The 566,362-nt window shown below is 42.6% G+C and overlaps 5 protein-coding genes across 14 annotated transcripts; 2 read left to right on the plus strand and 3 right to left on the minus strand.

Annotated features, from left to right (window-relative positions):
• Positions 1–61,305: 61,305 nt before the first annotated feature.
• On the minus strand, positions 61,306–63,795 carry IFT70B (intraflagellar transport 70B). Its single transcript, XM_006119451.4, has one exon. It carries the CDS (start codon positions 63,654–63,656, stop codon positions 61,653–61,655), a length of 2,004 nt encoding a protein of 667 aa, XP_006119513.1. The 5' UTR covers positions 63,657–63,795; the 3' UTR covers positions 61,306–61,652.
• A 6,915-nt stretch (positions 63,796–70,710) lies between these two features.
• PDE11A (phosphodiesterase 11A) lies at positions 70,711–304,091 on the minus strand. Its single transcript, XM_075933714.1, has 20 exons — positions 302,779–304,091; positions 272,940–273,098; positions 200,465–200,554; positions 195,673–195,813; positions 193,085–193,149; positions 184,624–184,759; positions 178,483–178,558; positions 175,492–175,559; positions 173,846–173,938; positions 166,588–166,638; positions 141,513–141,659; positions 141,287–141,394; positions 131,638–131,747; positions 128,385–128,475; positions 118,650–118,750; positions 108,687–108,764; positions 106,811–106,878; positions 103,134–103,204; positions 99,456–99,539; positions 70,711–71,151 (listed from the first exon to the last, which is right to left on the minus strand). Exons 1-20 carry the CDS (start codon positions 303,598–303,600, stop codon positions 70,993–70,995), a joined length of 2,718 nt encoding a protein of 905 aa, XP_075789829.1. The 5' UTR covers positions 303,601–304,091; the 3' UTR covers positions 70,711–70,992.
• A 4,813-nt stretch (positions 304,092–308,904) lies between these two features.
• LOC106731249 (cytochrome c, testis-specific) lies at positions 308,905–328,621 on the minus strand. Of its 3 annotated transcripts, none has more exons than XM_075933716.1 (4): positions 328,599–328,621; positions 323,761–323,812; positions 312,811–312,985; positions 308,905–310,077 (listed from the first exon to the last, which is right to left on the minus strand). In XM_075933716.1, exons 3-4 carry the CDS (start codon positions 312,977–312,979, stop codon positions 309,929–309,931), a joined length of 318 nt encoding a protein of 105 aa, XP_075789831.1. In that variant the 5' UTR covers positions 312,980–312,985; positions 323,761–323,812; positions 328,599–328,621; the 3' UTR covers positions 308,905–309,928. The 3 variants fall into 3 exon arrangements, with proteins under 3 accessions (XP_075789831.1, XP_006119512.1, XP_075789830.1); XM_006119450.4 differs by lacking the exon at positions 328,599–328,621 and adding an exon at positions 325,394–325,499; XM_075933715.1 differs by lacking the exon at positions 328,599–328,621 and adding an exon at positions 325,244–325,348.
• Positions 328,622–331,898: 3,277 nt separating this feature from the next.
• Positions 331,899–352,586, plus strand: RBM45 (RNA binding motif protein 45). Of its 3 annotated transcripts, none has more exons than XM_075933718.1 (10): positions 331,899–332,281; positions 333,950–334,072; positions 334,187–334,313; positions 336,312–336,443; positions 336,801–336,980; positions 338,596–338,725; positions 340,434–340,527; positions 340,969–341,096; positions 344,865–345,061; positions 352,266–352,586. In XM_075933718.1, exons 1-9 carry the CDS (start codon positions 331,940–331,942, stop codon positions 345,055–345,057), a joined length of 1,449 nt encoding a protein of 482 aa, XP_075789833.1. In that variant the 5' UTR covers positions 331,899–331,939; the 3' UTR covers positions 345,058–345,061; positions 352,266–352,586. The 3 variants fall into 3 exon arrangements, with proteins under 3 accessions (XP_075789833.1, XP_075789832.1, XP_075789834.1); XM_075933717.1 differs by having other exon boundaries at positions 331,900–332,281; positions 344,865–345,065; XM_075933719.1 differs by having other exon boundaries at positions 331,905–332,281; positions 336,804–336,980; positions 344,865–345,065.
• Positions 352,587–382,741: 30,155 nt separating this feature from the next.
• OSBPL6 (oxysterol binding protein like 6) lies at positions 382,742–561,119 on the plus strand. 6 transcript variants are annotated; one of them, XM_025182804.2, is made up of 26 exons: positions 382,742–383,228; positions 383,437–383,551; positions 458,529–458,791; positions 476,340–476,435; positions 479,053–479,175; positions 485,673–485,726; positions 487,501–487,614; positions 487,734–487,904; positions 488,471–488,603; positions 492,280–492,383; positions 493,463–493,555; positions 505,465–505,539; positions 512,351–512,516; positions 522,823–522,953; positions 527,243–527,350; positions 530,937–531,074; positions 539,771–539,858; positions 540,077–540,330; positions 545,097–545,234; positions 545,602–545,665; positions 546,178–546,256; positions 547,665–547,809; positions 549,994–550,138; positions 551,196–551,322; positions 552,061–552,183; positions 552,859–561,119. In XM_025182804.2, exons 3-26 carry the CDS (start codon positions 458,690–458,692, stop codon positions 552,965–552,967), a joined length of 2,880 nt encoding a protein of 959 aa, XP_025038589.2. In that variant the 5' UTR covers positions 382,742–383,228; positions 383,437–383,551; positions 458,529–458,689; the 3' UTR covers positions 552,968–561,119. The 6 variants fall into 6 exon arrangements, with proteins under 6 accessions (XP_025038589.2, XP_006119510.2, XP_014427195.2 ...); XM_006119448.4 differs by lacking the exon at positions 383,437–383,551; XM_014571709.3 differs by lacking the exons at positions 383,437–383,551; positions 476,340–476,435.
• The last annotated feature ends 5,243 nt before the right edge of the window (positions 561,120–566,362 follow it).

The raw sequence follows: 566,362 nt of genomic DNA on the forward strand, positions 1-566,362 counted from the left end.
AACCTTTCAAACCAAAGAGCCAAAGTACATCAAAATTCAGAACAAGTTGTCAGGAGCTGTATAAGAGTGCCTATTTTAATGATGAAAATGTACAATTTAATATTAATTCACAATGATTAATAGCAGAAATGAATTGTACTCTGATGCTATTTAATGGGACTTCTGTTACTGCATCTTTTTGCACATTTCTTTGAAGTTGGCATCATAACTGGTCATAACTGGTCAAATCCAGCTTCATGCACACATTCAGGCTGTCTTGTCAGTTTTATGGGAGGGGGCTGGGGATGTGGGGTGCAAGAGTTCAGGGATGTGGGAGTATGATAGGCTCAGGGTGGAGTGGGGGGGGCATGCAGTATTGTTATGATGCAGCCAGATGCGGGCTGGGACCCAACTGGGGGCTTGTTGGCCAGGCTTCATTTTTAAATAAAATATGTCCAAAACAAAAGGTTTCATCATTGTCTTTACTTTATGTGGGTCGGGGACAACTGACCCACAGAAAAATCAGGGACCACACAAGTGAGAAGCAAAAAAAAAGCAAGCCTCCCTGAACCCCCAACCATTACTGATGTGGTCCCCAACTGAACAACCTCACTGCCCTAGTGCTCCAGTCCCATAATGGGGGGAGGGGCAGGGAAGACTGAGGTTCAAGGCCAGATTAACTCCTCAGTGGTTCCAGGGTTAGTGGATTTTGTGCGCCCCCCCTAAGCTCTAGGGTGGGTCCAAAAATGAGGGATTAAATGTGTGGGACATGGCTATTAGTGAGTGGGATAGGGATGGGGGTGCAGGATCTGGGTGGCAAGTGGGATGCAGGTGCTGGTGAGGGTGTGAGGTCTGGGGGTGTGGTGCGGTACAGGAGCAGGCTGGGAGTAGGGTATCTGGCTGGGGGAAGGAAAACAAGTATGCCTAGACATTTTTGGCTCTGCTTATTCCCCGCATGCTAGATCCGGTGGGGCAGGCTCGGGGCTTTCTTCCCCAGTGCCGCTCCCTTCCCCTCCCCCGTGCCCCGCCCCACCCCCTGTGCAGTAATCTAGTGCTGATGTTCCAATCTTGCGGGGGGCTGTAGCACCAGCACTGGTTCCCTGCTGAGGGAAAATGGGGGGTCTGGGCTGGGGCTCCAAAAGAGCCATATTTGGCTTCCTAGTAAGCCACATTTGGCTCGTGAGCCATAGGTTGCGTACCCCTGCTCTATATGAAACCTTGGTACTTCCACATCTTGAATACTGTATACAGATGGGTCCCATATGCAGAGAGGTTAAAAAGACTGGGATTTTTCTGCTTAGAAAAGAGGAAACTAAGGGGGGATATGATAGAGATCTGTAAAATCATGATTAGCGTGGAAAAGGTGAATAAGGAAAAGTTATTTGTTCCCATAACATAAGAACTAGGGGTCACCAAATGAAATTAAGTACCAGGTTTAAAACAAAAGGAAGACTTCATGCAGCCCACAGTCAACCTGTGGAACTCCTTGCCAGAGGATGTTGTGAAGACCAGGACTTTAACAGGGTTAAAAAAAAACCTAGATAAATTCACGGAGACTAGGTCCATAAATGGCTATTAGCCAGGATGGGTAGGAATGGTGTCCCTAGCCTCTGTCAGAGGCTGGAAATGGATGACAGGAGAAGGATCATGTGATGATTCCCTGTTCTGTTCACTCCCTCTGGGACATCTGGCATTGGCCATTGTTGGAAGACTGGATACAGGGTTGAATGGACCTTTGGTCTGACCCAGCATTTGCTTATTGAATAGTCACTTACATCCCTACTACTTACCACAATGAGCCTAGGCTCTCTAAATCAGTGGTTCTCAATTTTTCCAGATTACTGTATCCTTTCAGGAGCCTGATTTGTCTTGTATACCTCAAGTTTCACCTTAACTAAAAACTACTTGCTTTCAAAAAGCAGACCTAAAAATAGAAAGTGTAACAGTACACTAATTACTGAAAAATTGCTTACTTTCTTATTTTTACTTTATAATTATAAAAATAAACTAAAATATAAATTATATACTTAATTTCAGTATTGTATGTAGAGCATTATAAACAAGCCATTGTTGGATATGTTACTGTTACTGAATTATTGCTTCTTATGCAGCTTGTTGTAAAAATAGGCTAATATGTAGGTGAGTTGATGTCCCCACTGGAAGGTGTTTGTGTATCCCTGGTTGGGAACAACGGCTCTCAGTGCTATTGCAATACCAGTGATAAAGTAAAAAAATCCAAACAGCTAGGGCTTCAGATCATACATCTGACTCTAGAGTATTGTTGGTAGAAGGGTTAGGAGGCATCTTCATGGACAATATGTAAATAAAAGCCAATCAACAGGTGTCCACAGTCTATGATCCTGTTATACAGTATATAAAAACATGAGTGGTGTAGAAAGGGTGAATAAAGAAAAGTTATTTATTAGTTCCCAAAATAGAAGAACTAGAGGACACCAAATGAAGTTAATGGGTAGCAGGTTTAAAACTAATAAAAGAAAGTTCTTCACACAGTGTAGTCAACCTGTGGAACTCCTTCCAGAGGAGGCTGTGAAAGCTAGGGCTATAAGGCTGCTTTTGCGCAAAAACTTGCCAGCTGTCTACACTGGCCGCTTGATTTTGTGCAAAAACACTGACGTTCTACTGTCCGAAATCAGTGCTTTTTGCGCAAATGCTTTGACGGTCCCATTCGGGCAAAAGCCCTTTTCCGGAAATGTTTTTGCGCAAGAGGGCCAGTGTAGACAGCTAAAAACTGTTTTGCGCAAAAAAGCCCCGATGGCGAAAATGACGATCGGGGATTTCTTGCGCAAAACCGCGTCTAGATTGGCACGTGCCAATCTAATAGACGCTCTTTTCCGCAAAACTTTTCCGTTAAAAGCATTTGTGGAAAATCATGCCAGTCTAGACGTAGCCTAACAGTTTAAAAAAGAGGTAGATAAATTCATGGAGGTTAGGTCCATAAAAGGCTATTAGCCAGGGGATAGAAATGGTGTCCCTGGCCTCTATTTGTCAGAGGCTGGAGAAGGATGGCAGGAGTCTTCGCTTGATCATTGTCTTCGGTCCACCCCCTTTGGGGCACCTGGTGCTGGCCACTGTCGGCAGACAGGCTACTGGGCTAGATGGACCTTTGGTCTGACCCAGTACGGCCATTCTTATGTCTTTTGATGAAATTACAGGTTTGGTTGATAAGGTAATGTTAATGTCATAGATTTCTGTAAGGCATTTTACTTGCTACAGCAAGACATTTTGATTAGAAACTAGAGACACACAAAATTAAGATAGCATGCAGCAAAAGGATAGGCCTCAGTAATTGTAAATCAGGAATTGTTGACTGGATGTTTTTTTAACCAAGTCCCACTATTCAGAATTTTAATACAGAAGAAAACAAGCTTGCTTACAGATTATAAAACACAAGCAAGCTTACAGATAACACAGATTGGGGAAGTGGTAAATAATGACAGGTAACAGATATAGATCGATCATGATCACTTATAACTTGGCTTCAAGCCAATAATGTGTTTTAATATTGCAAATGTAAGTTAATGCATCTTGGAACAAAGAATTTGGAAATACTTACAAGATGGGGACCTCTATACTGGGAAGCAGTAACTCTGAAGAGGATTTGGGGATACTGGTGTCTAATCAACTGCTTATGAGCTCTCAGGATGGTGCGGGGGCCAAAAAAGGCAAATATAATCATTGGCTGTGTAAACAGGAGAATTGTGAGTATAAGTGGAAAGGTTATATTACCTCTGTGTGTGGCAAATGTGTGTCTGAAATACTGTGTCCAGTTCTGGTGTCAAAAATTGAAGAATGATGTTGATAAATTAAAGAAGAATGGTAGAAGAACCACAAGAATTAACCAGGACTTGGAACATCTATCTTAGAGTGATAGTAAAGGAGTGGAATGTCTTTAGTTTAACAAAGAGAAGATGGGTAAGGGGTGACTTGATCGGAGCCAGTACAAACACATAAGGGAACAAAAATATGATGAGGGCTCTTCAGTCCATCAAAGAATACAAGAGCAAGAGCCATAGACTGGAAGATGAATCTAGACAAATTCAAACTACAAATAAGGCTCAATTTTTTTATAACAGCAGAGGGGAAAGTAAGCAGGTGGGCCCTGGTGTGCAGCTTCAGCAAGAGCTGCTTGAATTGTGGCAAAAGCCAGCACAGAGCTATTTACAGGGCTGGCAGGGATCTGAGTTGCAATAGGATACCTGGAAAAAGAAAAGGTTACTTTCACCATTGTATAACAGAGACTGTAATTAACTTGGAAACAATGTAACAAGGGTTGTCTCAATTCTCTGTCACTAGTAAATCAAGATTGGAAATTTTTCTAAAAGATGCTGTAAATCAAGCAGGGGTTAATTCAGGGGAGTTCTATGGTCAATGTTGCATCAGAGGTCAGACTGGATGATCACAATAATCCCCTCTGGCCTTATAATCTATGAAACTGTTGAATGAAATGGGTAATGCCAGCTGTTTTAAAAGTATTGCTTAGTGCTGGATAAAGGCAATAGCAACAGAGAAATAGGAAACAGAACAAAATAATAGTAATATTAATGTAACAGACTAAGTTGACGCTCCTAATAAATGCTGACGAAAATGTTAAAGCTTGGTGTGTGTAGATATGACAATACCATTGCTGTCCAGTAAGTCATCAATCTGAATAGATGCAACCCTGAGGATATAGGGATAACAACAAGGGACAAGTACAGCAATTGACCTTTATTCCTTTATCCAAAATGGCAGTAGCTGTCGGCATTTCCTAATGTAAAGTCTATTAGAGTGCTGGCCAGGAAATCCTGACTGCCTGGAGGCCATGGATTTAAAAGCTGATCTGATAGTCAAATTACACCTTCACCCAGCAAATACACAGCAGCTGGGTAAATAAATGTGAAGATCAGGAAATAAAAGCCATTCGTTTAAGAAAGCAAATCTGGCTAATGTAAGGATATAGGGAGTTAACATTCACTTCATTCAGGCCTTTCTTATTTAAAAGAATATATACTAAAAGTATGGCTTTAGAATTCCACTTGCTGTCAAGCCTTGGCCAGGGCTATAAAATATACCACTGTTACAGGGTCAGCTATCCTTTCTAGTCCATCCCTCAGGTGCTAGGTCTGGATTTCTTCATCCCTTGCAAAGGCTGAAATGCCTGGTTCTACCACTCTGGAACTGAATCTCTGGGTGGCAGTACCCCTGTTGCGAGGCTGTATTAGGCATCTATAAATCTTTTTCTCTGGAGACCTGTGATAAGCTGATTAAAATTCTGCAAAAATGATTTTTTCAAAACAAAACACTATTTATTCTTTCACTTGAAGGTGCATGACACCCAGAGCAAAGGGTTAAAACAATAAGGGCCTATATACACATTTTGCCCATACCTAAACTTCCTTCTTTCCTTGCAAGCATGGGTGAACTCATTCACCCTGCTTGTTTCCATCTCTGAGCTGCTATTGGTCCCGTCAACACTGCTGCTTTGGTTGTAATGCCAATGGGGCTTCCCTTGCTCCAGGTGCTGTTTTGGAGTTTTATTTAGTGCCCTCCTAGAATAGAGACAATGATTTGAGTGTTATGCAGGACACTATCTAGTAAGTCCAGCAGTGTAATACTGCCCCAAGGGTGCGTGCCCAGCTAGCCTGACCTAGATATAAAGCCAGGAGGGATCCTGAATGGGACTGGTGATTTTAAAGCTAGGAGATGAGTGACAGCGACTTACGTGGTCAGTGGCACTAGAGAAAGGTCATCAGGTTTCAACAGAGCAGAAGACAGGAATGCAAATGGGCACAGGCTGCTGGCATTCAAGCTCTAAAGCCTCAGCATTGCTTGAGATTTCTGTCCTGCATTTCTGCTTAGCTCTTTTGTGTCAGTTACTGCTCCTGAGCCAGTGACCAGGAAACAGAGGAAGCCGCTAGCTGGAGAAGCAGAGCAAGTCCAGTTCAAGCCAGCAAGGCCTGCAGGTACAGCTAAATTACACTGAAATTAGCATCATCAGGCAACAGGAATTTGGTTGCTATAGTGAACTAATCTGTTTAAGAGGGCAACAAATCTGTGCTGCTTTTCCTTAAATTTCAACTCCTTGGGGGTAGAACAATATGCTGCTACCTGTACATAGTTTTTAAAAAAAGGGATTGCTTGATTTCCTGCTGTTTCCAATATACTTTGGAAAAGTCTGGTATGCATCTGACCTTTGAATCTAAGTGGTGACAACTGCTGTACATATTTGTATCCTGGCCCTCTCAGCCATCCTGCCAAGTTCAAGGATCTTCCATGCAGGGTTTATCATGCTGCCCCCCTTCTCCAGTGTTACTTACAATAGTAAAGCCAGAATTACATTCACTGGGATTAAACAGAATGTTAGTAAATATTTTGTCTGGAGCTTTGCAGATGAATAGTATTATACTGTAAGAATACACAGAGTAATGTACAGCAAAGTTAACCTGCTTTCACAATTTTTAGCTGAATCTGGGGGCTATAAATATAGTATGAGTAATTCTTTTGTAAGGAATCATGGCTGCATTCATACTTCACACATCACAATTATCAATAGGCATTAAACTCCTAACCTTCAACCCCTAAAGCTTTAGCATATACAATCTGAACTAAAAGCTTATTATTTTAACTGTAAGATACTTTGGAAACACTAATTTATAAACCATCAGTTTGTAAGCTTCTGGATAATAGGACTGAAAGCAGTAGTCAACATATCAATTCTTTAAGATCGCTTGTATAGCAACTGTATCCCAATGGATGGAGAGACTCTCCCACTGCCATAATGCTGTGCATGTATGCCGGCAAAACTCGTGTTGCTCAGAGGTGTGACAGTGCAAGTTTTGCCAGCGTAAGTGGTATCTAAGATATGTCCATTGTAAGGCTGTTACATATGGAGCAGCATCTACAACTGCATGGCCAAGGAAGCCCAAAGAGCTTTGGTGGCTTGCAGCCACAGTGGCTGTTTTCTGCATGCTAAGGCCTTAACAATCCAATATGATCAAACCTACCAATATGTTAAACTGAAGTAATTAAGGATCAGGCTCAGTGAGATTCTATTAGATGGTTGTTATAAAGTTCATGGGAGGCAGCACCCTCTAGTGTTTACCATATGGGACTAAGACAGAAGACCTGAATTCTACCCTTACCTCTGATGCCAACTTGCTATACAGGGTAGCCCTGCTATAAGTCGCCCCCGTATACATCTGTTCTGCACTAAAGTCATTGACGCTTGTAGGAACTGATGTGCTATAAGTCTTCCCATTCCCCGCTCTTAAGTCATGCAAAACCCCCCAAAAAAACCCTCCCAAATTTGTGCAAATAGAAGTCAGCCGTGGAAAAAGGATGGTAGGAGACCAATTGCTTGATCATTGTCTTTGGTCCACCCCTTCTGGGGCACCTGGTACTGGCCACTGTCAGAAGACAGGATACTGGGCTAGATGGACCTTTGGTATGGCCGTTCTTATGTTCTTATGGAAGATAACTGTCCCACTTTAATCTGCATGGGTGAGATCTCAGTTGGAGTACTGTGTCTAATTCCCCGCTTTAAGTTGTTTTACTATAAGTCCAAGTTTTTGGAACGTATCTTGGATTTATAGTGAGGATGGCCTGTACATCTTATTCCACTCCAGCCTCCGTTTCCTCATCTGCAAAGCTGGGATATTAATATTGATCCCCTCCTCTGCTCTAAAAGCCAAGATCCATGGATAAAAGAAGATGCAAGTGAAAGAAATGTGATTCCCAATTAGCTTGACATGTTAACATACCTCCAAACATTTGGAGTAGCTAAAGGGAGATACCAATCAGGTTTGGCCTGTCTGTCTCTCTCTATACGGAATGGAGGAGTGGTTGGCCAGACACTCAATTTGCTTTGAGTGAGATCAGAGTTTAGTGATGGTCAAAGAAGGACAGTTCTGTGAAAACCAGGACCAGGGAAAATCTAGGTTAGACCCATACTCTGTTCAATGGGTTCTGCTATTATGTTGTGGTTTTGTTTTTTATAATAAGCATGGCTTTTGCAGTTATTCCAGCTCTAGTAATTCAGAAGTTTATACATTAATACCTGTTCTGAAATAATGGTCTGGGAGTTCACATCTTGGGTGTGAAGACCACTATGATTTTGATCATACTCAATTGCTTTTCACAGAACAATAAGCATATTTTTAAAATGAATAAAGCATTTCCCTGAAAGTAGAGACTACAACTGAGTTTATTTTTAACCACTGGGTTATAGCAATTTAGGCATACCCTGGATGTAAAACTTTCCAGCTGTTCTAGCTCTTTTCCTTTTGGAAGGCTGGCTATAAAATAAGAGTAGAGAACAGAAACCAATATATGAAATTAAACTTTAATAATAGTAAATCAGATCCCTGGATTTATTTTAAACAGTGAGGCAATAAAAATGACCTTATAAAAATAGCAATTTTAAAATGTTTTACATTCTTTTCTGCTGTTTTTCTGCTGTCAATGGTGGTAGTTTAAATGTCCTTTATCCTTACCTAGATAGCATTTCAGTGTGTGTTCTGACTAATAGAATTGTCTGTATTTGTGATGCTACTAGCTTTGGGGATGTTATGGGGAAGGTGCAGGTTGCACCTCCCTAAACCATGACTCTGGCTATGTCTAGACTGCAGGCTTCTTTCGAAAGAGGCTCTTTCGAAAGCATCTTTTGAAAGAGCCTCTTTCAAAAGATCGCGTCTAGACTGCAGGCGGATCTTTCGAAAGAGAAATCCACTTTTTCGAAAGAGAGCACCCAGCGAGTCTGGATGCTCTCTTTCGAAGACGGCCTCTTTACATTGAAGAACGCCTTCTTTCGAAAGAGGAACTTTTGAAAGAAGGTGTTCTTCCTCGTAAATTGAGGTTTACCGCCATCGAAAGAAAAGCCGCGTTCTTTCGAAATAATTTCGAAAGAACGCGGCTTGAGTCTGGACGCAGGGGAAGTTTTTTCGGGAAAAGGCTACTTTTCCCAAAAAAACCCCTGAGTCTGGACACGGCCTCTGTTCCTGAATCAGATGTTCCTGAATCAGAGAGTCCCAGGGCAGGAGAGCCAGCAGCTAGGAGCCCAGCACAGTCTGGGGAGGTAGTGGCAGCCTGGCTGCGGTAGCAGGGCCATGGCCACAGCTGAAGGAGCCAGTGGCGGGGAGGGGCAGCAGGTTGAGGCACCAGTGGCAGGGGACCTACCTGGGTCTGGCAAATTCCCTTATCTGGGACCAGTCAGGTTCTGAGGGTGCCAGACCACGGAGGTCCAACCTATACATCAATCATAGAGGAAAGAGGCAGTTTAGGGTGTTAGTCAGAGAACCCAAATTCAGAGTTGCCCAGCACCACCACAAGTTAAGACTATGTCTCTGTGCAATCCTAACTTTCTCCACGGGAAGAAAGTCCCACAATTCTATTCAGCCAGGTCTCCTCTCCTACTCTCCTCTCTATGCCCTGCTCCCATTATCCCTGTATGATAGGAACAAGAGATTGCTTGCATCAGAAGGCAGTAGAGCCATTGATATCCTATTTATGTCAGTGGAGAGAAGTTCTTCTCAGGGAAAATTATCCACTCCATTTCAGACTGCTTTGCGTGGCTTATGATATTTGCATAATGCAAAGTGGCCTTAGGTGACCAGAGAATCCAGCCCACTGCATTTTCTCTATCATGATTTGCTATAATGATCATGATAGCTAACACACCACCCCCAGTTATAAATAGATATTTACAAATCTGTATATCAGTTGTAGAGGGGCAGAGTGGGTGCCCACTGACCCAGAGGGGGAGGTGCCCTTCCCTAAGCCTTGGTGGGCAGCACCTGGCCCTAACAACCCACCTGACCAAAAACCAGGAGGTGGGGCCAGTGATATAAAAGGCCTGACAGAGAGGTCATTGAAACTCTGGTGACTAAAGAAGCTAGTAAGTCTACCCTGCGCACCCAGAGGAGGAGCTGGACCCAGGGGATGCCAAGGACTGGCCTGGGCCGCTGGGCTCATGACTCACAGGGACTGCTTACCTGGCCAGAGGTTCCTAAGCGATGGAGCCCTGAGGACTTGCATGGGACCCAGGTACAGCACGAGGGGGAGTGTGGAAAGAGCCTGGGGATAGCCAACCGCCTTTTGGCTGAGCCAGAGCCAGGTCAGCGTGTTGCAGAGTGGTTCCCCACCTACCCAGCAGCAGACTGCTCTGCTGCTACCAGGGCCCTGGTCTGGGCTGCAGTGGAGTGGGTGGGCCTGCATTCTCTCCTTCTGTAGCCAGACAGGAACCCCTCTTGTAACATCTATTTTTGCTTGCCTGGAGCATGCAGGGCACACAGAGCAGAAGGCCCAGGCCGCGGGGGGAGGAATCTCTCGCCCAGTAAAAAAATGTCTAGTATTCACAATTTAGTTATCTCTCTCACAATTATCTCTCTCTTGCAAGTGTAAATTAACTTGAAACTTGCTTGTAAGAACTGGCGCCACAAAACGGACCAGTACAATTTGGCATCTTAAGATAAGAAAGAGGATATGGGCCCCCGGGGTATATAGATGGGTCCAGCAGCACATTTTCTCTGAGTGTCAATCTACCATCTATCTGCTGGTCGGGTTTGGTGTTTGATCTCCCGAGGTTCCAGAGGGGACGCCCACCTCGTAGAAAGGGGTAAAAATTTTACCTGGATGTGGTCCTTTGTTTAAGTATATATATACATAGTGTTAGAGCTCTTTAAAGATTAAGCTGTCACTTGGTACCATTATTTCTATTTTCTATCTTTACCTTTTTCCTGTAACCATTTTAAGACATATATATTTGCTAGCATTTAAGAAATAGAGCAATAGCCATTGTAACCATATGCTTTTATAAGTCTTTTAATAAACCTGTAACTGTTTAAGCTTTAACCTGACTCCTTCAGTTGCTGTAACAGAACCAAGCACAATTTAAAAGAACTTCAGCCGGTCATAAAGGGACAGACATAGGGAGAGCTTGGGCGTTTGGATCTGTGTCACTCCCAGGTGACAAGATCCGTTGGGGCACCTTTTCAGCCTTTCCTAGGCTGCCCGCTGCAAAGGAACCCCTGTGTTCTAGCAGCTAAAATCTAAGGTGTAATAAGCTCTTCCTATATAACGGGGCATCTGTTGGCCTGCTGGCCACCCTCTGCGATGGGACCCCGGTCCTAGCAGTAAAGACACAAACGTTAAACCTTTTCTCGGAAGCATACACACACACACTGCCCTGACCGTCAGCTGACACCTTCCCTCCCTCCCCTGCCACCCCACTCCCAGGTGGCGGTCTCCCCCCTTGGCTGTGCCCGAATCGCTGCCTGCATTTACTGGACCCCCACCTGCGCAAGGGGATCCAGCTGGGTGCTCATGTTAAGACTTTGTGTTTGCTCCCAGTCTCTCCCTGAATCAAAGGCCTGGGCCTCTGAACTGTTTATTTTTGCTGCCCCACCCTGAACAAGGACTTGGGGGCTTTGAACTGTTTGTTGCCACCTGCCCTGAGCAAGGGCCTAGGTTCTAGACCAAAACTACCATTAATTCCCCCAAAGACTAAACAGGATGTAATGGGGCAGAGTGGTCACCCACTGACCCTGAGGGGAAGGCACCCCTCCCTAAGCCCTACCAGCTCACATCAATTTAAAAAATCAACCAGCTCTGAGTGCACACATGCAGTTCATAGAATATTTGTAAGAGAGTGAAGATGATATTTGTGAATGCTGGTGGTCATAAGCACGTCCAGCATATCTATAGATTAACTCCAAACCTTTGGCAGGTATTATTGTGGTGAGGGCTTGGAGAAGAAGTGGGAGAGGTGGTTTGATGTGCTGCTTGACTCCATCATACAATAATAATTAGGGATGTGAAGGTTTAACTGGTAAGCCTCACCCTTAACAGGTGAGGCTTACTGGTTAAGGTTAACTGGGGGCTGGGTAAGGGCACTGCTATAAGGCAGGGGCTGCTTTGGCAGGCAAGGACTGTTCTGATCAGGACACCAGAGGTGCTCACATGGTGCAGCCCCTGCCTGCAGCGGGGGTGGTACTCTAGCTGTGCTCCAGTAGTCTCTCCCGCCCCCACAAGCTCCCTGCTTTAAGTGATTTACCAGTTAAACAATATGTTTCTAGCCAATTAAATGAGCTCTAACATCCCTAATGTAAGAGCCACCTTGCTCTTATGTAGTGCTTTTTGCATTACTATGTCTCAAAGTGGAGTCATTATTATCTCCCCTTTTATACCAGCACAAGTTACCGCTAATGGGGAAATCTGAAATGACTTTCTTAAGGTCATCCAGTAGACCAATGACAGAGTCAAGGATAGAACCTGGGTCTTCTGAGTCACAGCCTAGTGTGCAATACACTAGTACTCCTTGTACTTCAACTTGCAGACCTTTTTTGCTTGTAGTCTGGACCCTTCTATACTGCATGTTCTTTGTATATTGAAATAATGGATAAGTCCTTCAGAATTATATTTTTCCAGGCTACTGAATGAGCTGTGATGAGAAGGGAAAGGAAGAGGAAAAGGAAGTTGGTTTAAATGGGCACAGAATGAACCCAAGCTCAAAAGGAACTCATTTTAGTCATGAATATGAATAGGAGGACTGGAGCTGCTCAGATACCATGGTGATGAGTGTAACCCACACACCTAGTGTGGTTACTGAGTACTGCAAGTGGCAGCTAGACCACTGCAACAGTTAAGATCAAGAGACCTCTACAGTAGAGGCTAGAAGCCAGCTGGCTTTTAACTCAGAGAGTAAAGGCTCCTATAGTCAGCTTCCCAGATCCCAAGTTCAAATCTGCCTTGGTGGTGGTTACAATGAGCACTATAAGAAACTACACAGGCCAGAAATCCAAGTTTAGCAAAACCACAGAGCCACTCTCATCCTTCAGCAAAAAGGATGTTGGTTTTCTCTTTCCATCTTTTGTTGCCAAATCCTGCAACCTGCTGAGCATCTTAAATTCTTATGACTTAGCTATGCAGGATCAGGGCCACTTATTGAAAGCAATAGAACAGAAACTCCCTTTTATGGCAGTATCCCTGGGGAGCACTTCAGTCCAAGATACTGTTCCAAAACCATTTGGTTTTTTATTTGCTTGTAGCTAGTCATGTGAGTCACCTCCTGCATGGGTACTAGAGTTTGCTTTTGAGCACACTAATTTATTTTCCATTTCTTATGAATATCTAGGCTGCACGTTTGGCCTTATTTCTACAATGCAGCCACTAGTAGAGAATGGGATGCTCCACAAAAGATGTTAGGTCATCAGAAGTGGTACCCCCAGTCTGACTAAAATATAGCGTATTTGGGGATCCAGTGCACACTGTACACTCACAGAACTAGGTCCTTTGGGTCTAGACACATTAGAAGATGTCTTATTAGCATAACTGCAGCTTAAAGTTAGTGCCAATCTGTTGGATAACCTCTACAGCTCAACAAAACATTGTGGGTTTTTTTTTCAGGTGGGACAAAACTTCTTTTCAGGCTGATTACTGGCATACATAAGCTCAGTCAAAGAGGGATTTGCTAATTATTTGGCAAATTTTGGAAAATTAATGGAGGGAATGGTTTCACTTATTTCAGTTGGACTAATTAAAAGGGGGGGGGGGACTAAGCCCTGACTCTTAATTATGTGCATAACGAACATGAACATTACTCAAAAATTGTGCTACCTGGCATAGCCTTGGCAAGGCCCATTGTCTCCTCTGGCTATTCAGAAAGCCCATCTTAGACTTAGATGCAAGGGTGAAATTCTGGCCTGCCTCACATTTCTTGCAATACTAGACCCTGCATACACAAGCCTGCACCTTCCCTCATCCAATTTTAGAATGGAAGAGAGTTGGAAGATGTGTCTGGTACTATGTGGGGAGGAAGCTAAACTTTGTTTACATTTTTGCTGTTGCAGCAAAATGTCATCTTGGAAGCCTGTTAAATTAACTGTATTACTGTATACTTAACAGTTGTCAAGGGAACTCAGAACTTTGGGGGAAGGCATTATTTTTAGTTTAGTCTACATCAAAATATATAGTAAAATCATCATCATGAAGATATACAGACACCACCATACTTGTCCAATCTGCCACAATGAGAAAACTAATGATGTTTCATTTTCCTATAGGGAGGGAAAATGACTAGCCCGGGTTAAACGGGCTACTAACGTATTCTATGAAAACCAGGACTGGAAGGGACCTCAAGAGGTCATCGAGTCCAGTCCCCTGCCCCCATGGCCGGACCAAATACTGTCTAGACCATCCTTGATAGACATTTATCTAACCTACTCTTAAATATCTCCAGAGATGGGGATTCCACAACCTCCCTGTGCAGTTTATTCCAGTGTTTAACTACCCTGACAGCTAGGAACCTTTTCCTAATGTCCAACCTAAACCTCCCTTGCTAAGGTTGCATTGATTGAGTGATGGCTGCCAATATTCAGATGAATGACTTTCCCTGATTTTTTTTTTTAAATATGCAAACAGTATTACCCAAAATGATGATTTCATGAAACATGCTAATTTTAGAGCCATAATTCACCACATGTGCCGCTCCAAGCAGCAGTGAAAGTAACTTAAAATTTCTTAGAGGTACTGTCTTACTGCATCTTGGGTCCCTTCCTGGATCTTTAAATAGCTCCCTTCTAGCTTTTGGTGCAGCTCACCTCTGGCTCCAAGGCTTTGAAAACACAGTGGTTTTCAAAATGCTTGAGTTGTATCTGCACTGTTGCTAGCATCACTCAGCTGCTTTGATTGTAACTGTAATTTACCAAGTTAACTTAGTATTGAAGCCAATAGCGCTGCAATGTGGGCTAGGCTGGGCAGAATTTGGCTCCATTCTCAAATATGTCAAAAATCTGACTGGAAGGGTAACACCTAATATGGTGCAGTATGCAGAAAGAAAGGATTTAGGAGTACAGGATTGTTCCAATAATCGTTATGAAAAACAATGGAGATATCTGAATGACGTAATCTGCTTACTCCAACTCCATGGCAGAATTGGTTACGTTTGGAGCATTGGCTCTACCAAGCAAGCATATGCATCTCACTGTGATCTCTCAATAATAATATCCCATTTTTAATAAGGTAAAGCGAGTACTTCATACATTTCCTACTGTGGCAGTTCTTAAAATGGGTTCACTATTGGGTCTCCAAAGAGTACATGCTGGTCACTTGTAGAGTTGCTGGCCACGGGATGCTGGGTCTCCTACCTGTTTGCCATTGGTAAATTTAATTGTCCATTAATAGGAAGTTAATAACACATGAAATATTCTCCTCCATGCATGTGGCAATAGCATTACTCAGTCTTAGGGGAAGACTTAGTTCAGGCAACTGTGAATGGAAGAACTGGTAATTGTGATTTGAGATGTGGCCCGGGCAATTATGACCTAGTCCATACTGTGAAATAATTTGAGAACTTTGACCTTATGACCTTTTGGAAAAGAACTGTGATCTAAATATCTACAACTGAAATGAATCTCATGTGAGCTAAGGTAAGCTCTATTGCTCACTGAGGCAAATCACTTATCACTACAGGTAGCACTATGGTTTTGGAATTAGTCCTCATTCAAGTGCAGTGTGGTATGGGTTCTTTACAAGTGAATAATTATCTCACAGGAAGAATCTTTTAACTTAACATTCACTTACTTGTTTATCCCTTTAAATCTGTCCTGCAAACCCCACCTCCGACATCTGTGTGCACAATTCATCTACGTTATCCTTGCAAGTAATCACATTTGCTATTTGTGTTAATTTGTTTGGTTGGTTGTTTCTCTGTTTAAATTATTCTGACATGTCTACATGGCTGTGCTGCTGATTAAATATTTACTCTTAAATACAGCAGCTGTTTTCAGGCAAGGGAAGTAATCAGAACTCAGCGAGAGTAAAAGGTGTGAACCCTGCTACATATGTACATTTATTGTGGAGTAGTTAAGATTCCTTATGATCTCACCATTCATTTTGATCACTCTCCATTTCATTGCCGTTTTTTATTAAGAGGAAAAGGAACATACCAAAAATAACTATCCGTGATGATCAACAATAATCAACACACACTAGCTACCTAAGCAAGGAATTTGGGATCAGACCCAAAAATGAATGCAAAGTGAAAGTCTTGTCTACACTGGCATGTTTTGTCACCAAAAACTGTGGTTTGGCAACAAAACAGCGAGAGCATTTACACTGTAATGTGACCAGTTTTGGTGTTTAAAAAAAAAAAACTTCTACCCTGCTAAAGTCTTTTGTCTTTTCTAATCCCCCCCTTTATTGTTGACAAAGAGCCAGTGTTTGTTTTGTCAAGAGAATTAGCTTCTGCAAGTATCCCACAATGCCATCCCTGATGGCTGTGCTCAGTGTGGTGTGATCTCTGCTACCCTACAGTCATGTGCCCGTCTCCTTTTAAAGCTCCTGGAAGTATCTGACAGCTGAGTGAGCTGCTCCATGTGGGGAACAAAGAACAAATCATTGGAATGGTTTGGTTCTGCCCTTCACTAGGCATATAGCAACAGGCAGACTGCTGCTACAATGGGAAGGCTGGAGAGACTGCTGTGCTGCTTTGACATTTCTCAGCATGGAGAGCTCACAGAGATATGAGGGAATCCCAAGAAGCGCAGGGATCAGCTCTGACTTCCCACATGACTGCACTGTGGGATGCTTACCCACATTGCTTTCCTCTGTCTGTCAACAGGGTCCTAGCAATGTGGCCATGTAATTTTGACAATGAGGCAGAAAAACCGGTTTGACCAGTCTCCTATATCCTCCTAAACCAGCGCAAGAATGGCATGGGCTGGCCCTGGTCACTAGGCGGGCACACATAAATGCCCCGGTGGGCACCATGGTGCCCGTGGGCACTGCATTGGGGACCACTGTCCTAAACTCTGCTCCCTCATTGCTGTCCAGAAGTATTGTTACTTTCTCATTGGCAAAATGGACTTATGCTCATGTTTCTGGTCACTTTTTTTTTCTGTGTGATCGGGGTGGCCCTAGACTAGCTGCCAGCAACTGGTGCCCTAGGTGAACCATGCAATCAGCACCCCCCTTCCAAACTCCTCAATGATATTGTACCACCATTTGGCACCCCATTTAGCTTGGCACCCTAGGCAACTGCCTAGTTCGCCTATATGGACGGGCCACCCCTGTGTGTGGCCACTGTTGTAAGTACTCCATGAACTTGTAGTTCAGTCTGTCTTCCTCCTGAGTCACGGTGAAAAACCTCCAACCTCTGTAGAATTCAGCACTTTGATATAAACTTCACAACGTGCTTATTGACAGAGTAAGAATCCCATTTACTAGCATGCAGGCAAAACATTCAGTGATAAATTGCTGTTTTCACCTTACCTCCACTGTCTAAAATGACACATTGGACAAGTGGATCTGTTTTCTCCAATTTTTAACAGGCCCAGACTTGTCTAAAATCCTTTTTTATAACTTTCTTTAGATAACTTTCTTCACAGCTATAAGAATCTTTTAACTTGCACTTCAGAGCCAGATGGTGTAGGCTTGAGTGCTAAAGAGATAAGTGTTTAGAAACTAATTAGAGTAGCCAGCATGATAAAGTATTTACTTTCAGTACTTGGTTTCTCCTTTGTTCTCCTTGAACTATCTGCTCCCCATACAGCCACCACCATGAAGCCATGTGACTGATAAAAGCTTTCATTGTTCTCCAATAAGTTAAGGTTGATAAACCTCTCATCTTTATTTTCAACCATTTAAAGAGCTACTTAAAAAAAGTAAAGTTTTAAAAGTCTTTTTGCTTATTCCCTTACTATGTGCATACCATGCAATGATTATCATAAATATTCTGGTATTAAGGAGCGCAGCAATAATTATAGCATAAGTGAAACTAAACAAGTTGACGGAGTCTTATGTTCATGGTAAACACAAAGTGTGTCTTAAGTGTCAGTCTGTTAGTTTTGATTACTTCCACACCATTCCTCTTTTGAATGGAGAAGCCGCTATTTTTGGCTGGAAAAGAGATTAGCAGCTACTATGTACGTGCAGCCTTTGTTCTCTCTTCAGAAACTGACAGCAAGAGTGCTCATTAGTAATGTAAGTTTCTGAGAGGTGGACACCTCTCCATTAGCAGCCACTGTCATTGCCCAGCCATCATACGGTACAGAATTTGGTTACTCATAGAGATGGGCAGTCTGCTCCATTATCCTAGTCCCTGCAGTAAGCACAAATCTTACTGGGTACTTGTGTGGATTGCTTCTGAGGAAATGTTTTAGCATTAATGGCAATTCTTATCAAAATATCTATTTCCATAAGATATGTTGAAAAAAGACTGGCTTGGCCTCCAATGAAAGGAAAAACTGAATGCCTTGCAATGTTCCAGGTTGAGAACCCCAGATGCAACAGGGATCCTTTCAGAAATACATCACTAGCCACACCTAGAAAAGTTTGCTCTGCTAGAGAATGTCCACACACAAGATGGGGCTCAGGACTGCCAGAAGAAGGAATCAGGCAATGCCATGAGTCGCCTCTCTCTCTCTTTCTGGTCCCATTGTCAGTGGGAAGGGGTATCTTGTGATGTTCATTTTCCTCTGCTCAGCTTTTGATTTGTTTCCTATTCTCTCCCACACACTTTGGTTACACTGCCAGAAGTGGATGTAATGCCCATCAGTGAACTGCACATTCCACACAACTTACCTCTGCCGTGCTCACCATAGGAGTGAGAACCCAAGGGAAGAAGTTTTGCTTACCGCTGTGGCTGTGCTACAGAAGAGCCAGCACACCTCTAGAGGGCAGACATTTGCATCATAGTGCCCATTCAGATGCTTGAGGCTTGCTTTTTGTAGATCAGATCACATCCTTTTGGGGAAGAATGGAGTCTGATTTCCACTGGTTGTTTTTTATTACTTTTTTAGTATTTTTTTTCATGGAATAATAATTCCTCCTTTGTGTGCTGACTTACTGTTATGAAGTGTTAATGGGCCTCTAGCAGAGCGCTCGTGGGCTGGAAGGTGTTAGGGCTTGATCTGTGGCTTTGTTTCCTGACAGCTTGAATGTGTGCTTGTTTGCTATTTGGCTTTACTTCTGTTCTATCACTTTCACTGGCTTCCTTTTCTGTCCTGCCAGGCTGAGAAGTATTACAGACTTCCCTTGTAGAGTTTCAGAGTGGAGTTTCTAGTCGTTTTGATTTCTGATTATAAATGTTGTTTTTACCCCATGTTATAGGCTGAAACATGTTGTATTTAGGTTTGTTAATATCAGCAGCAAATTTTGTGCCATTAATTAGCTCCTTCTTTAAGGTATGTTGGCTTTTGCTGTTTTCTTTCTCTATAAGGGTTTGGTTTGATAATTAGAAAGTTTAGGCTGGTCACAAATTTAGCGTTCCTTTTTTTTTCTATTACTGTCTGTGGTCTGTGGCCCCAGGCACTAGGAACTGGCTAGAAAGTTCATGAAGTTCTGTATTGGCTTTCACCACATTCTGTGTAATATTATCTCCCCGTTAGTCTGTATTACAGACAATGGACCAGGCTGTCACCTAGTGTAAATTGTTATAGCTCCACTGCTTGAATGGGAATTCTAATTTATACCAGCTGAGATTCTGGCTCATGGTGTAGTGTAGAACTGAATGGGAAAATGTCTTTCAGCTCTCTAAGAATGCCCCCAGAATTTTGTCCTAGTATTAGAGCAGTAACCACAAACCCACGGAACAAACTAATTCCAGAGAGAATGCACTTTGAAAAGATGTGACTATCAATGCATCAATAAGCCTTCTGCTCCTATTCCTGCTGCCTGTTAATATTTGTAAAGGGAAACCTTGGACATTGTGAATGTAGCTAGGGAGACACTGGCAATAGCTGAAAATAACAAACTCCTTCTCCTAATGAATAAAGTGTGAGTATATGTAAGCTCACTAAAGTCTAGTGGCACCTTCGAGACTAACAATTTTATTATGGCATAAGCTTTTGTGAGCTGCGACTTATTTTTGCTGAAACAGACTAATATGACAACCTCTGAAGCCTGTCGCTAAAGTCTATATGAGAAGTAACTGAAGATGTTAGGCTTCAGTTTTAGTGGTCAACCCATCATTCACTGACCTTTAGTTTGCTAAAGAGTTATTGACGTTTTAGCCCAAAATTAGGAATGTTCCATCTGTTTTCCAGCTAGACTGGCCAACCAGGACCTTCTCAGGGCACACTCCCTCTGAAAAGCTCTGAACTCCCCTTTAGCTGCTTTCTACAGAAGGAGTATCTAGCCTTCTACTCCCACATCTTATCTGCCTTTTATCCCCCAGGGAAGTTCGTTTTCCTAGTCCCTCATCCATTACTGCCCTCTTTCACCCTAAAGTACTAGTAAAAATATGCAGTTACCTCCTAGTAGTGGAGAGTGGTGCCCCTCATACCCTTAAAAGCAATGAAATATACACATGCCATATAGAGAAGAGGGGTATCTCTTTAGCTAGTTGATGGCATGTGCAGGCTGAGGCCTGCAATTTCATCCTGACTATCTAGATCCCAGGCTGAGTCCCACAGCCTGTAGTGCTGCTTCCAGGTCTGCAGGATTGCCAAGCATTCAAACATTAGGAGTCAGGCCCCCCAAAATCATCAGACTTAAAAAAAAACATTTTGGAATCTTTATTTGCTATTTTGTTTGAGTCAATAGGTTTGGTTAAATGGGGTGGGGTTGTAAAAACATTTTCTGCAATCATAGTTATATAAACAAAGTTGAAATTTTCATGTAATCACATGACTCCAGGAGCTAGAACTTTAAGCAAAATACCAGATTTTATTGTGTCACGATGAAATCATGAGTTGGCAACACTGTACTGTCTCAAACTAACAGCTTTTCCTGTCTTGGAATTCACACCTCCAGATCAGCTACTAGAAGTGGGCCTCATCCTCCTTGATTGGATCTACCTCGTCATCTCCAGCCTGATTCAGGCCTGCATATTTATACCTGCCTCTGGAAATTTCCACTACATGCATCTGACGAAGTGGGTCTTTGCCCACGAAAGCTTATGTTCCTACACTTCAGTTAGTCTATAAGGTGCCACAGGACTCCTCGCCGCTTTTGTCTCAAACTAAGTAGCTATGATTGAGATTATATGAACATTACAGGTTTCAACAGGAAAAAACGTATTGAGGAGCAGCAGCAGTGGCATGTGAGCTAGGATCTAGCCAGTTTTGTCTGTTTCATAATAAACAAACAAAATTTACCAGATTAACGTACCTCTAAGCATAAATGTTCAATTTGAGTTTTCAGATTTTGTGAACTTGCAACTAGAATGAAACGCATTCTGCAGTGACAGCTATACCTCCAACTGATGTTCATCAGTATCTGTGGGAACGGAAACATCCCTTTTTGCTAAACCTCCCCAAGAAATGAAATCCTTTGCTAAATTCTCTAAGAACAACAAGAGAAACAAGCATCTCATCTGGAATTTTAATCTTTTCAACTTCCTGTAGTCGTCCCCATGGTGCCTGTGCCAGAGAAGGCTTTTTTATTAAAGATTTACAATGTTTGTTCTGTAAAGTGTGCACATACTCCAACTGTCTTAATATTTCCTGATATTCATGCAATGGTTGCTATTGGAGACTGTACTTAATTTGCTCCCTGTGATTTGGCTGAGAGCATACCGGGGTGAAATGATAGGAAGAATTCAAAATAAAAAATGGAAGGTGTAGCCTCCCACAGAAGTAATAAATTTTTGCCTCCCCTCTTGGCCAGGTATCTTGTAAGTCTCACAGAATGATGGTTTTATATGTTGAGCACCACATGTTATATTTTTCTGTCCTTTATCTATTAATCAAATGGTATTTTGTGTAAACACCTTTTATTACTGACTCTGGCCAGCATGGGTGGGCCGACAGGATGGTGTTGCACTTTTTAAAGTGTAGATAAGTCTTATAATATGAAGATCGTAGTGATGTGTACCACAGATTATAACACACAAATGCTGCTATGGTCCAGTGGGCTGAGCAATAGTTAGTCAGTAGACCTGGGTTCTAATCCTATTTTTCTCACTGTCACCCAGGGCAAGTCACTTGGATGACTAAATTGTATATCAAATCATATACTAAATCCATAAGTATGCAGCTAAATTGGCTGAATTTTCATAGGTAATGAGCACCTGCAGTTTTTCTGGAGGACAATGGGAGATGCCAGATCTCACCATCCCTGACAAAATTACTACTGACTTGCATGTCTAACACGAGGTACCCAATTCTGAAAATTCTGCCTTTTGTCTAGCTTGTTTATATGCTGATGAGGTCTTGATTGTTGTAGTTTCTCAATACCTTAACCTCAGTATGCCTCAGTTACCCTCTCTGTAAAATGGGGAGAAGGCTACTTACTGTATTTACCCTGTAAAAGTCTTTGAGCTCTGTGGCTAAAAATCACTATCGCTAAAAAATTGCTAAGAATTACTCTTGAATAGATCATTTTCAGATTAGGCTGGGACATGCTGATTTTTTTTTCTTTAAGCCTGCTAGTCAGAAGTGAGTGATTTTGGAGAGAATAAATTGATTACATTACATGTAGATGGCTCAAGGAACATTTGCACAAACTTACAGATTAAAATTAACAGGAAATAATATTTCAAAACTCAACATTTTCAGTGCCTTTATTCACTGTTTTACAAACCAGAATTAAAAGTTCAGTCTTATTCCTTGACAGCCTGAAAGAAATATTAACTAAGTTGGAATTTAAATACCAGCCGTAGTTTGTTTGCAGAATTCTTTCTTTAGAGAAGAGGCAATAAAAGGGAAGAGGAGAAAATGTTGGCTTTTGGGGAGTGTCTTCTTCCGCAGTCCTCTGAAGACTCAGTGTTCAGCTACCTGCTGTGCAGAAACATATTTAGCTAAAAGGCTTTTAATAATGGCTTTCTTAGATTAAGGACAAATATTTGGGAGGATTGCAATAAGATGGAACCAGAAGCCAAGAAACTTTTGGACTTACTGCCAATTATTGGTTTGTGTCAGCAGTGGATCATATTGATCATTGGTACATGTTGGCTAACTAATTATGTTGCCTTTGAACACTTGATATCAGGCCCTGTCTGCCAGTTGAACATGCAGCCATTGCATTGTGCTTCTTTACCTCCTTGGGAACTCAACTCCTTTTAGGTATTTTCCTTTGCCTTTTAAAAACTAAGGCTACAGCTACACTGCAGGCTTTTTGTGCAAGAACTGTTTTACGTAAGAGTTCTTGTGGAAAAGTACTTGCGCAAGAGCATGTCCACACTGCCATGTGCTTTTGTGCAAGAGCATCCATAGCCATATGGATGCTCTCTTGTGCAAGAAAGTTCGGATGGCCATTTTAGCCTGTTGCCCATCCACGCTGCCTTCCTGAGCAAGTGGCTCTGTCTACACTGTAGGCTTTTTGTGCAAGGACAATTGTTCTTGCGCAAAAACGTGCAGAGTAGATACTCTGCACAGGCATTCTTGCACAAGTAAATTTACAATACAGCATCGGAAAACAGGGCTTCTTCTGGAAGAGTTATTCCTCTCCCCTTAAGGAATAAGCCCTCTTGCGCAAGAGCTCTTCCACAAGAAGGCATTGTAGACAGGCAACAAATTTCTTGCGCAAGAAACCCCTATGGCTAAAATGGCCATCAGAGCTTTCTTGCGCAAGACAGCGTCCACACTGCCATGGATGCTCTTGCGCAAAAGCACATCTCTTGTGCAAAAGCATGTGGCAGTGTGGACATGCTCTTGTGGAAGAGCTTTTGCACAAGAACTTTTCCAGAAAACAGTTCTTATGCAAGAAGCCTGCAATGTAGACCTAGCCATTATGTGTTTTCTAGTCCTCAAAGCTGATCCCAAATACTAGTTTGGAATAGCTCTTCTGGTACAGACACAGAGCTGGTTAGCAGGTGAAAATCATCTATAGTTCTAGTATTTCAATGAAGTTACACAGATTCATACCAGCTGAGGAACTGGCCCATAGCTAAAAACTTTTTCCCCTTCAGTAGTTGAAAGCATCTCAATCAAATTAGGGCTGGAAGGAGAGCCAAGGGAACTGGTAAGCCATTCTCCTGGAAAGAAAATGGAGAAGCAAGAAACATGCAAATAATTATGCCTCAGTACAGTTTATTATATTATGTATGTGTCAGCAAGGGCTCAGGTTTTACCATTACTATGAAGCACCAGTACAAACAGAAATAATTCAACTGTATCTGTTTGAGGGTTAGAGTCCTTAAAATAACAAATCAAAGTGTTGACTAGGTTGAAATAGGAGCACCTCCTTAATTTCTTTTTTTAGATTTTTCTCTAAAGTTGAACAATGATCAGCTGAAACTGCAGTAGTCTTTGACTTTCCCACAACAGCAATTTTTGGGACACTAGAAAGTGAGTCCGCGCTGGATGGGAGGAATAGAGGCTAGAAGGCGTGTCCCTTTGGAAGACAGCATGGTTCTGGGCTCCCACAACACTGCTGCAACTTCCACACAAGTCACAGAGCACCTGGTCTGAAGCTGACTTACTTCAGGCATTCTAGATGCACAGCGATGAGGCCTAGCAGCAGGGCCTTATTAGAGGAGGAAAGCTGAAAAATGAAGGAGATTGGTTATCATCTGCAGTCACTGATGGCCTATAAAAGATGCTGCTTTCAGGTGTAATCCACCATGTTGGATCCCAGGAAGAAATCAAGGTAGGATTTTTGGTGCTGGAAAAATGAGGATGGTGAGTGGGTACCTGCAGTTGGGGGTTGGACTGATTGAATTACTGGGACTGTTGGAATGCTGAATGAGGCTTTGGTGCTGGGCTGGAGGACTTGTAGTGCTAAGGTACTCAGTACTTCTGAGGATCGGGACGGATCTCTCTTGTCCACTTTCTTGGAGTCAGTGACTGGGTGTTTTTATTAACAAGACCCTCTCTGAAGAGAGATCATGACACTGGTCTGGGGATACAGACCTTTTTCAGCAGCTCTGCTGTTCTGGCACACTGGACATCTGGGTTCATTTCCCAGTCTCAGATTTTTGCTTCAGGAGAGGAAGGAGGACTTCAAGCTGCTTAACAACTACCTCTCCAGTTGAGCAATGATAGATTCTGTGGAGTCTTGGCCAGCTTTCCTCAATATGGGACCTCAATTTATCTCTTTCACTTTAAGTAGTGAATAACCATCTGCTCAGAATCTAAGGGTACGTCTAGACTACCGCGTTTTGTCGACGGAAGTTTTGTTGACAGATACTGTCGACAAAACTTCCGTCGACAAAGAGCGTCCAGACACATTGAGTTCTGTCGACAAAGCAAGCTGCTTTGTCGACAGAACTCCGTAGTCTGGACGCAGTGTTACAGGCAATAACACCTTCTGTCGACAGAAGGTGTTATGCCTCGTAAAATGAGGTATACCAGCGTCGACAAAACTGCTGAGTTCTGTCAACATTATGTCGACAGAACTCAGCGGTAGTGTAGACGCTGGTATAGTTTTGTCGACAAAAGTCCACTTTTGTCGACAAAACTAGGTAGTCTAGATACACCCTTTGACCCAGAAATGAGAAAGAAGAGACAAGGAGAGCACAAGGCCTCCTTTCTTGAAAAGAAAACATTTTAGTATCAATTTGATGTCACTATTAGTACTAGGGTCATTTATTTAAAAGTGCCATTTCCAGATTGTTGATGCCAAAGTGACTTGAGACACCAGCCAGGCTGAGTTTGGAAGGCAAGGTGATTTGAAATACCAGCCAACTGAGGCAAGAAGAGCCAGGATAATTTTAAAATACCATCTCTGATCGTATTTTCAACCATTAGTTAAAAATTAAAATGTATTGCTATGGTGGTTTCCAGGAAATTCCTCATGCTCTAGAGGCTGTAGGTTTGCAAAAATGCCAGTCTAGTGGGAGACCACATGACATTCTAATTCTGTCAGACCAATAATATTCATCAAGTAATTTTAAAATGCCAACCTTTCTATAGCATTAATCCAGGAATGGAGCAAAAAACTAGCATCTACACTGCATAGACAGCAATAATGAAGCAATACAATTCCTATCTCTATCAACAGGGGGAAATTCCCTGCTCTTGAAAAGACCATCCTTAGTAAACAAGGGTTATGTGAGGTATACAATGTGCCCTTGGGTCAGCAATATGCTGCCTCCGCAGCTCCAAATTAACACAGTGTTAGTCTGTTTCTGTGGGTGGCCAATCTGCAGCATTAATTGCACGAGAAATCGTCATAGCAGCAACGGACAAAAGAAAATGAACTCAGTAATACAAATTCAAATTGCCAAAGGGCTTTTGGTTTCATTGTTTTATTTCTCCCCAGTCCTGGAGAGCATTAAAGGATTATAGAAAATTAACATAAGAGTGTTTCAGATGAGTCCAAATAGCAACCCACACACCCAGATTTGGGAAACTCAAACCTGAGGAGTATTAGGAAGTGGGGAGATTGATTCCTCTGAGGTTTGGAGCTGGGTATTACCTTGGACAAAACAGATTATATTTTAGTTATCCTGGGCTGATTGGTTTTGCAGATTGAGTATGGAATTTTCTATAATGAAGTAGATCACTAATCTTTCAAACTAAATAATCTGCTTCTGGCAGGAACATTAGGTGATGCTTCAGAAGGAACTAACACATTTTTCAATGCTGCATATGAGGGAAATAATTCCTTCTTTACACTTTCAGTGATCATTTTACACCAAGCATGAGATTTGATTACCCCTACTTTAGCAGAACTACAAATGTTATTCTTAATGGAGTGGAGAGCATGTCTCATGAGTGGTATAAATGTATGATGTGCGTCTGAGATGAACGTAGTAGTGATTTGGCAGGTTCCAGTACAGAAGGTTTTGCATAACTAGATTGACTGATAAAAAGATAGAATTAGTTACAAAATCAGCAAGGGCTTGTAATTAACACTGTGCATGGAATCTCCTGAAGTACAACTGTCTAGAAGAACAACTTCTATTGAGAATACACCCTCAAAAATATCTGAATGGAGCTAGGTGCATTGGAAATGTCATTTTTATATGTCTCGAACTGGGAGTGGCAATGAGAGGCAGATTAGGGTTTCATGGAAGCCCTGGATCAGAGCAAGTGGGGGGCCTTTTTTATCCCATATGCCCTTTCTCTCTACCACCCCACATTCAGTTCCCCACTGCGGCCCCGCAACCCATTTGCTCCTTTCTTGTCTCCCATCCCAAGACAGAAGCTCAGTCTCCCCTGACACAGCCCCAGGGCCATTGGGGGGAGTCAACACTTCCCCCAGCCCAGAGGCCATGGTAAGGAGTGAGAGTTCCTCCAGTCCTGGGGCCACAGCTAGTCATCAAGTGCTGGGGCTTCCTCTGCCCGCCTGGTGCTTCTCTTGGGGAGCAGGGTCAGGGCATGAGGTTTTCCTCTGCCTGCCCAGCACTGCTTGCTGAAGGTAATGGAGCAGGCAGTGGCAGATATAGGGCAGGGTGAGCGGGGTGGCTGCTCTGGGTGCTGCGCTTTAATAGGCCCCGTGCCAGTGCCGGTGTTTTTAACCTCTCATCCGCCCTGCTTAGAGCAGGGTCAGCAGCCTGGGGCCCGTGAGGGAGCCCGATGTGGCACTTTGGAAGCTTAAGCCCTGCCCGCACCGCAGCAGGCAGCCCGTGCAGGCCCTGCAGTAGCCGGAGCAAACCCCGTACTGGTCGGGTCCGGCCGCGAGGCAGCAGCAGCCCCACCCCCACGCAGAACAGCGCAGCAGGGCCCTTTGAGGTGCAGGAACTGCAAGCCGGTAGGAGAGGGTCCCTTAGGGCTGCTTCTGTCCTCCCCCCTGCACAAGCCCATTGGCCGGACCTGGACAATGGAAGCTGCGGGAACCCACCAATCACCGCTCCCCTCAGGCTTTTCATCCCCCCAGCACATGGCCAGGCAGCTCTTGTGGGAGAAACCACCGAGCAGCACTTTTAGGTAAGTGTCCAGCCCCCCAGCCACTCCCACTCCAATATCTTCATCCACATAACCCTCCTCCCAGACCCTGCACCCCAATTCCCTGCCTTGGCACAGTCCAAACCCCTGGCCAGATCCGTTCCAGGCCTACTGGTCCCCCGCTCGGTTGTGTGGTCCCCAGCTGATTTTTCTGTAGGGTCAGTGTCCCCTAGCCCAAGAGATGTTTCCCATCCCTGCCGCAAATACAGGAAGCCCCTGCTTTATAATAGCCTGTTTTACGATCCCACCCCACCCCGCCACCACCACTATGACCTTTTTCCACAGTGGGGAAGAGGCCAAAATCCCCCAACTTACGTTCTTGGCCTATTGTAAATGCAGGCTTGAGTTATGACTAGGGTTGCCGGGTGTCTGACATTGGCTCTGACAGTCCAGTATTTGTGGTTTCTGTCAGGCGGTAAACCCCCAGAAAATACCGGACCAGTAAAATGTCTGGTATTTTCAGTTTCTCAGCTGGAAAGCCAGTTAGGACATTCTTGTCCTGCCAAGAATGGGGATGGGGAGTGTGAGATTTAAAGGTTCAATGATTATTTTTGGGGGGGGCACTTTTTTTGCTCAACATTTGGACACCCCCCTTTTTATTAATGCAGAATTTTGTTTAAAAATGAATTACAATATCACTAGAATAAAAATTATCCAACTAAATTAAGTTTCTATCAAATTTACCTAATTCACATTTAATATGAAAATAGCCTTCAATTTGTGCATTTGATGACTTTTTTCTATTTTTTTCTCCAAAGAGGGGCCTGGAGAAATTGTGCTGCCCTGGGCCCTGCAAAACTCTCATCCCTGAGAGCAGGGCTGGGTCAAAGGGGGGCTCCAGGCTTTTGCCACTTAGTGGTGGATTTTGGCTAGGGACCCTGGGCATAGGCCCCACTGGCCCAGTTGCTAAATCCACCACTCGTGGCAGTGATGGTGCATCTTGATCTGCAGAGACCCACCAGTTACATGAGCATTCCACTAGTCGTTTAGTACTATTTGAATCACTGTCTTCCATTAGCAGCTTATAAAGCTGGTCAACTGCTCTACAGCAACTGGGTCCTTTCTTGAGCATCTTGCACACTTTATAACTAATCTTTCTCACTCAGCATGAGCTGCCTGGATCCCTGGAGAGGCGCATGTGCCAATAATGGCAATGTGTTAAAGTGTCAGACATGTCTTCAGGCTATCTCAGGAATTTTCTAGTTATATGCACATATTTTACAGATGCGGCTGCCTCAGACTGAGTGCTTGGGCAATGCTCCGAGTTCATAGGCTTGGCAAGATTACCTTTATCTGATTCTTTTCCATTAAGTCTTGCAGTACATGTGTGATACTTTTTAAATAGCTTAAAGGTTTTTCTGAGCTACTTAAAAAGAAAATGTGCTATTAATCCAAGCTAAATCTGCTTGCCAGGTACACTTCAGGCAATCAGAGCCTGAATGATTTCTCAGAACCCAGTATCACCTCTCTGCAAACTTTGCTGCTTAAGGCAGTAGACTGCAGGGAGCTAACGGCTAAGTACATTCTGAGTACCTGGGGTACAGTGAATATGGGGACAACTGTGATGTTTGAGGTTCCCATATTGGACAGTTTAGCCTGTGCAGACCCAGAATGCATGTGTGGGGCCATACCTGCCATATAAAACACACAAACCCTGTGCACTTAATTCAGGGGTTTTCAAACTAGGTTATTGTGCTGTTAGCCTCCCCCTCCAAACTCTGCTTTGCCTCCATTTATAATATATAAAAAGGTGTTTATAAGGGGGGTATCTCACTCAGGAAACTGTATGAAAGGGATCGCCAACTTTGAGGCCCTCTGACTTAATTCATTCTCAGTTTTTCAGATTTCATATTTGAGAGGAGCAGTCAACCCCATTTCACAGAATGGGGTAATTAATGCTCCCCTACGTCTCAAGATTGATTAATGTATGTGAACCATGCCAAGAGCCTTGCAGCCTGAACTACTTCAACAAGAGACCTGGCCCTTCTGAATCCTGCAATTGTTGATCCCTCATCTAGTTAATTGAAACAAAATACAGGACTATGTAGCACTTTAAAGAGTAACAAGATGGTTTATTAGATGATGAGCTTTTGTGGGCCAGACCCACTTCCTCAGATCAAATAGTGGAAGAAAATAGTCACAACCATATATACCAAAGGATACAATTAAAAAAAATGAACACATATGAAAAGGACCAATCACATTTCAGAACAGAAGGGGGATGCGGGGGGGGGGGGGGGAAAGAAGGTAAATGCCTGTGAGTTAATGATATTAGAGGTGGGGAAGGGTAGATGTCTGTGAGTTAATGGTATTAGAGGTGATAATTGGGGAAGCTGTCTTTGTAATGAGTAAGGTAGTTGGGGCCTTTGTTCAGCCCCCCCGCAGACATCTATCCTTCCCCACCTCTAATATCATTAACTCACAGGCATTCACCTTCCTTCCCTCCTCCCCCCCCCCCCCCCCCCCGCATCTCCCTTCTGTTCTGAAATGTGATTTGTCCTTTTCATATGTGTTCATTTTTTTTAAATTGTATCCTTTGGTATATATGGTTGTGACTATTTTCTTCCACTATTTGATTTGAGGAAGTGGGTCTGGCCCACGAAAGCTCATCATCTAATAAACCATCTTGTTAGTCTTTAAAGTGCTACATAGTCCTGTATTTTGTTTCAGCTACACTAGACTAACACGGCTACATTTCTATCACTATTCTAGTTAATTGAGGCCTTGAACTACTACTTGAAAAGGAGAAAAATCTTGCAATAGAGTCGGGTGTGTCAAGAATCTATATGCACCCTAATTACATAATTTAATTAAATCACATCTGCCAAGACCTCTTATCACACAGGATGGCAAATTCTAGCTTACTCCTAGTCTGGTCATTGTGAGAAGATGATGGATTCTCATTAATATCCAATAGGTCCACTCTTGAACTCCCCCACTCAACCCCTACACAAAATTACCCTGATGGCAATGGCAGTTTTGCCTGAATAAATTTCAAGATCAAATCAAGCCCTTTGGGTCATTAAGTTTTACTTCTTTCTACCACAATGGAAAACAGACATGATTCAAGTGTTTGAAACCCTTACTTGTGTATTTACTTATGTGCTTGGTGATCCCTTGAAACAGGGGTGGGGAACCTTTTTTCAGTCAGAGGCCACTGACTGTCAGGGTCACACACACTCACCTCACTACTCACCTGCTCCCAAGTGAGAAACTAACCAAAAAAACCACTGTTACCTGCTTCAAATACTCCCTCGGTGGGAGGCAAAAAACAAGAACAAAACAAAAAAACCCCCAAACAATCAAACTATCCCTCAATCACACTTAACTTTGCATCCACTCGTGCTTCAGCCCTATGGGGGGGGGGGGGGGCAGAGGGGCGGAGCCAGAGGTTTCTGAGGCTCAAGGCTTCCCCTGGCAGTAGGGTGAGCTGATGCTTCTGGCCTTTGATATGGAAACTTGCTGCAGGCTGGATCCAGCCTTCAGGCTGTAGTTGTAAGGCAGGTGTGGGGAACCTATCTCCATTGCACTTGAGCTGTTCAGTACATATAGCATCCAGAAAATCTTAGAGGTAACTAAGCATTAGCTAGTCAGAATAAACCACAAAACCTTGAGTTTTTAGCAACAAAAGTGAGAGACTATTTTCTTGCTGCAAGATATTGGTAATCCTATTGTCTTGGGTTACCACATTAGCACAGAAAATTTAGCAATCTCAGACTAAGGCTGTCATTCTTGTTTGCTTTGATATATGGACACATTAAATTCTGCCATCATTTGACTTGATTGGGACTACAAGGTTTTAACTGAGGGCAGAATTTGGCTCATTCTGAATACACTGGTGAATGCATATTATAATCAGGTAATTTCTACACAACTAAGAAATGATTAATTCCCAATAACACTCATTTAAAAATTGACATGCATTAGTAATGTATTTTTGTTTAAAATTTATTTTGGATAGTCTATGGGACGTTTTAAAGTAGCAAGCTCGTTAAAAGAATAGGGGGGAGGGACCATAGAATATAGGATTAAAATTCTCATACTAAAGACAAGTACATAGTTGAACTGACATTAGTGATATAAATTTAGGGCCAAATATTCTGCTGATATAAATGGCTACAGCTATACTCATTTCAACAGACTTGACAACCATGGCTAGCAGAGATTTTTGCCTTTGGTTGCTTTACTTCCCCCAGGATGCAAATGAGGATTTTTATTGCAGTTTTTCACTCAATGATCTATTCTCACAAATACAAATGACCATCAGAGAAAGATGCAAAGATAATGTATTCCATCTAATGGAATAAATCTGTCTTTCTGAAATGGTCTTCAGTTAAGTGATCTTTGGAATTTAATGTATGACATGAGCTATGTACCCTGGTTTTTAGTCTAACCTCTTTTTGACCTGCTCCTTTCTGAATGCCATCATCTGAAACATGGCAAGCATATGGGCCAGGAGCTGAGCATATCTGAGCCTGAGGAAGAATCACAAAATGCCTCAGCTGAGCATTTCAGTACCCAGCTGACCTCTTAAGTCCCTTTTCAAAGATAAACATATGTGGACCAGACTGTATAATTTTATCACTAGAAATGAGAGGTTCTGGACCATTGTTTTCTGTGTGAGCTTTAAGGTTGATACAGTTAGGTCATAGAACTGTCTACTCTTAAATATTACATTCAGTTTCACAGACTGTCTCTGTTTAGATGGCTTTCTCCTATAATGCTTTTTTGGATCCAATCCCTGAATTTACAGCTCCATGGGGAATATTCCACCCCCAGTCCACCTACTCACTTACTCTTGATTTTTATAGAGCCTGCATTTACTGCATAACAAAACTGAATTTAAAAACAAATTGAATCACACCTTGTGGCAGTACAGCTCATTCCAAACTCTGCAAGTCTGAGGAACTTAAGTTATTATGCAGAAACCCTTATTTGCTCTGAATACACAGACCAAATGTTCTGTCTGCTTCACCTTTTACTCATTTAATCTTGGTTTAAATCAGAGTGACAGTGGATATAAAGCATGTCTATCTGCACGTGTCTGGCAATATTTAGTTCATCTATGAATTCATTACGCATTTCTTAATATAATTGATAACTGGATCAGTAAAGGAAATAGGCACATTAGGATTTATACAGTGTAGTCAACTTGGTGGTCGAACTATAAGAATTCATATGTAACCCAGAGGTGCTGAGATCACTGACAAGGAAGAGTGAAGTCTGCTCTACAGCCTTAGCTGAGAGCCAGTTGGCTTTAACCCCTAAGGTCCACAGGTTCAATCCCACCTGCTGAAGACCAGGGCTTATTGGCTTTACACATAGATGAACTAAAATGTTGCCAGATACATGGAGACTATTCAATGGCACTATAATGTAAGATGACGAGTAGCCAGCTTTGTTGTCTGCCCCGGAAGCAGAGTTCTTGTGCTTGTTTGCTTTTTTTGAGTGGTGGAATACAACATGTAAACTATTCTGGTCACGTTTTAAGGTCTGCTAAAACGTTGGTAGACTGGGTATGAGAAGAGATGTGTGTACTATTGGATATGATGAATCAATATGTAATGGAAATTCTTCTTCTTGCCTGGGCTCTTAGTGCTGCCATAAGTGTGCTGTTGTGAATTATCTCACCTACAAGCCATCACTGGGATCCTTTCAGTTCAAGCCACCAAATGTATTTTTTTGGTACAATAGAGGAGAATTGGCTATACATATGTTAGACAAGCTTTACAAATAATTTGCCTCACCTTGGAGGGAACTGTCCTTTTCTGTTTAATTTTTCACCTTTTGTCTCATTACATATTCTTCTGACATGTTGGTCATGGACTGCTTCTCAACATTAATACCTGAAAAGAGTAGAGTTGGAGTAGGTATCCTCTAATTTAAACCACAATCATGTGCTCCTATGTAGTGGCCTTATCCGTATTATTAATTGCTTATTACCTTCTGGCAAATCAGATGAGCTACTTGTTCCCTCACAGGCTTCCTGCCTCTAATATTCTTAAAGAATTTTTGGGGGGGGGTTATGTCTTCCATGAATGACTTTTCAGAATCTGTCTCAGCATTCATCACTCGTATCAGCTGATGTTTTATTTTGCTAAATCATATTTTCTTTCTCTATCACCTTGAGTTGGTCTCACTTTCATTTTTTAAAGAACATCTGTTTGGTTTGAATAGCATCTTCCATATTGGAACCATATTGGCTTTCCTCTGGCCTCTCTACCTCTTTTGTTGGATAGAGTTATGTGGTTTTGTTTGACTATATGAAAGTTGCTTAAATAGCTTCCATACTGAGTCTAAAGATGTTAATTTTCTCTTTTGAATATAGGGTCTCTTTTTACTGGTTTCTACACTTTAAAAAAATATTTCAGTAGATTAATGTCAGAGTGTTGTTGTTTCCTTCTGATGGATGTTGAATTTCATTATAATACGGTCATTATTACTTGGCATATAAACTATAGGGTTTTTTAAACTACCTTTTTACTGAGTTATTTTGGACTACCTGGAGTGTAGACTCTCGTCTTTTGGGTGCTCTAAAAATAGTTATTCCAAGTAATGGTCATTAAGGAAGAAATTAATTAGGGATGTTAAATATTGATTAACTAATTGAACAGTCGATGGGATTTCCATTGACTGTTCGATTAGTCGATAAGGACTAGCGTGCATTCTGCCTTTGAAATATACGAAAGCCCCAGCAGGATTGAAATGCCCCATGAAGCCGGGGATCAGCGCTTCACGCTGACCCCAGGCTTCTTGCAGCATTCCAACTTTGAAATGTACATGAGTCCTTGCTGGGGCTCTTGTACATTTCAAAGAGGAAGCTCCGCTGTTGAGTCCCTGATCTGGCCCCCACAGCTGGAGGGAACCGGCTTTTAAGGCATCTCCCCCCAGCATCCCATCCTTCCTCCCTTCCCATTGCTGCCTCTTTGTGATAGAGACAGCAAGGGGGGGAAGCGACTATCAGATAAGCGACTAATCAACTAGTCAACTATCCCATAAGCAAAAGCTTACATCCCTAGAACTAACACAGACTTCCTAAAAAGTAGTGCACTGTGGTACTAGTAAACTGTCCTCAAACTATCTACCATGGGCACTCAGTTTAAAATCCCAGCTCTGCATGATTTTTTCAGGTTCCACTGACTTTTGCAGGAGTTGGAGAAGCTCAACACAGCTCCTGTTTTTCACCTTGCAAGACTGGGCCCCATTTCATATCCAGCATTGCCTCACTTAAGTCAATGAGAGTTTGGCCATTGATTTCAGTAGGAATAGGGTCAGCTTCTTCATCTGACATAAACAATAGAACAGAATGATGACAAGACTTGCTGTTCAAACCTTGACACTAGCTGTAGAGTTAAAACATGTTAGTGTCTGACTAATAGCAGCTTAAGAATCAATGTGGCTTATCCTGAAATTCTTATTCAGGGTTTTTTTAATGATTGGGGTTTAACCAAATAGTCTGAACCAGAAGATTGATTTTTTTTTTTTCAGTGAACCCTGAAAAAGCTTTAGAGGGTGTGAAGAAAGTGTAACATCTGTTCAGCTGTAAATTTTAGCCCTGGACTAGGCAAGGGAGAGAACCTTTAGATGACTTGTTTCCATGGAGACACAGAACACTACCTGGGATACACCATAGAACTTAGTGCTATGTATAAGAATATGATTCTGTCATCTCTGAGGACAGCTCAGACTAACACAAGTACAATAGCTCTGTAGATTTGAGAATGGAAGTGACAGGGAGCAGAAGAATCTGGAAACCATAGGCAGTTAGCTGTGAATTTCTTTTACTCCCTTCCAGCCCCCTGGTATTTTCTAACCCTTCCAATGGATAAAGTATAGGAATTCGGTGTTCAGAAAAAGGTTGCTTTTTAATAAGAGAAGATTTCTAAATCCTCCTATTAATCTGGAGTCCTACCAAGTGTTTGATTTTCTGTGAAACCCTGTAACCAGAGCGTATTTTCTTGTTAAATCTTAGGCCAGTGGTTCTCATCTACATGTTTTGTTAGACTATTTGTGGTTTTTTTAAGCTTACACTTTCATACAGTAAGCCTCTGAATGTGACCCTATTTATCAATTAAAACTTTTTTTTTTGTATTTAACATTATTATAAATGCTAGAAGTGAACTGAGGTTTGTGGCTGGAGGCCGACAGCTTGCAACCACCCCGACGTAATAACTTAACAATCACCTGAGGCGTGATGACCTCCAGGTTGGGAGCCCCTGTCTTAGACTGGTTTCTTATTCTTTAACTGGCAAGTCACTCATCCTCTCTTTCTGCCTGTTAATATGACTTTGCAGTCCACACAGGGTTGGGGGGGGTCCTCCTAAAAGGAGTGAGGAAATTAAGAACTCTTTTCCCTTCCTGGAGCCCAGATTTTATTACTAACTCAGTTTTGGCTCAAGCCTTATCTATTTAAAAAGTTGCACTGATCTTAACTAAAGGTATGAATTTGAACTGATTTAGTTAAATTGGTCAAGCCCTTCTATGAATACTCTTACTCTGGTCTAAACCAGCTCTATTTTGCTTAAGCCATTTAGGAATGTGTTTAAATTGTAATACACTACTCTTAAACCAAAATAAGACTTTCCTCTCAGGAGTGTGCACCAATATAATTTAAATTTGTTTTAAAATAAATCTGTAAAGTGCAATTACATTTGCAAATGAAACATGCCATTTAAGGAAAGGAATTCAATAGAAACAGAAGGAACTAAGCTTCCCTTTAAAGTTTGGGGGAAACTTTGGATAAGCAGTGTTGTGGTCCAAGTTAATAGTGGAGGCAAACCAAGTTAATAGTGGAGGCAAACCCCAGAAAGGGTGTGTTTGTACATATATATGTACACATGCACGAATGTGTGTTCTGTGTTTAGTGGGATAGAGAGACTTCGGTTGTTCACATCTTCATTGGTGTCAGAAGCAGCTAAGAGTCACACTAACTGAAAACCATTATAAACCATGTTGGGGGGAACTTGTTATGCTGACATAGAGGTCTGTTTTCAAATACCAATAGGTAGAACAGTATTAGAGGGGTAGCCGTGTTAGTCTGAATCTGCAAAAGCGGCGAGGAGTCCTGTGGCACCTTATAGACTAACTGAAGTGTAGGAGCATAAGCTTTCGTGGGCAAAGACCCACATGCATCTGATGAAGTGGGTCTTTGCCCGCGAAAGCTTATGCTCCTACACTTCAGTTAGTCTATAAGGTGCCACAGGATTCCTCGCCGCTAATAGGTAGAACAGTTTGCCAAGCCACTGTATTCAAGCTTCTCTGAAACACAAACTCAAAATGTTTCCTCTGGGCTTCTCAGTCAAGGGTGAGTTCAGGAATAAAAATCTAATGGCTTTTGGAGGGTCATGTTCTGTGCCCCCTGATAGTCCTGGGTTGCAGGAGTTCTCTCTCTCTCTCTCTCTCTCTCTCTCTCTCTCTCTCTCTCACTAAGGCTGAAAGAGATGTCAGTTTTCACCATGGCAATGGGGCCAGAGCTGTTCTGTGCCCTAGGCAGTTATTGGGGGAGGGAGGGTGCCTTTCCCTACTTGTTACTCTCTTGTGCATACCCCTTCTCCTAGAGCGTCACTATCATCTCCGGGTTTTGTCTATTTGACTGCAAACTCTCTGGTACAGGGACTTCCTTCATGTTACATCTGGTTGGTGCTTAGCAAATAAATAATAATAATTTTGAAATAAAAATCTAATATATATATATATATATATATATATATATATAATATATAAAAAAATAGCAATAGGGCTCAGGCTGTCCCTGTGCTGGAATACCAGAATGTATTTGTTTAAAATCAATTGTGAATTAGTCATAACCACCTCACCTCACCCCCATGAAACTACTAAATGTAGAAACTGGCATTTCTGTAAGTTCGGCCCAAACAATAACAGATATAAATTCCCTCAGCTTTGGAGGAAATCCAGCTCCACAACTGACTTTTACCCATCTCATTGATTGAACCAAGAAATCAAATCCCTGAACCTTGCAAAATTGGATCAGCACGTTGCAGATTGCTCTTGTCTGTTTTCTTCTTCACTCTCCCACTTTAATCTCAAAATTGCCCAACTGATTTTTTATTATGATGATTTTCCGGATTTGCTCCAGGCAGAACCCTTGAGTGCCAAGTTTCAACCCAGAATGAATTTTTATAACCAAGTAATAAACCCCCTGAAAATAGGTTATTTTATTGAAAATACTGCTAGATCTTTAACTGTAGCAGCACTAGCAGGCACCACAATAATACAGAACGGCTCCATTAATGGCTGCTGCTGTTGCATTTTATTACTGCCCAAAAGGAAAACCAGATTGAAGGAAAAGCAGAGAACTTTTGTAAGTGATGATTTCCCTATGGCCAATGGGATTGTGCTTACTGGAAGGGTCCCTGGTCTGTTTTTATACGGTGAGATATGAAAACTAAATTGCAGTCATTTGTAATGAATCTCTATCATTGCAATGAACTAAGGCCTGCCAGGGTTGGTAATGAATTTAGGCGGCTCCCTAGTTTCTCTAGATTTCTAAGACTAGATAACTTATTTCATTGAACTGCTGTCTTTTTGTACTGCCTTTTCCAGAGACCCATGTTCCAGCATAACAAGACAGCAATGTGGTCAAAGCCATTCTGACTAGGGGGGCCCACAATAGTTTTAATTCCTTCAAACTCCCATGTGCTGTCCCTCTTCACCTCCACCACTCTCCCTCCAGAGATGTCTGTGGGTTAAGGCTGAGTTAACAAATCACTTACACGTAAATACTGTAAAATGTCTCAGCCCCTACAATGGGCAAGGTACCAAGCTTCCAACTCCTTTTAAGAACTATATGAAAGGCTGTAGGAACACCACTGTCAGCTCCAGATAAGACATGTATGTTTTTCCTCACCTTCCTCTTATGCCTGCTTCTCAAGCTGCCCTTTTAGTCTTGCAAATATACAAACTGGGCCAGATTCTGTTCTCAGTTACATTGGTGTAAATCAGGAGTGACTTAGCTGAGTTCAGTGAAGTTCCTGTGGATTTATATCACAGTTACTCAAAGCAGAAGTTAGACGTACGTGTGTGTGTGTGTGTGTGTGTGTGTGTGTGTGTGTGTGTGTGTGTATAAAAAATTGTAACTGCTAGTCAAGTTGAAATATGCATTCAATGTAGCACATGGATAGCATTATTGTTGCTTCAGATTTTTTGGCTAGAAAGCAGTGGTTAAACACCTGAACTCTCAGTAGACAAAAGAGCACGCTATAAAATTTTACAGCTGTGGCATAGGAGATTGTAACATGTAGGTTCCATTAAAAAAATCAGAAACTATGTGATATTACATACTTTAGAGATTTTGTCACTGAGATGATTAGTATGACTTGGTTATTAGCTGTTACTAGATGCTTTCCACTGAGAAATGGAATTAGAAATACCAGTTGTAGTTTTATTCACAGTCCTGTTGAATTAAGATTACTTTTTTATGCAATGTGAGAATTCCAAATGTCTTTTTATGCAACTTTTGTACATTTTGTCTTTGAAAAATAGGACCTACAAAAACAAATTCAGGAATGCTCCCCCCAACCCTGCCTCAAATGCATATGGCACCCACTTGGAGGGGGTGAAGAGAAGAAAATCTATAATTTTACTTAACAGCATCCCTATTTTCCAGGGCAAGCATTAGGATACAGAGATCCCCAGTTTGGTTATTTTAATCTCTTCCGTGTCCCCCGAACCTCCATAAATCCCCTTAATTTTTGTTACTTTATCTTTTCTCTATCAGCTTTGGCCTTTTTATTATGCCAACTACCTCCTATCTAAGCACTCTAGCATCCAATCTTTCCCACCAGAGTAGGGCAAATAAATGCATTGGAAAGAATGTCATGTTGAATTATCCTTTTTTTTTTTTTTTTTTTTTCCAGCTTCTGGAATACCCATGAGCAAATTCTTCTTACGGCTATAGTTTCCTTCTTCAAATACCCTTGATTAATGTAATTTGGAATGTTTTACTTTATATTTTGATCTTAAACACATTACATGTGAGTTGCATTGCTTTGTTGTGAATGGGCAGATAAGTCAAAAGGCATTGTTTCATCTTTCTGACTGGACTCATGCACAAGCATGTCCAGCGTCAGCACTTCCACGTGTGAATTTAAAATCCAGTTTTGCTCTGGAGTCCATGAACACAAACATATGCAACTCTGAAAATTGTTTTCCATGAACGTTTGACTGCAAAATTAGTCACTGAGAGGTTCATTGAAAGCAAACGCACAAGAGCAGGGGTTGGCAAAAGGGCCTCCGCGGGCTGGATCCAGCCTGCCAAGCAGGTAGATCTGGCCTGAAGAGGCCCTGTCGCTCCCCCCTGTCCCCAAGCCAAGTCAGTGCCTGGGGTGGGGGAGTGCATGAAGTTCCCTCCATCCTGGCCCTGCCCTGTGAGGAGTATGTGGCACTTAAGTGCCATGCACTCCTGACAGGGTGGGAGAAGACTTTGCACGCTCCCACACCCCTAGCTCTTGATTGGGCTGGGGAGCATGGTAAGTCACCTCCCAGCCAGGGGCATGGGCAGTTAGGGAGAAGTGTGGGGAGGGGGCAGGCAAAGGTGCTCCCCCACTCCCAGACCAATCATGGTCTGGGGGTGGTGAACCTGGAAGTATCCCAGCCCATTTCAGAAATTTAAGGGGCCCCACGGCAAAAAATTATTGCCCATCCCTGCACAAGAGCCTTCAACCTGGCTGAAATGAATTAATTAAAAAATGCAAAAGAATGTCCATAGATTATTTGATCAGGTCTATTCTACACAGATCTCCCAGCCTCCTCTTTTCTCCTCCCCAACAATTCCATTCCCAGTCTCAGGGGCAAAGTGGTGTTTCCTTGCCCCCTGTATAGCCAATGAATACAACCCAGAACAAGAGAGCTCTGTGGAGAGCTTGCATAGATTAGGTGGCGCACACACACATTCTCTTGGAAAACAAGTGGCATTGCACAGCAAGACATAAAATCATTTAAATACAGTGAGATGAAGGACAAGAGAATTCAAACAATCTTTTGTAAGGGTTACAGACTGACAAGCAAGTCTGTAACAATCTCAAGAGACACCAACTACTGCATTGGTTGCACTAAAGAGACAAGATTATTGAGATAATCTTATTTATTGGATCAACTTCTGTTGGTGAGAGATACAAAGTCTCCCTAATATCCTGGGACAGACACAGCTACAAAAGTTTGAACGTTCCTCCAGTCCTCTCAAAACCAAAACAAATAAAACTAATGGGACAATTGAAATGTATCTTTCATAAACCATCACAGAGTGCTCCAAATTATTATGTTATTGATCGTGAAAGATCTTGAGGAGAATTTAGAATAGTGATAGAAATATAGCTGTGTTAGTCTGGTGTAGCTGAAGCAAAATACAGGACTATGTAGCACTTTAAACCATCTTGTTAGTCTTGATTACATGATGAGCTTTCATGGGCCAGACCCACTTCCTCAGATCAAAAACATTTTTTTTGATCTGAGGAAGTGGGTCTGGCCCATGAAAGCTCATCATCTAATAAACCATCTTGTTAGTCTTTAAAGTGCTACATAGTCCTGTATTTTGCTTCAGGAGAATTTAGAACATTTGTTAAAATATGTAATTATATCAACTTACTGTCTTTAAATTTGCAGACTAGGATCAACTGAATGGCAGTAACAAGGAAGCATGATGTAGAAATGAAATGAGCATTCCTCATTTTGTGGGCAATGTGGAACTATTTATGATTTGTTCTGTAATCAAATCATGTCCCTATTTATTGCCAACCTAAAAAGATGGTCTTTTGTCTGTGGGAAAATGCAATAGAAACTAAATTCATTTTGAAATGAGAAATAACTGTTGTCATATATTTTCTTTAATAAAAAGTTAATTTAACTGCATGCTAAACCGCTTTCTAAATGTGCTCTCTAACTAGGTCTTAATTACAAGGGGAAAACCTGAATTAGTTCATTAATACTGTGAAAAGGAACTGTGACCTACCTGCCAAAGAGCAAGGTGGGAATAATTAATCTGGTCAATTAAAAATAAATGGGTAGATTAAAATGCAAAGCCTTCTGTATGTTGCATTAAATTATGGAATCTTGATCTGCAGAATGCGTGTTTATTGTCAGATGTGGCTTCCGTGTCTTTTTTTTTCTTTTTTTTTTTTTTTTTACCTTGACTCAAATCTGAATTGAGAACTCAGTCAGCAGTTTGTTACAGACCACAACATGCTTTGAAGATGAATTTTTCTTGTACCCAGTCATAGTCTGCAAATCGGAAAAAAGGCCCTTTGTGAGATGGCCTTTTGTGACATGCAACCTAAAGTATAATAACAAAAGGCTTCCAAGTTTCACATTCTAAAGCTACTCATCCCTATTTTTTGTGTTTTCTTCTAAAAGTTGGTTGTTTCTGGATTAAAACCCCAGGAAAAAGCAATGCTGGATTGCTTGGGTCACTTTAATCCATTTATGACCTTAAAAATCTTAACCACACAGAACCACTGAGCTACTAGAGCTGAACCCTAAAGTATACAGCACATTTGCTCCACAGAACTGGAAATAGTAAAACAGTTACTTTTCTATAAATACCAGTAACTCCTCCTGACATTTACAAGTATGTAGTATTTTTTACACACTGCATCATCTCAAAAGTGCTTAACAGATCACTGAACTGTGTATCTGCAATGAAGAGGTTCAGCGTAGGTAGCTAGAAAGCCATTATACACCCCGCACCATCCCTCACAAAACCTTAGGACATTACATTAGCAACTGTCCATGTATGAGGCCATAAATTGAAAGAAGAAATATGAGCCAGTTACTGAATGGTTGACCAGTGCTCTGGTGGAGCCTGAAGGAAAATATGAATGTTATTGTTTATTTTAAGTAGGGTGTATATCAAGCAGAGCTCAGGTTTTCCAGTTTGTTGAGACACTAGTTGTTTTTCTTAGTGAAATACTTTTGGGTAAGTCCAGTTGCTAGGGGAGAAATCAAATTAAAGAGAAAGCACAGTGTAGAGTGAGATGAAAGTCTTATTTCTTAGGTGTGAGATTTGGCAAGTATTAAAAAAATTGAAAAAGAGCAAAGCGTTCTGTGATGTGATAAAAATAAGCAGCGCCTGTTACAGCCTCTGCAGGAGGCCTGGGTTTGCCTTGCTTGGGGAACCCTGCCAAGAATGGAATAAACAGCTGCTGCCAGAAATCGAATTCCTGGCAATGAGACAGCTCAGGTCCTCCTGTTTCAAAACTACAAATCACCAATGGGATTCGCCTTACTTCAAGTCCTGCCAGCAGCCCTATAAAATCAGCAAATGTCCACACAACTTGATTTTTTAATTCCTAGATGCTTGCATGTGTCAATAGATTTCCTTGTTAAACCTTTAGGCGTTCATAATGCTGAGGTGAAATAGACACATCATACCAAATTCTCCCATCAACCATAGCAAATGAGCATGTGTTTGCAAATGGGGAATTTTCACTTTACAAGGATGGAAGGATGAATGTGTGCATGTGCACATGGATGTTCCTATTTGTGATGGGGTACAGTTGTTGCGATTTCACTGTTTAGAAAAATTAGCTTATTTTATTAATGGACAAGGTATGATGATACCCACTACCTTTCTGGGTATCACATCTGCTGTTAAACATCAATTTCCCTAACCCCGGGTTCAAATTCTTTGGCTTAGAACAAGTAAACACTCTGTCACCTTTGGCCTGGTGCTGCTGACAGCGAGTTGTGTTTTTCATGAGATCCAGGTAGACAAATACCACTTTAATGTCATAGAAAAGTTACAAAGGAGGAAGAAAATTTCTTGTCAAAGGACAACAAAATCCTAACAGAGAAGAATCTTTCCCCCCTACATTTCAATGCACTGCACAGGCTTTTAGCCCCCCCCCCCCCCATGAAAGACAGCAGAAATTGTGGTGTCCCCTATTATCTAATGCCTTCCCTCCAAAGATCTCAAAGTCCATTACAAAGGGGAGTAAATATAATTATTCTCACTTTAAGAACGAGGCAACTGAGCTAGCAAGAGTTTGTCCTCTGTTCAGTGCCACACAATGGATTTAGGGAATGGTCAGAATTAGAATCTTGGCTAGCACACTGTGGAATGAGGAGTATTTCCCCGCCACTAGTATGTGCTGTCTAGATTTATGTGGGGTGTATTGAAAAATAACAAATTGTGGAAACTTTTTAGAAAGGAAAACTTGTCTTGTTCACACACAATTTCTGAAATTGCCATCCTGTGTAAACAAAGTCACTACACTGGAGGGCAGATAGTGGATTAAAGCTGTGTAAAACACTTTGGTCTAATCTCAGAAAAGGTGAAACAGCTTGCCAAATGTAAAGGAGTTTCATTAAACAGCATAGTGTACACACTTTCCCATTCTTACTAAGGAGGTTCAGCCTAGAGATGCTAGGAATTCCAGCAGGCAGTGAGCTGTAAATGACCAGATTAAGATAGAATTGCATTTTAAAATGTATACTTGTTGGACTTAATTCTCAATTACACCATTTTTGTGTTTGGATCAGGGATAGAGATGATTTGGAGGACGTTACAATGGTTTTAAGCCATCTTCGTGGTCCCTGTATTCTGGGAGCATGCAAGCTTCTGCCTCCCCCTCAGTATCCACTCTTAATTCACACTAGAATAGTGATAAAATACAGGACTATGTAGCACTTTAAAGACTAACCAGATGGTTTATTAGATGATGAGCTTTCGTGGGCCAAACCCACTTCCTCAGATCAAATAGTGGAAGAAAATAGTCACAACCATATATACACCAAAGGATACAATTGAAAAAAATGAACACATATGAAAAGGACAAATCACATTTCAGAACAGAGGGAGGATGCGGGGGGGGGGGGGGGGGGGGGAAGGAAGGTAAATGTCTGTGAGTTAATGATATTAGTGGTGTTCTATTGTTGGTTTTCTTGGGTCTGTCTTGTACATCTACTACAAGACAGACCCAAGAAAACCAACAATAGAACACCACTTGTCATCACCTACAGCTCCCAACTTAAACCTGTCCAACACATTATCGATAAATTACAGCCTATACTGGAACAGGATACAAAACTCCAAGAAGCTCCAGCAGACTGACCCATAGTCTCCTATAGACAACCACCTAACCTCAAGATGATTCTTACCAACAACCACAGGACATACCACACTAATACCAACCCTGGTACTTTCCCTTGCAACAAACCCTTTTGCCAGCTTTGTCCACATATTCACTCTGCTGACACCATTATTGGGCCTAACCAAGTGAGTTATAAGATCAAGAATACATATTCCTGCGCATCCAGAAATATAATCTATGCTATCATGTGCTGAAAGTGTCCGTCTGCTATGTACATTGGACAAACATCTCAGACACTTCGCCAAAGAATCAATGCCCACAAAACAGACATTAGACAGGATCACAAGGAAAAAACAGTTTCTTGCCATTTCAACCAGAAAGGACACTGTCTCAATGACCTAATCACATGCATCCTACTTCAGAAGACATTCAAATCTGCACTTGAAAGGGAATCCTCTGAACTGGCATTCATGCTAAAATTCGACACTCTCCGCAGGGGGCTGAACAAAGACCCCAACTACCTTACCCATTACAAAGACAGCTTCCACAATTATCACCTCTAATACCATTAACTCACAGACATCTCCCCTTCCCCACCTCTAATATCATTAACTCACAGGCATTCACCTTCCTCCCCTCCCCGTCCCCGTCCCCCCCCCCCCCCCCCCCCGCATTTCCCCTCTGTTCTAAAATGTGATTTGTCCTTTTCATATGTGTTCATTTTTTTCAATTGTATCCTTTGGTATATATGGTTGTGACTATTTTCTTCCACTATTTGATCTGAGGAAGTGGATCTGGCCCACGAAAGCTCATCATCTAATAAACCATCTTGTTAGTCTTTAAAGTGCTACATAGTCCTGTATTTTGTTTCAGCTACACCAGACTAACATGGCTACATTTCTATCATTAGACTAGTGATAGAAATGTAGCCATGTTAACTCACACTCTGCTTCTCACAGTTCCCTATGGCTCCTGGAAACTACAAGAGAGCAATAATGCAGTGTGCTCTAGCCATAGACCAGTTGCAACCTCAACATACCTCCAGTGCAGTCCCTGACCATTGCAGAGCCCTCCTCCAAATTGTATACCAAGGAGCCCCTCTGTTCTGGAGCCTCCATATTAAAGATGTGCAGTAGAAATCTTGAGTCATATTCTCCCTACAGTCAAATTCTGGCCACCCCATCTTTAAAGGAACTTGAATTTTCCCAAAGGTGCCTGCTCTAATCAGTTTCTTTGTCTGATCTCTCTCTCTGTCTCCCTTCTTCGCTACCTCACCCTGGTCCCTAACGTAAACCCATGTCTCTTAACAAAATCCCAGGCTTTGGCAAGTTTTGTGGACTTTTATTAACTTCACAATAATGTCACAGTTAGATTACATGCTGTCTGGTTTTCTTGTGCTCAAACTTAATATCCTGAGAAAAGGGGAAAATTATTGAAACTTCCCAGTGGCATGTTTACAGGAGATGTGGGAAACAAGCATTATTTTAGTGTGTGTGGATTTCCATTCCTGCCCTGGCATTTGCATTTGTTGTGCACAGTAGTATAGACTTTGACTTTTATTGTTTTATTGGGAATGGGATGAACTGAAGTTGCCTCATTTTGACTCAGTTATTATGGATTAGAAATTTTGACAGTAACTCTGTCTTTATTACTAGTTTCAGATTTCATTTTGATAAAAATATGGATAAAATCAGTAGCAAAAATAGGGTGAAAACTGGAGCAGAATGAGTGAAACAGGAAACAAATTGAATGCCAATAGAGAGTAAAAGAATGTGTAGAGAGTGGGAAGCAGGTTTTTTTTTTCAATTAAGAAATCAAGGATTAGTTTCCCAGACTTTTTGAAGAAATCCAAAGGGAACCACAATCAGTTCTCCCCATCTGAGGAATTAGCCCCTTGTCATGGAATGAAATCAGCTTCTGTACGTAAAGAGCAATGGAGGGAAAATGGGTAATTTGGCTTTCACACAGCTCCCAGTTTAGTGTTCAGCTGGGTGATTGCTTTACAACACATGTTTTTCCAGTCCAGATGAGCTCCCCACCCTTTCCAAGAGAGATTCCTCTCCTTTTCTAATTCTCCCATACACTTGCTGAGGCCACTGCTGGCACAGAAACCAAACCCCCTGCTCCAAAGAGGCCCTTCCTGATAGCAAAGAACCACTGAGATCTTCCTTTGCAGAGTGCTACATAGTCCTGTATTTTGTTTCAGCTACACCAGACTAACACAGCTACATTTCTATCACTCTCCTTTGCAAAAGACATTCCCTAGGTTGATCCTTCCTTATGTCCACCGAGGCACTGCCTCTCACATTGACAGCTCCATCTATCCTAACACACTTGCAGGTCACATTTCATTGTTTGTGGCACGTGGGACAGAATATTTTTCACTGTGCAGGTGAGACATACGTTGTCTATTGAACTGAGCCCAACTCTATCAGCAGTGATGTGTGATGTGACTATTAAGACGACATTAGTTCTATTTTCTGTCCTCCGTGGTGAGGGTGTGAGTAACATTAGACTGTGAGGTTTTTAGGGTGGACAAATTTGCCTTTTTAAAGAAGGTGGAAGAACATTAGTACAGGAAGCTGTTATTAAACAAGTCAGTGTGTGTGTGTGTGTGTGTGTGTGTGTGTACACACACACGGGCTGCGTCTAGACTGGCAAGTTTTTTGTGGAAAAACTTGCTAGCTGCCTACACTGGCCGCTTGAATTTGTGCAAGAGCACTGACTTTGTAATGTACAAAATCAGTGCTTCTTGCGCAAATACTATGCTGCTCCTGCTCGGGATAAAGCCCTCTTGCGCAAATGCTTTTGCGCAAAAGGGCCAGTGTAAATACAGTGAACCCTCGTTTATCGCGGTAGATAGGTTCCAAACCCGACCGCGATAGCTGAAAATCCGCGAAGTAGGGACACCATATTTACGTATTTATTTAACATGTATATTCAGACTTTTCGTGTTTTATTTCTTTCTGTACTGAATTATATGTCATATGTAATGCAATGAACCATCAGTAAGAGCAGATATTACTAATTATTAATGGAATTAACGAAATATTTGGGGTCTTCATATATCGCGGCTATTTTCGAAATTTCCGGAAAATCCGCGATATATTTCTTTTATAATATATACATACGTAATGAAAAAAGTCCGCGAAGTCGTGAATCCGCGATGGTCGAACCGCGAAGTAGCGAGGGCTCACTGTAGCTAAAAAGTGTTTTGCGCAAAAAAGCCCCGCTGGAGAAAATAGCAATCGGGGCTTTCTTGCGCAAAACCACATCTAGATTGGCACGGACACTTTTCCGCAAAAAGTACTTTTGCACAAAAGTATCCGTGCCAATCTAGACACTCTTTTCCGCAAATGCTTTTAACGGAAAAACTTTTCCGTTAAAAGCATTTGCGGAAAATCATGCCAGTCTAGACGTAGCCAGTGTGCGTGTGTGTATACAGGCAGTCCCCGGGTTACGTACAAGATAGGGACTGTAGGTTTGTTCTTAAGTTGAATCTGTATGTAAGTCGGAACTGGCGTCCAGATTCAGCCGCTGCTGAAACTGATCAGTTTCAACAGCGGCTGAATCTGGATGCCAGTTCTGACTTACATACAGATTCAACTTAAGAACCCCAGGCGTCCCCAAGTCAGCTGCTGCTGAAACTGATCAGCAGCTGATTCCAGGAAGCCCGGGGCAGAGCAACTCTGCCTCGGGCTTCCTGTAGTCAGCCGCTGGTCAGTTTCAGCAGCGGCTGACTTGGGGACGCCTGGGGCAGAGCAGCTCGGGTGCTGCTGGGTTGGTCTAGTAGCGCGGCCGCTCCTCGGCGCTACTGGACCAACCCGGAAGCACCCCAGCTGCTCTGCCCCAGGCGTCCTGATTCAGCCGCTGCTGAAACTGATCAGCCGCTGCTGAAACTGATCAGCAGCGGCTGAATCAGGACTCCTGGGGCAGAGCAGCTGGGGTGCTGCCGGGTTGGTCCAGTAGCGCCAAGGAGCGGTGCTGCGGGACCAACCGGCAGCGCCCCACCTGCTCTACCACAGGCCCCGGGCTTTGCTCCACGTCTCCCTGGCCCTAGCTGTGTCGCCCTCCCTCCCCCAGCAGACCAGGGAGACGCGGAGCAAAGCAGCTGAGGACCCGGGCTGGACCGCGGCGCTTCCAGATCAGCTCCCTGGTCTGCTGGCTCCCCCAGCAGACCAGGGAGACAGGGAGCAGCTTTTCTCGCCCCAGAGGAGGCGGGCGGCGGGACCAGGCGTCCCACCACTCCAGTCCTCCGGGGCGAGAAAATCACCGTTCGTAACTGCGGATCCGACATAAGTCGGATCCGCGTAACTCGGGGACTGCCTGTACACACTGTGTGTAGAGGTGTGTGTGTGTGTGTGTGTGTGTGTGTGTGTGTGTACACACATACTAGCTCTCTGGCATAGCCTAGCACGGGGTGGATAATAATTTTCAAACGGGGAGCCACTTAATTTTGGTATGTGGAAGGGAAGGGGCCTGGGACAGAAGGGGCAGGTGTGGGGATTAGCCTCCCTAGAGTTATCTGGGGCCAGAGGCTTTTAATTAAAAACACAGCAAACAGGTCATGGCTTCCAGCCCTGCCACTACTATATTGCCTGGCAGCCACCTGAGGTTGCTGTGGCTATTTAAAGGGCTCATGGCTCCGGTCCCTGCCCAAGTAGCGCTACCTGAGTCACTGCTACCTGAGTCACTGCCTAGAAATTCAGTGGCACAGGCTGTAGGATCTATAAATAGAAAGTGGCCAGATGCTGTCCAAAGGCTGGATCAAAGGGTTAAGCGGGCTGGATCCAGTCCCCGGGCAGCATCTTGCCCAGCCTTGGCATAGTATAAGCTATCCTATATCAGTGCAGAGGAATGGACTAGTGTGGTGGCGCGTCAGGGATCCCCCTGGTCCTGCACCCCGTCTCCAGCAAGATAAGACTCCTCCAGCCAGTAGAATAGAGAGGGTTTATTACTTTTCCAGGATACAGCACAGCATAGACGTGATGTGGACATAAAGAGTCAGGCGGGCAGCGCTAGACCCCTTTGGGCAGGGGTGCCCAGGCCCCTCAACTCCCAGCACTCTGCTTAGTCTGTTCTCTTCATGGTTTTCCAGCCCCAAACTGCCCAGCTCCCAGGCTCTGCCCCCCAGCAAGGTGGCCATCTCCTTTGTCTCTTCCCTGGGAAGAGCCTTGTTATCTGCTCAGGCTGGGACTAGAGGCTCGTCTACACTGGCCCCTTTTCCGGAAGGGGCATGTTAATTTCACCTATCGTAGTAGGGAAATCCGCGGGGGATTTAAATATCCCCCGTGGCATTTAAATAAAAATGTCCGCCGCTTTTTTCCGGCTTTTAAAAAAGCCGGAAAAGAGCGTCTACACTGGCCCCGATCCTCCGGAAAAACCGCCCTTTTCCAGAGGCTCTTATTCCTACTTCAAATAATAAATTTATGTCTTCAAAGTATGAATAAGAGCCTCCGGAAAAGGGCGGTTTTTCCGGAGGATCGGGGCCAATGTAGACGCTCTTTTCCGGCTTTTTTAAAAGCCGGAAAAAAGCGGCGGACATTTTTATTTAAATGCCGCGGGGGATATTTAAATCCCCCGCGGATTTCCCTACTACGATAGGTGAAATTAACATGCCCCTTCCGGAAAAGGGGCCAGTGTAGATGTAGCCAGTGTGTCTGGGCCAATACACATGTGGGTGAGTCAGTGGGAATCACACATCACAGTGCAGAGTAACCTCGAGTTACAGAGCAGACAACATCCCCACTATGTCACAACTAGATCAGTGATAGATCAGTGGCTTTCAAGAGGAAATCAAGGTGCTAATACATTATTGTATTGTCAGGATTATTGTGTCTGGGAAACTCCTCAGCAGGTGTAAATCAGCACTAACTTAGACCAGATAAGAAGGATCTGACCCATTTAGTAGTTATTGGCATTTTGGTAGTGCTCAGAGACAGTAAGGACTGAATTTACTTTCCGGGATTAAGAAGCAGGAGTCAAGCATTTCCCCCTAGAGCTGTGTTCTGTCAGTTCCATGTTTTTTTCCCAGCCTTAGTAAATTATTATCCCCTTTTAATTAAAGGGAAATTCTCCGGTGAACAAATCCAAAATGCTCTGAATTTCATGGGAGTCATTAAGCCAATGAAATGATTTCTTGGTATGACTGTGGGCTAAGCCCTCAGCTGATAGAAATCAGCTTAGCTCCCTTGATGTAAGGAACTATTGTCGTCATATAAATTGATGATCTTCCCATGTCTTTCTTTAGAATCCTAAGGGCCTGATTCAGCTGTCATATTACACTCTTGTAAATCAGGGTCAGTGCCATGAGGTAAGTGAAATTATATTGGTGTAAAAATGATGTGAGAAGACAAACACTACAGTCAAAATGTGATTCTTTGCTTTTTTTTTTTTTTTTTTTTTTTTTTTTTAAACAAATGACATATTGTAGTGCAGGTCATATGATTCACCCGCTCTAAGGGCACAAGGATGGCCATGTTCAATGAAATCAGAATTGTATCCTAAGTCTTCTAAAATCAGATTTGTCTTTCTATGTGTTATACTGAGCTCATCAGCATTCTAGCTGTGCATATTTATTGCTGGATTTAACAGTTTTTAAGATCCAATAATGAAACAGGATATTAGTAGAATTTTTCATTGCTTCAGCTCCTAGGAGACCCAGTTGTGGAACTGGGCCCGGATCCTTGGTGACGTACAACAAAGAACAGGAAAAAAGGGCAACTAATTAGAGAGTAAAAAAAGTTTGTTCCAAATCAAGGCCTCGTTCTGATTTTATTTACATCAGGATCAATCAGGATTAGTTACCAGAGTAAATAGTGTTTCACCACGTAAAACCATCATAAGCAAAATACAGAATGAGACCCTAATATGTGTGTTATCAAGTAAATCTATCCAAAGTATTCTTTCAAGGTATTTACAAAGAAAAATAAAAACACCCACAGCTGAGTTTTGATTTCATTGTAACACTGTTCTGTTTACAGAATCCTTTTCATAGGTAAATACTGGCTGGCACTGCATAAATTCCTATCCTCATCATCCTTAACTCAGAGTTGATTACTTAGGTTAAAACTCAAAATGAAGCCATTAGTTTTTTAGGCTTTCCATGTAATTTTATCTTTATTGGGAACAGGGGGGGGGGGAAAGAAAATTAGAGAAATAAATCCCCGAGTCTTGATGCAATCTTAAATTATGGGACGTTAATACAATTCCTTTGTGTTTTCAAATGCAAAAATGGGAGGTAACCATTTAGCATGCATCCCTAGGGAGTCATTCTCTGATTTCAAACAGGAGGGAAGACCAAAGTCAAGGCAGAGGCCTGCTGTGACTCTATCACAGAAGAACACGTGCCTTTGAAATTTCATCAGCTAGAAAATCGATGACTACTGTTTCAGATTTCATAGAGGAATTTTGCTGGGGGGAGTTTAGGACCAAAAGATAAAAATGCCATAAATTCTATCCTAGAATCTGCAAGTAGAAGGTTTAAGAGATTATGTGAGTAAATCACTCATCCCTTCTGAGTATCCTGCTGATAAAAAGGATCCCCTGATGTGATATGAACCATCAGGTTTGAATTTGAAGCAGAGAATTTCTTTTCAGCACCCTTAGGGAATCTCTACATTTTACGCTATTAGAATTACCTCTCTAGGCATGCAGAAGAGGCCACTATGAGACACTGAAGCATCAGAGAAATTATCAAGAAGAAATACACTGTTAGTGATTTCCTTTATTTAATCCTTTCATAAACAGCTTTATAACAGCAATTTGCAAACCTATACAGTATATTACTAACTCACATGCATTTTACAAGGTCAAACATGTACCTCTGTTTATCATGACTAGGACTAAGCATAATGGCTGCAAACTCTTCCTGCTTCATTTTCAGAGGTCTAAGACTTCTGTAACAACTTAATTTTTCATTTTATGTGTCATAGTTATTAACTCCTGCTATTTGCATGTTTTATCCTCCAAATCATTTGTATGATTCCCAGGACCATGCCAAATTCTTGTAGGTAGAAGAACAGGACAGCGACAGTAAGGAGCTCTGGACTCTGTTCTCAGTTTTACCACCTTGTCTGCCTGCCTCCGTTTCCCATGTACAAATAAGAGGTACTGCCTTATCTTAGAGGGGTACTGTAAGGCATAATTCTTTAATGTTTGTGAGGTGCTTAGATACTGTGGCAATGAATGTCATACCAATGCTTGTAACTCAATGCAGATTTCACACTGGGAGAACACTCCTTGTCCCCTGCTCTCCACCCTCAGAAAGGCCAGCAGGACTTGGTCCAGAAGAAGCCCAGCCTTCTGTAGGGACACTGTATTGTGTTTTACATTTATCATTATGCAAACATTTTGGGCTTCATTGTATTCTCCTCTTACCCAACATTTGCCAGTCACGTTATAAGGGAGTGACGCACCTAGCTCTGGAAAGGCTGTGTACTGGCAGAGTGAGCGCTGAGCAGCCTTTCACTCTGGCTGTCTGGTTTGAGCATTAGCCAGTCATTTGTTTCTCCCTTGTTCCTGTTGATTTCGTTGTTAATGCTGGATCACATAGATCCACCGGTTGGGCTCAGTTGTGGAAGTGCTGAGCTTCCCTGGGACAATGAGTACTTACAACTACTGTGATTTACAGTGGCAGTTGGAGTGCAGCAACACCTTGTAGGATCACGAGTATTTTGTATGCCAGGGCCCATTCCTCTTTTACTTGTGACTTGGTGTTTCTGTTCTAGTAGCGCATGCAGTGGCTGTCCTCTCCAGTCTGCCTCTCCTCTTTCACACGTGAAATGGTTTCCTAACAGATTGCAGCATTTGGATTCAATGTCAGAGTGCTGACCTCCTGTGGGTGAACAAGGTGGTGGTTTATGTGCCAAACTGTGGCTGCTTAGCTCCCTCTGGAGCAACTCCTGGGAATGGCATGCATCTGTCTTAATGTAGCTATCTCTGAAGGTTACACAAAGGCATGCACTGCCAGAATAAGGATAAAGTCACACACAGAAATCAGGTAATATTGCCTAATGGAGATCTCTCTACAGCTGTTTTGTTTGTAGCTATGAGTCAGTTGTAATTTTATAGAATACACTTGTAACCTCTCTCTTATCCTCATTGAAATAATAGGTAAGTCAACATGAAAATTTGCCTTTTTCTTTTACCATAAAATGCAGGGAGCTTTACTGCAGTGGGTATACTGAGGATTTATGTGCCCCCTGGAAACAAAAAACTTATCCTAGGACTCTGATGGAAAAGCAAATCCCTTAAATCCAAGTAGAAGCTACAGTGTTAGTATTTATCAGCACATCAGTAGAATCAGATACAGCATACCTGAGCTCTTACATGTCTGCTTGTCTAGAATGTTTGAACTATAATGAATCAGAAGACAAATAGCTTCAATATAGGGGTATATTGATTTCTGAAAAATTAAAGTTGTCATTTTTACAGTGGGAAGGAAAGACTTTTTGTGTGTGAAAGGTGTTACCCCTACAGCAGTGTTTTGTCATCTGCTGCCTAGGAGAACTGAACTGGCAGACACAAAGTGCAGTAAAATAACTGATAAAACTCAATTAAAATGTCTTATTTGTGTGCATAACATACCCTGCCTCAGCACAGGGAGATGGACTAGATCAGTGGTCTCCAACCTTTTTAACCACAAGATACATTGCACTTCACTTTTTCAATTTAAGATCTACCTCAAATCCAAAAACCCTTGTCCCACTTCCTTCCCACCCCTTCTTTAGGGTTGCCGGGTGTCCAGTTTTGAACTTTGGACAGTCCAGTATTTGAGCTTTCTATTCAGGAAACAAATTGAGAAAATATAAATGTCCGGTATTTTCTAAATAAGATGTAATGTAGATTATGATGTTATGTCAAGTGTGTCCAGTATTTTTGTTGAAACCATCTGGGAACCCTACCCTTGAGACCCTGCCCCTGCTCCACCCCTTCTCCTAGGCTTCATTCACTTTCACTAGGCTGGGGTAGAGGTGCACGCTCTAGTCTTGGGCCAAGGGGTTTGGAGTGTGGGAGGGGCTCTGGGTTTAACCCAGGGTGTGGGATTGGGGTCCAGGAGGGGTTTCAGTCAGGGGTGGCCCTAGACTAGCTGCCAAAATCTGGTTCCCTAGGCAAACCATGCAAATGCACCCCCACCTCCAAACCCCTCAATGATATTGCGCCACCTTTTGGTGCCCCATTTAACTCTGTGCCCTAGGCGACCGCCTAGTTCACCTACATGGACGGGCTGCCCTTGTTTCAGGTGCAAGTTCTGGGAAGGAGGTTGGGTGCAGGGGGACTCACATCTGCAAGAGGAGGTTCAGGGCTGGGACAGAGTTCAGGAAGCAGGCTCTGGCTGGGCACCATTTAACTGAGATGGCTTCCAGGTGGTGGAGCAGTGGAGTTAAGGCAGGCTTACTCCTACCCTGGCCCTGCACCACTCCTGAAAGCAGCTGGCATGTACAGCAATGGCTCTATGGTGCCATGTGCTGCCCCTCATCTACAGGCACCGAGCCCACAGCTTCTGCTGACTATGCTTCTCTGCTATTATTGATCAATGGGAGCTGCAGGAGTGGTGTCTGCAGGCAAGGACAGCGTGTGGAGACCCCCTGCTTTGCCTTTCTCATGGGCTGCAGGGACATGCCACCCACTTTCAGAGCAGTAATTACCACAGGGATAATGACTCCAACCGCGACAGGTTAGGCACTTTGGAACTCACTTTTCAAATAATTACATTTAAGCATAAGAGAAATGAAAATTATGAAATGCACAGACCAGTCAAAAACCAAAACTAACACACTTTGCAAACAGAAATAGAAGTAACAGCCCCCCAGGTATGTGTGTTGGGTTGGGAGATGAGAGTAAAGGACAGTGTGTTTGAGACTGACTGACAGACACACACAATGGCTGCGTCTAGACTGGTTTTTCCGTTAAAAGTATTTCCGCAAAAGCGTGTCTAGATTGGCACGGATGCTTTTGTGCAAAACGTGCGTTTGCGCAAAAGCATCTGTGGCCAGTCTAGACGTGATTTTACGTAAGAAAGCCCCGATTGCCATTTTAGCCATCGGGGCTTTTTTGCGCAAAACAGTTCTTCCCTGTCTACACTGGCCCTTTTGCGCAAGTATTCTTGCGCGAGAGGGCTTTTTCCCGAGCGGGAGCATAAAAGTATTTGCGCAAGAAGCACTGATTTTGTACATTCAAAGCGGCCAGTATAGAGAGCTGCACTTGCTTTTGCACAAAATCTTGCCAATCTAGACGCACCGATAGTGTGAGAGTAACAGAGATTTGCATTGCCAAGCTCCCTTCATCCCCTTCTCTCTGGGCAGAAGATAGGGTACAGAGGATTTGCTGAAGCATGGGTGGTCAGTATTGTCTAGCAGCATTACTAACTCTGCCATTGCTTACTGGTCTCTTAGCAGACATTTATTAGAGCCAAATTACAGCACAGAACATTGAGAGCCAGGTAGCTGTAAACAAACTTTAAACATAAGTCGACATCCAATTAACTAAAATCATGCTGGACCACAGATGTTGCTGGACCACAGTGCTAGACTAGAGCGGTTCAAACTGTATGGAGGCTAAGGGAAGAGTCCCCAAAATGGAAGCATCCTGGGCCCAATTTTTGAGTTTGTCAGATGCAGTATATTCCAGAGCTTTATTATTTAGGATCATAGTCTAAATTCAATCAGGATTTAGGAAAATCACACTGCTCAACAGGCCCTTTGGTGTGATGGTCTTCATTTTTTTTTCTTAGTGGGTAACATCCAACTAACCAAATGTTGCCTTACTAAAGACAAACCCTAAACATTTTGTCAGGACTGAAAGCCTCTTTTATTTTACTAGGAAAGTGTCCCAAGGATTAGTCATGGTTGAGCTAAACAGACCAAATAAGGTACTGGGAACTGAAAAGTAGCTGTTGGTCATGTAGACCTTAAGCTTCAGCTGCAAGTTTTCACTGCGGTATAAATGTTATCGATCACTTTAAAAGAACACTTCAAATATCTTATTGCTGTGATGAATAATGGAAAATTCAAATGGAAAGTGTTTAAAAAAAATCTAATTCATTTTCACCATTCATGCTGTTTATGTTGTAATTTGCGAGCATGGACACTGACATTACACTGGTTAGCTGTGTGTCATTTCCCTTTGCTAGTTCTCATGCACTAGTTTAATACTACAAAGTCTGGGGAATATGGAGATCTAAACAAAAGACTATTTTAAGTGGAACTAAAAAAACCTGAAACATTTCCGTGGTATTTCACCAGTGATCATCCATGCTCTTTGTTCTAAAGGACATGCTTTTGCTTGAAAGCAGCCCCACTCTCACCCCCAAATGTGCTGCAGAACGAGATGTCTATACCTAAATGTCATTTAGCACATGATTCAGAACCTGAAGGTGACATGCACTATGCAGAGCATTCCTACTCTTTATTTTGAGAACCAGCCAATGAAGGCCCAACATTTGGAGGATTTTTAAAAGGATTTACAAAATCTATAAACTTCTAAAATTTTCAATTTTTGAACAAAGAAGAAAAGTGAAAACAGTGAGTCTGAGCTGCAATGAACTGAGAACAAAATGGCTTCTGAATTTAGTGCAAGGAGAGCACTGAAATAAAAATGTGCATTTCACAGAAAACAAAGCCCAGTTACCTCACTTCACTATCCCCATATCACTAGTCTCAGGTTCAGAGGTGTTAACATTTACTTCAGTTATAACTATTGCAAGCCCCTCATGCAGCACTAAGGACTAATCCTGCAAGATTCTGACAAATATCAACTCCTACTGAAGTCAATGGGATTTGAGGGCACTCAGCACCTTGTAGGAGCAAATCTTACTGCTGCTAGTGAAAATCTCATCTACTTGCAACAGTTTCAGCTGTGTATAGTCAGGAAACAGTAGCATTGCTAAGTGACTGAAGGGACAAGAGGAGATAAGAAAAGGATAGAGAAAGGAAAAGATACTAGATCTTTCAATTCTTTTCTTTCAGCACCCACAGTACACACATTGAAATCCTAAGCCTGCAAACCATCATTCAGGGTCTGACCCCACCAACCTGGCTCACATTCAGCAAGACCTTATAGCAAAAGTATCCCATTCATTTCAAAGGGTCTATTTACAGTGAGGTATTAGGGGACATCAGGAAACCAAACCAAATCCTCACTCCTGTAAGCATTGCAACCTCACTGATTTAGAGAAATAGGATTACCCTAGTATACTCTCCCCAGCTATCTGTTAAGGATTCTTTTACCCTTGGAAATACACACTAGCCTATCAGTAGAAACCTTTAATGAGAGCCCTTCCTTTTTTTGGGAACAAAACCAAGTTATTTCTTTCCTAAGTGTTCTGTGACTTTGCTTTTATTCTGAAGTCAACTCTGCCTTCATTTGCAATCAAAAAAGAGCAAAGTTTACTAGAGCTATAGCTATGGCCGTAGCATCTATTAACTCCAGTCTGTTGTTGATTGCTGCAGCCATTTCATTAATAACTAAGATTTAAACATCAAGGAGATTCATGGTGAGCTATGAAGTAAATTGTGTAGATGTCCCTTCATTCCATCCTTTCTTCACCTCATTTTGAACTTTTGAGAGAGAAGCAGTTCAAGGCCCTTTCCAGATGCTAGGTGCTGTAACTATTACAAGAGTAACTGAAGGAAGGAAAAAACAATCCTGCATGCGGTAGCACAACACAACTTGTCACTGAAAGGATCTGGCCTGTTGAGAAGTTCATGGTCTAAAAATTGTTTTAGGGAAGTTCCATGGTGTATGTTCTACAGAAGGTCAGACCAGATGATCATAGTGGTCCCTTCTGGTCTTAGAATCTGTAAGTAGCATTCTATTTGAGGTCAATAATATGATTCAATGTCACAGCTTTTCTATATAATAACTATAATTTTGAATAAAATCACCATAGGATCAGGATATTTGTGAGAGGAAGGAGTGGGACTTCATGCTGATGTGCTAAAAGGATTTGCTAACTTCCCCCTTGCCATGCACCCCAAGAACTTGTAATTTAAAAAGCAGTATTTGTCTTCAATCAACTCCCCAGTAAGATACATTTCTGAGTAATGTGGCTCGGGGTTTTTTTGGTTTGCTTTTAAAACGAAAACAAGCTTGAATATGCACAAAACAGAAGTGTGCAGGGAGCCACATGACAGTTTATTTGCTAAGCAGCATAATCAATGTTTGGGATCTTTCCCCTCTTCCAAATAAAAGTGTATTTGCCTTCCCCCAAAACTGTACTTGTATGAAAACCAGAAACTGGTAACATTAGATGCAGTTTGAAGATGGTTATAAGATAGGCTGTAATATTTATATAACATGTTTCACGATCAAAGGCTCTGCAGTTGGAGATGCCATAAAACAAGGTTTTCAAATACAGCCGTAAGTATTTTTCCAGAAAAAAGCCACAGCAATGACATAATGCTTAGTGCATAGAATTTTTTGGGATGGGGGGAGGTAGGCAAGAAGGGGTGTAAGGAAATAGAAGAAGCAGATTAGTTCTTGCATTATTTTCCAGGGCTTCTCAAGGGAGAAACAAACTTCAAACATGCAGCAAGAACTTCTACCCTCCAGTGATTGGTGCTGGGTAATACAGTAATTTGTTAATGTTTCTACCATTTTACATAATCTAAGACCCCTATTCCCTTCTGTGCAAGCTTTTCCCAAGTATGGGAGTGCAAACTCTTTACAGCAATAGATCCTTCATAATCTTCATGGATGGCCAGAAAACTTTGAGAATCAAGGGTCTTCTAATGCAAAGGATCCTTTTATCCACATTTTTACTGAGACCTCGCTGGCCCCTGGCCACTATGACTTCAACAAATATGTTGCCATGTATGCTCTGACTCACCGCCTTTGGGCACAGACCACCTTACAGAGGCTGATCTTTCAAATTTCCAGGTCCTGTAATTACTCAGCTTTGACGGAGACTGGAAATGAGGCTGGTTATGGGAAATGAGAGCATGGAAACATCAGAGCCTAGGTCTGCCATGAATAAAACTGTAAAATATTCTTCATTCTACATTATTCTGCTGGGAGGGAAGTCAACATTTGCATTGACCGGTATACATATGCAAAGTGATTTTTGTAACATGTTTACTGAATTTTACAGAGCATTCATCCTCAATATAAAACAAAGCTCCCTGTGTCCCTGCCCACAGCCTTTATTTCATTCTTGAGTAGGTAGAATGACTTGTTTTAAAAGGTCATACTATTTGTTGCATGATCTATAGTACAATTCCACTGCAAATCAGAAATGTGCTTTGCGAGGGATGTTACATTTAGATCAATAGACTAATCAAATAGTCAATGCAATTTGCATTGAGTATTCAATTAGTCGATAAGAGCAACCCTGCCTTTGAAGTGTAACAAAGGCAAAAGCGCTGTGAAGAGCACGGGCCAGCAGGTGACTAAAGCCGTCCCCTGCTGGCCCTATGCTCCCTGTGGTGTTTCAAAGCGGCAGTGCAGGATGGAACCCAGGGTCTGGCCCCAGGCCCTACAAGGCACTGCCACTTTGAAGCATCCTCTCCTCTTCCCTTACCCCTTGCTGCCTCTTTCTGATAGAGGTGGAGAGGGGGAGAGTGACTAGTCCACTAGTGGGTCAACTGTCTGATAAGCATTTGCGTATCGGATAGTCAACTAGTCATGCACATCCCTATGTTTTACTGCAGTGCTTCATGAATGTGAACAAAATCTGAAGTCATGGATCTCTGTCTTAGTGGAAAATGTTTAATGTGGCAGCGGGGGCTATATGGTTCTACGGAGTAGAGGCCTTACTTCTGGAACTCTGTGCTAAATGGCACACCCTGTACTTCTCAACACTAGAAAATTTTCCAGTGGTGGACAATGGGTGAAGCTGAACCAGGGCTGAAAATTCAATCTTTGCACATGCAGACTGGACCAAATAATGTTCAGCATCATTTTAGAAATAGTGGTTAAGCCTTAATATTACGTTGAACACACCCATTTCCCTTGTCTGAAAACCTGATGAACAACTATACCCAAGACTAGAGGCTTTCCTCCCAATGAGTCAACACATTTAGTTAACCAATGTTGAAATGGTTTAAGCCTGCTGTTTGATGTTACTAGTCAAGGTCCTGCCTTTCCTGATCAACCTTATAATAATGACATATTTAATGAAAAATAAAACCCCAACAAACACAGCAGAACAAAGTGAAGACAGAGAAAAGGAGGTATACATAAGGGGGATAGTCACTGCATCTGGATTCTTCACCAAAACTTCAAAACCAATGAACACTCTGGTCAAAAGATGCTCATCTCCTTTTTCTTACCAGTTATATAACCAAACCCACAGATTTTTGTAGCCTCATGTTTATAATACAAAATAATTTTAGTGTTAGGAAATACAGCCTCTCTAACAAACTATATAAAAGTGCAGTAGAAAAAAAAAAGGATTTTCCAAAACAGGGAAATGAACATAAATTAAAGAAATGGCTTAATGGAAATCTGGTATAAATGTCTAGCCCCAAAGCTGATAGGAGAAAGAAGGGAAAATAGTTCAAAGTGTCAACATATAGATTATAAAAACTTGTTATTGTAGCTTCCTGTTAAACCACATACACAGAAAAATCTCCACAACATTTTTGTTAAAAGGTTTTTGGGGGGATAGTGATAGCTTACAAAATATAAAATCACTGTGTGAGGATATTGTTAGTCATTAAACATGTTACATTTGTGCTAGAACACCATCTTCCACCAAATACAGCAAAAATAGTAGGATAAACATTTAAATACAAAGGATAAATATATTTAAATCAAAAAGAAAATACATTACTTTGAATACACAGGGTCAAGGAAATCAAAAGTGAAAAAACACAAGAATCATAGTCCATCGACATCTTGTATTGGAATGGCAAAGTATTTACACATTCCACCCAATGACCTCATACATCAGTGCCCTTAACTGCCTGGCTTCATATGTAACTGTGTTCTTCCCACTGTGCATCCTCTCTTCTTCAAGTGGTTGCTCTATAACAGCAGGGATGTTTCTGCCATATAGTTCACACTGCTCTAGAAAATGCACACACTCTGAAATAACACTGTCACGTAGCATGATCATGTGCTTGGACATGTTCTCCAGCAAGGACAGGAAACATCTTTTAGCATAATACCAAGTATCTGTACCTAACTTTTTGTTATAAGGCTCCAAACTTTTAATTACCCTTGAGATGCCAAAGTCATAGTTTCCTTTGGCACAATAGAGTGTGCCAATCACTAAGTTAACAATGCAAAGATGGTAGATCTTTTTTTCAGGGTCATCATAAGAGAGCTGCTCTTCTTCCTTCTCAATCTTCCTCATCAGCTCCTCTGCCTCTTCATTCTGACTGGTCATGATGTAGGAAACACAAAGGTTGGCCAGCACAATGGCACTGACTTGCAAGATGTTATCGTAGTGCTTCTTCACAATGGGCTCATAGAAGCCAATGGCCTCTTTGTACTTGTTCTCCTGCATGAAGAGCACATGAGCCACATTCAGCTTCCACACTTCGTGTTCATTGCAGAACTCTACTGACTTGCGAAAGATCTTCTCCACCATAGTGTAATTCTCCATGTCCCAATAGATCTTGGCCTGGGCCATCAAGACAGGCACATATTTCTCCAGAGTCTCATCATATTCATTAACTGCCTTTTTGACAGCTTCATCATCCCGGTTTTGCCTAGCTTCCTGCACTTGTTTAGTGAGCTTTCTCAGCTGGTCAGTCATTGTCCCTGCAAGTTCATCTAGCTTGTGGAAGGCCTCCTCAGGAGCAGTTTGACATGTAATCATGGCATCCAGGAAGTTGTAAAGGTAAGGTGAAAGCAGCTTGTAGGTCAGATGGGCATTCTCTGCCAACACATCAGCAGCAAGGTCATAATATTGATGTTTACAGTACAATAGCAGCAAGTTCCCAAAAGTCTCTGGTGGGCAGGGGTTCTGTTGCAGAAGGAACTGCAGTTTCTCAAACCCTTCAGTGGGCCGGCTGTCCATGTTCATCAGCGCTTGGTTGTGCAGGGTGACAGGGTCTAGCTCTTCCTCAGCCCTTGGTGGCATGTCTGTAAGTGCTTCCTGGGCTGCTTCCAGGTTGCGTAGCTGGTATTCTATGGCAGCTTTGAGGTTGAAGGCCTCCACCAGAGCAGTGCGGTGCAGGAGCATGGTGTTGCCCACACTGCGGACATCAATGCCCTCAGTGGTCATGCCCACACTGAGCTCAGGGTGCTGGTGGATGCCACGTTCAATAATGTCAGAGATGTGTTTGAGGGCAGGTGCATACTGCTTGGCTGCATAGCAGCACAATGCCATGTTGTATGACAGTTCAGGAGAGTAACCCAGCACCTGCATGGCACCTGCAAATTTGCCGCAAGCCTCTTCGTGCCGCCCTTCCCGGTACAATAGGCAGCCCAGGTTGACCTCCGCATCTGGCAGCTCTGAGGCATCTTCCGTGGCCCCAGGGCTGCTCTCTGCAGCAGCAGCCACTACCTGCTCCACCAGGCTCTTGGCTGCAGCGAGGTCACCTTGGGCGTAATGGGCAGCAGCCTGCAGGCGAAGGGCACGTCCCTGGTAAGCGGGCACATCGAGCAAGGGGCTGGCGACCCGCAGGGCCTCGGCATAGAGCCCGGCCTTGTAGAGGGACTGGGCCTGATAGAGCCGGTACTCGTCCAGCTCAGGGTGCAGCGCCCCCAGCTGCTCGTAGCACTCGGCCGCCGCCGCGAAGTCCTGCAGCTGGTAGTAGCAGTAGCCAAGCAGCGAGAGGCCGGCCCGGGAGCGGCAGCTGTTCTGGAGCTCGCTGCCCAGGATCCCCACCGCCTCCGCGAACCGCCCAGCCCGGATCAGCCCGTAAATGGCCGCTGTGAATTCCCCGTCCGGGATCGGAGCAGCCCCGGCCATGGTCGCAGCTACCAGGCTCAGCGCGTCCCTGGGCCGCCGCTACCACGGCAACCGCCCCGCCGGAAACGGAAGTACCCGCGAGTGACAGCGAGACCACGTCTCCCCGCTGCCATGGTAACAACCCAGGTGGAAACGGAAATGCTCGGAGCTTAGCACTACCGGAGTGGTGCTGCCGTCTGTTGTACCTATCACGGCGGCTGTTCTGTCGGACGCGGAAATGACGTGATCTTGCCGCACACTGAGACGGAACCAACAGGTTCCGTGGGGGCACCCTCCGGCGGGGCCGCACTGCATGCTGGGAAGCGTAGTCTCTACGGGGTGGGGGCCGCTCCGCTAGTAGGGCTTGGCCCCACCCCGTTAGCCTGCATCTGGCGGACGCCCCCTCCCACGAGGGGTGGGGCGCTCTCCTCGCAGTATCCCCACGGCTAGAGGAGTCACGTGTCACTCGGAGGCGGCGCTTGCGGGCCTGGCGCGCAGCAGCGAACGCGCGTCCCAACGGCCAGGCTCGCTGGGTAACGGTTACGGCCACCTATTGCGGTAGCCGGGAAGCCGCCCAGTGCCCCCTTCCTCCACTAGGGATCGAAGCTGAGACCCCCGCGCTGACACCACCGGCCCGGCCGCGGGGTTTGTTAGGCGGTGAGGGGGAGGCGGTGGCGTTTGCTGCCTAGAATGCCCCGGGAGGGCAACAGGCCACCGCTAGGAACCCAGTTCTGTGTGGTTTTCCAAAAGTGGGGCTGTTATCCCCATTGTATAGATGGGGAGACTGAGGTACATGGGCCAACAGCCTGATTGCCGCGGGTTTGGTTTCTGCAAGACTGCAGCTGGGGCAAGCGGATTGCGATCTACGGATACAACGCCTATTGAGCTAATCCTAATGCTTTAGCTGTGCAGCCTTTTATTGAGCAAAAATAGCAAATGCCCCATGGTGTGGCTGAAATACAACTGTTCAGTGGACTAATAGTGTAATAACAGCCACAGATCTATACCGTTAATTAACCTCTCAGTTAAGAGACTCACAAACCTAAGTGGTTGCCTTGGGTTTCATAGTTAGATTGTAACCATAACTTTATAAACCTTTTCTTCTGTTGGCATCTACAACTTACATTTTCATTGTACGCTAAATGAAGCACAGTATGGCTCATAAAGGGCTTCTGAACAAATACTAAGCCATCTTATATTACAAAAATTAGTTCTACTTGCCTGCAGACATTGGTATATAAAAACAGAAGATAATGGATTTAAGATTTTAAAAATTAAACTTGTCACACAATTAACTACTATCATTTATAGTATTTTGGGAGTGGGGTGGAGGGAAGAACTCCACTATATGAACTTACATAAATAACCTACTATCATGCTAGGTCTTATTTTGTGATATATCAAAATTTTTGTTGCAAAAAGGTTAAATTACTTCCTTCTGCTATCACTAATCATATATTTTTGTTACAATATGCCAGATATAGCCATTGATCAGAACAGGAAGGGTGTCTGTACAACACTCTTGTGTATATTTTAGAGAACTGGCTGGAGGAAGAAATGCACACATTTTGCATTGGCATATACTTTTCTGTATAAAGAAAGAATCAGGAAAATAGCAAACTTTGAGGTGAAACTTTATAAATATGGCACCATAGGAAGTAATTTAGGAAACGTACTCTTGAATATGAGACAAACCTTAAAATCCAGACACTATTATCTAGTAAATAAGCCATATAGTCACAATTTTCTGACATTAAAAATTATAAAATTAATAAGAATCTGAACATATTAAGCTATGTAACTGTTTAAATATATATATCATAATGTATTCTAGGTAGAAAATAGATGTATTGAATCTAGATGTACTGAATCTAGTGTAACAGATTTAGGTGTAAATCAACGTTTTAATATCAAACAATGAAAATATATTTTTGATTAGAAAATAAAGAACCAATGGAAAAGTTTATATGAATCAAAGTTTTCCACACTTGATGATTTAAATCACTAATTTAAATTGCCTTGATTTAAATCAGTTTACCCTGACTTTTCCCTTCATCCTCTTCTAGAAAAACCTAGGGATTCTGTTACCTAAATCCACCGATTTCAGAACCATGTGAGACAAGGGGCATCTTATCTTCACAGATGGTCTTTAACTCTGCTTTGCTGCCTGATTCTGCTTCTGGCCTGGTTCTTCTACCTCAAGTTGTGGCTGCCACTGAATTTAAAAGTGAGTCCTGTAGTGTTTTGTACATGGAAGAAGTGCTATAATTTAAAAGCCTTCCACCTGTGAATAGTTCCACTGAAGTCAAGAAGCTAGATACTGTGTTGGGTCACAACAGAGCAAATTGGGTAGAATTCACTGAAATGAAGGTTTGTATTTCAAAAAATGAAATTTGAATCCCTCAAAGATGTTTTCTGTGCTTCTGCCTTTTCTGTGTGAATGAGTAATCAATAGATGGGGCCCTGATAATTAGGCAGGCCTCACTGGAAAAAAAAAGAAATTACAGGGTACCATTAAAGTGATTTATTAATTTTTAGTGAGACAAATAAAACCAATTTGTCCATTTCAGAAACATGCTTTTTAAAAAAGTTGAATCAGAATTGTTGACACAAACTAAAGCAAAACAATGAGGGAAATGGAATTACAATAGAAAACATAAAGGAAACAGATACAATAAGACCTTTTGCAGTCCCAAGTTATGCATTTTTGTAGTACATAGGCTCCATTTACTGTAGAAAAAAAGTCTATATGTCTGTTCATGTGTATAATATCTCACACAAACACACATAGACCAATGGACAGTTTACAATAGTATTTTCACTGAGTTGAAAGATGCAGTGTCCAACATGCTCATAAACTAAAAATTAAATCCAAAAGATTCATAATCCAAAACAGAGAAGGAAAGGCAACAAGTAATATACAGCATGTATTCCGGAATTGTCAAAGTCAGTAGGACATCACTGACAATAAGTTCTGAACCCTTTTATTTTAACTAATTTACATTTTATTATGTTCATCGTTTGGTAAAACCAATCCAGATAATTTTAACATGTTAATGAAATCCTCAGATTTTTTGAGCAAGGTCAGTGTAATTTTCTTGCTTTACATTTCCTGACATTCTGAGTATCGGAAGTGCCTTCTGTTAATTTCGTATGGACTGATGTCTTATGTAATCGTGAAATTTTTAAGATAGTCCTAAAATGTTACTAAATATGCAAAATACCTAGCTACACCTACAAATTCCTTAATTTTACTAAAAGCCAACTAATATATTCATTATGTATACTGAAACATTGTCATTTATATTAGCATGAACCAATGAATTGTCTAAATCCTACTAATTATTTTTTATATTAGGCACTGCTGGCTGCAGTTTGGAAAAGTGTCTTGTGAATACTGGTATTGGCTTTGTTGATAATTAGGCATGTTCATAAACATGCTGTGCACTATAAGCAGGAGAGGTTAAGAAGGTTACGAGGCCAGAAAATGCAGCTACTTTTCCAGTGACAATGAATACCTGAGCTAAAATGGAATATATCTATTTATACTATTGTATATCATTTCTTTACTTGATGCGTAGAAATCCTACTAATCAACACATTCAAATTTGTAAATAACCACAGGCCAGGGTATAGATCACGCTAAGTACTGAGGAGCTCCCAGGAGGAATTAAACACCCCTGGCTTCCATTGACTATAACATGAACTCAAGGTGCTCAGCACCTTGTAGACACTGGTCACGAATATCGTACGGACAAATCATGGGCTTTACTCAGGCAAAAGTCCCATCAAGGATTGGGACAAATGACTGAGGAGACTCGTTGCCCAGCATTGATACTGAGCTGAGTGTGGTGTGTCTAAATAGGAAGGCTGGGGTAAACGGTTGAGCAAGGCTATAATAGCCCCCCTTTCTGAGTACCAGTTGATTTTGTTCTCTGCCTCACTTGTTTCCTGCTAAATTCCCGCTGAACCCTACTGATTTCCTGTGTCATAGCAAACAGGTACTACCAGCAGAACTGCCCAATGCTGCATGAGGTAGGGATATACACTCTCCCCCTACCCAAATCTGTTCTTCCCACTGGTGCAGTGTAACCGAGGTGGATCTTTGCACATGTGTAGGGCAGGGAACTGAGTCAGGACTGCAGGATTTGGCCTAGCCTACACTTTACAGTGATCTCGCTTGCATTTTTTCCTAGAATAGGTTTACAAAACAGATTTAAGTTCAGGAAAAGTATTTTTCTCTAGTTGGTACAAAACCAGCTTTTTCCAATCAACCAAAAACTACCAAAACCTTTTTAAATGCAGCTGACACACAGTGGAAAAAGGTCCCTGACATCTTAAGTTTGAAAATCATACTGTGTGGCTGTGTCTAGACTGGCCAGTTTTTCCAGAAAATCAGCCGCTTTTCCGGAAAAACTTGCCAGCTGTCTACACTGGCCGCTTGAATTTCCGCAAAAGCACTGACTTCCTACTGTAAGAAATCAGTGCTTCTTGCGGAAATACTATTCTGCTCCCTTTCAGGCAAAAGTCCCTTTTGCACAAAAGGGCCAGTGTAGGCAGCTCAGATTTGTTTTCTGCAAAAAAGCCCCGATTGTGAAAATGGCGATCGGGGCTTTTTTGCGGAAAAGCGCGTCTAGATTGGCACGGACGCTTTTCCACAAAAAGTGCTTTTGCGGAAAAGCGTCCGTGCCAATCTAGACGCTCTGTTCCGAAAATGCTTTTAACGGAAAACTTTTCCGTTAAAAGTATTTCCGGAAAATCTTGCCAATCTAGACGCAGCCTATATGTTTCTGTACAGAATCTGCCTCTTTTTCTGGAAAAAAAAAAAAAAAAAAAAAAAAGCAAATGTGTTGCTAGGATTTTGAACTAAAACTGAAAACTTTAGGGCTCAGATTTTTTTTTATCTAGACTTTAGTGTTTTTAAGATTGAAATACTAATGGCCAAATTCTGCACTCACTTTCACCAGTACAATACTACTGATTTTAACAAAACTGTATCAGTGTGTTTGAAAGTAGAATTTGATGAGAATCATGTTACATGCTTTCATTTGCTTTCTTGTGGAAGAACAGAATCATTGCATTAGTCAGCAGTTTCTGAATTTTGACTCACAATAGAAAAGATACCACAAGACAGGAGAAATAGATGGAGGCAATTACAAATAGCTGCTTGATTGATGGTTGACATTGTTAAGGCCTTAACTGTATGTCAGGTTGCAGTGCTGTTGAATTCCCCTCACTGCCAGTGGGTGTTGCTATGGGCAACAGTGCACTGAACCCAGTAAAAAGGAAAGGAAATATGGGAAAAAATCTTGGAGGAAGCTATAGGATACGTACTATAAATTGTTACACTTAGCAATATGCATTATCAAAATTCAGGACAGCTACATATAGCTGCCAGTATTACCAAGTCAGTCATGGTGTCTGCTTTTCCAATAAAGCACATATTATATAAATAAGTTTAATACCGGTTTGCAGCACACCATCTCATCTTTTTCATTACTAGGGAAAGAGTGAAGAGGTGGAAAGGTAACAGAAGCAAGTTCATACAGTAAATGTATTTACCTCTGGATAGCATACATGTCTCCTTCTCCCTCCCCATTTCTCTTTGGTAGCAAACATGATATGGTTCAGTGATTTAGATAACTAGATTTTCTTGCACTGGTTCTGGATTATTCAGGCATTCTAATGTCTACACAAATTATAAATAGTACAAACATTTTAATAAATGGATATAGTTTTACAAATTGTCAATTAGAAGTAATAGTCGGATTTTCAAAAATGCTTAGTGCATTGCCCATCTTACTTAGGTGCTCATGAGAGAGAATGGTACTCGGCTCTTATGAAAATCTGTTCCTGTAAGTCATTCTGATTTTTGTTACAGCAATGACAATCCAGGGTATCTCCACTGAAGTGAGAGGTGTTATTCTGTTTTGCTGACAGTGTAAAAGAGATTAGAATCTGGTTTTAATTTCTTATGCTGTTTTTGCCTAGTGGTAGCCATTCCTAGTTTCAAATTGCCATTGTCAGGGCCTCCAGTAACTGATGACCCTAGTAGCTTTCTTTTTTCCTGAAGGGGCAATTTCATGCTTAAGAAGCCCTAAAGATGGGAAGCATTCTGTCATGCGTCCTCTTGTATTCACGTGCTTGGAATAGAGCAAGCAGTCTCAAATCATGGATTACAGTGCTGTTTTGCCAAGGATTTCTGCACTGATTGGAAGAGGCCAACTTTAGTGTGGTCACTGAGAACTAGGCATGCTTGAATTCTTTATCACAACTGATCAACATTTTACTTACAACGGTTCAGATATGTTACCCTGGATTTGCTTTCTGCTAGTTGTAATTGGATAAAAGACATGGTAAGAGAAATAAGAGGTAGTCGATATCTAGTGTGATGGTACTCTATTTCTCCATCATTTCTTATGGGGTAACAGTCAAAATATTTATCTCAGTTGGAAATTATATCAGAAAGACACATCCAAAGTAAACTCTACAATGCACATTCTTCAGCACAAAGCAATACATTTCCCTTTTTATCCTATTTTTGTTAAAGGCTATTAGTTCTTTCCTTAGGTAAAATGCAGCTTAAAAATGAAACAGTTTTTCTAAAAGAATGAACCCAAATTACCATGCAGTAATTTTTGCCTTTATACAGATTTCCACCTGCAAAGTAATTCACTGCATTGTTAATATGAATATTTTAGGGGAACTGGGACAGATTTATATTTTTAAAGATAATAAAGTTTATTTTTAAATGTAGCAGACAGGCAATTCTAAAGGCTCTGATCAATCACTAAGTAGCTTTGTTGTAAAAAAATACTTTTGTAGAATACAAAGCAGGCATTTCAGAATGCTCAAGCATGACAGAGAAGGAATGAGAAAGACATTACAAAAGCAGGCATAATTGGTTCATAACAAATACTGAAAAGATGCAAAACAACAAAGTAATTACACAGTCTTCAGTTTTCCTGCAGCTCCTTGCATATGCATTGATAATTGTGCATTCCCAGTCTGCTCTGTATTATTAATTTTATTAAGATGTAAATTCTTGTATTTCAGTCTGCAGTCTGGTGTGGTGGTGTGTTTTTTTGTTTGTTTTTTAAACAACAGCAGTTGAAATGTGATGGAGCTCAATGACTGCTTCTGCTATGCCTTCTATGTGACTCCAGATATCAGCATCATCTTATCTCAGGTCTTTTCAGACCAACTGAACACCTACATAAAAGCCAAATCATGGCCAGCGAAATTATATCCAATCAATTAATCATGTCAGTGGAAGCATTTTTTAAAAATGATGTGGCTGAGTTTAGGACTGCCTTGCAGACAGCTGTCGTCATAACAGCAGCTGATGTTCACAGGCTTAATGTATGTCTTCAAGAGAGACAGAAAAGCTAGAAGAAGAGGAACAGGGTGTTGTCTGGGAGAGAAGTGTTTTCTGGTGCAGCTCCTCCCATTTACCCCTGTTTACTGCCACAGAGTCCAACATGGGCTTCAGTTTCACATTCACCTTCACTAGAGACTGGAGAAAGATATAAAGGAAGAGAGGAAAAAAAAATATTGACAATATCTCTGATCCAACATCTAGGAAAAAGGGCTAAACCAATAGGCTGTGTCTAGACTGCATCCCTTTTCCGTAAAAGGGATGCAAATTAGACACATTGCAATTGCAAATGAAGCGGGGGAGGGATTTAAATCCCCGCCGCTTCATTTGCATAAACATGGCTGCCGTTTTTTCCGGCTCGGAGCTTTGCCGGAAAAAAGCGCCAGTCTAGATGCGGATCTTTCAGAAAATAAAGCTTTTTCCAAAAGATCCCTTATTCCTTTTAAAATAAGGAATAAGGGATCTTTCGGAAAAGGCTTTATTTTCTGAAAGATCCGCGTCTAGACTGGCTCTTTTTTCCGGCAAAATGATGCAGTCTAGACACAGCCATACTGTTAACTTCAAACATTCAAATATCATGAGATTGAAAGCTCAAACCCAGAAGATAAATAAAAAGAACCTAAAATGTATTGGCTTAAAATGTCATGATTTTAAGCCAGAGTGAAATCAGGTTACATTTTCAAACTACTTGCCACAATCATGAGACACACCCCCACCGCCACTACAGCCTTTTCATACTGGGTAAAGCAGTAGTAGTGTAAAGGGCTTGAAAAGCCCTGTATGTGGCTAAGTAAAATGCTTCCCAATGTAAGCACTGGGACAGACAGCCATAAGCTTTTCTTTCACAGACCTTTCACAATTCTCAGGTATAGGGTATGTGTTGGGAGTTGGGATGCAGCATGCAGTGTTATGGAGATTCCAGGCAGCAATGCAACCCATAGAGCAGGGCTACTCAACTTTGGCCTTGTAGGCCACAATGATACCCACAGCACATGCCGAGAGCCGCAACTTAAGTGTGGTTGCGTGTACGTTCAAATAGCTTCTTTCACACTGACGGGCATGAATACAAAGATTAAGGCAAGACAAATGGAGAGGTGTGTTGTATTAAGTCAGTTCTGATATTAATAAAATGCAATATTTACCCGATTTCCACCCATATGAGCAATGACAGTCCAGGAATTTAACTACTAAAATGCATATCAACAGAAGACCATTATATTGACTCGCCGTTGTGGAATGTGTTCCCACTGGAGGCCATGTTCAAGGTTCCCATGCAAATATGTTCAAGGCTCTTCTGCAAATATGTTGGAAGAGCAGACGTGTTCCCTGGATGTGGCGGAGTGTTTCCGTGATACCATAGTCTAGACATACACTAAGGCTATGTTTACACTACAAACAAAGCAATGAGTAGTCCTGTGACATCTTAGACATTAACAAAAATATATATAGTGTCATGAGCTTTCATGGGTAAAACCCACTTCATCAGATGATGTGCTGGAGTGGAAATTATAAGAACCAAGGTATTTATAAGGAGGCGGGGGAGAAGTGCACTGGTGCTAAAGAGGCTAATTAAGTAGGCTGGAATTGTCCCATTCTTAGCTTCTGACGTAAAAATGTGGTTGTTAGAGGCAGGGAAGACTGGCTTTATAATATGACATCCAGTTAATGTCTTTGTTCAAGCCCAGGGAAACACTGTCAGATTTGTAGATGAATACCAATTGCACACTCTCTCTCTGTAATTGGCTGATGAAATTTCTTTGTAGAAGAATGGCTACTTTTAAACCCATGATTGACCAGGCAGGTAAAAATGTCCCCCCTACAAGTTTGTGTCTTGTCTTATTTTTGATGTCTGATTTGTGTCCAAGGTATAAATGCAACCCGGTGGTCATAAGATATGCAAGGTTTCAAATAAAAGGAAGTGTAACTGCTGTATTATTCTATCTGCAGCCCTTTTAATTAATAATGTAAGGCCTCTATTTGTAGATTGGATAGTCTGCTTTCGATGATGGAAAGTGAAGTGCATGTCTGTAATCCATGGAGGAATGTCATGAGAAAGGAGAACGAAGGAGAAGACAACAAACACTGATTTTATAGACATGCAGAATGTTTAAAAATATAGAGGTGGATAAGTATGGAGTTTTTGCTATTAAACCTGTTGTTTAAACCAAATCATCAAGATATTCATCAGCAATCAACTTAAATGGCCTCAAGACCCCAGAAGACTGTTTAGTATTATAGGTTAATATGGATACCCTGCAAGCTATGGGGACTTGGTTAGCTACTGGAATAAGTCTTGGCAGATTTTTAATTGAGTGCCTGCATGATAATTAAAGTTCAATGGCCTGATTTGAAGATGTGCTGAGCATCTGCAATGTCAGCAGATTCAGTAGGAAATGCAAGTGCTCAGCATTTTTGAAAATCAGACCATAAGTACTAATTAATTTTGTCTAGAGCATGGAGTAAATCTACTGTGAATTGCTTCAACTATGCAATTACCACGGAGTAAAATGTGAAGCCCGATGGGTAGGGTTGATGACAGGGTATAAACTGATTGCCCAGTAAGATCGCAGAGATGTTATTGCCTGACAGTAGCATTTCATTACTTTGTAACGATATTTTAGGACTTTGCTTGTTTAAATGAACAATGTTTCCATTGGTGCAAACTAGCTCCTTTCTGAGCTCTCTCTATTTTAGCCCTTTATTTCAGAGAACAGTGTGTTTTTGGAAATCTGAGACACACCCAAATATAAGCATTAACATCAGTGATAGAAACTCACTGCTGGTGAACAGCCAATCTCCTTCATAATTTGGAGGCAGTCAATTCAACATACACTCCTGATGGCAATTCACCAGGAACTTCCTATGCAAAGCATCTTTTCATGGCAATGGCAATGCTTGCACAGATGTACATCAACAGAGAGGGATAGAGCTGGCAGAAATGTCTTGAATTTTCAAAACTTTGAAGAAAAAAGGTACACATTTTTGATAAAATAATTTTTTAAAAATCACTTTTGAATTGTCCTTAGAGATGTAGCTTTGTACACTCAGACCTTCATGCTCCCATCACCTGAAAGCACAGAATGATCTGCACCTCACCGAGGCCATAGATGTTTATGCTGCTAATGTATATCTGCAGTGCCTACAGTGAATTGAAAGGCGATGTAGGAGCCCGGGAAATAGAGCATCCCTGGCACTGCCTTATAGTGATTCTTCAGATCCTGACAGACTTGCACTGGCCTGCTGTTGTGCCAGGTCTCTTGTTCCAGGTCAAAAATAAGACTTCTAGGCCAGGGCATCTCTATGCACATGCTCTATATAGCTTATACAATATGGGTGATAATATGTGGGTCCTAGAATGATGACATTCAAGGTCTATTCTTTGTTTTCTGTGGGCCCTAGTCATTTCTCCTCTTGCTGTGCAGTCAATCTGTTGCATACCAAAGATGGTGACTTCATACTGGTTGATGAAGGTGGAGTTGCTGGTATTCTACATGGCCAAAATATTCATCTGCCACGCATACTGTGCAGTACCTTTGCTTGAGGTTTCCACTATTCCCTTAATTTGAGGTTCTTAAAATTAAGCAGAAAGGACCAAATCCTGCGCCTGACTCCTAAAAGGCCTACAGTTGGCCCTCGCTATACTTGGAATGGATTCAACCACACTTTTTGAATCACAAGTTAATTGACAGATTTTGTGTGCTGCGAAGATCTTTTTGATTCACCATGTGGATATATACATTTTTTGTAAATTTGGATGTAACTGTACATTTAATAAGACTCAGGTATTTACAGACTAAACAACAAGGATGAGGACACTTTCAGGATTTTTCATGTACTCTTTATGATTACCTTAGGATATTAAAATTAACTAAAATAAATTAAAAGTAAAATTTCACAGTGAATAAACCAAATCTTTGATTTTTCACTCTTATTACAGGAAATTCTGTTAAATAGTTAACACAGAGTAATCTTAAAAAAAACTTTAGCTTTTATTACCCATTAGTTGAGCTACCCTGTTGGTTAGAAATGGTCCACAATGCTGATTTTGCATAGAGGTTTATCAAATGTCTTTATTCAAGCATTGATTTCATGTTTCAAACACTACTTCTGTATTGTATAGTTTGGCTTTGAGGCCCCTTTATTTTGACCTGCTTTTAATTAAACCTGCTACGATAATTCTAGCTTTTATTTTAATTTTTCTGAGTACCAAAGAATTTCACTAGGACTTTTCTGATATAAACTACACAAACTGGATTTTACTTGTGCCTGAGATGTAATTAAAAACTCATTTTTACTCATATCTGGCCCTGTTTTACTTATTAAATGCCTTTTTAAATCAATTTTCTTTTATGAAGCTTCTGCAAAATAATTTTAACAGCAACGCATTTCTCTGTTCCCTGGCAGGTTCTTCAGCATTTACTACATTCACAGCATCTGTTCATGATCCAAATTATTCACCAATTTATTCCTAATGCTATTTAAGATTAGTTGGCTCTAACCCAGTCAGGGTTCTTCACCTCTGGCTCTTTGTTCTACAACTTACTTTCTATTTTATTGAACGAAAATCCCTTAAGTACTGTTCATTCATCCTTTTCTTTCATTTATTCCTCATAGGAATTGATGTCAGTGATCCATTTAATTCAGTGTCCACATTGATAAAATCCAGTCTAGCTCCTACTGATGCAAATTTCCCATTGACTTCAGTGGGCAAATCATTTGTTCCAGGTAGCTGCATGAAAACTAGATGTTTCAGAAAAAATCACAAACCACCAATAATGCATCTGTTATTGTCTTAGTTTTTGTACCTTAAGAAAAATTCTTCATGTCCTCCAGATGGTGATCAATTTATACTCAAGCAAAAGAAGAATCCTACATTGGCAAGAAACTTGTAGGCCTGTTCATTTCTATGTGGTAGGCTAGTCACATGAATAACAGGTGCAGGATCAGGCCATAAGATCTTTTTAAAGTTATCTGAGCCATTGTTTGTTTCCATCTTCCATTACAAAAAAAATGTTAAAAAAAACCCATACATGCTGGCTATCCAGGCACTCAAAAATTAGTAAATAATAGTAAAGTTGCCATATCTAAATATACCTCTTTCCCTTTGTGTCTATGTATTGAAGATTAAATAGTTTTGATTAAATAGTTTTTCTCAAATGGTAGTATTTCACAATTTTTTTTCTACAAATTCAAACTGCTGTAGTATCTTTTTGTTGCTCTGTATAGGCCCCACAAAGAGAGAAGGACTGGTTGTGGAAAAGATACATAGTGCATGATATATTCACTGTGCATTTTATAGGATGCAGCTGACAAAGGTGTAAGAAAAAAGTCTGACATAACTTATATTACTTGAAAAGAAATGTGGAAGTTGTCATAATGCTTTGATAATGCATCTGTGCAAGAGGGAAGAGATAAGACTGTACAGCAATACGGAAGATATCAATGGGAGGATGGCAAACAGAGCTGCCTGCCTGTGATCAAAGATGGTAAGATTAGATATGATTTTGACTGGCATACCATTGGCTTTAGCAGCCTGTCCTGCAGCTACTACAGACTTTGCCTGTTTCTAACTGGTGCACATATTCAGGTAGTCTGAGTGGAGAATTGAGGGTCAGGATTTCTCGACTTCTTATCCTAGCTGACACTGACTCCCTGTGCAGCCTAGGATAAATTAATGAACCTCTCTGCCCCATTTCCCCTATATGTAAAATGTGGATAATAATTTTGCCTACCTTACAGACACGGAGTAAAGATTGGGGTATGTACTTGCACTTCAGGTAGAGAAATAAGTGCTGCTTGAGTAAGTTCCCCCATGCTAGCAGTGACGATGTGGGTCACATGGGCTTGAATGCAGGCTGGCAATGTGAGTGTGTACCCAAGGTCCCTGGCAAGCAAGTCATGTTCACTGCTATTTTTACCATGCTAATTTAATTAAAGCTAGTACAGGTATACCCCTGATTGCAGTATAAATGTACTCTTAGCATGTTCTGCTGTGCTGTGTAATAATGGCACCCTCGTGCTCTGAAGAGCTGATCCCTGCTGACTACAGCAATGGGACTGGTCATTGAGGAAGATGCTAGTCAGCATGAGTAAAGGATCAGAATTTATCCTGTGTTCAATATTCATAGAGACCAGGTGATCATTGAACCAGGACCCCTGTAATCTGATAGCAGCTCAGTCAGTGTGTTAAAGGAATGTCTCCTAGTGACAAAAGTGAGAAAAGACACTAAGTTTTCTATCTTAGAAGTTACCCCTAAAAATATATTTAACTGTCTCTGTTCTTCACTACTAAAATTCCAAACATGAATTTTTGGCGCACAGACATTATTTAATAAAGCTTTCAAAGGAACAACATGTTTGCCTGGATGTTCTCTTGCAAGTAAGTGGTGATTGCTATGGACAGAACGGCCACCAGGGAACCTATGCTTTTTCCGCTTGCCTCTTCTTGAGCAAAAACCCCCTCTTCCCCATCCACATATGCCTTTTTGCGCAAGAGCTCTTGCGCAAAAAGGCATTCTTCCACATAGAATGAGGATTACCAATTCCGCAAAAACCCCTCTGATCTTTCAATTTACTTGCGCAAAAACGTGCTTGTATGGATGGGGTGTGGATGCTCCACGAGTTTTTGTGGAAAAACGGCCATTTTTCTGCAAAAACTCTGTAGTGTAGACATAGCCCAACTGTGACAAGATTGCAGCCCAAGAAAATATGGCTGCAGCTCTAATATTTATAAAACAAATTATGCATAAGAGACATTTATTTTGAGCATGTCAGAATGTTATAGGTCCCCATGTTTACTCTGCTTTGGAATCCACTGATTTCTAATTACTCACTTTATTGTGTAGGAACTTCGTGATTTGGAAGGAGAAGTTAAGAAGTTAGGCTATGTTTACACAGCAGCGTTATTTCAGAATAACATCAGTTATTCCGAAATAATGTAGTGCGTGTCTACACAGCAAGCCCGTTATTTCAAAATAAATTTGAAATAACAAGCTTCTTACTCCAACTCCTGTAACCTTCATTGTTTAAGGAGTAAGGGAAGTTGAAGGAAGAGTGTTCTATTTTGAAATAACTGTTGTGCAGACAGCGCCAAAAGTCGAAATAAGCTATTTTGACTTAAGCAACACAATTAGCATAGCTCAAGTTGAGTAGCTTATTTTGAGTTTAGCCCTGCTGTGTAAATGTGCCCTCAGTGACCTGGAAGCATAGAGATAAATTCAAATACAATATAAGTGTTTTATACTTCACTAAAGTTGATGGGATAACAACAGAGCTGAATAGAATTTTGCTGATGTGGCTTTCATAAGAAGATGTATGCCAGAGGTCAACCATTTATCTGATACTCCTTGAATTGTTTTGAGGTTAGAAGAAAATGGGACCTACAGCTCAGCCAGCCACAGCTTTGGTCTGACAGAAAATGTTTTGCAAAACCAAAATCATCTCTCGGTTTGCTATCTCCACGTGCATGCTAGTACTGAAAAACAAAACTCTATTGCTAAAAGAAGACTGTTTTCTGGAGGCTTGCTACGGAAGATAAAGGACAAAAGCTTGAATACATTTTTATGGAGTTATGTGCAAACTTTAGGGCTTTGTTTTATGGATGAAAAGCCAGTTTTGTTCCAGATGCAAAACTCCAAAAGAGATAAGTGCACCACAAGAGAAGGCTGCAATTGTAGAAAAAGACTCTGCTCTCCCCATGATGGGTAGCCCATAAGGGACAAGCACAGCCTCCAAAAACCTGGCTGGGAAAGTGTGAGACTAGGGCAGCTGGAGATGCACTTAATCATTGCATTCCTTTAGGATTTCTGCTAGTGCAGTTTCTTGGAGACTACCAATATAATTTACAGCTGCTATCTCCAATGAAACTGCCAAAGGAGGGCAGTGAAGAAAACAGTGCCTGCCCTCCCTAGGGAATGAATGCACCTGGATATAGTAACCCCCAATAGTGCACGAGGAGCAAACTGTGAGCAGGAGTGATCTGGCATACAAAATATATTCAGCATCCTCTGAACTGAACAGTTATTAAAGTTTCCTTCTTCTGATAGCGAAACATTCTGTATACTTCCAAAATAATGCTACAGTATCTGTTTCTAATAAAGTTATGGCTGGCTGGATTAATAAAACAAACTTCTTTTATTGATAAAAATGACCCATATGTTATAATGAAGAAAATGTGTATAATACTTTTAACTTATTTGTAGCAAAGTGTGCTCTGATCAGAGTAAAAATTGTTCTTGTCAAAGGGAAGAAATGTGACTGAGAGATTGGAAATTTATTGAAATAGCTCAACTGATATATTGCTACAGTTTCCAGGCAATCTGATAGTTAATCTGTTCATAATCATTTAATATAACCCAGGATTCAGTATTTCTTTTCCATGAAAAGATGACTTACTGTTTCATAAATACCAATATAATCTTTTATTTGGTTCTGCAATTCTTGGTTTTGGTCTTGATCCTATATATTTTACACCACAGTTTGTGCAAAATCTGAGATGACTCTTTCCTGTCAACATTTGTTTTGAGGAGCGATCAATGCCTTCTGCCTTGCCATTAAATAGATTTTGAAAAACTTGTTAATCCATATCAATTTCATATCCTTATTTAGATCTTTGAAATTATCCTCAGCTGGGAATTCTGCAGGCTATTGTGATTCTGTGGTGTTCAACGCGCTAAAAGTGTTTCATCCATCATCATTTCTAGTCCTTTTCTGATGCAATGTAGTTTGTTCTTTGTCTTTCTTGAAAACTGAATGGCTGTTAAATTATCCATTTATCTTCCTTCAGATTTGCTGTACTCACTCTGGTGGTTGTCTTTTTTTTTTTTTTTTTTACCTTATCTGACAACTTTTCAGTCTGTTTTCTCTGCTCTGAATGTGGATCTTCATTTGCCACCAATTCCTTCTCACTGTACAGGCCAGATAATTGTGTTGTTTTCTCATTTGAAAATTGTGTAATTGCACAGATCGTTCACCACCTTTTTAATAGGTGATGTTGAAAAGCCTCAAATGTGAGAAATCTGGCTCCAGTGCAGTCAGTAGCAGATCTCTCTGGCTACGTCTACACTGCAGGCTTCTTGTACAAGAGCACGTCAACACTGCCATGTGCTTTTGCACAAGGGAGTGTCCACACTGCCAAAAACAGCTTTTTTTTGCACAAAAACTCTGCAGTATAGACGTAACCCCAGTGACTTCACCAGGACAATCATTTCAGCCAATATTCTGTCATCTATTCAGGCCTTCTCTGAAAAGCCATAGTTGTTGGCTTGTCATTTCAGCACAGGGCTGGATGGGCTTTCCTTTGTGGATTGTCAGTACAGGTTGAACCTCTCTAGTCCAGCACCCTTGGATGGCGAAGCAGAGAATTTGCCGAACCACAGGAGATCAATATTGTCTAGCACCATTACTAACACTTCCACTGCTTATTTGGCTCTTAGAAGACAATTGGAGTAAATTACAGCTAAATAACATCACAGAATACTGAGAGCCAGTACTGATGGCTGTAAGCAAACTTTATGGGACTCTGGGAAACTTGGCCACAGCCATAGTAAGTAGGAAAAAATCCAACAAAAATAATGAGCACTTTTCTCTATGTACAAATAGCCTTGGTCACTATCAAATATGGATACCTGTACAAAAACATTCACACAAGCATTCATGAGGTGTGAATATGAGACAGAAATTTGGTTGGAATTTCAATGCATGTTCCTGATCACCATTTTGGCTGCTTGCAACCAGATTTTAGATTTTACCTTGGTAAAGAATTCAGGACTTGGCCCTATGTTTGCTAACTTCTTTTAAACCATCCCATTCAATAAATTCTGTGCAGAAGCACACTTTGAAAGGCAATATCAAAATCCTGAACAGAGATCCATTGTTCCCCAGCCAAAACTCTCACTGAATTCAGTAGGGACTGTAGCTGAATAAAGGCTGCATCAGGATTTAGTATCATGTCCACAATCCTTAAACTTCCCTTCTTGTGAAAGGTATACAGGCATGGATCTAAGAAGGGACTCCTGTGTTGCAATGCCTAACCTTTAGGTACCTAGAAAAATCACAGGGATAACAATGCAATCCACAAAAGCTGAGTTAGTGTTGAGGCTCCCTGTACAATGTGTAGGGACAGATAAGCAGCTCAGATAAGCAACAATGGAAATCCATCAACCATACGAAGAAACTCGTACAGATACAGACAGACATCATCTTTCTATCCAAGTGCAAGAAGATGGACATCGTACCCAAAGGACTGAAAGTGAACAATCCATTAAGATCAACAATGGAAATCCAGCTCAGAGTGTGATTCACAAAAGCCAGCATGCTAGGCAATAAGCCACATAAACAAGCCAATGAGAGATGCTAGTAAGGAGTGTGAGTGCCATTAGCCCCATCACTCTTATAGATATGTGCTGAGTGTGCTTGTCTCTGCTAGCAATCATAGAAGAGTAGAGTTTAAAGAAACCTCAGAAGATCATTTAGTCCAGTGGTCTCCAACCTTTTAAAGCACAAGATCATTTTTTGAATTTAAGTCAGTCCAAGATCTACCTCAAATCCAATACCCCTGCCCCTCCTCTTCTTGAGGCCCTGCACCCACCCACCCCTTTGCCAAGGCCTTGCCCTCCTCACTCTGTGAAGATGGGGTACAGGGGAGTGGGAGAGTGACATCAGTGCCCCCTGCCTCTATCTCCCCCATCCCGCACAACAAGCAGGAGGCTCCCAAGGGGCAGTTCTGAGGCTCTGGGCAGGATCAGCAGAGCGGTGGGGGAGGGGCGGGCAGCTGAAGTGCCTCCCAGCCAAACCAGTCAGGATCACCTGTCAGAGGTTCCAAGATCTACAGGTAGATTCTGATCTACTGGTTGGTGACCACTGATCTAGTCCAACCCCCAGCTCAAAGCAGTGCCAACCCCAACAATCATTCCAGCCAGGGCTTTGTCAAGCCTGATCTCGAAAACTTCTAAGCATGGAGATTGCAACACTTCCCTAGGTAACCCATTCCAGTGCTTCAACACCCTCCTAGTGAAATAGTTTTTCCTAATATCCAACCTAGACCTTCCCTTCTGCAACTTGAGACCATTACTCCTTGTCCTGTCATATGTCACCAGTGAAAATAGCTTGGCTTCATCCTCTTTGCAATCTACCTGCAGGTAGTTGAAGGCTGCTATCAAATCCCAACCCGCCATTCTCTTCTGCAAACTGAATAAGCCAAGTTCCTTTCAGCCTCTCCTCATAAGTTATGCACCCAACTCTCTAATAATTTTCATTGCCCTCCAATGGACTCCTTGATTTTCTGCAATAGGCAGCCAAAAACTGGATGCATTACTCCAGATGTGGCCTCACCAGTGCTCAATAGAAGGGAATAATCACTTCCCTCGATCTGCTGGCAACGGTCCTATCAATGCAGCCCAATATGCCATTAGCCATCTTGGTAACAAGTCTGACTCATATTCAACTTCTCGTTTACTGTAATCCCCAGATACATTCTGCAGAACTGCCATTTAGCCAGTTGGTCTCCAGCCTATAACAGTGCTTGAGATTCTTCCATCCTAAGTGTAGGGCTCTGCACTTGTCCTCATTAGATTTCTTTTGATCCAATCCTCCAATTTATCTAGATCACTCTGGACCATGTTCCTACCATCCAGCCAATCTATCTCTCCTTCCAGCTTAGTGTCAATTCTTCCCTGTCAATCCAGAGCCAGAAACTGGAGCCAGTCAACTTAGATGCCTAAGTAATTTCTGCTGAAAATGAGTTAAGTGCTTGCCTCAATCTACACAAATCCTTGAGCTCATAGACACCTCAGAAGTGGAGATGTAGGGCCTAGGCAAAGCCTCTAGCTCCAGCTCAACAGAGGTCAGGGAATCTGCTCCTGGCACATTCCCCAAAGACCCCCACACCCAGTCCTGGGACCACTGTGTTTTCCCTGTCCCACCAGCACTACTTCTGGGGGACAGGGCTCTGATTTTCTCCTGCTTTGTCTCCCTTTGACATGTTTCTGCTATCTCTGGAAGCTGGGCATGAGTGGGGAGCAGACTGAGTGGGTGGGAAGAAGCTGCTTCTCACATCAGCTGATGGTGGCCACTTCAGGTCACGATCTCTGTGCAGTTCAGCAGCTGTCTGAGAAAGAGCCCAGGTGGGGAGGTGGATGTGGTCTATGTCCTCCTCTTTCCACCTAGGCCTAACTGCTGGGGACAGGGGCTGAGCAATCCAGTCATGTGCCAAGAGCGGAAGAGGGGGGACCTCTGGCTTGCTGAGCCACTATTTCCAGTAGCTAGTCCTGGGTAGGGAATAGGAATGTGAATGGTTAACTGGTAAGCATCCGTGATTAGGGTTACCCTATTGGAACTTTCCAAAAAGAGGACACCCCTGAGAGGAGTATATCTGTATCAGTATCTACCAACCCATGTTGTATTAATAGTTGGTATATAACACATTAATACAACATGAGTTGCTATATAACACATTAATACAACATGGCTTTGTCTACACTGGGCCACTTATTCCGGAAAATCAGCCGCTTTTCTGGAATAAGCTGCGAGCTGTCTACACTGGCCCTTGAATTTCCGGAAAAGCAACGATGCTCTACTGTAGAAAATCAGCTGCTATTCCGGAAAAACTATTCTGCTCCCGCTCGGGCATAAGTCCTTATTCCGGAACACTGTTCCGGAAAAGGGCCAGTGTAGACAGCCCAGTAGTCTTTTCCGGAAAAAAGCCCCAATCGCGAAAATGGCGATCGGGGCTCTTTTCCGGAAAAGCGCATCTACATTGGCCACAGACGCTTTTCCGGAAAAAGGGCTTTTCCGGAAAAGCAGCCTGCCAATGTAGATGCTCCTTTTCCGGAAAAACTGAAAATGGAATAGTATTCCATTTTAAGCATTTCCGGAAATTCATGCCAGTGTAGACACAGACCATGATACAGATACACTCTCTCTCAGGGGTTCCTCTTTTCTGAAAGTTCCAGTATGGTAATCCTAGCATCCCCCTTACCGGGTGATGCTTACCAGTTATGGATAAGCGGTTACCTGGCCAGGCTAAAGAAGCTCTGTGCCTGCCTGTGGAGTGGTGCAGTGGGCCCATTTGGAGTACCCCCACCCACAGCAGATGGGAAGCACTCTATCCCAGCTGGAGCAGCCCCTGCCTATGGTGGGCCTGGCCTGACCGCTCCATTCCACCACACTATGGGTTGGGGGGCGACACCAATATAAGTGATTAACCAGTTAAACACAACGTTTAACCAATTAACTGATTAAACAGAATCTTACATTCCTCATTGGGAGCAGGCTGCTGCCACCTCTGAGCCAGGTTTTCTGACCCTGCACACCCCATACTGCATTATCTGTGGGGTTGGTGCAAATGTCCATGCCCACATAACTTTTTTACCCAGAGGCTAGAACACTCTCCTGAGAAGTGGGAGATCCCCCTTTCACATCCTTTGTTTCCCTCTGGGAGAAGAGACTAAACAAATCCAGGGCTCCCTCAGCACAGGTTAGTGTTCTGACCACTGGGTTACAAGTTCTAAGTACTGCTGCTTCAACTGGACCCAATGCAGTAGCTACTTAGCACACCTAGAACTGGGATTTAAGTGCCAAGCAGAAGGGCTGGGCCGAAGTATAAGAGAGGGAGTTCCCAGCTCAGTTGGAGCCCAGCAGCTGAGTAGGGAGGAGGCTCGGGCCAGCCAAAGCTCCAGAGGCAATGGAGAGCCTTACCCTGCCAACCCCAGCAGGACGACTGGGTTGGGCCGCTGGGCCCACTGCTGGGCCCTAGAGACTGTTCCAGGCCGCTGCAACCCCTGCGGGAGCCCCGTAACTATGAGAGGTTGCAGAGACCCCTGCTAAGGCCTGAGGACTATCCGGGATTCCCATGGGCTGGACCCCCTGGACCTCTGCCTGAGCCACTCTGGAACCTATGGATACCCTGCCAGCTCTTCTGGCCCCCGCAAAGCCTGCCGACCAGACAGGTAGGACCACAGGGGGAACCAAGAAATAGCCCAGGAGGAGCTGATCTAGTGCCGGCCCAAGGACATGGAAGTCAGCTGGGCTGTGGGTTGTGGTCTGGACCCCTGCTAGCCCACTGGCTGGACTGGTGTGTTGTGGCCAAGAGCCCCACCAACCCGGTGGCAGCTAGTGCTGCCACTGTTAGGGCCCTGGGCTGGGACACAGTGGAGTGGGTAGGCCTGTGTCCCCCCTGCCACCCTTTTCCCTCGGGTGGCAGATTCTCCCTGAAGGGAGAAACCACCTGCGCCTGTCGGCTCTCCGCCAGCAAGGAGACCTGGCCCTGGCTCAGCCTGCAGATAGGCCTGTACCCAGGAACTTTTTGGATTGCTTAACTGCTACTGTTTGTTTGTTTGCCTGCCCTGATCCCAGGGCCAGGCTCAAAGACTGCTATTGGTTGTGGGTTCACCCCACCTTACCCCCATGATGGGGCTCTGGGACTAATTGTAGGGAGGCAGCCAGGTTACCCACAGCCTGAGATGATTACAGGGCCAAACTCCCTTTGTCTTAAGCTACAAGAATATTGAGAAGCCACTGACCACTGCCTTATATTTATAACTAGAAGATTTACCCAGCATTGCTCATGTCCTTAACTCAATTTTTTTTCTTCATTTAAATCATTGCTCTGGAGTGGCATTGGGGATGAGGAGTTCAATATGCAGGCTTCCCACAGGAGAGAGGACTACCCCAGCCATCTCTCACTGCAACAGTATGGGACCGTGGTTGTGCCTGCTGGAGCTGCAGTGGCCGGGGGAGGGTTGCATGTTCCCCAGCTGGGCAGATCCAGGTTCATCTGCCCCCTGTGCTCCCCGCCAGAGTGAGGAATGCAGCTAAATGTGCACTTTCCTCTCTTTCCCCTGATGAAGGAAAACAGTTCCCACACAAATCCGGGGACAGAGGGGAAGGAGCTTCAGCCTCCCACATTCCCTAAACAGTGTCTGGGAGGTGGAAAGCTGGGGCAGTCCCAGATGGAGAGGGGCCATACGCCTAGCCAGCCCTTTTCACCTGCCTAGTGATTCTGTCTCTTCAGTATGGCCTTCTGAGTAGCAACCCCATTCCAAGCACATTCCATTTTCCTGGCACAACCAAATCCTTATCTTGCTTTAAGTTATACGAGGAAGCTGTATACCAAATTTAGTGGCCCTAGCTCTTGCCATGTAGGAATTCTTGAACAGACAGATAAGCTCTCTCAAATAAATAGTACATAGTAACTGAAACTTTTGACCCAAATCATTTAGCATACACTTGACACTTCAATTCATTATCAAGGCAAATTCTTGCAAAGGACAATGAAAACAAAGTGTTTGCCTATGATGGGATGCCTACCACACACAAGTGATGGAAAAAGTGAATGTGGGCTCCGAGGTCAATATTGCTGGCACCTGGAGGTTGTGGTAGGCCTCATTAGTGATGAAACCCAGTTGGGAAGGGGCTGAATAAACAGAGGAACATCAGATCAGGAGACTGCAGGGAGAATCTCTATAATCACCTTCCTTATAGAAGAGAGTAAAGAGACCTATAGGGAAGAGGAAGGTTCTTGCAGGATGAGTGGCAAGGCTGGATGGGATGAAGTCTGGTGGAGTGAACTTTGACAGCCTGTCTTAGGGTCTGTGGAGTGGAACATCATGCTGAGGGGCAGGTCTGTGTTTCCTTATCAGCCACTGTGGAAGATATGAAGAGCGTGACAAAAAGGGATACAGACTTTTGAAATTCCTGAGTAAAAGGCTATATGGGCCACTGGGCCCAGATGGAGGGAATGGACACTTGTTTCTATTATCTTGGAAGAGGAGAAATTTTAAAGTGACCTTCCTGGAGGGCCACATCAAAAGAAGCAGCTGACCAGCCAGTGCTACACAGGAGAGGGGGTGCTGCAGTGGTGAGTCCTCCCTTCTACAGTGCTGTAACCTTTGGGGATTTCTGTTTGTTCTCCCTGTGGGTCACAGGAGAACTATTAGCACTAAAAGCTTTTGCCTTGCATCCACTTTTGAATATGAATTGAATAATTTAGAGGCTTGTAGAAATGACCTTTTATAGCTATTGCTCCATAGACTGTGAGACTACAGGGTCAGATATGATTTGTTTAATAAGGATCAGCATGACACGGATCTCAAAGTACCTGAAGGAAGCAACCTGATTTCGTCCTTGGTGTGCCAAGAATGCTGTCTGATAAAGAAGCAGAGACTCTTATTGTCTCTCAACATGAAGTCTAAAACTCTGAAAATGTTTGGTGATGTAACAGACAGATCTCCCAAACTTTACATGTAAATTCGGAAATTCATTTCCTGCTAGGATTTGAAGCATTTGCAGCTTCTGGCACCCAACAGGTGGAGTCTTGACTAAAACTGAAAGAATCAGCCATTCAGGGCACCAAGATAGAAGCAAACAAATCCACAATTGTGTATTTCCACAAAGACAACTCCCTTAAATGTAAAATAGCTGCTGTCACTTTGTCACTGACTGCCTGACTATGTATATTTATACACACAGAAGCAGAGTTTGACCTTTAGCCTTGCTATTCACAATGTTATTGTCTCTGCCTAACAGCACAATGAGCAGCGGGAAGGTTTCTGTTTGCATCTTTTGCTGGAAACCTACACTTTAACATTGTTAAATATCTGTTCAGACTTATAGTTTTCTATATCTGAGCCTCATATGGAGGGCTGTAATCTAATCTTGGGGAAATGAAAGCTTGAAGGTCAACCCTGCCCTAGGTGCATGCAAAATGCTACCAGAGTCTAGAAGAAGATCCTTGTGGTGCTGAAACTTGAACACTTGCAAGGTGGCTTTGAATGCTGCAAGATCTGTGAAATGCAAATTAATCTGTCTTACATGCCTCACAAATGCTGAGTTATTCTAGTTACAGGGAAAATCATGTACATGCGTGTCCAATATCTGCTGGAACTCTAAAACTGCATCCCACGTGCTCTTCCACATGCTGTGAGCTCATCTAAAAGTTAGCATAAACAATCACTTTCTGTTCAGTGGAACACCCTAGATTTTTCTGCTTTTAGACAAATTCTGTTTCTCTCTTCTGAAGAATGTGTCCTAGCCAAAATGGTAGAGGTAAAACTACTTCTTTTATACTGGATACTCAAGCTATATAAGGAAATTTTCTTTGGGTGATGTCCCTGGGGGTGCTCCACATAAGGTTACAGGTCATCCCCAGAACTGCAGAGTTGGAGCTTTTCAAAGCAGTTAGCAGTCAGGCTGCGCATGTGCAGCAGGTGGCTTGCGATTTGGCAGTTGGCTGCTTCACGTGTGACCTGACTCTTCCCTTCAGTTCCTCTTCTACCGCCCTTGGTCAAGGACGGAGCTCTCCTGCCGCCTCTGGCTTTCTTTTCTCACAGGAGGTTTCACTTTCTCCTACTGATCTTTTGACCACCCGCAGCTACAGTTACTCTCGCTACATTCTTGATACTTCAAAGGAAAAAAAAAAGAAAAGAGGAATGGTAGGAACTGTTCCCTCAGTGAAGCCCTCAAACGGCAGCAGCTCCTCTTTCATGTAGCCAGCTGCACTCTTTTTTTTTTTTTTAAAAAAAGAGAGAGAGAAGAAAAGAAGAAACAAATTAACTGCTTAATAAGGCGCAAGCAGCCAGCCTCACTACAGGCGGGCTATTGGTCTAAGCAAGAACACCCTTCCCCACTATAGCCCTCAACCATGAGCGTAATGGCCGTCACTATGCCGGGCGCTCAAGGCTTTAAAAGGTGCTGCAACTGCAATGACCCAATGCCGGTCTCTGATGGCCACAACAGCTGTATAAAGTGCTTGGGGGAGTCACACACACCTCAAAAGTGTGACCATTGCTGCACTTTAACAGCCAGAGCCAGAAAGCATTGGGAGCTCAGGCTCTGCATGATCCTCTTAGAAAAAGCTGTGCAGCTGGGGGGGACGTTTCAGGGGGGCAATCGACAGACCCCCCCCCAAAGCAGAGATCTGCCTCTTCAATGCTACAGAGGCATCACCATACAGAGGACTCACCAGCTAGATCACTGCCTCACCCCAGTTGTCCCCAGATTGAACAGGGGAGAGGCACCTCCGGCACTGCGGGGCTGAGAGCAACATCAAGCGCCGCTGCCCCAGCACTGAAGCTCAATGAGGCACCAGTGTGCTCCTCCACAGCACGAAGGAGGGGGCACCAACAAGAGCCGGTGCTGAATCAGGTGCTCCAATGCCTGGCACCGGCGAAGGATGCGGAGCTGGCTTCAAAGCGGCCCCACAAATCCCCGACACCATCTCCTACCGCACCGGATTCCCCAGTGCCTCCTGTGGTGGAGGTTTCTCTGAACAGGCAGACAGCCCAGGATGTCTGCAGTGCACTAGCCAGAAATAAAAAAGACTTGTCCAAGAGCGGAAGCGGGGAGGGGCACCTTCCCCTGAATTCATCAAGAGAACTATCTCCAGTGCCCCTTCCACAGTGCTTATCTCCAGACCACAGGAGGTCCCGACCTCCCCCTCCTCCCCCCCCCCGTTTGCAAGGGCACCCCCGGGCTCATGAATATGATAGGAGGAGTGTGTTCTCCTCACAACATTCATCTCCTACCATGTCCCAACAATACCATCATTATGGGGAATGCACGTACTATCCCCAGTGTTACCCTGATTAGCACTACCTTCTTCAGCACTACCCGTCTCACTGGGCACACTGGGACTACTGGGGACCACCAACACATGAGCTGGTGAACCCAGTGCCTCTGTCAAAAAGGCTTCCACTGGCTTCACCAGCTCTCACTCTCCTCACCACACCACAGACAGACGAGGAGGAGGGCCAACTCTTGGATGATCAAGGTGACACTCAACTACCACAAGACAATTCATCTAACTCCCCTGAGGAGGCTACAATTCCAGAGGATGCACATACCTCCAAAGACTTAAAAAGATCTTGAAATTGCTTCAAGTGGGTACCTAAGACACAAGAAGTGAAGCTTCCAGCGGTGAAGCAGAAACAACACTGCCTCCTAAAGAACATTCATCCATCATCCCAGGGCAGGTTTGCTTTGCCAAAAGACGAGGCTATCATGGAGGTGTCTGACGACATCTGGCAGATGCCTCCATTGGCCCAACCAATATGTAAGAAAGCAGACAAGAAATATTTTGTCCCATCCAAAGAAGTAGACTTCCTCTTCTCCCACCCTCAACCAACCTCACTAGTGGTAGATGCGGCAAACCAACGCTCAAAAGTCTCCCAGTTTAAACAGAACACCAGGGACAAAGAACACAAGAGGCTGGCCCAATTTGGCAGAAAGGTGTACTCCTCAGCCACCTTGCAGCTCAGAATAGCGAACTATTCCGCCCTTCTGGCCAACCGTGTTTTTGACAACTACTTGAAGTTAGTGGAGTTGATGGAACACCTACCAGAATCCAAGAGACCTATCCTCAGAGCAGTCATCTGAGAGGGGCACATTATTGCCCGCACTGCACTGCTCTCGGCAATTGACAGAACCGACATGGCAGCAAGAGCAACGGCTACAGTTGTGGTCATGAGGAGGGCGCCATGGCTACATGCTGCAGGGGTTCCCAAAAAACCTCAAGCCAAGGTGAAGGACCTCCCTTTTAACAAACAGAAACTCTTTGCAACCAACACCAACAAAATTTTGCACCGCAGTAAGAACTCACATACTAATCTATGTACACTTATCATGTACACACCTCCATACAGGCAAAAGCGATACACCCCTTTCAATAGGAACATGGACACACATTAAAATAGTCCTCAAAACAAGCCATATGAACATAATTGTCCCAAACAATGTAACCAAAGGAGGCTTCTACAACAACCATGCTCCTCTAGTGGACAGGCTTCTAAACAATAAATTTGAAACATTTGGTCAAGGATCTGCCTGACCTCCCCATTTATCCAATGCAAAGTCAGAGTCATCTATTCGACCACAGGCTATGTCCTTTCCTTCATCATTGGGATGTAATAACATCCGACCGGTGAGTTATGGAAATAATCTGTACTGGATACACAATCCCGTTCACCTCCCTTCTACTTACTCTCCCCCCTTCCCAGTCTCTTTTCAGGGACCCCTCTCATGAGATACCTCTCAAATGAGATCGATCAGCTCATCAGACTGAGAGTTATAGAAGAGGTACCCATGCTATACAGGGGGAGGGGATTTTATTAAACATGCAACCAGAACAGCACAGGAGGCTGGAAACCGATTCTAGACCTCTGCAAACTAAACAAGTTCCTGAAAAAACAACGCTTCAGGATGGTCACGTTAGCATCAATAATTCTGGCACTGGATGAAGGGGACTGGTTCGCAGCCCCCAACCTTCAAAATGCCTACTTTCACCTCTCAATACATCTGGAACATAGATGCTATCTGAGATTCACCATGGGGGACAATCATTCCCAATACAAGGTTCTCCCCTTCATCCTGTCCTCTGCTTCGCCAGGATTTTTTCCGAAGGTCCTAGCAGTCATCGCAGCCTACCTTCGACATCAAGGGGTGGTGATCTTCCCATACCTAGACGATTGCCTAATAAAGGGTTGTACAAGAATGGAGGCAACAGATATAGTGTCAAAGACCAAAAGACTCTTGAACTACTTAGGGCTCCTGAAAAATGAACAGACGTTGACCCTCAATCCCATGCAGGATTTGGAGTTCATAGGGGCACAGCTCGACTCCATATCAGCCAGAGCATATCTACCTCAACAAAGATTCAAAACGCTGCACGACCTAGTAGCCACCCTTCTAGTGAACTCTTCTACCTACCTCCAACTGATGGGCCATATGGCGGCCACTACTTGTATAGTCTAGTATTCACGCCAACACTTCCATGCCTTCCAGCATGGGTTGGCAACAGTCTATGTGCCATCATGGCACCCGTTGCACAAGCTGGTTCTGTTCCCCAAGCAAATACTGGACTCCCTCAAATAGTGGTCATTTCCACGCAATTTATTCTCAGGGGTCCCTTTTCTGCAACCAAAACCATTATTGCAGATCACAACATATGCCTTGCTAAAAGGTTGGGACAGGCACTTACACCAACAGACAATACAGGGCAAATGACTACTTCACGAGACCACATTGCTCAGAGCTATCCAAAATGCATGCAGACACTCTGTCTCGACCATTAGCAATTGCACGGTCCACATACTGATGGACAATACTACCACCATGTTTTATATAAACAGACAGGGTGGAGCGCGCTCCAGTCCCTCTGCGCGGAGGCTGTGCAGCTTTGGAACTCGTGTATCTATCACAGGGATCTTTTTAAGGGAAGCATATTACCAGCCATCAACGATGTCATGGTGGATGCTCTCAGCCGCAATTTTGTGGGATCACGAGTGGGAACTTCACCCAGCGGTGACAGATTCCATTTTTCGCAGGTGGGGCTTTCCAATGACGGATCTGTTCACAACCACAAGCAACTCCAAATGCCCCCATTTCTGCTCCCAAGCAGGACTGGGCAGGGGATCCAATGGCAATGCATTCTAAATCCAATGGGACTAACTGATTCATTATACCTCCCCTCCAGTACCATTAATCCTCAGAATTCTGTGCAAGATCCACTCAGACGGTGCTCGAGTCATTCTCGTAGCCCCATCTTGGTCCAGACAGACTTGGTTCCCGTATTTCCAACACATGTCCATCGAACTACCATAACCTTTTTCACAAAGGCGCGATCTCCTCTCCCAGAATGCGGGCAAGTTACTTAACCCCCATTCTCAGACCCTTCACCTCCAGGCTTGGCTCCTGTCTAGTTCTATGGAGCTGAACAGGACTGCTCTGAGCAAGTAAAAACCATCATCCTACATAGCAGGAGGCAGTCTACTAGGAAAACTTACCTGCAAAAATGGAAGAGCTTCTCATCCTGATGCCATCAGTTGCACGTCGACCCTGGCAAAGCCCCACTCCACGTAGTACTTGATTACCTACATGCGTTGAAGAGTGACAGCCTATCTATGTCCTCAATAAAGGTACACCTGGCGGCCATTGTGGCCTTCCATGACCACATTGAGGGGTCATCAGTGTTTGCACATCCACTCACTAGGAGATTTCTCGAGGGACTCCATAACCTTAACCCCCCTGCTCCCACAGGACCCCAATGCCCTCATGGGATCTGAATTTGGTTCTTGAGTTCCTTCTGAGACCTCCTTTTGAACCTATGGCCACATGCTTTCTCCTGCTCCTCACAATGAAGGTGCTTTTTCTAGTGGCCATCACCTCCAAAAGAAGGGTCAGCAAGATAGGAGTCCTAATGGTGGGCCCAGCATATATGGTTTTTACCAAAGACAAAGTGACTTTGAGAATGCATTCGACCTTTCTACCTAAAGTCAGTACCTGCTTCCACATCAATGAGCCCATAGTCTTACTGAGTTTTTTCCAAAGCTGCATACATCTACACATGCCATGCTTCATACCCTGGCTGTCAGAAGGGCTTTGGCTTTTTATATCGACAGAACTCAGATCTTTTTCAACTCCCCACGTCTGTTTGTCTCTATTACAGACCACTCCAGGGGCAACCCAATTTCCAAACAACGCATTTCCAAACTGATAGCAAGTTGCATACTTCAGTGACACTCTCTTCACAACAAACTAAGGATGGCACCAAGAGCACACTCTACCCGTACTACAGCAACATCCATGGTATTCCTCAACAGTGTGTCACTCAAAGACATTTATCGGGCAGCCACCCGGTCATCCGACCACATATTATCTAAGCACTATGCTATCATGCCTCAGCTGGCAGCAGACACATCAGTGGCTACAGCAATTCTATCTGCCACTACGAAGCAGTGACTCAGAGTCCCACGAGCCATAGTAAGTACTGCTTTGTAGTCACCTTATGTGGAGCACCATTGGGGACATTACCTGGAGAAGAAAAGGAAGTGTTGCACCTGTGCAGTGACAACTGTTCTTTGAGATGTGTGTTCCTGTGGGTGCTCCATGACCCTCCCTTCCTCCCCGCTACTCAGAGTCCAATTGCTCTGTGGTAGACTAGGAACTGAAGGGGGCAGTCAGGTCGTGTGCGAAGCAGCCAACCACCAAAGTGCAAGTTGCCTGCTGCGCACGTGCGACCCAACTGCTAACTGCTTTGAAGAGTTCTGACTCTGCGGCTCGGGGGATGACCCATCACCTTACATGGAACTCCCATGGGGACACACACCTCAAACAGTCATCAATGCACAGAGTGAATAACTTCCTTTTCTACAAGGAAAAAGTTAAGTTTTGGGAATTACTAAACTGAAGTTAGATCACCTAGGGTACGGCTTCACTAGCTCGGTAGTTCAAGCTAGGTAGACAGATGAGGGCAACCGGAGTGGCAAACGAAGCCCGGTATTTAAATATCCCAGTTTCATTTGCATCTCCCCGGGCACCGACATTTTTAAATCCCCCTTAGTCCAAACTCCGTGCCCGCGGCTAGACACGGCACGGAGTAGGTAGTTCGAATTAGGATCTCTAATTTGAACTACCGGTACACCTTGGACTAAGGGAGATTTAAAAATGGCGGTGCCCGGGAAGATGCAAATGAAGCCGGGATATTTAAATCCTGGGCTTCATTTGCCACTCCTGTTGCCCTCATCTGCCTACCTAGCTCGAGCTACCAAGCTAGTGTAGACATACTCCTATTTTTCTATTTCAGTGCTTCTCATGGTAATTCTTAATGAAGAACCAATATGGTGTAGCAAAGCCTAATGAAAGACTCAAACTATTCAGATGCTGTAATTCTGACAATTCCAGTGTCGTACATAATATTCTGATCACTAATCATTACATGCAGTTATAAAGAAACATAAATTCAATAAATTTATAGGATCTTAAATATAGTAATGAACAAAAAATCAGGAAGCTTTTATCTTCACAAGTGCGTGATGCACTACAGGGAGGAAAGAATCAACTCTGGTTACTACAAGCACTGGAATTGGAAAATTTCAAATCTCTTGCAAGCTTTATAACTTAAAACAATACCAGCTAACAATTAAACCAAATAACCATTTTTAAAAATAATACCCATATAACCAACTTTGAAATATTTAAAGTTGTTAGCTCTTCTTTGTATTATTAAATTGGGTGCCTGTTAGGACAGAACACTAAGGTCTTAGTGTTAAAAAACGTACATGCACACTGCAATCATGTTAGCGTGATGGTGTGCCTTATTGCCATCATCAACTTTGACAGTTGCATAGCTAGTTATGTATTTCATTTCCAACATGGGTGCACACACACACACACCTTACTTGTTCCACATTTCTGATAGTCCTAAAAGATGGTCCCTATACCCAATTAAAACTAGCAATCAGTCTTATTTACTGAATGGAGATCTTTAACTAATGACAGGTCCAAATTGGTTTGAGTAATATAATGCTCTTAACAATCTAAGAATACTAGACTTCTAATTTCTCATCTAAAGTGTTGGAAAACAATATACCTCAGCACACTTCAGATTTATATAATGACACAACCTGACCACAGATGTAGACACTAATTCTAGAGGGATACCGTTATATATTCTTATCAAACTACAGATATTTGATTGAAATCAAGTCCATTGCAGGAGAAATTGACTTATGTGGGTTAAGGCATTGCTAAATGAGGTGTAAGGTGTTATTTCAACTTTAGCTTCCTCTCCCATTGGCTCTAGGGTTGCCAACTCTCCCGACCAGACAGGCTAGACACAATTTGCAGCAATGGCATTTGGTGTGGAAAAGCTGACAACACTAATTGGCTCCACTATATATTTTTTTTCTTACTGGAAACAACCAGTTAGGGCAGAAGAGTTATTAATCTCTATGCCCTAGTCTACACTAACTCCATAAGGGTACGTCTACACTTGCTCCCTAGTTCGAGCTAGGGATGCAAACGTAGGCAACCGAAATTGCTAATGAAGTGGGGATTTAAATATCCCGTGCTTCATTAGCATAATCTTGCCTGCACATTAATCCGCTCACCAGCTGATTCGAACCAGGAAGTGCTCTCCGGGACGCGTTAGTTCAAATCAAACCCCTTGGTTTGAACTAACATTACTCCTTGGGGTTTGATTTGAACTAACGCATCCTGAAGCACACTTCCTGGTTCGAATCAACTGGCGAGAGGAATAACGTGTGGGCGAGATTATGCTAATGAGGCGCAGGATATTTAAATCCCCGCTTCATTAGCAATTTCGGTCGCCTACATTTGCATCCCTAGCTCGAACTAGGGAGCAAGTGTAGACATACTCTAGCTCCCTTATTTCAAAATAACAAGCAGAACATCCACACTATCAAGCCTGTTATTTTGAAATTAGAGGCTAGTTATTTCAAAATAATAACTCTTTTCCATGAGGAATAACACTCATTTCAAAATAGTTATTTTGAAATAGTGGTAGTGTGGACACTCTACTGCTGCTATTTCGAAATAACTACTCCCCAGAGTCATTCAAAGTAATTACTTCCAGTGCTTCCTAGGGCTTTTAGTCGAGGTAGTGCGTCCACCTTAAGGGAGCCTGCCTCAGGCTAATGTCGAGGCTTCCCTGTAGTGTGGACAAGGTATTTCGAAATAGTTATTTCGGGAGTTATTATTTCAAAATGATTTCCTAGTGTAGACATGCCCTATGGGGCCTCTCCTAAGAGATTAGAATTAACTGTAATACACCTTTTTTTACACCTTTTTGTAATAGTTCATTTAGTTTGATTATTCCTGGTCTTTTCTGCAGGTCTTACTAAAGGCAAACTTGCCTCTGATTTCAGTTGGGAAATGGCTACATGCACATATCCTTGATTATTATTTGGATTAATGTTGTACCAAAATGGCAATACTGGCTATAATATTCTATGCTTACTCAAATCATTAACTTCTAAATTGTATGACAGTGCATTATAAAAGCATTGATTAGGTTTTTGCTAATTCTTATTATCCATCAATACTCCACCTCTTCATGCTTCATTCACAAGTTTTAATGATGTATCTGTAAGTGGGCATTGTATCCCATGATACACAGTCCATACAATTGGTACAAAGGTTAAAAATTAAAATACATTAATAAGGAAGAGGGCGAAAAAAAACCCTGAACTTGAAATATTTGTAGTGCATATAGCACCAGACCTAAAAGAGGTTTCTTTATATTTGCAGAGAATTTCTTGTACCTCTGTGCATCATTGATGCGATAAGTACACTGAGGTTTGATTAAGTTGGATATGGAAATTAAAACTTGGCTTTATATTCAAGAGGGTAGCTCACACAGTGGGATACTGTGACATCAAGTTTTCTGTTTACCCCTAAGGCTGGTGCTGCAATGACTTCAAGGTTTGATGGTGTCTCTCTTTTTAAGTTGTTGAGCAGCAGGCTAATAGCTGCACAGCATGATGCAAAGACAGCAGAAAACAGGGGAATCAGATGTGAATATATTCCCCACAGATATCCTGCTAGGATGGAGCTAACTAACCAGCGCTTTAGTGTTCAGATCTAGTCGACTCACACAGAGGTTTCTTTGATTCTCTGCCCACCCTGTCTTATTGTACTCTTTCTGATTAAAGACACTGTCACAAATAAATCATGACTTCTGGCATAAGAACTTGGATTCCTAATGAGGTTGCCATGTTTGGTAAAATAACCTATTTTTGACAGTCTCTTATTTCAATGTCTGTTTCCCCCCTCACTTATTTTTATATAAAGGAAGGGTTGCTAACTGTAGAGATTCTGTTTATTCCCATTTTTCCCTTGTTTGGAAGCTGCCTGTTCATGTGCCTCCACTTTCGCTCTCTGCTTTACCAGCTACTGGTGACATGTGGCCTATAATCACAAAACAAATTCCTAAAACAATATATTTCTTATGTGCAAGAGCTAAATCACAGTTACATATCTGAGCAAGGGAGTTAGAGTGAACAGATTAGAAATGTTATTAAAATCGCATCCTCCATTCCCTGTACATTGAAATGCCTGTTGTAGTTGCAGGGAATTGCAAGAACACAAGGTTATGCAGGAAGAGAGCACAATTCTAGCACAGATTTCAAAGTGAATAATTAAATCTCCTTTAATGCCTCATTATATATTCATTTTGTAACATAGCTGTTCCCTATATTTTGTGTACTGATGCCCAAATTCTACAGTTTTTATTCAAGCAAAAACCCCTCTGACTTCCAAGAGAGGCTAGTCTAAGAGAAAGGAACGGTCTGGTGTTGAATTTGGATGACAAGAAGGTGTGAAAGGTATTGACTTGGTGACTTGAGATCATATAGCTTACTGCTGGTTTTGCCGACTAAAGCTCATGATAGTATATAACTTTTGTTAGTCTCTGAGGGTGCATCTATACTGCACCGTAGCTCAAAATAAGACATGCAATTTGAGCTACGCAAATTGTGTAGCTTATTTCGAGTGTATTTCAAAATAGCTTATTTCAAAATTTGGCACTGTCTACATGGCACCAAATTTTGAAATAGAACACTATTCCAAAATGTCCTTTAATCCTCGTGAAATGAGATTTAGAGGGACGTCGGAATAGTGAGCCCATTGTTTCAAAAGCTATTTTGAAACAACAGGCTTGTTTAAAAGACTTGGAATAGCTATTTTGGGTTACTGGAAGTATCCCAAAATAGTGCCACTGTCCAGCTGCACCCTAAGGTGCTACGGGACTACTCATTGTTTTTAAAGTTACAGACTAACACAGCTACCCCTTTGAAACATCTTTAGCCATTCTTGCATAGCTGTGCCTTGGTCTAAAAACAGAACTATAATAATGAACTGCAAGTTCCATATAGACCAAATTCCGGATCTATTTGTTTTAGCTCATTTACTGTTTTTTAAACTGTCATCTATATTCAAGGCTTGCTTGCACCTCTGGGTGCAAGTGGAGGTATCTAATGGCTTTAACTGTCTGGATTAAACTGGAAGATTCTGCTCATGTGTAGCCCTTTAGCCCTTTTATATGCACCTATTTGTAACAGGAACACAAGTAATCTCTGTAAGTGCATGATCACAAAAGTACACTGTGGGTTAGAAAGCATATTTGCTGAAATAAGGACTACATCTCCAATGGCCTCTGAGGCTTGGAATGCCTCTCCAAAGCTTCTGTCTTTCTCTGAACTTGGAGAGGAGCCAAAACTAGAGTGGCATAATTCAGCTATGTGCTTTCCTTTGGGGCACAGCTGTTTAGGTCTGTGCCTATGTGCAATCTGAACCAGAACTATCCATTGAACAAACTATTTTGCACAGTATAGCCCTGTTACAGTGTTGATATTGTCTGATGTGTCAGGCAGAATGCTGTAAAAGATTCTTGAGCTTGAAACTTTTGAATTTAAAGAGAAATGTTATTTACAACAATCATTTAGTCTTTTCTTCAGTAAATTTAAAGATTTTGGTTTACACCTAAGAATTCTGAGTAAAGTTGAAGTAGGAAACAAGTTGACGGTGTTTCATGAATAAGTGTAGTGATTTAAAGATTCAGACTGCCTGTAAGGTTGTTATAAAAGCTACCTCTCGCCTTCAGAGATGCAGGACCAGTGTTCTGATTCTGTAGTTGCAGAAGTAAAAAATACCTGATACAGGGGCATGCAGATGCTATCAATCCATTCCAGCTGCAACCTGGGTAGTTCATCTTTCCTGTTCCGATCAAAAATAGCCTGAATGCAGAGGGGGGAGGAAAAGTGTCATGCTTTATTACAAGAGAATACTTTACAGATGCTTCATCCAGCACTCTGGAACTACAGCCAAACTGTTACAAACTGAATACTTAATGAACAATAATCAGTGTTTACAGTCTTTATAAGCCATTGTCTAGGATGAAAAATAAAACTTTCAGCTCTGTTTTTGAAATTTGTAAGTTGAATTTGACCATTTATCTAATGGTATCTTAGTGGAAACTGAAGATGGGCTTCAAGAGCTCATTTAAAGAAGAGAGAGTAGAATTTTGTGTGGGATTTTGAAAAATTTAACCTGAACTTTGAAGTGATGTAGGTATTTCTGAAAATCCCATTATTTGTTCTATGTAGACTGTTTTGTAAGCTTAATGCAAGAAAATTATCTTGTGCGGACAGGCAAAGGATACCACTTTGTCTTCCTGACCAGCTAGCTTCTCTAGATTCACTAGCAGTATCCACATATTTATTTCCTTTAAGTAACCTGTGATAAGGCTGAGTCATTAAACATTTCAGTGACTGCTACTGTTGCTTTTTAAAAACTCTCATTATTCAAATTGTAACACTCTGATTTTGGTCCTTATCCCTCAGACTTTACACTTTATATACTCCACCATTGGTTCCAAGATGGATTGATTTAAATCAAAGCAGATGAAAACACAGATTTTAATAATGATTTAAATCAGTCAGGAGGTAACTTTGATTTAAATAATTTTAATTCTCCTGCATTTCTATTTTTTAATTCTTTTACTAAAGAAAGGTTGAATATTGTTAGTTGATAAATCAATGTGCTTTAATTGATACAACTAAATATAGCCTTCACAATAAATGTGGTGTATATTTTTGCTAATGAGGAATATAAGTATATATACTTATTAATGCAATTATATAGCTTAATTTGCTCTTAGTCAGTTGTTTAATTTCTCCATATTTATCATGTTAGAAAATGATGAATTTATTTACCAGATTTAGTTTTTACTTGTGATTTTTGTCAAGCTGTATTTGCTTGGAAATTCAAATGCAATAAAAAATGCATAAAGAAAGCAGTTTAAGTTTTTTAATTGAACAAACCTACCTTAAGTTCTGGATACACAAGAAAAAAATATCAAAGCATGTTTTGCTTTAAATCCGATTCCCTAAACAAAGGAAGTATTGTGGGTAGCTAATGAACTGATGTGATTATTTCTGGTCACCATATGGTTTAGAATTTTAGAATTCATCTGTCCCCTCACACCTAGTTTTTATTAATAAATTGGAAGAGGAAAATAAGCTTTCCTGCTGCTCCCTCCCCAGCCCTCTGAACTCTCAATTGGTTTCTTTGAATGAACTAGTCATGGAACTGAATATGTTGAACAAACTGAGCTAAAGAAAGAATCTATTCTCTCTGCACCTGCAGAAGAGGCTACTGCTGTCAAAAGCTGGTTTAGCTGTTAAAGAAACTCTGATTCAGCTGTTTAGCCAGTGACTTCCACCAGTCAAATAGTCTGACTATTAAAGAAAGTTGGCAGCATGCATGTACTACTTAATATTGTTTGTATTTAATTTTAATAGACTTCTAATAGATATTTGCAGTGTTGTTGTAGTCCTGTTGGCCCCAAGCTATTAGAGACATACTATGAGTGAGAGAATATCTTTTATTGGGCCAGCTTCTGTTGGTGAGAGAGAAAGAAGCTTTTGAGCTACACAGAGCTTTTCAGGTCTAGGAAAGGTACTAAAAGTGTCAGAGCTAAATACAAGGTAGTTTAACATAAGTAGTTAAATATTACACTTTTTTTTATTAGATGCAGTAAGTTCAGTCTTTAATAAGCTTGTGCTTCAATTTAACATCAGGTTTTATTTAACTTCATTTTATTTTTTAAAAATTTCATGTTTTTAATAAACTCTCATTAGTTCACATTGGCTCAAATGTGAACCCATTCTCCAGCCCAGGTAATTTGTCTGGACACTAGGGAATGCTATGGTGTAAAGAGGAGGGGTAGAATTTTTCTTTAAGGCATTGGAGCAGAGGTAGATCCATAATGTGGGCACTACCCCCTTTTACTGGCTGGAGTAGGTGCCCCAGCTGCAGTGTCATCACTGTATTGGGGGTAGGAGGGGAGAGCCCTGAGGATGTGCACAATAGCACAACCCACTTTCCTTCTTTCTAATGTTGCTGCATAGAGCTTTCCCAAAATCCTCAGCAGCTCCCTGCACATAGGCCTATAACCCTACTCATACACCCCACCCTGCTGCTTCAGCGACGTGGGAACTACTGTATTAAGGAGTTTCCATATTCCTGATCTGACAAATGCAGATTTGTGGCATGAATTCATTTTTCAGATTGTTTATGCTAGGGTATTTTCTAGAAACACTCCAAGTAATTAGAGTGCCCTTCTAGTTGAATATAACAGAATGTGTTTTAAAAGTCTGTTACACTGGGACTTCATTAGTGTGAGGAACACACTTTAATTTCTACATGCATTATGTGAAAAACACCAATACATATTATATGGAATGGTACTTTCAGTTATTGCAGGCTAAATTTGGTACAAGGCACCAGCATTGTTAGTGCTATGTCTGATTAAGTGCTAATCCACGGTATTATAGCTACTTTTTTTACTTATGTACATGAGAGGGCATACACAGAGAACTTCATTATCTTCTCAGGCTCTCTAGCTCAGTGCAGAAAGTTGTAAGCCATCCTGAGTCATCTTACAGTAACTGAAAGTCACTGAGTCAGATCTTCAGTGGATATAGATTACTGCAACTCTATTGACCTCAGTAGAGTCATGCCGATTTATACAAGCTAGGAATCTGGTTCAGTGAGTGCTTACCACACTGCAACATCAAAACAGCAACTCATATGAGTAGGCTGTATCACTTTCTTGAAGTATCCGCTGTATGCAGAATTATATGTAGTTTAAAATGATGAATCTCTATTTTATTCTTGAATGGCTTCAACTTGAACTTCTTAGAAGCCCTGTCTTCCTTTCCTCATGAGTCTGCTTTTAAGATACTTAAGTGGGAAGGTCCTCTTTGTGTAATAGGGTTTTTGGAGGTCACTTTTCCTCTTTGCAGTTTCCTTTAGCACTTTATACCTTTCCACATGTTTTATGTTGATCTGTATTACGGTGTAGAAGCCATCCCATATAACCCTACAATGATGGAGGTAAGGTTACTTGTAGGCATACAAAAGAAATGATTCCTTAGAGGGTATAGGGATGCATCACAAAACTGATGTCAGAAATTTCTTACTGTAACACAAACAAAACAATTATGCTTTCTAATAATGTAACTATTGCATCTTGGGTATTATACTCAATGCTGTTGTATAATGAGTAGACCATATAAACCTTGGGATATGTTCAGCGCATAAGGAGAAAGGACTTGATTCAAAGACCGTTGAAGTAATTGGGAGGCCTCTTTTCACTAACTTCAATGGACTTTAGATTTCACTACCAGAATCCAGTGCTAGGCTATCCATATGTTACATATTCCTTCTTATAAAACCCATTTGCTTCTCTGAATTAAGACAATGACCAGAAAACAGTTTTCCTCCTCCACACACAGGTAGCTGATTCAAAAGTGATAAAAACTTACTGAAGGAGTGAGTTTGAGTTCAGATCTCTCTCTGTCTCCTTGTTCAAAGAACTCACTGGTTACCAATTCAGCTGCCTAAAATATAATCACACTAAAGGTTAAAGTTCATGTTAGCTATCTGTAAGAATTACATATTTATTGTTTAAGTACCTTGCCTTAAGCATGTGCTGAACTATAAATTCATGGGCAGTCCCATTCATGTTCCTAGAGCAAAGGATATGCTTTAGTATCTTGCTGAGATTGGGGCTCAGTCAAGGGACACTGTAGATATAATTGTATCTATATCTCTGTAAACACATTAAAAAAAACACATTCTCAAGTCCTTTTGATGCCTGTCAATGACCAGTCCTATTGGAGCTGTATGTAACTTATGCATTTGAGAGAAGAATAGATCATTATTAGATCCAGGAGACATACAAAAATCTTTTTACAAAGATAATTTTAAAGTGTACATGAACCCTTTGGGTGCTGCTACCGATGCTTAAGAAAACTGTCAGTTGTTGGAGAAACAAATCTGATCGATAAGTTCTGTGTTAACGTGAAATCCTAAGGCTCTTTTTCACCCAGTATTGTTCTTCTGTACTATATGTATCCTATACCACTCTAATTACTGTAGCTCTTAAGCATCTAAAGGTGAACACAGATTAAAATTGTCATATTTGATTAAAAGTAAGAATGGCGGCATTGTCTTTTAGAACTATATTATATTCTTTTGCCAGACTCCATGAAGCAGCCTTCATTTTTGACAATGGTATGTGTTACTAGGAACAGGATGCAGTATTCAGAAAAATTATTTTTTGAAAATAATCAAAGCCTAAAGAAACCAGGAAAGCCCAGACAGCAAGTGACACTAGTATAAACAGTTTTAACTAAACGTACTTGCTGTCATGCGCGTGCACACACACACAGAGCTACAGAGGCTATGTCTAGACTTATCCCTCTTTCGAAAGAAGGATGTAAATTAGACATTCTGAAATTGCAAATGAAGTCGGGATTTGAATTTCCTGTGCTTCATTTCCATAATCACATCACGGCATTTTTTCAAATAACATTTCGAAAGTGAAACCGTGGTCTAGACGTGGTTCTTTCGAAAAGAAAAGCCTTTTTTGAAAGATCCTGTAAACCTCATTTTTTGAGGAGTACAGGATCTTTCGAAAAAGGCTTTTCTTTATGGAAGAACCACGGTTTCACTTTCAAAATAGCGTTTTTTTAAATGCCATGACGCTATTATGCAAATGAAGCAAGGGAAATTCAAATCCCGGGTTCATTTGCAATTTCGAAGTGTCTAATTTGCATCCCTCTGTTGAAAGAGAGATGTAGTTTAGACATATATCCTGAAATAAAGGTATGTTTCTAAATAAGAAAAGGCTTGAAAATTCAAACTCGCATTCTGTTAACTTATCCTGTTGTGTTACTTGCTTTTCTGATAAAAAGCCAAATCATATGCAATACCAAGACACAATATGGTAAACTAAGGATAGACTTTGTACCCCAGGATAACTCTAAATTTCCTGCTCTAGCATTGAAATGCAAGATTGCTATGCAGTCACTTGGGGTATGTCTACACTACCCCGCTAGTTCGAACTAGCAGGGTAATGTATGCATACCGAACTTGCTAATGAAGCCCGGGATTTGAATTTCCCGGGCTTCATTAGCATAAAGCCGGCGCCGCCATTTTTAAAAGCCGGCTAGTGCGAACCCCGTGCCGCGTGTAGCCGCGCGGCACAGGGTTCGCACTAGCCGGCTTTTAAAAATGGCGGCGCCGGCTTTATGCTAATGAAGCCCGGGAAATTCAAATCCCGGGCTTCATTAGCAAGTTCGGTATGCATACATTACCCCGCTAGTTCGAACTAGCGGGGTAGTGTAGACATACCCTTGCAGAGGCTGTCAATAATCATCAGCGCTTACATTTGCTATAACTTAAAAATGAGTCACAAAAATTGAAAGCATGTGAACTGAAATTATAAAATGATTTAAAATCATCAGCTAAGCTAAGACTAATTACCTGGAGAATTTTACTGCAGTTTGGAATGACTTTTTCTGTATGGAGCCCCATAATGTGAATAAAATAACGGATTAATACACCTTGCATTAGAATAATTTAACAGCCTAACGGCAATTATGATCTTTCCAAGTATCTTCTACATGAATAATCAATGTGTACTTGTCTCCTTTCCTCCTGCTGTCTTCGACATTCCATTTCTATCTCCTTTTGTATGTCTGGTACCTTTCCTAATCCTTTGGAATGTTTACCCTTAGCACTTATTCCTTAGTCCTTTCCATTTATGTATCTTTTGTTCTCTCCCTTCTCAGGACTCCTCCTTCAGATGAGGCTGAGGCAGGGATGAGCAATAAAAATGACAGTGATTCACCAGCGTTAGCCTCTGGCACTGCTATATTTATCTGCGCCTCCGCAGGTATGGGCAATTGCAGCTCCTGTTGGCTGCGGATTGCTGTTTCCAGCCAATGGAAGCTGCGGGAAGCAGTGTGGACTGGGACACCACTTCCCATAGCTTCCATTGGTTGGGAATGGCAATTCACAGCCAATGGGAGCTGCAATCACCTGTACCTACAGCGGTGCAGGTAAATATAGCAGCAGCGGCTCACCAGGGGCGAATCCTGGGGAACCGGATCTGGCCAGCAGGCCAGTATTTGCTTGTCCCTTGGTTGAAGGTTAACAGAGTTTCCATTCTGTGTCCACCACTAGTGTCTCTATTTACTTTTATCTTGGGAAACTCAATCAGATGTGCTTAATGCTAGGAGACTGAGTTTTTAATACAAAATACATGTTGGGCTACAAGGGAAAGTTTAGCCTTTGGAAGTCCTAAGGAAAAAAAACGGGATCCTGGATTTCAGTACTGATATCCCATAGCCTAAAACTCATTCAAGAAGTGCTAATCAGATTCTAACTGACTTTTCTGATACCATAGGAAATGGAAAGGCTAATGGGGTGAGGGGGACTGAGGAATGTCACAAGCTGTAGCCATGGCTGAGGTGGGACTGAGAGCTGAAACTTTTATCCTGCTGTTGGAGAAACTTCCAGATACAGAACCTTCTCATACTACAGTGATATGTCCCACCAAACCCGAAATGTTAGTGAGTGCCTAGGTATTATACACCTTTTCAGAGCCCCACTCTGCAATGCAAATTTGTTCTTCTGTATAGGGAACTACATCTTGAAATATTAAACCACAGCTGAGATAATTAGATTTCTTTATGCTAAAAAGGCATATTCTAGATCTATTCAGACATGTGAATCAACTGTCAGTACCTGTTGGTATTCCATATTTAGGGCAAATTGTGCTATTGTCACTGGGTTATAGAATTATGTATATTGGAAAAGGTAACTTTGGGTTTACCAAAAGGAAAAAAACAAATGTTTGCAAGGTGGTGAGTGTTTTTTGGAAAAGGTCCCTTTTTTGGACTGGAGTTAAAAGGGGAATGGATGAGGAGAAGATATAAAAAATAACTCTTTGTATATCTAAATATTGATCAAGAGCATCAAGCAAAGGAAAAGACTGTGCAATAAACCATGCCTTGCAGAAACACTTTACTATTTTTTTAAGTGCATTAATACTGCTATAAATTGACTGCAGTTTTGCTCCTTTGTAAGTCAGGTCCCTGGGAATATTGTCCTACCAATACTGCCTCGTCCCAGCCCTGCTATTAATCATGACTTGCCTGTCTTGAAATCTCCCACGGTTTGGTCACAGCTCCGAGGTCACAGGCTGTCATTAGCATTGATCTGAATAACAGAAATGAACAATACAAGCTGAATAAACCTTTATTGTATTTCTAAACAAATCTGCCCTGAATGCATAAATAAAAAGTCAGAATTAGCACCTTTTGCCTCTGGAAAGAACAGCAGCACTGTCTGAAATCTTAATCATCAGCATAGTTTTATTATCCACATTATACCTAGGAAGTCTAATATCACATAGATAATGCATAAAATGGAAAATGTATTATGCTAGAAAAGAAACATGTATCAATATAGACAAATCACTAATTTTGCTTCTAACTAATGATAATTATATCATATAATGCAGCATGTTCTTTACCAGGATGTAAGTAATGGAGTTGTTATATAATCATGCAAACTGGATCAATCTATTTGTCCACTAATAAGTGATTGATCTAGCAAGAGAACTTGTAATCATGAGAGGCATTCCAGACACTGTTTCAGCAATTTCTGCTACTCAGCTGCAATAAAAGAAATAAGATTTATAAGGGCTACACTGTTTCACTGTTCATTAACAAGAACTATTCAACTGTAGAAAGGTAGGGATTTTAGCATATATTTGTTTAAATGATTAACCGGTAAGCCAGAGTTTATCGGTTAAACGTAATAAGTACATGCACTCTTCCCCCCCCTCCCCGAACCTTGATGCTGTAACAGAGGTTTTTAAGATGGCTCCACACAAGCACTGGATCCCATGGAGCTGCCTGCACACCCCCAACGCTGCTGCATCTGATAAAGGGACAGCAGCACAGAAGTTGAGGGGAGCAGGCAGGAACTGATATATGCAGGAATCTGGCTTTCAAGCCAGCTGTCTGGGCTTATTGACTTCTTTGGAGCTACTTGCTCCCCTGCACTGCTGCCTCACACAGAGAGAGGTGTGTGTGTGTGTGTGTGTGTGTGTGGAGGGGGGGAGGCAGGAGTCAATACACTTACTGACTTACTGGCCCCTCCTGTGCTGCTGCCTCTGTCCACAGCAGGCCTGAGCCCACCATGGAAAGAGGCTGCACCGTGAATACCAGCACAGCCTCTGACCGTGGGGAACTCCGGTTTCTCATGGACAGGGGCTGCTGTTACCTTTGATACCAAGTCAGCAGTGTGGACTGGCAGGGGGCTACCCAGGAGTGGGGCCAGGAATGCACTGGCTGCCAGCCCCTCTCCTGGGGATTATCGAATAATCATGTAACCCTAAGATTTGATGCAGTAACATAATTATTAAATTAATCGATACCTAATATCCCTACTCATGTCTCAAATCTTTCACCAGTTGGCAGTTCTTAGGGGCAAATTGAGTGCAATGCATTTGCAGCTCCTAATTGAGAAGCAGTAGGAGAGAAATTCAGCCAGAAGAAGAGGGAGAGGGAAAAGGGGTCACTGGGTACAGGTTGATGTGGAGGATCAATCAAAATGTGGAGGGTGTTTTATCTTGAGAACTTCTCAAGCTTTTTGCTCTTTAAAATTGAGCAAAAGGAAATAAAATATCTAATGGGGCTGGGAGAAGAAAGATGAGGGAGGGAAGGAGGAGCAGGGTGAGATGGACCCATGATCACTCCTTCCCTGCTGAGTTTTGGGACTGGGCTCTGACAGAAGTAGATTTAAATAGAAGTGGTTAGGAGCCCTTCTTCCCCTATCAAGTTCTGTGCTTTTACAGCTACAATCAAGCACTATATCTGGTAATAATTACAAAGCACTTTGTTATTTTAAAACAAGATTTCCAATATCACTGCAAACTATATTTGTGTTCCTGACATTGACCTCCTTAAATACATTGTGGTTATCTCCCAAAGTAATAGAAAAGCAAAAGAATGACTCACCGAAATATTTCTCGATGGCTTTTGACATTCCAATTGTAATTGCCTTTATTAACAAGTTCAAAAAACTCAGTCCTTCTCCTGCAACAAAACACACATGTAAGAAAAAAACAAACTCCTAGACCTGGAGCTATGTTGTGATACAAAGAAAGTTTTTGTGAGAACACAAGATCACAATACCTACTGCCTTAATGTTAGAAAATGTTGAGTTAAGAAGCCATTTAAATGAACCATTTTTATTTTGGAATATGCCTAATGACTGCCAAGCAACAACATCAGAGCCATCTGATAAGAGCTATATACAGTACCTGCAACAAAACTAAGTGGCACCTTAATTCTCAGTTTTTATGAATGGATGAAATGTTTTGCCCTTACCAACACATAGCCAATAAGACCATGTGCCCATAGAATATATATTAAATGGTGATGATACTTTGCCTTTCATGTGAGGATATTAAAGGGCTTCAGAAAGATAGGTAAATATTGTTTCCAGCTGAGGTTTAGAAAGGTTTAATGGCTTGTCCAGGTCACGTATTGAGTTAGTGATATGCACTAATCACTAAAACACTCTGCTTTGTTCCCCGAGACTGAGGGGGGGATATAGTGAAAGAAAGACCATCCAAATTGACATTCCATCTTGATATTACATAGTGGTTGGGTATTAACCCAAGAAGAGATGCTACACAGTCTGTCCATGAAAACATGCCAGTGCAAAATAAACTTGGGTCACTAGGTATGTCTACACTGCAATAAAACACCTGTGGCTGGCCTGTGTCAGCTGACTTGGGCTTGAAACTATAAAATTGCATGGTGTGGGAGTTCAGAGCCACGACTTGAGCCTGAAACTGAATATCTATGCTGCAATGTTATAGCTAGGAGCCCAGGGTGCAGGACAGCCACAGTTGTGTTAATGCAGTGTAGATGAGCTTACTTCCTGCTTGTATTATGATAAACTAGCTTGAGGATAAAGACAGCTCATGTGAGGTGCCAGGTCAAGATTCAACTGCTAGAAACTTCCAAACAGCTGTCCTCCCTAAGCTAATGGCCCTGTAAATACCTTTTCGCTCCCATGTAGACAGCCCAAGTCTAGGGCTACCCCTACCCTCACCTGCATCTTTTAACTTTTCACTGAAGTTGACCAGTATTGCCACCTCTGGTTCAAGAAAGAAGATTACCCATTATGTTTGCATCCTCCCCCAGAAAGGCCCATGAAATACCATCAGTTCAATGTTTTTGGTTTTTGTCTATTGAACTACAATTTTCCTGCTATGGAAATATTTTGTTTATGAATTCTTGTTCTTACATTTTAAAATAATAATAAAAAACCCCCACACTATGTCTTTTAAATCTAAAACATAAGGATCATTTGCCGGGGAAAATGATAGATACGCAGTTTAATGGATCCAACTATGTTAAGGCTGACTTGGAGCCTTCTCACTAACATTCTTGACTTATGACAGTCTGTCTATATTTCAGCTGGGTACACTATAATGAGTTGTTCCAGGCACCATACAAACACATATTGAAAAAAGAGTCCTTGTCCCCAAGAATCTTCTGTCTGTATTTCAGACAGGGGCACAGGAGAAACAGAAGCACAGATCTTCTTCAAGATCACACAGCAGATTAGAGTCAGAGCTTAGAACTCCCCACAAGTATGTCTACACAGCATTTTGGAGCGAGCTTCAGGCTAGAAGTCTCATACTAGAGATCTAAAAACAGCAGTCTAGAATGTATGTTGAAGTTGCAGCTCAGGCTTTGAAGCCCACTCCCTCTCAACATGCTTCACAGCTCAAGCCCTAGCTCCAGCCACACTTTCACAGTGCTTTCTGTTCAGCTACTTCTAGCCTGAGGCTCACTCCAAAATGCTGTGTAGATGTGTCCTGAGTGCCAGTCCTACAGTGGAGTAGGGATGTTAAAAATCATGTATTTGTGCTCCTACCTGCCCCCTCCCCTGCTGTCTCTGATAGAGAGGCAGCAGTGTGGGGGCCAGGCGGCTCCCTGGGAGTTGGTATACACAGGGAGCCAATGAATTTCAGCTTCCCATGTGCCCCAGCTCTCACCTGCCCCCTTTCCACTCCCCATGCTTTGGGAAGCAGTGGGGGGGGGGGGGGGCAACTGACTCCATGGGAGCCGGCTTCCCACATGCACTGGCTCCTGCCTCCCCCTGCTCTCTCCCTTCTCATTGGGGGATGCATGCAACAGTTAGGATTAACCAATAAGCCTTGGCCTTATCAGTTAATCATGAAAACGAGTACATGCTAACAGCCTTACAATGAAGCCTTTTGTATCAACCAAAAGTGTATTAGAGTACTACCATAATGGAGCTTAGAGGGTCTTATATGAAGGCCTAGCCCTAGTTAGACTGAACTTTATAAACAGTGACCATTTCACCCATCACAGAAATCCACCCACTTCTGCACTAATTGCACATTCAGATAAATACATCAGTATATTAATTTGAAAGAGCAGTCTGAATATGTGATCACACAATTTCACATTCAATTCAAATTTCGTACACTTGGTGTTGCCCACCCTAGAATACATTATTTGCTGTAAATGAATACAATTTTAAATGGGGCATATAGGGGCCTATCATAAATGTTCCGAGCACTTAGCCTCTATTGTGTTGATAAAGTCATCTGAATTTAAAGGCGATTCAGGTATCAATTGTATAACAGCAACTAGAATTCTAAGGCATAACGGCTGGTTCTTTAATAACATATGAGTGGGATATGAGCTCAGTTTATTTTTTAACAAAGAGATGATTGAGGAGTGAGTTGAGTATAGTCTTAAAGTACCTACAGCAGGAAAAATATATTTAATAGTGGGCTCTTCAATCTAGCATAAAGAGAATACACAATCCAATGGGTAGAAGTTGAAGTAAGACAAATTCAGACTGGAAATAAGGTGTACATTTTTAACAGTGAAGGTAATCAACTACAGTTGCAAGAAGGATCGTGGTGATAGAGTCTCCATCACCAACAATTTTTAAATCAACTGGATTTTTTCCCTAAAATTCTAGGAATTATTTTGGGGCAGTTTTATCTCCTGTACTATATAGGAGGTCAGACTAAATGATCAGAATGGTCCTTTCTGGCCACGGAATCTAGAAGAACAGAATTAAATACATAAATAATTAAACTCTTTCTATTGATTGATTACAATGTAATAACAAACACATCTCACTACCATGTGGCAAATTACAGAATTTTTCTACTGACATTACATAATTTCCACCCCACCCCCTTATTTAATGTGGAGGTCGTTAGCACACTAATGAAGCAGTGGATAAGATGACATACATTCTCTGTGTTTTATGAAATATGATACAAGGGGGCTGCATTTTACAAAAGTTGCTAATACAATGCAAAGTCACACAAGCAGAAAACAAAATTAATTTATTTCACATAGATTCATGGCATGATGGCATAGCCGTCCCTGTGGGAATAAACACTGGAATGATGAAAATTTTAATGGCCTGGAGTAGCTGGTGTATAGACCTTAAATCAGTCTAATCATAAGCTGATCACTGGCAGCTAAACATTTGTTGTGAGCACAGCCAGAGCTGGTGGACTTCTACATTTTTCTATTTAATACACATTTCCTTGCCAATGTCTTACTAGAAAAATATCAGTAAAGCAAAATTTGATAATTCTTGAATTTCCGGTTAAAGAATCCTAGCAACTGGAATCCTAGAACTGGAAGGGACATCGAGAGGTCATCAAGTCTAGTGCCCTGCCCTTACGGCAGGACCAAGCACCATCTAGACCATCCCTGAGAGATGTCTATCTAACCTACTCTTAAATATCTCCTGAGATAGAGATTCCACAACCTCCCTAGGCAACTTATTCCAGTTTTTAACTACCTGGACAGTTAGGAAGTTTTTCCTAATGTGCAATGAGTTTTCCACATTTGTGGTTCCTAGGCAATACATAGTATCGAAGCAACAAACTGACAGTTCAGAAGAAAAGGTGGCTTCCCATGCCCACCTTGAACATTGTGAGATCTCAAATAAAAAATGTATGAAGCAGCAAAATAAAATATCGGTGATTCAAGGTATTTTTGGTAAATCACATGCTTCTGAGTAATTGAGCTGTTTTAATTCTAGGAAAAAAATTCCTAGCTCCATTGGAATATAGGCAGAGGAAACATGGAATCCCCACATTTATTCTAGTATCAAAAGGCTAATTCTGTAAAAAGCAACAAATGGTCCAGTAGCACTTATGAGGAAACAATTTAATGCTGCCTTAATGTACTTAAACATGATATCCATGAAGACTACTTTTATGGGTTTTTTTTTTTAAAAAGCTATGCAAGTGACAGTCAAGAGTGTTCAAAGTAAATGTAATTTTCAATTATTTTGTAATCCACTCGTGGGGCTGAAGAGAAACATTTATTGATATATCAATGCTGAAAGATACAGCTGACAATATATAAAAAAGCTCTACAATCCAGTGGCTCAGGACATCATTTCAGTGACTCTCAGAAACTATCATGACAAGTTGGGCCTGTATCTTTTCCTTTTGGTACATATATGACACTACTGTCATGAGTTGTAAGAAAGAGAACTTATAGTTGTATTTTTTCAGTTCTGTTGCCTGTTGTCAGTAACAATTTCCTCTCTTGAGGAATTCATAAAATATGGGATCAGTTCTATAATCTTTTCTGTTTGGATACAACGTGTCCTTGCTGTGTCTTTGCATTGCATTCTTACAGGTATGCTGCCTGTCCAGATCTTATTGCAGCCCTGGATCCTTAAGACTACCTACGTAGGTTATTACATTGCACAGTGGTCTCCTATGAAGGATTGGGGTTTAAATAGGAGCTTGCATTCAAAATCTCATCTACCACTGATAAGGCAAAAAAAAAAAAAAAAAAAAACCTTTGAAACTTTTTGATCTAGTTCATGTTGGGCTAGGATACCAGTAGGCTGAAGAGAAACAAGACAACCTTTTTTCCTTTTTTTTTTTCATAAATAAAAACTAAAAGTCATTTTTAGGACTCTAAAATAAATGAAATTCTATTTATTCACAGCCATAACAGACACAGTGTGCTTGAGAAAACGTCTGTATTTGACTGTTATCTGATGATAGTTAATTATTTCTTTGAATAACAAAAATTTCTGAATTTCTGAAAATTTTCACTGAAATGTTATGCATAAAATTAACCTTGGTCAATTGTCCACTGGTAGAAGGAATCTGCTTTCAGTTAAAATCCTAAGTGATAGGAGAGTTCTGCCTGAGTAAGAACCGTAGGACTTTGCCATAAGCAGGTAAACAATACAAAAAGCAGTAAGTGCCCAATAGGCAACATTTTCATTGGCAGGTTCATAACATATAGTGTTTTAGCATATATTACAGAAAAAAAAGGCATTGTACAGGCAGTCCCCGAGTTACGCGGATCCGACTTATGTCGGATCTGCAGTTACGAACAGGGCTTTTCTCGCCCTGGAGGACGCGAGCGGTGGGACGCCCAGATGCGCTGTGGTCCCGCCGCCCATGTCCTCCGGGGCGAGAAAAGCTGTTCCACGTCTCCCTGGTCTGCTGGGGGGGAAGCCCCCCCAGCAGACAAGGGAGATGGGGAGCAAAGCCTTGGAGGATGCCGGCAGCGGGACAGCCATGGCCAGTTGTCAGCCGCTGGTCAGTTTCAGCAGCGGCTGAATCTGGACGCCAGTTCCGACTTACATACAAATTCAACTTAAGAACAAACCTACAGTCCCTATCTTGTACGTAACTCGGGGACTGCCTGTACCAAGATGTTTTCAGCAGATTAAAGTTACATACATATATTAGCTGGAGTTCACTGCAGACTCAAGAACATAATAGGCTGGCAATGAGTTTATTTATAAATTGAATCTCTCTAGTCCGGCACCCTTGGAACCTGACCGGTGCCAAACCAGAGAATTTTCTAAACCACGAAAGGTCAGTATTGTCTAGCAGCATTACTAACACTTCCACTACTTTCTGGGTTCTTAAAACTAAACAACAGCACAGAACTCTGAGAACCAGGACTGGTGGCTGTAAACAAACTTTATGGGACTGCAGGAAACTTGGCCACTCCCAGGATAAATGGACATCCGGCTAACTAAAATCATGTTGGACCAGAGAGTGCCGGACTAGAGAGGTTCAACCTGCACTAATATTAGTGGTTGAGATCCTTGTTGTACAAGAGAGAATTGTCTGACTCCGGTATAGCTGAGTCCAGTTTTAAAAAATTCATCTACTAGATCTACAAAAGAGGAAGCTGATAAATAATGTGGCCAGAATCACAGAGGCCTGGTCTACACTAAAAGGGAAAGTCCACTTAAGATCCACAACTCCAGCTACGTAGTCGGAGTATCTTAAACGCACCTTTGCTCCTTGTGGGGAACTGGAAGACTGGCACTGATGGGGGATCCCTTTCAGTTCAAATTAGCAGGTTTTCACTAAACTTGCTAATTTGAACCCCAGAAGTTTGACTGCGGCAGCCTAGATATTCTCCGTAGTGTAGACAAGCCCTCTAGAAAGAGAAGGTATTCCAGAGTAACTTTTGTCGAGAGCATTTCTATGAGTCTGTGTATGTGAGGGATGACTATTTCTCCCTCATCCATAGCAACTCTTGCTTTAAACCATGGAGGACTGTATCCAGTCCTCTCAGGAATCCATTTTCCAAATGTCACTGTTAATTTGTAAATAACTTTCTAATTGTTGTTGTTAAACAACCCTTTCAGGCCAACTGTTTATACAAGGAAATAGGTATCTGCTAAAATTCCTTAAATTATCTGTTAAAACATTGAGATAATTTATCAACATATCTCCACATATCAAGCCTGATTTTTCACTTGCAGGTAATCTGTTTATTTGATAATTAGTTAAAGTCCTATAAATAGGACTTCCTCAAGTATAGTGCATAAAAGTCTTTCTCTATCCATATTTTTACTGCTTCACAAACCAATTCCCTGAGTGCTAAGAGAACTTTATGAATAGCAGTACAGAGGAGATCCAAGAATACTGCAATGCTGATTTTTTTTCCTCCCAAAGACATGTAAGAGACAGGAAACTTAAAAATTATGTCAATTTAATCAAGAATGTGCTTGCCCAAAAGAATCAGTTTGCATAGCTTATCTTTTAAAGGCATATACTTTCAGAAAGCTTATGCGGTGGTTGTTTTCAAACACACTTAAGAGTAAATTGTACAATTAGCACAGAATAGTACAAATAGTTTGAGTCGTTTTATTAGCACACATGGCACAAAAGCTGGGTTCATGTTAATGTGACAGTATTGAGTAAAAAGAGGTCTTTTTTATTTGCAGAAATTCAAGTCAGTGCCTTAGTTTCTTGAAAATATTCTGACTTATTAAGCACATCAAGGTCATTAATAAAAACTAGGAATGAATATTCTTGAAGCTCAGTTACTGCACGTTGTTTGACATCAGTGCTGTTGATATACAAAAGGAAACTTGATGAGTCAGATATACCCTTCTGGTGTCAGGAAGTGGAAGGGCTACTGTGCCCATGTGGGGATTTATCCCTTCCCTCTCCTGAGAGGAGCATCCACTGTCTGCCCTTTCCTGGCTGTCCTTGCTGAGAGAGCAGCCTTATATTTTTCCAGGAACACCACAGGAGTCTTGCTTGTGGAGTCTGCTCAGGATCTGTGGAAAAATGTATCTTCACTGTTGCTCCCGGCCAACCTGCTCACACCCCCTTTTCAGTGACCCAACCAGTTTTGGAGCACTAAGCTACTTGTGCTAGGACGATGGAGGTCATACAGAGCGCTCATTGTGGTCCCAAACATCTCTGTCCTAAGCCACTGGCAATTTCCATTGTCTTATTATCCATCAAAATCAGGAGCAATCTGCACAGACAACTTAATAGAAGTAGTTCTTTTTCTTAAAGTAATTCCTTTTTGAAGCAATCTTTAGCAAAATTGTTTAATTTTGTTTTGAGAGGCAGGTGTCTCAATTTGTTTTTGAAAAGTCTCTTGGTGATCTAGGCTACCCTGGGGGAGAAAAGAAAGCCATGCACTCTGAGAGACATTATTAGCAGGAAGCGAGGTGTTAATGCAGTACTGAAATAGCACAACAAGCAGTCAGAGCAAGCTTTGTTTGCTCCATTCCTACCAGTGCCCAATGGTATGGCACAATCTTAATGTATATTAACAGACCATATGAGGAAAAGATTTTGCCTGAAGTTCTTTGGAAACTTGGTTTGGCATCAAGCCATCAGTACTCATAATCAGGAAGGAAAAATCTATATCCTCTCATACACACTCAACAATCAATAATTAAATGGAGTGAAAGTGGGGTGCTAATGGATAACAAGCTATTTTCTAATGCACTGAAATTCCTCAGGAATTGAATTGTCTAGTGTTGTGCCTGAACAGGAGATGATCTATAATTGCACTCACTATTGTACTCCACCCAGTAAATTCCCCAGGTGTTTGCTAGCAAGTGAGATTCTGACTGGCACACTTTGGAGGAGGAGGTGTGATACTCAGGAAAGGTAAACCTGAGATACCAACAATTGCATGTATTGATTCTGTATGCAAGTTACACGTTGCTTTACTCAGTTTGAATCTCCTGTGGTTTTTTTAAACTAATTTCAGTGCCAAAAAAATGAAAGAACTGGTGTTACTTTGACTTGGAGGTGAGATAGGAAAAATAAGAAGGAATATGAAGTAACTGTATTTATTGGACACCTTCAGTGATGCATGATCCACTTAAACTTTTACATGGCCTGGGTAGGCTGTAGGGCACATAGGCGTGCTCCCAAGTTCCAGCACCCACTGTAGATTGCAAGGCAGCTCCTCTTGGCTGGTGCTGCACCCCGATGGACAGTGCTGGTCGAGTGGGGACAGCAGCTGAGGGAAGAGCTGGCCCGGCTGTGGCAGTAATTGCTGCAAATTTGTAACCATGTGAGTGAGCAGGAGGGGAAAGCCAGGCTGGGAAGAGGAGGAGGGAGCAGAGCTCTGGGGTAAGAGCCAAGCAGGGGACTCCTGGGTGCAAGGACCGTAGGGGGTGGAGGAATTGGGCTGGGTATGGCTGGGAAGGGAAAAGAGCGGGTGGGGTGGCAGAAGAAGGCAAGGATGGCTGGGAGAAAGGAGCCGAGTGGTGTCACAGGACTGGTGGCGGGGAGGGGGACAGAGCTGGCTGGGGGGGGGTGGCTGGACAGTAGGAGGAGCTGGGCTGCAGTGGCTGGAAGGGCAGAGAGGGTAGGAACCGATCTGGCCACAGGACCGCTGGGGGGTACAGCTGGGCTGGGAGTGGCTGGGAGGCAAAGAGGGGAAGCCCATTGCGCTGGGCTCAGAGCGGGTGCAGGGTGGGGGAGGGGCTGAGCTGGGCACAGGACCACTGTGGGGGGGGGGGCAGAGCAGTGCAGGAGGTGGCTGGGAGCCAAAGAGGGGAATGAGGGTGGGAGGAGCACTTCTGGGCAGGTGCGAGTTGGGGCTGTGAATGACCAGCCAGGCCTCTGACTGAGGGGTGGTGCTCAGAGTTTCTCCAGGTAGGGGGTGGCTTGCGGCTTTCTCTCAGGGAGTGGAGCCCATTGACTGTGGTGTCCTGAGGCTCTGAATTCCTGTTGGCGAGCCTGGAGATGACTAGAAATTCCAAAAGGGCTAAAAATGTGTAGTCTCTTTGTAGTTTTTGCCCATAGAAACAATCCGGCACTCTTTGCACATGAAAGTCTGCTTGGGAATCATATGTGCAGGAAATACAAGACTGGGCTATGACTTTCTTCTGCAATTGTTTCAAGTTTGGAGACAGGACGTGCCTTGGCTTTTTCTGAATATCAAAATGAAACACATATAGGCCTGGGACACTTCTATTAGCTTAAGTATTAAAATATGCATTAGGCTAAATATCTCCAACCATAATTAACCACTCATTTCATATATTACATAGCCCCTCTCCCCTGCATTGGTGCTTCATGGGTCATTAGTTCATGTTCTTTGGATTTTCATTTGTCAAATATAAAAAATGCCAATACTTACTCAAAATATAGAGTGAGATCCGTTGCCAATATTGACTGCTTTAGAAGCTGCATAAGGTCACTGTATTCCTTGGAGGACAAGTTAGCAAAGATGTTGTGACCCTGTAATGAAAAAGAGAGAGAGAAGGTAAATGGCTAACAATCATTGTAGATTTTTAAAAGGTTTCTAATGCTGTAAACTGCCCCATTTTGCTACACAGAAGGGTTTTTTCCCCCCGAATCATGGTAAAATCATGACAAAATAATAAAGTTAACGCTACTGAGATTACATTAAGACAGGAGATGCTGACCATTGTAATCAAGAAGCTGGGTTATGTTTCTTAACACTGCTAAAATTATAGTCTCTTACAAAAAGATGTATTCTTTGGTCTGATGCTGCACAAGACTCGGTTTATGGAGGAAAAGCTCCATATGGATACATCTCAATCTTCTCCTTTTAGCAAGTGTTTTTGGGGCTGCACTTTGTGGCTTTTTACTTGTGCTGCCAACAGATTTATCTGTGCTGCTGCTCAAAGCATGCAAGCTGCTGTTAGAGCCATCAAAGACACTAAATCAGATTTTAGTTCAAAATACAGTCTCTGTGTTCACCCTGTTTTCCCACTATCTCGTAGTACATACAGGCTTTAGTCACTCAGACTAAAGAAGCTAAGTTTGTGAAACTCTAGACCTTGTGGGCCCCATAAGAATGCACTTTTTAAAGGACTGGGAAAGCTTATGATTCTAGAAAATGTTTTACAGCCAGAATGAAAAGGAACAGTTTGTTGCTCTTTTGGAAAAGGAAGATAATACTAAAAGGCTGTGTCTACACTGGCAAGTTATTCCGGAAAATCAGCTGCTTTTCCGGAAAAACTTGCCAGCTGTCTACACTGGCCACTTGAATTTCCGGAAAAGCACTGACGATCTAATGTAAAATCATCAGTGCTTTTCCGGAAAAACTATGCTGCTCCCATTTGGGCAAAAGTCTTTTTCCGGAAAAGGGCCAGTGTAGACAACACAGTAGTGTTTTCCGCAAAAAAGCCCCGATCGTGAAAATGTGCTTTACCGGAAAAGCGTCCTGCCAATCTAGATGCGCTTTTCCGAAAATGCTTTTAACAGAAAACGTTTCCGTTAAAAGCATTTTCAGAAAATCATGCCAGTGTAGACGTAGCCAAAATGTTATAGTTAGAGATGTGTCAAATAAGGGGGAACAGAAGGCCCATCGTTCCTCCAGAAAATACAAACTGAGTGAAATCTGCAGTTGAACTTGGCTGAACTTTAAGCTAACCCTAGACTTTATAACATCAGTTACATATGATTACATTCACATATTAACATCTTACTTAGGTATTGCTTCCTAGCCTTAGATACAATGATGTTTTTAGTAACTGAATCTAATTTTGATAGTTAGCTGTAGTATAATTTTCATATTCAGTATGCACTGCCATCTAGTGTTTAGGAAGATTAGAACACTATAAAGAAAACAAGAGCTTTCCTTAGATAAGAGACATCTCTTCTTTCTCTAAGGATCTTATGGCTTGTCTTCACTTGCCCAGAGATTCGATCTCCTGTGGTTCAATTTAGCTGGTCTAGTAACGACCTACTAAATCAACTGCTGATGGTGTCCCCATTGGCCTCGTACTCCACCAGGCCATGAGGAGTAAGGGAAGTTGAGGGGAGAGTTTCCCCCGTCAACCTCCCTCAGTGGGGACACCGCAGTAAGTCATGTAGCTGAAGTAGAGAGTCTTAGTTGGACTTTCTCCCATAATGTATACCTGGCCTTAGTCTTGTAAAAGATTCCCTTTCACCTGTGTGTTGGGAAAGGTGTGTAGGGGGAATTCTAGAAGATATTTAATTAAAAACTACAGCTTAGGTATGGTGTACAAAGAAAAGACTAATCCAGTATGTGTTCAGAAAAGAGCAAATCATCGAAGTATAGAATTACTAGTACATGTGATATATTGTATAATAAATAACTTACAAAAGGCTTTCCCTTTATATTCAAGGTTTTATTGTTTGTTGAACTACTTCATAATGTATAAGGCAACATCACTACAGCACAAAACCATGATAACGTGTCAAAGGTGCCCAAGAGCAAATTCAGGCACCATTTTCTGTTCAGGCTCATAGAAATCTAAAGAAATAATACAATATGCTTTGACACTTCCCTCTAAAAAACACAGACTAGAATATTAAGCACTAACTTATGAAGTGTAATCTAATTTCAGTCCAGTAGAGTGAGAGGTCTACATCGTTGGTACAAACGTATATAACTAAATTGACCTCAATGGAGTTATATCTACTTGCAAAAGCAGAGGATCTGGATTTGTCCTTTCCAGTTTGAGTGTTTTTTGGTTCCATCTTTCAGTTTATCCAAACAAGTAACAACATGCAGAATGTAGGGTTTAAAATCATAGAATGAATTGTGTAGTTGCCAGGACAGATGATGTTTGGATAATGAAACAGGAGTGAGCTGGGTAAGGGAAGAGTTTGCCCAGGAAGGGAAGATGTTTTTTGTAGATTTGTGGGAATTTTTTAGGTCCACAGGTGCCATTAAATCATGTAATCTGACCTCCTATATAACACAAGCCCTCCTGTTTTGAGCCCAATGTTCTAGTGCAGTGTTTCCCAATTTTATTTGGCCACAGAACCCTTTTAAACTCGAAAGAACCACTAATAACAGTCTGGTATATAACAGGTGATCGTACCACTGACTGCGCGCAGCACTGAGTAGTGACATCGTCATCTCTACTCTCCAGCTAAGCTGGCATTAAAGGGACACTTATTGTGGCAAACACAAATGAAAACTGTTTTCAATAAAATTAATAAATTCTTAAATATTAATTATTTTTAATCATAAAATTTTATGTTAATGGAATTTTCTTGCGGAACCCTTATTTTCACTTCGCAAAAACATGGGGTTCTGCAGAACACCAATCGGGAAACACTGTTCTAGTGGAACAAAAGTTATATTTTCCAGAATGGCATCCAGTCCTGATCTGAAGATATCAAGAGATGGAGAATCCATCACTTCCCTCAGTAAAATGTTCCAATGGTTAATCATACTTCTTGTTTAAAAAAAAAAGAGAGAAAAATTATGCTTTGTTTCTCATTTGATTTCAGCTTCAAGCCATTGGTTCTGATTATACCTTTCTCCGTTCAGTGAAACAGACTGGTATTTTTTTCCAAAGGCATTAATCAAGTCTCCCCTAAATCTCCTTTTTGATAAGCTAAACAGATTGAGCTCTTAGGCCTGGTCTATACTAGGAGTTTACACTGAATTTAGACACATATGGTTGATTTTCTAAAACGATGTATCAACACTACCAAGCTTGTCTTGTTAACCTCAAGGGCCAATGAAGTCGATGTGAATTGCTCCTGATTTCACGAGGAATAATACTAATCCCAACCTTGCCTGGTTGAGTTTAGGACAGTGTAGACACACCGCTGGTGAAAGTTGAGGCTGTTGGCCTTTGGGAGGCATCCCACTCTGGCCAGAACTTATGCCTTTAATGCTCTCCAAGTAAACAGGAAAGCCCCGGGGAAAGTTTGAATTTCATTTTCTGTGTGACCAGCATCACAAGCACACCTCAGAGTGAGCAGCACACTGTGGCACACATGACCATGACTTCTAATACTTCCATGATTTCCAATACTTTAAGTCCCATGTGCTCCAGTTTCCAGGTGCGCAAAAGAGCACCAGCATGGAGTATGCGGGAGTTCTTGGATCTCATCGAGGTGTAGGGAGAGGAATCTATTCTCTCCGAGCTCCAGCGAAAGAAATGTGGACATTTACATGAAAATCTCAAACTCCCTGGTGGCCAAAGGATATGCCAGGGATACCCAGCAGTGCAGAGTCAAAATGAAGGAGCTAAGGCAGTCCTACCACAAGGCAAAGGAGGTGAACGGACAATGTGGTGCATCACTGCAAACATGCTGGTTCTATGAACAGCTGGATGCCATACTGGGTTGTGGGGATGTAGTTGAAATGCAGAAGATGATTGTGAGGTTGAGGAAATTAGGTGGTGTACCACAATCATTCCTTTTATGCCTGAATCTCCTATCAGACCTGGATGCTCTAGGCAGCCATTTGTGCTTTGTGCTTCTTATTATTCTTTTGTTATTCTCAAAGAGTTAGCTGTTTGCTCAAGATGGTACAGTGTAGGAATGCACTGTTGACTTTCAACAAGTTCTGGGACAGGTCCCAAGGCCGGCCACCTGGCATGAGAGTGCAGGAGCTCTTGGGAAGATCACATAGCTATCTATGCTAAATATTTCCCACCTGATAATGCTAATTAGTTGGCCTGGGAAAATTTGCAAAGTATCAACAAGCTAATTATTGGATCTGAGAAAATATGCAATGTATCAACAATATTGTTAGGTTCTCAAAACACCAGGTGGGATTACTGTAGATCCAATAGTATATAAAGGCTGGGAATATTCCTAACATTGGAACCTCAACGTAGACCAAAGCTGCAGAAGGTGCTATGCACTGGCCACTGGGGTCCATCCGCTGTCCTCCTTCAGGGGGTTCCCAGCAGCAGAAGGGACATAGGCATTGCATTTTATTCTGAGGTTTGCTTAGGCTTAATAAGCATTGTCCTTTCTTAGTAAGCATTGCATTTCACTTTAAGATAGGCTTAGGCTTAATAAGCAGGGCTCGACAAATGCGCTCGCCCGTGGCGAGTAGATTTTTCTAGCTGGTGAGTGCAGGGGCAGACTGGCCTGGAGGGTGGTTGTGATGGGCTGATTGAAGCCCGCACTACGGGCGGCGCGGCTCCATCTGATCCGCCGGTCGGCGGAGGAGCACAGCGCCACTGGGAAGGGGGAAGCGCGGCGATTCTTTCCACCGGGCTGCCTACGTGCAGGAGGAGGCGAGGCGAGGTGGGGTGGGATGCTAGGACGCTGGCGTGACCTTGCCCCGTTGATTTTAAAGGGCCGCGGCAGCTAAGCTCTGGCCGCGTGACCCTGGGAGCTGGCTGTGGCGTGCAGCACAGCCAGACCCCGCCTCACCCCGCAGGCTCCAGTCCTGCCATGGCCCCAGACCTCCCTTGTCTCCGCGCCACCCGTTCCCCATGCCTCTCCTGCTCCCCGGACACCTGCTCTCCCTCTTCCCTGCGACCCTTTAGCTCTGCACTGCCCTTACACCCCGCACCCTGCTCCCCCCAATCCCTGCCCCCCCAGCTCTGTGCTGCCCGTTCCCTGCACTGCCCCTAGACCCCGGTCCCTCTGCCCCTCCCATTCCCCGCGTCCCATTCCCCGTGCCTCCACCGCATCCTGCTCCCCCCGATCCCTGCCCCCCCAGCTCTGTGCTGCCCGTTCCCCACACCACCCCCGTACCCTCTCACTGTTCCCTGTACCCCTCTGGCTCTGTGCTGTCCCTGCACCCTGCTCCCCCTGTGGGTCGGGAGTGAGGGGTGTTTGTCCACAGGGAGGGGCTGGACAAGGCAGGAAAAAGGCTGCTGTGACCCAGCAGCAGTGAAAGGGGGAGGTCACTTGAAGCGCCTTTGCCTTTATGGAAAAAAACGAATGAAAATGCTATTTGTTATTTATTGGGCTAAAATGCCGGGACAAAAAAGAAAACAAACAAACAAAAAAACCCATTGCAAAATGCAAACATGTGTAAAAGACAACAACAAAGGGGGGGGGGGGGAATGTTTTGCTTGGGGCAGCAAAAAACCTAGAGCTGGCCCCTGGGGAGGGGAAGGGGCTGGGCTGGGCTGTGGGGAGGGGAGGGGAAAAATATGGGGAAGGGGTTTGTGCTGAGGGGAGGAGGTCAGGAGAAGAATAATAAGAAGAAAGAGGACGGCACCAAGGGACAGGGGTGCAGGAGAGACAAATACCAGGGGACCAAGTGCAGACAACGAGGAAAAGGGCAGGAGGGAAGGTGTCAGTGGGAGGGGGGACAGGGTGATGCTGGAAGAGGAGAGGGTAAGGACACTGGGGACTAGAGGGGGAGGTGCTGGGAGAAGGCTTAAAAGAAGGGGTGGGCATGAGGAAGGCGGGGATGGAGCAAGGCATCTGTGAGGGCACAGGGGCATGAGGAGAATGGGGGCAGAGGGTGGTGAGTGGGTGGGTATCAGGGAAAAAGAGAGCAAAGGGGACAGGAGCAGTGAGGGAAGGAGGAGGCACCAGGAGGGTGCAGGTACCAAGGGATTCTGGGGATGAAGCAGAAGGGAAGACACCTGCAGGGGAGGGACCAGCACCAGAGGAGTGAGGGAGGCCTGGTGGGTAGAGGGAGGTTTTAGGAGAGGGGATGAAGAGGGGCTCACACGATCAGAGTGGGGCTATTGGAGGAGTGGGCACAGGGTGGAGAGAAGGGCTGGCGGAGGGGGGCAGGTCTCAGGAAGGCTGAGGGCAGTGAGAAGGGCAGGAGTCAAGACAGCAGAGGGTGAGGGGTTGGGGGGCAGCAGGCACCAGGAGAGCTGATGGAGCAAGGGGAGGACACATGGCAGCAGAGAGAAAAGGTAGAGGTTTATAAGGGTATGTCTACACTACCACCCTAGTTTCACGAGGAGTAACGGTAGTTCGGACTAGGAAGCCTAGTAAGCATTTCAATTTCAAACAATTTCAGCTGCGCGCCCCGTTCATTCGCGGCGCGCGCATGCGCATTGCGACTCTTGCGCATGTGCAGTACGGGGCTGGCGAGCGGTTTTTGACGCCGTTCGTCATGCCCTGGTAATGAAGATATTTTATAGAAAATCAAGTGCAAAACTTAATAACTTTGTGACTTATTTTTGTAACCAGTGTCTGGCTGCCTGCTTGCCTATTTCACCCTCACACTGTTACGCTGCTAAAAAAAAAAAGACAGGACTATGAAGCACTTTAAAGACTAACAAGATGGTTTATTAGATGATGAGCTTTCATGGGCCAGACCCACTTCCTCAAATCAAACTGTGGAAGTAAATTGGCATGACCATATATACCAAAGGGATAAAAACAAACAAAAAGTGAACATGTATAAATAGACAAATCATATTTTAGAACAGAGGAGAGAATGAAGTGGGGAGGTTAATGTCTATGAGGTAATGATATTAGAGGTGATAATTGGGGAAGCTATCTTTGTAATGGGTGAGATAATTAGCATCTTTGTTAAGCCCCATTCGTAAAGTGTCAAATTTAAGCATGACTGACAGTTCTGAGGCTTCTCTTTGAAGTCTTGTGTTAAAGCCTCTTTGAAGCAGGATGCAGGTAGTAAGGTCATTGAGACAATGCCCAGGTTGGTTGAAATGGCAAGAAACTGTTTTTTCTTTGTGAAACTGTCTGATGTCTGTTTTGTGTGCATTGATTCTTTGGTGTAGTGTCTGAGAAGTCTGTCCAATATACATAGCAGACGGACACTGTTGGCACATGATGGCATAAATTATATTTCTGGATGAGCAGGAATATGTGTTCTTGATCTTATAACTGAAATGGTTAGGTCCAATTATGGTGTCAGCAGAGTAAGTATGTGGACAAAGCTGGCAATGGGGTTTGTTGCAAGGGAAAGTTCCAGGGTTGGTATTAGTGTGGTATGTCCTGTGGTTGTTGGTAAGAATCATCCTGAAGTTAGGTGGTTGTCTATAGGAGACTATGGGTCTGTCTCTCAGAGCCTCTCAGAGTGTAGTATCCTGTTTCAGTATAGGTTGTAGTTTATTGATAATGTGTTGGACGGGTTTAAGTTGGGGGCTATAGGTGATGACAATTGGTGTTCTATTGTTGGTTTTCCTGAGTCTGTCTTGAAGTAGATGGTTTCTGGGTATTCGTCTGGCTCTTTCAATTTGTTTTTTTATTTCTCCAGGTGGGTAATTGTGGTTTATAAATGTCTGGTAGAGATCCTGAAGTTTCTGGTGTCTGTCAGTGGGATTAGAGCAGATGCGGTTGTATCGAAGGGCTTGGCTATAGACGATGGATCGCATGGTGTGTTCTGGATGGGAGCTGGAGGCATGCAGGTAACTGTGTGAGTCAGTGGGTTTTCTGTAGAGAGTAGTATCTAATTTACCATTGGTGATTTGTACTGTGGTGTCCAGAAAATGGATCTCTCGTGTAGAATGGTCCAGGCTGAGACTGATGTTGGGGTGTAGGTTGTTAAAGTCTCTGTGGAATGCATCCAGTGTTTCTTGGCTATGGGTCCAGATCATAAAGATATCATCGATGTAGCATAAGTAGAGAAGAGGTAAAAGGGGACGGGATCTGAGGAAACCTTGTTCTAAGTCAGCCATAAAGATGTTAGCGTACTGTGGGGCCATGCGGGTACCCATGGCTGTGCCACTTATCTGGAGGTATAAGTTGTCCTCAAATTGAAAATAATTGTGGGTGAGAACAAAGTTACACAGGTCTGCTACCAGACTGGCAGTGGTATCCTCTGGGATAGTGTTTCTAATTGCTCGTAATCCATCTTCATGTGGGATGTTGGTATATAGAGCTTCTTCATCCATGGTTGCAAGGATGGTGTTATCAGGAAGGTTATCGAAGTTTTGTAGTTTTCTCAGGAAGTCAGTAGTATCTCAGAGATAGCTCGGAGTGTTGGTTGCGTAGGGTTTGAGAAGAGAGTCTACATAGCTGGATAATCCAGTAGTGAGCGTGCCGATACCTGAGATGATGGGAAGTCCAGGGTGTCCAGGTTTATGGATTTTGGGAAGCAGATATAACAATCCTGGTCGGGGTTCAGAAGGTGTTTCTGTGTGGATTTGGTCCCGAGTAGATGTAGGGAGTTCTTTAAGGAGACGGTGTAGTTTCTTTTGGTATTCTGATGTGCCATCAGAGGAGAGAGATCTGTTAAATGGGGTGTTGAAGAGTTGTCTGGTTGCCTCCTGGTCATAGTCAGACTTATTCATAATAACTACAGCACCCCTTTTGTCAGCTGGTTTGATTATAATGTCCGGGGTGTTTTGAGACTCTGGATAGCATAGTGTTCAGCGCGACTGAGATTGTATGTCGCTTGTTGTCATTTGTGCATAATGTCAGTCTGTGCATTGTTGCGGAAGCTTTGTATATAGAAATCGAGATTGTAATTCTGATCGTCAGGGGAAGTCCATATAGAATTATTTTTCTTTTGGTGTTGATAGGGGGGATCTGGTGGGTCAGATTGATGTTCGTTGGTAGTTTGGAAATATTCTCGTAGGCGGAGGTGGCAAAAGAAAGCCTCAGGGTCACCTTGTTTCAGCAAGACCAGACTAACACGGCTACATCTCTATTACTATGTTACACTGCTAGTTTGTCACATCATATGTACAATTAAAAAGTAAGCACTTTGAGTCAGGTACTATGCTTCCTCATATATTTGGAAGCTCACAGCACATGTCGGGTGTTACTGCAGCCTATATAATAAACCAACTTCAGTTACTAAAAATACAAAACCAAACACTCCAAACATACTGTAAATATTGTGGTTGTCCATAAGGCTTGATGCTTTAACATTTTTATTTTTACAACAGAAGGTGAGTGTGACAAGGTAAACACATTAGCTGGGAAAGGATTAAGAGTTCCTTGGCTATCAAATGGCCGAGAAGGGTATATATAAGGAAGATGAATGATACAAGGGGGATACAAGAGACGGTATGTCCTTTTCTCTGTCTGAATGAGGCAGGGACAGCCTCAGGGGAAAACAGTCAGCAGTTGCAGTTAAATGGTTTTATGTTGTGTTTGAACTTTGTGGTAGTCAATATATGCTGCCCAGAGGAAAGGGCAATTAAAGGAGTTTGGGTATGGGGCATGTCTCCTTGTGAGTGAAATAGCCCCCCACTCTACAGTGAAAGTAATAATTCAGCTAGTCTGGTACCTCACTTTGAAGAATCATGACAGCATGATTAAAATGATGATGCTCCAAAGTAGCAGAAGTTCCATATAGTTGAGCCAAAGCGGATCCGCTCCTGAAACAGAACAAGGGGCATCATCAATTAGCACTTCCTCTCTCACTAAATACATTTTAAGTGATGTCTTCACCCAAACAATCTCAGTTATGGTGTATGGAAAGGCAAAGATGTAATTCCATAGCTCAGTATACTAATTTATAATAGACCTAATTTAAACTGCAGACATACATGTTCTGGACCCTGGTAAGTCTGCTTGCATCAGCTAAGGATTCCTCTTGAGCAATACAGAAATTTTGGATGAGCTTTTCAAAAGCACCTATCTGATGGTGCATTATTTCTTCCTGTAATAACAAGAGTAAAACTAGTTTCATTCCAAATCAGGTGATGTCTTGTGTATGTATGTATATATTGCAAGGGTGTATCATACTCTCTCTGATATGTAATACATGTAATGGGTCCGGCCTGCCTTTTTCCTTTATCTTTGTACCAACCCACATATAATACTACATATAATAGCAATGGTATATAAGAGGTATTGCAAAACTCTATTGTAAAAGAACCTCAAGGGTCATTAAAATCCTGTCCCTGCAGTGGGCAAAACCAGAAGCTGAAACCGTAGATGTCTAACATTCTTAAACTATATTTCTAATCATGGTTATTGTTTATACACACTAGTCGCAAAATATGCAGCATATGGTTAAAACTGAAACTTTAAAGGAAGAAAAACTATGAAATGTAATTATGAAATTGAGAATTGTCGGAAGGTGGAGGGGAGTGGGATTGGACTGTCAGAGTAGATTAATGTTCACCAGTATTTCACTTCTGGGACCCAGCCTAAAGCGACAAGATAGGTTTTCTTTCCAAAGAAATGAGTATAAGAGATTATGCTACAAACGAATAGCAGGCGTCTCCTAGGAGCATATACTACAAAGCTGTTCCATGCTGATATTTAATCATCAGGGGCAGCTGTAATAGAGAAGGGGATAAGTGGGAACATCATCCCTAGAGAAAACAGTGCTGAGTTGTACTAACAGAGCAATTTCAAAGAACTGGGATATTGCTTCCATCATATACCTCTTGATCTTTCATCACACAAAACATTGGTACTCGGCACTAAGATAAAACAGGAAAATGTGATGCTTAACTCTGTAAGTAAGCTTGGAAGAATAAATCATAGCTACTGTTATGAAAGGTACAACTTCTGTTTTCAGGGATATTTTATGTGTGTGTCATATCTTCTCTTAAATGTCTTGAATAATTTCTTTATGGCATTAGAGGAATACAGTATCCGGTTTGTACTCAGTTGTTAAACAACAACTGGAAATGACAGCATTCAATTGTTGAAATCTGTTTCAAACTTCCCAAGAGAAATATTACACAACATTCCAAGAGATAAATGGTTAGGTTAATCAGAGCCTGAATCTATAGGGATACATGGATGTAGGGAATCCTACCTAAGTCTTATCTTTGTGAATTAGGAACATAAACATCAATCAGAAAAGTTTTCCCATTTGTCTTACACGGTTTCTCATCTTTTCTGCTTCTCCAAGACTCCGTAGCATAACGCAACTGGTGATGCTCTGTAACCTTTGCACCAGTAATCCTATCTCTTGAGCATTGCAATTGATTTTTCTTGCCTTGGCAAATGACAGTCCAGACAATGTTATTGTTTCATTGAGAGTGAGCAGTAGCACCAGCAGCTGAGAACAACAGCTGATGGAAATGTTAACTGGGCGCATCAGAAACATCAACATGGGTAGAGTATAATGAGGAAGTTTGCCCTAAGAAACAAAGCAATCCATGTATGCTACACACTGTGGAGCATAGATTCTTTTTTTTTTTCTTTCGTTCTTTTCATTTTTTGGAAAAAAAAAAGAGTGGGAGGCAAAACAGCTCTCTGGCTTTCAAATAGTTGTGGTTGGAGCTGGCTGTTTCTCCCCTCGATCCCCAGAACTAGCCACAGTGTAGAGCCTCAAAACAATGCTGTGGCCCAGGAACTGCAAAACCCCAATCTTTTGGATTCTGGTTATCTGCAGATGGTTATGTTTCCTTTATGACAGTGAGCCAATGGAACAATATAAGTCCTGAATTAGATATCTGACAGCTCAATAGCAGAGCTCAGCTGGGATGTTGCAATGGGAGAGTTTCTGCACCTTTCCAAACATAAATAGTGGGGTGGGAAAGGGGAGAAATGCCCTTTGATCAAAGGAACTTCCTTATCATCACAGGCAAAAAGAAATAAACCCTGTCCCTTTCCACTACACTATACTGCCTCTACTAGCAATCATATGAAGGAAGGGACTTTTTGAGGCAATAGAATGTAACTGTGTAAATAAGGGCTGCAGGATCAGACCCTAGATCCCCTAAACTAGATTTCCTTTTAGGGTGAAATTTACTGGGGCTTGTACAGCAAGGTTCCACTTAATAGACAAGTATCTGAATAGAAAGTCTAGCACACAAGCTCTAGAGCATATCCCACCAACCAGCTGGCCTCACGGAGGTACCTTCATACACCCTATGCACCCATGTCAGAGCGCCCCAAGTCATGCCCATAATCCCTTAGGGGACAGGTCAGAGAGAAGTCATGTACCTGTATTCATAAGGAACCAGGACCTCACATAGCTGGAGAGGCGGAGTTAGGCTGGAATAACTGCCACATCACATGGGGAGAGATTGCACAGATCCACAAACCATAGTTTTGAATTGGTGGCAACCATTCCACATGCCAAAGATTGAAAATGTGGGATTTTGCAGGTGGAGTGAATGTCATCCTTTGGTGGATACAAGACTTCAGTTCTACCTGATATTTATTTAAATCTATTAAATGACTAGAAAAGGTTTCATGATGATTTGAACATACCAGCCAAAGAGAGACTAGGATATTTGCAATGCTTCTTATGTTCCATCCTGGCAGATCTCTAGTTGGCAGGTACTCTGATGGAAGGGATCATCAATGTTTGGTATCACATTTCTATATTAGGAGTTAGTTCACAAGGGGCAACCCAAATCAACAGCATGATACAAAGGGCAAGTCAGCAATTACCAAAACGAATAGGGAATTATAAAGATGGATAGTCCCTCATTACATGTACGCACATGAATACTTGGCCTTCACCTAGGAGCCCTGAAATTAATGCTTCATTCTTTATTCTCTGTCACCTTTTGTGCCGCTATGGAAGGGAGAAAACAAATTAAAGTAATAAGAATTAGAAAACTTACTTGGCTTGGAAGGCATTGTTGGTTCCCCTGTGGTCAAGGTCATGACATAAACATCCCACAATCAAAGCTAAAATTTCAATTTCAGTCAGAATCTCCTGAAATCCTGCTGTCTAAGAACAGAAAAAACAAATCCTATCAGGAGCAGGAAGGATAGATAATGTTAATCCATCAAGTAACATCTTTGTTTTGAAACCAGCATCCTTTAAATAAGGCAAGATAAATGCTTTATTGTTAAATACTGTTCCTTGCTATATGTTGGATGGTTAGTGGAATTCATAATATCATCGTGATAACCTATTATGAGCTCTGTCACATTTTTAATCCGCTCTTCACCAATACCCAGAAGATTTGGTGAAAAAAGAGCTGAAAATAAAAATAATCCTTACACACTAAAATGAGAAGCTGAATTTACATATGTGAAAAACATGAAACAAAATCAATTCCATTTTAAAAATATTATTACATAGACTGACTTCTTAGATCCTGAGGTGCTGTATTTGTTGTACGTTATTGCAGACAACTGAGAAGCTAAATCAAAGGTGGCTCATGAGACAGAGAAGCTAAATATCAGCTATGCAAATACTAAAGTTGTCAGAGACTGTTTTGTTAGCTGCAACAAGGGGATTAGATTTTAGGAGGGAACACCTTGAATAGCATAATTCTACTAGAAATACCCAGCATGAGTTTGAGAGATTTTTCTTAAATAAAGCAATGAAATTATTCAGTGCTAAAACTGATATAGTAGATGTGAAAATACAGAATACACATTAGGCCAAATCCATGCCACCTTAGCTCACATGTGCTAGATTTTTCTTTTATTTCATGTTGGTGATACAATGCAGAAGCTGATTGGTATCTGCTGCATGTACTTCCTGCCACCTGCCATTCTTTATGCTACGTTAGGACCTAATTCATATCCTGCTGAAGTCAGTGAAAGGACTCCTATTGATTTCAATGGGCACTGGATGATGCATTCAAAGCAGACAGGTTCAACTTAAGTTACACCACTACTTGCACTTTGTCAAATTAATCACAACAGCTTTGAATGCACCTGAATACTGCCAGCTCTCTGGCTCAATATTTTTTATTAAATAAAGTTTTCTGCTCTTGACATGTTAAACAGATCACTTGAGTATGTTAGCATGTCACACTGAACAGAGTAAAATATTGCACTAGTGAAAGCAGGCGGGATGGGTCTTTTGCATATCAAGATTACCTGTACATCTGGGAAATTCAAGAAAGAGGCAGATTATTTTCAAGAAATGGTAATTCAAATGGTACATTTCTTTTAAAAGATGCTCTCATACAGGGGTCGGCAACCTTTTCAAACCAAAGAGCAAAACTACATCAGAATTCAGAAAAAGTTGTTAACAAAGAGCCATTTAAAAACGCCCATTTGCATGACTAAAAATATACAACTTAGTATTATTGATAATTGACATGATGATTACATAAGTGAAACATTGTACTCACAGACTTTAATGGGACTTCAGCTGCTGCATCTTTTTGCACAATTGTTTGAAGTTTACATGATAACTAGTCAAACTCAGGTTCATGCACACATTCAAGAGACATGAGTAATTATGCATTTTTAAAATGCTGAATTAATTTTTCACTTTAATTTTAAAAAGTTGCATGCATTTTGGGAATGATAAAAGAGCCATATTTGATTCTATAATGAGCCATATGTTGCAGACCCCTACTCTAATATTTTACTTGAAAATATTTTTAATTTTTTAAAACCTGTTCAAAATATCCTTTATCCATGGGAGGTGGGAGCATGGCATTTATATGTGAAAGGATTTGTATGGAAAACTTCACACACAGGTCTTGAAAGATCTATGAACTTGTGAATCAGCCAATTGAGGAATAAACACAATAGCATGTGACTGAAATGACCAATCACACAACAGAGATAGCAAATTGTGACTAGTTCAGTAGCAGTTATTAATGAGGAGAGTAGCAAGTGAATATGGCATGCTTTCCTTTCAAGCCAGAAAAATAACAAATAATCACATTCTGACTATGGAGGGGGAAACTAATGGCAGCTAAAAACATCTTCAAGCTGCTTAGGGAGTCAAAGCCACAAAGGAAATATGCATATGCACCGGGATTGACTGGTAAGAAAAGTGTCAAGGGAAAATGTAGCTCATCCCATCATAAGAAAGAATGCATGAGTGACAAAATGAGTCTGAGTGAGGAGCAGCACAAAGCCAATAGAAACTACAGTAAGAGGTAGTGAGGATGGAAAAGATGGCCATAAAATAGCATCTGCTTCACAGCTACAATAAGAGAAAACAACCCATGTGTCTGAGATGATACAAAGGAGCTCAAGGGAGTTCGTTTTCCCCAGACATAAAGGCTATGTCTACACTGCTCTCTCTTGCGCAAGAAAATATGCAAATGAGATGAAGCGGTGAATATTGCCACACCTCATTTGCATACTTAATGAGCCACCATTTTTGCACAAGAATCCCCTCTTGCACAAGAGCTGTTCTACTGCTTTTTTTCAGGAAGAATGGCTCTTGTGCAAGAGGGGGTTTTTGCGCAAAAAGGAGCAGTGTAGATGGCTCCTTTTTGTGCAAAAGCCCCACGCACAAAAATGGCAGCTCATTAAGTATGCAAATGAGGCACAGTGATAATCACCTCATTTGCATATTGTCTTGTGCAAGAGGGGGCAGTGTAGACGTAGCCAATATGTCAGTGTCATTTGGATCTCCAATACCTGAAATACCTTCACCCACATGTTGGATATCTATGTTTACACATTAGCACATTACAGTAAGACCTATTGAAGCATATTGACTCTCTAGACAATAAATCCTACTTTAGTAAATTTTAAGTCACTATCACTAATATGATAAGTCTTCAGGGTATTAATTACTCTTAACTCCCATCCATTTCAGTGGGAGTTTGAATGCAGAGCACCTTCCAGAGGGTTCTCTGCATCCTAAAGGAATGGACTCCATCTAGTTTCAGAAAGGCTGATCTAAATGCCAAAGATGATTCTACACATGAAGCATCCAGAGGTAAAATAACATGACTATTATTACATGGTTGCTTCTGAATTGTAGATAAGTTGCCTTTAAAACGGCAGCTTCAATAATATCATTAAAAGAACAGCAAAAACATCTGAAAAATACTGTCCATTTAAAAAAATTATTCTCCTACAACAAAAAATAACAATGGTCCATTTAAAAAAGTGTAAATAAAATAGCTAGTGACCTGGCAACATGATGTGCCAAGTTTCAGTCCAAAGAAAGCATCCACAGCTGAGCTATAAACCACTGAAAATTGGAATTTTATAATGGAAAACTGATTCCATAATAAATGATCCTCATCTTAAAATAAGGTTTGATTGAATTCAAGGACTCAGCTTGCATCATAAATGCAGGAGTACAGATTAAGCAATTTACTAACAACAGCAATAGCTCAGGAATAAATTTAACCTTTTATTTCATAACAAATCTTGTCATGGAATATACAAATAGGATATTTCACTTAATAAAAATATTGAATTTAAAACCAGTGTTATGGTAAGAGGATGTCTGCTTTATACATAATGCAGGAAGACGAGAGTAGCTATATCTCCCACCTTTTAAATTTACGTGTAGAGAGGAAAAATACATAGCTATGGATGATGGTATAATAGAATTTATTTTCACAAGAACAGGAATGACCCATAACTCAGGAATGGCAGATGGCAAAGTGAAGGTCACTTTTTCATGTAAGGAAATTAATTGTATTACACCTTGCTCCACTTTTACATGTTTTGTCATTAGCACACTGGATTCAACTTTAATTATCTGTTGTTTTGCTTTCATTTTACTTTTTAAAATACATATTGATGAAAGGTGTGTCAGATGAAGGCATGCTTACTAAGTTATGGTGCCCTGCTCTTGCGCCATATTCATGAGTAGTCTTACTGATGTCAATGGGCATATTCATGAGTTAGAATACAACAGTATGTTATGATGGGCATGCACTGTGACCCGGCATTGGCTATCTGGAGGTAGCAACCTAAGGCACCTAGTTACACCTGGGCCAGGCCCAAATGAAGATGAAGCTGAGCTGGGGAAGGAGCGAGGTGCTGAGTATAAATGGACAAACCCAGGCAAGAGAGAGGATGCATGGAGAGGTCCAGTATTCCCCTCTTGCTGCTGGAGATTGAAGGAGGTAGGTGTACAGCGAGCCCTGGGAGAAAACTAAGATAGCAAGAAATTCAGGGAGGCAGTGAGGAGTCAAAGGAAGCAAGCCTTAGTTATTTGCTACAGGGTCCCTGGACTGAAATCCAGATGAGAGGGAGGGGATGGATTCCTTTGCTGGCCCATGAGGAAACACAATGATCCAAGTGGGCGAGAGACTGGTGAGTTTGGAGCCAGGTTGATAGGCAAACACCCAGAGTGGTATTGCTCTGTACAAGAATTGGAGCACAGCCCTACAGAGCCTGGGAAGGGATAAATAATTATGTATGTTTTGAATTTAGCTTATAGGACTCTTTGTTTATTCTGGAAGGAGGGACTAAATGTGATTTGGCTGAAGGGCTGTGTAATGACAAGAGGAAGACCATGGTAGGACTGTCAGCAGGGGGAAGGAGGCCTAGTCACAAGGAAATGCTCTAGCTGTGAGTCCATGCCTCCACAAGTGAGTTGCAGGACTGGCCCATTAGCTTTCCTAGGGTTCAACAGGAAAGAGACAAAAATATGTGTCATTAAACATATACAAAGAGTGAAATTATTGCTTTTTCTTTTTTAAATCTGTATTTGAAAGCAACCTTATCTCCATGTTGAAAGCAATCTGGATCCAATATGCAGTGATTGTTTTGGAAAAACTATCCCTGAAATCTATCACACTTTTGCATTTGTAAAGATGGCTGAACATTTCCCTTATTTTGCAGCCAGAATTTTAACTCTTTTTTTTTTTTTGGAGGGGGGAGGGAGAATATGGTTTTTTTTTAATGGCAATTGTAATGTGTGTAACATAAGGAGACACAGCTGGTGTGGTCTTTATTAGGAATGTTAACATGTAGTTGGTTACACAATTAACTGGTAAGCCTAGGCTTATCGGTTAAACGTAACAACTACATGCATTCCTCTCCCCCTTGCTGCCTCTGAATCAGCCAGCTCCCCATGAGCACTAATGCCCACTGTGCCACCTAGATCCCCAACCCCATGCTGCTGCCTCTCTATCAGAGGTGGGGAGGTTGGCAGGAGCCAGTGCTCACGGGGAGCCAACTTTAATGCTGGCTCCCCCTGAGCACTGGCTCCCGCCTGCCCCCTCCTCTGCGTGTAACTGCTAAAAATTCCAGTGGTTACACATTTACACAAACTGTAGTTAACATCCCTAGTCTTTATGACAGTGATGTCTAACTGATGGTATATTAACCGTATTGTTATGACATGTCTCTTCACACAAACACACACCTGTCAGCACAATGGTGTATTAATCAAGATGAAAATTTAAACCAGAAGGTAACAAACTGCAGAATATTCTCATTTTTATACTTTTTAAATTCCATTCTCATATTCTTTGCTCATTTAAAACTCCTACTAATTTAAAGTAGTTCAGTCCATTGGAGGCTCCAGTGGATTTATTAACTGTTCAGCCTCTTTCTGAAACTCAGATTGCTGATAGGACAAGAAGCAATGGGCTTAAACTGCAGCAAGGGAGGTTTAGGTTGGACATTAGGAAAAACTTCCTAACTGCCCGGGTGGTTAAACACTGGAATAAATTGCCTAGGGAGGTTGTGGAATCTCCATCTCTGGAGATACTTAAGAGAAGGTTAGATAGACATCTGTCAGGGATGATTTAGACGGTGCTTGGTCCTGCTGTGAGGCAGGGGACTGGCCTTGATGACCTTTCAAGTTCCCTTTCAGTTCTAGGATTCTATGATTCTTTTTCACAAATATGGATTTTAAATCTGCATTATAGCAGCATTTAAAGAAACATAAAGAAGTGTCCGGGGATGTGCATGTGTGTGCGCGAGTGCATGTTTTTTCACTCTGCTAGCATTGAGTTTTGTAAAATTCTAATATTCCATAAGACGTTATGAAAGCTTTGTAATGAGGGGGAAATAATGCAATTTCTTCTGGTCAGCTCAGATATAATTCTATGAAGGTTCATATAACAAGACACTGCTGAACAGAAGGCAACATTATTATCTAAAAATTACTACAGCTAAAAAGCAAGTTAATAAGACAACCATTTAATGCATGAATACTAATTTCCAGAGAAACTATCCATAGTCTTATGGAACAGGATAACTCAGACTAATCATAAATATTGTTTTGACATCAGTAAAATATTGTTTTGACCTTTGTTCCTTTCAATCTGACCTTATTTTCAATAATATAAATATCTCCAAACGCTGAGCAAGCCTTTGAAAATTTTGCAGTCACTATCTTCTAAGTCTGGCATGATCTTCTTTTCTGAACTTTTTTGTGGTACAGAAAATTAGTTATGTTGACCTGGGCCTCATAGATACTGATATTACTATTTTTACTTAGTTAAAACATTTATGCTTCAGTCAACATTATTTCTGGGCTATTGACACAGACAATCCATTTTTTGGAAGACGACATACTGGCTACATCTAGACTGGCATGATTTTCCGCAAATGCTTTTAACGGAAAAGTTTTCCGTTAAAAGCAGTTGTGGAAAAGAGCGCCTAGATTGGCATGGATGCTTTTCCGCAAAAGCACTTTTTGCAGAAAAGTGTCCATGCCAATCTAGATGCGGTTTTGCGCAAGAAAGCCCCAATCGCCATTTTCGCGATCGGGGCTTTTTTGCGCAAAACAAATCTGAGCTGTCTACACTGGCCCTTTTGCGCAAAAGCTTTTGCGCAAAAGGACTTTTGCCCGAATGAGAGCAGCATAGTATTTCCGCAAGAAGCACTGATTTTTTTTACATGAGATAGTCAGTGTTCTTGCGGAAATTCAAGCGGCTTGTACAGACAGCTGGCAAGTTTTTCCGCAAAAGCAGCTGCTTTTGTGGAAAAACTTGCCAGTCTAGACACAGCCACTATGTCTTAAGTACAAAATATTTTTAAGACTCTCCTATACATCTGCAGGTAATGAATTTATCGTCTCAATGGTGTTTTATAGACTGGCAGGTGGTAGGAGGCTTGAAAAGCAGTAATGCTCACATGCCCTTTCTCTCTCTTTAGAAAAGAAGTACATAGTCCTTGAGATGCACCTGCTTTCCATCAAAGCTCCAGCTTTGCTATTTTCCACAAATAAGCCCAGGATTCTCCAAAATGGAGATGCACCATGAAACTGCTTCTGTGGTTTGATTTTTTGAGATATTATTGTCAGCAAAATGTAATGATCGGTTTAATTCTTGGACTAGTAGATTTCTGTCTGGTGCCTGACTGATCTATATCATCTCTGATTTCACCACATAATGTTCTGCTGTTCCAGTAAGTGACATGTTCCATCCAATTCTTTCACTTATTCTTCTGCAAATATTTGGATGGTAGAACCCTGCCAACTCCCAACTGATTTATAAATGTTTCACCTACTGTGTCGTGAGGGGATGTTAGCATTTTAACACTATACAACAGAGAACCCATGAAAACAAGAGTGAATACATCTGCATATGGCAAAGCTGTACAAAGAAACTTATGGCATCAATTCGCATTTACCATACAAATTTTCTTCAGGTAGAAAAGATACAGATGAAACTTCTCTGCACAGCCCTTGATTCAAAGGGATGGATGTGTTGTGGCTAAATCACAGGGCAGTGATTTAGAATTCTTGTGTTCTCTTTCAGCCTATGTCAGTCAGAGGCTTCCTATTATGACCTTGGGAAAGTAAACAGGACCGCATTTTCAACCATGACCGGGGCTTTTATCTGCACCAATTTGTGGGTATCCAAACCAAGACACTTAGGCTAGGTCTATATTGCCACTATGCTGCCCTCGTTTAGGGGTTTTACACTGAGTGCTGGAAGACCTCTTTCCCATCCCTGGTGCCATGGGCATACATTGATTTGTTCAGCAATTAATCTGATCCAGTTGGATAAAGCAAGTTGCTCAGTCATCCTAGTTATTGTATTATCTGCTCAATAATATCTGAGTATGTGTTTCCCAAATTATGACTTTGTTAAATAAACCAATTTTAAAACAGCAGAACTAGCAAAAAAAAATCATAAGTTTCTGAGGAGGAAGCTTAGAAATTTTCAGTTTTTCTATATTTTTGGTAACAAAAAAGCATGCCTGTCACTGTATAAATACCCATTGTCCCCAGAGGATTGATAGTTATCACTTGTTCTGCAGAGAGCTGTGTTTATTGCCAGAAACAACAATTTTGCCCCATAACGAGTTTATAAATAATTATAAAGATATGCAATTTCAAACGGAGTAAACACAGGTTGTTTTGCAAATATATGTGCAACACCTTACAAGTTTGTTGATTTGGATAGATGTATGTTAGGGACAGACACACCTTTGGAAAATGTGAATGAAAATGTCCTAATAACCAGTTTCATGCACAACTGTCTAGCAATATGTATGGCTTATAATGTGAGTAATGCCGTGTGCTTAAGGCAGATCTTTAAAACTTTTCACCCTCTATACCCCAAAGCACTTAAAGGGTTAAAACGTTTGAAAATGAACAACTTTTCATGGTCATCTTTCAAACTACATATGAGGAAATGTTTGCACAAACTTCAGGATCTTCTCTTAAGGCTAATGATAAACGAGTGAGGCTGTGTTTGGATCCAGATGAGATTTACACTAGAGTTTGAGGCTGAAATAGGGTTCATGTTTTGTTTTGGGAGTTAAATCCCAAACTTGTTAAATTTTAGCTCAAAACATCGCAAATCTCATGGTACATCAGTTTCTACTACTTTGCACAGTAGGGATCTTGCATTTGTTCTCAAAACTTTCCACTATCAAGGGTTGAAATCACTCTAACAGCTGTTCTTACCAAGGTTTCAGACATGTCGCAACCCAGAAAATAAGCCCCTTGGTCTGTGTCTATACTTTTAACCGTATAGGGTCAGTTATCTAAAAACTGGACTCAGAAACCTCATTACCAACTTCTGACCATGAATTCTATGATGCTCTTTTGCTACTGGCATCAATAAGAGCAATTGATATGCAGAAAAAAGGCTAGAACCCTAGACTGATATGTTTGATGAATAGCAGAAAAGAATTTGTGGAGGCTGTAAACTTATTTGGATCAGCTCTACAGAAGCCCATTTTTAAAATGGCTTACAAGGCAATATCTCCTATTTCTATTTAGATGAAGCTAGAGCATCACACCAAATAACTCTGCTGATATGATTCTACTCTCAGGTATTTATGACCTCCGTTTTCACATACAGAAATATATGCAAAATCAAAGATTTCAGAAAAGGAAGACCCAGAAAGATCAAGCTCTCTAATAAGCTCCCTACTCCAAGATTGTTATCTATTGTTAATTCATGATTTTCATGTATTTGTGATATGATATCACTGTTACTAGAACTCTTATCAAATGTTACCAAAATGTATTTCCACAATTAGGGATACGCCTATGTATTGTACATTGGTATAAAATGAACTTATAATAACTAAAAAACTAATGTTGGAAAAGACATTTAGGCATATAAGACAATGTGATGATAAAAACTCTTATGAGGGCTGTCCTTTTCACTGAATACTTACAGTTAACATTGCAAACATTAATTGGCACACATTGAAAGCATGCCTCCAGTTGTGATACAGAACCATTCGGTAATTCTTCCTCACTGTCAAAAGCCACCTACACAGTGTCTGAAATGAAAAGCAGAAATTTTATCAGGGCTACACAATGTGTACAAATGGGAACAGCACTGACAAGACAAAACAACAGATATCTTTACAGAGCAGATTTCCATTGTATATATTTTACCTCATAGTCTATTTTAAATTTCTGCACCATTCCAAGCTCCATGAACATCCGGAGGGCTGCAGTAATCATGGCATCCACATCAAGTGAAAAGTCATCAAAATGGATATCGTCAATGCCAAGCTCTGATACCAGTGGTATGTTTGCTGCCTAGAAATGACAAAGAGAAGAAGAAACGCCTCGTTCAAAATTCAGAGCTTTTTCCTTCTATCTGATTCTTAAAATAAATGTATGGGTACGTCTCCACAGCAAATTGCATATCTCATTTCGATGCTATTTTGAAATAGCATCTCTACACAGCACCACATTTTGAAATAAAGCGCTATTCCAAAATGTCCCTTACTCCTCGTAGAATGAGGATTATGGTGACGTCGGAATAGTGAGCTTGAAATAACAGTCTTGCTGTGACGATGTGGGATAGCTATTTTGGGATATTTCAGTATCCTGAAATAGTATTGAGGTGTAGATGTACCCTATTATACACCAAATCTGACCTGCAAATACACTCTGCTAGCTCTGAACTTCAACTTGAATTTTTGTTTCAGAAGTTCAACTGCCCTAAACAAATAAGGGGGGAAAAGGTAATCTGAACAATAAATATTCTGACCATCAATAGTCATGCCCATGTGTAGAATTTTAGACTATAAGAGCTGTCTTCTTTACAGCTATTGTAGTAACAACATATTCCAATGTTGTCCAACGCCACAAACAACTAGACAGCCAGCACCTCTGAATTTCAACTGCTGCTTTTCAGAAGTGGAGAAGTAAATAGACTCTCCTGCAGAGTTTTTCTACCCAAATGCCCTCACATCATGTTACTGTACAATTGTCTGCTGTTATGTATATTTTTACTATCTATTCAGAGCGCCAAAATACAATACAAGGTATTTCCAGCGTAAATATTTTTTTGAAATGGAAACCAAGTTTTTGGAGCATTCAGTTAATTTTGTAAATATTTTGGCAAAGTCCCAGCCATTCTCTGTGGGTCTCAAGCTACTGGAGGATAGCATTAGCCTCAGAGGCTGGCTGTGGCCCCCCACATGACCTCTTTAGTAGAGGCAGGAGCTATAGCCTATCAAGCCACACTCATCACAGACTAGTACATAAGTTTAGGGTAAACTCCGCTCTGGAGTCCTGATCTCCCTCCTACTACTCCATGGACCCTAGGGCAGCAGCAACAGGCAGGGTTTCCATCAATCTCACTTCGGCAGCTTTTCCCTGGTCCGCTTCCCCAAACAATCCCTCCCAGCATCTTTCCTTTGGTACCTACTCATCAGTCCTCAGTTATCACCCACACAGCTCTTCTATATCACACTTCCTCCTGCCTGTTCTTCACTCTTTTCCTCCCCCACTTCCTTGCCTGGAGACCTTTTAAAGCAGCACCACGGGCCTTAATTGGCTGCAGGTGTCTAATTAGCCTGTAGCTTCTAGCAAGCTCTAAGAGATCCCAGGTGCCTGCCTCATTATGCTGCACTTTGGCTTGGCCTTTTTTTTTTTTTAAACTCAGGGAAGAGGAATCTGTTCACCAAAGTCTTCCCTTCATTAGTATGCGGCAGCCAGCTGGAATGGGTCTGTTACAGTATTTAACAATAACAGCCATACATTTTGCTTTCTGTAAATATAGCACTATATTGTCATCTTTTTAAAAAATGGAACTGAGCTCTTTTATGTGAAATAGTACAACAGTGCACACTATTCTCTATATATTTAACTGATCTGTGTACCAAATCAGTTAAATATATATATATATATATATATATATATATGGATAAAGCTAGAGTGGCAGTTGATTAGTCATTTGCACACAAATATCTGATTTGCCTACGCAGTCCAATTTTTTGGTGATTTAAAAAAAAGTGAATGTTTCTATCTTACATCTTCATTTTTGAAAACATATTGGTCAGAAACCTGGAGTGTTATACACACACACACACACACACACACACACATACGCACACTTTTTCTTAAGCCCAATAATTTTACATTAGGCTCAAGCTTAGCCACACCATGTAATATGAGAGGTGTGAACTTGCCGCAATACAGTAGAAAGTTTAGAATGTTAGTGACTGATTAATGGCCAACTAAAATAAAATGTTATTGGAGGGGAGCCAGCAGCACAAAAAATCGCCATGACCAACGCTAGCTGAAATGGTTTAATCAGCTTAGAACTGAATTTCCAAGAGAAAACTGATCAATCATCTAAATCCTAGACTCTTTATACAACCTGGCTGAACTTTTACAGGATATGTGTGGGGCAGCTGGCTTTCCTATTGCCCAAACTATTTCTGCTCTAGAATTACAGGACTTCAGATTTTCATCAGCTTAGTTCAGTGACAGGCAACCTAGACTAGAGAGTGGGTGGCAGGAGTGGGTTGCCTTTATCTCAATGGACCACAAGATTGATTTAACCAAGATGGTCTTTCAGGATAGAGTAGTTTTGCTAACTTCACGTGCACACCTAGAATTTGCGGAGTGTGCTGATTGAACCGTGGCAACACTTGGATTGAACACACGGGGAGCAAATGGCTCTTGCAGTCAGTGTTAGGTGCGTGCCGACAGCACACCACTTCACATGCCCTTGCTTTATGTGCATGTCGCTTTAGTAATACCGGTAGGAAAAAACTACGTGGATGGAAACCAGCGGAATCTGACAGCTCTGCATGTGGGCAATGGTAAACAAAATGTCTCATGAGCCACACACGTAACCTCAAGGGGTTGTAGGTTGCCCACCACTGGTTTATCATTTTCCATAAGGGCAAATCTTGAAAGCTTCTGAACATTTCTCATTTTATATCAATTACATTTACAGATGCTTGACATCTCTTATGATTTGGCTAATGAGCATTAAAATAATTTTTTAAGGTAGAGAAAATGACAATTTTTATTATAAGATGCTGTAGATGTGAAATATTGTGTTGCTGTAGCAATCTATGTCCCAGAATTTTGGAGAAATAAGGTGGGTGAGGTAATAATTTTTATTGGACCAACTTCTGTTGCTTCTGAAAGCTTGTCTCTCTCACCAACAGAACTGTTCCAATAAAAGAAACTACCTCATCCACCTTGTGTCTGTGGATGTGAAATTGTATCATAACTGCTAAGTCTCTGCTGTGTTGAGTTTCAAAGGGCTAATAGACAACTGTGAAGTTTCTCATGGTTCACTGACTCTTCAAAGCTTCATCAGGCTGTTTGCAATGTACGTGGAGTTTCATTTCCCCATTAATACATTCATTATTTGTGATAAATGCACTCTCTGCAAAATGTTGCTGGGAGCAATATATCTGGGCCTTTTTTAGCTGAATGTTATAAGGAAGTTTATTGGCACGAACTTCAAGAGTGCTGGCAACAAAAGAGCCATGTTAGCAGTAGAGCTGGCTCAAATTTTTTCACCAAAAAATGTGACAAAACCAAATTCTTTGTCTTCATTTCTTGGGTTTTTGTTGAAAAGCCAAAAAAAAAAAAAAAAAACCCACCTCAGTGGAAAATTTTCAGATAACTGGGTGGGGTGAGGGTATATGTTTTAAATTTTTCACAGGAAAGATGCATTGTCCAGCCAACTCTAATTCAAAGGGAGATATTTGATGTAGCACAAATATACCCATCATTTTTTCTCTCTTTGGCAATGATATGTAATAAATCTATAACAACTGACCCGCAATATATTAATAAAAGCAAATCAAAGGAAATGTCTTCCTTTGTCAATCTTAAACTTCTAAATATTTATGAGGCTTTACATCTTTAAATTGAACAGTTGCGCCATAATCTAAAACTGAATTAATAGGTAGGAGATAACATTTGTATAAAAGAACCATTTATTTTACAACTGCAATAAAGAAACAACAGCATTACGAGAGATGAAGCTAATTTGAATAATGTTTATAAAAATGACATGTTGTGTGGCTGCGCCAGTGTGCTGGCTGCACCTGGCATTGTCTTTCCTCACTTTCCTATATCTGCACTGCAGCAGTCTGGGTTTATACGAGAGGGTCATTAAACTTAATTTATTTTTAATTACAAAGGCATCAAAATATACACTATACAGAATGTTAAACACGTACAGCTCCGAACCCTAAGAATTCCACCTGTCTGGCAGGAGACTTTCCAGATAGCAGAGTGAATTTCATTGAATTTCTTTTCCAAGAAACAAAAAAGTCTAAAGTTCTTGGCGGACAGGTGGGATTAAGGCTCCAGACACTGGATTAGTGTGGTAAAATTTTCAAGGATGCCTCATGATTTAGAAACCACTAAAAATCAACTTGAGACTCTTGAGTCCAGTTGGTTTTCAGGGGATTTAGGCTCCTAGTTACTTGGGCACTTTTGAAAATTTTACCCTCGATGAGTAGATATTTATATCTTTCTCAGAATGATTGAGAATATCATTATGCACAGAAGTCTTTCCCCCTATGTCAGGCAGGATAATTACAAATACCTTCATTTAACCCCTCTTCAGGAAAAAGTCTTATAATCAGAAATGTACATATCCTCATTGTGTTTGATCAAATCAAAGATTTGATTTATACACATGTTTTTATGACCCATCTTAACACATAAGATCCCATTATTCTTCTCTTGAAAAAAACTATAGGAGGGCCAAAATTTCCTGTCACCTTCAGAGTGAAGAACTTCCAGTGTGCCATTTACTGCTGTGGGAATGACTTGGCAGCCTATGGTGGAAGTGAAGCACCGCAGAATCACAGGGTTACAGGGGATCGCAATGATTATCTACTCTAACCCCCTGTGAAAATGCAGGATTTGTTGTGTCTAAACCATCCATGACAAATAAGTATCCAGCCTCCTTCTGAAAACCTCCAGTGAAGGAGCTTTTACCACCTACTTAGGTAGTCTGTTCTTACAGTTAGGAAGTTTTTCCTGAGATTTAATCTATATCTGCTGTGTCCAAGGCTACATCTATACTGTGTCCTTCTTGCACAAAAGCCTATTCATGAAGCATGGATTAGCATATTGCCGCGCTTCATTTGCATAATTAATTATGGGCCGTTTTTGAGCAAGAGGCTTTTACACAAAAAGGAGCTTGCATAGATGGCTCCTTTTTGTGCAAAAATCCCCTCTTGTGCAAGAGCCGTCCACACAGCTCCTTTTTGCGCAAAAGCCTCTTGCGGAAAAGCGGCCCCTAATTAATTATGCAAATGAAGCACAGCAATATGCTAATCCGCACTTCATTTGCATAGGCTTTTGTGCAAGAAGAAAGCTGTATAGATGTAGCCATAGTGTAAATTCATTGCCTCTTATCCTGCCTTCTGTGGCAAGAGAGAACAATGTTCTCCAGTCATCTGAAGAAGTGAGTTGTGCCCACGAAAACTCATGATACCATTGGTGGCTTCGTCTAGACTGCACGCCTTTTTTGACAGAGGCTTTTTCGAAAGTATCTTTTGATACTTTCCCGAGGGCACTGGACCAGCGAGGTCCAAGCTGTAGAATAGATGGCTCACTGGTCTGATCCTTGGCTTCCACGGTTATATTAGGTGGAGGCAAAACCTAAACAAGCAACTTTTTAATAAATCAAGATTTGAGAAGCACTGAGCGTTTCTTATTTCACTTGAAAGATAAACTCTGGTGCTTATACCTCAACAATGCTTTAAGCATTTTTAAGGCTATGTCTAGACTACAGGTTTTTTTTTTTTTTTAAAGTGGCCTTTTTTCAAAAAAACTTTACCTGTGTCTAGACTGCTGCCACGTTCTTTCGAAATTAAATTGAAAGAACGTGGCTTTTTTTCAACAGCAGTAAACTTCATTTTATGAGGAAGAATGCCTTTTTTTGAAAGAGCTCTTTGAAAAAAGGCGTTCTTGAACACAAACAGGGCTTTTTCAAAAGAGAGCATCCAAATTGCCTGGGTGCTCTCTCTTGAAAAAGCAGATAGCTTTTTTGAAAAAAGTTGTGGTTGTCTAGACAATCTCTTTTGAAAGAAGCATGTAGTCTAGACATACCTATAGTGTTCTCCATTCTTGGAGCATAGATTGGCTGTGTAGATTTTGTTTCTTTATGTTAACATATAACTAGATGAAAAAAGATAAATATTTATTCACTTACGTTGTTACAGATTGTGTGTATCTGTATATTTATTATATAATCAGCTTCTGCAGTAAAACCCACACACAACATTTTAATGTGTTTATACTGCAGGGGCTGAATAAATCAATCACCTGCAGGGAAAGAGCAAGCAAGCAAACCAAAATAGGAAACTTCTGCTGGTCTCATTAAGTATGTTTCCCATACTGGAAATAAACTTGGTTTTATATTTAGCGTGGCAAACATTCCTACAAACAACTTTACTTTTATTCTTATTTTCAGTTTGAATAATACAATGCATGAAAACTGGCACATTGGCCAAAACTGCAAGCCTGCAAGATTTACAAAATGTATCCCTAATTGCCATCAAATTCATTAACCCCTTAAAGAAAATCAGATGTTTTTAAACTACTTTTGGGAAAATGTTTCTCCTCCTGAATAATTTGTGGATAACTGCTAGTCAAAAGCTCATGGCAAGTGCCTTTTTATTTTGACAACTGGAAGGATGTTATCACTTTCTCAAAACTGTATAACTTTATAGGTTTCCCAAATGGTCTCACAAATCACAGTTCCTGTAGGTAAGCTGGAACTCTTTTTTCAGCACCAAAGGTATACCAAACTCTAAATTAATGTAACATTAGTCTGTACTTCTCACCTAGCCTGATATACAGACAAAAGATCAGGGTCAAGACGTGATCTGTCAAGAGAGATAATTCTAGGAAAAGAGAACTCTTACATAGGGGAGAAATTATAACATAGTGGAAACATGTAAAACAATTACCTGGAACATTAAATGGTCTGATTAAGTTATGCAGCTCTTTGATTCATGGGAGCCAGTGCATGCTGGTAAGTGGTATTAGGAATTTCTTTCACAAACCTCCAACTGATCAAATACTAATTGTAGTCATTCTAAGTAGCATAGTTTCTTTACAGGGATCTGAATTTGGATTTTCCATTTGATAATAAGAACAGTGCAGAGGATCATGCTATTTTGTAGTGAAGTCTGGGCATGGCAAGACATTTTGGGCATGCCTACACTAGGAAATTATTTTGAAAGGAAATAATTCCCAAAATAATAGCATGTCCACACTACTCCAAACCCTTGATATTAGTCTGAGGCAGGTTATGTCAATGTGGACATGCTACCTCATCTTAGAGCCCCAGGAAACACTGGGGAGTAATTAGTTTGAATTATGGCGGAGAGTAGTTATTTCAAATAGTGGTACTGGAGCATCCCCCCTTCCGCTATTTTGAAATAATTATTTTGAAATTCGCATTATTCCTTGTGGAAAGCAGGAATTATTATTTCAAAATAACCAGCCTCTTATTTGAAAATAACAACCTTGGCAGTGTGAATGCTCCGCTTGTTATTCTGAAACAAGGGGAGTTATTTTGAAGTAACTCCCTACTGTAGACCAGGGTTTTAGGTCTTTGACAATGGAGCATCCTTAGTGTCCCTATATTTCATATTTGACACATTCGAATTTGCAGCAGATTCTACTGTATCCTGCTTATAAAATACTCATTGCCATGGTGGCCATCTTGCTAAGTGGACAGCACACTGGATTGGCATGTGGGAGACATGGCTGTTGTTCCTAGCTCTGCCCATAGCTTGCTATAGGAGCTTAATCTCTGTGCCTGAAATACCTTTATTTCTATACACAGAAAGCCCCATAAAAACTACCTGCATATTTAATATGTGCGAAGAAATGCAGAGATACTTTTAAGTGAAATTTCTTTATAAGGGTCTCCATCTGCCACTGCATCCTGTTGATGGTTTGTTTCTGCCCTTCATGAGGCTGAATCAGCATCTCCTCCCAAGTGATCTGCAGCATCTGAAACTGGACAATGTCCTCGAAAGAGAATTTTCACCTATTTATAGGAGGAGTGAATGGGGAATAGAATCAAAGATGTGTTCTCTCTGGATTTCATTTCTAATGCCCTGAGCACAGTTATGTTAATGTCTTGCTCCAATGTCAAAATTACCACTATGAATATTTGATATTGTTATTATTTGCTCTGAACAACTCCCCCCACCCTTCTACTATCCTCAAATTGTGGTCCCAAGATGGGTCACAGTATATGGGAATACTGAAGTAACTGAAAGCAGAGAGTAATGAAGTGAAACAGTCAGTAGGAGGTCTTTAGGGTTGTTTGAGGGTGCTCTATGAAGCACATCACCCTCACTTAACCACCCATAAATCTGTCACTCTCTCTGCTGCTTTATCTTCCAGATTGCCACAACTCCTTCCTCACCCAGAGAGTTCCACTTGGGTATGAACACAACCTGCCTGGATTCCCCCTCTTCACTGCAAAAATCAACACGTTTGGCCTTGGATTCAAACTGTATAGTAAAGCTGTACGCACGCTGATGTGCACCGGAGTCTGCAATGCTTTAGGTAATTGGCATACTGCAGCATTTGAAGCTAAAGATGTTTCTGCTTATGGACAGGAAATATGAGGGAGTTATAAGAGCAATCAGCCTGTTGGAGGAGGAAGTCACTCAACCAAATGTTGAAACTAAGATGAAATACTAGAGGTGGCCATGAACAAAAACATTGGACCTGAACACTGACTTTTGAGATGTTCAGATCCAGTTCTGGAACAAAACTTTGCAATCATCCCCATCACTATAAACACAAAGCAACAACAAACATTCTCCTTCCATGTGAAAATCATGTCTATGCTACGCAGACTTACACTTCAGGAGTGAAATCCAGGCCTCACTGAAGTCAGTGGCAGCTCTGCAATTAATGTAAAAGGGAATGAGATTTCACTCTATGTATTTGACATTTTTGTGTAGTCTAAATGAAGAGGTGTCTGTCTCCCCAGCTTGTGGCCTTGGCCCTCAAGGAACAAAGTGGATGGCTCTGCAGAAGTACATAATCTGCCCTTTTGAGGAAAGCCCTCAGAAGCATATTCAACTGGCTGTCCTTTGCATATAGGGTGCTTCTAGTAACAGCCACTCGAGCACTGTCCCTCAATACCCTTTTTCACCCTTTTGTCCTCTTACCTGTTTCTGGGTCTCAAAGCCACAGTGAAGCTCTGACTAGTGATATGTATTTCAAAAAGAACTGATCCAAGCAGGCAAGTTATATGTATTCAGGGTACCTCAATTAACCTTGCTCCCATGTAGCTTACAATGTGAGAGTAGCACTGACTCCTACCAGGAAATGCAGCTGACCATAGCAACATTACAGACATATTTTCCCAGGAATAAGGTGTTATTGAGCAAATGTTCTAGTGTTGTAGATATAAGTGTTTTCCAGTCGCATCAGAAATGCATATTTTCTATTCAACTTATTTTCACTTCAGCAGACACGTTGGCTGAGCCCACTGAAAAATAAATAAGTAGATATATGAAATTTGTTCTTGTAGGGGCCGATAGATTGAGATCAATTGACTTGCCTCTCCTGTGGCAAGTAAAGGTCAAGGAAGTGCCATTTCTCAAGAAGATATATAAGTGACAGCAGCAGAGGAAGCAGCTTTAAGGCTACATCTACACTACAGGGTTTTTGCGCAAAAACATCTGTTTTTGCGCAAAAACCTGCAGAGCGCATTTTTGCACAAGAAAATTCATAGTGAACAGAGGGGTTTTGTGATACAGGTATTCCTCTTTCTACGAGGAATAACTCCTTTTTGCGCAAGAGCTCTTGTGCAAAAAGGTGAGTGTAGACGGGAAACAGGGTTTTTGTATAAAAAATCCCTATTGGAAGAAGCACAGGTGCCCTGGTGGCTATTCTGTTAATGGCAATCATAACTTTCTAGCGAGAGAGTGTCCATGCAGTCTGAGCGCTCTCTTGCGCAAAAGTGCATCGCTTTTCCGATGCGCTTTTGCAGCGTGGCTGCGCTCTTGCACAAGACGTTTTTGTGGAAGATCTCTTCCACAATAAGCTTCTTGTGCAAGAAACCTGCAGTGTAGACATAGCCTCACAGTACAACCTATGTAAGGAGACAGTGTGTTTGAAGAAATACAGTACTGGCCTGGAAGTTAAGACATCTGGGTTCTGGCCCAACTGCTGCTACTGATCTGCTGAATGAGCTTAGGGAAATCACTTCTTCTCTTTTTGTCATAGCTTCCCCATTTGTAAAATGGAAATAATAATTTGTATCTTCCTTTGCAAAGTGCTTTGAGATCTGCAGATGAAAAGCATTATATTGCTTTGTCCTCAGGTTGGCAAGTTACCAGTGCTGAACCTATTAAAAGTGTGTTGTTTCACAAAGCTATGTTTGGGTGGTGGTCAAACCAAATTACATGTGATCAGCATTAGTACTAGTGTGTACTTTAACAAAATTCATTGGGTTAATAAAATTTATTCAGTTTTTTCCCTAAACAATAAAACCACTTGCTAAGCCACACATCTTCCACCTAAACATAACATCTGGATAACACTGACTATTGTGAACTGTGGGCTGAGTATACAAGTCTGCTATTTACCTTGCATGTCAGTATATAAAACTGTGTGTGTATGAGAAAAAGATCTGGGGATTTTAAAATTTTAAACTTATAATGGTGAAGAAGGGTAAATGGTTATAAAACACTTCAGATGCTGACTTGGTGTTCTGACAAGTGAGTGCTGAAATTGACTTAAGAAGCTGCAACTCTTTCTTTCAGATAGTTCTGATCAGTCAGTTGATAGTTTCAAACCCAGGTATTTTTTCCAAACCAGCTCTCATGAACAGAGATAAATGTCATAGAGTACTGAAGTAAAAATATAACATTTCAAAGTTTTGTTAGAGACTATAATAGAAAAAAAGCATAGAATACATTATTTATATTGTTAAAATCAAGCTTCAGTGTTAAAATTGTTTTCTAGCACATAGAAACAAAATGAATTACAGAATTTTTTTCTCTTTATAGGCTGTTTTAAAAGAATAGAAGCATAAAATAAAAGTGATTAATGATCTAAACCATCTATTATTGTTAAGAGTAAAGTATGTAACCATAGATTAGGTATTCTACAGGGTAAGAACTTTCCAGACAATGATCTCCCAAGGTGCACATATGGAGAGCTAATGTGCTTCTGGCCTATTTTTGTAGAACTTGAAAAAATTGGTATGCCACATACTGCCATGTAGGAACAGCTGATTTTTGAAATGGTGACCAGTATAGGTGAAGAGCTATTACTAATCCATTAGTGCAGTCCAAGTCCCAGACTGTTAGGTCATGTCTAATACACTAGGGAGTTATTTCAAAATAACAGGCGAGTGTCCACACTACTAAGCCTGTTATTTTGAAATAATGGGCTTGTCATTTCAGAATAATAACTCCTTCTTGTGAAGAGGAATAAGCTTAACTTAGTTTGAAATAACCTAGTAGTGTAGACATAGCCTTAAAGAGTGACAAGCAGCAAGACTAAGGGAAATGTTTCCCAAATCATACTGCAGAATAGTGGTGAGATCAGAGGTGAAAGTAGGGGAATACACTCCGTGCTCAGCTCTAGCAAGAACTGGCTGAGCTGTGACAAAAGCCAGCAGGAAGCTATTTCAAGAGCTGGCAGGCAGTGTTCCCTCTAATCTGCAGGGCAGCACAGCTTCACAGGTGATTAATCAGCCCCTCCCAGTCAGTCAGCTCTGTGCACAGAGCCCTGAGCCTCTGTCTGGGCGGGGCTGATTAGCAGTTTAGAGCAGTGTTTCTCAACCTTTTTTTATAAAGTACCCCTTTAAAAAAATTAAATTAGAAGTACGCCTAGTACCTACAGTTTTTAGACACACACAATTTTTTTCTATCATTGCAACACATTTGTTTAAACAACTTAATCGTAGGCGGGCAAGCGATGAAATTTTTGGGTATTAAAAATAAAAAAAATAATAAAGCACTGTAAAACTTACAACAAAAATTCAGTTTTCTCCAAATTTCAGATGTGTTGAAGTACCCCCCAGACTTCTCTTGAATACCCCTAAGGGTATTCGTACCACTGGTTGAGAAACACTGGTATAGAGAAAACACTGCTGGCAGGTACCTGGGTTGCAATAGGACAGTACCTGTAAGACATTTAAGTTCCTTTCAACTCTGGATCGGACAGAGGCTGCCCATCCCCACAAGGTTCAAACTAGCTTTTACGGAACAGAGGGCCAAACTTGCTGCCCCTGTGAAGAGGCAGGGTGGGTAATGAGCCTACATACTGTGGCTACATCTATACTGCAGGCTTCTTGTGCAAGAACTGTTTTGTGCAAGAGTTCTTGCGTAAGAGCGCATCCACACTGCCATGTGCTTTTGCGCAAGAGTTGTGCTTTTGTGCAAGAGCGTCCATGGCAGTGTGGACGCTCTCTTGCACAAGAAAACTCTGAATGCCATTTTAGCTATAGGGGTTTCGTGTGCAAGAAACCCCTGTTGCCCGTCCACACTGCCTTCCTGCACAAGAGCTCTTACGCAGGAAGGCTTATTCCTCATGGGGAGAGGGATAACTCTTGTGCAAGATGCCCACTGTTCTGACGCTTTACTGTAAATTTACTTGCATAAGAACATGCGTGCAGTGTAGACGCTCCTCAAGTTTTTGCGTAAGAACAGCCTGCAGTAAATACAGGATGGTAAGGAAGCCAGCTTTAGTTTTAGGAGAGTAAGTGGAGAGAGCCCACTAAGGAAGAAAGGTCAGAATTCTCAAAGGAGGGAGGGAGACATTTTTTCTTTATTGGCCAGGAAAAAAGTTGAACTATCCAATCTGGTGTGCAGTCAGATGGCTGGCTGGTATAGTCCTGGAAACATGCACATTAATGAAGCAGGATGATTTCCTTTTAGTTTGTGCAGCTTTCTTTCTAAGTGTTTGTGACATATCAGGCAAGCAGAATAGTGACAGATGGGAGAAGCTATGCTAATATTAATGCACTAGTATTCCATTGTGGCTAAAATCTTATTTCAGACCTACTATGACAACTATAGCACAAGTGTGTTAAATTGATTTTAAGTCAAAATCAAATTAACACTTTCAAATAAATAACATACATTTACAAGAGAACATCTAGAAAACCTCATTTGTAATGGATTCCTTAGAGAAGGTGACATTTTATAAACTCTCTAAAGACCCCTATGACAAAGTTTTCAGTTTCTTGCCCTGTTAGTTGCAAAGATTTTGTATTTATGATGAAAATCAGTGTAAGGCTGTCTTGATGAGTCTGCAGAGTAAAACAAAAGCCCAGACAGTGGTGAAAACTTCCCTCATTCATTTTAATGGAATGGTAACTCTAAAGCCTCAATGTTAACATTTACTACTGACAATGACTTCCACACTGATGCACACTGGAAAAAGAAATTTTTCAAATGCAACAATTTTCCTTTGTGTATTCTCTTTGCTGTTATTGAAGAATCTGTGTGAATAAGTGCTTTCTCTCATCCACCCAAACCAGCTTCTACTTTTACTGCATCCTGCATAGTCATAATTCTGTTTTATGACATCAGTCTGTTTCCATGGATATCACTGTCATGCTACAGATTCAGGCAAGAGAAAAGCTGTGATGGAAAATGTTCAAAGATTTCTGGAAGATTAGTTAACTCTGTAGCAAACAGAAGAAGGCTAATCAAACACATATGTTGTTATAAGAGTAACATGCAAAACTTCTTTTTAGATTCAAAGAAACTCCCAAAGCTGGAAGCAGGTTGATGTGATCCTCCAGAATGTCACAATTTCTGAGATACCACAGATGCCAGAAAATTCTCCAGAGCAATAGAACTGAGCCACCGGAAATTAGGTGAGTGGTGGCTTCTCAGGAGCAAAGCCAGTTCCCTTGACTTTCCTTACTCCAAAGGACCTGAAGAAACAAGAAGGCTTTGTCTACACTGCCAGCTTTTGCTGGCAGAGAGTATGCAGATGAATGCTGATTAGCATATTGTAACACTTCATTTACATAATCCATTCAAGCTCTTTTTGCGCAAAAACAAGCAGTGGCCATTTCCTTTTTGTGCAAAAACCGGGAGAGGCATAAGGATCTTACCCAAAAAGGGGTTTTTGTGCAAAAAGGAAACAGCCACACTGCTTGTTTTTGTGCAAAACCCCTTGTGCAAAAACAGCGCGAATAGATTATGCAAATGAAGCATGACAATATGCTAATCAATGCTTCATTTACATACTCTCTGCAGCATAGACAAAGCCAAAGAGTGTCAGGAATCAGGAGGATGCTCAAGTGATAGCAGAGGAAGAGTAGTTTCTTCTCTTATTAGCAGGGTGAAAGTGACTCTAGTGAAACTGGAGAGATGCCAAACAGGTTTCAAGAAGGACAGGAGAAGCAAATATAGCATATGTCCTAAAAGTCATTGAGCCTCATGCTCAAAAAAGTGTAGGTAAACTGTGGTGCATCTATGGATACCTCTAAACTACAGAGCTTTTTCAAAAAGCTCTGCCACCTCCAAGGAACGCGTCTGCTTTTCCGAAAAAAAATTCAGAAAAGCAGATGCATTTTTTCGCCATCCCTGTAAACCTCTTTTTACAAGGAAGAAGGGATGTTCCAAAAGAGGTTTTTTTCCCCCAGTATTTGGCCCCATGTGGATGGGCCAAATGTCAGAAAAGCCTCTTTCGGAAGGAAAGTAGAAAAAGATACGCAAATTGCGGTTTGCAATTTGTGTATCTTTTTCCAACTTTTCTTTGCAGTGTAGACATAGCCTATGTTTTCTCTTCTGAAGAAAACCATGATTAGCCATTTGACTTAAACTGTAAGCTCTTGAGGGCAAAGCCCATTGCCTTCATATGTGTGTGCTGCACCTACCACAATGTCGTCAGGTGCTTTCATAATACAAATAAATAATTATGATTATTTGGCGCAAGAACCATAAAAAAGCTGAATCTAGGAACAGTGGAATGAGGTAATGTTATTCTGGTTAGTGGCTACAGTTGGGGAGACAAATGAAACTACTGCTACTTCTCCTATCCCTAAATCATGTATGAATGAATTTGATGCATGGAAACCGAGTAGGGTACTGAGCAGTTATATGAGTGGAGGAAGTATGAATTGGCAGGTAGTTTTTTCGGGAGACTGTACCCTATCTAGGGAGCTGGTCATGGGAGACTTAATTAAACTGTACACAGCACAGTCCATTTATTAACTATCTATTATTTCTATACATAGAATGTTTACAGCCTTTCCTTTCTGCAATATATAGTAAAGATCTTGTTTGAAACACAGCACATGTGCAAGTGGTAATCTACAACCCACTTAGCAATATAGCCTGTGTGAGCCACATCTTTTGCCTTCAAGTTTGTAGTAAAGTGGGGATTGTACTAAGTGCCATGACACTCATGGGGATACAAAGTGGGGTCAATTACACTACTAAATGCCATACATAGATCTGTACATGTGTAGTAAAGATCATAACTATACTAGAAAACGTTGATGTGCCATGTCCCCAGTAGTTTTTTTTCTTGTTCACAGTGCTGGATATAGCTTGCTGCAAAGTGAAAGATGACAGAACCCTTCACAGAAATTGTCTCATAAAATATTCAGTTTACTGTTCTCGTCAGGGGTGCAATCGGTACAATCTCTCTCAGTTGCAGTAAGCAACAGAAGTGCTGAAATCAAAATTTTCACATATTTAAAATCACTTAAAAGACTGAAAATTCAAAATTACCAACATGCTTCTTCTGTTAGAAAATATGTTCATTATACCTGGGCTTTTGCTAGGAGGAAAAGAAGCAGTAGCATGATCTCTGTAGATTAAAAGAATTCCACATTGACTGACAGGTAATGAAACAATATAATAAATAACCTTGCCAAACTGTAATCATATACTGTTATATAATAATTAATAGATTCTGTCTGTATGACACATGCCTAATGGCTACTGTGTGCCCACTTACATACCTGAGTAACTTTACTACAGCAAGTAGCCCCAGGGAAGGCCAACTGAAATTATTCCTGGGAACAAATTGATTCGTGGGTATGCAGGATATAACATCCCCAACCCATTCACTGTATTAGTTTATAGAGCTTTGTAAGATGAAAATTTTTATACGGATCTTTGATTCTAACAGATCTGAACCAGCGAGGCTATTTCTTTAGGTTCTCACATCACTTCCTGGTGCAAGAGCAATAAACTGCCTATGTTGCTAACATATTCCAGTACATGCACACACAAAAACATTATTATAGTTTGAAATTACACTAAAACTATCTTCTTTAGAATTTTACATTTTTAGAGAAATGCTGTTCAACTACCAGCCTTAATATGGAGCAAGGATGGCACCCAGTGGCCAAACACGTTAATCTCACAGTGGATTTATTTCTTATGTATTTCCAGTTTCTGAGCTCTGAGGAGCTGTCCAATTGCCAAAGGTTTCTAGCTCAAATGCAGACCATTTGGCTCTACCTAAAAAATTTAAAGGGATGTTACCAAGCTAACTTTGGCAAAATCATTTGTAAAAATAAGCTTTTATGAAAAATACAGGAATATTACCATTATTATTAAAAAAAAACAATTACAGTAGAAGGCTGAGGAAAAATAAGCATTGCCTAGTAGCATTTGCAGTCAAAATATTGCAGCATTTTGCTAAAGCAAAGGAACCTGAAAGTGAACTGAGCTTAAAGCAAAGGAAAACTGCCTATTCTACTTTCATCGCCCAAATACAGAAAACCAATTTTCCCCATCACTAATATAAAGGATTTAATTTTTAATATGATTTTTAAGGTCAGAATCTTTATTTAACATTCAAATAGCCTGTTGTGCAGACAATATTAGAGTTGATAAAAAGTTCCAGTGAAATTAAATTTGATGAAAAAATAGACAATGTTTTTCATGTTTTACAACCAATGGATGCTACAGAAAAAAGTCAGATTAGAGTTCCACAAAATATGTAATTTTATACAGTGCTGTATTAGATTACTCTGAAGATTTCTGTCAATATTTAAAGCAAATGTCAGTACTGTACAATGCTCCTAATAAGGCCACATTGAGAACCCTATGTTCCTAATAGTCAGCAATTCCATACGAGTCATCTCAATGTTAATAGGATACTTCTATTTAGAATTGCTCACCATTGTAAGTGCATCACAATCAGATCCATAATGAGGGGCTTCACAAGGAGTGACTCTGGACTTGTTCTGAGTTTATATGAATGAAAAGACACTCTGTCTTTAGTGCTAGCTAAATGGCTTTTTGAAGTATACACTTAAATTCACATATAATTGTTTATGACTGAAGCATACTACTTTATGTTTTGACACACGTTGATGCTTGATCATAAAGCAGATATTCCTCTCATTCAGATGACATTTTCTAAAGACTACAATCTTATCTTTCTTGCATTGTAGTTGCCTGAATATAATAATGCTGGACAGCAATTTTTTCCTCAGAGCTTTTCAGCTGATGAGATATCTGTAGATCAGGGTGACCAGTCAGACTGAAGGAAAGACCATAGCTATATTGGATAATGAATCATTTCACCTCCTGCTCTGAATGATGCAATGTTTCTACCATTTGCTTAGAAAAACAAGCAAAATGGAAACAGCATTTTAAAGCCTTGAGGCAGTACTTCTGGACAGCACCACGAAAGCACACACAAAAAAATCCAACAGAAACAGCAACATTGTAACTGATAACAGCAACACCCTAACACATGATGCCTTTTTAGGCTGGGGGTAAACTTCAGTCCCTTTTCATACACTGCTCCTTTTTTAAGGCTTCTTAATGTGACTATTGTCAAAATAGCATTACTGCTATGAGAACAATTATCCACTAAAGTGAAAATAGCCAATATTAAAGGAAAAAATGTCAATGACTTTTTTAGAGTGTTGATTTGGGTATATTTTTTCCCCTTGGGAATGTATTTTTAATTTCTGTAAAAAGAGCCTGGAGCCCAGATTAGGCATTTTGTTATAGATTTATGATAAAATTCAGTCAGTAAATAATGTGCAACTACTTTTTGAGAAGAATTCTTCAAAAAACATAACTGAAAGTCCTGCTTACTTGTATTATCTAATTCCATTTTCCTCTTATTTACAGTAATAGAAAACTAATTTCCTGTAATTTATGGACAGAAACAACAAGGTGGAGCTTTAAAACCAATACAATTTATATTCCAGTTTGACTATGATGTTGTCAACTTTCTCTGTTAGAAGTACTCATTTATTATTTCATATTGATGTTTATGATATTCCCTCATTCTAATATCAGAACTGTAAAATTGGTTTTTGACACTTATTTGTAATACATAGCATATAATCATAAAGAGACATTGCTTCTTTATGAAATTCTATAGAGCACTCTTATTTTTAAAAAATCTACTAAATTTCCTAATGTTGTGGGGTAATTTCCATAGAATTTTAATAAAGCTATTTATTAATCATTTATTAAACCCCTATTATTTAATCATTATTAGATTCTACAGGACTGTTCTATAAGAGATGTTCTGCTTTAAAAGAACAACTTTAAATAAAGGATGAGAATCTTCCTTTAACATTCAAATGGCATGTTATCTAGACAATCAGGGTGTCTACACAGCACCCTAAACTCAAAATAAGGTACACAATTTACGCTATGCAAATTGCAAAATAAGGTACACAATTTACGCTATGCAAAATTACTATTTTGAAATAGATCGTTTTGAAATTTGGCACATCTACACAGTGCCAAATTTCAAAATAACACGCCATTTCAAGCTATCCCTTACCCCTCGTGCAACGAGGTTTACCAGGATGGTGAAATAGCGTGCCTGTTATTTTGAAAAATATTTCAAATAATGGGCAGCTTGTATAGCCATGAGGTAGCTATTTTGGGATACTTCTGGTATCCCAAAATAGCCATATAGTGTAGACGTACCCTAAATAAATAAACTGTGGAAAACATTGGAACCATTTCAATTTTGGACAAGTTTATGATAATTCAGTATGATCTTTTATATTGGAGTAAAATTTAAGAATCTGTGAACTTTACAAAAGGAGGTAGAATATTATTCTCTTTTTACAGATGGGAAAACAAAACATAAAGAAGTGACGTGGTCTGCCTTCTCACTCATGTGGATCCATCAGCGACATAGCTTGAAACCTAGCTAGACAATAACACTTAGATACTATGGTGACAGACCCCATATAAATACACTAGACAGATATCAGACCTCATCTTGGAATCTAAACATTCCATCTGTCCTGCAAGAAAACAATGGTTGTTTTTTCCACATTAACTCAATATTATTCTGAATTAACTAGAACTTGCAAAAAATTTTTTTTTAAAGGAAACACTATAATGAAGTTTTTCCAACATTTTTTCACAGCCATAGATCAGGTGACTTTTAAAAATTTTAACTTATTTGTTTGCACTGTCCATTACAGAGTATCTAAGAATGTCTATAAAATTACAACCTTAGATAATGAGTGTACTAGGTGTGCTAAAATGAGTTTATTTAGGTAAATGTTTAACTGCTGAAAAAAAGGCAGCAGCATGGGAGGGGTTGGGTGTCAGGCTGGTATGCACAGGGAGCTGTCAGCATGGGCAGGTGGGGGGGCTGTGTGTACCAGTGCACTTTAACTGATGAGCCCAGCCCCATTGGTTAACCACGTAAATGGGTACACACTCCTATCCCTAGAGTGTACTAAGCTCATTTTCTACCATTACAGTTAATGCCTTCACCAAATTCAATGTATGCAAACAAGCTGTCTAATCCATGTATCCAACTGTTTCGATTGTCAGGTCTGGTAGCAGTAGTAACATTTGTTTCTATTTTTTTGGCTCAATGTTTTCAATCTTTATTTTGTAAAATATCTGTAATTTTAAGAGACAAAAATTCAAGCACAACTTTCAGTTTTCCACAATTAGGCCAAAGTAGCTGAGGCAGAAGGGATATATTATCATTGTTACATTCTGAATCAAAGATTTTGTACAGTAGGTGATCTGTTATTTTTGTCATGTGGCTCTCCTGTGTACTGTTTGCCCTACAGAAGAGAATATCTTAAAAGGCTATAAATAATGCATTATAGCCATTAAATATTGATCTACCTTATACCATTCAGAGCTGCACAATTAGGTTACCTTTTAAAAAATAGTTTCTTGTATATTACACATCAAGAGTGAAGTACTGTATTTGCATATTCTCTTTGGAAAATACATTAGTTGAATTTTAAGGCGATGTATGTTTGTAGATGTGTTTGTTTGCTATTTGAATTTTAAAACTGATCTAATACATAGCATTTGTTTAATCCTATCTTAGAATTCAGTGACTCTTCCTAAAAATATCCAGTCCTGGGGCTCATTCCTGTGTTTTTACTCTTGAAGGCTGGATTTCTAAATATGGATAGCACTGGGGAAAAATACAACTGTTTCAGGCTTGGTGAACTTAAATCCCAATAAGAAGGCACTAGCCACCCAGTATAATACAACCCTACAGGACATAACTGAATTTAGGCTAAACAGAATTTGGTTAACTGAGACTTTTCTGTACAATAATATTACAAATCATTTTAGTCAAACACTAACAATGGGAATATGGAAATTAGAGATATCTGCCTAATTTTAAATCAAAGAGACAACAGAGTATTTTAACTTCCGTTCTGGCTTGGCACCTAGCTTTTAAAGACATAAAATTAGTCCTAGTTTCCCAATAAAGTAAAGAAAATGAATTAATGTAGATATGGCATGTGATCCACCACCGTGACTCCAGGTTTATGTTCATGTAACTCATTTTGATTGTACTGGGATTACACTCATGTAAATCAGGAGTGATGAATTAGAATGTAGAAACCTATAATGTGGAGATGTGATAACCTCTCAGCACTGAGCTGTTTTTTAGACGCAGTCGTAGGATCATGTATGGAAAAGCCTTGTTGGGTTATATGGTCCATCAAGTTGCTCATTCAGAATGTTCAGTATTGTATTTATCCTCCTGTACTGCTCAATATGAATTTCAGCCTCCCAGCCAATGGTGCTTGTTCCATTTTTCCCAGAATATTTTTATACAGTCTAATGGAAATAGACTTTGAATTAACGAAGTTTCTTTTTAAAAATAGTGAATTCTCAATAGGGGGCACAGCAGCAATAACAAACAAACTATAATTTATTACTTTGGGAACTCAGAAATGGCATTTCCTTACAATATGATTTTTCTGATAAACGGTAACTCTTTAAAAAGAGCATCCACTGTAGCAGTGTGCATTATTCTCAGATACAACAATTAAAGTTAATTTTAATTGGAATTTCATCAATAACTCTATAACAGCCAAGAATACAACCCTTTGGATTTATTGTGATAAGATAAGATAATATACAAATATAAAATAAGATAATATACAATAGCCGCTGGAAAAATAAGCCTGAAGTATATCTATTCATTTTTATCACTTTGTAAGAGCCAATATGTAAAAGTTTATTATGCCACCAAAAATAAATAGGAAAGAACATTTCAGGGATAGATAAAATAAAGAACAAAAAAGATAAGACCAAAGATAAATAAGATGTCAAAGACTGAAAAACCGGATTGAGACAAAGGAAATTCATGTATTTTTATAAAAATCTATAAAGTGCTCAGCCTTGTCTGAACATACATCCCCTACATAAATTCAAATACAAAATACATTTAAGAATTATTCATTCCCTTTGACAAACAAATATCCATCAGCAACTATTAAACCTGGCTTTGGAGAATCATGTTGTGCAGTGAGCTCCATAGCCAAAGAATCCTTATGGAGAATATTCCTCCATCTGTTCCCTCCCATTTATAGAAACGGGTTCATCTTGAGCACCTCCATTTATGGCAACTGTAGCAAAATCACATAGGGTGAGAAATGTTCTCTCAGGTCATTGTTGTCAACACCAAGCAAATCCTAAAGGGACACAGTCTATTTGCAGCCCAAGTGCTAGCCTGATCAATCTCTAGGTAGGTACATAAGGCAATCTTGTCTGGGAATTCAGTCTATGACCACCACAGGCAATTTTATTTTGCCAGTGAAGCTTTTGGTGACTATATGATTATAACTGTGTTGCAGCATTCCTTAGCAATTCATTGCTTCATAATTCATTGGTCTTCTATCCTTATAATATGTCTGTACCAAGGAAGGCATTGAGACCAGCGCTGATAGTTCTGGTTTTGGCTATAAATATTGCTGAACATGCCCTGCCATGTAATATTGAACAGTTGATGAAGATGATGGTAATTGAAAATGTCAGCCTGTGCTCCAAATCACTGACAGCTTTATAGGCTCTTAGCAACACCTAGAATTCTATCTAGAGACTTAATGTAAGCCAGAAGAGATCCCAGAGCAATGGTATAAGGGGCTCCCGACATAAAATTCAATGATTAAGCAGATCAAAATATTCTGCACTAGATTCAGTTTGTGAGTGGACTTGAGGTATATTCCCATGTAGAGCACTTTACAGTACTATAGCTTTGAGGTGATAAAGGTGTGGATAACTGTGGCATGGTACACCTGTGAAGGAAAATGTTGCACTCTTTTCACCAGGCAGGGATGCCAGGTGTCCGGTTTTGAACCGGACAGTCCAGTATTTGAGTGTTCTGTCCAGGAAACAAATTGAGAAAATACCGGACATATAAAATGTCCGGTATTTTCTAATTAGGTAAGTTTTATTATTATTAGGAGTATCAGTACATAGTTGTGTACTGCCTGGCTGGTAGACACGCTCATGCTGCGTAAGCGTGTCTATCAGCCAGGCAGTATGCAACTACGCGAGGGGGCAGGGCTGGGGCAGGAGGGAATCCCTGGGGCCGGACTCGCTCGTGCTTTGCCAGGACTGTGCGTGGGACGGGCAGCACCTCGGAATCTGCGTGTGCCTGGGTCAGTCCCGCTCCCCGCCAGCAGATTCTCTCCCCCTGCTATTCTCTCCCCACCCCCGCCCGATCTCCCCCGATGACCCCAACCAGCCCTGCTTCCCGCCGGCTGGTTCTCCCCCCTCCTCCTCCCGATCTCCCCCGGCCAGCTCTGCTCCTCCCAATTTCCTCCCAGCCAGCCCTGCTCCCCTCCTGGCCGGCCCTCCCCCCCACATCTGAGATCAAGTGTGTCCGGTATTTTTTTGAAGCCATCTGGTAACCCTAGCAGATACAGATACAAAGAATATTCTAGGCCACAACTGCTGCCTAGGCATTTAATAGCAAAATGAACATAAACAATTGAAATAGGTGCAGCAGGAGTATTCGTTGTTTTTTAAATAGAACTGGCAGTTATACATCTCTGATCAATGCAGGCATGGATATCAATTTTTCCAATTCTTTTGCTGCTTCCCCAACCGATCTGTATCAAGCCTGGGCAGAATCCAGCCCACCAATACACAGGATCTGGCTGGCCTGCAGATGTTGCGGGGAACACCAGCACAATCCTATTGGCCAGTTTCTAGGTAGAAACTAGCCAATGGGAGCTGCCTGTTTCAATAACAGGCAGACATGAGCACAAGGGGCTACAGAGCACATGACTACAGCCTGTGCAGGGGCGGGGCAGCCAAGGACACTGATTCAGGAATAGCTGCTAGCTGGTAAATGTCCTGGCCAGATCTTGCCTCTGGTACCCCATCCTTTCCCTTCCCCAACCCTCTGCCTCCCACTCCTGCCCCCTACTCCCCATACCCAATTCCTCTGCCCTCTCCTGTACTCATATTCCCTCCCAGATCTGGCACCCCAATCCTTTACCCCAGATCACAGTCCTCTCCTGCCCTAGCTCAAATCCAAATCCCTGCACCCAGTTCTGTACCCCAATTCCCTGCCTTAGGTCACAATCCAACCCCCTGCACTCCAGTCTAGTGCCCTAGGTCATAACTGCCTCCTTCATCCAAACTCCCTCCCTTACCCCAAGCTCCTTTCTGCACCCAACCTCCAACCCAGACCCTATACCTCCTCCATTGATATCATGGAAGAGTGCAGCCCTCAACCACTTTCCTGTTTATTGGAGTGGCCCCCCAACAAAAATTATTGACCACCCCATATCTAGATCATCTGAGTTGCCCAGCTTAAGTTGCAGCCAGTTAGCCATGCCCCAAATTCCTAGACACTGATTCATTACTACCAAATTCACAGTCCATTTAGGTCCATTTTGCGGTCATGGGATTTTAAAGATCTTAAATTTCATAATTTCAGCTATCTAAATCCAAAATTTCATAGTGCTGCAATTCTAGAGATCATGATCCCAAAAGAAATTGCAGAAGCAGGGGTCGCAAAGTTATTCCTGGTAGGGTGCAGTACGGCTACTCTTACTTCCATACTACTGATATTAATGAAGAAGGTACAGGGTCTGGGTTGGAGGTTGCAGAAGGGAACTTGGGATAAGGAAGGGAGTTTGGGTGAAGGAGGCAGTAATGACCTGGGGCACTAGACTGAGGTCCAGGGGGTTGGTCTTCCAATGAAATCTGTATGGTATAAGGTAAAAGCACACAAAGGACCAGATTTCATGGTCCATGACATGTTTTTCACAACAGTTAATTTGGTAGGGCCCTTCTCATTATACTTCTGTAGCCAGGTGAGGAACAATGGAGACAGAGCTGACTGTCAGAAATAAATGAATGTTTGGATCCACATCTCTTCACTAATCTTCCCATCAGTTGCATATACAGTTTGTATAGGAGAGGAGACAATAGGTATTCTCCCAGAAGCATCATACATAACTTGAAAAGCACTCCGGAAGACAAATAATGACAGTCACTCAAAGGGAGCTATTTGCACACATGCAGTGCTCACAGAAACTAAAGAGCAGTCCCTTCTTTAAAAATGAATTCCTGATAATCTTGTAGGATTCAGCATGCACAAATAGTTATTAACTACCTCTACACTCTTAATATACCATTATTTAACTTTGTTGGTTGTGCTTAAGAAAACTAAAAGTTGGCACAGAAAATACCTATTTCTGTCACCTCTCTAGTAATACCAGAATCTCAAAAGGTATAGAAGTACTGTTGGATAGTGCAAATTCTGAAGTTTTGACTGCTTATTTTAGCCACAAGCCTTTTGGAGCTTCACTCATCCCTCATCCGTTAACAGATCATACTGTCCATCAGCACAAATATCCTTTGGCTCTATTCTGAATAAAAAAGTAAAACTGACTTTTTTGAGTTTTTTTCTATCTGACACTTAACTAACACTTTTCTATCTGACATTTTAACTAACACTTGTTTTGCATGCTAACTGAAAGATAAACCCTTACCTTAAATTTGTCGACTTCTGCCTTTGAGCATGTTGCATGGTAGGACAGAACCTGATGCAGAACAAAAAGAATTTCACAGTGGATAAGCAGAAATTAGAGGGTTCCTTGATGCTGTCTAATAAAGTGCTTTAAAAAAAAGTTTTATTAATATTTATGCAGCATCAGATAGCTATAAGTAAAGGTATATATAATTAATTGCAGGTTCTCAGGTATACATCCGGCATTTACATTCCAGATAATTTTAAAGGAAGCCATAATTAGTGTAATATTAAAGGCATAATAATAGTTCTCCTGAAATCCTGCAATTAAAAGTGAAAAAGTCCATGCTTATTTGTACTTTGATTTCAAAGTACTGATTCTCATGAAACTATTGAGTTTATATGTTCTATCTAAATCAGCGGTTCCTAAAGAGTGGTCCATGGACCATGCTGCAGGTGGGTCACAGGCTTGGGGCACACACACACACACCTCTGCAGCAGAGAGCCTGTGCTAGCACTCCAGCTCCACACCCTTCCTACGAGGGTGAAGTGCTAGTGCTGGCTTCCCACTGCATGGGGGGGAGGAGCCTCGAGTTTAACCGCCCAGATCAAATTTACGGGGGAGGGGGGGGAGAAGCAGCTTTTTTTTCACCCCCTGGTTGGTGAAACAGCAGCGCAGGAAATTGCTCACCTGGAGGCTTTCCCTGCTGGTCCCATTGGCCAGAATCCCAGTCAATGGGAGCATGGGAGGTGATTTCTGGGAGCAGAAGGAAGTGTATGAGGTCCCTCATCCTCCTCCCACTGAGACTCTCACAAGATCCTCCACTCCTAGCCTTCTCCTGCACCCTCCCTCCTGGCCAACCCCCCCCAACCCACTCCTGCACCTCTCTCCCATCTAGTCTCCCACCCCCAGCCCACTCCTGCAACCTCCTTCGTGGCCAGACCTCCTATCCCCAACCCCTCCTGTACCCATTTTGTCATCATGGGTGGATGGCGGTGATCCGCAGAAAGGTTTGCATTGAGCGGGGTGGGCCGTGGGCCAAAAACTTTGAGAACCATTGTTCTAAATGGATCTGACTACTACCTAATTATCATTTCTAGCCATGAGCTGTCATTCACTTAAATATGATGCTCTAGGAATGAGTACTTACAGAAATAGTATGCAGGTATGTAAGAGATGGGCCACGGCTTTGTGACATATATAAATATGTATGTACTTACCTGCAATAAAATGTACCCTAATCTAAGGGAAATATTCACCCAGCAATCCAGAAGCTTCAGAAGGCTCTCTGAGCACTGGAACCACCTAAGTTCCAAGCTACATAAAATGGGCTTCTGTGGAGTATGTGCACAGAACAATATGCAGTGTCTATGCATTCCCATAGAAGAAGTTTATTTGTAACCTCACAGTTCCTGTGGTTGGTTGGTTTATGTTCTGAAGCACTCAGGCTTATATCTGTTATTTTAAATAATGGTTTTACATTTTTAATACAATTGTGGGAGTTCATAAAAATGTCTACTCTCTTTTTTGAACCCATCTAACCTCTGGGATGTGATACTGAGTTTCCTGGCACAACCAAACCCTGACCTCGCTTTAAGTTAGACTAAAAGGAAGCTGCACACCAAATCTGGTGATCCTAGCTCTTAGTTTAGGAGATGTTCTTGAACAAATGGACTCACAGACGGATGAACTCACAGACACACATACAAATGCACATACTCTCTAAACTATATAAAGAGATTATAATTGTAAAGAATATCAAGTCCTGCAAGAGCCCTAAGAAAAGAGTGTTCACGCTTTGCCTCTTAAATCTCAAGTCTTTATACAAATATAGATGGTATTCCAAAAAAGTGCAACAGAATATGCTCAAATATAATCATGTAAGTACTTTCATTGTCTTCCAAGGATTTAACATTAAGCATACACTTCAATACTTTTGGATTGTTCTATAGACTGAGACCACAGTGACACTGATAATATTTCCAGAAAAATAGCTTGTGCTATTTTCATAAGAGTTCAGGGGTTTATGATTTATTCAGACCAAGTTTCCTTCGGCTATTCTTAAGCTAGCCCACATTTTTGTATGTTATATAGATCTAATGGATATACCCATTCAAAATACAGAATCCACATCATCATGAAGTTGAGGTCATGTGTGAAATACAAGATATTACTGCAAATCTTGGAGAAGTTACTTTCCTCTTGACAAAAATGACTTTCAAATACTACATTTGAGTTTGCATGTGACATTCAAAAATTTGGAACTAAGCTAACATAGACTCACATAAGAAGAGCTTGGAAATCATTAAGGTAATAAGTAAACTGTATTTTTAACAAAGGCAACTAGTAATTGAATGAGAAGTGAAAATGGATTACAAATTTCTTTCAACCCAAGAAAAATATCATCCTAGCAACCCCAACCCTGCATCTATAGTCAGCTTTAGCAGTAGCAAAGGAAAACTATATGTCCAGCTTTAAACTTTGTTTCTTTTGAAAAGAAGTCATTGTGAGCAGTTCATGGTAGACTTTTTACATAATTACTCTTAAAATCTACAGAATTTAATAGGGAATGGTGGTCTTCAACAGTTTTTTTGTGGGAGTGAGGTTTAACCATCATATACAATGTAATAAAGAATTGTGTTCCATTAGAATGTTCTAAAAAGACTATAAAGGGGGCTGTGACAGGACATTTGCTCTGCACTGGCCCTTTAAGGTCAAAACCCCAGCCCTGAGTGAGGGCTAAGAGTGAAGCCCCAGTTGAGGCAGCTCTTACTAATGATGGCCCAGCTGGGGGCTATATAAAGGAGGACTCCTGGAGGGAGAGGAGAACTTACTGCTGCTCTGGTCAGAGAGCAGGAGGAACTTGACTACCAAGGAAGCAGGAGGCTTCCTGGAGGTAGAGCAGTGCTGGGGAAGGAAGGCAGAGCTGGGGAAGCTCTGGCCAAGCAAGCTCCCAGGCTGCAGGGCCTGAAGCTGCTGGGGCTGCAAGGGGCAGCCATGGTAGGCAGGGGCAGCAGGTCCACATCCCTTTGCCAGTGATGAGTGGCCATTACAGACTGCAGTTTTCCCCTGAGGCAGGGGCTAGATGAAGACTGACAGTGGGTCACTGAGGCAAGGAGGGTACAGGGGAACTGAGTGTTCCCTGGGAGGAGAACAGGGTTCCTTCGGGAGGGGAGGACCCTGGAGTGGAAGCAGGATGAACGCCAACCCCTGGAAGGGGGGCTCAGAGACCAGAGTGAGCACTGTCAGAGGGCAGTGTCCTGAAGAGGACGTTGAGGTCCATGAGTGACACGTGTCTGGACTAGAGAGGACGGCGAGAACATGGGGAGACACCAGCTAGAGGGAGGTGTCCAGTGAGTCAACAAGCTAATTCCCAGAGCAAGCAGCTAGAGATGCCACGGTGGTGAGTTGGCCCTGTGACAGGGACATACTACTTTTTGAAATGCTACAGACTAGATTAATTTCTACAGAACCTTGGTGATTTTATACCTCATCATTAGGCTATGTCTACACTATGAGCTAGGACAATGTAGCACTTTAAAGACTAACAAGATGGTTTATTAGATGATGAGCTTTCGTGGGCCAGACCCACTTCCTCAGATCTGAGGAAGTGGGTCTGGCCCACGAAAGCTCATCATCTAATAAACCATCTTGTTAGTTTTTAAAGTGCTACATTGTCCTGCATTTTGCTTCAACTACCCCAGACTAACACGGCTACATTTCTATCACTATTCTATGAGCTAGGAGTGTGATTCCCAGCTTGCATAACACATGTACACACTAGCTCTCATCAAGCTAGTACCAGTGTAAATAGCAGTATAGCCACTGTAGTAACATGGATTAGCTGGGCCAAGTACAAATCTACATTAAAAACAGTGTAGGTACTTGGCATGGCTAAATTTTGCAGCCATATACCACTGCCCCCTGCCATGCAACCTTATGTGAGTTCTCATCAACTTAGCATGAATATGTTTACACAAAGAGGGAATGACACTCTGAGCCTATGGTTTAGATAAGTGCTTCTTAAACTTTTTAAGACCGTGGAAAACTTTTTAAGACTGCGGAACACCAAATAATAATTTTTTTTTTTAATGAGGAATGCCAAGGATTTTTTGTTGAACAAAAAAGTCGCCTGCTTCTTTAAGGGCACTATTTAGAATTCTGTTTTTCTCTGCAGCTCACTTCCAACAGCCTCGCGGCACACCGGTGTACCACGGGACACAGTTTAAGAAACACTGGTTTAGATGCAACTTTAAGGACTTTTCCATAAGGGTGCCTTTTTATAAGAAAACAAAAGGAAAAAATATGTAGCACTTTAAAGACTAACAAGATAGTTTATTAGGTGATGAGCTTTCATGGGGAGACCCACTTCTTCAGATCATATTCTGAAACTGAATTGGCATGACCATATATAACAAAGGAATACAATGAAGAAAGTAAACAAATAAATCAGATATTAGACCAGAAGGTGGGGGTGAGGGGCAAGGAAGAGAGAAGGAAGAATAGTATGCCATCATGTGCCACCAATGTCCCTCTGCGATGTATATTGGACAGACTGCTCAGTCACTTCGCCAAAGAATTAATGGCCACAAATCAGCCATCGGACAGCTTCACACGGAAAAACCTGTTAGTCAACATTTTAATCTAACTGACCATTCCCTTAAAGACCTGACAACATGCATTTTACTTCAGGAACTTTAACCTCAGATTAGAGAGAGAGATTTCAGAACTTTTATTCATGCTTAAATTCGACACTTTTCAAATGGGCCTTAATAAAGATGCTAATTACTATACACATTAAAAAGACAGCCTCCCCACCTATTGATAATCGTAATAACTCCAGATTAGCCACTGATTGACTTACAATAAGTTATTTCCTCCTTTCTTATCTCTTGTAAACTATCTTGTTAGTCTTTAAAGTGCCACACATTTTTTTCCTTTTGTTTTACCAAGCTCAGACTAACACAGCTACCTCTCTATTATTTTTATGAGAAGTAAAGGAGAAGAAAAGAAAGAAACACCTTTTCCCCAATTTTAGGATGATTGGTCTTCAAACTGCAAAGCTCTGTGGTAATATTCTGGTCCCCTCGCTGGTTAAGAGCATTTATGTTATGAGACACTGTAATATACAGTGTTGGAACCCAAGTAGTAGAACTACAGAGAGCTTTCATTATGTTAGCCTTGCCCTTTTAGTAGAGAAAATGTGGTTTTCTTGATCTGCCAGACCTCACCTCTGACATGCCTTCACTTTATTCCAATAATGGATATAACGATGAAAGAAAGATTTCTACAGATTTTTGCCTCTTGATGATAAAAGTACTAATGATACATATGACACCTCAGCCCTTCACAATTTTTCCCAGATGCTCTGCCTCCACACCCAACTGGCTGACATATCCAGTTCTACACATTTTCAATAACTGCACTCCTCTGATCCAACTCTGAACTGGAAGTAAAACAAAGAAATCCTGACATTTCCCTCTCCCTTGTCCCCCTACCTGCAATAACCTCTCCCTTTTCCAGTGGCCCAGAGAGCTTCACTCTCTTGTTTCAAATCCCTGCCAAAAACTCACTTTTTTCACCTTTCGTACTATAGGTGACCAGCTACCTTGGTTCTATATATTCCTCAATGGATGGGAATATATAGGCTTAACATAAGAAGGGCCATACTGGGTCAGACCAAAGGTCTATCTAGCCCATTATCCTGTCTGCCAACAGTGGCCAATACCAGATGACCCAGAGGGAGGGATCACACCAGGTAGTCCTCATGTGATCCCACCCCGTCACCCATTTCCAGGTAAACAGAGGCTAGCAACACCATTCCTACCCATCCTGGCTAATAGCCATTGATGGACATAACCTCCATGAATTTATATAGCTCTTTTTTGAACCTTATTAAAGTCCTAGTTTTCACCACATCCTCTGGCATGGAGTGCCACAGATTGTGCACTGAGTGAAGAAAAACTTCCTTTTGTTTGTTTTAAACTTGCTACCTATTAATTTCATTTGGTGACCTCTAGTTCTTATATTGTGGGAATAAGTAAATAACTTCTCCTTATTCACTTTTTCAATACTAGTCATGATTTTATATACCTCTATCATATCCCCCCTTAGTCTCCTCTTTTCTAAGTTGAAAAGTCAAAGTCTTTAATTTCTCTTCATTTGGGACCCGTTCCAAACCCCTAATCATTTTTGTTGCCCTTTTCTGAAACTTTTCCAATGCCAATATTTCTTTTATGAGATGATGCAACCACATCTGTACACAGTATTCAAGATGTGGGTGCAACATGGTTTTATATAGAGGCAATAAGATGTTCTCTGTCTTATTCTTGATTCCTTTTTTAATGATTCCTAACATTCTATTTGCTTTTTTGACTGCCACTGCACTTTCAGTGGATGTTTTCAGAGAACTATCCACAATGACTCCAAGATCTCTCTCTTGAGTAATTGTAGCTAAATTAGTCTCCATCATATTGTATGTATAGTTGAGATTATTTTTTCCAATGTGCATTACTTTCCACGTATTAACATTAAATTTCATTTGCCATTTTGTTGCCAAATCACTAAGTTTGGTGAGATCTTTTTGAAGCTCTTTTTGAAGCTTTGGTCTTAACTATTTTGAGCAATTTGGTATCATCTGCAAATATTGCCACCTCTCTGTTTATCCCTTTATCTAGATCATTTATAAATAAGTTGAATAGGATTGGTCCCAGTTGAATAGGATTGGACAGACCCTTGTGGGACCCCACTAGTTTCCTCTCTCCACTCTGAAAACATACCATTTATTCCTACCCTTTCTTTCCTAGCTTCATTCACAACATACCATGACTCTCATTACTTTTAATGTTTTTTAAAATGTGTTTCTCCCTTCTTTACCCCTTCCTTCTACAGCATTTCCTTGGTTTGTCTGATTTAGATTGTAAGCACATCAGGGCTTGGATCACATTCTTTTTTGCTGAATCACAACACAACTGTATGCCATTATCAGCTTGATACTTAGCTAGTAGATGTGTATTGCACCTGGGGGGAGTCTCCTAAGCGACACTAATTTCTACAGTTCATTATAGTTCATTTAAACAGTTCATTATAATGTACCCCACATAATCTCCTGTTCAATGTTATCTTAATGAAATACGAATTCTAAGCAGTCAGAACTGTATATTTAGAAAATGAGACTAACTATAAAGTTCACTGAGATAAATTCTGCAGCAGAATGACATGCTTATGACAAATAATGGTTTACAGAGAGTGTTTGAGAATATTTTGATCATATACTTACATCAAGAGCCACAGATTGCTTTGCCCAAGATTTCTTCACTTGATCATACATTATAGTGTTGTTGATGCCCAGGCCACAAAAAATAACAAAAGCCTAACGAGAAAGAATTCATTTAAAATACCAATAAAAAGATGAATTCTGTTTTAGATGTTTGGAAAAAGAAGTGTAAATTGAAAACCAGATATATTATAGAAATAATTGTATACAGATTATGGGCATTCTAGCTCGAGAATATAGGTCAGTAAAGCTGCTCTGTAAGATAAATAATTATGAGAAAAACTTGTGTAGGTAACTGTATTTTTAAAATAGCTTGCTTCTCATGAGGAGCACCAAACATCTGACCTATTTCTCAAGCTAAAATGAGAAATCTCTTGACATAATATGGGCCAAATGTTTCAGAAGGGTAGCCATGTAAGTCAGTAATTGAAAAAACTTTAAAAACAACAAATAATCCTGCATCACTTTAAAGACTAAAAAAATGTAGATGATGATATGAGATTTTGTGGGCACAAGCCACTTCTTTAGATGAATGGAATTTACTTTAATGAAGTAAACTCCGTGTATCTGAAGAAGTGGGTTGTGCCCAAAAAAGTTCATGATACCAGCTACATTTTTTGTTAGTCTGAAAGGGCTCGTCTAGACTACGCTAAAGTGTCGAAAGAGGAATTCCCGCGGAATTTGCATATCCTCTTTCGACACTTTATCATAGTCTAGATGAGCCCTAAGGTACTGCAGGACTATGGGCCAAATCTCACTCTTACTTGAAATCTCGCCAATGATACCAAGACTTGACCGTAAGTGAACCAGTGACTGACAAACATGCAATAACTGTGATGGTGTCCAAAAGTATATATGCCTTTGTCATACTTCCCAGTATTATACAAGGACTGGAAGACTGATAAAGTACTTTGGGGTGCTATTTCCATAATATATTATTCCACAAAAAATACATAAAGCTAATCTAGTAAGTGTAAGTAACTGTATGTATCAAGCTACATTGTCCTATGTGTTCATTTAGGTCAAAGTGCTATGGGACTCCTGTCCTGACTGGGACATTTGAATGCTACAGCAATACACATAAATAAATTATATTGACTCTTACTTTGGCCACAAACACACCAAAATACTTCTACATGGCATTCATTATGGTAAGCAGTTACAATTGCTATATCTAGGAAGCACAGAAACTAGATCTGAGAGGTGTTCAAAGGATAGGTAATTATTCAGTTTAAATATAAGCAGGTAACCAATTTTAATCCTTCTTATTGTCATATTTACAGATATGACAAATCCTGTGTCTGATCTCTCAATTTTTTGGAGAAATTCAGAGCAGTAGTCCAACTCTGTAGCTCAGAGTATGTCTGGTTTTATCATATTTCATTGCCGGTCAGGGTCTGAATAAGATCTTATTTTCTTGCTTGATGTTGAAAAAGATGAAACAGGGCATGGAGTGGTGACATCTCTCAAACAGCTGCTATGTATAATAAACCAGAATAGAAATGTATCACTGAAGAATTTGCTGATAAGGAATATAGACAGTCAAAGCCTTTTCCTTGCTAGTTAGCTTAAACAGCACTCAGGTAGTGAGAAATATAGAATCTGAGCTGGCAGAGTATAGAACTGTTGCAAAGTTAAGTATCTCTTACCTCAAATAATCGCTGATCAGCATCATCAAAAGGTTTCCCATCCAGCCTGTTCAACACTTGAGCTACACCTTTTAGAAAGTTAAAAGACAAACCTTTTAATGCAGAAATTCTGTTCATTACTAATTACAATATTTTTTTCAACTGTACAGAAAAAATCTTAAATATTTTATTATGAAAAATAGTAAGCAAATAGCAATGTCTGAAAGTCGTATTTTGATGTTATGGTTTGGTTTACAACTTTTAGCTGTTTTTTTGTTTGTTATGCAAATATAATATTAACAGTCTACACCAGGTCTGGGCAAAATATGCCCTGGGTGCTGGATACTGCCCCACAAGCCACTGGATCCGGCCCACGGCTCCCCCTGCTGGGACCTTCAGGCACATGCAGCTGTGCGGTTTAAAGCTCAGTCCATGTGTGTCTCTGCTCTGCAGGGAGGGGGAGGCTTCATGCAATCTCCCTGCCCCCGCCCAATCCTCAGCTCCGACTGGCCAGAAACAACCAGCCAACAGGAACTGACCCCAGCAACCTCTCAGCTCCTATTGGCTGGAAACAACCAGCCAATAAGATCTGAGAGATTGGCCTGGGGGATGGGAGCAGCGCAAATTTCTTCCCGTCCTGGAACTGAGAGCCACGTGGGGTTTGCAGCTGCAGTTGTAAGTGATTTGGGGCTGCAGCAGGCAGGGAGACCAACCTGACTTGGGGATGCTGCAGGGCTGCTGGCTTAGGTAAGTGCCTCCCAGCCAGAGCCTACCTCTGGCACCCCAGCCCCTCCTAAACCCCAACTCCCTCCCCAGGTCACCATCCAAACCCTCTGCACCCCCCTGCCCTGGGTCACAACTCCCTCCTACACCCTGTACCTCCCCTACACCTCTCTCCCAGGCCAGAATCCTCTCCTGCACCCAAACACCCTCCCAGACCCTCCACTCCATTCCCCTGCCCCAAGTCACCACCCACAGCGTCTGTAGTCTGCACTCCCTTTTCCCCTTCTCCCAGGTCACAGCTCCCTCCCAGACTTTGCCTCCCCTCCCAGTGGCCCTCTCCTGCACCCATACCCCCTCCCTGACCTTACGCTCCTATCCCTTTACCTAGGTCACAACCCCTTCCTTTGCCCAAACTCCCTCTCAGACCTATCCTCTCCTGCACCCCAGTCCCTTACCCTGTGTACCCTTCTGTGCCCAACCTCCATTCTAGACCTTGTACCCCCTCCACAGAAAAGTGTGGCCCTTGACCACTTTCCAAAACCTTGAAGTGGCCACCTGCCAAAAAATTTTTGCCCACCCCTGGTCTACACAGTATTGTTCAGTGCTTTGTGTGAGCGATTAAGATCCTGATTCAGAAAGATATTTAAGTATCGGTCTAATATTTGGCACATAAGTAGTCCCAAGAACTTCAGGGCACGTGCCTATGAAACTGTCTGAATTAGTGCCTGCATTCTTAACTATTAGCTACTTTACCATGACCCACATATTCTCTTCTTCCTCCCCCCCAACACTGGCCCAAACATTTGCAAAGTTATTAAATACTCAATTCTATAAAGCAATTTGTAAGGAAAAATCTATTCAGAGCTGGTGGCTCTAGAAGAGTCAATATTGAATTCCTATGTGAAAAATTATTCCTCCTATTTACTTATAGCCCTCTCAAAATACTGTAACATTTATCAGTGAGTTTCTCTTTTGCCTCACTCTGTGCAACAGATGTCATGAACAATATTATTTAAAAGGAACAATTACTATGTTTGTATTAGTTGGTTAAGCACACAGGGACTGATACTGTGATGTGATGTTCACTCATCGCCTCTACACTGTACTTACACTCTCAACTTTCATTGATATCCTGCCATATCATATGGCGCCATGGACTAGATCCTCAGCTGCTATAAACCAGTGGTGGGCAAACTGCAGCCCACAGGCTCCATGCGACTGCTGGGGCTCCACCTGCTGCCTGAGGACCCCTTGTCTGCCTCTTTACCCCAAGCACCTCTCATATATTGAGACACTGGAGCTAGACTTCCTACTCCTCCCCCTGTGCTACGAATTTGCTGATTTATGCTCTGTCCCTGCTCCTCCCCCATCCTCCCAGAGTTGGAATGCCACGAATCAGCTGTTCACATTGTTCCAGCTCTAGGAGGGAGGGAGAGGAACAGGGACAGAATGTGAATCAGGTGATTCGTGACACTCTGAAGGCGCTGGGAGGGATGGTAGGAATACGAAGTGCAGGGCTCCAGTGCCCCAGTGCATCAGATGCACATGGAGGAGGGAGGCAGACTGGGGGTCCACAAGCCGCAGGTGCAACCCCAATGGGCCATGGGCTGCAGATTGCCCACCACTGGCCATGCAGCCCACTGAGATGGAGGGCCACTGATGAGGCCCACTTACTATTAGTTGCCTATTGCTGCTGTAAACTGTTATCGCTGCATTGACTTCAATTGAGCTCTGACAATTTAACTTTAGAGAGCCTCTCTTTTTGTGTGCAGGTAATTGTTTGTCTAAGACTTATGGACACCTTGGAGCACCTTTCAGGATCAGAACCACAGTTGCCCAAAATGTGCACACACAAGAAAGGCCCTTGAATGATGACTTGATATAACAAAGGTGGGGCTAGCACATTGGGGGCCCTAAGCAGGAATATTTTCCTCCCTTCTTACAACAAATATTAAAACAGCTAAGAGGGGGACCCCTTGAGCTTCTTGGGAGCACTAAGCAATTCCTTAGTCTGCTTAAGCCTAGCACCAGCAGTGCAATACAGTACAAAAGTATTCATGAAAAGTGTTCAATTGATATAACTACGAAGTAAATGGAAAGCTGAAAAATTGTCCATATAGTATCCAAGTCAAAACATTCCTTCTTGGATACCTGGCACATATCCTAGGTATTGTAACTGCTTAGCAATATTCTGCTGGGAAACAGAAGAAAAAGGAATACAACTAAAAAGACAGAAGTAAATTCATATTAACACAATAATGCTGAACTGAGTTATATGAAATATCTTACCAATTATTTGGTGGCTGCTATTCCATATAGGAACACAAAGAACAGACCTTATGTGAAAGCCTGAAAACTGGTCAGCCTACGATGAAAAAAACAAGAACTTTAGCCGTTACAGTATTTGAGTAGCTAATTATAGCCCTCTGATGTCCCCCAAATAGTAACATCAAGGAAGACTTCAACCTGTTCATAGTTACAAATCAGTTTAATGTCCCATAGGTCAATCCTGAAGGCATTGTTCAGGCAAAACTCCTAGGCCTGATCTACATTAAAGGGGAAGGTCAATTTAAGATACAAAACTCCAGCTATGTTAATTATGTAGCTAGAGTCGATGTATCTTAAATCAAGTTTTTGTGCCATCCACACAGTGGGAGGTCAACAAGAGCAAATGATCCTGTTGGTTCCCTTACTCCTCATGAGGAGCAGGAATACTGGCGCCAACAGGGGAGCCTTCTCAGTTGGAATTAGAGGGCCTAATCACTAGATCTGCTCATTTGAACCCTGGGAGATCGACTGTGGCAGCTTCGATCTTCTGCATAGTGTAGACATAGCCCTATTGATGTCTAATCTGTGGCAGGATTACTTGCATTGGTAAAGCAAGAGCTTGTTGGTCAAAAGTATCAGCTGAATCAGGGCCTGTATTAGAAATTGTTTTAACATATATAAAAACACAGCAATTGCCTCAGATTACAATGTCTGGTTATTGATTTGAACTAAGGACTAAACATGATTGGTATAATGCTCTGCCATTGGGATAACAGCCAAATAGAACATATTTGAGAAACTATATTGGTGGTTTAGGAAAGGGAATATAAACCACCTGCCAAAAGGGAAGTGTGGTGCTCTCCTCAAGGATTAATCTGATATTGGGATTGAAAAAACAGCCAATAAAAAGAGGGAGGGTGCATAGCTCAAGAAAGATTTGCAAAGGGAAGGCAAGAAGTGAGCTGGAAATTGGGTGGCAGAAAAAAGCAAGTTTCAGGAGGAACTGAGGGTATGTCTACACTACCCCGCTAGTTCGAACTAGCGGGGTAATGTATGCATACCGCACTTGCTAATGAAGCCCGGGATTTGAATTTCCCGGGCTTCATTAGCATAAGCGGGGAGCCGCCATTTTTAAATCCCCGCTGCTTCGAACCCCGTGCAGCGCGGCTACATGGGGCTCGAACTAGGTAGTTCGGACTAGGTTCCTATTCCGAACTACCGTTACTCCTCGTGAAACGAGGTGTACCGGTAGTTCGGAATAGGCACCCTAGTCCGAACTACCTAGTTCGAGCCCCGTGTAGCCGCGCTGCACGGGGTTCGAAGCAGCGGGGATTTAAAAATGGCAGCTCCCCGCTTATGCTAATGAAGCCCGGGAAATTCAAATCCCGGGCTTCATTAGCAAGTGCGGTATGCATACATTACCCCGCTAGTTTGAACTAGCGGGGTAGTGTAGACATACCCTGAGAGACATGGTCAAAAATCAGGGGTTGAGATTTTCTAGGTAGATGTCACTTGTAATTCAGAAAAGACCTTTTGCCTCCTTGCTAGTTCTGTGGTAATAGACTGTGGTCTAATAAATGCATCAGGGCATAAACTTTTGTGGGCTGGAGCCCATTTTGTCAGATGCAGAGTCCTTGTTTTTGCTGAAACAGATTAACACGGCTACCTCTCTGAAACTTGTGATATGAAGCTTTGCAATGTACTTTTAATGCCATAGATTCTCCATTTCCTATGCTGTCCTTTGGAGTCAGTGCTGCAAGACATCTCAAGGGAGGCAAGTGAGTCTTCAACCTCTGAGGAGAGACTGAAGGCGGCAAACAGGATGAGCTGACTAGCTGCAACTCCCGGCCAAAGGTAGCGATCAGCAGGTGTTGCTGGTGCTATTGTAAAACCCACTACAGGGGAAATGGTGAAAGATGAGAATCAAAGGTTACAATTCCGTCAGGAAGCAATGTACTGAGGACAGATGCCTCCTCAGATGCTGCAGTTTAAAAGGCTGCAATGTGAGCAGCTGTAGACTGATTCTGTAATGACCTCCAACTGAGGACTTGCAGGAACTGCCATCTGTAAGAGTGTGAAGCAATTCAAGTTTACTATTAGAGTCATATCTTGCTATCAATATGTAAGTGGAACTTCTGATTGAAATCAATGGGGAGTCCCACATAAAATCCATGATAAGATACAGCCCTTTTAGTCTTCTGATTCGTCTGTGAAGAAATGGGTAATTATATTTTAGCAGAAGAAGCAATATGTGAAACATAACTCAGACTACCAACTGCATTTCCAAACCCCCTCAAACGTTGATCATAACTAGCAATAAACTGCAATCACTTATGACTATGTCATAATTTACCAATTACCTAAAAATGCTCGTCCATTCACTTATTGTAAAGTACAAAAAATAGAAAATCGAAGAAGAGCATTTATCCTAGAAACATTGTCAAGATGCAGAAAGCTATATGTTTGAGTACAAACTTATATAACTGGGCCGGCCTAGCACAGTTCAGCTGAACTCAACTGAGATGAACACTCACAGGAATGCTGAATGTAATCCCAATAGCATTTTCTACCTTTTTACCTAGATACGTGATAGATTATTCTCCAAAATTGTGGGGGTTTTTCCCTTTGAAAATAGAGATCGTGCATAGGGGCTGGAACTATTGGTGGTGGCAGGTGGAGGGGGGGAGTGCTGTGAGACCTCCCAGGCATGAAGTTGTTCTATGATATATAGCAGGGCTACTCAACACACGGCCTGCAGGCCACCATTGGGTGGGAGCTAAAACAAAAAAGCAGTCAATATAATGGTCTTCTGTTGATATGCGTTTTAATAGTTAAATTCTTGGACTGTCATTGCTCATTAAAAGTGTTGACATATGGATGGAAATGGGGTAAATATTGCATTTTATTAATATCAGCAGAACTGACTTAAATGGGGCCTGTGTGTTGTGTAGTCTTGCCGTAATTTTTGTATTCATGCCTGTCAGTGTGGAAAACTGTTTGCGTATAAATTTGCATGTATATGCAACCACATTTAAATTGTGACCTTGGCATGTGCTGAAAGTATCATTGTGGCCCCTGGGGCTGCCAAAGTTCAGTAGCCATGAGATACAGGATTTACAGTTTGATTCAATGGCACACAACACCCCCAATATAAAAATTGTTCCAGCATCCCTTTAAGTGTATGGAATGAAATACACTTAAAGGGCTTCCTTTTTAATTAGGTCACCTAATATGTAAGTCAATATATAATCTCACATTTGCAAGATATAAAACAAGCATTTAAATTGCAATTGCTCATAAGTAACGTATTTTTCCCATGTTGTAAATTTCCATAAGATGGAGGCCTATTTCAATAAAATGCAGGGTTTTTTTGGGGGGGAAGGGAAACAAATAGGTTTTATTTATTGTCTGAGTTATTGCAGATCTTGATGTAGATGACAAATAAAATACCTCAGTACTAAATGTTCAGTGACAGTGATTTAACAATAACATCAGAATTTCGTTAAAAATAAAAATTAGTGTATAGGAAAGAGTTTTTGTAAGGGTAGTAGAGAAAAAACAATAGAAAATGAGATTACAAACACAAAGGCACATTTTATTTTACTAATAAGTAATGATTGTCTCAATTTTTTAAAAACATAATTGTATTTTGAGTATTCTTGACTCCAGAAATCATCGTTTCTACCAACTGGCATTGTGAGTTACATTTTTATGACGATACCAATTGAAAATAATTATTGACCTTTATATAGGGTAATTCACATCATTCTTCTCCTATATGTTGGTCAGTATCTCTTATTGGCATAGACTTTAAGTATGAAATGAATATGAGATGGCAGCATTATTAATCAGAACATAGCATGTTATAAGTATAACTGCAGACACATCAAATATATGGTGTGTTATACTTCAGCATATCTCTTTGGTAGGAAATTCTTCCCAGGCATTAATTGTACTTTCTGAAATTCTGGATAAATTAATGCTAACATCGTTTTCCCATAAACTAACAGACCGGGTACACGTTTTAAATAATCTGTTCTGCTAGCTTGAGAGCTCTTCTGTGTACATACTATGGGAAGTACCACTGGAACCAGTGGATACTGTCAAAATGGAAGGCACTTTTAAAGCATGCTCCTTGTAGTAATGTAATTTAATAGACTCACTGGCTAGAATTGTGCACTGACTTCCTATGAACCCATTGCCCAGCTCCTAGGCAAGTCCACTAAAGTAATGGTGTTGCAAGAGATATAATTCAGAATGGAATTTGCCACTCTGTCTATTGTTCACTGTAACCCCATTGTTTAAATTTCTAGCTGAGACTGGAATGATAACTTGAAATACTCCATATCTAACCTAGCCAGAAACTTACATGAGTACGTACTAGAAAAGGAGTTTCTATCATGCAACTCAACCAATAACAATAGAACTCTGAGCCAAAGCACTCCCTACATGGAGTGGTGACTGGGTTATGATTTGTGAGCTGTGGAAATTGAGGCCTGCTTTTCAAAGATGCTCAGCACTTGGAGCTCCCATTTATTTCAATTAGAATTGTGGGTGATCTGCACATAGTTAAGGACAAGCTAATCCTTGCTCCTTCTCTGCCAAGTGAAAGCATAAAAAAATATCCAGTCTGAGTGAGACAGAGCAGAAGTGGGGGTTTTTCAGGTCCTGGCCTTTGACCAGGCCAGCAGACACCTGCTATTCCACTATCAGTTTCATAAGGGGTCTCAGCATTGATTAATCATCACCTAGCAGGCATTTATTTATGTTAATTCCCTCACCTTGGAATGAGGTTTGATAGCACCAGAACATGAAGACTGATTCTTCAAACAGCTCCTGTAGAAACACTGCTCCGCCTAGGAGGCCAATGGGGTTGGGAAATAGTGTTGTAGACACACAGGAATACGGTTGGGATGGCCCTCGTCTCTGTGGGCTCTCTGGAGAGTTTGTGACTCAAAGACCCATCAGTTCCATAGTGGGACAAAACCTCCCATATGTCCAGAAAGGAAGGTTTGAGCAATATGAAGCGCTGTGAGCCAAAACTCATTCCAGTAAGCAGGAATAACCCATGCCAGGGACAATTTGGTTCTTTGGTCCTGTCAAACCTAGGAAAGTAACCCAGTGCTGAAGATATGTATCAAAAGTGGTGTTTGCTGCCTATTCCCCAATCTCAGCAGGCAAAACTGTGCCCTAAGATTTGAAAATAACTCCCACTGGCTTCCAGTGGAAGTTGCATGCAAGTATCTAAGGCTATGTCTACACTGCCGGCTTTTTCCGGCAGAGAGTATGCTAATTAAGTGCTCGTTAGCATTTGTTGCGCTGTCATTAGCATATTCTCTGCCCGAGGCTTTTTGTGCAAGAGGTTTTTGTGCAAAACAAGCAGTGTAGATGGATCTGTTTTGCGCAAAAACTCCCTTTTGAGCAAGATCCTTATGCCTCTAAAAAGGAGGTATACAGATCTTGTGCAAAAGGGAGTTTTTGTGCAAAACGGATCCGTCTTTATTGCTTGTTTTTGCGCAAAAAGCCTCAGGCAGAGAATATGCTAATCACAGCATGATAAATGCTAATGAGCTTTTGATTAGCATACTCTCTGTCGGCAAAAGCTGGCAGTCTAGACATAGCCTGAGAGGAAAAAAAATAGCCCACAATGTATATCTTATTGATGAAAACATACTGATATAACATTAGTTTGCTAAGTAGGATAACAAAAAACATTTGTCTTTTGACATCATATTACTGCAGCTTTCTGTTTACATTAGTGTTGGCAGTTTCACAATCTCATATAGCTATGGTCTATAGGGAACATAAAGAATAATCAGTGGTAGAATTTTCAACAAAGATTAGCTTTCATAGATCTCAAAGGACTTTATAAAGGAAGGCATCATTATCCCAAGTTCACAGATTGGAAAAATGATGCACAGATAAAGTAATTGCCTACAATTGAAGGTAGGAACAGTGCTGTATCCTCAATATAAAAATACCTTTCACCATTTTTCTGTTGCTTAAAGCCACGCTGCCGCTGGTAAGCCCAATAGAGGACATACAGAAAGAAAAAGATAATGCAGAACAAATGTACATATGTCTTATATTCATTTGGATTTGCTTTATTTATATTCTACTCAACTGCAAAAATATGACAGTGTAAATTAAAAAAAATCTTACTTCAGCGTCAAAGCGAGGATCCTGATACGCATCACTGATGTTCACTGGAAGACCCGTGGAAGCTACTAGCTCAGCAATGCTGTTATTTATGAGCCAGTCAGAATAAGATGATGATTTCTCCATACTGTCTTTGAAACTATCACAAAGGCACAGCCAGGAAAGAAAAGAGTACAATCAGTGTTGCTTGAAAGCCCACGAAGTATAATCACTTTTAACATCAGAATTATCTATAACCATAACAAACTGCCGAATGAAATTAGCCACAGTATAGTAGTCAGGTAACTATCAAAACTGCTATCTCAGACATCTAAATGAACATTTAGTTAGATTCAAACCCACTTTGCTGCAATATCACACTAGCCTACCATGCACTAAATGGTCATTTGCACTCTGCTGCCTAACACTCAACTTCCCTCATGCACCTTCAGCTACCCTCCTTTGAAAACTCACTTGCCACAATCTAAGTGTTTGTTTTTGAAAGCCCCTAGTCTTGGTCATGGTGGAAGAGCTGTTATGCTGGGGCTCTGTTATGAGTCCTTTTCTAGTTCCAGAAACTGTCACTTGCATGAATAATCTTACTGGATAAAATTTTTGTCCCACTGAAGTCAATAGCAAAACTACCATTGAATTCCACAGAGCCCAGATTCACCCATCGTTTTCAATGGGGCTACTCAAGTAAGTACTATTCATGTGAGTGAGAGACTTTCAAGATCAAGTCACTGCTTACCAGAAATAGTAAATTCACTAACTGCTCTGGATCAAATTTAAAGAAACAGTTAGTTTAGGTGCATCACTTTTTGTTACATCTGAGAAATTTTTAAGGAATTTAAGGCTGAACAACCACCTCTGAAAATCAGGCCTTTCAAGGTATACAAAAAATTGCTAATCACTCTTGAACATCTTGTTCCTCTTATTTCTCAGGTTCTGGGACACTTTGCTCCATGAAGGCAATTATTAATGTGATTCCAAATATAAACAGAAATGTGCTCACAAACAGGGAGGAACTAGCAGGGGAAGTAGATGTGGGTGATGACCTGGGAAGTAGCCATCATGAGATGGGAGATTTCAGGATCCTGACAAAAGAAAGAAAGGAGATTGGCAAAATACACACCCTGGACTTCAGAAAAGCAGAGTTCAACTTCCTTAGAAAACTGATGGGCAGGATTCCCTAGGATGCTAACATGAAGGGGAAATGAGTCCAGGAGAGCTGGCACTATTTTAAAGAAGCCTTATTAAAGGCACACGAAGAAACTATCCCAATGAGCAGTAAGAAAAGCAAATATGGTAGGTGACCAGACTGGCTTACCGGGGAAATCCTTGGTGAGCTTAAACATAAAAAGAAAGCTTATAAGAAGTGGAAACTTGGACAGATGACTAGGGAGGAGTATAAATATATTGCTCAAGAATACAGGAGAGTAATCAGGAAGGCGAAAGCGCAATTGGAATTGCAGCTGGCAAGGGATGTGAAGGGTAACAAGAAAGGTGTCTACAGGCATGTTAGCAATAAGAGGGTGATCAGAGAGGGTGTGGGGCCCTTACCGGATGAGGGCGGTAACCTAGTGACAGAAGATGTGGGAAAAGCTGAAGTACTCAATGCTTTCTTTGCCTCTGTCTTCACAGACAAGGTCAGCTCCCAGACTACTGCACTAGGCAACACAGTACGGGAAGGAGGTGGGCAGCCCTTGGTGGAGAAAGAACAGGTTAAGAGCTACGTAGAAAAGCTAGACATAAACAAATCCATGGGTCCAGATTTAATGCATCCAAGGGTACTGAGGGAGTTGGCAAATGTCATTGCAGAGTCTTTGGCCATTATATTTGAAAACTCGTGGAGATCGGGAGAGATCCCGGATGATTGGAAAAAGGCAAATGTAGGGCCCATCTTTACAAAAGGGAAGAAGGACAAACAGATGTCTTAAAGCCACCTTCTCTGCACATCATTTTCATCAAGCTGATGAGCTTTCAGAACTTACAACTCAAGCAATAAAGGCCAAAAAAGTGGTCACCAAAGCTATTTCTTTGCAAATAACCACAAAGGAAAAAAGGTACAAAACAAGAAAAATATGTACTGATGAATATGGGTTGTTTCACCATGACAATATTTACAGAAGTGACTGATAACAAAGGTGGAGGATCACACAAAAAGTCTGTTTCTTTTAAAAATGAGAAAGAAAATGGATTAGAATTTGGAAAGCTGCATTATCCCTGGAGTCACCCTGCTTAATTGTAGAATTTCTGCCTAGTACATTACCCAGTCCATACTCTGCTTGGCTGCATGCTACAGTTTCAGATAATGCTATGTATCCTCACTGCAGTCACAATGAAGAACCCGACCTTGCAGTTTTCATTCAGGCATGACACGCAGTGATTTTAAATCAGTAGAAGTTTTCCTGAATAAGGACTACAGAATTTAGACTAGAAAGGGCAAAAGTCATTGGAAGTAATTTTCAAATGTCATGGGCTTTGGGCATTGTTTTGTATCCCAAATAACCTTTATTTTTGCATTGTAGTGCAACTAATTAGAATGTGTGTGTGTGTACTAAGACTACAGTGCAGATCTAAATGTGGCACACTAACTGCCTGTTTAGAACTGACCTTTGCAAACCCAGCCTGGCTTTCCATGCAGATGCAAGTAATGTCATGCTTTATACTAGAGCAGTATTTCTCAAAGGGGTCCATGAAACTACTCTGAGAAACTTGCTAACTGGCTGCTCCAGTGTGTTTATTTACCAGCTCTGCAGCCACAGAGCCTCATGGCTCCAATTGGCTCCGGTTTGCCGTTTGCAGTCAAGGGGAGCCATGGGAAGTGGCATGGGCCAAGCTGCTACTTCCTGTGGCTCCTCTTGACCGCCAACGGCGAATCGGAGTCAACAGAAGCCGCAAGGCTGCATGGCTGCAAAGACAGTAAATAAACACACCAGAAGCGACGAGGAGTCCTGTGGCACCTTATAGACTAACTGAAGTGTAGGAGCATAAGCTTTCGTGGGCAAAGACCCACTTCGTCAGATGCATGTCTTTGCCCACGAAGTGGGTCTTTGCCCACGAAAGCTTATGCTCCTACACTTCAGTTAGTCTATAAGGTGCCACAGGACTCCTCGTCGCTTTTGCAGATTCAGACTAACACGGCTACCCCTCTGATACTAAACACACCAGAGTGGCCATTTAGCATATTTCTCAGAATGGTTTCATGGAACACTTTGAGAAACATTGTATTAGAGATACATGTCTTGCTAATCTGAGCTATATGGGCATACAACACTTATGTATGTTGGAAAAACTGATACATGTGCTCATTCACACAGCTTAAAATGAAGCCACTCGACTCAATCATATGTAAAGCAAGATCATCAGCAATTTCTGAAATTTTATATCAAATTTTTGAAGTAAAACTCTCTGCTTCCCTGTATGCACCAGCACAGACACACATGAAATTATGGACCTAACCCTACAACACAGCACAGTACTTGCAAAGATCAATATGGTAGCCTTCTCCAAATCCCATCCTGAATGGGATGTCCCACATGTGAATGCAGTGCAAGATAAAACAACACAGAATTAGGATAAGTGCTCAAAGAAGGCTGGCTTGCTCACTACTCCACCCTCAATTCCTTTGCAGAACCGGAACCCCAAGGGGCAACTTCCATAGGACGTGAAATTGTTTGCCATAGAGCTGGAACTCCTTCCTTTCATGGGCACACGTTCCTCTTCACACACAAATGTGGAAGGGACTAAATGACTTGTATAGGCCAAATCATAAATCTGTGGTACAGTGAGGAATTAAGAATCCTTAGTCCTGTGTCCTGGTCCCATGCTTTAACAAAGAAGATTCCCTTCCTCCCCAGTGACTAGAGCCACTGCTATTCTGAAAGCCCCTGGTCAAAAGCAGTAACTTGTCATTCTTATGTAAATTAGTAGGTCAACTATTCCTACTTCAGGCATTTATCACTCAATTTTCTTTTACTCCTTGCTTTCTCTATCCCATCCTTCTCTGTTACCGAATAGGGCACAGATGGAAGTTAGGAGACCTGACTTCTATTCTTAATTCTGCATCTGACTTCATGTGGCTTTGAGCAAATCACTTAAAAATTCTGATCATCAGGTTCTCCATCCATAAAATGATGATGATATAATGCTACACACGTTTTATAAAGCACTTTGAGATCTATGGGTGAAAATGTTTTTCATAAAGTACTAAGTACTATCATTATAATTATCTATCCGATAATGCATCCATTCATCATGATAGCTATGAGTGGGATCTCGCCTTACAATTTTGGAAGTGAGGGAGCACAGCATTAAGAAAAGTGAATTTTGGTTTACTGTCTTAAAAGGGCACTGTTAAAGCTTGGGGTGGGAGCATAAAATTAGATCTATCAACATTGTGTTGTTTTGAGTGCACGTATATAAGCCATACTTCCACTATGCCTGCCAAGTTATTGTTAGCGGAATAGAAACAGAGATTTAGCAGTGTAGCATTGATATTACATCCCTAATACTAATTTCAGAATCAGTACAAACTGCTTTTAATGAAATGTTTGCGATGAGATTCAGTTTTAGGACGCAGCTTTAACTGAAGGGAAAAATCTTTCAATGTTACACCTTCGTTCACATGCAGTAAACTGGTTTCCTGAGGACTTTTGGCTATGTCTACACAGCATCATTATTTCAGAATAACTTACGTTATTTCGAAGTAACATAGTGCACAGCTACACTGCAAGCCTTTATTTCGAAATAATGTCTAGCTGGAGGACTTCTTACTCTAATTCGTGGTAACCCTCATTTCACGAAGAGTAAGGGAAATCGAAGGAAGAGCGCCAAAAGCCAAATTAAGTTTTTGACTTCAGCTATGCAATTGACATAGCTGAAGTTCCATAGCTTAATTCAACTTTTGCCCTGTTATGTAAATGTGCCCTGGAGGAGCAATAAACACTCACAGGCACGTCTAGCCTTCCGGCTTCTTGAACAAGAAGCTTTTATCGGAAGAGATCTTCCACAAAAACTTCTTGTGCAAGAGCGCGTCCACACTGCAAAAGCTCATTGAAAAAGCAATGTGCTTTTGTGAAAGAGAGCATCTAGGCTGCATGGACGCTCTCTTGAAAGTAAGCTCTGATTGCTATGTACAGAATGGCCACCAGGGCACCTGTGCTTTTTCTTCTTTCCTCTTTTTGTGCAAAAAACTTCCTCTTCCCTGTCCACACACATCTTTTTGTGAAAGAGCTCTTTCTGACCCGCCGCCGGCTTCCCCGTGCTTTGCAAAGCTGCGGGGGGGCTCGGGCAGTGAAACACCCCAGGCGCACGTGGACTGCCCCGCCAGCTTCCCCGCGCTTTGCAAAGCCGCGGGGGGGGGGGGGGGCTCAGGCAGCGAGGCACCCCAGGCGCGCCTGGACTGCTCCGCTGCCGGCGTCCTCAGAGGCGCTCCCCGTCTCCGTGGTCTGCTGGTCTCCAGCAGACCAGGGAGACGGGGAGCAAAGCCGCGGAGGACCCAGGCGGCGGGACTGCGGTGCATCTCGGTCCGCCGCCCGTGTCTTCCTGGTCTGCTGGGGTGGGGGGGGGCGCAGCTAGTATGCCCCCCCCCCCCCAGCAGACTACGCTTTTCTCCGGACGCCTGTGGCAGAGCAGCTGGGGTGCTGCCGGTTGGTCCCACAGCGCCGCTCTGGGCGCTACTGGTGCAACCCAGCAGCACCCCAGCTGCTCTGGTCCTGATTCAGCCGCTGCTGGTCAGTTTCAGCAGCGGCTGAATCAGGACACCTGGGGCAGAGCAGCTGGGGTGCTGCTGGGTTGCTCCAGTAGTGCCGAGGAGCGGCGCTACTGGAGCAACCCAGCAGCACCCCAGCTGCTCTGCCCCAGGCGTCCCCAAGTCAGCTTCTGCTGAAACTGACCAGCGCTGACTACAGGAAGCCTGAAGCAGAGTTGCTCTGCCCCAGGCTTCCTGGAATCAGCTGCTGATCAGTTTCAGCAGCAGCTGACTTGGGGACGCTTGGGGTTCTTAAGTTGATTCTGTATGTAAGTCAGAACTGACGGTCAGTTTCAGCAGCGGCTGAATCTGGACGCCAGTTCCGACTTACATACAGATTCAACTTAAGAACAAACCTACAGTCCCTATCTTGTACGTAACCCGGGGACTGCCTGTAGTCACAGAAACCACTCAGTACCTTGCAGGAGTGGGCACTGAGAAAGTAGCTCCAGTTATGCAAAAAAAAAAAAAATCTGTATGCACTACTGTTTCTAATTATTATTTTTATCAAGCTCAGGTTCACAGATAAGTTTAGAACGTAAGGATAGGTTCCATCAGGCAAAACTTGTGTATGTTTAGATGGCTTCCAGCTGGCTTTCAGCCACACTTATTTACCATCTTACTATCATACATGCCCAGAGGTTTGCATGTTTTCCCGTTCCGTGGGGGCCTGAAATAAAAACAGTCTGATGGCCAACCCTTTGACGCTTCTGCAATAAGGCATTTACACTCAATCCACGCAGCACAAATCTGAAATCATTCCATAAATAAAATGCAACTGAATTAAATTATTAGAAGGTAGGATACACAAAGAACAAGTTAAAAATCACTTAGGAAAGTTAGATGTCAGCAAGTCACCAGGTCCTGATGAAATGCATCCCAGGATACTCAAGGAGCTGATAGAGGAGGTTTCTGAGCCTTTAGCTATGATCTTTGAAAAATCATGGCAGACAGGGGAAATTCCAGAAGACTGGAAAAGGGCAAATATTGTCCCCATCTATAAAAAGGGGAATAAGAACAACCCAGGAAACTACAGACCGGTCAGTTTAACGTCTGTCCCAGGGAAGATAATGGAGCAGGTAATTAAGGAAATCATATGCAAACACTTGGAAGGTAATAAAGTGATAGGGAATAGCCAGCATGGGTTTGTGAAGAACAAGTCATGCCAAACTAATCTGATAGCCTTCTTTGATAAGATAACGAGCCTTGTGGATAAGGGAGAAGCGGTGGATGTCATATACCTAGACTTTAGTAAGGCATTTGATATTCTTATTGATAAACTAGGCAAATATAACTTAGATAGGGCCACGATAAGGTGGGTGCATAATTGGCTGGATAACCGTAGTCAGAGAGTTGTTGTTAACGGTGCTAAATCCTGCTGGAAAGGGATAACAAGTGGAGTTCCTCAAGGGTCTGTTTTGGGACCCGTACTGTTCAATATCTTCATCAATGATGTAGATATTGGGATAGAGAGTACGCTTATTAAGTTTGCAGATGATACCAAACTGGGTGAGGTTGCGACTTCTTTGGAAGATAGGGACATAATTCAAAATGACCTTAGCAAGTTAGAGAAATGGTCAGAGGTAAACAGGATGAGGTTTAATAAAGAGAAATGCAAAGTGCTCCACTTAGGAAGGAACAATCAGTTCCATACATACAAGATGGGAAGCGACTGTCTAGGAAGGAGCATGGCGGAAAAGGATCTAGGGGTCATAGTGGACCACAAGTTGAATATGAGTCAACAGTGTAATGCTGTTGCAAAAAAAGCAAATATGATTCTAGGTTGTATCAACAGGTGTGTTGTAAGCAAAACTCGTGAAGTCATTCTGTCGCTCTACTCTGCGCTAGTTAGGCCTCAGCTGGAGTACTGTGTCCAGTTCTGGGCACCACATTTCAAGAAAGATGTGGAGAAATTGGAAAGGTTACAGAGAAGAGCGACAAGAATGATTAAAGGTTTAGAGAACATGACCTATGAAGCCAGGCTTCGTGAACTGGGCTTGTTTAGTTTGGAAAAAAGAAGATTAAGGGGGGACATGATAGCAGTTTTCAAATATCTAATAGGGTGTCACAAGGAGGAAGGAGAAAATTTGTTCCTCTTGGTTTCTGAGGACAGGACAAGGAGTAATGGGCTTAAAGTGCAGCAGGGGAGCTTTAGATTGGACATTAGGAAAAAATTCCTAACTGTCAGGGTGGTCAAATATTGGAATAAACTGCCAAGGGAGGTGGTGGAATCTCCCTCTCTGGAGATATTTAAGAACAGGTTAGATAGACATCTGTCAGGGATGGTGTAGACGGAGCTTGATCCTGCCTTGAGGGCGGGGGGCTGGACTCGATGACCTCTCGAGGTCCCTTCCAGTCCTATTATTCTATGATTATTCTATGATTCTATGATTATTATTATTTTGATACTTACCAAGCAAAGCAAAATCTCTGTCACTATGAATTGTGCCGTGTTTTCCATGAACAATAAAGGGACACCAGATCTTCTCTGGCTCCTCAACAGTGCATACTGACACAAAGACAGTATATAGATGTGAAGCCTTATTCATTGTATACACCCTTAAAATAAATGTGAGTTTTGCCTCGGTAAAAAGTGCAGGATCAGGCTGATTTTGATCAAACCAGTCCTCTGTTTCATGAGAAAATATACTAAGGTTTAATAGAACAAACAGCTGTAAGTCACTGTGACATAACCATCAATCCATTAGCATAGAAGACATGAGTTCTAACCTGTTCTCAGCATCAGCACTGCATTTTGGAGACAGCAACTCAAAGGATTTTGTAAACTTCACCACCTGTCATATTAAAAACATAATTCTATCTGAACTTGGGATTTTTCATGAAAAATTATATATGTGTTCAGCAGCAATGTAATGCTTTTATATTTTAAATATATATTTTAATCAGGAATGTTCACTTGTGCATTTCTCAGGTGAACTATTCATGTTCAAAATTTATGTTGCAATACAGCACATAAGCAAACTATAAAAATATACTAAACTGATTTATTTATACTGATTTCTTCCCAAAATAATATTTTTCCTACAATGTTTAGCACAGAGACTCCCAGTGACTTCAAAGGACCAGAGCTTCATTCTTTCACAGTCAATAACTGAAACAGCTAAATAATCTGAGAAACAACCACAAATAATCAAACGAGAAACACAGAAATAGAAGTTGACCAGATTCACTTCAACTGAACTTCCTCTAATTATGTCATATGGCCATATAATGTCACCAGCTTTTAAGTGCAGCTTCCCATTTAAATCAATTGGGTAATTTCAGAGTTGTGCTTAACATGGTCTACAGAGAATATTTCTGACTGTTACCAGCTGGCCCCAGGTGCCTCAATGTCTTATGGGAGTTATGATTCACAGTCCTTGCAGGGATGCACAATTATGAGATTTACAAAGAACAGTGAACAGCAATGGTGGGGAACCTTTTTTGGGTTGGGGGCCACTGACCCACAGAAAAATCAGTCGGGAGCCACACACAAGTGAGAAGCCCCTGACTGAGAAGGAAAAAGATATTCCTCACATTCCCCTCGTACACCAGAGCCTAGGGGGTCCCAGGCTAGTAGATTTTGTGTGCTCCAGGCCTGTGGGTGAGTGACATGGGGGCTGGAGCACCAGTGCAGGCCCCCCAATGTGGGAGAGATCCTCGAGCCTCAGAGGGCCAGATTCAGGCAAGCCAGGAGCCACATCTGGCCCCCGGGCCTGAGGTTCCCCACCCCTGGTGTACAGCCACAGTGAAATATTCAGTTGTCTGCAAATGTCAATGTAGTGGAGATTCTGTAAAGGCACAGGCTGAAATGGTGCATGAAATCAAATTCTTGACAAGTACTTTTATATTGTTAACCTCCTGATCTTTAACATAGCTTTACAGTGGAATAATTATTCCTGTGATAAGTGGACAGAATATTTCCTATTGTGTCATCTTTTCTTGGTATAGGAATGTCAGATAAAAATGGCTTTTTTATAAGCAGTAACCACATTTTATTACCATGGGTTGTTCCAAGCTACAATTAATGCAATCTCCAGTGACACAAATTTGAATGTTTGCCAGGAATTTTTATCTGCAACTCACATCCCTGAAATAACATGATAGCATGTAACCCATCCAACAGGCTATTTTCCAAAATCACAGAAATAACAATAATAATTAGTAATACATTTACATATGGGCTCAGGAAGAAACATGTATCTTTAACTCTTACCCCACTTACAATTCCAGAACCGCTAGTCAAATGAAAAGTTTTGAGAATGTAATCTTACTGCCTCCTCTGTGGCTATGAAAGTCCCCAGATTCAATAGATCGAGTGCAGTTCTACTGGATGTGAGTGCAAAGAAGGCACAGCCTAGCTCAACTGGTCCTCTCCCACTTTTTGAGGATGGGACAAAGGAGAACAGGAGAGAAGGGAAGTGGAGTACCCCCACAAAAGAGGGACACAATAGAGGTGTAGGATTTTGTAGCCTCAAGACAATCGCAATAATGAGTATGTGATTAGACTTCCACACATACATGCAACCCAAAAAAGTATTTTTACATTAAATCAAAATATTGTCTATTTGAACAGAAATACTTAAGGATTCAGGCAAATATTTGTGAATTTATATTTGCACAAAACTAAAAGGTGCAAAAATACAAAAGCTACAGAAATAGTTTCAAAGACATTTAGTGACTAATTGCTGAAATACATGCAGAAAGAAGTAGGTTATAAAAGATGCACATTAAAGAACTGGTTTATTGTTCTCTGGAACTAGTTCTGTATATTAAAGCTGCTTTCAAACACTACCAATTAGGTAAGATGTTATAATGATAATTTTAGCAGTGAGTTTCGGGAAGATGATACAGTAAAGACAGATTTTTTCCTCAGAGCAATTGCATTTTGGAGAAAAAGAAAACAGATGGCAAATGCTTTTCATCCTCCTTGATTTCTTTATAGCCACACAAGAGCAGCAGTTTGATTCTCAGTTAAATGCTGCTGAGACCTAGGCTTTACACACACACACACACACACTCTCTCTCTCTCTCTCTCTCCCCCCTCCCCCAAAAAAACAAAAACAAACAGGCAATTAAGGACTATATAACTACAACTGGATCACTCTTCCTGTCAATTCCATACAAAACTTTTAATGTGACTGCAGTAAATACCTTTAGGTGGGCAAAAGGAACTATCAACAAATGTTGTGGAAACATTTGACAAAAATTAACATAAAGTGTATATAACTTAAAATAAGAACAGCCTCACCACAATAAAAACAGACATTATACCACACCTGTCTTAGACCTTCTCTAAAATTTGAAGGACCACTTACTGGTGATTCAATGTCTTCCAGCAGTAATACTGAGCAGCGTTCACACTTCAACAGAGTCTGGGCTCGATGCATGATTTTCTTAACGATTTTCTCTAAGTCTGTCTGTTCCTCAAAGAGATCATTAACTACTTCCAACAAAGCCTGCATAAGAAGACAGGAAATGATTACTTTGGTTTTGGAAGCAATAATTAAATGATTTACTTGTAAAGATGTGCAATCTTTGCGACTGATTCTGTCCTCATTAAACTGATGAAAAGTAACTCCACTGACGTCTTCATTCAAGCAAAATTCTTACTGATTTCAATGTCAATTGAATCAATGGGAGTTTTTCTTGAGGAACCAGTGATGAAAAACGGAATAATCATGTTTGGGTTTGGTCCTGCATAGAGCATAATACAATTCTACTTCAGTTTTCCATTTATTTCAATAGAGTTTTAGATTGGATTCAAGAAGAAAGAGTTTCAAAGTTTCATAGGAGCATTTAGCTAGCAGGGTTAATATGCTTCATGATGGTATGGAAAACTGTCTTTTAATAACATGTCCACATCTACTGACTTATGGTTGAGATGGCCAAGATTCGATTTAGAACAATGGTGGGCAATCTGCAGCCTGCCAATTCCTGGCCAATGAGAGCTGTGGGAAGCAGCACAGGCCACAGGGACTTCCTGGCCACTGCTTCTCACAGTTCCCATTGACCTGGAGTAGCAAACCACAGCCAATGGGAGCTGTGGGCATCTGGACCAGTAGCTGCAAGGTAAACAACCTGTCTGTCTGCCTGCCAGCAGCTTACCCTGACAAACTGGGAACCACAGGTTGCCCACAGGTTTGCCCATAACTGTGTTATAATATTATGATGCCTTTAATACTAATCCCATCACCCTGCTTTACTTATTTATTTGAAAAAGTTCATTGCAATTTCAAACCCAAAACACGAGACATGTCTTAAGAGACCAAGACGTAAACATTAGACAGTCACACTGATCCTGAATTTAAAATCAGCTTACACAAACTTTTATAAATACGAATGAACACATTTTTCAAATGGATGTAAGAGATAATGAAAAAGTACCGGCCATGCAGGCATGCAAAAACATTCCACATGAACATTTGCCACTGAAGATAGGCAGGTATTTGAAAGTGATCTGCAGACTGGGAAAAACCACAGTTGGCTTGGTGCAGATAGGCATTACAACTTTGAGTGGCAGTGTGCTGATTTATACTATATACTATTTATACTATTTAGCTGTTTTATACTATACTATACTACTATTTAGCCCATTGTGTTTGAATTATTTTTTCTTCCTTGTTATCTACGTAGGAGATCTGAAATGAGTTTTGGTTTGTGTTTGCTAGTTTTTCACTCTAGAAATATCAGGACTATCTAGCCTTGCCTTCTCTGTCTTTGTGGGAGGGACTAGAGAACTGCAGCAGGAACTTTCTCAGCCCTCATTTCAAGGGAGACATGTTAAACCTTTCTCAAAGTGGCAGATTCTGATTGCAGTTAGGATTGGTCTGCACATAGCTTGAGTTCTGATTTCACTGTATCAGTTTAGAAACTAATTTAGATGAATTAGTTTAACCCCCTTCTGTGGGTACTTATATCGTATTCAGGGAGCCCTATAACACTTTCGCTTATGGACATTCTTTACCAGTTTAAGATAAATAAAAATAAGGAACTCTTAATCTGAAACTAGAGTCTCCACATCAACAGCCTGCCGTAGTTTCACTAAATCAATTTTAAAGCTATTTACTTAAATTAGTGCTCAGATTGTGTGTAGGTAAGGTCTTATTAGCATTTTACTCTATATATATGTTTACGCTGCAATGAAACCTGTGGCTGGTCCTGGCCAGACAAGTTGGTCTCACAGAGTTTGGTCTCCAGGACTATACATTTCTGGGCTTGGGCTAGAGCCCAGCCTCTGAGACCCTTTTGTAAAACGAGAAAAAAAATTAAAAAGCTGTCAGGCTTTTTTATACTGCACAAAATGGCAAAAAAAAAAAAAAAAAAGACACGAACACGGTAGATTTTTTCCTTCACAGACAGCATTTACTACTTAATTTATATCCGTACCTTAAGAATAAATCTGATAGATAAAAGCCAAAATTTAAATTTACAGCTTAACCAAAAGTTGAAAATATTTTTAAATATGGCTTCATTTTCTCTTTTAAATAGGCCAAATACTTTTTCGGTATAAATCAACCAGGGGTGTCTTAATAGTAGAAATGCTGGGGCTATGTCTACATTATGGAGTCTACACTATGGATACCAGATGTATCCCAGAAAAACTCTGCTGCATGCGTCCAGGGAACGCATCTGCTCTTCTGACATTTTTTGCGGAAGAGCAGATGTGCTCTTTCGGAAGCCCTGTAAACCTTGTTTCATAAGGAAGAAGGGCTCTTCCGAAAGAGGAGGTTTTTCTGAAATTTGGCCCAGTGTAGACGGACCAAATTTCAGAAAAGACTCTTCCAAAAAAAAATCGGAAAAAGGTATGCAAATTGCGGAATGCAATTTATGTACCTTTTTCCGAAAAATAAGTGTAGTGTAGACATAGCCTGAGACCCGCTGGACCAAACTGCAAACCCTCTATACATTGGAAACTACTTCAAGCCCGGAGGGGCAGCTGCATTCCCAGAACCCTAGTTCCAGCACCTTTGAATAAACTGCAATCACTGAAGTTAAAATGGAGACGAATTTGACCAATTACTTCGAGTCACTCAATACAGCTCTGGCATTAACGTGTCTCTATATCACTAAATATATAAAAGAAAATTAGTAGTCTGAGCCCTGCTAATTAGAAAATTCAGCCCAAAAGAGGAAAAGCTCGATTTACGTAGATTACAATTGAACCCTTAAAAGCTTTGCTATATTGGCCGATTCAGGATTTGCTGTCTTGCCAAATCAAATTAAGGTCTATATCTACAAGACAAATGTAATTACTTCAGTTTAATTTAATCCATCTAAAAATAACAAAATAGTTCAAGCTGACAACCAGGATGATATGAAAATGAGCTTGCTTGTATGTCCATGTACATTTTGTCAAGCAACTTCCACAAAACTATTCTTCAGATAGCACATATAGCCACAACTGGAATGACAAGCCCCAAATTTGAGACAACTTAAAATGCATATAACAAAGAATGCCTCAAGGAAAGTAAATAGGCAGTAAGACATAATCTGCCGAGAAATTTTAAAATAACTCGTGCATGTGTAAAATAGCAACTCTACAAACCCAACACTTCTTTGCTCTGTGCTCTTCCTGTAATTCTAGAGTGTCACTGAATGCAGGTCACCCTAGAGCTGCCAAATGGCAATGAATTTTGTCAATACTTCCTTGAGGTTGAAATAGTGATCAAGAAAGGGCAGACCTATGTTTCCAGAAGAATTCTCTCAGCTGTTTAATCCCCAGAAATTGACATATTCTAATGAAAAGTGAGTGTGAAGCATTAGGAGGGAGGAAGAGGTATTCAAGAACCCTGAAAAAATCATCTTAATCATTTCCTGTTTGAAATTACCCATCTGGCTAAGGAGATTAAACTGAGGCTTCCCCCCAGAGTCGATAATCAACACTTCAAGAGTGTCCCTTCAGAGTGATGTGATGATTTCAAATGTTTTAGTTTACTTCTTTCTTTTTGCTACAACTTCATCAGAAATGTCAGCATGCTTGTCAGCATGCTTCTATAAAAGGGAAAGCAGTTTTAGTCCGAAGAGAGAATAAGGTTTATATGCCTGAGAATTTGACTTCCATTAGCTCACATCTCAAAATTAAAGACTAGATTATTTTACCAATAAAAAAAGTCCCACAGAGCAAAAAGACAGCTTTTGGAAATGCCTCCTCCATCTCTTCTATGCAGGTTTAGATAGCATTGAAAATTAATTGCAAATAGCTAAATCTCTGAGCAGCTTCTGTCATCATATTATTAAATAATTGCCAAAAAAAAGTCTCCACCTCCCCCTCTCCTAAAATTGCAGTGGTCCATATTGAGACCTGCACAGGAGTAAAAGACCTGATGACCTACAATCTAGAGATTTAAACTATTGGAAAGGGGAGACTCCTTGCTTCCCAATGGGACATAAAGCAATAGGTGTCTGATACTGGCAGATGCCAAGATACTTATGATTACGTTATTATGCATACAAAAACTAAGGTACCAGAGGTTTTTAACACCTGTTCATTATATTTTCTCTCTCTCTACAAAGTGTGACTAGTTGTCCCCATTGAACTCAATGAGAATATTGAACAAAGGGAGTTTTGCTTCACAGGAGTAGAGATTAATAATGGTGTGTTTTAAAGGTCGTGGCTGATCTCCTTTGGGGACTGCAAAACTCATTCCTGGCTTCACCAATCACAAGTAATTCACCGATTCACACGAATGCTGATAAAATCCCTAACATACAGCACTCTTGCTCACTCACTTTCATAGATAAATATTTACCATATTTTATAGACAAATTAAATATTATAAATCCAGGAAGCTCATGGTTGACATTTCTGAAATTTCTGAATCTGTGGAAATGTAATTCTATTCTGCAGCCTGGGTTATAAATATACCTATCTCAGCGCAATAAACTTGAAACTGATGTCAAGAAATAAACATCTATCATCAAAAGCAAATTAATCTACCACTGTCTAAGATTAACGCCTCATGAACATTCACCACTCACCTAAAAGTTTCTCTCTGAATTATTCTGAAATAAAATATAATTGGTTCCTTAAAACTATCTCTTCTGGAATTTGAAGGAAAGAGAAATGTGATGTGTTAGGAGCTGTCGAAGATGCTGCTTTCTACTTACTCTGCTTCTGTCATATTCCTTTCTTGAAGCAGCAAATAGCTGGGCATTAGATATGGCAATTCCACAAAATGGAAGGTACAGCTGCATCACCTATTTCAAAGATAAATTTTAGGCAATTAGGAAATACTATTGAATATAAACATCCACGTTTTTGAGCAATGAGATCTGAGGACACTTCGCAACTCTCAGGAAGTGCTCTGGACCGTTAAAGTCTTCTATTATAAAACTAAAAACAAAGCAAATTATCTGTGAATGGTCCATGGAGATGGTAAGCTCAGTTGAAGATCAAGTTTCAGGAGCTATAGGAAAGGGAGCAAGAAGAAGGGAACATCTGGTTGAGTAGAAATGTGACAATAGGGGAAGAAAATTCAAAAAGTTCATATGCATTTAGGTAAGAATCTAAACTTGCTGAGATGACACTGAATCTTTTAAAGTTTATTCGATCACTTATTTAAAAAAACACTCTAGGGGCTAGGGAGCACTGGCTGGTTGGGAATGACGTGTCCATAGATTAGTCTGGTTCTTGTATTTCAAATGTACAAACCCTCTAGCCAAACACTTCAATAACTGTAAAGTTCAGGATTTTGTACATAAAGCTCACATGAGGTGAGGTAACTTCACAATATCAACAAGAAAGTAAAAACACAAGCATCCTGGCACTTCAAACCAGAGATTTGCAACAGTAGGTGCAGTGTTGGTACCACGGGCTAGTTCTGGCCCAGTCCTGTGAGATACTGAGCACCTTTTATAAGATGTCAAGAGTCCTCAACATCTGCCAAAGTCCATTAGACCTGAGGGCACTCAGACCTTAACCAGGACTAAGTCCTCTGGGTCTGAAAGTGATGCTGAAGGAGAGAAAAAAGGGAATAAGATGAACTAGATGAATATTGGAAGATATCATCGCTAGATAGAAAAAAATCTATCATCAGTCTATCTTGATAACCTTGGAAGGAATAACTGATGAGACAAATACAAAAATAAACATCACTGACAAGAGAATAGTTTGGTTTTCTACATCCAATCAGACAAACATGTAAATGCTTTATTGTCTATCTTGTTTACAAAACTAAGCACAAATACAAATAACACTCTCTTGGCAAGTTGAGTTGAAATCTTGGAGCCTAGGTGAGCTCCAATAATGTATTAGTAATAAGTAAACCTACACAGTAAGCCTCAGGTCCAGTGATATTCACAAACAATTGTTACTTAACCTGGTTGATATTAAGACAAGAACAACCTTTTGTGCAGTTGATGACTGAGCTAAGTGAGGCATAACACTTAAATCAATTGCATTTCTCTGTTTTTAAAGACCATATTGATCAATTCTAAAATTTCAAGGAACATCCTAGTAATCAATGAGAGAAACCCTACTGATTGAATTGATACTTCTCTTACTATTGTCTTGCTCCCACTCCTCCATTTACGTGATGTCATGTACATCTGTATCAGATACAGACTGGTTATAGAGCTTGCTTATACACACCAAATGTGTCCATCAGAAGATCCGTTAATGCTCTACCAGGTATGGCCTAGTTTCATTTAAATAAGGTATTTCATAAAATGCTGTCTAGTGACTGAAAAGCATACTACAATTTAGCATTCCATTACACTTGGCTTTTGTACACAGATGAGAAATCTGAGAGTATCTCTTGAAAACATGGATTTTCTTGATTAATAGCAGCTATAAAACGGTGAGGTCTTTGTTTTCTGTATTTTTAATCTTTAAAGTAATCATTTTGATCTCATAGTTGTTGCACTTCCTGAGACCTGCTGAGGAACAAAGCTGAGAAAAGGGTGGGCTGGAGCAGTATTGCTTTTGGGGTTGTTTATGGGTACAGATTCTTAAGGGTACGGTGATACTCACACACACACTGTTCATGCTGACAGTTTAAAGGCAGACTGAAAGTGCAGTGTAGATTACTTTTGATTTCGCTGGTGGCTGGAGTGCTGGCCAGGCATCAGCTTCCTGGAGACTCGGCCGGGAGGTTCCTTGGGAGATCCCTTCAGATCTGCAGGAGGCTTTACTTTCTCTGGGCCGGTCCCAGGATTCTGCTGTGATGTTACATCTTGTCCGAGAGAGAGAGATTATCTGGCCGCTTCTCAGTTAATTTATCTGCTTGAAGGGTCTTCATTTGCCTTAAAAAGTTACAGATCCTAAACTGCCTTTCCATTGGGTGTTTCTCATTCACACTTCACACACATTCAATAGACCGCATGCATATTCATAAGCAATATGGTTTCTATGCAAAATTGGGCCTCATGGCCTTGACATAAATTGTAACTGAGAGCGCCAGGGTCAAAGAAAAGGGGAAAGCAGAGAAGTATGTCCAGCCAGTTAGATGCGAGTGGGGGGGGGAGGGGGTCGGGTCATGTCTGACTGGTTATAATAGTTACTGCAGCCTGCAACAGAAGAGAAACACACATACACGCTGTTCTCTCAAAGACTTAATTTCTGTTCTTTCTTATAGCGTTTCTCCTAAAACTAAAATGATGTGTTTTAGACAGAAAGTATGTTTGCTCTTAGTCCATGGAAAGGCAACAATTGCTTTAATCATCAAACATGTCCATTTTTTACATTCTTTTCTACATTAAAAAAATCTAATGTGGCAGGTTCGAATGCTCATGATCAGTGGGTAAGGCCATTCAAAAGGAAATTTAAAAGTAAATACACAACCATAATGCATAATAAGAGACCGAAGAGAGTATGGTACTGTGTGGGTACACCCCACACTAACAGAAAGGAGTGGTGAAGGCTGTTTTACCTCAGACAGTAGAGAAACGTCACTGTTCCAGATGCGGCGTTACCCAAGCCAAGAGTAGTATGCCCCAGAGAGAGAAGGTGGAGGTAGATCCTTTTATTTTCCCACAGATACTCCTCTGACATCAGGGTAGAAAGAGGGGAAAGTACTTTTCTTTTGTTTGTTTGCTCCAAGAATCCCTTTAGGTGTTTGCTGGAATGATGAGAGAAAGGCCATACAAAAACCTAAAGCAGAGTATGAAGGGGACTTAAAGGGACCCCTCCCCCCACCAGAGTGGAAGAATCAAACTTTCCATTTTTATTCTGGACAAACTTTACATCTCTCCATTTAGTTTTTGGTTTGGGGGGGCGGGGTAAAGAAAACTTGGTTACTAGCGATGTATCACCAAGGAAGGTAACTAAATAGAAAAAACATTGCTTACAAGAAAAATTCTGACCTTTTATGCATTCATGACATTTAACTACAATTCACCTATTACAGTATATAACTTTTAGAAACAGTTTGGAACCTAGTCCTGCACCCATTAGAGTCAGGAGTCTACTCTAGACCAACGTATTCAGACACCAAAGTGAGGGGAGTGGCATAAGAAGACACATCATGTATTTTAAAGCATGACAAAATGGGTGATTGTGGTGGTAGCCCATTCAAAAAGGGGAGGGATGAAAGCAGCCTTAGGGAGGCTGTGCAAACCAACAGCCAATCAGAAAAGGCCAGGTGGGAGCCAATCAGAGTAAAGATAGAAGACAGTGAATCAGGACCAGACTAGGCCCTATAAAACAGGTTGCAGAGCTTAGAGGAGCTCAGTCTAAGCCTGACCAGTAAGAGTGAAGAACTGGCTCCCTGTAGAAGGAGCAGCATCTTGGACAAAGCAGTTTTGGGCAGGCTTAGGGGAGTGGAAGGAGAGCTCCAACCTGGTATCTGCGCAGCTGACACCCATGATGGCTCAATGTCAGGTTGGTGGTCCATTTCTAGTGGGGTGCCCCAAGGATCTGTTCTTGGACCAGTTTTGTTCAACATCTTTATTAATGACCTGGATGAGGGGATGGATTGCATCCTCAGCAAGTTCGCAGATGACTCTAAGCTAGGGGGAGAGGTAGATACGCTGGAGGGCAGGGATAGGGTCCAGAGTGATTTGGACAGATTAGAGGATTGAGCCAAAAGACATCTAATGAGGTTCAACAAGAACAAGTGTAGAGTCCTGTGCTTGGGACAGAAGAATCCCAAGCATTGTTACAGGCTGGGGATTGAATGGCTAAGTAGCAGTTCTGCAGAAAAAGACCTGGGGATTACAGTGGATGAGGAGCTGGATGTCAGCAATGTGCCCTTGTAGCCAAGAAGGCTAATGGCATATTAGGGTGCATTAGGAGGTGCATTTCCAGCAGATCCAGAGAAGTGATTATTCCCTTTTATTCGGCTCTGGTGATGCCACATCTGGAATATTGTTTCCAGTTCTGGGCCCCCAACTATAGAAAGGATGTGGATGCATTGGAGAGGGTCCAGCGGAGGGTGACCAAAATGATTAGGGGGCTGAAGCGCATGACCTATGAGGAGAAACTGAGGAATTTGGGTTTGTTTAGTCTGCAGAAGAGAAGAGTGAGGGGGGATTTAATAGCAGCCTTCAACTTTCTGAAGGAAGGTTCCAAAGAGGATGAAGAAAGTCTGTTCACAGTAGTGACGGATGGCAGAACAAGGAGCAATGGTCTCAAGTTACAGTGGGAGGAGGTCTAGGTTGGATATTAGGAAAAACTATTTCACTAGGAGGGTGGTAAAGCACTGGAATGGGTTACCTAGGAAGGTGATGGAACCTCCATCCCTACAGGTTTTTAAGTCTCGGCTTGACAAAGCCCTGGCTGGGTTGATTTAGTTGGGATTGGCCCTGCCTTGGGCTGGGGGCTGGACTTGATGACCTCCTGAGGTCTCTTCCAGCTCTATGATTCTATGACAAAAAGGGCAGCTTTTTGAGAGTCCATGGGTTGGGATTCGAAGTAGTGGATGGACCTGGGTTCCCCTTTTCCTTCTTGCAATGCATCTTGCCACATTGGAGCATGGCCAACACAGACTGTGGTTTGCCCCTAAGATGAGAAGCTAGACTTTGAGGCTGCAATTGGCCTTGGGAGGCAGATGCAGAGATTGCAGATGGACTGCTGATTCCCCTGGAAATTGGGAGAATGGAGTTGGCGGCACAGTCAGAGAGCCGTTTCCTAAAGGAGAAGCCAGAATCCAGGAGCAATAGTGGAGACAGAAGAGCAGACAACGGTGGAACACCAGCTGAAGGCGGTACATGAAGTAACTGGACTGAGCAAATTACTAAATTCACCAGCAGGGCGTTCCACAGTGATGAATACCACTGTTACAGTGATAAAAAGCACAAATTACCCTCTGTTGAGATGGACACCCACTCAGATAGCCTTCATGTCCACGGCTGTGCACCTTTTGTATAATCATTTGCACCTATGAAAACCTGGTGCATAAAATTGCTATTAGCTCAGAAAAATGGTGTTTTACACCCTCTTTGCAGAACTATAGATGATGACACAATGTGCAGTGCAATGATACTGAAAACTTTATAATAAAGAACAAGAGTGAATAAAAATTCAAAATTAAATTATATAATCCAGGGTACATCTAGACTACAGGCTTTTGTCGACAGAGGCTTTGTCAACAGATACTGTCGACAAAGAGCATCTAGACTACATCCAGTTCTGTCGACAAAGCAAGTTGCTGAGAGTGTAGACGCAAGTTGATGAGAGTGTAGACGCAAAGGACAGTGTAGATGCAATAACACCTTCTGTCAACATAACTCTGTCAACAAAAGGCGTTATTCCTTGTAGAATGAGGTTTACTGCTGTCGACAACACTGCCGAGTTTTGTTGACATTTTGTTGACAGAACTCGGCAGTAGTGTAGACGCAGGTATAGTTTTGTCGACAAAAGTCCATGAGTCCTGTAGTCTAGACACACCCCCAGTATCTGTGTTTTAATGCAATTATTCCAGTCTTTAAAAGAGCATTTGGCAAAACAAAAATCTGCTGCCACTCTTATTTTGTCTTTTCTGAGCCATATAGGTCCTGCTGCTTAAACAGTCTCTGGCAAAACTGTAATATACTGACACATTGCTAATGGTTACTGAAATTTTTAAAAGGCTCCTCTATTGCAAAATCACAGAATGTAGAGAATGCTATCACATTTTGGCTTCAAATAAGTAAATTAAATATGCATTTACTACTGCAATATCAAAACACCTGTTTTCTAATGCATTCTGTGATCCTTTAGTAGATAGGAGACATTCAGAAGTATCATTACAGAACCTAGGCACTATGGCAATTGGCATTATAAAAATATCCACCAGTGTACTGATTGCCATTGTAGATTTTAGCCACGTATTGTGAAGACTTGATAATATACTAGATTCTCAACGGTGTTACTTCCAAAAGAGAATGTAATTGAAGAGTTAAAGAAATGTCACCATGAATTTGGATATTTTTTTAACGGATGGGTAAGTAATAAAAGATCATCTTGCAATCAGTGTAAAAGAATATTGCATCATGCTTTGCCAGAATCTATTTAAACTCTAAAACTTTCTAGTTACTAAAAAGATTTTTCCTTAAGTAGAAGTGTCTTGTTTATAATAAACAGTGCTAAACATTTCAGTGATGTTATGATCCACCATTTTTGACATCTGAATTCTCCAACATAAAGTGGTGATCCATTGACAACAATATTGAGCTGTGACATTACCAAACAAAGGAGGCAGGTAAAGCAGACTGAATAGAATGGAGAAGTCTTATGCTTACTCATAGATATGTTATCAAAAGTAGCAATAATGGGAAAGAATAAAAAGGAAAAAAGGACAGATTTGTTTTAATTGGCTTCTGTGACACAAGAACATTTTAAGAAGGAGCTGATTTCCTATGCTTTCTCTGCTGTCCTTTCTGCACTACAAAACAGGCTGAGAAAACTCATGGTCTGGGTCTGTGAATGTTTTGTCCAACACTAAGGTTTTATTGCATAAGAAAGTCTATCAGCTTATATCCGACATTACAACTGTTAAAGGAGCTTCAGCTAACATGTCCAAGGCTTAAATAAGGAAAATATATTCTATACATGCTTGAAGGTGAAATAAGTGGGGTGTCATTGCCCACTTATGTGGCCTTACAATCATGCCAATGGAGTGATCAGTGTGAAATTCATGCAACGTGTTATATAAACCATTCCACAGGAGATGAAGTTACTCCAATACATATCCAATTAGCAAGCGAAAGCACAATTAGCAAGTGTTTTTTCAATTTGGAGAAGTATTAGAATCATGAAAGATAATTCTTTATGTGCTTCATTTCCTACCCTATCTAATTTGCACTAAATGACTAGGATATCCATAGCAAATGCTTGAACTGTACACACTGTTAAGAAAGCAAATACACACACTATTAAAAATACAAGGCAGAAGTTTGTGAAATGTACTTCGTTAATTTTTTTTTTGCAACTGTAGTTTGACTTTAATGGTTTATAATAATATATCACAGCTAAGTGGCATCAATAAGTGTGTGATAGCATATTTTGTACAACTAACGTAGTTTTAGTAATCAAATGATCTAACTAATCTACTGCGAGGTGGAGCTAGAAAGCTTTTTGTCTCTTTCACCAACAAGAGCTGGTGGAATAAGAAGAGGTTACTCACCTTGTGTAGTAACGACAGTTCTTCGAGATGTGTCCCCGTGGGTGCTCCACTCAAGGTGTCGGGTCCTGACCCGGAGCTACTAGTCGGAGATTTCCAAAGCCATAGCCGGGCCGGACCGTGCATGCGCGAGAGCAGCACATGGCGTTCACACCTTTGCAACATCTCGCTGTCCAGCCCCCCCTTGCCAGTTCCTCTCACTGCTCGGTCTCTGAAAGAGAAAAACCAGAAAAGACCCAGAGCAAGGAGGAGGGCGGTACATGGAGCACCCATGGGGACACATCTGGAAGAACCATCGTTACTACACAAGGTGAGTAACCTCTTTTTCTTCTTCGAGTGGTCCCTGTGGGTGCTCCACTCATGGTGACTACAATGCAGTAACCCAGAATGTGCTACGGGTCAGTTATTTTCTACCGTGGATAAGACCGCAGAGGCCACCGCGGTATCCGAAGCCCACCTCCTACTTATGGCATACTGACACGCCAAAGTTACACTAGAGACCCAGGTAGCCGTGCGACAGATGTCAGTGAGGGGAACTCCCCTTGCAAATGCTGTAGAAGTCGCAACTGCTAGCGTAGAGTGAGCGTGAGGTAAAGAAAGAAGAGGCTTGTTCCGGATTGAATGACAATTTGTAATACAAAGCGTAATCAATTTGGCAATGCGCTGGGTGGAGAGTGCCTTGTCCTTGGATCTCTGTGCCATTGATATGAACAGCCTGTCTGTCTGCTGCCATTGGTGGGTTCTGTCTATATAGAAAGATAGTGCGCGCTGGACATCGAGCGTGTGGAAAAAAGCATCCTTATTTGAAGAATGAGGCTTGGGGTAAAAAGCTGTGAGGACAATAGGCTCGTTAATGTGAAAAGGAGAGCAGACCTTGGAATAAAGGCTGGGTGTAATCGTGATGTTACCGCATCTTTGGAAAAAATGGTGAAAGGGGAGGTTGCCATCAAAGCCCCTGGCTCACTCACTCTTCTCGCTGATGTAATTGCAAGTAAAAACAGTTTTCATGGTTAGCATATGTAGGGAAACCAATGCTAGTGGCTCAAAAGGAGGGTATATGATGGTGTCCAGCACTAGGTCGAGATTCCAAGAAGGAGGAGGTGCCCTTCGTGGTGGGTATAAATTCATGAGCCCCTTTAAAAACTTCTTTGTAATTTGATGAGAGAAGAGCGAGGAACCTTCTACTGGATGGTGGAAAGCACTAATAGCTGCCAAATGCACCTTTAAAGACGACAACGCAAGTCCCAAATTTTGTAGATGTAGGATGTAGTCAAAAACGTGATGCAGAGGAGATAGAAGTGGCTGTACGTTATTCTGAAGAAACCACTTGGAATATCTCTGCCATTTCGCAAGGTAAGTATTTCGTGTAGATTCTTTTCTGCTATGCAGCAGTATCGCTTTGACCTGTTCTGAACACAGGTTTTCGTCTCCTTTTAACTATTCAGGAGCCATGCCGTCAGATGTAACGACTTGAGTCTGGGATGTAACAGCGAGCCTTGTTCCTGAGAAAGAAGATCTTGGTGGAGAGGGAGGGGGTATGGTGGCTGTATTGACATTTTGTGTAAAAACGGATACCAGGCTTGTCTGGGCCAGGCTGGCGCTAACAAAATGATGGTCGCCGCCTCTGCTCTGATTTTCTCCAATGTCCTGGAGATGAGGACCATGCAGGGGAAAGCATACAGGAGTGCCTTCTTCCAGCCAACCAGAACCGCATCGCCGAGGGAGCCCTTGCCGAGCCCTGCTCTGGAGCATATAGGCGACACTTCTTGTTGTAGGTCATTGCGAAAAGGTCTACTAGGGGCATACCCCATTTGCAAAATATCACCTGAACCACGTCTGTCCTTATTTCCCACTCGTGGTCTGTGGGAAAACGCCTGCTGAGGGAGTCCACAATTACATTGGCCGTGCCAGGTAAGTACGATGCTATTATGGTTACATTGTTCTGTATGCACCAATTCCAACACCGCACCGCTTCGGCACATAGGGAGCGTGATCGTGCTCCTCCCTGCCTGTTCACATAATACATCGCCGCTGCGTTGTCCGTCAGTATTCTTACTGTGAGACCTTTGATATGTGGGAGAAAATGTTTGCATGCGTAGAAAATTGCTCAGAGCTCTAGTCGATTGATGTGAAGATGCCTCCGGATGAGAGACCGTTTGCCTTGGATTCGTTCATTGGCCATTTGAGCACCCCAGCCGATGAGTGATGCGTCCGACGTTATTTGTGCTGATGGTTGTTGGTGGTGGAATGGGACTCCCAACAAAAGATTTCGAGCTTTTGTCCTCCAACGCAGAGATCTTTGAACATGCAAAGGTAGCCATACTGTCTTGTGAATGTCGTGCTTCACGGGAACATAAACCATCGACAACCAGTGTTGGAGTTTCCTCAGATGGAGTCATGCATGAGAACTACCATGGTGGCAGCAGCCGTGGGTCCCAGGAGACGGAGGCAATTCTGAACAAAGACACTCACATTCCCGTTGAGTATGGTGATGAGATCTTTGATCGCCTGAAACCTCTCCTGTGGTAAGTATGCCCTCGCTGTGAGGGAATCCAGGTTCGCCCCTATGAACTTTATAGTTTGTGTCAGGGTAAGTGTTGATTTTTGTTTGTTCAGGAGAAGACTGAGGGATTCAAATGTGCGTTCGACCGTCCCCACCATCTGTGATGCTTCTTGCTCCGTGGAACCTTTTATTAAGCAGTCATCCAGGTACGGGAATATTACCACTCGTAGCCGACGTAGATGAGCAGCTACGACAGCCAGGGTCTTCGAGAAAGCTCTGGGTGCTGAGGCGAGACCGAATGGCAGAAATTGATACTGAAAATGATCGTCGTTTATCACAAATCGGAGAAAGCTCCTGTGAGCGGGATGTATGGCTATGTGAAAGTACGTGTCTTGTAAGTTGAGAGCAGCGAACCAATCGTTGTATTCGAGGGATGGGATTATGGAATTCAAGGTCACCATTTTGAAGCGCTGCCTGCAGAGATAACGATTTAGGTGGTGTAGATCAAGAATAGGTCTCCAACCCCCTGTTTTCTTTTCCGTTAGGAAGTACCTCGAATAGAACCCTCTTCCCTTGAACTGATCTGGGACCCTCTCTATCAATACGATGGTGAGGAGACAATGGGATTCCTGTCGAAGGAGGCCTTCGTGCGATGGGTCCCTAAAAAGGGATGGGGAAGGTGAGGTGGTGGGGTGGCTGGAAGTGAAGGGGATGGTGAAGCTGACCTTTATGACTTCCAGCACCCATTTGTCTGATGTTATTTTGACCCATTGGTGATAATAGGGACGTAAAGGGTGGTGGAAAATGGGATCTGTGTGCGCGATAATGATTGGCGGAGTTTGCATGCCCTCGACAAAGAAGTCAAACTTGCTGTTTTGAGGCGGACGTGCTGGACGCTCTAGGTGGTTGTGGGCGCCTTTGCTGAGGCCACTGTCTACGGCGGGATTGATCAAACGTGCAGTTTTGCTGTCTACGAGACTGGTAATCATACCGTCTCTGGTATGGAAAATAACAATGACGATGGAATGGTGGGACATACATTCCTAGCGTACGGAGCGTCATTCTTGAATCTTTGCCAGTATGAAGTACCTCATCGGTCTTTTCCACGAACAGTTTTACCATGTCAAACGGGAGGTCTTCAACTTTGGAGTGTAGCTCCTTGGGTACTGCTGCTGTGGCGAGCCAGGACGACCGTCTCATAGACACTCCTGTTGCTACTCCTCGAGCCACTGTGTCTGCCACATCCATAGCTATCTGGAGATTCGCTTTCGAGCACGCGTAGCCTTCCTTGAGGCTTGTCCATAAGAGCTCTTTATCGGCCTCCGATGTTCTTTGAGCCAACACTGTAAGCTTCGCAATATTATCAAAACTATGCTTTGCCAATAGGGCTGCATAATTCACGATGCGAAGAAGTAACGTGGCCAATGAGTATACTTTGCGACCAAATATGTCCAATTTCTTGGCCTCCTTATCTGACCCTACATTTTTTAGCTGCAGATTCTTAGCCCTTTGTAGAGCTGCATTGATGACCAAAGAGTTTGGCTGAGGATGGGTAAAAAGAAATTGAGTCTTTAGATGAGACAAAATAATGTTTTTCCGCCGGTTTCAGAGTTGGAGTGGTTGAAGCCGGGGTATGCCAGATTTCTGCTACCAACTGGAGGATTGCCTAGGCATCGCATCCTTACACTTAGTACACTGTTTAAACCCGGGTGACCCAGGCATGATGCTCGATCAGTGTAACTATATACAGTGACTAATCTAATAAAACTAAGAAAACAGTAACTGGAAAAAAAATTTTTTTTTTTTTTGCTTTTCTGAGGAAAAACCCAACAACTAACTACTAACTACCTATAAGTACTAGAGTTAAACTGTTCGTGGGGTTTTTGTTTGTTTGTTTGTTTGTTTGTTTTTTACAGAACGGCTTTCTCTGAAGAGATAAACGGCGCTCTGCCAGCAACCACAGGCGGTTGAGAGGAACTGGCGGGGTGGGGGAACGCGAGACGTTGCAAAGGCGCAAACACCACGTGCTGCTCTCGTGCATGCGTGGTCTGGCATGGTTACGGCTCTGGAAATCTCCGACTAGTGGCGTTGGGTTGGGACCCGACACCTTGAGTGGAGCACCCACAGAGACCACTCGAAGAACAGATATTACCTCATTCCCTTTTTCTCTTTAATATCCTGGGACCAGCATTGCTACAACAACACTCCAAATTTGGTTTTTATTCACGCTGACTTGCATGTTCAAAAACACAGACTCAGTGAAACCATTTAAACATTTCCTATGTTCCTAAAAACAGGTGGAATATATAAATGTTTTATTAGGTTCAAGAATCTGCAGGCCAAAATCAATTGCAATATTGTTACGTGTGAACACTCACCCAAATCACATTACATCCTTGCATCCGTACAGTGTCTGGCAAATCTTATATCCAGATCTTTGATCAAATCAGAGCATAGCAGCAGTTTGCACTTCACAGAAACATTTACCAAAACCAGAGATTTTTCTAAGCTCATGACAGGAGTGAGCCCCCATATTCTGTGGACATTCTGACATTCTGCTTCTCAGAGGTCATCACAAGAAAAGGGTCGGCACGCACACATCACTTCACATAACCTCATAACTCCAGGTGGCTTTGCACGACTTTAACAACATGACAATGTTCATACCCTATCAAATGATATTCATGCAGTTTTATAACTGTGTTTCAATCATGAAAGTTGAGTCTAATGATTCCAGCATACTACTGAGACCCAAGAGCTCCTGTTCTTATACTGACATTGCCAAAGACTTGCTTTGTGACGTGAGGTGAGTTATTTTATCTGTTTGGGTAGCTGTAGAAAATAATTGGTGTTTGAAGGCTTAGCTCAGTTATATCTGTAATATGTTTTGAGATACTTAGGATATATTGACACTACAGGCACTACAGTGACACAGTGCTGCACCGTAGAGAATAAAGTGATGGAAGGAGCTTTCAATTGCTGTAGTAAATTCACCCCTTTGAGAGTCAGTGGTTTGCTAGGCCAAAGAATTCCATCATCAACCTTTCTGTATGTACTCTAGGGAATTTTCACAATCCTGGATGAGGTAGTTAGACAGGCCAAGCATTAGACTGAAGATGCTGCAGAAGCATCAAGTGTTTCTACACCCTTACTCACTGCTGGTGTGTTTGGAACTGCCTTTTAGTTGTTGACCTGATATAAGAGAGAGGAGCCCGTAGGTTTGTGCACAATTTTCACATCACTAAGAGAACTGTTACCTGAGATCTGTGATTAAAGTTACACAAATGTTTTTCCTTTTGTCTTGTGGCCCCTGCAATTTTTCTCTGTCTGGTGATATTTTTGTTTCCTTCATGTCCCTTTTTTCCCCCCAAAAGACTTGTCTAAATATAGTGAATCTGATTAAGAACGTTCATGTCACATTTGACCTTCACCTTTTCATGGAGAACTATGGGTAACTGTAAAAAAAAGTGGCATGCCATCTATTATAAAGACTGTCAGAATTTTCTACCATGGCTAAAACAATCTATCCTTGAGTTTGGAAATGAATGAAAAGTTTTGGGTGAAATCCCTCTCCCCAAATCTAGACTCATACAGCCACGTGCTTGGGAAATTTTATCCCAAACACTTAAAGATTGGCAAAATTATGACCTGAAAAAGATCCTTGTCCTAGGAGTGCAAAATTAGTAGGTTTAAAATTAGTAGGTTTAAGCCTGAATTAATAATTTCATAATTACATGTAAAAAATCAAGAGAATTATGGAAAACTAGGGAGGAATGGCATCTCTGGTTTAGCTCTTCTGTATATAACAATCTACACTGAGAACATGTTGATATAAGGGTACATCTAGACTACAGACTTTTGTTGACAAGTTTTGTCGACAGATACTGTCGACAAAGAGCATCTAGACTACATCCAGTTCTGTCGACAAGGCAAGCCGCTTTGTCGACCTGACAGTGTAGACGCAAAGAACAATGTAGATGCAAAAACGCCTTCTGTCGACAGAACTCTGTCAACAAAAGGTGTTATTCCTCGTAGAATGAGGTTTACAGCTGTCGACAAAATTGCTGAGTTCTGTCGACATTATGTCGACAGAACTCAGCAGCAGTGTAGACACAGGTATAGTTTTGTCGACAAAAGTCCACTTTTGTTGACAAAACCCTGTAGTTTAGACACACCCTAAGTGTCTGGTCACATTCTTCTCCTACAAGTTTCAAAAGACACCTGATAATTTATAGAGAACTATTGTTTGACCATGTATCTGGTATCTTTATTTAATGGAGAAACAAGTGAGGTTATAACTTTTATTGGACTAACTTCTGTTGGTGAAAGAAACAAGCTTTCAGACTTACACATGGCTCTTCTTGAGGTGTGAGAAAGTTACTTGGTGTCACAGATAAATACAAAGTGCATCAGATTGTTTAGCCTGGAATCTCAAACTCATGGCCTGTGGGCCATCTACATCCCGAGCAGTTCCACAATCCGTCCCATGTGCAGTTGCCGGCATGTAAGTCCCTGGGGAGAGGTTGTATCTGTACCCTTCCCCCAAGTGCAGCCCCTGCTCCACTCCACTCTGTCCTTCCTCTTAGTGCCCCTGCCCCACCCTCATCCCTCCATTTCATCCCTTCCCCCAACCCCCTCCCTCGAGGGACATGGCCTTGGGTATTACGGGGAGAGAGAGGGACTTACCTGGCATGGGACAGCAGCAGGGGTCGGGCTGGGGCTTCCCGCCGCCACAGCAAAGCAGAATAACTGAGCTGGCCTGAGAGATGGCAGCCGAACCATCTCTGTAGAGAGTGTGGTGGGGCTCGACCTCTGCTGCTGGCCTCAGTCCAACCCCTGCTGGGGCCAGCAGCAGGGTCTCATATGGGAGACTGTCCCATCTGTAGCTAGCAGCTGGAATCCGCTCTAGCCCCACTGTGCTGCCAGTGGTGCAATAGGCAGGGCTTGTGGACATGTGGCCAGGGGGGTACATGCAGACCTGCAGATGAAGCTAGGAGATGCAGGGGGGAAGAAACGTGCAGAGACCTGTACCCTGCCAGAGGACGGTGTCCGCTGTCCTCCTAGGAGGATTTGAAGACTGGCAGTGGTCCTAAGGTAAACTGAGTTTGAGACCCCCCCCCGACAGACTAAAGTGTTAGTGACAAACCATCTAGAATAGACAGTATGTTGGGCCCAAGTTTATGATGTGCTGAGAGCCTTTTGCAAGGTGCTAAACACCTTCCACTCCAATTGAAGTAAATGGTGTTGAAGACTTCACTTCCAGCTCAAGTCACTAAAGGAAAAGTGGAAGCTGGGTGTAAAAATTAAGTAAACCTGGCTTCCTGTGTAGATCCTCAGCTGGTGTAAATTGATGTGGCTTCATTGACTACCCTGCTGTTTGTAGCACTGACCTAGTGTAGACTTTGCTGCATTTTTCTTTTCCTTTCTCACTACAAAACAATCCTGCGTAGGAGTAGATGCTGTCATATGCAAGCAAGAAATAGTATTTAGAACATGGTTAAAGTATAAAATCCAATGATTCAGAAAGCATCAAAGTCCTTTGACATTCCCTTGATGCTGCTACTTTTCAATCAAAGCAGTCCAGATGCTTCTTCTGCAGTAGCTAATCTCCCCAACAAACAGAAGAATGTTTAGAACATTTATTAAAGGGGTTCGTTATGGAGTTTCTTGTCCACCACCTGGTTCATAATTTACATTTCACCAATTTTTTTCTATTTATCTTTTACAGTCTTCTTTTGTCTCCTGACCATTTAAGTATTTTATTGTGAAATGTATAGAATCATGTGTCTCTGGTAAAATATAATCATATGTTGTATCTTTTGGAAATACATCCATGTCATTTTGTTGGCATGCCTATGGACATTGTGAAACTTGCCACTGGTGTTTTAAACTTGTTTAGTTTGAGCTCAGATGTATTTAGTATTAATGTGACAAATGTCACTGTCACAGCATGTCACTGCACTCCTTGCTGTTGACACTTGGCTCTATTTTTCATTCATTTTCCCAGAGACCATTGGTCTTTCCATTTTTTGGATGACAAATCAATGATAGGCAATTCAGTATAGTTAGGAAAGCTTCTTATAACCAGTTCCTCAATACTGAAATTTTGCCCATGTATGTCTTATAATTTTGATGGTTCCACTTTTTGTCCATAAACCAAACAAACTTTCACTTGACTTAAATTTAGCAAAGACTCAGTAATATAGTCAAAACATCACTTAACACACAGCATCATAACATACTACTAATATTTCTCATATACAACACCAATATACACTCTAGTATGCCAGATTATGCAACTGGATACAACTGACAATAACAGACACACAACAATAGGCACAACTTCAATAAATCTTGGAGAAAGCAAGAAAGGATATTTTGTAATTTAAACTAGAAAAAAGCATATTGTGAGGCTTCATACATTAAAGTTAAAACTATGTGGAACATGTGAAAAAATACAATCTTTGGGATATGTCATTCAATTCCAAAATGAAAGAAGGGCAAGAGCATCTCCACTGGATAGGTGGATATCTTTAAACTGATAAACTAGTATTTGCTTGTCCACTAGAACAGTTGTGAGAAATATTTTAGGTTGAATCAGAGAAAGAAGACGACTAACTTGGGTCAACACATCTCTCATACAAAAGAAAAACAGAAGAAAAATTGTATTTATTGTTTCTTTGATCAAAGGAATCTTTGAAAGACATAATCTATTTCCACTTACCAGACAACTATCATAAAAATGAGAATGGTACATCAAATAGTCAATAGCAAAAGAAAGCAAAGTAACAATACAATATATTCTATAAGGGTATGTAAACACATCAAAGTTAATTCGAAATAACAGGCGTTATTTCGTATTAACTTTACTAGTGTCTACACAGCCAAACTGCTATTTCAAAATAAATTCGAAATAGTGGAGCACTTATTTCGAATTTGGTAAACCTCATTCTACGAGGAATAATGCCAAATTCGAAATAGCTAATTCGAAATAAGTGTTGTGTAGACACTTATTTCGAAATTGGGGGCCTCCAGCCTTCCCAGGCTGCCCTGGTGGCCACTCCAGCCTCAAACAAGAACACTCCTCTCCCTTCCCTCCCTCCCTAGAGCCCTTAAAGGGGTTGACTCTGGCCACGGTGCCTGTGCCAGCTCCAAGCCTGCCGGCCCAGAGCCAGCAGTCACTGCCCCTGACCCAGTGGCCCCAAAACATGAACCAGCAAGGCACTGGCAGCCAGCCCTCCACCGCTCCTCAGGAGCAACCTGCCAGCTCCCAGGAGCCTGCCAGGGCCTGGAGAAGGCAGGCGCCTTCCTGGTCCAGGGTAGACCTTACTCGGGTTTGGGGGGGGATGCCCCCAACGTCCATGATCTCCGCACTAGATGGAGGAACGCGGCTGTCTATGGCAGGATAGCTGCCAGCCTGGCCACCAAAGGCCACATGCGAACCCAGGAGCAGGTTCGCATGAAAATCAAGTCGGTCCGGCAAGACCCCCAATCCTGATCCCTGAGCTTCCCCTCCCCCTTCCTCCCCTTTCTTCTCCCTTCCACCTCCCTCCTCCCAGGTTTCCCCCTCCCCTCTCCCACCCTCTTTCCTCTCCTCCCCCACCTCCTTTCTCCAGTCTCACCAGTTTCATTCACCCTCCCACCCCAGTTTTGTTAAATAAAGAGAGTTTGTGTTCATGAAAATACATGTATTTTATTTGACATCAGGAAGGGGGTCTGGGAGGATAAGTGGAATGATGTGGGGGAGGAATGAGGCACAAGCCCCCACTGGGGCAGACCAGGGAGACTCTTAGTTCTCCTCAGGGTAGAAACTCTCCCACAGGGCCTCCTGGATACTGACAGACCCTCAATGGACCTCGTGGATGGCAGCCTGCAGAAAGTGCAGCCAGGCTCGCATCAACGCATTCATGAGAAGCACCAGAGTGCCCAGGGGCCGCTCTGGCTCCATGTTTCAGAGTGCTGTGGTGTCCCGAGTGAGGGCAACCATAGCACGCAGAGACACAAAAGCGTTGCTGTCCCTCATCGAGGTAGGTAAGCAAGCAGGGAAAGCTGAGAACCGGCTGCCTGGGGTGGGGGTCTCTTTAAGCACAAGCCTCAGATAGATTCAGGCAGCAGCCACACAAAAAACTCCTGACCTGATGTCCTGCTGGACCTGGTTCCCGCTGGCCTTCAATGCAATTCAGTGTCCACTAAGTGTGGACACACTATTTCAAAACAGCAAAACGCTATTTCGAAATGCATTTGTTATTTTGAAATAAGCTATTTGAATTAACTATTTTGAAATAAGATATTTTGAAATAACATTGTAGTGTAGGCATACCCTTCGATATAGTATATTACTTCCATGTTTACTCACTTTGTCTTTGTCTACACTGCAGCACTATTTCGAGATACCGGAGGTATCCTGAAATAGCTATTCAGCATCTTTTGAGCATGCCCGTTATTTTGAAATATAATGGGCTCACTATTCCGATGCCCCTGTAAACCTCATTCCAGGAGGAGTAAGGGATGTTTCGGAAGAGTGATTTATTTCAAAATAAGTGCTGTGTAGACAGTGCCAAATTTTGAAATAAGCTATTTTAAAATTTACTTGAAATAAGCTACGCAATTTGCATAGCTCAAATTGCATAGTTTATTTTGAACTATGGGTGCAGTGTAGACGCACCCTTTGAGCATAGCCTTGATCGAAAGGATAGCAACATAAAGGAATATGAGCCAAATGTTGCTCTCACTTTGAAGAGCAAAAGCTGGAATGCTTCTGTTGACTTCTTAGTCTGGATTTACATGAGTGTCACGTCAAGAAAAATATAACCTTTTGTAACAATCTAGCTTTAATTTTATCTTTAATGTAGAAAGCTGGTTGATGCTTTAAGGACCTTTTCGACAGCTTTGGCCTTATCAAGTCTATAAAAGTCATACTAAGATCAAAATTTATCTACAATCAAAAAACCCTTCCAAAGACTCTGAGCATAAAAATATAGTATTTCTACCAACAGCAGGATTTTATAGAACAGACATTGTGGTCTGACATTCTCAAATATATCTGTACCATGTCTGACATGACTCTCAAATCCTGAGTGTGCTATTAATGTTAAATATTCTAGCCAGTCATTAGGACATGATCATTCAAATAGCAAAGGGGGAAAATTTGCAGAGAATTCTAATGCCCAAAATCTTAATTAGGCCCAAGGAAGAAAATAAACTTGTTTTCTTCTCATCAGATTCAAATTCACTACTTTGGAGAAAATTGTCTGAATCTGTACGGACAGTCACTACACATTTCAATTTCTACTTTACAACCTCAACAAAAGGGAATTTTGAAACAGATGGAAATAGAAAGAGTCCAGCACCCACAGAATCGTATCCTCAGAAAGGAAAACTTAAATTCAGGCTTGAGTACTGAGAACAAGCTAACGTGAATGTGAATCCTGTTTCATATTAAAGAGACACTGCCCAGCTAACTTAGGTCTTAAATTGTTGGTTAAAAACAACTGGCATCTTAACTCTTTCTGTAGTCTATCTAGAACTAAGTAAGAAAGGATTTCTTTTTGAAAACGTTACCTCTAAGAGAATGTATTTAACAGGTAAACATTCCTCTGCCAGTATATGTAACCATACAGCTTCTGCGGAAGATTCATGTGTACCCAAAGGTTCCAAAGTGATAGAAATGTAGCCGTGTTAGTCTGGGGTAGCTGAAGCAAAATGCAGGACAATGTAGCACTTTAAAGACTAACAAGATGGTTTATTAGATGATGAGCTTTCGTGGGCCAGACCCACTTCCTCAGATCAAATAGTGGAAGAAAATAGTCACAACCATATATACCAAAGGATACAATTAAAAAAAATGAACACATATGAAAAGGACAAATCACATTTCAGAACAGGAGGGGGATGCAGGGGGGGGGGAAGGAAGGTAAGTGTCTGTGAATTGATGATATTAGAGGTGGGGAGAGTGGGATGTCTGTGAGCTAATGGTATTAGAGGTGATAATTGGGGACGCTATTTTGATAATGGGTAAGATAGTTTGAGTATTTGTTCATTCCTTCTCGGAGAGTGTCGAATTTTAACATGAATGACAGTTCAGAGGATTCCCTTTCAAGTGCAGACGTAAAAGGTCTTTGTAGCAGAATGCAGGTGGTTACTCTCTCAATGACTTAACCACCTGCATTCTGCTACAAAGACCTTTTACATCTGCACTTGAAAGGGAATCCTCTAAACTGTCATTCATGTTAAAATTCGACACTCTCCGGGAAGGAATGAACAAATACTCAAACTATCTTGCATAACTCCCAAGGAAAGGGAACTAAAAATCAGTTTTGCATGCACCTTACAACAAATGAACACTGCCATTAAGCATTCATGAGCATGGCCAACAGTGTCTTTGATATTTTTAAATGATTAAATATCAATAAATGCACACTGGCATCTCTTGGTTGCCTCTTGGGGATGGTTCCAAAGACCACTGAAATCAATGGAAATCTTTTCATTTATTTCAACAGACTTTGCCTCAGGTCACTAATGTAATGAAATTGTTTAGCCTTACATTTGATTTCTCAAAATATTCTACTGAGTCCTCATAGATATCACTTGACAGGGCGGCCATCAATAATCTGAATCAAAAGCAGTAAAAGTCAGAGAAGGCTACAGTACACTTTTGAGGCTCTAGATCTAAAAATGCCATAAGCAATTAACTCTTTTTTTTTACATTTGGTTAGAAATTTGTATTTCAACTTTTATCGCAGGTCACTTTATCATGGTTAAGATAGTTTCCTTAGATTGTAATGAATCTTGTAAATATTCTTCCTTACTTTCTTTTTTAGCTGTACATTTCAAGGGATTGAAAGTGTGTGGGCTGGTCTGGAAATAAGACATGACTATTCCACACCTAATTATCTCCTAAACTAATGATGCACATCTCCAGGTATTGCTATCAATTTCTAGGCAAGGATATTTATAAACTCAAAGCACAAGGTCAAATCCAGATAGCCTAACTGCATTGCCCATGAGTTGAGTAAGGCGTGTGTGTGTGCAATTGAAGGTGGAGGGTGGGGGGTAAATCAGAGGACTCTGAATCCTCTTTCCATCCACACCACAGAATTGCTCCGTGGTTGATATTGCCTCTTCAGCTCTGCAACAGCTTACATGTGGTGAATCTCCCCCTCATGGAGGAGAGGGTAGTGGATCCACTGGCCCCAACCAGTGGCATGTGGACCCTGTTCACCAGCTCCTGGTACATTGTGCCACTGTAATGTACATATAGCACTACCATCCAGGCCCTCTACACCTGGGGCAGGATTTCCCCAGAGCTGTTTGTCTGTGTCACCATACTACAGCCATTTTAACTGTTGTAAAGCTCTTACTGCTGGTTGTGTGGCAATATTGTCACCTGAAGTCTCCTTGGGTATGTCTACACTACCCCCCGTAGTTCGAACTAGGGGCGGTAATGTAGTCATATGGAGTTGCAAATGAAGCCCGGGATTTGAATTTCCCGGGCTTCATTTGCATAAAGCCGGCCAGCGCCATTTTTAAATGCCGGCTAGTTCGGACCCCGTGCCGCGCGGCTACACGCGGAACAGGTTCCGAACTAGCCGGCATTTAAAAATGGCGCCAGCCGGCTTTATGCAAATGAAGCCCGGGAAATTCAAATCCCTCCGCCTCTTCCCAGGACCAGGCTGGTGGCTCCCAGGAGCCTGTCCGGGGCTGCAAAAGGCGGGCTCCCGCCTGGTCTAGTGCGGAGATTATGGACCTCACCGAGATTTGGGGGGAGGCCTCCAATGTCCACAATCTCTGCACTAGCCACAGGAAAGCGGCCGTCTAAGGCAGGATAGCTGCCAGCCTGGCCACCAAAGGCCACAAGCAAACCCAGGAGCAGGTTTGCAGGAAAATCAAGTTGGTCCAGTGAGACCCCCCCGACCCTGAGCCCTGAGCTTAGAACATAAGAATGGCCGTACTGGGTCAGACTAAAGGTCCATCTAGCCCAGTAGCCTGTCTGCCGACAACAGCCAGCACCAGGTACCCCAGAGGGGATGGATCGAAGATAATTACCAAGTGATTTGGCTCGTGCCATCCATCTCCAGCCTTCCACAAACAGAGGCCAGGGACACCATTCCTACCTGCTGGCTAATAGCACTCCATGGACCCAACCTCCATGAATTAATCTAACTTCTCTTTAAACGCTGTTATAGTTCAACTCTTCACAGCCTCCTGTGGCAAGGAGTTCCACAGGCTGACTATGTGCTGTGTGAAGAAGAACTTTCGCTTATTAGTTTAAACCTGCTGCCCATTAATTTCATTTGGTGTCCTCTAGTCCTTATATTATGGGAACTAATGAACTTTTCTTTATTCACCCTCTCCACACCTTTCATGATTTTATAGATCTCTATCATATCCCCCCTCAGTCTCCTCTTTTCTAAGCTGAAAAGTCCCAGTCTCTTTAGCCTCTCTTCATATGGGACCCATTCCAAACCCCTAATCATTTTAGTTGCCCTTTTCTGAACCCTTTCCAAGGCCAAAATATCTTTTTTGAGGTGAGGAGACCACATCTGTATACAGTACTGAAGATATGGCATACAATAGTTTTATACTTCCCCTCCTTCTTCCCCTGGCTTCCCCATTCCAGATCCCTGCTCCCAGGTTTCCCCTCCCCTCTCCCACCCTCTCTCTTCCCCTCTCCCACCTTCTTTTCCCAGTCTCCCCAGAGGTTAATCCCCCCCCAATTTTGTTAAATAAAGAGAGTTTCTATTTTTGAACACGTGTCATTTATTTTTTACATCAGGAAGGAGGGCTAGGGAGGGGTAAATGGAAGGAGGTGAGGGAGGAATGGGGCACGAGCCCCCGATGGGGAGGAATGGGGTGGCTCTGCGGGCTCCTCGGGGTGGAAGCTCTCCTACAGGGCCTCCTGGATCCTGACAGCCCCCCGATTGACACCCCCGGATGGCAGCCTGCAGCAAGTGCAGCCGGGCTGATGGCAGAGTGCTGTGATGTGCCAAGTGTGGGCACTCAGGGCACTCCAAGACAGGACTGCTTTGGTGTCCCTCATTGAATTAGACAAGCAAGTGGGGAACCCTGAGAACTGTCTGTCCGGGGTGGGGGTCGGCTCCCTTTAAGCACAGCCCTCAGCTAGCCTGAGGCAGCAGCTCCACACTGTAAGTCCTAACCTGATGCCCTGCCGGCACTGGTTCCGGCCAGCCTTAACTTCGGTTCAGGGTCCACTCAATGTAGACATGCTATTTCGAATTAGCAAAATGCTAATTCGAATTAGTTTTTAGGTCTAGATGCACTAATTCGAATTAGCTTATTTCGAATTAACTAATTTGAATTAAGTTAGTTCGAATTAGTGCTATAGTGTAGACATACCCATAGCTCTTTTTCTCTCCTTTCTCAGAAACTGGCCATGAAATGGATTTTACAGCCTCTGATGAAGCTCTTTGTTCACATATCTTTCTTCAGGGTAATTTTGTAAAGGGCCTGGGGGAAGGGAACAAGAAACAGCTCCAAACAAATGGTTGGGTGAACTCACCTTGAGAATAGCATTGTAAATTATATTATGAGATATGCAGTACAAATAATGAAATGGTGCAGTGTAAGTTTTAATGGCTGTTAATCTTGTATGTAGTAAATACACTGCATCCTTCATTTTAATACTGCATGTCATACTGGACTATACTTTGGACCTCAAATTAAGTCATATAGATCCTGATAGCCACTCATCATTTTTGGCAGGGTCACCTGTGGGGAGTAGGGATATCAACATGTAGACGACTACATGATTTATCGATAAGACTGGAATTATTGGTTAATCCTGTTGACTACACATATCCCCCCCTTGCTGCCTCTGTATCAGAGGCAGCAAGGTGGGGGAAGGTGAAAGCCAGATCCCCCACCTCCATCCTGGCATTCTGATACAGAGGAAGCAGCGTGGAGGGTGAGGGGGGCAGGTGAGAACTGATACACAAGAGAAGCTGGTTTTGTGCCTGCTCTCCACATTTGTCTGCTCTGTGGATCCACCTCCCCCGCTCCCTGCAGCCTCCTACAGAGGTAGGAGGAGGTGGGGGCAGGAGCCAGTGCTTAAAAGCCAATTCTCCCCCAGCACTGGCTCCATGGTGCCACCTGCCCCCTCCACAGTGCTGGGGTGGCAGGTGGGAGCCTGTCTGCGCAGGAAGCCAGTTTTTAAACTGGCTCCCCTCGTGGACCAGCTCCTGCTTGCCATACCATGCTGCTGCTTCTGATAAAAAGGCAGCAGCATGGGGTAGCAGGGGACTTGCTGGGGGTGGGGCCAGGAGTGCACTGGCTATCAGCCCCACCTCTGGAGACTATTGAATAGTCATGTAACCACTAAAATTTAATGCTGTTACATAGCTATTCAATTACATGCCATCTAACATCCCTAGTGAGAAGGGGAGGGCAGACACAGTTTATCTTGGGACCCCTTTTGAGAGGCCCCCAAACCTAGTGAGAAAGTAGCTTCATCACTAAGGTTTGCTATGCCTCATCCATCCATCATGACAGAGGGTTCGTTGCACCAAATTTGAGTGAGTAGTGCTGCTTCCCTGTGTTTCAGGTTGCAACACCCGGGGCAGGAACCTGAGCCCAGCCCAGTGGGACAGGAGCCACTGCTAAGAGACAAATGTGGGGCAGGCTTGCTCTTCAACTCACCCACCCCACAAAGCCTCCCTTCAGTGATAATTTTCAAAGGGTGGGGTACCAGTTTCAGATTTTGCCCTCAGCCCCCCCCCCAAATCTTCTTGGCCCTGTTTTTTAGCACCAAGAAAACCCTTACATAAAGAATTGATTACATAAACAAGGTCATTTCTTCCAGTTATATATATTTTGCCTCAATCCATCAACAGTATTTTTAACAGGTACTCGTCATTATTTGCATCACAAACTACAAAGATGAGGCATATTGAAAGGTGAATAGGTATTAAGATGAATACTTTTGTGGTGCTGCAGACAGTTGATTTATGCCAGCTGAACTGCATCAGAAATGTATCAGCTAGTATTTTCCTTGGTGTAATTTGGCCACATACGTACTCAGGGTGGCTAGCCCTTCATGCAACTTCCACCTACATGATGACTATGCTTTATTTCCAGGATGCTTGTTATGTAAGGCATACACAAAAGGGAGTTCACGGTGGTTGAACTTTTCGGACAGCCCCCCACCTTGTTGCCCAAAGATGGCAATTTTTAGACTCTTCCTGCCCTTGCTTGCCTGGGATTGTTTGCTCCACTCTGGCAAAAAAGGTTGACTGAGGGTCTGTGAAGCCTGTTGGACCTATCCTCTATAACGGCTACAGATGTTAAGTGTAGAAAGAGGCATTAAAAATAGAAGGCCCATCTCAGGTTGATGCTATCCAGAGTTTTGTTTGCTGGTGAGGGATGTCTGGATTCAGCTGAGCCAGAGACAACATGCTGCCTGAATGAAATAACCAGCCAAAGGGAGACTGAACAAAGGAGTGACTGCATGAAGACAAGCTCTTAGCAGAAGCAGGTAAGTCCTGCCAAAGACTTTTTTGTTTGCTCTCACTGACCTGCTCCATAATCTTTGGCCAGTCATTTCATATTTCAGTGCCAGTACAGTTAGGAATTTCTGAAATGGGCATGGGAGGGCACAGACTGACAGGGGACTTATGAGGTGTAATTAATGTTTTGTAGTATGCTTTGAGGGGCCTCCTAGGAAAGGCACCATGTAAGTGTGAAGTATTCTTTTTTTTTTTTAAAGCAAAATTGTTTTTCTTATAATACCTTGTTTGCAAACACTTCCAGTTTCTTACTCCTTTTCCTTCTGGAGCCGTTCCTGGGCTGCGGTCTGATAGATGTAGTTAATTTGTCTGATATGCTGAGAACTCCGTAACGTTAAATCCTGCCCTCAGTGAGAAGTGATAATACATGACTGCACCACTGGCCAGCAGACTGGAGAATGCTTTTGGGCGCAGTCACAATTCCTCCTGTTTCTCCCCTCTCCCAGTGGGAGAGGGAGCAAGTTACTTTTTGGTGAGCTGTACATAGAACAAATAAGCACTGCTTTACACACTGCTGCAGCTTGGAGAGGCAATAAGTGCTTGGCTGAAAAAGGAGTAAGAGAAATGCTTCCCTCCCTGCATAATCAAGAAAAGGCTGTAACAATCTAGCCCTCAGTGTCTGTTTTGTGCCACCAAATCCTGTTCTTTTTTCTCCTATTCTCCTCAAAATCAGTGAGATGACTCACATGGAGATGGCAAGCAGGATTTAGCCATTTATATACAGTTCATATTCAAGATCTTTATTTTTAATGATGCCATTTTGTGGACTTTTACTATTTTCAAAATGGAAGAACTCCTTTCCAAGCAAGATCACAGAAGCTGTTCTATACTAAAAAGAGTTAAACATTACTTATTCTCACCTGGAAAACCATACTAATTTAGTTCAATAGATAAACTGTTTTTTTGAAAATAAAACACAAAGTGTGATTATATTTTAAACTGTAAAACAAGTGGAGGCTTGAAGGTTTAGCTTCCTAGCTTGTGAGTTGGAACTCAGAGGGTACCCTGAAAATATAAAAAATAATGCAAAAAAGAATGATGCGATACTATTTGAATCTTGCAAAGTTTTATATGAACAATTCTATTTATGCATATACAGTGTTACCTCATTGCAATCTGTACTAAGTAGCAAAATGATACGCTGGGTTAGGTTAAATCTCATTGCACCTAGTGGATAAAACAACAGAAGCTTCCCCCCAGATCTCAAGCACATATTGCTGTGCAAAATATAGACACAGGCAACTGAGCTCTGTGGGCAGAGGGTTATGCTGGATGTTTGGAGTAGGGATGTTAGACAGTGTGTAATTGAATAATCGTGTACCTGCATCAAATTTTACCAGTTACACAACTATTCAATAGTCCCCGGGAGTGGGGCCAGGAGCCAGTGCACTCCCAGGGAGCCCTCTGCTACTCCTCGCTATTGGCTCTCTATCAGAGGCACCAGCTCAGTGTGGCAGGCAGAAGCTGGTCCATGAGGGGAGCTAGTTTAAAAATTGGCTTCCTGTGCAGACCAGCTCCCACCTGCTGCTCTGTGCTGCTGCCTCTAATACAGAAGCAGCAGCACGGGGTGGCAGCAGCCTCTGTCCACGGGGAATCGAATACAGAGGCAACAAGGGGGGAATGCGTGTAGTCAACAGGATTAACCGAAAAGCCCAGACTTGTTGGTTAATTGTGTAGTAATCTACAGGTTGACATCCCTAGTTTGGAGGAGGGGGTCAGAGAAAAGCTGCAGAAAGCCAAAGATATAGCCAGAAAAGAACTAGTAGAATGCTGCCTGGAAAAAAAGCAACGATAGCTTCTCCGCTAAATGCTGTCTGAAAAGGGGGTTAGAACTGTAACAAAAACTCTTCCATTTGATTTCAGTTGTGCCAAGGGAAACAGGATTTTGAACTTTCTTTATAATGAAACAAGATTCTGTCAAAGAAATGCCTGGCTTATTATCAATTTCTCCTCCTTACCAAAATACCCCAAAAGAGCCTGAAAATTGACTAACTGCTCAAGACAAAAGGGGTAACAATAACTTAAAGGCCATGTCTACACTAGGAAACAATTTAAAATAACTAAATTTGACTTAACTCCCAACTTTACAAAATTGAAATAACATATCCCCAGTATGGGGGAACCCTGCCTCGGACTAAGTTTGAGGCTTCATTAATGTGGACATGCTACCTTGACTCAGAGCCTCAGGAAGCACTGGGAAATAATTACTTGGAATGGCTCTGGGGAGTAGTTATTTTGAAATAGCAGAACTGGAGCATCCACACTAATGCTACTTTGAAATAAGTGTTATTCACTGAGAAAAGCAGGAGTACAGATTTTGAAATAAGTGGCCCTTTATTTTGAAATAATGGGCTTGGTGGTGTGAATGCTCTGCTTATAAATTCGATCTAAGAGGGATTATTTCAAAATAAAGCCCTAGTGTAGATCAGGGCTTAGTTACTTGTCCATTTAGTATCTAGTTCAGTGGGGTTCTAATCAAAGTGCCATAGTACTCTGATAAGCAGGGCTCGCCAGCTGTGCTGTCCGGCGATCTGTGCATGCGCAGATCGCCCAAACCTGGCTCTTTCGGGTTACAATCTACTCGCCTATGGCGAGTAGATTGTATTATTTGTCGAGCTCTGCTGATAAGCTACTGCCAAAATAAGGGGAGTTACCTATTTCCAATTTCAGACTTTTCAATATCAAAAGATCATCTTTTCCACAAGCTTTTGGGATCTTTCTGATATCTTTAAATATTATCCAATTATAATTTTAATTTAAAACATTACGTGTAAAATAGATTAAAATCTAGTTCACTCTTGTTTGTATGTACATTGGTGCAGAAGTATTGACAGTATCAAAATTGTTTATGCAGATATGACGCAGAACATTTTATGAAATGTTTATCATAAAACTTCAAATAATCAAAAATTAGACCACAAACCAAGATTTATTAGTATTTTTATTTTACATAAATTCAGAACATTAAGAACACTGCCACCTGTTTTAGACATTCAGATTGATATATTATAGAGTTAAAAATATTACAGTTATCAAACTGATTTATTGCATATGAGTGTCCCTCAGCCCCTCCATTGTACCTCCCCTACTCCCTACATATGATAGAACTACAATTGGCCAGAGAAAGGTTCCTCCTCCTCCTCCCCACCACCACATGCTGATTGAGTTCAGAGGCTCCAGATTACAATGCTTCTGTGCATCTTTTGTTCTTAGTGGGGAAATAGACAAAACAGGTATCTGCATTAGACAAGGGATTAGACTCCTGAGGAGTGTCAGGGTAACACAGATGTGTTCTGTGACTCTGCCTGACCTCTCTGACTCGGCTACAGATAGTTCATCTTCCGTCCTCCACAGGCATACTAGGCTAACGTTAGTTTTGGTTAAAATCAGTGTGGCCTGACTTGTGGCCTGTAGGATGTTGCTGGATAGATTGTGGTAACTGGCAATGAGGAAGCCCAACCATTCTATAAGTATGACATCTGCTGCTCTAAATACATGTTGTGCACATAGGACCAAATCCTGGCTCCTTGCGCATGCAAGCCTCACCGCCCCTTTCTCACTAATGAATCTATGTGAATGGAGAGCAGGATATGGCATAAGAAGGTCACATCAGGAATGCAAAATGCACCATTAAGTCTCCCTGGATTATTTGTTTTTAAAACAGTCTGACCTAATTAAAACATCGATAAAAATGTTTTCTATAAAAATGTGGGTACTCAAAATAAGGCTGGTGTGTAAGCTGTGTAACTGATCAAGGGAGGCTCGTCCCCAGGCAGCTTCAGAGAAATCCTCACCCTTCTCTTTTATTTGAGGACTCTTCAGACCACGTCTTAGGAGACCAATCAGAATTAGAGGCAGAAATCCAACTAAAGGAGGCAATCAAGAATAGCCCACAAAAGCCTTGATACTACTGCCCAATTTCCCTCCTAATGTGACCACCTGTATAGGATAGGCTTGTGTTGTTAACCTCTGTATTGGACTTTTTTTGGTGGTTTTTTTTTTGTCTTTTTTTTTTTTTTAATATAGACTTTAAAAAATTCTTTTTCACCCTTCCTTTTGATTGGCCTGGGAGGGGGGAGGAGGAAAGTTCCAGAGGACCATAGACCTTACAGAGGAAAGTTCCAGTATGACACAGATAGGTCAGGAGCAACCTCTTCTTTTATTAGGACTTTTTTGAGGAGCCTTCTTCCCAACAACCCCGCTACCATGTGTATGGAGTGAGTAGATGTGGAGCATGAACATATTTACCATTCACCTTTGTTCAAAAATCAACATCCTATCCTTGGTTCCTTAAGAAGGTAAAGACCTTTTTCATCTTTTCCCATTGCACTGTTCTTCCATGTGCACAAAATGCAATGCCGTGGCTAACTGAGCTTTTGGGGTCAGACTGAAACTACCTGCCCCCTGAAACTCTGCTTCGCATGGTTTGTGCATGAACATAAAGGATTCCTGTCTCCTGTAAACTTTAGTAGGACAAGAGTTCCCACTACCTGGTGCTCTAAAGCGAAGCATTCCAAAACAACTGTAATTGCCAAGAGAACAGGTGACCATGTCTGTGCTTGTTTACACTGTCTCAGCACTCACAATACAGAGATTGGTCTTAACTGAAACCTCTCAATCGTTATCAGCTAATCATCTCATAGAAGGATAAAGGCACTTACATGATTCAACTTTGCCAAGTTCATGGGTGTTGGTTCTTTATTTTACCACAGCTGCCTGAAAGATAGAAGAATGGACTGTAACCAGTAACACAATGAAAGTATTAAACTGTATACAAAATGAATATCAAGTCAGTAAAGGAAAACTTATCTCACAAACCTGTGATGTCTTGCTAAATCCTTTGTTGGCCATGCTTGAGAGGTGAGAGGAATCAGAAGTCAAAAATGTTTGTCATGCTAAACTATGTTAGTCGTGCCGCATTTCAGATAGCATCGGGTAACTTGGCTTGAGGTGGGTAATGAGTTGACCCACGTCACCGGGTCTCCACAGAAAAATAGCTAATTTAAGTAACTGTAAAATATTTCATACACATGAATTTTCTCACACACAGAGTAACATAATTTATACAGCATTTGAGAGTAAAACACATTTAAATGCAATGTTCATTTCTCATAACACTAACTTTCTTATAATGCATGTATGCATAATGTTATTGCTTACAATAATCGGTGCGTAACAACACAATGCATGCAATATATTAAGTCATTTTATTGTAACAGACTTAACTTCAGGGTTTTTTAGTTAAACATAAATATCAGGAATTCTAAATTAAAATGTACAGAAATAGCCATATACAGAAACTTGCGCTGTGAAGGAGATTTTTGTGGATGTGAAAACCCCGTACTTTTCCTTCTACCAGAAGGTAAAGAGTGAACCAGAGCAGTAGGTGCAGGTATGAGCAGGACAGCTGTAGAACACCGGGTCAATTCTCCTCATACCACTCCAACTGGCCATTACAATTGCAGTGCAAACAGTCATCTTTTTAATCCCCTGGTTTCTGTGTATCAAATGCTGCTTAAATAGGTATATCAATACAACAGTAGTTATACAACATATGATAAATGTTAGGTAGGATGTTTCAGGTACTGTCCTATTGCAACCCGGGTCTCTACCAGCTCTTTAAATAGCTCCCTGATGGCTTTTGCCGCAGCACAGCTAGTTCTTGCCAGAGTTGCACACTGGGATGCACCCCTTTACTTACACTACATTCAGACTGAGGTGAATGTGATTACACACACATTTGCTTCCAAATGAACTCATGACCTTGCAGATGATGCTAATGCTCCTAAGAGAGATACAGAGAAGGGAGCACTTTTGTTTACTTGAGCAATAAAGAATTCTGACAAGCTTCAGTCTGTATTTTCCAGGGATGTTAAATTGAGTTTAATCAGCTAACCAAGTAATCGATTAGTCAATCAAATAGTTGATTAATTGATAAGGGGGGAAACTGCAGAGCCTCTTTCCCCCTTGCCCCTCCATGGAGACAGTGCTGGGGGGAACCGACTCCTGCACCAGCTCCTGCTCCCCCACTTGCTGCCTCTGATAGAGACAGCAAGGGAGGAAAGCAACTAGTTGAGTAGTGAATTGACTACTCAACTAGTCGCTAACATCCCTAATATTTTCTAGTGATTACTGTTGAGGAAATGGTCACATATTTATTTGTATTATGTGCTATTCTAATAGTAACAGTATTTGCAGTTCTATAGCAGTTGTTCTCTGGCTATCTCAGAGCTACTTAAAAATAGTGATTTGGAGCAATCCAGTTAGGTTGATAAGTATTATTAACTCTATTTTACAGATAAGAAAATTAATGTACAAGAGGGTTAAGTGTTTCAATTATAGTCACATGTTAACAGCAGAGCTAGTCACAGAAACTCATGAATCCTTAATCATGTATTCTAATCACTAATACTTACTCATTCTGGCTACGTCTACACTGGCCCCTTTTTCCGGAAATGCTTAAAACGGAATACTATTCCGTTTTCAGTTTTTCCGGAAAAGGAGCGTCTACATTGGCCCCAGAGTTATCGTCATAACGAAGTGCTTTTCTGGAAAAGCGCGTCTACATTGGCGGCGCGCTTTTCTGGAAAAGCAGAAGCCGGGAGCCATTTTGAAGAGGGCAAAGGCCACCAGACCTTTCCGGGGGCGGGGCCAGAGCGCCGTTCAGACACGTGGTTAAAGGGGTCTCGCCGGGCAGCCGTTGGTCTCCTGCTCCCGTGCCTTGGGGCCTCTGCCAGGGTCTGACACCCTTCGCAGGTCTGTGGTTGCCCTCTGACTTTTGGGGACACCGCCCTTTGGCCACCAACTGCTTTTGCCTGTGGTTTTTTTTTCTGCCCTGCTCTGTCTGCCATGGAGCCACGGGTGGCCATGTGCCTGGTCGGGCCCCTCTTGGGGCTGTTCAGGTGGCTGCAGCTCATGCTGCAGGCCGGTGCCATGCTGTTCATGGACCAGGAGGCAGAGATCGCCTTGGACTTCCTCACCAGGGGGGCGCTGGCAAACCTGTCGCATCAGCACCCCACCGTATACCGGCCACTCTGGAGTTTGGACATCAGCACCGACTGGTGGGACCGTGTGGTCCTCGGACTATGGGACGACTACCAGTGGATCCGGAATTTTCGGATGAGGAAACGGACCTTCTTGACGCTATGCACCTGGCTCATCCCCGCGCTGCAGAGAACCGCCACCCGGCTGCGGGCACCCATCCCCGTCAACAAAAGGGTTGCCATCGCGCTGTGGAAGCTGGCCACACCGGACAGCTACCGCTCCGTGGCATACCAGTTCGGGGTGGGAAGATCCACCGTTGGAGTGATCGTCATCCAGGTAAGTCCCAGGGGGAGTGGGATGGGGGGAGGGTGCTCCACTCCAGGCCCAAGGACAGCCAAGACTTCCAGCTGGGTCGCCCAGGGGTTTGGGCCGCCCCTCCCTTGCACAGGCCCAATGGGGGGGGCCCTGCGGCGAGGGGGGCACTGGGGTGTGTGTGTGTGAGTGTGAGGACAGAGGGAATCAAGGGGGGGGGCCCAAGGGAGCACACACTCACTCCTGCCGTATGTGATGTGTTCCCTTCTGTTTCTCTGCACCCTTCTGCAGGTCGTCCACACCATCAACGATGTCCTGCTCCCAAGAATCATCCACCTGCGCGACGTGGATGATACCATGGCCGGCTTCGCTGCCCTCGGGTTCCCCAACTGCGGGGGAGCCCTGGACGCCACCCACATCGCCATCCGGGCCCCGGAGCATCGAGCAGCCCACTTTATGAACAGAAAGGGGTACTGCTCCATCGTCCTGCAGGCCGCTTCCTGGACATCTACGGCGGCTGGTCCGGCCGGGCACACGACGCCCGCATCCTCCAGAACTCAGGACTGTTTCAGAGGTTGGAGGCGGGCACCTACTTCCCCCGGCGGGACTTGACTGTCGGGGATGTGCCGATGCCCATCTGCATCGTCGGGGACACGGTCTACCCCCTGATGCCCTGGCTCATGCGGCCCTACACAGGGCAGCCGGACCAGAACCGGGCCCGGTTCATCGACTGCCTCAACCGGGCCCGAAACCCAGTGGAGCTGGCGTTTGGACGCTTAAAAGGCTGCTTCCGTTGTTTGCTCACCCGTCTCGATATGGGTGAGCAGAATGCAACGGAGGTGCTGGCCGCGTGCTGCGTGCTCCACAATATTGTGGAGCGCAGTGGGGAGGCCTTCCTCCCTGCATGGGTGGCAGCTGAGGCACAGACCTTGGACCAGCCCGCCACAGCTGCCATCCGCCAGGCGCGCCAGGAGGCGGTGCGCATTAGAGAGGCCCTGGTGGACATGTTTGCCCAAGCCCCGTAGCAGGGTCGCTTGGGTCACCCCAGAGTACTCCGTCCCAGCTCCTACCCTCCCCCACCTCTTCCCCTTACCTCCCCCCCCCCCCCCAATAGTATAGGAAAGCGTCGGGTCACAGCACATCAGCCGTCATCGAGTCTGTTCGTCAGGTGCGTCGGGCGTAGTTAGGGTTTTTATTTTAAGTTAGGCTAGGGTTTAGGCCACCATCGCCGTCCTGAAGAACAGCCAACAGGATTTGGGACTTGTGCGGAAGGCTCACATCAGTGACATTTTCGATGGATCTCCTGGCTGTTCCTCTCCTGAGGCCCGGAAGGACCAAAGGATCGAGGTGGCCAGCAACACCGTCATCGTCCGTCGAGGGATCTCCTGGCTGTTCCTCTCCTGAGGCCCGGAAGGACCAAAGGATCGAGGTGGCCAGCAACACCACAATCGTCCTCCCTGCGCCTAGACTATGTTTAATTATCTGTTGTGTGCATCTTGTAACCGTTCTTGCTAGTTTGTTATCTTATGTAAATATAGTTTGTGGTTTACATGTTACTGAAAAGTGTCAGCATTTATTTCTGCACCACAAACTACTGACCACTTACGAAGGGCCCCCCCCAGTGATAGAGTACAGATTTCGTTCTCCACAGTTTGCCACCATGTTACATTTAAGTGGCTACTTGGCATCTCACATCATTTCATACACTACCTAGAGTTACACAATACCCAACACAGGAATGAACAGCAAAATAGAGACCTGTTTATTTACAAGGGGGGGGAGACCTTCAACTGGGACGGGGGGGGGGGGGCAGTTACTGGGACGGGTGGCCCCTGCGAGCGCTCCTCCGGGGGCCAGCCAACCCACGCTGGGCAGACCACATCGGGGCAGGCTGCATGCGGAGGTGGCCAGGAGCAGGGGCAGAGGCAGGGGCAGGAGCAGGAACAGGGTCAGGAGCTGGGATAGGAGGAGGGGCAGGAACAGGGACAGGAGCTGGGATGGGAGGGGGCATGAGCTGTGCTACAGGAGGGATGGCGGGGCCCTGGGCTCCGCCCATGCCATAATGAATAGCATGCACAATATGTGCCATCAGCGTGTCCATGGTGGTGCGCATCCCTCTGCATTCGGCCAGGAAGGCAGCCCAGGCGTCCTGCTGCCACTGCAGGTCCCCCTGCACCCGCTCCTCGATGGAGGCCTGTATTGCCTCCATAGCGTTGACGTGGCGCCGAAGCAGCTGGTCCCTCTGCTGGAGCCTGTGCCTCCGGGGTTGGCCTGCTGGGGGTGCCGCTGCTGCTGCAGTAGAGGGTCTGGTGCTGGGTCCCGCTGCAGGGAACAGAAGAAAGGATGGGTCAGTCAGGCAGGCCATCCACTGTCCCCACACCGCATGCCCTCCACCCCTGAGCCCAGGTGACCCCACAGTTGTGTGGCTTGGGCCCACTCGGTTCCCCTCCTGCCTGCCCCGGGAGTAGGGTCCTCCCTCCAGGGTATTGTAAGCACCGGTCTGTATCCTGGCCCCGTGCAGGGCGGGAGGGTGCTTGTGTAGCGTTCACCTGTGGAACTCCCTGCCGGTGGAGACTGTGAAAAGCTTTGGGTTAATCACTGGTGTTTGACAGGGAGCGAGATGCATCCCCACGCAGTGCCTGGCAGCACATCTGGCAGAGGCGGTCTGGGCTCTCAGATCCCCTCGCGTGGGATATCTCCTGGACGGAACCAGAAGAGTGACTGGGTGGGGGGATGTCCCATCCTTGCAGCACAACTCAGGGGCCCTTCTCCCTCCCACGATCCCTCCCACAAGCCCGGTAGCCCAGGAACATGTGTGGCCCCAGTGGGGACTTCCCTTGGGGAACCAGCCAAGGCACCGGGAGCAGGCGAGGGGCTCGCTGGGGGCCACGTTCACAGGATCGTGACGCTGCGGTCTACCCAATAGAAGCTTGCTGTGCCTCACAGCCAGGCATGGGACAGTGTGCCGTTCTCTGTGCTGCACCCTTGGCGGAGCTGCGGGCTTTGGGCTGAGTCACTGGGGCCCTGGCCGGTTCCAGCCGGCATCCACCCTTCCCCCTGGTCCCGCCGAATGTGTGTGAGCAGCAGGGTCCCAGGCATGGCCTGCAGCTGCCTGCCGTGGCCACGTGCCACTCGGTCACCAGGCTGCACGTGGTTGCACCTGCTGCTTGCTGCCTCATGCTACGCAGCGTGCAGCTCACGTGGCCTGAGTGACATGCTCTCCCCCTCCTCCCTCCGGGCACCTGGCTCCCCACCCCCCCCCCCCCCGCCTTCCACCCCCCACCCTTTGGGAGTGCAAACTGCGCAGACTCACCAGTGGGTTCCTCCCCGGCCTCGGAGGAGTTGCTGGAGGGGGCCTGCTGGGTGGCAATGGTGGCCTCCTCGCCAGATGCGCTGCCGCTCTCTTCTCCCTCCTCCGGCTCGGTGGGACGGTTGATGGGTGGGCGCTGGCAGGTGTCCACAGGGACCAGTGGGGCTTGAGGGGCGGGCTCTCCCAGAAAGGAGTGGAGCTCCTCAAAGTATGGGCAGGCGTCGGGTCCTGCCCCCCTGCCCTCAGTGGCCCTGACGTACACCAGCCGCAGCTCCTTCACTTTTGAGTGGACCTGCTCACAATTGCGGCTGGGGTGTCCCTGGTGGGCCAGGTTCTGTGCAAGCCGGGTGTACAGGTCGGCGTTGCAGCGCCAGGAATGGAGGTCGTGGAGACTCTCCTCCTCCTTCCATAACTCCAGGAGGGTCTCCAGCTCCCTGGGTGTCCATGATGGGGCCTGCCTTTTGCGGCCCCTGGGGGCCTCCTCCGCTGGCGGTCCAGGGGACTCTCCGGCTGGAGCTGCCATGGCGCGGTGAGAGGACCCTGTTGGGCAGCACAGCAGGGTGGCAGAGCTGACCCAGGCAGGCTCCTGGCACGTGCGCCCAGCAGCCTGAGAGCTCTTTAAGAGCTCGGGCTTACCAGGAAGTCCGCGGCTGCTACAGGGTCTCGCGGCGTCCAAACCGCTTTATTCCGTTTTTTTCTGCTTTTCCGGAAAAGCTGTCTACACTGACCCTTTTCCAGAACAGTGTTCCGGAATAAGGATTTATGCCTGAGCGGGAGCAGAATAGTGTTTCCAGAATAGCGGCTGATTTTGTACAGTAGAGCGTCGATGCTTTTCTGGAAATTCAAGGGGCCAGTGTAGACAGCTCGCAGCTTATTCCGGAAAAGCGGCTGATTTTCCGGAATAAGTGGCCCAGTGTTGACACACCCTCTGTGTATAAGGAAAGAGAAAATCATTATATGGATTATGGTCTAAAATAACTTTTTTGAATTAAAGGTTGTACTCTCAGCAGATGTATGGCCTGGCTTCACTGAAGTAAATAAATACCTGAATTCGGTCAGTACAGCAGTGATGATTTTTAAACTCACTGAAGAGCTGGTCCAGACTTTAAAGATAGTAAATGACTGTTAAATCTCCTTTCTTACAAAAGACAAGTTTAGTTTGTCACAGCCATGTTCTGGATAAAAGCCTGTAATACTGTTAACTATATTTTCTAGTAGTCATGTATATATGCCCCATTGGTCTTTTAATAAAATTTATATAAAAACAAAGGTAGCTGCTCTAGCTGCATCAGTCTGATTCATGAATTCATTGTAGGTGTTCCTAACAAATCCAATGAAATGAGAAGCATTTGCTACAGTTAGATATACGTTGATTTTGCTTCTGTTTCTCTTTATATATTTTAGATTGCAGCAAAGTAAGTTAGAGGCACTAGATTTAATAATATTTTTGGGATCCAAAGCCATGGCTAGATAGGAAAACAATTCAAACAGATGATTCTATTTAGCATGTTTCCAGTTGCTTGCTGCAATCAGTTTGTGCTCCTGAGAGTAACTAGCTATGACTTTTGGGAGCCAAATGAGTCAAGTTTGTTCAGATGTTAGAGAGAATAAAGAATTAAATCTTTAATCACAAAAGATGAAAGCTGCTAGGCTTTTCTGGTATTTATTTCCCCTCTTTATTTCCTGTGTACACACAGCTAATACACAGGTTGGACCTCCAGGATCCAGCACCCTCGGGATCTGACTGGTCCCAGACGAGCGATTTTTGCTGGACCGGGGAGGTCATTTTGGACCCCTGCCATTGGCCCCCCGACCCAGCTGCTGGCCTCCCAGCAAGCTCCCCACCTCCTGCTGGCCCTTCTGCCTTGCCAACCCTGCTGGGCAGCCGTCGCTGCTATTGTTCAGGGACCCGCCAGGAAGCCCTGTGCTGAGGCTCCGGGACCTGCTGAGCAGCCGTGTGCACTGTGCTAGGGCTCTGAGACCCGCCAGGCAGCCGCGTATGCCGTGCTGGAGCTCCGGGACCCACCAGGCAATTATCAGGAGAGTGGGGCAGAGCAGGGGCAAACTGTGGTATGTTGCTAAGGAGGAAGGGATTAAGATCTGGATCAACAAGGGTGTTGCAATGCCTAAATCCCTAACTTTTAAGCACCTAGAAAATCACAAAGTCTGAGACAAGCACCAAAGCTCCCTATATAATAAACAGGGAGGAAGAGGCACCTAAAAAGGGAGCCACGTAAATTAGCCATTGGAGATGCTGGTAAGGGGTATGTGCCACGTTCACCCCCCGATGGAGTCTGATGCCTAAATCCAGGCTACAGGGAGGTACCTTCCTCTGTCTGCAAACTTGGCCAGAAACCCCTCTGCTGAACTCAGGAAACTTAGGCACTGAAGACATTTTTGTGAGAATGAATTAAACAGCTGGCTCTCTCCCCACTGGACAGCTGGGATAGGAGGAGGAGCCCTGCTTTTACGTTTTAGGTCAGTTGTTCGTGCAATTCCATGGGAGACCAAGGTTCAGTTCTCCCACCCCACTTGATGAGGAGAGGATTTGAATGAGGAGCTCTCAACACACCCTAACCTTTGAACTGTGGGATAGTGCTCTGCGGTGGGACTCCCTGAAATTGTTCCACGGTGCAGGCTACGTCTACACGACAAAGAAAAGTTGGACCACAATCTGCGTGTCTTTTTCTTCCGAAAGAGGCTTTTCTGAAATTTGGCCTGCCTGGAGGGGGCCAAATGTCAGGAAAAAAACCCTCTTTCAGAACATCCTTTCTTCCTCGTAGAATGAGGTTTGCAGGGATGCCAAAAAAATGCACCGGCTTACCTGGAAAAGCTCTGTAGTCTAGACGTACCCTGAGGGACACAGCAAAAATAAACCCACTGCAGTAAGTTTCAGAGGCAGATCCACTGACTGGGGCTCACAGGGCTAAAAATAGCAGTATAGGCATTTATGCTTCGACTCTGAAACCAGGAAAGGGGGATGCAATGTGAGAGACTAAATGGGTCCCCTATCAGAATATCTCATAGCTCAGTGGCTAGAACCCTCTCCTGATGGGAGAGAAGCACCTGTTCAAATTCTTACTATCCATCATGCAATGGAGAATTGAACCCAGGTCTTCTACAGTCTAGGTCAGTGCTCTAATCACTGAGTTTAACACTTGTAACATAAGCAGCACCAACTCTTCTACCAGCCAGATTTTGAATGACACATGAATCTCAGCAGCTGCTCACAACATTAAGTCCTACATGTAAGATAAGTGAATGAATGTTTAATCATCTCCTACTTTGTGGATTGCTCTGAGGCTTAAGCAGAAACTTTGGCACTACCTGAGGCAGAAACTTTGGCACTAAGGGTGTGTCTAGACTACATGCCTCCTTCGACGGAGGCATGTAGATTAGCCAGATCGGAAGAGGGAAATGAAGCCGCGATTAAAATAATCGCGGCTTCATTTAAATTTAAATGGCTGCCCCGATCTGCCGATCAGCTGTTTGTCGGCAGATCGGGGCAGTCTGGACGCGATGCGCCGACAAAGAAGCCTTTCTTCATCGGCACAGGTAAACCTGGTTTCACGAGGCTTACCTGTGCCGATGAAGAAAGGCTTCTTTGTCGGCGCATCGCGTCCAGACTGCCCCGATCTGCCGACAAACAGCTGATCGGCAGATCGGGGCAGCCATTTAAATTTAAATGAAGCCGCGATTATTTTAATCGCGGCTTCATTTCCCTCTTCCGATCTGGCTAATCTACATGCCTCCGTCGAAGGAGGCATGTAGTCTAGACACACCCTAAGCGAGTTTAGGTGCTTCTGACAATCAGGGTCTGTGCTGCCCAAAGAATAAGCAATTGATTGTATATAGTATTGCACTATCAAAGTGCATATTGAGTAAGGTCTTGTATCAAAACTTGTGATACACTGCTTGCAAATTATTGTGTGATTGTATATATGGGTTGTGTATAATGTGATGTAGGTGTGCTGAAAATGTTTGTTTGTGTTGGAGGCAGTAGATAAACAGCCTGCCTCTAGACAAAGGAAAGTGAATTTCTCTGCCTGGGTCAATCTTCCGAAGGCACCGACAAAGAGAATACATGCTGCTGTCTTCCAGCTGAAGCTGAGGGGTAAGGTGCAGTGGCAGGACCTTCCTGCTGAGCTGTCTAAGAAAAGTTAATGGAACAGGAGGAATGAAGGTTGCTCCTTTGACATATTTTAATAGCAATTTCTACCTGCAACAGCTAGGGTTTTTAAAATGCTGAGTAACTAATTTTTTAGAAAAAGGAAGAGGAAAACCAGAAGGGAAAAAGAGCAAAGAAGAAAAATTAAACGGCAAAATTTATACAAAAACAAGACCAGTAAGCAAGACCAGAAGGAGGATACAAATAGAACTTTCGTGCACAGAAAAGAACCAATTAAACATGGGAAACTAGAAAAAAAAGCTTAGCATTATAGAGAAAAAATAAAATAGAAAAAACAATGGAGGGTGAAATAAAGGGAGAAAATAAACATAGTACTAAAGAAAATCTACAAAGGTTTAAATGGAGTATAAAGCAAAGGCAGGGAGCTAATAAGACCGAATGAGAACCAAACAGAAAAGAAGAGGAGAATGAGAAGAAGACAATCTATAGATTGTTTATAGTCTGGTCATTCCTGACTGAAAACAGTGTAATGTGACATGCAATGTATTCTGCGTCTTCATAGTGCATGATATGGTGTAAATACATATGCTATTTTCATGTGGTGTGCAATTTTGCATGCCAAATTGCAGCAGCTTGTGATGATCTCATGTGACAATTTGCCTTGGCCTGAAATCCAGTAGTCTGTTGATAACACAGAACTTCATGCTCTACAGGGACAGAATGTGCAGGATGCTTTGTGTGTCATTTATTTACTTGGGCAAGAGATGAGATTTTGAATTTCACAATATAGGAAATTTACTGGGAGAAGGAAAAAAACCCAATTGCACAAGATTAAAGGAGAGGCCTAGAAGGATACAATAACTCTAGAAAGAGGGATGAAGGGGAACCCATATCCTAAAGGTGGGGGGAGAGAGAGTAAAAGAGGGTAATAAGAGGATAAAAACCACTGCAGAGTGCAGAGAAGTAGAGGACTATAGAAACACAAAGACAGACATATAGAAGAGTGAGACATACACAGTTAGAGGTAGACAAAGAAAGCAAAGAGCGATTCTCAGGAAGAAGTAATAGAAACACTTAAATATTTAAGTATTTGAACCAGCTGTTCTTTCTTTATTAAAGCAATAAAACTAGGCTATTTTTCAAATATGAAAATTTCACATTGATGTTTCTCAAATGTCTATTTTTAAAAAAGCCCAAGCTATCCTTCATGGGTTTTTTGCGGGGCATCAGGGAGATGTTTACTTTTTTAGATTTTCAGGTGACTTTGTCCACTTCTGATTAAGCTCTACAAACAACAAAACAAACAAGATTTCGCTGTCCCAGAGGAGGGAGGGGGATCTCCAGTAATCCAGGGGAAATTCTACAATTGTTTGCCTTTGGAGCCAGAATAAAATTGCAGAATTCCCCCCAAGATTATGTCACCTAGATATCTAGGACTAATGATGTTGCTGGCAATACTCGCCTCCCCTTACTTTCCTCTCTGTGTCCCTTAAGTCCCTGAAGCCTAATCATTACTTCTCTTGTGTGAATCCACTGTAGTTTAGGTGACGTGGGTTCATGACCCTCTTTCTTGTGTACTGGCATGCAGTGTTGAGAGAGTGAAGAGTTCTAAATAAGGTACAAGAACAGTCTCCTGGATTGCCAACACCAAGTGCAAGCCTATACACAGGAATTTCTGTGGGGTGTGTGTGTGCTTTTTTTGTAAATGTGGACTGCATTTTTTTTAATATATAATATCTATATGTAAATAAATATTTTCCGATGCTCTTTTCTCCCCATAGCGATATTTAAATCTGTTTTGAATAAAAACCAGCACAACTGGAATATAATGGACCATTTTTATAAAGGGTTTTATTTTTTAATTATTTTCATTTAAATTTAAAATGGTCCCTTATTTTCCAGTTATATTCCAGTTGTGCCTAAAAACCAATTTCAAAAATGAATACTAATTTAAACTAGAATAATATTAATACAAGGAATCAGCTTAGTTGCAGTGAAATTGCCTGTATACAGCCATTTCAAAATAAACTATCAGCGGTGGAAAGCTAATGCATACATGTCATCAATGCAATGAAAAGAACAGTCTGCTACCAAGCAGCGCTAATCGCCCGATGCCTGTGGGATGCCCAGCAGGGCCCAATATGGGCATGTCTAAACTACACCCCTCTTTCAGCAGAGGGATGTAAATTAGACACATCAAAAGTGCAAATGAAGCCGGGATTTAAATATCCTACGCTTTATTTGCATAATGGCAGCCGCCGCTTTTTTCGAAATGGGGCTTTTAAAAAAAATGGCAGTTTAGACGGGGCATTTTTGACAGAAATGCCCCTTTTCGAAAGATCCTGTACTCCTCATTTATGCCCTATTTAAACTGCCATTTTTTTCGAAAAGCCCCATTTCGAAAAAAAAGTGGTGGCCGCCATTATGCAAATGAAGTGCGGGATATTTAAATCCCGGCTTCATTTGCACTTTCGATGTGTTTAATTTACATCCCTCTGCCGACAGAGGCATGTAGTTTAGACACATCTTTAGAGCCCAGTTATATTCTATATCTGGGGTGCCCAAGATGTCGATCGCAAGCGGTCAGCCAGTGGATCATGAAGCACACTGGCAGACCACTCCCCCAGCTGCCCGAGCCATGGGAGGGGCTGGTGGCTGTCCCACTTCTACCTCCAGCCTGACTCCTGGGGGAGGGAGGGGAAATCAGCCCCAGTCTTTCTCTAGCCGGCCAGAGCATGGGGGAGGGAGGCTTGGCAGAGCATCACTCCTGCCTTCCCCAGTCCGGCTGGAGCACAGAGGAGGGAGGCTGGGGCAACTTGGGGACAACTAGGGAACAATAGCGGGTACGGGGGAGGAGTGGCAAACAGGGAATGTCCAGAAGTTTCCTTCAGAATCTCTGCCAACCTCATCATTCTCTAATTAAACTTGCCTTTCATCAAGTATCAGCATTCCAGCTTAAACAAAAATTATTTCTACTATTTTTCATTGCAAATATATAATATTTCAGCTACATTATGGGTTAAATAGGCTTGTGTGGGCTAGCCTGGGAATCTAGCTACCATTTATAACATTGTTTCTATGGGAAAATGGATTCTGAGTTCCAAACAACTGACTTACAAAAACAAACTTCCAGAACACAACCTGCTCATAAGTTGGGGACTTCCTGTACTAGAACTGAGGTTGCCTGTGCAACCTTAATTCACTTGCCTTGTGTGCACGCATTATGATATAGTACTTATGTTCTATTTTTTCCATAAAATACCACTTGTAGATGCTGTCACTCCATAATATAGTTAAGTACTTGTCTTAGACAATATGAGATCTGTATGCAATGCAATGCTCTGCTATTCAGTATTTGCTAGGAAAAGGTCACCATAGGCTATGTCAGAATCATCAGGTTTGCAAATTTAGTGAAGAATAAATGAGGTTATTTTTTAATATAAATATTTTTGTCCTAGGGAATCTGTATAAAATTAAACCTACTGTTGTTGTTATAATAACTTGTTTCCACTTGATGGCACTGTAACTAGGCTGTTTCTGTCTTATGTAATACAATTCCTAAATGCAGAATAATGTGAATTTGCTTCCAGCAGTTAGACCCTGATTTGGCATGTATAAACCTGTGGAACTCTGAAGCTAAACAGGAAGTAATTGCCTTAAAGTGTCCTAGAACTTAAAAAAAATGGTAAATGTATAAAGGTGGTTAACTACTCCTTCAAACTCAATTAAAGCTTACAAAGTGTTTTGATGCCTTTGGATGAAAGGTGCTATCAAAGGGAAAATACTGGAAACACTGGAGTTCAACAGATAGCTTTGGCAACCCTTCAATACCCACTCAATACTATGGTCTCTCGTATATTACTGTGACAAACAAAAGTTGCAAAGTCAAGAACTCAAAGTGAAGCCACTAGAGGGGGATGAGACACCCTTTTTTCCAATGCGTTTACATAAATAGTTGCTAACAGCAGAGAGATGCAGTGACACAGGAATCCAGGGTTCTATTCCAAACTCTGTGGGGACATGCGCTCTGATGAACATAAGAATGTCCATACTGGGTCAGACCAAAGATCCATCTAGCCCAGAATCCCATTTTCCGACAGCGGCCAATGCCAGATGCCCCAGAGGGAGGGAACACAACAAGTAATCCTCATGTGATATCTCTCCTGTCACCTATTTCCAGACAAACAGAGGCTAGGGACACTATTCCTACCCATCCTGGCTAATAGTCATTGATGGACCTAACCTCCATGGATCTATCTAGCTCTTTTTTGAACCCTATTAAAGTCCTAGTCTTCACAGCATCCTCTGGCAAGAAGTTCATAGGTTGACTGTGCGCTGCATGAAGAAAAGCTTCCTTTAGTTTGTTTTAAACTTGCTACCTATTAATTTTATTTGGTGACCCCTAGTTCTTATATTATGGGAACAAGTAAATAAGTTTTCCTTATTCACTTTTTCTGTACCAGTCATGATTTCATAGACCTCTATCATTTTCTCCCCTCCCCCTTAGTCTCCTCTTTTGTAAGATGAAAAGTCCAGGTCTTTTTAATCTCTCTTCGTTCCCCTAACCAAACCCCTAATCATTTGTTGCCCTTCTTTGAACCTTTTCCAATTCTAATATATCTTTTTTGAGATGAGGCAACTACATCAAGATGTGGGTGTAGCATGGTTTTATATAGAGGCAATAAGATATTCTGTCTTATTCTCTGTCCCTTTTTTAATTATTTCTAACATTCTGTTTGCTTTTTTGACTGCACACTGAGTGGATGTTTTCAGAAAACTATCCACAATGATGTCAAGATCTCTCTCTCGAGTCGTTATAGATAAATTAGTCCCCATAAAATTGTAGTATAGTTGGGATTATTTTTTCCAATGTGCATTACTTTACATTTATCAACATTACATTTAATTTGTCATTTGTTGCCCAACCACTTAGTTTGGTGAGATCTTTTTGAAGCTCTTCACAGTCTGCTTTGGTCTTAACTATCTTGAGCGATTTAGTATCATCTGCAAATTTTGCCACCTCACTGTTTACCTCTTTCTCCAGATCATTTATAAATAGGTTGAATAGGAATGGTCCCAATACAGACCCTTAGGTTAGTTACCTCTCTCCATTCTGAAAACTTACCATTTATTTCCACCCTTTGTTTCCTGCCTTTTAACCAGTTATCAATCCATGAGTGGACCTTCCCTCTTATCCCATGACAACTTACTTTACTTAAGAGCCTTTGAGTGACCTTGTCAAAGGTTTTCTGGAAATCGAAGTATACTACATCCGCTGGATCCTTCTTGTCCACATGTTTGTTGACCCCCCCCCCCAAAGAACTCTAGTAGATTAGTATCAGAGGGTTAGCTGAGTTAGTCTGAATCTGCAAGAACATGCATCTGATGAAGTGGGTCTTTGCCCACGAAAGCTTATGCTCCAATATCTCCCTTAGTCTATAAGGTGCCACTGGACTTCTCATTGTTCTAGTACATTAGTAAGGCATGATTTCTCTTTACAGAAACCATGTTGACTTTCCCCCAACAAATTATGTTCATCTATGTGTCTGACAATTTTATTCTTCATTATAGTTTCACCTAATTTGCCCAGTATTGATGTGAGACTTACTGGTCTGTAATTGCCAGGATCACCTCTAGAGCCCTTTTTAAATATTGGCGTCATGTTAACTACCTTCCAGTCATTAGGTATAGAAGCTGATTTAAAGGATAAGCTAAAAACCACAGTTAACAATTCTGCAATTTCACATTTGAGTTCTTTCAGAACTCTTGGGTGAATGCCATCTGGCCCTGATGACTTGTTACTGTTAAGTTTATCAATTTGTTCCGAAACCTCCTCTAATGACACCTCAATCTCGGACAATTCCTCAGATGGTTACAGATCATTCTGCCCTTCTTCCCTAACGCATTCTTTCCCTGAAGCCTGTTCTCCTCTGTGCTAGTCTCCCTTGCTTCTATAGCAGGGACCGTGCCCCTCCCCCCTTTTTGTACCCAGGACCATCCCCGCTCCTGTTCACCCAGTGGGGCTGGGGCTCTGGGGCTTACCCCACATCACCCAGTGAGCCAACCAAAGAGCGAGGCTGGGGCTTTCCCTCCACTCTGCTGTGGCGGGAAACAGAGCCAGGCTTGTGCACCACTCCTCCCGCTCTGCTCTGGCACCCTGGCCAGGGAGTGGGGCTATGGCTTGCCCTCCCTGTAGCCGGGGAACAAAACCATTGCTTGCTTCCCCTATCTCTCCTATCCTGCTCCCCATGACCCCTGTTCTTTCCCACTGTGATAGGGTGAAGCAGACCCACACTAAACTCGCAGGGCTCAGCCAGGATACCTGGCTGAAGAGGCCCTGCCCCCGCAGCCCCACCGAGCATGTCCAGGCTGCAGCTCAGCTATAAAAGCCTGTGAAGAGGCTCAGTCTGGGCTGGTGGCAGGAGGGGAAGGATCTAGGCAGGAAGCTCCTGACCAGCATCCACCAGCAACCCCAGGAGAAGCCAGCAGAGGCACCAGGGCCAGTTGGGACGTCGCTGGGGTAGCCCGTAGAGGATTAGTCACCCCCATGAATGTAGAGGACCCTGCAAGTACGTGGGAAAAGGCCTCATCGGACCAGGTAGGAAGTGGCCCAGGGTAGGGGTGGGAGCAGCCTCTCCCCCCAGGGAACCTCAGTACGTTTTGGTGGGATTTTCCCACCAAGGGAGTGGGGGGCTGTCCCGCCACTCACAGAGCCCTTGGCTGGGACCAGGTGGAGTAGGGTGGGCCCGGATCCCCCTACCAGAGGTGCGGCCCCACCATATCCGTGACCCGCCGGCACAAAGCCTGCCTTAAAGGGCCAGCTAGTGACTTTGTTTATGGACTCAGGCCAGTGGGCCCTCCGTGAACAGGACTTGACAGAGGGACTCAGGGTCCTATCCCAGCCCACCGGAGGGGACAGGAGAAATTGCACCATGACATCCACCCAAGTGGACCTTTCTGGATATGCCACTATTCTACACCCCTATGCTTGCCTGCTCATCAATCGGGTAGTTTCCTTCTTTTCCCTGCTGCCTGGGTACTAGCAGCTGGAGAACTGAGAGAACAGGAAAGAGTCTCCCTACTGTCTATTCTGGTGCCAGTGCCACAGCATCCCAGGCAGCAGGGAAGAGCAATTCTTGGTTGGACCTTAGGCACTACTGTGATAAATATCATTATTATTGAAAGGAAAAGGCTGTTTAATTCCAGACTGGATCATGCGGAGTGCCCTGAGACTGTTGGGCATACAGCCATGTGAGAGTGGAGCATGTTTACTGGAGAGGGAACATTCAGAAAATTTTCCTGACAGCCTCCCACAAGCCTCTGCTAAGCATCTACAAATGATGATTTCAAAAGCTTATAATTCAGTCATATTTGAGTGAATGTTCAGAGGCCACAATTTCAAGTGGCTGGTCCAAAATAAGACAGTGGTAGTTTCTCAACAAAACTGTAAGAATTCTTGAATATCAGCAAAATAATATATTGCCAACTGGCATGGAATGTTTACCCCAAACAGGTGATGAATTGATGAATGTGGATCTGAGAAGCCACTTATGTTTCTTGACTGCACCTGAAGGGTGAGTCAGATGTAATTAAAGATGAAGCCCAGGTAGGGAAGCAACCTGGTGGTTAGTATAAAAACAGAAAGACTGGAGGAGAAAGGGCCTACATATAGACAGATGAGGGACTTCTTAAGTAAAAGAACTATGCAGGACAGTGTGTAGAGCGCCTACTCCAGACATATCCACTTACAAATGGCAAACTCCACTGAAGAGTGTCCATCAGTCCTACCTTATTGAACATCAAGATAAATAAGCTCCCAAAAGACATAAGAGCAATAACTGGTACCACTTTATTTGCTGATGACTGTTCCATCTGGGCCAAAACCTGAAACACTGAAATAGCTGCTAAACAAATAACCGAAGCCCTACAAAAAGGTGCAGAATGGGGAAACAGGTGGGACTTGAAATTTTCAATTGACAAAATGAAGGGACCGATTTCATAGAAGAAAAACTTAAGATCATAAATCCAGTCTATATTGACAAAAACATATAGCTAAAAGCTTCAAATTGTTAGGCAGTGTTTGATAGCAAACTCTCTTGGAAGGATCATATTAAAATATTATAAATAAATCAACTTAATTAAAAGCATTTCTGGAATTCTCTGAGGTGAGAATAAGAAAGCAGTACTGATTCTATATAGAGTGCTAATAAGGCCAAGTACTGAGTGTGGGTGCCAGATTTTCAGGTCAGCATAAAAAACAAATGTGGGACCTCTTGGCACAGATGAAGCTCAGGTGTTGAACTGCATGTAGTGCCTTCACAGAATATATGTGTGTGTACTGCAGATAGCTGAAAGTGAAACTCCTATTACTTTAAGAATTCAGCCTTTAGGCTTAACCTTTTAGAGGAAAAGTCACTGGAAACAGTGTAGATGGAAACACTAAGCTAATATATGATGAATGCTGTGAATAAAGTGATCAATGCATAGAGCAAAAACTCAAAAGTCCAGGTAGGTTTACAGCATGGTCCTGTGGTGATAGTAACCATGCACTGTCCCCACCCGTATGGAAGCTGGATCTGTGTGCTATTTCCAGGACACAGCATGGAGCTAGGACAGGCAGGCAGCCTGCCTTAGCACTGCTGACCGGGAGCCCACCCAAAGTAAGCTTGAGTTCCAACCCACTGGTCCAAACACCTACACCTCTCATCTTTAACCCAGCCCACAGCCCTCACCCTCTTCCTGTACCCCAACTACCTGCCCCAGCCTGGAGCCCCCTTCCACATCCTGAATCCCTCATCCCCAGCCAGAGCCCTCACTCCTTCCTGTACCCCAATCCCCACCCTAGTGAAAGTGAGTGATGGTGGTGGAGACTGAGCCATGAAGGGAAAGGGAATATAGTGAGTGGGGGGCAGGGCCTCAGAAAGGAGAGGGGCCTTAGGGAAGGGCCACAGCTATCGTGTTTAGGTTTGTGCCACTAGAAAGTTGGTAATACTACCTCCCCTCTCAAACAAGTCAGCATTTTGAAAAAAAATAATTTAAGTATATTGCATCAACGTTCAGAACATACTTATCCTAGTTTTTAAAACTGACTAATTGGACTGCCCTTTTCTGAACTCTCCTATTTTATAAATATAAAGTGTTCTGTATAACAGTACAGAATGTATATAACAAACTTAAAATACATTTCTCAAATATTCTCTCACCATCTTTCTTCTCTGAAGCGTGAAGCTGGGCATCTAGAAATGCATGATTTGCTATGCTAATATCCTGCATAATATATATTTGTGTCTTCCAAATGCAAAACACAAACATGATCCCATCAAGCCACTCAAAATTCCCAGCTGAGCACAAATACCTTGAGACCTCAAATGCTTCCCTCCTTACAGCTCAATCACTTCATATAGGACCTTTACTCCCTAGTTAAACTTCTCAAGCCACAATTTTTTTTAAAATGAAATGTTTTCATCTACACAATCAAATGTTTGGGCTGGCAAGCAACTAATGAGTTTACTGTTAGCGATCAAATTTTGGCAGATGTTCATAAAATAAATTTATATTCAGCCATGTACAGAGATCATCTGTTCACATGTAGGAAAAAATACAAAAATCCACGTTATATAACACTCATAATCAGTCTTAATTAGGTACTTTTTTCTAAGTCTCCAGTTTGCTAGTTGATGGCTTCTTGTCAGAACTCTGTGTAGGAGAAAACATTAGCTTGCTTTAACTCTTAACTTCCCCAGGAGTGGAAGTGGTAGTCATGGATGATGGGTTCAGGATAAAGTACCACTCTTGAAAGTGTACAGCCGGTCCCCGACTTACGAATGAGTTACATTCCAAGCACTTGGTCGTAACTCGATATGTTCATAAGTCGGATTACGTTCACTGACGTGCGTATTTCATTCGTAACTCGGGTTCCAGCTGTATAGAAGGTTGGTCGTAAATACGAATGGTCGTAAATCAATGCGTTCGTATCTTGGGGACCAGCTGTATATACTGACTATTCTCAAAACCAGTGAGATTCATATTTACTTTATTCCTGGAGCTCTGATAACTTGATACAGATTCCAAAGTTCACATTAAAATAAGTACTTCTTGTTCCAACTCAGAATTTTCATGATGTTTATCTTATCAGTTACAGCTGTGATATTAGGCCTTGGCTCTCAGTTTACATCATGCATCAGTGACAGTTGCCATTTTAGCCAACACTAGGGACTGAAACTGGTGCTTCCAGAGCTAAAAAATCTGAGTCTCTTGAACTTTGTGGCTCATGGCTAAAACAGACCCAGAAACTTTGTAGATCAAATACATGAGGTTACAGCAACCACGGACAGTGGGCTATATGTGCTTTACACTGAGACTTACAGAGTGGGTAGAAAGTTCTAACAGCTTGTGGCGTGCCATGAGGCAAGCTAGCACTCCTCCTGCCTTCAAAACCAGCTCCACCAGAGGAAAGAGACCCAGTGTGACCACCTCTCAATTTAACCACGCCTCCATCCCCTTGAAACAACACTGCCTAGAAGGGAAGCCATCTCACAACTCTCCCCTTGACACACACTTGCTCATGAAATCGGCCATTTCATCTCTGTATAAAGCTATATGTTTGTTTTACTCCTCAGTTTTAGAGAAAGAAGGTACTGAGCTAACAGAAGGCCCATTTTTGAGATGGGGCATGCCTTCTGTGAGCGTCTGAGTCCTTACAAATTGCACTGCTATTCGTGGCGGGTATACTGTTTTGCACTTAGTAACTGTACTTGCGGTGTTAAAGTGGGATGTTGTAATCAGGTGGGGGGCAATAGATTCAGTGGTGAGAGAGTTTTAGTTTGTTTACCTTTAGAAGGGAAGGACAGGAATCAGTTTATACCTTTTTGATTTGGCATAGGGCATAAACTGGGCATCAGCAGAGAACCAGATGAAATTGACTTTAATCATACCATTTTGGCTGCAACATAAGTGGACAGGATAATGGTGGAATTTTTTTTAGATGAAGTTCTTTTGCATTAGAATTAGCAAATTAAAAATGTAATTTAGTTTCTGTGAGTTTATAGCATTCTTTGGAGAATATTATAATTTAAGATTTTTTCCCGGTTTGGAGGATTTCAAATCCCATAGGGAGGAAGGAATTAAATGTCTTACACATGAAAGGAAGCTTGTTCTGAACTTTCAGGGAACTGCTTCTGTTGGTATCATGAGCACCAAGCTCTGTGATAGCAACAGATGGCAAATAACTAAAATCTCACCTAAATGAATTATTTTATGCCTACGAAGGAAGTGATATGTAAGGGGAGTTTCTTTTTTAATTTCTGGAGAAAGCATTCTTTTTAAGAAGAAAAGATAAGAAGCATTTGGGATGTTGCTTGTTTACCTGTGACTAAACAGATCACATTAACACATGATGAGATTAAAAGAAGCACAGGACTATTGTTTGTAGGGAGGTCCTCCCATGGTTTTAACTTGCAAACTGTAGCACTACTAAAAGTAAATAGGAATGCTAACTGATTTTTTTATATATCTTTGTTTCATTACTTCCTTGTGCTCCTTGTCTCTATGCTTTCCACCTGTCTTTGTCCTCAGACTGTCAATTCCTTGAACTATTTTAATCTGTATTTGTACAGGGGCCAGAACAATATCTTGATTGGGATTCCTAAACACTAATACAATACAAACAAGTAACTAATAACAATGTTTAAATTCTCACAGACTATTTCCTGGAGTCCCAGAGGTCTTGGCTTGAGCTTGGCAATATGTCTTGGGACTAGGAATGTACAATTCTGTTTAATTAGTTAACCAGCTAAATGTTAAATTTAATCAGTTAACTTGAATTAACAGAGTTGGGCTGGGGGCCACTCCAGCCCACTAGTCTGAAGTGGACCCACAACCCACCACCCACCACAGCTGGGCTGGAGTGGCTCCCATGCTGCAGGCAGGGCCTGCTCCAGCCCCGTGCTGGGCTGACAGCTTCCAGCTCTTGCAGGCTGGGGGTCAGTAGCCTCCTCCACCCTCGGTGGGCCACAGGTGGGGACTGCTCATGAGTAATCATGTAATAAGTTTTGTTATCAGAGAGAATTGCAGTGTAATGAATTTTGAGAACCCCTGTCCTAATCTGTCCATTCTTGATTATGTTTGGACTAACATCATTACCTATTTATAGGCTTTTGCTGAATTCCATTGGAGACAAGAATCAAAGTTGTAGCTAAGAACTCAAGAAGTCTGACACAAACACAAACGGATGGGGTTAACTCCATGTGTCCTAATGATAGCCTTGCAGATTGTCAGAAATTCTCTTATCATCTGACTTTTGGAAAGTTGCTGCAAATCCCACTGAGTTCAATAGGAATCAGTGTTAACACCCCTGAAAATCAAGCCACTAAAAAAAATCCAACTGTCATTAGTAGAGAAAGCTAAACCAAATTCCTGTGAAAACTCAAAATTTCAGAGACATCATATTGCCGGCTAATGAAAGTATAGTAAGACTATACAGATCTGTTGAAAATCCTACTGGGAATGCAATTGCTTTTTTTCTGAATACCGGTACTTGTTTTCATTAAAACATGTTTACTATTTTAGAAAAGGGGATATTGATTGAATACTGCTGTCCTTGACAACCACCTGTTTTGAAGAGGCATCCTTCCCTGATGACAATACAACTCAATGAAGTTGAGTTCCTGCAGGTTATTAAATAGTTCTGTCAGTTGTAAATAATGAGGACATTATCTTTATCATTCTGAATATATGTACCTCATGTCAGGCCGAGCCATAGCTACATTATACCACCTCACTGCTCAGAGTTAAATCAAGGGGGGCAGTGGTTGGGGGGAAACCAGAATGAAAGCAATGACTAAGATAAAGTTCCTTAAGGGAACAATAGAGGAAACCATTATTTGAAAAATGCCTCTGTCTGGCTACAACCAGGCTGGCAAGTCTTAGTCTTCCCAGACCAAAACCTGTGATCCAGATTGTGTTGCCAACTCTCATGATTATGTCATGAGTATCATAATCATTTTCTTAAAGCCCCAGTTCCTGGAATCAACTGGTGATGTGACCATTTCAACCTTCCCTGAAAAAGGAAAAAGTAAGTTTCTAGCCCTTGAGGCTTTGGCAAAAGCTTCAGCATGTGACACTAGTGCTAAAGACCCTTAAACATTCAAAAAGCAGAAGGCAAATAAAAAGAACACCAAACCTATTATTTTTATATCATCTCATGATTTTGGTGACCCTTACTCATGATTTTTGAACGTGCTGAAGTTAGCAATACTGGGGATTCTAAACACCTTCAAGTCTTGCCCTTGTATGTGCTGCTCAGCGAGTGATGAGAGGGATCCAAGGAGACAGAAGTCATACGTGCAGCATGACAATTTACTTATCACAAGCTAGAGATGGAGGTAAGTGGGCTGCATGTAACTTATCAAATTTTTTAAGGAAATAGGCATCTAGGTCTTTTTGTTTGTTTGTGGGTTTTTTTAATCATTTTACTCTGGACACTATTCACCTTTTGCCACAAATAAATACAGCTTTGTTTTGAAAAAGTTGGTTCAGAGTCACTTTAACGACTGCCAGGCTTCCAGGGAGACTTGGTGGAATGATTCACATGACTGGAGCACTGTCATGGAAGGGTATAAAATGTTCAGAAAAAACAGGCAGGGGAGAAAAGGAGGAGGAGTTGCAGAGTATGTAAGACAGCAGTATGATTGCTCAGAGCTCCAGTATATAGAGGGAGAAAAGCCTGTGGAGAGTCTTTAGCTTAAGTTTAGAGGCAGAAGCAACAGGGGTGATGTTGTGATTGGTGTCTGCCATAGACCACCAGATCAGGTGGTAGATGAGGCTTTCTTCAGACAACTAAGAGAAGCTTCCAGATCACAGGCCCTGGTTCTCATGGGGGACTTTAATCACCCTGACATCTGTTGGGAGACCAGTACAGCAGTACTTAGACAATACAGGAAGTTTTTAGAGAATGCTGGGGATAACTTCCTGGTACATGTGCTGAAGGAACCAACCAGGGGCCATGCGCAACTTGATGTACTGCTCACAAACAGGGAGGAACTGGTAGCGGAAGAAGATGTGGGTGGCAACCTGGGAAGCAGTGATCATGAGATGGGAGATTTCAGGATCCTGACAAAAGAAAGAAAGGAGAGCAGCAAAATACATACCCAGGACTTCAGAAAAGCAGAGTTCGACTCCCTTAGAGAACTGATGGGCAGGATTCCCTAGAATGCTAACATGAAAGGGAAATGAGTCCAGGAGAGCTGGCACTATTTTAAAGAAGCCTTATTAAAGGCATACGAAGAAACCATCCCAATGCACAGTAAGAAAAGCAAATATGGTAGGAGACCAGACTGGCTTAACGGGGAAATCCTTGGTGAGATTAAACACAAAAGGGAAGCTTACAAGAAGTGGAAACTTGGACAGATGACTAGGGAGGAGTATAAATATATTGCTCGAGAATACAGGAGAGTAATCAGGAAGGCGAAAGCACAATTGGAATTGCAGCTGGCAAGGGATGTGAAGGGTAACAAGAAAGGTGTCTACAGGCATGTTAGCAATAAGAGGGTGATCAGAGAGGGTGTGGGGCCCTTACTGGATGAGGGAGCTAGCCTAGTGACAGAAGATGTGGGAAAAGCTGAAGTACTCAATGCTTTCTTTGCCTCTGTCTTCACAGACAAGGTCAGCTCCCAGACTACTGAACTGGGCAACACAGTACGGGAAGGAGGTGGGCAGCCCTCAGTGGAGAAAGAACAGGTTAAGAGCTACTTAGAAAAGCTAGACATAAACAAATCCATGGGTCCAGATTTAATGCATCCGAGGGTACTGAGGGATTTGGTAAATGTCATTGCAGAGAGTTTGGCCATTATATTTGAAAACTCATGGAGATCGGGAGAGAACCCAGATGATTGGAAAAAGGCAAATGTAGGGCCCATCTTTACAAAAGGGGGAAGAAGGACAATCTAAGGAACTCAAGACCAGTCAGCCTTACCTCAGTCCACAGAAAAATCATGGAAGGGATCCTCAAGGAATCCATTTTGAAGCACTTGGAAGAGGGGAATGTGGTCAGGAATCGTCAACATGGATTCACCAATGGCAAGTCATGACTGACCAATCTGATTAGCTTCTATGATGAGGTAACAGGCTCTGTGGATATGGAAAAGTCGGTGGATGTGATATACCTTGACGTTAGCAAAGCTTTTGACATGGTCTCCCACAATATTCTTGCCAGCAAGTTAAGGGAATATGGATTGGAAAAATGGACTGTAAGATGGATAGAAAGCTGGTTAGATTATTGCGCCCAACGGGTAGTATTCAATGGCTCGATGTCAGGTTGGCAGTTGGTTTCAAGCAGAGTGCCCCAAAAATCGGTTATAGGGCCAGTTTTGTTCAACATCTTTATTAATGATCCAGATGAGGGGATGGATTGCACCCTCAACAAATTTGAGGATGACACTAAGATAAGGGGAGAGGTAGATATATGGAGGGCAAGGATAGGGTCCCGTGTGACCTAGACATATTAGAAGATTGGGCCAAAAAAAATCTGATGAGGTTCAACAAGGACAAGTGCAGAGTCCTGCACTTGGGATGGAAGTAATCCCAAGCATTCTTATAGGCTGGGGACCGACTGGCTAAGTAGCAGTTCAGCAGAAAAGGACCTGGAGATTGTAGTGGATAAGAAACTGGATATGAGTCAACAGTGTGTCCTTGTAGCCAAGAAGGCTAATGCTATATTAGGGTGCATTTGAAGAAGCATTGCCAGCAGATCTAGAGAACTGATTATTCCCCTTTATTCTGCATTGGTGAGGCCACATTTGGAATTCTGCATCCAGTTCTGGACCCCCCACTACAGAAAGAATGTGGACACATTGGAGAGGGTCCAGTGGAGGGCAACCAAAATGATTAGGTGACTTGAGCACATGATCTATGAGGCGAGGCTGAGGGATTTGAGCTTATTTAATCTACAGAAGAGAAGAGGGAGGGGGGATTTGAAGGGAAGTTCCAAAGAAGATGGAGAGAGGCTGTTCTCAGTTGTGATAGATGGCAGAACAAGGAGCAATGATCTCAAATTACAGTGGGGGATGTCTAGATTGGATATTAGGAAAAACTATTTCACTAGGAGGGTGGTGAAGTACTGGAATGGGTTCCCTAGGGAGGTGGTGAAATCTCCATCCCTAGAGGTTTTTAAATCTCAGCTTGACAAAGCCCTAGCAGGGATGATTTATTTGGGATTGGTCCTGCTTCGGGCAGCGGGCTAGACTCAGTGACCTCCTGAGGTCTCTTCCAGCCCTTGATTCTATGATTCAGGGGAGACGACCTTGCAGGTAGGAGACACAGTTGGGTTTACTGGATTAACAGGCATGTTAAGCAGGGTGCTGCAACCAAAAGATCCAAGAATCCACAGTTCAAACCTAGAGAAGGATGAAGGTAGTGATTACCTGTCCTCAAAGGAGATCTGAAGGACAGCCTGCTCTATAACTAGAACACCAGCCTCATAAAAAAATCTATTCTCCATTTATTTTTTATACAAGCAAGTAACGTCACTTTTTATTACTTCCACTCCCCTCAATTACTATGACAAAGTAAGCAAGTGGCTCCTTAATTTACATGAAGGTTTTGCAAGACTGTATTATACAAAGTTCTGTCCAAGCACTGGAAGTTTTATAATTACTGGTGTGAACATCTCTGGTTTGATAAATATATAGGGATAAACATTCAATGTAGTAAATTTTCAGAAAGACTCCACTAACAATTAATGTGCTCACACACATGACTTACAAATCATCCTAATACTAACTGTCCTTGGTAGTGCCCTGGCTGCATTCTTTCATTGTTCAGCTTTGTCATACTTGTATGAAACATGCAACACTTTTTTGTTGCTGAAATTGTTGGCCATTATACATTATTATAAATAATGTGACTATTTCTGACAGCTCAAACATTATTGTGGCTTCACAAATGTAATCATATTTATTTTAAAGTCTACTTAAATGTTTGTCTGCCAAGAGAATAGCATGAAGAGTATTATTAGCAATTTAATTGGCTAATTTTCTTAAATGTTCACATAATTCAAGTCGGTTGAAGTTCTGGAATCTATCTGGCTGCACAACAATTTGTATCCTTGTTGACTAAGTGTTGGAGGTGATCTGACAAGTTGTACTTTGTGTTTTATGTTCTTTCACTAATAGTATGACACTTCACAACATCCACAACCAATTAGAGCATTCTGAAATCTTTCATAAGGACAATAAAAAGATTAACATTCATGAAAGCAGGCCAATTATATTAATTGATTAACAAAACAGGGGCTTCTGTTTTGTGGTGGAGATGCAACAGCATCAAAATGTCAGTGTGCAATAAGTTTCTGCCTTTGCTTTCAAAAGCAATTTTGGACTTAGATGTCAGCTTATGATACAATTGCAAGAACAAGTCATTACCCATCACTTTTGGTGAAGTATTCCAACATACGGTACAAATCCTACCTCCTTCCCTAGGTCACAGAGGAATGGAGGCAACAGGGAACAGGATGCTGGGAAAGGGAATTCTGCTCCCGGGGTAGTTTTGTTTTTAAGGGTGACAGAACAGGGTAAAGATTGGTAGATTTACATTTGCACAGATCCTTGGCCATTTTCCCATATAAAAGGGGGTAATATCCAGTGTGAAAGTTATTGCACCTTTAGGGTACGTCTACACTACAACGTTAATTCGAACTAACTTAGTTCGAATTAGTTAATTCGAACTAAGCTAATTCGAACTAACGCATCCAGACTAAAAAACTAGTTCGAATTAGCGTTTTGCTAATTCGAACTAGCATGTCCACATTAAGTGGACCCTGAACCAGGGTTAAAGATGGCCGGAAGCAGTGCCGGCAGGGCATCAGAGGAGGACTTAGAGCGTGGAGATGCTGTCTCAGGCTAGCCCAGGGCTGTGCTTAAAGGGACCCGACCCCCACCCCGGACAGACAGTTTTCAGGGATGCCCCACTTGCAAAGCAGTCCTGGCTTGGATTGCCCGGACTACCCACACTGGGCACATCACAACACTCGGCCAACAGCCTGGCTGCACTTGCCGCAGGCTGCCATCTGGGGAGAGGGGTCAATTGGGGGGCTGCAGGAGAGCTTCCACCGCAGAAGCCCGCAGAGCCAGCCCAGTCCTCCCCATCGGGGGCTCGTGCCCCATTTCTCCCTCACCTCCTTCCACTTACCCCTCCCTAGGCCCCCTTCCTGATGTACAAAATAAAGAAAACGTGTGGTCAAAACTAGAAACTCTCTTTATTTAACAAAACTCGGGGAAACTGGGAAAAGGAGGTGGGAGAGGGGAAGAGAGAGGCTGGCAGAGGGGAGGGGGAAAACTGGGAGGAGGGAACTGAAAGGGGGAAGCAAGGGAAAGGAGGGGGTAGGGAAACTCAAGGATCAGGGGTGGGGGTCTCGCCGGGCCAACCGCCTCCCAGCACGGCGAGGGAGGGGGCCTCGGCGTCCCCGGGGGGATGGGGTGGAGGGTGCGGAGGTTGAGGTGGGGGGTGTGGACATTGAGGAAGAGGTTGTGGGGGTTGAGGAGGAAGAGGTGGGAGGGGGGGCAGGAGTGGGAGGAGGGACAGCAGTTGGGGGGGCAGCAGGCGCAGGACCAGCACGGGGCACCATGCTCTGCAGCAGGAGCTGCAGGTTGGTGCTCAGCCCTCGGATCTCAGCCAGCAGCTCGTGGCGGAACTGCAGGTCTTCCCGCATCCAGGCCTGCAGTGTGCGGTGCACGGCTCTCAAGGACCCCAGGTGCTGGTCCCGGTACTCCTGCTCCGTGCTGGCGGTCCGGAGCAGGCCGCGGGTGCGGGAGCATGTCCCAGGCGGGGTGGTGCACCCTGCACGAGCAGCTGGTGCAGCTGTAGAGAAAGAAGAGAAGTGGTCAGTTCTCCCTGGGGACGCAGAGGATGATGCCCAGCCCCCTCCTCCACCCCGCAACGTGAGGGTGACCATGTCCTACACCGTCACAGCCGCTGTGCTTGTACAGAGGCCATGGTCAGGATGTCTGGCTCTCCCCAGGACTGGGAGCTGCCCCAAGACCACACCCATGTCTCTGTGCCATATATAGTGTGGCCGGGGGGGCAGGGGAGATGTCCCCTGCCTCCGTGTAGAGGGGATATGTGAAGGGAAAGCAGCCTGCTGGGTCCTGCCCCGGGGTCGGGAGCATATCACGCGTCTTTGCACAAGCATGTACCTATTGGGCAATGGCCTCTGGGTGTCACGCAGCTGGAGCCACCTGCCCAAGGGTGGCATGGCACATGCTCACACGTGCACAGGCGTCTGCGTGATCCGTGGAAGGCATGGCCCACGCACGCGGTCTCTGGTCTCCCTCCCACCTCCCCCCCCCCAAACTACTTAATTCAAACTACTTACCCGGTACGGTCTCCCTGGACGACCCTGCTGGAACAGCTGGCGGTGGCCCCTCCGGTGCGCCCAGGTCAGGGCCCTCCGGTCCCGGCTCGCTGTCCCCCGGGCTGGCACAGACCGCCCCGCCCCCCAAGAGTTGGTGGAGGGCGGGGAAGTAGGGGCAGGTGGCAGCCCCTGCAGCGGTGCCGCCCCTGGTGGCCCTGGCGTACCCCTGCCGCAGCTGTTTCAGTTTAATTCGCACCTGCTCCTGGGTGCGCCTGTGTCCCTTTCGGGCCATGGCAGTCGCTATGCGGCCGTAGATGACCGTGTTCCTCCTCCTAGTGTGGAGATCATGGACATTGGGGGCCTGCCCCCAAACCTCAATGAGGTCCATGACCTCCGCACTAGTCCAGGGGGCCGCACGCTGTCTACGGCCCCTGGCTGGCCCCTGGGTGCTGGGGGACTGGACAGGGGACGGCTCGCTGCCACTGGCTGCCTGGCTCATCGTGGGGCCACTGGCTCAGGGGCAGAGACTGCTGGTAGGGCTGGCTGTCTCCAGTGCCGTCTGGCCAGAGTCTACCCCTTTAAGGGCCCGGGGCTGGGGGAGAGGAGAAGAGTTTTCCTGGTTGTGCCCAGAGAGGCCACCAGGGGGAACCTGGGAAGGGCTAGCCTCCCACTAGTTCGAATTAAGGGTCTACACAGCCCTTAATTTGAACTAGTAAGTTCGAACTAGGCTTAATCCTCGTGGAATGAGGATTACCTAGTTCGAACTAAGCACTCCTCCGTTAGTTCGATTTAAATTCGAACTAACGGAGCGCTAGTGTAGCGCCTATGAAAGTTAGTTCGAACTAACGTCCGTTAGTTCGAACTAACTTTGTAGTGTAGACATACCCTATCTGCTTTAATCATAGCCACTGAAGCCCTGTCCCACCCCAGAGGGGTAATTCTACAGACTAAGGGTAAGAGTCACAACCTATTTGTCTATCACCAATGGAATTGTTTACCAAATTCAAATCACTTCTAACCTGAAGTATCCAGTTGAGTGAGAAACTGCTTACTCTAGATATTGCCCGGTCTAATAAGGTTGAGAATTTGAACTGTGTGCTCATCTCTTTCCTTTAGTAATTACTCTGACTTTTTGCCTACCACTTATTATCACTTAACATCTATATTTTGTAATCTATACGCTTATTCTAATGCCCTTACCAGTGAGTTTGACTGCAGTGATAGGTAAATTTGCTCAGGTTACAAAGGTTGGTGTATGTTCACTTTTCATTAATGAAATGGTGAACTATTTAATAAATGATATCAGGAACTTTCATGGGCACAACCCACTTCTTCAGATAACAGGAGTATTAGAAGTCCAGATCCAAGAATAAATAAGGGAAGGGGGGTGAGGGAGGAGGAAAAAAGAGAAAAAAGGAGGGGAGGAAAAAGAGAGAGACAATGAGTAGATGGTTCAAATAGTTAGGAGAGGCTGATTTAAAAACAATTAGCACCTCCATTGTTTCATTGGTTGGTTAAGTCATTAGGATGTGGAAGGTATTGTGCGAGACAACCAATGTCCCTATTCATACCATTTGCATAAAAATTAAACTTGTGAATGAAGTTAAGTTCCAACCCTTCTCTGTGTATTTGGCTTGTGGAATTGGCCTGAAACAAAATGGGTTCCGCAAGGGCCAGTTTTGGGGCCGGTTCTATTCAATAACTTCGTCAACGATTTTGATGATGGCATAGAGAGTACAATTATTAAGTTTACAGATGATACCAACCTGGGAGGGGTTGCAAGTGCTTTGGAGGATAGGGTCATAATTCAAAATGATCTGGACAAATTAGAGAAATGGTCTGAGGTAAATAGGATGAAGTTTAAGAAGGACAAATGCAAAGTACTCCACTTAGGAAGGAACAATCAGTTTCACACATACAGGATAAGTCTAGTTTACAACCCTTTCCTGAAAAAAGGCATGTAAATTAGAGACTTCAAAATTGCACATGAGGCCGGGATTTAAATTTCCCACGCTTCATTTGCATAATGGCGGCCGTAGTTTTTTTCAAAAAGGGGGTTTTCAAAAGAAAAACGGCTGTTTAGACGGGGATCATTCGAAAATAAAACCCTGTGCCTCCCCCCCATGCTACTGCCTCATATTTTCAGGAGTACAGGATCTTTCAAAAAAGGGTTTTATTTTTGAACGATCCCCGTCTAAACAGCCGTTTTTCTTTCGAAAAGCCCCTTTCTGAAAAAAAGCGCAGCCGCCATTCTGCAAATGAAGTATAGGAAATTTAAATCCTGGCTTCATTTGCAATTTTGAAGTGTCTAATTTACATGCCTTTTTCGAGAAATGGGAAGTGATAGTCTAGGAGGGAGTACTGCTGAAAGGGATTTTGGAGTCATAGTGGATGACAAGTTAAACATGAATCAGCAGTGTGACTGTTACAAAAAAGCAAACATGGTTCTGGGATGTATTAATAGGAGTGTTGTGAGCAAGACATGAGAAGTCATTCTTCCGTTCTACTCTGTGCTGATTTGGCCTCAATGGGAGTATTGTATTCAGTTCTGGGCACCACATTTCAAGAAAGATGTGGAGAAATTGGAGAAGATCCAGAGAAGAGTAACAAAAATGATTAAAGGTCTAGAGAACAGGAGCTATGAGGGAAGACTGAAAGAACTGGGGTTGTTTAGTTTAGAAAAGAGAAGACTGAGAGTGGATATGATAGTGGTTTTCAAGTATCGAAAAGGGAGGGAAGAAAATTGTTCTCCTTGGCCTCTGAGGACAGGACGAGAAGCAATAGGCTTAAATTGCAGCAAGGGAGGTTTAGGTTGGACATCAGGAAAAATTTTGTAACTGTCAGGATAGCTAAACACTGGAATCAATTGCCTAAGGGGGTTGTGGAATCTCCATCACTGGAGATATTTAAAAGCAGGTTAGACAGACACCTGTCAGGGATGATCTAGAGAGTTCTTTGTCCTGTCATAAAGGCAGGGGACTGGACTCGATGACCTCTTGGGTTCCTTCCAATTCTAGTGTTCTATGATTCTCTACTTGACTACCCGCATTCTCCCGCCCCCACCTCTTTATCAGAGGCAGCAAGGGGGGTTGGGAAGCAGGAACTGATGCTGAGGGGAACCAGCTTAAAAGCCGATCCCCCCAGCACTGTCTCCACAGTGCCACCGGCCCCCTCTCCTGTCGCACTGCTGACTCAATCAGAGGCAGTAGCATGGGGGGGAGGCACAGGGAAGGCTGCCATGGCAGGGGTAGCTCCTGGACCCAGAACAAGCAGGGACTGACTGCTTTTCCTTATCAACTAATTGTATAGTCAATACAAGTTAGACCAACTGCACAATTAGCCAATTACCCACCTCTTAACATCCTTAGATGGCAAGAACTATTGTAGGAACATTTCATTATGTCCCAGGAAAAATGAAAAATTCACTAGAGAGGTGAAATGCTATTACTAAAAAAAAAATCCTTTGTAGTTATTATGGAGATCAGCTATTGATAACCGAGTAAGCTAAGTACCTCACTATGGGTACATCTACACAGCAGGGCTAAACTCAAAATAAGCTATGCAACTTGAATTACACTAATTGTGTAGCTTACATCGAAATAGCTTATTTCGAATCTTCCTCCAACTTCCCTTAATCCTCATAAAATTAGAGTTACAGGAGTCAGAGTAAGAAGTCCTCTGTCTGGACATTATGTTGAAATAACTGCTTGTGTGTAAACGCGCATTTTGCTATTTCAAAATAACATCAGTTATTCTGAAATAACAGAGCTGTGTAAACATACCCTAAAAGACGAAATCATTCCAGTGGACCAATGAGGCAGATCTTTTCTGCTGATCGTTTAAGAAGGCTTACCTCAGCTATAGCCAAGAACAATTTTTTTTATATGCTTCTATAACTATGCATTGATTTCAATGCTTACTTTTGTTGGCGCACACATATTTTTCTCCAAAAACAAGAGTGGCTTAGCCAAATCATATTGGTTGATTTGGGCTTCTTGTTTTTTACTGGTAAAAATGAAGGCTAGTTGAAGTGCTAAATTAATCTCACCCATTACATGAGATCAGAATACTTTTGTGACCTTAGCAGTTTCAGCCTATTACAGACAACTAATCCTTCTGATACCTCTTCATTGACATAAATCTCACAAATCAGAGGAAGACTGAGGTACTATCTGTGCTAAAAATGTTATCAACGAAAGTTCTGCTGGCATGCTGCTACTGACAAAGTATTTATTTACCAAGAACTCCTGATCTTGACAACATACCAATTAGGAATAAAATAATAAATTATTCCAAAATAAATGTGACTTTTATTCTGGAGTAGAATATTCACATCTGACACTATTCCAGAACAGTATATTCTGCAATAGCTATGCCGGTCAATTTCACCATACAGTCAAAGCCCAAGAGCCTTAGTACAGCATAGGTGAAAAGCTGATTTCAGACATGCCTTCCTCTTCACTGACAAGCAAACCACAAATTGTTGTTTTCTCTACTGCTTCCTCTTCTTAGCATTTGTCATCTTCAAAAGAACCTAGACACACTAACTCAGTCAACTGTTCCAATATCCATGAATGACAGGCATTATCTTCATTTTCTAGATAGAAAATCTAAGACAGGCTAAATGACTTATTCAGGACCCCTGCTGGTGTGTCAGCTTGGATCAGAATTCAGGGCTTCTAATTCTTTTTCTGAGACCTCTACTCTTCTGTATACCTGAGGATAGTACAAATGGCTACATGGAAGTCAAGCAATGGAGTTCTCTGAATTTTCCTAAATTCACTAAAATTGTATGTAAAAGAATCTTCTGATTAAATATTACCTTAGTCTTCTAGTTCAAACAGAAAAATATGCTTGAAGTAACTTTAGTTCCAGATGGGAAAATATGCTGAATAAATCCAGGCAGAAAAATAACTAAGCAACCCATTCCAAGCTTACCTGCAAGAATGAGATGTCCTGAATCAATAATGCCACAAGACTGACCATGAGTTTGAGCTATACAGATCTGGAATCTCTTCCGAGAGAGAATCATAACACACTAATCTGCACAGCAGGCACTGGGGAATGTAGAATGATTTGTCACCAACCAACTGACTTGGACACCCACAGATCCCTTCACTAGTATGATGTAGCCCTAAATGCAGCTGAAAACTTGATTACATTTTTTTTAAAAACCTAATGGGTTTGTGAATTGATCTTTCACACAACTCTTCTGGAATTTTACTACAACAAACATTAAGAGAATCCACAGTCAAGGTAATTTTGATAAAATGAACAATACTGAGGTGCCAAGTAATAAAAAAGGAAGCAGAATTGTTTCCCTGTTAATGTTCCCAACTGTCCTAGTGGACGAATTTACTTAATGCTATTAAATTCTGTACAACACCTCTCAGGAAAAGGGTATTGATTTACCATGCTCAGCTTACCACAATCATTTGTAATGTATTTACAACAGCTAGGTTTATTCCCACAAACTGCTAAACATGACAGTAAATAGTCCCCATATGATCTCAAGCAATGGTGCATAAACTGTGGCTTTCACTTTGCAGCTGGCTTGGGGCCCCTTCATTTTTGCTCTTTTTACTGTACAGGCAGTCCCCGACTTACGCGGATCCGACTTATGTCGGATCCGCACTTACGAACGGGGCTTTTCTCGCCCCGGAGCTCACGGGCGGCGGGACCGCACAGAGCGCAGCGGTCCCGCCACCGCGTCCTCCGGGGCGAGAAAAGCTGCTCCGGGTCTCCCTGGTGTGCTGGGGGGGACTCCCCAGCACAGCAGGGAGACCCGAGCAAAGCCGCACAGGCGGCGGGACCCCGCTGCCCGTGCAGCTTTGCTCCTATGCCCCGGAGCAAAGCCGCACAGGCAGCGGGGTCCCCCGCCTCTGCGGCTTTGCTCCTGTCTCCCTGCTGTGCAAAGGAGCAAAGTCGCACGGGCAGCGGGGTCCCGCCGCCTGTGCGGCTTTGCTCGGGTCTCCCTGCTGTGCTACCCGGCAGCGCCCCAGCTGTTCTGTCCCAGGAATCCAGATTCAGCCGCTGTTGAAACTGATCAGCGGCTGATTCCAGGAAGCCGGGGGCAGAGCAACTCTGCCTAGGGCTTCCTGTAGTCAGCCGCTGATCAGTTTCAGCAGTGGCTGAATCTGGAGCCAGTTCCGACTTACATACAAATTCAACTTAAGAACAAACCTATAGTCCCTATCTTGTACGTAACCCGGGGACTGCCTGTAATGGTAGAACCAAAGAAATTGATATTAAATATTTACATCCATCTACTTGCAATATACAATTCACATTCATAAAGTTGATATTTGCCAGTTATACCTGGATAAAAGTAACATCAAAAATTATACGCCATATGTTAAAAGGGCAATACCCTTCTATGTAGGAACAATTTGCTCTTACAAAAATGGTTGTGAAAAAAAGGGAGATAGATTAGCCAGTCTTAAGGAGGAAAAAAATCCTTGCAGTTGCTTTTTCAACCAGTTATTGCTTCTTTAATTCACTTGTGGCTAAGTGCTGTAACATATAGGGCCAGATTTATAATGTATGTTTACTAAGTTTATAAAATATGGCCAATATTTTCAAGAATGAATAGCCTCCAATGATGGCTGCCTAATTTGTAACACCGATAAGTGAGCTTTATTTTCAAAAAAAGGGCTGAGTACCTACATTCTGAAATCAAGTCCTTTTAAGATATCTCAAGCTGAACATCCAAAAAGCAAGGTCCCAAAAAATCACAAGTAACTTCTGAAAATTCTTTCCTAAAGAATTAGATCACCGTATTGTCAGTTGCTCAGACACACTATGTTTTTTATAACGGGGTTTGTAAGATTGCCACATGAGGAAAAATTACCTTCCATGCAGAGTTAGAATGTTTTCTCCTTCTTGCCATAGCTGGTGCTGCTGACGAAGACAGAAATGCTGCTCTCTTCCCTGTCACTCCCACACACTGCAAGGAAAGCAACTAACCGCAGTACATCTGTGACGGACCAGGCTGTGTCTGGGCACAGCTGAGGGCGTCTGATCAGGGCAAATTGCTCAAATCCGGGGCTCCTTACAGCCCCCAGACTGGTGACCTCTCCAAACAGGCCACAAACCAGTCCCACAGAGCGTTCCAGCAGCCTGCCTGAAGCCTCACGAGCAAAACCCCTCCACCACCCCAGCAATATCCATGCCCCAGATGGCCCTGGGCCTCATACACAGGTGGGGGGTCCTAGCACCCAATCCCACCTATCCCGAACAAGTTCTGTCCAGTTCCAAAAAACCAGCCACAGATCCCTGGTCAATTTACCCTCTGGACCTTACCCACAAATCATGCTGGGCCAATCCTTTAGCATCTAACAACTAAAGGTTTATTATCACAAGAAAGAAAAGCATAAGAGTAAGGTTGTTAAAGAATAGTACGTTACATGCACCGAATCTCCCAGTTCTTGATGCAGGCTCTAGCAGAGATGTTACAGCTGCTGGCTTAAAAGTCCTTGTTGCACATCCTAGAATCAGGATGGGTTCACAGGTCTTTCTGGCTCTTCGATCCCTGCAATGCTGCCTCTGGGATGAAGTTCTGAGTTGAGAACAAAATGGCATCTCTCACATGGCCTCTTTACACCTCCTTCCTGGCCTCTTCTTGTATGCAGCCGGTGACAACATCTCAAATACCTACATCCACGGCAGTGAACATTTTTATGTGGTTTCCTTTATATAAAATTACTAATGTAACTAATGGGGATAAGGTGAGGTGCAGCCAATTGCAGATAATATTTGTATAGTAAAAATCAGATACACATCTCTAAATTATTTGGAACCTGTTTTGCTGTCCCTAATCGAGATAGACAAGCAAGCAGGGAACCCCTGAGAACTGTCTGTCTGGGGTGGGGTCGGGTCCCTTTAAGCACAGCCCTCACCTAGTCTGAGACAGCAGCTCCACGCTCTAAGTCCTAATCTGATGCCCTGCCGGCACTGCTTCCGGCCATCCTTAACCTCGATTCAGGGTCCACTCAATGTGGACATGCTAGTTCGAATTATCAAAATGCTAATTTGAACTAGCTTTTAGGTCTAGATGCACTAGTTCGAATTAGCTTAGTTCGAATTAAAGAATTCGAATTAAGTTAGTTCGAATTAGTGCTGTAGTGTAGACATACCCTTGCCTATTTGAGATGACTGACAGCTCATGGGTTAAACTTCTGGCTTTCAGATCATTCTATTTTGTACCGCTTGAAAAACTGGAATTCGGACAAAAGATATTCTAATTTAATATCAGACACAATAAGGGAGTACAATAGCTAGCAATGGAAGGAGTGAAGAATAAAGGTTAACCATAAAATATTGCATGGTTATATAGCTAACAATGTGCACAAATTGAAGGTTCCAAATAATTTAGAGATGTGTATCTGATTTTTACTATACAAATATTATCTGCAATTGGCTGCACCTCACCTTATCCCCATTAGTTACATTAGTAATTTTATATAAAGGAAACCACATAAAAATGTTCACTGCCGTGGATGTAGGTATTTGAGATGTTGTCACATTACCAAATTGGAGGGAAGCAGCCAGATCACTGCTGCACCCCTAGGTGGGGGTGTTGGCCCCAGAAATTGGTATAAAAGGGGGCCATGTGGGGTATTGAATGGGAGCTTATTGTTTGCTGATCCTGTGTACACTATTTATGTGAGTGTATAATGTCTGTGTGTGTAGGTAGGAATCTGTAATCTGTGTGGAAGCTGAATATTTCTCTGAATGTGGTTGAGCATTGCTATGGACAGGCTGATTAGCGAGGCCCTGTGGAACAATGGACATACCCCAAGAGATTAAAAAAATAAAACAAAGTAAACTAAATGGATACACTTATAACTGGAGAGGAAAATAAATGAGATTGAGAGCAAACAAACTCCTGGTTCACAAATCTGATGTCACTAAACATATCTACTGGGTTGTCTCCATCTGCTGGCAAGGAGGTACCATGGCTAATAATCTCTCAAATACAGAGAAACGGTTGTTTTTCTATGTTTCTGCAAAAATAACAGCTATCCCTCCCTTTCTAATCTTTAATACCCAGCCAATTACAGTAAACTTCCAATAATCCGGCACTTTTAGGGGTGAAGGATTATCAAATATGCCGGACTATAGGAAGGGGTCAGGGGTGGAGTGGGGGGGGATGCGCCCCTCGGCGCTGCAGGACCAACCCGGCAGCACCCCAGCTGCTCTGCCTCAGTCTTCCCCAAGTCAGCCGCTGCTGAAACTGACCAGCGGCTGACTTCGGGAAGCCCGGGGAAGAGCAGCTGGGGTACTGCCGGGTTGGTCCCACAGCGCCGAGGGGCAACGCTATGGGACCAACCTGGCAGCCCCCCAGCTGCTCTGCCCCCGGCTTCCCCGAGTCAGCTGCTGGTCAGTTTCAGCAGTGGCTGAATCGGGGAAGCCTGGGGCAGAGCAGCTCCAATTGTCCGGCTGCTCGGAGCACTTCTGGGTTCCAGATGGTGCCGGACCATCAGAAGTGCCGTACCATTGGATGCCAGACCACTGGAGTTTTACTGTACTAGTTTAAAATGGTATTTTCCTGCCTGGATTGCCGTAAGATTCCATCATATAAAGATACCTTAAAAAGCCAATATGTTTCTAATTACACCTCTTACACACCAAGTAAAAAAGATGCCAATGCTACTGCCAGACATTATTTATATTAAAATCCATATTGTCAACTCTCATTTTTCAGCAAAATTTTTATTGCTGTGTCCTGTACTGTGGAGTTATATATTTTATATTATAAATAACAAAAACCCACTGACTTTAAAAAGGAAACATACAGCACTATACCTATTACATGCAATTACTATAAATATTTTTTTTATTTATGCAGCGTTTCACACTGTACGCACCTTACATTAGTTTCAGTTTCCTAATTCATTTCAGTCATGTCCTATCATTCCCCATTCTGAAAACCATCACCATCTATTTGAGATGCCAAGGAGACAGGAATTTCTTACAACAGACCTTATTATTTATCCTGCATAAATACAGTACTTGCTCTTATTGTCAGTGCATAGTAATGTCAATATATCAACTACCAGTGGCACAACCATAGCACACACAGTATTTCTAGATAAGCTCTTCAGGTGGGGGGATGGGCTCAATTTTGTTCAAATGCAGTTAGCAGTGTTGTTAGCTACTATTTTATTCCACTTCATCTCTTTCCACTAATTTATCTGCCTCCTAATCTTCTACGTCCCACCCCACTTTTCTGACTCATTTATACCTTCCCTTCATGCTCTCCCTCAGATTCCTCATTTGCATGGACCCTCCCGCCATATTTTCTCATCCTTTTCACTCAGTCTTTTAACTCTTGATTCTGTCTCAAGACTTCGCACTCCTTCCTATGCTCCACATTCCCCTGCACATGCACACATTTTCTCCTTCTTGCCCTCTCTGTCCTTGCAAATTCACCTGATCCTCATAGAGTTCCTCTCTGTCTCCAAACCACACAAATGGGTATCATCTTCCCCAATGTAAGCTTGGCTTACTTCAGTATGGGAAAAATGGAAGACAATGGTCATCTTTGCTATAAAAGCAGCCTACAATTTCTCCTGAACAGGTTGTGTAGGCATTTTATGGCTTCAGTCCTGCTGAAAACACGGACAAAATGGGAATCATTGACAAAGACAAACAAACTAATGAAAATGAAAAGTTGTTGGGTGCTGCCTTATCCACATATTACAGAAAAAGGCATCTTCTAGACTATTATATTTTAAACGATCTTGAGTCCATGCAGTTCCAAAAAGGGAAATCTATGGAGACAGCTGCATGAAGGAATATCAATATGTATCACTAGATGTGCAAAGGAGTATTTTTGGCCTTTAGCTATATTACCGAATCCACAATTAATTTCTTCCTTTAGCATTAAAATATTGTGTATTTAAATTTGCTGTCTATAGTAGTACAAAACTACATCTTGCCTAACAAGCAGGAACCTTTTTGTTAACCTCTGCAAAGTTCACTCCCTCTCTAACTTGTCTACATTAGGAAATTGTTCCTAAAATTACCCACTACAAGTTGAACCTTGCTAGTCTGGCACTCTCTGATCTGGCAACATCCGGGGTCCAGCATGATTTTAAGAACATGGATGTCCACATGTCATGAGTATGGCAAAGTTTCCTGTGATCCCATATAGTTTGCTTACAGCTATCAGTCCTGACTCTCAGTGTTCCATGCTGTTATTTAGCTGTAATTTTCCCATAAATGTCTTATAAGAGACCAAAAAACAGGACTGTGTAGCACTTTAAAGACTAACAAGATAGTTTATTAGGTGATGAGCTTTCATGGGCCAGACCCACTTCCTCAGATCAAATAGTGGAAGAAAATTGTCACAACCATATATACCAAAGGATACAATTAAAAAAATGAACACATATGAAAAGGACAAATCAAATTTCAGAACAGAAGGGGGATGGGGGGGAGGTAAATGTCTGTGAGCTAATGATATTAGAGGTGATAATTGAGGAAGCTATCTTTGTAATGGGTAAGATAATTAAAGTTTTTATTCAAACTTAGGCGTAAAGTGTCGAATTTAAGCATGAATGACAGTTCAGAGGATTCTCTTTCAAGTGTAGTCTTAAAAGGCCTTTGAAGCAGGATGCAGGTAATCACCTAATAAAGCTCATCACCTAATAAACCATCTTGTTAGTCTTTAAAGTGCTACTTAGTCCTGTTTTTTGTTTCAGCTACACCAGACTAACACGGCTACATTTCTATCATTATAAGAGACCAGTAAGCAGTGGAAGTGTTGGTAATGCTTCTAGATAATAGTGACCTCCCGTGGTTCGGAAAATTCTCTAGTTTGGCACTGTTTAGGTCCTGAGGGTGCCAGCCTAGAGATGTTCAACCTGTACTGTCACTAACGCAGTTCCACTGGTGGCAACTCTAGCGTATACAAAATCCGGATAGCCACTGCTTTTTGAGCGATGTCATGCAGACTTGCTTGGTGGGGTTAAGATGCTTAAAACACTAGCTACCTACAATCCTGTCCACCACCTAGAATACACCGTTTAGAATCCTAGATCACTAGTGCTCCCATCAGTAGAACTGAACCAATTATAACAGTACTGGGAAATCTTGCAAACAGTGTCTAACCTGAATATAACCATAGGATCTTGTCAAAGACCAAATTTACAGTAAAATTAAAAGATCATTAATAATAAATGTCCTACAATTTAATATGGCTATTTAATTCAACTAGACTGCTTAAAAAGTCTAAGCAAATGTGTGTTATTCAAAAGTTATTCACATTTTTGTTGGCACCTAAAGATTTGAAATATGTTTGTTGTTAAATTTGTATTTGTAATTATGGATAATCATTTTCTGCAATCACAAAATAACATGAGACCATGTTTATAGCATGGCCATCAACTGTGGTGAGGATATCAGATCTTAAAAATATAGCATTTGATTTTTTTTCATTCCTACCTCAAGTCTTTATGAAGTAAATGAAAGAGCATATACACAAATTTTGGTTTTCTTGAAAAATGCCAACTGATAATAGTGAGACACTGGGACCCGACCACATCATTAATAGAAAGCAACAAGCTCATTGCTGCTGTGGGTTACAATTATATTCACTTCAGCATAAGGATGGGAGAGCAGTACTTTGTTAGTAGCTCTTCCACAGATGTATAAGCAGAGCTGAGAGAACAGATCCTCAATTAGAAAGCCTGTTTATATTGTTGAAGCAAGATACAAACTGATTTTACAATACGAATAGACCCAAAACTTACAATAAATACACAAGAAAAAAGATATGTGGGAAGAGCACGTTATGATAATGTAATACCATAAAGAAAAAATTCATTCATTAGGTGGGTTCCTCTCCCTAAATAGAAGACTTGATCCTTAATAGTGGGAAGTTTTTCTCAAGCTACCAGGCAAATGAACACACAAAATAAATATAATCTTACTTTTTCATCGTCGTCAGTAAAAGGAGCACCTCCAGGAATTTTATTTATCGCTTGGGCAACACCAATAATCTCTCCATCACTGTTTCTTATGGGCATGCATAACAGTGACTTTGTCTTGTATCCAGTCAGTTTGTCAATCTCATCATTAAAGCGACGATCCTACACAAGGAAATAAGAGAAGTATTAACATGTGCATCATACATTTCTGAGTTTTCTTCAAGGAGAGAAGTTCATTGAATGGCTTCTTCACTTAATGTCTTTTTTTAAACAGATGACATTATATTGGTACCTTATTCCCTTTTATCATAGCATACCTAATTTGTGTTTTCCATTGTTAATATAATGCAAGAGATAGTACCAGGTTTAATACAGCCTTATGCAGTAGGTCAGTACAAGACCTATACATCACTTAAGCCCTCAAAAAGGATGCAGGGGTTGACTTCATCCTTAAGGCACTGAATAGAAGACCCCCAAAAGACAGTAGGAGAAGAAAATATAAAGGGAAAAGCTTGTAACAATAGAGCAGAGATGTGCCTTTGAGAAGGAAGTCAGAAGCATCATTTCTTTCTAGTCTGACCCTCTTTTTCTCTTTCTTATTGACTCTTGCTTCAGGATGTATTACCTCTCATTTCCCAGTACAAAAATGGAGCTGTTGTCTTCTTCCTGCACCTCTTCTGAAGAAGAGTGTGTCCTGACTCTCTCCCTCTGCCCCAATAATTTCCACACAACTGGGTTCATTTTCTTCAGAGATCCCTGAGGCTATGTCTACAGTACCCTCCTAGTTCGAACTAGGAGGGTAATGTAGGCATACCGCACTTGCAAATGAAGCCCGGGATTTGAATTTCCCGGGCTTCATTTGCATAAGCGGGGAGCTGCCATTTTTAAAACCCCGCTGGTTCGAACCCCGTGCAGCACGGCTACACGGGGCTCGAACTAGGTAGTTCGGACTAGGCTTCCTATTCCAAACTACCGGTACACCTCGTACGTCCATGAGGTGTACCGGTAGTTCGGAATAGGAAGCCTAGTCCGAACTACCTAGTTCGAGCCCCGTGTAGCCGCGCTGCACGGGGTTCAAACCAGCGGGGTTTTAAAAATGGCGGCTCCCCGCTTATGCAAATGAAGCCCGGGAAATTCAAATCCTGGGCTTCATTTGCAAGTGCGGTATGCCTACATTACCCTGCTAGTTCGAACTAGCGGGGTAGTGTAGACATACCCTAACATACTTAAGAATTGAAAACTCATGTGATTCATTCACTCTGCCTTCCATGAGATCAGACCCTGAATATGTTTCTCTCAATCTCACTGATTTACAGTAAACTTATCATAATTTATGTAACCATATAATGTAAAAAATTTCAGACAGAAGTACTATTTTAAGGTGACCCTTTAAGCTTGTATTTTCAGTGCGCTGCCATATTGAAACTGCACTATGAGTTATGAAAAATAGACACCAACTGAACAGAATCTTACATTGTCGAACAACTTTTAACTGCGAATAATGTCAAAGTAGTGCCCAAGGCTTTAGTCAAAATTAATGCCCAACCAAATTCTTCTGCAGCACACTGAAAATGTAGGGACAAGTACTGTTCACTTGCAAAAAACAAAGAGGAGTCCTATAACACCTTAAAGACTAACAGCTTTATTTACAAATAAAGACTAACAGATTTGCAATTAAATCTGTTAGTCTTTAAAGTGCCACGGGACTTCTTGTTTTTGCAGATACAGACTAACATAGCTACCCCTCTAAGATTTGTTCACCTGAAGATTCTTAAAATACAGTATATATTAACCGGTTTCCTTTTCACTTTAAATTTGTACAGTTTCAAAGGAGTATGTTTTCATTGTAGCGTGCAGGGATTTCACAGCACAACTCTCATTAATGTTAATGGGAGTAATGTGACTGAATCTTTACAGTGAAAATACCCCCTTAAGCATTACGTGCAAGTAGTAATTTATTCAAGCAATTTTCAAAATTAATTTCTTGCCATTTTGTTTATTTTTACTTTATACACACTAAGCATTCTGTTTTATGTTTATATAGACCAGGTGTTTGTTTATATTAAAATGGGTGTGAAAGTTATATTTTCAGTATTAAGCCACACTCATCTATCCTCTATGTTATAAAATGCTTTTATATATTTCCAGATGAAAAACTGAATAAAAATAAGAGTTCATTTAAAATTCCCATAGGAAATCATAAAAAATGTGTACTTTTGCTGAGAAATTTGGATAATATATTTCAGATGTGGAGCCTCTGTATCATAGGCCACTAACCCACAGAAAAAAAATCAAGTGAGGGCCACACACAAGTGAAAAGTAATTTTATTTTGTATTTATGAGAAAAAAAATAAAAAAGTTGAACTCACCCTCCCAGGCTGAGGGGTGTGGAGGCTAAGAGTGTCTCCCTGCAGCAGATGAGCTGGCACCCATGGGAGAGGTGGGAGCCCTGTGGGAGAGGTGGCAAGACTTGCTACGGGCCAAATGAAATTAAGCAACAGGCTGGATCATATGTATGGGTTATATGTTCCTGCTTTGGTGTATTCAAGGCTTACTTCAATCTACATTAAGAACATAAGGAACCTCTCAAAACAGGATGCTAGAAATCAAGGTAGGAATTATTTTTAAATCCAAGTATCCTAGGAATTTGACCAACAGGCAGTATACTAAACAATAAACACACCAAAAATCAAAATGCTAAAATTTCATCTATCTGTAAGTTCTTTTATACTATTAATGTTTTACCTAAGCTAAGCATGATCCTCACTAAAGAGGGATCTATATGAAAGCTAAATCTCTGATAAAGCTTGCTGCTTTAGAGCACTGGAAGAAGACATCAACTTTCAAGATTGAAATTTCAAATAATTCAATAGACACTAGAACTGCTTTTATAGCTAATGATTTGTTGTTGGTTTTTTTTCCCTTTATAGAAAAACTTTTTTGTTTTGTTCCCATTCCAGTGGGAGGATCAGACTAGTGAACACACAGTACTTATCTCCAAGAGGCATTCAGATACTCTCCAGTGATGCATGCATGCAAACAGACATATAAAATAAATTAACAGACACAAAGTGCACACCCATAGTACCTCACTGCAGGAATGTAACAAGAATTGTTAATCAAATATCATTAGTTAGTTTATAAACCTTTAATATCCTCTTCCTAAAGTTTTAATCTTTATTAGAAAATAATGTAATTACCCTACAGAACATTATTTCTGAAAGAGTTATATGATGAAGATAAAAGATGTAATTACAGATGCTAGGTGATACATGCATAATGGACCTTGTGAGTACTTCACAAATAGCCTGTGTATATTTTTCTTCCCCAAATATGGAATTTGCTGGGGTTTTGCCCAAATCATCTTTTCTCTTTTTTTCCACATTAAATCTGGTACATTAAGGAAGTTTTGGCATACTACATGAGAGCTAATATTCAAAATGGGATTATAAATCTTTGTAGTACAACATCAACTGTTTCTGGAAATCAGAGATGTACACATTTTTAGACTTTTCCATTAGGGATTCACTGTGCATATTCAGACTGTAAAAACAGTAGAGCCGAACCTTGATTTCTGATTTGTCCATAATGGGCTGAGTGCTTTTTGGTTCTATATACAGGCAGTCCCCGGGTTACGTACAAGATAGGGACTGTAGGTTTGTTCTTAAGTTGAATTTGTATGTAAGTCGGAACTGGTACATATTGTAGGGGAAACTCTAGCCAAACATTTCTCCAGAGCTCAGTTTTATTCTCCCACACCTCACTTCCCTCAGTCCTTTATTCTCAAGCTGAGGTGTCTGCTGAGAAAAGCCGCTCCGCGTCTCCCTGGTCTGCTGGGGAGGACGCTAGCTTCGCGTCTCCCTGGTCTGCTGGAGGGAAGCAGTTAGTGCGGGGTTGCCTCACCCCGTTTGTAAATAGGGATCCGATGTAAGTCGGATCCATGTAACCCGGGGACTGCCTGTAATGTTAAAAGCTATAGATCTGAATTCTCTAGTACATTTAAAAATATTTCTGATCTCATATGATAAGATTAAGTCACTGATAACTGGACCCATGTAAAATACATTATGCTAAATCAGGGCTACTCAACATGTGGCTTGTGGCCTGTTTGCAGCCCGGTGCAGATTGGGTTTACGCAGGGCTTAACATGTGGCTCACAGGTGGTATTCTTTGAACATGACCTCCACACTGTATAATGGCAAGTCAATATAATGGTCTTCTGTTTATATGCGTTTTAGTAGTTAAATTCCTGGACTGTCATTGCTCATTAAAAGTGCTGTCATATGGGTGGAAATTGGTTAAATATTGCATTTTACTAATATCACAGAACTGACTTAAATGGGGCTTGTGCGTTGTGTAGTCTTGCCTTAATCTTTGTATTCATGCCAGTCAGTGTGAAAGAATCTATTTGCATGTATTTGCATATATATTTGCATGAACATGCAACCACACTTAAGTTGCAGCCTTTGGCACATGCTGTGAGTATCATTGTGGCCCCTAGAACTTCTAAAGTTGAGTATCTCTCTGCTAAACTATACTCATCACTTAAAAGTGAGTAGTATAAATTCCTTTCCTTTATGAAAAAACTAAATTCAAGATGGGGGAAATTCATCCACATGCAGAAGACCGTGTGACCAGGTATATCAATCCTGTACTGGCAATACAGGAATTAACAAACTGTTTTGGGCTCCAGAGGCCACGCCCCCTCTTTCTTGCTGGGCATGCTCCTGGTAAAGGGAGCATATAAAAGGAAGCAGCTCGGCTCAGGCTTGATTGTCTGAGAAGAAGATTAGACATGCACTGCAGGCTCTTGCATAGGAGCTGCAATGACTCCAGACAACAGAGACCAAGTAACCTGACTACACTACACCACACAGAACCAGTTGACTATGGGGATTGAAGGAGACACTGAGCCAAGTTGAGGAGAAGCCCAAGGCAGGCCTAAAGGTAGGAAGCGATCCAGGGGATGCATTTTGAGGACATGAAAACCTAAATCCTGCACTAGGGTAATGGGTTTCATAGAGTGTTGGGTGAGAATCTTGGGAAGCAGGGTGGGCCCAGGTTCCCCTATCTTCCCTGGATTTCCTGGTGGCACTGCTGCTCAAGGAGAGGGAGGCCCTTCGTAACTCTTGTCATTAGAGATGTTAGAGTATAGACGATTAACCAATAAGCTGATGCTTATTGATTAATGGTATCAATTACACTCAGCCAGTTCCCAGATGGCCAAGGGCTATCCGACGGAGAAGAGGCTTTGTTGCCACAGTGGAGCGTCTTCCCTAGGAGTTGGGCCAGCAGAGGCTGGCAGCAGGAAGTTTCACTGTGGGCTTTGCAGTATAAAATTAAGTTTTATGCGGCAGAGTCTGCAGCATGTGTAACCACGTAATGGTTAAGATTTTTAGTAGTTATGTGATTACCCTATTACACTATTTTTAACATCCCTACTTGCCAGTAGGCATTGCTGCTGCCAGGGAGAGGGGGATGCTTTGGATTAGGGATGAGAGGGTACGTCTACACTACAGCGCTAGTTCGAACTAACTTAGTTCGAATTAGTTAATTCGAACTAAGCTAGTTCGAACTAACGCATCTAGAACTAAAAACTAGTTCGAACTAGCGTTTTGCTAGTTCGAACTAGCAAGTCCACATTGAGTGGACTCTGAACAGGGCTTAAGGATGGCCGGAAGCAGTGCCGGCAGGGCATAAAAGGAGGACTTAGAGCATGGAGATGCTGTCTCAGGCTAGCCGAGGGCTGCGCTTAAAGGGTCCCGACCCCCACCCCGGACACACAGTTCTAAGGGGTGCCCCGCTTGCAAAGAAGTTCTGGCTTGGAGTGCCCTGAGTGCCCACACTGGGCACATCACACCACTCGGCCATCAGCCCAGCTGCACTTGCCGCAGGCTGCCATCTGGGGAGAGGGAGTAATTGGGGGGCTGCAGGAGAGCTTCCACCCCCAGAAGCCCGCAGAGCCAGCCCAGTCCTCCCCATCGGGGGCTCGTACCCCATTCCTCCCTCACCTCCTTCCACTTACCCTTCCTTAGCCCCCCTTCTTATTGATGTACAAAATAAAGATAACGTTTCTTCCAACATTGACTGTCTTTATTGAAAAAAAACTGGGGGAGACTGGGAAAAGGAGGTGGGAGAGGGGAAGAGAAAGGCTGGGAGAGGGGAGGGCAACTAACATGATCAGGGGTTGGGAACAGGTCCCAGATGAAGAGAGGCTACAGAGACTGGGACTGTTCAGCTTAGAAAAGAGGAGACGGAGGGGGGACAGGATAGAGGTCTCTAAAAGAAGGGGTTGGGTGGAGAGGGTGCATTCAGAAAAGTTCTTCCTGAGTTCCCATAAAGAAGGACTAGAGAACACCAAAGGAAAGGAATGGGTATCAGGCTTCAAACTAGTAAGAGAAAGTTGTTCTTCTTGACAAAGCAAATAGTTAACCTGTGGAACTCCTTGCTGCAGGAGGCTGTGAAGGCTAGAACTGGGACAGAGTTTAAAGGGAAGTGAGATAAAGTGATGGAGGTTGGGTCCATGGAGTCCTATTAGCCAGAGGGTAGGAGTGGTGTCCCTGCCCAAAGTTTGTGGAAGGCTGGAGAGGGATGGCACGAGACAAATGGCTTGGTCATTGTCTTCGGTCCATCCCCTCCAGGGTCCCTAGGGTTGGCCGCTGTCGGCAGACAGGCTACTGGGCTAGATGGACCTTTGGTCTGACCCAGGACGGCCATTGTAAGCTCAGGGCTCAGTGTCGGGGGTCTCAGTGGACCCCCTTGATTTTCATGCACACCTGGTCCTGGGTGGCCAGGCTGGCAGCTCTCCTGCCCTAGACGGCCACTTTCCTGTGCCTAGTGCAGAGATCGTGGACGAGGTCCACGATGTCCGCACTAGCCCAGGAAGGTGCCCGCCTCTTGCGGTCCAGGGCAAACTCCCGGGAGCCGCCAGCCTGGTCCCGGCAAGAGGGGGTGGGCTGGGGGGCATCGGGTGGGTGGCTCTGTGCCGTGCCAGGTGCAGGGTCTGCTAGCTGGGTGCTGGCAGGCTTGCACCTGGCACGGGCACCGTAGCCAGCCCGTGCCCCTTTAAGGGGTCCGGGGCCGGGAGGGGGGCATAGAGTTTCCCTGGTGTTGGCCAGAGTGGCCACCAGGGAAACCTGGGGAGGGCTAGCCTCCCACTAGTTCGAACTAAAGGGCTACACAGCCCTTAGTTCGAACTAGCTAGTTCGAACTAGGCGTTAGTCCTCGTAAAATGAGGTTTACCTAGTTCGAACTAAGCGCTCCGCTAGTTCGATTCAAATTCGAACTAGCGGAGCGCTAGTGTAGCACCTATTAAAGTTAGTTCGAACTAACGTCCGTTAGTTCGAACTAACTTTGTAGTGTAGACATACCCTAAGATATTATGTAATTGAATAGTCATGTAACTGCATGAAAATTTAGCACATACACAACTATTCGATAGTCCCTGGGGGCAGGACCAGCAGCCAGTACACTCCCGGCCCCACTTCAGGGAGCGTCCTGCAACTCTGCACTGTCTCCCTGCCCCTCCCTCATCAGAGGCAGCAGTGCGGGGTGGCAGGCAGCAGGTCTGCGTGGGAAGCTGGTTTTTAAACTGGCTCCTCTTGTGGATGAGACCTGCTCCCTATAGGACTGTGCTACTTAGGAGAATTTAGGATTACTGAGCATGCTCAGAGACACAGAGCATCCTGAGTAGCTCTGCTGAAGCCCCTGCCCTTCCTGTGTATTAGTTTCTGCTGACTACATTTTACAGGGGGTTTAAGGGGGCAAAACAGAGGAAGGAGGTGACCAGCGTCTGAGCAGAGGGCAGAAATTTACTGGTCTGGGGGATCAAGCCACTTTATGGTGAGAAAGAAGAGGGGTGGAGGGAAAAATCAGGAACAGGGATAGGAGCTGGGGGCTAGCTCAAGGGGGAGATGCTGCCAGTCCCTGTGCAGGGGTTTTGCCCCACTCACAGAGAGGGGCAGAGGTGGTAAGAGGCACTCCAGAAAGATGGCCAGGTGCTGAGTGTGCAAAGGCAGAGGTGGGGGGCAGAGAGGGGTTTTTATTACCCCTCTGTGGGCGCTATATAGGAGTAGCTTCCTGGCTATGTTCTTAAAGGTACAGCTGTGCTAATTCATTGGCTCTCACTGCTAGGCCCCCGCGGCCCCTCTATCTGTACTGGTATAGGGACAGGAGACAGAATGTTGTAAAAATGTGGCATGCAGGGTTTGATGGAGTGAGTAACACATCTGGAGTATTAAAAAAACTCTTATTAGTCCCCCCACAATTCCTGGTCCCTCATCACGAGTGTCTAGGACAGACAAAGTAACAAGCCTTGTAGCTAGGGGAGTATGTGTGGAGGGAGTGGTTAACAACTTGACTTTAGTAAAGTTTTGTATACTAATGTAGATAGAGCTACAAAAATGTGGGTGCAAAACTGGTTTGAAAATAGTGCCCAGGGTGTAGTTATCAGTAGTCTGCCCATGTCAGAAGGGCATAATGAGTGGTGTCCTGCTGGGACCAGCTCTAGATACATATCGATTGAAAATCTCCATTCATGCTTTCGATAATGGCTTTGAGGGGTCAGAAGGAGGGGTACAAGAGGGCACAATCCCCCAAAATGCATTGCGGGAGTGGAGCGATGCAGCCGGGGAGCAAAGAGAGTTGTTGCGTTTCCCCACTGCTGCCGGTACATGCAGGGATGAGGCAGGGCAAGGGCAGAGCAGGAGAGAGGAGGAGCAGGGGTGGGGTTGTCCTGGCCTTTGCCCAGCCCTCCAGGTCCCCCCTTACCAGTCACCTCTGCTCAGAGTGCAGATGTGGATGTGAACACTTTGGGATGTGAATGATAACACATTAGGAGGGCTTTTCAAGTGCTTTGGACAAGTTAAATATGAGTCAACCATGTAAAACTCCTGCAAAAAAAAGCAAACATTGGTGTTGTAAGCAAGACACAAGAAGTAATTCTTGTGCTCTACTCCGTGCTGATTAAGCCTCAACTGGAACACAGTGAGAGAAGGCTGAAACATGAGAACAATCACTGGGTCTATGGGAATTTGTTATATCCTGGTTTTAGTGTTTTACAATAGCAGTTTTGGACATTTTATACTTGTAACTGCTACCTGTAGGACTCTGCTACATTCAGTAGCAATGTCTTGTAATAGCAGTTTTCTTACAATTCTACATATCAGTAATTGCAGTTCTATACAAAGAACGGTATATAATTGCTTTCTGTAGGATTGTGCTACTTCTGGTAGCAATATCTTATATTCCTTACGATCCTACAAATCAGTAACTACTCCTGGTAGCACAATCCTAGAGGGAACAGGATTGTACATACCGCTGTCTGGGACATGCTTTCGTGGAGCACCATGGGGGGAAGGGTGCATTCACAGCACAGGAGTGGGCTCCAGCAGGACAAGGAGCCCAGTGTAGCAGTGGGCTCCAGTGGGGCTGGCACGACAACTGGAGCCCATCAGGGCCAGTGGGGACCAGCAGTCGGGAGCCTGGCAGGGACAGCACAGTCAGTAGCAGGGAGCCAGCAGGGAGGCCGGCAGCGGAGGGGGGAGGTTGATTTTGGGTTGATTTGGTTTGTTTTTCAATACTGCAACTTAATTAGGAATTGTTCTTCTTCCTTGGCTGTATTTATGCCTCCGGAGGGTACTAACTGTGCTTTGTTTCTAGAAAGAGTGGATTACTAAACTGTAATAATTGATAAAGCAATGAGATTCTTTTGAGTCCCTTGTCTGACCATTTCCTTAATAGAGCCAAAAAGAAGAAGAAGATGATAAATGGCTTTTAATAATGGCACCAAGTGCCCAGTCCTGAATGGTACTGAAAGCATCCTGCAAACTGCTCAGTTTCCTTGCAATAACTTCAATAGGAGTTGAGAGCCTCAGTTTGCTAGTAAGAGGCACTCTGCACTAAGATTATTCCTATAAACAGGATCATATTCTGTATTAACTCATGCAATAAAGTGGAACTCAGTGCAATTTTCACAGAGTAGTCTTTGCCAGTTCAGAAAATGAAATACTATAAAGACATGATTCCATCAGGCCACTACAACTATTTCTTTATTATATCTGAATTATTATAATTCAAATACTAATAATATGTTTTGCATTATTGAAGAGACAAAATAGAGTCCCTGCCCCAAGGATCTTAGTCTAAAGCAAGACAGAGTAGACAGGATATGCCAGAATGACTGGGAATCTTTATTTTACTAATAATATTATTATTCATGCACTGCTTGTGGGCATCATGAAAGAAATGAGCTGTAAGGAAGGATAAGAATTAAAACAGGTTGGTATCTTGATAGGCCAGAACAGGGAGAGCTTTTATGTATATGGGGAGATTCGAGGAAAAGACATAGAAAGCTGCAAGACAAACAGATCAATAGGCCAAAAAATTAAGAATATTCTGTTTACCTCAAGAATTCCTTTCTTTGAGTAATAGGGTCTGCATGCCTTATAAGAGCCTCCGGAAAAGGGTGCTTTTTCCGGAGGATCGGGGCCAGTCTAGACGCTCTTTTCCGGCTTTTTTAAAAGCCGGAAAAAAGCGGCGGACATTTTTATTTAAATGCCGCGGGGGATATTTAAATCCCCCGTGGATTTCCCTACGACGACTAGTGAAATTTACATGCCCCTTCCGGAAGAGGGGCCAGTGTAGACGTAGCCGATGTGTTTCCTCTGCCCCGTATGGAAGAAGCTCTGGATGCCTTAGGAGGAGCCAGATATTACTCTACACTAGATCTTACTTCAGGATATTGGCAGGTAGAAATGGCAGAGGAAGATAAACCCAAAACTGCATTCATCACCTCCATGGGGCTGTTTGAATGTAATCGGATGTGTTTGGTCTACAGAACGCACCAGCTATCCTCCAGAGGTTGATGATACGTGTTTTGGGGGATCTAAACTTCTTAGCAGTATTGATTTATCTCAATGATGTCATACTGTTCTCCAGTACTTTTGAGGAGCATCTGCAGTGCCTGGAGATGGTTTTTGACAGACTCCACCAACACAAGCTCAAGCTAAAGCCCAGGAAATGTCATCTGCTACGAGAAAAGGTACGATATCTTGGGCACATAGTATCTGCCCAAGGGATTGCGACAGATCCAGATAAGATTCAGCAGGTGAGAGACGGGAGGATCCTTGCTAACAGGAAGGAAGTGTTACAGTTTCTTGGATTCACTGGCTACTACAGACGATACATCAAAGGCTACTCCAAATTGACAGCCCCATTATTCAGACTAACTGGAGGGGGCACCCAGACCAGAAGGAGAAATCAGAGGGGTCCTACTAAGATACCAAGTTTTGCTTGGACAAAGGAATGTGACCAGGCTTTTACAGAGCTAAAAACAAAGCTGACAATGCACAAATATTAGGTTATGCTGACTCTAGTTTACTATTTATTCTTCAGACAGATGCATCTACGGAGGGGCTAGGAGCTGTATTGGCACAGGTTCCGTTAGGAAAGGAGAGAGTCATAGCTTATGCCAGCAGGCGCTTAACTGCCTCAGAAAAAAATTATCCTTCCCATAACCTGGAGTTTTTGGCATTAAAATGGGTAGCTGCAGATAAATTTAGAGACCATCTTCCAGGACACCAATTCATAGCACTAACTGACAACAATCCACTGACCTATGTTACTACTTCTGCTAGGTTGGATGCAACTAGTCAAAGTTGGATGGCAAAGCTGGCAGAGTTTAACTTTGACATAAAGTACCGGCCTAGGAGAAGCAATGCCAATGCCGATGGCTACCCTTGGAGGAGGTGGCTACTGTTCTGAATGCCGGATGCAATATGTCCTCCATAACAACCCAGGGTGATAGCCAAGGGAGAGCAACAGACGGAGCTGAGCCACTCCATTGGCCAGGCATAGAGTTAATCCCAGGCCTGTCTAATACCAGTAGGCCCCTGGAGCTAGTATGTATTGACTTTCTCACCCTGGAACCATCCCGAGGGGGCATCGTGAATATCCTTGTAGTTACTGACCACTTTAGTCGCTATGCTCAGGCGTACACTACTCGTGACCATTGGGGGTTTAAAGGTGATGTGGAAACAGTTCATCTGCAACTTAAATGGGCTGTTAGGGAGAAAAGAGGAGGAAAGCGATTCAAGTAAACAAAATGATTTTTCAGCTGGTACTGTATTTATATTGTGGAAACACAATACATTCACATGAGAGAAATTACCATGTGACCTTAATTATATTCACATCCTTCTGTGCCCGTCTTTCCCTCTGTTAGTTGCATCACTTACTGCTTCACATCTAATTAGACTGCAAGGTCTTGGGAAAAGGACTGTCTTCCTAAGTGTTAGAACAGTGCCTTGGGGCCTTTAGATGCTACAAGAATATAAGAATAATTATCTCAAACATTTGCTTTGGGATGTCAATTTTAACCAAAAACCCAGTCAAAAATTAGGAAATAGTCAGATATGAAATTTTTCTTCTTTACAAATGGTATTACTGCATTTTCATTTAATACTAATGCAAGGATTTCTGAAGTGCGATCTGTCACTGATTTACTAACATACACTATGCCAAAAAGATGTCACTGTTTCAATCCCTTTTGGTATTTTGCAGTAAGAATTTCAGATGCAGGAGACCCATTCAAAATGCATTCATTAATACACTTAACAGTTGGAATTTCAGGACTGCCAACAGAAATATAATGCATATATCAGAAACAGTCAATCTGAAGGACAAACCTTCTCTTGCCTGAAATTGTTTTATTGGTTGTAAATTCCTCGTGGGGGAAATGTTGTCCTGTAAAATGTGATGGTCAACCAGGGAAGGAAAAACATACCTGAACAGACCTGATCCATCAATCTAAATGTCAGTATTTTAGCAGCTAGAGCAATTGCACTGTGGGCAGCATCCTCTCTGCCTATCTAGTCACACTTACTGAGAATATAACAAGAGTTCTAGTCAGCTATTACCATATACAGAGACAGATCAAGGCACTGGCACTTAATGCTTATGCCAAAGGCTCCTGCTCCTGGAATCAAGTGATTGTATCTGAATCTCACTTTTTTTTTTAATGAAAGCTTAGTGTCCAGCCCTCATGGTTGTAAAAATAACATCGATAATGTAGCCACCCATCCAGATAGATCCTTAACTGGGACGATGCCATGTAGGAGTCAATCTTTTGGAGATGCTCCTAATAGGAAAAAGGGTCCTACCAGTACCCTGTCTGGAGTGGAGGGAAGAGCCTTGACCCCACTACTCCAAAGTGGACCCAGTGTCCTACTGTGTCTAGGGTCCCAAATAACCAGAGTCTGGGCTTGACTAAACAGAATTCGGATCTTGCAAGTGGACCCAAGTGGGAAGAGTCTTACATACATAAAAATCTGCTTGCAGAATCAATCATGGGAATGGTGAAAAATTTAAGTGACAACTAGAAAAAAAAAGCTGATGAATTTAGCAAAGTTGAGTAATATGATGCTTATCAAGAGCTATGACCATACTCCATACACTTTTACTAACCAGTTTTATTTTTAGTGGAAAATTCAAAAATTAATCAGTTAGGATCCAATCCTCTTCTCTCGTCTCCATTGATTCAAAGGAAGAACACGTTTGTAATTAATGTCTTCATATGTTATCTATTTTAAAATAACCCTCTAGTAAAGGTGAGCAAACTACAGTCCATAAGACACATCCAGAGCATTAGAGCTTTTACACTTCCATTGTGTGTTTATTGTTTAACTCCAAATCTGCACCAGCATTCCTAGCCTTAACTAATTTTCATTCTGGATTTCAAACTAACTATACTAAACTAGTAAAAGGCTTTCTTCTTCTCAGATTTGTGGACAAAGGAGCCAAAGCAACTGTTCATTTTCTAATGAGCTGCCTAGGATAGAAAGCGCTGTTTTCCTGTGATTATTCACCTAGGTCACACAAAAATTTCCCTAAATCAGGAGAATCTGCAAATGGTTGGCTCTAGGGGCTTCATTACCCCTAGAGAAATCTGCACAAAGCTGTTCTGGCACCAGACAGAATTTGATGCAGTAACAAAAATGTTTTCCAGAGAGACCAAAACATTTATCAAAGGCTACCACAATGGGAATTGTAGAGCTGATGCTGGGGGCCAGCGATGCATGCAGAGCCTCCACAGCCACCAACCCCTGCACCTAGAAGCCAAATGTGCTGGCCATTTCCAGGAGCCATGTGGAGAGAGGACACGTAGGGAACCTGTTTTAGCCCCGCTGTGGTAACGACTGGATTTTTACCAGCCTAGGCAGTTATGCTGACCACAGTCACCAGGGTCTCACTGGCTACATCTAGACTACATGGCTCTGTCGACGGAGCCATGTAAACTAGTTTATTCGGCATAGTCAAAGAAGCAGGAATTTTAATAATCCACACTTCATTAAAATAAAAATGGCCACCACGCTGTGCCGACGATCAGCTGATCCGGCACAGCGCAGCAGTCTAGACGCGGCGCGGTCGACAAGGGAAGTCTTTGTCGACTGCTCTGGTAACGAGGCATACCAAAGCAGTGGACAAAGGCTTCCCTTGTCGACCATGCCGCGTCTACACTGCTGCGCTGTGCTGGATCAGCTGATCGTCGGCACAGCACGGTGGCCATTTTTATTTTAATGAAGTGTGGATTATTTAAATCCCTGCTTCTTTGACTATGTCGAATAAACTATTTTACATGGCTCCATTGATTTGACTGGGTGTTCTGGACAAAACCCGGAAGCCTGTTAACCCTACCACCACCTGAATACATTCCCAGCTACTAAGTCTTAATGCTAATGTACAGGCTTTCATTTGCATTTTCGATCGGGCTCATTTACATCCCTCTTTCGACAGAGGGATGTGGTCTAGACATGCCCGAAGTGTCCACCCTCCTGGTGCCCTTTCTATTGTGCTTCTAGGGCTTTAAATCCAGTGCAGGCTCCAATCATTGTGAACACACTATTTCATAATAATTCTGCGCTATTTCAATGCTGCCTTATAGTGTGGAGGTGCCATTTTGAAATATTTATTTCAGGATTTATTATTTTGAATAAGATATTTTGAAATAATTTCCTAGTACAGACATGCCCCAGATTAACAGGCTTCTTCTCATGAAGAGTGGTTCAAATACTCCACAAGGACAACTATAACCATGAGTAGTAAGGCTAGTGGAGTAAAGCTTCAAAGCAAAATTACTTCCAGCATGCTATTTTATAGTTACAGCCCAATAGCATATTTTTCTAAGTTAACAAGCAGAAAGCTAATGAAAGGGTGGCATTGTTAAAGCCATTGCAAAACATCATTGGAAGATGAATCTGATTAAAACTGTAAAGGAATCTTTGCTGAAATAGTTTTGATACTTATAGAAATTAAAGATAGAAAAGATCTATTAAATCACCTACTTATGTTCCTTAAAAAACTGAATAAGATCATCTCCATGTGAAATAAAAAGAACAACCCAAAAGACAGTAATCTCTTCAGAAAAAGCTCAAAATATAAAACATTAAATGAAATACATTTTTGTTTCTTCTGTAACACTAACTAAAAGTATTAAAGCAGTTCTACAGATCTTCTCTGGAACATCATGTGTTGAACTAATCAATTTATGAATAAATAAGAAACAAAAAACAAACACTGATTACATCTCCCCAAATAGAAATGGATAAACAATGTCAAAGCAAAAAAACAAATCTGCATTATACAAATCACTCCAAAATGGCTCAATCTCTGGCAATTCCCTATATAAGGAATGTTGCAACCTTGCTTCCCATTCACAAAAAAACAAACCAAAACAAAAACCACCAGCTCTTCCGCCCCAAATACAAGGAAAAAAGACAGATACTGGCCAACCCAGAAATCCAGTTCCTCAAACTTCATAATCGCAAAGAAAAAATGCACATTCAATTAACTTACCATAAAATTTCTTCAATCCAAAGACAGCTATATTTTTCAAAATGAAAAACAGAAAAACAGATAAAGCCCACCCAACAATTGACAGAACTGTTCTGAAAACTATTTTACCAATAGACAAAGCAGTGTCTAATCCACACAATTCTCCAGTACCACAGATTTCAAATATTACATAACTTCATTCTGCTTATCATAAAATGTTGACTTTTATCTAAATTGTCACTATTAGTTACAGGACAGTGCAACTACTGTTCATATATTCAGTTACTATCAACTGTTGTTACATAAAATATCAGCATATTGTCTTCTCTCTTTTTTATTATTTTCCTCACATTTCTAATCTACTGAGGCCACTTTTTTCTCTTAGTTACATGGTATAAATCCTCTAACTTCCTTAATAGTTTTCAATCTACCCGACTATTTGGAGCACCTCCAATTTTAGTATTGTCTGCAAATGGTAATGTGCACATAAGCTCATTTACCAGATCATTAAGGATTTTAAATAAAATGGAATATTAATCCATACAATAAGACCTCCTTCTATTCTTCTAAAATCAAAACTACTGAAGCAGAAAACACCATTGTAACTATTTTTTCTTGTAAACTAAAGGATAGAATCTTGTACACATCTTAGACTTTTACAAACTTAGGACCAGATATTCAGCTTGTATACATTGGTATTTACTAATTTCCAGAGGACCTGGGCCAGACTGATCTTAATAATATCACCAACTTCCACTGTGTGCTTATTTTTTAACTTCAAATCTGAACCAGCAGATTTCTTTTTTAACTACGTTTTCTTTCTGGATCTCAATCTAACTTTACTAAACTAGTAAAAGTCTTCCTCCTCCTCCTCTGTGGACAAAGCAGCCTAAGCCACTATTCATTATCTAGTGAGTCACCCATGATTGCAAGCTGTGTCTTCCTGGGATCATTCACCTAAACCACACAAGGATTTCCCTAAATCAAGAGAATCTTTAAGTGGCTGGATCCATTGGCTTCATTGCCCCTAGAGAGACATGCACAAAACTGTCCTGGCATCACACATAATCTGATGCAGTGACAAATGTTTTCCAAATAGACCAAAACATTTATCACAATAAAGACAACTAAAGCATACATTTTCATAACATTATGTATTCAACTAGGCAAAGATTTCAGGGGAAATTAAGTCACTCTTATTTGAAGTACAAAAGGAGGTGCACACTGAACTCTCTTAGGCATCTTTAAAAAATCACAATTGGATTATCTGGCTAACACAGCGAAATTACAAAATTAAAATGTGGGGGAAGGGGAAGAAGTCTCTAGTCAGAAAAGGTAGGAGAAGTGGCCCTCAAGGCAATTGCTCTGATTAAACTGAGGTTCATATGAACAACTGACCTTACCATGCTGTGCCCCACCTTTTTCATATGCCCTTGTGCTTTCTGGGATACTTTTATTCCTCTACCTAGAAAAAAACTCTGAAATAAGTGAAATAGTTTAACCCTCGGGGGGGCTAATGGTTCAATTTCAGATGTACAGGCAGTCCCCGGGTTACGTACAAGATAGGGACTGTAGGTTTGTTCTTAAGTTGAATCTGTATGTAATTCGGAACTGGCGTCAGCCGCTGCTGAAACTGATCAGTTTCAACCGCGGCTGAATCTGGACGCCAGTTCTGACTTACATACAGATTCAACTTAAGAAACCCAGGCATCCCCAAGTCAGCTGCTGCTGAAACTGATCAGCGGCTGATTCCAGGAAGCCTGGGGCAGAGCAACTCTGCCTCGGGCTTCCTGTAGTCAGCCGCTGGTCAGTTTCAGCAGTGGCTGACTTGGGGACGCCTGGGGCAGAGCAGCTGGGGTGCTGCTGGGTTGCTCCAGTAGCGCGGCTCCTCGGCGGCTCTGAAACTGACCAGCAGCGGCTGAATCAGGACGCCTGGGGCAGAGCAGCTGGGGTGCTGCCGGGTTGGTCCGGAGCGGCGCTGCAGGACCAACCCGGCAGCCCCCAGCTGCTCTACCCCAGGGGTAGGCAAGAAAAGCCTGGTCTGCTCGGGGGGGGCACTAGCTGCACCCCCCCCCCAGCAGACCAGGGAGACGGGGGTGGCGGGACCGCCCAAGTCCTCCACGGCTTTGCTCCGTCTCCCTGGTCTGCTGACCTGGGAGACGCGGAGCAAAGCCACAGAGCACGCGGGCAGCGGGACAGTCCAGGCGCGCCGCGGCTGTCCCGCTGCGGGCGTGCTCCGCGGCTTTGCTCCACATCTCCCTGGTCTGCAGGGAGACGGGGAGCAAAGCCTTGGAGCATGCCCGCAGCAGGACAGCCCAGGCGCGCTTGGGCTGTCCCCCTGCCGGAGTGCTCCGCGGCTTTGCTCCCCGTCTCCCTGGTCTGCAGGGAGACGGGGAGCAAAGCCTTGGAGCACGCCCACAGCAGGACAGCCCCGGCGCGCTTGGGCTGTCCCGCTGCCCACGTGCTCTGCAGCTTTGCTCCCCATCTCCCTGGTCTGCTGGTCAGGAGATGGGGAGCAAAGCCGCGGAGCACGCCCACAGGGGGACAGCTCAAGCGCGCCCGGGCTGTCCTGCTGCGAGCGTGCTCCAAGGCTTTGCTCCCAGTCTCCCTGCAGACCAGGGAGACGGGGAGCAGCTTTTCTCGCCCCGGAGGACAGGGGCGGCAGACCGCGGTGCATCTGGGCATCCCTCCGGTCCCGTCCTCTGGGGCGAGAAAAGCCCCGTTTGTAACTGCAGATCCGACATAAGTCGGATCCGTGTAACTCGGGGACTGCCTGTATAGGTTTTTTGTAAGTTTTCAGAAAAAGAACAATGGCTGTTTATAGCTCATCCATATCATTCCTGTTAATAGCATATCCTGCATGAAATGTGGTTTTAATACACTATACTGCCTTAATATTTTACCAGAAGTGACACTGTTTCAATGCAATACATGAGTTATTTTGTATATGTGCTGGGAATTTGTTGTATATCCATTAGCTATGTGCATTTTTGTGTTGTATAATAATGTATGACTTAGCAAAATAAGCTACACAATTCACTGGGAAGAAATTCATGGTGAAATATTATTGAGTTGAAAGCAGAGAGCATAGCTTCATAATCATTTAAAAACGTCATAGACATGAATGTTAAGCTAATAACATGCATAATTAAATCTTATACTAGGATCCTGAGCTAATCAACAGCAAGGATCGGGAAAAACTTTGTGTAGCACATTGTTAGTTATATCAGTAGTTCTCAAACTGTGGGCGAGAACCTCAAAGTGAGTCACCACCAGTGTCCCCTTTAACTTTTCCCACTCTTGAGCAGAATGAATTTTGTTATGGGCACCAACGTGGAGGCAGTGTGCAACACATCATCCTCATATTGGTGCGCATAACAAAAGTCATGTCGCGGAAGTGGAGCCAAGAGGTTCCAAGTGTGGGAAGAGGCTCAGGCTTGGAGCAGAGGGTAGGGGTATGAGAGCTCTGACTGGGGGTGTGGCTTTTGAGGTGGGGCTATGGACGAAGGCTTTGGGATGCAGGAGGAGGCTACAGGATGGAGCTAAGGGATTCATAACACAGAAGGGGGCTGTGGGTTGAGGCAGGGAGTTGGGGAGCAGCAAGGGCATGAGGGCTCAGGGGTGGGCCTGGGGATGAGGGGTTTGGAATACAGGAGTATGCTCCAGGTTGGGGAGGAGCTGAAGCCTGGAGGATTGGGGTCCACGAGGGGGTATAGGCTCTGGGCTGGGGATTTGGGCTTTTAGGTGGGGTTAATGAAGAGAGATTTGGGATGCAGGAGATGGCTCTGGTTTGGGGGGGGGACAGAGTGAGGGGGAGGCAATTGGGACTCAGGCTTACCTGGGTGGCTCCTGGTCAGATGTGCTAAGGCAGACTGCTTGGTACCTGCCTGTCCTGGGGCGCAGTCCTGTGGGCAGCGGGGAGGGGCGCCTTTCTCCCAGTGGCAGCAGCTTTGGGGCTTGGGGAGAGGTCTCTCTCCCCGCTGCAGCCCTGAACCTCTGCATGGAGCTTAATGGGAAGCTGCAAAGTCGTGCAGCTTAGGAGGAACTTAGGTCACAACTAGGGATGTTAGATAGAATGTAATTAAATAGTCATGTAACCACATACAATTTTAGCAGTTACACAACTATTCAACAGTCCCCAGGGAAGTGCTGGCAGCCAGGGCGCTCCTGGCTCCACTCCTGGGGAGCCCCTGCCACCCCGCGCTGCTGCCTCTGTATCAGAGGCAACAGCACAGGGTTGCAGGCAGAGTCAGTCTGCGAGGGGGCCCAACATGGAGCAGCCTCTGTCCACTGGGAGCTCGAATCCCCCACGGACAGGAACTGCTGCCATGGAGCAGCCTCTTTCTGAAAGAGGCCCAGGCTTGCCATGGACAGAGGCTGCTCTGTGGTATGCGGAGCATTCTCTGTCCACGGGGAGCTTGAACTCCCTGCAGATAGGGGCTGCTCCACAGCATTGTCCCCTTTCCCCTCTGTGCTGTTGCCTCAGTAGCAGGCAACAAGGGGGGTATAGGCGAGTCCACAGAGCCAGCGCATGCAGAGAGCTCCAACCTGCCCCCCTCACCCTCTGCACTGCTGCCTCTCTATCAGAGGCAGCAGCGTGGGGTGGGGGCCAGGTGGATCCAGTGCTTATGGAGAATCAGCTTAAAAGCTGGTTCCCCACTGGCACCGGCTCCCATCTCCCACTGTTGATGCCTGTGCTACAGAGGCAGCTGGGGGGTGGAGAGGGGGGAAGGAATGAATGTAGTTGACAGGATTAACCAATACTCCCTAGGCTTATCAGTTTCTCGTGTAGTTGTCTACAAGTTGACATCCCTAGTCACATTTGCCAGTGCTGGCATTAGACTTGCTGGGGCATGAAACTGAAGCTGAAACCTAAGCCTTGCCATCCCAGACTGAAGCTGAAGCCCAAAGGCTTCAGCCCCAACTCCTGCTCCACACACATCCCACCTGGGGTCATGTAGCAATAGTTGTAATCAAAAGAGGGGTGACAGTGCAATAGTTTCAGAGCCATGGAGCTAGATGTATTATGCCAACTGGGATACTATCTCTTTGCTTGTTTTCCCAGAACTAAGGCAGCAATGCTGACCACACAGCGAGGCAGTATGGCTTCCCTCTGACCGAGGGGGAGAGGTACGACCACAACCCAACTACAGCAAATTATTGGATAGCGTTGGGCCTATTGTATCTCCTGATAAATAACAAATCTTCAATTTAATTTGCCTACAGATTTAGCCCAGATCCTGCAAACACTTACAAATGTGCTAAACACTTAGAAATGTGGAATTACTTTCTTAAAATTATACAAGGGGTTAAATGTTTGCAGGATGTGGGTTCTAGACTTCTGTCACCTTGAGTTAAGTCTCTTAAAATATTTCCTAATGATAAGAAATGATACTGCCCAGTATGTTTCACTGTACAGTACATTGCTAAACTAGGAATGAGTTGAATAATGTGGTGTGTTAAAGCATGGTATAGCTCCCATTCTAGAAGAAGCTACATCTGACTGCTAGATAAATGTTTGTAAGACAACAGTGCTATATAATAACACTGATAACGATTTCATTTATAAAACTGGTCAGTCGTGTTCCCTGTAAGCTGAGCACTTGTGTGGCTATTCAGGAGAGAATAAAATGCTGCTTAGCTGAGTAGCAGAGCGCCCACAGCTAGGTTTATGTTTCTACTGGTGGTGCACATTCACAGTAAAATCCTCAGTATGTCCTTAGTGCATAACAAAATTTATTCTGCACATGGATGGAAAAATCCACACATGGATGGAAAAAATTAGAGGAAATGTTGCTTGTCAGAGTATTTGTAAACAAATTACACTAAACTGAAGATTTCCTGAGGGGAAAAAAATATACAATAGCATGCAACTATGAACAGATAAAAGGAACTACTCATTTGCTATTGGAAACTGAAAGAAAATAAAACTTGAAAGAACAGATAAACCTGAAGTGATACTAGAATCATCTTACAATCTTTATGTAGTCCTTTTTAAAAAAAAATTGAATTTCTGAGTGAATGAGAACTGTAAGATTAGGTAACTGCTATACTTAAACCAAATGTATAATTTAAGTACAAGGTTAAATTAAGAAGGTATTCCCATTATTCTATGGGGTTTTATGAGTGTGCTATAATTTTTAAAGTGTTCCTATTTTTCTAAGAAAGTGATAATGTATATTCAGCCTCATCTATAAGGCTATCTTTCTGCTGGACAGACTAATAAAGTTATGAAGGATAACATAAAAGAGCCTTAACTAAGCAATAAATATACAGTAGATGTCAATGTATCTAAACAGAATGGAAAACTAAAGAATTTATGTAGGCAAATGCAGGAACATTCATTGCAAATAATGCTTGTGTGAGACCTCAAACATGTCTAGCTAATGGGGAGTTCCAGATAAAAGCCATTCAGCTAAATGAGCTACTCATGTATTTACACCTATAAAGGTATTAAACACCTACTGTGAACTTCTGAGTGCCCTCATTTGACAGTATGTGTGAATGTTATATACGCATCTCAACTCTGCTCATTGAGCTGATAGCAGCCAATACCTTGAAGAAGGAGCTCAGCATACTGTAGATTTTTATCCCAAAGTATCTCCACATTACTTTTCTTCTTCCAGATCTTTTCTGTACAGTTGTCAACTTGTCAGTGCTGGCTTCTCCTTGGAGTTTCTCTTTCTTGACTTTTATGCTCATTTATGTTAAAGGAATTGGAATTTAATATTTATATGTCCCTAAATTGTTTCAATTTTCATTTTAATTCTTGGCTGCTACTTCTTTACTCACCTTATCTTTCTTTCACACTTGTTTGTGTGTATGCATCTGTATATTTTATATATAATATACACATGTAATAGATACACTAAGAAATGAAGTAAAACATTCTGCTGCATAATAACAGGGCAAAAGAAAATGAAGATAAAGAACAACATTAGAAATATTCCTGTTTGTGCAAAGATGATAAGCACTTCCAATTTCATTTGTTGCAGCTGGAGTTGCTGCTTAGGATCTCTAAAATCAGATCTGGACATACACAGTTAAGGCTCCCAAACAAATATATGAAATAACCTAATACTGTATATCTTTTAAAAGATGTTTAATCTCATTTGTGACCACAAAAACCAAAATGCCTTAATCAGAACTACATGGTTATTTCATGTCATCACTATAGGCAGAGTAAAGGTTGTTTGGGTGTTTTAACTGTGCATTTCCACATCTTAACATGTTCTTAACTTTGAATTTCCTAGACTTTTAATATTTGGGTTGGGATAATTATGACATTCATACAGTGTTCATTACTGTGTCCCAGTACTGCTTCATAAGCTTAACATTACAGTAAAGCAGGGGTCTCAAACTCCCAACTCGTGGGCCAGTCCCAGCAGGAGCACCCCAATCTCAGAGCATGCAGCTTTGGAGGAACACCGGAGGGAGGAGGCCTGGCACTGCATGGTGATAGTGGTCACGTTTCCCTCCTCTCCCCCTGGGGGCAGGAACCACAGGGGAAGCGGAGCACAGTGGAGCTCAGCACTCCACTTCTCCCGTGGCTCCTGCTGCCATGGGAAGTGCGGGGGGGCTGGGCACCGTTGCCAGATAGCGCCAGTCCTGCCTAATGCTCAGCAGTCAGGGGGAGAGGATAGGGCCATGGCAGGAAAAGGCGAGGCTTGGGTGCCTATAACGGAGAGAACCCCACAACACACTGGAAGTCTCTGGCCAGATTGCATAATTGCTCCAGCTGGGACTGGCCTGTGGGCCAAGAGTTTGAGGTCCTAGCATTAAGGCAATACATATTTCTTTACTATTTTAATTCTCTTCTCCATTTTGTTATCATATCCATTCATGTTTAATGTCTTAAAAATTCTGAATTCATTTCCGCTATATTTTGTTCAATTGGTGTTTTTTCTTACAATGTCTATCTTATTTGTCATGTTTCTGTGACCTCGGCTCTTCAAAAATACCTTTTCTACTACCTTTGGAGAGAGGAATATTATTGACTAGTACTGGAATAAATACAACACTACCAACTGATGTCTGATTTTAAAGAGCAGTTGAATAAAACAATTATTCAAATGTTTTCCTTAAATTGGACTGCGCCTTCCAAGTCCTGTCCTGTGAAACTGAAAGAGATATAGTATTAATATTTATACCTCATGGCTATTTTGCACAATAAAATGCATTTCATATCTGCTCATGCCCATTCTTTCATCTAAAAGGCCTTTCCCAAAAGGAACTTCCAGCCTAAAATATTTACAAAAATGAGTGGAAGCCTTTGTAATATTGCTGTTTGATAATAAGAGAAAATCCTGCCAAAAACTGTAATCCCATATACTCTATATTTTCAGAATCTGTGTTATCCAGAAAGAGAGAAAAGTGTGCCAGAGCTCAAAGCAATAGAACTTTCCCAGTAGGCAACATGAATTTCCTCTGGCTTCCTTATCCCTTGCCTTGCACAGGTGCAAAGGAGGTCTGTAAGAATTGCTGCTGGGGAGCCACCGAGGCTACATCTACACTGCAGCCTTTGTCGCTGAGACAATGCAAATGAAGTGCTCATTAGCATTTATCGTGCTCTCACTTGCATAGTTTCTTCTGATCTGTTTTGCAGAAGAGATTTTTGCGCAAAAAACCACAGTGTAGACTGGGCTATTTTGTGAGGAAAAAAAAAACTTTTTGCGCAAGAACCTTTATTTCTCAAAAAAGCAGGTATACAGGATCTTGCGCAAAAGGATTTTTTGCCCCATCTCCACAGCAATTTTTTGCACAAAAACCTCTTCCGCAAAAAGGATCAGAAGAGACTATGCAAATGAGTGTGAGAAATGCTAATGAGCGCTTCATTTGCACTGTCTCTTCCAACAAAGGCTGCAGTGTAGACGTAGCATTGAGAAGAGTTCTCACATTCAGGTTTTCAGAACTTTGCTGAACCCCCATTCTAAAGATGTTTGGATTTGTTAGGTTTTCAGGGGTTTTGCAACACAGAAAGCAAGGCTGCTATAACGTGTTACTTCTGTAGGAAAAACTATTTGATTCCTGTTTTTATTTCTATTGCACACCACCAGCTTACTTGCACACCACCAGCTTACTGGTGAAATGATGTTTTTCTCTTCTAATAGCTTTTTTCTCTTTCTCTACTTTATTAAAACCTCATGTTTTACCTTCTCTTAAACTGCTTTTCAAAATTACTATTTTAACACAAGATAATAGTATCCTTTCCCTTTATTTTAATTGCCATTGGTAATTGGCAGAATGTCATTTTTACCAGTCTGAGACTATGCTTACTGAGTGAGCTCTATTTTCAGTGATCTAGGAAAGGATTTGGGATGCCATCACATTAGCCATTTTGTATAACTAAACTAACAACATTATCTGAAATATAATTATATGTTTCTAGTGACTAAAATATTATTTAAAATGCTGCTCTGCTTGCTGATGCACAGAAGTTGGGGTAAAATGGAAATAATAAATCAGGACCAAAAGCAGTAAAACACTTTGAGCAAGAAAGATTAATGTCTTGAAAAAAATCAATAACTTTATGCTAAGTGAATTTTTTTTACAGATGATTAAAGTTGAATTCTGTTTGCCTGCTGCATATATATTTATAATGCACTCATTACTCTAGCAGCTGAGCACAAATATGGCACGTCTCGTATTATGATGGCCTCACAGCATTTTTCCTGCTTGTTTTTCACATTAGAAATACAGGTCAGGACTTTCCTATTGTTGCTCCTGGACTCAGTTGAGGGAACTAGAGCGGGATAACCTGAAATATGAGCTGCAGCTTTCCCTATACTCAGCTGAAGGGAAAAGAGATGCTGAGTCTGAGGACCTGTCTACATACACAAGATGTACTGATATAGTTAAAGTGGTACAACTCCCTCTCACCCTGCAGTGGACACAATTATATCTGGGTTTCGGAGCATGTCACGAGAAGTGGTGAGTGCCCTCAACTCTCAATGAAAACAGCAACTGCAGGAGTTCAGTAGTCTACAAGATTGGGTTCTAAGTTCCTTAATAATTAATTTTGATCTGCTTCTTTAAGAGACCTTGAAATATTAGAATGAAGATTTTCCATTGAAAACTAGTAATGTTCCAAAAAATTATATTACCTACTTTTTGTTTCAGTTGGACTAAGTCCCAAAGAAATTCCCATTGAGTGAGTGCTATTACTAGAGTAGTCCTGCTGAATCTTATTGAAGGAAGCAGTCTCATATGTCAATGACCAATGTACATGCATTTTTTAACTAATTCTGACAAAATCTTGTTTGCAAATCAATTGGATTATTTATGAATAACAGTCGCAAAACTGGACTCTTAAACTGAAACAAGGCTGTATTTCCAGTAGGTTCTGCACTTAATCTCTGTTTAAAATTTTCATTAGAACAACCTTTCTACTAACATGACAGCACAGAATTATAATGTTTTCAGTTTTTCTGCTGTTGTAAAGACTTGCTTTAAGCAGAAATGTGTGATATTTCACTGTAATTAAAATGCCTGTTATCTAATGAGAAAATGTAATGAAGAAATAAAATCAAATAGTAGGACTAAATAATGCCTAGAATAAGGCATGTGACATTCATCTACCAGAGTTTCCTACTTCCATATGCTGAATGTTTGCTATTTTCTGCTGCCCTCAGAAATATTTGTTTAATAACTCTTAAACTTCATAAATCAAATTATCTTGGAGAAATAGAGCCAATTAGTTTATCTACTATTAATAAATAATACAAAATTGATTGAATAGTAATCTTCAAATTTAAAATTAATTCTGGGCCTGATTTTGCAAACCTTTACATATGCAAGTAGTCCTATTGACTTCAGTGGGGCTGCTCACATGAGTAAGGATTAACAAGATCCAGCCCAATCAAGTAATAGTCACTACATTCACTGTTAAGGCTTCAAATTGTTATTTGATTTCATGATTGTTCCACTTCAGAAAAAGGCATTTTGTAACAAAACATAAATCCTCTTTGAAAACACCATGTAAGCCATTACACACTATTTAAATCAAAGGAGCTCTGTTTGGCTCAGGGAACCTATCTGCACACATTACCGTGTAGGACTGGGACCTAATGTATTAGGGCCCAATGTTACACAATGAACACTCTTAATTCCCTGTGACTTCAGTAAAACTTGAAGGCACTTTATTTATAACAAGAGCCCAATCCAATTTCCATCTAAGATAATGGAAAGACTTCCATTTCAATGAGAGTTTGATCAGGCCCTGAGGAAGTAAAAGTGATGGTTGAAACATTGAATGATAAACCTCCTAAATCTTATTAATTTCTTATTAATTAAATGCACTTACCTCTAACCAGTTGAATGATACTTGGGGAATATTTTTTTCTCTTTAACTTGTTTATGTTCAGAAACACACACTTTAAATTAAATTAAAGATGTAATATTCTCCACACCTGACCCTTTGACTTCACTGCACTCATTCTCAAATATAAAAAAGAACTCTGTCATCCCTTTTCCTCCATCTGTTAGCCTGACAAAAGCTACCTGATCATGTTTTTTCACTTCAGCTGATCAAACACCTGGATCATCATTAACACTGACTAATCATATCATAGTTGTATTAAATTTTAAAGTAGTGTATTGTGAATGCTAACAATGACCTGAAAACACTAGCAATAATCTGAAAGGGAACATCTGTCACTTGTCTAATCACGTGTACCTTAGCCTCTTTGGGGGAGGGGGATCTTTATTCTTGCCAGTATTAAATAAATTAGGATTCCTTTAGCTTTAATAATATGTATTGGTCACAAACCTGCCAGGTATAAGAAGATAAACTGCATTAACTGGGAATCACATTGGTTAATCAAAAGAGAAGCCAGATTCCCAATTCTGTTCTTAGACAAAACCCTCAACAAAACCAGAGAATGAAACTTTTGTCACTGAAGATAATCAGAACTCAACTGAAGTCAATGAAGTTGCAACTATGTAAATTTGATGGACATAAGGGAAGAACAGAGATAAAGATTCCACCCCTAGGCTCCCTTCCCCGTTTAGTATATGTTTGTTAGTTTAAGCACATAGAGAAGAAGTGTATTAGTTATAAAATTAGTCTGACTACAATGAGTAGAAGCCAACCATAAGAAATAGAATATAAAATAAATAGATTGCTCAATTAAAGGAATGTGCCCTGACTATTTTTCTCCATTTTTTGCCACAAACAAATACATCTATTGAAATAATTGAGCTCTCTCAAGGAAAAGAGGCAAGAAAGATTGAATTGTTCCAACACCTCACCCTTTAGAAAATACCATGCCACACCAGTGGTCTCCTCACCTCCTGCAAGGAAAGCACTTGGAGCTGTCCAGAGATTCCATATGCTCAGAGAGAATTAATGACGGGCCACACCCTGGCACTAACAAACTCCAGTATCTTTAAAATCTGATATTATAGACACTTAAGACTACCGAGGGAATCTCCTAGCCAGAAAAAAAGAGTAGGAAACCTGAAGGGATGTGTGCTTCTTTGCTTTAAAAAGTAAGTAAGCAAGTACGTGTGTGTGTGCGTGTGTGCGCGTGCACAGGTTGAACTCTAAAATGAGTAAACTCGGAGGCTTTGTCTACATTGGCACGATCTGGCGCCAAAACGGCCGCTTTTGCGCAAAAACATGCTGCCTGTCTACACTGGCGGGGAGTTCTTGTGCAAGAACACTGATGTTTTAATGTGTGAAATCAGTGCTTCTTGCGCAAGAACTATGATGCTCCCGCTCAGGAATAAGCCCTCTTGCGCAACTGTTCTTGCGCAAGAGGCCAGTGTAGACAGGCAACATGAATTTCTTGCACAAGAAAGCCCAATGGTTAAAATGACCATCGGAGCCTTCTTACGCAAGAAAGCATCTACACTGGCACGGATGCTCTTGCACAAAAGCACATCTCTTGCGCAAGGCAAATGCCAGTGTAGACGCTCTCTTGTGCAAATACTTTAACGCAAGAACTCTTGCGTTAAAGAGTATTTGCACAAGATCATGCCAATGTAGACGTAGCAAGGGTGTAATCCTGGCTCTGCCCAGGTCAATGGGACATGGGAGTTTTGCCATCATCAGAGAGGCCTGGATTTCACTCTCAACATTCAAAGTGAGTAATCTGAAGTTGAGAAAGGGGAGATGCAAAAATCTGTGTCAGTGAGCAGGAACACATCCAAAGGCCAAAATATATGCTGCTTGGAAATATTTTATCTTTAGATTGGTTTAGCAGTTGCCAGGATGGAAAGATTAACTCAGCCACTGATACAGAATAAGCATAATAAAAATTTGCACTTTTATAGCATCTTTCATCAGAGGATTTCAAAGTACTCTACAAAGTGAATCAATCCATAAAACCACTCTGTAATGTGAAGTATAGAAATATAACAGTACTCATTTTATAGCTAGTTATCCTGTCCTTGCCAGCTATTCTGGATTTTGTTGGTCTATTCTAGTTTTATTTTGCAAGCAATGCCGATGGGGGATTAATGGTTCCCAAAATCAGCTTCAGGAGCCCACAAATCTTCATCACAGCACAACATTGTATTATGACACTGATGCAATTTCACATTATGCTACTGTGGTGATCTGTTAATGTTAGAATGCAAGGTGTCTGTTCCAACTGAAGAAAAAACCCTCCAAGGTGGATAAACTATGATTCAGTATGGTTAAGTGGCTTGCCCTAGCAACTGACAGAGGTGCCACCTGGAAATCCTGACCTCTCACTACCTATCATTTTGATTGAGAGCTCAGAATTCTACCTAGGATTAGGCTTACACCTATTAATTTTTTAAACCTTTATTTCTAGGTTCACTCCCTCCTCCGAGGACACTTGGTCTATTTTTAGGGCAGCAGTAATAGGAGCAACATGGCCCTTGTGGAATGTCACAATGCTCCAGAAGCCAGGAAGCTTCACCCAAGTCCCCGGAAACCAAGGGCCATAGCAGGCAGGTAGCTGGGCCTTGAGTCCCAAGGACTGGCCGGCATGAAAGTTCCTGTGTTCAAACTCATAAGTCCTAAGGCTAGTCCGGGGCCTACCTGGTAAGCGTCTGGGATGTTGACTGTCTCCCCATGCTCTGCCACATAGCCGATGATGCCCTTGCCCCAGGGCACCTGCACCTCATTGGAGTTCTCGGTGCTGCAGCAGGGCAGGAGCGGGGTGCCTGCATGCACGTCGAAGAACTTGGACACCAGGCTCTTCTTGCCAGCTGCAGCTCCCTCCACCAGAAAGAGCGAGCTCCGATCGGCCTCCACCATGAGGCAGACAAAGATGAGGATCTTGTAGCTGAGGCTGGTGAGGTCCAGGTCGTTGGAGATGTCCTTGACCAGCTCCAAGAAGAACTGGCGCTCGTTGTGCTCCCTGAGGTAGCGCTTGTAGTCCAGGGCGGTGGGCTGGTACTGGGGCAGGCTGACCCGGGACTCCAGCAGGGCGCTGAGGATGTGAGCCGTGGTCGGGGGTAAGGAGCTGGCCTTCCTCAGCAGGGCCCTTCTCCGCATGCTGCTGAGCGGCTCCTGGGCTCGGGCGTGCACGTGCTCGTCGTAGGTCAGGTTGACGTGGATGCCCTTGGACCTGGCGAAGCTCTGCCTCAGCTCCTTCTGCGAGGCCCTTCGCTGCAGCCCGCCCGCCGCGCTGGCCTCCCCGGGGCTACTGCTGGCCCAGCTGCTGGCGGAGCCCAGGCTGGGGCTGCCGCTGCTTCGACGCGCGTCAGGGCCGCCAGCGGCGCTGCCGGGGCTGGCGCTGGGAGGCGCTGCGGCGAGCGAGTTCCTCCTCTTCAGCCACTTCTCCACTAGCTCCGGGTGCCGGTCCAGGAAACTTTCCACCGCAGCGAAGTCCAGGCTGGCAGCCGGAGCAGCCGACATGGTCCCCGGGCTCCAGCGCCGCCTCCTCCCAACACCGGCTGCGCTCCCAGCTTGGGGCCGCTGCCAAAACGGCTTCCGACTAGTTGTCTCCCCGATAATCCATGGCTAACAGGGGCCCCGGGTTTCCTCGTGGGTGGGGAGGAGACGCTGCCTAGAAGCGAGGGCACAGCGTTTGTCCGACTTTCCGCTCTCGCTCCTTGTCCAGGCTGGTTCGCCGCCTCCAATTGTATCTCAGCAGTCGCCGCCGCCGCCTCCTCCACCTGGCCCCTGCTCTCCCCGGTTCTTCTTGTCCGCCCCTACCCGCTCGGTTCCGGGCCAGGCCCTCCGACTCCTGCTCCCGCCACTTCCTCAAGGACAGGTGCTGCCGCGGCTTCCTCCGCCCGGGGATGCACTGAATTGAAAGCGCTTTTGCAAACCCTTCTGCGAACTGCTGCTGCAAGCGGCTGCTCCTGCGTAACCCAGCCAGCAGACCACTGAGGGAGGGAGCGAGAAAGGAGGGAAGAACGCGGGGGGGAGGGGGGGGAGAGGAAGAGCAAGTGGCTATAGCAGGGACAGAGTCAGCAGCATCCTATTTTTCTGGAGGCAGTAGCATGGATACTCGCTCGAGTGACTGAGATTGGATTATGTGTTGTGCCCCTCATGCCCTCCCTAATGAATCACGAACATCAGTACTTTGGGGACCTACACGCAAGGGAGCATTGTCAGTAGTTCAAAGAAAGGAGAGTTTCAGTCCTTTCATTAAAACTGCAGACTGTGTGCGGAAGGAGGAATTTGTGGGCATGTTTGTGTGCGAGAAAGATGTGTGGGTGTGAATGTTTGTGCGTGGGAATACAGATAGGTATAAATATGTATAAGTCTTGCTTTTCTAGTCATATAAATGGTTACGATTTTATTTATATTCGTTTAAAATCAATGCGCGTGTATTATTTCCCTTCTGTGTTTCACTTGATTGTGCCTGAAAATTATACTCGCACGCGCGGCTTAATGAAACGAACTGTCCACGCCCCGAGTGCATTGTGCAGTTGATGGTATTTTTCTTATTGGCTTTCTGCAAACAGAGCCAGCGACTGTAGAATGGGAGGACGTGAGTGCATCTGTCGGGAGCGCTTTGCCATGGTCATTTCTCCCCGAGGGAGACCCAAGGAGGCGCACGTGGTCGTCTTTCCATAGGAATGTGAGGTTCCTCTGAGGCGGCTGAGCATATAGGAGCAGCAAATAACACATGCGACTCGTTGTGCCTCCTGCAGCATGTTCAGCTGCGAGACAGAAAGCCCAGCATCCACGGAGACAGACGGACGGGGGTTATTTTTACGGACACGTGGGGAAGCACATTTTCCTTGCTAAATCGATGCCTGTGCACAAGTGATTGAAAACATAGTCATGTATCCTAACACGTGAATACAGCTTTCATCCGCTAACCCGGGCCTGATTGAAGGCGTTTTCAAAAATTCATGAATGAGATGTTTCACTTGAAAAACACTCAGTCAAATCCTTAATCAAATGAAAGAGAAAGCGACTTCAAACGCTGTCAGAAAACTAATCCTCACTGAGCATTCCCCTCCGGACTTAAATTGTGAGGGTAAGATGCACGCCAATTATGAAGACACGTGCAAATGGGGGAGGAGGGAGCAGGAGAGATTTCTGTGCTGTAACAGTTGATTTATCCTCCTCCCTCTTTTGCTGCAGACATCAGGGAGGTTAAAGCAGGCTCTCCAGAATATGCAGGTGCTGAAACTGTCAGAGAAAATCTATCATCTGTCCTGAGAAAGCATTGAAACAAAGGAATTAGATTATCTATCTCTGAGCCGGTATCTGTCCTCGATTATCCTTCATTTAGCGCACACACTGAGTGAAATCAGTTTAGCAGCGTCGTTTATTGTTCGGGGGTATTGCGCTCAGTGAAGTTTCATTCTGCCTGCCTTGATTCTGTAAGATGCCTGCGTTTCATTGAGAAAGCACGCGTCGTGAGCTACAGAAACTTGTCAATCGAGAGCAAAGAGAGTGGGAGGGGATCTTCTGTGCGCAGGCGCGAAATAGAGCAGTGGGAGTAAAATACACGTCTCCGAGCTGCTGTTTCCCCGCATGACTCTAAGCGTCTGGCTGGGTCTCACTGCAAGGGGTGCGACAGGGTTAGTGTTGCTGGTCAGGATTAGCTGCTGTAGTCCTGGCACCCTCAGTGCTCAGACCATCTTCTGAAGCCATTGTCCTCACGCTACCCTTACTGCTCCTTGGTGAAGAGGGGGCGGAACTCTGGGTCGAACTGGAGGTGGGCTGGGCAGGTTTTGTTGAAGCCAAACTGTTTCCAGAGGAAGGTAAAAAAGGTGAAGAGAGGGGCAGATGACATTGGAGACAGACGCAAGGGGGAGATGAACTGCTGGATAATGGCAGGGGAGAGGAAACTCAGGAAGAGGGAAAAAGAAGTTGGAAATGGAATGAGCCATCTGGAGTGGTTGCCAAAGTAGGGTGTGTGGGTGGCAGAGGGGCTTGTGTTCTTTCAAGATAGTCCATGTTAGCACAGCATTCTCTCCGCATGGTTGTCCTGTTAAGGGCACAGTGCAGCCTGTGACAGACTTGACAATGCCCTGGGGGATTCTCAGCAAACCTTGTGGAACTAAATTAAATCTTATTGAATTAGGTTTGGTACCTTTTGGGGGCCACTGCATTAAAATACAGTTGTGTGTGTATGCGTGTGTATGTGCAGAAGCTTTGTGTGTAATGCCTCCAGGAGGAGGGGGTTGCTAATGTAATTCCTCTGGCTATCAGCCCTTTGAAGCCACCTCTGAGGAGAGGCACACATATACTAGTTCAAACTGGATTCTGCAGAGTCCTACAGACAAAGAAAGGATTTTTGAATAAATAGCTTGGTTTTAAACAGGCTCAGGGCTTTCTTCCTGATTGGACTACTGAGAGCAGAGGGGAAAGTAAGCGGGTGCATCCTGGTGCACAGCTCCAGCATGAACTGGCTGGGCTGCGGCAAAAGTCAGCAGGGAACTATTTAAAGAGCTGGCAGGGACCCAGTTGCACTAGGACCATACCAGTAAGGAATTTTAAGTTACTTTCATCACTGGCTGAGAAGAAATACAGGTCCAGTTGCCCTGAATTGTGACATACACCAATGCCTGGAGCCCAGACCCTTGTAACCTGAATACCTTTTGAGGCTCTGAACTCCAGGAGACTTGGTTCAGTATAATAATATTTTACTTACACACATACACCATTCCAAAAGTTCAAAGATTTCCATGTCAGTTTTCATAGGAATAACATAGCTTTATAGCATTTCACAAATTTGTCTTCTTTTGATTGCCTGAATTGAGTCATCTTAATTGCCCCCCACCCAGCTGATCACGTACCAGTGTTTTATAGAATAGCACTTTTTTGTAATTGTCTATTTTTATTTCTACAGTTTGAATTTCCCCTACATACCACAAGTTTACTCTTTCTTCATTTTCCTTTGATCCTCCAGTGAGGTACTATTTTGCCCTCTTTTTTTATATATACTGTATATATGTCATCACTTGTATGCAGAATTTCTCAAATATTCACTGAAGATGCTGCTCTGTCTTACATGAAATCCCTCTGAAAGGCATACTTCTATTGTATTTTTACTGAAGCTAGATATGAATTATTCACAAAAATGAAAAAAAAATCATGTGTAATGCACCAAAAAATTCTAATTTGATACATTTCAGTTTGGTTTTCATTCTGACAAGTTTACTTTTTGGTCTGCCAAAATGAATAGATTTTTTTAACATCAAATATTTATTTGATGTGGTCTCAGAAAGCCATTTATATTGCTGTATGACAATATTTAATACCATGTGTATATACTGAATGCAGGAGTTGTTAGCTCCAGTAAGCCCTGTTCAAAACAACACCTGGTGGAAATGTAAGCCATGCTCTCTCTGTTCTCCCCTACTCTCCAGCTGAGAGAGGAGCTCAAGGTATGTTCACAGACATTGATGAATTGAAACAAAGTTAATCATTTAGTTTGTTTGTTGCTTGAAAATTATTAATTATAAATCATTTGTTAAAATTTAGCCTGCACTCATGTGTTACTGCCCATTGAACATCAACAGTAATGCGTGTGTATGTGGTCTAAGAGGTTTTCTGCAAGTTGACCTGTAATGGGCAATTTCACTTCATATACTTATCCCTTTTATTGCTTATTTTACAGTATTGGTTTTTGCTTCAGTATTACATAAAAAGTCTATTTAATTTGCTATCAAGTTTTTTTTCTCCAGTGAGTGGTATTTTGGTATGATTTTTTATACAGTTCAACATTGCATTATTGATGCCATTTCAGGATATGTACCTGACAAATGACAAAATCATTACAAATAATTAAGTGCCTTACTCTTTTGTTTTCTATACACAATAGTGTAGGGAAACATTCACTTACATTACTGTTTTTGTGGTGCACTGTAAATGGGTATATTGTTTAATATACTCCTTAACTGTAACTTACTAATTTACCTGTCATGGCAGTGTTGTACATAGAACTGAACATTAATCAATAAGGCACATAAGTACCCTAAACATCTTACCTCATTTGCTTTGTGTACATCAACAAAGGGGCAGCACCGTGAGAGCCTGAGATCAGGTGGAGTTTCCAACTGACCCTGGCTCCAGGCAGCACTGCCCCTTGGAAATTCCTACACCGCCGTGTTTCAAAGGGGCAGCGGCAGTGCTGCAGGAGCCTGAGATCAGCTGGAGTTCCCAGCTGATCCCGGGCTCTGCGTTGGGCTGCCCCTTTGAAACACCATGGCAGCGTTTCCAAGAGGCAGCATTGCGGGAGCCCAGGATCAGCTGAAGTCCCCAGCTGACCCCGGCTCCCTGCAGCGCTGCCCCTTGGAAATGCTGCCACTGCTGCACAGCTGACTACAGGCACTGTCCCTTTGAAATGCTCTGGCGGCATTTCAAAGGGGCAGCGCTGCCCGGAGCCTGAGATCAGCCAGGGGCTCCTACTGCACTGCCCCTTTGAAGCACCCTGGCGGCGTTTCAAAGCAACAGTGCTGTAGAAATGCCTGCAATTAACGCGTAAAAAAATTAATGCATTAATTGTGCTCTGCATTAATCACAGGTGTTAACGCGCATTAATTGACAGTCCTACTATTAACAGTAGCACTTTCATTTTTAAATGTCCTCAATCCCCATTCCAACCTCATTTTCAAGGTTTACCATTTGAAAGATGAGTTATAACTCTAGAGACTGAAATTCTTTTCTTCCATAGTATAAATACGGTACAGCATAAATGAATCCATCAGAACCTAAGCTCAAAGTGCCTTAATAAAGTGAGAAAGGTAGTTCAGTTTTGATGCATGTTTAATCCTTGAACTTGCTAAACTATTCGGGTAAGATATCAGCTCAGCTGATAGTCTTATCTTCTCAAACCCAGACTAAACCATTACAATTTATAAATACCAAAACATTTGTGAGTATGAACTAAAGGTGAAAGTATTCCTGCTTTTAGTATCATCATTTGAGCTATTCCAGACCTTGTTTGTTTCTTTATGGTAAGGGGGATGAACATCTTAATATATTTGACTCATGAGGTGAATACATGTAGTGAAAAAAACTCTATAACTGTAATGAAAAGAGACTGCTGAACAGTTATGTCTTTTAACACATAAAGAACTAATTCAAGGAGTAACCTAAAACTTTGAAAGTATCCAAAGATCAAACTGTAGCTGTTCCAATTCCTCCGGCTTCACTTTTATACTAACATCTTGAAACAAAGCTGATTGGCTTCCTAAAAATATCTTATAAGTGTTTTTCCCCATTTCCAGTCCAGTTCCATTAACAGTCCAGTTCCATTGTCTGTTATTCCCTGCTCTTTTAAGTTGGGGCTGAATTCTGCAAAATGCTGAGCCACTGCTGATTTCATTGAGAGTTTTGCCTAAGTAAAATCTTCAAGAAAGAAGCATTAGGGTTCAGTGCTACAACCACTTATACATGTAAATAACTGTACTAAATTGAATAGTCACATCAATTTCAATGTAGTTATATGTATGTGTAATTCCAGATACATATTAATATCTGCAGGACCAGACCCTTCAGTTGGAAGCTCTTGGAAAGAAGAACAATATTTTTCTTTTGAAATGGCTATCCAGGGTCACTTTTACCATCATAGAATAGTAGTTTATAGTGCTCATCCTTATTTTGTTTTGGCAATGGACTTAGCAAAAATCAAATAAAGACTGATTTTTTCAGATGCTAAGGCCAGTACCTAATAAACAAATATTAACAGACTACTGAAACATGAATACCGATAAAAGAGATATTCAAATTTTGAAACATTTCCTGACAACACGGTAGTTGTAAAAACACTTCACGAAGAGGTTGCTTTTTTCAAGTATGCAATAACATCTGCTCTCTCATTCTTCTTTTTAATGCCAGCAAAAATCATTTTAGTTCCAGGAATGTATTTCTTAGGGTTCTCCAAATACTCCATCAGTGTATTTTCATTCCAAACAACACCTGAAAAGTTTAGACAATAATGAATTGCTTAAATTGTATTAATGTCCTACCACTTGTTTCTATATATAGCTACATATGTCAAGCATATTCTAAGTATCAAAATCTAGGGTATGAAGGTCTGAAAGTAAACTACTTAATTTATGTTCTAAATTCCAAAGGAGGGAAAAAAGAATGAGAATGAATGATCCATTAAATCCAGCATTTTTTATTGCATGAACACATTTCATATTTCACATACAACTGGTACTATGTTTAGTTTTGACTCATTTTAATATTCCAATTTATACCAACCATCTTGGAAAAATTAATGTTTAAAACAAGTTTAGTTAAACTGAACACTTTTGAATAACGTTTGCTACTTTAATCTATACAAATATCTTCATATTCAAGTGCAGTAGAGACCATGTTTTCCTGTAATGTATTCAGATTCAATTTATCAGTGTAATTTTTAGTTAGGGTTGAGCAAATTCTCTTTTCAATCTTGAGATTATCCATTTACTGGCAAAACTGTTCACAGAAATTGTTAATTACACACAGTGGTTATGAATTTTGCCAGCTCTTTAAAGCACTTCTCTCTGTCAAGTCAGCAGCACCTCCACCTTCTCCAGATAATACATTAAAAGTTAGCTTTGATATTACCTATTTGACCTAGATATTGGGCGAGCACAGGGAAAGCTCCTTCTAATTCTGTTAAAAATATAGTTGACCATCTGCATACTGTCACTAGCTCACACTATATTTCCCCAATTAGTGGTTCATAAATGTTGAACATGCTAGGGGCAATAGAAAACTTTCCAAAAGAAACAGCAGTATCACTACGATTCTCTGGAATTTCTCTAATAGGGACAGGTGTATAACGTCACCCGTCCCTTTAAAGGCTAGGAGGCCTGGGACAGCCAGCCTTTTTCAGACAGTTATCCTGTGCCATAATTATCTTCAGTTTAACCAGAAGAGGCAGATTAACTGGAATCAGATGGCAGCCCAAAACTGGACCTCATAAGGGCTAAGTAAACTTCTGGAGGAGGACCTACATGGAGTAAGCTGGAGTCTTATGGAAGACTCTGAGACCATGAAAGGACTCCAAGGAAGGTATCAGAGGGACTGGGAAATAAGCATAGAGGTGGGCTGATTAGAAGCCTAAGCTGGTTGGAAGTACCTGTTGTTGGTATGGACTCTTGTTTTGGACTTTTGTTACCTTAGCGAGGTCTGAAGTAGTTGAGATGGTAAGTTGTAGACTTGGGTCGTGATCTTGGGCAGGAGGAGGTTGTTACCTAGGGCAGGTGATTAGGGTGCAGGATCTGGATGCAGGAGCTTTTGGGTTATGTGGGGTGTGAGGGGCACAGGGGTGGGGAGAAGGAGGAGCCAAAGTGCCAGAGGCAAGTTCTGGCTGGGAGACTTACCTGGGCGACTCCCAGCCAGGAACATAGCAAATTGTTCAAACATGCTCCCTGTCTTCCACACCCCCGCACCAGCTGCCGGGGCCATGTGCGTATGTGAATAGCTGCAAGTGACAGGGGGAGGGGTACTTTGAGCAATGCCCCCAACCCCAGCTAAGCCTCTTTCACAGCCTCTCCTGGGCTCCCAGCTGTTCAAAGGGCCCTGCAGCTGGCTTTTCTGAATGGCATGCAGGGATGGGGCACCCTACTAACCTGCAGGCCAGAGCCAATGGAGTGGTGAGCTGGATCCAACCCATGGGCCATATTTTACCTAGCCTTGTTGTAGACTGAAGCAAGCTCAACGATACAATCAACAGAGATGTTGGAAGTGAACCCCTGTAGCTCCAAAGTTTATTGGCAGGGAATGGAACTAGTTGCAAGATTAAATCATTTTAGTGTCAGCTTCCATCTTTGTGGCAAACAGTACTGAAGACTATTGAAAAACTAGTAATAGCAGCACCCCGTGTGTCTGATTTCTGTGTTCAGGAGATAAGTTGCCTAAGATGGTTTATGTGTTATGCCCTAATCTAAAGTACAGTTAAGTATCTGTTGATGGCTTATTTGCAGTAATCACTTGCACTATTAGCTCACATAACCACTTTCTGACCAACATTAATAGTGAAATACATGATTTATTTGTGGGAATGGATCTTTCTATAAATGAAATTGCAGTATAAGATTGAATTCCACACACATTCTCTTCAGTTGCCTGGGATCCCAGTAAAGTTGAAGAGTCAAAGAATTCAAAAAAATGTTAAATATCTTAAACTAAGAATCATATTTGCAATTAATAGTTGGAGCCAAATAAATCTAACATGAATTCAATTGTAGTTTATTATGTAAAAATACTTGTAAACACCTTGTTACTTTCAGGATCATCTGCATTAAAACAGTGCATAGAGACACAACATCAGCATATAATATTAGAGCTATAATTAGTCAAGTGCCACTAAGTAAAGAGACTGTCAAATGCAATGCCAGTAAAGAACAGTGACCAACTGAAGCAATATCATACTAAATGGCCAGCATCATTCCAAGAAATAGGCATTAAAATTTTCCCTCTGACAATGCAAAATTCTGGGAAGGCAGTGAATAGCCAGGTACCAAAAATCTAAGATGTGCTGGAAGAGATTTCTAAAATGTCAGTTAAAAAACATTTTGCTTCTGCAGATGCTGCCATTCAACAGCTATAAGGGTAGTTCTGTATGGATTTTTGAGATGGCAATCATTGAATTAATTTTGCTTCTTTATGCTTCCAGTCCTGCACCTTACCCCATGTCACCCTTTTGTTTTTTACCTTTGTTCTTGTTTGAATCCGAGTAAGAGAATCCTGCAGCTTGTCCTGTTTTACGACCAAGCAGACCCCAAAGATTAGGGCCAGTTTTGTGCGGACCCCCTTTTTCAACTGTGTGGCACTGAGAGCATTTCTGAACAAAGAGCTTTTTGCCTTTTTCAGCATCACCCATTTTGGCCTATGACAAAGCAAAAGAGAAAAATGAAATTGTACATTTTTTAAAAGATTACTTTGTGTTACCTTTGCCATCGCTGCCCCATTTTTACTTCTGTCTGGGAAAGTAAAAGAGAAAAAATAGGTTCTCAGAAAGTGTGAGGAAGATTAGTTTTTCAAAGTCCTCTGCCACTTGCCCATTCTGTGAGCAGAGGTGGGGTGGGTTTTTTGTTCTTAAATAAACTTTAATATAGCCAAATAAAAACATTACAGTTGAGACTGAGTACTGCCTCTCTTAGCAACATAATGCTATTTCTACACTGCATGCTTATTTCAAAATAACTCACCTTATTTCAAAATAACAGAGTGCACGTCTACACAGTGAGCCCATTATTTTAAAATAATTTTGAAATAACGGGCTTCTTACTCCAACTCATGGTAACCTTCATTTCACAAAAAGTAAAGGAAGTTGAAGGAAGTGTTCTTCCTTTGACTTCCTGCTGTGTAGACAGCACTAAAAGCCGAGTTAAGGTACTTTGACTTCAACAACACGTTTAACATAGATGAAGTTGTGTATTTAATTCAACTTTAGCCCTTAGTGTAGATGTACCCTTACAGATTCAACACAACACTTGCAGCATAGAAGTGATGGCTCAAGGTGGCTCTAAGACATCTCTTAGTGCCCTCCTAAACCCTGGCTGCTCTAGGGACTGGAGAGCCCCCAGAACAATTTAATCAACCTAGGGTTTGTGTAAAAGTTTTACCCAAAATATCTGCAATACTGTGTGGACCACTGCTGATCCAGCCCTTCCAACTCCACCCTGCCTCCTCAAGAATCTTTCCCCCTAGCTGAAACCTCTTTATACCAATACTAGAATGTTTACCTGGAGCAGCTTGGGTCCTTAACTAGTTGACTACCAGATAAGAGAGGGTTACTCACCTTGTGCAGTAACTGAGGTTCTTCAAGATGTTTGTTCCTGTGGATGCTCCACCTTAGGAACCATCTCAAAGAACCTCAGTTACTGCACAAGGTAAGTAACCCTGTCTTCTTCGAGGAGTGTCCCTGTGAATGCTCCACTTTAGGTGTCTTGGGCACTGCTGCGCACCTAGTCAGAGATTTTTGGTAACCGTGCTCTCTGGTGTGCTGCGCACGTGAAGCTAATGGCACTTGCGGTGCCTCTACCACACATGCGCAACAACAGTCCCTTCAGTTCCTTCTCTTCCCCAGAGGGAGACTCTAGCAGACCAAAGTGGGAGGGGGGGAGAGGAAGGAAGGGTGGTGGAGCATCCACAGAGACAACCATCTCGAAGAACCTCAGTTACTGCACAAGGTGAGTAACCCTCTCTTCTTCTTCGAGGAGTGTCCCTCTGAGTGCTCCACTTTAGATGACTATGAGCCGTACCGTGAAGAAGGTGGGTGGTTCAATTAGGCAGTATTTTGTACTGTATGGAGGACAGTATGACCAAAATGAGTACCCCTAGAGGGGTGACTGTCCAGGGACTAATGCCTTGTGAATGTGTGGGTGGAGGACCATGTAGCCACCCTACAAATGTTCATGAAGGGGATGCCATGCATGTAGGCCATGGTAGTCGAGGTAGTGGGCCTAGTTGAGTGGGCCTTGATTTGGAAAGGGGGCGACTGTCCTTTGGTAGTGTAAGCTAGAGAAATGCACTCCACTGTCCACCGAGATATCCTCTGAGTGGAGACTGGCATGCCGAGCGATCTCTCTGTGGTGGAGACGAACAGTCTATGAAATTGTTTAGTTCTGTCCAAGTGGAAGGAAATTGCATATCTTGCATTAAGCGTGTGTAATGCAGCCTCCCTGGTACTGGTGTGAGGTTTTGGGAAAAACACAGGTAAATTTATAGGCTCATTACAGTGGAAGTGTGAGGAAACTTTTGGAAGGAACTTCGGGTGGGGATGGAGAACTACTTTGTCTTTATGAAATGTGGTGAGTGAAGGGTCTGACATGAAAGCGCAGATCTCACTGACTCTCCTGGCTGACGTGAGCAGGGCAACTTTCATGGAGAGATAGAGCATGGAACATGTTGTCAGAGGTTCGAATGGTTTCATAGTGAAAGCCTGGAAAACCAGGTTCAGGTCCCAGGCCAGTGTGGGGGGGCCTGTGAGGCGGGTAAGTATTCTGTATGCCTCTCAAAAATCTTTTGATCGTAGGGTGAGCAAAAACTAATTTATTGTTAATAGGTTGGTGAAGAGCTGATATGGCAGCGAGATGAACCTTAAGAGAACTGAGCAATAGCCCTGAGTCTTTCAGCTCTAGTATATATTGCAGAATAAGGTTGAGAGGAACTGTGGCTGGTTTCAAGTTTCTGTGTTCCGTCCATGTCGCGACCCTGTGCCATTTGTAAAGGTAGGATTTTCTGGTTGATGGTCTGCAACTGTTGCGTAAGATTTGTTTTATTTTTTCTGAGCATGTTGTCTCTAGCGATGTTAGCAATTGAGGAACCAAGCATGAAGATGGAGTGACTGGAGGATGGGATGATGCAGGGTCCCCTTCTCCTGGGTTAGGAAATGAGGAAGAAATGGAAGACACCATGGTTGTTTCATGGACATCTGAGTAAGGTAAGTGTACCAAGTCTGTCTCACCCAGTCTGGGGCAATAAGGATCACCGTGGGTAATTCCTGTCTTATTTTGTTGACCACTCAATATGTATGAAGGGGATGGGTGGATAAGCATATGAGAGCGTTGCGTTCCATCATATTGCAAACTTGTCCTCCAGGGAGTGCTTGCCAGTGCCAGAACGTAAACAGTAACATGGATGCTTCTTGCTGGCATTGGTTACAAACAGGTCCACGTCAGGAAACCCACAGCGTGTGAAGAGTTGATGTATGATCGATGGATCTATTTCCCATTCGTGGTCAGATCTGAAGTTCCTGTGGAGGCTGTTAGCCATTAGATTGTCTTTGCCCGGGAGACAGGGGGTCTCTACGTATATGTTGTGTGCTATGCACCATGTCCAAAGGTGGGCAGCTTCTCTGCATAATAGGAAAGATCTGGCGCCCCTTTGTCTGTTGATGTAAAAAGTCGTTGCTTGATTGTCCGTGAAAATCTGAACCATACAATTCTGTATTTGTTGTAGGAAGGTGTTGACATGCGTAGAATATTGCTCTGAGCTCCAGAACATTTATGTGTAGGCTGGATTCCTGGCTCAACCATTGGCCTTGGGTAGTGAGGCGGGATAGATGAGCTCCCCACTGAAGGAGATGCATCCGTTGTAACTGTAATGGATGGAGTACGTTTGCAAAAAGGGACATCAGCGCACACATTTCTTTGGTCTGTCCACCAGTGGAGGGGACGCTTGACCCTGGTTGGGACGGACACCTGTTTGGTGTCTGAGTTGTACCGTGGATTGTATACTGTCCGGAGCCAATGTTGCATTGATCACATGTGCAACCTGGCATGCAACACCACTGAGGTGGCTGCAGCCGTGTGACCCAATAGTTGTAAACAAGTTCTCACCGTCATGTTTGGAGTGTCCTGTAATATCATTAAGAGGTCCTTGATAGCGTGCAATCTGTTGAGGGGTAAGGACGCTATGGCCCTCACACAGTTAAAGTGGGCTCCGATTAATTCCATAATTTGTGATGGCTGGAGTTTGCATCTAGTGAGGTTTATCTGTAATCCTAGAGTGTGAAAAAGGGTTCTGGTGAGGGAGACTGCCTTCTGTGTATCCGAGTTTGTAGTTGCTCTTATGAGGCAGCACTCGAGATATGGGAATATGAAGACTCCTTGCCTACGTAGTTGAGCAGCAACGATTGCTAGTACCTTTGAGAACACCGTTGGTTTCTGCAGCTCTGAAGTTAAAATATAGTGGAGCTGGGCACACAGCAGCCCAGCTCCTACTACATTTAAAATGCAGAGCTGCAGCAGGAGCAGCAAGTGCCCCTCTCCCATTGACTAATAAAGTAGTTGATGGAAATTCCATCAACTACTTGATTAGCTGATTAACTGCAATTTAACACCCCTATCTTTAACTCAATTAATTTTTGTTTTTCTTCATTTAAATCATTGCTTTGGTGTGGGGCAGAGGGGTTCAGTATACAAGCTGCCCTGCGGAGAGAGGACTATACCAGCCCCCTGTCCCCACAGCAGTTTGGGGCCTGGTGAAAAGTGCCTCTCCATGGCTGCTGCAGTTCCAGTGGACACAGTTTGGGGAGGAATGTATGTCCGTCATCTGGGACAGGTCCAGATTCATCTGCTCCCTGTTCTCCGGAGCCAGATTGAAGAAGGGAGTAAACTGTGCACTTTCCTCTAGTTCCCTGTGGAAGAGGAACAGTAAAAAATGTTCCCATATAAATGGGGGAGGGAGCTGCAGCCTCCTGCACTATCTAAAGGGCAAATGAGGGATGGAAGGTTTGGGGTTGGAGCAATCAAAAATTGGATCGTCGAGTAGTGACTTGACTAGACGCTTCCTGCCCCCTTACTGACTTGACTAGTCGAGTAGTGACTATCGGAAAGAGGCAGCAAAGGGGGGAGCGGGAGCTGGCTTAAAAGCTGACTCCCCCCTGCACTATCCCTGGGGCGGGGAGCTAGGGCACAGCAGGGAAACGGTGTGAGCAGGGACTGAAGCAGGGGCTCTTGTACATTTCAAAGGCTGAAGCACTGCAGTGGAAACACGTGGCCAATGGGGACTGCTTCAGGGACTCTGTTGAGGCTGGAAGGCACGACAACGTAGTGTGATGTGATGATGTCACTCTGTAGCACTGCAGGAAGAACGTTCTTTAATATATAGAGATAACACCCAACAATCATTCATTTTCTGATATAGTTTAAAATGAATCTGAAAAATTTTCAAAATAAATCACCGTTTAAAAATGTATAGTGTGTACCTTTTAAAAATGAAACCTACATCTATCTTTGAGTTGTGAAGAATATGTATTAAGGTTATGATTAAGGATGTTAAAATGCTGTTATCAGGCTAATCATATAGTCGATACAATTTGTAGACTAATTTGCAGAATGGTAGCAAGGTAGCTCCAGGAGCTGGCTTGAGCTGGGACTCTTTCTACATTTAAAATTCAGAGGCACAGTAATCAGCACAAGCCAGGACTGGTTGGTCCCAGCCTGCACTGAGTCGAAGCAGCCTCTGTTTGCGGTGGACAAGGCTGGCCATGGACAGGGGCTACTTGGCAGCAGCCTCCCCATCCCTTCGTTGCCTCTGATAGAGGCAGCAGGGGGAGACCAAGCAGCACTCCGGAGATGGTGCTGGGGGGAACTGGCTTTAAGCTGCTACCCCCAGCACCGGTTCCTCTTGCCCCCCCCCTTTGCTGCCTCTCATATAAGCAGCAACGGGGGGGGGGTCACCACAGGGAGCACAGGGCCAGCGGGGACTGAAGCAGTCCCCGCTGGCCATGTGTTTTCACTGCAGCGCTTCTGCCTTTGAAATGTACAAGAGCCCCTGCTTCAGTCCCTGCTCGCACCATTTTCCTGCTGCACCCCAGACCCCTCTCCCCCAGAGATAGTGATGGGGGAGCTGTCTTTTAAGCCAGCTCCCGCTCCCCCCTTTGCTGCCTCTTTCCAATAGTCACTACTCGACTAGTCAAGTCACTAATCCAATAAGCTTATACAGCCAGTCCCCGAGTTATGGACCAAACACTTGGCCGTAACTCAAAGTGTTCGTAACTTGGATCCCATTGAGTTAAATGGCGACCGCACTGTTTGTAAGTGCAAATCGCGTTCGTAACTCGGGGACCGCATTTACAACCACAGTTGGTCGTAAGTGGAGGTGGTTTTAAGTCGGAGACCAGTTGTACTTATCAGATAGTCAACTAGTTGCTTACATCTCTAATTATGACAACCAAGAATGCACTTTTCTGTAGAAAACTATGATTAAATCAAGTCTTCCTAACTAGTGATTTCAAGCATGAGTTAAATCAATTTAATTTAAATCAAATCCACCCTGCTACACAGGAAATATATTTAATAATGGGCTCCTCAGTCAAGCAGAGACAGGTATAACATGATCCAATGGCTGGAAGTTGGAGCAAGACAAATTCAGACTGGAAGTAGAGAGAGGAAGGGGAGAGATTCTTATCCAACTGCAAGTGCCTCATACTGCCAACATATGAGAACTGGGAGAGTTCCAACTTATTTCACACTGGAAAACAGGCCACTGAGTGGCAATCTGATGTACATAATTTCCCTATAGAATGTTTGTTGGGCCTCCCTTAAAAATGTCAGTCCAAATCTCGAACCTGTATAGTACCCAAAAGACTTCATGAGGTTTCCCTCCATGAAATTTTCTTTGACATTTGTAAGGCAGAAATGTCAAAATGAAGATCTATTTGAATGTAAATGCAAAGGTCTGATGTATATCACCCTGTAAAATATGTAAACAGTGCAAAGGGACTGTATAATATATTTGTCAATATGAACTTTTATCATAAATGTCTGTATGTTTAGAATATGCCAACATTTGCCATATTTCAAGATGGAGTCTGAAACTCCATCTTGGATTTAGAAGCTTCTGATATCATCCATATCAGCCATAGGTTCTGTCACGTCCGCAGGTGACTGTTGAGATTTAAAACATCATTCACCTGCCAGTTGACATTTGCATAATCCATGAATATTCAATAGCATTCCTACCAGCCAATAACTTTGAATCATGTGTAAAGTGCATCCTTGTAATATCCAATCAGTTTGAACTACCAAGGTGATGAATATGCATGAGATCAAGCTATAAAGGTTCTGATCGAATGATGGTTCGTTCTGGTCGTCGGGCTTAACCCGGGATCAGGGTGTCGCTTGTCCATCGGGTCTTAGGAATAGGCTTAGATTGGAGCGAAAGAGAGCGAAAGAGGTTGTGTATAGTTTCTAAATGGTACTCTAGTTACCTTTTCCTTTAGGGATCTGATGGAAGGTCAGTTCTCCTACTTAGGTTATTTAGTTAGTTAGGTAGTATTAGATAGGTAGATCTCGTCATCATGTCTGTACGTCAGGTCGCGTCGGTCAACGCATGTCGGCCATCATCGAGTCTGTACGTCGGGCGCGTTGAGATTAGTGTAGGGTTTTATTTTTAGGATAGCAATAAGGATAGGTAGGGCACAGAGTCGTCCATCGTCTGTTCCAGTCGCTACCGAAGCACAAGAAGGGAAGCCAACGAGCAGAGATTCAGCGCAAGGCGAATCGTCAGTCGTCGAACCCAACTCCAGCAACGAGGGATCACCTGGCTGTTCCTCGCCCGAGGCTCTAAATCAACCAGAGGCTAGTAGGTCGCCAGCTCCAACCGTCCATTGTCGAAAGACTCTGTCGTAGGTATAGGGACCTTAAGGGACTTCCCCTTCTGGTCTATTTGTAGTGTAAACGGGGACTGCCCCCGATGTTAAATGGAGGTATTGCTTGTACATTTAACTTTGCATAATATAGTCTTGTGGTTATCAGTTTAAAACCCAGACTCAAGTTTTCATTTCAACGCGCCACAAACACTCTAACCAGTGATTAGATACGGAAAAGAGGGTCCCATCCTGAAATACCATCCCCAAGCAGATTGGTTGGGATATTAAATTATCTCTCTGGGAAATGTCCTTAAACACCCTTGACATTTCCTTATTCTGTTCGACATACAGGTAACACATTTTACATTGAGGGAGGAAGGGCAGCTTTTACAACTACACTAGTTTGTGTGCAGATCTCCCAAACTGCTCAGGATGCATTATTCTGTATAGCCTGGAATGGGGAGCTAGCCTAACAGCTTTCTACCCCTAAAGTGGATCCACAATCATCTAAGGGCTCTCCGGTGTATCCAAAGGTAAGATACGGTAGAAAATCCTGATAAATAGGAGAAAACCCATGTGCAGAAAAGTCCAAAGTTATTTGTGGATAATCAAGGCACAATCTGTCCCTTTACTTTGGTCTTTACTTACCAACCTTCCTTTTCCCATCCATAACAGGAGTGTTCCCAGTTTGAAACACAAACATGACCAAATAAATTAAGAAACACAATGAAGTTTGAACATTCAAGAGATGCTATTTAGAGTTAAGTTTTGAACTTTTTTCAAAAGCACTAACACTGGCCTAGCCCTGCTCCCACTTGAAGTTATCAGTTTTTGACACTGATAACAGGGGAAGCAGAGTTAGGCTATAGTCAGTGCTTCTGAAAACCTCAAAGTGATTATGTAGAGATGGGCCTTATTCAAAGCATCTGTTCCTTACTTTTAAGTCATACTCCTTTTACTTTATTAATAAAAGGAAACTTACTATAATATGCATTTCAAAGCTACTGTAATTACAAATAAGCAATTTCCTCATATCAGGAAAACTGTCAGATAAATTTCAACTGTGGAAATTTATGATTTATGTGCTGATTTATATACAAGCTTTAAAAACAAACTTCTTTTTTGTGCTCTGTTTTCTCACACACTAAGGCTACTTCTAGACTGCAGAGTTAAATCAGAAAAAGATAGGCAATTTGCAGTACGCAAATTGTGTATCTTTTTCCAATGTTCTTTCAAAAGAGGCTTTCATGAAATTTGGCGCATCTACATGGTGCCAAATTTCGGAAAAACCTGCTGTTTCGACACATACCTTCTGTGTCATAGAACGAGGTTTACAGGAATGGTGAAAGAGCGCGTCCTCTTTTCCATAATTATCCCGGAAAAGCGCTGCAGTCTAGACATAGCCATAGTCTACAGAGTTGGTGTTTAGAAAAAATAACTTATTGGAATGTGAACTGAACAAATCTGAAATTGGACTAATTTTGAAAGAATACAGAACCAGACACAGGATGGGAGTGATTTTAAATCAAAACCATTTAAATTACTGATTTTAATTATGACTTTAATTCGCCAAACAGGAAACAGTGATTAATTTATTATTTGTACTTCTGTTATTTTCAAGAGAAGTTGATTCTCATTCATTGGGAATAAAGAATATTGATTTGCAATCAAATATAGCCTTTATACTAAATTTGGTGGGGGTTTTGTTTTGCTAAGCAGAAAAATGTACTACAAATACACACATAGCAATTGTATAACTTATAAGGATTCAGATTCTTAATTTTTACATTGTTAGAATTTTTTTACTTTCTTCTATAAAGACCTGTTTGGATGGAAATGCAAATTCTGTTAAATAGTCACAAATGACAATTTTCTTATTAAATACAACTATCTTAACTGTCTTGGATACAAATATATCTTGCACTTAAAATTGATTTATTAAACAAAGAAAATCTCTCTCATTAGCGAACTTCAGTGATTGTACAAAATTTTTAGACCTAAAAGATGTCATCTTCCCACATAGTGATTATTCACAGGGCAGGTCTACACTTCGAGGACAAGTCGATTTAAGCTATGCAATTTGAGTTAAGTTAGTAAGTCAACGTAGCTTAGCTCTACTTGTCACAGTGTCCACACCATGCTGGATCAACAAAAACTTTCCTGTTGACTCCCCTTACTCTTCTTGTTCTGACGAAGTACTGGAGTGGAAGGGACAGTGATTGGTGATCATTTATTGTGTCTAAACGAGACATGATAAATCGCCCCCTGCTGGATTGATCACTACACTGTTGAACAGGCCCATAGATTAGGGATGTTAAAACAGTTAACTCATCTGGTTAGCTACTTAACTTAGGGCCTGCCACCTGGGCTGCCATAGCTATGAGATCCCACCACCTGCCTGCTATCCCCTGTGCAGTCAGGGCTGTTTTGACCTGGTACGACTGGCCACCGCCAGTGCTGACAGGAAAAAGCCAGTTAACTGGTAAGTATACTGGCAAGCGTCTTGTTTATTATCCCTACCATTGGATTGGAAGAGGAAAACCAAATATTCCAGCTTCCCCCACCCCAACTCCCATTTGATTTCTTAAATCTGAATTAACTAGTCATTGACCTGAACTACTTAAATGAAGAAGATATTGTCTCTGCATCTGCAGAAGAAGCCATTGCTGTTAAAACCTGGTTTAGCACTTTAAGATCTGATTCCAGATGCTTAGCTGATGTCTTCCACCAGTTGTTTGACTTTCTTTAAAATTTGGCAGCAAATATATATTTTAGGGATGTAAAATCACATTTAATTAGTTAACCAGTTAAATATAGTGTTTAAAGGGGAAACAAGTGGGGTGCACCCACACGCTGCGGACGGGGTACTCCAGCTGTCTGGAACAGCCCGTGTCCTGCATGCCTGGGCCAGCGGGACCTGAGGGACTGTAGCAACCCCCTGCCCACACTGGGTGGGAAGCTGCTCCAGTTCCCACCAGTTACCTGGAGCCAGTAAGCCTCACTCATTAAGGGTGAGGCTTACTGGTTAACCATTCACATCCCAATATCTACTACTTAATATTTTTAATAGACTGTAGCAAGTCTAGACCTTAACACAGGCTATCGATTTCAAATGTAATTGTATTCACATTTATTTTTCTAAAACAAACTGTAACTTAAAATCCAACTTTTAAACAAAAAGTCCATTTTAAAATTGACTTAACCACTCTAACCACACAATATGTTTATACTCATTCTTCTGACTCCATTCCATTTTAACCCAGCACAATTTAAGTCTCATGGTGCCTGCAATGGAAAGCAGTAACTCACATGTGATGTGCCAATGTTTCAAAGGAATATGCAAGTGACACATGGCAGGGAGAGGAAAGGTACCTCAAGTATTGCTCAAATATTCTAGAAGGTAATGGATCTCTTTTGTGGGTCATTAATCCCTACCATAATTCTCCTACTTAGTATTTTTTTATATTTTAAAAAGATTTGAATAATCATCACTACTGGAAATAATTCAAGAAATTTGATAGAACTGTGAACTGCAACAGCAGGTCATTGGCAGACTTTACCTTCAGTCCAGAAACTGATTACGTGAGTCCAACAGATAAGGTTACATCCCAGCTGAAAGCAGAATAAGAAACGTTATCTTAATGGGTCCCAAAACTGTACGTAAAGTAGTATAAAATATCAAGTCAGTCTTAAATACCATCTTAGTTTAAATGAAGCTGATACTTGGGATAGTAAAAATCATGTAATATGGTAACCATGTAACTGCTAAAATCTTAATGGTTACACAAGCTTTATACTGCAGAGTCTTCAACGAAGCCTGCCCAGGAGTCAGACTGCCAGTTCTTACCTATCTGGCTCCTGAGGAGAAGACTTCACTGCCCTGCTGCAGTGAGCTTCCTCCCCGGGAGCTGAGTGTAACCGATGCCATTAACCAATAAGCACCAGCTTATTGGTTAAATGGTTACACTCCATCTCTAGCTGATACTTAGATAGAAAGTTTAAAATTACAGAAAACAAGATGCAATTTACAATTTTTTGAAAGCACAATGAGAGGGAAAGAACATGCATATATGGACACCCAATCATATTTCTTCTAATACTTTGTAAATTATCACTATTCTATTTATAATTGTTTTATAGCTATAAAATCAGTAAAGACTTTCTGAAATTCTTAATATTTTAAAAGAGAATAAAGCTGGACTCCTTGAACTTTAGTTGATTAGCTCTTCAGAGGTAGAACTATATCATAATGACAGGGTAAAAGTAAGATGAATTTAAAAACAAGCAATGCATGTCTGATTTTTACTGTTAGGGCTGAAGAATTTATATAGAACTTTGTGATCTTTATGTTCTGCAACTGACATTCACATTAAAATATGAACAATTTATGCTGAAAACTTGTTTTTCTTTAAAAAATGATAATTTGGCTTAAACGCGGACAAGATAGAGGTGCACAACCTAAGGAAGCATGAGAAAGGTGTAAGCCTAAAGGGGGTTGGAGGATATCGGGTACTATAAGAGGGGGAAGTAGTGGTTACTGGATGGAAGTGAGTGTAATTCTGGCCGCCCGAGAGGAAGATTTTCCTGCTGGCCTGAGATGTATCAAGCTGTGCAACGGTTACAGGGGTCTTCACTTGCATGGGAGGAGCCCTGGGGCACGAGCACATGGCAGTGAAAACACTGTGCGCCAGCCAGCCCCTGAGGTAGGTAATACCCCTTTCTCCCCTCGAAAAGTCCAGCAAGAGAGAAACCCCAGGGAAGGCCGGGCCTGCACTGCCCGGCGCTCCTTGCCAACAGAGCACAGGGAGCCGCCTGCCGAAGCCCCCCCGGCTTCCTGCTACACCAAGCGCGGGGGCGGCAGGGCCACTGTCAGGGCGGCCAGGCTACCCACATCCCAGGCGGCCCTTCCCGCGGGGCCTATGGCGCGCCGCCCCTTGCGGCTCACCCCGCCCGGGTCCACGAACCGCCCCCCCGGTACCTCCCTCCCAGAGATGAGCCCGCCCCTGGCCGCTAGTCTTGGCGGGATCACTCCCCATAACTAACCCCGCAGCCACTTCGCACTCCCTGCCCGCCCGTGCGCGTCACAACCCGTCTCATCCAATCGCGGGCCGCACAACCCCGCACTCTCCCTGCTGATTGGTGCGCCAACGGCCCGGAGGCGAGCCTGATCTTTCGATAAAGATTGGACCGTACCATCTGCCGTTAACGGCGCCGCGAAAGTTAGGAGGGTACAACTGCCTACAGGAGACGCAGCGATCCTATTGGTTCCTACTGAGCGCGAAGCAGCCTTTGTCTCCCCCTCCACTCCGCCCCTCGCGGTTCTGTCCTGTCTGCGCCGCGAGAGAGCGCGCGCGGGCCCCGCGGGAACCTGCCTAGGACACCTGAGCATCCCGCGCCGATGCTCGCACGTTCTTGCGGCGGCGCTGGCTTGTGTGCTGCTCTTGCAGCCCCTCCCGGCGCCTGGGTTCTGTGCGATGCTGCCAGCCCCCGCATCTGACATGCTTGTTGTGCCCAGGATACTGCCCAGCCTTTAGGCACCCTCCCAGTGCCGCCCCTCACAACACACTGCTCCCCCTGCCCGGCGGTGTCCAGCACCATCTCTTCAGAACGGCTGCTCCCAACACCCTTGCTGCTTTCCACCACCATGCCCCCAAACTGCTGCCCCGCCCTCACCTGCAGTCTGCCCACCACACGGTTCTCAAAAAAGCTGTCACCACCCCCACGTATTGTATCTTCAAATGCTGCACAAGTCCACACGGCCCAAGAAACCACCAGTTTGGGCTGCCAGGTTGCACCATACTTTAAAAAGTACTTCCCCATTCACCGTCCCCCCCCCCCCAACAACCAAGCTGTACTGTGCTCCCGAAAGACTCCCCATTATGCTGAAAAAACTCCACCTCATTAGGACCCTTATTAGGTACCTCATTACACATAACCAAATAAACCCCTCACTATTGCTGCTACATGTGGTAAAACACTATTTACTCTTGTCATGCAAAACCAGAGCTCCACCATACAGAATCCCCACAAACACCACCTCCAATAACCACTGCCCCTGCATCCAAAAATGTCCACCCCTAGAAGATACTTTTTCCTTTCCCCCTCCTTTTATTGTCCAAAAAGAGCCAGCATAGACACTGTTTGTTTTGTCCACAGAATGCCTTCTCTGCAGTTATGCAGGCATCCCTCTCCTTCCAAAACTCTGGGTTCGGTCTGACAGCTAAGTGTGCTACTCCATTTGGGGAATAAACAAAGGAGCAAATTGTTGCACTGCTCCTGTTTTCCCTTTCACTAGGAACACAGCAGCAGGCAGACTAGTGCTGCAGGAGGAGGGGGACAAGCTGCTGTGCTGCTTTAACATTCCCCAGCATTGAGAGCTCACAGAGCTCTTCATGATGATGCTCCCAGCAGCTGAGGAGGCTGTGGAAGAACTCAGAGGAAATCCCAAGATCTGCAGGGATTAGCCGTGCCTTCCCACAACACCGCACTGTGGGATACATACACTTGTGTGTGATGTGGTGTCCATGATCTGTGGACAGAAGGAGCAAATGTGAACGGCCTTTGACAATTTTTATTTTGTCAGCTTTTGGGTGTTACTATTAGAATAAATTTTGTCAACAAAACTTGGTAGGGTAGACATAGATGTACAGGGACTAAACATATGTTTAAGACAGCCACAAAGCAGGACTACACTGTGACAAAACAGGAGTATTCTGAGGAATGCAGTTCACATAGTTCTAGATCAGGGGTCTCCAAACTACGGCCCGCGGGCCGGATGCGGCCCGCGAGGCCCTCTCATCCGGCCCGTGGAGACCTTTTTGTCTGGCCCCGCCTTCTTCCGCGTGCCGGCGAGATTATCCCTGAGCTTGAGTCCGAGCATTGGTGTCAGCGGGAGAAACGGATTCGCAGGCGGCTGCGCGAGGCCCCAGCGCGCGCACGGGACAGCAGGTAGCCCAGGTCAGGGACGGCTCCGCGTGCCGCTTGGCCGGGCGGGCGAAAAAGGGGGGTCTCGAAGGCGGGCTCCGGATCAGACCCGGCGGCAGAGGATCGCGGGAGGCTGGACGGAGGGGAGGAAACCCGACGGTGGTTTCTCGGGGGCTACGAGCGAGGGGCTACTTCTCCGGGGGCGGGGCTGAGGAGCTGGTGCCCATTTCAGGAGGCGGTCTGGTTGCTGTGGCACAGCCTCTGGGTGACGCTGTGCCGTGCCTAGCGCGCTGCCCTGGTCCCTGCAGTGCGCCCTGAAGAAACATCCCTCTCCCTTCCACGTCTGGTCTCTCTCATCCACAACCCAGAGCAGCACCGCCCTGCCGGGTATCAGTCTGTGGGAGCGTTGGGCACTGCTTTCCAACTTCCTTTACCAAGTGATAACGTGTCTGCTTTCAAACCAGCTTTTCCCATTAAAATGCATGCCCCTTGTTCCATGGGGCTATGTTACAAATTGTCACCTCATTCCCTGCATGATAGGAGAGCGATCACATCTCTTCAAGTGTGAGTGTCTTAGGCTGAACATATTGCCAGGATTATGTTGCTTACAATTTTCATCACATTGCGCAGGTGGAAATGAGTTCTCAGCAGTTTCCCCGTTCTGGAGCCCCTCCTGCAGGACTAGGACAAGCACCACCCCCAATTTCAAACAGTGATTTCTAAAGCCAGAAATGTCTGCTATTTTGGCATCCAGGAAACAATTTCACCATTCACACTAATACAGGTGTTCATGTGTAGTGTATCAATGTGTTATTAAATAATAACTGAATAAAATAATATTAAATAAATAATTAAAAACAACATCCATGTTTTGATTGTTTTTTATTTGGACTTCAAGTGTGTAGTCGGCCCCGAACTGCTGTTTGATAGTTAATGCGGCCCTCGGGCAGAAAAGTTTGGAGACCCCTGTTCTAGATGAAAATGGATATTGAAAAATGGCCAAATCCTTTAATTAGCCATACCTAATTGCCTGTTTTACTGGTTTCAATCTAATTGAATGGTTCCACAAACAATATCTGACTGCAAAAAACATACTTGTAAAGATTTGATTTAATTTAAAATATAAAGTACATTTCATATTTATGTTCTTATATTTGCAACATGACAAAAATTAGACAATGTTTAATCTGAGATGCCCACAAATTATGTGACAATACATTTATACGTTATGAAAACTAATCGACATTAAAGTGCACAATCTTACTGAGTCCTATGTCTATCCAGGGCTGTCCCTAGGGAGACACAGGACTGGACAACCCCCCCCCCCCCCCCCCAGGAGTGCAGTCAGGAACAACCCCTTCCCACCTCTGCCTGACCTCTGCTCCACTTTCACCTTGCCCCTGCTCTGCCCCCTTACCTCAAATCCTGCCCCGGTGAGGAGGCAGCAGGGGTCGCCTCCCTGCCTCGCACTCACCGAGATGATGGAAGTTGGAGCTGCCTGGCAGCCTACTCCGCTATACCCTGCCACCCTCTCCTAGACTTCTGCACATGGTTTCTCTGTGGCAGCAGGAAATGGAGTGCTCTGGGGACAGGGCACTCTGCTTCCTGCTGCTGCAGAGAAGTTGAGTGCAGTGGGCCAGGAGAGGGCAGTGGAGCAGGACAGAGTGGAACAAGCTGCTCTGACTCCTACTGTTGCGGTGAGACCACGGGCACAGGGAACTGCTGCAGCCATCATGCACCAGGCCCCCAGGTAATCCAATGGATCCCATCCACAGGATGTTTGAGGCAGCTGCCGCAGGGCCACCCCCCCCCCAACACACAGCACCTAGGTTGGCCTCCCCAAACTGTCCTATGGCTCTGGCTCTATCACAGCTGTAAACTACATAAGGTTGGCAATTGTTTCTGTATGCACTCAAGTATTAAAGATCTGATCGACCCTTTTTTATTTATGGGGTACCCTGATGCTTTTTGAGTTACTGGTCTGCACTAAGGATTAGATCTACATATGGGCAGCTTACATCAACATACCTATGGAAGTTTTTACACTACAGCTTTGCTCTCTCACTGACATAAGTGCCTCACTACACCAACAGAAAAACTCCAGTTCCATCAGAGTTGTAAGGCTTAGTCAGTGCAGTTAGGGCTACACAATATCTGTGTAGACACTACATATTCTTGGCTGACATTCTTGTCAATTTCACTGCTCTCCTCAGCTGATCTGCTGCTGGCTCTCTGCTTCAAGCCAGCCTTTCACTCAAGGCTCCTAGCTTCAGCTTCTGCCCCACAGAGTCCTGGCTTTCCACCACGAGCAAGGCATCCAGACTCCAGCCATGTCTCTTCCCCATCAGAGGCAAGAAGCCTCCAAGGTACATCCCTGTGCTTCCAGCTGGGAGCAGGAAGGTGAGAAGCCCAGTGGCAGCTGGTGTTCCCTAAGGGAGCTGTACAGAGCTGAGAACCCAGACTCTTAGCCTCCCACATTGTATCTCTTCCGTCAGTGGAACTTGGAAACGCTCCCGATGAGGATGTGTACCACCAATTGAAGAGGATAATGTAGACGACAGCATCTGCAGTAATTACTGTAGTAGCTTTAAGTTGACCTAACGTAGATCAACTTAAGATTTGAGTGCAGGTGTAGATGTACATTTATATTTCTGGATCTTTTATTCACTTTTTTGGAAACTGATCTGAAAAAGCAGATGCGTTCCCTGGACATGGCAGAGTTTTTTCGGGATACCAGAGGTATCCCAGAAAAACTCTGTAGTATAGACATAGCCTCAGGGAGTTAAGTGTGTTATTGCTTCTCCAGATTTGCAGATAGGAAAACTGTCATAAAGTCAAGTACCTAAGACATCTTTGGAAAGAACAATAAAGAACAATAGTGGTGCATGCCTAACACCACACAAAGTATGGAAAGAGATATCTTTTAGCTCAGTTGTTATAGAATTCACCTGAAATGTGAAAGATGCCCTTTCAGGGCAGTTTACAGTCTCCGTGGGCCCTGGGCAAGTGAGTGTGGACCAGTTCTGCACTTGCAGAAGGGGAGGACCCTTGGGCAGAAGGGGCAGAGCTGGGGGCAGCTAGCTCTCTGCACTGCAGGAAGCATGCAGCACTCCACCCCCTAGCTCTCAGTGCCACATGAGGTGTGTGACATGGTGCTCCAGCAGCAATTCAAAGGAGCCCAGGGCAACTGTCCCTTTTTGTCCTTCCCTGTTGGTGAGCTTGTGCCCATTCCCACTGTTTGGCAAGGAGGAGAAGGGATCTGAATATGAGTTTCATGCCTCTCAGATGAGTTCCCTAATTATTGGATTATGGGATATTCTGACGTGTGTCTTTATGTTTCCTGTTAAAACTGTTCCACTGTGTATAAATAAATAAATATGCATTCAGGCAGAGAGACAGAGATACAGAATGAGTATATGACTTAATAGTCTATTGGGGTTATTTTCTAGTGGGTTTCCACAGACATCAATACTAGACTTGATGCTATGCAGTTTTTTTATCTATCACTGCTGATAATATTTGCAAATGATATAAAGATTGGAAGAGAGATAAATTATGTCAGGGCAGTCATACAGAGGGATCTATATTGTTTGGTAGACATGGCCCATTCAAACAAAATATTGTTTAATATAGCCATATGGAAGATCATTCAGAGGTATTTTGGTGTCTAAAATGGCAGACAGGTACCTAGTAGAATTTTCAAAATTGCTTAAGAAGATAAGATACCTAACTCCCATTAATTTAAATGGGATTTAGGCACCTAATCTGCTCAAGTGTTTCTGTGCCCACAAAAGCTCATGATACCATGCAACCAAACTATTTGTTTTTTAAAATTTATTCTGAAATAATGTTAAAGTGACATTCACAAAGAAATGTAAGTGCCTGTTTGCTTCCTTAGTTTTTTAAATAAAAACCTGAGATCCTCAAAACCCCCACCAAGCTTCCTCCTAACCCTGTAGATGCCTGCACACACACAAAGCCACTTCAGTCCTGAGATCCAGTTCCTGCCTAAAGACTGGTGGGATCCTCAGCATGGATGATTGCCCCCATCATGTGCAGCTAACCTACCAAACTGGGTCCTGAGGCTTCCTAAAAGTGGTTTGAGATTTATTGTTGAAAAGCACCAATTAGAGAGCTGTTTAATGTTAAATAATAAATGATACAACATTCATCTGCACTCTGTTAACCAAGGCAAATAATGGTGGGCTAAGAATGAGCCATAAAAACATCATGATTAAATAATAATACAATAAAATAAATAAATATAGTGAAATGATATGTGCAGTGGATTACAGAAAATGAAGCACCATTCAGGCAGGCAGAACAGCAAGTAGGACACATCTGGGAGCTACTCTGAGAGTCAGGACAAAGAGTTCACACCTATAAAAGCTCACAACTCTTTAATCACCAAAGGCCGGGCACAATTTTTAGGAGGGTGGATGTGTAAAGCACTTCGGCAGGGCAATGCATTGCAGCAGCTCCAGAAAAGAGGTCAAATCCATTCACTGGGCTGCCCTGCCTTTATCAGCACGCGCAGGGAAAGGGGTGCTGAGCTGGACCATCCAGTTTCGGTCCCTCCCTGCCCTAGTAGTGACTCTCATCCCGCGGTACCCGCCCTCGAGCGCTACGGTCGGGCAGTCCCCGTCCCCGGCGTAACGGCGGCTCGGGCTCCGCCCTTGGCAGGGCGATACCAGCCTATGGACCGGTTTGGCCCCTGCTCAAGCTTCGCCCCCGCTGACAGCCGGCAGGGGGCAGGCTTCGGAGGGCACAGTGTGGGCAACGGGCGGCTTCCGTCGCCGCTACCGCGCATGTGCCATGACACCCAGGCGCCGCGGCTGCTGGCCTGGCGCTGAGGGCTCGGGCTCTGGCAGTTGCGCCATGGAGGAGGGTGGCGGGTCCCGCCTGTCAGCCGAGAGCCTGGATGAGCCCCCCAACAGCCGCGTGTTCCTGGTGCTGGGGAGGGACGCGGGGGAGGCGCTGATCCGGGAGCGCTTCGCCCGGTTCGGGGAGATCCAGGACATCTGGCTGGTGCGGGACAAGCGCACACACGAGTCCCGCGGCATCGCCTTCGTCAAGTTCGCCCGCAGCTCGCAGGCCTGCCGGGCCATGGAGGAGATGCACGGCCGGAGCCTGACGCCCGACACCAAGCCCATCAAGGTACCGACCCGCGCGGCCCAGCGGCTGCCTGCCGCCCCCCCCCCCCCCCCCCCCGCCCGACTGGGCGCCGCGACCGCTCGGGCCGGGCCGCTGCCAGGTGCAGGCTGCGTGGGGTAGCGAGGACGCGGATTCTTCATCCTTACGGGTTGGGTCGGCGCGGGGCCTGGCCGCACCTCGTCCTTAATGTCCCTGCGTCTCCTTTCCCCACCTCCAGCCTGGAGCGCTCAGGGATAGTCTCTGCTGAGGAGAGCAAGAGACTTTAGTTAAACGTCGCAGAGGAGATGAGACTTTTCTCTCTGCGCAGCTTCCCCCTCCCCCCAATTTCCAGAACGAGAGGGGCACTTGGTAGCACTTCGTGCAGCCGCGTTTATAGGTGGGCAGCTGCTCTACATGTTCTTTTAGTCTTTAAGGTGCTGCTTGACTATTCCTTGCTTTTCAAGTTTTCCCCTTGTTTGGGTGAGTTTTCCACACAGCGACAGGAGGGAGAGAGAAATATTTAGAGAAGGGGAAATGTTATAAAACCACAGCAGGAGGCTTATGGGAAGATACTGTCCTTTCTACTAGCATTTGTTCCTTTAGATTTTACAGTGACATTTCAAAGACTTGTAAAGATTCCTGAGATTGATGCAAACAAATTGAATTATAAGAGGGAATTTTAAAGCACTGCTAATGCAATATGCAGAGGTTTTTTTCAATGTAATTTTAATATTTTTACCTATGAGAATCAGTGATGACTTGCTGCTGATGATCACTTTTAGCCTCTTAAATTGTTTTAATGTTATCTAATGATGAGGTATGTGAAGTAAAGGAGTCTAAATAATGAGAAAAGTTGTAAGTTTCTTATCTGACAGGGTATCATCAAGTGAAGAAGGATGGTCTTATAACACATACATGACAGAGTTAAAGGTTTAGGACTCTTCTGGATTCTGCCACAGGCTGTAGGGCTTTTGGCAAATCATTTAACAGCTGTGATTCAGTTTTCCCTCTCAAAAATGAGGTTACTTTCCAGATAGTTCGTGTGTCTTGTAATTCTCTGATGAGAGATGCAATATACATTAAAAGTATTATTATAAATATAGCTATGAAATGTTAGGTCTTGATTTATGCTTAGCTTCACACATTCCCATTTAAGTTAATACACACTGCAGTTTTGGAGCCTTAGTAAACTACTAGTTAGATTTTTCTGTTTCTTTTGAACATAAGTGTGGCCATGTAGGGTTAGGCAGTGGTCAATGCCAAGTGCTTCAGAGAGAACAAAGAGAAGAGGCGATCCTCAAGTGATCCATGTTTGTTTTCTTTAAACAAAATGGCTAAAATTTTGGATCTGCTAGGAGGTACTCCATCCTTTTACTGCAGTGTACATCAACTGTGCCAGCATTAATGCTGCTAGTGATAGACCTGCCTAGCTATTCCTGTTCTTCTCCCTCTGCCAAGCGTAGGTGCCCTTTCAAAATGTCCTGCCTCCCAGATCTTATGGAGAAGGGTAGAGTAGCAAGGAAACACTGGTGCAACTCATTTACCAGCCAGTCACATTGCTCCTAGAAGCCTAACTCATGACAGGCTGCATTATAATAATAATGCATTATAATAATTAAAGAATAAATAATTCATGTGGAAGCATGTGGGCTGGTTTCTCAAAGTAATTATCTTTCTATTTAACTCTGTTAGGTGTTCATTGCCCAGTCCAGAGCTTCTGGAAGTCACCGAGATGTTGAAGATGAAGAGCTTACACGAATCTTTGTTATGATACCGAAATCCTATACAGAGGAAGATCTGAGGAGTAAATTTAAGGTATTGGTTGAGTTTTAGTTGGCCAATAGTTTAATCAATAGATTGAAATGTAAAATTTTTGTGAATTTCAGAAATGTTGGATAAAATTGTTTTAAATTTTTTTAAATCTCCTAGGTGTACGGAGACATTGAATATTGTAGCATTATTAAGAAGAAGGCTACAGGAGAAAGTAAAGGTTTGGGCTATGTGAGATATTTAAAACCATCCCAAGCTGCCCTGGCAATAGAAGAGTGTGATCGAAGTAAGAATGTGATTTGTTTCTTCCCCCTTCACTTATTTATTATTAGAAACTGAACTTATTAGTGTAAGTTTTAATGTTAGTTTTTGGCTTCGGTTTTATTAGTAGCAAAATTATTTATGGTATTAATGCATTGGTAGCCACAGGTTGCAAAATGTACTACTTTAAGCAATACATACATGCAGATAGCACTATACAGGGTACGTCTAGACTACATGCCTCTGTCACCAGAGGCATGTAGATTAGGCTACCAGGCATAGGAAAATGAAGTGGCGATTTAAATAATCGCCGTTTCATTTAAATTTACATGGCTGCCACGCTGAGCCGACAAACAGCTGATCAGCTGTTTGTCGGCTCAGCGCGATAGTCTGGATGCGCGGGTGGCGACATCAAAGGTGTTTGTCGACCACCCAGGTAAATCTCATCCCAGGAGGCATGCCTGGGTGGTCGACAAATACCTTTGATGTCGCCACCTGCGCATTCAGACTATCGTGCTGAGCCGACAAACAGGTGATCAGCTGTTTGTCTGCTCAGCGTGGCAGCCATGTAAATTTAAATGAAGATGCGATTATTTAAATTGCCGCTTCATTTTCCTATGCCTGGTAGCCTAATCTACATGCCTCTGGCGACAAAGGCATGTAGTCTAGACATACCCTAAGTTCAGTGACACTAGTCACCTGTGAAGGCACTTGCAAGATCAATATCTTAGATTTAAAGTAAGAAGAGCGAAAGTTTGGGAACGAACTACAGCAAAATAACCTGACTCTAAAGTGGGTGTATGAGTCATATACACACATGTATTTTTGATACATAGATAAATCCCATTTTAAGTTCTAAAGGAGTGCTCAAAGTAAAAGAAATCTATAATAATGCATAAACACAACATAGGTTGTAGACACGATAAATTTTATTTGAAAAAAATTGTGCTTGGTACTGGTAATGCCTTGTTTCACTATTTTCAGACTATAGCACGCTTACAGTATCTGTTGCAGTTAAAATTGTTCTTTAGTGCTTAGAGCACAGGATTGACAAAACTAGAATCCTGTGACATGGGACAGTTAATTTAACCTCTCTTGCCCTAATTTCTTCATCTGTAAAATAGAAATAATATACACCTTTCTGTAGAGCTTTATGCTCTTCAGCTGATCTGTGAGGTAAGGCTTTATTTTCTTACACTCACAGCTGAGAGAAATACTTATAAAATATAAAGGCTTTACAGTATGAACATATTAGATAATCACTCGTGCTGACATGCTTTATTTGGTTTCAACAGAGAAAGTTCTTCAAATCTTCCTCTGTGGGCCTTCAAAAAGTCAGAGATCAAATTCTCTAAACCAGTTGGTGGGAGAGTTTAGTTCTGAAAGATAAAACCAGTATCTAAAAGCTCTGTAATATTTTATAAAGATGGTACATGTGACCAAAACAATTATTTGGTATATATTTTAATATAGTGAAATAAATACATTGTATAGTTTTGGACTGTTTAATGACCAGTTAATCAGAAATACCAAGTGAGCACCTGGTTTTTTATAATTCTGTCTTATGTGTCTTCTAACTAAATTGAAGATGCCAACCATCACATTTATTGAGAGTTAAGGCTGTTTCAGCACGTGTATGAGCCTGTATATTTTTCTTTAAACCTTCTACCAGAATGAAATTAGTAGATGTTCTGACACTAGACCAAACAGCTTATACAGATATGGTGCCTAATTCAGCACAGATTTTGGTAGGCAAAGGTTGACTGTATAGATGTCCAGCTACTGCTTGCCTCTCTGTCAAGTATTTCCAAGATGATCTTTGGGTACTATAATTCTTAATGAGATAGATTATGGGTAATGTTGCTTTCAGTCTTTTAATTGTGTTAGTCTTTTATAAAAAAAGAAACAACTGATTTTCAGTGTAACATTTTTTTTCCAATACAATGCTTATTAGAAAATTTTCTGTCATATTTTTCTTACATCTACATGATGAAATTTGAAATTATGTGGTTACTTGTTTCAGGTTACAGGGCCATTTTGGCTGAACCTAAAAACAAGCCATCTGAATCCTCTGAACGTGAATTTTACAGTAACAGCACTAGTATGAGACAGGAACCAATGGGGCATGAACCCAGAGGGAATGTGTTTCCCTTTGGTAAGTAATAACTTTTTACATTAAAAACGACTGGTAATTCTGGATAAGATCACCCAATGGTATGGTTATAGAAGTATATTCAGAGAGAGGCAAAATGAGGAGACCTTTAAAATAATAGGTCCAGGTTTTTGGTTGTTGGTTCTAACTGAAACACTTAATTTCTGTGTTGTTCAGGGTTTGGTTTTTTGTTTTACATTTGACCTTTTGCATTGGTTGTCTGAAATAAGTATGTCCTTTTTTATTATAATATGACTTAGGTCCTAAAAATGTTTTAGAAAAAAAAATATTGAAATGATCAAGATACAGTAGTATAGTGACTAGCAATGTGTTTTAATTTATCCTATTTTGATTCTTGAGAAGGCCAGCCAGAATTTCGTAGTTTTGAAAAGAGTCAGACGAGAGTTCGAGAATCCGTTTCCAAATGCCTGTCAGTGGTATCACGGCTTCCCTTCATACAAGAGCAGCTGTTCTTCCTCTTTGATCTAATCCCAGGACTGGAATATTGTGATGTTCAGCAAGATCCTCATACTAATCATGGTAAATAACAAAACAAACTTCATTCTCTCTGAAACTTTGATTCTAAAATATTGTCTGTTTCCTTCCTCTTCCTTCTTAATTCGGAATAATTCAGCCCTCTGATCAGGCCTGTCAGATGCAACATTTACACCCTCTCCCTAACTAGATCTTTTATGGGTCCTAATATTTACAAAGCATGGAGGCAGCCCACAGCATTTCTTAAATTTTGGACATTCAGAAATCATAAATCAAATTGTCTGTTTATTAATAGACTCTACATCAGATGTGATGTGTCAAAGATGGGCAGAATTTCTGTTAAGGAAAAACATGGATTTGCTTTGAAGTCTCATCATGCCTTCAGAGTACAGGCAGTCCCCGGGTTACGTACGACGCCTGGGGCAGAGCAGCTGGGGTGCTGCCGGGTTGGTCCAGTAGTGCCCAGAGCGGCGCTGCGGGACCAACCGGCAGCGCCCCAGCTGCTCTGCCCCAGGGTCCACAACAAAAGCCTGGTCTGCTGGGGGGGGGGGGGGCACACTAGCTGCACCTCCTCCCCCCCAGCAGACCAGGGACACGGGGAGCAAAGCCGCAGCGGCAGCGGGGTGCCGTGCCTCTGAGGCTTTGCCAGAGCAAAGCCTCAGAAGCGTGGGACCCCGCCGCGGCTGCGGCTTTGCTCCCGGTGCCCCTGGTCTGCTGGGGACAGTCCCCAGCAGACCAGGGGCACCGGGAGCAGCTTTTCTCGCCCCAGAGGTCGAGGTGGTGGGACCGCTGCCTGAGAGCTCCGGGGCGAGAAAGCCCCGTTCGTAAGTGCGGATCCGACATAAGTCGGATCCGCGTAAGTAGAGGACTGCCTGTAGTGTATGGATTCTTTCTTAAAATAAAGTTTTAAAATGTTAAGCCTGTCAACTAGCACTGCAGAGTCAGTATAACTTCAGGAGAGTGAGTTGGATTATTTTTAATCAGTAGGTCCAAAATTATTAGTATTGGGGATTCATGTGCCAAAAGAACATAGTGGCTTAAATTGCTAGTTACAAAAAACTACCTCTCTGCTTTTAAACTGACAAATTAAGCATATGGAAATAATTGAGAGGAAAAACAGGAGCCCCACAGTGCCATTTTAATCACTTCTTTCAGAGAATAGCTACACTTTAGAAGGCAAATATTTGTGCACCAGTTAGTAGTTTGAGGTAGAGATGTGAAAGGTTAACCAGTAAGCATCACCCTTAACAGTTTCTGGTTAACCAAGTGGAGGCTGGAGCAGCTCCTTGCCCTCCCTTTGGGTAGGGGTTGTTCTAGCACTGCGGGGCCTGCTGTGGACAGGGGCTGCTCTGCTCAGGCTGGAGCAGCCCCGGGTTGAGGTAGGGCTTCAGTCTGGCCATGCCGGGCAGGGGGAACTGCACCAGCCACAGCAGGCTAGAGTGATCCCCTTTGCCTGAGTCCCCACTTTGGACGAGAATCACATTTAACTGATTAACCAGTTAAACATGATTTTACATCTGTAGTTTTAAAGAAACAAACATCTGTTAAATGTGGGGTTTTTTTTAATACGTATCCTATAAAGGAAGTAATTTCAAATGATTTTCAGATTCAGCTGCAAAGATTTGTTCATGTTCTACATTATTTTGTATGTTTCATACAGGGCATGCTATAATTCAGTATACTACTGCAGCATCGGCTATATATGCCAAATACAAGCTACATGGGTTTGAATATCCTCCTGGAAATCGACTAGGTGTAAATTTCCTTGAAGATGGAAGCGATGGATCAGAGTAAGTACATAGGTGAAAAGCTGTAACTCTGAGTTCTGGAAAGCGATGTTTTTCTTTGAAAAATTGTGTATAAAGGTAAGGGGGAAAGGAAAAAAACAAGAAAATCAAACCTGCCACTATACAACTTTATATATGTATATATATATATAGTGAATGTTTATGTATTCTGAAATGTGAGGTATTTCAGGGTACTAGGGTGTGCATTGACCACTGTAGTGCCTCTTGGTATTGAGGGCAAAGTTACAGGAATCTTTGTCTCTCATGTCTCTTGCTAGTCGTCATCTTTGTGCACAACTCAGCCCTTTAGAAGTCTAATCCCTTTTGGACAGCAAAAGCTCAAACTAATGCCCCAAAAGATCCTTGACTATTCTACCCTTCTCCTGGGTTCCGTCTCTTACTGTGAAGTCTTCTCTGAGGGGCCAGTGCTCAAGGCCAAAACTGTCCCCTTGAGGCAGACAAGGAAGGTAAAGTAAGTATCTCTTTGAGGAGTCTTCTCTTGCTGACTTTGGCTTAGGCCTCTTTAGAAGAGTCTCTGTGATTCCTCCCTTCAGATTGTACTCTCTCTCCTTCTATGAGGCAAGTGTTCCTTAAAGTATTACCTGATGCCTTCCAGTTTTGCCCCTGAGGGTGGGAAGCAACTAATTAGGTGATCTGTTGTATTTGTATGTAACTAGTTGACTATTTACCCCTCTCTAGTTCAGTGGAGTTTCAATACCTTACTGAGGGCACAATCCCAGAGAAGGCCTTTTGAGACACCAGACATTGCTGCCACTTTTCAAGAGAAAGAGGGAAAAGATAAAACATTCTTTTTATTTTAAGATGATTGAATTTTTTTTTACTAGCTTATATGTATAAACAAGGTCTGAGGAGTAGGTAAAGGGTTTTATATTAAAACAGGTCCTGAAAGACTCTCTGTGAATGTAGAGTTAGTAGGATTTTGGTAGCATGAGTACCAAGGAAGTAGAACTTGAGGAGATCGGGGAAGGAAGTTGAAATTAAACAACAATGTCACAAAAATGCCTGACAAAGTATGAAAAGTAATTACTAAATACTTAACACCATTTTTTGCTCAGTTAAGTGATAGGATTGCTATATTTGTTCAAATTCTTCTAGGAGTCTTTCAGCAAATCAAGGGAAGGCAGTGATTTAATACTCCTGATATTTATCATGTTAAAAAACATATGATGCATAAACAATTTTTATTTTAAGAAGCAACAAAATAAACCCCTCATTCCAGCTTTGAAAAACAAAAACTTGATAATTGAAGAAACAAATGTAATTCTCCTATCTGTTCAGTATCGAGATGGATGAGAATTATAGGGAAGAAATAATGTTTCCAGCAAACTAATTTTAACTTCTCTCAAGGAATTTAAAAAGCTGAATTTAACTCCTAGAGCTGGGTTCAGATATTCTATCTTTTTGTTAAAGGAATAGTGATAACCAAAAGTCTGTGTTGTAGGAAAAGAGTATGGAACATTGGGATACCGGTATCTCAATGTATTCCGGATTTATGAAGAGTATTGACTTAAATTTGCAACAATTTAGTTAATACTGGATGTTCTCAGCATAGATCAAGGAAGACTGACTAGCTATTTTCCAGATCAGTTCTTTCTCTGAAAACTTTGATTTGAAATGAATTTCTTAAGATCATATTAATGTTGTTTTTTGCTGTAAAGACATAGTCTATTATGATTACTTCTGCTTGCAGCCACATCAGAAAAATGGCAACACAACTGGTGACTTCACAGATGTCATCAATAGTGTCACATAATAATCTAGCTGGTCAGCAATATACATCATCTGTAAGTAACTGCACTGTATACCATTGACTTTTCCTCACAGTTGTTACAAAGCCTTGCAATGTGCAATAAACAGCTTTGTTCAACCTTTTATCTAAAACTTGTGAGTGCTTTAGGATTCTCTTACCCTTTGTGACTGCTTTTTGTTTGATTGAAGTGTGGTGGATTGGCTTGTGCTTTTCTGTATTGTTTATAGGTGAAATGATCTTAACTGGATTTATTGCCCGGGAAAAATACTGTCTGGGAGGTAGTCAAGAAAAACACATCAGTTAATCATATGACTGTTAGCCCATATGTAATCCAGGACTTTCATGTCTTACAACAGTAACAGGGTCATAAATCATGTTTTTTTTTCCACTTTATTTTCATCTATTATCTTTTTTCATTACATCTTACTTTTGTTCCAGCAGCCTTACAGTGAAAGTTCTAATTCTGTTATCTCAGCCCCAAACAGATGCTGTACTTCCATCACGCAAAAAAAAGGCTCCACACGAGACTTCTGTGAGAGAAAGGCTTTTCATAGTGTTTTATCCTCATCCCTTACCTGTAAATGTGTTGGAGGATGTATTCTGGTAAGTATCATTTAGTGATTAAAATAACTTCAATAGTAGTTGAAGCCCACAGCAAGTGACATGATCAATAAAACAGTAAAAGTCATCTGGAGCAGATGGTATTCAACCAAAGATTCAGAAGGAATTCAGTTACAAAATTTCCCAGAACCATAGAACTGGAAGAGACCTCAAGAGGTCATCGAGTCCAGTCCCCTGCTCTCACATCAGGACTAAGCACTGTCGCTTAGACCAGTGTTTCTGAAAATGTACCATGGAAACACTTTCAGAAACACTGTAACTGGCCTGCCCCAGTTTATTTATGTACTGGTGCCGCAGCCACGGAGCCTCATGCCGCTCATTGGCTCCATTTCGTCATTGCAGCCAAGGGGAGCCGCGGGAAGCGGCGTGGGCCGGGCCACCACTTCCCGCGGTTTCCCTTGGCTGCAAAGGACGAAAAGGAGCCAATGGGCACTGCGAGGCTCCGTGGCCACGGCACCAGTACATAAACAAACCGGGTTGGCCAGCTAAAGTATTTCTGAAAGTGTTTCCATGGTACACTTTCAGAAACTCTGGTCTAGATCACCCTTAGCAAGTGTCTGTCTAATCTGCTCTTAAAATATTTCCAGTGATGGAGATTCTGCAATCCCCATAGGCAATTTATTCCAGTATTTAACCACCCTGACAATTAGGAAGTTTTTCCTGATGTCCAACCCAAACCTCCGTTGATGCAATTTAAGCCCATAGCCTCTTATCCTCAGAGACCAAGGAGAACATTTTTTTCTCCCTCCTCTTTGTAACACCCTCTTTGATTCTTGAAAACTGCCATCATGTCCCCTCTCAGTCTTCTCCTTTCCAAAATAAACAAGCCCAGTTCTTTCAGTCTTCTCTCATAGGTCATGTTTTCTAGACCTTTAATCATTTTTGTTGCTCTTCTCTGTACCTTCTCCAGTTTCTCCATATCTTTCTTGAAATCTGCTCAGAACTGGACACAAGACTCCAGATGAGGCCTCATAAGCACAGGGTAGAGTGGAAGAATGACTTCTCGAGTATTGCTCACAACTCTCCTGCTAATGCATCCCAGAATCATATTTGCTTTTTTTGCAACAGTGTCACACTATTGACTCATGTTTATCTTGTTGTCCATGACCCCTAAAACGCTTTCAAGAGTATTCCTTCCTAAACAATCATTTCCCATTCTGTATATGTGAAAGTGATTATTCCTTCCTTAAATGGAGTTCTTTGCATTTGTCCTTATTAAACTGCATCCTGTTTACCTCAGACCCTTTCTCTAATTTGTCCAGATCATTTTGAATTTTGACCCTATTCTCCAAAGCAGTTGCAACTCCTGCCAGCTTGGTATCATGTGCAAACTTAATAATCATACTCTCTAAGCCATCATCTAAATCATTGATGAATATATTGAATAGAACCAGTCCCAAAACAAACCCCTGCGGAACCTCACATGTTATGCCCTTCAAGCATGATTGTGAACCATTAATAAGTACTCTCTGAGAATGGTTGTCCAGCCAGTTATGCACCCACCTTATAGTAGCCCCATCTAAGTTGCATTTCCCTGTTTTATTGATAAGGTCATGCGAGACCATGTCAAATGCCTTACTAAAGTTTAGGTATACCACGTTTACTGTTCCTATCAAAGAAAGCTATCAGATTGGTTTGACATGACTTATTCTTTATACTTATCACTTTATTGTCTTTCAGATGTTTGCAGGTGTATTCCTTAATTACTTTCTCCACTGTCTTCCTCTGGCTTGTTCTTATTTCCCTTTTTATAAATGAGCACTGTATTTGCCCTTTTGGAATCTTCTGGAATCTCTCCTCACTTGCATGATTTTTCAAAGATAATAGCTAAAGGCTCAGATACTTCTTCTATCAGCTTCTTGAGTATTCTAGGATGCATTTCATCAGGCCCTAGTGACTTGCAGACTTCTAACTTTTCTAAGTAATTTTTAACTTGTTCTTTTGTTTTAACTTCTAAACCTACCCCATTTCCACTAGCATTCTCTAAGTTAGTGGGGGAGTGACCTGTCAACAATCTAATAAGCATTTGGGATATGATAGAGGCCTATTAAATTCTTGAAGGGTGTGGAGAAAGTGAATAAAAGTGTTTACTGCTTCACATAACACAAGAACCATGGGCCATCCAATGAAATTAATAAGCAGCAGGTTTAAAAGACAAGAAGTACAACTTCTTAGAGAGCACAGTCAACCTGTAGCACACATTGCCAGGGAAGGTTGTGAAGACCAAAACTATAATGGGGGGGGGGAATCAATAAAGAACTAGATAAGTTAATGAAGAATATGACCAACAGCAATTAGCCAGGATGGTCGGGGTGAAACCTCATCCTTTAAGAGTTACTAGCCTCTGATTGCCAGATGCTGGGACTGTATGACAGGGGATTGTTCACTTTTATAATTGCCCTATTCTGTTAATTCCTCAAGCATGTGGCATTAGCTACTGTAGGAAGATAGGTGGCAAAGTTTCCAGATGATACAAAATTACTCAAGATATTTAAGTCCATTGGTCTGATCCACTGTGGACTTTATGCTTAATAAATTATGGTCCATTTCCAAATATCAGTATTGTGTTACCAGCTATTGAACCTGATGTGTAGGTAACCCTGGAGTCAAGTTATCAGTTTCATACACTTTATTTGCAGAAAGCTTGAGTACTTTGTTCTTAATGGTATCACATATCTATTTCAGCTTGTAATTTAACTGCTTTTTATTTGAGAAAACTTCATAACCTTGTAGGCTCAGGAAGTTGCTTCTGGTATAATTGAAATCTGACATGAAGTAATGTAATCTTGTGTGTGCTACTGGCCTGCTTCCAAAAGTAATTTGACCGTAACCAACATATTAGTATCAAAGACTTGAGAGACAATTTTTGCCCATTTCACCTTTTTAAAAATTTATTTTAGAATTATTCTATCAACTTTGTTGGATTATTTTGTGCGTATTGAGGGACATGTCAACATTCCCCCATTCTGATATCTATCAGCTATATTGGTGTAACTGAGGGACAGCTCTTTTAAAAAGTCACACCACTTTTAAAACTGCTAAGCTCAATTCCAATTTGTGTGGAATTTGAAAAATACCTACATGGGCTACTGAACTGCCTTAGAGGCTGAAGGAAAAGGGAGCTATTCTTTGTCTATTTTGCATCCTACGTTACAAGTTGGCACACTTGTATGTATTTTATGTATCTTTTTTTTCCGCCTTTATGTCTGAACCTCTGCCTTAGAGCCTTCAGGTGACAGGAGAACAGGCACCAAAGAAAGGAAATCTTGATCGCTATATGGTGTGGACGTGCATTTAATATATGGTAGTCCTGACAAACCAATTCTTATAGAACATCAGTTTCTCAAGACTACCATATACTAAGTGGCACTTCCACACTATATAATGATCATGATGTCGGTCAGATTTCCTTTTATTGGTGTTTTGTTATTTTAATGTTGGGTAAAGCATTCATATAGTGTGATCTTTATTTATTTATTTATTTTTGTAATTGTGGATGTGCTTAGAGGGTGTGGCCTAACAGTTTTTTTTTAACTTCTTTCAGCATCTGTGAGGAATATTACAAAGGAGGAAAAGTACATGTGGGGGAAAGATAGCATAAAATCAGATATTACACGTATAAGAATAAAACTTATTGACAATGTCAAATTATCTTGCAGAAGATGCTGAATTGGTAGGCTGCAGTGCTTCAGCTGCCTTTACAAGTTGTAAATATTTTGCAACTTATCTTTTTTTTTTTTTTTTTTAAAGTCGGTTTGGACATCTTATAGAAGTTTACCTGGTAACAGGAAAAAACGTGGGATATGCGAAGTTTGCAGACAGAACAAGTGCCAGTGATGCCATAACTGCATTACATGGCAAGACGGTGAATGGTGTCAGGCTTAAAGTAATGTTGGCAGATTCACCTGCAGAAGAATCTAACAAACGTCAAAGAACTTATTGACTCGGTGGGTAAGTACTCCATCTGGATGTAAACTAAATTTCATGTAGTTTAAATAGTAAGTCCCCTGTTATTCTTTGGGAGCAGCATTTCAGTTATAACCTCAGTTATTAAGGAATTAATAACTTACGTGTAAAAACTTGCTTCATGATAAATTTGGAATGTAAGATCTTTGCCCAAAAGCATATTTTTAATTTTTAATAGATATTTTAAATAAAACTTTAAAAAAAAAACACAGTTGATCAATATCAGTCTGGACAACCATATGAAATGATTCACTTTATGTACTTAAAATGTACCAGTGCAAGACATTAAGAGGGGAAAAATATAGAAAAATAAAGGATATGATTGAGATCAGTCTCTGTATCGTTCTTTCATTAAAGAACATCATCTGTCACAATGGTAGTAGGTAAGGACAAAGATCTGAGGACTGAGAAAAGAGAAGAAATGGAGAAAAAGATGTAAATAAAGTGGATCTTAGAAGGAAAGAAATCAAGTGAAAACCCTAAGGTTTTGTAGATTTGGGCTATTTAGGGGAACTCCATATATTTCCCAGAAAAGGGAGAATGAAAGACTTTAAAAGTGCCTGATTGACTTAGGACTTGTGCCATATTGAAAATTGATGCAACTTGTGCTTCAAAGTTATTTGGGCATTTTTTTGAAAATCCTACCCATTAGGTTGTGTTTGTTTCTGTTGGTAAGGAATTTCTCCATATGTGAAGACCAAAATTGAGTGTGGTCCACTATCATTTGGTGTGATACATAAATAAGATAAAGGTTATGAAGGCACTCCCCGCTTCCTGTAATATTCTTCTTTCCTCCATTTCTCCTGCAATTCCATCTTTGTTTGTAGTATTTCACATGCATAAGAAATGGCTCAGATCTCCTGGATGAGTTTGCTGGGATACAAGTTTGAACAAAATATCTTTTTATTTATAAACTCAGCCATCTTGGACATGGAATCAGCAAAGAATCATGGAATTCCATAATCCTATTTTTAGTCACTTACTAAAATCACATTTGAGAGGCAAAAATATATTCCAGAGTCAAATAAAAATTTGTAAGTTTTGCATGGGCCTATTAACATTAACTGCAGCCAGGCTTCAGAAAGTAGTTTTTCCTTATCTTGCATATTTTTCATGCTATATTAGAAGACTTTCTACTGTACTGTACGGTTTACGTTAACATGACTGGCCATCTTTGATAAGCATGAATATTTATCAAATTCCTTGGTAGTTGAGAAGAGATTTTAATTTTATTGTTTGAAATGGAAGAACCTTGTTAGAAAGCCTAGACCCAAGGCTCAATACTCTCCTTATCACTATGCACCCAATTACACATGGTTTATGAAATGTAGATTTTCTTCAGAGAACGTATGAAACTTTTTAGGCCTTGAAATAAAAGGCCCGTTCGTTCCTAAGTGGCATTGGGGAATATATTTTCATTAAGTGCTTTAAAATACAAATATGTTTCTTTGTTTTACTTTGTGGCATGAAGTTAAGATGATGGCTTGTTGTTATTGATATTGTGACAGGTTGAGTCACAGAGATCCCCTTGAGATTGTCATTTGATGTGCTGAGCATACCAATGAGCCCTCTTATCTGTCCTCTGGGACACCGCATCGCCCAGTCCTGTTGAACCAGAACCTCTGGTCTCCCCCAGCAAAAGCACAAAACTAAGATTACAGCCCACAATAAAGCAACATAGAAACTGAGAACAGCTCAGCTCAGCTCTGGGAAGGCTCAGTTACAGGGATTTGACATAGTTCTCTGGTGCACAGCCCCAATGGGATTAAAACCCTAGATAAATCTGCCTGTCTTTGTATAAAAGTTTTACACAGAGTAAGCTCATAAAATTCCCCTCCTTATCAACAAAAGAGAGATGTACACAGCTGTTCCTTCCCCCCCCCCCCCCCACACAGGTAACAATTATTTACATTGGGTGTAATAATAAACAATTGACCTTTGTAGGGAAAGTTTGGAACTAACATTCGCATAATTTTGCACACAGAAATAAACAGGAGTCCCTTGAACTATTTTTCCATAGGGCAACTGAGCAGGAGAATTACAACAGATATAGAGATAACAGAAACCTGGTAGAATAGCAGTCATGACTAGAGTATAGCTATTGAATGGTATGTACTGTTTAGGAGAGATTGGAATAAAGGTAAAAGAGGTGGGATAGCATGCAGCAAAGAAGCAGTACACTAAAGAAATGTGTAGTGATGGTACGGACAAAACAAAGCCTGTTTGGGTCAAAATCACTTTAGGGAAGAATTTTATTGGGTTTGTGTTGGAGGTCAGATTCAGATGTGATTAGAAATCTCTTCAGTAGTAGAGAAGAGAAATTGTTTTGGGAATTACGATGATGGGAGACTTTAATTTCATGGATATAGGTTGGAGAATAAATACTACTTTTATTGTGAGGACTTAATTATTCCTAGATGTGATAGATGAGTTTTCTTCATTAAATTGTCACTAAACCAAAAAGAGGTGATACAATTTTAGACTCGATTTTAATAAATAGCAAGGACATCATGGAAGAGCTGGTTGTAGGAAATAACCCTGGATTGAGTGGTTACAAAATGATTCTGTTTAAATGGAAGGATAATAAAAATCTGGTAATCAATTATAATTTATTTTAAAAGGTCAGAGTTTGGGAAATTTAAGAGAGTTAGTTAAAGAGGTCAATTGGTCTTAAGAACTCAAGTGGAAGACTCATGGAATTTCTTCAAATCGACTGTACAAAACCTATATGAAATTTGCATCCTAAGCAAAGGAAAAATCTTGTGTGGAAAGGCATCAGACTTACCTGGATGAATAACCACCTCAAAAAGGAGTAAGCAGAGAGCCTACAGAGAATGAAAAAAGGAGTTTATCAGTCAAAAACAACTACACTGTGAAGGTTAGAAAATGTAGGAGTGATGCGAGAATTGCTAAAAGTCAAACTGAATTACCTCTTGCCAAGAAAATTAAAATCGTTTTCTAAATATAAATAAGAATAAGGAAACATGAGATTGAGCTGTTCTGCACTGTGGATGGAAAGGAAATGACAGGTAATACAGGAATGTCCCCAAAACTAAATTAATATTTTACCTCTGATTTTAATAAGGATAACCTCTGGGACTTGTGCCTGAAGGAGTACAGCTGACAGAAATTACATCTGAAATGGAAGAAAAACGTAGTATTTAATGCACTCCAGTCAGGGAAACTGGATAATTTCCACCCCAAAATACTGGAAGAACTGGCTCGTGAGACTGCTATTCCAGTAGAAAGGAAATTAAATCTGTCTATTTGGGGTAGAACCATATGACTGAGGAATAGCTAACTTCATACCTCTATTTAAGGAAGTAGGGAAATGATCAGGGCAATTGCAGGTTTGTTAGTTAGATCTTAGCAGCATGCAAGCCTTTAGAACAAGTAGTAAAGGAAAGAAGAATTAAATTCATTGAGGTAGATGGTAAGGGAGATGTAAGGCAGCATTTGAATACCAAAAGTATATCATGCCATACTAACCTGATTTCATTTTTTGAGAAAATAACAATTTTTCAGGGAAAGGAAGTGTCATAGATTAGCGTACTTGGACTTCAGTAAAACATTTCACATGGTACCATATGGAAAATTAGGGAAGAGGGGGTTCAGTACACGAATTGTAAACTGGATGGATAACTGGCTAAAGGTGAGGTTGTGCTGAAAGGTGAGTTATTGGACTGAAAGGAGTTGAGTGGAGTTCCTCAAAGATCAGTTTTGGAACAAAGTAGAAGTGTGCTAATGAAATCTGTTGAAGATACAAAGTTGAGAGGCATCATAAATGCAGAAGAGGATCAGCATGTTACAGGAAGATCTGGATGATCTTGAAGACTGGAGTACAGAAATAGGATGAAATTCAGTAGTATGAAGTGCAAAGTCATATACTTAATAATTTAACAGTAAGACTTTCTCCTGGAGGCTTGTCAATTGGAAGTGACAGAGAGGAAAGAGACCAAGATGACTGACCCACCAATGTGATATGGCTGTGACAAAGGCAAATATAATCCCATAATATTATCAGGCCAGACATTTCTGGAGAGAGAGAAGTATTGTACAAAGACACTTGTACAATGAATCTTACAAAAATATGGTGTACAGTTATGATACCTTGTCACCTATGTTGAAGAAAGATGAATCGTACATAGACATGGGTGTATAGAAGAGTTACAAGCAAGATCAGGGGAATGGAGCACTTATTTTCTAAAAGGAGACTGAAGAGCTTGGCTTGTTTATCTTAGCACAAAGAAGGCCAAGAGAGGATATGATAGTTTTTCACCCTCCCCGGTATTTACAGATAACTATTTAAGTTAAAGGACAATGTCATCACAAAAACAAGTGAATATAAATTGCCCACGAATAAATTCAGACTGGAAATAAGGTTGGTAACCATCAGAGGGCTGAATATGAGCCTCCCAGTAGGAGTTATGGGAGTTTGGACAAATTTAGTAATCTGATTGGAAGGTACTAGGAAGTAGCAGGGCTTAGGAGTCCTGGGAGGTGATTTACAGTTTGTCTTACATTCCTAAAAGCTCATTCTTCAGTGTTTCAGCTGCCCACTTGGCAGGCAATGATTTTCTCCTCTTTCTTCCCCACAGTGGGTTATGGTTTTTGGTTTTTGTTTATCTTCTTCCTCTGAAGCATCAGGGATGGCCACAGGTGGAGATGAGTCTTTGGACCAAAAGAGCCAGGGTTCTAAGTTGGCACCAAGCATTCTCTGTGAGGTACTTGGCTGGCTGATTCTTGCTCATGTGCTCAGGGTCTAACTCAGACCTGGGCAAAATACCCTCCATGGGTGGATCCAGCCCACCAAACCACCAGATCCAGCCCACAGATGCAGCAGGGAGCCTAAGAAAAGTGACCATTGTGGGGACTCTGTTTGAACAGCTGAGAGCCCTGGGTAGGAGGGGAGAGGCTTCATGTGCTGCCCCCACTCCTAGCACAATCCCATTGGCTGGTTTCCAGTATTCTAAAAGATATATTATTACTCAACCAGAAGTTATGGGCTTCATATAGGCCTTACTTCATGAATTTCTGTGTTCTGTATTATGCAATAGGTCAGTTTCCATGATCAGAACAGTCCATTTTAGCCACAATGTATTTATCGCCATAAGACTAAAATCAATTAGTCTTGCCTCTGCCTGGAGTTATATTGTAATGTGGGATAGTGAAGATGTTTTGTCCTCTTAACTAGTGTAAAAATTAGAGGAGGATTAACTGTGGAACTTACTTTATAATCTTTGACCCTTTATCAAAATGAAGTATCTGCTATAAGTCGCACTGGTATACACCTGGTCCGCACTGAAGTCGTTGATGCTTATAGGAATTGATGTGTCCTCTCATTCCCAGTCCTCCCATTCCCTGCTCTTAAGTCACGCAACCTCCCCACCCCTCCCAATTTGCACAAATAGAAGTTAGCTGTGGGGGAAAAATTCCCTGCTTTAAGCAGTTTTGCTACAAGTCTAATTTTTTTGGAACATACCCTGGACTTAAAGTGAGGATGGCCCTTAAAAGTTTTATTTTTTGGTTCTTTTGAGATTGTTTCCATTAGGTATCACATCTGATTTTTTTTTAAGTGGGGATTTATACAATTTCTCATAACTGAATTAGCTAAAATTGAAATAGTTCAATGTATTGTGGTCCCTAGCTCATTTCACCTCATACAAGTACTATAGTGCAATCTCTTCATTGTGAAAGTGCAGTTTACAAATGTAAAAAAAATTTTTTTTAAAATTTATACATGCACTCAAAACAATGTAACATTTTAGTATCTACAAGCCAAAATATGAGGGGCATATGAATGTTTAGCATATCTGGCGCACAAATACTTTGCAGTGCCAGCTACAACTGTGCTGTGCAAATGCCTGTGTTCACTTTCAGGTGACATTGTAAATAAGTAGGTTTTGTTTGCTTTTAAGTTAAAAAAAAATCTGTGGAAAAGAGAAAAGATCAGTAATATGCATGTATTTATATTGGGGTGGGCCAGAGGCAGCTAGTGGGATGTATCTGCTGAACACGGCCTGCAGCCACTTTTGCCAGCACCCTTATAGCAGCTCATGCTTTAAACAGCAGCTGCTATTTACTCAGCACACTGGGGAGGGGCAGGAAGGCTTTGTGCCCTGTCCCCGCCCTCTAGCAAAATCCGCCAAATCCCATTGGCCAGTTTCTGGTGGGTAGGAGCTGAGAAATTTTCCTAGAGGCAGGCCCTCCTCACTCCTCCTACCCGTGCTAGAGCAGAGCTACATCAAGCAGCCAGCCCAGCAGACAGGCATGGAGCCTGCATCAGATTCCTGCAGGGCTGCAGGCTGGGTGCCACCTAGGTAAGCACCTCCCAGCTAGAACCTGCCTCTGGGAACCCCCCTCCTCCTTTTTCCCCCCAACTTGCTGCCCCAGGCTACAATCCTGTCCAGCCCCAGGTCACCACCCAAATCCTCCTGTACCCCTTCTGCCCACCTCCTCTAGGTCACAACTCCCTCCCAGACACTGCACTACCTCCTACTTCCCTCCCTTAGTCCAGAATCCTCTCATGCACCCATATCCCTCCCTGACTCTGCACTCCATTCCTCTGCCCTGACTCACCACCCAAACCCTCTGTATCCCCTCTCCTCACCTCCTCTAGGTCACAACTCCCGACCAGACCCTACACACACACACACCCCAAACCCATCCTCCAGGCCAGAATCATCTTCTACACCCATACCCCCCTCCTGGACCCTGCCCCCCAAGCATCTGCCCCAGATCATAACTCCCCCTCAGACCCCACACTCCCTCCTGCAGCCCAGTCCTCTATCCCCAGCTCCTTTCTATACCCAACCCACTTTCTAAAATCCTGGCGTGGTCCCTCATTAAGAATTATTGCACACCCCTGATTTATATGATTCTTTTCTATATGAATATTCAGAGTGTTTACAGTATAAGCAATGAAATATGTTCCAAAATAAGAGAGGCACATTAATAAAGAGCTAAAACATAATTTAATACACAATATATTTCAGAAGTAATGCTTGAGAACCAGGAAATCATACGGACATAGAGTATTAGTTTCTCTAAATATTTTAATTATAGACAGGCTTTATGTGTGAGTTGGAGTGCTATTTGTAAGAAATACTCTTATAATATGGATTTTTATATAAATATAGGTATTTTAACTTTGACATTATCTTCATACTTGTGTTCTTTCTACAGAGCAGACACTAAATAATGACATGACCCTCAGCTGACTGACTGAAAACCTGACTAGAGACAGTTCCTGTGGACAGTGACAGCTCTTTGTACTGGTAGCTGAAGTTTGTGTAAAAACCTCTTTATTTTTAAAACCTCCCAGAATACAGTATGTAGTTTAAATCCACAATTCGACAATGTTTAAATTATAAACTGATAGTTGTTCTAGCAGTCTGTCATTCTGTATTAGCAAAATAAAATTCTTTGTTTAAATCATGCCTCTAACATGAACATTTTAAAGATGGAGAAAAAATAAATGAGGCAACATTAGTGGTTTGCTTACTAGATGATGACTCACATTCAATTACTCTTCATTATCATAGAATCATAGGACTGGAAGGGACCTCGAGAGGTCATCGAGTCCAGCCCCCCGCCCTCAAGGCAGGACCAAGCTCCGTCTACACCATCCCTGACAGATGTCTATCTAACCTGTTCTTAAATATCTCCAGAGAGGGAGATTCCACCACCTCCCTTGGCAATTTATTCCAATATTTGACCACCCTGACAGTTAGGAATTTTTTCCTAATGTCCAATCTAAACCTCCCCTGCTGCACTTTAAGCCCATTACTTCTTGTCCTGTCCTCAGTAACCAAGAGGAACAAAATTTTTCCTTCCTCCTTGTGACCCTTTTAGATATTTGAAAACCGCTATCATGTCCCCCCTTAATCTTCTTTTTTCCAAACTAAACAAGCCCAGTTCATAAAGCCTGGCTTCATAGATCATGTTCTCTAAACCTTTAATCATTCTTGTCGCTCTTCTCTGTACCCTTTCCAATTTCTCCACATCTTTCTTGAAATGTGGCGCCCAGAACTGGACACAGTACTCCAGCTGAGGCCTAACTAGTGCAGAGTAGAGCGGCAGAATGACTTCACGAGTTTTGCTTACAACACACCTGTTGATCTAGAATCATATTTGCTTTTTTTTGCAACAGCATCACACTGTTGACTCATATTCAACTTGTGGTCCACTATGATCCCTAGATCCCTTTCTGCCATGCTCCTTCCTAGACAGTCGCTTCCCATCTTGTACGTATGGAACTGATTGTTCCTTCCTAAGTGGAGCACTTTGCATTTCTCTTTATTAAACCTCATCCTGTTTACCTCTGACCATTTCTCTAACTTGCTAAGGTCATTTTGAATTATGTCCCTATCCTTCTGAATTATATAGTGCAGACATTAACACAGTCAAATTAGGATGAGAACTAAACATAAAAAAGTAAAAAAAAACCCCAAAAAACAGTACAGATTATTTCAAAGATTGCTACCAGTTTCTGCCAAGATTGTACATGGTCCAGAGAGCCTCAGATTCAGGAAAGTATTCTTCCAGGAGGGAACTTCAGCACTGTCTTGCCTACTTTCCTTTTGCTAGGGCTAAAAGTATGAAATGCTTATTTTTCATTGGCTAGTATGCAGGGCACTGGACTGGAAGTCAGAGGTGCATTATTGAAACTTAACCACTACCCATTTTAGTTTCTGGTAGCTGTGATCATTAACGATCATGTGGGGTTTTTTAAACACATTATTTAACTATGAAACATACCATCTTGAACAACTGTAGTCTCTCATTTTTCAAGGAATTATAATGGTTTATTAAGCATTTTACTTTCCAGTTGGTGCTGTTGCTGAAAGATTGAGTAAAGATTTCTCAAATGAGCATTTGCATATGTATCTAAATGTGATGATTCGAACTTCCAATGTTAATATTTGTTAAAGTACCCATGTGAACAAAAAAGTTAAGGCGAGATTCTCTGAGTTTATACACTGGTGTCTTCCCTCTAGAGCAATTCAGATTTTGGGTCACATAAAAGAAACTGTTGCTGTTTCCCTATGTGTGCATGTAGAGTAACACTGTCCTAAATTCAGTGGGGCTACATCTAGACTGCAGAGATTTTGGGCAAAAACTTGCGGCACGTCCACACCTCAAGCACATTTTTGTGCAAGTAAATTGACACAATGGAAGGGTTTTTGCACAAGAGTTATTCCTCTTTCTACGAGGGATAACTCCTTTTTGCGCAAGAGCTCTTGCGCAAAAAGGTGCGTGTGGACAGGGAACTGCCTCTTTTTATGCAAAAAACCCCTATCGAAAAAATCACAGGTGACCTGGTGGCCATTCTATGAATAGCTATCAGCGCTTTCTTTCAAGAGAGCATCCATGCACTCTGGATGCTTTTTTGCGCAAAAGCACATCGCTTTTTCGATATGCTTTTGCAGTGTGGACTCTCTCTTGTGCAAGAAGCTTTTGCGGAAGATCTCTTCTGCAGAAAGCTTCTTGTGCAAGAAGCCTGTAGTGTTGACATAGCCTGGGAGATTTCCAGATTTGGATAAGGGTGCATTAGCTCACCTTTTTGTAAAGAAGTTTTAGCAGCCCCTAAATGCACTAAGTCAGGCTCAAGCACTGTTGTTATTTTCTTGTTTTCATTTAGTTAACTTAAACATTTTTGCTTAGAAGCCTGGGTACTCATCTAGTAATTGATAGTTCAAAAATAACTACATACATGGAAACCAGCGGAATCTGGCAACCCTGCACATGGACAACTGTAAAGAAAATGTCTCACAGGCCACAAGAAGAACCCCGATGGGCCGCATTCAGGCTGCAGGTTTCCCACCACTGACGTATATGCAGGCTGGTTATACATATGAGTTTGGAGGGGATGCAACATGCTGCATGATGGCTGGATGCACTGGAGATTTTAACTGCTAAAATCAGAAGTCTCTATTAAGCATGGGCAAACAGATATTTCGGAGGTTTATAATTTGGTGAAATTTGGGTGTATTTCATGAGGAGAGTAAATTAGCTAAATTTCAAGTCCCTATTCAAAGCATAGTGGCTCTAGTCTAAAGCATTTCAAAGAAAAAACACACTAGAATTTTCCAACATGGGCAAAACAATGTATTTTTCCCTAACCTTTTTCTTGAAAACAGCTGAACCATTTTGGCTGAAGTTTTCCCTGGGAAAGGGGAGGTCGCAGGGGAGAGGAGCTGATGAGTGTCATGCAGATACCTGACACACAAAATTTAAACCTAAATGGTTTAAGCTATGCAGAGTTATAGAAAGTTGAAAACAGGGTCACATAATGGGTAGCGTATTGGGCAATTTGAAAAAGTCTGGTTGCCAGACCTGCCCATAATATAGTATATATGCACAATTACTTATTGTAAGAAATTGGGAATGGATATCTACTTAGTATTTTTGTTTAAATGTTAATATTGCAGCAATGAAAGCTGGGAGAGAGGAAAAATAGGCTTTATGTGTGGGTTGGCGAGCTGTTGTAAGAAATACCCTTATTGTAATCAGTATTTTATATAAATATAGGTATTTTAACTTTCACAGTATCTTCATATTAGTGAATAAAGAAAAATGATTGATGCAATTCCTAAATCCTTTGCTCATTTATGATCAAATGAATCAAGCTACTTGTGCTATTCTGATGTTACAAACTCATATATGACCTGAACAGCACAAATGAGCATTAACTTGAGATGAAATCTATGAAATGACATTACTTTGGGTAAAATAAGACTAAGCAAAATGAGGATTGTGATTAATTTTTAATAATGAGTGTCTCAGTGGGAGCTCAGGCCACTGCCCGGTCTGTTTCAAATACTATTCAGTAGTTTAAAGTGTACACAAAGCTTCAGAGATCCGATGGATGCCAGAATTACAGGCGAGCAGTACTACTTGAAGAAAATATCCCAGTTGCATTAACTGAACTGTAGTATCCTTCCCTTTAGCTATGAGTAATACAGACATGTTCTGAGCTAAAGAACAGAAATCAAGTTAGAAAGCAAGCCTAATTTCCAGAGAGGGGAGGAGCATTACCATGGTGTGCACCCCTCCTGCTAGCAAAAGCTCTTCCTGCTAGAATTTTTTTTGTGGGGGGGGGGGGTACACAAGGAGTATCAGATATTAGAGGGCAGCACTAGCACGTTTTCTCACCAACCCAGCAAATATCCAGGAAAAAATTAAGGAAGAAACATTTAACTCCATGTTTTCAAGCCTTGTGCTTCAGGAAATGATGTTTAAGCAAGTGGCATTCTTCCTTTTCAGTCAGCATACTATCTTTCAGATGAGAAATAAAACCAAGGTAATGATGAACTCATTAAGATCTCTTGACATCTATTGGAATATTTAAAGGTGAAAGTCCATCCAGATCTCATTTGGAACTACATTCTGCCTGCCTAAATTGAAATAAGGTGTGATACTCTTCACATGAGAGTCAATGTAAGAATGTTGGGATCCTGGATCTGAAGTAGCTGTGTGGTTTGATATTGTATTGTCTACTTTTGATATTGTATTTGTCTACAATCAAAATTGGCAGATTCTTCAGACCAAAACCTTTAGATTTTTCTTTTTTTATCTTTGTCTAGCAAACAAAAATTAAGTGCAGGAAGTTTGTTGATGCACATCATAAAATAGATAGGATGTGCAATGAGGTAGATTTAACATTGAGAGAGTTTATATTTCTGAATTTCCTAAGTTTTGCATGCCGCAATTCTCAATCATAGTGCATTATAGGTTGAACCTCTAGTCAAGCGCCCTCAGGACCTGACTGCTGCCGAACCGCGGGAAGTCAATATTGTCTAGCAGAATTACCAACACTTCCACTGCTTACTGGGCTCTTAGAAGACATTATGCCTATGTTTAGACTATGAAGAATTTTCGAAAGAGGATATGCAAATTCTGCGGGAATTTGCATATCTTCTTCCAATCTCACTTTTGAAAGAAGATCTTTTTTGAGAAAAATGCTCTTCCTTTAAAAAGGCTTATGTGGGTGTTTTTTTCCCGAAAAAGGGGTTTTTCCCAAAAAACTACGTCCAGACTACGTTCACTTTAGAAAGATCCTCTTTCGAAAGTGAGATCGGAAGATATGCAAATTCCTGTGGAATTTGCATATCCTCTTTTGGGAAAAAAAACGTAGTTTAGAGGTGCTCTTAGGGGTTAATTGGAGCTATATATCAGCACAGAACACTGAGAGCCAGGACTGGTGGCTGTAAACAAACTTGGCCACATCCATGATGAGTGGAAATCCAGCTAACTAAAATCATGCCAGACCATGGATATTGCCAGACTAGAGGGCTATGTCTACACTGGCCCCTTTTCCGAAAGGGGCATGCTAATTTTCAACTTCAGAACAGGGAAATCCGCGGGGGATTTAAATAAAGATGTCCGCTGCTTTTTTCCGGCTTGGGGAAAAGCCGGAAAAAAGCGTCTAGACTGGCCCGATCCTCCGGAATAAAGCCCTATTCCGGAGGATCTTTTATTCCTTATTCCTACTTCAAAGTAGGAATAAGAGATCCTCCGGAATAGGGCTTTATTCCGGAGGATCGGGCCAGTCTAGATGCTTTTTTCCGGCTTTTCCCCAAGCTGGAAAAAAGCGGCGGACATCTTTATTTAAATCCCACGGGGGATATTTAAATCCCCCGCGGATTTCCCTATTCTGAAGTTGAAAATTAGCATGCCCCTTTCGGAAAAGGGGCCAGTGTAGACGTAGCCAAGAGGTACAACCTTTATTGCTAGTTACTAAAATGTACTATGTTTGCATATAAAGTGCCTGATTCTCAGAGGTCTGGAGTAGCCCCAATTGTCTGTCTAAAGGGCATAAAGGGTTCAGCTTCTTTTGAAAATCAGGAAGTACTTAATTCTATACATTATATTAACTATATTAAATAGAAAGCATAATTTTATTAAATTGAGCCACATATGCTTGACAGGCAGAATACTCTTCCGTTTTGAAAAAACAGGATGGATTTTACCTGATGGAAACCACATATTCCACAATTCTCCTTTCTGTGACATCCCATTTGGAATACAAAGAATTCTCTGTATAGAATTCTTATGTATATTTCAGTGCTTCCATATCTTAGTCTTATGTAAATAAAATCTTGAGGGCAGGCTAGGTGATGGCAAATTGTTGTATAAAAAAGAACCATTTCAAAATATTAAAATGCTAGTTGAACATAGTGTTTTCTCAAACACTGAGTTTGGTGTCTCTGAGAAGGCTGCAGAAATCCATGAAGATTGAAGGAACATCTATTGCTGAATTTTTTCACTTAGAAAATCAGTGAATCTAATGAATGCTGAATATGTAATCGACAGTCTTGCTGTTTAATAGCTCTACACTTAAAGGAACAAGTTATTTCAACATATTTGAACAAGAGTATTTTCCCAAAATGTATAATTTAACATAAAATCAAAGTAAAATTTCTCCCCGTGTACATAGGATTGATATTTTATACCTTGGGATGTTTAATACAGAACTTCAAACTCCTTTAGAAGGATTTAAGAGAAATCCACGATATGGCAGAAGGAAGGCTTAATTGTACAAAGTGCCCTATATAAATATGTTTGGAAGGTCACCAACAAATTCATTTTCATATTTGTGTAATAAACTTTTCCTTTCGTTAAGTTCACTTGTGCACTGTTTTTATTACATTTAGTGATGTCACAATAGGATTTCTGCCTTATTCATAATTGCATTTTAATGCATACATTGTATTAATATGAGGAAGTAAGGCATTTGTAAGTTACACAAGAGGTGGATGCCTTGGATATGTTTTAAACACTAGATAATAGTTCTTTTAGCAGTCATTATGATATCACCGCAAGGAGTGTATTTGTTTGTAAAATTACTCTTGGGTTTATTTCTTTCATTATGCATTTATTGGAAAACCTATTCCTTTTTTCTGACAATACTAATAAAAAATAAACAGGGTATAATAAAAAGGTCTTAAAAGTCACATCTGTCCAATAAGCTATGGAGTGTAATTTTATGAGGCAATAACATTTTAATCTATTTTAATGTTTCATTTGCTCACTTCTTCAATGAAACTGCAGACTTTTAATATTGATTATTACTAAAATATTTACATATTTTTAAAAAATTATCCTATTATGATTTTCCATGGGAGGCATAAACTATCCATACTTTTAAGATATAATAAATTAACTTTGCACTTGCTAAATAGATCTTATATCTTGGAACCTGACATGGCTCTATTCTGAGGAAACATCATTAATTAAAACAGTACTTTTTTGTTGTCATAAAGCATTAGATTAGAGCATAGTTTACATGTACACAAGTCAACAGTTCATTGCATTGTATATAGATTGTATTAATTCTCTTTCAGATGAAGTGTAAGAGATTAGGAACGTGGGGGGAAGAAACCCCAGCATTTATAAAGTGAATAGATTTTTAAAGAGAGACAAAGCTACAACAAGACTGTCACAGCATGACTGGACCCTTTAAGAGGGAGCTGGGTCTAGGATACTTGTGATTGATGAGGCTCAAATACCTGCCCATAAAGGGAAGACAGCAGTTGCTGGGTGTTGGTCAGTGACTGTAGACATTGCAAAAAGTAGAAGGCTCTTTCAAAGTACTGAGTTGAGGGAAGAGAAGTGAACATCTCAGTGGAGTAGGAGACTTGCAATGAAGACCTAATTGCAGCTACAAAGTGCTGAGTCTGCAGGCAAACAGACTTCAAGGGAGGAGGGACTGTGCCCAGCTTGAGACTGAGTGAAGATAGCAGATTTGATTTCTGTTTTAAAAGACTCTATGCTGGGCTTAATAAATTGGACCCCAAAAGAAGAATGTTTTGAGTATCTGCAACTATCTCAGTTCCCAAATAGAGGGGAAAATGAGGCAGGATGCTGCAGGGCAACCTGTAGCTAACAGAAGATGCTAAAGGGCATATGTGCCCTTTAACATATACCAGAAACACACTTTCTGAAAAAAAATAATTCTGTTTAAATAATAGGCCTATTTCTGCTTCCGTTGAAGTAAACTGCAAAATCTCTCTATGTCGGGTGCAGAATTGAGCTCTTATTAAATAATTTCTCAAATAAGAAAATGCTCATGGAAAGTCCTGAAGTGGACAGCTGCGTACATGCATAATGTGGTGCGTATTTGACCAGCTAACATTTGATTAAATGTATTTATTTAAATTGTTATAGAAAACAATAAACCGCATATTTTCAGTTATTTTCTAAACTTGCTATTTGCATAACCTTACAAAAAATCTTAACAATTCTGTTCACATTTTCCAGAAATATTCATAGTTGAATCCAAAAAATTTTCATAAAGACAATCTTTTTGGTTAGTTGCGAAGGAATGAAAAGAGGGGTTTAAGTAGAATGTTCGCTTTAATATTATTGTAAGGAGCTCCCTCGTAACTCCAGCAGAGGTCACTGGTACCCACTATGTGCACAATATTAGTCGTGTTTAAAAATCCAGAACAGTTTCTACAGGGAACAGACTACATAATATCATTTAATCTCTTTAAATCAAGAGACCTTCTGGCAGACTCATGCGGTCCACTATTGTTTTGACAATAGATTATGTGGTTTTGAAAAACAAATGTTGCTGCATTACTTTACATTGATTAAAAATTACTTGTAGCTTTTAAAACTTTTAAAAGCATCATTGCCATTCATTTTGTAGTATCTTTTATTTCACTTGAAATAGGAATGCATTTATCTTTGCTAATGAATGTTAAGATCAACTGTATAAACAAATTAACTTAGTTGACTGACTCATTTCTGAAGAATATCTCTGGTAACAGATTAGTTATTTGATTTGTGAAAATTTCCACAAATGGTAACACTTAAGTAGGGTTTTTCAGTTTCTGAAATTCTTTGAATGTTGTACAGGATGGCGTCTCTTAAAATAATGGAATAATTTGAGTAAATTACTTTTAGAAAATAATTCTGCTTCTGTCTGGAATGAGACCTTGTTATGACACACATATAAAAAAGTACGCTATTATATTTCTTGACAGTTATTTCAGTAGACTAGCTAGCACTGTAAAAGGACTAGAATGAGATAATGAGCAGGAAAGGTATGAGGGGGACAAAAGTTTAAATTAGGTAGAAGAGGATCATATTGAGCAAGGGAGAGAAAGAAATGAGAGAGGAATTAGAAGTGAAAACCAAAGAGTGGTATAAAAGAGGTAGAAAAAAATGGAGACAGTGCACTCTCATTGCCTTTAGTGGGAGAAGACCTTTGACTAGACAAAAAAGGCATCAGAGAAGTCCAATTGTACATGCAGTAGGAAGCTGTAGCTGCAGCCTTTGTTCTCCAAAAGGTTCTCTGCTTAGGCATTGGCTAGGTAAAGGGAAATGGAGTTATCTGATTGGCTGCTGTGTGAATTCCCTCACTCGCCAGCCCCAGTGCCTAAGGCATGGCTTTCCATAAACCTCTTTTGGTTATGTCTACGTTGTAATAAAAATCCACAGTGCTGAGTCTAAGAGCCTGACTTCGCTGGCTTGGGCTTGGTGTAAATAGGCAAGCTTGTGCTGGAGGCTAGGCTTTGAGATCGCTTCTTATGGAGTCTGAGTCCAAGCTGCACTGCAAGCCTGAATATCTATAGTGCAATTTTGTAGTCCTGCAAGCTTGTGTCAGTTGACCCAGACCAGCTGCATCTGTTTTGTTGGGTTTTTTTAATGCCAGTGTAGATGTCCTAAAGATGCCTGTAGAACCAAGTCTCAACGTCCCGGTCAATTGACTTGTACTTGTGGGATGCAGGCTATGAGATTAAAAATTGAGGATGTTGACATTCAGGCCCAGGTTCTATAACCCTGTGAGGGAGAAGGTCTCATAGCTCAGGCTCTAGCCCAAGCCTTGAATATCTGCATTGCTATTTTTACTCCCAAAAGACGGTGTCAGTTGACCCAGGCTCTGAAACTCGCAGCTATGTTTTGTTTTGCTTTTTCCAGTGTGGATATACCCATTTAATCTCCAGTTAGCTTGCCTCACCTTTCCTCCTGTTACTTGTAGATCATGAGCTGTACCATTCATGTTGCTGTAGGTCTACTCAGTCTTCTGTTTAGAAAATGTTCTCATTCAGCCACATTGGCATGTAACCTGGTGGGGCGGGAGGTCGCTTTTCTTGCAGCTTCCTGGTAGCACAGAAGGGTTGGAAGCAATAGGAATTGAGGCTCCCATAATGCTGATATGATAGCTAACTTGCTACTTGCAGTGGTTGTCCAGAAGGAGAAATGCTAAAAGGGACAGCTCCAAGAGGTGAGACTGGGATTGTGTAGCTAGATCTAGTACACTTAATGGGTGGGAAGCAGAGGAGCTTGAAGTCTTCATGGATTGAAATTCTGCACCCAGTCCCCAGCTTCGTGGCCTCTGACTGTCTGCCTCCCCTTACGTGGGATAAGAAGAGGGTCTACCCCAAGTTACTCTGGTTCACAATAAATGTCCTGCCTGTTTTGTGAGAGCTGGGACAGGTGATTATACCCCAAGGAATAATTAATAAAATTGCGGCCTTTCATTTAAACCCATTTCATGTATGTGTCAGTTATTTACCTGCTTGTCTGGCACAATCTCATCAGTGCCTTTTACCGGTCAGTGACATGAGAAGCTTCCTCAAAAAGAGTCAGTTCAGATATTGGGAAATGCTGGAGTGGTAGGGAAGGAACAAGTCACCTGGCCTAGGGTAAAGAAAATGACAGAGACATGTTCTTTTGGAATTAAGTTCTCCTGGTCTGTATTTATGTATAGTATAGAAAAATAATTTGGGCCCTGCCTCTGGCAAACCACCAGGTTTATGACTCGGAGTTTTCAGTAAATCCATGCTCTATTCATTAACATCTTGTCCATTCTCTCTTTTCCTTTTTCATTTTTGAGTCTGCAACTATGAGAGGAACTGCCTTAAACTTATGATTTCTTTTTTGAGAGATGTCCCCATGGTGGGATTGCCAAGCCTGCAATCGGAGTCTTTAGAGCAGTGTCCCTGGGGCCGCGCATGCGCACATATGCAGCCATGCGCTGCTAGTTTGCAGGCATCCTGCATGTGTAAGCTCTCCTCTCTCTTCATTCTTTCTCTACCTCCTTCAGCCAGAGACGGAGCTCAGCAGTGTTCCTTATCTAAAATGCGGAACGAGGTAATTTCCCATTGAACCTGTTTTTATTCCCCAGTTAGCTGCTTAGCAGTTCAGTTTATAGGGGTTAAAAAAAAAGTTTTTTCTCCCAATTAACCCCTTCCCTTCGCTCAGATAGCTGGCGCCATGCCAATCTTACCATGCTTTTAAGCACTGTTCCACATTCCAGGCATAGAAGCATGCCACCCTGGCACGGTAATGGATGCTGCCCCCCATGCCACACCCACAATGGCAATACTGGAGCCCCAGGCAATCTTGACACAGACACCACTACACTCAGAAACACCACCGTGTACCACAACGTTCCCTGCCACCGTAATCCCCATCTGCTGTGTGACAGCAAGCCCTAGAAGGTGACCACTCCGATTCATCACCTGACACTTCACTGGACCCAAATGAATTGTCATGACCGGACAAAACAGTTATACCCCCGCCTCTGACTACTGCAGATTATTTTGCACGTTTCAAAGTTCTCTTAAAATGAGTGTCTACAGAATTGAGCATTCCCCTCCAAAAGGTCACTAAAAACCAATACAAGTTGACAGACGTTCTCCATTTTGTGACATCTTCTAATGAAGCACTGCCTATCAATCCAGGAATTATGGAACTGTCAAAGACAATTTGGCAAACTCTGGTAACAGCAACGCCTACTTGCAAGAGAGCTGACAAAAAATATTATATTCCATGCAAGGGCTCTGAGTTTCTTTTTACTCACTCTGTACCCAATTCATTGGGGTAGAAGCTACACATCAAAAGAACAAGTGTCAGCATTTCAGATCCACACCATCAGATCATGACAACAAGCAGTTCGATTTGTTCAAACACAAAATATGTATGTCCTCAACATTACAATTCCAAGTGGTGAACTACACTGCTCTATTAAAGTAAACACAGCTACAGGAATTATATCAAATGTAATTACTTTTTTTGATGTATTCCTGAGGCAAACAAACAATAATACAGGGCTGTAAACACAAAGGGCCATACAATCCCCAGGACAGCAGTACAAGCCGCCCTAGATGCAGCCGACACAGTAGCATGGTCTACAGTGACTGTGGTGGTAATGAGGAGAGCCTCCTGGTTCAACTATGCTTCTTTCTGCAGGGAACTTCAATCCACCATTGAAGATCTCCCATTTGATGGACAGAAGCTTTTCATGGCCAATAGACTAACAAAACATGTAAATGGTATCATGAGCTTTGGTGGGCACAGCCCACTTCTTTAGATGACCAGAGTTTTGAGTTTAGGATGTGGAGACCCAAAGTAAATAGGGAAGAAAGGGAGAGGTTGGAAGGGAAAAAAAAGGAAGGGGGCAGGAAACGAGCACAGGGTATGAAAATATCAAAGGGAAAAACAAGTAGGCAGAACTGGTAACCTATGAGCACCTAAAGACTGGATAGTTAAAAGAAGCAGATAAGGATCATAGGATAGCAATTAGATAGGAAGGGTACTAATACAAGAATCTACACAGACAAAGAGCTGTTGGCACCTTCACTGAATATTAGGTTGATAATGTCCCAGTCATCTGTTATCTCGATTGAGGAGGTTATCAGTGTGAGAATTGAATTTGTGGATGAATTGTAATTCCAACTCCTCTCTATGGATTTGGTTTGTAGAATTGGTTTGTGACAAGACAGCCACCTGGAGATTTTTTAAAAAGTGATTAGGTAGATTGAAGTGTCCTCCAACAGGTTTCTGTATGTTCCCTTTATGTATATCCAATGTCCTCCACTCAATGAAAGATTCCAGGGCAATACTCCAGTCTCTTGGCATTCATAATCCAGCACCTAGAAGGAGACAATACTTGTATCAGCCTTACCTTAGGCCATGATATCCACAGTACATTCTACAATACACTAGACAAGACCAACATCAGCAAAACTGTGGTAGAGACAGAAATCAATGCTGCCTCCTGCTCCCTAGTAATTTGCAACAGTGTCAACAAACCAGCAAGCAAATTTGAACAGCTTGTTGAAGGTCAAGAAAGTCTCTCACCTATTCCAATGCCAACCTCTCCATTTAAGATTTTTCAGCACCATCTACTTCCATTTTTTAACAACTGGTGATGTATAACCTCTGATAGATGAGTGCTCCAGATAATTGAACAAGGTTATACTATTCTCTTTATGTCTATATCCCATTCACAACCCCCTTTCCAGTCCCTCTTCAGGAACTACTCTCATGAAAATCTTCTCCAGCAGGAAGTGAAACATCTCCTTCACCTAAGGGCAATTGAAATAGTCCCGCCACAATTTAGGGGGAAAGGTTTTCATTCACCTTATTTCCTCATGGAGAAGAAGTCAGGAGGATGGTGACCTATCTTAGATTTGTGAGCACGAAACAAATTAATTAAAAAACAGAAGTTCAAGATGGTGACGCTTTGCTACCATTCTACTGGCATTGGAACAGGGTAACTGATTTTCATCTCTCGATTTGCAAGATGCATATTTTAATATTTCCATCCATCCAGCTCATAGACGTTTTTGCCAATTCGTTTTGGGTACATAGCACTATCAGTCCTACCATTTGGCCTTTCTGTGGCTCCAAGAGTCTTTTCAAAGGTTCTTTCACTTGTCACAGCATACCTGCAAAAACAAAGTGTCATCATATTTCCTTACCTGGACGACTGCCTTCTCAACGCATGCTCAGAAACCGACTCTTTCTCTCATTGTCAGTCACAAGGCATGTATTCCAACATGTAGGCCTGCAAATAAACTAAACCAAATCAACCTTCATTCCTTCTCGAAAGATTCAATTCATAAGGGCCTGCCTCAATTCCACACGTGCCATTGCTTCATTTCCCATAGACTGTTTCAACAAAATAGTGACCTTGGGAAAAGCAGTACAGTCCACTCACAGAGCAACAGCACACAATTCCCTCGAGCTCTTGGACCACATGGCAGTGTGCAACTTCACTGTCAACAACACTCATCTCCATATGAGGTGTCTACAGTGCTGGCTCAGGAGAGTCTACAAGCCCAACATACATTCATTAATCAAACCCCTCTCGATTCCACTACCAGTAAATAAGTCCCTTCAATGGTGGACAATACCACAGAACCTTTGCTCCAGAGTACCATCCTTTGTGTCAGAGCTGTCCATTTCTGTGATGACAGATGGACTCCCTTGCAGGATGAGGTGTACATCTGTGACATCACCTGGCTCAGGGGTTGTGGTCCAGCAAAGACAAGAACCTTCACATAATTGTCCTCGAACTTCATGCATTAAGATATCTATGCGAGACATTTCTTCCATTCATCATGTAAGACTCTATATAGACAATGTCGCAGCAGTGTTTTATATAAATTGCCAAGGTGGAGCCCAATCTCATGCCCTCTGCACAGAATCAATCACCCTTTGGAACTGGTACCTAAAATACGGCATGAATATCACTGCCCTACACCTTCCAGGGAACCTCAGTATGACTGCTGACACCCTCAGAAGGGCCTTTCCCACCAAAAATGAGTGTCAATTGAACCCAGACATCCTGTCATAGATTTTTCATCAATGAGGTCACCCTGCCATAGACCTATATTCACCACCCAATCCAACAAAAAGTGTCACCAATTCTGTCCAAGAGCTGGCATGGGGAAGGGTTCCATGGGAGATGCTTTCTAATCAATTGATCATCCCATCTCCTTTGTGCTTTCTCCCCCATACCTCTTTTAAACAAGCTTGTACACAAGGCAAGGAGAGACAAAGCACACCTAATCCTCAGCGCCATCGTGGCCGCAACAACCTTGGTTTCCCTTTCTGATCAGGATGTCCCACACACCACCAATCTCTCTTCCATACACTCCAGATCTTTTCCAGCATGGAATCCAGACCTATCATCCCAACCTCCACGTGCTGCACTTGAAAGCTTGTCTCCTGTATGGTTTTCTGCACAAGTGTTCACAACAGGTGTAAAGAGTTCTGTTATACAGTAGGGTGCAGAGTACTCGTAAGACTTACCATTAAAAATGGAACAGATTCTTGAGATGGTGCTCAGACCATCAGGTCAGCTCCTCCACATCTTCCTTACCCTTCATCCTTAAACAAGTGGGCCTTGCCATAAGTTCCATCAAGGTTCACCTTGCTGCTATAGCAAACTTTGACCTCAAGATAGATGACTCATTGATATTTGCATATCCGCTCACTAAGAAGTTCCTGAAAGGACTACAAGCACTTTACCCAGAGGTGAATTCACCAATGGACCCTTGGGACTTGCCCCTCATTTTGAATGCTCCTACTCGACCTCCATTTGAATCAATGGATACTATTTCTCTTTTGCATTTATCTGTGAAAATTGCTTTTCTCATAGCCATTATGTCGGCTAAACAGGTGAGAGAAACTGCAGCTTTGATGGCAGACCCTCTTCCTGCTGTATACCACCTTTTTCTAAGATAAGGTCACCTTACATACCCACCCCAAGTTCCTTCCTAAGGTCACTCTTCCACCTCAATCAGACCATACATCTTCCTACCTTCTTTCCCAAGCCCCATTTGAATTCATTCAAATCTCAGATGCACATGCTTGACTTACGCAGAGCACTTTCCTTTTATCTACAATGCACTAGACCAGGGATCTCCAAACTACGGCCCGGGGGCCGGATGCGGCCCACGAGGCCCTCTCATCCGGCCCGTGGAGACCTTTTTGGATTCAAAGGCAGAAGAAGTGAGATTGTTTCAAAACCCATTTGAAGCAGATGTGGCCAGTTGCCCAGATGAACTGCAGCTGGAAGTCATTGAGTTGCAAGCAAATGACCTCCTTAGGGACAAGTTCAAAATAGGACTGGTGGGTTTTTACCAGTTTTTGCCCAAGGAAGACTTTCCTAATGTCAAAACTTTTGCATCAAGGTACCTTTCAATCTTTGGAACAACATACCTGTGTGAACAAACATTTTCAAGAATGAAATACATGAAGAACAATTTGAGAACAAACTTGTCTGATGATAATCTCAGGTCACTGTTGATGTTAGGGACAACAAATCTAAAGCCAGAAATGTCTGCTATTTTGGCATCCAGGAAACAATTTCACCATTCACACTAATACAGGTGTTCATGTGTAGTGTATGAATGTGTTATTAAATAATAACTGAATAAAATAATATTAAATAAATAATTAAAAACAACATCCATGTTTTGATTGTTTTTTATTTGGACCTCAAGTGTGTAGTCGGCCCCCGAACTGCTGTTTGATAGTTAATGCGGCCCTCGGGCTGAAAAGTTTGGAGACCCCTGCACTAGACTATTTAGGTCCTCTCTGAGAATGTTTGTATCTATAGCAAATCACAGTAAGTGTCAACCCATTTCATCTCAAAGTCTCTCCCATTGGATTTCGGACTGTATTAGACTTTGTTATTCCCTGTCGGAGAATATTCCTAACAACGTACGAGTACATTCCACTAGAGCCATGTCCACCTCAATTGCATTCATCTGTAAAGTTCCCATAATGGATATTTGCTCAGCTGCTACATGGTCATCAGACCACACTTTTACAAAGCACTATGCACTTACTTAAGGACCCTTATCCAACGTAAAATTCTCCAAGGCAGTCCTGTCTACTGCATTCATGCCAGATCTGAAGTCCCTACCTCCTTAAGCGGATATAGCTTTGTAGTCAGCTAATGTGGAGTGCCCGTGGTGATCTCTCTCTCTCAAAGAGGAGGTTACTCAACTGTGCAGTAACTGACATTCTTTGAGATGAGTGTCCCTGTGGGTGCTCCACTACCCTCCCTTCCTTCTTTCTCCTTCGGAATTCTGGCCTCCTTAAGGGGTTTCATTCCAGGGTAGAGAAGGAACCAAAGGTTGTGGGGGGGCTCATGCATGCGCAATGCCTGCAAATTAAGAGTGTGTGGCTGCAGATGCACATGTGCAGCCCCAGGGACACTGCTCTGAAGACTGATTGAAGGCTTGGCAGTGGTGCACTGACTTAATGTGGAGCATCAATGGGGACACTCATCTCGAAGAACATCAGTCAGTGAACAGGTGAGTAACCTCATCTTGTACAGTGCTTTTCATATGTGTATAATTAAAATGATGGCATCACCTTTTGTGGATGCTATAGTATATGTGAACTAGGGTGTTGTTCATGTTAGGCTTAGTTAAAACCTTGCTCCTCAGCTCTTTGTAAAGATTTTGTTCCTTCCACAGTGAACCCTAACCCCATCCCCCATCCTGGGTTGTATTTAGTACATTGGGACAACTTACAGTACAGATGGATCAGATGTCATGCCCACAATCTCTAATTCTGTCTGGGACAAATGCATCAGGAGTAGCTCAGATTACAAACTATAATCAGGTCTTGTGGAAATCAGTTTGACATCAAAATACTTTTAAAATAATTCCAAATGTCTGAATTCTGATCACTAATGTAGTGGAAGACAAAATAAAAGGAAATTGGAGATCAGCTGACTTAATTGTAGAGAATTATATGCACATAAAAGTCAGGTCAGCCTAGTATTTAACCGCAGTTATAAATGGTTTAAAGGGAAGCAGTATCACACTGCAAAGCAGCTGAATGTGGAGGGGAGACAGCCATTCTGGCCTTGGTGCATTATAAATTCCATTAATGAGTGCAGGAAAATTATGTTTCAGTATATGTATGTTTATTTTGTATATGGTGAAACTACTGACTTGAACCATATATTGTATTAAAAAATGGATTTTATATTAAAATAGACTAGGGAGCTGCATCCCCTGCTCGCTATCCCTCCCCCCACCCCATGGCTGCTACGTGCACCAACCCATCTCCCCCCCCCTTGGCCAATGGGAAATTACCACCACCCTGCTCCTCCACCCTCCACAGTAAAAGGCACCCCTCCAGCTAGACTCCCCATAGGGGGCAGTCCCTCCCTGGAGGAAGGCCCCTTTTCTACCCCCAGGTCCCCACCACTGTGAGGGTGACCCTGGATCATCAGAAAGTTGGAGCTCAGCAGCAGGCGGTGGAGCGGGGAGCTGGAGCCACTTCTTGCTCGGGCTCCAGGGTGCAGCAAGGAGCCACTGCTGCCCCCAATCCTCCTGCAGGGGAGCCATGGGCCAGTGGGGAGCCCTGGGTGCCCCCCAAGGAGGTGCTATGAGAATGGCTGGGCTGGGCTGGGACCCCTGCCTGCTGGAGCCCCTGTGGCTCTGCCTCCCTGCCCAGTCCCAGTTTCACTCCTGGGGGAGAAGGGGGAAATTGCCCCAGCCCCAATGGTGAAGGGTTCCCATCCTGCCCTGAATCATGTATGCCACTTCCACTTCTGCCTTTGCTGAGGCTGGGGGGAGGGGCAATGCAGATGACATGATGATTTCACTCTGTCATTCTAAAGAAAAATTTTTTTTATATAGAGAAAGAGATGACCTGGAAAACAGTTGTCCACTTAATAAACTATAGTGTGAATGAACTAGAGAGAATTTTTCATGCTCATATCCCAACAAATGTGGAAGTTGGAGTAGTAAATTTAATCCAAAAGAGTAGAAGATATGAAACCAATTACATTTAATAACACAGAAGATTATTTTAAATATACCATGCAGGTTTTCATCTCAATAGTGTTACCAATGTCCCAATATTTGCTCTATGAATGTTACCTTTGGTGATTGCCATAAACAATTGAAATAAACATACAAGTCAGTGAGAAGCTGCCTAAAATGTAAATATCGTTGCTGATAAACAAAAGGATATTGTCAACATTTAACAAAATGGATGAGTTTATGAACATTTCAGGTAACTAGCAAAGTTGGTTACAAGTATAAAAATGCTGCCATTATTAAAGGTGTGTTACATAGCTCTTTTTTCTATGGAAATTAAAATGGATTATCAAAAACTGATATATCTGAATTAAATTAGAGCTCTACATAACAAAATAGTAGATAAATTGGAACCTATTTAATTAAACCAAATGGAACATGAATGTCATAAAATGAAGGTAGTGTATGAGAAATAGTGCTATTTGTGACTATATATTTTGCCAGAATACAAGAAAAATTGAATATTGGTTCATATTTTCTTGAAATTCTGGTGGCCTGAACCCACTTAAAAAAAAAATCTCAATAATACCTGGCCACAATGGATCTGCAAGAGTTTTATGTTCATCTAGTCTGTTAAGACTAGTATATGCATCATTCTCGCAGTTCAAAGAATCTGTTAACCTCGGGAGAAAAAAAGTAAAATAATACTTAGCATTTGCAGCTGATATGTGTAAATAATAGTTATTCGATGTTGGGCATAGTGTACTGCTAAATCAGTCACCTTTCTGAGACCACCTGAATCAGAATTTTTCAAGTTTAGATCCATGAACTATAACAGTTGGCTATTCCCACAGGGCTACCTTTCTAGCTAGTTTCTACTACTAAATCACATTGAAAGAAAAAAATACAATAAATACTTTACTCATTTAATTTTATGCAGAATCAATTATGGCTGCTATGGGGATGTTACCCTATCATGGTTGGGATGGAAGGTGATCCATGTACTAGTGAATGAGAAATGAAATGGTCCATGAGGCAATTGCTCTTCTGAGATGTGGACCAATCTATGACAGAATTTAGGAATCCTTGTCTGTGCATTCTTGCTAATATCTGAAACAGTATTCGAGTGGTTTCCTTTTAATATCCTTGAAATATTCAACAGAGGGTACAAGAAATGCTTAGGTTACAGACATGGCATTACATTTTCATGGCAGTGGGTGGAAATAGCTATGTGAAAACATGAATAAATTTACACATGCATGAGCTCAGAGACAAACTTAACCAGCTGAAAATTCTCATCAGGAATAATGGACACAGTCAAAAATGGGGGCTGGGGTGGGGGCGGGAGGGAGAAGACAGATTAAAAGGAAGGTATTTTTGGAACTGTGAATGATCTAATGCTAATCTTTTTACAAATGCTTTGATTGTATTTTCAAGTGGAGCAGCTATGGAATATGAGATTAAATGAATTTAATGTTAAAGTTAAGACTTTTTCATCAAGTATTATTAGGGCAGGATGTATTTGTCATTTGTTAAATTTAATTTTTCTACTGCAGATCCTTCTTGAAGCTTCTACAAACTACACAAAGAAAAAGCAGAGTCCTGGGGTTCATAGTTCTTATTTGACTCTAGGAAATCTGCTGCTGTCTTGGGGCATGTCTACACTAGGAAATTATTCCAAAATTACTAAAATTGACTTAACTCCCGATTTAACAAAATTGGAATAGTGTATCCCCACTATGGGGAAGCCTCAAATAAGTTAGAATTAGTCTGAAATAGTACATAAACATTCAACAGAGGGGGTATGTCTACACTACAAAGTTAATTCGAACTAACAGAAGTTAGTTCGAATTAACTTTGATAGGTGCTACACAGGCAAACCGCTAGTTCGAACTTAATTCGAACTAGCAGAGCGCTTAATTTGAACTAGGTAAACCTCATTCTACGAGGACTAATGCCTAGTTTGAATTAAGTAGTTCGAATTAAGGGCTGTGTAGCCACTTAATTCGAACTAGTGGGAGGCTAGCCCTCCCCAGCTTTCCCTGGTGGCCACTCTGGGCACCACCAGGGAAACTCTTCTGCCCCCCTCCCAGCCCCGGAGCCCTTAAAGGGGCATGGTCTGGCTATGGTGCCCGTGCCAGGGGCAAGCCTGCCAGCACCCAGCCAGCAGACCCTGCACCTGGCACGGCACGAATCAGCCACCCGCTGCCACCCAGCCCTCCGCCTCTTCCCGGGACCAGGCTGGCAGCTCCCGGGAGCCTGCCCAGGTCCGCAAGAGGCGGGCGCCCACCTGGTCTAGTGCGGAGATCGTGGACCTCATCCACGACCTCCGCACTAGGCACAGGAAAGTGCCGTCTAGGGCAGGATAGCTGCCAGCCTGGCCACCCAGGAGCAGGTTTGCATGAAAATCAGGGTGGTCCAGTGAGACCCCCGACCCTGAGCTTAGAATGGCCGTACTGGGTCAGACCAAAGGTCCATCTAGCCCAGTAGCCTGTCTGCCGACAGTGGCCAACACTAGGGACCCTGGAGGGGATGGACCGAAGACAATGACCAAGCCATTTGTCTCATGCCATCCATCTCCAGCCTTCCACAAACAGAGGCCAGGGACACCATTTCTATCCCCTGGCTAATACCACTCCATGGACCCAACCTCCATGAATTTATCTAACTTCTCTTTAAACTCTGTTCATGAAACACCTGCTGCTATGGAGAGCCATCACTCTGGACAATGTGGACACCATTGTCAATGGCTTTGTTGCCTTGGGATCCCCAACTGTGTACCATACATTGACGGTACACACATCCCCATCCTGGCCCCAACCACCAGACCTCAGACTTTATCTATAACCAGATGGGGTACTTCTCCGTGATGCTGCAGGCCCTTGTGGATCACAAGGGCTGATTCACTGACATCATCAAATGATTGGGAAAGGCACACAATGCTCGCATCTTCCAGAACTTCTGCCTTTTCTGAAAGATGCACACCAGCACTTTTTTCCCTGACTGCACTATCAGAGTCGGGGAGGTGGACATGCTCCTCATAATCCTGGGCAAGGCAGCCGGCCACTTACTCCCCTGGCTCATGAAGCTCTACATGGGCCTGGACCCCAGCAAAGAGCAGTTCAACACCAGGCTGAGCAGGTGCTGCATGGTCATTGAATGTGCATTTGACTGTTTAAAGGGAACGTTCAGAAGTCTTCTCACTCACCTGGACCTCAGCAAATGCAACATCCCCTTCAGGGTGGCGGTCTGCTGTGTGCTTCACAAACTTTGTAACAGCAAGGGAGAGACTTTTCTGCCATGTTGTGGGGGCTGAGGCTGAATGTCTGGCCTGGGAATTTGAGCAGCCAGACACCAATGCCATACAGAGAGCACATCAAGGTGCTGTACTCATCAAAGAGGCCCTGAAGGATGGTTTCATGTAAGGCCAGTTGTGAGACTCATCCCCCATGCCTCTCTACAAGGGGCCCCTGCATTCCCTGTGTGTGCCTTTCATTCTCCATCCCCCCCTTCCCCTGCCCTTCCTTCCCACTTTCACCACCTCCCCTGGAGAGCAAACAAGATATCTTTTTTTTTAAAAACAGGACTCTTTATTCAGGGGACATACAATTTGGGGAGGGATTGGGTAAAGAACCAGGAATGGGGGGAGGGAGACTTAAGGATATGCATGGGAGTGGCACCTGCCTCCGGGTTGTTTGGAAGCTTTGGCTGTTCTAGAGGTCCCACCACCCAAGTTTGGCACTGGCGACATCCCACGGAGAGAGAACTTCTGTCCCTGCTTGCTGGGAGGAGGATGGAAGTGGGGTGGGGTGGGGTGGGGTAGCTGTGTGTGAGCAGCAGACACTGCTTGCCCGTGTGAGTGCTAATGGGTTCCTCTCCTCTTCCTCCGTCCGCCCTCCTGCAGATTCCCATGTATGAGATAAGTCTTCTCTGCATCACCACACTTGTCTGGGAGTAGATACTGAGTGTGGGCATGAGCCTGTGCCATGTGTTTCTATGACCCAGCCTCCTTAGTGGTGGCTTGTCATGGGAAAGTGCCCCAACATGGAGGCCAGAATAAGACAGGCCTCTCCAAAAACCTTGCAAGAAGGACCAAGGGGTTCCTATGTGAGAGTACCATGGAACTGTGTTCTCTGAACTGGCTCTCCATGTGCACCCACATGAACAGGCTGTTGTGTGACCCACAGGCTAAGTGGGCTGTGAGAGAAATATGCAGGTCCTTGCAGCCCATCGCCTGCCCCTTGTGTAGGTAGGGAAAGATATATAACACACCTGAAGTGCCCTCCCCGGGTTCCGCCAAAGCCTGGGAGACATCCTGGGAAGGGAAGACTGGCTCCAGAGTGAGGAATAGCTCCTGGCTGGTGCGCATGGTCACATGGCTGGCTGCCTCCTTCTCCTTGTTGTTGTCGTCATCCTCCGACATCCCACCCTCCTGCAGACTGATGCCAGGAGTATCCTGACTAGACTCGATGTTGACAGTTGGGGAGATGACCAGCCCCCCTCCCATCATGGCATTGAGCTGGTCATAATAGTGGCAGGTGTGTAGTGCTGCCCGAGAGCATCTGCTCTGCTCCCTGGCCTTGTGGTAGGCCTCCTGCAGCTCATTGATCTTCATGCGGCACTGGTCCAGGGTCCTGGTATGCCCTTATAGGCTAGGTTGGCAGCAATCCAGCCATAGATGTCAGTGTTCCTTTCCCTGGTGCAGAGATCCTGGAGGTTGGTCTCTTCCCCCCATACCCTAATGAGATCCAGGACCTCTGCACCCTGTGCTTTTTTTGTGACGGTACTTCCCAGCACCTCCAGTCAGAGCTTACCTGGAAAGAACGGAGCATTCCGGACAATTGGGTACATTTTTTTCTTTTTGCTCAACAACTTTTCCCCTGGAGTACCGGCACGTATTTCTCTCTCTTTTTTTTTTTTTTTTTTTTTTAACAAAAAAAGCACTGTCTGCACCAGTCCAGGCTGGAGCTCTCCTGCAACCCTGGGCCGTAACCGCTGTGGGAGCAGCAGAAGTGCTGGCAGCCATCAGACAATCTGAGGGAGCATTGGCGTCGCTCATCTCTGCCTTAGGTCATGGTCTCTTGCACAGGGCTTTTAAAGCTGGCCATGTGCGAGAAGCCCTTCTCCTGCTCCCAGTCAGAGCTGCAGCTGTGAGAAACCTCTGGAGGCCAGTTAGTTTGAAATAGCAGCACCAGCACATCCACAATACTACTAGTCCGAAATAACTATTTCAAATTTATCATTATTCCTTGAGAAAAGCAGGAGTACAGATTTCAAAATAAGCAGCTTGTTATTTTGAAATAACAGGCTTGGTAGTGTGGGCGCTCCGCTTATAAATTTGATTTTAGGGGGGTTGTTTCAAAATAAAGCCCTAGTGTTGGGGGCCCAAGAAGAGCTTTAGACCACTTAAGGAAATGGCTTGGAATGAGTTTATAGAGAACGTAAAGGTCTCCAGTGTTTTCAGATAGTGTTTGTGGAAAGATATTATTGACACAAAGACCATTTGTATGTTTCCGAATATCTTTAGGACAATTTGTTCAATGTATTTCCATCAAGAGTTCAGGTCAGAATGAAATGTATTGTGGAATTTCAGAAATACCACCTTCTGTCTTTCAAGATCTGTCCCAAAGGGAATGGAAACAAGTTTTTTTTTTTTTTTAGTTCTTTCCAGCTAGGATGGGGAAGATGGCAGATGGCCTCTTTAAGGCTGGAGCCAGTATATGTTCTTTAGAGCAGATCCCAGGCTGCCCCAAAGAACAGGAGGCTGGCACAGAACAACAACAGGTTATTTTGTACCCATCCTTCTGCATCTTGTATCCAGCAGATACAGGATAAAGCAGACAATCTGATTCATCAGGTTCTTCCAGTTGGTTTGCTGTAATGCAGCCTCCTGGATTCTCTCTCTGCTGTCCATTTTATACTTTGTTTTTGTGTTTTTCATTCATCCTTTCAATATCTCAGATTCATTACTACTGCTGTGACTTTATAGGTTGCTTACCTTGAATTAGTCACTCGGTGCTATAAAAGGTGTACTCTGCAAAACCTGCAGTAAAAGATTGTCTCTAAGAATTTGGGACTTGACTCTGTTTCACATAAGGGGCAATGAATACCAAAGGAAGGTATAAACCAAAAGGAAATACAGTGGATAACAGCAGAGGTAAACAACCCAGTATTTCAGTTTTAGGAATATATATAATTTTGCAGCATATCAGAAAGTACTACAGAATAAAGTACTTCAAACATCCCTATTTATGTTTTGTCTGTAGCATGCGGATATTTAAGTTTTCATTACAGGCAGTCCCCGACTTACGTGGATCCGACTTACGTCGGATCCCTAGATACGAACGGGGTGAGGCAACTCCCGCACATGCGCAGCAGCATTCCCGGGGCTCGCTCACCTGGGTCCTAGGATCCTCCTCCTCCTCGGGCCGGCTCCGACTGGGGTCCCGCAGAGCTGCCGGGCAGAGGAAAAGTGCCTCCCCACGCCCGCTGCCCCCCCCCCCCGCGGCCTCGCATCCTGCACGCCTCCCCCCTCCCCCCCTGCCAGCAACAGGCTGCCCCCTCCCCTGAGCAAGAGGCTGCCGAACAGCAGACAAAAGCAGCCTCTCCGCCCCTCCTCCCCCTATACATGCTGGGCTCCCTGGGCAAACAAAGACTCCACCAAAACAAACAAAGTGCTGGCCTCATTGTGTTAGCAAAAAAAGGAAATAAAGCTATTAGCTCAAAGCATGGTGCAGAGCTGTTTGGTATTTGATGAGTTACTCCTTTAGTCCTGAGTTTGTCACAGGGACAGAAATAGATGTGAAATCTTCTGAACAGGGGAACAGACAGCAAAACAAACATTAGAGGGGAGTTAACCTTTCCCTATGCTATCCAAAACTAAAAAAAATGTTTGGCTAGAGTTTCCCCTACAATATGTACCAGTTCCGACTTACATACAAATTCAACTTAAGAACAAACCTACAGTCCCTATCTTGTACGTAACCCGGGGACTGCCTGTATAAGCTTGAGAGGAAAGTGACACTTCCTTCAGAGCTTTTATTTCAAAACGACTACAGACTCAAGTCATATTCCTGTATGGACATACATAGAATATAGTTTTCCTTTGTTCAGATGTTAGAATCTTGAGATAAGAATATAGATTATATATTTAAACTTTTGCAGCTAGTATCTTGAATTATAAGCAGAAAGCCTCAGTAAAATACATCCTTATAACATCAGGTAACCACTAGACAGATTTTCAAATAGTTTATGAGGTTGCTTAAGGCTGGCCTATATGTAGGTTATGTGCTGATTTAACTATATTAGTTTCCAAACTCTAATGATTTCTAAATTGACATAGTTAAATTGGTGTAATGTAACCTCCTATTGAGCATGCAGTTATACTGTTAGAAAATATTTATATCACTCTCTGATTTAAGCTATACATAAACTGACATTTAAATAACTTCATCCCATCAATACAAACATTTTGTGTAGCCAAGTCCTTTAAGAGTATTATCTACACTGCAATGTAAGCTCAGGGTTAGTAGAATTTAAGTTAGAAGAACCTGCATTTGTTAACCTAGGTCTTGCATGTCTGCACTTATTTTTAACCTGAGGTTAGGAATTGTTGAACCCTGGTTCCCAACTTGGGGGTTCTGTGTCTGCTTTGCATTTTGTGGGCCAAAGTTCAACTACCCTTATCTCAGACTTTCTAATACCACCTAAAATCTGGCCACTCTAGTCCTTGGTGAAACAGTGCATAAAAACTCAATTGTGCACCAAATTTTATTGTTTACAGGACAAAGAAAGTCAACCTATGGGATGATGAAATAATTTTAATGGAGTTCCAGAGCCTGAGTCTAGATGGACTACATCTACTTTGCAAAGCAATTAAGCACTGCGGGCCCTGGCTTGACAGGGTTCACACCCTTAGGGCACATCTTCACTTGCTGCGCTAGAGATTGATGTTCTGGCATTCAATTTAGTGAGTCTAGTATAGACCCATAAATCGAACACTGAGGGTAGCATCTGTTCCCATTGGCCTTCTGCTGTGTGGACACCATCAAGCTCAGCTTAAGGTATGCCAACTCCAGCCATGTATTTTACATAGTTGGAGTTGCGCACCTTAAACCGACCTTCCAGGTTTAGTGTAAATCTGGCCTTAGAGGTCTGAATGCTGGGGTAGTGCAACTTATGTGCAGATGGAAAGGGGATTAGGCTTGAGCCAGAGTTTGAATTTTGGGCTTACATAGCAGTGTAGATGTACCCCGAGTCTGAAAAAGATGGGTGTATGTGCCTTAATTTATATATTTGCTAGATTACAATATGTTAATAGTTATTTTTATGAAAATGGATTGTTATATAAAAATGCCCTTCTGCATGTTGTTTATTTTGGTATAGTTAAATTAGTACAAAAAAGTGTGAAGAGCAGCTCCCATGAGACTGATTTCAAGATCATTAGAGAATTCAATGTTCAGAGGGAAGGTTATAAATTCAGCTAATTTACTATACAATTTGCTTCAGTTTCTTCGTACCCTAATTCCCTTTTGGGGACTTGAAATGGCAGTGGGGAGGAGGTTGAGAGTTGAAAGTGGTGCTGCTGTCCCATATTGCCCTGCTTCCATACACATTCCTGCTGGGGGAAAAACTACATGAATAATTCCATTACCTTACCATGATTTGTCTGTGTTTTTTCTTAGATTTTACATGACAAAGTTACTTTCCTAATTATGAGTAATCAAAGTGCTGAGTATTCCTCTATCTTCTTTAATTAACTTATCTTCTCTTCCTCCCTCCCACACCAACAATCCTGCTTAACATTCTTCCAACCTCAAATATTGAAAGGAGAGATTAGAACAAAAATATTTGTGTTAATTATTTCACTGACTTTCTTCACTTGCCTTTACTATGAGACTTGCAGGTTCAGCTGTGGGACTAAATAACTGGTCCTCAGATGCATGCCCGAGAAGCACTGAAGGGACTGTGAGAAGGAGGCTGCTGAAGGCTTGCTGGTATGGAAAATAGGCAAGATCCTGTGTATTCTACAGCCATGGAATTTGCAGAGCAATTCACCATTTGTGGCACCATCATATCCCAGAATCTGAGCTTTAATTAAAAAAAAAAAAAAAAAAAACAACCGACCCCCCCCCCATATATCTGGCTTTTATGCAGGGGTGAAAGTAACTTAAATTTCTTACAGGCAATGTCATATCACAACCCCCCTACAAGAAGTCAAAAATGAAAACGGAAGGGAAACATTTTGTTCCTAGTGAATGTAAAATACATGTAATTAAAGCAGTAAATCTGATTTTCTCTTATTAATACAGTTTAATTCCCATTAATCTTATTTTAAAATTTGATATTGCAGTGTAGTAAACAAAGCCCTGCAATGGACCACCTCGCGGCACGGGGTTGGGTGTGTGTGTGTGTGTGTGGGTCACACTGGACGACTCTGCCCTACACTGCTCCTATTCCTGGCCAAATGGGAGCTCTGGGGGTGGCACCTGCAGGCAAGGCTGTGCATGAAGATCTTTTGCTGCTCTCTTCCCTCCAGGGTCATACACTTCCAGGTGCAGCACGGGGCCAGCAGGACAGGCTGGAAGCCCCACACTGCTGGCAGAAGCCTGGTTGGGAGTATGTTCACACACTCCCATCTGCAGCGTAGGGCCAGTCAAGCACTGGAGTAGCCAGCCTGAATTCCAACTACTGCCCAGTGTGCATACCTGCCAGCCCATCATCCCCGTGTCAGTGGCTTAGAGAAGAAACAGCCCTGGTCACTTCCAAATCCCCTGCTTCTAGCTCCCTAGCCCCGAAGTACTTGAGAAACCACTACCCACCAGCCAGAGACCCGCCCCCAGGTGGCCACTTTCTTACTGGTACAGCGTACCTGGACACACTGACCTTTGCTCTTACGGTTGCGAAGATAACAACAAATGTGAACAGACTGTAAACCAATGTAATACAGCCCACCTGGGTTTGCAGACAGACTGGAAACAAGAGTTTTAAGAGGTGTGAATTGCCCCATTCATCTCAAACAGTTCTGTGGCCTCCACCATTCACACTTTATGTTCACACTTACAGAATGTGGTAATTTTCTAAGATGCCCAGCATAAATAAAAAATGTTGACATATAGCAAAATGGCAAATTCTAACTTTTTGTATTCTTGCTCCCTGTTTTGCTGGAACTTGTCTAGAGCTGCATCTTGTTCTTTAGATTTCCTCACAAGGGGTATGTCTACACTACCCCGCTAGTTCGAACTAGTGGGGTAATGTAGGCATACCTCACTTGCAAATGAAGCCCGGGATTTGAATTTCCCGGGCTTCATTTGCATAAGCGGGGAACCGCCATTTTTAAAACCCCGCTGGTTCGAACCCCATGCAGCGCGGCTACACGGGGCATGAACTAGGTAGTTCGAACTAGGCTTCCTAGTTCGAACTACCATTACTCCTCATTCCACGAGGTGTACCGGTAGTTTGGAATAGGAAGCCTAGTTCGAACTACCTAGTTCGTGCCCCGTGTAGCCGCGCTGCACGGGGTTCGAACCAGCGGGGTTTTAAAAATGGCGGCTCCCCGCTTATGCAAATGAAGCCCGGGAAATTCAAATCCCGGGCTTCATTTGCAAGTGCGGTATGCCTACATTACCCTCCTAGTTCGAAATAGGAGGGTAGTGTAGACATACCCAAGGGTAGTCAGGTCAGGGCCAGATTAAGGGGAGAGGGAGCTAGCCAGGCAGCTGGCCAGGGCGCCTGATGGCAGCTGTAAGGGGCGCCACATGCCCAGCCAGTCAGCGCCCCTTACAGCTGCCATCAGGCGCCGCGTGCCTGATGGCAGCTGTAAGGTGCTCAGCGCACCAGGGGGCGGGGCCGCACATGCACCGTGCGCCCGGGGGTGGAGCCGCGCATGCGTCGCACACCCGCTGCCCAGGGCGCAGGAATGGCTCGAGCCGGCCCTGAGTCAGGTTATAGCCCATGCTGCCTGCATTGTTCCATGGAGCCAGATGGCAGGACATAGGGCAGCCAGGATCTAGTTTACAGATAAGGAGTAGAGGAACCCAGATGTATAGGTTGGTGATCTTTGACTACCTGGAGAACAGTTGCCCTGGAGGTAGGGTTATGACCCACTGAAACAGGCTACAAGAGTTGGACTGGGGAACCTGGGCTAAGTAAATAAGTCTTTGAGGATACAATCCATTATCTTCTACATGACAACACAAATCACCATATGGACCACAATGGGGGATGAAAGTGTTAAGGATACTTCTGAGTCAACAAGGTCTTTTCCAGCTGAATCACTCTCATCTCATGTTTTCAAAAGTGGATCTACAAGAGCACGTCTACACTGCAATGCTACTTCGGAATATTGGAGTATCCCGAAATAGCTATCCCGTGTTTTCACAGTAAGCCCGTTATTTTGGACTTGCTATTTCGATGGCCCTGTAAACCTCATTCTATGAGGAGTAAGGGACTTTTTGCAATAGTGCTTTATTTTGAAATTTGGCGCTTATGATGAAATAAGCTTTTTCAAAATACATCAAAATAAGATACACAATTTGCATAGCTCAAATTGCATAACTTAAGTTATGGTGCAGTGTAGACACACCCCTTATAGCTGACCAAGAAGAGACAGGAGTTTGATATAAATCAAGGACCTAGCACTGAGATCTTTCGTGATTTGATGTAAAGGAGTAACTCCTATTGCTGTCAGCAGTAGTAGATGCATATCCTCTTATGAGGACCAGCGAGCAGAGCTGGGCCTAAGGCCTTCCCAACTAAAAATAAATGAAAGGTGAGAAGGCACTCAAGAGTGAAAATGTGAGTTTTACACCTGTTCACAGAATACTAACAGAGACAGCAAAAAGATGGAAGGCCATGTCCAGGAACTGACTCTCTAAGATTGACCCTGGTATCAGTGTTGAGTGTCATTCACTTGAAGGACTTTGTGGCTGTACTCAGTGTGGTCTGTGGTGGAGCTAGCTAGGATGAGGCCTACTCTGCACAATACTATACACTACACCTGTGTGAAGGCAGTTAGTGAAGTGCAGAGGTGCTTTGCAGTTGTCTAGCTGTGGCTGAAGGCAAGGGGAACAGGCTGCCTTGGTATATAACACCTTGGCAGAGCTGTCAGTGCACCCACGGGGAGTTAGAGGCTCCACTGTGGTTCACAGCACCCTCCAGGAACAGCTGTAGTGCTGCACAACCTGAGCAGAGGCCTAGCTGCTAGATGCCTCAGGGCAGGAGGGGAGCCTGCCTGGGTCACAGGCTGACCAGCCGCTTGCAGACGGCCAGGCCCGGCGGCAGGCGCGCCCAATCGGCGGGCCTCACCCCAGCTGGGCTGGGAGAAGGGCTTGGCTCTGAATCCCGCTCCGTGGCCGCCGCGCTCCAGGCGTCCGCGTCTTGCCGGATCCCAGCCCGTCTCTCCGCTGCCCTGTGCAGGGAGGCAGCAGTCGGCGAGTACGGCCGGGCGGAGGAGCCCGCTGCAGCAGCGCACCCCGACCTCCGCCGCACGCAGCTCCAGGGAGGGGGGGACTCCGCACTCCCGGCCCTCCCCGTGCGCTAGGGGACCCATCCGCATCCAGCCCGGCGCCGGCCCCCCAGCTGCAGCGTCTCCAGCTCGCCGCGCTACCAGGTGGGTGCCCGCAATGGGCAGCGGGGGCCGGAGCTTGCACCGCGCGCCGGGGCTCCCCTCGGCCAGGGGCTGGGTGCGTGGGGCTGGCGGCGGGGGGAGGGGTGCACGGCAGGTGACTGCATCGCTTGGGGGGAGCAGGCGAGTACGTCTGAGGTAAGGGGATGATGCAGCAGACCTCCTCCCCCGCCCCCACCCCTCTCGATGTCAGGCTGGCCGGGAATTGCAGCTGGATGGGGAATAACTGATGCATGTTACCGGAAAAGGAGAAAGGAGTCGGTGAGCTTCATTGCCTGGACTTGAGGAAAAATCTACCAGGGATCCAGGTGACTGAGCCTCTGAAGTTCTGCATTGGCGCCTGATTGCATGATGTACACGACTGAGGGGGCTATGAATGCATTTTTTTTGCCAGCATATACTGGGACAGACGCAGAAACGTGGCCCAGGCTGCATTTGCCGGCTCAGACTGGGACAGACAGGCAGACATGCGCGTGCACACTGACAGGCCATGGCTACATGGCCAGGCTGGGATGTGTATGCACGTCCACACACACACAGATGGTTGAATTTCTCAGCTCACACTGATGCCTGACTCAGAGAGGGCCATATACAGCCAAGGGCATATCTATGTTTTCCATCTGGCATTGGTTGGGGTGCATCTATGTACATAGGGACAAATCTATTTCAGGCTGGTGGGAAATAGATACATCAGAATGGCTAAATCCTGAATTTCTCAGTTTTTGTTGGTGGGGTGCATGCACACACACACATTTCCAGCTGATGCTGGAAAGGATGATGATGTGAATAGGGTTTGCATTGCAGTCAAGATATGTTTCCTGCATACAGCAAGTTGTCTCATTGCATGCAGTATGTCGCCAGCAAGCTAGGAATGGAGAAAGGTACTATGCTTGTATATAATGATAATAAAAGGAGCTGGATGTGGAGGCTTTAAAAAGTTGTGATCTGATAGTGTAACAATCGCTGGGATAAACCTCTAGATGAAGCTTAAACATCTGGCATGATATTATATAACTGACTTAGTGGAAATGGAGTGAAACCCCGCTAATAGATACATTTATTTTTTCCATGAAGAAAAGTCACGATTTTTTGTCCAGGCAGAACCATTTAAAATGTTTCTTCATAAACTGTGTTTTGTCAATAAGAATTGTAAATCAGATTTTACTCAGGAAGTTGCTACACTGGTAAGTACCTTTTCCATTTAACCTCAGGTGGTTTTCAAAAATTTAAAAAAATACACTGTGAGGAGTGAGGCAAAATCCTTACAAGCTTCTTGAGTTTTTTCAGATTACGCAAAATAGTGCTTTGGAAATCATCATCACCTTAGAAGTTCTAATGCTTAACATGATCATCTGACTTAGGTTTTGTCACTGACTCCTATTCAGTTTTATTTATAACTTTGACATTCTGCAAGTCTGCATGGTTAATATTTATATGAAATAAAATAGCAATGCAGAGATTATGGACTAATAACAAATGAAACAGAAGACCTTGCTGTGCTTCTCAAAGTGAATTGGGTTTCCAAGGTCGAACAACAAACTGCAGCATAACTTCTATATGTTAATATTGCTACAGAAATATTCATGAACCTTACTGGAGGACTAAAGAGAAAAGTTTTGTTGAAGTAGGCTCTTAAAAATAGAATATTATTCTTTTGGTACTAGCATATACTCCAAATTATTTATTATATAAGTAAGGTGCAAGAAACTGGTTAATTTTACTCTCCAGATATCCATAGCTGAGTTTTAATGGAACTAGTTTATTTTACCGCATGACTAACAGATTTTCTGTTCACTGAGCCCGGGTCTATGCTGCCAAGCCCATTATTTTGAAATAATGGGCTGGTTACTTCAAAATCTGTACTTCTTTCCTCAAGGAATAAGCTTATTTTGAAATAACTAAAATCGAAATAGTTAGTTTGGGAGTTATTTCAAAATAATTTCCTAGTATAGACATGCCCTAAATGAGCAACTTGCACGATTAAATTGGCTCAGAGATTAAAGTCTTGTCAAATATATATTTTCTTTATAATGTAGTCCTGGTTGGATGGGAATAGTTCTCATATATAGTAACTAGCCTTTATTTTTATATTCATCTCTACCAGAATTAAACATTTTTTTATATAAATAACATGATCTTGACTTTTAAAGGTTAACAAAAGGTGTTTAGTATAATTTGAAACAGCTGTAATATTTCAGAAGTTCAGTAAGATAAAGTAGTGACGTCCAGTTTAGTGTTACTTGAAGAGTTAATGAGTGGAGTTGTCTTTTCCTTTATTAAAAGTTGACACAAGCAGAAGACTTGCTACTTCTCTCATGCTTTAAATCAATTCAAATGTTTGTAAGTATTAAGTATGAAGTTTAGTATCTAAATATATATTCTAAACAAATATGCAATCAGCATACCTTTCCAAAACAAATACATGGTGAATCCATATCTAAAAAAAGAGTTATCCTTATGTGGCTACATAATTGGGGCACACTGTAGTACAGTAGACTTCCGATAATCCGGAACCTATGGGGCCTAGATGGTGCCAGATTATCAGATATGCCGGAGTATCAGGAGGTACTATAAGATGGTTATGTATATACTGTATATAAAGTGTTCTTAACCCTTTTTATTGTACATACTGTATACAGTATACTGTAATGTTTTAGTTTTTTAACCCTTTTTTACTCTTTTCGCTCTGTTCAGCTGCTGCCGCTGTTACCTTGTGACTCATTTTTTGCCAAAGCTCACCACTAGGCTCTTGCCATTTTGATGCTGGACTATCAGGAGTGCCGGACTATTGGATGCTGGACTATTAGAGTTTTACTGTACTTGTGTTTGAAAAGTACAGTAGAACCTCAATTATGAACACCTCAGGAATTGTTCATAATGGTGAAATGTTCATAACTCTGGAAATTCCATCAACTACTAGATTAGTTGATAAGGAGGTTTGCTGCAGCTCTGCTTTTTAAAAGTAGTGAGAGTCACCAGGTTTTACTACATTTGAAAAGGAGGACCACAGCGAACCCCCTTTTGGGCTAATAGAGTAGTCGATGGAAATTCCATCAACTACTCCATTAGTCTACTAACCACTATTTAGAATCCCTAGTCTTCACCATTTGTAATTTTACTGGAGTTCTTCAAGCCTGCTGCTTCCTTTCTCTTTCAGTTTCCTTGGCACACTCCTCACTCTTTTTGGTGTTGAACATAAGAACGGCCATACTGAGTCAGACCAAAGGTCCCTCTAGACCAGTGTCTTGTCTGCCGACAGTAGCCAATATCAGATGCCCCAGAAGGAGGGAACACAACGAGTAATCCTTATGTGATCCCTCTCCTGTCACCCATTTCCAGACAAACAGAGGCTAGAGACACCATTCCTACCCATCCTGGCTAATAGCCATTGATGGACCTAACCTCCATGAATCTATCTTGCTCTTTTTTTGAACCCTGTTAAAGTCCTAACATCCTCTGGCAAGAAGTTCTAGAAGTTGACTGTGTGCTGAGTGAAGAAAAACTTCCTTTTGTTTGTTTTTAAACCTTCTGCCTATTAATTTCATTTGGTGACCCCTAGTTCTTATATTATGGGAACAAGTAAATAACTTTTCCTTATTCACTTTTTCAACACTAGTCATAATTTTATAGACCTCTATCATATCCCCTCTTAGTCTCCTCTTTTCTAAGCTGAAAAGTCCAAGTCTTTTTAATCTCTCTTCATATGGGATCCGTTCCAACCCCTTAATCATTTTTGTTGCCCTTTTTTGAAACTTTGGCTGCCTCATTTTTCCTTTGACCTTTTGTGCTCATTTACCTCCTGGAACTGACTCCTATTCTCAAATCCTCTGTTGCTCAAAAGTTCTGATACAACTATTTTAGACTTCTAATTTTACCTTGGCTTAACTTTTTATTTTCTGTAAGCCCAGGAATTGTTGTACCATGCCAAATCGTTGCTCATCTGTTCTTTTAGAAATAAATTTTAATTTTAGATACTGGTATCTAACAAAGTGTAATAAAACATTTCTGAAACCTTTAAAAATAAATGCCAGAAGTACAGTAAAAGTAAACTTAATAATCCATTGGTCCTAATTACAATGAATATTCCCCACCAACCAACCTCAGTAAAAAGGAAATTACAATTCTTTAGTTTCTGCCCAACAGGATGTCACTGTGGTATTGAGGGAAAAACATCCTATCGCAGGGGTCCGCAACCTTTCAGAAGTATGTGCCAAGATTTAACCCCCTCAGTGCAAGCCCTGTCCCATCCCATCCTATCCCTACATCCTCCTTCATCCCCCGTTACTGCTGCCACATTCCTGTGCCCCCAGTACACACACTGGCAGGGAACCTGCGCTGGCACTCGCAGCCCCCCCCCCCCCGGGAGTAGCGCTGGGTCGAGGAGGGACTGGTGGGCGGCAGAGTCACTTCCTGCCTGGCCCAGCCCTTTGTCTGGGGCTTTCCCCTCCCATGAAGGCTGCAGCTCTGGGGCTGGGGCATGCAGAGCTCAGGACTGCCCGGGGCTGGAGACAGCCCCTGATCAGGCACAGCAAAGGGCTGGGGAAGGGTTTCTCTGCCAATGGGGAACAGCTGAAGCGTAGCCCAGGCCCTGGTGCTCCATGGGGGCGGTGGCAGCGGCAGCATGTGACTGGCTGTGTCATCCTGATCTATGGAGCAGCCCTAGTCCCACCCCCTCCTGGAGCAAGAGGCAGAGCCTGGGGGAGGCGGGGAGAAGGAGAGGATGTTAACCCCTTAGCTCCCAGGCGCTGCACGCCCCAGGGATGTGGAGCCCAGTCTAGGGTCATGCTGCCCTTTCCACTTGCTGGGCTGCTCAGCCCCTGTGCCAGGGGTGGGGAACCTTTTTGCATCAGGGGCCACTGACCCACAGAAAAATCAGTTGAGGGCCACACACAAAACCCCCACACTGACGTGGTACACGACTGAGAAGCAGTCTCCTCACATTCTGCTTGCACACCAGAGCCTATGGGGCCTCAGCCTAGTAGATTTTGTGTTGTGTGGGGTAGCAGGGGGACTGGAGCACCATCACAGGCTCCCCAATGCAGGGGGGGGGGACCCTGATCCTCAAGGGCCAGATCCAGGCAGGCCGGAGGCTGCATCTGGCCCCCAGGCCTAAGGTTCCTCACCCCTGCCCTATGTCATGCTGTGCGTGCTGCAAAAAATCATCTTGCAGTACATCACCGACTCCTGTTCTGTTGTTATAGTCCATAAACTTAGGAAGCCTTGCCCCTCCTTTTCATGAGTTTGTCTGTAGACACAGCAGTGCTAATTTCTATTACTACTTCCTTACTGCAGCCAGTGCTTAATGTCTGATGAAGGCAGAATACATTCATAATGCTAATTGTACCCTATGCCTAATGCACTTTACAGATGTAAAATCTTGTGTAATCAGTTAACTGATTAAAAGTTATATTAACCACTTAAATGAGAGTGGGAGGGAGAATTGTGCCAGCTGGGCTGGAGTGGCCACCCTGCTACAGGTGGGGGCTGCTCCAGCCCCCACTGGTTAACTGTAACCAGTAAGCATCGCTGGGGAGCAGTAGGGGTGATGCTTACCCATTAACTGGTTAACCATTCACTACCATACTTCACTTTCTCCTAGTTTCTTAATCTTGGTGTATTTGTATAGTGAGGGTTCTACACCCACTTTGGGAGTGTGGTGATTTGCTTCAGTAACTTCAGATTTTCAGAGGAGTGAGGACTTCTAACTCACTTCAGATTGATTGCTAGGTTTACATCTTTCATTTCTCAGGTTATCTTCAGCCTCAATTCTTGGGTGTGTAGGAGATTTTTCTCAGGTTATTCTGTTATATATGGCTTAAGGTTTCTAAGGCTGTGTCCAGACTCAGGGTTTTTTTCAAAAAAAGTAGCCTTTTTTCGAAAAAACTTCACCTGCGTCTAGACTGCAGCCGCGTTCTTTCGAAATTAAATCGAACATGGCTTTTCTTTCGACAGCGGTAAACCTCATTTCACGAGGAAGAACGCCTTTTTTCGAAAGTGCTCTTTCGAAAAAAGGCGTTCTTGAATGCCAACAGGACTTTTTAGAAAGAGAGCATCCAGACTCACTTGCTGCTTTCTTTCGAAAAAGCGGCTTGCTTTTTCGAAAGTACTGCTTGCAGTCTAGACGCTCTTTTTCGAAAGATACTTTCGAAAAAGCCTCTTTCGAAAGAGGTTTGCAGTCTAGACGTAGCCTAAGTGTTTGTGCTTTCAGCACCCCAGAACATTTTAATCTTGTAGATTATTTGTGAAAAGATAGCTCTCTGATTCTATATTCCTGTGCCACAGTAGAAACGCTTTCACCATCAGATTTGCCTGGGACAGGGGTGTGGAAATGACATGAAGCTCACTTGTTAAAATGTTTCTATTGTTGTACAGACTAAGCCTGCCCTAATTAGGGAAATGTGCCTTGTATATGGAAAAGGGGATAAACTATTTTAGCATTCCCATCTCTCCTAGATGTAGGAGAGATGGGAATGCTAAAATATAACATGTAAATATGACATTTTCTAGACACCTTCTTCCCAGAGGGATCCTTGAATTCCTCTTGCTGGACCCTACACCAGGATTCCATTATTGAAATGTGTCCTGCTTATTAGTTGCTGTGCTAAGGTTTGGGTTTTCACCTGCACAATAAAAGCCTCTTCAGTTTTGAAACCTGAGGAGAACTCTTAGCAAAAGTGGGAAGCTGCTTACCCTAGGATTCTAGCTAACAGATTACTGACAGGGTGTCTAGTTGCACTGGGGAAACAAGGAAGCTAAACCCATGGATATAGGGAGCATAGAAATGAACAAAAATTTGCTAGATGCAAGAAAGGAAGGTACAATCAGCAAATTCCAAAATGGTCTCTGTACAGTAGGTGCTGATGGGCAGCTGCCAGAGGAGGTGGGGACTGACAGTGTGGTAGAGGCACCTATGGAGCTTGGAAGTTAAACAGTTGATTGGAATCTGACTGTCATTGAAAACAAAGCTGTGGCTGACATTGGTGAGGAGTAGGGATGTAAAATCCTGTTTAAGCAGTTAACCTCTTACACGAGATCCCAGAGGCAGGGGGCTGCTCTAGCCGGGTCGGGCCAGGCCCGCTGTGGGTGGGAGCTGCTTCGGCTGTGCAGTGGGCTGCTTCATCCTGGCTGGACTGCCAGTTAACTGGTGACATCCCAAGTGAGGACTCAATAGTAAGGGTCAAGGTATGATTTACCAGCATCACATATCTATCCTTAAGGAAAGTAACTGTGATTTGCTTACATGGGGACTGTGTTTTCTTTGCTAATTGATATTTTATTATATACACATTTTTTCAAAAGTTGCCTACATCCTTGTTTTTACTTTTTTTAAAACAAATATTGCAAAAGTAATTACAATATTATAATCCATAAAAACAAGGGCTCAATATGGAACACAGAAACAGGTGAAGTCACTCAATGATTCTGATCCAAAATACCATCACTGTCAGAAGACTGGTTTCATATTTTCACAGATTCTATATGTTTAATGTAATGGTTGTGCCAGCATGAAATCCCACTTCTTTTCATATCTCTGTTTCTTTTGGCTAAATGAAGTCTAACTTTCCGAATTCATTTACATTCTGCTGATTGGTATGAGCTGCCAACCACTTTCTTTGGTGCAAAGAACATGTTCAAAACCAGACTGTCCTCAGATTGAAAACTGTGGCATTTCTGTAACTGTCTAAGGTTCTACACTGGATCTGTCTGGCTATGCACGTTGCCTGACACAAATGACAGTTTGTGGAAGGATAGCTATTTGATTCAATATTCCTGTGCCACAGTGGAAATGCTTCTACCATCAGATTTGCAATGGCATAGAGATGTGGAAATGGCATGAAGCTCACTTGTTAAAATGTTGTTTACATTTTACATGGAATGTAGAGACACAAATGACAGTTTACTATTGCAGCTTCTCTCTGTCTCTGCTACTGTTGCTGATGTAATCCTCATGTAAAATCACTACTCCCTTACCACATAGTCTTTGGATAGTATGCCATTTGCATAAGTGATACATAATGCAAAGTAATTAATCATTTTTAGCCATGAGTTCTTGGAGATGTCTTTGTTCAGTTACAATTGCATATTACACTTTAGAGGTGAAATCCACACCAAGGACCACCTCTAAAACTTGTACAAATGAGTCTTCTAAAGAAAAAGAGACCAAGTCACTTCTGTTGTACTCCTCCAATTAATACTGTGCTTGTTACATTTTCCCATTAAATGTAAATTCAACATTACTAGGATAGACTGAAATCTAATCAAAGGATTAGTGTTAGAATCAGTCAAACTGGCTAACCTTGAAACGTTCATAAGACTTTGATAAATCTGCCTACGTATGTATTATAATTGAATTTATGGTGATAGCTGCAGCTTAAAACTATTTGTATAATACAAGGTTAGTTATTACCAATTGACTCCTCTTTCAGTGATTCAAAAAGTGCTTTTGAGATTTGTAAAATGGTCGGTCATTCCTGTCAGTTGTCAGAATGAATGCAAGGGAGACAGCTTGTATATGCATAATGGTTGCTGTCCATCCACCTGTGGAAAGAAAGAATATACACTGCCAATTTTAAAGATTTATTTATATTATTAACTGTGTACTTGCAATAGAAGGAAGAATCTATGGCTTTCAAGTTCACAATTTCTGTCATGATTTTATATTTTCCTCAGTTTTATATATTCATGTTCCATGAACCTGGCAGTTAGTTAGGTGAAGGATAGGATGTATTAGATATGGTTAATCACTTGAACCTTTCCAGAAGCCTACAGTACCTTTTCTAATTTTATTCACTGCAGTTTTAAAGGTCCCAGATATGAATACTGCCTGCTTCTCTTGAGGCTTTGCCACCATTTATAATATAAATCATTACAAGGAACCTTCCTGTTTATTCCTTTCTAATTTCTTCTTATTGCTCCTAGTTAGTGCTCCTTTACTGTTCTAAATAATTACTTTCTCTGCTTGGTATTTACACCCTTCAAGAGTGTTATTCAATGTGTGCATTAAGTTTACAGAGGGACTGTTATACTTCTACTCTGTGATGTGATGCCTGTGACTATGCAGTTCAAAATTCCCATGGCCTTTACTCTGTTATCTCATATTGCATATTCAGTCATTACTTGCTGTCTACCAGGAGGGATTGATTTAAATCAAGGCAATTTTTAAATCACCAAGAAAAAACTCATTTATTTCAATCAGGTTTCCTACTGATACTACTTCACAGATTTCTTAATGGTGACAATCTGATCACTGAAACATGGTAATTTACAACTCAGTACAACAATTTACAACTTCTAAGAGGTTTACTTTGTGTAATTTTTTTTTTAGATAACTTAATTTTATTAATTTAGGAAATAATACATAATACTCATTACCTGTATCAAGCTACAGAATTAGCATCAGTGCTTTAGAAATGGTAAGAACTAAATCACACACACAAACACAATAGCACTTACATCTTACAGTGAAAGCTTTGTTATCTGGCACTCTATTAACCAGTAAACTTGTTAACTGGCATTGCCCTGCACACAGGGGCTGCTGCAGCGTGGGGTGGCAGGTGTGAGCCAGTCTATGCGAGGAACCAGTTTTTAGACTGGCTCCCCTTGCGCACTGGCTCCCGCCTTCCACCCCACGCTGCTGCCTCTGATACTGAGGCAGCAGCATGGGGTGACGGGGGCTCCCCAGGAATGAGGCCAGGAATGTACTGGCTTCTGGCCCCACCCATGGGGACTATTGAATAATTGAATCGCTAAGTTTTGATGTGATTACATGATTATTAAATTAATCAATATCTAACATCCCTACTGCTTACACTTGACACGTTTTACCCCAGGGAAAAATTTTCTTCAAAATACTCCCACATAGGGTTTCTCTTATGCCCAGAAGTCATGACAGATTTTCTGTGGGGGGAATGCTGGAATCTGTGTATGCTAAATAATGTCTTCCCTTTTTATTTCCAGTTTACTCCACTGTTGTTTTCTATGCTGCCTCTGTCCTTTCCTATATATTGCCTTTTTGTTTTAAGGCAATGGTCTTAACTACTTCCTCTGCCAGGCTTGGTCCAGATACCACTACACAAGTATAGAGCAAAAACAGTCCTGTCCAGCCTGTGTCTTTCTTTGCACATGTTACTTGAGTCTGCTGTGAAACAGAAACTGGAAGCCAGAACTTTCAAGAAACAAGAGCTGGTATTTAAGCTGGACAGACTTGTCACACTAGAGCCATTAATTCATTTTTATGATACTGTAGGTGTAAATGTAGCATGTCTGTGATGAGATTTAATTATAACTATTATTTTAAAATGAGAAATTTAGCATTTTATTTTAAAAAATTAAATATTTTTTTAGTTTTTTCTAAAATGGATTTTTATCCACTCTGCTGTCTACTGTCACTGCACATTTCTTCTAGCATAATTGTTTTTCAGGTTTTTCCCATTATATAAAACTTTTTGTCATCCTTTGAGATGTGTGGTATGGGGGTTTGCCACTCTTCACAATTTAATATCCTCTGAAGTTCATTACTATGTTGTTAACTCTTCTTCAGATCATCGTAAATAAAGATGTTAAATAAGATCAGACATATGTCTCTGCTGTACTCCCTCCCAAATAGATATATTGCTGCTTTACATTGCTTTTTATGATCCTTCATCCAATGTTCCTACTATAGCCAGATTGAATTAATTTTACTATTCTTTACTAAAATTCAAATACGTTAACAACTAAATTTCTAATAATCCATTAGTAGTATTATAACATATTTTGTGCCTATTATATTCACAGTTAACAATTAAAATGATAATAACTGAAAAATGTTGGTGGGAAAATGGTTATTTTTCACTTTTTAATGTATTTGTACATTTGGCAGCATTTTTTGTATAATTGATTTCACTGTTCTTCTGTATAATTTTCTCTCTTGCTAAAAATACCCTTATAAACATTAATAGGAGAGCAGAAAAACACAACACCATTTATAAGGAGTTACTAAAAATATAATGGATATTGTTTAAAGGTACTTTAAACTGGAAATTAGATAAGGGAAAATCAAATTTACAGACACCCTTTAAGGAGGGATTTGAAGTGTGTGTGTCTCTAATTGTGTAGATTAGACCACTTGATTTCTTTTTTGATATAACAAGATCCATTCTCAATAAACCATCCTATATTTTAGTGCATGGTCCATTATCCTCTCAACATTGGATATATTTTTCTGACACACAGACTAATTTATTAATATGGTGTCATGAAGAATTGGTCTTTGTTTAAAACCTTTTAAAAGCGTGGTTATAAACACTTATTCTAAGATGAATTTTGGTTGTAAGTGGTCAAATCTTGGCACCATTGAAGTGAATGGAAGCTTTGGCATTGACTTCATTGAGATGAGAATTTCACCTAATTATAAACCGATTTAATCTTTTTAAGGCACTGCACCCCCTAGTGGAGCTGTCGCCTGGCAGTGCAGCACCCACCACCCGGGCCAGCCCTGAGCATGGCTCCCAGGGATCGGCCAATCCCCTGCCCTGAGTCTCAACACACCTTTCAACCCCCTACCCTGAACCTCTCCTCATCCCCCAATCCTGACTTCTGCACCCCTCACACTCCCAGAATTCTGCCTCATCTCGCAACTAGGGATGTTAGCAAATCTGCTTTTTTGTAAATGTGTAACGACTGAATGTTTCAGCCATTACACATCTGCACACAGGGAGGCAGGCAGGAGCTGGTGCTTGCAGGGAGCTGGCTTTTAGCCATTTCTCCTTGAGCACCAGCTCCCTCTTGCCCTTCCCTGCCCTGCACTGCTGCCTCTTTGGGAGGCAGCAAGGGGTGGGTCAGGCAGCACTGCTAGAGCTGGCAGAGAGCTGGCTTAAAAGCTGGCTTCCTGTGCATATTGGCTCCTGCCTGCCCTCCTCCTCCCTCCGTCCCCCCCGTGGTGCTGGTGTGAGAGGCAGCAAGGGGAGGGAAGGCAACTCTGTGAGCCAGCACATTCAGAGAGCTGGCTTAAAGCTGGCTCTCTGTGCATATTGGCTTCCACCTGTCCCCCGCATGGCTATCTCTGATAGAGAGGGGGGATGCATGTAGGGTTAACCAATTAACTTATCAGTTAATTATGTAAACGACTACATGCTAACATCCCTACTCTTAACCCTAACTCCTGCACCACCCACACCCTCTGTCCCCTGCTCTAAGCCCCTTCTTAATGGCTCGGTCAACCCCAGGTAAACGTGCTAGTATAATAATGTAAGCAGGGGCTGGAGAATCTTGGCCGGGGTGGGGGCTCATGTTTGGGTTATGAACTCTGTTTGTGGTGCTTTCCCCAAGCTAATGCCGTATGAATTCTTCCTCTGTTTCATTAAATGTTCTGTTCCTACACTCAGACTCAGTGCTTGCGAGTGGGGAAGCATTGCCTCTCAGAGGCGCCCAGGGGTGCGTGAATTTCCCAGATCACTGGGTGGGGGCTCGAGCCGGTTCTTTGTGAGATTGACCCCAAGATATTGAACCCAGCCCTGGTTCCTGCCAGGCCTACCCGGCAGAAGGGCTACAATAATACTTAGCACTTCAGAAGTACTTTTGTATGCACTTTCCCAACTGAATGGGATTATTTAAATAGTGTTATAGATTATGAAGTGATTGATAAGTGCACCAATGTTTTGAATAAATTAGAAACACGTATGGTAATTTATTGAATCACTGAAACATTCAAAAGTTGCATCCCAGCATATCAATAGTTCATTAGCAAACAAGGTTACATCGCATATTTCCAAAATTACTGACTTAGTCCTCATAAGCATATTGCACTACTAATATGTAGCAGAGTTATGTAGTATTTTGTTTAAATTAAAGTGATCATTTACTACTCAAGGTACCCTTGTGTCTGAGCTATAAAAGTAGTGCACTTCCCTGACTTTCTCTTGTTACATGCTGATGAAGCACCCATCTTCAAAAATGGTTGTGAAAACCCTCAGAAGTGTTTACCATTAGTGTCACCTACAGGTCTTTAGGTGACCTAATCATCTAGAGTTAATACATGTACTAGTTCCGCAGAGGAGAGACTTCTCCATTTCTTTTGGGCTTTGTGTACATATATTTTTCACATACTGCAGTAACAGGTCCTTTACATACATAGTTATGGTTTTGGCTTTCGAAGTCTGTTATCACTGAGGCTACGTGTAGACTGCATCTCTATGTCGACAGAGGGATGCAAATCAAACACATTGAAATTGCTAATGAAGCCGGGATTTAAATATCCCATGCCTCATTAGCATAAACATGGCTGCCGCTTTTTTTTAAATGGAGTTTAAAAAAAAAACACCCAGTAGTCTAGACGGGGATCTGTCGAAAATAAACCCTTTTTCAACACATCCTTTATTCCTCAAAAAATGAGTTTTACAGGATCTGTCCAAAAGGCTTTATTTTTGACAGATCTGCATCTAGACTGCCGTTTTTTCGTAAACTCCATTTCGGAAAAAAGCGGTGGCCATTTTTATGCTAATGAGGTGTGGAATATTTAAATCCCAGCTTCATTAGCAATTTCGACATGCCTAATCTACATCTCTCTGTCAACAGAGGTGTAGTCTAGACACATCCTGAGTTCTATGCAATAAAACATGATTACACACACATGAGGTGCGTATTTCTCAGGTTCTCTGATCATTTTCACAACACCTGTGTAATACACTCTTATGTTCCTTCTCTTGGGCAGGACTTGCTTATTCCAAAGTCTAATGCTAACAGATGGGTGGAGAGAAAAACTTTCAGCTCTCATTCTTTTAAAACAATAGCATAAAATCAGCTCTGGAAGAACAATGGTGAAAAATTTTCATTAAAATATTTTTTAATAAAATTTTTAAATTTTGTAAAATTTTGATCAGCCTTACCAAAAACAAAAAAAATTTGGTTGCTACTTATTCATACAACAATGTTGTGTGATACAATACAGAATGCATTTTTAATATTGCCCCTGCATATTTTTAGTTATTTTTATATTTCCAGTTCTGTATTCCAGAATAATTGCTTTATGCCTTTATAAATGATGCATTACTGAATCTTAATGATTTATTTGGGAAAAATTAAACTTTCTAGGAGGAGCTTTGATAAATGTAGGTGTCCCCTTGCCTTCTTTTAGCTGGTGTATTCATACATTTTAGATCATTACTATCTAAACCAGAGATGGGCAATAAGACCGCAGCAGTTTGCCAGGGGGTTATCCTGTGGTGGGTCGCTGCCACTCTGTGTACCAGTGCTTCTGCAGGTGTGGGTGCTTTCAGTTCCCGTTGGCCATGGATTGCCATTCCCCGCCAATGGAAGCTGAGAGTGGCGTGGACTGGGACATTTCATTTCAGATTCCTTCCCTTTACATTTTTTTTAAACTTTTGTTTCTGACAGTAGCAGCCTTTATTTTAAGGTATTTTTGTCTTTGTTTATTTTGTTATCCTGCCTATTTGGGTAACCTGTTGGCCTCTAAGCATCTTTCCTGTATTAAAGTACCTGTATAAAAATGTATCCTAAATTTGGTACTGAAATGCACAGTTAGCATTTAGCTAAGCTGTGTAAAAGGGATAATATTTAATGGTTCTGAGGCTGGAGTCTCTTCAAGATCCAGTCACAATCCCGATTCCCAGCATTACAGTGATCTTCTTCTTTTCGGTTTAAAGCCCTGCTCTTGCAATTGTCTTTATGTGGGAGAACCCTTGAACTCCCTAGCAAAGAACAATTGACTCTTTTTGAGCTTTGCATAGGAATGTGGCTGTGGCTGGATCAGAGACCAACAACACAAAAATGCAGTAGGAAATGTAGAAGATGCTTAGAAACCCCCCCCCAGAAATGGAGTGTTCTTAGTCTTGCTGTCCTGGGTTAGTGTTTGTGGACCTCCTGGAAAAGGTGAGTCTTGAAAAGGGATTTGAATAACAAATTCAAGAAAATCCTGGTCTTTGTAGAGAACTCAGTGATTAAATTATATGTTGCAAGTTATTCAGTCCTCCTACATCTTAACTGAGATTGTTGTAATGGCTTCTCTTGTTGTTTTTACCTTAATATTAGGTATATTGAAATTAATTATTACCACTCTTATAATATCATTTGATCTCCTGTGTCCTGGTGAGCACTCTTCCGGGCCAAAAGTTAGAAACCCCCTCTTTTTCGTTATCCTCCTTTGGCCAGATTTTGAATGGAACCTGATGTGGTAGGTGGCCTCCTAAGCATACCTAGGGAATGGGCTCAGCAGGCAAGATAGGCAGACAAAGCATGTATTGACCTGCATTTCCTGGGTTGTTCAGGGACTTAGGTACCTGAGTTCATAGAGCAGGGCTGCAGTGTGCATGGCTGGAGGTAGAAACACAGCTAGGAATCTTTATTGAAAAAACTTAGGCACCAAGTGAGATTAGGTGGCTATAGAGTTAGGCAGCAGCCAAGTGGAAATGTTGTGAGTAGCAGTGGAACCTGCAACTTGGATATAGGCACCTAACTAGGGTTGTCAGGTGTTTGGTTTTGAACCAGACAAACCAGTATTTGAGCTTTCTGTTCGGATAACAAATTGATAAAATATAAATGAGAAAATATAAATGTCCGGTATTTTCTAAATAAGATATAATGAAGATTCTGATGTAATGTCAAGTATGTCTGGAATTTTTGTTGAAACTATCTGGCAGCCTTACACCTAAGTGTCTTTGTGGATCTGGGCCTCAGACACAAATTGGGCACAGTATAAAATCTAAGATGGGTGATGTAACAGGCAAAAGAATACAAATAGCCATGACTTTGGAGTCTGTTCAAAACCAACAGACAGCTCTTGTTGTTAGGTTGATGGGGCAAATAAATAAGGGAAGGTCCCTTCAAAACAAGAAACTAATCTCCCTTATCTGGGCTCTTCCCAGCCCAAATTCTTCAGCTGACACTCTAGAAGGGCCTGTTCACTACCGCCAATCTCAAGTGTTCAAAAACTATGACTCAGTCCTCAATAAACTATGAGATTTGGCTTTAAAATAATGCAATTTTATAAAAACAATAACATTGGGATTCCTTTTATTTGCCTTTTCCAAATATAGTTGGGCCCTGTTTTCAGGACTTTCTCTGTAACCCATGAGGGTTAGAACTTTAAAAAAAAGCTGAGATTCTTACTTAATCACACAGCACCATCCGAGCAATGGAAACTCCTTAAATACACCTCCCCCTTTTGGGATGTCTTGTCAGGTCCTGATCAATAGTTCCCAGCCCTTTGCTCAGACTGACAGTTTAGGGTTGCCAGGTGCAGTCTGGTTTCTGAGCCCTATGTCCGGTTAAAAAAAATTAGAAAATACCGGACATGTGCAATGTCCAGTATTTTCTGGTTTTCCAGTGGGATGCCAGATGGAAGCCTGGCAGGGGCGGGGTGAGTGGCTGGGAGGCGGGACGCAATTGGCGCTAGGAGCCTCTGGTTACATATGAGAAGGAGGGGAAGCCCTGTCTCTGTTCCTGAGTGCTGGTCAAGTGCATGGGGGAGCCACAGCCAGACTTGCTTCGCTGGGACCGTGCGCGGGACAGGTAGCGCCCTGGAATCTGCATGTGTCTGGGTAAGTCCTGCTCCCTGCCAGCTGATTCGCTCCCCACCCCTCCCTGGCCAGCCCCGCTTTGCCTGACCCTCCCCTCCCCCCTTCAGCTCTGCTTCCTGCTGGCCACTCCTCACCTTCCCCTCCCACCCCGGCCAGCCCCATTCCCGCCGACTGCCCCTCCCCCGATCTTCCCCGCCAGCCCCGCTGTCCTGGCCCCCCCCCCCCCCGACCAGCTCTGCTTCCCACCGGCTGCCCCTCCCCCAATCTCTTCCGGCTAGACCTCCCCTTCCCTCAGCTCTCCTTCCCATCCCCCCCCTTCCTCCCGGTCAGCCCCGCTCCAGTATTTTTTTTTTTTAGACTACCTAGTAACCCTAACAGTGGTTCTAGCCCTTCCTGCACTTTTGGATTGTGTTCTTGAGTCCAGAACAGAGACAGGGTTTCTTCCTCACCTCCCAGCTGCAATTCTCAGGCTCCTTCCTCACAATAAGCAACCATATTCACTGTCTCACTGGTATATTCCTTACTGAAAATCCCAGAGCAGGGTAGGGCTCACTCCAGTGCTTTGTATGGAAGTTTTAAAGGGCTCCTACACTCTGTTAGAGGTATTTGAAATTTTAAGCACATTTCATTGTCACCTAAAAATGTAGTGTTCATATTGGGAACTCTGAAAAGTGTTCAGGCTAACAGCTATGATGTATTTCTATTTTTAAAAAAATTGCTGCAAAAATTACATAGATTGCATGAGGTTCCCACACATTGAACAAGTATTGATTTTCTAAGTTGCAGCTAATGCTATTGTGTGGTGTCATAAAAAATAAAGAACATGGAGGTGTGAGTGATCCCTAGGTTTATCAGCTAGAAATAGCCAGTCTTAATGCAGTCAGTCTGCAGTTTTTGACTTTGTATTTTGCAGACTCCATGTGTAGATATTTATCAACTAGTTCTGTTTGCATATCTTTTGTTTTTTGGATTTAAAAGATGAACCCTAAAAGGATGATAGAATTAAGATGGATCTTGCATATTATGTGTAAAGGGTAAAGTATTTTGAGGAAAATTTGACACCTGAAAATTGTTTTATGTACTAGTTTTTCTAATGCAATGATTCTGTAATGTAGGACAGATAGAACCTCTCTAGTCCACCGCTCTCTGGTCCAGCAACATCCATGGTTCAGCATGATATTAGTTAGCTGGAGGTCCACTTATCATGGGTGTGGCCAAGTTTCCTGCAGTCCCATAAAGTGTGTTTACAGCCCCTAGTCCTGGTTCTCAGTGTTCTGTGCTGTTGTTTAGCTATAATTTACCCCTAAATGTTTTTTAAGAGCCCAGTAAGCAGGGGAAGTGTTGGTAATGCTGCTAGACAATATTGACCCCCAGTGAAGCAGCAAATTCTCTGGTTCAGCACTGGTCAGGTCCTGAGGATGCTGGACTAAAGAGGTTCAACCTGTGTCTGGTGCTATGTTAATAGTCACAATAGTATAGTTTGTGCTCTCAATAAATACCAGTTCTATTGAGGCGTAGTTCTTCAATTTATTTTTTCCTGACTAAAATGCTACTGTTTGTTTATTGCCAACAAAGGGGTTCCTTTCTTAATATGTTGGCAGCAAACCAAATACAGTTTCTTTTTTGTTTAATGCTGTATAAATATGTTTCCATATTTCCCACATACTTCCTTCTGAAATATCCTCTGAGTTAGTTCTATATTAGAAGTGGCTTTTGAAATATCCTCTGAGTTAGTTCTATATTAGATGTGGCTTTTAATTTTTCTGTAATCTTTTAAGCAGTGTACACTTTAGATTCCCATTTCACATATTTAGCAAGAGTGACAAAGGTCCAAATAATCTGTGGTAAGTAGATTCAAATGTCAGACATACAGAAAAAGTCTAGTGGCTTTTCTCTCTTATTAATTCTGTTTGTGCTAGAAGGAGGATTGTAGGCATTTGATCAGGGTACAGAAGGCAATAGCAGTTGGTTCACTAAAGAGCTAAAACACTTTAGGGTAAAGGTATTGTATCCTGTGATGTGGTAAATCTTACAAACAGTAGTGTTTAAATTGGGATAAACTTTAGTACACAGCATAGGATATTCATATGTGCATATTATTGCAAAAAAAGTGCCTGAAGAGCCTAAATGCTGGAGAGAAAAGGGCATATGGATGGTATTTTACCTCTTACTGCTCTGCATTAAGGTAACCACTATTATAAATTCTCATGCATTAGAGCTTCAGCTGGTCACCTGCGGAGGGGCAAGAAAGAATTTTTCCCCATACACAATTATTGGATAGCTTTTTTTTTTTTGTAGTTTAATAGATTTGTATTTTTTTTCTGTTCTTTGAAGCATCTGAGATTAGCCTCAGCTGAAGATGGCACACCAGACAGGGTGGACCAGTGCTCTATCATGGTATGCTGAATCTTTTCTGGGTACCTGGCTTGTGTGCTTTGCTAATTGGAAGATTTGGGTCCTGGAAGGAATTTTCCCCCACGTCAGAGTGGTGGGAACCCATGGGAATGTTTTCACTTTTCTGTTTAGCACAGGGTGTGGTTTGCTTGCTGGGACCATTTGGGGATCTCTCCTCTAATCAGTTCCTTACCAATGCAAGCATCTGAAACATTGACAGCAAGTTGGGCTCTTCTGTTCTCTGCCCCTGACACACTGTTTAGTTTCCTAAGGACAAAAATCTTTTACTGTAAATAAGACTTTTGGCTCCATAGAGGGGTACCTGGTAGGGATGTTAGATTTAATTTATTTTAATAAGTGTGTACCTGCAACAATTTTAGTGATTACACAGTTACTAAAATGCTCCCCCTGGGAGTGGGGCCGGCAGCTAGCATGCTCCTGGCCCCACTCCTGGAGAGCCTCCTGGAACCCTGCAGTCAGAGGCTCCTCTGGCGTCCCATGGAGCAGCTTCTGTCTGCAGCAAGCCTGGGCCAGCCATGAATGGAAACTGCTCCGGCTCAGTCATTTTGCTATCTGACAGTTATCTAAATATAAACAACAATGACAGTTGACATGAACTGTCATTCTTGCTGGAACTTTCAGCCAAGGATAGGCTTGAATAGAGATTGAATTAACCTCTCCAAATTAAGGATGTTAACTAACGAGTAATTTACTAGTCAAGTAGTTGATGGAATTTCTGTCGACTGCTCGACTAGTCAATAGGCATGTCCACATTCCTCCTTTTAAATGTACAAGAGTCTCTGCTGAACTCTGCCTGCAGCCAGGCTAGTGGGAAGTCCTGCTGACTCCGGGTTCTATGAGGGCATTTATTCTTTGAAATGCACAAGAGCCCCCAAGGGAGCCCGGAGTCAGTGGGACTTCCTGCTAGCCCCAGGCTGCACATGGCGTGCCAGCTTTGAAATGTGTGAGTCCCCAGTGGGGGCTCTTGTGCATTGCAAAGCAGAAGCACCCTCTTGGAGCCTGGAGTCAGTGGGGGACTCGGAGTCCCCCACTGATTCTGGGCTCCATGCTGCGCTGCCACTTTGAAATGCCACATGGAGTCCGGGGACAGCTGGGGACTCCCTAGCTGACCCTGGACTCCCTGTGGCATTTCCGTGGAACCTGGAGTCAGTTGGGGAGTTCCCAGCTGATCCCATGCTCCGTGTGTCACTGCCTCTTTGAAATGCCAAGCGGAGCCCGGGATCAGCTGGGGGCTCCCAGCTCAGCTTCTGGGATCAGCTGGGGAAATGCTGCAGGGATCCCAGAGTGAGCTAGAGAGTCCCCAGCTGACCCTGGACTCCATGCGGCACTGCCCTTTTGAAATGCCATCACAGTGTTTCAAAGGAGTAGTGCCGCATGAGACCCGGGGTCAGCTTTGTGCGGCGCTTCAAAGGGGCATTGCTATACAGAGCCCTGGATCAGCTGTGTGGCACTGCCACTTTGAAATGCCCTCTCTTCTCCCTGTTTTGCTGCCTCTATATGATAGAGGCAACAAGCGGGGGGTGGGGGGGTGGGAGGGGGTAATCATCCTTACTCCAAATTAGAAGTGGTCAGGTCAGGGCAGAGTTTAGGTATGTTGGGTTGTACATGAAATCTGACACTTACCTATCCCTGCACATTTGAACATTTATTTTTGGTATTAGTTCCTGCTAGTTTGTGAAGGTAAATACAGGAACTTTCTCTCTCTACTGAATTTGTCATGTACCAAACTAACGTGGCACAAGTTACCCTTTTTCAGTTTCACTTTCCTCACCCTGGCACTCTTTCCACATCCCTCATTGTGTCTCTTGGAACTTTCCCTAGTTGAAACAGTTCAGAAAAGCTGAAGAGCAACAAGCGAAAGCCAAGCTATATTCTTAAGAGATATTCCAACATTCTGAATAACTAAGGTCTAGCATTTACACGACAAAACATGCTTTCTTTGTCTTGCCTAGCGTATTAACTGTAGATCTACCTGTAGATCTTAACATCACAATATACTGAATATAAAATCTTACTGCATGGAATACAAGTGTTTCAGCACTGTTAGTGAGAGCAAAAAGGTCATAGAATGAGGGCTGCTCTGTACAGTATAACAAATTCAGTAATCTAAGGAAGCTGCAGTTCTTAGTGAACCATGTTTCATCAGAATATATGAAATTCAATGTGTTTCTCCGTCTCTGGTCCAAAATCTTTAATATTATAATCATGGTTAATATGTGAAGTGAAGTTGTATGTAGGAGGCGTGCGTGCGCGCGCGCGCGCACACACACACACACACACCCTATACAATATGAATAGATATTGTATATCCTGGAAGTATGTGTCTGGCATACTGTCTCCAGGGAGTAATTATATACTTCCTGTAACAAATACCCTTTTTTCAAGTGAACTATGAGATGAGAATAAGTCCTAGTAGAAATGTAGGTATATACTATATTTTTTTCATCTTGAGAAACTGGGATATTAATAATTGAATTGACTAGATTTATGTTTAACTATTATCTTCCAGAATAATTTTGCCCTCTTAAAGAAGATGATGTAAATTAAATTGCTTATTTATAGTAATGGTAAATATAGCATAGATTTTCTTCTAGTGCATTTATGATAGAATACTAAAACATTTATATCTGAATTTACTGTTGGTAGATTTTTAATGAAATTGATCATATGATGATCTGATTTATTCTAACATTCATAATTGTTTGATAATTTACACTATATCTTGATCCTAGAATTTGTCCTCTTTTTCTTTATCCATAAAAGAAAAATATTTATTTTTTTAAAATTTAAGAAAATAAAATTTCCCACTAAATATCAGGGATAGCTTCCTAATTGTGAAATGTGTTGAATTGTGAATTAATCCTCCAGAAGGAGTGGTGGAAGATCTTTAGTGCTTGCAACATTTCAAACTGCATTGGGCAAAACACTAGAAAATATACAGTAGGTAATATTATTGTATTCACAGGGTTAAATGAGATTAAGAGAAACCCCAGGGGTGGTGCTATGACTTTTTTAGAATATTTGTACATTAATATATACTAATAACAGCTAATGTTAGCTTTGGTAAAATAATATCTACAATTTAATATGGAAAAATGCCCATTTTATTGTTGAACTTAAATTTTTAAAATTGAACATTCATGCTATTAGACACAAAATGAATAGACTTGAATAATATCAAATATTTCCAATTTGTACTCTTTCTATCATTCAGATGAATGACATTGTTCCTGCATTGCAGAGATGACTGCAAGAACTGTAATGTCTATTATGAAGTTTTTTCTTATCCAAACAAAGTTGAAAGAAGGTTTTGAGACATTGCTAGCTCTAGTATTAACTGCATAAGCTGGGCCAGTGTAATTAGTGTAATTAGTCTTTTGATCTGATCTTTACCCTTTTGATGGGTCAAAGTCACAAAAATGGATAATTAATGGGCTACCATTTGCAAACATGGCTATCTAAAGTTAGGGACCTAAATCAAAATGACCTGATTTAAAAAAAAAATGCTGAATGCTTACAGTCCATTTAAGTTGTGGGTGCTCAGAGCACAAAATCAAGCCGCCGTGGCTTAAGTGCCTAACCTTAGGCAGCCATGTTTGAGCATTTTTGGTCTGGGCCTCTAGTAATGTGAAACTTTTTAAATAAAGGTGCAGAAGGTATGAAAACATTATTTGCAAATATTGTCCTGACCATCTTTGGAAATTGAATCGGAAATTGTACCGGATCAGATACATTCTCGTTAATAACAGAGTCCTGTGGCACCTTAAAGACAGATTTATTTGGGCAAAAGCTTTGGCCAGAAGCTTTTGTGGGTAAAAGTCACTTCATCAGACACCGATTATAATGTCAGAAAATTATCTCATTAATACTAATTGGCACTTGAATGTAGCATTTTATATTCAAAATGTCTTCCAAATATTCATTACAATGCTCATGCAAAGTGTGTGTGTGTGTGTGTGTGTGTGTGTGTGTGTGTGTGTGTGTGTGTGTGTGTGTGTGTGTGTGTACATATGTATATAATATAGAGCAGTGGTCCCCAACCTTTAGAGGCACCCGGGAGGTGGGGCCGTGCGTCTGGGGGCACGCCAGGGGACTGGGATGACCTTCCACCCGGCGCCGGCGTGTGCCCTAGGGCCGGGGCTGGGGCCGCCCGAGCGCCTTGTGCCGTGGGCCTGGGGCCGGCGCTGCCGCCTGAGCCACGCGCCTGGGGCTGGCACTGGCGCCGCTCGAGCACTGCGCGCCCGAGCGCACACATGTGTCACGGGGCTGGGGCCGCCTGAGCGCCGCGCACCCAGCGCCGGTGCATGTCGCGCGCCTGGGGCCGGCGCCTTCCGTGCGCTGGGGGTGGGGCCGGCCCGGCCCAGGTTGTCGGCGGGCACACACGAATGCCCCAGCGGATGCCACGTTGGGGACCACTGATATAGGGAAACCTAGGGTTGCCAGATGGTTTCAACAAAAATGCCAGACACACTTGATATAACAATCTAGATTACATCTTATTAACAAAATACCGGACATTTATATTTTCTCAATTTGTTTCCTGAACAGAAAGCTCAAATATTGGACTGTCTGGTTCAAAACCGGACACCTGGCAACCCTACTTGAGATGTGTTAAATAACTTGCCCATGACAACTGAGAGTGTTAGTGGAAATTAAGGTTAGAGTTTAGGAAAATATGGTTTCATAGATTCTAGTGGCTTCCAGCTTTATCCTCATACTACTAAACTGTGCCTCTCAGTGGGGCTATGCTGCTTTTGACTATACCCAATCCATATTAAATAGGACAATTCTATGTGGGCTGGAAAATCTTCATTGTGCTGCAGATTCTTATGTTGGGTGTCAAGTACATAGGACCTTGACACCACTGCGATTGATGCAGTAGTGTGGATTTAGTAGGTCTGGGAAGGATATAAGTAGGTGGAGGAGTGTCTCCCATCGACAAAGCATGGTGTAGAAATCTCTGTAAGTCAATTGAAGTGACATTGACTTCAGTTGCGTAACTTATGTATGTGAACTAGTATAACTTAGATCAGCTTACAGCGTTAGTGTATGTAGACCATCCCAAATTATAGCACAAGAAAAACAGTGTAGGAAGTTTAAAATATTGTAGGACCAATTTAAGTAGCATTAATAGCATTTTCTAAAATACAACGTTTTTGTGGTTTCCATTTCTGATGTAAACAGATTATGGTAAAAATTAAGGATAACTATGAGCTTGCATAGAAAGAGGTAAATCTGGGTACATAAAGAGAAATGGTTGAGTGTGTGTGTGTTTGTTTTTATATATATATATATATATATATATATATAAATAAACAAAATTATTTTATATTTATTTATTTATTTATTTATTTATTTATCCAAAACTGATGACCCTTCCTTACAAGACTAGTTCAGTATCGTCTGTATCCATAACCTAACGGTCAGCAGCTCAGATATGAGGAAGCATTGTAGGCCTATGAGCAGTATGTAAAGGTCTTTTTGTCTTTCTTCCTCCTGCCTTGTTTTTTTGGGGAAATAAGCTGTCATCTGTAATTATCTGAGTAAACATTTGTCGTCTTTATTATAGTATAGTTTTTCATAATTTCTTTAAAGGTTTTTCATGCTCATGTGGACCCGAGGCCAGAAATATGTCCCACTGAATGTAGTGAGACTTTGTGAGGACATAGGGTCCCAATCCTGCAATTCACAGCACTCAGTCCTTATAGAGCTCTGGTGAGGTAACGAACAATTTATCTGATGCTGTAAATTGCAGAATTAATATGTAAGAGTCCTTGCCTATTTGCAGGTTAAAAGTCAAAGCCAATAATGCTTTTTAAAATTAATTTAAAAGACCCACAGGCATCCAAAGACATAAATAGCTTTCCCTGCACTGTGGTGCTGCTGGGACATGTTTCAACTCTTTAGCTAATCAAATGGTTTCTCTGAAAATTAATGCATTACATCCTTTTTTATATTGCCTTTTGTTTCCCTTTCTCCATCCCATTGCAATTTTCACTTAAGGGGCTGCGGTTCAGTGCTCTTCATTATATAAAAATTAGGAAATTTATTATAATTTATTTATTTAAAATATTTTTACCCCACCCCTCTATTTAAAATATGCTAGGCGGCTTATAACATTTATAAAAGAATAAAATACAAGACCCCAAAGGGTGGAGTTAGGGGGCTGCTGCAAAGGGACACACAAAACCTGCTAAGATACCTCAGGAGGAGGGACACACCCACACCTCCCATCCCCACCCACTCTCTCACACACACACACCCAAACAGTGCCAGCACTGATGTTAGTTAGAACTTGAGCAACTGCATTCTGGACCAGTTGAAGCTTCTGAAGACACTTTGAAGGTAGCCCCACATACAGCACATTGCAGTAGTCCAACTGGGATCTGACAAGAGCATGAATCACTGTGGCCAAGTCATTCTTATTCAATAAGGGTTGCAGCTGGCGGATCAGCCGAAGCTGCCCCAAAGCACTCCTGGCCACTGAGGAAATCTGATTCTTAAATACTAGAAAGGGGTCCAAGCTACGCAACCTATTCTTTCTGGGGAAGTATGACCCCATCCAGAATAGGTAACACAGAATATTCCTGGACAGATGGCTTCCTGATCCATAGGACCTCGGTCTTATCTGCTTATTCATATTTGACCTCATCCAGTCCATCACCACCTCCAGACACTGGTTCAGATTGGTCACCACCACACCTGGATCCGATGTATGTTGTCTGCATATTGATGGCACTATCCTCCAGATCTCCTTACGAACTCTCCTGGCAGTTTCATGTAGATGTTAAACAGCACGGGACAAGATGGAACCTTGCAGGACCCCGTAGCACAATTACCACAGGATCAAGCAGCAGCCCCCTAACTCCACCTTCTGAAAGCATCCCAACAGGTAAGACTGGAACCACCGCAGAACAATGCTCCAATAGCCAACTCCACCAGGCGCTCCAGAAGGATACCATGGTTGATGGTATTGAAAGCCACTGAGAAGTCCAAGAGAATCAGTAGGGATGCGTTCCCCCTATCTATCTTATAGCGTAGGTCATCTACCAGGGCAAAACCAAAGGCAGTTTCTGTTCCAAAACCAGGCCTGAAGCCACACTGAAATGGATCTAGATAATCCGTTTCTTCTAAGAAAGGTTGGAGTTGAAATGCCACTGCCCGCTTGAGAACCTTCTCCAGGAAAGGAATATTAGTAACTGGGCGATAGTTATTCAAATTGCGTGGGTCTGGGGAAGGCTTCTTAAGGAACTGTTTTATCACCACCGCTTTCAAAGCGGCATGAACTGTCCCAGATCTAAAAGAAGCATTAATAATCCCCTGAACCCAACCAGTCATCCCTTCTGGGCTTGATTTAATTCGCCACGAAGGGCAGCGGTCGAATGAACACATGGTCGATCGCACTCCTCCAAACACTTTGTCTACATCCTCAGTCTGCAAAAGCTAAAACTGATCCAGAGAAAAACAACTAGGCAGTGCACTCACCACGTAATTGATAACGGAGAAATATGGTGACTACTACTTTATGGTGTTTGTCCTGGAGGCTAAGATAAGAATTGGCTAAGGTACTTGCATATCTCTTTAAATTATCTATTTTAAAAAGTGTTGTTCTGGAACTGAAAAAAAGAATAGATCGATGTGTGTCACTGTGTGAGCAATGAAAGCCACAGAGTTATCATTGCCAAGGTAACCCTGACCTTGCTGGTATGTTAAGTGCCACTGGCATTGCCTCAGGATGATGAGCACTCTGATAGTCAATTAATTCCATGATAAGGCCTCTTCTGATTATCTTATTGCTCAAGCATCTTTGTTAGAGTATTTGTCTTCTTTTTTTTAAAGGTCTGAAGTAACTTTTTTTGGACAGCTAGAATTAGTTGCAAATCCAAAAGACGGTACTCGGAAAGAATTGCTTTTTCTGGGAACACTAAAGGTTATTTTGGACTCCTTGAAAATCTACTCAGAAACTTCAACTGGACCTCATGGCATGTGTCCAAATTAAACTGAATCCCCAGGGAACCACTGACCTAGATCTCTTTAAAATCACTACCATTTGTAAGAATTGTTCTCAGATTTTTGTAAAACAAGAACCATCCCTCTGTGAAAGAATTTAAGATTTAGGAAAGAAAGCATCATATGTGATTGTCCCACTAGGACAGGTTAGCTGGCTTTGAAAAAGTATTTTGGCTATTCCTAAGATCTGGAGAGTTAATATAACTTCCTGTCTTCTCTCTCCCAGTAAAATAAAAACAGAAAATAGTTCTGTACAGAAATCTGTTATGGCATGAGTAAGTTTTGGGAGAAGCTAAGATAGGATAAGAAGTAACTCAACAATGTAGGCTTTTTTATGTGGGTACATGGTGCTTTATTTATCATGTTGATAGTTTTCTTATGACTTAAAATGTGTAAATTGACACGTGCATGCAAACATTTATTAATTTTAAAGGGAAAAATTGCTTACAGGATTTGTAACAGTGCAGATAATATGACATTTTCTTTTCTGACCTGGTATATTAATATCAATAAAAGAAAAATAAAAGGAAGAGTCTACACTTTTCAGTACTATGAAGCATGTGAAGAAAAGACCTTTTCTAGTAGTTGCCAAGTGTCAGGATGGGATGTTTAATCTTCTCAAAGTATCAAAACCACAGACTCAATCTACATGTTTCTAATTCTCTAAATGCACCCACCCATGTCTTTAAATGCTTTGAAATGAGAATAATGAAGCTTCATATGAGGGTGTGCTTTTAAGCAATTTTACTGGATCTGTGGGTACATGGACTTGGTGGCCATTCATAACAGTGGTTCTGATCAATGAACAGAAAATACATCAGGGTGGGGAAGATGCAGCCATCAAGCCGGATCTGGCCCATCAAGCCGGATCTTGCTCACCCTGAGGTAGGGAGAAGCACTGCTCAAAGTATCCGCTATCTGCTTCCTGTAGCTCACTGTGCTGAGGAGAGGAAAAAGGGAGGAAGAGGTTTCAATACACTCCTCCCACCTCAGAAAAATCTCTCAACTCCTATTGGCCAGAAACCAGCCATTGGGAGCTGAGAGATTTTACTTGGGGTGGGGGTAGCGCAGAAAGCCTCTCCCTCCCTACTTCCTCCCCACAGCACAGAGCGGCACATGCAGAGCCAGCTAGCAGTCTAGGGCTGCTGGAGAGGAAGCCTACCTGAGTGTGCAGCTGGCTGGGAGTGGCTTAGGAAAGCACTTCCTAGTCGGAGCCTGTCTCTGGCATCCCAGCCCCTTTTTCCCCCCAAATCCCTCCCAGACCTTGCACTCCCTCCTAAACCTTCCCCAGGCCAGAATCCTCTCCTGTAGCCATACCCCCTCCTGGACCCTGCACCTCCAGCCCCTGTCCCAGATCAAACTCCCTTTCAGAGACCCCACCCTCTTCTGCACCCCAGTTCCCTATCCCAGGCTCCCTTCTGCACCCAACCTCCGTTCCAGACCCCACCTTCCTTCCATAGAAAAGTGCCTCTCAGTGGGGATTCGATTTTTTTCGAAAGAACACAATTGCAGTGTGAACGTAAGTGAAGTTTTTTTTCAGAAAAATGGCTGTTTTTCCAAAAAAAGCTCTGTAGTGTAGACCCAGCCTGTGTGATGCCTGAGAGCTTTGGTGTCAATCAGGGAACTCTGGAGCTAAACTCATGAGGCTATATAGCTTAAGCTAAGGAGCCAGTCTCTTGAAGTGGGAGCTGTGGCATATCCACATCCTCTGTGGATCAGGCTCAGAACGGGACATGCAGTGCATACACAAGTTGGTTTTTTAAGTGAAAATGATAAAATGGCTGGGCACATCCTGATGAATTTAAAAAACTCTCTGTGCTTGTTTTGAAGATTCTGTCCAGTTCTGAAATCTAAGGGAGGTTTGTCTGATTGATACATGGCATATCTCTTTGCTCATCAGATCAAGTGACAAAGGGGATCAGATGATCCCTATAAAGGGCTAAGGGAGGAGCTATTGACAAGAGCTGCAGGAGGAAGATGGTGGTCTCCTCCCATGGGCCTGAAACAAGAGGATTAAAGGACAGGATGTGACTTTAAGCACTGAGAAAGGCAAGAGGAAAAATCTTTGGTAACTGTAGCCTATGGTGGATGGAAGAGCTGCTTTGATTTTATATTTGACATTTAAGGAATAAAACTATGGCGTGAAGGAAGGGCTTGAAAAGTCTTGGGGTGTAGTGTTAGTTCTTGGGCTTCAGAGTGTCACCAACAGCGTACATCACATCTTTCTCCTCAGATGCCTCCCTGAACTCCTTGTGCGTTGTTTTCCTGGTTCATTGCAATGTAAACAGAATTTTCACTGGTGCTTTGAGAATGGATTCAGCAGGTTTTGGAAGCAGCGTTATCCACTCAGAGGACAATAGTGCTGCAGCTGGATTCCTTATCTTTGTCGTATTTGTAGTGTAGAACACTTACTGGTGATGAAAATGTTATTGAGCTACGGTCTGCCTGATGCTTTTTTGATTACCTTGCTTGCTGCTTTGTTAACCCATACTTAACTGTCACAGCCCTCTCGTGACCTTCACATAGAGCAGGAAAATATTTTGCTTGCCCAACATCTCAGGACGATTAGAGTGTTGCCCTAGCAACATAATATTCCCATCAAATACCTGAGGGATGACCAAAAAACCAATTGGAGCTTTATATCTGAAATTACAAGCTCCATTCTCCAAGCAGCAGAGGATACAAATAATTTTGTTGCTTGTGATCCATTTTTACTGTGCTGGAGCTCTGTTGTCTGCTGGAATATGATGAAGAGCTCAAAAACTGGCAAGAAAATGTGAATAAGCAAGGGGACAAAGAGACCTAGAAAAGTAAATAAGGAAGGGAGCATAAAAAAGGAAATCAGAAGGAAAAGAACAGAGTGGAGGGGAAAGCGCTAGAGAAAGACTAAGCAATGTGGAGAAATTAATGTAAAAGAAAGCAAACATTAAAAGAGATGAGAGCAAAGGGAATAGTTTAGGAAGCAAGGAAAACAAAATAGCACAAGTCACTAAGACAAAGGAAGCAAGAAAAGAAATCAAAAGGGGGGAAAGAAAGAAGGAGAGTTTGAAAGAAAATGAGTACTTCTTTCTTTGTCATCTTAATTTACTCAGCTGTGAAAAATTTAGTTCTTGAAAGAAAAAAATGCGTTGCTTTGTGTCACAAAATTCACTTTAACATCATGTATCTGAGGGCAGAAGTGCACTGCTACAACCAAACACAATCTTGATCTTTGTTTACTTTGGTTATTTGTTATACTGTCTGCATGCTTCAGGTCTACATACTTTTCTCCTCGCTTACTTTTTAAGATTACAGGTAAACAAATCTCTTGGAGTCCTGACACTTGTCCTTATAATAAAGAGTTTTTAATTTGTTGCATGCACACAGTGCCTTCTAACTGCAAGGCTGCTCTCGAGAGGTGCTGGGTTATTGATTTAGGGTAGGGGTGAGGAACCTTTTTTGGGTTGGGGGCTACTGACCCACAGAAAAAATCAGCCAGGAGTCACGTACAAGTGAGAAGCAAATAAATTCAAATAAAACCCCTCACTGACATAGCGCCCCGACTGAGAAGGATAAAGACTCTCCCCATATTCCCCTTGCACACCAGAGCTTTGGGGGCCTCATCCTAGTAGATTTTGTGTGCTCCAGCCCCAGGGTGGAGTTCTGGGCAGGCTGGAGTACCAGTACCCGTTCCTCAATGCAGGCGGGATCCTGAGCCAAGCAGTCAGGATCCAGGCAAGCCAGGGGCCACATCCGGCCCCCAGGCCTGAGGTTCCCCACCCCTGATGTAAGGGAATGTGTTTTTGTGTATCTACCTATGTACTTGATGAGCAATGTGTTTATTCTGGCACTCACATGTTGCTGTCTCAGGCTATGTCTAGACTGCAAGCCTCTTTCGAAAGAGGCTTTTTCGAAAGTATCTTTTGAAAAAGCCTCTTTCGAAAAAGCGCGTCTAGACTACAATACACGGATCGGAAAATTGATCCGCTTTTTCGAAAAAGAGCGTCCTGACTGCTGGATGCTCTTTCAAAATTAAAAGCCACCCGGAACCACTTCTGCCAGGGCATGGGGGCAGCATTTCCTTTCAGGTGCTGCTGCCTGCCCTTTGCAGAGACGCGTGGTTAAAGGGACGCCCCTGAACACCCGTTGCTCTGCTTCTGCAGCTGCCTTTGCTGTCCTTCTAGGAGGTAAGCAAGGCATTGCAGTGCTGGTTTGGAGTGCTCAGTTTCCTGGGACACCCCAGCAGGTTTTTTGTTTGGAGGTTTTTCTGTTTTAGATCCGTTTTTTTGGCGTGGAGCCAGAGCTGCCCCTGGGCAGGAGATGGCCCCACACCATCATACTGCAAGTGTTGCTGCATCTGCATGATGCAGTCATGAGGCTACTTCCCCATCTGGACCCAGACCAGAGGTACGAAGGGATCGTCCGTCATGCAGCCCCAGTGCCCTTGCCTCCAAACTTCTTTGTGGACAGGTGTTTTTGGAGGCTTGACACCAGCTCTGACTGGTGGGACCGGCTCGTTATGGAGCTCTGGGGCGACCAAGAGTGGCTACGCAACTCCCGGATGCGAAAGACCACTTTCCAGGAGCTGTGTACCTGGCTTGCCCCTGCTCTGCAACGACAAGACACTCACCTGTGGCCCGCTATCCCCGTGGAAAAGAGGGTCGCCATTGCCCTCTGGAAGCTGGCAATCCCCGACAGCTACCGCTCCATGGGACACCAATTTGGAGTGGGCAGGTCTACTGTTGGATCCATCCTGATGGAGGTAAGTCATTGTCTGGGGACAGTCACAGTTTGGGGTGGGGGGAAGGGAGACTGTCAGGAAGGGCAAAGTGGAGTGTGAGTGGGAGGGAGCTCCTCCACTCACCCTGAATTGTTGGGGGGGGGGAGTTCTGAGGAGGGGATTCCCGGGGTGTTTGAGAGGGAAGGTGGGTGGTGGGTTCTCCTCCTAAGAGATAAGGCACCCCTTCTAACATTTTGTTGTCTGTCTCTTTCTGCAGGTGGTGAGGGCCATCAATTCGGAGCTGCTGAACAGGCTCGTCTGTCTACCAGATCTGGACAGCGTCATGGCTGGCTTTGCTGCCCTTGGCTTCTCAAATTGTGGAGGAGCGCTCGATGGGACACACATTGCAATCCGTGCACCGCCCCATCGAGCAGCCCAATTCATTAACAGAAAGGGCTACTTCTCTATGGTCCTCCAGGCCCTGGTTGACCATCGTGGCCAGTTTTCTGACATTTGTGTTGGGTGGTCAGGGCGGGCACATGATGCCCGCATCTTCAGGAACTCGTACCTCTACCGGAGGCTTCAGGCAGGGACATTTTTCCCGCATCACGACTTTGCAGTTGGGGATGTGGCTGATGCTGCCTACCCCCTGATGCCATGGCTGATGAAGCCCTACGCTGGCCACCTGAATGCGAGCAAGGAGCAGTTTAATGCTCACCTTAACCGGGCTCGCAACCAGGTGGAATGTGCGTTCGGACATTTAAAAGGGAGATTCCGGTGCTTGCTCACACGCCTCGACATGGGGGAGAGCAACATTCCTGAGGTGGTGGCCGCGTGTTGCGTTCTCCTTAACCTGGTGGAGAGGAAAGGGGAGGCCTTCCTACCAGGGTGGGGTAGAGGTGCTGATGGTCAGGAGAGGCACTTTGCCCAGCCCCGGACAGCTGCCATCCGCCAGGCTCACTGGTCTGCTGTTTGCATACGGGAGGCCCTACGGGAGCAATTCTCAGTTGGAGGCCACCGACTCTACTGAGGGGCTTCTGCCTGGGGACTGGGCCCTGGCCCAATAGAAGCTTCCCTTCACAACCCATCTCCTGACCCTGGTTGGAGAAATAATAAACACCAGGGTTTGTCTCAAAAGAATAAGTTCTGTTTTATTTTTTTTAAATGTCACTCACTGGAAAATAGTATAGCTGTTGCAAACATAAAAAAGCTTTTGTTCATTTTTGATGTAGAAAATATACTTTCATGCCAAACTATGTACAATAAACATTTTGTTTAACACATTCCTTGTCATTTAACTGGGGTGATGGGGGTGCTTGAAACCTGGAGGGGGGAAGGGGATCAGGTTGCACGGTGTTTGCCTGATCTCAGTCTCCTGCTTGGCCCTCGTGTTCGGGGTCCACCATGGCCACGGGATCGGGTGGTGCACCTGTCGGTTGGCTGGATAACAGCGGGTAGGTGCTCTTGGGACTGGGAGGCCTGGGGGAGAGGAGGGCCAGGGGGAGAGAGGGGCTGGGGAACTGGGGGGGCTGGGGGAGAGGGAGGTCCAAGGGGGAAAAGGGATGCTGCTGTGGAAGGGGGGTTTGGTGGGGTGGGGTCATGGGGTGCTGGAGGAGCAGGACCAGGCAAGCCGCAGACCTCCCTGAGACTGGCACACAGGGACGTGTGCTGCTGGACCAGCTCCTCCATCAGCCGGTCATGCCACCGATCCTCTGCCTCCGCCCTCTCTCGCAGGATGGTGTTCAGCTCCTGCACGGCCTCCACATGCTGCCTCAGGATGTCCGCATATACACGCCTGTGTCTGCGGCTCCCATGTCCCCGAGATGGAGGTGGGGCTGGGGTGCTGCGGCCCTCTTGCACGGCTGGTCCGGCTGTGGAGGAAAAGAGGAAGACACAATCAGTCATAAAAAACTGGACTATGTAGCACTTAAAATACTAACAGGATGGTTTATTAGGGGATGAACTTTCGTGGCCCAGACCCACTTCCTCCGATCAGAGTAACACGGCTACATTTCTGTCACAATCAGTCATGTGTGCAACAGCTGTCCAAAAGGGCATGCCCTCTCCTTGAGACTGGGGAATCTGACATTCTGAAGGTAACACCGTGTGAGACCTGGGCATCAGCCTGAGCATTACAGGTTTCCCTTGTGCATCACCCACTGTGCACCCACCTACCCCTCCCCTCCCCCGGGTGTTACACAACCTCATTGCACTCACCTGCTGCTTCATCTCCGATGTCAGATGACACCTGGGAGGCCTCTGGGGTCTGTGTGACTGGCTCCAGGGTGAGGGTCACCGTCTCCTCACTGTCCTCCTCTGGCACCATGTCCCCATCTCCTGACTGCTCTGGGTCCTGCTCTGGTGTGTCCACCACAGGGTCCGCCAAGCCTGACTGCACGAGACGCTGTGGTGTGCATGCTTCACCACCACCTAGGATCTGGTCCAGCTCAGTATAATAGGGGCAGGAGTGGGAGGCTGCCCCAGAACGGGAGCTATCCTCCCTGGCCTTCACATATCCTTGGCGCAGCTCCTTAACTTTGGAGCGCACCTGGTCCTGGGTGCGGGGGTAGTGTCCTTTCTGGGCCAGGGACTCTGCCATGTGGCCATAAATGGCCGCATTTCGCCGCCTGCTTTTCAGGGCTTGTAAGGCCTCCTCCTCTCCCCAGAGCTCGAGAAGGGTCTTGAGCTCTGGCCCAAACCATGATAGTGCCTGGCATTTGGAGCCCCTGGTTGGGTCCCCAGAAGGGTCTCTAGAATGGCCAGGAGGGTCTTGGGGCTGGGACATGCTGCACTTAACCAGCCGTGTGCTCTGGCTGCTTTGCTACCACAAGTGGCTGTGAGGGTGCCTGTCCGTTTAAGAAATGGCTGCAGACAGGAACCAAAGACATGCAAGGCATGCCCCAGATTGTCCACCAGGGCTTCTTCCTGGAGGCCATTATTTTCGAAAAAATGGCCTCCCCGCGTCCACACTCACTTATTTTCAACGGATCTCCATCGAAAAAGGCGTTCTTCCTCGTGAAATGAGGTTTACCGCTGTCGAAAGAAAAGCCGCATTCTTTCGATTTAATTTCAAAAGAACGCGGCTGTAGTCTAGACGCAGGTGAAATTTTTTCAAAAAAAGGCTACTTTTTTCGAAAAAACCCTTGAGTCTGGACACAGCCTCAGTCTCTTCGTGTATTCTTAACAGAGAACATCTGTTGTTACCCACCACTTTTTCTAGTTTTTCTTGATTGCTTGTCCCTCCCTTGCAAGTGCCTTCAATCAGGTTTGTGTCATTTTTGTTATCTTCCATAAAGTTGTTTCCTCCAATCATGTACAGTAGAACCTCGGAGTTACAATACCAGAGTATGTACTAACCAGTCAGCTGCACAACTCATTTGGAAGCAGGAGTATGTAATCAGGCAGCAACAGAGACCAAGACAAAAGAAGGGGGAACAAAAGTAAAAATTTGACAAGGTAGGAAACCGTTTCAATGCTTGTTTCTTTTAAATTAAGATGGTTGAAAGCTATATTTTTCTTCTGCATTGTAAAGATTCAAAGTCAATGTTCAGCTGTAAACTTTTGAAAGAACAACCATAATGTTTTCTTTCATAACTTATGAACAACCTCTAGTCCTGAGGTGTTTGTAACTGTGAAGTTTACCATAGTTCAGTATAATCAGTTACATTGACATCTCTCCTAACCCATTAAAATATAAAACTATTGATCCCTGCTATGCCAGATGAAGAACAGTCTGCTTATAATGTGTCCATCTGCTGAAGTCACAATTCTAAGAAAAGTCTCACACCCACACGTAGTTGGTTCTAGAATCCTGGTTCTTGAGCTTGAAAAAATCACAGGCTTCTCCCATTTGAGCTACAGCAACAGTAATCTGTCATTCTCTCTGAATCATTCACTAGATGGCAGCTTCACTTATTCACCCATAGGCATTGTTGGCAGACGAGTGTAGTCCACCTCTTACCATTCATGCATACTTTGATTTACATTAGGCTTTGGAGCATCCCAAATGTGACATCCCACCATCACATGACGACAATAAGTTTTGTTTGTTTGTCCAGGTTCTTATGTTGGCATTAATTACAGGGTATTTGAGTATCGTGATATACACCAAAATTTCTCCTTCTTGTCTTGAAGAGTTGATTTACAGTTATGCAGACTCCCCGACACACCTACCCAAATTATCTTGTCTATTTCTTTAGGAGATTCCGGGCTTTATTTTCCTTCACTAAGGGGATGTGTACACTAGGAAATGAAAAATTCCTAAAATCGACTTAACTCCCAATTTATCAGAATTGAAATAGTGTTTCCCCACTATGGGGCAGCATCAAAATTAGTTAGAATTAGTCTGAAATAGCGCATCTGCATTGATTGGCGCATGACTCAGACTTAGAGCCCCTGGAAGCACTCTGGAGAGGGCACCAGGAAGACAGATACTTCCTGTGGCTGCTTGGTCAGGCAAGCTACAACACGTATCTTCAGGGGCTCCTCGCTACGGCTGCGTCTCACAAGCCGCTCCTCCACTGCCTCCCCCTGGCAGGACACAAAAGGGATGCAGTGGGCACGTGTCTTCCTGTGCTCTGGTTGCCCTTATGGATGCCACAGCATTCATACCATGGAGCCAGAGCTGTAGCAAAGTAGTGCCTGGCTCACGGGCCTCATGCTGGGCCTCATGGCACAGTACTTCCAAACTGCCCACATGTTGCTCCAGCAGGATGAGGACCAGCAGGATGAACCCCTGTGTGGACCTGCAGGCCCTGCTCATCCAGACCTGGCGCTCCTGCTGCTGCGCATGCCCCTCAATCTCCTGGACATCACGGAATGCCACTTCTGGCGGTGGGGATCAAGCTCAGACTGGTGGGACTGCATCATCCTGCAGGCATGGGATGATCAGCACTGGCTGCAGAACTTCTGCAGCACCTTCCTCGAGCTCTGCGAGTGGCTCGCCCCTGCCCTTAGGCGACAGGACACCCACATGCAACTCACCATCCCCATGCAGAAGCACAATGCCATCACCTTCTGGAAGCTCACCACAGTGGATAGTTATGCTCCATTGGGAACCAGTTTGTCACGGGGAAATCCAGAGTCGGGGCTGTGCTCATACAAGTAGTGAAGGCCATCAATCATCTTCTGCTACAAAGGGCCATCACTCTGGGAAACGTGGACAGCATTGTGGCCAGCTTTGCTGCTAGGACTTCCCCAACTGCACTCTCATCCCCATCCTGGCCCCCGAACTCCATGTCTCAGACTTAATCAACAGAAAGTGGTACTTCTCCATGGTGCTGCAGGCCCTTGTGAATCAGTCATTTTCATTGTCATTGTCTCTCTGCCTTCCCCAACACACACCCCATCTCTAAATTTGGAACAGTTTATGTAAATGAAAGTGACTAAACACTGGCAAACTGGGGAAATCTGTGCTGTGTATTAAACTTGAGCTTCATGCAAATTGTTATTCATATATAATTAAATGATTAGATACTTTTTCCTATAATGGCACTGGCACACTAATTGTCAGCTGCCAACTATTTTTATTCCAAGCAATAAAAGGTCTTACATATTTTATAGTATGTTGATGCTGTTATTAAATGCAGCAAATAGTGTCCTTCCTTGATTACATTTTGGTTAGGATCTTTTCCAGCATTTGATAAGCATATGGTAATGTGCAGAAAAACATTGTTAGAACCAAGGGAAAAGCAGGGTTGCAAAACATATTTAGATGATTGATTTTGAGAGACTCATGTGGAATGTGGGGGAGATGGACTACAGAAGTAGCTGGAATTCCTGCAGAATTTGTATTCATATGATTATTAAACTATGGTAACCAGAGTGCTGAAACTGAAGCCTGATAGGGTGTGTATCAGCAGTGGGCAACCTATGGTCTACAGGGCACATGAGGCCCATTGGGGTTCTGTGTGTGGCCCACAAGATGCTTTATTTACTGTTGCCCAATCATAGGGTTTCCAGATGCCACTGGTTTCTATCCACATAGTATTTTTCCTACCGGTATTGCTAATGTGACACGCATGTAAAGCAAGGGCATGTGATATGAGGTACGTGCTGATTGCACACAACATTGACTGTAAGAGCCATGTGGTCCCTCTGCATCCCATCAAAGTGCTGCTGTGGTTTCTTTGGCACATCTTGCAAATTCTAGGCATGCAAATGCAGTTTGCAAAACTATCTTATATTCCAGGAGACCATCTTGGTTATGATAATCTTGCATCCCACTGAGATGAGGGCCACTCTTGCGGCCCACCCACTAGCCTAAATTGCCCACCGCAGCTGTATATCCTGTGGGAAATCTCTTGTAATAATTTGTAAAATATTTTTGCTTAGTCTTCAGATTTTTTTCCACTGTCTATCATCCTGTTAGTCACTGCACCACTTGCTTATGATCTTTCCCATTTCCCATTAGTTTTGTCATAATCTCTACTAATTATCTTCAAGGATAATAGTAAATAATAACAAAAATAGGTTTATTTGTAATAGGAGGGGAAGCAAGGACAGAATGTGCAATCATATGATTGCAAAATCTAGTTAATTTAATTGTTTTGATTAATGCAATATCAGAATCTTGCAGTGATGCAGCCTGCCTTAATCTGTTGTTTTGTGTTGAGATTTGTATGGGGTATATGAGTGCCCTTAATATGATATTAAAATATTCTAAATGTTTATGCAATAGTAAGACCTTTTAAATAATATCTGTGTATATACAGACTGATTTTTCTGTTGGAAGATTAGATTGTTTACAGGAAAATTTCAGATTCTTAATTGCTTTGTAAAATGGCAAAGTATATCATAAAACAATTATATTTTTAAAGTTATTACTGTGAATATTATACATTTCCATTCAAAAATAGAATCATACTTGGACAATGAGTCAGGAAATCAAGGAGGGCTGGAAGAGACCTCAGGAGGTCCTGGAGCCCAGCCCCCTGCCCAAAGCAAGACCAACGCTAACTAAATCATCCCAGCCAGGGCTTTGTCAAGCCAGGACTTAAAAAACCTCTAGGCATGGAGATTCTACCACCTCCCTAGGTAACTCATTCCAGTGCTTCACCACCCTGCTAGTGAAATAGTTTTTCCTAATATCCAATCTAGACCTCTCCCACTGTAATTTGAGACCATTGCTCCTTGATCTGCCATCAGAGAACAGCCTTTCTCCATCCTCTTTGGAACCTCCCTTTGGGAAGTTGAAGGCTGCTATCAAATCCTTCCTCCCTCTTCTCTTCTGCAGACTAAATAAGCCTAATTCCCTCAGCCTCTCCTCGTAGGTCATGTGCTCCAGCCCCCTAATCATTTTTGTTGCCCTCCGCTGAACTTTCTCCAATGCGTCCACATCCTTTCTGTAGTGGGGAGCCCAGAACTGGACACAATACTCTAGATGTGGCCTCACCAGAAATATTTTGGCTTATATTTTAGCTAATGTTCTAGCTAGCTTAACAAATATTGGAATGCTCTTTATTGATACTGGATCTACCACAAGCATAGGTTTTCTGAGTTTGATGGTGAGAGGGAGGAGGGCACTGAATGGGAGGGGCAGGCTCTGGAGTGAGGCTATAAATGAGTTCAGGATGTGGGAGGGGGCTCTGGGCTAGGGCAGGAGGTTGGGATATGGGAGGGGTTGAGAGCTCTGACTGGACGTTTGGGCTCTGAGATGGGGCCAAGAATGAGGGGTTTGGAGTACAGGAGAGTGCTCTGGGCTGGAACCAAGGGGTTCAAAGGGTAGGGGGATCAGGGCTGGGGCAGAGGTTTGGGGGTGAAGCGGGTCAGGAGTGCAGGCTTCAGGTGGCACTTACCTCAAGTAGCTACTAGAAGCCGCAGTCTGTCCCTTCTCCAGCATGGAGTTATGATCAGCTGACTCTGTGTGTTTCCCCATCTGCAGAAGCAGGTGCTGCCTCCACAGCTCCCATTGGCCACAGGTCCTGGGCAATGGGAGCTTCAGAACAAGTGTTTGGGGGTAGAAACAACATGTGGAACTACCTGGCCCAACCTACGCATAAGAGCTGGAGGAGGAAAATGCCACTGCTTCTGGGAGCCACGTGGAGCCACAGTATGCGCAAGAGCTGAGGAAGCCCTTAACACTGCTCCTCAGCAGGACCTCTGGAACTGGATTAAAAAGGTCTGAAAGGCTGGAGGCAGCTCACAGGCTGTATGTTGCCCAACCCTAAAATAAAGGATTGTTAATCCAGGGAACTTTTACCAGTATATTTAAACAGATATGATTATACAAGCATTAACCTTCATTAGGACATTCTTATTCTCATTATAAGAGTGGTGCTTTTTCAGCTTAACTTAAATCTCTTCCCATATAATATAAATTAAAGAAACAATCAAATACAAAGGCTGTCTTATACGAGAATAGGAATTATACCAATGTAACTCCAGTGGTTTAAATTCAGCTTTCGTTTATATTGGTATAATATGCCTGTGTAGATAAGCCCTAATAGGCAACTTTTTTTCCAGGCTTCACAGTTAGATAAGGAAATCCTTTGACTTTAAACAGCAACATTTCAAAAAATGCCCCCCTCAATTTGGCCTGTTCATGCATGCACCATTTTGCACATACTTTTTGAATACCAACCTTGTGGACCATGTTGATAAGATTGACATTTCTGCAAGTGCAGGTGATAAGTTTTGTGCATGTGAATGCTAACACTCTTGTGTGCAAATGGGCATTAGTGCCTAAATGTTTGTGTTCATCACAGAAAGGTAATACTCATCTGACTATGGCAGACTGTTATCTGCAGCTGAGCAATGCGTATAAAGGTGGCCTTTGTGCTCCCATGCTCCTGGACAGGTGTGCATTGGTCTATTTCTTGGGGTAACATAAAGTACACTGAAGGCTATTTAATGCCTATGTCCACAAGGAGTCAGTGTGTCAGCTGGTGATCTCTTCCAGGGTGTAAGGAAGTGCTGGCTGTGTTCTTTTTCACCTGGCTACTCTACCTAGGGCAGCAGGAGGGTAGCAGTAGGGAAGCTACCATACAGGTTCTTAAACCACTGATGCTTCTTTTTGGTGCTTAGTGATCGCTCAGTGTTTTTAAAACTGGTGTAGTTGGCCATTTTGGACTGTATTTAGGCCTCTTGTCTTGTTAATCTAAACTGCCTCATGGGAGTCCTCTGTATGCAGCACAGGTCATGTTTGCCATTTGTTTGAGCTTTGCACAACCACAAAACTTCTCAAGTATCTCAGTATCAGGTATAATAAAGATTCAAAGCTTCTTCCAATGAGGAACCAATCAATCAGATTTTTTTGGGGGGAACCAATCAATCAGACTTTTTTTTGTGTGTGTGGTAATATTTTTAGGACTATATCTATTTTTCCTTTTAGAGTGTTTTAATATTAAGTGATCTGAGAGAGGAATATGTGTCACTTTCATTTATCTATTAGAATGGGAAGTGAAGTAGTCTCATTATAGTATACACTGAAATCTGCATTATCTCATATTTTGGTGAAGTCCAAATATTTATGCAAATAACATAGGCCAATTACACAAACTCATGGACAGCTTAGTTTATTGTTTATAAAAGTTTTGCAGTATCTCTAGAGAACCTCATTTCCCAAGAGATTTTCTGAATGAATTATTAAAAGTCTCAGAGGGGTAGCTGTGTTAAGTCTGTAACTTTTAAAAACAACTAGTAGTCCTGTGGAGCCTTAGAGACGAACCAACCCCCCACCCCCCCCCACACACACAGATTATCATAAGCTTTCATGGGCAAAACGCACTTCTTCAGATGAGATGAGCTTGAATGGATTATTATTTTTTGTTGTCTTCTGTGTAAGGTTGTTAAATTGTGGTTATCTAACTAATTGTGTAGTTGATACAATTTGTATCGACTACATGACTAGTTGATAAGGACTGCTATACAGAGCCACAGTGGGGGTAGCTCCAGTTCGTGCTGGCTGTGGGAGCTACCCGTGCTGCAGCTCTGCATTTTAAATGTAGTAAGAGCCACTGGGAACACAAAGTGCTTATCGACTAGTCAAGTAGTCGGTGGAAATTCCATCGACTACTCAACTAGCAAATTAATCGCTGCTTAACATTCCTAGGCCTGAGTCCTCACCCATCCCTCATGAGTTCCCAAAGGAACCATATTGGCGTTTTACTATTATTTCTGTCTTTTTCCTTTGGTGATAGTTTTCAGTTGCATTTTTAATATTATCTTGTTGAGAAGCTGCCAGTTCTGGTAAACTCTGTTGTCTTTTAGATTTTCTTCCCGTGGGACCTTATCTAACAGTTATGTGAGTTTGCTTTTTTGAGGTTCATTTTCCTTATTCTGTTGCTCTCACGCCTTACTTTCCTTTAAATCATAAAACCTATAATTTCACGGTCACTTTCACCCAAATTGCCTTCCGCCTTCAGATTCACTGCTAATTCCTCTCTGTTGGTCAGAATCAAATCTAAAATGGCTGTTCTTATGATTACTTTCTACTCTTTGTGAAACAAAAAGCTGTCCCCCTATACATTCCAAGAACTTAACCATTTTATGTTTTGCTTGATAACTTTTCCTACAGATGTCTGATTGCTACTAGATCTTGTTTTTTGGAAATCTGTTATTCATTTTAGAAAAGTTTCATCCATCTCCACTTCCTGACTTGGTGCTTTGTAGCAGGTCACTACTATGATATCATCCCTTTTTTGTACCCCTTTTATCTTTATGCAGAGAGTTTAAACTGTTTGGCCTCTCACTTCCTTATCAGTTTTGGTATCAGTATAGCCTGACTCCCTTGAGACATGAGGTTTAGGGAAAAAACCCTGATGAGGGGATGACCTGACTCCCAGAAAACTTGAAAATTACTTTAGGGATGAATTTGGGATTAGGAGTGTAATGAAACCTATTCTTTACAGACCGTGAGTCTGTCATGAGTGACCCCAAAACCCTGACTCTACTGGCTGATGTTACAGCTATTAGAAAGGCCATGTTTACAGAGAGATGAGCCACAGAACATGTGGCTTGAGGCTCACGGAGCAGTTTAGTGAGTGATAGAATGAAACTGTGGTTCCACTGAGGTGCTCATTCACTGGTGGAAGGGAGATGAGAATCCTTTTCAGAAATCTGGTTGTGACAGGATAAATAAGTATTGTACAATTATTCACTGGAGGATGGAAAGTGCTGTTCCTCACTTACTGAGAACTAAGCCCAAGGCCAGAAGACTTCAGGGTAAATAGATAGTTTAAGATAGCAGTGATACTGTGAGCCTCTAGCCACATGTCTTACAAACACAATTCTGTCCTATCTTTGGTGAGGGTAATGTAAGCCCCATGCACACTCCAACTTTGCCTTCTCTGTCGGGATTGTCATACAAGGCAGCTTACAGACTGTTGTGTGGGCTTTATGATATGCATGCTTGTGCTCTGGGAATGACACCGAGACCTCCAAACTTATTTTGTATATTAGGGAGCACCAACTAGTATCTGATATTAATTGGTTTTGGTCAGTAATGACCTGGTTTGTGTTTGAACCTGCAACCTAGAGGTGAATGTCTCTGATTCTCCTGGAGTTACCACTACCTGTCCTCTGAACCAAAGCTGAAATATTTGAGAAATGCCGACTCAATTGCAATAGAAAATTATTAATACTAATTTAATAAATAGCATGGTAGTAGAGGGGAGTTTTTATGTGGGAGTGCACGGGGAAAAAAAGTTTCAAATTTAGGAATCCTTCTGATAATTTCCCTTATCTCTGTAATTTCTGTCATCCGATTCCCCCTTCCCTATCAAAATATATGAAACCTAAAGTACATACTTTTTTTTTTTTTTTTAAGAAAAAAATCTGTAGGTTTAAAAATGCTTTTCTGGGTAGAGGAGGGGTGTATTTTGAAGTCTTTTCTTTCTTTAAATGTCAACCACTTGGAGAAAATGGAGTAACTTAAAATATTTTTTTTATATATTTACATGTTTATAGATATATAAATAGCTGCCTTTGTTGTGGCCAAACCACAGTTGTAAGAGGGTTTAATGGCTCAATATTCTCCCATTGTTAAGATGTAATACAATAAATACTGTTTTGTAGAGAAAATTCTGTACCTTGTAAGTAATACTTTTGTTTTCAGCTTCAGTTTTTCTCTTTTGAAAATGTTATTGTGAATTTAGTGAGTTTACATTTTAATAATTTCTCATATGTTAGCTGTTACTGAGGTAGAGATACATTTAATATCATGTTGATGTTGTTTTGTATGTAGTAATAATTAACACTCTTGAGATGAACCTTAAGGGAAATGCTGAGTGAATAATTCAGCTATGTTGAGTCGGATAGGAAGGAGTTAGATGTTCTCATCCAGGCTGTTATCTTTTGTCCCAATTACCAACAACATTCTTTTGTTTGGCCTTGATACAACAAGCAGTCTTGTCCCACTTGTCTCCATTCAGAATGCTGCTGCAAAATTTGCTTTTCTGCTCACCTCTCTCATTATATCTCCCCTCTCACTGCATGCCTCCATTTGCTCTCTTTTCTTTGTCATGGACTAAGCTACTTGTCTTCCTTTTTCAAGGCCCTTCATGACTAGTCCTTCCCACCTACCATCCCTCAGTTACTGTCAGGAGGTCGAATCTTCTCTCTCATTGGTCCATGATGCCAGCCTTCATCACCCATTTGTTAAAATTTTCAAACAAGCATTTCAATGCTTTCTCCATGTTGTCCCTTATGCTTGGGACAAGCTCCCCATAAATCTCCTCAAAGCTTCCTCAATATTGTCCTTCAAATCCTGTTGAAAACAATTAAGCTGCTGGTGACTGCCTATTATACTGACCAGTGTTTGTATAATTTGCTTGTACTCCTGCATGGGTCATGCTGTATCCATCTGTTATTCTTAGATTATAAATTCTTTGGGGCAGCGAGTGTCTTTTGTTCTGTGTATGTACAGTATCTGGTGCAATGAGATACTAGGTTCCTGACTAGGCCCCTCTGAACATAGTTATTAAAAATAGTAACAACTGCATGAAAGAGTTCAGTTCAAGCTGGCTGAATATCTCTTCTGTTCCCGTTTTGCTGTTCTTACTTTTAGCTCTACAGTGGCAAGGAGATGTTCTGAATGGAAACGGCAGCTGCCAGCCAGGAGGAAGCAGGGAGAGTGAGTGCTATCTTTGAGGACCAGTGACAGACGTTTTAAGTAGGGATAGAAATACTGTTTTTAGAAGTTTACCGTTTAAATGATTCAAATGGTCTCGTTTAACAGGTTATCCATTGGGACTAGGGGCATTCTGGCCAGTGTGGCTGGGTTTGGGGTTGCTCAGCCAGCGTGGCTGGGTTTGTTGCTGCAGGTCGGCAGTTGTGGCTCTTACTTGCTGTCCTGGGGCTGAGGTTGCTCCCACCAGCCAGCTCCTGCCAGCTGGCATAGCTGGGGTCACATAGCTGATCCTGGGCTTGCTCCAGCTGGCTGGTGCATTGGGGCTGTTTCTGTTCTTGCTGGTTGTTCGGCCGGCATGGCTGAGGCTGGGATTGGTCTGCCAGCTCTGGCTGTGGCTGCACTGGCCAGCTGGCACACTTGGGGCTATTCCAGCTGGCCTGGGGATGGAGTCACTCTGGCTTCTAATGGAACTAGGTCAGCGAGGATTTTTTTAAAATTCTTCTCACTTGTGTGTGGCCCCTGACTCAAAAAAAGTTCCCCCATCCCCAATTTAGAAGATGGCCCTGTGTTGGTCATCGTTTGTGGAGGAATCAAATTTAGGAGATAATGTGAAAGTAACCAATAGCTCATCTTCCTCTCACAGTCGTCTTCTCTCCCACACTTGTGAATTTTGTAGTTTTAATCTCCTGTAATGGTTGCTCAGTAATCCTTTTTGTTGCTTAGATTTTTCTCTTCCCTTCTACCTGAAGCCAGCATTACATCATCCAAGAGAGACAAAGACATACAGGTTTACTTTCTCTGGAGCAAAATGTTGCTCACTGCTTATGAGTGCCATAATCCATGTGTTTCCAGTGTTTTTGTCCTCATACTGAGTTACTGAAAAAGAAGCCAGCTGTGTCAGGAACAGCATCTCAGTAACCATAATTTGTCATGGTAGCACTTTAATCCATCTTCCAATGCAATTACATTGTGTGTGTAAAGGCTTCAAAGGCATTTTGGACTGTAAGGCTGTTTCTAATCACAGACTATTTTGCTTGAAGCAGTGAAAACCCAGGACAGTGCGGGTTTCATATTCCTGTCTGCACCATAGAACAGTGGCTCCCAACCTTTTTTAGACCATGGACCAGCGAACCCATTCACAAACTTTTGGCGGATTGATAACAGTTTATTAGCATATTCATTATGCAAATAAATAATATGCATACATGCAAATAAAATGTTACTAGTCTGCCAAAATGTGTACTCCAATCCCCAGAGCTGCCGCACAGCAGCTGGCTTCAGCTCCCAACCCCATACCCTGCGTTCCCTGGTCTGAGTTTCTCCCTGCCCTGAATCATGAACACACCCCTGCCCTGAGTACCCCTACAGACCCCCCCCTTGTCCTGAACTCCCCACCTGCTTCACTGACTCCTACATCCCCACCCTGTGCCCATAGCCCTCCAGACCTTCCAGCCCCCTTGCCCCACCTCCTGCCCTGAGCTCCCACAAGGACCTGGACAATGCTGGGTAAGTCCTCTAGTTGCTTGCTGTTACGGGGTGGTCCTTCATTCTCCCTCCCTGGGGGAGGGGGTAGGATAGGGTCCCATGTCCCTGGGCTATCTGAGTCCACAGCATGCCGCACGTAACCGTAAACCATCAGTAGTCTGGTCCCTCCCCTCGGGGTTGGATGGCCTGATAGCCAGAGGCAGTAAAAGAAAGTCAATCACCAGCCCTTTAAGGCAGGATGGCCCCAATGGTCAGAGGCATGGGGATAGGGGCTGCGGTAAGGGGACACAAGCCCGCCCTATTCTACCAGGTCCCAGCACAGGGCCCTGTGAGTGGCAGAACGGTCCACCACTCCCTCCACGGGGAATCTAGCTGAAACACGCCGAGGATCTCTGGGTGGGAGAGGCTGCTCCTGCACCTTCCCAGGGTCACTTCCTACCTGATCCAACAGGCTGGCTTCCCACTTGCTAGCTGGGTCTTCTGACTCCTCGGCGGCCACGCTTCCTTGGTGATCTGTGGTGATTACATTCCACCCGGTGTCGGGGCCTCCACTGCTTTCATCTCAGGCAGTGGCAGCTACTGCTGCAGCGGCTATAGAGCCTGAGGTCCTTCTCCTCCACCTGCCAGCTCATACTGAGCCTCCCTCTCAGGTGTTTATATCTGGACTGCAGTCTGAGCATGCCCAGCAGAGTTGCGGGGGCAGGGTTTCTTCAGCCAGGTGGGTCTGATTAGGCTCAGGTTTCCCAGTGCAGGGCTGGTACACCTGGTCACACTTACATTAAAAAGACATTGACCTTTGGTAATCCTAGGGAAATTAATCTTGACACATAGGACTGAACACGTTTGTTCATCAACGTCATCATTAGTGTCATCTCCACACATCACACTGACCCTCATCTGTGCTGCACTTGCACGTGCTCATGCAAGGCAGGTTGCCAAATATTTTCATGGTAGTGAACATCTTTGGTCACAAGCATTTGATTAGTTGAGGGACTGATTTGGGAGCATGCAGTATTTCACATCTTCCCAGCAACACGCACAAAAACAGACTTGTGAGGAAGTCTTGAGTAGATTTCTAGAACATCTCTGTCTTATCCAAAGTTTGGTAGCACCTCTGTGACATTAGTCTCAAAACTTTGTCTTTAAACTTTGTGTCTCTGTAGTTTCTAGGTTTAAACCAGTCAGTTACGTAAATTGTTAGCTTTAATAGCTTTCAGCAATAGTTTCTGCACCTCCCACTTAAGAACCAGCGGGGCCAACAATCACCACAAGGCAAGGTGTCAGGGAGGGCTGTTCACGGCTGCTCTGAGGGCTGGGGTATACTCTGGCCCCATGAGCCAGTGCACAGCAGCTGGACTCAGCTCCGGCAGCTGCCATGGCCCAGCAGCGGGTGGTTTGTGGCCCAGCACCGGTCCCCCCCATAGGAGGTTCTCTTATATACAGCGACCCAGACACTGCAGACTTCTGGAGGTTTCCTTGAGACCTTGTACTGTGAGAAAAACACAAGCAACAAAGACAGCCACTTACTTTAAGAGCTGTCAAACTTTCTGAACTTTTCATGGTGCAGTTTTCTTTCTGATGTTGCACATCTCCAAGTGCAGCAGACACCACTGAAAATGTGAAAATTGCCATAATTATTGTGGTGTATCTGGCATTCCTGTACTTTGAATGAATTTACAGCATGGTAAAGAACAAGTTACCAGTGATGGCCACTATCATTTGGAATATACTGTTTAAACAATGGATACCACAAACATATATGGTGACTTCAATTAGTATAAATGTTTGCTTTTCTATAGCTTCCTTCCTAAGCTTTAGCAGTAAATTAGAAACTGGCAGAGCAGTGGTAAGGCAGGCAAATGCAATTGCTACTGTAGGGTCTGTTTGGAACATTACAATCTACTTTTTTTAATGTGTGAGACAAAGTATTGGCTAAGATACCAGTATTGTCCTCTTTCTCAAAAAGTGCCATGGGAAGTAGCTGCTACCAAAACCCCAGCAATAGTGGATGGATGGGACCTTAGATTAACAGCACTTCATACAGTGTGTCATTCTTTTAGTATTCTTCTTTTAGTGGCATAATGCGAGGAAAAACATTTTTGACAGATTACATTGACAGAATCTATTAAATAACTGCGCTGGAACCATGACACTTTGTTTTTAACCTTTTTGTTTCATTGCTTTTAGTGGACTGGTGATGTAAGATACAGTAATATAAGGTCAATCAGAAATAGTTATAGGGTCACATTCTAAAAGCTAAGTGGCCATCTGTGGTTCTCTTGGCAATCTAAAACTCTGCCCCATGCCCATCTGTGCTGAATTGAGCTGGCTGGGACAGTGTTGAGGATGAGGCACGGCTGATGTCCAGTGTCTCTAACATTTCTGGACAGCAGTGGAGAGCTGTCGCAGGCAGATGCAGATTAGAATCAGTCTATGAACCATCGTCATCTGTATCTTAACAACTAACACGTAGAAAAAGTTTATTACAGTCACTTATATACGATATAGTCACTGAGATGAGACGTGTATAGGATGTTTCACAAATCAAAAACAAAACCCCTCTCAAAAAATGTATAAGTGGAGTTATAAAAACATTGCGGTGGGAGAAGGTTCCTAAAATGATGTAATTAAAGGTCCTCACTTAGGGTTTGGTTGGGGAGATGGCCTAGTGGTCATGGCTTCCCTGACTGCCAAGGGGATTGTGAGGAGGGAAGACCAGGCCCTCCCACTCCACTGGACTCCAGTACAGGGCTCTTTGGGCTGCCAGTAGTCTGGCAACTAAGGCTGCTTAAGGCTGTCACGTCTGAACCTCATCCTCTCCTCTCATATCCCCTGGGGTTAGCTTAATCCAAGGCTTTCCCCTGATGGGAATATATTAAGAAGAGGTTATCCGTGTCCAAGGTCCATAGGATACTTCCTTCTCTAGGATAGATTCTTCCCTCTCTGGGGTAGACTCTCCCTTCCTTCAGTGAGAATCCATTTGGGCAGCTGTGATTGAGCCTTTAGAGACTTCCCTCTGTGCTATGAGAACAATGGGAGGTCTTCTCACTTCCTACTCCCAAATGAGCTGTCTTTTAATTTCACCCAGCAGATGGAGCATTTTCTGCAGGTGTGGTGGCTGAGCCCAAAATAATTCATTAACCCCTTGTTGCCCGCTGTGAGGTTTGTATACCCCATCACAGATGGTTTTGCCATTCACAAAGAAATAATCCCTGAAATGTCTAGTCGTCATGCACCCTTGTTTTTGGAATCCCTTGTTTCAATACAACTTCAGAGTACTGCTCTCCAGCGTTCTGTAATGCACCTGCTGGCTTGTTGCTGGGTACCTTTCTTCTTCCTCTGCTGGGCAGGAGGGAAAGGATCTATCGAGTTCTCAAGGCACTGCGTTATGCAGGTCAGCATCCAGCTAGAAGAGGGCTCCATCATCACCACAATTCAGGACAAGGAGTTGGATGGGATCAGACTCATGAGGTTGCAGGTGAGGAGGTGCAGCGTTTTGGCAGCTGCAGCCTGGGGGCTAGGTGTGAAGGACAAGGTACCACTTGAATAGCGGAGAGTGGAATGCTGAGAGATGGGCTGACAGTGCAAGGGGCCAGTGGTAGCTGCAATGCGAGGTACTGGATACTACCCTGCAGAGAGGAGAATTCTGAGGGATGGTGATCATGATGCCAACTCTAGCATGAAGGGAAAACTGCTATTGTTTAAGGCCTGTAGGGGGATTTAAAAACTAAGGGGATTTAAAAATGGCGCCTGCCTGGGAACATGCAAATGAAGTCCGGGGTATTTAAATCCCGGGCTTCATTTGCAAGTTCGAATGCCTACATTAGCCACCCTAGTTTGAACTAGGGGGCTAGTGTAGACATACCCTAACTGAAACAGATAGTCTTTCAGCGCCTTAGAGGCTAACAAAACATGTAGATGGTATTATGAGCTTTTGTGGGCACAACCCACCTCTTCAGATGAAATGGGTATTGACTTCATAGGTACAGAACTTGGTCTTTGATTTAGAAATCCAACATATTATTAGTACTGAATAAAGGTGCAGAAGGACAGAATTTTTTATCTCAACATTTCAGAAGTAGCAGGAGGGCCATACTTCTCTTCCTAGCTAACTCAGATTGCAACTGCTTCATATTGATTGTTCTGCACTTCAATGTAAAATGGATATGTTGCATCCACTTAATAGAATCAGATTTAAAAATCACAGAATAGGCTTTTGCAAATTAAAAACTAATTATTATTGCTACATCCTATTACATTTATTATAAGTTTAATTGTTTAAGATCTAATTCTGAAAGCTGCTCAGCATTCTCAACTCCTATTGGGAGTGGAGGGAACACACTTGCATAATCCGGCCCAGATGGTATGTCTACATGGCAAAGAAAAACCCTGTCAGTGCCAGTCAACTGGGACTAAGGCAGAGAGACTGTTTCATTGTTGTGTAGGCTTCTGATCTTGAACAGACATCCAGGCTCTAGTCCTTTGGGGTGAGAGGATCCCAGAGCTTGGGCTTCAGGCTGAGTCCAGAAGTCTACATAGCAATGAAACAGTCCCTCGGCCCGAGCCCCACAAGCCTGAATTGGTTAGTGCAGGTCAGCTTTGGATGTCTGGTTGCTGTGTGGACATGGAGTATATAACATGCATAGAAAACATTCTGAGTACATTTTTTTGGATGCCATGTATTTCTCAATTAAATGACTTCTGCCTTTCTTCTAGTAGTTTAAAATTGCACATCTGAAAAATGTGTTTAAACTTTTATTTGCAGTTGCAAACCTCTCTCTCTTCTCCAGCAGAAACAGGCATTTTCCTCTCTGATAGATTGCCCCAAATCTAGGAGATTAGTGAGGAAGGTTAAAATATTTAAATCCCGGGCTTCATTTGCAACTCCGGTTGCCCTCATTTGTCTACCTAGTTTGAACTAACGAGCTAGTGTAGGCATACCCTTACATATAAATGTAAGAAGCACCCTATATTTGGTAAAAAGACAGAGTTTAATTTAAAATAAAAAGGAAGAACTCTGTGGTATGATGCTTTTTTTCTGTTTGAGGAGGCTATGTTCATAAATTTTATTCTATTTTAAGTTTTATAAGAGGAACAAACAGTGAAGAGATTGGTAGCAAAAGTGCCTTAACCTACTTGTATGTAGTGAAGAGGTGTGTAGGAGTTTACAGTGAAAAATATATAAAAAGAAAGATTTCTAATTAAAGCGGTGAGTGGGGGTGTACAAAGTTTTCATTCCACGCAGGAGTTCTACACAGGCCATTCAGCAAGAACCTTGCACTAAAAGATTTATCATTGCCATGTCACCTAGAATGGGAGTGAACTGAAATAAGAACAAATCACTATTGCTTCATGTGTCCTTAGTACAAGTTGAACCTCTCTAATCTGGGACTCTCTGGTCTGGCAACATCCATAGTCCAGTAAGACCATAGATGTTCCTGGACCAGAGAGTCCCAGTAGAGGGCTGCTGGCAGGTGCTCTATGGGGGCTGGGAGTCCAGAAGCGAGATTGTGGCCCAGCTGGGCTGGTGGTGGTGAAGGGATTGGGTCAGGAGCGGAGCTGGGGCTGATGGCAAGGGGGCCAGAAATGACTTCCCCTGGTCTGGAAAAATCCCTCGTTTGGGACCAGTCAGGTCCTGAGGTGCTGGATTAGGGTGGTCCAACCTGTAGTTGATTCAAATGTAAGGGTATGTCTACACTACCCCGCTAGTTCGAACTAGCGGGGATAATGTAGGCATACCGCACTTGCAAATGAAGCCCGGGATTTGAATTTCCCGGGCTTCATTTGCATAAGTGGGGAGCCGCCATTTTTAAAACCCCGCTGGTTCGAACCCCGTGCAGCGCGGCTACACGGGGCTCGAAGTAGGTAGTTCGGACTAGGCTTCCTAGGCACCTCGTGGAACGAGGTGTACCGGTAGTTCGGAATAGGAAGCCTAGTCCGAACTACCTAGTTCGAGCCCCGTGTAGCCGCGCTGCACGGAGTTCGAACCAGTGGGGTTTTAAAAATGGCGGCTCCCCGCTTATGCAAATGAAGCCCGGGAAATTCAAATCCCGGGCTTCATTTGCAAGTGCGGTATGCCTACATTACCCTCCTTGTTCGAACTAGGAGGGTAGTGTAGACATACCCTAGGTGAGTAGAGCAGGGTTCAGGTAATTAAACAGTCCAGATAAAGACACAGAAGGGCTGGGAGTGGCAAAGACTCCAAGCCTGTGATCTGTCCTGCACCAAGTATTTTTGTACATTCAGTGCCCTTAAAGAAGGAGTGGGCAATAATTTTTGAAGGGAGGCCACTTCACAAATATCAGAAGTGGTCGCGGGCTGCCCCAGAAGGGGCGGGGCATCGAGCAGGAGGGGAAGGGCCAGGAGGCTTCATGTCCTTCACCATTCACAGACTCTGGTTGGCCTAGGAACAGGGGGAGTGCATGAAGTATTTGCCTCTGCCCCCCGTCAACCAAAGTCAACAATTTGCAACAGTTAATATGCCATATTATAGGAAATACCTGAGGTATTTCTTATTATCAGTTTAAAAAAACAGCATATGAAGCTGCACTATTAAAGTTAATGACATTTTCCCCTTTAAAATGAATTATATCAAGATCAAGCCGTCATTGTTCCTCATACCATACCATAATAATTTTTGGTCATTATGCATTACCTCAAAGATGTAGTCAAGTTTTTATATATTACTTCCAATAGGTAAAATGCTATAGTTTACTGTTAAGGAGAAAGACAAATATATTGTGTGGATTTTTAAAAAGAGTTCTCTTCCTTTATACAGTACAACTGCAATTCTCTGAATAGTACAGGAGACACTGAATGAACTTGGGTAACCATAGTTTAATATAACTGAGGGAAATGTTAGTGTTGTTAGTAGACATGATCCTGTTTTGGATAACCCAAAATTTTGAATAATTGGGGTTTGGGTAAAAGAGTTTGTCTTTTAACTTGTTCTTGATTGATGCTATTTTGCATAACATTTGAGGTAGAATTGTCAGTTAGGCTGCGTCTAGACTGGCAGAATTTTGTGCAAATACTTTTAACAGAAAAGTTTTTCCATTAAAAGTATTTGCGCAAGAGAGCATCTATACTGGCATATGCCTTTATGCAAAAGATTTGTTTTTGCACAGAAACATCTGTGCCCAGTGTAGACGCTCTCTTACGTAAGAAAGCTCCGATGGCCGTTTTAGCCATTGGGCTTTCTTGTGCAAGAAATTAACTTGTCTGTCTACACTGGCCCTCTTGCATAAGAATACTTGCTCAAGAGGGCTTATCTCTGAGTGGGCGCGTCAGAGTATTTGCACAAGAACCACTGATTTTGTACAGTATAAAGTTGGTGTTGCGCAAATACTCGCGGCCAGTCTAGACAGGTGGCAAGATTTTGCGCAAAAGCAATTGCTTTTGCTCAAAATCTTGCCAGTCTACACGCAGCGTAAGTGTCTCTCTTTTTTCATGCATTATGCTATGTCACTATTCATGAAAGCAAATAACGTGGCTTGTGGCTGATGACGCATCCAGCCCACAGCTGGGGGATCTGCAAGTTGCAAAGAGGGCAGAGATTGCAGAAAAATCCTTATTCAATAGCATGTGATATCTTCACAAAAGGGGTTCCAAATAGGATGGAGCTGTTCTCAGTGATGACAGAAGGAGGAGCAATGGTCTGAGGTTGCAGTGGGGGAGGTCTGGTTTGGATATTAGAAAAAACTATTTCTCTAGGAGGGTGGCGAAGCACTGGAATGGGTTATCTAGGGAGGTGGTGGAATCTCCAGGCCTAGAGGTTTTTAAGTCCCTGCTTGACGAAGCCCTGGCTGGAATGATTTAGTTGGGATTGGTCCTGCTTTTTTAGTAGGGGATTGGACTCAATGACCTCGTGAGGTCTCTTTCAACTCTATGATCCTATGTGGTGGCTGTGGTGAATGGATGGGAAAGGCCAGGGCAGCAAGGTGCCACACCCAAATCAAAGGATTCCAAGTGCCTACGTCTGTTCAGTGTTTTGCAACTCAGGTTCACAAATCAGCAAGAAATCCTGAATACATATTGCTTCAGTTCTTGGATCTTGATGCTAAAATTTAAGGAGCTGGTACTAGCAGAGTCCAGGGAATAGTTTGGCATTATCATGGAACAGGGCAAAGCAGTGGCATGGACCTCTTTTCAGGCTTCACTGGACACTGCAAATTCTCACACCTTGTTCTCTGGAATAGCTCATGGCTGCAGGCGTCGGGCCTTCCAGCAGAAGTCCAGCATACCCTGCAGAACCTGCCAGTTAATGAGGCAGGCCTGTTCACTGAGCAAACCAACACCAGGCTGCATAGCTTCAAGGACTTGAGGGACACACTGAAACTGCTGCAGGTACACACCACTGCTATGCAGAGTAAGCATTTCAGTGTTGCTCTCTCAGTGCCCCTACCCACAAAGCCCTAGAAAGGACTTCTCTAGGAAGTGTGGCAGGAATGGTTGGTGCAAGTCTTCCCAGCCCCCTTCCAATCAGGGCCACGGGTGCACTTATTTGGGCTTTAAGTGAGCTTTTTGAAGGTGCGCCTGGGAGTGATGTGCCCAACTGTGTACTGGATCCTTAACTACTGTGCATGGTCCCAAATAACATCAGACTGTTGGATTCTTAGCGTGGTAGAAGTGGGCTGTTCTCTTTCATTCTGCTCCTCCCCTTCCTCTGATCCCCATCCTGTCCCTCTTCAGGGACCCTTCTCCTGAACATCAGAAGCTAAGAGTTGAGGGATTCTACTTCCATTATTTTCTAAGCCCCAGAGAGGGTCTCAGACAATGTTTCCTCTAACTTTTTCCATTCGTGTGTGAATTTTTTGCATGTGTGTGCAACAATTTTTTTGTGCACATGTGCACTGAAGCATGTGTGAATGTGCACCACCAGTAGAAACAAAAAGCTATCTGTGGGCACTCTGTTACTCGGCTGGCATCTGAATTTCTGCAGCTTCACAAGGGCACAGCTTACAGGGAACTGTGGTCTGAGACCCATCCTCAATCTGAAAAGCCTCAACAGATGAATGAAAAAGTTGGAAGTTCTACATTGTCTCCTTAAACTCAGTTATTCCGTCTCTCGATCCAGGAGGTTGGCACACTGCCTTCAGTCTCAAGAATGTGTACTTTTTACATATCTATACGTCCTGTCCACATACAGTTCCTCAGATTGATCCTCAACCACAAACACTAGGGCTGTGTCTACATTGGCACCCCTTTCCGGAAAAGGGATGCTAATGAGACCAGTCGGAATTGCAAATTCCGCGGGGGATTTAAATATCCCCCGCGGCATTTGCATGAACATGGCTGCCGCTTTTTTCCGGCTCGGGGTTTTGCCGGAGAAAAGCGCCAGTCTAGACGGGATCTTGCGGAAAATAAGCCCTTTTCCGCAAGATCCCTTATTCCTACTTGAAAGGGCTTATTTTTGCCAGGATGCAACTCAGACCTCTACAAGTATGGCTTGAGTTAGGCTTTTTCCTAGAACACGGTAGCCTGGATTCGGTGCTGACCCTCCCGCTCCTCCACACCTTTGACGGATGATTCAATCAGCAGGAGGTATGCAAATGGGTCCCCTTCCACAGGTCCTAGGCTTTCCAGTTCCAGGTAACAGATGTGTCAGTGCTGGGTTGGGGTGCCCACCTGGGAGACATGCAGACACAGGGCTTCTGGTCTCAGGATGAACACTTGATCCACGTCAGCATCAAGAAGTTAAGAATGATTTGGCTGTCCTTCTTTCAGGATAGGCAACTCTTATACTGTTTGGCTATGTCTACACTGGGGACTTCTTGTGCAAGAACATCTTGCGCAAGGATTCTTGTGCAAGAAGTCTTGCGCAAGAATACACCCACATTGCCATGTGTGAGATGTGCTTTTGTGCCAGAATGCCCATGCAGTGTGGACGCTCTCTTGTGCAAGAAAGCTCCGATGGCCATTTCAGCCATAGGGCTTTCTTGCGCAAGATACCCCTGCTGAGCATCCGTACTGCCCTCTTACGCAAGAGCTCCTGCGCAAGAGGGCTTACACCTGTTAAAAAAGAGCATAGCTCTTGCACAAGAAGCTGTCTCTTACTAAGCACTACTGTAAATCATCTTACGCAAGAGCGGGTGGGCAGTGTGGATGCTTTCCAGAAGAACCGCCGTTCTTGCGCAATAACCCGCCAGTGTAGACATAGCCTTTGGGTAGAACTCGTATTTGTCCTCCCTTGGAAGAAAGCTTCTTATCTTTTCCTCACTTTGCTGGGATAAGGTAGATTAATCTTCTCACAGTTGGTTTTGCATGGTCAACATGCCTCATTATTCTGGGCAATTTTCTACTGAAACTCTTTTTAATAATATCTGCAAAGAGCAGTTAATGATTTGCTATTTGGAATCCTGTCCAGTTAAGAGTCAGACTTAAGTTCACTCTGACTAGTTAGATTAGATTACTTTTGAGTTATAAATTTATACTCATTTTTTAAATATACAGAATACAAAATAAAGGCACCATGTAAATTTGAATTGGAAGGCTCACAAAATTAAAATAGAGTAGTGTGTTAAGGTAGGTTAGTGTCTAATGTATTCATGAAATCTTTTTTTTCCTTTAAAAAAGATTGAATTTCATGTATTCAATTCACCTGCTAAATCAAGCTTTCAAAAATCCGGAACATGATATGAGGTGCTGTATTTATCTGATATCTTTTTAATAAATAACAAGTATTGGATTTCTAACAACCTCTACCAAGTTTTTAATATTTGATGATGATTTCCTAACCCAATAACGTGCCTTATTCAGAAGAAGCTCTAATCCTGGACTCAGATCATCAAAGATAAATGGATTTGTTTCTGGATGGTGAAATTAGAGCGGTTATATTGGGATCTATTTAAAACATTCTTTTAAAAATAGGCAGTTTGGAATTTGGCAGTACTTGCATTTCACTGCTGGAAATAAGTCTGAATGCTGCATTTGGGCACATGTGAAAATAAGTTTGGCGTTGTCTGAGTTCTTTATACATTTTCTCCCAAACTACAGAGATGAACACAGTTTCATAGAGTTGGTATCCTTTCTCTGGGAAACAACCAGGACTTGTATGAAACATTTGTTTCAAGTTAAGAATCAGTTTTGGCACTACTGATAGAAATTTACAGATTGTCTGTATTGGCAATCACTACCGTATTTTCCGGCGTATAGGGCGACTGGGCGTATAAGACGACCCCCTATCTTTTTAATTAAAAGATAGGGTTTCATCTTATACCCCAGCGCCCTTCCGCCTCCTTTGCTCCCGGTGTCCCTGGTCTGCTGGAGATGGTCCCCAGCAGACCAGAGGCACCGGGAGCAAAGCCGCCAGGAGCGCCTGGGCTCCCCCCCGCCGGAGCCCCTCCGCGGCTTTGAAAGCCTCGGGGGAAGCCGGCGGGGGGGCATCCCAGGCGCGCATGGGCTGCCCGCCCGCCGGAGCCCCTCCGCGGCTTTGAAAGCCTCGGGGGAAGCCGGCGGCGGGGCATCCCAGGCGCGCATGGGCTGCCCCCCCTCCGGAGCCCCCCGCGGAGGGGCTCCGGAGGGGGGGCAGCCCATGCGCACCTGGGATGCCCCGCCGCCGGCTTCCCCCGAGGCTTTCAAAGCCGCGGAGGGGCTCCGGCGGGCGGGCAGCCCATGCGCGCCTGGGATGCCCCGCCGCCGGCTTCCCCCGAGGCTTTCAAAGCCGCGGAGGGGTTCCGGCGGGCGGGCAGCCCATGCGCGCCTGGGATGCCCCGCCGCCGGCTTCCCCCGAGGCTTTCAAAGCCGCGGAGGGGCTCCGGCGGGCGGGCAGCCCATGCGCGCCTGGGATGCCCCCCCGCCGGCTTCCCCCGAGGCTTTCAAAGCCGGGGAGGGGCTCCGGCGGCGGGGCATCCGGCGTACAAGACGACCCCCGATTTTTGGGGGATGTTTTTTAACTTCAGAGGTCGTCTTGTACGCCGGAATATACGGTAATATGAAACCATGCTATCATTAAACTTCCTCTCTTTTCTGAAGAGATCTGTAGATGAAAAGTGTAATGTTAGTGCTAATGCTGTGGTTGACACTCATTATTATTTTAAGTGCCTCATTAAAATTATATTACAACACAATTATAAAGATTCATCGCATAGTTTGTTATGAGGTAACAATACACCACACTAACATAGGGAAGGTAATCTAAGAGATCTTAATAAGTGATACTAAGAGAAATGAGGAAACACAGTAAACGGGGTCAGGAAATTGTCAGAGCCAGACAAGGAAAAAAGGAAAAACTGGGAAACTGACCATCTTGCTGACAGAGGACTACTCAGAAACAACACACTGCAAGTACGGTTTTATTTTTCTCCAACTGAAGCTGTGTTTTGTTTGGTTCAATCTGAGGAAAGCCCCACTCCTGACTCCCCAGGTTTGGGCCAGAGCAGAGCAATCCTGTGTAAAGTGTGTGCTTGGTTTGATTGAATACAATGGGCTTGTGCTTTTTGGAACCCCCAAATCATCTATCTTTCATTTCCCTATATTCCCCATTGCTAGTGACATTATTCACAGGCTGACAATATGACAAGGAGCACACTCTGGGCTGTTACATGCCAAAAGGAGGAAAACTAATTTCATGCCCACGGAGTGCTACTAATGTAGAATGTCTTTCAATAATGATGATGACTCTTAAGGTACTAGAGTATTAAAGGCCTCCTAAACAGAGGCCTCCTAAATCCTCCTAAACAGAGTTTGGCTTTATGCAAGATTCTCAGCTGTGCATTACTGCCTTGGCTTTCTGTGAAACACCAAAGGCCAACTAAACATAAATGCCCTAGTCCTAGTTATGAAGGATCGGGAATGGGATTTTCTTTGTAATAACTATGCACAAGGTTAAAAAGTGAGGTCTCGGGGTCTGGGAGAATCATGTTTCCTAACACACTAGGAAATACTTGAATGATTCACCCTACAATGATGACATGGTTACTGCAGTGCTAAATTACAGCAATGAAGCCTTTAATTTTGGCAGACTATTTTTGATTATTCTGTAAGTTTGTGTAGCTTTTAATTGCTCACTGTAGGTCCTCCTCCTATTCTTAAACTGTCACTTTTTTAAAGATTTATAAATCCTTGCACAGCATACTCACAGATCATAATAATAATACTAGTAATTTGAAATTTTGAAATTTTGGTTTTTTACCTTTCTCTTTTCGTAGTGTATGAATACGGGATCTGTTTGAGATGCAGTTATGATCAGAATAATAGGTGTATAAATGGGCGATCTATGGTATTGTTAAAGTAACTCAGGTTGCAAAATGACAAGTTGTTATATAGGACTCTGTTCAGCAAAAACTGTACCACACAAGTCACAGCTTGAGCATTCCAGTATGAGCTATTGAGCAGGACACAAACCATTTTGGATGAGATTTGTGAGAGCTTCTTGCAAAAAGCCAATTGAGAGTGAAGCTCATTTCAACTATTTTCTCAAACTGCTGCACACTCTCCTACTGATTCAACAATGCCAAAAATGGGCTTGTTGAGCCACAGAAAGATTTTTTTGATTTGGGAAAGAAGTTTTGCTTTGACCTTTCCTAACACAGCTCTGGAGCCTAGTCCAAGTTGTCAAAAACACAATAATTTTTTTTAAATGTTTCCTTCTGTAGTCATTGATCATTAATGAGATTTGCCATTCCTTCTTTGGAAATCTCTGTGGCTACGTAGCTTCTGGGTGAACGTAGCATGAGCTCAAAGATAGCCTATTACATATAGCAGGTGGCAAATTTCCATATGTCGCCACTGGGAAAAGGTGAGTAAAAAGACTTCATCTAAATTGAGCACAGAGTGAAAATTTTGAGACAAGCCTGAGTGAAGAAACAAGATTCTCGACCTCCTCCCCCCAGTGCTAGGATTAGGTGCATGTGGGTGTAGGAACAATGGAATCTCCTTTTGCCTCGCAGGCGTGAAAATGTAATAGCTGTTGAATAGAACTGTAGATGATTAATATATAGTGGGAAAGAGAAGGTGAAGTTAGTACACCTATGTGGTGTAAAGGAGCTATGAATTTTTCTGCTCATCCAGTTAGACTTTTAACAGACTAGTGTGTTAGGGAGACCTTAAATGCCCCATGGCCTAGAGAACTCAAAGTAAAAGCTTTGTTTCTCAGTTTCCTTTCTAATTTGAGGAGGACATGCTAGACAGAAGGTGTACACTTTTTCTAATGGTTGTGATTTTTCTCTTCAGATTTTTTCTTGCCTCCCCTGTCTTTCCACTGTTCCCTTCTTTCCATATACCCATATTTCTCTCTGCTCTTTGAATCAAGAATGTTTCCATCTGCAGGCAGAATTCAAAGAGGAGGAGTAGGCTTTTATAAAATAAGATCTTTTCAGGATAACGTTAAGATTATAAGAGGTATTAGAGGTGAAGCTTAGTGTATAATACAACTCTAGTCTTTAGGACACTGGGTACGTCTACACAGCAGCGTTATTTTGGAATAACGGACATTATTCTGAAATAACTTTGCGAGCGTCTACACAACAAGCCCATTATTTTGAAATAATTTTGAAATACCATATTTTCCGGCGTATAAGGCGACTGGGCGTATAAGACGACCCCCTAATTTTCTAGTTAAAAGATAGGTTTTCGTCTTATACTCGCCGTATAAGACTACCCCCCCTTAAGAGGCCAACCGGCAGCGCCCCAGCAGACCGTCTCCAGCAGACCAGGGACACCGGGAGCAAAGCCGGGGAGGCGGAGGGGTCCCGCGCCTCTGAGGCTTTGCTTTGGCAAAGCCTCAGAGGCGCGGGACCCCGCCACGGCTGCGGCTTTGCTCCCGTGCCCCTGGTCTGCTGGGGACCGTCTCCAGCAGACCAGGGACACCGGGAGCAAAGCCTCTGAGGATGCCGGCAGCGGCTTTGCTCCGCGGCTTCCTGGTCTACAGACCAGGGAGACGTGGAGCAGCTTTTCTTGCCCCCGGAGTACACGGGCGGCGGGACTGCGAGGTCTGTGTCCTCCAGGGCGAGAAAAGCCCCGTTCGTACCTGCAAGTCGGGGACTGCCTGTATACCCGGCGTATAAGACGACCCCCGATTTTTGGGGGATGTTTTTTAGCATAAAAAGCCGTCTTATACGCTGGAAAATACGGTAATGGGCTGCTTATTCCGGATTCTGTAAACCTCATTCTAAGAGGAATAACGCCTATTCCGAACTAGATATTTCGGAATAGTGCGTGTGTAGACAGGATGGCTGAGTTATTTTGAAACAAGGGGCCTCCCCAAAATCCCACAGATGCCCTGCTGGCCACTCTGTCCACACTCATCACAACTCTATAGCTTCCCCTTCCCCTGCAGCTCTTAAAGCTGCAGGCAGAAGGGAAAGGGCTGGTGCAGAGTTTCCCAGCCTATGGGTTGGGACCCAAATATGGGTCGCCATTACAGCAGAGCCTTCAGTTGCTGTGTGGATCTTGAAGAGGGAGAACTGGGTCCTTGGCAAGATGAGCAGTAAGACTAGGGACAGCTCACTGCAGAGAGCTCACAAGACAGAACTGAGCCTAGATGGGCTCTGGCTGTGTGTACTCTGGAACAGGATGCCAATGCATGTGATTTAGCTGGAGGCCTGAGTCACTGAAGACTCACTGAGAGAGAGCCATCGGTTGGTGGGTTTTCCTGAGAGGCAGGTGCCACCTGTTGTTAGACCAAAAAACAAAAGCAGGCTCCCATCCAACCAAGAAAGGGCCCACCAAGAAAGACCTGTGTTCTAAGCGTGATCAGCCAGAGAAAGAGGGCTGTAGCAAAAGGTGGGAGTTGACCCTCTTGGGGCCCTTGCTCCACAACCTGTTTGATATATGAACATATGATAAACAACTGTGTGAATATTTTAAGAAATAACTTTCCATTTACTAGACATTAGATTATATCTAAAATATATTATTAAAGCCTGTTTCTTTCCTTTCTATGCTCAAAGCATAATAATCTATAAAATAGTCCTTTGAACAATATACAAATTATCCACAACTAGAATATCCCAGAGATAAGACCATTCCCATAGAGAAGGTACCTGGAGGCATTTTCATTTTAGTGCGATAACATGATTAGCACTCATTAACAGCTGAGATCACAGTTCCTAATATAATGCAACTTCTGCTGAATTTATGAATAGGTCTAGTAGATAACTAGCTGATACTCATGGGAAATTTGGTTTTGGGTTTTATTTTTTACACTGTTTTATTGCTTATACAAATAAGCTTTTATAAATTAACACACAAATATATTGAGAAAACCAATACTTATTTCACAATTCATGTGAGATTTAGTGTTATGTAATCAGATGGATAACATGGTAAAAAAAAAAATCCACATTTTCCTTTTTGATGCATGTCAGCAGGAGTAGCCCTTTGTCCAGAAAACATGTCCAGGGTTTGTTCTTGATTTATTTAATCAGGAAACAGTTCTTGATTCAAGGAATTTACTAAGTTCTGTATCCATCTTAATTCCTAATAGACCTTTTTTGGGATCCTGTGGAAATTACATTTTTAATTTATTTCATATTGTAAACTATTTGGGAAAGTGCTATTTATTCTAATAGAGTGCATAGCATGTTTTGAATGCTTTCTTCTTATCCAGAAATTATAGTTCTTCTATTATTGAGATATCTGCTCTCATTATTGTCTCTGAAAAGTACAAATTAAGATATTACCCATAATAATTAAGTCCTTTATGCTCTTGTAACTAACTACACCAATTTTAAATTACTAGATTGTACCTATAGCTGCTTCTTGTACAGGGCGAGAACTAGTAGCAAGCAAAATATCAGTAATTTGTTGCAATCAGAATGTGTAACAAATGACCACAGTGTACTACTCCTTTGTTTTATTACACATTATATCATAATTAATGGAGATACGTGGATTTTTACTATAAAACCTGTTCCAGATGATGTTTTCACACTTTGAATTCACCCTTGCAAACTCTCACAATATTTGTTGATTTTCTTAAAGGCCCAGCTCCTGAAATAGTGAGATAATGTGAGAATCCCCTTTTTAAAAGAGCCAGTTTGCTGCCAGAGAAAAGATGGGACATGTGACTGGAGTGCATCCTCAAGGCTTAAATAGCCAGAAGACCGATGAAAAGAACTCAAAATTCATTATTGTTTAAAAAAATCTCATTAATGTAAACTAATGTCGTGATATTTTGGGGATTGATAGTACTGTGAAATAAACCATTAAAAATGGGAAATGTATGGTATAATATAATAAGGAACATCCTTTTCTCTCAACAGGGTTTGTTAGCAGGGTTTAAAATCCTGGACCTTTGTATTCTTGACCTAGACTTTTAATGCTTCATCATTTGATAAAAATACTGAATAGCTTTGAGCCAATAGTTGAGCTCTGAAGGGGCCCACTAGAAAAACATCCACTTAATGATGATTTCCCATTTATAATTACATAGTGAGACCTAGAAGACAGTTTTTAGTCCATTTAATGTGTGCCACATTGATTTTGTATCATTTTAGTTTCATAATAAAATTTACTGTAGTAGATGTTGATGTAATTAGGAAAGAACATATTCAGTCAAGTGATGAAGTTTGCCAAAACCACAAAATTGGAGGGAATAGTAATAAAATAAAAGGAATAGTAATAAAATCCAGAATGACTTGGTTCACAGAAGGACATAGGTTTACATTTCCTTCTCACTCTCCCGTAGATTAATATAATTTCTATGAACTTTTTCTGGAGCCCTTGCTTAAAGGGAAGTTACAGTCTTCATTGTGGATCAGTAGTCTACTTCATTTAAAAGGAGCAATATTCACAGCCTTTAGGGTTCTAACTCATCCTCATCTTGAGTTGTCTTAACTGGTGTGAACTCAGGAGTATGATATGTAAAGGCTAAACCGGTTAACCAGTCACCCAGTAAGCATGAGCAACCCCTGCCCATGGTGCAGCATGGTGGGTCCTGCCCAGCCCAGCTGGAGCAGCCCCCCCCCATCCCTGGCACAGTGCAGTGGGCCCAGCGTGGCCGGAACAGCCTGCGGAACAGTGGGCTCCCCGCCCATGTTGCGCCACAGGCAGGTGGCTGCTCTGGCCCAGCTGGGCCTGCCACATTGCGCTGTGGCCAGGGGACTGCTTCAGGGTTAACTAGTTAAATGTAGTATTGAACCAATTAACTTTTTAAATGTTAATTAACATTCCTTCTCAGGAGAGCAGTCACATGGGAGCAGGCTTTAGCAGAGCTGGTTGAAAAATGTGGTTTATTTTCCCTGAAAAATTTCAAAGAAAATGAAATCTTCATTCATTTTTATACAGTATCTTTTGGGTGTGGGTTTAGCGGATTGGTTTGTTTGGTTTTGTTCATTGAAAACCAGAACACTTCCATTTTTTAAAATAAAAGCTCAAGAAATTATAATGGAATCATTTTGTCAAAAAGCTGTTTTTTGTCACAAAAATCAACCATCTCCAGATTTTATATTTAACTGGAAGCACTCTCCATGTGGAAATTTTTTCTGTTATAGTGTCATAGAATAATAATGGGCTGTATTTAAAAGTTTTAAAAACATGGCCCTCCTCTGTGTGCTTACCTTTTGTTTCTCATAGCATGCTATGCTGCCTTCATGCAGCATGGGTACATGAGCTGCTACTACAATATGACACGTTTCCACACAGCTGAAACCTGTGACTCCATAATATCCTGTAACTACAGCAGCTGAAGTGAGGAGCAACCACAAATAAGTCCTAGGGTCCCTTCTGCTATTGAGTCCATCCTCCGAGAATGAAAATGAGCTAAAGGTTCATTTTCAAATGACCAGTTAAGCTGAATGCACTGGAACTCCATTAATTACCGTGTATGCTTCAGGGATTCTGGAAGGGCAGAAAATTATACTTAATCATGTAGGCAAGCAGAAAATAGGAAAGGCAGATGTTGTACTGACCTTTCCTCAGAATCTGATTATTTGGTGTTTGACCTCCATCATGCATCTGAGGTCATTATTGAGGACATCAGTCTTAGTTATGGATTTTAAAGCAGAATTAATTTCCTTTTTTAGTGTTTTGGAATACTTATGAACCAGGACTGAAAAACAAAGTGCTAGTCATTGCTCTAGAAAACATATTGGCTGTGTCTAGACTTTCCATTAAAAGTATTTCTGCAAAAGAGTGTCTAGATTGGCACGGATGCTTTTGCGCAAAAGCATCCATTCCCAGTATAGACGCGCTTTTGCGCAAGAAAGCTCCAATGGCCGTTTTAACCATCGGGCTGTCTTGCGCAAAAAATTAAGGTGCCTGTCTACATTGGCCCTCTTGCGCAAGTATTCTTGCGCAAGAGGGCTTATCCCTGAGCAGGAGCGTCAAAGTATTTGCGCAAGAAGTACCGAATTCTTACATTAGAACGTCAGTGCTCTTGCGCAAATTCAAACGGCCAGTGTAGACAGCTGGCAAGTTTTTGCGCAAAATCTTGCCAGTCTAGACTTACCCACTGAGTGTCAAGTGTTTTGGGAGTATAGGAGTTGTCAGTCAACACCAATTCAATAAAATCCAGTAGAAGCAGAGTAAACCTCACTACTTTCCACTGACGATTATGAGATGTGTTTTTGAAAAACTGAATTTTGTGTTTTAGGGTACGTCTACACTGCACGCTTCTTTCGAAATAAGCTATTCCGGAAGAAATACTCTGAAATAGCTTATTTTGAAATACCACGTCTACATTACAGGGGAGCCTCAAAATTAGTCTGAGGCAGGCTTCCCTAATGTGGACGTGTAGAGCCCCAGGAGGCACTGGGGAGTAATTACTTTGAATGGCTCTGAGGAGGAGTTATTTCAAAATAGCTGCAGTGGAGCATCCACAGTACTGCTATTCCGAAAAGGCATTATTCCTCATGGAACGAGGTTTACAGAAGTCAGAATAAGCCATCAGTTATTTCAAAATAATGAATTGCTGGGTAGATACTTGCATGGTTATTCTGAAATAACATCTGTTATTTTAAAATAACTGTGCTGTGTAGATGCACCCTTTGGGTATGTCTACACTACAGCACTAATTCGAACTAACTTAGTTTGAATTAGTTAATTCGAACTAAGCTAATTCGAATTAGTGCATCTAGACCTAAAAACTAATTCGAATTAGCGTTGTTAATTCGAACTAGCATGTCCACATTGAGTGGACCCTGAACCGAAGTCAAGGCTGGCCGGAACCAGTGCTGGCAGGGCTTCAGATTAGGACTTAGAGTGTGGAGCTGCTGCCTCAGGCTTGCCAAGGGCTGTACTTAAAGGGACCTGACCCCCACCCCAGACAGACAGTTCTCACGGTTCCCTGCTTGCTTGTCTACCTCGATGAGGGGACAGCAAAGCAGTCCTGTCTTGGAGTGCCTAAGTGCCCACACTCGGCACATCACAGCACTCTGCCATCAGCCCGGCTGCACTTGCCGCAGGCTGCCATCCGGGGGTGTCAATCGGGGGGCTGTTAGGATCCAGGAGGCCCTGAAGGAGAGCTTCCACCCCGAGGAACCCGCAGAGTCACCCCAGTCCTCCCCATCGAGGACTTGTGCCCCATTCCTCCCTCACCTCCTTCCACTTACCCTTCCCTACCCCCCCTTTCTGATGTAAAAAATAAAGGACACGTGTTCAAAAATAGAAACTCTCTTTATTTAACAAAACTGAGGGGGGGAGGATTAACCTCTGGAGAGACTGGGAAAAGGAGGTGGGAGGGAGAAAAGAGAGGGTGGGAGAGGGGAGGTGGAAACCTGAGAGGAGGGAGCTGGAAGGGGGAAGCCAGGGAAAGAAGGAGGAGGGAAAGTATAAAACTATGGTACACCATATCTTCATTACCGTGTACATATGTGGTCTCCTCACCTCAAAAATGATATTTTGGCCTTGGAAAGGGTTGAGAAAAGAACTACAATGATTAAGGGTTTGGAACAGGTCCCATATGAAGAGAGGCTAAAGAGACTGGGATTTTCAGCTTAGAAAAGAGGAGACTGAGGGGGGATATGATAGAGGTCTATAAAATCATGAGTGGCGTGGAGAGGGTGAATAAAGAAAAGTTCATTAGTTCCCATAATAGAAGGACTAGAGGACACCACATGAAATGAATGGACAGCAGGTTTAAAGCTAATAAGCGAAAGTTCTTCTTCACATAGCACAAAGTCAACCTGTGGAACTCCTTGCCATGGGAGGCTGTGAAGGCTAGAACCATAACAGAGTTTTAAGAGAAGTTAGATAAATTCATGGAGGTTGGGTCCATGGAGTGCTATTAGCCAGGGGGTAGGAACGGTGTCCCTGGCCTCTGTTTGTGGAAGGCTGGAGATAGATGGCATGAGACAAATTGCTTGGTCATTGTCTCCGATCCATCCCCTCCAGGGTACCTCGTGCTGGCCGCTCTCAGCGGACAGGCTACTCGGTTAGATGGACCTTTGGTCTGACCCAGTACGGCCTTTCTTATGTTCTAAGCTCAGGGTCAGGGGTCTCACTGGACCAAGTTGATTTTCCTGCAAACCTGCTCCTGGGTTTGCATGTGGCCAGGCTGGCAGCTATCGTGCCCTCGATGGCCACATTCCTGTGCCTAGTGCGGAGATCATGGACATTGGAGTCCACCCCCAAACCTCGATGAGGTCCACGATCTCCGCACTCGACCAAGCGGGCGCCCGCCTCTTGCAGCCCCGGTCAGGCTCCTAGGAGCTGCCAGCCTTGTCCTGGGAAGAGGCGGAGGGCTGGGTGGCAGCGGGTGGCTGGCTCATTGCGTGCCAGGTGCAGGGTCTGCTGGCTGGGTGCTGGCAGGCTTGCAACTGGCACAAGCACTGTAGCCAGATCGTGCCCCTTTAAGGGCTCCAGGGCCAGGAGGGGGGCAGAAAAGTTTCCCTGGTTTGGCCCAGAGTGGCCACCAGGGCAAGCTGGGAAGGGCTAGCCTCCAACTAGTTTGAATTAAGTGGCTACAGAGCCCTTAATTCGAACGACTTAATTCGAACTAGGTGTTAGTCCTCGTAGAATGAGGTTTACTGAGTTCGAATTAAGCATTCTGCTAGTTCGAATTAAGTTCGAACTAGCGGTTTGTATGTATAGACGCTATGAAAGTTAATTCGAACTAACGGCTGTTAGTTCAAATTAACTTTGTAGTGTAGACATACCCTTAGAGACTAAGAAAACCAGCACACTTGAAATCAACTGCATTAATAAATAATTCTTTATCCATTTATTGGAAGAAATAGAAACAAACTATAATTATTTGGATAATCTTCCATTAATCTACTAGTCTTCTTTGAAGGGGTCAACAATCATGTGAACAAAGGGGATCCAGTGGTATAATATACTTAGATTTCCAAAAAGCCTTTGACAAAGTCCCTCAACAAATGCTCTTAAGTAAAGTAAGTTGTCATGGGAATGGGTGAAAGAGGGGATCACTTGATGATTATCCCTTTTGTTTGTTCCTTTTGGGGCACCCAGCATCGGCCGCTGTTGGAAGACAGGATACTGGGCTAGATGGACCTTTGGTCTGACCCAGTATGGCTGGTCTTATGTTATGTTCTGATGTTGTGGTAGAAACACAATATACCCAGGGGTGAACCTTAAATGCTAATGTTGCTGATCATGAGTTAGTTTCTATGAAGTGATTGAGTTCCTGTTTTATAACACAGACAAATCACTTATTTCCCATAAGCAGGTTATTAAATTTTATTAGATTACCTGTATTTTGCTACATTAGTGAGATGTGTTTCTTGTATTTCTGTATTTGCAACATCTACAATCCATTGTTATGGGCTGCAACAAAAGCAGTGTTATGAGTTTGCTGATCTTTTTCCATGAAGTAATGTGGGCAGAAATTTTCAATAAAATATGCAGTATGCTTTACAGAAAAAGGATTCACCCCTCCCCCCCGAATTGTGGTGTACAGTTTTGGCTTTTGTTCTATACATCCACAGAACATATCTCTCTTGTCTATCATCCCTCTCCAAGTACAGAACTTCTCCTTTTGGGAGAACGATCGGTAGAAATGCGGAAGTAGAAGTATTTCACATTTTAGAAAAACACTCCCATTTTTAAACTTCATTTTTGTCTAGAGACCCACTACCACACTGTAAACTATATGGCTAAATTACTCCTACACTGCATAGATATTAATCCGCATAGAGACTCTTCTGGGCAACTGTGCAGAGCAGCACAAATTTTATCATGTGAGATTGGATTTTATTTGGAGTTGTCCTTTTGTTGTTGTTGTTGTTGTTCTTGTAGGTGAAAACCCTGCACCTCTTATAACATTTGGCTCTAGTTATGTACTGGTACTTTCTCATCACTATTATTAATAATTGTTTTGGCACAGGAATAATATTGATCTTGCTCCTCCTAAGGGGAGCATACCTGGACTAGGCTCCATGCCCTTGGAATACTCTCTGAGGGTAGAGATGACTTTTCCTAACCAATGTCAAAGAGTTTGTTCATGGCTGTCCAGTCTAGAGTGTGAGTGATTTGGATGCCTGCCCTCATTTCCATTCGTAGTAGAGGAATTGCTAAAAGTGCCCAGCTTCCAACAGTTAATAAAAATAATTTGGGGAATACACCAATTAATCAGAGGTCTGTTCTTATTTGGTTGCTGGGGAACACCAGGTTCTTTCAGAAGACTATCCTACTTCAGGGTATCAAATGCATTTTGACTGTTTCTCTGGCTCTGTGGAGTCTATCCCATTCCTTGAGGTCTGTGATCATCAGATTCCTCTCTCAGAATCCTCATTGCCAATGACTGTTACTACTTACAATTGTGGTTTTAAGGTGGGAGACCCATCCACTAAGGAGAGCTAGTCTGTTCTCCAGCTCCAGATGCATTTTCAGGAAGCATCTAATCAATAAGAAAGATAGCATGGAGTTTGCTCATTTCACTTCAGGTGATACAGGCTTCTTTTTATTTCACTTTTCCTGGGATGGACATGTGACTTCTTCTGAAAATCTTTTCCTTCTTTCCCACACTGCTCTTCCTCTTGTCCCTCACATCTATCTTTCCCTCCATTTGTGTCTGCCAGTTTCATATTTTTTCCAATGTTTTTCTTTTGTGTATTGCCTAATATTGGCTCCCTCATTTATGTACTGCCATCAGTATGAACATCCTCTTACTAATCGAAATGTTATCCCAAAACACCCTTCAAGCCTTTTCTCTAGTACAAATAGTGGACCTCTTCTGAATCAAATTTTAGAATGTATCTATAGCTGCATATGAATTTCATGTATTTTTAATAAAAATTGATCAAAATAAATTGAAATAATCCCTTCCCAGTCAGTTTATGAGGTAGAGAATTTATTTTTAGTAAATCAATATTTCATTCTTTATTTTATACTTCTTCATAATTGTTCTGTCTATACCTTTCCTAAGAAATTATTTCAAGAATGTTGATTCATGTGCGTTCTTCTAATCCAGTTAACAATTGGAGATAAATCAGTAAGTAGCTCTCAGCACTTACAGATCTTTCAGACTGTTTAATGCAATATCGACACAAAAGTCAACTGCTTCAGAGCTCAGCCTGAGATTAACCATTCACTATGACTCATCTGCTTTAATTAACGTTGTTTCAGTTAGTAGACAGCTGAAGGCAGGACTAATAGGCTCACAAAGTGGTATTGATACTGCAGAACCATAGGGCAAAGTCTTTAGAATTCTCACATGAGAAATTGTGGAAGGCATGATTGTCATTATATTTCCTTCATTTCTCAAAACACAGATTTAATCCTTTGATACATGGAATGATGGAAGTAGGAAGTGATTAAGTTTTTATGTATCAGTGTCTTAATCCTAGTTAATATTTGATCTTAAGCACCAAGAAAAGTATACACGAAAAAGTGGGAAATTATAGCTGAGAGAGTGGATTGTAGCAAAGTAAACAGCACTTCCACACAGCTCCCACTGTCCTGGACTGGTGCAAAGAGAGTTTCCCCTTTTGCTGTAACCAGTAGCTACATCTGATATGGTCTCAATATCAAATTTAAATTAGGAAAGGGATACACATACGAAAGTTCCAAATATTAGAGGAAGAGGCCAACCGCAGGTTACTGAATTCAGTTTAACATAGTGTATCCCATGTGGTGAGATATTGACAAATGTTTGGCTGCTTGTGTGTTCCCTCTGTGTGCTGCACTAGCCCTGTGCAACGTAGCTAGCATGACAGACCTTGAGCAAATCGCCCAATGACCTCAAGAGCCTTTAAGGGACAAAGGCCAGGTTTATTGTTGATGAAGCAAAGTTATAGCACCTGGCAGACTCTGCGAAGATACTAAGACATGTATGCTCATGACAGTGGATTCAGCTCAGTCAGTGGCAGGATTGTCTACTACCCCCTAGACTTGCCAAAGGTACTCCCTCTGAGAAACATCTTTATACATTAATACAAACAAATTATGTATTGCCTCTGATGTATTAGGATGCCACCCTCTGATGTACTAGAGCACCACTCATTACTTGTACGTGTTTGATCAAAACATCTCTATCCATCATATTGTCACCCTGACCATTTCCTTAAGGTGCATCAGTGTTTTCCTGTCATCATTGGGGAATGCATTTGATATCGAAGTGCTCTGATACCATCTGTGGGGTTTATATACTTATGTATATATTTGTCTGCCTAGAAGCACTTAGGAATGCATATTTCTGCAGTATTCACCCTGTTCTTGCCAGCTTCTGTGAGCAGGGTCTGCCTCTTGCTCACAACTTAATTTTCCTTTATATCATCAACGTTTTGACTGCAAAAAACCCTCGCCATTCACGGCGGATGTGTTCTCTCATCCACTGCGAATGGTGAAATTTGTGAATACTGGGAGTTGAGGCTCCCAACCCCTGCAGTGAGCTCCCTGTGACTCCCAAGCTCATGGTGGGAAACTCACCACAGCTGCCAGGAGCCGTGGGGAACTCACTGTGGGGGAGCTCAGTGGGCCCTGTGGGGCAAGGAAGCTGGCAGGGATGCTGGTGGCAGGAGAGTTGGCAGCCCTGCTGTGGCTGCAAGCCCAGCTGGGCTGGTGGCAGGAAGAGCCAGAAATGACCTCCCCTCATCCGGCAAAATCCTTCCTTCAGAACCAGTCAGGTCCCAAGGGTGCCAAACCAGGGAGCTTCAACCTGTAGAAAGCCAGCTTCAATTTTAGCTATGGAGAGACTAAGAACTCATTGCATTTGGAGTTTTGTTGTTTTAGTTTAACTCTCTTAATATGCTGTAAGGGGAATATGATGCTTTATTTTTCAGGCAGAATTTAGGAAATAATTATTGAAGGGTAGTGGATCTGAACTGCACACAACATAGGAAAGCTCAAAGCTGGTACACTGTTCCGGAGATTTTTTCATTACTTTCTAAAATACAAGCTGTTGATCATAGCATAGGTGTTGACTCTGAGTTTTCAGGGACTCAAGCACCTAAGGAAAAAGTAGTGGGTGTTCAGCACCCACTAGCCACCACTTTTTGGAGGCAGTGCTGAAGAACTGTTTGGCAGCAAGGGAGGGCTCATGTGGGAGGGTGGAGAGCAGTGAGTCGTGGATGAGTGGGGGCCTTTGGGGGCAGATAGGGGTAGAAAGAGGCAAAGCAAGCTTGGGGTCTTAGGGGAACAGGGGTGGGGCTACAGGCAGAGCAGGAATGGAGCATCCCTTGAGAAAAATAAAAGTTAGCTCGTTGTGTTAATAGTTTCTCCTGTTCTTAGAGCTGCCTATTTTTCAGTCATGTTTCTCTATTTGTTTCATTCATGGGTGCTAAAAATATTTAATTTTGTTAACACTTGTAATATTTACTGAAGTATCACCCTTGAGCAGATACTAATGCACAGTTATGTTATAAAATGTACCAACTGGAAAGTTCTGTTTATAAGCTATATTGTGTGTGAATCACTGTTTACATTTGCATTAAGCAGTTTGGTGTAATTTCATGAAGATATACTTTTAGATAAGCAATATGTAAGCAATAAACTGGGCTGCGTTTGCAGTCAGTGATTTAATAAGTTTAATAAATGTGGTTGTCTCAGCTCTGTCTCTCGAGTGAATTTGTTCTTATCATAAAAGCACTTGTCTACACTGCCACTTTACTGCACTGTAAGTTTCTTGCTCAGGGCTGTGAAAATACACACAGACACCCCCGAGCATAGCAAGTTACGGCGCTGTAAAGTGCCAGTGTAAAAAGGCTTCCAGCACTGGTGTAGCTAGGACAGGAAAAGTGAGTAGTCCCCTGCTTTCAGATGAGCAAGCAATGATATGGGGAGGGCATGGGAAGGATGGAGGGCCCTGGGGAGGATGGGCAGGAAGAATCAGGAATGCAGGAGGAATCTGGTGCTCAGGAACATGGGGACCAGCCTCCCTCAACCTTTTTACTACTCAGAAGGCACCAGGGGCACACAGAATGTGGGGTGCATCCATTGAGTGGAGGGGTCCCCATCAAGGCTTAAGCTCTGCCTTCTCCTCTTGACCCCAGTTTGGCCCTGTCCTGTTTTGGCCAAGCACTAGCCCTACCCAGATGTGCTCCCATAAAGCATACCCCATGCAGAGCTAGCACTGGGGCTGAATGACGAGTGAGGCAGTAGCATATAGCACCAGCAGGAGGAGGGCACACCTGGGCTGATGGACACCATGCCAGAGCTGGAAGTCCCAGCTTGTGCATTTGGGGGGGCCCCACCTCTGGCCCTAATTTGTGTGGTTCTAGATGCTAAGTATGTGGACTGTGGCCCACTCAGACCCACCTGTAGCTACACTCCTGGCTCCCAGTGCTGTTAGCTACTCCTTTCCTGGAGGTGGATTACCTATAGTGCTGGGAGAGCTCTCTGGTGCCGTGTGTTAAAGCTCTGTTATGGTCGTGCTTTAAACTTGTAAGTGTCGACAAAGCCTTAGTCTGGTTCAAATGTCATTATTTATTTCTTTATTTTATTTAAAACTTTGGACTTGACTAGAAAGCACTTCCCAATAGCTCAGGACAAGTGACCATTGGTAAAACTGTTCTTGTGTGCTACGTGCTAGCACTGAGTTGGTTCTAACAACAGTGCATAGTCTTCCTGAATACGTTAAGGACTGGATGCACTCTTAAGTGTCAGATCTCTGTCTTACCCTACGAATCCTACATACAATTTTTTCTTAATAATTAACTCAGTAGAGATCAGCTATGTTGAAACCCATTTGATTTTCATTTACCTGAAAGCTAGTATGCTAAAAATAATGTAAGTGACTTTTATCGTTCATGGCTGAAAACGTTGTCTTTTAGCTATTTTAAGACTGCACTTGTACAGTTCAGTGAACTGGGATTATCATTTTTGCTTTCTGCTGTGTCAAATCTTTAAAAAGTGCAGCAGTTTTAAACATTAAAATTGATTTTTTTATTTGAATTATATAGTTCTTGCAATACCAATGTTGATATAAATCTCTGCAGCACATACTTATGTATTGTAATTGTGCAATATGAAAACGTTGTTAAAATGGTCTGGCAGTCTTTGGGATACTAATGTGAATGAGAGAAGCCCAGTTTGAGTGTGGCTTTATTACTTTTTCCTCTAATACAAGGGCGAAAGAGGCTACGACCGTCATAGAGATCCATTTGTTTCTTGTAGAAACAGTACTACAGGCTGATACACAAAAGTGTATATGTCTGGTTTTTTTTTTTAATGAGGAAGGTGCTTTATTTGTTTGTCAGTGTGGAGTCATGAGGCATACCTGGGAGGTCGACAAATGCCTTTGATGTCGACCGCGGAGCGTCCAGACTAGCGCGCTGAGCTGACAAACAGCTGATTGGCTCAGCGCGACAGCCATTTAAATTTAAATGAAGCAGTGATTTTTTAAATCACCGTTTCATTTTCCTATGTCGGGTAGTCCAATCTACATGCCTCTGTCACCAGAGGCATGTAGTTTAGATGTACCCAAAGAGTCTTGCTCTACAGGATGAAGTCACCAGCATGGATAGAGCTTGTTGAAGTAAGGGTCAGGCATTTGTATGTGAGTTCATGCAGGAAAGTCTTAACATGGGGTAAAACCTCATGTTCTGAAATCCAAGGGACAAATGTTTCCAGCTGACTAGAAAGCAAGCAAGCCTAGGTAAATATTTGTGAGAGCTGTTATGTGTATTGATGAAACCATATGATAAAACAACTTAGAGTTCTGTCAGTGCAAATACAATGATTCTGTTTGTTTGCTTACAGATGTGTAATGAAACTCTCCTTTTTTTCCCTCTCCCATTTTTGTTTTAACTAAGGTGAAGTTTGGATGTCTTTTGAATTCATCTCCTCCTTTCCAGAAGATAAATTGTGAAATTGAATAATGTGGAAAATCCTTCCCCTTTTCTATTTGTGAGTTTGAGAAGAGATTGGCATGGTCTTCACAGCACAAGATCATCACTAGAAATTAGCTGCAACTATGAGTTCAGAGGAGAAGGGTGTATCTCCTGCTCACAGAACATCCACTCCCTCGCATAAAAGTGCCTCCTCTTCACTATCATCTCAGAGGGACATTAGGCAGGTAAGGAAAAGATTCTAGAGAATTGACTTTCCTCTGTAACTTGTGACATTTGGTGGATTTATTAAGACATTCTTCCTCTTAGTAGCAAAGTAGTTAAACCCTTTTGATAAAAGAGTTGGCATTTCACTGCAGGTAAAATGTGTAAATGTCTCAGCCAGTTCCTTATTCCTTTTGTTCTGTAACTTGGAAAAGACATTGATTTGGAAGCTATTTGGGGAAAATAAACTCCAAACCCATGACGTAGATGCAGGGTAGTACGTAAGAGGGATAGATTTATGGAGACATGGTTAAGGAATCATTCTTCCTTTAGTTCTGGGAGGCATTTTTCTTAGGGGTGTTAACCTGTGAATGCATAAATGTTTGCTGCATATTGTATATGAATATTTAACTACAGACTAACTACAGATCAAGGTTCCCTCTATGCTGTGCTGCAGCATGGCCCAAAGCTGCTTAATCATCCCTGCCTAGCCAGGGGCTCAGGGCTCCATGCGTGCCTAGCTGGGGGAAGGACACTTCTCCCTCCATGACAGTAGCACCTCCCAGTAGCTGCTTTCCCAAAGCAGGGAATCTCTCCTGTCCAGTAGGGAAGGGACTGAACCTCTGGCTGGGTAGGGAGAATTAAGCAGCTATGGTGCTGTGCTGCTATGCAGCTTCGAGGAAACCTTGCTACAGACATAATAAGAACTAGAAAAAATACTGATCTTCTGAAGAAAAGTATGAAATATATTTTCATGTTTTATCATTGCAGTTGCTTCTTAGGTGAGTTCAAATTAGAACTTTCAACTAATGAGAAAACTTGCTCATTTCAAATAGGAAAGGACAGCTGTGTCCATTTAAGATCTTGGGCAAAATATTCCCCCTTCTAACTTACCATACCTCCATGTAGGTTAAGAATCATGCTATCTTCAGTTTAAAACATTAGCTGTTGTAAGGTCATACTGTATGCTCCTGCAGTTGAATCCAAAGAAAGGTAACAAGACTTCGGGAAACTCTACTATGTTCTCCTTACAGAGTCTTTCAAATGTTTTCTTTAGGTAGGCAGTTTTATAGTAACATGGAAACAGACTTGGAAACAATGTTTGGAGATCATTTAAAAATAGATCAGTCTAATCCAGCTAGGTTTTATTATGTCCTTCATCACGATAACTGATAGAGTACATGAGCCAAACACGTTTAAAATGATTCTTAATGTTAGGCTGCTAATTCCATTTTTAAGCACGTAAATATGTAGCATGAAGTTTAAAAATGTTGAGCACTCAAAGGCTGCACTGTACTGAACACTTTTAAAAATTAAGTGCTTAAATATGGTCTGAGCATCCTGATTTTAAGCATCCTCTTTTGAAAATATCAGCATGATATTTAAAACGCAGTATAATGGTATGGGAGAGAAATCCATCAGAGTATGAATGATTTGTGAGTGATTAATTTTGCAGTGATCCTGTGCTAAATCATATGGTAGCCACTGAAGGTGTTAGTGTACACAAGAAAATAAACACCATGTATGTTTTTCCTATTATACAAAAATTTAGAAGAGATAATAAATCTCTACATTTTTGTCCAATGTTTCCATTAAGATTGCAGTTTTAATTTGAATTTCTTACTCGTTGCTTTGTTTGTGTAGTTTTTTACCTATCATGAAAATTAATAAAGAAAAAAATAGAAAAAAACTATTCCTTGCCATGAGAGGCCTTGAAAATGTTGTGCTGCTGCCTTTTTAGACTTTTGATAAATCATTTTTGGTGGTGGCAGTTGGGTAAATAGTGGTTCCCTCAATGTGTGGAAATGCTGAGTGGTATGATTGTATGTGGTGCCAGTATAGATTTCATTGTCACTGTGAGGATAACATTTGATATTTCTGGACTGTGAATGATTGAAATCCTCCTGTCATACAATTCCTGTCAAAGTCAAACTAGCAATTATGGAACAGTTTTCCAGTAAATTATGGTGCAAGAAACGGAATAAGTGTGAAGACAACTATGACAAATCATTTCAAAGAGGGTGGAAAATTTCCTGTGTATAATAATGCGGGCGTTTTAATGTAGGTGGTTTATTTGTGCAACATACATCATCTAAACATCGTTATCAGAAAAAAGCTCTGACATTGCCACTCCACAACTAAATAATGGATAAACAGTGTCTGCTCTAGCCAGCAGTGAAAGAGAAGCTGGGTTCAGATTTTAGTCAAAGTGGAGATTTCACCATCATTCAGTTGTAGCTCAACGTTGCTAATATACACTGATGAGCAGGGGACCTATTACAAATTAGGGTCAACATATAGCATTTAGCTATTCACTGATGACAGGGTTGTTGTGAAGTCCTACCTAGCAACCAACAGGGAGCTCTTCTGGATAGTGCCATGTAGGGATGTGAACTGTTAACCAGTTTCCTGGCTCCCCGGGAGCAGCCTCCCACCAGTGGCTGGAGGTTGGGGTTGGGAGCTAGCTCCGTGTGGTTGGCAGCTGGAGTGGGGAGTGGGTAGCCAATCCCAGACATGGGGCTGGGAGCGGGAGCCCTGTGGGCTGGGGGTTCCCTGCCCAGACTACTGCTTAGTCAGTTAACCTGTTAAATGGTAGGTTAACCTAAAGTTTATCCGGTTAACTGATTCACCAGGATTTTACATCCCTAGTGCAATGTGTTTCCCTTGATGCAGCTCTCTATTTTGAGAGGTGGTGCTGTGCTGGTGGGGATGGGGGAGACATAAGCCCTTGTTAACTCCACTTCTTTTGAGGCACCAGACCATCCCAAAGATGCACCAGGAGTGCTATCTATGCTGTGCGGTGAACATAACAACTGCAGTTGTGACTGGCCCTTCTGTGGGCCTCACAAATAAGGAAAGCTTTTGTCCTCACTTCACAATTAACTCTCAGGACCATGGCTATCTCCTTCAGCCTAACCTCACATTGCTGCACCTCATGGCATGGATGGGTGAGGTTTTTGCGTTGGGCGACGGATTGCAGCATCTCCCTGACAAAGGCCCCGATCCAATAGATCCTAGGTTACCTGCTTTATTTGAAAGACCAGAGGTTGGCACATTCCTCTCTCAAGATGTACTTTGCAGCTATTTCCACCTTTCATACCCTGGTGCTGGGACACATGGTCTTCTCCCATGTGTGATATGACATGCAGGTTTCTCAAGGGTCTGGAGTGTCTTTTTCCTTAGGTCAGAACCCTGGTCCCTCCTTGGGACTTGAACCTGGGCCTGTGTAGGCTTATTGCTGACCATGTACTCTTGGTCGCATTTGTCCTGGAATGTAGCCTTCCTTGTGGTGATAACATTGGTTAGACAAGTATCTGAACTTCAAGTCTTGACCTCGGAACCAATGTATAGGGTTTTGCAAAAGGACAAGGCTCCTCTCCGTCCATATCTGATCTTTCTACTGAAAGTGATGTCAGCCTTCCATTTGGGTCAAGGCATTTTTCCTACTGATTCTCTGTTGCAAGCCCCTCTGTTCTGATGATGAGGGTTAGGGTTAGGATTCTTTGGACATGTGGTGTGCCCTGGCCTTTTACCTGGAGAGAACTAGGCCATTCCGAAAATCCACCCGGTTGTTCTCCCTATGGCTGAGTGAATGAGGGGTCGGCCGATCTATACCCAGAGAATTTTAAACTGGATCACTTTATGTATATGTTCTTGCTACGAGCTGGTTGGTGTTCCCTGCCACTGATTGTGCAGGCGTACACAACAGGGCTGCAGGCTTCATCAACAGCATTCAGGACTCACATCCCTATCTAGGACATCCGTCAGGTGGCTACATGGTTGTCAGTGCATCTTTTTGTTGGCAAGAAGGAACTGAGGGTAGGGAGAGTGCACGGCTCCTTTTATACTGTGTCAGGGAGGTATCACTCCAGGGGTATGCCTAGACTACATGGCTCCGTTGATGGAGCCATGTAGATGAGTTTATTAGACATAGGGAAATGAAGCATGAATACAAAGATTAAGGGAGGACTGCAGAAGACGCAGGCCCCATTTAAGTCAGTTCTGCTGATATTACTAAAATGCAATATTTACCCAATTTCCACCAATAGGACAGCACTTTTAATGAGCAATGACAGTCCAGGAATTTAATTATTAAAACGCATATCAACAGAAGATCATTATATTGACTATATGTTTTGTTTTGCTTCACAATTTTAACAAATCAAGCAAAAACTGCCAATACTGTACTGGAATTTTCTGGAGTGTAAGTACAATCAATGTGAAGATTGTGTTTGCAAACTAGCGAATGGAACATATCTTGTTGAGTATGGTAACCCGTCCAGTAAGGAATGTATCTTTGTTTTTCATGATTTGCTGTCAGGTGGATACAAGTCTTTGAACTCAGGATGACTAGATTCATGGTGCCATTGCAGGTTTTTTTTCTTTAACACAGCGATAGTCTTTTGACAAAGAAGACACGTTGGTTTTCCATTGATCTCTGCAAAAGCGAATTCCATCTCCCAAACAGGTTGAAAACCCTGTGTTCATCCATCAAACATCTCTTCTTTGTTGCCATTTTTAATGCTTCTAATTAAAAAGAAAAATTGTATACTGGTGTTTTGGGTGTTTAACTTGAAGCTTCAGGTTGTGCGTTTCTTGGAGTGATTTTACTGTAAAAAGACAAATTTCCAAGCCGGAGCGCTCCGACCTGCAGCAGGAGGGGAGCTGGGAAAGTCAGGCCAGACACGAGAGGCAAAAAAAGACAGGTGCTCAGGAGCCCTGTCCTGGATACCCAACAGGGCTGATGTCCCCACACAGGAGTCCGTCGCTTAGTGCAGGACAGACGCAGGGCTGCCTGGCCGCAGCGCCGGACCCAAATGTGGCCAGTGTGAGCCAGTCAGCACCTCTTGGGCTCTGCTCAAAAGGCTAAGCAGCCAGAACTTCACACAATGCCCTGGTACTCCCAGCATCATCTTCTTGGGGGCTAGAAACGCCGATACCTTGAACCCCTCTGTTCCAGCCAGCCCGTCCTTTTGCGTCTTTCAATGCTCAACCCGCCTGAGAGACACCTTGCCGTTGTGGAATGTGTTCACGGTGGAAGCCATGTTCAAAGGATCCTACCCGCAGGCCGTGTGTTGAGCCCCATGTAAACACAAACTGCACCGCGGGCAGGGGCGGATATAGGGCAGGGCGAGCGGGGCGGCCACCCCGGGCCCCACGCTTCAAGAAGCCCCGCGCATGCGCTGCGTCAAAGGGGGGGGCCCTGCAAAATTGTGCTGCCCTGGGCCCTGCAAAATCGTCATCTGCCCCTGACCGCGGGCCACAAACAAATGGGCTGCTGTTGAGTAGCCCTGATCTAGTTTGTGTGGTTGGAAGAGGTGTATTGTAGATAGAGTGACTGTGAGTGATGATTAAGTTTTTATCCAGCAAAGGACTTAAACATATGCTTAACATAAAGCATGTAAGAAATCCTATTGAACATCAAAAGGATACTGACATGCTTAAGTGCTTTACTCAAATGGGGGAAGAATAGGAAAGCAGATTGCAATTTAGGTTAGAATGTGGTAGCACTTCTCTGAATAGTGAAGATAAGAGAGCTCTTTGAGGCACAAATGGAAGAGGAGAATGCCCAGTTGAAGGAGGGTTAATGGAGAATGAGGTGTCCAGTCTGAAGGCAGGACTGGATTCACCTGTCGTTTTAATTTGTCACGCTTCCCACTTGTCACTTGTGTTGGATCTAGCTAGCATAAGAAATCACACATTCAAAATAGACAATGTGAGTCATCAGTACTTTGCATGTGGATCAACACTTGAAAGAGTTCTTTCACAAGCCATAGAGAGAGTCATGTAGTAAACTGTGCTTTCCATATGTCCCACTGGATAATGAGCTCCAGTTTTTCACAAATGTCTTGCCAGGTGCCACCTAGTACTGTATGAATGAGTTTACATTGTGCAGGAGGAGAAGTAGGATGTGATTACAAGTGGAGTGAATTGGTAGAGCTAGGTAGAAAGTGGTAGGTATTGACATATGGGTTGGGGACATATGGCAACAAATGAATAGTAGAGGGAAGTGATTAGGTAAGAGAGAACTGAGTGGCTCAGATGTTTAGTGCAACAAGGAAACAAGTGGAAGCTGGCTTTCAGAGAAAAAAGTAATAACTGATAAGACTGATTGTTGCTGGCAGTTAGGGATATAAAATCCAGTTTAAAAAGTTAACCTGTTCAGTGTTGAGTTGAACTGGTTAACTAGGATCCCACGGGTCGAGGAGCGGAGGACGTTCCAGCCCAATTGGGTGGAACAGCCTCCTGCCTGCGGTGCGGTGGGCCCAGCCAGGCTGGAGTAGCTCCCACCCACCTTGCAGCGTTGTGGACCCAGTCGGGCCCTCCACGCCTTGGGCTGCTCTGGCCCAGTCAGGCAGACCCCACTGAAATGTGGGCAGGGGCTGTTCCGGCCGGGGCTTGTGCACTTTGGGTGGGGAGCTGCTCCAGCCTGGTCTGGCTGGAGTGTCTCCTGTTTACAGCACGGTGGGACCAGCTGGGCTCAAGCAGCCCCCCTCCCACATTGTATCACGGGTATGAGGCTGCTTCAGCCCAACTAGGCCACTAGTTAACTACTTACTGGGTAACCAGTTAATCAGTTAACCATTTACTTCCCTGCTGGCAGTGAGAGAGAGCAGAAAAGGAGTTGGACTTTGTGACCTTTGGAATGGATAGGAATGCTGATAGGGATATAACTAGTATAGAATGTTAGCTGATTTGTTACTGATTTTTCCAGTTGTCTTGCCGTTTAATAAACTTTTTCAGTGTGGCTATTCTAAGAAATAGTTATGAATTCATTTTATCTGCCTTCCACGTTTTCTTGGGGAACACTACTATATATCTTTCCTGTTAATTTGATGGTTGAGTTTCTGTTGTGATTTCTGCAACCTGTTTACAGAGGCTTTGGATTCTAATTAGAAATACAGTAAAACTCCATTGGTCCGGCATTCAATGCTCTGACACTCCTGATGGTCTGGCACCATCAGAAACCCGGAAGTGCTCTGGCTGCCAGACAATTGGAACTGCTCTGCGCCCGGCTTCCCCGATTCAGCTGCTGCTGAAACTGACCAGCAGCTGAATCAGGGAAGCCGGGGGCAGAGCAGCTGGGGTGCTGCCGGGTTGGTCCCGTAGTGCTGCCCCTCGGTGCTGCGGGACCAACCCGGCAGCACACCAGCTGCTCTGCCCCAGGTGTCCCAGATTCAGCTGCTGCTGAAATTGACCAGCAGTGGCTGAATTGGGGACGCCTGGGGCAGAGCTGGACTATCGGAAGGGGGAGCCTTGAGGAGTCTGGGGTGGGGTGGGGAGGATGCTACCCCAGACTCCTCATAGCCCCCCCTTCTGATAGTCTGGCATATTTGATAATCCGGCACCCCCCGAGTCCTAAAGCTGCTGGATTATCGGAAGTTTACTGTAGTATGTTCTGTGTTTTGTTTTACTGCATTTTATTTCCCTTCCAGAAGACTTGGAATACCAGTGTGTACCAGACCCTGCATATGTCTAGGGTAATGTTTTGTGTTATATTGAGATGAGTAAAATTCTTAACTTACTATCAATCACAAAAAGAGATGCAGGTACAGAGGACACTTCTTGTGAATTTGTTATAGATTTCTGCCTCCTAAGAAGTGGCAATGTAAACTGTTTGGCCTTTATGTTATTTACCTATTTATAAAGAGTGCCTTAAGAGCAGTGTAAATCACAGGAGATTACAAAGCTATACAAAGTATTATTTTCTACGTGAAGGGGAGGTCTGCCTGAAATCCTTTAAAAAACGGGATTGTGCCTGGGGCAGAGGAAATGCATGTAGCCTTTCCCCCTCACCCGGGCTCGCAGCTATTCAAATAGGGCCCTGCTGCAGCTGCTTTTCTCAGAGGCAGGGGGTAGGGTGGGCAGGCCAGGAGCCTGCCAGAGGCTCCCCGCTGCGTCAATAGGCTGGATGTGGCCAGTTGGCGTGGGCCATATTTTGCCCAGTTCTATTCTAAGTGCTAGGTATTATTTATTACGGTGACATATAGTTCTCTTGAAAAATTTTCTTTTGTCTGCTCTGTAATGCTAATAAAGATGAGGCGCTGTCAGAGTGTGTCTGCACAACACCTAAACTCGAAATAATGGCATATCTTATTTCAATTGTATTTTGAAATAGCTTATTTAGAAATTTGGTGTGTCTACACAGCACCAAATTTTGAAATAACGTGTGCAACAAGGGTTACAGAGATGCTGAATAGAGTATATGTAAAAAATATTTTGAAATAATGAGCACATTTAATGATGCGGGGTAGCTATTTCTGTTTACCTTTGGTATCCCAAAATAGCCTCGCTATCTAGACTTACCTTCAGAGACTGAGGTGTTAAAGTAAGCTGTTTAAAAACCAATATGTCACTGAAACTCTAGAGTGTTCATTCAGCGGTACTAAGGGAACCAGAGGGTGAAGTGGCTGAACTGCTAGTAAAACTGAAAAGAAAATACCTGAATTTCGCCTTCCCACATTTTTTAAATTCATTCATTCATTACTGAATTAGCACACCAAAGAACATTTTTCTTTCATGTGTGGGATTTTATTTCTCTTCCCCTCTCCCCAGCATCAGCTACCAGCTCAAGACTATTAAGAATAGCACTGCCCATCTTTTTATTGTAACGAGCCTGTAATCATCATAAAGCTTCTTGTCATATGCCATCATTTGAATTCTCATTCAGTGTTTGCCAACTTATTTGTTTGCTGTGTTTTGAGCTAAACATGTCAAAATCTGAACCATAGAAAAAGAAAATTGTTATAGTAGGATCAGACTCTCTCTTTTCTGGAAATCATCCCAAACCAACTATTATTAACACTAAGGGAATGTTCCTATTGCTGGGGCTAGTTCTTTGCTATAGCTTTTGCTTTATTTAGTACTGCTGATAGTTGTCTCAAAAATGTTATCCAGAGGAGCAAGCTCTTGCTCCTATTAAAAATCCATCTGAGAAATGTACTTTCAAAAGCCAAGTACTCTTTCTCTCTTGAGCCCATTCACATCACTAGTAAAGTGGCACATATAATACAAAACCAAAGTTCCATAAAGGGTGGGTAGTTGATACTCGAACTAACAGGTGCTTGATGTTTCTGTAATACCAGATGTATTATAGATGAACAACCATAGAAGTACATACCTAGATATTACTAGAGACACATTTATCTTATAGAGAAAAGATGACAAGGAGAATACTTTTAGGGATGGCAGTTTTGTTGCTCAGCACTTTGCTATATAAAATCAGCTTGTGCTAGAAAAAAAAATCTAAAGAACTTTGTACTGTGCCAGCCGTAAAGCTGTTGGGGATTGTTGTTCCTTTGTGTTGTGGTTGGGCAACCAGATTGTACGCAGTGAATATGAAGAGAGAATTCCAGGTCAGTAGAGGTGAATGTGGATAAGAATGGGACAGTGGTTTAGTCATAGCAAAGAAGAGAAATTGCCAGAGAATAGAAAGGAGTGGGAGGAGGAATAAATTGATGGAGATGTACTTACGTTGCTTCCTACTCAACCTTCCCCTGCAATGACTTTCAAGATTCTCTGTCTTTAGTCCAACATTGGCAAAAAGAAAGCAGAGGAAATTGGGAACCAGCATAAAGGGAAACATATCTCAAGGTTGTTCCATTTACAGACATTATTACCTCAGATGGAGCTATGCAAATAAACTCAGTTTATATAATAATTCTAATTAAAAGAAAGGTCAAAGTCACTATATCTGCAATTGCATTTATTTCTTCCCTTTTCTTACTGCTCTTCCTTATATGGCTGGAATAAAATGTGTTTTTAGCTATCTTATTTAAACTCACCTGGAGGACTAAACCCTTGGTTCTGAGAAAAATCTCAACAGGTAACATCCGTGGGTTATTGGATTATATCAACAGAACCAATCACCTCAGTGTGTAGTAAATTGTGAGGACCATTGTCCGTCTTGCTAGAAAAGATGTTTGCCCCTGTAAAGGCTAGAGAACCAGCAAGTAACTTTTTGCTGCAGCTGCAGACCAGCTCCGTATAGGAATACTGAACACCCTTCCCTTTCCCAGTAGCAGTAGCCAGATGACTGGCTGCTGGCTACTAAGTCTCCTGGCCAAAACCTGCCTCTGGCACCCCAGCCCCTCCCTTCCCTAACCCTCTGCCCCATCCTGCATGCATACCCCCTCCCGGATGTGGCATCTCAATCTCCTGCCCCAGATCACAATCCCCTCATGCCCTAGGTCACAAACCAAACCCCTGAACCCCCGTCTCCTGCCCTAGGTCACATTCCAAAACCCTGCAGCCCAGTCCCCTGTCCTAGGGCACAACTGCCTCCTTCACCCAAACTCCTTCCCAGACCCCACTCTCTCCTGCACTTCAGTCCCTTACCCCAAGCTCCCATCTACACTCAACCTCCATCCCAGCTCCTTTATTTCCTCCATTACTATCCTGGGAGAGTGCATCCCTCAACCACTTTCTTGAAGCGGTTTCCCCCCCGCCCCGTCAAAAATGATTGCCCACCCCTGATTTAAAGGAAGTATTCTTTAAAGAAGCATAAACAGGGAGTTCAGGACTCCTGTGATTGGTGTGATAGGGAGCCAGTCCCCCTTTCATAAACCCTCTCTTAACCCTCATTGGATGAGGGGGATGATGAGTTCCCAGCAGCAGGTTGACTGGGGACCAGGTTGGATAAGGGGAAGTGTTGACAGAGCCCTCTGTATCTATACATTGAGATGATTATTGAATTACCTGCACTGTGTATCTTTATGGGCCAGATTCTCCCAGACATTTAAGAAGAAAGTTGCAGCCAAATTAATCCACATCCAGTGTCTCCTGCCTATGGCTGGATTAACCTTTTCTGTATCCAGCACCAAACATGTTTGTGAGCCCAGATGGTGCAATAGAGCATGGCACGGGGAGGTCAGTCTCCAGAGTGAGAAGCCAGTCTGATGCAGTAGGGCTTGGTATGGCAGGGGCAGCTCTGCTCTTCCCATCCCAGTACAAAGGCAATATTTAAAAACTGGTAGCTACAAGCTGCACAATGGCCTGCCCGGCTCTATGCTGCCAGCATGCCGCTTCCCCTTGAGGGCATGTCACACAGCTTCTCACTCAACATTTCCCCCAACTCCCTATGACTAGAGTCCCCAGACCCACCATGCCCAGCGCACCCCAGACCTCACCACAAATGGACAGCTCCTTGCACAACACAACCCCTGCCCAGTGCTCCCTGCCCATAGCCCCACCACAGCTGCCCAGAACCCCTGCTCCTGAGTGCCCCAGCATAGACATCTTTCCTGCCACCTCACAGCCCAGCACCCCCCAGGTCCCTCAGAGACCCGCTCTGCCACACTCTGCCTCTTGGTTGCACTCAACAGCCTTTTTGGGAGGTGACTGTCTCTGCTGGGCTGAGCCAGCAGTGCAGCCAGGGCATGTCACAGGGTGGGAAATCGCCTCAACCTACCAGGAATGGTGTGATCAGCCAACCAAGGTCCTGCCCCAGATGGGCTCTCTCAGGACCTGCTTGCCTGGAGGGGCCCAGCCAAACCCTTGTGAACAGTCATCCCCCCACACACCTGGCTGAGACTGGTCAGGCTTCTGCACCGATCCCAGGCAGCTCAGCTCTGGGGAGACGGACATGGCCCCACAGGATGGAGGGAAGCAAAGACTATCCAGAGCTGGAGGTTCATTAAGGTCTGGCCCCAGGGAGGGGAGGCAGAGAGAAGCAGGTGGGTGAGGCCAGGAGGCAGAGAGGAGCCCTCGGACACATAGCTGGTGGGCAGGCTGAGCTGAGTAAGTGGTGGGTAGGGAGAGCCAGCAGCTCAGGGTACAGTATAAGTGGAGCTGGCTGATACCCTTTCTGAGCATGGGCCCAGCTTCATGGAGCCAATGGTGCCATTGTGAGCACGTGTAAAATTATTAAGCAGCAAAACCGGGGAGAAAACACAATGCCAGATCAGCATAGAAACATGTGAGCATTCCCTTTAAAAATATGTTTTTCCTTATTCTCCAGAGAAAATAAGAGGCTTTTTGCTGCACAAATGTAATGAAGAACCAACATCAGAATAGGCTCCTCACTCATCCTCCTTTTGGACTGTGCTTCTCATGGGCTTACCTTCTCTACTGCTGCACTTTGGAATTTTGAGGGAGGGGAGGCACAGGGATGGGGAAGGAGTGACTTGGGGTTGATCCAGCAGGAGTTTGTGTGCAGTGGAATGGAATATTTGAAGCCCCCTTTGTGATCACAGATGATGGGAGTTCTGATAGTCTCTTTACCATCTTCACTAGAAAATTATTCCTAGGATCAGGTGGGTGGGAGGGACTTCAGTTAGCGTAAAGGAGTTGGAATGGGCATTGCAGAGAGAACTCAACAGAACTTCAGGGGTAAAATCCTGGCCCTGTCTTACCACTGACTTCTACAGGACCAGGATTTCACCCCAGAACTTCAAGTTAATTTAGTTTTGTGATGTGAGAAGAAGCCCAAGAATAAATGATGGCAAGATGAATTCTTCTCTCATCCTCAGGATAAAGTAGGGATGTTTCTGATGTATCTAGGACCACAGATTATTTTGTTGTTGTATGTATGCGATTGGTTCAAATTCTGGTAACTGTGCTGATCCCTTGCTTTATGTGGTGTCTTCTTTCCTCATACTTCACCATACTTTTTATTTTTTTTGTTGCTGTCTATTCCATTAACTATCTGTATTTTTAGTATTTAAACCTAAAATTCAATAACAACATTTAAGGCCAGAGTGATAGCAAATAAATAAAAATTTTAAAAAAATCCCTTGGCAAATATACCTAACTTTGAAGACTTCAGATAATCGGCATCATTTACAGCTGCAATTTTGAGGAAGCATAAAACATAAAAATGTTTTCCCTTAATGAAAATCATTTCATACTAAATAATGACCCTGTGGACTTTATCCCAGAAGCACATTGCAGAGTAGATGAAGTTGTTTTGTTTCAGAGTACAATAGTCATGACAGAAAATTACAGTAAAGAAGAGATGTACACAAAAGTAGAGGACAGTTTCTGAAATAATGAATCTAAGGTAATTTTGTTTGAAGAGAGTTAAATACATGAGTGTCACTGGCTAATACATTGTGCCATTCAATTTGAGAGGATCTATAAAGATGAGGGCTGCAAAAGAATAATTTGCATTAAAACCACATCACGGAAAGTGTTGCTGTAAATCTGGCAGCCAATGTTCCGCTGGGTTTCTCCATTATAAATATTGTAGAAAAATGAAATTGCAGTTAGGCAACATCGTACTATGGTGGCTGTTCCAAATGAGCCCTTCTGAACATCTGTGGTGGGCAACATTCCATCTCAAAATGGAAGAATTGTTGCTTGCCAAGCAAAACTGGCAGTTAAGAAAGTAGGAAAATCATCTTGATGATTATAGTCAAGAAAGACAGTTGCTACCTCCTTAAATGATTGGACCCATTTTTTCTGGTTTAAAATCTGGTTTGTTTTAAATCTGATGTCATGTATAAGTACAGTAAAACTCAATTGGTCCGGCACTCCTGATGGTCTGGCACCATCAGGAACCCAGAAGTGCTCTGGGCAGCTGGACCATTGGAGCTGCTCTGCCCCGGGCTTCCCCGATTCAGCCGCTGCTGAAACTGACCAGCGGCTGAATCGGGGAAGCCGGGGGCAGAGCCAGTAGGTCCCGTAGCGCTGCCCCTCAGCGCTGCAGGACCAACCCAGCAGCACCCCAGCTGTCCCCGATTCAGCTGCCGCTGAAACTTAACCAGCGGCTGACTCCAGGAAGCCTGAGGCAGAGTTGCTCTGCCCTGGGCTTCCCGGAGTCAGCCGCTGGTCAGTTTCAGCAGAGGCTGACTTGGGGACGCCTGGGGCAGAGCAGCTGGGGTGCTGCCGGGTTGGTCCGGTAGCGCTGCCCCTTGGCGCTGAGAGAACAACCCGGCAGCACCCCAGCTGCTCTGCCACAGGCGTCCCGATTCAGCTGCTGCTGAAACTGACCAGCAGCGGCTGAATCGGGGACCCCTGGGGCAGAGCCGGACTATCAGAAGGGGGGGCTATGAGGGGTCTGGGGTGGCATCCCCCCCACACCACCCTAGACCCCTCATAACCCTCCCTTTGGATAGTCCGGCATATTTGATAATCCGGCACCTCCTGTGTCCTAAAGGTGCCAGATTATCGGAAGTTTACTGTAACAATTTCAGATTTTTCACTAGGATATTTTATTGGCGTTTATAACTTTAAGGTGCTAAAATCCTATGACCACTCAATATGCGATGTGGGATTTTTCATTGGACCAACATTACAAGTACAGTGTACAAACATTTGTCCGACATTGGTAGCTTTGGTTTTTCAGTCTGAGCGCTGGTATTGGACAATATATAGTAAAGCAAAAGTTTCCTACCTGTGGGCTGCAAAGCTCTTGCTGGTGGTCCCTGGAGAGGCAACTGGTTGCATAATGCTATATCTCTTCCTAATTTCTAGCTAAGCAGATGAAAATATATTAATTATTTTTAATTTTTTTACTTGATTAATTGCTGTAATTGCCACGGGGATGTTTTGTAATGGCAAATGGGAATAGAGGTAGGCTGTGCTATTAGGAGTGGATGGGAGGATGGTCTATACAATTGTAAAAGGCAAGAATGGAGGCCCATGAAACAATCTCTCCATCAAGATGAGTTGGATGGGACTGTTGTGCTACAGATAAGTATGTCATCTTCAGAATGAAGTCGTCTCTGTATAAGAAGTAGTTTAATCTATGAGAGTTCTGAAAACTTTAGATGAAACTCCATTCTCCTTTGTTACACTAACTGCTGAAAAACAGGAAGAGCTAAGACAAGGTCATATTTTAATAGATGTGAACAAACCAGAAAAAAGTCAAATGGCCATCCTTAAATTCAAGCAACATTCTTTGTTTCTTTTAATAATTTTAAAGTGGATTTTATCAAGTTTAGTAAGACACAGAATGGCTTTTTGTAATAGTTTGTACAAACCATGTAATTATTTTGTTTATTTCCCCAAAACCTAAGGCATCAGTGCCCCCCAAAGTAAATAAAAATCCATACCATGTGACCCTATTTTCATACAATAACAAACCACTATGTGCATGTGACAGAGAATGTGAAAATGATGAGGAGGGATTGGGCCTCATTTCTAAATTTCTAATGATCTGTTATTTAAAATATATGAATAAATTAGTGGGAGGGAGACAAAGAAATTTTTAAGCAATTAAAAAGTAATTTTACAATGTAATTCTCCTTATGCTAGTTTTCACTGATGCTTCCACAGCTCAAAGCCATGCCAGTTTTTCAGGGAATCCAGTCTTTGCTCCATGTGTACGGTAACCATAGCAACCTCAATATCCCTCACTCATGACCCTACATATGGGGATGGCTGGGCAAAACTGGATACAAGCAGAGCACTCTTGCTTAAAACTACCTCTGCAACCCCTCAATTGACTTAGTGCTGCTCTGGCACAATGGAAGATCCATTCTAGCCCAGTGTATTCTAGGAGTTCATAATTCAGCTGTGCAAATTTGTCCCTTAATAAAATTTCACATGCTAAACAAGAGTCCAAATAGTGGTGTTACATACATTTAAATAGAACTTTTATTTAAATGAATGTGCCGACTTTTATTTAAAAATGTAAATACACTTAAAATACAATTGTAAAGGAAAGAACAAAAATCTTTGCTATGCCAGGACTTATCTGCACTCAAACCCAGCAGTGTAAAGCCCGTGTGTGGGGGAAAGCAGATCGGAGATTTGTCCACATAGTTCTCTTCTGCAGTGAAACAGTTATAGATAGACTCTGCCAGGAAAGGCAAGGCTGCTCACATGTGTTGCTCAGGGAAGAGGAGGGTCAGGAATCTAGGCTAGGTCTACATTACAGTTTTTTCCGATTTTTTTTTTCAGAAGAGGCTTTTCCGAAATTTGGCCCGTCTACCTGGGGCTGAATTTTGGAAAATTCCCATCTTTCGGAAGATCCTTTCTTCCTCATGGAATGAGGAAGACAGGGCTTCCGAAAGAGCGCGTTTGCACGTCTGAAAAAAAAACCCTCTGGTATCCAGGAAAACCACCACAGTGTAGATGTAAAAGAGGTCAGGACAGGTTGTCAAGAAAATTATGGCAGTAAGTGAGTAGAAATGGAATTATTAAAGGTACCAATATTGTCCAGCTGGCAAAGGAATCAGGAAACTGTTCTTACGGTATTCACAATTAAACTGGAGACTTAAGATAAACAGGTTTTCTTTTCTCTTTCATGATTCTACACAAACTTCAGAGACTCTACTCCCTTTCTATACTCTTGTGACCAAAGGTGGTCTTACCTCAATATACACCCTTTTTCTCCTATTTTTGGATGCTATTTTTTATAATAGACCTCATTTATTTAATAGCTTACACATTCAGACATGTTTGGGGGAAGTATTTTGTGTGAGTTTATATGAACGTATATGTGTGGGTTTTTTTTTAGTTTTGGTCTTTGTGAGCAGAAGGTTATGTGAATAAAAATGTCATTGTACTAAATCTTCTAGTTATGTTTGTTTGATATTACTGTATGTATTTTTCTTTTCCCTGACAGCTTCTTCCCTCGTTTATGCCCATGTAATCTGAACTTTCAGTAGGCATAAAGAATTTAACAGAACAAAATGTAACACTTGCTTTAGTTTGGGAGGCATCTCTCTTTAATATGCTTTCTCCTCCTGCAGCAGTTCCGTTTTGTAGTAGTTTTTCTTGTGTAAATGAGAGGTGTCTACTTATACATGGTAGAAATAAAAATAGAACATTTTATTAAAAAGAGACAGTACTGTCATGTTCTGGTATTACTCCAGTTTATACTGACAGAAATGATAAAATTCCACCCTGAAACAAATCACAAGTCTAAGCATATATGCTACAAGCAAAAAATGGGTGTTGCCTCACCATTTCTTGAGCGGAAAAAATGCTTTTTACCTGTAAAAATAGACTTTAATCTTTGCTGTAAAACAGAAAAATGTTTGACAGAATTTCTAAATGTTTTACTTTTCAAAGACTTTGGGCAACATGTGATATTTGTGAAATTTGTTTTGTTTGTATGGAATGATAATGCCTGCCCCAAAAGCGTGTTGTGAGGATTAGCTAGTTAATTTTTATACCAGGGCTTAGAGGTGTGGAGTGCTACTGAAGTGTTATATTAGTAAAAGTTTCCAGCTCAGTTTTCTCATACATTGGTAAGAAAATGCAATACATATAGTCAAGAACATTTGAAGACACTCTTAATAAGAACTGGCTGAGGGAGTATCTTTCCTTTTCTGGTACTTAACCATTTTCTGGTAATTTCTGGGTAAAACAGTACATCTTGTTTAGAAATCAGCAATATTCAATTCCTTTTTTTGTAGCATTGCAGAGAAAACTGCATGGTTACATGGAAAGAAAAAAATACGCGCACAGGAATGAATACAGAAGTGGATCACTCAGAAAGACCAAAAAATAATGTTGTGTTATGTATGCAAGCACTTGGTACTTATTTTAGCCAGTCAGGGCACTGTGCCATAGGTTTATATCTTTTTAAACTGTGTAATTCTCCATTATTCATAAATTAACATGTTTTTAACAGACATGTCATGATCAAGCACTTACTTTTCTTTATTCCTGTTTTAGAGTGCTCATGTTTTAGAGCGAAATAGTTCTTTTGGAAGTACAGATGCATCTGTAAGCAAGCAGTTGTTTGAAACTGAGTCTGTCTCTCTGTCCAAGGTCAGTGAGGGAATAGGATGATCACTGTGTGCCTGCTTTGCATGCTTTTAAAGAAATGATTTTACTAGTAACTTTGTTGTGGTGGCTTTTGCATGGGGGGATTGTCAGGTATGATGCAGGTTCAGTCCTACAACATCTGATTCTCCAATTGTAGCTAGATTAAAGCTACGTTTAGATGTCAGAGAAGAATGTTTTTAATAGTGTTTACATTAACAAAATGAAAGATTTGGATTTAATTTAATTTAGAAGAAAAGGTGCTAACAGGAATCAGTACAATGTCCTGAAGCACGTAGAAAAAAGCATGTTATTAATAAAAATTCAGGATGACTAGATCTCTCCTTCAGTGAGGTGAAAGAGAGACACATGGGAAGTTCTAATGGGGAATAGTTCCTTTAAGTATAAGGAGTCTTGTAGTCTGGTGACAGATTAATACCATAACATGCAGGGGACAAGAGACTTATTCTGAATCCATTTTTCTGAAGTGCAGGTGTGCAGGGTGGATGAATGGAGTTTTCTTTGCTTTAAATTGTAATATATTTTTCAGTACCTCACAACCTCCAAATTGCCTTTTGTGTCTCCCAGAAGTTGTGACATGCCAGTTGAGAAACACTGGTGTAGAGCCATGAGAAATAGTATTAGTGAATACCTTATTATGCAGGCAAAAGTAGCTTTTTAAACTGGAGCAGACTTTTGTTGATCAGAATGGCAGAAAATGGGTATAAATGAGAGCAAAACTGTTTTGCATAGGCATCTTATACTTTCTTTGTTGTCTCTCCTTCAACATATTAAGCTATAATTTTGGCTTGAGTCTTATGGTCATAATTCATGATGGCTGCTAAGTGTGGAGAAAGTGAACCTGGGCACACGAATTATAGAGTTATATACAAGATGCCACTGTAGTCAAGCACTTAGTATAAATAAAAAAAGTAAACATTTCTGTAAAAAAGGAGACCCATCTACAGTTACATCACATAGGCCCTTTAATAATCATGAAAGTTTGGAAGGGATCTTGACTCGTGCTTCAGGCCACTAACTGATAGGGGCAGGAAGAATGTCCTCTATGGTTAAGTTATTCTATACAGGCAGTCCCCGGGTTACATGGATCCGACTTACATCGGATCCCTACTTACAAACGGGATGAGGCAACCCTGCACTAGCTGCTTCCCCCCAGCAGACCAGGGAGACGTGAAGCGGCTTTTCTCAGCAGACACCTCAACTTGAGAATAAAGGACTGAGGGAAGTGAGGTGTGGGAGAATAAAACTGAGCTCTGGAGAAATGTTTGGCTAGAGTTTCCCCTACAATATGTACCAGTTCCGACTTACATACAAATTCAACTTAAGAACAAACCTACAGTCCCTATCTTGTACGTAACCTGGGGACTGCCTGTACTTGCCCACTTTTGGAGTTTCTTGGACTTTCTTCTGAAGAGTTTTGGTCTTGACTACTGACAAAGGTAGGATATTGGACTGAATGACCATTGGTTTGATCTGTTCTATGCAAACACAGTGAGAGGCTGTGTCTACACTGGGCCACTTATTCCGGAAAATCAGCCGCTTTTCCGGAATAAGCTGCGAGATGTCTACACTGGCCCTTGAATTTCTGGAAAAGCAACGATGCTCTACTGTACAAAATCAGCCACTATTCCGGAAAAACTATTCTGCTCCTGCTCGGGCATAAGTCCTTATTCCGGAACATTGTTCTGGAAAAGGGCCAGTGTAGATAGCCCAGTAGTCTTTTCCGGAAAAAAGCCCTGATCGCGAAAATGGCAATCGGGGCTCTTTTCCGGAAAAGCGCGTCTACATTGGCCACAGACGCTTTTCCGGTAAAAGGGCTTTTCCAGAAAAGCAGCCTGCCAATGTAGACGCTCCTTTTCCAGAAAAACTGAAAATGGAATAGTATTCCGTTTTAAGCATTTCCGGAAATTCATGCCAGTGTAGACACAGCCTTAATGTGTAACCCATAACATGGCTATGAAAGTACCTTATACAGTTCTTCACAGAATCCATTGTTTCTAAGAGAAGGAATAATTCGTACCAAGTTTCAAATGGAGGCCGCTGGTGAGTCAGAAAGGATAAACATTCTGACATGAAGACTCTGCCCCTGATTCCTTCACCATGTCAGCTAAGCCGTTTTACATTTTCTGTTAGGAAGGGTGTTTGGAACAATGTCTACAGTTTTAATCAATAGTCAGCATTGGGACAGCTAGCTGTCACCCTGCATCTCCCTGCCTGCTTGCACATTTGTTGGTGTGTGCCCATTGTATGCTTACCATTGCCAAAATGTACCTGGTTAATAAGTATGAAATGCCATTTCTCCTCTTAGCACACAGTCCTGCCATACACAGTTATGAATCTGCAATACAAATAAATGATCTTGGATGCATATAAGTGCCAGATTTTCAAAAGAGTGCAGCTTCTGTATGGACTAGATTTCCAGATGCACCCATAGTTCCCACTTCTAAAAATATACCCACGTCTAAAAATCTGCCCACTTATTTTGGTATCTGAATGGGTGCTGAGCAGTTTTATGCTGTAAACAAGTCTTTCTATATATGATTCTGTGGCCCAGGTTTTCAAGTGTAAAATTTTAAATACCCTCTTTATACTTTTATTTCAGGAACCTGACAGTTGGGAAATCATAGAAGGGTTGAAAATAGGCCAGACTAATGTCCAGAAACCAGACAAGCATGAAGGTTTCATGCTGAAGAAAAGAAAATGGCCTTTAAAAGGCTGGCACAAGGTAATGTTAGTGAATTGTGTGCGTCTTAATCTTTGCTTTGTTAAACCCATGCACTGTTAAATAATCACATTGTTTGAGGCAGAGCCGTGTGACATTCTACTGTTCAGTTACCAGTCACTAGATTTTGATGACCAAAAGCACTCTTGCAAGGCTACCTCTTGGCTGAGAAAGGATCACGTGATCTCATCTGACCTGCACCAAAGAAGGCATAATGCAGGTTAACCCTGAATTTGCAGTACAGTCACTGGAAAGAGAGAAACTTATTCCACACACTGTGCAGCATTTGGGCACTAGTTTGTTACAGATGTTTGCCTGTATGGCAAATCTCCCGTTCATAGTTAGAGCAAGGACATTTTTCCTTATTGCAGTGAAATGTTTTAATAGCAGTGAAGTCCACTTTTCATTGAACTTGATTATGAGGCAGATCCTGACCCCTTCTCTGCAAGTGTAGTTGGCTCCACATGAAACAGAATTGCTGTGCAGGGTGGGGTAGTGTTTGGGGAGGCCACATGAGGCATGTGCGCATGCTGGGCAGAGAGGAACTAAGAACCAAAGGGGCATGGGAGTGCTAGGCAGTGGAAACAACTCCATCTCTTAAGGCAGAGTAAGCAGCTCCAAGGCATGACTACTCTTACTCCATGACCTCCCACCACAGGAGCCAGCCAGCCTCATTTGTAACAGAGGGGATAGGTTTTGAGCAGAGGGCTCACTGTTACTAACATTGCAGATGGCACATTGCAGTGCATTATAACAATTTGCGTTTTTCAACCTGTTTCACTTAAAATGAACTTTTACTCTGAGTTCACCATGTGTAGTTTGTTTGCACTATAATTACACTTCATTTGGCTGTTTTCCTCTCACTGAGATGGAAAAAAAAATTAAAAAAGAAGAAGCTAGCTCCTTCACTTTATTGCACTGATTGCTTGCCCACTTCACCCTCAGGTGTTTTTGTTTGCTGTGCTGGTGACTTGGCTCAGGTATGAGATGGAACTATGAAAGTATAACAGTCAATCCACCTGCCCAAAATCCATTCCTTCCTTTAGTTTGGAGACATCGCTGTATGTATTTACTTGTATGTCTCTGGATTTAGGTCACTATACTTATGTCAAAACAATTACCATCTTTTTCTCTGAGTGACAAGCTGTGTGCTGTAAGGACTGGCCCGCCTTTCTTCAGCTAAGGGTTGCTGACTCGGAGTAATTTTCCAGTACAAAATACATGTTGCTGAAAGAAACAAAGACTTGCTTTTAAGCACAATATTTACTGGAAGAGTGTTTGTTAATCATGTTTTTACTAAACAGTGTCAGCTGTATTCATAGGTGAGTCTAAATCAGCAGTGGGCAGCCTGTGGCCCACGGCCCACTGGAATTCCACCTGCAGCCTGCGGACCCCCTGGCTACCCGCATCCCCATAGGTCTCTTGTGCACTGGGATACCAGAGCTCTGCACTTCCTATGCCTCTCCCCTCCTAGCAATTTCAGAGAATGCAAATTGCCTGATTTGAGCTCCATCCCTGCTCCTTCCCCTTCCTCCAGAAATGGAACTCTGTGAACAGCTGATTTGTGGCATTCCAGCTCTGGGAGGGGGGAGGAGCAGGGCAGAGAATGAATCAGGTGATTCCCATGCTCTGAAAATGCTGGGAGGGAGGAGAAAGAGCAAGTAAGTGTGGGGCTCTGGTGCTCAGTACTCAAGAGGAGTGAGGGGGATGAGGGCAGATAATGGGGTCGCGAGGCTACAGGTGGAGTCCCAGTGGGCAGCGGGCTGTTGAGGCCCATTGAGGTGAAGAAGGGCTACTCATGTGGTCCATCCTATTCATGGGTGCCCATCTCTGGTCTAAATGGTGGGCGTAAGTTATATTTTTCCTCATTCCCCATCCCCTCACTATATATTGCACCTCATATGCGGTTACCAAAATCTGACTCTGGGAACCCTGAACAATTGTAAATGGAATATTTAGTTGCTGACACATCATCCTGAATTTGACCTGCTTAAACGGAGGTGTCAGAAAATAAGGGTTTATCAAGAAAAAAAACTTTAACAAGACATGTAAGAAAGTATTGCATAAAGCAAGACCCTTCCTACTAATTTAGGTTCCTTTGCAACATTTCATGTATTAGCAAGTGATTATTACAAGGTAATTGGCCCCTCAAATGGAGTTGGACTCAGCTATCCTGTTGATGTGATCTAGATTGACATAATGAGGCAGGCTGGGCTGCCCCATGGAGTTATAAATTGGAGATAACCCAAAGGCAAGGAAGTCCAGATTCCAGAGTTAATAGAGGAAAAACGGGGAGTTTGGAGCTTAGAAGAAGAACTCAGACGAAGAGTAGAACTGGATTGAGAGTTGCAGTGAAGGGTGCCCCTGTAGGAAGGAGAGGTGAGAGCTTCTAGCTGAACTGTGGAACCAGATAAGGCTGGAGAAAGCGGAAGGTGGGAAGAAAGTGCGAGTGGAAGTGCAGGTCAGTGTTCCCTCCAAGATTTTCCATCTGTGAGTGGAGCAAGTTTTGTCTTATGCACCAATATTAATGTCATGTGCTCTTATTCGAATGTGTGCCATTGTGGTATCCACTATATATATAAAAAAAATTATTCAAAAAAATACCACCCTGAAAACTACCCAGCTTGCTGTCCCTTGCCCCCAGCACACACTGCCTGTGCTGCCATCAGGACCACACACAGCCAGCTGGTACCTGTATAGGCCTGGCTAACTGCCTACCCCCCAACATACCCAGTCTTGTAATCTGCCCCCCCACATACCACCAATATATATGCCAGGCCATGCTATCTGCCCCCCAAACACAAACAGCCAGTGCCTGGGTCTAAGGCCCACAGTCAAAGCTCCACTGCCCAGAAAGCTGTGCACAGCCCCGCAACGTCTCCCTCTGCTCCCTCTCGGAATTTACCTGTGCCCGGTACCTCCCCCCACCACAGACAGCAGGTGCCTTTGCCCCCCACCCAGCCGACTTCTGTGCCGGGCCCCAATTGTCCTTGTCCCCACTGCCTCCCCCATTGATACTAGTCCCGGTACTTGCACCTCCACTCTCCTGCCCAGGCTCCCACATGGTGGCTCCAGCCCCGGCCGTAGGAGCTGTCTCCTGCCACCCGCCATGTGGATCGCAGCTTCTCTGGCCCTGACTACTAGAGCAGCTTCCTGCCATGCGGCTTCCCCGGCCCCAGCTGCCAGAGCAATGTCCTGGGGCCTGCTATGCGACTCGCAGCTCCTCTGGCCCTGGCTGCTAGAGCAGTTGCCTGCTGCCTGCCACATAGCTCTGCGTAGGAGGTGGGCGGATTGGACATTTTCCCTGCACGCCTGCACAAGTGTGCAGTTTAGAGGAAACAGTGGTGCAGGTGTATATGAGAGAGAGAGAGAGAGACCTATGAACTTTCCCAGATCAGAGAGCCATGGCAGGAGACGGCTGAAAGTTTAGAGCAGCAGAGGGACATGCCTGCTGGCTCTCTGAGCTAGAGAGCTGAAGCTGGAAGGACAGCGTGGGCTGGGGAACGATGGAGAGGTGTCTCAGGTGTTCTCTCCCAGCAAGAGGCAAAACTGTACAAGGAATTGTCCAGATGGAGACACACCCCAACTAAGGAGGCATAGGGGAGGCCTGGTGAGAGATGCTGCAGCCATACCTCCGGCTCAAAGCATGGTGAGAAACCCCAGAGCCCCGTTATGCCTCGTGCGATGAGGTTTACTGGGGCGGTCAACAAAGGCTTTTGATGTCGACTGCGGAGCATCCAGACTACCGCACTGAGCTGACAAACAGCTGATCGGCAGAGCGCGGCAGCCATTTTGATGTAAATGAAGCGGCAGTTATTTAAATTGCCGCGTCATTTTGCTATGTCTACAAAGTTCATCTACATGGCTTCGTCAATGGAGCCATGTAGTGTAGACATGCCCTGAGTGTGGGAAGAGATGCCGGGACAGTGCTGGTTATGTTGATGGCCTGTAGGGATGTGAAAGATTGAATGTACTGCTTGGGCCATACTGCGGAATTCTGGATTATAACTGTGATGCTTCTGTAATCAGTTAACTTTGTAAAGGGCTGTTTATAATTGGAAAGTGTGCATAAGAGTTACTGGGGACTCTAAAAGAGAGGGGAAACTGAGGCAGAAATCCCAGATGAAGAAGCCTTGTCACAGGTGTTCTCAGAGAGTGAATGTAAGGAGTCTAACCTTACATCACCTCCAAGGACCAGCTTATGAGCTCCTTGCACATGTTGATGAACAATTACATTGACTCAAGTGGATCTTCTCATTTGGATATCTGTTTGTAAATGTGAGTAAGTCGATCACACTCGGGCTCTGGGTCTTTATCCCATTTTTACAGATCACATAAACATGATACCCCCAATTTGCATTCAAGCACTGGATTCATTAAGCCATTTTTCAGAGATTGCCTACATGATGTAAAGCCTCTGTAAAAATACAATGTGCTGGGAGATAGTGAAACATTCTAAAAACAGTAATTGCAGCACATGGTACATAAGCAGTAATAAAATAACCATTTACATTTATAGTAGATAACATAGTTCACCACAAAGGGTCTCAAAAGGCTTTGATAACATAGCAAATTCTTTTATATAATTTGTATATCAGTTTATCCAGTACCCAAATGGAGTGAAATGATGTGACTATTTCTCTGCAGTATTCATAATTGCACTACAGTTTAGAATAATAAATGGGGAAACAATACTTTTATCCAGTGGAGAGTGCAGGAGAAGGCAGAATTACCTGCCACTAACATCTTACCCTTAGAAAAAAAATTCTAAGTGGTCTTTAATTACCGTAATTGGTTGAACATCAACTGCAATAAATGTCTCCAGCAATAGTTTCCCCCATATATCAGGCTGAGACAGTGGTGTCACCTGCTGAGTCATGAGCACTACTTCATGCAGTACTGTCAGGAGGTACTTACAGAGATCTCTGATTAACATGCTGGCTCAGCCCAAGTTGTTAGATTGATCTGGATCACAGCACAAGAAGTTTGTCATTCCTCTCCACTGCAGCTGCCTCAGAGGGCTTGCCTAGACTAAGATAAAAAGTATATTTTAAAAATTTGTTTTAACATGTTAACACACAACTTGCCCTCACTACACTAGAGTTTTTAAAAAATGTGTGAGGGTTTCTCTAGGCCAGCCCACATCAGTTAACATCTTCTAAAAGCCTACTGAATAGAAAGCATACTGCCTTCAACACATGCTAAACTGCTTAAGATAAAGCCAAGGCTTCATCTTGAGAAGCTAGCACTTGTTAAGTCTGCACTGCCTCGTCTACACTACAGTTTCAGAGGGTGTTAGCTAACCCATTCTAACAAAACACCTTTTATCCTAGTTGAAACAAACCCTCAGAACAGAGAAAACTGTTCTCTCCCCATGCTCTGTCATTGAAGAGAGACATTGGGGCTAAGTCTATACTGTAGCCTTCTTCTGCAAAAGCTTATGCAAATGAAGCATGGGGTAGAATATCGCCATGCTTCATTTGCATAATTAATTAGCAGCCATTTTGTGCAAAACCCCCCTCTTGTGCAAGTGCTGTTCTTCCTCATTTTTTCAGGAAGAACGGCTCTTGCGCAAGAGGGGGGTTTTGCGCAAAAACGGCTGCTGATTAATTATGCAAATGAAGCATGGCGATATTCTACTCCATGCTTCATTTGCATAAGCTTTTGCTGAAGAAGCCTGCAGTATAGACGTAGGCAAGGTGATGGAGTATGTCTCAGCATTCAGCATGCATCCCTTCCCAGATGTAGATCCAAGGTTCACAAGAGCCACAAGGTAGTTCTACCTTTTGTAGTAGGAATAGCTTTGTGTTTTCTTTTTTCCTGGATGAGAAAGCTAAGAAAAATGTTAACATAGAATGTGACTGATGTGGGTGGGTAAAATCCAGGGAGAGCATGAAGAAAACAATGGCCTTCTTTTAAAAAATGTTAAGCCAAAGCGTCAGGCCATAGACCTCTCTGGACTAGTCAGAGAGCAGGAAACTATCTTTGACTACTGAGCATTCCCTGGCCAATGCCTGAGAGGACCCATCTGTTGTGCCTAGAGCGGGGGGGAGGGGAATAAAATGGTGGTGGTTCACTAGGGTTAGCTCCTGGTGGGCCACTGCCACTATATTTACCTGCTCCTCACAGGTATAGGTGATCACAGCTCCCATTGGCCAGGAACGGCAGTCTGTGGCCAACAAGAGCTGTGATATCCTGTACTAGTGAAGAAACAGATATAGTGGTATGGGGGCTGGCCAGGTCTAATCCTGGCAGACCGGTTCTAGTCTGCAAGTTGATATTTGCCTACCCCTGGCCTACAAGATAATTGTTGCCAAAACAATTGAAAGCAAATAGTCAATTCAGTACTTCATTTACAGGCTTTTTTCTGTCCCCATACTCTGACTTCAAGGTGTTTTGGGATAACAAACCTACTTTCGAGGATGTGATTTTGCATAGTTAAAATTGCATTTGATCACTAAGAAGGATCTTATTTTTTCCTGTACTTTTTTTCCCTGCAGCGCTTTTTTGTCCTGGATAATGGCATGTTAAAGTATTCAAAGTCACCAATCGATGTAAGTAAAACTGAAGGCCAGTCTTAAATTTTGACTGAAAGCTTAGTCTGCTGTGTTATTAAACCCTGATGTCGCACAGTGGATCCTTAAGGGAACACAAGCTAGCAGGTGATGACTGCTGGGCTTAAAAGAGGGAGTGCTGTTTCCATGAAAGACCTCTGCACTGACTGAGTATAAATGGGGAAGATGTAGGGCTCAGGGTGGGAGGGGGTAGCACTGCACACCACTGCTTCTTCATGGCATAGTCTCTTCGCTGACTCATTGGTGCTACCCTGCATGAGCTGATGTTGGGTCAGCATTCATTTGCATAGCTTCCCACTTTGCTCAGTGACCTATAGGACAGGGATGAGCAGTGGAAACATCTCTGGAAGAGACAGGGAAATGGCTGCAGGAGGCATTGCAGAGGCTTTTGCTCAGATGAGCCTAATGACCAGTGAATTCATCACAATATGCAGATTTCCAGGCCTACAGCCTCTCTTATTACAGAGAGAATGGCAGGGACACACTGCAAATGCAAACTTGAAGTTACCAGTTTCCTACATGGCATAAGAAGATGTGGTCCATCGTTATCTGCATTGCTCATTTGTATCCATGCTTTTTGGGTGCTTCTGGATTTAGTAAACTACTAATGATCAAATCCTGCTCCCCTAATTTATATGTCTCCCTATTTAAATAATACATGGACATGAAAAAATATGCAATTAAGGCTATCAGGATTCTGACCTCTATCTGTTGGTTATTTGCCATAGATGAGATATCATCTAATATGTTAACCATATGAACAATTACCGTATGATGGAATTAAAAATAAGGCCTAAATCTGTGTCCATTTTACTGAAACTATTCCCTTACCCCTGTGACCCTGTTTTATGATGATACTGCAAGTTTATTGTACTGGTAGTCTTTCTGAATTTAGTGTAGACTGTATTCAATAGCTTTTTTTAAAAGAAATGTAATGCATTGGGGAAGAGCCATGGTAATAGGTACATGGGCATCTCTTCTGACTTCACCAGATTTTTCAGACAAAATTCTGCCCTTAGGTTCACTGTTTGATTGAGCATCTGATTTTCTACTGGGAGATACTCACATGGACAGAGAGTAGCTTGTTGATTGAGCTCTATCCCAGAGCAGAACTCTGTCCTGACTTCTATGAAAGTATAGAATAGATTAATTAAAGAGTCATTTATTCAAGGAAGGACCTTGACTGATTAGCCCGGAAATAATTTTTAACTCTTGAATTTAGCTTCTATTCTGTAGTGGCATCCCTTCTATAAATCACCTCAGTATACATTGGTTCCATATTGACACTTGTAGGAACGGATGCGTTATAAGTCCTCCCATTCCCTGCTCTTACACCACACAAAAAAAACCCAAAACAATTTGCACAAATGGAAGTCAGTCATGGGAAAAACAATTCTCTGCTTTACGTCGTTTCTTTATAAATACGCATTTTTTTAACGTATCTTGTATTTATAGTGAGGATACCCTGTACATAATCAAAATGAATCATTCTAAACTTAGTTACGCTGTGGAGTGAGCCATCAAGGCCGTATATTAGAACTGACTTTGGAATGAACCCTTTTTGTGGGTGTGGACCTCTGTGTGCCATCTATTTTCTCTTGTTTTACATTAAACCTAGTGTGCCATCTATTTTATCTTGTTTTACATTAAATTCTTGCCTAAAACATGAAACAACTACACCAATAATGCTTTGTTGTTAGAGACAATAAAGCATTTGATATTACCAGTCTCTTAACATGACTTCTGATTTTAGATTCAGAAAGGCAAGGTACATGGAAGCATTGATGTTGGCTTATCCGTTATGTCAATTAAAAAGAAAGCTCGTAGAATAGATCTTGATACAGAAGAACATATCTATCACCTGAAGGTGAGTAGTATTGCCATGCATTTTTCTCCTCTTTTTATCCACAAGGAAAAACGCATACATAATAGCTGTAAAATAAGCTGGGTATCTTTATGAACACATAATTGACACCTTTCTTTTAGGTGAAGTCCCAGGATTCATTTGACGCGTGGGTATCAAAACTGCGCCATCACAGATTGTACCGTCAGAATGAGATTGTAAGATCACCAAGAGATGCCAGCTTCCACATATTCCCTTCAGCCTCCACTACAGAGTCTTCACCAGCTGCTAATGTTGCTGCATTAGATGGCAAGGTATACAGCATCCCTTCTGTGGAAACACTCCTCTTGACATTACTGTAATATTTACAGTGGGTGGGACTCCCTAATGGACATAAGGGTGGATTCTGGTTGTAAAGCTGGTGTAACCAGCCATGGAAAAAATAATCAAAGTAGGCAACACTGCCCAGCAAGGATTTGTAGCTGAAAGATATATTGATTCAACACATCTCTGCAGCAGCCTTCTGTAGTGGATTTCCTATAGAGACCCCATTAGAGCTCTAAGCTTCCCTAAAGCAATTTGCACCATGTTGAACATGCAGGGGTTAATCTGGCTCTTTATTATTTGATAATGTTCTTCTTAGTGAGTAATTTTTCAAGCTGATGCTCAGGAAGTGCTGTTTCTTCGAAGGCACCTTAGGGTATTCCATATGATTTTCTGAAAAGATACTTCTTTAAAGTGAAAATTTCAGTTTCACTTATATCTGTTAAAATTTCAGATACAGAATTTAATTTCTGAGTTAAAGGTAGTGTGATGATTAGATTGCTCAGCAAAGCATAGATCATACTAACATATTTTAAATGTTCCTGTGTTGTTTTAGGGTCCACAAAATAGCTTCCCATGGCAATCCCCCATACCATGTAGTAATAGCCTTCCTGCAACATATACCACTGGCCAAAGTAAAGTAGTCGCTTGGTTGCAGGATTCTGAGGAGATGGACAGGTGTGCAGAAGGTCAGTCATTCTTTTTCATGTTTTTCTTGCAAGTAAGACCATTGATACATTACAAAAAAAATAGTCAACCAAAAAGGCTAAGATGCTTCTTTATGTTAATGTAAAATGGCCCAACTAAAATAATAAAGTGGCAACATCTAAAGCTGTTCATTGTGATGGAATTGGTGCTTTGTCTTCACATTTCTGGATGTTACATTTTAAATTGTATTTTTGATTCTTAAAATAGCTATTCAGATTTTTTTAAGGTAAAATAATGCCTTTTCCCCTCCGAGGCCCAGGCCTGCTTCCATTGTCTTCAGTAGAAGCAGTAGGTGGTTCAGCATTACTGAAAATGGGGCCACTTAGGGTATGTCTACGCTACAGAGAAGATCGAAGCTGCTGCTGTCGATCTTCCAGGGTTCGAATTAGCAGGTTTAGTGAAGACAGTTAATTTGAACTGAGAGGGGCCTTCCAGTTGACACTTCTGCTTCCATGAGGAGTAAGGGAAGTCGAAGGGAGACTGTTCTTGCTTAGACTTCCTGCAGTGTGGACAGCGCCAAAAGTCGAGGTAAGGTATTTTGACTTCAGCTACACAATTAACATAGCTGAAGTTGCATCTCTTAATTCAACCTTATCCTGTAGTATAGACATACCCTTTGTTAGGTGCCTAAATGAGAATTTAAGTACCTAACTCATAGATACTCAGGGTTAGAAATTTGGTCACATTGTCTGAAAATTCCAATTTATTAAGATTCTTCACCTTTGAGTACATATAAATATCATACTTCTATTTTTTACTGGTTTCATTCACCTCCATCTCCAAAAGTATGAAATATAATAAAATTTGGTAAGAACACAGGGAATTTACTCTTGTTTTTTTATAGTTTGTTATTCTCTCTGGGTATGTCTACACTACAAAGTTAATTTGAACTAACAGTCGTTAGTTCGAATTAATTTTAATAGGGGCTACACATACAAATTGCTAGGTCGAATTTAAATCCAAGTAGTGGAGTGCTTAATTTGAACAAGGTAAACCTCATTCTATGAGGACTAACGCCTAGTTCGAATTAAGTCGTTCGAATTAAGGGCTGGGTAGCCACTTAATTCGAACTAGTTGGAGGCTAGCCCTTCTCAGCTTGCCCTGGTGGCCACTCTGGGCCAAACCAGGGAAACTTTTCTGCCCCCCTCCCGACCCTGGAACCCTTAAAAGGGCACGGTCTGGCTACAGTGCTTGTGCCAGTTGCAAGCCTGCCAGCACCCAGCCAGAGGACCCTGCACCTGGCACGGCATGAGCCAGCTACCTGCTGCCACCCAGCCCTCCGCCTCTTCCCAGGACAAGGCTGGCAGCTCCCAGGAGCCTGCCCGGGGCCGCAAGAGGTGGGCGACCGCCTAGTCTAGTGCGGAGATCATGGACCTCATCGAGGTTTGGGGGGAGGCCTCCAATGTCCACGATCTCTGCACTAGGCACAGGAATGTGGCCGTCTAGGGCAGGATAGCTGCCAGCCTGGCCACCGAAGGCCACATGTGAACCCAGGAGCAGGTCTGCATGAAAATCAAGTTGGTCCAGTGAGACCCCCGACCCTGAGCTTAGAACATAAGAACATAAGAAAGGCTGTACTGGGCCAGACCAAAGGTCCATCTAGCTCAGTAGCCTGTCTGCCGACAGCAGCCAACACCAGGTACCCCAGAGGGGATGGACTGAAGACAGTGACCAAGTGATTTGTCTCATAAGAACATATGGATGGATGGATGGATCTCGTACCATCCATCTCCAGCCTTCTACAAACAGAGGCCGGGGACACCGTTCCTATCCCCTGGCTAATAGCACTCCATGCACCCAACCTCCATGAATTTATCTAACTTCTCTTTAAACTCTGTTATCGTTCTAGCCTTCATAGCCTCCTGTGGCAAGGAGTTCCACAGGTTGACTATGTGCTGTGTGAAGAAGAACTTTCGCTTATTAGTTTTAAACCTGCTGTCCATTCATTTAATTTGGTGTCCTCTAGTCTTTCTATTATGGGAACTAATGAAGAACTTTTCTTTATTCACTCTCTCCACACCACTCATGCTTTTATAGACCTCTATCATATTCCCCCTCAGTCTCCTCTTTTCTAAGCTGAAAATCCCAGTCTCTTTAGCCTCTCTTCATATGGGACCTGTTCCAAACTCCTAATCATTTTAGTTGCCCTTTTCTGAACCCTTTCCAAGGCCAAAATATCTTTTTTGAGGTGAGGAGACCACATCTGTACACAGTACTGAAGATATGGTGTACCATAGTTTTATACTTCCCCTCCTCCTCCTTCCTCTGGCTTCCCCCTTCCAGCTTCCTCCTCCCAGGTTTCCACCTCCCCTCTCCCACCCTCTCTTTTCCCCTCTCCCACCTCCTTTTCCCAGTCTCCCCAGAGGTTAATTCCCCTCCCCCCCAGTTTTGTTAAATAAAGAGAGTTTCTATTTGTGAACACACATGTCCTTTATTTTTTACATCAGGAAGGGGGGCTAAGGAAGGGTAAGTGGAAGGAGGTGAGTGAGGAATAGGGTACGAGCCCCCGATGGGGAGGACTGGGGTGGCTCTGCAGGCTCCTCGGGGCGGAAGCTTTCCTTCAGGGCCTCCTGGATCTTGACAGCCCCCCGATTGACACCCCCGGATGGCAGCCTGCGGCAAGTGCAGCCGGGCTGATGGCCGAGTGCTGTGATGTGCCGAGTGCGGGCACTCAGGGCACTCCAAGACAGGACTGCTTTGCTGTCCCTCATTGAGTTAGACAAACAAGCAGGGAACCCTGAGAACTGTCTGTCTGGGGTGGGGGTCGGGTCCCTTTAAGCACAGCCCTCAGCTAGCCTGAGGCAGCAGCCCCACACTCTTAAGTCCTAACCTGATGCCCTGCCGGCACTGGTTCCGGCCAGCCTTAACTTCGGTTCAGGGTCCACTCAAAGTGGACATGCTATTTTGAATTAGCAAAAAGCTAATTCGAATTAGTTTTTAGGTCTAGATGCACTAATTCGAATGAGCTTAGTTCGAATTAACTATTTCAAATTGAGTTAGTTCGAATTAGTGCTGTAGTGTAGACATACCCTCTCAGATTTTTTCCCACAAAATTATTTAAACAGAATCAAATGGATTTTTAGTACTGTTAGGTGAGCAAAGAACCTAATGGCTGGCATAAGTAAACATGCAGTGGGTGGAGTCAGTGGCAAATAAAAATTGGTTGGCAAAATAATAGGCACTAGGGACTATTTTCCAAATGGTGAAACGAGTTATCAGAGTTATCAGAGTATGAGTGACATAGGTCAGATACTAAATGAAGATATAGAAAGAAAGCAGAATTTGGAATGTTGTGATAAAACATAAGCCTCATATCCTGCAAAAGTGTACACATATACTTCATTTTATGCATGTGCACAAGTGTTTGCAGGCTTGGGGCCACAGTTGTAAAAGTATCTGGTCTTGCTGACTATGAGGCGGAGAAGATGGTGTTTTTATGCTAGTTGTAGAAGAAAAGGGTAGAGACCAACAGCTGGGTCAGTGCTAATTGTCTACTCCTCTGGTACCTGTCCCTGAACCTTTTGCAGAAAAATGAGGTTATCCATCATAATCATTTTATAGAGTCTGAACTCTTGGCTTAGGTTGGTTTATGGTATCAGAGTAAAATCTATCTTTGAATCAAAGTACCTAATGTATTTTCCTTTGTATATGTATTAGATCTTGCACACTGCCAATCAAACCTTGTGGAACTCAGTAGGCTTCTTCAAAATTTAGAAATACTACAGAGGACTCAGTCAGCACCAAACTTCACAGACATGCAGGTAAATGTGTGTAAAAACCTGGTTTGTAGATGCTCTGTCTCATTAAATACCTTTGGGTTTGAAACATTTTTCTATGTCTGTCACAGGACGTTGCATTTTAAATCAGACTAGTTTATATTCTGGAATTGTAGTACCCCTCTGGTTAACAGGGTAATTTAATAATGATTGTACTACATGTATCAAACCCCGCTTCTGTTTCCTGCCAAACCTCCCCCCAAAAAACACCCCACAATGAAAAACATCTTATTGGTAAAAGGTAGTTTACTAATTTAAGGCAGATGGGACAACTCATACGTCCTTTGCCAAAAGTAGAACTAAATATATAACTAAATAAAATAAAAAAGTATGCTAAGTGGCATTGCCCTACGGTATATAGCATGCTTACGTAGCAGTGAAATTTAAGAGGATGGGAGATCCAAATCTGGAAGGTGTCGAGCACCTCGATAGTAGTGGTAAAAACTGTCAATGCCACTCCAAACAAGTCAGCACCTTGCACAATTGACTGACTAATATGGACAGTCAGAAAGAGCTGAAAAGCCTGATTCTGTTCCCAACAGTCAGAAGAAGTTTTCCATTGACTTAGTGGGAGCAATAGCAAGCCCTGAAATGTGAAAATTTCATTAATTTTTTTACTCCTTTCTTGCTCGTGCAAAACTCCCATTGACTTCCATGGGAGTGAAACCAGCGACCTCTGCCCTCAGTGCATGTTTGGCCATTGAGTTCTCTGGAGTCTGCATTTTGCCCTGGGAGTTCTGACTGAGTAACAACAGTAAAAATAAATAAGAATATCAGGATTTTGTCCTGAATATTTTGTACTGACAAATAAAATATATTTAGTAATTTTGTTAAATATGTGATTAGCTGTGGTATAATATTTGTCTCTAATGCTTATTAGTCTTGTTTTAATTACTGTATTCTGTGGCTAACTTCATAGGTAGATCACAAGAGTGACCACCTGTCCATTCTATCTTTACTCTCCTATATATTGATGTCTAACATTATGATTCTTTACTAACGTGCTGTCCTATCTGTGTCAACTTAATAGTGCTTTGTTGCTTTTAACTGTTTGTGTAATGTAGGCTAACTGTGTAGATATTTCAAAGAAAGACAAGCGGGTCACAAGACGATGGAGAACAAAAAGTGTCAGCAAAGATGCAAAAATACAACTTCAGGTACTGAATTCGTGTTGTTTGCTTTTCCATTGTACTTTCAGAATAATTTATGTATTTGAAAGCAATTGATTCAATGGTACTAATTCTATTATATTTGATGGTGTGATTTTTATATCTGAGTTGGTGATGTAAACCCTAGATAAGATTGTGAGACATATATTGATCTCACTCTCATTGGTATGAAGACATTGCCAACTAAAGAAGGGCGGAGCGACCAACTGCCAGCGTCATTCTGGGTACAAAGCAGGCAATATATGTGTAATGCAGTGTATTAAATATGTAGCTGTTATGGATGGCAATTGATCCGGAGGCACAGAGATAAAAACAAAACAAGTGAAATGCACAACCAGTGCAGCCCTCTTAGCCATGTCTGTAGTGAGTTTTACAAGTGGGACTGCCCTTCCCCCCAAGTTCCCTAGTTGTAGAATTCTGTGAATTCTTAGTTTTCATGAAACAAATTTTCTGAATCAAAGAATTCATTGTACAAGGAGAGAGTAATGTCCTTCTCCTAGTAGCTGAAGTATAAGGGTATCAAGACATTTTATTCCGTGCACTGACATTGTGCTTTTATGTGTGAATTTTGGGTCCTGATCCAAAGCCTATTTGTAGCAATTCTCCAGTAAGAAGTAACAAAGACTATGTTCAGAATTATTTATTAATCAGAATAGCTAGATGTATATGACTGCATAAGATATTAATTCCTTATATCAGCTTTTGTTCCATTTACAGATGCTAAAACTAGTAAGAGCTTTGCAACTCTTTATGGTGTCCCATAGAGTCAGTGACTGTGATTCATTTGAAATTGGTAACCTGAAACATAAAGTTAAATAATAAAGTGTAAACAGTTACAATTTCCCGTCTGTAAGTGATGTCTGTTCACCAGGTCTTCACTATGTTAAATAGTAAAAAGGGATAACAGGACTAAAAGTCTGCATGAATTAGGATTCTGGTTGACTGAGATTTCTAACTTCCTCACACTCGGAGTATAATTGTCATTTGAGGCCATATGTTCCCTGGCTGCTGCACAGCAGAAGGCAGCAAAAGTGTAGGAAAAAGACTTAAACTTCCCTAACGGGAGAAGTGGAGCCAAGGTGGCATGCTGTTCTCGTCTGTCACCTGACTCTGTGCACAAATATCACTTAGGCTTTGAGTTCTGGTGAATGTAGAGGAGCTGTAAAGCATTTACTGATTGTGGCATGTTCTCTTCCAAATCTAGCTTATTGCATTAACTTGTTTTTCTTTACCATCAGTAAGTCATTTCAGTGAGGCATGCTTCCAGAGAGTGGGACATGAACTAGCAGTGTAGATGGATGTCCTCCCATATGGAAGCCTTGAAACCTACTAGCATAGCTCCACAATTAAAAAGCTCAACACACAGATGTGAGGGATTTTGTCCCCCACTCTGGCATCACTGTATAAAGAAGCCCACAAGAGGGCAGGGAAGAATTCCCCCAGTGCATGTCTTGCATTTGGGGCTACCGTAGACAAACCTGTGCTGGTCCCTTCACTGGTACAGGGGCATGCTGGGAGAAGAGCCGGGGTCCATAATTCACAACTCTGTGGTCACTTTGGCTTGTATTGCAATCCATAGGCAGTTCAAGAAAGGCTGTCATAACTTGCAGCTGCCTCCCAGTCTGCTTTGGTTATGCTGAGGGCTATTTCCATCCCAGAATCAAGAGGGCACACAAGTGATTTAAAGCATTATCGCTCCAATTTCCCTGAGACGTGCTTTCTGTGCTGTATGTCTTGGAGGCATGGCTTGGACTCTGACCCATCCTGTCCTGACAGCTACACTCTTCATTCTTAGCATAGCCACATCATTTCACCCAGGTCTACACTACATACATATGGCAGCATTATTTTATGGCTTGGGGGGTGCATTTTCCACACTACTGGGTGACATAGTTCTGACTTAACGCTGGGTGTAAACAGCACTATGCTGACAGGAGGATTTCTCCTGTCAGCATGGCTACTGCCTCTCGGGAAGGTAAAGTCCGTATGCTGAGGGGTGAAGCTTTTCTGTCATATGAATAGTGTCTTCAGTGTTACAGCTGCGTCAGTGCAACCCTGTAAATGCTGATAACCTCTTAATCTTAAGAAGTGATTACCTCAGAAACCCAGAGTTTTTGGGGGTGCTTTGTCCCTGTTATGTTTTGTCTTAGGAAGGGAAATAGAACATTTGTATGGGTTTGTTAATGGGACTTTTAGTATATCACATTGCCTTTGATGGGTTAGACATTATTATTCATAAGCCTTCCCTAATAGATGGGTGTTTGATTTAGCCTTGAATATTTCTAGTAAGTGCAATTCCACAGTCTCTTTGCCAGCTTGTTCCATTGACTAATGATAGAACCATGTGGGAAAGGTCTTATTTTCTTTGTAAAAAAAAAATCTAACTTTTTTTTAAAGAAGCTGTAATGCAATTCATAGGAGTCATATACCAGATCCGTGAATTAAAGTGGCTTCCTACTGTTAGCTTTGTATCTTGTAAGTTACTTTAATATATAGGTGTAGGGTATTTGCATTTGAATTGATATTGTCCTATAGAGTGTCAATGGAGGATTTTGTAATAAGAACTCCTGTGCTCAACCCTATGGACAATATGGACACTAGCAAAATCTCTTCTAGATTTCAGTGCATCTGTTTTTGTAAATAATATTGCTTTTATTGTATTCCTACCAACATATGTTTCTGGAATATTCATCCTAGGTATACATTAAAACCTTTTATTCCTCTGTGAAGAATGTCTTGCTGCTTGCTTTAGTTTATGTGAATATATTGTCACCAGTTTATGTCCCAGTCTCCCAAAGACTTTTACACGTGCTTAACTTTACTCATGCATGTAGTTCCACTGACTATAATGAGCCTAATCTCATGAGTAAAGTTATGCATGTGCATGTTTGCAGGATTAAACACTTTTTGGGGGGATTAAATTAACTGCCAAAAACTTCATACATTTACTTCAGAGGATGTCTTAAAGGGCTTTTTGGATAAAGGGCTACATGCTTAAGAAATGATTTTCAGAAACAGGCCCTAAAGTATAAAGTATTCCAATATTTAAGGAAATTATCTACCACAAAAGGCTGGTTGATCTACTTTTTGCCATTTTATTAATTACACTTTTTCACACAGGGAAGCTTGGTTTTTACGTTCTTTTTTCTGTTTTAGGAGTAAAATTTCAATTTGTAATTCTCATGATACGCCAAGGATTTTTTCAGAAGAAGAAAAGATTAATGTTTTTATTAGCTTGGAATTCCATTTTTAGCTTTCTTAAAATGAGTGGGGTTTTTACCTCAAAATAGTAAAGTTGCAAGCTTGTTTTACTAAAAAAAATAGTTTTAAAAATAGACACAAATATGTATTTTGTTTATAATCTACATTCTTTGTGATACGCCATTTTGTTATGAAGTTGTCAGCATAACGATAGAACTAAAGGGAAATCACCCATCATTTACAAAGACTTCTTTGAATCCCCTTCTGATGAACATTATATGTTCTTTTTTACTACTGGGATTTCATGTATCTCACTTTGTAACTGTGTTCTTGAGGTCATATAGAGTCTGCCATTCACATTTTAGCCTGCACGCAAAAACTGGCATATTTTCATTATGAACCACAGTTCGTGTATTAATAAGTAGCTAAATGATTACAGGATGTTTTTGGTGGGACTTAGAACAGAAGTTCTTTTTTACAGGATGGAGTTCTGTTATAGAACACAGTCTCTATTACAACCAGTACAATCTTTCTTACATTAAAGGAGACATTTTTTTTCCTAGTGCAGGTGTTTCACAAAATGGTGGGAGAGGCAATTACTACTCTGCAGGAGTAAAAATTTGATTAGTAAGTTTTTTTTCTCACTTCCCAGTGTCATCAATGCCACAAATAGAATCAACCAGACTGTATAAAAAGGAGTATCTTCCCGTGCATATCATTTTATAATATACCAGCTGAACATTACTGGGTTCAAGAAGTGAGAGATTTGAATTAATTTTCGAACTAATGTGTCCTGCATATATGTATAGCAGTGTTCACAAGCCACCAATCTAGGCTGCTGTTATTTCTTTGTTTTATTATTTCAAACACTTGTTTGGTATCAAGGCAATTTTTAAAATAAATAACAGTGCATAGTTCTTCTTCGAGTGCTTGCTCATGTCCACTCTGATTAGGTGTACGCGCGCCGCGTGCACGGATTCCGGAGCTTTTTTCCCTTAGCAGTACCCATAGGGCCAGCAGGGAGCCCCCTGGAGTGGCGCCGGTATACCGGTGCATATATACCCCTGCTGGCCCTCCCACCCCTCAGTTCCTTCTTACCGCCCGTGACAGTAGCTGGAGCGTGCTTTAGGCTATTGCCTATCTCTTAGCAGCTTATCTCTTACCCGTTGTATTATAGTTCGCAGTTGAAGTTTTTTTCTAGTTAAGTAGTTGTTAAGTACTGTAAATAGTTATTTAGATAAGGGAGCAGTGGAACCCTCCCGCGAGGGGAAGGCATGCCAGGGCCCCAGGGCTTCAAACCCTGTGCCTCCTGCTCCAAGCCTAGGAGACCCTCATTCTAACTGCCTTAAGTGTCTGGGTGAGGCTTATCGAGCTGAAAGTTGCTCTATCTGCAAGAGCTTTAAACCCAGGACTAAGAAGGAGAGGGACTTCCGACTGAAACTCCTGCTAATGGAGTCGGCACTGCAGCCTCAGGGCGAGGAGCGGCCTCATTCCGCCTGCAGCGCACCGACGGCGGCACCATCGGACAGCAGGCCACCGAGACGCAGATCGCCGTCACCGGTGCAGAGGGCCTCCAAGAGCTCGAGGGGTCGCTCGGCAGAGAGGAGTGCCCAGAAGGTGCGCCCTAAGGAGGGGCACCTTTCTTCTAAGTCCTCTAGGAAGAGGCACAGCCCAGACAAGGGCAAGAGCCCTGGGCAGACAGTGGGGCTAGGAGAGGTCCATCAGCCTTCCACCCCAGAGACCCTTGAGGCAGTCCGGAACCTCATCCACATGGCGGTGGATGAAGGGGAGGGCCCGGTACCGCAGGAGCGGACCGCGCCGGCACAGGCCTCTAGTGCCCCCCAGCAGGACAGGGCTGGGCCGTGGGATCCTCTGGGCGACGGGCAGGCCTCGGCCCAGCAGCAGCAGTTTCCCCCGGTGCCGGGGAGAACACCGGCACCGGAGCTGGGACGAACACCGGCACCGACCCCGGGCCCGCTCCCCACGGCACCGGCAGCGACTCCGGGAGCGTGTGGGCTCACTACGCCGACGGCACCGGCACCGGTACAGGGTCCAGTGCCGCAGATGGCTCCCTGGGCGGTGCAGGGCCCCGCACTGTATTACGCGCCACCTGCGGTGCCGCAACAGGCGCCCCGCACGGCACCGGCGCTGTTGCCGCTCCCGGCACTGATCCCTGCTTACTCCTTGGGGGCACAGCAGCAGAGCGCGGCACCAGTGCACATGACGGCACCAGAGGGGTACGCACCGGTCTATCAGATGCACCCAGGCGCGGTACCGCCGCAGCAAAGGCCTCCACTCATGCCACCACCGGCACCACGGGTGGTGCACAGGGGCAAGCCATCGGCCATGGCAGACCAACGTAGGGTGCAGTCTTCATCAGCGCCTCCATGGTCGGCATCAGAGTACTCTTTGGAGTCGGAGGCTGAGTCAGTGGTTTCGACCGGGCCCTCATATAGGTCGTGGCCTCGCCATAGGTCCCGCTTGTCGCTCAGATCATCTCACCGGGATCCGGTGGTCCAGCAGCAATTGCAGGGGCAACCCCAGTGGGCTTTCTGGACGCCCTGGGCATACCATCAGGCCCAGGGGCCTCCCCCTTCGGGGCCGGCAGTGGGGTCATCCCGAAGAAGTAGCACCCCATCTGCCACCCCTTTGGCAGCCCCCCCGCCTGGAAGTGGCTCGCCCATAGCTTCGGGGCCGAGACCCCCGGTGATTGGTCAGGGGGAGCCGGGGGCACAGTTGACCGAGGAGGCAATCCCCTCAAGGGACTTCTCGTCGTCCTCGCCAGACGAGGCCCTGGCTGACCCCGCACCTCAGGCCCCGTCCATGGACTCCAGGGCGCACCAGGAGCTGCTTCGGAGGCTGGCGGTCAACCTTGCGGTCCAGCATGAGGAGGTTCACGAGGACTTAGATCCAATGGTGGACATCATAGCGGCAGCGGGCCTTGGTCGGGTGGCGCTCCCACTGAATAAAACGGTGGACAAGCTGTCTAAAACCCTGTGGCAGACGCTGGCCTCTATTGCACCGACCCAGAAGGGGGTCGAGAGACAATACTATGTACCCCAGGAGGGGCATGAGTATCTGTTTACCCACCCGGCTCCGGGATCCATAGTGGTTCAGGCCGCTGGGCAGAAGGAGCGCCAAGGGCCTCCAGGCCACACTCCGAAGGCAAAGGAGCCTAGGAGATTGGACCTGCTCGGCCGGAAGGCCTATGCCACAGGGGGCCTCCAGCTACGTATAGCTAACCAGCAACTGATGCTGGGGCGTTATGCTTTTAATATGTGGGCGTCCACGCAAAAATTTGCCAGCCAGCTTCCTCCCGAATCCTGCCAGGAGTTCGGGGCCTTGACGGAAGAGGGGCAAGCAGTGGCGCGTACCTCTCTCCAGGCGGCCTTGGACGCAGCCGATTCAGCAGCCCGCACCATGGCCACAGGGGTGGTGATGAGGCGTAGTGCCTGGCTGCAGGTGTCTGGCATCCCACCCGAGGTGCAGACTACTATCCAGGACCTGCCCTTTGAGGGGCTGGCCTTATTTTCTGAGCAGACTGACTCCAAGCTGCATAGCCTGAAAGACTCAAGGGCAACCCTGAAGTCGCTAGGGATACATACCCCGGCGCCTCAGAGGTGCTCTTTCCAGGCTAGGCCCTACCCTAGAAGGGGGCAGAACAACAACAGGGGTCGCAGGAGAGGCCGCAACAATGGCCGCCCTGACCCTTTCAGGGGTAGGCGTAGGGGGCCTTGGTCAGACTCTGAGAGAAGCTCAGGGCCGTCCCCCGGTCCTCAAGCCAAGCCCTCATTTTGAAGGTACGCCAGAGAGCAGAGTACCAGTAGCGCCTATCTGTCCGCCCTTTGGGGACCTTCTTTCCCTATTTTTCCAGGGATGGTTAAAGATCACGTCAGACCGTTGGGTCCTAGACCTGGTGAAGCAGGGATATACTATCCCCTTCCTCTCTTACCCTGCCTCCCATCCCCCAGCCTCGTCCCTTTTCAGGGACCCCTCTCACGAGATGCTCCTTCGACAGGAGGTGTCCAACCTGTTGATGCTAGGGGCCATAGAAAGGGTACCTCCAAACGTAAGGGGAAAGGGTTTCTACTCCCGTTACTTCCTGGTACCCAAGGCGAAAGGGGGCATGCGTCCCATACTAGACCTCCGAAACCTGAACACCTTTATAAGGAAGACGAAGTTCAGGATGGTGACGCTAGCCCGCATCATCCCATCACTCAGAAAGGGGGACTGGTATGCTGCTCTCGATTTAAAAGATGCGTACTTCCACATTTCAATTTTTCCAAGTCACAGAAAATTCCTCTGGTTCATGGTGGGGCAGGATCACTTTCAGTTTACGGTCCTCCCCTTTGGACTGTGTACGGCCCCGAGGGTCTTTACCAAATGTATGACCGTGGTAGCCACATTCCTGAGGCGGCACAGGGTCCAAGTGTTCCCATATCTGGACAACTGGCTCATAAAGGGCAAGTCTCGAGAACAGGTACTGGACCATGTCTCGAGGGCCAGAGCTCTGTTCGAGGGCCTCGGCCTCCTCATAAACGAGGCCAAATCACTGCTGGAGCCCACGCAGGTCATAGACTTTGTGGGGGCCCATCTGGACTCGCCTATGGGCAAAGCGTCCCTGCCGAGAGACAGATTTTCGACCATTCAATCGCTGGTAGTGGGACTGCAGGAGTTCCCGACTACGACGGCGAGGACCTGCATGAGGCTGCTAGGCCACATGGTGGCGGGCACTTACGTGGTCCAACATGCCAAGCTACGCATGCGCCCATTGCAGGGGTGGCTCAAGGTAGCGCACAACCCCTTGAGGTCGCCGCTGGATGCGGTGGTAACTATCCCCCAGGACGTCCTGCGCTCGCTGGACTGGTGGAAGGACGAGAGCACGGTGTGTGCCGGGGTCCAATTCACCAAGCCGTTCCCGTCGGTGCAGCTGGTCACGGACGCCTCGGATGTGGGATGGGGCGCTCACCTGGGCAACCTCAGAACACAAGGTATGTGGTCCGCAGAGGAGGCTCGCCTCCATATAAATATCAAGGAGCTGCGGGCGGTCAGGTTGGCCTGCAGGGCGTTCCTTCCCCACTTACAGAACAGAGTGGTGGCGGTGCTGACAGACAACACTACGGCCATGTTCTATATCAACAAGCAGGGTGGGGCACATTCCTCTCCCCTGTGCCGGGAAGCCCTAGAGCTATGGGAACTGTGTATAGCCCACAGCATTTCTCTGGAGGCGTCTCACCTCCCAGGAACCAGGAACGGGCTGGCAGACAGGCTCAGCCGTTCAATCCAGGCGCACGAGTGGGTGCTAAGGGGGGATGTACTCCACGAGCTCTTCCAGAGGTGGGGGTTTCCCCGCCTGGACCTGTTCGCGACTCCGAGCAACGCCAAGTGCGGGGAGTTCTGTTCGTACATGGGGCACGGGCAGGGCTCTCGGGGAGATGCGCTGCAGGTCAGCTGGCCCAGGGGCCTACTCTATGCCTTCCCCCCGTTTCCTCTGATCCACGACACACTCCTCAGAGTGCAGAGGTTCAGGGCTCGGGCCATCCTGATAGCGCCAGTATGGCCTCGACAGTAGTGGTTCACCACCTTGCTGGATCTGACTGTGGAGGGCCCGCTCAGGCTACCCCTAGTGCCAGATCTAATCACTCAGAGCTGCGAGGCCGGGGTGGCACTCCACCCGAGCCTTCCATCTCTCCACCTAGCAGCGTGGCTCTCAGTGGCTCTCAGTGACGGAGTGAGCCTGCTCTAGAGATGTCCAGGAGGTCCTCTTGGAAAGTAGGAAGCCGTCCACTAGCGCTCTCTACGAGGCTAAGTGGAAGAGGTTTACTTCCTGGCTGGGGAGCAGGACGCTCGCTCCAGGTGAAGGGGCGGTTCCGACTGTCCTGGAATTCCTTCTCCACCTGCGGAAGCAGGGCCTGGCCACAGCCTCCCTAAGGGTGTACCTGGAGGCCATTGCAGCCTTCCACACTGGGGGGGGGACGACAAAGGTCTATCTTTGCCAACCCCTTGGTTGAAAGGTTTCTAAAGGGAGTCGACAGGTTGATGCCGTATGAGAGGCCTCCGGTACCGGCATGGGACCTTAACCTGGTCCTGACTGCCCTTATGAAGCCCCGTTCGAGCCCCTAGCTTCATGCTCCCTGACACATCTATCTTACAAGGTAGCTTTCCTTGTGGCCATTACCTCTGCCAGGCGGGTGTCTGAGCTTAAGGCTCTCACCTCAGAACCACCTTACACGGTGTTTTTTAAAGACAAAGTGAGGTTACGTCCACACCCGGGGTTTCTTCCCAAGGTGGTCTCACACTTCCACATGTCCCAGGATATTTACCTGCCAGTGTTTTACCCTAAGCCACACGCGTCGCCCAGGGAACAGGCTCTGCACTGCCTGGACGTTAAGAGGGCGTTGGCTTTTTATATAGATAGGACACGAGAGTTTCGCAAATCAAATCAACTGTTTATTTCAGTGGCAGAAAGGATGTATGGTCAGCCAGTCTCAACGCAGCGTATATCCTTGTGGATTACTTCCTGTATTCGACTGTGCTACGAGGGTGCGAGTAAACCACCGCCGCGCATAACAGCACATTCCACTAGAGCCCAGGCGACGTCGGCGGCATTCCTGGCCTGCGTGCCGATCCTGGAGATCTGTAGGGCAGCAACCTGGTCATCAGTGCACACCTTTGCAGAGCATTATGCAATCACGCAGCTGGCCAGGGAGGATGCTGCTGTCGGGACGGCAGTTCTGTGTTCTGCAGAACGATAAGATAATAGTCACCTTCCGACCCCGCCTCCGGAGGGGGGACACGGCTAGGGACTCACCTAATCAGAATGGACATGAGCAAGCACTCGAAGAAGAAGAAGCGGTTACTTACCTCGTAACTGTAGTTCTTCGAGATGTGTTGCTCATGTCCATTCTGCATCCCACCCACCTCCCCGTGTCGGAAGGAGCCGGCAAGAAGGAACTGAGGGGTGGGAGGGCCAGCAGGGGTATATATGCACCGGTATACCGGCGCCACTCCAGGGGGCTCCCTGCTGGCCCTATGGGTACTGCTAAGGGAAAAAAGCTCCGGAATCCGTGCAGGCGGCGCGCGTACACCTAATCAGAATGGACATGAGCAACACATCTCGAAGAACTACAGTTACGAGGTAAGTAACCTCTTCTTCTAAAAAATGTCTCAGTGCTTGACATGGGAGGAGATGTATGGGATAGGACTTGTGTGCATGTGTAGAATATACACTGATAGACAGAACATCAGATTTTCTAGTCTTTTAAAATGTTGAGATTTCTCAAAATGTCTACTTGAAGGTAACTGCAAAAGAGGAATGCTTTGTAACAGGCACAGAGTTACACTTCATTGAAAAATTATTTCCTTGAATCTGGTGTAATAGAAGGATTTTTTTAAAAAAGTAATTTAGAGTCAGTTAAAAGTTAAATCTGGGCATAAATCTTTTCAAGATCAGGGCTTCAGTAGCGCAAATAAAAAATAAAGGTATGTGACCAGGTATACTGGGCATTTAATACCCCTTGCCATGGTGCATCCTGCCCAAAGCTGGTGTCCTTTTGGAGACAAATAGAAGCAGGTTTAGACCTTTTGGAGCTGCTGACACACACCATCCAGGGTCAGCTGCTCCTGGAACCCAAATGAGAATTGGCCTTCAGCAGCTAGGAGGGCTGGAACTGAGAATAAACCAATCAGAACCCATCAGGCAAGATAAAAAGGGCTGACTGCATCCTCCTCTGGGAGGCAGTTCCGGGTTGGCTGGGCAAGGGAGAAAGAATCTCTGTCCCCTTAACAAGAAAATTAAAAAAGCCAGTTCTAGTCAGAAACCCACCGATGATTGGCCCTTTTATGTTTGAATAAATGAAAGATTATAGTGTTTTATTTTTATTGAATGTAAAGTCTACGTGGTCTTCTTGAATAGGAAATCAATTGATTTCAGGAGATTGCTTTGTGAGATGCCCCAGGGGCTCAGATGAACCTATGACAGTGTATTTATTCGAAGAAAACATTGTTTTCATTGTTCTGGCTTCACCTGAGGTCATTTAAGTTGTTCTGAAGACCCACAACAGAGTTGAACTGAAGTTTTATACTGCATCATTCATTAACGTGAAGAAGGAGGACTTAGAGGTTGAGGAGCTTAGTGGATGGATTGAGGAGAAACTGGACAAATAAATATTGAGAAGGAAATCAAAGAGAGCTAAGGCTGTGCATAGAAAAATGTTTAGATTGTCTAACAGCTGTACAGTATACACTTGCATATTCTATGATTCTGCTGCATGAGCTTCTAGTTTACAAACTATACTGCACATATGGAAACAGAGTTAAACGCTCTGAATAAAATTCATACAACAGATGGTCAGATGACCCAAAATTTAAGTTCTTATTTTGTTTTCTGCCATCCATAGCATAATTTTGTTTTGCTGTCCCATAACTGCATTATGCATATGACAAAGTGTTGTTAGAAATTATTTTTCAGCATTAGTGAGTATGTATTAATCCAACTACTCTGGAGATTATTTTAGCAAAATAACTAGCTATCTAAGTCCCTGTCATACATGCGTGAGAACATGTGAAGTTAGTGAAATTAAAATCCAGTTAAAGACTTTCCCTCTCCCTTTTCTGATCATTTTTCATCTTCCTATATCCCATCTTCCCTGCCCCTCTTTTTTTCTATTCCCTTCTCTTCTCCCCTTCACTGTCAGGAAGGGCCAGCGCTGAAGGGCCAGTTCAGCACATCACGACGCCGGCAGAGAATAGCAGCAGCTGTGGCTACAACAGTGAGTGGATTTAAAATCAAGGGATAGTTTTAAAAACGGGAAGTTGTAGAAGTTGAATATGTAACAACAATACTGAGACTGCCACTTGCAATTCATATAGAGGTGTCTTCATTACCCACTTTTGGGTAGGCCATTTGTGAATGATGAAGTCAACCCTGACTTGTGAAAATAAATTTAATGACCTTGGTTTTCATATCACTTACACCAGCCATATATCAGTGTAACTCCATTGTCTTGAAAGGAATTGTTTCTTCTTTATGCTGGTGTAAGTGGTATTCGAATCGGGCCCTTTTCCCTCAGTATGTATGGCATATTCGGTATAAATTTACAATATATATATATATATATATATAATAAAAAAGCAACCAGAAAATTCAAGGATGTAATTCCATTAAAAGAGTCTGAAAATAGCACACACCAACAAAGCAGAAGTGAGGGGGTTTGTTATTAAGTCCAGCATGAAATTTCCTTGTGCTGTGGTGTTGTGTATATTAATATAAGGATAGGATTTTTTTTCATTTGAAACACTTTTTGTTTACATTCCATAATCCCCAAAAGTCATATTACTGCCACTAGTATCTCTTTTGTTTTTTTTAATCATATGATTGCTTCGTGCAAAAACGCAAAAACTGAGGTTGAGAAATGGAAATGAGAGCTACTGGACAAAACTCTGGGACCTTCACACCTCACAGGATCTGGAGCCCGACCTCCAGCCTTACCCAAATATCTACACTGCATTAAACAACCCTCTAGCCCGAGCCCCTTGAGCCTGAGTTAGCTGGCGTAGGCCAGCCGTGGATTTTTAATTGCCAAATAGCCAGCCTTAAGAGTGGCAGCTGCTCACCCCAATAGTGGTCATGAAATGGAAGCTACAGACTGATGAATACCCCACTGTATCACTTATACTCAGGCCACGTGGGGGATTCTCTTCCCAACCCTATGGGCTAGGAACATCTTTCTTTTTGTAATAAAAGCTTAGATTCTGAGAGAGCTGATAGTACATGCCTAGGAAGGATGGCTGTTCATGTGATCTGAATGGTTAGTTCAAGCCCTAGATCAAAGCAAAAAAAGAGAGACAGTGGATATATTTGAAGTTATGTTTAGCAGAGTGAGGAAAACTGTAGAAAGATAAACAATGAGGAGTCCTGTGGCACCTTAAAGACTAGTGGATTTATTTGAGCATAAGCTTTTGTAGGTAAAAACCACTTAATCAGATGCTTCTTATGCCCAAATAAATCCGCTAGTCTTTAAAGTGTCACAGGACTCCTTGTTTTTGCAGATACAGACTAACTCAGTGACCCCTCTGATATTTGTAGAGAGATAGGTAGAGAAGGCACATTAAAAAAGGAGACTACAGCACATGGTAAATACAGGAGCACTGACCAAGATCAAAGATATGCCCAGTTATGAAGGGAACATCAGAAGAAAATCTAGGGTGTTAGCGATGAGTAGCATAAGGAAAATTTAATCAGTATTTCTTTGTCTGCTGGAAATCGGGGTGGATGACAGATGTGATTTACTGAGGATTTTTTTTTCAGCTGTTGTGGAAAGCAACTTGGAAACTCTCTGAAGGAAACAAACAGTTCATGTCAATTAGCTATTTCTTTGTTTCTGACTGTTGAATAATGTTCTCTCAAGCAGTCAGCAAAGTGTCTATTTGTTTTGCTCATGTAAATGGATCTTTCTTGCAAAGTGTATGATTATAAATGCCTGTAAAATGCAAATACTGATTCTAGAAGACATTTAAAATGTTATTTACCCAGGAAACCTCATTTCAGATGCATGATCTGGTTTTCATCCAATTTTTTCATCTGGCCAGCCAAGATACAAGGCTCTAGAGTTGGTGTTCAGAACTTGGGGAATATGAAGAGGTCCAGTGAGATAGCAGCTACTTTCCCTTTCTTTCTAGTAGATGGGGAGTGTGCCCTGAACTTTTTAACTCTTGTAACAGGGGGGCCACAGAATGGAAAAAGTTGAGAAACATTAGTCTAGGGTGTATTTGCTCAGTGTTGCAACCTAATATCCAATGTGTTCCTTGTATATTTTTCTAACCTCTAGGTGGCAAAGCCTTTGAGATTAATTTATGTTATTTTCTCTGTCGTGAAGACACTAGCATCTTGTGGACTTGAGTGACGATAGGTTGACAGAATTCTTAGAAGATTTTGCAAATACGTTCTCTGACCTACGAATTGAAATGCTTTGTAAAAGAAGTGCGACTATCAGAGTCTATTTGTAAAATAGTGAAGTTCCAATTGACTGTTGAGAGAAATGGTGTTAGCATAGTACAAAATGGAGGTTGCTGAATGTAGTGTGATAGTGCTGCAGTTTGCCGGAGAAAAGGATTTGCTCTGTTGTCCCTGTGAATAAAGACATTACTCATTATTGTGAGTCTGAAAATAAAATCTGATGAAAGATCATCATTGCTTGCATACTTAAAAACAAGAACACGAGAAAAGAGCTTAGAGGCTAAATTAAATTTGCAATAGATGGGTGTTACAAGAACATTATTTTGCACACAGTAGATACCTGGAAATCTGGGAAGGGTTAGCGAAGGAAGATATGCTGATAGAGCATACTGAGGGGTAGAATGAAAGGTGATTAAGTTATCTAAGAGATGTTAGAGAATTCCACCAATGTCAGAAACGTATAATGCATAGTGATTAGGCATGGTTCCCTGCAAAGATCAAACAAGTTGTTCTCTAATCCAGACAGCTAATCAACTAAGGAACCATCGCAACTGTTCTTGGCAGTTTAAGTAATCTGTTGATAAAGTCAATAGTAATATGAATTTTATGTTGCCTACTGCTCTACAGGAAGTTTCAGAAAACATAATCTATACTTTGGGTCCATTTTTCATATCTGAACACATAAATTACTCTCTAGAATTTAGGTTTTCATCTTCTGTGTTTGAGGAATTTAATTAGTGTTTGAATGCCTAAAATAGACATTGAAGTGATTAACACTGCTTTGGGTAGCAAAATATGATTCTGAATGCCTTTTGATCCCCAAGTTTAAAAATGAGCTCCGGGAGTCAGATGTTTCTACATATGTGTATATATTAATGTGTGTGTGTATTATGTAATCTAATGTAAATAAAGTATTCTCTCTATGTGTGTATTAGGGATGTTAGATATTGTGTAATTGAATAGTCATGTAACTGCACGTCACGGAGTGCCCCGCCCTGCACGGTCCCGGGCTTGGGCCGTGATGCTCCCAGTTAAATGCAGGCCCTGAGGGCTAGTCCAAAGTAACTGCAGGCCCAGAGGCTGAGTTCAAAGCAAACGCAGGCCTTAAGGCCTAGTCCAAACGAACGCAAGTCCTAAGGCCTAGTCCACACTCTGGGTGGGTGGGTTAGGGGGGTCTGGGCCCTCCCTCTCCTCTGGACCCCAACCCAGGGCCCTGTTGGTGGTGGGTGTTTCCCACCACTGACTTGGCGGGGAGATCTCCCCGAAACGCGCCGAACCCACAGAGGGATTCCCTGCCCCCTGCCCTGGGTTGCTTCCTACCCCAGCCCTGTGGCTGATGGAGACCCCACCTGCAGGAGCTGGGCTGGCAGCAATCGTGCTGTTGGCAGGTCCGGCATCTATGGCAGCAGCGACAGGGTTGTCCACCGTGGCGGGGTGGGCTGCCCCCTGGGGTCGGCGTTGCAGGCGTGCTTGGCCGGGGGACTGTAGTGACGACGACGGCAGGCCCGGTGGCTCTTGCTCCGGCGGCCAGGCTGGCTCTGGCTCCGGAGGTTGGCTCAGAGTTCCTCTCTCCCTGGAGGCCGGTCTCAACTGAGCTGTTTCCCTGGTCTTTATACCTGGCCTGCAGTTGGAGCATGTCCGACACTGCTGTGGGAGTGGGGCCTGCACAGGCCAGCTGGCCAGCTGGCTCCCCCCTTGGCCAGTGAGGGGCTGGACCGCCCTGTCACACTGCATAAAATGTTATCAGTTACATTACTATGCGATAGTTCCCGAGGCGTGTTTGTGTTCCAAGGAGCCCCCTATCATTCCTCACTGCTGCCTCTTTATCAGAGGCAGCAGCATAGGGTTTCATGCAGGAGCTGGTCTGTGAGTGGAGCCAGTTTAAAAACCAGCTTCCTGAATAGACCAGCTGCCTCCTGCCCTGTGCTGATGCCTCTGATACAGCAGCACTGGGTGGCAGCAGCCACTGTCCACGGTGGGGAGCGTCAGAGCTCCTTACGAGCAGAGATTGATCCGTGAGATGCGGAACAGTCTCTGTCCATGGGGACCTTGAACCCCCTGTGGATAGGGGCTGCTACCACGAAACAACTTCTGCCCAAGGGTGGAATTTCTGGCAGGTGGGGTCGCACCAACTGTGCGCTTCGGGACACGGCTTGCTTTTCATCCCGTGCCCCGGATGCTAAGGGAGTGAGGGGAAAGTACTTGCATTCCATCCGTGCCCCTCACACCTGGCTGGTGAATGGAGCTCACCAGCGAAGTGTGAGAGGCATGCACAAAATGCAAGTACTTTCCCCTCACTCCCTTAGTGTCCAGGGCACGGGATGAAAAGCAAACCATGTCCTGGAGCGCACAGCTGCTGCCCCTCCCATCCGCCTGCCCGAAATTCCACCCTCGCTTCTGCCTTTGGTAGGCCCAGGCTCGCTTTGTGGCAACCTGCCCTGCCCTCTTTTCCCCACTTGCTGCTGCCTCTGATAGAAGCAGTAGGGGAGAGGGGGGAGGCATTGTGGAGTTGGTGCTGCGGGGATCTGGCTTTTAAGCCAGCTCCTCCCAGCACTGGCTTCTGCCTGCAGAAGGGTCAGGCAGGTCTTTGAGAGCCAATATATGCAGGGAGCTGGCTTGAAAGTTGGCTCCCTGCGTGTATTAACTCCCACATCCCACCTTCACCATCCATGAAGCTGCTTCTCTATCAGAGGCAGCAGCACAGGGGCGGAGAGGAGCATGAGGATCCAGTGCTTGTGGGGAGCATGCTTAAAACCAGCTCCTCATGGGCACAGGCTCCCACTCCCCCCTCATGGCTGCCTCTGTGTGGATTAACCGATAAGAATTAAACGCTAAGCCTAGGTTTATCAGTTAATTGTTTACTTGACTATTTGCTAACATCCCTAGTGAGTACATAGATATTTCATATGTATTATATATGTAACTATATAATACATATGCATTACATATATTTACATTGTATGTAAAATACAAAACACATTAAATATGTTTATATACACACATTTACTGTATATGCAGAAATATAGACTGGAGAAAAAAAGTGGCATTATATAATAAATTAAAAAGAAGCATATTTGTTCTTTTTGATACAAGAGACTTAATATGACTTGGTAAAATATCTTTTTCTGAATTTTATATAAGGTGTGCTTTAAATAAAAATTAGGTTTTGTTTTTGATAACATGAGCATTCATATACAAAAAGAACTTACACGATTTTATATATTACCAGGGGGTGGTACCCCCTGCTTGCAGTGCTCTCCAACCCCCTCTCTGGGGGTAGGCAGCCCTTGTGCTCTTCACCCGGCTGCCAGGGAGGGCCAGGCCAAGGTGTGGCATCCCTGGCCTACCCTGGCTCTCTCCCCTTGGCTTCTGGGCTCCCCTTAGGTTGGGCCAGCCCAATTCTTGCTGCCATGGCCCTGGGCCAGGCTAAGGCAGGCCCGGCTCTCTCCCAGAAGCTGCCGGGGGACTGGGCTATGCCGAAGCTGCAGCTGGCTTGGCTGTCTCCCTCTGGCCACCAAGAGGTTGGGTTCGGCTGAGCTGAGGCCATGTCTGGTCTGGCTCTCTCCCTTTGGTGACCAGGGGGCTGAGTTGGGCCGGGGTCCAATCTGGCCTTGCTCTCTCCCTCTGGTTGCTGGGGGGTTGAGCCGGGCCATGGGCACAGCTGGCCTGCCCCCCCCTTGGAGAGAGGAAGGCCACGCAGTCGTCCCCCCTCCCCCCCCCCCCGGTCCCGGTCCCGCCGTCTGATGAAGGGGGAAGGCATGCGGCTCACCATTCCATCCTCTCTCCCCACTCCCGATGAGGGGGAAAGGCCATGCAGCTTGTGGCTCCGCGCCCCCTCCCCCGAGGTGGGAGGGTGCCCGGTTCCCAGCCCTCTAGGAGAGGGGGAGAGGGGAGGCTGCCTTGCTCGCTGTCAGACTACTGGGAAGGGCAGGAGGAGGCAGGCTGAGGGTGGAGGGAGGGTCTGAGGGCAGAGGGGAGGGGCTATGGGATATCAGAGTGATGTGATTATGTCGCTCTATTGTCCTACAGGAAAAAGTTTTTTTTAATAGAGAGATGTGACATGCAGATGAACTATACAGTAAATTTCAGTGAACTGAATAATAATCTCTGGGTTTAACAACACTCTTCAAAGTCTGCAAATAATATTCTGTGCGGGAATATTTAGCTACATTTCCAGATTGATGGAGATACCAATATATTTAAAATGTTGATATTGTGGCCATCAAATTATACTTTATAGGTTACTAACGGTTAGAATATAAAGCAACATTAATGGTTTAATTTTCCAATTTCTGCCAAATCTTATGAAATGCTATGTTAGGGTAAATTGTATAATTAGAGCTAAAGTGCATCTTTCTCTCTCGCCTTAGCTATCACCCCTCTCTCCTTCCCTGTGTCACTTGTCTGTTTCACTGAAGGATTTAAAGAGACCCAGGGAATTTTGTATAGCTACTGAAACTTGAGGCTCCAAAAGATATATGTTCTCATATTTTTTTTAAATCGCTCACAGTGAAACTAGTGTTTTGTTCTATGAATAAAGTGTGTGGTGTTTTTGTTCTGTGCATTCTGTGAAAGTGGATATAGTTCTATACAGTAGCTGTTTTCTTTGTTGAATCTCACTGTAGGTCCCTTTCAGTGCTACAATGTCACCAGTTCGCCTCCACTCATCCAACCCCAATCTTTGTGCAGACGTTGAATTTCAGACTCCTCCAAGCCAGGTAGCTGACCCCTTGGAATGTTCCATGGAGTACATCAAACTCCAAGAAGAGTTTTGCCTCATGGCGCAGAAAGGTAATGAAAAATGTACAACCTGCATCTTACAAAAACTACTGTTTTTACATGTATACTGCTCATGGTCAGAACTTGTATCTGGATCAGAAATAAATTGTATGATAATCTTTTATCCATATTTGGTTCAGATGAAGATCATATAGATTCAGTTTATAATATTTTCTGTGCATTAGGTACATATGTAGGGATAGGTGAATCCAGTATCACTGGAGATTGTGTGAACCTCCTGAGCTATTATGGGGTGGGGGGCCTTGCAAAACTTGTCTGATTTTGCATGTACTTTTTTCTGTTTATATACAGCTATTTTTTCCCCTAGGATAACTGAAAATCCACTGTCTCTAATGATCTTGTACATACATGATACACCTGTGGAAATTATCAAGTTATGCTGGTATATGAATGGATTTCAGCCTGTAGGCTGGAAATTTAGATTTTTAAAAAGTCTTTTAAAATATTGAAATATAAAATGAAGTAGTCATACATAAGCCACTCCAGCATGTGCATGAATTGATGCATTTCTCAGGTGGCTGAAAGATCTTGCCTCATATTTCACTCCAGAGCCATTTACTAGTTACTTTATTAATACACACAGACTATGTATACACTACAAGCTTTTTGGGCAAAACCAGTCATTTTGTGCAAAAACCAGTGGAGTGTCTACACCTCCAGTGCGTTTTTATGCAAAAGAACCCAAATAGTAAATCGACAGGACAGAGGGCTTTTGCCAGTAGAGTTATTCCTCTCCCCATGAGGAATAACGCCTTTTTGCGCTATAGCTCTTGCACAAAAAGGCATATGTGGACGTTCCGCAGTGGTTTCTTGTGCCAAAAGAGCCTATCAGAGAAAGCACAGGTGATCTGATGGCCATTCTGTTAATGTCAATTAGAGCTTTCTTGTGCAAGAGCGTCCTTGCAGTGTGGGCGCTCTCTTACACAAAAACACATGGCTTTTGCTATGTGCTTTTGAGGTGTGGACACGCTTTTGCGCAAGAAGTGTTTGCGGAAGATCTCTTCCGCAAAAAGCTTCTTGCTCAAAAACCCTGCAGTGTAGACAAAGCCATACTGTTGTGGCTATATCATAAATGCACTGTGGCAATTTTTCTGTCTTTTGTCTAGTAATATATCATTTACAGCATCTTTTAATATTATTTATTTTTGTTTTTTTGCTTCTGTCTGCAGAGTTTACACACAATACTGACTGGGTTAAGATTAAATGACGGCCAAAGTGCATCAAAGGAACAGTTTGTCTGAGATTCAGACAGCAACCAATATCATTGTTTTGGGGAATTCCACTTTTGAATACATTAGAGTGAAAATCAGGAATGGGATAAATTAAGCTTGTTGGAAAACCAGAGCTATTTATCTCTATGGGAAAATGAGCTGGATTGAATTGTACCTTGTTCATCTTTTTAAGTGCATCTCTATTTAGTTCTCATGATAAAATCTTTATTGATGATGATATTGTCAATGGTAGAAAGAATCATTTGATTTTATTATTTATTATTTGTATTATTGTATCACTTAGGACTCTATTGTGCTACTCTCTGAACCAAGATAGAACAAAAGGTGCCTGCCCCAAACAGCTTACAATCTAAGTATAAGACAAGAGTCAACAAATGGATACAAACAGATTGAGGAGGGGAACGTATAAGGAAACAATTCAGACAGTATCATTATGAATGATAGATTGTGGTGTCAGCACACTAGCAACCTATCGAATTTCAAGTTTTTTAAGCCTCCTGGCAGAGGAGGAAAAGGAGTTTATTTTCTGAATGTTTACAGGGCATTTCTCACATGCCTGAGGAGCAGCATGTGAGAGAGCACAAAAGTGCTTGTCTGAAATTTTCCCACATAGAATTTGCAGAGCTAGCAGTTAGGAAAAAAAATCTTTAATTATAAGTTGAGAAAAGAAGAACTGGCAGCCATTGAGAGGGAGGAAATACTGAACTGCCTAAAGACCACTTTACACACACTTTGCTGATTATAAGTACACTCTGGCTATGTGTACACTGCAGGCTTCTTGCACAGGAACGGTTGTTCTTGTGCAAAAATTTGCGGAGCGTTCATACTACAAGCCTGTTCTTGCACAAGAAAGTTTACAGTAGTCGTCAGAAGAGAGGGCTTTTTGTGCAAGAGTTATTCCTCTCCCCACAAGGAATAAGTCTTCTTGTGTAAGAGCTCTTGCGCAAAAAGGCTAGTGTGGACAGAAACAGAGGTTTCTTGCACAACAAACCCCTATGGCTAAAATGGCCATTAGCACTTTCTTGCGCAAGAGAGCATCCACACTGCCATGGACGCTCTTGAGCAAAAGCACATGGCAGTGTGGACGCGCTCTTGCTCAAGAACTCTTGCGCAAGAACTCTTGCGTAAAAAGTTCTTGCACATGAAGCCTGCAGTGTAGACATAGCCTCTATATTTTTGTTTTGACATGTTCACTTTAAAACTTACTATGCTATGTAGCAATTATTTGTCATCTGTACCCTTAAGGTTTCATCACTCTAGTGGAATACCGTCCATAGTATATATTCTAGATATACAACTTTTCTTCCATCCCACAAATTCAGTGGAGAATTAGCTAAGTAATTGCATTAAGCTTTTGAAGAAAGACTATGTGTAACATGACTAAAGATCTCTCTCATCTTGTACCTTGTATATGTGTAGGTATGTGCATGTTGGATATAATATAAGGACACAAGTAGGTTTGAATAATCTTTTTTTACCAGTCTTAATAGAAGTTATTTCTATTTCACTGTCCACCCTGCTAGTTCCAAGATTTAATGTATTGGATTTTAAGATGAACTTTTAACAGTCGTGCATCATTTTTCATTAGTTTTTTTAGCCTGCAAAAGTAAAAAATGCTTCCATAAATAATTAAAACTAGTGCTTCTTTAGTAGGCTCATTATGAGGTTACTGTCTTTGGTTCATCAAGTTTTCTCTTTGATAATAGTAGTTAGATAATAAGTCATATTTATTCTAGAATTAATTAGGAGTAAAGCATAAAATCTAACAGGCCTATTGCTTACAATTTAATGTCTTTGAACAAGCATTTCCCCTAAAATAATGCCTCACATGAATATATACAAAATAATATTAAATATATGACTTTAAATGCATATTAATATTCAAGAATAAATTGTTCTTATATTCCTAATTACTTTATAATTTTATGTCATGTCAGACTTGAAATCTTTATGCTTCAAGTATTTCTCACACAACTTTGAAACTAGCAGACCCTATATTGATTTTACTGAGGTGTGACCTAAATTAGCACCAGTAGGAAAGGAAATTTAGTACCTTTTGCAATGTATCCTTCTCTGAGATGGACTACATTTATCTTAACAGGTTAGGACAGGAAATGAAAAAATACAGTGCCACGTTGAAACTAGAGCAGGGATTTAGGTAAATAAAATGTAATTACTTGTTTTGAAATTTGATCAGAATACATGAGTTAACAGCTGTACTCTTGGCAACAAGTGTCATTTCACAAGTGGTCAGGACGTTGGCTGTATGCCTCAGATCTGGCAGGTCTCCCTTTGTAGCCCTACAACGATGCTGAAACAAAGCTTTAACTCTGATTCACAGGGAAGAATAACTACAGCTCAAGCTCCGGGGAAAGATTCTGATTGTCAACAATTAAACATGTAAGAATAGTTTCTTAACACGTGGCTGTACAATAAGCCTCTGAGACTTTTAACGCTCACAGTCCAGGAGTCATCTTGTGGCTTTGTTGGTTTGTTAAACATTAAAGTCACATTTTACATTTCTTGCCTTTATTTTAACCGCAGCTGTCAAAAGCCAGACCCAAGAACACATGTGGTCTGGTTGATGCTGAAATCCAGCCCACACCTTTATGAAACTGATATATGAACACGAGGCTGCCAGTTGCTTTGGCAGTGCTGACATGTGATGTAGAGTCTGTTGCTCCTGGATTTGATGCAGCAGAGGTAGATGATTCAGAGTTTGTGAAGTGGGAATTGGAGGCAAACTGAAAAATATGAAGTAGGATTACCAGGTCTGGTGATTTTATCACAAGTCTCACAATATTTGGTAGTTTTCTTAAAGCCCCAGTTCCTGAAGTTACATTATTATTTCAGAAGGCCTGTTTTTAAAATGTCATGATTTTAGGATGGTTTCATAGTTTTTGAAGAGCTGGCTTATGATTTCTGATTGTGTGGGGTTGGCTCTAGTCAGTGGTGTTGATGTAGGGTTGCCACTGTATATCATAGTAGCTGCAGAATTATTAATTGGAAGAAACCTGAGATTTGGCGGAAGAAAGGAACAGACTGTGGTGATTTTCAATGTACCTAGGATTGCACATCTCCTTATTACACACTGCCTTCTGCAAGAGGAAGACTTGCTTGAGCTTAATTTGGTGTTAGCCACCCAAACGATCACCTTTAGACTCTGCCACTCCTGTCTTTGATTAGCAAATAAGTACACCTTGGTCCCTTAGTCCTCTGGAAGCATCCCTCTGTAATGACCAATCCCTGATTCACTAATCGCTCAGGCTATGTCTACACTGCAGGCTTTTTGTGCAAGAACTGTTTTGTGCAAGAGCACGTCCACACTGCCATGTGCTTTTGTGGAAGACGTGCTTTTGCGCAAGAGCATCCATAGCAGTGTGGATGCTCTCTTCCGCAAGAAAACTCTGATGGCATTTTAACCATAGGGGCTTCTTGCACAAGAAATTCATGTTGCCTGTCTACACTATCATCTTGTGGAAGAGCTCTTGTGCAAGAGGGCTTATTCCTTGTGGGGAGAGGAATAACTCTTCCGAAAGAAGCCCTGTTTTCTGGCGCTATACTGTAAATTTACTTGCACAAGAACATGTGTGCAGTGTAAACAGCCAGCAAGTTTTTGCACAAGAACGACTGTTCTTGTGCAAGAAGCATGCAATGTAGACACAGCCTCACAATAATGCCAGATCTGCTGTCTGCAAGGGAACAGTGCACATACCAGCTTGAATGATTAAATTCAGGATCCTTGTAGAATACCAGATAACTCAAATATAGTCATGGTTAAAACAACAAGTTTATTATCAAAGATTTGAGATTCAAGACATAAAGAGTAAGGATAATGGAAACAAAACAGCTACAATTTGTAAAGACTAAACTAACAGGCTAGCCTCCTGTCTAAAGACATTTATCTCACCCAGATATCCTTTGCAGTGTTTCCAACCAGGATATGTTGTGTTTTCTTAATCATGAATGTAATCACACTGCCCAATGTCTTCCTAGGTGTAGGCTTAAGGAATGTTTTCCTTGCCTTCCCCTTATATCTTCCAAACTTCATTGTTTGTACCTCAGAGTCAGGATGACCCCTGTAGTTTCTTCTCATGTGTACTACCTCCTTGTAAATTCTCCCCTCTAGGAATGTCATTGAGTCGACAACTGTACGATTAACCAATAAGCCTAGGCTTGTTAATTGCATGCATTCTCCCCCTTGCTGCTTCTGAATTAGCCAGCTTAAAAGCCCATTCCTCCCTGCACCAGCTCCACGGTGCTGCCTGTTCCTGTCCCCGGTGTTGTTGCCTCTGTCTGAGGTAGCAGCGGGGCGGTGGGCAGGGGAGGCTGTCGCAAAGCAGCCTCTGTCCGTGGTGAGCCTGGGCCTGCCATGTACAGAGGCTGCTCTGTGGTACCAGCCCCTGTCCATGTGGAACTTTGACCCCCCCACAGACAGAGGCTGCTGCCACCCCGTGCTGCTGTCTCTGTATCAGAGGCAGCAGTGCAGGGTGACAGGCAGTTAGTCTGAGTGGGGAGCTGATTTTTAAACTGGCTCCCCTCACAGACCAGCTCCCGGCTGCCACCTCGCACTGCTGCCTCTGATATAGAGAGAGCAATGTGGGGTGGCAGGGGGCTCCCTAGAAGGGGGACCAGGAGTGCACTGGCTGCCACGCCACTCCCAGGAATTATTGAATAGTCATTTACTGCTAAGAATTCATGCAGTTACAGGACTATTCAATTACACTATATCTAACATCCTTACTCCCCTCCCCCAAGCACTGACTTCCTTTGTAAATGACTGTCAATTGTGTTAAGTTTCAAATGCTTAATTGATATGACAGACAGGAGAATAACCATCTTTGTCCCACAGAAACTCTGTTTGTCAGCTCTGCCTTGATGTAGACCTTAGGAGCATGTTTTCAGTAAACGTACATAACTCCTTATGTAGTATTTGCACACACATTTCACAATTTTTAATGACCAGTGTGACTTTGGCTTTCATTTTGAGACTTCACATGATCTGAAAATGATCTTGACAAACTGAAGAAATGGTCTGAAATAAAAAGGATAAAATTCAAAAAGGACAAATGCAAAGTACTACACTTAAAAAGGAATAATCAGTTGCACACACAAAAAATGGGAAATGACTGCCGAGGAAAGCGTACAGGAGATAATAGAGGATCACAAACTAATTATGAATCAACAATGTAATACCATTGCAAATAAAGTAAACATTATTCTGGGATGGATTGGCAGGAGTGTTGTCAGCAAGACACGAGAAAAATAATTCTTCAGTATTGTTCAGGCCTCAGCTGGAATATTGTGACCAGTTCTAGGCATTACACTTGTAAACAAATTGATGAAAGTCCAGAGGAGAACAACAAAAATATTATTAATGGGTTAGAAAACGTGAGCAATGAGGGAAGATTGAAAAGAAATTGGGTTGGTTTTGTCTGGAAAAAAGAGAAGACTGACGGGGGATATAATAGCAGTCATCAAGTATGGAAACATTTGTCATATGGAGGAGGGCAATAAATTGTTCTCAACTACTGTTCTCAACTACTGAGAGCAGGAAAAGAAGTAGTGGGTTTAAATTGCAACAAAGGAGATTTATTAGAACTTAGGAAAAGCTTCCTAGTTGTAACGGCAGCTAAGCACTACTACAAGTTACATAGGAAGGTTGTGGAATCTCCATGTGACCTGTTCTCAGAAAACTCCCATGAGGAACACCAGTCAGGAATGGGTTAGATAATAACTAGTCTGGCCTGAGTGCAGGTGACTGGACTAGATCACTTATCAAGGTCCCTTCTAGTCCTAAATTTCTATGATTCTGTGATAATCTTTGGAGAACCACAATGTATCACGCAGGGCTACCCTTACACATATGAAGAATGTGCAGCTACGTAGGGCACCTGAAAAATTTGGGGCACCACCGGGTCTTAATGTCCAACTACCTGCTTTTCCTGTGCTTGGTCCTGTGGCTCTACTTCCTCTGGAAATCATCTAATTAACTTAAAACTGAAAAAGTCTGCCAGACCTATTAGCAGAACAGTGAACTGTGAAAGAGCCATTCAAATGTTAATTAAACCATTTTAACAGGTATTTGCCAACCGCAGATATATACTGTCAGTTTCTGAATTTGCTGCGCTAGTCTACAGGACCTTCGTTTACATTTTGCTTTAAAACTATTTTATTGGTGTATTGATGAAGATTATAAAATCACATTTCTAAAAAATTATCATTCCTTCTCCTCCTCCTTCCCCCACCCCATTTTGGGGATAGGAGCACCGGCTTAATAGTACTGTGTAGAGGCTCATAAATCCTAAGAATGGCCCAGTTACCATTATTAAGTGGTATACCCCTTGCCATTAGGCACTGAGGAGTTTTTAGGATCACAGAGACAAATTAAAGGCCTGATGCAAAGACCCCATTGACTTTAATAGGAATTGGATTTGGACCCAGCATAACTGACTACATTTTACCAAATAAATTAGGAAATCTGGAGATTCTGACTTATTGTGTTGGCAAGCTTATGAGACCTGCAATAGGCAAAGAGAGACGTGAATTATTCCCTTAGAACAGTGGTCATCAGCCAGTAGATCAGGATCTACTGGTAGATCTTGAAGCCTCTGACAGGTGATCCTGACTGGTTTGGCCAGGAAGCTATCAAGCGCTGGCACTTCAGTTGCCCCTCCACCCACTGTCACGCTGCTCCTGCCTTCTGCCTTGGAGCTGCCCCCTGGGAGCCTCCTGCTTGCTGTGCAGGGTATCCGTCCTCCCCCCCACTCCTTTACCCTACACAGATCTCTATCACTCTCACATACTGTATGTTTCTGTCATTCTCACAAACACACACTGTCCTTCACTTTCATCTCCTGACTGAACACGAGCCGTCTCAGTTAAATGGTGCTCAGCCAGAGCCTGCTTCCTGAACCCCTGTTCCAGTCCTGAACCTCCTCCTGAGCCCAACCTCATGCCCCAGACATGAGTCTCCCTGCACCCAAACTCCTTCCCAGAACTTGCATCCCAGAACCCCTCCTGGACCCCAATCCTCCACCCTGGGCTTAGCCTGGAGTCCCTCCCACACTCCAAACCCCTTGGTCCAAGACCAGAGCTTGCACCCCAACCCTCTTTCTAGCCTGGTGCAAATGAGTGAGGATGGGGAAGGAAGGCGGATGAAGTGAGCAGGGTGAGGCCTTGGAGAAGGGGTGGAGCAGGGGCAGGACCTCAAAGAAGGGATGAGAAGGAAGTGGGGCAAGGGTATTTGGGTTTGAGGTAAATCTTACATTGCATTTAAAGTGAAAAATATGGTTAAAAAGGTTGGAGACCACTGCCCTAAAATAACAGCATGTTTGAAACATGTGGAGGGAGGATGGGAAAAGGGAAGGAGATCTGAAATATATTGAGTTCATTTCACACACAAAATATATCCTAACCAATCAGTTGAACTTTGTATTTTCAGTTCAGGGACCAAAACTAACAGTGTCTAGAGACAGATCCACCAGATAAACTGGATGCATCTGATATAAAATTTTCATTTTGAATTGAGAACACATGCATTTTTGGTGATTCTGTTTTAATATGCAAAAACTTGTTTTTTTTATTTGATCATGAAATAAGTATATTTATAAATATCAGGTTAATTTATTGATGAAATATTCTCCTAAGTGCAAATATTGAATTCAATGGGATTGTCTCCATTTATGAGGGAGAAAATTTGGCCTTCCATGTATAACTTCCACATTTTGGGTCACATTTTTCAGAAGAGAGTAATGTCTGTACTTACAGAAATATGGAGAGGTACAAGTGTTTAATGAAGGAAAATACTTTCATGAAAGAAAGGAAAAATTGAGCTTTTTAAATTCACACAGAAGCAGTTAGTATAACGCTTCAAGAATTTGAGTAAGTTGCAGTGACCATTTCAATGATTCATGTCTAATTAGTAAGGTTTCAGGAGCCAGTATGTATTTCTTGATTCTATCCTGCAAATATATGGGGGAAACAATTAAAAAACCAATAAAAATTGGAGAGAGGTAGGGATGAGGGGCAGAATTTTCTTGAAAAAATAAGTGTTTTTTACCTTATAGTTTTTTTAATTCTAAAAGAGACAGCGTCTTAAAAGCAAAGGAGCATACGTTTTATGTATGAGAAAGGTCAACTTTTATTTTCCTTCATCTATGGGTTTCTATGTTGAAACGGTCATTCAGAAAAGATTCTGATGTTTTAATGTTCCATATCTGAGCACATGGGCTGATTTATTTCAAGTGTTTCACATACTTGTAAAACATCTCTTTTTCATTATTATTGGGGGGAGGGGTTGAAAAACACATGAGTGTTTCTGATTGCAAGGAATGCATTGCTAAACTACATTTAGCAATGATCAGAAGTGTTCTTTTCCCTAGTAACAGGGTTCTTTTCATATGTACGTATGTTTCTTTTGAAGGAAGGCTTTAAATAATTGGATTTGAAATAATCATGCTAACACTATGTTGTGATGATATGCCACAGTGACACACGAGCTGCAAACAGTCTTACACAACTTACATTGTATGGGCTCTGTGTACTATAATGTTGGCTAATACATGAAATGGGAAAAACATACCACCCACTGCTTCCCTCCACAGTGTTAGATCATCAAAGGTTCTGTTTCAGGATCAAAGTAATCCTCTTTGGTAATGCAGTATTAAATCACTATAGAACATAAATGCAGTTTGAAAAAGAAAAATTAAGGAACAAGCTAATTTGCTTTACAAAGAGGAGGAGAAATAGCTTTAGGCCCAAATATTCAAAAGAATATGTGAACTTTTACACATACCCAACTTGCATATGCACAACCACCAATATGTGCACATAAGACAAGAGTATGTGCAAGCTCGCGTGTGTGTGTGTGCATGCCCACACACCAGTCTCAACTGATGCATGTGTACAGTCAGTTTAGGCACAGACTCTTGAAAATTTGGGCTTTCGTTTCTTATGTCTATAAATTTGGGATGTGTGCATCACAACTATTATTATTGATTACAAGCAAGGTGTATTACTTTGTCTCAGGAAATATTTGTTTTTTGTTTTTTCCTTTCCTCCAGTTCATTCTCTTTTGAAGTCTGCCTTTAACAGCATAGCCATTGAGAAAGAGAAGCTTAAGCAGATGGTGTCAGAACAGGATGTAACAGGCCACAATGCACAAATATCATGTCTCAGACAATCACTTTCTCAGGTATTGCCCTTGGTTTGCGGAATTTCGTGCCTTGCCAAATGCCTGTTGTCTATTCTGTTTGCTACTTCTAGAGATGGCATGGAAAATGCAAAATATTGCATACAAATAGTTTCTCATTAAAAATTAAATAATGGTAAATTTAAACTGCTTTCCTACCCTTGTTTTTTTTGTTGCAAATGTGTTAGAGAGTAGGAGCAATCTGAATGAGCCCCAAGAAAACTAAGAAATTTAGATGTGAAAGATTTAAGTGTCTCTTATTTCCTTGCATGTGTTCATTGTGTTTGGTATCTGAGATAGAACTGAGGTATGAAATATTTTATATGAAAATCTTAGATATATTTCTTAAAACTACTGTTCAAGGTTATTTTTATTCAGTTTTCATACATTAATTTAAAAATGATTAATGAACATTCACGGATTTATTCCATACATCCATTATTCCAATTGCAAAAATGATAATGGGTAACAAAGTGCACAATTTTCAAATTTTGCATCCAGGGATTAGATTTCTTGCTGTTCCTAGTCTCCAACAAACCAATGTTAACAAAGTTTCATTGCTGTGGTCTTACAAGTTTCAGAGGGGCAGCTGTATTAGTCTGTTTCAGGAAAAACAACTAGGAGTCCTGTGGCACCCTAAAGACTAACAAATGCCCAAATTAATTTGTTAGTCTTTAAGGGGCCACAGGACTCCTCATTGTTTTTGTGATCTTGCAGTGTATTGAATATGTAACTTTAAGTTAGAATTTCCAAAAGCACTTGGTGTTGGCCAAACTATGCTCCCACTAATGTTACAGGGAGTTTTACCATTGACTTCAGCAGGAGCAGAGTTTAGCCAGTTCTGGGTGCTTTCTAAAACCTTTCACTAAAAGCCAGTCAGGCTAATAGGCTCTTTAGTAAGTACCTTCATTCTAAAAAAATAATCTGAAAACCAGGGTCAGTTTATGTAATATGGAATTAAGAAAGTATATACTAAATCAATTCAGTCTGACTTACTTCCTCCGGTTGCCAAGTAATCCTACTTCTGGAATTTATGGGTCAAGAAGAGGTCCCTAGCTTTTCAAGGGTAATGAGGACCTAGGGTATTCTTCTATTACCTTCACTCTGAAGAAGTATAGACTAACAGGGAACACTAAGTATGTAAGAAGTAGCAAAAAAACATGCAAATATAAATTCAAACTGCAATTTACCCAAATTTACCCATAATTTCCTAAACTATAATCTTCTTCTTATAATAATTTGCAGCATTACATAAAGATTGGCCACATAAAAAATGAGGGGATTGTTTTAAAAGTCCAAATGGTTTATGCTGACATTTTCAAAAATAAATGACTGATATTGTTTCAAAATGTTGCTTTGACTCACCATGTTTTGAATTTTTATCTATCTTTGTTTCGGTGAGGGAAGAAATCAGTTTTGGTTCTAAACTAAACATTTTTTTCAGATTTCTTTTGATTTGGTCCCTGCCCTGGGTCACTGATACAAATCCAGCCTAGATCAGTAGCAACTTACAGCTGTTTGCTATGAAATGAGTTGATGGCCTTTCTACTTCCTAGAATCCAGGAGTCCTCTTAACAAAATTTATTGTGATACTAGGAAATCCTAGTTGATGGTCTTAGTGGAGAGGGAATGGAAATTGAGCTAATTTACTTTCTCTAGTGGTAATACTTTCCATTCAAGGTTATGTGATTGGGAAACTCAAACTGTGCAATATCTATTTTACTGATAAATAAAAGACATCAGTCTTTACAGCTCTCACTCTAGCTGCTGTCACAAACACTAACTCTAGATACATTTTAAAAGAAGCTGAAGAATAATAATTTGACACTCAGTTTCTCACCCACACTTACACTTTATTATCTACATCCCACGTATACTGATGCATAAATAAAACTAATTTAAAGCTCAAGAGAGCAGATTTTTTCCCCTGCCCAGTTCTAGTCTTAGTAATGAATCTCTGGATATGTACAGATCAGCTCTGAGGCAACTGGCAATTCATATTGGGAGGGGGTGTAGAGGCGGCAGTACATAATGAGCTTTAGTCTTGAGTTCACCACTGTTCTGCATATAAATTTCTATTCTTATATGAAGTATGCACTTGGGCTAACCTAGAGCTAGTTGAATCTTACAAACAAAAAAGAAAAAAGTTAATGAATACTACGGGTTTGAGTCAGTGGAATTCCTTTGTTATTAATTTATTCATGAAGCTTTGAATGCATAATGTGTTGTGAAATGAACACGTATTCAAATATATCAGTTTGAGTTTACTAAATCTGGTTGCCCTCATACGTTCATTTCAGTATGGCTGATTCGGAAGCAAATTCTCTTGAAAGGAGGGGAGTATAGAATGCATTTTGGACTATTCTTCTTCATGCATGCTCTTGAAGTGACCACTACCCAAGGACTGTAACCTATGGAGGACGGCCTGGGGAGAGGTTGTAAAGGGAAGGAGGTGTAATATTTCCAAATAATGGGCAGAGAGAACTATCAGCCTCACTAAGGGATTCCATTGTTTTCATTTTGTGAGGGACTTCATCTGTCTGGGTGAGGATGGTTACTGATGTGTCTAGCTTTAAAAACAAAAAAACTTTCACCTATATGTAAAGTACAATGAGCTATCTTGATTTGACTAGTTACATGTGAAGTCAAATTTAGCTCTTCCCTTACTGAAGTCTGCAACCTTCCATCAGATACAGGACGCGGGAAAGGAAAAAAAGAATAACATTCTTACTCTGCTAGACACACACAAAAAATTGAATGGCTCCAACTGTATGCAGATAAATGCACATTTACCAAATATAAACCTCCATATTTCTGATTTGACTGGAATATAGGCATACAAGGTTACAGCTTGCTCAGAAAAATGTATATGGGTGGACTGAGGTTGAGATGGAAATAGGAGACAGGTTGGTTGAAAGTCTCAGAGTAAGGATAAACAGTGTAAGAAACAAGGGTGATGCCATGGTAGGGGTCTAATATGAACCACCAGGAAATGGCTCAGATTGGCTGTGATCTGCTGCCAACGGGAACTACAAGCACCCATACCTGTGGAGGTGCAGATAAATACAGCTGCGCCAGCCCACTCCATCTGCAGGCCGGTTATTGCCCATCGCTGTTCTAGGACCATGTGAGGTGAGAGGATTCCTGAGCCTAAATATCTGCACTGCAATTGAACAGCTGCTTAGCCTGCCTCAGATGGCATGGACCAGCTGTGTGTGTGGAATTGTCTAAAGGACTGTTGAACTGTGGTGTAGATGCTTGGGCTGGTGACCAGGCTTTAGAACCCTGTGAGGTGGGAGGGTCCCAGAGCTTGATTGCAACTACATAGCACCTTAGCTGGAGCCTCACAAGCCCTGTCAGCTGGCGCAGGCCTGGCACAGGAGTCCACTTGCAATTTAGACAAAGCTTTAGTAGCTGCTTGGCCTTGACGCCATGCCTTTCCTGTGCCATTGTCTCCTCCTGGAACATTTTCCTGACACCCTCAAGTTCTTCCTTAAAGCACACAGCTTTCAAGAGACCTGTACAACCTAATCCTCTCCTCTGGATGCATTAGAAAACTTAAAGAAAAGGCTGTGGAATTACAATACATGAACTAACTAACTTTATTGCTCAGTACCTTGCTTCCTCTTGCATCCCATCTCCCCATCCTTTGTCTGTCTAGAGTATAAGCCATTTGGACCAAAAATCTTGCCTGTGTATTTATCTGGGAAGTTCTTGTTCACCTTGGGCTGTGAATAGGTGATACTAATGTTTCTGTGTATATGTTTCTTTAATATGAGTATTTTGAAAATCCCTTCATGAGCCAACTGTTCTGTATTTGCATTAAGGTCAGCTGTTTCCTTTGATTTGCTCTTCATGCTGGCAGTCAAGGTTCAGTCCCTGCTTCACATCTATAACACAAGTGATGCCACTTTTTGCATAAGTGTGGGGATATCATTTTAATAATCTGATGCAGTTTCATTCTCCCTTGCTGTTTTCACACCCCGTTGTCAGAAGGTGCATAACCCACTAGTATATCACCCAAACACTTCGGGCTACACAAAGAACTGAGCTGGGCAGAATACCATTGCTGTGTTATAGAAGAACATCACTGTCCTTAACGTGAAAATTGCTGAACTCAAAAGAACAAAATAAAGATCTGAATCACAAACTTGATGGCCAGTAAGGATGTAAAAGGCTAAGGAGATTCAATTTGTTAGGATGCTTCTGGAAAGCTGCCATTTTGTTTTGTTTTTTGCTGTTTTATTTTGATTTTTTAAATTTGAAATTAAATGTGCAATTATTATTTTAAGGCTCTCAACCAGAATGCTGAACTAAGGAGTCGCTTGAACAGAATACATTCTGAATCTGTTATCTGTGATCAGGTTGTCAGTGTAAATATTATCCCTAGTCCTGATGAGGTAAGACTGCCTTTAATGGAATTAGTGTCTGAGTGAATCTAGCTAATACTCACTAATAACTACAAATGACTGAATTTTGCAAATTGGCATATAAGTGAGCAGACACATTTATATATAAAAAAGACAAAGAAGATGTATTCCATAGTATCTTTTATGAAAACAATGAAGTTTTAGCAATGTGAGATCTCACTGGAGAACTCTGCTATTACATTTCTGCTGAGAACCCCACTTATTTTTTAATAATTATTGCATATGGATTAGTGAGGTGGGAATTAGTGAGAGTCTGTTGTATTTTTTATGTAATTGAATGAGTACTTGACAATGCCTGGAGCAGAGCCACGTAGAGCAGCCTGCAACAGTCAGTCTGCCTTAGGTTTCTGCTGGTAAGCGCCACTGGCACCCCATTCCCCAAGCTTCTGCCCTCATACCTCATCCCAGATCTGGCACCCCAATTCCCTGCCCAAATCACAATCACCTCCTACCCTAGGACACATCCCAAAATCCTGCATCCCAGTCCCCTGCCCTAGGTCACAACCGCATCCTGCATTCAAACTCCCTCTCAGATCCTCTTCTCCCTCCTGCACCCCAATCCCTTACCCCAAGCTCTCTTCTGCACCCAACCTCCATCCAGACCCTGAAATTCCTCCATTAATATCCTAGAAGAGTGCGGCCCTCCACCACTTTCCAAAATGTTGGAGTGCTCCCCCCACACCCCTCATCAAAAATGATTGCCCACTCTTGTGTTAACCTGATAGAAAGATAAACACACATTGTACATATGATTACATCACAGAGGGTATGTCTACACTAGTTAATTCGAACTAAGCTAATTCGAACTAACGGATCCAGACTAAAAAACTAGTTCGAATTAGCGTTTTGCTAATTCGAACTAGCATGTCCACATTAAGTGGACCCTGAACCGGACTTAAGGATGGCCGGAAGCAGTGCCGGCAGAGCATCAGAGGAGGACTTAGAGCGTGGAGGTGCTGTCTCAGGCTAGCCGAGGGCTGTGCTTAAAGTGTCCCGACCCCTACCCCGAACAGACAGTTCTCAGGGGTGCCCCGCTTGCAAAGCAGTCCTGGCTTGGATTGCCTGGAGTACCCACACTGGGCACATCACAGCACTCGGCCATCAGCCCGGCTGCACTTGCCACAGGCTGCCATCTGGGGAGAGGGGGCAATTGGGGGGCTGCAGGAGAGCTTCCACCCCCAGAAGCCCGCAGAGCCAGCCCAGTCCTCCCCATCGGGGGCTCGTGCCCCATTCCTCCCTCACCTCCTTCCACTTACCCTTCCCTAGCCCCTCTTCTTGATGTACAAAATAAAGATAACGTGTCTTCCAAAATGGAATCTGTCTTTATTGAACAAAACTGGGGGAGACTGGGAAAAGGAGGTGGGAGAGGGGAAGAGAGAGGGTGGGAGAGGGGAGGGCAACTAAAATGATGAGGGGTTGGGAACAGGTCCCATATGAAGAGAGGCTAAAGAGACTGGGACTTTTCAGCTTAGAAAAGAGGAGACGGAGGGGGGACAGGATAGAGGTCTCTAAAAGCAGGAGTTGGGTGGAGAGGGTGCATACAGAAAAGTTCTTCATTAGTTCCCATAAAGAAGGATTAGAGGACACCAAAGGAAAGGAATGGGTAGCAGGCTTCAAACTAGTAACAGAAAGTTCTTCTTCACAAAGCAAAGAGTCAACACCAAAGGAAAGGAATGGGTAGCAGGCTTCAAACTAGTAACAGAAAGTTCTTCTTCACAAAGCAAAGAGTCAACCTGTGGAACTCCTTGCTGCAGAAGGCTGTGAAGGCTAGAACTGGGACAGAGTTTAAAGGGAAGTGAGATCAAGTCATGGAGGTTGGGTCCATGGAGTGGTATTAGCCAGGGGGTAGGAGTGGTGTCCCTGCCCAAGGTTTGTGGAAGACTGGAGAGGGATGGCACGAGACAAATGGCTTGGTCACTGTCTTCAGTCCATCTCCTCCAGGGTCCCTAGGGTTGGCCACTGTCGGCAGACAGGCTACTGGGCTAGATTGACCTTTGGTCTGACCCAGGACGGCCATTGTAAGCTCAGGGCTCAGGGTCGGGGGTCTCAGTGGACCCCCTTGATTCTCTTGCACACCTTCTCCTGGGTGGCCGGGCTGGCAGCTATCCTGCCCTAGACGGCCACTTTCCTGTGCCTAGTGCGGAGATCGTGGACAAGGTCCACGATGTCCGCACTAGCCCAGGCGGGTGCCCGCCTCTTGCGGTCCTGGGCAAGCTCCTGGGAGCCACCAGCCTGGTCCCGGGAAGAGGGGGAGGGCTGGGGGGCATTGGGTGGGTGGCTCGATCCGTGCCAGGTGCAGGGTCTGCTGGCTGGGTGCTGGCAGGCTTGCACCTGGCACGGGCACCGTAGCCAGCCCGTGCCCCTTTAAGGGGTCCGGGGCCGGGAGGGGGACAGTAGAGTTTCCCTGGTGTTGGCCAGAGTGGCCACCAGGGAAACCTGGGGAAGGCTAGACTCCCACTAGTTCGAATTAAGGGGCTACGCAACCCTTAATTCGAACTAGCTAGTTCGAACTAGGCTTAATCCTTGTGGAATGAGGATTACCTAGTTCGAACTAAGCGCTCCGCTAGTTCGAATTAAATTCGAACTAACGGAGCGCTAGTGTAGCGCCTATGAAAGTTAGTTCGAACTAACGTCTGTTAGTTCGAACTAACTTTGTAGTGTAGACATACCCAGAGTGAGGAAGAGAGGGAGTCAAATTCAGACCTTGTGAAAGCAGGTTCAATACTATGAGCTCCAGCAATCAAACACAATTATACCAAAATATAAATGTAAATGTCATAACTAATGAACAATGTTAATCAACAAAATAAAAATATAGAAAAAAGGCTGCGTTAAGGCTTTAACCCACGGGTGGGCACTCCGAGATTTTGGAAAGTGGTTTGAGGGTCGCACTCTTTCAGGATATTAATGGAGGAATCCAGGAATTCCTAAGGCAGCCCGGATTCCGTCCACTGGCAGCCTCTTGCCCACCCCTGCTATAGAGTAAGAAGTTGCAATAGTCAGTTTTCTGAATGTAGCCACATTTCAACAGGTTATTCTGTTGCTTCTGACATTGAGGGGAATTATCTTTGAAAATAATAATTAAAAATAATCCCCTGGCCTTCTAAGCCATTTTTTGTTTTGGTTGTATCAAGATTAGGTCCCATGCTGGTTAATTAAAAGTATTATGAAAGACGTCTCCACCCCAGACTCTCTGAAGCTCATAATTGAAATGCTTTAGCATTATACAACTGAAATCTGCAAAACTGTTCCTCTGGATACAGAATCTGGATCTGTGGTTATACATACTACTAAAGCTTACCTGAAACTGCTGCTGAATAGTGATCAAAAGAAGGAGTGTATCTTATTTTAATGGATGTGTAATTATTCAGAGGACATTTTTTTGTAATATTTCAAGTCTCATTTCTGAATTGTACGCAAGTTAGCCCAAATATGAACTTCAAATAAGTGTTTCACATGTGTAATTTTTCTTATGCTGCATATCTTTCCCTTGTATGCATAGTTTAAGCTTTATTAAAAATAGTAGTTTACAGCCTTATGTTTATTTTGTTTACAGACTGGTGAACAAATCCATGTCAATCTCCCACTGTCCCAGCAAGTTTCTAATGAGAGCAGGCTCTCTATGTCTGAATCTGTCTCTGAATTCTTTGATGCACAGGAAGTGCTTTTGTCAGCAAGTTCATCAGAAAATGAGGTAGGCCATGGCAGAGTGTCAAGTGTTAGTTTTCAGTAATTTTAATAACTAGCAAAAGAGAGCAATGACCAAAAGGTTTTTTTTACCCTGGTTAGGAAATCGGTAGGGAGCATTGACAAGTAAACATGAAACTCTCCGGTGTTCCCTAGAGAGCCCTAGCAATTAGAATGATTGTGTAGAAGTGCTGTATTTGGTATCAAGTATCAGAGGGGTAGCTGTGTTAGTCTGAATCTGGAAAAGCGACGAGGAGTCCTGTGGCACCTACATGCATCTGACGAAGTGGGTCTTTGCCCACAAAAGCTTATGCTCCTACACTTCAGTTAGTCTATAAGGTGCCACAGGACTCCTCGTCGCTTTTGTATTTGGTATATATCCTTGCTAGACAATGTAAATCTACATATAATGAATGGTAAAATGGAAGGGATCCATCATGTGTGTATCTGGGTGGCCACTAATCTGAATGAAACCATCTGAATTAAAAAAAAAAATACACACAGTCACTCTCTGGGTAAGGGACGGTTGAAAGTGCAAACTAATGCAGTCAGGAACAGTTCAGGCCACAGAATAATGCTGTCATCCTTAACTCACCTGGGTTGTTCCGCTGTTTACATAGCATTTTGGAATTGTGTGCCGAGGTTCCACTGCAGAATTCTTCCATGCTTGTGTGAATGGCATGGGGAACTTCCCTTTATTTTTTGTTTTGTTTGTGCTATATGGTGTGTCTCCCCTACTATGGTTTTTTGTGGATAATCATGCTTTCCTCTACACCCTTTAAAAAGTGCTATTATAGAATTTCTAAATGGAATCACTTCGCCTTCTCAAAGATCCTTGTTGAGTCCTGAGCCCTTAGTCATAAGGTTTGCATCCAACACTCTAAGAGATCCAACAATCCTCTTCTCTCTAGTCTCCCTGCTCCCTCCCCTTTGTTACCTGGCATGCTGTTAAGCTGCATTGTACTTGCACACCTTTTCAGGCTTCATTTTCCTAACCCTACATGACACAAGGAAAAGTGATTTCACGGTTTGGAGGGAGGAAGCAACATCCTGTAGTTGCATACCCACTGCCTGAGGTGAAAGGATTTGGAGCAAGTGGCAGATTTCTTGAACAGCTTCTTTGCATGTGCTGGTTTAGCAGGTTTCTCAAGACTACAGTCTAACTCGGAGAGTGAATTTTCCCAACTGGATAGTTCCATAGCTGGTACTGTATCTTGAACTTAAAATACAAAAAACTTCAATCAGTTTAAAACACATAAGAACACTGTTACACAGAGGATGCATAGTCAAGTAACACCTTCAAATTGTTTATTGAAACTGGCAGCTGCAGGTTCTGCTTTAACCTCAGTCAGAGCAACTGCTGTGAGGAGCCTTTAATGTTAACATGACACAGACTAAAGCACCCCTGAAGAGAGACGCAGGACACTTTTAAAATGCTCTTATATTCTACTGCCCACTGCCACATGTAAGGCTGAGAAGAAGAAGAAAAAGAAGAAAATCACTAGTTTCTTTATTTAAAACAATTTGAGTGCCAGCTGAAATAATTCATAGGCTTCCCTGTGGAGATGCCATAATTCCACCAGGTGAAACACAGTCCAGACTGCTGCCAATCTTAGCAAAGGAAACAAATCTCTAAGGAGTGTAAGCTTGCAAAGGCGCTGATGTCTCTGCTATGTATATCAAGCGAACTGTGAGGTGCTTAGCTACTGGGAAAATCTGGCCTTAGTTTAAAAGACAGATTATTTTCTTTTATTCTAGTATCGTTAGACTTGTCATCAAAATAAATAAATATAGTTTATTTTATCCCCATTTGGAGCCAGGAAAAATCAGTCTCCCTAATCTCAAGGCCCTGGCTTGCAGTGAGTGTTTTCAGTCCCCATGGGCTAGCGTCTATAATTGCCTCACCGAGACTGTTCACAGGGGGGTTCCTTCAGAAACCAGCCCCCAGCTAATGTAATTGTTGTAAGTGTTTTGGCCTCTACAGATGAAGAGTGCTATCAATGAGCTATGTTTTATTATTGTTACTGTTATTGTTGTAGATGGAAAATCTTCTAATTTTATAGAATAATCCTCTCCGGGGAGCAGAAAGGTATGTGCAGTGCTTAGGGGTTCAGCTTCCTGCTTCGCTGAGCACCTTGTCTGTGCTGCTGTCGCACAGTACTGACCAGCCCCATTGGGATGTAGGCAGAAAAAAATGACCCTTGTATCATTCACTCCCACGAGAACCTCTTTTAGTTAATAACTGCTGACCAGTCTATATACAGAAAAGCAAGAACCCAGGGATTACCTGACAAAATTGACACATTTATTTAAGAGGAAAATATTAATAAAATAAAATAGCCAATTTTTCTTCTTCTCTCATGTACCCCCGCAATTAACAGAAAGTGCCTGGGAGGCTGCTTACAAAGATTTTGTTCCTATCCTACAATAAATACCATGCTACATATGCTCTTGTCATAGGGCAATGGGAAATATTTTACATGTTCAGGACTGAACAGTTTATTTAGGTTTGGTGGTACCCAATAAGAAGCATCTCACCAGGGAAAAGGTTGGATCAGTGGCTAATGAGAAGTGAGTCCTACCCAGGAATAGTGGGAGGAGCCGGTCCCAAAGCTCCCTCCTGCCTCCCTTGCAAAGAACCTCTTCCCCCCTGTTATTCTGCTTTGCCCTCCATTTCCTGATGACAGGCCCTGTCCCTTAGACCTAGCACATAAGAAGCAGGGTGTGGATGGTGTGAACAGTTGTAGAATGGCACAGAGCCCACAGTGGCACAATCCATTATCAGGCTTGTAGAAGAAGTCATTTCTGTGTGGAATGGGGAACAGAGTCGCTGCCTGTGCAGTGTGCACATTCAGCATCTGTGCTCAGAGGGGGATGGCCTTTACTAACAGGTAATGAGGGAGGCCTTAGGAAGGTGATGAGGAACAGGGCGTGGGAGAGAGAAAGAAGACGAGCTTTGTAAACTTCCGTCTTTTGTCTTAGAACATTACATTCATGCTAAGGGTTAAACTCCTTTCTTGTGAGGTGACATTCTGCAGCTGCCACAACTATGTTGTTCTGCTGCTATCTGCCTAAAATGCAGATGGATGATGTTATTGCTTACAGAAGTCAAGTTCTACCCTGGGCTGAGCCATGTGTGTTTATTGGGAAGAGGAAGAATGGAGGCTGTTACTTCCAATTTCTCCCTAAAGCAAGTGAAGGAATCTCTGTTATAGGCATTCAGAAGCACACCACAGGTAGCATCTGGTCTCTGTTCTGGCTGGGCACCCAAGTGGATACATGCTGTTATCTAGTGGGCTTGGTTAGGCCTCCTGCTGAATAGTACATATGCAGTACCTTGCACTGGGAAGATGGCTGTTTTACCAATGATGTGCTGGCACTTTCTCTTCCCCCAACTCATGAGTCAATGAGGGCAAGATTTCATAATTATCTAGTGTTGGTCTCTCTCCAGCACAACAGTCCTGTAAAATAGAGGAGGTAAAATTTCAGTCTGCATGCAGAGCTTGGTGAGTAAGTTACAAATTAACATATGTGCCCAGATAAACATGAGAAGCTAATTCCTTCCTTCCTTCCCATTTTCTCTGTTGAGTTTGTAATGTGGGGGAGTTCAAAAGAATGCAGAACAGATGCTGATTTAGTTCTGCATTTTTTCTTGACAAATCTGAATTACTGTTAGGGCTTTTGGAGGCATTAAAAAGTTAAGTGAAGCATCGGAAGGTATCTTGGATGATGAAAAATTCGTATTTTCTTAATGACCCTTAATGTATATGGATGCAAAAAGAATGCTTCATGTCCAAAAGCATAATTTTGTTTAGGTTACCTTGCTCTATGTTACAGAAGAAGGTAATTACATTTTCTCTGTGTGTATTATAGCTTTAAAAATTAGTTTGGTAGGATTTTCTTTATAACCATTTCTACCTTATCTGACACATAGTTATGTCCGAGGGGGAATATTAACAGTACTTTGACTAATACTTTTAAATTTATTTTTAAAATGTATTTAGAACACAGTAATTAATTGATCTTATACAACTCCCATGTTTGCCTCTATATTTTCAGCCCTACTGGCTTACTCACCTCAGAGGCTACGTCTATACTGCATGATTATTTCAGAATAAGCTATTCAAGAAGAAATACTCCGAAATAGCACGTCTACACTACAGGGAAGCCGAAAAATTAGTCCGAGGCAGGCTCCCCTATGCGCTACCTCAATTTAGAGCCCCAGGAAGCATTGGGGAGTAATTAGTTTGAATGGCCTGCATCAGGAGCTATTTCAAAATAGCAGCAGTGGAGCATCCACCCTATGCTATTCCAAAATAGCTATTTCAGAAGAGTCGTTATTTCTCAAGGAAAATGCCCAAATAAGCCGCCCGTTATTTCAAAAATTTTTCAAAATTACGGGCTAGCTATGTAGTTGCTTGCATAGTTGTTTCGGAATAACAGAAGTTATTCCAAAATAATGCTGCTGTGTAGACGTACCCAGAGGGTGCCAAAGTATCGTATTTTAGATCAGGAAAACACACAATTATCTTGCACAGGGTGCTAGAGGAACAGTGTGGCCAGGGTTCTCCATCTGGAGAACAGAACCCTTAATTCAGATTTTAGATCTAGATATACAATGTATTTTTATCCTCTCCTTCACAGCCACATAGACATAAATATCTTTCCGCATATTTTGTAACATTTAAGTTTTGATGATCCTGTTGGAACAGAGTCTGGACACTGTGTATGAAGCAAGCAGAAAGGTTTATTAACACACAGCACTGGTGGAGTGTCACTTCACTTATTAGGCTTGGTGAACACTGCCAGAGAATAGGTTACAATGGATTATATAAGATGCTGATGGGCGGATGAAGTAATGATGGGGGAAGATCCCAGATCCCCTGGATAGGTGCTAACCGTGAGGCAAAATAAAGCAATAATCTAAAGGTTATATAGTATTTTCCACCCATAGCTTCCAGGATACCTTATATCTAGTTAAACAAAGTACTTAAACAAACAGACATCAATTGTCAGTTATGTGTTAAGTGGCGATGTGTCTGTTAGCTTCAGAAGGTATCTTTGCACGGATGTGATCCATTGGTGTTACACCTGGAGATTAAAGCAGAGACAATAAGCATTTTGTTCCTAGGACCATTGAATGTGTTATGTCCTGTCTCTCACCCGTTGTCTGGATCATTAGCTCTATGGTGATCTTCCTCTGATGGACTAAGCAGGGGATGGAAGGGTAACCTTCATGTACTATGTCTTTGACATAGATGTTTTGTGTACCTGTTCCAGACTTGAAATTTAGAATAGGGGTTCTTAACAGAATATCATAGACTGTCTCAAATTTTTACCCTACAATCCTGTGTCACGCTAATGATATATGTCTGACAATCATTATTTTGCCATTTTAACACACTGTAATATGGAATATTCAACTTTTTAGAAAAGATAATTTTGTTCGGAAAGGCCAAACCAAATGTTTTTTAAAAACAATGATTTATAGAATAACCTAACACTGATACCAGCTGAATGGCAAAAGCAGCCTAAAAAAATCAGGAATGACTGTTTGTATAACTTTGCTGTCCCTTAAGCTATTATTTACCCTAATTTATTTTATAAGAACATAAGAACGGCCATAGTGGGTCATACCAAAGGTCCATCTAGCCCAGTATCCTGTCTTCTGACAGTGATCAATGCCACATGTCGCAGAGGGACTAAACAGAACAGGGAATTATCAAGCAATCCCTCTCCCATCACCCATTCCCAGCCTCTGACAGAGGCTAGGGACACCATTCCTACCCATCCTGGCTAACAGCCATTGATGGACCTAACCTTCTATAATTTATCTAGTTCTTTTTTGAACCTTGTTGAAGTCCTGGCCTTCATAACATCCTCTAGCAAGGACTGACTGTGTACTGCATGAAGAAAAACTTCCTTCTGTTTGTTTTAAACCTGCTACCTATTAATTTCATTTGGTGACCCCTAGTTCCTATGTTATGGGAACAAGTAAATAACTTTTCCTTATTCATTTTTTCCATACCAGTCATGATTTTCTAGATCTCTATCATATCCCCCCTTAGTCTCTTCTTTTCTAAACTGAAAAGTCCCAGTCTTTTTAATCTCTCTTCATATGAGACCCCTTCCAAACTCCTAATAATTTTTGTTTCCCTTTTCTGAATCTTTTCCAATGCCAGTATATCTTTTTTGAGATGAGGTGACCACATCTGTACACAGTATTCTAGATGTGGGCATACCATGGTTTTATATAGAGGCAATAATATGTTCTCTATCTCTTTTTTAATGATTCCTAACATTCTGTTTGCTTTTTTGACTGCCACTTTACATTGAGTGGATGTTTTCAGAGAACTATCCACAATGACTCCAAGATTTCTGTCTTGAGTGGTTATAGCTAAATTAGTCCTCAACATATTGTATGTGTAGTTAGGATTATTTTTTTCCAATGTGCATTACTTTACATTTATCAATATTAAATTTCATTTGCCATTTTGTTGCCCAATCACTTAGTTTTGTGAAATCTTTTCGAAGCTCTTCATAGTCTGCTTTAGTCTTGAGCAAATTGGTATCATCTGCAAATTTTGCCACATCAATGTTTACTCTTATCTCCAGATCTTTTATAAATAGGTTGAATAGAATTGGACCCAGTAAGGCCCTTTGGGGGACACCATTAGTTACCTCTCTACAGGATAGAAGTATGCCAATTAAATACATTTTATCAAGCCCGTTAAACCCACTATAGTATCAACAATTGATTTTTTTTAAATCTAACATCAGTAAGTGTGTGTGTGTGTGTGTGTGTGTGTGTGTGTGTGTGTGTGTGTGTGAGAGAGAGAGAGAGAGAGAGAGAGAGAGACATGCAGAAACAAGAGTGAGGTATTATCTTTTATTGGACCAATTTTTGTGGGTGAGTGTGTCAACCTTTTGAGCCACACAGAGCTTGTCTGTGGATGTATTTGTATAGAACTATACACGATGTGGTATGTGGATGGAATGTAATTCTACCTGCTGTGACATCTCAAGTAGTCTGGTCCAAACAGCAACCTTGATGTTCCTTTTCCATTTCACTTTTGAAAACTAACTGGCTTTCTAATGTTTCCCAAATGGCACATATCCAGAGCTCGCCATTGTTCAGCTGTTAAGTGTTGCAGTCCCCAGATTACAATGGCACTGGACTCTATAGCACAGTGTACTGGACAGGAAAACTGAAAGCAGAAGATTAACCCCGAGGCTTGGTTATGTATAAAGTGGAAACTCAGAATTTCTGAAGCAGTGTAGGAAAAAGCTACACTGCATCACTGTTAAGTGATCCATCATTCAATTTCATTGTCTGCAGATAATGAACACTTTCCTGTTAAACCAGCAAGGCATTTCATAAATTAGCAGATGAAAAGGAAAGTTTAGAAGGAGCCACTAGCCTCATTTTTACAAATGCAGGACACAGACAGATTTCTATCCTGAGCCATATTTTTATTATTATTATGAAGTGCTCTGAGTTGTCTGCATGCAATATAAATTAAGAAGATTAATAGATTATAATCTTTAAGTACTAGACAATGTTTTGTGATGCCTGCATGATAAACTACTAGGCAAATGAGATTGAGAGACATATTTTTTTTAGAATTTAAAAAATATATATATACAGTGAAACCTTTGTTATCTGGCACTCTGTTTACCAGAATACTTTGTTAACCGGCATTGCCCCCCCGCCATAATACTGTCACATGTTCAGGCGCACAGGCCTGGCTTGGTTTATCATGATTGGTATAAAAAAAAATTTCATTTAAAAGGTACTAATCATCTTTAACTCAAAATAGAAATGTGAGACCAACTGCCTCACACTACAAAACTACTAATATTAAAAACTTGAGTTTTACTATTATTGTCCATTGGTTTTTCCTGGGTTGATGGGACGCTCAGATAACCAGAATTTTTAGATAACCAGAACACCCTAATCCCCGAACATGCTGGATAATACAGGTTTTACTGTACATGCAGTTTTTTGCATGTCCAATTACTATAACTGCAAACTCCAAATGAGATGTCTGTACCATGCATATCTATCAATCTCTCTCTCTCTCTCTATCTAATCTGCCTTGTATGAATGCACAGATGTGTAACTAACTATTTGCATATGCAGTACACACATCTTGTCCTGTATGATCGAATAGCCTTGCATTTGGATGTGTCATATTAGACACTATTTTACAATAGACCACCACACTGTTCTCTGTGCCTTGAACAATTTTATTTTAGAAAATGCTCAAAAACTAAATGAAATGTTATGTTTCAAGCCAAATAAAACATTTAGTACAATCAGAAGACATTTTTTTAACTTTTCACATCGCAAAAAGTTTCAGAAAAATTTTGTTGTTTGTTCTCTTATCCTTTCCCTAGGAGGAGACTTCAACAGGAGTTGGCTCAGGTAAACCAAGGTGAACGAAGTCTCATCTAGAGTCACAAATGACTCCATAGCACTTAATTCAGGAATATGCAGTGAACATAAAATTTCTCTTGGTGCTATTAGGGCATCGGTTCTTTGCACACGAACACTGAAACAAACTTGGTAGATCTAGTTTGAGCTCTTCCAGGCTAAACATGGTTTCTTTGAAAATTTGTTTTGCTTAATTTTGTTGTGTTTTTACTGTACAGTTGATCTCCTGGAGTTCGTTGACTAATTTTTAAATTTTTATTCTTTAGGCTTCTGATGACGAATCCTATATCAGTGATGTGAGTGATAACATATCTGAGGACAATACCAGTGTTGCAGACAACGTTTTCCGGCAAAGTATATACTGTGTTTTTAAAATGCTTTAGAAAATTGCATTGTTTTCAGATCATGAGCCAAATTTACTGCAGGTGAAGTCAGGCAAAACTCAGCTGAAATCAATGGAATTGCATCTTTAGTGCAATTCCAGTGGTGAATTTGGTTCCATGAGTGAACATTAACATTGTTATTTTTTAAAGGAGAGATTTCAATACAATAATATATTCTTTTCCCTGCAGTTCTTAATGGTGAGCTAGCAGGAGGTGCATTCAGAAATGGACGCCGAATTTGTCTCCCAGCTCCCTGTCCTGATACCAGTAATATCAATCTGTGGAATATTTTGAGAAATAATATTGGTAAAGATCTCTCCAAAGTCTCCATGCCAGTTGAGCTAAATGAACCTCTTAATACTTTACAACACCTTTGTGAAGAATTGGAATACAGTGAACTCCTGGACAAAGCTGCTGAAACTGATGATCCATATGAACGCATGGTAATAAATTTGGTATAGCACAACTTTGCATATGCAAAAGCTTACTTTTTTCTCATCTTCCCCAGGGAGTCTTGTGTAGAGTCCTGCACCGGGTTCCATTTTGTCATTCACCAGGCTCATTGTGTATGTGAGATTACTAAGGGAAATAATGAGACTTTTGGAACTGCAATGCCATGAGCATGCAGATGATGTTGATCTCTGTCTCAAATATTCATCTGCAGTCTCTTGGCTTTCTGATTTCTGGATGAAGAGAGGCTGAAGTGACAATGCACTGGTCGAGACTCGGTTAGTGAGAAAAAACACCTACTTGGTGGGGGTCGTCTGCTTCCTCCGTTGAGAGCATGTGTTTGTCCTTAATCAAAGAGCTGTCAGTGATCTCTCTGTCATTTAAAATATCTTATTGCTTCTGAATTACCAGGTAACCTTGTTAGCTCAGAATACCATTTTTTTTCTTCACAGATGATTAGTAGTTTGTAGCCTTTTCTTTCTGATGTGGACCTTGATAGACTTTTTCATGCCTTTGCCACAAATGCAGGCTAGACTGTCTGCTTGGGGCAATTCTTGAATACTCCTCGGAAGTTATAGCAGTTGTAGTGTGTGGCTGCACATTTTCTCACAGATGAAACACTATCCCAGGGCTCCATGCTCTGCTTGAACTGCCATATCATTTCAGGATACAATTCTAGTTATGATCTGAAACCTCAGAATGGTCTAGTACCTGGCTGGATTAGGCATTTCTCATCACTCCAACCCCATTTCCTATAATTACAGTTCATATGGGATTTGATCTCAGTTCCTAGGATTGGTGACCATATGATTTCATTTAAAAATCCCGGACTATGCAGTTTTCTGCCTTGGTTTATCAGTGTTGAGGGTATTTGTCATTTGTATAAGATATTTTCTTGAGCTTCATAGTGACAGCTAAGTAATTTGCTGTTGGTACAATAGGCAATGGGGATTATACATTTGTCTTTAGTTTGCTTGAGCTGTCAGCAAATACCGTGAAATTGACTGTTGCCCTCATTTATTCAATTAGCTCAAGTGACAGAGTGTTTTACAGTGGATCAAAAGACCTTTAGTCTGAGTGGTTTAACAGCCCAAGTGAAAGATGCATCCAAGTCCTAGGCTGTGCCACAGTCAGGCCAGCTATGCTGGCTTTAAAGTGCCACCAGACTTCAGTGAGAAGGTTTTGTGTATGGATAGGAAGTGGATTAGGTTCAAAGCCTAAGTTAACTGTGTAGTGAAGACAAGTCCTATGCAAGCATCGTCCATTCACTGTACACTGAATAAGGCAGGGATCCCGAGGAAAACAATGGTATATGATAATGTTATTAAAAACTATGTAATAACACGTGTACAAAGAGGGCAAATTAAAGTTGCAAAATTTATGATAAACCAAGTGGCTTGGTCTGAGAACAAACACCATCAGGTAGAAGATCTCATCTCAGAAGAAAGGCAAAAGAAGATGACCATAAAGGAAAACAATTTTGTGTCAGATACAAAAATCCAGTTCTTGCTGGTCTCTGGTGGGAATTCTGGTGTCATAAACAAGCATACTTCAATGATCCAGAATTTATCTGAGACCTATTCAGTAATTCCTGTTGCCCCCTTTGCAACATTAACCCTCGTCAGAGATCAAATTTGCACTGTATCTTCTTTGCTCCTTTGGTAAGTGCATAGAATCAATTTTGAAGGGATTCACATTAATGAACCAGTCAAAGTGATACTTTGCTCAGGTGCCAACTGGAGATGACAGAGGGAATTCAGTTAGATTTTCAGTAATTCCAGAGAATGTGTACCAGAAACTGAGAGAGCATGAGGGTGGAGATACATGGGCAGTGGTTGGTTGAGGAAAGGTAGCAGGGGTTGAATGAGAACTGTTAAGTTGAGTATAGATGGGTAGAGACCTGCACAGATAGAGTATCTGTACCTGCATACATACGCGCAAAAACCAGCCACGGATATCTGCATTGGCAGATGTGGATACCCGTAGATATAAAGCGGATACACATGGATTTGCAGGGCTCTACTGAGAGGGCTAATTACTTAGCTGTTCATTTCCTGCTGATGAGGCAGCCTGGCAACAGCCAAAATTAGAAGTGGCTGATAGAATTTGATGGTTCTGTGGGCTGAATTTGGCAAACTCAGTTTATCCTGAATGAGGAAAATCTCTCTTTATGGGCCAGACTGTCCACCAACCCTGAGCAGAACTCAGGCATGAAAGTGAAGGTAATTGCAACTCTCTAAACCAGCACCACCTGACCACAGCCTAAGCCATGATGGGCAATAATTTTTCATGGGGAGGGGGGGACACTCCAAGAATTTGGTAAGTGGTTAAGGGCTGCACTCTTCTGTGATATTAATGGAGGAGGTGTGGGGTCTGGGATGGAGGATGAGTACAGAAGAGAACTTGGGGTAGAGGACTGGGGTGCAGAAGGGAGTGCGGGATCTGGGAGGGAGTTTTGGTGAAGGAGGGGGTTGTAACACTTTGAGCACTGTCCAAGGATGTGGCAAGCAGGGAGCCTGCCCGAGGTTCCTGCTGGGCCGCAGGCTGGTGGTGGGCCAGAACTGGCCTGTGGCCATATTTTGCCCAACCATGGCCCAAGTTATTGCTGCTGAGCAGTAGCTCTAACTGGTACAAGGTTGCGCAGGGTATGCCCATCCTTTGCAATAAAGCACTCATGGCTGGCCTGCATCAGCTGACTCGGTCTCACAGGGCTCAGGCAGCAAGACTGTACAATTGGAGTGTAGATTATACAGGATGGAGATCAGACTCGGGCAATCCCGCATCGCAGGGTCCTAGAGCCCAGGCTCCAACCTGAGCCCTGACATCTACACTGCAGTTTTATAGCCTTGCAGTCTGAGCCCTGTGAAGCCGAGTCAGCTGACACAAGCCAGCGGCAGTCGTTTCATTGCAGTGTAGGCATACCCTTAGGCTGTGTCCAGACTCAGGGGTTTTTTCCGAAAAAGTAGCCTTTTTCCGAAAAAACTTCACCTGCGTCTAGACTGCAGCCGCGTTCTTTCGAAATTAAATCGAAAGAACGCGGCTTTTCTTTTGACGGTGGTAAACCTCATTTTACGAGGAAGAACGCCTTTTTTCGAAAGTGCTCTTTCGAAAAAAGGCGTTCTTGAATGCAAACAGGGGTTTTTCAAAAGAGAGCATCCAGACTGCCTTTCGAAAAAGCGGCTTGCTTTTTCGAGAGTTCCGCTTGCAGTCTAGACGCTCTTTTTCGAAAGAGGCTTTTTCAAAAGTATCTTTCGAAAAAGCCTCTTTCGAAAGAGGCTTGCAGTCTAGACATAGCCTTAGAGACGTGAAGACACAGCAACGCTCCACTTTGCTGCATCATGGAAATACCCCTCTCTTTTCTCCCAGCTGTGCAGGGATATTTTGTGATGGCGGTAGCTCCACCACTTCTGCCAGCTTTATGCCAACAGATAGTGCCTCTGTGTGAGAGTCTCTTTCTGTCAGTTATGGCTAAACTATGGCCATGTTTTATTGCTTGGTCAGGGCGGCCAATAGACTTTGCCTGGTCTTGAGCGAGGTAGGGGATAGCTCCAGGCACCTGGGAGGGCGGGGACTCTGGCAAGGTGGACAGAGCTGGGGGCTAGGTTCCCCCCACCAGCCCTTCAGTGCTGTCAGGCATGCACCAGCCAGAACTCCAGCAGCAGTTTAAAGGGTCCAGGACCAACCACTGCCATTGTCACTGTAGTGGTGACAGTCAGCAGCTCCAGATCCTTTTAAGTCAACAGGCCTGAGGGCAGCTGCCCTCCACCTTCCCCATTGGTAGACCTGTACCTGGGTGGCCAAAAATCGCTATAACAGACTTGAGAACATAGCCCTGTGTGATTAAAGGCATGTCTATGCTATCTCACAGTGCACACCAAACTGCTACCCTGTAACTCCATCACAGAGCTGCTGTGGGTCCAAACTAAAATGTTCCTAGTTTGTATCTTAAGCCAAGAAGCTTTTAGTTCATGTCTGCAGCGTCCACACAAGGGAGTTACAGAGTGGCACTTTGGTGCGCATTGCACCATAGTCCAATCTATATAGCGAGAAGTTTGTGGGTACTGTGGTTGTTTAGCTCCAAGGAATTTTGAAAATCTGGCCACAATTGTAAAGCTATTAAATATCCACAAATATTACATGGCAAATTAAGTTGTCCTCTGAAGAATTATGAATCAAAATTTGGAGACAAAATTTAATCTGAATTTAAAGGATGAAATAAAGGGATCTTAATCCTTCTCTAAATGAAAACAGCAGTCCAACTTCAGCTGTGAAACCATTACCAGTTATTCTTTAATGGCACTTCAAAGCAAATAGTAATGTTCTGTAGTATATTTTGTAAAAGTAATACTTAATATTGTGAGACGTCAGCTAATACAACCTCTGCCACTAAACCTCTGCTGGGGAATGGTGAGAGATCATAGGTTTTTGTTTGTGATTTATAGGCTGTCTGGATTAGCAAGATCTTATTGTACTGTTCTATGTTTTTCTGTATGCCCAAAGGCTATGGCAATGTGCAGCTGGTAAGTTTGTGTATTATTCAGACACATAAAAAAACAGATACTGCAGGCTTTACTTTCTGTTCATTACTTTGTAAGACATTGATAGTTTTCTGTTAATATGTAGCCCTTCAAATACTGAATGAACAAAAAAGCAATCAAATGTTTTTAAATAATACATTTATTCGTCTGCTGCACACACAATTGACAATGATGAGGGAGCACGCTGAGGAATCTTCAGCTGTTTTTGTGTGTTCTAACAGGTTCTCATAGCTGCCTTTGCAGCTTCAGGGTATGCCTCCACTTATTACAGAGCAGGAAGCAAGCCATTCAATCCAGTGCTTGGTGAGACCTATGAATGTATAAGGGAAGACAAAGGATTTCGATTTTTCTCAGAGCAGGTAAAACTTGTTTCTATGTAAATCTTCATTTCTTTGGACAGTAGAGTGACTTTTCTTTACAGTTAGGATATTGCATTCACACTAGAGTAAAGAGAAACATGAAAATTTGAAGTGAAAGTTATTAAATCCAGGAAAAAAATGTATAAATGATTAAAATTATATAAAATATATCCTTTAATCTATGAGGCTATAAAATAAAGTCTGTTACATGTTAAACATGCTGAGGCTTTTTGTTTTGTTTGTTTCTTGTAATATATATAATTGAATAGTTCTTAGCTTGAGGTAATTGTTAATTGCACTGATTTTTAAAAATGAAAGACTTATTTTGTGTTAAACAACTCCTCGCCACCGTAATTTTTTTTTTCAGGTTAGCCACCATCCACCTATTTCTGCCTGTCACTGTGAATCAACGAATTTTGTGTTTTGGCAAGGTATATATTTTAATTCAAAAGCCTAAAGATCAAGTTTTTAATCAAAATAAAAAGTTTATGTTCTCAAAAATCATTTGATTAGGATTGTAGCTCTCTGGAATTTATCTAAGAGATTAGTTTACTATATAGTATTATATAAAGTTAGTGCTGACTGTTACTTTAAAGTGTTTCAATTTTAAACTGTAAGGAACAAGCCGATGTTGTATTTTATCCCATTGCCAGTGAGACTTGCAGTACATTTTTTCTGCTGTCTTTATTTAAAAGCTTTATACAGAACACACTATTATCTGTTAGGAGATTAGCAGAATGACAAGGGGTACGTTAGCCTCTCTGACATAAGGTTGTCCTTCCGGTATAACCTTTTTTCTGTCTTCAAAGCAGGTTAATGTTCTGTTCGAAACAGGCAGTCTGGCATAGATCATCTGGTATGCCATTTAGTGGCATAGATCACTGAAAAGATAATATTTTGGTCTTTTGTGATTTTCTAAATATTTCGCTGTATTATCATTTAGATATCAGATGGAAAAATAAGTTCTGGGGGAAATCAATGGAGATCCTGCCAGTTGGAACACTGAATGTGACTTTTCCAAAGTAAGCTATTGTCTTCTTTCCTTGGGCTGTGGAATTTTTTTTATTTGGTTGTTTTTTAAATCTCCATAGATGCTCTTCCTTCTGGAGGGCTCCATGGATTGTGCTGGGGGGTGTAGAGCTCCCAGTGATTAGCAGTAGGTGGGATGTAAGCTCCTTGCTCCAGTCTCCCACTATGGGATGGGATAATGAAGCCTTTCTGGAGCCTGAAGGCTCAGTCAGGCACTTGAAGGGAAAACCAGGGGAGATTGCTTGAGCCCTGTGTAAATACAAAATTTATATCTATATCTGTATCCACAAAAATGAGCTGCAGATATCCATATCGACATCCGCAGGTGCAGATACTCCTGGATATAAAACAGATATCTGTGGATTTGCAGGGCTCTGGAGATTGCGTCTCCTCTCCCAGAGCATCTCACTGGTAAAGGAGAATGAGTGTATGTGAGGAGGCACAGCTCCATACCCAGTTGTTAGAATGATGGGCTGCCCAGAGCAAGTCTGTTCAATACCACTCTAATGGCAGGTGCTGCTCTGTCTGAAATAGGCTCTCAATGCTGCTGATGCTGGGCTCATCTGAACCAGGAAAATGTTTCAAAATCTTCTGTGATATAGACAGAGCCACATGGCTTCCTTCAGATGGAGCCCTGAGGGAAGGGAGTAGGGATTTGGTCACATAAGGAGAGGTTTATGGCCTCCCAAACCTACAAAACCTATGAATCTTCAGATCTTGGGGTGCATGTGTGCTCTGCCCCTGGCAGTACAGCTTCTGTAGGTGCTGGGTCTTGTCACAAAGTGGTAGTTAATGCTGAAAGAACAACATTGCCTTCTGCATATATCTATTGGCCTGGTTATCTGACAGGTTAGGAGGGGAGTTTGCCATGTATAGCATTTGCTCCCTGGCTCTATCTCTCCCCCCTTCTCCTGCAAGAAGCTCCAGCTGTATAGAGTTGCCACAGAGGAATTTTCAGGAAAGGGGACAATATGCAACTGAGTTATTGATCCCCACTTCCTCTCTATTCTTTCTATTTCAGAACTATTTTACTTGTATTAGTTCCTGTTGCATTCATGGTAACCAGAGCCCCAGTCCACCACAGTGCTATAGCTCATGCTGAACTTTAATCCTACTGAAGTCGCTGATCAGGGCCAAAGTGTTCAGGACTACAGGATTGAGACTTTAATGTGCAGGACTTTGGTGGTTCCTGGGGTCTCTTGTGAGTCTTCGATAATGGAGAGAATTTCACTCCCATAGAATAATTTAGAATTAATGATGGGAAATAATAATATGGAAGCCATACTTTTAATGTGCCAGACTATTGATTCAAATATTTGTGAGGGTTGTCGTTATTTTGTATATTTGATTATCTGACTGGTTTTCACTTCTTTACCAATTATTTACTAACTTTTTTCCCAGGTATGGAGATTACTATGTGTGGAACAAAGTCACCACCTGCATACACAACATCCTTAGTGGAAGAAGATGGATTGAGCATTACGGAGAAATAACAATCAGAAACACAAAAAGTAGTGTTTGTATTTGCAAGCTCACATTTGTCAAGGTAACTTATAATCTGTCATACAATATATGACAAAATATATGGCAATATATGACAAAAAGTAAGAACTATTTTACTTAGCCTAGATCTGGCTTCGCTTTCCTCAGTCTTCTACTGTTTCCCTAAATTCCTTCTTCCCTGTTCTGTGTCATCACCACCATCTTGCCAGGTAAGAAGCCCAACAATGAAACTCTGCCTAAGTTGTGTCCTGAGATGTCTGCCACTATTCACATGTCTCTGTGGCTGATGAGCCAGACCATTTGATGCCAGCAGCACTGACAATAAATTACTGGTTTTTTTTATTTTAAAAAGCAAATGGATAGTCTGCTCTATTACATGAGTGAAAACCAGAAGCAACTCTGTCCTTCAGAGCAGTTACTCTGATTTTAGACTGTTCTAACCATGATCAGAATTTGGTCTTCAGTTTCTTATCTTGTTAGAATAATGGTGTTCTGCTTTATTATATTCACATATCTTGATGACAGTCTCATATAAAAACAGCCAGATAGATCTGTTAGAACTGATTTTTTTTTGTAAAAATAATTAAAGTGATGAGTTTATCATCACTGGCATTCCTATCAACATTTCATGTCAAAAGACCCACTGTAGTTGCTGCACTAGTGCATTATAGCTTGCCTAGGGTCTGCATTTGTTCAGTACGTTGGAATAAGGCTGTTTAAAGATCAAAGGGAAGGGAATAGATATTCCCAAGGAAAGGAAGAAAAGAAAAGGAGGGAAAAGCAAATAGAGGATGCGATGGGGTGAAGGTAGTTCCCCCACATTGAGTTGACAGGATCAGGGCAAAGAATTCTTCAGTACTGGAGAGTGGCAGTGGCAGCAACTTAGGTATTTGGGAAGAGGAAAAAAAATTATACATTTGATTTTTTTTACTTTGGCGGGGTGCCTTTTCCTACTACACAATGGTGTAAGGATCTGACAGATGAAGAGACTTTATATTACCAGTGTGCTCAGATAATTACATGAGCTTGAATCCCTATACAAACAACCAAACTGCTATTGTCATCAGAGGTGATCAGTAAACCTATTTATGTTGATGCATCCAGTATTCTGATTTCTTCATTTTAAATCACAACCATTATGAGGATTGGCAATAGATTTTGAAAAAAGAAGAAGTCTGATGCAAAATCTGGAACTACCCATCAGGGGCAGATAAGAAACATTTGCAATATGTATGGATTCTCATGCAGAAGCATTTGTTACTTTATTACTTAGTCCTGCCTGGAGTACTGGAGATTGGATGATTGGATTAGATGATCTATTGAGTAGGGATGTAAAATTCCATTTAATCAGTTAGCTGCTTAAACAGGGACGTGTGGGGAGCTGGAGTGACTCCCTCACCATGCTCTGGCTGGGCTGGAGCACCCCTGCCTGCAAGGCACCTGGCCAGGCCTGCTGTAGGCAGGGGTGGCTCTGTCTGTGCTGGAGCCTCCCCCACCCATGGCAGGCCCCACTGGGCTGGAGCAAGTCTCCTGCCCGTGTTGGGCAGGAACTGCTCCAGCCCTCTTTGGTTAACCGTAACCAGTAAGTATAATCCATATGGGGTGATGCTTACTGGTTAATCATTCACATCCTTGCGATTAAGGTCCCTTTTAGTCATATACATCTATGATTCTGTTGTTTTCCTATCTATAAAATATTGTGGTCCAAACATTTTTCATTGTAATCCACTTGTTTAAGAGATGTTGAGGTAAGTTACATGGTAAGTTTTCCCTAGTTATTTTTAGAGATGGACACAAAGGCTTAGCATATTATGTTGTTCCAGGCTGCCATTTTCTTTTGGGTTTGAATGTAACTAATATTCATTTGGATGAAATTCTAATTTGTGAAATGCCAGCAATGTGCACGATAGTATAAAATGGAAAATAATGGCCAAGTCACCACCCATTAAGACTTTATCATGTAAATAGGGTAGACGTTTGGTAGATTAGTTAAGTCTATATAGAGTTGCTGAGATTTTTGTATTAGAATTACAAAGATGTCACATCCTTATGCATATCTTACATTTCAAGAAATAAATAGCCTCTAATTTTTCTTTGTTGGAAATCTAGCTGCAAGTGATTTTTATTTGTCACGGTATTTAAAGGAAGTATGTAGTGGGGTTTTGTAGTATACAGTGTGACAAGGAAATCAACTTTGTTTACTTTCTTCACTTTGGTACATTTCCAGGTAAATTATTGGAATTCAAATGTAAATGAAGTTCAAGGGGTTGTCATGGACCAAGAAGGAAAGGTGGTGCATCGCCTCTTTGGAAAGTGGCATGAGGGACTATACTGTGGGATTGCACCTTCAGCAAAATGTATATGGAGGCCAGGTGAGAAAATTCTGGTCAAGTGAAATCCTTCTGGTGTCTATAGTCTTACTGGAAATATGTAAAGCTGCTTTTAGCCACCTTTTTAAAATACAAATGGAGAAACAAAATACACAATAAACTAAATAGCGAGAAAGGTGTAGCAGTATATTTTATTATTGAATGTAAAAGAATCTAAAAAATGTGTATACTTCATCTCAGTCATTTTTTATATTTTGCTCAAAATTTGAGGTTAAAATTAATTCCTGCATATTAATTCCTAAATTAATTTATCGTGTTGGGAACATTATCTGAAGCAATAAAGAAAATAATTGGATTTTGGAATAAGCAAAATGTATATTTTAGCATTATCCTCCTTTCACACCTGCGCAGATCAGGGTATCTCTGTCAGATTAAACAGAATTACATTTTTTATAAAACCAGCATAAATGAAAGGAGAAACAATTTGATTATGTCAATCCATATTGCCTTAATTGTCTGGTTTTCAATGATAAGGAGCACTTGTGGTTTCCATTGACATAAGTTTCCTAAAAATTGGTTACTTGTTTAAAGAGAAAATGTGAATCCAAGTGATCATTACTATTCACCTCGTTACTCTAGAGCAAAGTGGGTGTTTCTGTTCTAATTTGATGACATTTTACACCCATTTTGCACCCATTTTGGATAGGAAAATCAGGGCAACAGTGAATCACATGCTATGAACCTGTTTGGATACCAACATTTGGTAGAAAACCCCAAACATTTTCTTTTTTGAGTAGAGTGGTTTATTTTTAACTTGAAAGGAATATTTCAGATATTTCCCAAAAGAGAGATTTAAAAAGTCTTGATCTGTTGTGTAAATAACTCTATTGATAACTCTATTGTAGAATACATTAATATTAAATTAAAGATGGTCTACCTAGAAAATAATATTTGATACATTTTAAAATTGTATAAAAAAGGAATTGTAATGTATCGATATTTTATTGGCTGTTATAGCTTTATAAATTCATTGCACTCTGTGTATGTGCTTATAAAATAATAAAATAAGAATTTTTGCTTCTCAAATATGTTTATACAGGATCCATGCCAACCAACTATGAACGTTATTATGGCTTTACAAGGTTTGCTATTGAACTCAATGAGTTAGATCCTGTATTGAAAGATATTCTTCCAACAACAGATGCACGATTCAGGCCAGATCAGAGGCAAGAAAGCTCATTTTTATGTTTAATATTTATGATTATTTTATGGCAAATTTAAATCCCACCATTTAATTTTGCCAAGATCTGCACTATGATATACGTTAGGCGTTAGAAAAGAAAATATTAAGTATTACAGTAAAAACCGTGGCTTCTCCAGCTCAGGAAAGGGAAGCATACAGACGTCCTGGTGGTATGAGAATTCTTCTGGCAAAGGCAGAATTCTAGAAAATTCCAGGAAATATATGCTCTGGAGTGTCCTTTTCTACTCCCACAAATAAAAGTAGTGTTTATCTAGAGGTTGTGCTTGCTGTTAGCAGTATAATTTGACTGGCAAGGTGCACGTGCTTGCTATAGGTTAGGCAGGTATAGCTGGCAAACCGACATGTCAGCCATTCTTGTATCTTAGCTTTCTCTTGCATGCTATGGAAGGATCCTACACTGTTTATGCAGAGAGTAGGCAGCTTGCTCTTATGAGCTGAAAATATAAATAAGACTAAAACTGTATTTCAGACTCAGAAGTATAAATTGAATGATTATAGTATTTCCTTTTTAATGGACTCTGGCCTTAAAGTAGGTATATGGAACTCAGTAGTCCTTTTCAAGGACAAAGCACTTTTCAAGGCTTCTGGCCTTGTTTTTTTGTGATGAATACTTCTTTTTTCTAGCAATGTTTTTACAGAATATATTTTTATAGAAGATGTTATTGTATATTTACTGAAAGATCCATTGTTATATGTACAGACTTTTGGAAGAAGGAAATGTAGAAGCAGCATCAGCAGAAAAGCAAAGAATAGAGGAACTCCAGAGAAGTAGAAGACGGTACATGGAAGAGAACAACATTGAATACACACCAAAATTTTTTAAGTGAGTAAAGTGATTTTTTTAATAAATCTATAATTTGTTTATATGCAGCCATCAACATAAAGAGAACAGACAGGGCATCTGCCTCTCAAATAGCAAGTCCAGAGTAGTGTAATAAAGAAGTGAAAAAATGGAAACAATCCAATCACAAGAAATATTTTCAGAGCTGTGACACCTGTCCGAGGCCATTTAAAAATATTTTAAATTAATTTAATGCTGTGAAGGGAGGCAGATTAACCAGACAAGGAAGCTGATATTACTTGTTAGGCCACAAAGTAAGAAGTAAGACGTGGACAATAGCCTTATAAATATCTTCATACCACCCTGCCAATGTGCCTTAACCTTAGTAGTGAAGAAGGGCTGTGGCATAATTTTATTAAACAAAATGACTGAAATGCAGAAAGGAACCAAACAGCATAAATAATGGAAGTAAATTAATTTCTTATCTTGCCATCTGGTCTACATAGTTAGAGTACACACACACAAAGTCCACTGGAAGTCAACAGGGCTTCACCTGGGTGCAGGCTTCTATGAATCAGACACAGGTTATGAAATTGTTTCATTTTTAAATCTCTGATGTTTATGCTAGGTATCCTTTTAAAATATGCAATCTATTAATGTAAATATTAAGACAATTTTCATCTGGTTTTGTTTTGTCTCTCTTTTTTGCTTTTGCAGAAAAGTTATCGATGCCAATCAAAGAGAGAGCTGGGTTTCTAATGACACCTATTGGGAACTGCGAAAGGATCCTGGCTTTAGTAAAGTAGAAGCCCCCATACTCTGGTAAACTGAGAATATAGATCTAGTAAACATATCACTCTCTGAAGAAGAAGAAAAAATAACTATGCACAATATGTTTCTTATAGCTAAGTGTGGTTTGTGGGTCTACAGAAAACCTACCATTCGCTTTTATATTCATCTTTATAATGGACTTTCGAAAGTGCATTAGACCAGGTCCCTGGCCACTTTTGGAACCTTTTTATTTTGCAGCAGCCATTTAAAAAAACTTTTAAAGTTTCATTGTATTAAAAATGCAAAACAAAGGAAGCAGATATGTTATCCAGAGTTGCTCGGAAGAGGTTGTAAAACACAAAACTGCAACCAGTGCTTAAGACAGTCATTGAGAATAACAACAAACAAAACGAAAGAATATAATCCATTTTGTTTTCACTTATTTTGTTAAACTCTCTTGTGTTACAACAGTCTATTATTTCTGGCTTGAAACTAGTCCTTCAGTGTAATGTGCTTGGACTAGCCTTGTCAAAAAGACATAATGCTTTTCTGGAAGCTGTTCCCATTCATATGCCATTGTTCATGCCTTAAACAAAACATGAAGATATCCAATAAGTCATTTTAAAATACGTGTGCTTAGGCTTGTGTGAAGGGCAGATTTTATTCATATTATAAATATTGGCGATCATGTATTATTTAAAAAAAATCCATCTAAATAGATGAGAAGGGGAAAGTGACCTGCTGTACATGCTTTTGCTTTGTGAAGCTGGTTGTGTAATCAGACTGAAACAGGACAACTTGCTAACTTTGTGACAGTTTTGGTAAATGCATATGGGTTGCTAGTCTGAAAATTCATATCCAACATGCCTAATGCTGTGATGTATTTATCATATGTGCCCCTGATTTGATATGAACTCTCACGTTTTCACATTTCCCCATAATGGTTTATACCATTAGAATTTCCGGCAGCTTTGCAACAGTGTTAGAAACACCAAAAGATTTCATAGGAGGTCTTCTGGTTTCTCTCCAGATACTGGATGGTACTATAAACATAACTGGCACTTTCTATCATGCATACTATATATCTTACTGGTCTGTTTATCTGTGCGCATTCCCCACCTGAATTTCTGAGCTAAATTTGTTTGGGGAAGGTTAGAGGCACCCATGCATGCCGAGTTAATGGCTTTTTGTGTTGTCAAAATAGTTTTTATGCGAATTTAATTTTCAGAGTTTTTCACAAAGTGATTCTGTAGTTTTTTATTAGGACTCTTAAATGTTTTTATGCCACAGTTAACATCTATAGAAAGAGGCTGGGCACTTTCTGTCTGAAAAAATGACTAAAATGCATAATTGTGGAGGGCAAATATTATTAATTTTTGTATTTAAAATTATATATTCCATACTATAGAATCTAGTCCTTTCTTAATGCATCTGGTGTTTAAATAAATTAAATTTGCCTGTATACATCTTTGGAACGTCCTGATGACACTTTCGTGTGTCATCTTGTATCATCTTGTATCTTTTTGCAAGTACTGGGTATGCTTACGTTTTCTGCAGCCCAGCATTTCCCACAAGTCTGGACATCTCCCTCCTCTCTCTGCAGCTTCATGGAGGCAGATCAGTATTTTGGTGCTACATAGACTCCTCTACTCCTCCTTACTGCCAGATTCTCTGCCTTCATGTCAGCAGTTGGTGTCGGTTTCTCTTGCTCTCATTCTTACCTTTCAATTTGAGCTTTATCTGCCCAGTTTTGGGGCAGTTGGTAGCAGTGTTCTCCTCCTCCCACGTTCATATTTCTTCCTGGGTCAGTTACACCTCCAGTAATTTAACCCTTTCTGAGCATCCGCTGCAGCATTTCCCTGTTGGTTTTTCTGCTACTATGTAAGTATAGCTGAGCAACCACGAAAAGATAGAGTTAAATCCAAGAAGTGCTCTGTTTGTAAAGCAGCCTTCCCAGGCTCACCAGAGAGTGAGTTATGCCCAGCCTGCACCCAGCCAACCAATCCTAATTCCATTAGGTCCCCGGGCTCCTAATCAGAAAGTTATAGGTGGGGTTTTCTTTTCACCTAAGCAGCCATGGCTCCAATCAGGGAAAAATGTACCAGAACCCCCAGTGCAGAGCAAGTAAAGGCTTTAAAAGCAAGGAGGTCCCCAACCACTTAATTCAGGAGTAAATCCCAGAGGAATTTTGCCAAACAATGAGGAGAGGCTTCAGGGGCCTTGCAATCCCTCCATCCCAGTCTTAAAGAGGGTCCTGGGGTAAGAAGCACAGCTTCTAATCAGTCTGCTTCCTCACAAGCTAACCAGGAAGGGTTAGAGAAAAATTCCCTCCTTCCTCTGGGAAATGGGACACAATGGGGAAGGATTAGGAGAGACATCTTGAGAGGGCTTGAGAGCCTGAGAAAGGCAGGTCACAGACAGCCTCAGCAAAACCACAGCAGAGCTTCATTGCTCCCATAAAACACTAAAAAGGTTAAAAAAATCAAAAAAGGGAAAGAAAAAGGAAAAAATCCAGGAGATTTTCGTCAACCACCGACAAAGGAATTATTCAGATAGCGAATCAGGGATACTCTATTGAGCTAAAAGCTCCAGTCCATCTGTTCTTCATCCAATAACCAAGTTCCAATGACCCCATATAACACAGGAGCTTCCTGGGGTAGCAGAGTTAAGTCTGTTACAGAAAAAAAACAACAAATGGTCTAGTAGCATTTTATAGACTAATGAAACATGTAGACGGTATCATGAGCTTTCGTGGGCACAGCCCACTTCTTCAGATTACCAGAGTTATGTGTTGGGGATATGAAAACTCGAAATAAATCGGAGAGGGGAAGGGAAGGGGGGAGAGAAAGAAACAGGGAGGAAGGTGGGAGACAGAGCATCATTAACTATCTGGAGAATGGGTACTTAAACCTAAGCAGATAAAAATCAATGTCAATAGATAGATTCCTAAAACAGGAAGGATACCACTCAGGGAGCTGTTAGCACCTTCAGTGGTTATGAAGTAGATAGAGTCCCCACCAGCCCATATGACGATTGAGTCCATTAGCATGTGAATTGAATTTGTGGATGAACTGGGATTCCAACGCTTCTCGGTGTATTTGGCTTTTAGAGCTGGTTTGTGACAAGACAGCTACTTGCAGGTCTGTCAGACTGTGGTTAGGCAAGCTGAAATGCTCACCAACAGGTTTCTGTATATTCCCTTTACGTATATCCAATTTGTGTCCATTGATTCTTTCCCACAGAGACAATCCAGTTTGTCCAATATATATAGCATTGAGGCACTGCTGGCATTTGATGGCATAGATCAAATTATTGGATGTACAGTCAAATGACCCTTCGATTTTGTGGCTTACATTGTTTGCTCCAGTGATGAATTCGCCAGTGTAGATATGTGGGCAGAGTTGGCATCTTTTTTGGTTTCAGGGCTGGGTTCCTGGAGGTTTATGTTGTGGTTGTATGGTTATCAGAAAGAATACGTTTCAGGTTAGGGGGTTGTCTGTAAGCAAGAATAGGTTTTTCTCCTAAGGCCTCTGAGAGTGAGGGATCATTTTCCAAGATGGGTTGTAGATTGTGTATAATGCATTGGAGGGGTCTGAGTTGTGGGCTGTAGGTAACAACAAGAGGAGTTCTGTTATTTTCTCCTTTGGGTCTGGGTATTTTTTTGGCTCTATTAGTTTTTTCACTTCCCCAGGTGGGTATTTCAGTTTTAGGAATGCTCTGTAAAGATCCTGTAGGTGACTGTCTCTGTCTGTGGGATCGGTGCAAATCCGGTTGTATCATAGGGCTTGGCTGTATACAATCGACTGAAAATGTGTCCGGGATGGAAGCTGGAAGCATGAAGGTAAGTGTAGCGGTCGGTAGGTTTCCGATATAAGGGTGGTGGAAATTTTTCCATTATTTAACTGTACTGTAGTATCCAGGAAGTGGATTTACCTTGTGGACTGGTCCAGGCTGAGGTTGATAGTAGGGTGAAGGTGTTGAAATCCTTGTGGAATTCTTCAAGAGTCTCTTAACTGTGGGTCCATATGATAAAGATGTCATCGATGTAGCGTAAGTAAACTAGGAGTGCTAGGGGGCAAGAGCTGAGGAAACGTTCAAGGTCAGCCATAAAGATGTTGGCATATTGTGGTGCCATGCGAGTGCCCATGGCTGTGCCACTGATTTGGAAATAGAAATAGTTTCTGAATTGGAAGTAGTGGGTGAGAACGAAGTCGCAGAGCTCTGTAATCAGGTGGGTAGTGTTGTTATCGAGGATGGTGTTCCTGATGGCCTGTAATCCATCTTCGTGTGGAATGTTGGTATAGAGGGCTTCTAAATATCTCTTCTTCTGGATATGGGAGTGTAGAAAGGGTGTAGAAAGGTTATCTGGGTTGTACTCCATCTTTTTCATTGTTTAGAAGTGCACTGGGGTATCTGAGCCATTCTTGACCTCAAAAGATTGGATAAAGAAGGGGAGATACTTATTATGTAATGAGTTCTTGTTTTCATAACCCCCCTAACATCTGATCACCACTTCCAGATGTACGGAATAGTGGAAGACAATGAGCCACAGAACAAAAAAAAATTTTTCAGTGATTTACTTTCTGTGACCAGTGCTTATCACAGTTCTGCCAACCCCATAGTGCTTTTGAACCCAGGGTCGGAGATGAAGTAGAATTTCTGCTTACATAGGACTATTTTTTCATGGTCTAATCTACATAGTGATTTTTTTCTTTCTGGAATATTTGGTGGTAATGGTATGCAAGTTTTATAGCTTGGCAGGATCTCATCTGGTGATAATAGGAAGTGGAGCGGGTGTGGCCACAGCATGAGGTGCCAAAATGCTTATCTGCCTGCCTGTGAAGCTGCAGAGAAAGGAGAGCAACCCAGACATTCAGAATTGTGGGAGACACTATCTGCAGAAAGGATGTTACCAGTAAGAAATTTTCTCTTTTGTAGTTAAAGATTGATTCTGATCTGGAGGTTTCCTATAGGGACATAGGACATATTACTGGATCATCAAGTCCAGTTTTCTGCTATTGCAGGCATCCTGGTCATGTACTTGTTCATGAATGTATCTGATATAATTCTGTGCCTCATCTTGAGAACTGCATGGGTAGACTTTAGAAAGACTCCATTTACAGGCCCAAGAGTTCTCATTGCAGAATCAGCTGTATCTTAACAGCTTTACCTCTAATGGTAAATGTCTGTAGTTATTTTATTTTATTTTATTTTATTTTATTTTATTTTATTTTATTTTATGTTGTTTTATGTTGTTTTATGTTGTTTTATGTTGTTTATATAGTTTGTGGAGATTCTTCAAGATATGTGGTCCCTATTTGGATTCCGAATATGGGTGAACCATGCACACCAAGCAGTGGAATCAGGTGTTGTAGTAATGTCAGTTGACTCACACTTCCATTGTACATCTCCCCCATGTTTGTAGCCAAGACTATAATTGGCTGTGCTGGTCACTGCTGCACCAATATCCCTCTTATTGCTAAGCAGTTCAGTCTGCAGCCAAGGGGATGGAAGATGGGTATTGGAATCCAAAGGGACAGTACGATGCATTTTGAAGAACCTCCAGTTTATAGGTAAGTAAACTTCTTCTTTGAGTGCTAGTCCCTATATGGATTCCAAATGTGGGTGAGTAGTGATTAGCATGGGGATGGGTGCAAGGACATGCTTGGAAGTGTTGTCTGCAGCACAGCGTGGACCATGGTAGCATCTGCAATTGTGGCGTGGGTGATGGCATATTGAGATGTGATGGTGTGGCTGTAATGCCAGGTTGTGACACAACAAATGTTGTGCCAGGAGATGAGTAGGGAGGTCAATGTGGTGCTCAGGTAGAGCATGTTGTGATTCCATCTATGATGTCATGTTGGTGAAGGTGTAGCATTCATGAATGCACCCAGAGATCCATTTGGAAATGCTCTAGAGAAGGGGGATTAGTCCTTACAATGCTCAGAAATTGACAGAAAGTGACATGGTGAGGTAGAATGCTAAGGCACAACGGATATCAATGGAATTCAGTGCTTGGTCTATGTAGGAGATGTGGGGTAGAAGACCGGAAGGTGAATACACTGATTTCGATGGTTTCTGACACCACCCCAGAGGAAATTTAGGGTTGAGATGTAATGAAACAGAAAAAGTACAGCAGAAAGGGATCTAGGGGATCTCAGGGTCATAGTGGACTACAAGCTAAATATGAGTCAACAGTGTGACACAGTTGCAAAAAAAGCAAACATGATTCTGGGATACATTAACAGGAGTTTTGTGAGCAAAGCACAAGAAGTCATTCTTTCACTCTACTCTGGGCTGATTAGGCCTCAGTTGGAGTATTGTGTCCAGTTCTGGGCACCACATTTCAAGAAGGATGTGGAGAAATTGTAGAAAGTCCAGAAAAGAGCAACAAAAATTATTAATAGTCTAGAAAACATGAGCTATGAGGCAAAGCTGAAGGAATTGGGCTTGTTTAGTTTGGAAAAGAAAAGACTGAGATGGGACATGATACAATTTTCAGGTATCTAAAGGGTATCACAGGGAGGAGGGGGAAAATTGTTCTCCTTGGCCTCTGAGGATAGGACAAGAAGCAATGGGCTTAAACTGCATCAAGGGAGGTTTAGGTTGGACATTAGGAAAAACTTCCTAACTGTCAGGTGGTTAACACTTGAATAAATTGCCTAGGGAGGTTGTGGAATCTCCATCTCTGGAGATATTTAAGAGCAGGTTAAACAGACACCTGTCAGGGATGATCTAGACGGTGCTTGGTCCTGCCATGAGAGCAGGGGACTAAACTTGATGATCTCTCGAGGTCCCTTCCAGTTCTAGTATTCTATGATCTCTGTGGAAGACTGGTTCACTGACCCATTTGGCTGACATGATGGCTGGCAAGAAGATCAGTTTCATGGAGAGATGAGAAAGATAGGACATTGTTAGGGGCTTAAAGGGCAGTTTTATAAGAGCAGAGAGAATGAGATGAAGATCCTAGGTGGGTGTGAGTTTGACTGTGGGCGGGAAGGTATTGAGAAAACTAGGGATGTAAATATTGGTTTAAAAAGTTAACCAGTTAAACAATAAAAATTATATTGGCTAACTGGTTAACTATTAACAGAGGTCGCTGAGAGTGGCATGACAGAGGCTGGTCTCCAGCGCAGTGTGACTGCCCCAGACATGGGTAGAGTTGATCCGCCTGATGAAGGACAGCAATACTGGCTAGGAAATCAAGACCTTGCAGTCTAGGTGGTCACACTGTAGTCCAGGGGGTCAGGGAAGTGCATGGCTAGCAGGGGACTGTTTGAGTCCCCCACTGGCCCCGCGCTCCTAGTGGCACTTCCGCCTTTGAAATGTAGCAAGAACCAGCAGGGCTCTTGCTACATTTCAGAGGCAGAGGCGCCCTTATTGACTAATCAAATAGTCAATGCAAATTACATCGACTATTCGATTAGTTGATTGACCTAAGTTTAACATTCTTATTACAGGCAGTCCCCGGGTTACGTACAAGATAGGGACTGTAGGTTTGTTCTTAAGTTGAATTTGTATGTAAGTCAGAACTGGTACATATTGTAGGGGAAACTCTAGCCAAACATTTTTTTTTAGTTTTGGATAGCATAGGGAAGGGTTAACTCCCCTCTAATGTTTGTTTTGCTGTCTGTTCCCCTGTTCAGAAGATTTCACATCACTTTCTGTCCCTGTGACAATTGGATTTTGAATATTTTGGGTTGTCTTGGAAAAAAGGATTGGCGATAAAGCTTCAGTGGAGACACCTTTTTCCCATGATAACTCTTACAGGAGTGAATTTCCCTTCCTAGGGGTAGATTTCCCCTCACTTCCTGTTGTCTCAAGGACAGGAAATGAGATTAAATCTTTCTAATGCGATTTACTGTAAAAACCTCAAGTGGCTCTAACCCCACACCAAACTAACCAAAACTAAAAAAAAAAAAAAAAATTGCATGGAGTTCTACTTTAAATGCAACTTGGACAGATGTTTGTCTTAACATATTCTTTATTTTTAACTGTGCATGTAAATGCTTAAACATTTCAAATACTGTACAGTACTGTACAGTACAACCTTAAACAGTCTTGGTAGAGGATGATGGACTTGTTGGAGAGGATGGGACTGGTATTAGAGAGTCAGAGTCTGATTCTGCTGCTGGAGTCAATTTCTTGAAGTAGGCATCAAGGGAGGTTTGTTTAGAGCTTTTTTTTTTCTCATCATAAATAGCCCTGTAGCATCTCAGACCTTCGGTAACTGTGCGGTAAACTTTTTTGAACCTCTCTGTATCAGGATCTTGCTCCTCTAACATTGCCATTCCTGCTTCAATAAGATGAAAAGCATCAGCTAACTCTTTTGTAGAAAAATTTTTCAATTGTGGAGTTTCTAGGTCCTGGTTTTCTTCTCTAGATTCTATCTGCTGCTCTAGTTCCATAAGGTCTTCATTGGTTAGTTCTTTGCCATGGGAGTCGAGTAACTCTATGATATCATTTTCAGTGATGTCCAACTGCAGTTTATTACCAATAGCAACCACAGTTTGCCTGGTTTCGGTGATTTCATCATCTGTAAACCCCAGAAATTCTTGTGTGAATTGGGGGCACAATTTGTTCCAAACTCCTCTCATATTTGTCTCTTTCACTTCATCCCAAGCATCAGCAATATTGTTGATGGCATCATAAATGTTATAACTTTTCCAGAAAACCCTTAAGGTCATCTCATCCTTTTGGGTAGCCCTGACAGCTTGTGAGAATGTCCTCCTTAACTAATAGGCCTTAAAGGAGGCTATGACTCCCTGATCCATTGGCTGAATTAGTGATGTGGTGCTTGGGGGTAGAAATACCACCTTTACATTGGGGTGCATGTCATGTAAAGTGTTTGGATGTCCAGGGGCATTGTCAAGGAGAAGGAGAATTTTGAAAGGAATGTTTTTGCCCAAGCAATAACGTTCAAAAGCAGGGACAAAATGGTTCGAAAACCATTCTTCAAACATAGCAAGTGTAACCCAAGCCTTTGAATTTGCCCTCCAAATAACAGGAAGAGATGCCTTAGGGTACGTCTAGGCTACATGCCTCTGTCGCCAGAGGCATGTAGATTAAGCTACCAGACATAGGAAAATGAAGCGGCGATTTAAATAATCGCCGCTTCATTTAAATTTACATGGCTGCCGCGCTGAGCTGACAAACAGCTGATCAGCTGTTTGTCGGCTCAGCGCGATAGTCTGGACACGCGAGTGTCGACGTCAAAGGTATTTGTCGACCACCCAGGTATGCCTCCTGGGATGAGGTTTACCTGGGTGGTCGACAAATACCTTTGATGTCGACACCTGTGCGTCCAGACTATCGCGCTGAGCTGACAAACAGCTGATCAGCTGTTTGTGGGCTCAGCGCGGCAGCCATGTAAATTTAAATGAAGCGGTGATTATTTAAATCGCCGCTTCATTTTCCTATGTCTGGTAGCCTAATCTACATGCCTCTGCTGACAGAGGCATGTAGTCTAGACGTACCCTTAGTGACATTGCGTAGTGCTCTCGGATTTAGGGAGCGATGCACTAGCAAAGGTTTCAGCTTTAAATCCCCAGATGCATTACCCCCAAGCAATAAAGTCAGCCTGTCCTTTGATGCCTTATGTCCTGGTGCACTTTTTTCCTCTTTCGAAATGTATGTCCTCTCAGGCATTTTTTTCCAAAACAAGCCAGTTTCGTCTACAGTAAAGATTTGTTCTGGCAAATAGCCTCCATCGTCAATAATATCTTCCAATATCTTGGGAAAAGAACTTGCAGCACTGACATCGGCACTCGCTGCTTCACCTTGAACTTTAATATTATGCAAATTTGTTCTTTTTTTAAAGCGATTGAACCAACCTTTACTTGCAACAAATACTTCATTGCAATCACCTTCATTTGCTGTACGAGTAGCTTTTAAATCATTGAAAAGGCTTTGAGCCTTTTCTTGCACTAAAGAAAGACTGATAGGTATATTACGCTGATTTTGGTCTTCTATCCAAATTGTCAGCAGCCTTTCCATCTCGATAATTAAACCACTGCGTTGCTTGGTAATAATCGTAGCATTCATTGGGGTATGGCCTTTCACATGCTCCATTATTCTACCTTTATCTTTTAAAATTGTTGCGATTGTTGACCAACTGTAACCATATGCTCTTCCAATGGATGATGGATTTTCACCTCTCTCTGATCTCTTTATTATTTCTACTTTATCTTCCATGGTGATGGTTTTTCTTTTCTTTGCTGTATCACCAGCACTTGCATCAGATTTGTGTTTTGGAGGCATTGTTGCAGGGTGCAAATAACTCTGTACAGTATGTACACAGATTCTGGTCAGCGGGACGCCGAGCCCAAGGCACCTTTGTTTTGAAGTCCAGCTGGGCCGATTGTCAGGTGCAGGACCTTTACAATAGAAGAGGCAGTGGAGTTACACGCCTAAGATGGTGCCTGTGGAGGCTTGGGGCACGTGGTGAGGAGTCGAGCTACCCAGTGATGGTGGGGGGGGGTCACCTTTATGGGCGTGACCGGGTCTTGAGCCAGGTGAGGGCTGGTGGCAGTGTAGAGCCGGCCCTGACAGCTTGAAGGAGCGAGCAGGAGCTCTGCAGCAGTGATCTCCCCCTGCGGTGTGAACCTGGGCTGTCAGCTAGCGGGAGGTAGGGAGATTACTGTATGTACGTATGCCAGTGGGAGGTAGGCTGTCAGCCAGCGTACGTAGCAGCCTGTGGCCAGAAGCGCGGCTATGCTAACTACGCTTACGTCGGCTCCATAGTGACGAACGGAGGCCCTCGCTGCTGCACAGTTATACTAGCTGCGGATGCTGCAGCGTTGTTTGCGTAGCCATGCTGCTGGCCAAAGCAAAGTCAGCGTTGCCGCACCGCATAGCAGTGAGGACCTCCGTTCGTAACTACGGATCCGACGTGAGTCGGATTGATGTAAGTCGGGGACTGCCTGTATTTAAATATGATGGCTGAATTTGCTTTTCCTTGGTGAGCCTTGTTATGTCCATAACCTCTTTCTCCCTTTTCCAGCTACCCCATGCTGGGATGGGGTTCTGGGACTTGTGCAGCTGTGACTGCCGCTTTCTCCCATTTCTGGGCATTCCATGCAGGGGAGGACTCAGGGGCTTCTCTTCCCTCCCACTCCTGCAAGTGGCTTCCCCTCCTTTCCCTCCTGGTCCCATACACTTCCTGTAGCCTGATCCAAATCTTCCCATATATTCCTCTGAGGGTACAGGTCCTTGTCCCAAGATCAGGCCCAATAAAAATATTATTTCAATTATTTTATAATTGGGAACCCCGATGTACACTGGAACAACATTCACACTATAGGAACACTCTTATATTTACAAATAAATAATTTATTTACAGTTTGTACTATTCTCAGTCTGGAGGGAGGCCAAGCTGCATCACTACATGGCAGACAACCCAATTAATAGTTCCATAGAGCCCTGTTTTCAGGGCTGGCCCGCCACAGTCTAGGGGCTTCGGGCCAAATAATAGCCCATCTGCAGGCAATGAAGAGTCCTGGGGCTCAAGTCAATGCTCAGACCCAGCTTTTATTCAGGGTGAGGCAACAAACAGTTTGAGGCTGTTTAAGGCTCAGGCTTGTCTGCAGGGTGAGCAGTAGTTGAAAGGCTTGGCCCTCGTTCAGGGCGAGCTCAACAAACCATTCAAACAAACAGTTTTGGTGCTCAGGCCAGAAAAAATTTCGTTGAGTAAAAAAAATTAAAAAAAAGAATCCACCACCGTGGCCCCTTTAAAAACCCTGTGATGAGGGCCTAATAGGTTGCTGGCGGCTGCCTGCCATCTTGCCTCCCTGTGCCAGGCCGGACAGCTCCCCGGTAAGCACTAGGGTTGCCAGGCTGCCTCCATATTGAGCCAAACAGCTTGGGATTTTTGCCTCCTGGCTGGGAAAAAATCAGAAAGTACCGGATATTTTAGGTGTCCGGTATTTTCTGAATTTTTTTACCAGACAGAAAGTGAAGATAACGGACTGTCTGGTTCAATACTAGACACCTGGCAACCCTACCCAGCTCAGGGCCCTAACAGTGGCAGCGATGGCTGTCACTGGGTTAGTGGGGATCCTGGCTGCAACATGCCAACCAGATCACTGGGTCAGCAGGGATCCTTACCACAACATGCTGCCCAGTTGACTTCCATTTTCTTAGCTGGCAATGGGTTGGCTACCCCTGGGCTGCTTCCCACTTCCCCCCATGGGCCTACATGGCCTACTGTCTGCTCCTTGGGGTCCGCTGGGAACAATGGCACTGGCAGAGTGTCAAGTGGCTCAGGATTGGGGTCAAGCAGCAATCTGAGCAGCCCTTGACAGTCTTCTTGGCCCAGCAGCAGCTCTGGCAGCCCAGGCCAATCTTCTGGGCCCAGCAGCAGCCCTGGTATCCCAGGACAATTCTCCTCTCTAGGGCAGTGTGGTTGAGCTTTCCTCTTTGGGAGCTTGGGGAGAACATCTGGCGACTTCTGGGGCTGGGCCCCCACTGAGCTCTTAGCTCCCACTTTTATACTTCTGGTCCCGCCCTTCTGCTTCCTGGGGGTTGGGACTGGGTTGCTGTAGCCCTGCCCACCATGGGGATTTAGGGATTCCTTCCTCTTCCAGGTCAGAGGGAGGCCAAGCTGCCTCATTACACAATTATACACATTAACTGAGCAAGGCAGATAGAAACAATACTGAGAAAATACAAAGAGTGATTGGTATATCCATATTCACACCATGCCTGGATGTTTGCCCTTATTTTCCTCATTACCATCACTTTCCTCGTCTTCACCATTGCCCATCATTCTGGCCCCTCTCAAGAACTACATCTCTACCGTTGCTGCCCTGGGATGCTACTTTTATCGTATGTTGCGCTGACATTACCATATTTAATGTATATTTAATAAGGAGTTACCCTTATGCCTTATTTGTATTTCTTCCCTTTACAAAGGCTAACATGTCCTTTTCCCATAGGTTCTTATATCTATGATTTCAGCCCATTATTATATGTGTCAGTTTTTTGCCATGGCACATTTGTGGTTGGATGTTCTATCCAGAACCTGCCAGAAACTGGTGTCAGCTCCTGTTCTGTGGTCAGTTGATGTTATATGCCCAAGACTTTCTCTAACATCCTACTTCCAGTTCTTTATAACTTATGAGTTAAATTAATCTATGCCAGTGTTTTCCAATTTTATTAGGTCATGGAACCCTTTTGAACTTGAAAGAATTTCGAGGAACCCCTAATAACAATCCTTGGAATACCTGCATTTCTTATTACTTGGCTGTAATTTTTCATAATTAACTTGAACGGCCTCGGAATCTTCCTTGCTGGTTTCAGTAACAACATAGATGTGTAAAGTACTCACTCTTTTTTTTTTTTTTAAGTTCCTTCTTTTAGCCAATGATCCATGGGGAATTTTGGTATCAATAATGTAATTCTATGTGTAGATATTATGAACTTGTATTGTTAAAGTCACGCATGTGAACCA

Source organism: Pelodiscus sinensis, chromosome 7 (genome assembly GCF_049634645.1).
Source record: "Pelodiscus sinensis isolate JC-2024 chromosome 7, ASM4963464v1, whole genome shotgun sequence".
NCBI classification, from domain to species: Eukaryota; Metazoa; Chordata; order Testudines; family Trionychidae; genus Pelodiscus; species Pelodiscus sinensis.

Bases quoted from the DNA above. Each gene is read 5' to 3' on its own strand.
- LOC106731249 (XM_075933716.1), bottom strand. From the start codon at position 312,979: ATGGGTGATGCTGAAAAAGGCAAAAAGCTCTTTGTTCAGAAATGCTCT. The intron at 310,078-312,810 runs GTAAAAAACAAA...TAAACTTTTCAG, and splicing joins GGATTCAAACAAGAACAAAG to GTGTTGTTTGGAATGAAAAT.
- PDE11A (XM_075933714.1), bottom strand. From the start codon at position 303,600: ATGTCGGCTGCTCCGGCTGCCAGCCTGGACTTCGCTGCGGTGGAAAGT. The intron at 173,939-175,491 runs GTAAGAGATACT...CTTTCTCGTTAG, and splicing joins CTGATCAGCGATTATTTGAG to GCTTTTGTTATTTTTTGTGG. The intron at 71,152-99,455 runs GTATTTTTTACT...ATCTTTCTCCAG, and splicing joins TCTGCATGCCCCTGTATCAG to TCTCTAGTGAAGGTGAATGT.
- OSBPL6 (XM_025182804.2), top strand. From the start codon at position 458,690: ATGAGTTCAGAGGAGAAGGGTGTATCTCCTGCTCACAGAACATCCACT. The intron at 485,727-487,500 runs GTAAGTAAAACT...TTCTGATTTTAG, and splicing joins ATTCAAAGTCACCAATCGAT to ATTCAGAAAGGCAAGGTACA. The intron at 512,517-522,822 runs GTAATGAAAAAT...CCTTTCCTCCAG, and splicing joins TTGCCTCATGGCGCAGAAAG to TTCATTCTCTTTTGAAGTCT.
- RBM45 (XM_075933718.1), top strand. From the start codon at position 331,940: ATGACACCCAGGCGCCGCGGCTGCTGGCCTGGCGCTGAGGGCTCGGGC. The intron at 336,981-338,595 runs GTAAATAACAAA...TGTTTCATACAG, and splicing joins AGATCCTCATACTAATCATG to GGCATGCTATAATTCAGTAT. The intron at 340,528-340,968 runs GTAAGTAACTGC...CTGTTATCTCAG, and splicing joins GTCAGCAATATACATCATCT to CCCCAAACAGATGCTGTACT.
- IFT70B (XM_006119451.4), bottom strand. From the start codon at position 63,656: ATGGCCGGGGCTGCTCCGATCCCGGACGGGGAATTCACAGCGGCCATT.